This window comes from Podarcis filfolensis (assembly GCF_964270895.1).
Source record: "Podarcis filfolensis genome assembly, chromosome: 5".
NCBI classification, from domain to species: domain Eukaryota; kingdom Metazoa; phylum Chordata; class Lepidosauria; order Squamata; family Lacertidae; genus Podarcis; species Podarcis filfolensis.
In genome coordinates, this window is record NC_139608.1 from 53,378,086 (window position 1) to 53,829,091 (window position 451,006).

Sequence of the window (451,006 nt, forward strand, 5' to 3'; positions counted from 1 at the left end):
TACCACTTTCTCCATAATTTTCATTAAAATTTTAATTTATCATTAAATTTAATTATTAAATTTATCATAAAAATTTCAATGACACGTTATATTTTTACCACCATGCTGGGAGGGTTGTGATTTTAATTTTCTGCTGTAGGCATTGCAATCCCATGGACCATTGCAAGAACCCGTCTATGTTGAAAGTTTGAAGAGAATTTCAAATCTCCTTGTTTCAAAATGCTTACCCTGCTCCTTCCTCATGTCCCAACAAATGCTGAAACAACAATAAGCCACTATCTCACTGAATTCACTCCCTCCCAAATGGTCTTCTTTGGCTTTGTTCTCAGTTGTAACTGACAAGACTTCTACTATCCTTTCCTTTCATGTTTATATAGCAGGATATCCAGATGGCATTGAATCTTGAACCCATAGCTCTTTCCACAATACCCTGGGAACATTTGGTGAAGCTAGCAGGCTACAAATAATAAAATGCTACCTGATCCCACTATGGGGGGAAACTATGTAATGATCCTAAAACAAATGTCTTCCATTGAGGTGAAATTTCTTGGCCCATTTCAGAATGATTTGGCCCAAAAATTATTTGGTGCGTCACTTTCAGAACAAACTCTTCTAAGCACACATCGCAGACTCCCTTAAATGATCCAAAAGTTGTTGTTCTTTTGCATCATTAGGCAGGGCTATTTTAATCAGTCAAGTGTTTGAGAGCTTTGTATCTGGGATACAAAGTATTGTATGAGGGCATGTGTGGGTGAGAACTAAGTTTATTGACTTTTGAGGAGGCCTGGAATGTATGATTTCACCATCCCTTGGTGTGGTTGTGAGTGATAGGCAAAAGGTTATCGCAGCTAACACTCAAAACGAAACGAACTACTGTGACTTTTAAAAGCTACAGTTCTATGCCCACATATGAAGGAGTTAGTCCCACTGAACTTACTGGAACTTATTTCTAAGTTATGTATGGGAGCAGCCTGCATGAACTTGTCAGAAGTCAGATTAGACATAGCTCAAAAGCCTCTGATCTTTTTGCTAAAGGCCTCCAAAAACAATGTATTCTAAGATGCTGGAAGGACGTCTTGTTGATTTATTTTTTTAAAAAAAACAACACTAAATCTAATTTGCAAAAATCACTTGTTTTGTTTTTCTGGTTTTACAACCATTGCAGCTATAGCCATTCATGTTGGAAAAAATACTATTCAGTTGTCAAATTACATTAAGTAATTCACAGAATAACTCATAAAGTGCATTTAAATGTTTATGTTGCACTTAGTCCAGTGAATTCAATGCTGTGTACATGTCAAGTTCTCTATCTTCACAACAACCAAGAGAGGTAGGTTAAACCGATAGTGACCAAGTAAAAATTAGAATCTATGTCAGTCATGAAGTTCAATGGGTACCTTGAACAGGGATACTATCTGCTGTAAGTTAGCATCAAAATAAATGCTACTAGTAACTTTGAAGGCTTTAACACTCTATGCAAGCATGCACACACATGAGTTAATGAAAGGGAGAGAGGACATTTTCATGTTATAGATCCCAGCGGCAAACCTTTTGTGTGAATCAATAGCTTCATATTTGGCTTAAAGGCAACATACCATATTGATTCCCAACATAAGATGACTCTATAGCAAATGTTTGAAGTTTCCTTGAACACACTGACTCTGGGACATAATGACATAGAATTGTGACATTGATGCTATTGTTTTTGTAAGTGCCCATAGCTCAGTATTTAGTTTCCAGTTTGTACATCTCTGTGGCAACAGAATTTGGGGCAGAAGGAAGCACTATATTCTACTGAATATAGACCTTTAACAAAATAAAAAAAAAATAAACTGCGCCAGAGAGAAATGTCTAGACGAAATATTGTATCTTGGCCACAACCCTCTTTGAAACGTGGTTCTTGGCAGGATGGAGTTTTCCATAAATTCTCACTTTTTCTTGTTTGAACAGATTATGCCATTGAATTCTCTAAAAGGGGGGCATGTGAAGGAGTTTGTGCTGCACTTAGCACTCTTCTAGCCCTTCCATGACCCCTTCATGACCTTTTCTGTTCCCGAGAGAACAAAAAAAAATTGAATTCTTTAAGCCCAGTGTAAAGCACTCCCCATTGCAGGGTCACTGGTACAATGCAGCGTTATCATCTTTTGCAGTTTGGCCTTTTTGTATGGGGACAAACTTTGCTTGTCTTTTTGCTTATTACTAGCATTATTATTAACAATACTTGGTTGCCCTTTTCCAACTACAGTGGTACCTCGGGTTAAGAACTTAATTCATTCTGGAGGTTCCTTCTTAACCTGAAACTGTTCTTAACCTGAAGCACCACTATAGCTAATGGGGCCTCCTGCTGCTGCCACCGCACGATTTCTGTGCTCATCCTGAAGCAAAGTTCTTAACCCGAGGTACTATTTCTGGGTTAGCGGCATCTGTAACCTGAAGCGTCTGTAACCCGGGGTACCACTGTACTGAAATAAATTGGGAATGGTCTGGAAATGACATGTAATGGATTGTGCTGAAGGTGAACAGTCATACATTAACAATAACTAACACAAACTAATGGGTGTTCATTCCATTTCTGGCTATATTATCGCAGAAAACCCGAAGCCATTTTGTAAGACACAAATGATTTAAAAAAATAAGATGCATGACATTTATTTTGTAATGTTAACATTAATATCCGTAGAAAGATTTTTATTGTCAGTACAAAAATTAACAGATTTTAATACTTTTTACCCCTCCCCCCCATTTTAAAAAACATGTAAAGTCGGTATGGATTGCATTCATATTGCATGGCTACACCAGCGTGAAAGGTGATTTTAATGTGAAAACATAATGCTTTAAATTCTGAAAGACAAGTTATAGAAATGCAGTAATATTTTTGGCCAGGCACCAGGGCTGACACCTGGTACAGCAGGATGGTTTGGAAAGCTGTAATAACCCCTCAGAAAGATGGTCAGATTCCAACATGAATTTCTGTAATTGCCATGATGACAACCTCGGTGCTCTCGTAGTACAAGAGGAGCCTCAAAAGCGTGTGTTTGATCAAAATATCTAAAAGCATTATTGGATGTTCAGCAAACATAGTTGCTAATCTGAAGCATGTACAGAAAGCTAAGAATTGAGGTTTAGGGCGTTTAAAAATTGTAGAAGTTTAGACAAGCTAGAATACTATGGAATAAGTCTCAGACTTTTGGGTCATTCTACTGAGCAAATTAATTAAATGAACAGGGGTGGCCATCTAACTTTTTTGCATTTGAGTTGTAAAGTGTGACAACCAAAACAGCTACACACCTGGCAATACAGGGAGCAAAATACTTTCTCATTAAAGGATACTTTTTTTATTTCTGAGAGTTTTGGTTTGTTACAGCAATAACCTCTCATGTAACTTTAGGCTGCAATCCTATACCTGCTGAACTCAAAGGGTAGACATGTATAGCATGTCACTGTTAAAAAAACAACCCAAATTAATTAAAACCTTAATTCCCAAAATTAGTTATATACCGTAAATATTTCTCTCTTTTTTAAAAAAAAGATCTGACAACTAGTAAAGTTTGAGCAATATATCTACTAGTTCTCTGTGCTGTCTGCATAGAAATGCCATTTAAATTACAAAATAACACAACCCTATAAAAGATTAATTGTTTTGTACATTACCAATTAATTAATAAATTAATGAGATAACAATTTTCCCTGAAAGCAAAGTATTTTTCACCTTTAGGTGGTGATATTTTAAAAAAGAAAAGTTTTATGTATGAACAGCAATTACAGGTAGCTGTTTCTTTTTTTAAAAAGGCTAATTTTGCTTGGTGAAGTGAGACATCCATTTTCAAATCAATACAAAAAATAATTCATTGTAAATATATATAATATATATTTATACATATTTGATTATATTTACATACATCCAGCACCTATATACTGCATTTGTGCTCTGTAAGTGTGTGCCAACATATATTTTCTCCAAATATTACAAAATAAACAAGGAAGGCTGACCCAACATTTGCCTCAAGTCCAACTGGTCCACTGAATGTAGAAAGTGTGTTGCGGCATCCAGACCTGTCAACTGGCATCCAAATATGGCCCATAAAATTCTTCTTCTGAAAATTGTTTGGCATTCCAAAGTACACCACTTTTTCCCCTGGTGTGATCATAACACCTTTTGCCAATTTTTTGCTTTTGTTTTGGTCCCTACAATTCATATGTACAAACAAAAATCCTGTGTGTCTGAAGAAAGGCTCTTTTTTTCACATGGTAGGTAGACATTCTTGTTTTCTTACTCCTTTGAGGAATAAAATAAGGGTTCTTTTCATGTTTTGACACTGCCGTTTATGTGCTGGTACTTAGGGAGGCAAGGTTCATAAGGCATCGGATCGGCAGAAAAAACAGAGTCATCACCTGAAGAACAGGAACTCCTTGTGTCTTGGTAGCTAGGTGAATACTGTTCCAGTGGTCCACTAAGATCTAGGTACTCCTGTAAGATAAATTCATACACGTATTTACTTTAGGAGTGTACACATTTACTTTTGTGGGGTGTGTGAATGTGTGTGTGTGTGAATAATATCACATTCATATAGAAACACAAACAAAAAAAAAACAGGCTGGCACCATTCAGCATTCAAAAGTAGATTTCTTGAATCAGTTCACATATCACAGTAAACCATGGTTAATAGCTCACTGTAAACATGCATAAGAGGGCTCTCTCACTTTTCCTGATCTCACTGGTGCTCTGTACCCAAAGGGTTTTTCTTGGCTTACCGGTTGTGATTTGCTGGAAGCAAAACAAACCATGATACTTGGGTTTGGATGGAATGCAAAGCCATATATTGTGGGTCATTTCATCTGCATGCAAGCATGAAGGAGCCCTCTTGAGAGCAAGCATGGTACTAACTACGGTTTACTCAAGATGTGCACACAGGGCCAGTGTCAGAACTAAGACTGTAGAAACTCAGGTTCAATCCCTACCCATCCATGATGATTTCTTTTGGGTTGCTGGCTTCATTTCTCAGCTAACTCAACTTTATATAGTAGATGTGAGGATAACACTGTAGGGAAAGAAGGCCTTAAGCTCTTTAGACGGAGAGTTGGGGGGAAGGGTAATAGCTACTCATAAAACTAGAAGTCACCAGAGGAGTGTGAAAAAGGAGCGGGGGACCCAAACCAACAAAAATGGGAATTCTGAGGCAGATGTGTCAGTTCCAACAACATCAACTTTAACCACACCAGTCGAGACATATACTGTAGCCACATCAAAAGCAAACATTTTGCTTACGATGATAAAAACAAAATTTCACCCTACACAGAACTATTTTTTTCCCCCAGCACATGGAAACAATTTGCAGAGAGAACAATCCTTTCTCTCCAATATCCATTTGGTTAAGCTGGCTATTTTGTATTTTATAATATCATATTTCAATTTACATGTGCTCAAGCAAGTAATACCCAAGTCACTGCAATACGGTACTCTAAGTATATTTTTTTGCTCACTGTAGTTGCTTCCACCAGCTTTTGTGGAACTCAATAAACTTAGCAATGATTTTGAGCAAGCCCCAATGAAATCAGAAGGAGCATGGCACTTTCATTCAATGAGTCTAACACAGAAAACCTTCCTAGTCGCTTGTGTCCTACATTTTCATAGCTGGGGGGGGGGTTGCAAATAAAACCCAGTGATTAAGCATAGGGACCTAGGATTCTTCTTGTTGATGGCAGAGTGACCAACTCTGCCTTGTCACTGGAAAGCTGAACCAGAGCCACCAATGGAGACCTGGATTAATTATGTCTGTGACACAGCCATCTGGATTGTCTTAGCCAGAAGAGGACCATCAAGGGTGTGGTATGTCAAAAAGGGATAGGTTTGTGAAAGTTTGGTTTTTCTATTTCCCTTTCATATATAAGGGAAAGCATACTTTGTATCCCCCATTCTATTCAGCTCCTATATGGAAAGGCCTTTTGAAAGTGGGGCATAGGATATAAGGCATAGGATCCTTGCCTTAAGATGAATTTCCAAGTCTATGGGAGCAGAGTGCTCACAATGTTACATTGGTGGACACTTTCCTTGCTACTGTATTGTGCTTTGCTTTGTACAGTCTTGTAACAGCTACATTTCTGTGTCGTTTTATTTGTCATTTGTAAATGTTTAATGAAAATAAAATAAATCTTTAAAAAGAAGAGGAAGAGGAGAAAAAGAGCTATAGTGTCAGCTGAATCTGAAGCCAGGGCTATAGAAGTTCTTGAAACAACAGTTTTGGCAGGAGAATAAAGTTATTTTTTCTCCTTGAAATGCTGCTTCTCTTTCAACTTCTGCAGAGCAGCTGTATTCATTTAAATACCAATCTCTTCATTTGCTAAACCACAAGTTACGATTCTAAGATGTGAAAAATCAATTTTTAAAAGCTGGGCTGCGTGCGTGCGTGTGTTTTTAACAAATTATGTGATTTTTCTTTTTTTAAAAAAAACAACAGTGAATGTTTTCCTATTAAGACAGTGGTGGTTAATTCAATGTAAAATAAACCGGAGCATGGCACACAGCAAAAAAAAAAAGTTCATAGTACACTTTTGATCTGATGTTACTTCCATATCTTGTAAGTACTCTTTCATGTCTGGTCCCTGTGATCTCCATGTCTATTTAGAGACAATATGAATCTATCGGTATGCACAGGCTAAAATTGTGGCGCCTCTACCATCAATGGCAAATAGCCCATTGACTTCAAAAGAAGTTGTCATTTCCTCAATATAAATTAGCATGACAGCTTTTAGGAAAAATATGGAGCGGGAAATTTCTACCACAAATGGAAGGAGAAAGCTATTGGGATACCCAGTGAAAGACTTTATCCATGTGATTCACACATATTCAACAGATCCATATATTCACTGAAGGATGGTTCAGATGACGAATTTATGTGATAATCCTTACTTGGTTGTTAGCTTCAATATGCTGCTATAGTATGACCCCCGTAGATGTGGGGAAGTCCATGCAGCTCACAATTTACCATGGAAGACAATCCATGATAGCTGGTATTCAAGGGTGTACTACTTCAAAAATAAATACCAACCTGGGAAGAAACTCCATTTCAAATTAAAATGCAAGCCTAAGAAATTTTATAATTTGTGGGTTCAACAGAATCTCCAATACTGTTTCTCATCTACAATACTTAACTGATCTTGGTGCTGTGTTCAGACTGTGTACATATATGGAAATCAGAATCAAACTGCAGTGCACTTTAACACTGAAAAAGGATTCTCACTGGCTGGGAGTATAGGAAGAGATTAATACACTGAATGCACCTCTTTTAGTTTATCCATAGAAATTAATGGTTGTTTTTCAGATACTTGGACATGGTTGTAGTGTGGGCAAAACCAGTGCTCAGTGCTTTGTACTCTGTGAACAGGGATTCCACCAGGATATGTGTGCAATGTGTATTGTGCATAACTTGTGCAAGTGCCCTTCATTGTCAGGGGCCTTGCAACGCACAAACACTCCTTAACATACCTTGCAATAGGCATGTTCTCATTTAAGATGCTCCTTATAACAATGAAAGCATTTTGCTTGTTCTTTCAGAAGTTTAAAAAGCAAGCGCCTTACTCACCTCATTAGTTGTGAGAGTGAGGATCCGATCCAAGTCCTCCACAAGCTGCTTAAAAGTAGGTCTCTGGGAAGGCACAGCATGCCAGCAATCTCTCATCATCATGTAGCTGTGGAAGGCAGAATTTCATTGTGTTAATTAACTCAATGTGTCTATGTCAGGCATCTTCCATATTCACAATACTTCAGGGCTGTTCAGTTAAAGTCAGGGTGTGTTCACATGTTACAGTCTGGAGTATTTAAGATGCATGCATTATGAACGATGGTGATTTCCATTGATGCTTATTCGTATTCTACATATACAATTATTATTATTATTATTATTATTATTATCATCATCCTTAGTAGCCTATGTTCTGTCTTTTGAAATGAAGCTCAAGGCAGCTCACAGGGGAGAATTTGAGTAACCATTATGTGAAGCATACACTAGGCAAACCAAGAATGGTTCTTGTGGAAATTATTTCACCATTTGTAAATACAAAAGTTCATTTGTTTGACAGTGTTTGCACTCTCAGCAGTTTTACTGTTTTACTGATCAATTTAATATACAAATTTATTGCATTTCAGTGGTATTGTATCTTGCTTTAGGACTATTTTAGAATAAACCAACAAACCATTTGCCTAAAAACAAATCCTTCATGCTGATATCTAAAAGCCTGAGGGATTGGCCAAGGGGTATATTTCGGAGCATTGTTAAGCGACACAACTTCTCCCACCCCCACCCCAGGCTCAGGCAATTTGTGAATCTGTATTTGAACCACAGTGTTGGAGCATTCATATAACTCTAAGAGAGCCATCCAAACCCAATATCGGCTGGGATTAGTGATTTTGAAATAGGTGGCTCTTCAACTGAATTATGACCATAACTAAGTTGTTGTTGTTGTTGTTGTTTCGTCGTGTCCGACTCTTTGTGACCCCATGGACCAGAGCATGCCAGGCACTCCTGTCTTCATGACTAAGTTAGGTCCATTAATTTCTATGGGTCTACTCTGAGTAAAACATAGTGGAATGCTACCTTAAGTTTCTTTTAAAAAAAAGTGGTGAGGCTTCTCCATCCCCTTTACTTTTCTCTCTTGCCAGTTGTATAGCCTGTTCCAGCACCGGCTTTGTTCAGTGACAGTCATACAGCTCCATTTCCAGCCCCAGGCTTGAGAATCACAGGATCACTATCCACACTCTTTCAAATACATTATATGGGGATGAGCTAGGACATTACTGGCATTAGACTGGGGCTGTTTCATGCATAGCGCTAAAGATGAAACATGTTCCTATAATTGCCTGGAAGGCCCCACATATTGGGCCACAGCATATAAGTGAGCAGAAATCACGAGTTCCACTGCTGGTTACTTGATGAATATGTGAACCATATGCTGTGCTTAAAACGGGTCTGGAAAGCAACTTTGGGATGTATGAGACAGGTGCATGAGTAAATACTTTAAATTTAAAAAAAGCCTGTAGGGTTTTCAGACCCTGTACAAATACTTCAGACAAGATATACTCTTGCATGATTCAAGTGAGATAGTGGGTAGAAGGCCTGCTGTTGATGGTTCTCTGGCTAGATGTGGGTGAAAAAAGATCACTAGGGTGAGGAGTTCCAACTTAGGAAAGGACAAGCATGTACTTAACTGTAAAGTGCTACATAAATGTGGTGGAATACATTTGCCCAGCTAAGGTTGGGCAAAATGCAAATTGATGACTGAGGGTATCTATTTCATGTCCCTCTGCTTAGGGCACTGTCTAAGTCAGGTCTTCTTAAAACAAATGGTGCCACCACCACCCCTCCCCAATGAATCATTAATCACTCCTGAGATCCACCTAGACAACCCCCCTATGGCCAGTTCAAAGAAGCCAAAGTGGGCAAGGGTCAAGGAAGCAGGTGGTCAGCCACACTTCTTCAAGCAGCTTGTCTACATCCTTGGGTTGCAATAATTTAATATAATATTCTAATATATAATAATTTGTCTAAATATGGCAGGTGAGCACTGTGGATGGAAACCAAGCCATTCAAGGCCAGTACCACTACCCCACCCACTGCTAAAAAGCCATCTGAGGGCCTAGAAGAAAAATGGTTGACCACCCTGGGTATGTGTAGAACATGCGTGTTGAGAGGGCATCAGCAGCACTGTGCTGAGGGCCCCTGAAGTCTGCAGCTGGACCTGGTCTAAGTGCAACTCAAACAAAAAGATCAACTTATTGAGGTGTACTTTTGGCAGGTCCACAATGGACTGCATAATTAAAACTTTCCCAAATCATACGCTTCCTGTTCACATTGCTTAAAATATGCAGTATCGGACATGTGATGTTTATCCTGGCTTTTAACAGCTGAGATGTGTATTTTCAGGACCCTCCCTGTTCCTGTGTCTGATTCGTTTCATCTCTTTTAATACTCATTTTTGAACCTGCCCTGTGTGCACATGCATATAACATTATAGCACACGACAATATTTATCATATAAATATTGTCGATTATATCAGCACATCCCTCTTCAGCCCATGGCCCAGCAAGAAAGAGTTCTTACAGTTCACTGGTGCAATTGGCAGGTTTGTCCATTCTGTGTCCTTCTTTCAGCAACTTGAAGAGCTCTTCCACTGGAATTCCTGGATACGGTGACCCTCCTAAAGTGAAGATCTCCCACATTAGCACACCAAATGACCATCTAAAACAAGAAAGGGAATAAAAATTGTAATGAATCAGATTTACTAAAGACAGCATAGAGACATCTACTTTTAGCTACCTACCTTATGATCTGAGCAGCAAAGTTGTTTAACGCTACTTTCCTTGCTTGTTTTCCTCTTTCTGGCGGCAGATGAATAATGAGAGCTATCCATCTACCTTTCCATTTTTTACCAATCCTACAGAAACCAATAATCTAACCCCCCTCCAAATATAAAAATCATTTTGTTTGAGGAAGTACCGGTACTTCATGATGAAAACAAACAAAAACAGAGAAATGTTGGGGGTGACTCAGTTCTATTGCTAAAAATTTAGCAGATCTGCTTCTGCAAACAACCTGGATGGAAAACCTCTGGGAATCACACAGAAACTGCTCTGAGTGCCTTGGGCGAAGAGTATGGCAGGGCCAGTTGAAGTACAACTCCCATCAGCCCCAGCCAATGTGGCCAATAGGCAGGAGTGATGGAAGTAGTAGTCCAACAGCATATGGAGGGAACCACGTTGACTGCCCCATAATAACACACACATATGAGAGAGACAAAGAGACACAACCAGAACCACGGAATCATGGGATGTAAGTAGGGTCCGGCTGAATCTGATCCAAATATAAGCAACCTGTTCCATGGTTACAATCCAAACCATATTTGCTTGCAGATACGTCTCGACAATCCATAAAGGCAGGACTGCGTAAGGCAATGGCATTTGTGTGTGATCTGCTATCAGAGGCTGATGTGCACCCATTATATAAGTCTGATCAGCCCAAAGGTGGCATGAATACAACAAATATGTGCACCAGACATTTGCATGGGATTCTGAAACAGACAAGGACTAGCATGGGAAACAGACTGTTTTGACTATTTTGCTTCTTGTCCAAATGTATCTGCAATTCTGAGGAAGCCCTTGGAGTCACAGATTTACGAACAATTAACAGCAACTCAAGTCTTAGTGTCTCCATGCTTTGGTTCAGAAAATGCTCCAACCAAACCATTTAAAACAATGCTTCAGAGCTGCACATCTGTAAAGAAGGTTCAAGGGAAGTAAACTTCCGCACTGGCAAGAGGAAGCCAGTGTTTTCTACCTTTCATGTGCTTTGAAGCCAGCCAGATTAGTAACAGAGCACTGGTCTGCAGTCTTCCAGAAAATCCTCACTTTCTAAGGCTACCACTTACTGGGGAATAAAACGGCAGCCACAGGTCTCAGGAAGTATAAAGGAGGGGAAAATAATATAAAATCTACCAAAGTGAGGTCAACAATATTGCTGAAAGAATGAGTCCATGAGGCAGCAATGAGATTGAAAATATCCATTGTTTTCTTTGGTTCTGAAGTTTTCCATGGTAATTTTTTAAAAAACAAAAAAGCCTTTGCAAAAAAACAAAGCACAAAAAGCTTTTCTTTCCAGCTTTTTAACCTGCCGGAATAAAGGTGTCTGGCTTGTAGTAAATTAATTTACCTTGGTGGATCAAAGGTTGAGAGACATATTTTAATCTGTTGCATATATATTTCTATTACATGTAATTCAAGTACACTGGAAGAAGCTATAAATGAATAAAAAGATAAAAGTAAGGTTCTAAGATAAAGTTACTTACACATCACTTTGATGTGTGTAAACCCTGTCAAATAGAGCTTCTGGTGCCATCCACTTCACAGGCAGCCGACCCTGGACATAAAATAGAAAGGCAGCAACTGGTTATCTACTGATCATTAGTCAATTTCAGCAATGAATCTGGCAAAGATTAAGTCAAGCTGCAATACTAAATTTTGCTAAAGCAAATTAACAGTTCCATGAAAAATAAGAAAATGCAGCCCCTCTTTCCTTAGTCTCCTGGCTCATTAACATAGCTGTGATTCTCATTAACTTCTATAGAATGAGAATTTTAAAATGTCTTATTCAGAATTGAAAGAATCAGAAAGTCCAGCTCTGCCACAGCTTCCACCCCACCAAGGCACCATTCCCTAATCATCAGCACTCTGCAGAACCTGTTTAATACAGGGAACGCTTTACTTTGCTGTATTCAAGCATACTCAGGGGTAAAAAAAATTAAAAACCAAAATGTTGGAATATGCCCTTGTGCTGGCAGCAACCATTTTGCATGGGGATTCCAATTCCTGGCCCCCGCACACACTGCATTAGCCTGCCCCTGTTCTGCCCTCTGCTAGGTCCAAAAGGATTGTGTGTCAGTTGGACAAACACAAAATGGTCGCCGCCTGTTTAGCAGTTCCTCTCCTCAACCAAAGTCAAATAGTCCTTCTCAGTGTCACATGCCCACAGACTGGATCTGTTCAATGCCTAAATGGGAGACCAATGGGAGACCACCGATGTAAAGAACCCTGATTTCTGTGCTGGAAAGAAGATACAATATAAATGTACTAAATAAATAAGTTAACTAAAATGACAGCTGACCCAGAAATATGATTCATGTGAATGACCACGCAGGGGCATCTAGTATAATGTGCAAGAGAAGCCCCACATGTTAGGCCTTTTCTATATAGATTTAATCACTACTTTGTATGCTAAGAGATCCTGTTGCTTTTTAAAAAAAAAAAAAAAAACAGAATAAGCTGCTATCCACAGTGAAGGCATGCTATTTAAATGGGGAGTGCTTGTTATTTAACCAGCGGATTGCCAAGAATGTCATAAGCTTCTGCTGAAATGTGGGTAATAAAAGACTTCTACAAAACTAAAACCAAATGTTAGTAATTTCATAATGGATACATTCCACAAAATTATCCATTGATTACAAAAAGCCAAATTTATATTCATATTCAGTATCTAGCTAACAGTCAAAGAATGTGCTGCAAGTTTCATGGAGGCCATAAAACGAAAAAGGCTAAAGCTTATCCTTTAGAAAGCATCATGTAACACATACTCTCCCAGCCGGTGTAAGCAGATAACCTTCCTTTCCTAGTAAAAAGGGGTTAGGAATCCTAACACACTTGCCTATTATTTTCATTTCTTTGATTAAAAGTTAGGCTGCTGTACAAGAAGTCCATTAGGAATACATTTGCCATACTTAAATGCACCAAGGAAAAAAGATACCGGATCAAGTGATAAGACTGCCATCCACTTACATTAGTAGTCTTTTTATAATAATCTATATTGTTGATGTCTCTGGCCAACCCGAAGTCAGCTATTTTCATGACGTTGTTTTCAGTTACCAAAACGTTCCTTGCTGCTAAATCTCGATGGATGCACTGGAAAATAAAATTTAAAATTTGAATTCACAGAAGTGAGTACACACATCCCATCTGCAACCCGATTCCCAACTTGATAAACCTTCAGCCATCAGAATTCACACTGCTTCATTCAGGTACACACAGTCAGGGACAGATGTGAAGGCTCAGAGAAAAATGGAATCATTCCAGAAAAAGTAGGGGTTTCCCCCCGTTTTTAAAAAGCACTTCTCTCCAACACCCCCCAAAAAATGTAAAACATTTTTGAATTATGAAACGTTTTCTTTTAAAATGATGAACAAAAGAAGACAAGGAGTTCATATATTTAGTCCCTCAAAACTAAAATGGTGTAACACAAAGACTTTTGTATTAAATTATGCACAGATCACTACAATTTGTTTATGCTGCTGACAAGCAAGTCCTGAGTTGTACACTGAGAGTACACAACTCAAAAATGCAAGAGCAAGACACATTTCTGGCTCTTAGAGGGCACTGCCATTGTGATCTTCCTTCATTTGGTGTAGTTGATGGAACTGTTTCTGTCCTCTGGACTATGCCTCAAAGCATTGGGAGTGGAAGGAAGTACAGAACAACATAATTTTGTGGCCATCTGATTCCTGCTGCTATAATCTGACCCTCCCCACTATTTCTCTCAGCTGTGCTTCTGCACCTGGGAAAAAAACATTGCTGGGAGACTTCAGAAAGGGTGAGGAGGTAGGGAATGCAGGTGGAAACTAAATGACATGTGGCAACCACTTGAAGGCAGGTTTTGTTTTAAAGCATAGAAAACAATTCCCATTGCCCAACTTTCTATACTTAAAACACATATGTCAGAAGACAATTCACTCATGTTAAAGCTTTCTGGGAAGATGGTTTCAACATCCCTAAAAATAGTCAAGCAACATGTACCAAAGGCTCCAGAAATACTGTCATTTCTCCTAGGAAGCCAGTCTAAAGTCTCCTGCCACTTAAAACCTGCTGATTTTATCTTTCGCCATTAAAGCACAGCTCTGCAATAGTATACAGTGATACCAAGTAATTATTTTCCACTGCTTTTATGAGAGCGTTTAAAATACTGCAAGATAGCAATCAAATCTTTCCCTTAGTGACTACTAGAGAAATCTCTAAGAAAATGCACTTGAAAACTCACAACTCTGTTTTATGCTGCGAAAGGAGACCATCCTTCAACTGAATCAAATGTTTAAAACGGTACATTAAATTGTATCATACGGCTCCTGAAATAGCTTCTCAATGACTTCCACTATAAACCCTGTTCGTATGGACTTAACAACTTCTAAGTTACATTAGAACAGGATTTCAAGTTAACATGTGCAGTCAGAGTGGCTACTTTTTGCAGAAGTATATAAAAATAAAACAACTATATTCTCTACCCCACCCCCCAAAAAGGCTGAAATGTAGCACATTTGTGCCCTCTGAGATATCCAGCATACTAGCTGACTGGCATTTTGAAACCAAGTTACCAACTTTTAAAAAACTAACATTTTGTAGAAAACGTAAATAATGAAATTTGAAAGTGGTCTCCTACACCCTTAACCTTCTTTCCTCCCTTCACGTCAGCACCTTTTTGAAAATGCACAATTGACCTTTCTTGACTCAGAAAGGAAGTTCTGCCTGCTGATGGAAACCATAGCTTGCTTTAAGCTTTTCTGTCATTAGTAATAAGAGGCAGCAGGAGAAACATATTGTGAAACTTTCTACTCGATTTTTCTTCTCTCCTTTTGGTCCAGGATATCATACTTCCACAGCAAACACTACCTGCTCTTATTGATGGACTTTTTAAACAGAAAGTATTCTTTGTCATGTTATTTCTTTTAACCAAATCCGAATCACAAGGTGCAGGTCTGGCTTTGAGCCACTAAAAAAAACAAAACCCATAAAATAAAACATTCCAGCAACATCAAGATCTAAATTAGAAATTATTAGAATGCCATTAAATTCCAGAAGAATAGTTACATCACAACAAAAACAGTGGTCCAGTTTGCACATTATGGTAATGTTTTGCTCCCCCTTAATCTCACAGGGAAGGAACAAACTATGAACCTTGGCCGAGTGTCAAGTCAGAACTAGTGCTGCGCTAAGCGTTTTTTTCCTGCGTTCAAAAACGTCAATGAAATTCACATGGTGGGGTGCAGAGGGTTTATGTCACCTTACTTTTGAGGTGGCCGAGACTGTGAATGGGCCTTTCTTTCATCCTACAAATCATTTTCAAAATGACAGTGGCAGATCTAGATCTCGGGGTCTCAAATTTCAGTGGCGCCCTGGGCAACGCCATAATCAGCATCTCCTTGCCTCTCACGCTCCGTTCTAAATCATAGCTGTGGCATCCCCCTCCCCCGTGGGTCCAGTGCAATCAAACCAGCCGTGCTCCCCTAAATCCACCTTTTGATTGCACAGTCTTGCTGGTGCAGCACATTACATGACTCCCAGAAGCAGTAAGACCCTTTTAAACCTTACAGTTTTTTTCAGTTCTAGGAAGCATTTTTCAATGATTTCTATCTATCCACCACAGTCAAGCCGAAGGAGTATTAAAGGGGAGGAAGAGGGACTTTTCTTTCGCTTACCAGTCCCACAAGGCTGCGTGGTGATATAAAGAAATAAACATTATTTCATTACAAGTTTAACTGCCTGATAAAATCTGTTGCATTTGCATTTTTTTTATTTAATGTCATGTTATAAAGATGACAACTGGACACGCTGAATTTCTCAGTGTATTTCTGTTCCTGGATGGTAAGAACATCCTGAAAATATAAACTTTTATTATTTCTGCCCTAAGGATCAAGTAAGGGTATGGGGAAGCTGGTGAAATGTCAATATTAAGCTGTTTGAAGAATCAGAATGTATTTCTCAGATGTGACTATCTGTTTAATGCCTTGCACTCTCAAAACCTTCCATTATGCTGGTCCATTTCAGTTCTTTTTGGGGGGGGTTGGCATTCATTCAAGGATGTGGTTTCTCCTTCTCTAGGGCAGAAGATACGTGCAGCTGCATTTCTCTATTTAAACAGCTGAAGTTGGCTTGCATGCTAAAAAGACAATGACCATGTTCCCACACGATGCTAAACCATGGTTTGGCACTATGTGCACAAGCACAGCATCCAAAAAATGGAATGTCTGCCTGCAAAATTTAAATACAGACTAAAATATTTAGAAAATATCACTTCTGGTGTAACAAGCAACTCACATAAAGGAACCTTGATTAGCATGTGCTAGTACACAATGCTGTAGTCGACAACAAAGCCAGTTATGTTCTGTCTGACTCAGTTACTAAGAAAGCTGGCCTTGCACCTCCACCATCGTCCTTATTTAGTCTATTAAGCAGAGGCCTACCCTGTATTTACAGGCACAGGAAAATTGAAGGTTTAGCTGTGGAGGAATCTGCCAAATAGGGATCTCCAAGGATTGAATATCAAAATGATGCTATTACAGTTAGTTTTCTCAGCAGGCAAATATTTTAAGTGAAGACAAATGACTAATTTGCTCACAGGATTGCTGCTGCTTCTTTTCACCAATTAGCCAATGCCGGCAGATGGAATTCCCTTCAAACCTCTTGGGAAATGAATGCTGCTCTCTTTCATATTCAGTAAGTTAGTAAACTGTTTGGGCTTTAGTTTAATAAGGCAAATCTCAAGGTTATGCTTTTGTTGCCTGGCTAAACAGCTCACAGTTTATCCACATCAATATTGGAATTCATGAATATCTAAGTTCATTTTCTGATATTGTTTGCCGAATAATGATTTCTTTGTTCTGTCTTTAAAAGAAACCTTAGCCAGCATAACCTGGCATTTGATTACTTACTCATACATTTGCTTCCAAATTAAATGCAGCTCTTTACTGGAGCCTCTATGAACAATTCTGCTAGTAAAAATGCCTATTAATATTAAAATAGCTGAAGCTGCCATTCAAATGGATCAAAATGAAAAACTTGGAAAAGAAGGAGTGGACAAGTTATTTAGCTCTAAGGGTTACTTGCTTTTATTTATTAATTTTGCAGCCCTGATCAACCTAATTTGCAAAATATTCTATGACTATTGCCAACTGCATTTGGAAATGCTCTGCAATTCCACTAGAGGTTTCTCCTCCTATTCCCCTACAGTTCCACCTTTCCTGCATCATCCGGAACAGGATTTCCCCTAGATTTCCAGAGTTGACTCCCTCACCTTCTACCAGAGGAATAATCACTGGAATTTAGAATGCAATACCCATTTGCCCAAATAGTTAAGAACACTGCTATTGTCTCTGGGCCTGAGCTATGCCCATAAGCTTGATGTAACACTGGGACAGTATATGAGTATAAAACTCAGAATGTGTTGTGACATTCAGGATGCCAATCTTATGTTTCAGATCTGTTTCTTCAAAAATGCAATTTGTAGATGGAAGGAAGGGAGGGAGGGAAGAGGAAGGAAGGAAGGAAGGAGCAAGCTCATTTAGTAACACAAAGCTGTCATCTTTCAATAACACTGGCTTACTTTTTGTGATGCTAAGTATTCCATGCCTCTTGCCAACTGGTATGTACATGAGACTAAATCTTTGAATGTCATCTGCTCTTCAGGAACCCGGTTAATATCAAATGAATATTCCATCCCTGGGGGCCGCCGTGCTCGCAGGTACTCCCGCAAATTCCCTTTCGAAGCATATTCAACAAGCACGTAGAGTGGTCCTTCAAAGTGAGCAGGTAAGACAGTATATGAATGAATGAAAACCAATAGCAAAAAATATATATATTCCATTCTACTGACCCATAAAAGTATAGTAGCATGCATCTTTTCCAATTCATTGGATGATTTTTCTCAAAATGTTACTGCCATGTATTTATTTAGAAAATAAGTTCATTCTCTCTGTTCTACAAGTAGCATGTTTATTTTTTAATTAGACTTCTCACCTGCCCTTCACAGGTTGCAACAATATAATATTTATTTAGAAAATAAGTTCATTCTATCTGTAGTACAAGCAGCATGTTTATTTTTTAATTAGACATCTCACCTGCCCTTCACAGGTTGCAACAATATAATATACAATTATAAAAAAGAGATAAAACCATTGCAATGATAAAACAAATAGAACTATTTCCAAATAGAGCAGAATAGTATAAATTCAATAAAAGAGGTGATTCTCACAAAATAAAAGTTACTGGAGTACGAAACACACCCAACTCTTTAATACATTCAGTTCAAATCAGCTGCCTTCAAACATTCACATTCTCTCCCCCCCTCCACTATGACGCCATACCTACCCATCCACCTACTCCAGGTGAACATACACAAAATCACAAAGCAGAATATGCACTCTTGCCACATTTTGCCTTCATCATAAGAACTCCCTTCCAGTCTTACCAAAAGCAGAAGGGTGGTGGAGCAGTTTCTGCTTTGTATCCTTTAAGCTCAATAACCAGATTCAGGTCTCTCCTCCACTGGGGGTGGGAGAGGAGATGAACCCATGGACTTGACCCCCTGTCATGCATCATCTCTCTCAGCATTTGTACAGTCCCACACGTATTGGGGTCTGAATGTCTGCAACAGGGAACTTTTTCTACCCAAGGAGGCTCCATGCGCAAGTCTAGTAAACTTGAAGAAAGGGTTTCTAAATCAGGCAGGGATTCTACTAAACAGCAGGCTCCCAGCTGCAAATGTTCAGCACCAACATATGGGGTTTGCAGCAATGCTGGCAGAGATGTGAGGGAGGTGGTGAGCCAAACGAGTTCACCCTTGCTCTCCCTTTCATGTGACAATAACTGAGGGGGTGGAAAGCAAAGAGCATATGAACAGGGCTATTGAGATTGGCACGAGATAGATGTTTAGGTAAAACAAAAGGAGCAGGAAGTTTAACATGCCTTGCACTTTTTATTCCTCTCCACTTCTGACCATGTGAAAGTCATCTCATGTTTTTCAGACATCAAGGAAATGCAGAAGGTCCACTGAAGAGCTAACTTGTGCACATGAATTTCATCATGAAGTTCCACCCACTCATTCCCGACTACTTTTTGGAATCTTATTTGCTCTTCATTGTTCCATCAAATGAACAGGAACAAAAACCACTGTGAAACTAGTGTTCAGCACAACACTAGCTTTCAGTTTTCAACGCTAGCTTTCAGTTACCAAAGAGTTAGAATAGGCTGTAATACAGGAGGAATGCAGATCACATTCTGTTGGTAGAGCTGTGCAAGAGTTGCAGTAGATCAGCAAGGTTTCTGGCTCCAAATTGCTGAACAATAGCAACAACAAAAATATTTGTTTCCCTTCTAACTAAGGCTGCTGTGATGATGAAAGCTGGGGTGGAGGGAATCAGGAGTGGATTGTGGATTTTGAAGTGGCAGGGCTGTAGACATTCCTGCACTGAGCATCCACTCAAAGGTGCCCTGTTCCTTAATTCTGAGAGCGTGTTGTCTTTTCCCTAGCCAGTATTCTGCACTTGGCTCCAGTGGAAAAAAACAAAGTAGATCCCAAACGCTTGAAGTCTGCCCACCCCTAGAATGAACTTAATTAATCTTGTTATTGTAACGTGCCCTAGCAATCAGATGGGCGGGCTGAAAAATAATAACATAAATACATAAATTAATCCACCCAGCATTTGAATCCGAGAAAAGTACTGTGTAAAAATAAATGATGAATGTTGCTTCTATATTCCTCTCCTTTTAGCCAGAGATGCAAGTTCCTGCAGCTTTTCAAAACAAATTCAATATGGCATCCATCTATCCACTCCACTCTCCCACAGTATCATTTTTATTACACTTGCACAGAATTAACAGACAAGAGTATGTCACATAATAAAAACTGCATTATATCACCACCTTCGGTCTGTAAAACCAAAACGACACTTACCATCCTGAGTGCAGGCCCCAAGAAGATTGATGATATTTTTGTGCTTCCCAATCATTTTCATCATCTCCATCTCGGACACTAGGTCAGAGAGGTCTTTTTCTGTAGCATCATCTGCACAAGACAAAATGAGTTCCACCAACAGTTTTAAACTAGCGCACCAGCTCAAGTGTTTTTTTCTGCTACAATGTTTCCTTGCAGGCTCTCCAACTAGCTTGATGTACTTTACAGGCCATTAAGTTACAGATATAGTAACACTTGTTTCCCTGCAACCCTGATTCCCAAGGCCAGCAACAAAGTAAACCACTGGTCCTTTGTTGTTTAAGCTGTTGTTTAAGCTGTGGGCTCTGCTTCTCATTGAGTAAACCTCCATGAAAACAAAAGAACATATAACAAAAATTAGGAAACCGCACACATACAGAACGAAGGGAAACTGTATCACAAATAATTTTAAGAAACTTATATACCATCAAAAAGTCCTACTGTATGATGTAGTCCAAATGTTACAATTTCAATGTGATGCCTATCAGTCTCTTGTCTGGGAATTCTACCAGTTCAAGCAACTTCAGAAACCTCTCTCTCTCTCTCTCTCTCTCTCTCTCTATATATATATATATATTGCAGGGAGGTTGTAAAACAGGCCAACCTTGGAAAGCTTTAATTTCCTACTGTGGTTCTCCAGCTGCATAAAACTTAAAACCAATTTCCATAAGGAGATGAATATGCCTTGTGTCATATCAGACCATATAACACAGTAACACTTTAAATTAAAACCTCCTTAATTGCCCATCTCTGCACCTTGAATGCAGATATCTCAGCTGCAAACAACATATCAGAGAATTACTGGCAAGACTTTCATGCGAAATATTTTTATTTTTTCCAGTGTTCAGTAGTTTAAAAAAATATTATTATATTAATATAATAAACATACAATGGTTTAGATTACTTATACAAGATCACTGATAGCACACCAAATAATGGATTAGCTCCATAATTAGTGCTGCATATGTCACTCAGAAGTTATCCTAAATGGTCTTTGTTTATATGCATTCCCTATCATGCTGGAGGCTTTTGTTTGGGCAAAAGGCATTTGAAGAATTACCTATTTTGTTTACAATGTCAGCCATTATTCAGGCATAAGTATAAATATGTATTTTTAAAATTAAGATCCCAGACTAAGTATAGTATATTTGTTTTATTACGGTCAATGACCAGTATCAAGATAAAATTACAAAATTTAAAAGCCCACAATTGTATAAAATCCCATACACATAAACATATACTAGATCCCAGAATAAATATCATCATCACCATCATATTTCTATATATTGCCTTTTACAAATGTTTGCACTCTCTCTCTCACATGCACATTTTTTAAATGTGTTAGAAGAGACTAGGTCAGGTCCTGTCATTTGTTTACCTAAGGCATTTATGCTACAGTTGCCTTTCAGTAACTTTTAGCCAACCAAACGAAAGCATGTAGACTTCCCTGTGGATCAAATCAAGAGTTGAGGAATAAACAATTGTACCAAGACTTTGACTTGCTTGTAAATACCTGCTGCTAAAGATAAATAGGCTGTCAAAGGCACTGATTTATACCGAAAACTGCTGAAGCCTGAGGTGAACAAAATGAACTTTGGCCTTCTACAGTTAGAGAGTTTGGACGCCACAAAAGAAACATTATTCACAGAACCTGCCACCTCGCTCAATACTCCCTTTCACCCCATATTACCTTTCAGCATTTTCACTGCAACAGTAACGGCTTCTTTTGGCCTGTCTTTGTCGATTCCCACCGCTTCCGCCATAACAACTTGACCAAAGCATCCTTCCCCAAGGGGCTTCCCTAGCGTCAACCTAGGGATGTAAACAGAGGATTAGCGCCTGGCATCTGATGAGGAGATGAAGTCAGTGAAACTCAAGAGCGAAAAATAAAATAATCTTTCAGCAGACCACTTTTGACCAGAGCATTTGTTGTAAAGAACTAACAAGGGTCTTACTAGATTTCAGGGCTTGTGCACGCGCCTCTTGCGAGTTTTCTGAGGAACAAATTCTGCGTGTGCGCACTTATCACTTACATGACAAACCCTCTTCATGTACTTGCAGAAAAAGGAGCTGCAATTCCCAGAGTATTTTAGCGATCAATCTGTCTTTACAGGGAACTTTGGGATCTCCTAACAATTCTCAGCACCTTTAGCAAACTACAGTTCACAGGATACTTTGTGGGAAGCCCTGATTGTTAACATGGTACGATTTGTATGGTGTGGATGTGGCCTTGTTTAATTCCTTTTCCAGAAAGGCCACAAAGTGACAAGGAAGCTTAATTAGAGAGGCTTCTCTTTTCTACCAACTTTGGGGAGTGCTTCATATGAACCACCACAGAGCATGTGAAGAGTATCTTTTTCTTCACTGCTAAGTAATCACAACTAGCCCCTGTATTTGCATCTGCAACTAGATAGAAGGGCTTCCATGGCTGTGTAAGAAAATAAGGCCTATTCATTATTCCCAACATATCTAGACACAAAGTGTTGTAAACTTTACAACAATGGTACTAGAATTTCCTCACCCTCTTGATACTAATGGCCAAAGAACTTCCTGTACGAATGAAGGCAGAAAACCTTTATATTGATACAGTGAATCATTATTTGTGACGTTACATTTTACCACTGTGAATTCAGAGAGATTTCTGAATTGTTTGTCAATGTTGCAAAGGTGATCCAACTGTCTTATTTAATTGTAAAAGGTGCCCTCCCTAGAGCAAGAATTTATCTTGAAATGAATCGGGGATAAGTGATCCTGTTTTTCATATGCAGTTTTGTTTGTTTGTTTTCTTTGCTATTTGCTTTGCATTTTTGACTATTGTTTTTTTCAGTTTTCCACAGCAGACAGATAGAAATTATTGTTGTTAAAAATCTACAATTAGAAATTAAGCACAGACCATATGTTAAACTAACAGCAGAGCCTCTACTGCCTACCTCTTCCACTAGTTCTGGCAATGTGTCTGGTGCAAGAGGAGTCCACTGTATTCTCTCCTGGAGAAAATTAAGTGGGCTTGGCAAAATGCCATGATTAAAAATCAAATGGGATGAGTTTAAATAGGGGCTTTTAATTGAAAAAAGCTCTCAGTTTAATCATGCTAATGTAAATGTATACACTGGGCTATATCTGTTATGAAAATCGCATGCTACTTTGACAATACACAAAGACCAAAGAGTTGTATGTTTTGTGCTGAGATCATGCTGCATCCCCCCCCCCCCGAAACCAAAATTGAATTTAAGATCTTGGCAGAAAGCAAACATTTGCATTGGAAAATGGTTAATTTATGTGCTCTTGTGCTTCTAATATGAACACAACAATTCTGTCATTGTGTTTCTGCGGACCCCAAGCTAATAAACTGCTCTTAAAGAGCCTTCTTTCATTACAAACCCTCTCCACCCACATTTATGCCGAATGCTGTTTTCAAACGTTTAATGCTCTAAGATTTTCCGCATTAATGTTTCCCCTAAGGGAAAGGGCTGACAGAATTATATAGACAGACCCCCACTGTTGACTAGAATCTTGCAGGTGGCAAGTGAAAGGCATGGCACCATCTTTCATCCACATAATTAAGACTATTTCCATAAATACACATAAAAGATTTTTTCCCTATTTTTTTTAATCAACAGGTAACATTTCAAAAAAGTGGTTTTAAGTTTTCAAACAGTAGCACAGTTTCTAAAATGTTTCTATTTTTTCCTGTAAATTCAACAATAATTAAAATTAATTCTAGTTTTAATGTGTGTCCTGTTTCATTTCAATATTATAAGCTTAGCATACACCAGGCACTAAAGAGCAGAGGTTGTATCCAACAGTGTTGTTCAGCTGACAGTAAGCTTGTCCAGGGCAATAGTTTTCAGTGATTCTTCCTCTCCCCTACGACCCCCAGTATCCCTCCAAATACATTCTGGAGGGTGCCCCCAGGCCTGTGGAACTGATTTAGAGAAGACTGAAAGGGAAATGGGGAATTACTGGAAATGGCTTCCCTCTACATCAGGCATAGGCTAACCCATCCCTCCAGATGTTTTGGGACTACAACTCCCATCATCCCTAGCTAAAACGACCCAATGGTCAGGCATGATGGGAGTTTGCCTATGCCTGCTATACATTCTTTGAACAGAAACTGTACTGTCAACTGAGCGCTACTGTTGAATACAACTCCATATCAGCTCCTGGTGGCAGTGGGGAAAGCTTTGCTCATGTTGCTTGAAAGCCCCTTAGCCCTCTTGATGCACCATCATGTTAGTCCTATTGATACACCACAGATGGCATTCCAAAAGCGAAAGGTAGCACATGACACATAGGATGCATAAGAGAATCCACAAAATATCAGTTTGTATTATTAAAAAAAGAATAATTTTTTTAGTCTGTCATGGCTGCTGGAAGTACCAGTCTGGAGGGAAAAGGAAGTCAATATGATGGGCTGCAAATTTTGTCCACTGATTTCTGGGAATTAATTTAATGTTTCTTTGTCCATTTTTCAACCGAACAACATTTTGTTGAACAATAAATAATGGAGATAGCATTCAAACGAGAAGAAACATATATACTTCTCCATTAAGGCATTCTCTTTCTTTTGGCTGTTTTATACAAATATGCAGGCAGGAAGCTGATAATAAAGATAGAATCTCCTCAAGGAATACTATGTTCTTCAGAGGAAAGTCTTAAATATATATAATTTGCCTAGGCCCCACTACTATGGTTTGCCTTAGCATCAGCAAACGCAAATGACACAAGTGGAAGAACTGTAAATGAAAAGAGCATGAGAAGCATGGACTGAGGTCTCCTTGCTCCACAGTTACCAGAGCTATTGAAATACCATAAATGGCAAAATTTTGCTTACTTATCTCTTGGGAACTCCCATTTTGGATCTTCTGGTAGTTCGTACTCTGAGACTCCTGCCAACATTGGAGCATCAGCATTGGAGGAGAGACGAGTGGTTATTCTCACCAAAGGTGTGTTGGAGTTCATGGAGGAGCTAGAGTCTGCAGACACCTGTTATGAGAATACAAGATGCAAAACGAAGATGTAATCTTGGTCCAATTACTGCAAACTGGCAATAGAGAGCAACCAAGCCAGGTTATAAATGGCACTCAGCTACTGAAACGCTCACTAAGGCACTGCACATGAACATGACTTCAGGGTTCCAATCAGTTTTGCCTTACTTCTGCTAACTGGGTACATATTAAGATGAGTTATGGCTACAAACCCAAACTTTTAATATTCTGATATAATTGGATAACTACATTACTGTCACTGTTTGTTCCTCTCTCACTCTGCAAGTGAATATTTTTTTAAGAGAGCGCTCTTTCTCTCTTGCTCTCTCTTTATGGTAACTTTTCTCTTAAAAAATTAAGCATAACTAGAAGTGGTTTTCTATCCATATGTGTTTTTAAAATTTGAAGCAAGCTTATTATGTTCATCAGTACATACAAGGAACTTGTCATGACTTGAGTGACTCAGCCAAAACAGTGTTGTTACTATGTTGCTAAAAAGCACTTGAATTATCCTAGGTATCCAAATATTATTTTCCTATTTAACAGCAAACAAAATATCTGTTCAGATCTTGATGTATCTACTTAGTAAACTTTTAATCCAGACAGCCAGGGAAAGTTATAGCACCTCTCCAATACTACTACTTGAATAATAAGAGTCTGTCAAATCCTAACAAAATTTAAATTTCCACTACTCTACAGATCAAAATGACAACAGGCCAATATGAATACGAAGTTCTCACATAATTTTTGGAAGTTCCTTAGGAACTATTGGACTCTCTAATGATGGACACCAATATCTTTTTCTATATCACCAATAGTACTGATAAGAGTGTTCTTGGTCAATGTTACAGATAGGTGTGTTTGCAGTCAGTAAACAGCAGCCACTTTTGAATGATCGCAGCTCCCCTTAGTAAGCTGAGATATGCCTGAGAGCTAGCACCTGCAGGCAGTGCCTTTGCTTCCCCATTTATCTGAGTGACCAAGGAAGCCACAGTAAGCTTCTGCTTACATCCAAAAAGGGAACTATGGTTAATAGATTCCAACAAGTCAGGAACTGGAAGTTCATATCAACTCTGGCTTCCTGCCTTGTTTCACCACTTCTGTGAAAGGAAGAGTGAAACTGGAACAAAGGGGGCTGTGTGCTGGTGCATGAAGCTCATGCATATATCAGCTGATTAAGCCGAGATCTGACTGTTGGAATATGGTCACTGTTTGCAAAGTATCAGAAGAGGAAAAATGTTTCTATGGTGTCTGGCATCCAAATAGTTCAGATCTTCACAGCCGGATTAAAAACTCCAGTATGAATTGTGTCCAGAGGGCTAAAAGAAAATACTGCATGGATGAAGACTGCTCATGTCCGATTCAAACATGAAAGTGGCAGGGTGTTTGCAGAAACAAAACAATTCCATAGGGTCAAGATTCCTGGATGCTATTTTAATAGGTTTTTCCCAAGGATCAGCAGGATGGCACAGCAGTGTCCAACCAGCCCCAGGCATGGAGGCAGATGTAGAGACTTACAATGCAATCCCATCAATCTCCATAGAGCTGGTGGCACACCGGCCATCTGAAAGCCTTGGCAGTAACATTCATCCCAATGACATAACATATGGCCATAATGATACACACTAGAAATATGCAAGCCTACAGAGAGTGTACAAGTACAGGGCACATGCAGCACACTCTAAGAGGCACAAACAACAGTCAGCATGCCTGAACCTGCATGAGGTCACCACAACCTCCCCATTAGTTGTAGAAAGACAAAACAAACAGTTCCCTGCTCACTGTTGCAACATGCAATTCCATTTGCAATAGGTTCAGGAACACCTCAAATCTGAAACTAGAAAAAGGGCGCCAGGGAGGCTGAGCATTTGCTATCCTGGTGTCTCTACTCCCCCCCCCCCCCACTTGTAAGCCTTCAGTTGCTGATCACTGCTTCAATATTTGTCTGGGTGCAGTTTCAGCTGGGTCACCTACGCCTACTGCAGTCATTTCGCAAAAGAGCACATTGAATGTGCAATGCAGTTCCGAAACTGAAGTGGCTTCATAATACTTACCACTTAACAACACTGGACAAAGGAACTTTGTTTTCATAAACACTGTTGGAATAAGACCAAGCAATGATGCCACTTAATACATGGAAGTGCCATTCCATGCAACACAATCTGGTGGTTGATAATTCTGAAATGAATAGGCTTTTTCCTCCTCTACCTCTTCCTTCCAGATGGATGTTGAAATGTTTTGCAGCCCATAGCCTACTATCTTGTTAGAAGGATAGATGGACGTTCTCGTGCCAAACGTTTTCTTTATCACTTGACAAGAAGTACTTGAAGAGCAGGTGATTACAACGTCCCAACCCAAACTAGAAACTGCACATCTTTTAACACAAGATACCTGACCTTAATCATGATATAACATTTTATTAAGACTTTGCATGCAAGTTATTTTATCAATTTCTACATGTTTTAAAAGCACCTTGAAGAGTTTCAAACTTGCTCCAAACACCAGAGTAACAAATGAAGTTATTTTCAATAAAACTGTGCTAGAAAAAGGAAAATATCACCTCCTATATATTTTTGGAATCTTCTATTCACTGTGACTTAGAACCTGCTGACCTGGTACAACATCGCTTTCTGAATGGCTGCAATGACACGCCAAAAACCAATCTAGCCTGAATTCAAACATCTACAGCTTAAGTAAACAATGTAAACATGCTTACTCAACATGCTACAATGGCTAGCATGCTACAATGGACAGGATGGCTAACTGGCTCCAAATTTTTTATTTTCTGAAATCTTTCCATTTATTTTAATTTCATTTTGAACTGTATTGAGATCTCACCATGAAGTCTCAAGAGAAAGGGCAGATTATGAAGAAATTGGTAGAGAAATGCAAATAGATACATAACCTCGGTGTAAACTCCTGTGAGAAAGGAGAGCACTGAGCATGGTGGAAAGGCCTGGTTTGCATGCCATGCTAAACCATAGTTTAAAACAAACTATTATTTAATGTGAACAATCCAAGGTTGGTGCTGGGCTTACTGCTGATGATTTGTTTGCACGAAAAACAAGCCAAGAACCCGAGCTTGGACTACATGACAAGTCACACTGACATGTTTTGTCTGCAGTGTGGCAGCAACAGGACTATAGGAGGAGCATTGCGTAAACTTTGGGCCAGTGTAAGAAAGGCCCTGCTGGATCAGGCCAGCCTACACCAACATCCTATACTCACAGTGGCCGACCATACACCAATGGGAAGTCCACAAGTAGGAACTGAATGCAACAGCACTGTTCCCACCTCTGCTTCCTAGCAACTGGTATTTAAAGGCATATGGCTTCCAACAATGGCGACAGTTCGCACCCATGATGACTGGCAGCCACTGATCCTCCATGAATTGGCAGTCTCAATCTCCGATGCATTTCCCTAATCTTATTTCAAAACCATCTTTTAAAACCACCCCTTCCATAATTTATCTAACAACATGTCAACACACTTCTCATCCACATTAAACCAGTTTTTTTTTATATACTATGTGATGTGCCAAACTGTGCCAAACTGTAGTTGTTGCCCTTACGACACTACAAAATTGCTTGGGAATTTTTTAATGTGAATCCAAACCTGGCAGAAATTCAGTATAGCACTAACTTGGCCAAAATCAGTCCAACCCAACTCTATGTTGAGTGAGAGAATAGGCAATCTGGACTACTACAGAATGATGTTAGACAGCCTGCCCAAAGCCAGACGCTGTTTTTCAGAGTACTGAACTATGACTGTTTTTAAAGTAAATATAGATTCCTTACATGGTGCATCATACATATTGGGAAATGATCTGAAATCTGCTCATTTCACCACTCACATATCAATTCACCAACATTTATCTCAAAGGTCATATCATTTGTTTTCCTAGACAGAGAAGAGTGGTGTGCAGTTTTGCTGGGGAAAGCCTGTTTAAACTTTAAATCCATAGCTGCACTGTGTTGCACATGATGACGTTACAGGAAAAGCTTGAAGGAACACTTTGCCAATTCATTCTATGTTTGCGGGAAGGGGAGCAAACTCACCAGTAAGTGTAACATCAAACAAGTCCTCAGCATAAATACCAAGACTGCGTACAAAAAAAATGACTCCATTCTAGAAGAAATATTTAGCATTAGCTATTTTTTTAAAAAAGGATCGGGCCAGTCTCAAAGGTAATGTATTTTTGATTGATTCATTGGAGCAGAGCATGATATTATGGAAGCTGAAGGACTATTAAAAAAAATTGTCCATTGGAAAAAGAAGAGTATAGCAGCACAAGTTGGCCCAGGATCTAGGAAGGCCTTCTGGGACCAGCCCACACTTTTAAAAGCCTTGTTCTTCCACTGAGAAATAAAAAAGGAAAATGCTTGGACATTTTCACTTTCTATAGGTTATTTCATTTTACACAGATTTGCTTCTTAGAGCCTTTTTTCAACTCAAGTTAGAGTTGCACTCCGTCAAAGCCAACCTTCTGCAGGACTCAGTGGTGGATGGGACCAGGGTGAAATTCTACTGAGAGGTCTCACATGGTAGAAGGTGCTCCTTCAGATCATTTCAGGCCTCTGGATTAAAATAAGAATATTTAAAGGAGGAAAAACATGTCTACAACCCCAAGTTGAACATCAATGTTTAATATCAGACTACCAGTATCAGTTCTTCCTTCCTGATTCGTCCATTATTTAACTCTCACCACACCAGAGTACATGGCAAAAGGGATGTGGGGGAATGTGAAAGCTAGGGAAAGTAAAATGAAGGAAAAGCACACTGGGCTTTATGTGCAAACCTCATACATACAAAACCTACAACACCATGCTCAGGGCTTCAGCCATTCAAGCAGAAGGAACAACCCCATGGCTCCTTAAACTAAACCACCATATTTTAGAGATCTTCACCTCACATTCTTAGGAGACGTTGTTTCCAGACACACACACACACACACACACACACACACACACACACACACACAGAGAGTTATATACAGTGGTACCTCAGGTTAAGTACTTAATTCCTTCCGGAGGTCCGTTTGTAACCTGAAACTGTTCTTAACCTGAGGCACCACTTTAGCTAATGGGGCCTCCCGCTGCCGCCGTGCAATTTCTGTTCTCATCCTGAAGCAAAGTTCTTAACCCGAGGTACTATTTCTGGGTTAGCGGAGTCTGTAACCTGAAGCGTATGTAACCTGAAGCGTATGTAACCTGAGGTACCACTGTAGTGATGTTGTCATTTTAACTTTATTAGAACAGTTATAGAAATGTGCAGCTCTGCCTGAAAATGTATAATTGCAACATAACATCCTAAAACTACAGTGGTACCTCGGGTTACATACGCTTCAGGTTACATACGCTTCAGGTTACAGACTCCGCTAACCCAGAAATAGTACCTCGGGTTAAGAACTTTGCTTCAGGATGAGAACAGAAATCGCGCGGCGGTGGCAGCAAGAGGCCCCATTAGCTAAAGTGGTGCTTCAGGTTAAGAACAGTTTCAGGTTAAGAACGGACCTCCGGAAGGAATTAAGTACTTAACCTGAGGTACCTCTGTACTCAAATCTGTAAAAAAAAAATATTACTAATCCGTTGGAAGACAGATTTCTTTTAATATGACGTTTCAACTTCAGTGAGGCCCACAAAGCCCATGGTTGCCTTTGCCAGCCTGGTGTCTTGAAGCTGTTTTAGATGACAACTCCCGTTAGCCTCAGCCTTATGGAGGGTGCCTTATGACACTCAGTATACCTGAAATTCCCATACCACAAACTGTGATTTTGGAAAGTTTGATGCTTAATCCTATACATGTTTACTGACAACTAATGCTACGTCCCATGAACGCATTTCCAGGTAAGTAGGCATAGGACTGCGACTTATATCCTTTTGAGAAACCTGAAAGGTGATCTCTCTGTGTTATGGCATCACTTCTTGCAAGCCCCCAAGTGTACACAAATAATTTCCTTTGGGACTCTGCTTCTCAGCTTTAAAAAGTAAGAGTGCCATCAACCTTCTCTACAACTTCCAAGTCACCTAAACTAACTGATCCGTAAATCCTGTTCAAAGGTAATCAGGTTATTTACTCCTAATGCTACAGAGCACAAAAGTATGGAAGAACACCCTCTGCAACTTTTTATTTGACTGAACTGATATATAGGTTACTGCCAACTCTTTTAAAGGTTTTTAAAAAGGAAAAGAAACAAGTCTCAAAAATACAACCAAGGCTTGCGGGGACTCAGTGCACTGCAACAAAAAAATAGGCCTATTCAACTAATCCAGGAACACACGCCTGTTAAACAAAACACCCTCTGTTTTTCTAACTCCTTCAGATTTACAGCAAATGTATGAAACCCTAACCTTTAATGTACAGAAACTAAACAGTTACTTCTGAAAATCTAAGTACATTAGTCTTTGCCTCTGGAAACCATGATTTCTCTAACTGCTGCTGTTGGCAGAGAGCATTACTTCAGTGCAAAAATGTGTTGAGAACTATGAAAATAGAAACACATTTCCTTGCAATGCTTACAGCAGATACTTTCACAATCCAAAACTTAGGAGTGGCTGCACCTGAAAACATGGAATGGAATAAACTTGGAACAACATACAGAAGCATTTCTAAAACTATAAGTTGATACCAGAAAAGTATTCGGTTGGGGAGTATTTCCTTTACATGGGTAAAAAGGTAAGAAAACTGAAATGTCAGCTACTTAACAAAACCAGAACATGAACAACAGTGCATCAAGTTTACCATAAACGTGCAGAATACAATGTTTTAAAGGTGGTTTATAGAGGAGTTTCATTGTGCAACTGCATGACAAATGATGGCAGTGAAGTCTGCTGTTGGCGAAGGAAGAGACAATTGATGAAAGAGTATTTAACAAACCAACAGACTGGGATAACTGCCCTTTGGAAAATGGTGAGTTTATGACAATCCATGGTCTGACCACTGACAGATGGATTATATACCAATGGTATTTTCTCTGTCATCACCACATGATCAGGTCATCTTGCTGCTTTCATTCCAGTCACAGCCCAATAATCTCCTTTTATTCCAGAGCTGATACAAATAGCCTATTCTAAGTGGGCTTAGACTGAAAGCTCTCTTTAGTAGAGAATACAACATTCAAATTTTCCTGGCATACGTTGTTTGTGCAAATGCATGCACGTGTACATGGCACCCACACACAAAGTTTAGTACTCCATAAGAGTAGATGAAATAAGTGTCTCTCGTACAATTGCTTAAAGCATTTTAATTCTACAAGTGGATTAAGTCGGCTCCCTGCAAGACTTTGGCCACACTGCCAGCTACATAGAGGCAACTGAGAAGCCTTTGAGTCTAAATTCTAAGACTCTTAATTTAAGCAGAATTAAGTCAGAGAATAATTGCCCTATGCCATGGGATTTCAAGTGACACCTTGTGGGCGCAAATTAATTGGACAACTTTCCAGGGGCAGATACACATTGGCCTGGTTCACATATAAAGTACATGAACCTTAGGTTCATCCACTCCCTTTTCTGCTCCTCTCTAGCCACAAGGAACACAGAAGCACCTGCTTCCATTTTCACCTAACCATAGTTTGTTGTTCGCTTCCAGTTGAGAACTATGATTAGTGTTAACTGTAGTTTATTGAAACAAGCCAATTTTACTGGTAAACGATCCTGGCTTGCTTCAATAAACTATAGTTAGCAGTAACCACAGCATGGCATATGGCACAGAGAGCTGTAATAAGTAGGAGAGATCAGCACAAAACAGGAATGTCACCTTGCATAATCAGAAATTTCCACTAGTGCAAAACTACAACGGCATGCAAGCCTTAGCATTTACGTGTATCTAAACTATAACCAGGGATGCGGGTGGCACTGTGAGTTAAATCACATAGCCTAGGACTTGCTGATCAGAAGGTCGGTGGTTCAAATCCCCGTGACGGGGTGAGCTCTCGTTGCTCGGTCCCTGCTCCTGTCAACCTAGCAGTTCAAAAGCACGTCAAAGTGCAAGTAGATAAATAGGTACCGCTCTGGCGGGAAGGTAAACGGCGTTTCCATGCGCTGCTCTGGTTCGCCAGAAGCGGCTTAGTCATGCTGGCCACATGACCCAGAAGCTGTACGCTGGCTCCCTTGGCCAATAAAGCGAGATGAGCGCTGCAACCCCAGAGTCAGCTACGACTGGACCTAATGGTCAGGGGTCCCTTTACCTTTAAACTATAACCGATACATATCTCTTTTTCTCAGCTGGGTTGAGGAATCAATCATAGAAGGAAACAGGTCCATTCAGTCTAGCCTACTCCTACTTGGCATGGCCAGCAGTTTTTGTTTCCCTGTTCAAACCACTCTACCTAGCTTGTTTGGAGGTTCTAGCAGGGGAGCGCAGCTATCGTATACCCTTGACCGAAGAACGGTACACTCCTTCTATCTGGGATGGTCGTCCTCTTCCACTGAGCGCGCAGCTTTGGGAGGGACGCACATGGAGCGGTGAGGGAGGAAGGGGACACCCGCCTAGCCAGCCAGATCAGCTGAATCAACCCTGGCGATCAATGGGGTGACACTCTACCTAGGCAGCAGTGTGCTGCAAGTATGGAACAGCTGCACAGCTGAAAAAGACCTGTAGAAAAAGACCAGTCGGTCTGATAGTAAATTCTCTTTGGCTCACACATAGCAGTAAGTTAGATCTTCAGAATGAGCAAAACCCAAACCCTGAGTTTTCCAATAGCTCCCAGAAAATATTGGAGCAGGCATTCTATATCCTGTGGTGCAGTCCCTGAAGCCTTAGAGAAAGGGGAAGAGGCTGAGCAGAGAATCCAAATAAGACTTCAGCAAAGCCTCATTGGTCAAATTCATGACACTTGCAGTTAAGTTGGTCTTTTTCTACATACCTCCCACTTGCAGAAGCTGAAACAACAAAACCCATTTGACGGGCAAGCATTAATATAGGTGAGATTGAAATAGGACATGAAATAGGACACATGGAGAGGACACGATTCAATAAAGTTCCAAATGTGCACTCGTTAATTATACTCAGCAAAAACATATCATTGTACACAATCCAATTCCACTGAAATCTGATTAAACACAGGAAATAACAGGTACCCTTATTGATGGGAAATAACCTGATTTTTTAAAAAATACAATTTTTCCAAAAAATATTCAGTTTGTCTTTCTTAACACAGCAGGCCTAAATCATTGCACGAAAAAATTCCTGAAATATTTCGAGCTCCCCCTGCCCCCCCAACTTCAACATGTTCAGAAATCACTATATCCACTAACTGAATATAAACAAAGCATTCAACTCCTGAAAGTCCTATTTGCGTTGAATATACATACTTTCGGGAAAGCTGCCTTCTTACAAAGGAAACAATAGAATATATTTTACAACCAAATGTTCAGCTCAGTTGAAGTGATATATATCCATGTCCAAATTTACAACCTTGCTGGATAACAACACTTGTGACCTGCTCATTATTTTTAAAAATATGATTCCTCTCTAGAAACAAACATATATTATAAAAATATATCATGTGAAATGTCTCTGCACAAGAATACTTGAAGGGAAGGAAGGGAGAAAATATTGAGGAGTGAGGGGGAAGCACAACTCCCTCCCAGTGATGCGTTCCTGTGTTTAGATGCTTTAGCAAAACATGTGCCTCCCCCTTTATTCCACTGCCTGTGGCACCAGCTAATCTGATAAATAGCTCAAATGGAAGACATACCTGAACATATACTATTTTACCTCTTGTGTTTCTTAAAAGTGTTCACATTTACCACATCCTCAAAAAGCCTTTTTTCATTTTCCACTGGAAATTTAATCACACTTCCTCAACTTTATAGCATCAAAGTTCCTGCTCTGAGATTAAATAATTTTCAGCAGCCCTGCTTTATTTGGCCTAGTGGTTTATTGACGTCAGAACCCAGTACGAGATTCAGGAACACAAGACAGGTTCTGGAACCACACAAGTGAAATCACCTTGATCCAACATTAACTGTAACAGCTGTGCTCCCTAGCTTCCGACCTGGTGGAAGAGCAGGGTGCCTCTGAGCTTAAGCAGAGAGCCCTTGCGTCTCCACTCAACCACTACAGGATTCTTTGAGACACCAAGCTTGAGACAGGGAGTTATGGATTCAAAGCAAAATGGAGTGCTACAGCCTCTCTTCTTAGCAATCAAGTGCCACTTCAGTCCCACGTGTTTTATGAAAAACGATCTGCTGGCTTGTTTTGTTTATAGGATAATAGGTTTTTTAAACTCTTTATCTACTTTCTGTTACCTGTCTGCGCAGAGGAATGCGCTTAGTCAGCTTGTGCACGGCTGGCTGGCTACTGAAGTCCGGCTTCTTAGTGGAAGATCTCATGTGGCACAGAATGACTGTCACCACCATGCAGACAATCAGGAAGACCCCTACACAGTAAATGGCTATCTCCAGGTAGTCTGGCGATGTTGGAAACGGTTTGTCTTCTACAGGGCCTAGAGTGCAAGTACGAAGGAGGAAGAGTCATGAGGAAGAATTACAAGGTAGAGAAAACAAATTGGCAGTACACATCAAACCAAGTGGTCTGGTTTGCAACGAACTACACGAGATAAAAGAACGCTGCTGATTTCCACAGCGTGGAAACAGCTACACTGAGAGTCTCCACGCAGCCATTTTTCAAAGTGTCGGCTTAAGCTGGCTGCTACCCCACTAAGCGAGCTTAGTGAGGTACTTCTGGACAAAATCACTTTGGTATGAATAGCTGATCTTATTTAACTTCACAACGAAAGGCTAGATGCTTAAATTATGCCTGTGATCACCTTTTCTTCTCATTCTATTTTTCTTTTTAGCCAAGCTGCTTGAGACAGGGAAGTGGGCACATAATTCACTCCAGATGAATCAATATTTATCCCAATCTCCCAATCTCTGGCCTGAAGCAAATGACAGGTTTAGTAAAATAATTTTTCAAGAGCATTGTGTTTAACTCTGTGGGCCACCTGAACACACAATGAAAGGCAAACAAGCACTGAATTAGCTAGCTGAAAAGCAAGGCTTATGGGACGCCGAAGCATAACAAAGCTCAGGCATGAACTGGCCTGGTTTAGGTATCCAAATACTTCTACTGAAAATCAGGATTCACAAAAAGTGTTGAAATGTATTGGACAGTGAATTTGTATCAACAGCACCTCTCTATGCACACTTACTTGGGAGTAAGCCCATTGAACATAGTGGGATTTACTTCTGATTTAATAGGCACAGGATTTAGGCTGTAAAAGTCCATAGGAATTGAGTGGCTAACTAATCTCTGAATACTCTGAAAACAGCAGACTGCTGGTGGATCTCCATGACCACTTTCTCTTAACTAGGTCCACGCCAGTTCTCAAGTACCGGATTTAGGTATCAGCATATTCCCTGCCCCCTTCAAAAAGAAACTCATCCAGCTTTCTTCAAAATTCTTCAAGAATTCTTCAAACTGGGCTGTCCCATAGCAGGAGGACAGTATGAGATTCTACTCTGACATTGGTAGATCACTAAGTTCCAGAACCAAAAAGAGAATGCATTTTTAAAAATAATAATAATAAATATTGGTATATTTTTACATATATAGGTAAGTCTACGGATGGAAGATCACATTCAGATCTTAAGAGCACCTAGTCTGTGAATGGCATCAAATGGCAATGCTAGTTTTACAGTTATTCTCTTCATTAAGTAATTGCACAGAATTTATTTCTCAGTCATGATTTAACTAATTAAGAAAGCATTCCCATTTTTTACATTGCTAAATGATGACACTTTAGTTTATTATGTGGGGTTTGACAGCAAATAAGAATTGTGACAAAGCACTTGTCAAGATATTTGTTATTATTATTATAATAATAATCTGTTCCTAATCCTTTTACTTCATTACTCTGAATCATCACCATCAGCATTCTGCAGCAATATCTGGTCATTATGCAAGCAATGCACATTGCAACATGTTCTTCTGTCTCATTTTGTATTAATACAAGCATTCACTCATACTGATTAAGAAGTGGTGCTTAAGCGCTTGCAAATATGGAAAGAACACTGCAAGCAGAAGCAACTGCAACTTTAAGCACTGACTACCTGTTTAGTGGTGAATGCACCTTGGATGCCACAAAGGTTAATAGTTAAAGATGGTAGTAATGTAAGCTATCTCTTACATAAAAGAGAGAAGAAATAACATAGAAACCTTGAGAACAACTCATATAGCAGCACAGTACTTAATGAACACATGCAGTTACCAAACCTATATTTTAAAAACATTAAGACTTAATATATATCTTGACCAGCAAATTATTAACTGTGCAAGTAATTCGGCAGTTGCTCTGCATTGAACAGTTATAAAGCAAGAAAGTTTAATTAGTGCAGACATCTAAAACTATATTTTCCGACAGACAACCAATTTCAGGCAATGAAGCGCATTAATGTGTGTTTCTGCTAAAAACAGAAACAACATCAATCCAAGCATGGCAATACATGCTTCGCAGAAAAAGCAAATTAGCTGTCATTTGCTTAGAACATGCAACATTTAAAGATACACCAAGTTGATTCCAAAGATATGTAAAAACACCGCTTCTGTAATCACATTTCAGCACAGCCAATTCTCATATATACACGTGTAAACCCAGGCAATTTGACTGGGTTGTGGTAGTTCATTAAATATGACTTTGAAATTTCCCTTTAAAAACTTCCCAGGAGAGGATTTTTGAGTTTCTCTCAGGGAGAAGTTTATGATTGTTGACTTTTGGTTATATAATCAAGTGTCAAAGAAAGCCTCTTTTTTCCAAATTTATAATGAACATTAAGGTAATTGGGGGGAGGAGGTGTTTAAATGAAGTTTGAAAAAATTACAATTCATCTTTTTAAGTTGAAGTGCAGCCTTTTGCTGCAGCGAAGAACATTTTAAAGGAAACCAAAAGTCCACTTCTGAGACAGAAGCTGTGCTAATTTTGCAGCAATCAACAATGAAGCAGGGGGAAGGGTAGGGGAACCACTGAAAGATAGCAGTAATATACCTGGCAGAACTGTCAACCATGCAGAGTGAAAGGATATCCCAATAGAATTACCCGCCAAGCATGTATACTCCCCCGCATCCTCAAAAGTTACATTCCGTAAATAGAGAACCTCAATCTCTTTGTCCGTGGTGTTAACACCGGCAGCCTAGAAAAAAAAGGGAAGCAAGAGAAAAGCTAGACATTTTAGGAATTCTTGTGGATGGGAAGTGGAACCACGGGGAGCTTGGCACTTCAGAAGAAACGACCGGTGCACAGCCGTGGGGGGAGATCCCATCCACAAAGCCCTCAACCAAAAGGCAATTACCAACAGATCCCAGCTCACCTCAGAGAGGAATAAATCATCAACACCCTTCACCAAACCTACTCTCACCACCTAAGAAGGCATGCAATCAAAGAACATGGAAAAAATTGTCCACAAAATGTTTGGAGGAGAAAATGACATAAACACAAAGAAAGATGAAACAGACAGAAGAACAGGGGACAGGACATTCTGTAATGTCACTTAAAATGTCCTTCAGATTAATGAAGACATACATTTCAGAGACATACAGGGAAGGGCTGAAAATAAAAAGACAAAAAGACTTCAAAAAGAGGTGTTTTCATTACAACCTGTATTAAATATAGCCCCAAGAGTTCCTTGTAACCAAAGGGCTGAGGGAGAACTAGGCTATCACTGCCTCAAATAATGACTTAAGTCAAACCTGAGATTTAAATATAATGGAGCAGTTTAGGAATCCATCATGAACCCAAACGCAGGTTTGTCACAGGTAGGAACGCCCAGACAAACAGTTGGTGCTAGAAGTAAACAGGCCACTACTGCTTCAAGTGATCATAGAAATAAAATGTATGGATAATAGATTTTCTAGATGTGCTTACTTGCTTACATTTGGGTCTATTATGATGACCCAAAGTCTGGAAACAAGTTGGTAGAGAGAAAAAAATTGAGCCGCCCAATGTGGTGAGAAATAGGTGTACTGATAAGGCATACAATAGGATTTACAAATATGGGAATGTAAAATTCAACAATCCCTGCTTAACAAGATGGTAACTATTGCTGCACTGTCTTGAAGTAAACAAAAGGAATCAAGACCTCTATATGTATGCCGAATGACCATGGAAGAGAATTAGTTCTATTCAAATATTAAGATTTAACATATTTGCATTTTTAAAAGAGCATGAAGCTTTTTTCAAAGCTAAAGTGCATACCACACTATTAAAAAGGTCCAAATGAGACCCATCACATGGCTATACAGCACTTGTGTAAAGATGGAAACAATGATATAAAATGCTGGCTCGTCAAGTGGATAAGTCTCCATGAATTCATGTTCAGTATTCTACCAGACTGAGACAGGTGGCCTTGGAGGTAATCTGGTATGTGCAACACCTCATCACTTGATCCAACCTCAATGAGTAGCTATGATTTCCAGAACAGTGATCAATATATAATACAAAGACATAGAAGGCAACAGTGCAAAAGTAAGGAAGACTCAGAGTGGTCAGATTCTGCTGGGGGGAAATATATACGAAGACAAATGATACATCAAAGAAAAAACAGAAAAGACAAAAGGTTACAGAAGAGGTAACTAAAACAGTATTTGTGGGAATTTTTCCATGGCTACTGGAGTAACACCAGTTGCATCTCCAAGAGAGGATTATAAATACACCAAGGTCATGGAGTTATCCTACAAGCTGCCTGCAGAGTCCCAAAGCACCAATTTTTTCCAGCTTCTACATCCAGCTTTCTTTAACAGACGTTGTTACCTTTTTTTAGCAGAACCGTAAGCCAGGCAGACTGGTTGGCCTCCCCTATATAATTGGAGACCTTACAAATATATTCTCCAGCATCCGCCTCTGTCACATTGTACAGTTTCAGCACTTCAGCATTGGAACTATTTATCCCCGAATGCTAGAACAGACCAATAACACAGGAGAACAATGTAACTACTGCCCCAAATGTCGACACCACCATGGTCCCGCCACCAAAACACTTGAAGGAGTCTTCCAGTTACTACAAATGCTAGCATTGAAATATTGCACTTTAAAACAACAGCAGCAGCAGCAAGAAAGATTTCTTACAAAACTGGGGAGGAAAGGTTCTGCCCAGATAAACTACCTTTTTCGTTTCCCTGCTGTGCAAAATCATTAATTTCTGGCTCTACTGCTAAGCTTCATGGGAAATCACTACTATAAAATTAGCTGTTCCTTAGGAGCAAAGCCAGGCAAAAATGACATATTTTCAAAATGGCTGCTACCCCTAAAATGATTGCCCAGTCAATAGTTCACACTTGGGGGAGGGGGACACACTCAGTATCTTTATCATAAGGAAAATGAGCACTGACAACATCCTTTGGCAACAAATATGGTCATTACAGAAGGGCCTATAATGTTGTCCAAGCCTCTTCATATATTTCCTTTGATTTATTTTGGATACTCTTTGCCAATGCACAAATCTCAAGTGATGCCAAGATAGCGGCACTGCAATTCTTTTAATAAACAACCATGATGTCTGAAAAATAAGCAAACAATCATGCAGAGGGATAAAAGACTTTAAGGAAGGTGAAATGCGGAATGAATTTTTGCTTTTGTTTATACCAGCAACTCAGTATTCCACTGTATTTATGTGTGCTGGCAAGGATAAAAGTCAATTTAAAAAAATCTATCCCTTGACCTTGTTCAAAAAGCTTTATAACATTCTAAAAAGAATTGCTTATTGTTCAAAAGAAAATAAGGGGGGAAGCTCACCTTTAAAACTTTCAGGTACGGCAATCCATCTGGCCCATATTTACTTCCATTCTTTTCTGTGTGTTTTATCCACTGGATATGAGGCTGAGCATCACTGTAGACTTTGCAGACAAACTCTGCATCACCCCCAACAACCGCAGAAGTATTTGCTGGTAGGCCAGCTTGTAGGATAGGCCTGTGAGGCGATCGCTCTGTCAGGAAGCAAAGATGGGGCGGGGGGAGAAAAGAGAGAGAGAGAGAAACGTATAAAGAAGCAGAATTAAGCAGCACTGCCAAGAAAACTGTTAGTGAACATGAGCCAAAAAGCCCTGTAAGCCTGTTGGCTGACTTCACTGAAATAACGCTGTAACCAAAACGTAGAACAAAAACTGCACTTCAAAGGAGGTGCTTGAATACTCCAGTTGGAGTGCTGTCTAAAGACTAGCCTTTTAGAAGAAAAAGAAAAAAAAAGGCACAGAGCAGAAGACTGTATGAAGTGGGGGAAGGGAAAATAGGGCACAACTAAGGATACTTCTTTTAAATCACAGAAACTTCTATTTATGTGGTATCAAACGTGAGAGCACCACTCTCTGGGGTTGTTCCCTACTATATGGGGTGAGGGAAATCTATTATCTATCTATCTATCTATCATCTATCTATCTATCTATCAATTATCTATCTATCTATCTATCTATCATCTATCTATCTATCATCGTCTTCAGTTGTACAGTAATTGATTTTAATTAATGTCAAACTAGAAAACAATATTATGATTCACCGACTGAATAAAAAAGAATTAAGTGTGTCCTAATCTGAAGTCAAATCTACAGTGGTACCTCAGGTTACATACACTTCAGGTTACATACGCTTCAGGTTACAGACTCCGCTAACCCAGAAATATTACCTCGGGTTAAGAACTTTGCTTCAGGATGAGAACAGAAATCGTGCAGTGGCGGTACAGCAGCAGCAGGAGGCCCCATTAGCTAAAGTGGTGCCTCAGGTTAAGAACAGTTTCAGGTTAAGAACGGACCTCCATAACGAATTATGTTCTTAACCCGAGGTATCACTGTATTGCCAATCCTTTGGGTGAGGGTTTACTGAGGTACGGTATATTGTAACTGGAAATTGTGTAATTAGGCAAAAATATAAACATAGAAGGGGAAAAGAGAAGCAAAGACCAAACAAAAATGCTACCAAAAACAAGTTTTTTAAAAAAAGAAAAAGAATAAAAGACTAAAATGAGCATCAATTAATATATATTATTATAGAAGGCATTCACTAATTGTGAACTATAATCATGAACTATTAATAGTACTGATAATAACATTACTGCAAAGAACATATATGGCATCATCTCATAAACATGTTGGTTATGTAACAATCTCAGTCAAGGAACCATTATAGATTTTCCACAATTAGACCTATTGGGTCTGTCCCAAAGGGTACCATCAGTGCATAGGACCATTACCTCACATGAACCAGAGTACCAGTGGTTTTTCACCAGCAACCCCTACTACCTCATATCCATACCCTGGTTTGTAGGTAGTAGCTCTTGAAACTCTCAGCTTTAGGGAACTGCTTTTAGAAGACATGCTTCAGAAGCCACACTGTATGCCCAGAGCTCACTGTGTGGCCTTCTGCGTCATGATCACAACTGGCAACTACTGTTCTAAAAAACAACTTCTATTATTTCTTTTAATAATGGGCTTTCCAAAGGGCTTTCCAAAGCTCTGAACTCATGAGATCATTCTGTGGTTTGGGCCTTTGAAAGACTTGGTACCAAACGTAAAAGGGTCAGCTTATTAAGTTCCATCATCCATCATCGTGAAATGATGCACAATGGTCTTTTTCCAAGATGGTCATCGGGGAGAATACTGAATTGGCTTCTTGGCAAAATCTGTATGTTTTTATTCATCAGCTTGAATTATTTCACAGCAATCTTGAAGTATTAAGACTCAGCAGTAATTTTATGGCATTGGGAAGAAAACACCATTAAGGGATTAGAAACTAATGATTTTCCTTGACGGTATTTGGAACTCAAGAGTATCTCACATGTCAAGAAATGCAATCTTTTTTGTTCTTGTTCTGTTTCATTACATGTTTATTTATCTGATATTATTTTGCCTCTCATCTCAGGGCAAATTATAATAAACAGGAAAATAAATCAAACAATTAGACACCTGAAATGAAAAACTTATTAAGTGCTTTATTTTTTGTAAGTGTAAACAAATTACACACAATTTCTTTTGGACTGTTCATTTCTTTTGAAGAACCCACTGGGGTTGGGAACTTTTCGCCGTCCTGATGTAGTGGAATACAACTTCCATCAGCTCCAGTCAGCATACCCAATGCCGATCAGAAGGTCAGCGGTTCGAATCCCCGCGACAGGGCGAGCTCCCATTATTTGGTCCCTGCTTCTGCCAACCTAGCAGTTCGAAAGCACATCAAAGTGCAAGTAGATAAATGGATACCGCTCCGGCGGGAAGGTAAATGGCATTTCCGTGCGCTGCTCTGGTTCGCCAGACGCAGCTTAGTCATGCTGGCCACATAACCCGGAAAAACTGTCTGCGGACAAAAGCCAGTAAAGCGAGATGAGCGCTGCAACCGCAGAGTCGTTCATGACTGGACTTAACTGTCAGGGGTCCTTTACCTTTTCAGAGATACATTAATTATTAAAACTAAATTATAGTGATTTGAGGAAACATTAAAAACCACCCAAATTCCAAATAGCATATAGTCTGCCATGCAGTGCAATCCTATAGATGTCTGCTCAGAAGTAAGGCTCACTGAGTACAATGGGATTAAGCTCTGGTACGTTTGTATAGGACTGCAGCCTTTAACATGTTGGCTTCCAAAAAAAAAAAAATTGTCTGAAAAGCACAACACTGGGGTGTAACAGCAAATAATGACACTGCCAAACAATAGGATCTTTAATAAAGGCCATATATTTGGCACTCTGCAAATGCCTATGGGGAATTTACTTACTGAGGCAGCGCTGGCAACATACTACAAAGCAGAAGCCTTATTTAACTTGTAGCTCTTGCAGTGCTGTTTTTAAATTACTTCATGGCTGTATGTTGGACGGTGTGTATGACTTGAATTCATCCAACATAAAAGATCTGCTATAGCTAAGGTCTGGGAACATAGAAGGCCTTCAACTGGTGACAAAAAGACATCTATTTAAGCACCTATAAAGCTTCTCTGGGAAAGAATTTCATAAACAGGGTGTCATGACTGAGAAGGCCCTCTTCTCACCTTACTTAAGATGGCAGGGGCACCCAGTGGAAGCCCTGCAGAAGATGTGTGGGCAGGTTAATACTGTATGGGGAAAGTGGGCCTTCAGGTCCCAAGCAATGCAGAGCTTTAAGTACTAATTCTGAACAGCACTCAGTAATGGACCATGGGGCAGTACAGTTCTTTTAGCACTGGTGAGTTGTGTTTCCAATGCCCAGTATAAATTTGTATTCTAGCAGCTGCATTTTGGACCAAACTGCAGTTTCTGACCAATCTTCAATGGTAGCTCCACATACAATGCACTGCAGTAGTCTAACCAAGACTCGGTGAAGAGAATACAAGGGTAAGGGAATTTAAGCTTTTGTATTGATACATATTCCTAATGTATAGGTATTTCTTATTTCATTCTTAAAACGTTTTACTTCTTCTTTTAGGACAATGACCTCACAAATTGGTTTCCAGTGACAGAAAATACAAATCACCAGGAAAAATGAACAACGTAAGGGCAGCGTGAGAGGGATCACATCCACAAAGCCTTAAACGTCAGGGAAGGCTAAGCTGAACAAACAGTTCCAAAGTGGGACTCCAACAATTCCCTCATGGAGAAATGAATAAGCAAAGCAGGGAGAGCTCTTTGGAAGTGAAGGATCTGAACAAATGCAAGAAAGCGCAACTCCATCAACCTTCTTATATTTGCACAAGCCACTCTCTGTGTGTTGCCTTGTCAGATGTAGGAATGGTATACTTTTTTAAAAAAAAAGTGAAATGCAAATTGTGGTTTAATGTAGCAGTTAATATTTTTATAGTCCTGGAGAAAACTTATAAAGCTTTCCACCCTTTACTAAATAAGCTCTAACTCCATCTCCCCTACCCATGTTTGGGTACAAAAAGAAAAAGAAAAAACAAGTATGATCTTGCTTTAATGGAAACCTTACACCATCTTCCAAAACATATTACAATCGCCTTCAGTATAAAATGAAACCTTAGAGAATATTATTTAAAATGTTTTTAGAAAGTCAGTAGGCCTCATGTTTCATTTATCCACATCAGGGTTTGATTTCCTTCACGACCTTACTTCTTGCCCTTAAATGGGGGTGGGGAGTCCCCAATACCATTGGCGGGGGGTGGGGGGAGAATCACCACTAACATTAACACACAATGTGTTTTGTTTATTTCACTTGAAACTTTTTAACTTTTAGCTACATGTGCTAGCTTGCCTGAAATACATGTAGCTGATCTGAGGTTGGAATCTTTAGCTCTAACATTTTAAGGGATGTGTAAAAGTGTTTACGTAAGGCACTGGCTGTGGATGATTAAGAGTAGAAAATGTTACCAAAGTTTGAGGCATTTTAGTAAAGCGCTGCATATCAAAGCAATTGGCTTCTTCAGGTACTTCATCTAATAATAAATGACTTTCACTGACTGCAACATTAAATCTTGAACTTGATTGCTGCCCATTGCAATCCAATTGAGTGCAGCAACTGTCACTGAAAGAATAAGGCATTCTGCATAAAGCTGTCATATACAGGTTACCTAATCATACAGAGTATGCTGGCTGCTAACAACAGTGGTACAGTGAAGGATGCTGTTTCAAGGTAACAAAGCAAACATGTAATCTGGCCTAAAGAGATCCAGGCATCTATCTAACTGCCTTAGAACAGAGCTTTCCAAACTTTTCGTGTTGGTGACACACTTTTTAGACATGCATCATTTCGCGGCACAGTAATTCAGTTTTACTAGCAAACTAGATGTTAAACTAACCCCTTTCCAGACCAGGAGGAGCGCATGGAGAATTCGCACGACACACCTAAGCACTGCAGCTGACACACTAACGTCGCAACACACAGTTTAGAAACCTCTGCCTTAGAAACTGTTGAATTTTCAGTGATATTACACACACACACACACATACACAACCACACACACACACACACACACACACACACACACACACACACAAAAACTGCTCTCTATGTGGGGCTACCTTTGAGGTGACTCAGAAACTACAACTAATCCAGAATGCGGCAGCTACACTGGTGACTGGGAGTGGCCACCAGGACCATACAACACCAGTTCTAAAGGATCATCACTGGCTCCCAGTACATTTCTGAGCACAATTCAAAGTGTCGGTGCTGACCTTTAAAATCCTAAATGGCCATGGCCCTATATACTTGAAGGAGCGTCTCTACCCCCATCGCTAAGCCCAGACACTGAGGTCTTCCTCTGAGGGTCTTCTGCTAGTTCCCTCACTGCGAGAAGTGAAGTTGCAGGGAACCAGACAGAGGGCCTTTTTGGTAGTGGCGCCCTCCCTGTGGAACACCCTCCCTTCAGGTGTCAAGGAGATAAACAACGGCACAGCTTTTAGAAGACATCTGAAGGCAGCCCTGTATCGGGAAGTTTTTGGCGCTTGATGTTTTATGTTTTTAGATATGCTGTAAGTCTATCTAATGGAAGTCTAGTGGCTTTAAACTGTGACCCTGTTCCCAAGCAATATGAAATATTTGATAGACATACATGGGGAATGACTGCTTTACACCACTAGTATGACCCAAATTTATATCAGGTTCCCTTTCCTTGTTCTCTCTTTCATTTAAGTGACTCTGCAGTCTCACCACTGATGGAGCGGCTCCAGCTATTTACTAAGCTCAGCCTTACGTGTTTTCCAGATGTTTTGGACCACAATTCCCTTCATCCCTTACCATTGGCCATGCTGGCTGGAGCTGGGGAAGTGGTGCATTTAATAATCATTATATGCAAAGTATGCACAATTGCGACAAAATAAGGGTGAGAGGAAAAGTGGGCAAATGTTGCCATATTGTTCTCTTTTAATTTGATAGCTCTGTGGTGTTTTTTTACCAAAACCTTTTCACTACGCCTGCATGAAGCAGTGTATTAAAATATAAAATCTGCTGCAGTTCATTTGTCAGGTATCCAGATCATGCCTGTGCATTCTGACTAAATATGGTAATTTAAAACATTAAACATTACATTGTTAGGCAGCTGTTGGTATATGGGCAAGTAGCAGGGGTGATAAGAGACTATGACACATTCCTGAAGAAGAATAAAAGCTGTGTTTATGAAAATATCTTAAAGACAAAGGCTAGCTCTAAAATACAAAGTACTGCTAAAGTATGCTAAATAAATATATTGGCCTTTTGGAGACCAATTATTTTTTGTTCTACATCTGAAAACAGTTAAAGTAAAACTTTATTAATTCTTCATTCCAAACTATAAATGTTAAATTTTAAAACACACACACAACTTCAGAGCCTTTGCTTTCCCAGTGCTATAAATCCATCAGTATTCAGTATATGTATTCTCTTATTTACTCATGCACAAAAAGGTCAAATAGGCACATGGGAAATAAATCTTTGCTAATTGAAACTTCAAAAGTTTCCATTTTGAACATGTAGATGGTTGGGTTGTATAAAGCATGCCAACACCTTTCCCTGTAATTTTTATTTAAGGGGCCTTTACATACAAGGGGGAAGTTCCTGGACACTTCAATCTACAGTGTCACTGATAATCTTTGAAAGAATAAATATGCACTCATATATATTAAACAAAATCCTATGGAGTTCAGTTACCCTGAGTTCAGTTCAGGATTCAATGGGGGAAAATTACTCCTAGTAATGCAATCCATGCCAACAATTCCAGGCGGGAGAGGAACTGTAAGCAAAGGGTGGTAAGTATCATTTCACCTAGAAAATAGCTATATCAGTGTCTGGAAAATAAGCCAGTGAATGTTTCTGATCTGGTTGCAAATTGCAGAGAAGTCACCTTCTAAAATGTGTTTAATAAGACATGGTGCAATTCAAGTTCTCAAAATCTGCATACATTATTCTAGTAATTCTTATAAAATCCTTGTATGTTCATTGAATAAGCAGACAGAGGGATGAGACCAAGAGAACAGTGGTTTGCCTAAGGTCACGTAGTGAGTTTGTGGACAAAGTAAAAACGCTACATTAACCACACAGTCAATGTACATCCTTAAAACACTGCCCTTGCTACACAGGCAAGTAAAACAGTTCCACTATCACTAGAGTTCAAAGTTTATAGGGAAGTTACGAAAAATTCTTGGGAAGTTAAGAAAATTTAGATAAAATCTCTGTGATGTAGCCATGGACAGCTGACATACCAGAGTATCAGGTGATTCAGCACATCATCTACAAGAACTCTCATGATCCAATAATTTCATCTACTGAGACATCAAGTACAGCATCTTTGGCTGTGGTAAAGGCCAGATAAAGAATGTGGAAAGCGTTGAATGAATGTTATCTGGGGTCAGCCTTGTTCCAATGCTTGGCTCATGTGTTTAAGCATTCACTCACGATACTGCTGTAACTGTGAGGAAAATTGCTACATAGCTGTTTTATATGTGAGATGAAGCTCAAGAGCAAAATGATTTCTAGAGCAAGATTCACATCTCTTCATACCACACCTCTTTCACTTGCAGGCTGCCATGAGAAAGGATAAAATGAGCTATATGTTGGTTACAAGTATGCACTGATCCACAGTGGGCCATTAGCTTTCTTACAGTGTGAATTTCTGATAGAAGAGGGTTGCTCCCCTCCCCCTTTCTGGCATGAGTCTCTGGAAAATCCCCCAAAATATCTATGGACTTTGTGCAAATGACAAGAGGATTGTGGCCATTAACTGCAATACAATCCACATTTAGATGTGCTTCAAATCCTACATGGAAATGAAGCACATACTGTTCTGCATTTCGGCTCTTTTTGTGAACAGGGACACCTAATGGTACAATTCCAATAAGACTTTCAGTGGCTGGAGTTAGTGTGAGGGCAGTTACTGTAGACCCTAGATTATTCACTGCAACTAAGAGCATATTTGACTGAATAATCAGTAGACAAAAGGTATTCTCACTGTTTAAGCTCCTTTACAAATTAGCAGTCATGTGCACTTACAAGAAACAGTGAAACAATACTATTAGGGAAACAATGTATTGTTGAAATGCAGCAGAATGAGATTACTAGATAACAGCCAGTTTTAGAATCATAAAGAAACATTGGCAGATTCATTGGCAGATTCAACAATAATCAAATGAGCCAGAGTTCAGAAGTACATGTAGTGTTGTGTATGTGCACAATAAAACATTTACAATTTTTATTCCTTTGCCTATCTGAAGCCTGGTTCCTCAACATCAAAGTATTCTTATCTAGGACAGTCTGAAAAAAGACAGCATTGTTACTCTTTAAAGAAATTTGCTGCCAAGTTCAACTCGTACCTCTGTCTATGTTTTCATCACTGATTTAATCCTTAGCAGTGTTCAGGAATCTGTATCTTTGCAAAACTCTCAGGTATGTTGACTATGGCTGTGATCCAGAGGTCCATGTATGAGCCTTATGCCTACTAGAATGTTTTTAATTTTCCGTTCTCAACAGTTGCTACTGATTTTTTAGAACTCATGAGTTCAATTAGGCACACATCCATGCAGCTCCAGATACCACAGTTCTTGAAACTGCAGACAAAGAAAATATGCCCAGAATGAGCAATAGCCATTGCTAATCTTGTGGCCCACTATATTCTCCAGATATCTTCATGGATGGTCAGACTCATTAGGAGGTGTGGGGAACTTCTGGTTCCCCAGATGTTTCTGAACAACAACCCCTAACATACATGCTTCTTTGGGCTGATGGGAGTTGTACTTCAGCAACATCTGAAGAACCAAAGGTTCCCCACATATTCTCCATAGGAAATCTGGCATCACTTGGCAATAAAGGCTTCACAAATACTGAACATGTGCACTCAGCTGGTAGGAAGTCAAAGCAACGGATGTCAAAGCAACAGATGCTGCTGCTTCTTTTCCTTACAGGGGAAACTGAGCAGAGTTTTCAACAAACATAATTCAAATTTGGTAAAGCTATTGGGGGGGGTGTCAGACAAAGTAGCTTCACTTAGCCATCCTCACCCAATATCTTAATGAGTAAGGAAGAACCATGTTTTTATCCTTCATGTTCTCTGCTAATTATGCACCCAGTTTTACCACACGAGAATCAAACTATGCTCTTTGAAAATGTATCTGTTACAAAGATTTAAGTGATACAATGCACCTCCAGCCACTCAGAAGCTGCAGTATGCAACATGAATGTTCTTGTTTTAAAATGTTCAGTTGTCATCACTGGCTAGTGGTGTTAATACCAGTCTGCTCTTCATGCAGAGAAACCCATTGTTAGGCTGCCACAGTGTGTGTTTCATGAGCTTCCCCAGAGGAAGAGGCTGTCGTGTCTACCCTGCTAATGTTGGGGTTAACCACTATGATCCTTGTTATGGCACAGGCAAAAGCCAAAGTTTTAGAACATCTGAACTACCAAGAACAGCTTTGCTTGGGCGAGGGAAAATATGGAAAGCATAACAATGAAATAGTGTGACTGAAGGGTTTTTGATTTTTTTTTTTACTTTGTTATATATATAAAAAAACATTTTTGGATTGGAAAAGAATAAAGCAGAACTACTCTGGAATGTGAAATGCAAGACTCAATTTCTCCCACACACGGCTGAAACATAGAACCAGCCAAATGGGAGACACTTCTAGAATCTCTTGGCAATATATCATCAGATATTTTTTGGAGCTCGATAGCAGTTAGGAATGCTTGGAGATGAAAATCATTTATGTCAGCCCCATCACAATACAGCCTTGCAATGGTACTGCTGCACGAGGTTGGTAATTGCGGTTGGAAATATAACACTGAAATGCCAAATCTGATACAGAGTAAAAGGGAAGGGTAGGTGGACTGTGCTGTCATTATGGCCCCAGTCCCATTCCATCCAGGATACGATACATAAATGGTTGGTTCACTGGGTACATTCAGATGTTGGGATTATTCCATTCGTTTTCCTGGCTGTAATGCTAACATTCTGTCCTTGTTTCCAACATTCCTTTTACACTGAATTACCAATTGTGTTATAGAACTATGGGGGTTTTTTATTGATATAACACTATGTCATGCTAAATTTCATTTACACCAGCAGCAATGCTGTGACACAACTGCAGACGTCATTGGACATGTTGCCATCCTTTATGCGCATGAGTGCTTGCTTTCACCCAAGATAATGGCAGAAAGATTACCTTCCCTAATTTTGGCATCCATGAAAAGGGTTGGGAAAGTACAGCACAAAACTCATGCAGTTCTCTGAGTTAACAGGGCTGCAAACAGATTTTTTTCTGGAAGCATTTTACACAGAAATGAGCACCAAACTTCTGGTCGATTCCACTTGGTTTGCAAAAGGGGCTTTTATGTCATGTGAAAGAGTGTGTATCATGCAGAAATTATCAGGTAAGAAAACATCACGGAAATGGAATGAAGTGCTGTCTGAGTATAAGCCATAGTCATCTTTATGTCATGTCCTTACCACTGTAATGCACATACAACTAAAAGCATTACTAGGAAAGCATGGTAATGAACTACACACTTCGTAGGAAGAGAGAATGCGGCTGAATGTTGTTTCATAGCTACAGGATAAGAACATAGGAACCTGACTTAAGTCAAAAGCTGCCAGAGCCTAAGTGCATCTAGCTCAGTATTGCATGCACAGGGTGGCAGAAGCTCTCCAGAGTTTCAGATACAGATCTCTGCCAGTTGTACCTGGCAGGGATTGACCAGGGACCTTTTGCATGCCAACCATGCAGCCTCCACACAGTGCTGCTCTGCAGTATGAGATGTCAATATGTCCTAATTAGTAATGTTGATTGCAAAGCAATTGACCTTTCAATAAAACACAGGGCTAGAAGGCTGCCTGCCCCAGAAATGTCTCAATTTGGTTTCCAGCCCTGGAGAAAGATTACAAAATTTTAAAATGATGATATTCTTTAAAGTGCAAGAATTCTGCTCCGGAGTTCTCATCAGCTTTGGACTTGAGAGAGAAACAAAAGGTGTGTGTAGGTGTGCATGTGCCCTGCGTTGCATATGTAAGAACTGGGGAAATGGTAGAAAAGGGCTAGTTCTATACTCTGAAACCTGTTCTCCATTTTCCTTAAAAGTGTCCTTCCCCTGCAAAAGAGCCCTGTGCTTTTCTTTCTATTTCTCCAAAGTTCTGCAGCCTCCCTGGCTGCTCACACTTCCTGATCTGAAAAAACCTCAAGGGAGAATTGACACCTGGGTTTAACTGAAGCCCAGGAATCTGGGGACACTGGCTACTGCATGCATGAGACTGGTGTGCTCAATAATTTAATTTATTCAATAAGTTCTTCATTTTACCTTCTTAATAGTTCAGTTGGAAGAGCATGAGACTCTTAATCTCAGGGTTGTGGGTTCTAGCCCCACGTTGGGCAAAAGACTGCAGGGGGTTGAACTAGATGACCCTCGTGGTCCCTTCCAACTCTACAGTTCTATGATTCTATGATTTCTGCACTGACTTCTTCAAAAATGCCTTCACTTAAAATAAAAGGAGAATAGCTGACAGAAGCACAGTGTCCATGGGAAAGTCCAGCCAATGATGACATGAGGTTTTTATAAAGTGCAGGCATCTGGGGAGGCTGCAGAATACATATCTTAGATGATATGGTTTGCAGAATAAAAGAAAGGACACTTACAAAACACTTCAGCTGCCATGAAATTAAAACAAATGCAATGAATATCCAGCACCCCACTCATGAGAATGACATGAAAAAAAATTCTCCACTTTGATAAGAAAATTTCTTTTCTCATTAATTCATGAAGAATGGTTATCAAAATTGCATAATATATTTTTGGCACAGCATTAAGAAGGACAGAGCAAATAGATGGTGAGCATATGGGCATGTAGTGGCAAGGAAGTAAGTTAAGTGAGGGGCTGTGTGATCCAAAAGACGCAATGCAAGTATGACAGATCCAATGAGTAACAGCACCTGGATTTTTTTTTAAAACCCTTTGATAAGCAATGACATTCGCTAAGAGCAAAGCACACAGCCTCTAGCTCTAAACAATTTGTGTAGGGTTTCTTTCCTCTCCCTCTCTCTGAGCTAGTTGCTCAAGTGTTGCCAAAAGCCCATGCCAGGTGTAAAGTCCACAGTCAGGCTTTTCTCTTGCTTTGAAAGAAAGTTTCTTCCTTCTCGGTTTATCCAAATACCTAGAGGCAAGCACCAGTGTGGATTCCTGCCTGCCTCTGCCCCTGTCTCAGCACGTCCCAGCCCTCAAGTGCTCAGGTAAGTATGTCAGGCTTATCCTTGCTCCTGTAAAGAGTTAGTCAACAACTGCAAACCTCGCTGCCAGAAAGCAAGTTGTGACTTGGGTAGACTATATACATTTAACTCTTGCTGGAAATTAATTAAGCAGCACCTGAACGTTTGTATTAAGGATGGAGTTTTCTATACTGCTGTGGCAGAATAAGGTTCAACTAAACCTTGTAAGGACACCAACTTGAATATCCCCTGTGATAAAAAGGCTCTCCCTATACCCTCATCAACTACACAAAGGATATAACATTATTGTCAGAGGAGTTGTGGAATATTGTACAAAGATCAACTTGAGCTTGAGCAGACATTTGGAAAGGCCTGAAGGCTACCCTTAATTAATTCCTGAAAACAAATGAAATGTTTTATTATGTTTTATTTTTAGTGATATCTCACTACTGCTTTGGAGAAAGAGTTCTGCTAATACCTGTGGATAGGTACGTGACAATTACTCTCACACCCTTTATTGTGTTTTGTGTTTGGACTCCAGCAGTACAACCTACCCAACAATAATCTTACATAAGCCCACTGCAAATACCTATTTATTACACAGACATAATATATGGCTGCTGTTCCCTATGTTCATAACTTCCATTGTGCCTCAGAACAGCCATACATAGACTCAACTGAGCTATAATGCACAAGTTCACAGTGCTTCTTCCAGACTGACATAGGCTCACCATTGTAGACTTGTAACTTACCCTTCCTCTGACTGCTGTAATAATTACACACAAACCCTGTTGCTTGGTTGTAACACCATAACGTTTTTAATTATGGCTATCATCAGCCATACTTTATGTCAAAGACCAAGTAAGTGACTCATTTTCAATCTCTGTTCAATCCTTTCGCAAACTTACACTCAGTGGGACATGGGGGACAGAATCTACATGTGCAAAGTGTACAGCATGTTCCCAACACCCAAACCATAGTTTGGCCACACCACCTAGTATGAGTCACACACTTAGTATGAGTGAATTAATACAGTGGTACCTCAGGTTACATACGCTTCAGGTTACATACTCTGCTAACCCAGAAATAGTGCTTCAGGTTAAGAACTTTGCTTCAGGATGAGAACAGAAATTGGCAGCAGCAGGAGGCCCCATTAGCTAAAGTGGTGCTTCGGGTTAAGAACAGTTTCAGGTTAAGTACAGACCTCTGGAACGAATTAAGTACTTAACCCGAGGTCCCACTGTACATGGCTGTAGACCAGACTTGCTTAATGTGTAGTCGTTAGACTACAGCTCCCATCATTCTTTACCACTTGCCATGCTGCCTGTAATTCTAGACGAAAACAACTACAGGGCACTAGATTGATGGAGCCTGTTTTCTACTCTTCACACACGATCAGTTTCCTACACATATGTCACTACCATTTATGAAATCAGTTACTCCCGATGCATGCATGCAATGTTGCATGTAACGAACTTATGCTCAGCAAGAAGCATGCAGGCGATTCAGTAAAATAACTACTTCTGTTCACTGCACGTTATGGCATTCAGAAGTGATATCATACAGAAAATTCATGTTGAGTGAAATGGTCCATAACTCTTTCGTTTATAATAAACGTGACAAACGTCTCCCAATATAAGCTCTGAACAACAAGCTTAGTTTATATGGTACAATTCTTGTGGGGAAATGATTACTTCCACAGGCTAAGACTCATGTTTTTATTGCCATAATCATAAAATACAGACACATATTACTCAGTGCCTGCTCACCCTTTTAGGTTCCCACCTACATTACACCCACTATGGCATTGTTTTAAGGATCTGCATTAAGGCAATCTTATACCTGGAATATGATCATTTAAAAAATTGACCAATATTGAAATTCCTGAAATTCTAATTAAAAGAAAGGGGTTGGGAGAGGCTTACATGAATGTGGAGCAGCCAGGTGATTACTGGCCAAGTTGCCAATTTATATGGGGGACGAAGATGTACTCAGAGAAAAACAGAAGTGGCAAACTGTACTATAGATGCTTTAAAAACATGTCATCTTCTCTCCTTCAATAGAGACTATACTAGCCGAAATGTAAACACTGGCATGTCCTAGCTACTAAGCAAGAGCCCCATCTTGAAAACGGGACAACGCCAAGGACATTTGCTGAACAACAGATACATAAAACATGTAATGAACTGGCAAAAGTAAATAGGGAACAGTTGTTTGTCCTTTTTCACAGCACCAGAACTGTAGCTATCTGACATATGAAGATCAAGAGAGACTTTAAACAGACCAGGGTTTGTTTTTGTTTTTTACAACATTATGCTGTTGAACTGAAAAGAACATGATGGGCAACAAAGTTACTGAGTTTAGACAGAGCCAGTCATTTTCAGTAGAGCTCATCATTTACTGCTAAAATAGCTAAGGCAGAAACCCTTAATGCATGTGGTAGCCTTCAGTAACTTACAACTCAAGAGTAAAAAATACTTGCAGTTTATTTAATTGCTGATTTCATCAAAGCCGTATATGTACCACTGAAGCCAAGATGCTGAGCTAGAAGGATCTTACATTTCTATCCTCTAAAAAAATAGAATAAAATGTTCTCTGCCTTTTCCCGTAATCTGCAGCCCCAAACTGTACGGCTGCCTTTCCGATTAGTACCCAAATTCTATTCCATTTTCTCTGCTATCAACAATGTTCCTATCTAGAGTTTGCAGCAGTTGCTTCTCTGCAGGGTCATCCCAAGCGCATGACAAGAGCAAGGTAAGAGTGCATTATCAGGTTGCCAGGGAATGAGTGGGCTTATTTCCAGTTTGGATCACTTCACCCTTCTATAGCTTTTCTGGCTCCTCAATGTGGAAGCCAGACACATGCACAAGCACACAGCATTCTGTTGCAAATAATCAAAGTCATAATTTCAGTACAAGAAACACGAAAAGTAGAGAACATTACCAATCATCAAAATGTCCACCTAAGGCAGTGTCTGTTTTACTTCCGAGTCTCCAGACAAGTTCTACTGTGCAGCCAGAAGCTAACTGGACTACTAAGAAAATTCTGCTTACAGCCAAATGTTCTTCTCACATTTGCAGCAAAATATCAGATGGTGATGTACTTCCTACGTTCACAAATCTGAGCTAACAGCTGAGAATATTTAGCATATGCACTTCAAATGAAACCCTTCACATTCTGCTAGCTATTAGTGCATGCACGGCGAAAGATTCAGGCTTTCAAAAGTTATTACAGGCAAGTTAATAATGGCTATTCCCAATTTAGCATTGTGTCACCATTTGGCAACAGGCTTGCTGAGAAAACTCCAAAATCTGTGAGGTAATAAGAGGTTACACTACAATGTGTCACACAGACACATTCGTATAACGTACTGCCATATTTTAACACTATTCATTACTATTAATATCAAACAGGTCTGCTCTGAAATCAGCTGAACCCATGGAAGAGAGAGAGAAAAGAAGGGAGCCCACAGGTTAGCTTAGCTGAAAGCACAAGGAACGAATAATGTCTGAGAGGCTTCCTTCCCTACACTAATCTATGCCTGTGTATCACATGAAGCTCAACTATTAATACTGCTTTTCCTCCTCTTCATCCCTGGAACATAAAAAGGGCAAGTACAAGAAGAGATGAAAGAGTAATAAAGGGGAAAGGGTTTAGATTTCTGGGTTAACGCTCTGAACTTTTATCACAAATCCACACACTGTAACTGGATTATTCATGAACATATTTTTTTTGAAGATTTAATTAACTTTCCTGAGTACTTCCACTTCTCTTTCCTACACCCAATTCATCTTCTCTATGCTTTTCATGTTTGGCATCACCTTCGCCAGGACTGGAGCAGTAAGAGACATACTTCATAATTTGCCTCTGCTACTCTTTCCTTCTCTCCCCCTCCTCCCTGGTCAAATTACCATTGGGTAAATTACTCTCCAGCTCTATAAAAGCTTGGTCATCTGCATTATCCTAGCCAAGTATTAAGGAAGATTTTACTACACATAACGTGCAAATCTATGGTAAGATGTGTGGTAAAATGATCATTAATATGAGCTTCACATCAAATTAGAATCCTGACTCAAAATCTGTTAATCTCTCATCAGTGAAGAAAATAGTAAAAATAATAGTAATAGTAGTAATAATAATAAACATAAATTCCAGCAGATTAGTTTATGTAGAAGGGCAAACAACTAAAACAAGCAAAGAGAAATTCATTTTATACTGCCCAATTTAAATCTGGTTTCTATTCCACAATTTACTCAATTGTTTCAAATTTAATTGAGTGTCAGTGTGTTTTAGCAAAATGGGCTCACCACAGGGCAACCGACTGTGGTCAGTTGTGTACTAAATATGAAGGGACATTTGCTCTTCAGAGTTCATATTTAGTACACAACTGACCACAGTTGGTTGCCCTGTGGTGAACCCATTAAATTGGGCAGTATTAACAGACAAACACTACATTTTCCAAAATGGGTTTGTAAATACTATAGATTTCCTCTAAGAAAGGGAGGTACATGCTTTCAGAAAAAGTGCATTTCTAGACCCTCAGAAGAAGAAACGAGACCCCATGATGGCAACTGAGCACATTCAGAAACCCCTAATCACGATGGAAAATCTTGGCCTTACTGTTTACTTTTATGATTCTCTCTATGAAAGTAGCAGACATAGCAATAAATGACATAACTCTCATTACCATTCCATTCATTCATGCAAGTCACCAATATTTTCTGCCAGGAAAAATAAACTGTGCAGAATATTCTTGAATGTAAGGCATTGAAAAGCTTAAAGAGGAAGAAGAGGCTAGGGGCTTCTGGTAAATATTTGCCTAACTTTCAGAAAACAAAAGAAAATTTCCCAAAAAAGTAAAACTGCACACACTGTGGGGATTTCAAGACAGTGTCTTTTTCAGACAGTTTCATTCCTGGTATTTTAAAAGAAGTTTTTTCCTTCTAGACTCCCCTACTTCTTTTCTGCAACACAATTCTTTGAAGTACTGTCCAGGAAAGGAGAAAATACTCTTAGGAGAGAAGTGTATATATTCCCTTGGTTTCCTCCTTTGCTAGATATTGTGGACACACCCACTCCCTGGTGAGGGAACATAATTCAGCTGCACCCTTTCAGCAGCTGGTCTGTACAGGATGGAGTCATGTGGAACGCAATTTACTACCATTCCTGGCAGCCGTTGGAGCTGCACCTTCAATAAACATTGTTTAAACAAGTGTTCAAACAAAATAAAAATGGTTTAGTCTCCAGGTTAGTTCACCTCAGCTGAATAAGGAGATTTTGCTGTGGCGAGGGGGAAGAGAGATATCTATAGCTCTCCAACATCCTAAGTTTCTTTGGGTCGTAAAGAATCAGGCTACACACCACAAATTAAACCTATCAAAGTGATTAAGATTAACCCTGAATTATGTCAAGGACCTATCATTTTTAAATTTAAAAAAACCATCATTCAATTTGTTAATTTACTGCACTTAAGAGCACTTATAAACAGTTTAGTATTTTAAAATCTAAGCAGGAACAATAATGATCATTAAAACAAAAACACAACAGTACCAGAAAAGAATATAAAAACAGGAATTCAAACTAACAGAAAAACAGGGCCTGATCTGAAGCAACTAATGTTCACTGCTTCATGGTATGGCCTATTCTACTTCACATATGCTCCATTCTAAGTCCATTTTAAGTTTTACGTTTAGTTATTTTCACCTTTTTTAAAAAAAAAGATAATTAGGAGGAAAATAAATCTAAGTCATCACTTAAAGAAAGAAAACAAAACATTTAGCCACTGAGAGTTTACTCACCAACAACATCAAGGTGGTACGTGTGGTTGATGGATCCATGAATATTCTCCACAATACAGGTATAATTTCCTTTGTCTGATGGGACTACGCTCTCCATTATAAGACTCCAATGCTGATTTCGGACCTAAGAGAATTTCAAAAGTGTTTTAATTAGCTCACACCAACCCTCATAATGGGCTCACAAAGATGATGCATTTTAACCCTTCAAATAATTCATTCTTTTTCTACCCTGTTTTTCTACAATGGCTGTGGTACCCCTGAAAAGTAGTCAGATGCTTAGAAATCCATAGTGGAATAACCTGCATCACTATGTCAGCACGGTGGCAGTGTCACAAAACTCCAAATACAGCAGGAACAAAAACCCAAATGATACAAAATTAGCAATTCTGCATGGATGTAATTATCTGGTCAAATTCATTCTAAGTGCCGACATCTGTGATTTTCTGAACTGAAAGAACAGAACAGAAAGTGAAGTATTTGTTTAGTGACTTTTTATTGATCTATGTCACACTTTCTTTCAAGGACCTCAAGGAGGCATACATGATTTTCCCCATCTGCATTTTACCTTCACAACCCTGGGGGGTAGATCGCCCCGTGAGCCCAGGTCACCCACTCTAAACACTACACCTCACTGGCTCACAAGAGTTATGAAAAGTCACAGGAGATGGAGAACAGTGATGAGCACAGAGGGCATACTTCCAGATGACTAAACGCCCTACCTATGGCTCCCGTTGTTTATTGAGATTTTAAGAGGTACAGCTGCAATCCAAAGCCCTACATAGATCATGGAGTTCTGAATAAACATGGCCTAGTCCATATTCTTTAGTGCTGAGAAATGCTACACGTTGAAATTCACACAGATCACTTTCCCATTTCAAGGATTACAACCTAGTCTGTTCTCTGGCAAATCCCTGATAGCACATCAGAGATTTTATATAGAGATGTGGGAGAGAGGCTAGGAACTTTTTTCATTCTTTTAATCGACTACAATATGTGAACACTACCTCTGGGGACAGAGTTCCTAAAACAACAACAGATGTTTAACGTCCGCTGAGCTTTGTGTCATAGGTGCTGGTGGCTGCCCTTATGCCTAGTTATGGGAAGCAGTGCTGACCTCTGCATAAACCGGACCAATCCTTAAGAACAGCCTCTGAGGCTCTGCTCATGAGCCTTCCATCAAGAAATATTAAAGGGGAAGGAATCATAAACAGGGCCTTTTGGGTGGCAGCTCTGTTCATGAACTTTCTTCTTAAGAAGGCATGTGTGACCAGTATACTGTCAGCCTTAAAGGCACTGAAGACTTTTCTATTCCAAGCAGCTTTTATTTTATTTTTTATTAATGTTGCAATACATATATGAAATCTTTACATAATAATACATATACATTAATTTGTAAATTCACATTCACATTTCATTATGTACCAAAAAATATCGATTTCTTATTTCTTGCCATGTGTCTTCCCTCCACCCGTGTGTGACTTCCTTGTTATTATTTTGTAACTTTATTATTGAGATTGTATTTTTGTGTCTTAATAATTAAACATTCATTCTTATATATCCAAGCAGCTTTTAATTAGCATTTTAGTGCTTCATATTTAACTGCTGCTGCTTTTTTAACCTTTCCATTTTTTAGCTGCCTGATTTTATACCCTGCTGATCCTGTTTCAGTTGTTGCTGGTATAAAAAAAGAAGAAGATATTTTAGTGTTTCACAGATTGTAGTTCTATGGACTGCAATTACATCATAATGAATTCTGTTCTTATTATGTTGTGAGGAGGAATGTAAAGGGTGAAGATCAGATAGATTATATGCTCCTTTATACAAAAACAACTACTCAACAGCTTTGTACAGAGAAAACCAGCATGTCAGGCAAAGGGGTGGCCCCAACACTGGGTTATCTATGTACAGGATTTTAGCATTTTGCTTTGGTTTTGACAGAGGAATACTTCATCGTGTGTGTTTCTGCCTGCAGGTACACATGATGTCACCTAGAAACAGGTGTTCCTCCACATCTGCTGTTTGTGAAAAGTGATGGGGTTTTATTCAGCGGTGACTCTTAGGGGAAAATGCTATTGCTTGCACAAGTCAGGGCACAGAATTTTTGCCCATTCCCCGCCCCCCATGCAGGAATGCCTAAAACCATTTTCCAACTCTGATCAGCAGGATCCTCAAACCCTCCAGATCGCTGAAGCAGCTGGGGGAGGGGAGGCTTTTCATGGATAGGAGAGATTGGTAAAAATAAATAAATACATGGGTGTCCTGGCTTGAAAGAACAGAAACACCTTATACTAAGGCAAAGTCACCACTGTCATGGTTCTCTTTCAAGTACACAAAGTCTGTAGTACGTCGGTCAGGACATAAACGTACAGGAGAGATCTGTGCACTGAACTTCAGTTGCAGCTTTCCATTTCCACTGCAGTAACTTTCATCACCAAAGGGATATCCCCACTTTTTAAAAGAGCAGCTTCTCAGCTCAGCAAAGATCCTGCCGCACACAAGTAACGCACTTTTGTGTCCTTATTTGGTTACTGGCCATAGTTAACATAAAATCTCTTTTATTTCCTAAGAGTCTCATTAGGCAGCAAGGCACCGGTACTGCTATGTTATGAATGCAGGCTTTGAACTTTAAAGCATCAGAAAAAAGATTTTCTGTGCCTGCATTTTTTTCCCCTTTTCAACTCTTGCTTTTTCACATTTATGAGCCCAATGCTAACCTCCTGGTCAGGAATGTGATATAAGATAAGCATCAATTCCAGAATGAAAATTTGGGTGTGCTTTGTACATTCAGTTAGCTATTACACACCAGGAAACAGTCTGTTAGGAGCCGAAGTTTCGGTCTTAACAATCACTGCTCCTGCAATGTCCCATTCCCCCATCCGCACTGTGACTCAGGCAGGAGTAGCTCAACATAGGTAGAGAATTATAAAGAGCAGTTATATAAAAGAGGGCTAACTATAGGGTGCAACGGAAAGGATAAAAGATGTTTACTGATGTATACTGGGAACCCAAAATGCATACATCTTTGCCCCTACAGGAACTTGAAACCAAAGCAGTTCCCACATCCTACACAGCAACTGTTTGGAGCAGTTCTCCCGATTAAACTTAGTGGGTTTTTTTAATGAATTTGACAAGCACTCAGTCATCCACATATTGTGCTATTGCTTGACTCACTTTCAGCCCCTTTGTGTGGTACATGAAGGCTGAGTTGCAAGCTGGGCACCTTCTGAAACAATCATTACTGTTTCAGTGAACGTTTTGCACATGGCAAAGACCCTTTCAACCCAAAGCCCACAACACATCAATCTGATTAAGTGAATTAGCTAACACAGATAATTCATTCAGTTCTCTAGCACACAGAAAACACAACTTGTTCGTTCCCTTACATTATAGTTCAATGCCATTCATTGAATCTGGACAGCGTCTGCTAAAATCCTACCAGCACCATCTTATCATTTCTTTCCAAAACTCTGTACAGTTTCCACAGCACTCCACCTATCATGCTCCAATGTCCTTACCTTTATATTTAAGTCTTCTCAATCCCTAGCTATAGGCTGATCTCAAACTCATACAATTTAAAGTAATGTAGAATATCTACTTCTTTCCATGGAAGATTCCTTAATGACCTCTTCATTCTAAGCTCCGCTGCAGTACTCTTCAACTTGCAAATAGAGTGTGTGCTGCCTTATGGGAATTAACATGCCCCATGCCTTTATCAGAGATATTTTCCTTCTTGCACTGATTTATTAAATATGGTAGCTATGAACTGCTTTACCATATTTCACACTTTTGCAAGCACTCTGTTCCTCTGTGTGTAAATAGCTTTTACAATATCTGCAGCTAAAGATTTTTTAAAAATATGATTCTGTAATTGTAACCAATAGACACAATTACTATAGCACTGTTAATCTACAATGTACTTAAAGGCTTTATCTCACATGTCCTTCCAATCACTCTAATGTAGAACCCCTATTATTTCCCTCATTTACTAATGAAGAATTGAAGATGAAGGTTCTTTCGTATTTCTGAAAGTGGTAAAAAAATATATTGGGCAAACTGTGGTATATGTATGAGCTGATCCACATCTGGATCCCATGCATCTCTCACACATGATGAAGGTATGATGTTCTTCTTTGCGTTTCAAAGCAAAAATATGACTTGTGGTGTAATCCTATGTTTGTTAACCCAGAAGGAAGTCCCACTGAGCTCTGTGGGGTACACTCCCAAGTATGCAAGCCTAGGAGTGCAGCCTTACTTGTGCTTCCCCTTTCGGTAGTCTCTCATGAAAGAGTCCTACGTGAGTCCAGATTATCTCAGTTTAATACACTAATATATAAATGAGACCTTTGGTGACATGCACAGCTGCTTTGCTTCTTCCTTCAGATGAACGGGCAAACCAACCAGGAAATTTCAAATTAATTCAAATTAATAGAGCCAGTGTGATGTAGTGGTTAAGAGCGGTGGACTCGTAATCTGGTGAACAGGGTTTGCTTCCCTGCTCCTCCACAAGCAGCTGCTGGGTGACCTTGGGCTAGTCACACTTCTCTGAAGTCTCTCAGCTTCACTCACCTCACAGAGTGTTTGTTGTGGGGGAGGAAGGGAAAGGAGATTGTTAGCCGCTTTGAGACTCCTTAGGGTAGTGATAAAGCAGGAAATCAAATCCAAACTCTTCATCATCATCATCTTAATGGGGAAACTATAGACAACAGCTTTTGAACAAGTCCAGATATTAAGACAATATAATGGTCTGGCTGGTTCTTAAGCCTTTAACCACAGTTTCCTGGTTGGGATGACACAGCAAAATAGGTAATGGAAGTCTCACTGGTTTGTTTGCTTGGCTGAAGCAAAGGGCTGCATTTACTTATTCATTCATTTCATGAAGTGATTTAGCAATTTAAAAAACAACAACATGAAAACAATTTCAAATCCAATAGGGATACAGATTGGGGCAAAGATTTCCACTTAAAAGCTTTGTTGAAAGAGGATGGTCTTCAACAGACATGGAGAATAAAATAAAGACAACACCTGTCTGATACACAACAGGAAGGAATTCCAAAGGGTAACTGTTCCGACACTAAAGTCCCAATTCCTACATCATATGGAACAGACCTCTTGATGAGATGGTACCTTTAGGAGACCCCATCTGGCAGAATGCTGTGATCAGCTGCATATTATAATGGGTGAGACAATCTTTTAGATGTCCTGTATGCTGAGTGAAAAGGCTCACTTATATCTCGGCTTATTAAGCAGAGATATGATCATACAGACGCAGTCAATTATTTTCCTTAGACTAAGCAGAGATTTTCCTCAGATTTGCCCAAGTAGAAGCTTGAAACCAGGTCCAAAAATGTTTTAGGAATGACATTCCCCTGCATCTCAGCTGCTTCACATTTTACACACCTAGTTCCTCATCATCATTTTACAACAAAAGAGAAATACCTTCATATGTTCTGATTTTTGTAAGGGGAGGGGGTGTGTGCGCATGCACACACACATGCACACACACACAATTTTTTTTATAGTTAGCCAACATAAACCTGGTCTCTTTACCCTATCTGGTTTGAAAATATGAAAAGCAGACTGTCTGAGACGGCAGCCATTCCAGTGTCTAATTTGGGAAGATAACACCATCAGTTACATTGCATATAATATGAACACGAAGATATTGCCAGGTTTGTGGATAGGGCTGGGGGAGAACCTGCTACACTGACAATATTCATCTAATATTCTAAGTGAGATTGATACTGTGTCTACTTTTAAGCCCACAACTTTTAAGCCTACCTACGTCATACCAAATAATCACTTTAGTTGCACAAAGTGTTTATGACACAGTGTCAAGAAACTACATTTACAATGGCTCAAGTTATTCATCTTGTTGACAAGGCAAAAACCTAACAAGATCTATCTTTTTCTTTGCTGAAGAGGCTGTTAGCTGTTGGGAGATTACTGAATCAAGCTGTTAACCACCCAATCAATCCTCATCAGTTCACAAAGTCTGGGCAGACTGTTAATGTGGACAGCACGTATTTCTTTTTTTAGAGTCCCTCTCTCCTCTTTATGAAACTAGTTCTGAGGAGCAAAATGTTGTAAGTCTTCTGCACTACTCAATGAAGATTTAGCTCATGCAAAGTATGAACACAACTGGCTGAAGCTGAGACTTTCTAGTGGAATAAACAGTCCTCAGATAGACATGTGGGCAACCTCTTCTTTACATTAGGCAAGCCATTTGTGCTTCAGCACATACCATAATATGAAAACCTATGTTCTGTCACAGAATGTTATTCCACTTAAGAGACAGCCAAAAAAGATGGAAATTATGCTTTCAGCAGTCACTAGAGTTCAGTTATGTTTACTATGCAAAACCACTAACAAAAAGATCCCGGTACAGACCTTTGAAGTATCGCATAAACAACCCAACTGCTGGCTTTATAGGCATCCTGTTTTGGACTCCAACATGCTACCTTCGCCAAACCCGTCTAATGGAAGTTCAGAGAGTGCCATATCAAATATGCACAATTATGCTTGGTAGACATTCAAGCTTCTTCAGCGAGGGGCACCAGTTCCGCCTGAGGAACCTTGAGAATCCACTTGCTGGAATACAGTAAGAATAATCCCAGAAAGCTGTGTGCTGGAGCAAAACTAAGTACCAGGAAAGCAAAGCTACTGGGCTCCAAAGAAATAAGAGGAATCTCTTAAATTTTAGACTGGGTGACGAGCATGAGTGGACGGGAAGAAGACCATGAGCAGTGACAGCACAATTAACCTATTTACAAAGCCAACCTTCGTATGATTCTGCAGCATGACATTTGGCCTATGCCTGCCAGACTGGGATAACAGACAAATGTTGTTCTAACTAAAAAGAAGCAAGGGTAGGGAAAAAAATACCCTGGCTTCTCTAAGCAGGTTTTGACAAGCTCTGAACACAATCCTTCTCAGGGCTAAAAATGACAATTCACTGAGCAAGGTTGTTCAAGAACTAGAAACCTCAGCTAATGGATTCCGCATCCCCCAACTTGCAGACAATATCTGCGCTGCCAACTGTTACAATGAGTTCTGCATTTGAAACAGAGTCTTTTGATATCTCCTCCTAGATTTATTCTATCTTACTTGCCTTCATCTGCCTCAGGGAAAACTCATGACCCAACTACTGGATAGTAACAGCCAATCAGAATGCTTCTAGATGAGTGCATTTCATGTTATTTAGCTTCCTTATTAAAAAAAGAAAGAAAAAGGTCAATATACACTAGAACTTTGCACTCAATTTTGTTAGATGGGTTTTTGTTTGTTAGTTAGCTTTTTTAAGGATCCAGGCCAGTGGCTATAGCTATAGATTTTGCTGATCATATGTTTGGGAGCTTTGAGCCTCCAAAGTAAGTTTTTTTAAATGCAGTGACATAGTTAGGAAAACAGGCTGTCACATGCAAGCTGCCACCTTTCACTTGCCTTGCTGATCTAGTACGTGAACAGGTTTTTAAGCAGTGATCAGTTGCTCTGAATCGCACCTGTCTCCAGCTGACTTGTCCTGAGATCTTTTTCTGTTACAGCATATAGAAACAATAGTGGGAGCCAATTTATGATGCCAGTATGGAGGTATCCATGGCATTTCCTTTTCCAGTTTGGTACCATAGTCCCCATAGTCATGGTGAAATCCCCGTGAGTTCCTCCATGCATGCAAATGAGGAAGAGTCGCTAACCTTCTCTACGTGACAGGAAAGAAGTAACTGTGTTTTGATCTCTGGGATAATGGAAAAATGAGCTGCATAGAAGAGACACAGGATAGGGCTGACACATCCAACCTATACAAAGAGATGCTCTCAGCCATGCTATAACAGGGCACACAATACTGCTACATATTCACAGCCTGATCCTACCCATGTCTAAGAATAAGTTTCAGTGAGTTCAGTGAGATGCAGGGTAATCTCTCCTTCCACCACTTGTTGTTGTTTAGTCATGTCCGACTCTTCGTGACCCCATGGACCAGAGCACGCCAGGCACTCCTGTCTTCCACTGCCTCCCACAGTTTGCTCAAACTCATGCTGGTAACTTCGAGAACACTGTCCAACCATCTCATCCTCTGTCGTCGCCTTCTCCTTATGCCCTCCATCTTTCCCAGCATCAGGGTCGTTTCCAGGGAGTCTTCTCTTCTCATGAGGTGGCCAAAGTATTGGAGCCTCAGCTTCAAGATCTGTTCTTCCAATGAGCACTCAGGGCTGATTTCCTTCAGAATGGATAGGTTTGATCTTCTTGCAGTCCATGGGTCTCTCAAGAGTCTCCCCCAGCACCATAATTCAAAAGCATCACTTCTTCGGCCTTCTTTATGGTCTAGCTCTCACTTCCATACATCACTACTGGGAAAGCCATAGCTTTAACTATACGGACCTTTGTCGGCAAGATGATTTCTCTGCTTTTTAAGATGCTGTCTAGGTTTGTCATTGCTTTCCTCCCACGAAGCAGGCGTCTTTTAATTTCATGATTGCTGTCACCACCTGCAGTGATCATGGAACCCAAGAATGTGAAATCTCTCACTGCCTCCATTTCTTTCCCTTCTATTTGCCAGGATACGTCTCAGTGAATTCAATGAGGTGCAGGGTAATCGCTCCCTCCACCACTTAGTATTAATTTTTTTCTGTACACAGTGGGAATAGCTCAGTTGGCAGAGCATGAGACTCTTAATCTCAGGGTCGTGGGTTTGAGCCCCATGTTGGGCGACAGATATCTGCATTGCAGGAGGTTGGACTAGATGACCTCTGTGGTCCCTTCCTACTCCACAGTTCTAGGATTCTCTTCTTGTGTTTTCATAATAAAAAATGATCATAGGATGGCAACACTTTGTATACCTCTTAACTCCTCTGAATCACAATGGATTTCTGTTCTGTTATCAGAAACTGAAATCATGAATTGAGCAGCAAAGAAAGGAATGAAGTGCCGCACTCTGCACAATCTCCACAAAACAAGGCAAATGGTTACGTGGCTCCTATAGATTTGCATCCATATATTGAAAACTATCATATATTTACCCAAGCTGAGCTACAGTGTGTAAAAAGGGCTGTGGTAAATGTAGCTTATCAAAACACAGCTGTGGAAACAAACACCCCTTTTAATACTTAAAGCAGTAAAAACTGATAGGACTTGATTTACTTTCTGGGAGGTGAAAAAGAAAGTAAAGAACCTTGTTCAATCTTATTGGCATGCACTATCTTGCTACGGTCCACACAGGCTCCCCATTTGGGGAAGGGGAGATTATACAGGAATTCTTCCAAAGACCCACAGCCATGTATGTGAGGAGGAGATGGGGATGGTAGTCGGAAGAACCACACTCAGCTTGGAAAAGACACAAGAAGCCAACAGCTCTTTGAAATATGACCTCTGCGTATCTTGGAAAACCCAAGTGTTTCCAAATGTTTGAAAAACAGAGTCACTCACAACAGAAGAATCAACTTCTGAGTTATAGTTTCCTAGAGAACTGGTATCATTTGTGCACTTCCATCCTGAATAAAAAAGTGAAATGGTACATTCATCGAACAAAAGGACAAACTGCTAAACACACAGCCATGTGCAGGGTTTTTTTGTTTATTTTAAAGGGTATCACACTTTCTGTTCAAGAAGGAAAATGATAACAAAGGGCTTGTCCACACTCTTCCACTTGTCCAGTGCCTAGAAAGCAAAGGTCTCAGCTGTTATTCACTTGATTTGAGTCTTCTGGGCATGGATCCAAGTGGTTATGCCTTTGCCCATTGAAAACCTGCTCCTTAGCGCTAAATTGGAACAAACTGCAATCTACAGAAAACCTATTTGCTTCTTGTTCTGATTCAGTGCGAAAGATCGGGTTTCCCCAGGGGAAAGTGTTGGGCAAACAGCAGTGTGGATAAGCCCTAAGATGAACCAAGGAGCCATAAGTAATGTCAGGTTTTCCTTCGTCTAGCTTGCTATGTCAGAAAAAGAAGCTATCTGAAGAAGTGTGCATGCACACGAAAGCTCATACCAAGAACTAACTTAGTTGGTCTTTAAGGTGCTACTGGAAGGAAAAAAAAATTTTGTTTTGACTATGGCAGACCAACACGGCTACCTATCTGTAACTAGAAAAAGAAGCTGTATTTCCATCCCCCAATAATGCAATAGTCTGTGTAAGTGAGGTCAACTGCAGTTGCAGATATCAATATTCCACTGTAACACAAAATGTCTTCTATCTTCTAGTGGTGATCTGGATTATGAATATGTCTGTTGGAAATATTATACCTATAAAATCAGAGCCATTTCCTACAAATCTGATTTACAAAAACCTAATCCTTTGGCATGTTTTGCTGAATGCAGCTCAACGGTTCACCTTTTTTTTCATGCCTATCCATACAGAGAGATAGCATGAGGAACCTAAAGCACAGATTAGCCAATACCAAGGGGTCTTCCCCATCCCCCAACTTCATAATTCTGCTAAAGCAAAACCATTGACTTCAAAGTGATTCCCTGAAATAACTGGTTCTGATCCTATAATGACTCTAATAAACCCCAGACCTGTCCAGTTTTTATTATTATTATTCTGCTACAGCAACCCATGGAGGTCAAAAGAGTTTAAGAGAAAGGAATGGTAACCATGAAACCCATTGGTCTCATGTAATAATAAGCATGCCATTTGGGGTCTGTAGTTTAGGCTTCCCCAACCTGATACCCTCCAGATGCTTTTGAACTACAACTCCTATAAACCCTGGCTGGGGTTGGTGAGAGTCCAGGGTTAACTGAAGAGGCTGTATATACACATTTAAAAGCTCACAAAAATGACCATTTAAAATGATAGAAGTGCAGTGAGAAACAGGAATACCTTTTGCTACACCTAATGGATGTCTATGGACTGTACTCATTAAATTTGGTAAATATATTATCTAACCCACACACATACACACACACACACACACACACTTTGAATAAGGCAAACAAATATACCCCTGCTTCTAATTTATGGCGGACAATTCACACACGGCCCCTTCAAGGGTGTGCTTCTGGTAAGGGGGTGTCACATTTTCTCAACATTTACTCCAATTTTTTGTTACTGAAAAGTGTTGTCCTTATCCCAGGTATGACATTCTCTCTCTCTCCCACTACCATGTATGTGTTGGCAGGGGAAACAAGAGTTGCTCAATTTCTATTTTTTATAATTGCTGAGGCTGTGCTCTCTTGATCAAGGTGAGACATTCTCAAGGCATATTCTGGAGAAACTGCTTGCATGTTCACCTTGATGACAAGACCAGCCGACAACCTCCTCCAATAGCTACCTTCTTCTGGTGGGGCTTGCTGCCAAGATGAACTGGCAACCTCTGAAGTAGCCCCTTGTCAGTTTCACACCTGCAAACCAGCCCAGTTAAAGACTCTAGGTAAAGTCTGGAGGCTTATTTTTTTATTATTTTAGCTCTTTAGCGGTTGTTTGTCCTAGACCATTCTGGCATTAGAAAAGCTATTTTGGAAGTCCACTGCCTTCCTACCAAAATCTTGAATCTGGAAATGCTCTACAGTGGTGACCCAAGTCAAAGAATTGCATAAGCCTGTGACTTTCTGCTAGTGAAAGGCCACAATCCAAAGAGCACTACTCTTCTTGGGCAAGCCAAGTGGGATTTCCCCCCTTGCAATATTGCAGGGAGTGAGAGCATCTGCTGTTCAGACTGCTTTCCAAGTGCCCTCCATTTTAGAAGCAGGCCAAGTGACTCTAATCAGTGAACATCAGCTTACAGTTTTATGTGTTTGTTATTCTTTGAAACAAACAGCTGCACACCTTTCTCCCCTAAAAGGCAGAACACTCATTAGGATTGGAACAAAGTTTCTCTTGTGCTCCAAGACTAGACTGACTTTCTTAATTGGCTTCATTTCACTCTATCATCCCCAAGACAAGTGTGTAACATTGAATGGTAGCCAATTCATTTATGCGTTTTGGTATTACGAAAAGCAAGGAGGTGTTGCCAGGTGCACCTTTATATTTTATGAGGTAAGCAAATGTAGTTAGAAATGTCTACTTCATTAATTAATGTTCATCTGGAACATTAGCATGCCTCCATCTCTGGAAAAACTGACACTTTCTATAGGAAATCTGGCTAGAAAGGAAAAAAATAAAAGATTTTAAAGCCTGTCTTCTTTAGCATTTGCAGCGGGCATATTTTCAGAGGTTATTCACACATTATGGTAAAACTTATAAACTATCCTGGTAAGAAAACCATGGAGAGCAGTAAAGGGCTGGAACAAATTGGCCATTGTAGATTTACAAACTTAAGTTAGGCATTTGCGCCCTTGAACAAATATATGAATTCATATTTGCAGAATTCATATAATGAAAAACCACTTAACTGGATGCTTTAAGAAAGTCACAGGCCATTAAGGGGTATTAATGCTATAGCCCTCACCAACCATCCTTGAGGGCACCTTGGCATCCCCTGAGACCCATGTAGCTGCCACAGCTAAGTCTTCATCTGCCCCACTATAATTTCATCTCAAAGCGCACCTGGTTTCCTCTGATTAGGCCAGTTAGACATGATTGGCCCTTTTTTTATTTTCCAGGCCACTTTCTTCTTTTTTGCATATACAAACTGCATCCATACTTATGAGAGCTTGAGCTTCATGGCTCAATTTGAAGCTTCCTCTCCAGGTCTACAAAGCTGCTATGATATTTGTAGGTGCATTATCAAAATTACACCCTCCTGAGCGCACCTGCAACATTTTGTAGCAAGTCCCACTTCTATCACTAATTGCCCGTTCTGCAAAATACAAAAGGTGGGAACCATTTGCACTTTGTATCCTTCTCACCCTATCATGCATGGTGCCCAGCATACATTTCCTGCCGCTTACACTTTTCCCATTGGCTGAGCTGCCACAAGAAGGGGACAGTGTTTTTTGGAGAGTTCAACATGCCTAATGGTGTACATAAAAGTCCAACTAGATTTTGTGCATATTTTATTCACAGTAAAGGTTTCTTTAATGATGACTCTTTTCGTGTGAGGGTTTTTGTTTTTCGTAGTTGATGAGGGTTATTTTGTGGAAGTGTTTGTTTTGTTTTTACATACATAAAGATCATCCACATGTCAGCTTAAATAACCAAATAAAAGCAAAATTATCAAATCCTAGTGTTTTTCCCCTCCCTGACCCCAGTAGGTACCTAAAGGTTTAATATTAACTCTAACTTGGCACTCTAGCTAACCTCTCTAGATGTCCTTTCTAATCAGTAACTCACAGTTTGAATGGAAACAACTAATCCGATGCTACTTTCAATTCAGGCAAACCATTTTAAGTAATTGCAATTACTTGCCCTCAAAACACTGCTTTCTGCATCTATTTCACAGACCATAAAATCCATAAAAATAGTCTTCCTGCTCATTAAGTGTGCAGTCACCAAGCCGTAAGATTTTTGTTTTGCTTTGTTTTACTATATGTCTGCAAGTTGGAATATTCTAGGCTGTCGTAGCACAAAAGCACAGACTGTTAAGAACACTTCTACAAACAATGTTTTCGTAAAGTGTTTTTCCCCTTTGCTGTTTCACCACTAACCCCTTACTCAGTAAGAGCTCTATTCACAATGTCTGATCAAAAAAAGCTCTAGGGAAGATGAAGAGAGCCAGAACCAGACTCCTTTAAAGGTACTGCATGTGCTTTTACCATTTACTCAAAACTCTACAGAAATTTACTATAGTTAGGGCCAGCATTGTTCAGCAGAGGCAGGCTTCTGGGCATATCAGAGCTTCAAATCTGAGTTTAATTATAAACACAGTGAATAGGAACATAGGAACCCACATTGTACAAAGCCAGACCACTGGTCCACCTAGCTCTGTATTCTCCATACTGACTGAAGTTTCAGGCTCCCCATCCCTCAAAAAAGCCCTATTCACATGTTACTTACATAGGGAATAGGTTGGAGAAAATAAACTACTGACGTAAACCAGGTCACATGACATGGAAATATAGCTTTCCTATAGAATAGCCACATCCTGTGATACCTCTGCAACAGTCACGGGGAACATGTGGCCCTCCAGACATTGATTAGACTACAACTGCCACCACTCCCAAGCATTGGCCATGCTGACTGGGGCAGATGGGAGTTGTAGTCCAACAACATATGGGCTGCCACAGGTTCTCACGACTGCTCTACATATTGCTTTACATGGCTGTTATGAGCATGATATAAGGGAAGTCTGTACAGCATGCTGCATCTACATCTTATTGGCATTCCTACGTATAATACACCAACTCCAATTGGCATGTGGAGGAAGGAAGATGTGTCTTACCTTGTATCCACCAATGCGATGCTCTTGCTTAAATTCTTTGCCATTTTTTAGCCACCTCATGGTTGGTAGGGGGTTTCCTGTAGCTGGACAACGGAACTTGACAGTGTTAGCTGCTGGAACTGCATGTAACCGCTTTTCCATTTTATCAGTTTGTGTCCATTTAGGTCCTTCTGTTTCCAAAAATGAAAGAGAGAAAGAGAGAGAGAAGAAGAAGAATGTCACTTGTCATTTGCATGATTTCCAGTATGACACAACATACTTTAAGGGGAGCACTGAAGTTCTACGTTGTTGATTTATGTCGCCTTTGGCAAAGCATACAAGACACTTGAGTACCTTAGAAATTTCAGTGTGTACTTAAAGACAAAGATCTACCCTGCTTCAGCTAGAGTTATTGCTTTCGATTCATGCCTTACAGCAAGTAAGGAAAAGTTATTTCAAGAAAGAGAGAGCTATAAAAATAAAATGACACCTGTCATCTTGCCATAGCCTTTAGGCTTGAGGTAACCATGTTAAAATGCATAAATAAAAATTGTACTAAAATGCAAAATGTTTGAAACTTTGACTGTGTGAGAGAGAATCAGAGCCTTCATTTGAAAAGCTGGCCTTATTTTCCTTTGGCTTGAACTATGATAATCAATGACAGCCTTTCAGATAACATGTGTGTCTGTGTGTGTTTAGAACTGCTGTTTTAAAAAAGGAGAGAACAACTATGATAACGAACAAAATCACTGGAATTGTTTCATACAAGGATCTGGCATTTTCCCCAACCCAACCCAACCCAACAGCAAAACAAGGTCCTCTCTCTGCTGCTGATCTCTCAACTTGCAGTACAACATGGTATGAAATTCTATGTCAGAGTTTGGATGGGAAGCAAACAAATCTCTGACCAGAGTGCTTATTAAAACACCATGGTTTAATTCTAGGAAAAACAGACACTCACTCTAACTAGCTACTCAAAAGCTATTCCACACCCAGGGGAATATTCCTGATGTTCCCTCTCCAAAAAAACACACACCAAAAAAACAAAACAAAAACCAGTGCACTAACTTCAATAGAAAAGGAACACTATTTCTAACCTCTCCTGTCCAAAAAGTTTTGTGAAAGTTATATATAGATTTGGTTAATACAGATAACGATGGAATGAAGACAGATGTGCCTGTTCCAGATATTTCTACTAATCCATGCCAAGTGATCAACTCTGTCCAGTGTTTACTGATCTTACATACCAGGAAAAATCAGCCTAAGTATAAAATGACAGGAACAAACAAGGAAGATTCTTGTAACAGGTGGATTAGAACACCTAGCTAAGAACCTACAAAATGACCATCCCCAACATTAGCAATGTTTTATTTTCATTTTGAAATCAGCGTTTCTGAATGCAGAATTTTTCCAAAGCAGTACCCTAAAAAATCTTGGCCCCCCCCCATAGCTCCTTTGACATCCAGAGTTTGGTAACGATGCCCATTAATAATATTATGTGGGTTTATGCAGCCAATCCAATACTATGAAGAAAACAAACGTTACATAATATATTTGTTTATCCCCAATAGCATAAATCCTCTCAGTAGTCTCCAAGAAAAAATAAAATAAATACAAAACAAGCTGTTTAAAAATGACTGGTAACCCTGTGCCCCCCTCTCGATGTTTTTGGACTATGACTTCCATCATCCTTTGCCATTGGCCCTGCTGGCTGGAGCTGATGGGATTCAGAGTCCAATGACATCTGGAGAGCCACAAGTTCTCCAATCCTGTCTTAAAACCATAAAATGCAATACAGCAGAAAATAAGATAAACAGAGCTCACAGATATGATACATCTTTAAACTCCAAGAATAAGCAAATATCCGTAAACCACTAAATGGTTTTATGATTGAAAAGCCTGGAAAAATAAACAAGGACTTCAGCTGGCACCAAAGGGATCACAATGGGGGAGCCAAGAGAGTCTCCCTGGGAAGGGTGTTCTACAACTGTGGCACCACCACTGAAAAGGCCCTCTCTTTCTCATAGCCATGAGCCCCAGCTCATTGGGCAGACCCACATTATATAACATATGGCAACTGGACATCTCTGTTGGCCAATAGACTCTATAAAACACCCACTGGTAAGTTACGTTTTGACAAAAAAATGATGTTACTGTATGTCAACACATCAGTGATGAACTGCAGAAGACTGAATTTTCAAAGGTAAATAAATGCTTTTAAAGGGGCACCATAGCTAAGCCACCTCCCCCCAAAAGCAGGATCATTACTAACAAAATTGAAAACAAATCTGAAAGCATAAGAACTGCATTGGCTTAGCTGAAATTACTACAATAGGTTTTCCGTATCTATCTATAATTCTCCTGCTGTACAGTAGTGACCTGAGCCCTCTACTGCAGATAACAAGAAATCTGATTAACTGCACAGTTATATAATGACTGTGCTTAATTCAGTTCACTCATTTACCTGTTTGAAAATTAAGGATGGAAATCTATTTAACGGTAAAGACTTTTAATTATTTTACAACAGATCCTTCCTGAAATAAATCCATTTACTATAGACATTTTTAGGACCAGAGGGGTCCAGAAACATAACCATTCCTCTCTCAGCCTTAATTCATTTCCTTTATTACAAGCTACCGCTCCATAACAAACAAACCCTTCCGTTCGTCAAACGTTTATGGCAGTTCTTGAAATCAGCACACATAGAATTCCTCCACTCCACTTCCCCCAACAAACCAAAATAAAAATACAGCTGGAGAAGAATACAGCAACAGAGTCCTTAACAAGCCTCCTCACTGAAAGAAAATATTCAAATTTAAGCATTAAAATTATTCTAGAAATGATACTTGACAATTTCATTTTAGCCTGAAGCTTTAAAAATTAATTAAGTGGAAAAATCAATGGATATTTGGAACATGCAGTTGCAAGCATAACACCAGGAATATTATAAATATTTAAAATTAAACTGCACAACCAACAAAATTTTAATTATTCCAAAAGATACATAGGAGAAAGGGCCATTAAAATGATTTGTTAGATACAAAATTGCAACAACACTACAGGGGAATGTGGAAATAAAGCAGTCGAGGATCACAACAAAAAAGGGGGTTCATCTAACATGAATGTTATTAAGTACCGATACATGAGTACATTTTTCTTTTTTTGCTCTAGCGCTAGCACGTTCCACAAAGCAGTTTCTTTTGATCAGACAAATAACCCTGCTGGAACAAATCCCAAATTCCTGATAAAGTTAATCCAAACGGCACATGAACAAGATTGGTGCTAAAGAGCACAGGAGTCAGCCGGCGCTGCTATAATCACAAGAACCCAGCAGATGCGATGATTCTTTCAGTGCTGTGAACTCCGTTATCAGTGACAAGCACTTTGGCAAGAGCACAATGGTTACCCGATTTCTAGTTACTGGGCCTTTCTATCACACTGCCATCTTGGTTTCTCGTCATTTCCCACCACCATAATGATTATAAATCTGAGAACAAGCAGAGTAGGAAGCTGGCCCTGGGCAAAGCAACGTCTCTCTGTGTGAGAGTCCCTTTTTACCATGGTCACCTACTCTCTGGTTTATTGTACATATTACTAATACGATCTGAAACATTTTGTATGCTGCACTGTTTCGATAGCATTTTCTGATAGTTTCATTATTGCTATTAGGTTGCAGATCGATGAAACACAGCCAATCTTGGGTCTATTTATTTATTACTCTGTACTCACCATCAGCATTTAAGGACCATACAAAGGTGCATTTAGGCCAGGTGTTACATAAACTCCTATTAACCTCTCTGTAGTCTTGGATCTTGCAGGATCCATTACATTGGCAGCTACGTAATACTGTAACATTAATGGTTATTAATGTTTTTTATACTTTATACAATAAGAGATGGAACAGGATAATAAGTGGAAAGTGTGGAAACGAAGTGGGAGGGGAGGGGAAAATTTACATCATGGTATAGAGTACTATATTAAGGAGAAAGAGTTTCATGGGGAACTGTTATCTGTTGCTTTTGAACTCCAGTATTGGATGGTCAAGGGCCATCTCTTGATAAATCTACTTTACTGGTTACTGCTTGAAGCTTTCCTTTTGTATGTTAATTCTAATGATAGAGTGTCCCCCTACCCCACCCCATTAGTCTGTTACAGCCGGAGTGTTTTTATTTTTTCAGTGTTGAGCGATGCAAGGTTTAGCACCGGTCAATAAGCCTGTTTCCAACTGGAGAACTACACTTCTGATTGTAACATGCAGGAGTATTGTTTTCAAGTTCCTGGATAATAAGTACTCGGCAATTTCCTGTATTATATCCAGTACTGTGGCCCCAAAGTGGGGGTTTTTTTGTGTGTGTGCAGCTGCAAAAAAATATGCGTAGAATCAGATCTGCTCCACTTACACCTCCAAAAGAATATATTTTTGTGATAGATCGATTTAAAGAACGCTTCCTTTAAATTAACACTAATTAGTGGTGTTGGTATAGGTTCTTGTGTTTTGTATTCTTGTTTTGAATTTCTCTGTTGTTAATAGCCCTGGGATCATCGGATGAAGAGTGGTATTATAATTATTATTATTATTATTATTATTATTATTATTATTAAAACAAGCATTCCCATTCAGCTTGTTGCATTGTAATATTACTTGCAGGCTTCCCATGAGCATCTGGTTCACTAACGTATTAAAAGCATGATGGACTAGCTTGATCCAGAAAATATTTAAATTATTTAATCAGTTTTGTTCTCTGCTTTATGGCCAGAGATCTGCATTTTTTGCTGCTGCTATGTTTGCACCTCATGGCAAAAAAATAACATTCCAACAATAGGTGGAAGTAATATAAAGCACATTCAGTATACTGCTTGGATTTAATCTAACCTATTGTTTTCTCACAGTTAGGAAATCTGCCCACAGATGAGGTAAGAATTTATATATACAACGTATATTAATAAGTGTGTGTCTCCATCACAAAGTTGCAGTAGAAATAAATATGGCATAAAATGACAAATGAAAATGACCCACACACATATATGTAAAGTTCAGTCTCCTCTTAAAGCAACAGGCTGCAAAGCCTTTCCTTACTTTTCACATTATAAATCTAACACTCCTGTTATCACTGATCATTACAAGAACTGCCATCTAAGCCTATATAAAAGCTCACACACGTAGCTGGGCTTGCCCCTAAAGCTATAAACAACCCTACGCCTGTGAATAAACACGACTCTAATTTGCAAGTAAAATAAGCCCACCTACAAATCACATAAGCCCACACCAGCATTACCAGAAAATATACTCACCCCTCCCAGAAAACTCATAATAATTCAGCATCTGGAGATGAAAGGTTCTAAATCAGGAATGGGGAGCCTGTGGACATCCAGGTGTTGCTGAACATCAACTTGCCTCAACACCTGCCAGCATTGCTGATGCTCAGTGTTCCAGGGAGAGGCACTCCTACATCTGGAGGGTCACAGGTAAGCAACCCCTGTTCTAAATGTTCAGGCTAGAGGGTACTTTGTATAATTTAACACCATGGCTTATTGGAAATGAATTGTCCCCAAGTTAAAGCTTCTTCACAACCAAGGTTCTTTACAAACACTTGTTGACTTTTCTTTCCACGAAACATTTTCAATACTCTAGCCACAGCAGGCATCTGCCTCTATGGGACTCTGGTTTCTTAAAAAGAACCTACAGAAGCATCAACCTAGGCAGAGGTTCCATCCCCTACCTATTCAGGGCCAGCAGTACCATTAGGCAGAGTGGGGCAGCTGCCTCGATGTGGCAGATGATGAGGGAAGGAGTGTGGTGTTGAGGTGCTAGGGGAGAGGGCTGTGGCTGCCCCACAGAGCCTGCCCGGCAGCCCTTAAGCCTGCCTGCTGGTCAAAAGCAGTGGAAGATACCAGGATTGAAATTAGATTCAGCTGTCCTTCCCACCATCTTTCAATATATGGAATGAAGGGGGCAGAAAGATCTCATCCTTTGTTTCAAGCAGCAAAAATGTCTTGGTTGGGGGCTGCTGAGCAGTTGAGCTGGTCTTCTGAGCGTTGAGCTTCAATCCACAGTATTTTATACTATGTTGGGCAAAATATATTGCAGCAACACTGTTGTGGGTGAGTGGTGATGGGGTGGGTGGTGCTCCTGTTAGGATCAGAGATGAATCAAACTATTTCTCCAAATGCTGATCTAGTACTTTGGAGGATTTGTGAATTCTTACCTAGGACCATGTCAATGAGCTTGCTGGGCCTTGAACCTTAAGACTTTCTAATGTAGGAACAACTTATAAGCGTCTGCCTAGACAGCTAACCAAGTAGAGTATATTCTTGGGGACTAGACCATACCATCATTAGGAAAGCTTAAGTTGGAAAGGGTCATTACATTCTCTTTCCATAGATTTTTCTTTTCACTACAAAATTAATTACAATTCAATTTCATAACCATCACTTGAATATTGTCATTACAGGAAATTACAACTCTGATCCAGAAATGAAGAAAGAGGAGGTGTCAGTACAGAACACGTTGAGTTAAAAAAGAAGAACTGCTAAAAGGTTAATGGCAACTAAGACAAGAAAGAATAAACAAGCAGGCAAGAATATGATAATAGTTTATTTCCATGTTTCAGAAGACCAGAAATACACAAAAAGAAAGAGGAAACAAGCCAGTTGAAATCTACAGCTAATAGATTGCTCATGCGTTTAACAGCCAAGAAAGTGCTTGAAGAGAGTGCAGAAGATTAGGTGGAGAAAATATTTCCATATGGATTCTGCCAGGCACCTTCAGCAGTCAGAGAGTTACTTACTGATTTGGTTGTTGTCATTCACAAAATCCTCAGAGCCGTCGTTGTCATCTTCATCATCTCCAGATGAAAGAACATCTGAAGTTTAAAAATTTAACATTGTTCACCTACTACACATTGCAAGCAAACACACCTATTTTCTGGACTCATGTTGTTTCTTTTATGTCACATCTGGAACAGATCTTGTTTAAGAGATGCAGCATCACACACTTTATGGCATATATATATATATATATATAGTCCATGATCCACTGAAGCTATATGTTTGTGTAGGTAAAAACTGTACACAGCCAGAGGCTTCTATGGTCATGGCCATAGATGTTTCCAAGCAAAGTTTCTTATTCTAAAGAGCTGCTGATATTTTCTGTCTTTGAAAATTAAACACAAAAAATACAACAAGAAAAGATTATTTACTTGTTCCTGAACAAGTGCATGTGGTTTACAGTGTGTGTGTGTGTATGTTTCGATACTTTAAAAAAATGGAGTTCTGGTATAGTTGATCATGGAGAAGATTTGGAGAACAATTTCAAATGATGGGTGTTGTTATTTTCTAACATGACTGTGCAGTAGAACCAAGTATTGTCTCCACATTGGTTACCCAGTTCTCTTAATTATCCATACACACTCTGCCCCAGTCCCAAGTATACATCTAAACAGGCCCACATAAATTACCGCTCATTTGAATCAAATTAAGGTTTTTTTAAAAAAATTATCTCTTTGTCAGTGAATCAGATGTTAGGTTATATACAAGTGGTGGGGAAGGAAATGCAGAAGGAAATGCAGCTCTTAAGCTGAAGAAAGGTTCCCCATCACTGCTATATAAAGTTTGTGGCTGTATGTACCAGAGTGGGAGGGTAGAACTATCAAACAGAAGTTTTCTTAAACTGACATCACTATAAACTTCTTTTATATTATTTCATTGAAACATTATTCTACCACCCTTCATCAAAGCTGACTCCAAGGTGGCTTAATTAATACAAATGCATGGGGTGGCTTTTTAAGGGAGGAAGGGAAAGGAGATTGTTAGCCGCTTTGAGACTCCTGAAGGGGAGTGAAAGGCGGGATATCAAATCCAAACTCCTCCTTTTCCTCCTAAAATAATGGGACTATGCAGAAATGGCAAAACTGACAGTGAAATGGTGAATTTTTTTTAATAGAATGGAGGACTTCTGTAGACTATTAAAAAAAAATATTATAGTCAAATCACGGGCAGGAAGAAAAGTCATAAAATAATTGTAATAGAGAAACTTTTTTTGTAATAGATAATGATATAATGCAGCAGAAAAAGTATGAGTAAAAACATTGTGGAGGTGAGGGTGGGAAGTCAGCTAGTGAAACAATGTAATTATTTGATTTGAAGGTTATTGTGAAAATGTTTGAAAAATGTATTTAAATATATATATATTGCATAAAGCAACAAATAAGATATTCCACATTATTATTATTATTGTTGTTGTTCTTGTTGCTGTTATTACTCCACCCATCTGGCTGGGGTTTCCCAGCTACTCTGGGTGGCTCCCAACAGAATATTAAAAACACAGTGACACATCAAACATTAAAAACTTTGCTTAGCAGTCCATAGCATTTATATATAGCAGTCCATAGCGTGCACACACACACACACACACACACACACACACATATCACACACACACACACACACACACACACACACACATTAGGTGCTTGAAAGAAGAAAAAGCTTTTTCCCCTGGCACCTATGGTAATTGAGCCACCTGAGAGGGCAAATTGCCGGGTACCACAGCTAAAAATGCCACCCACTTTACCATCCAACAGGGGAAATGATCTAAGAGCATGAGCAAGCTGGCAAAATAAAGAATATTATATATGACCAGAATGTCTCTTTAATGCTTGAGCAGAAACTGGCTATACATACGCATATAATAAATATAGGTTACAGCTATTTGCATGTAGTAAAAAAGCAAACTCACCTGTAATATTTATAATGAAGTAGAGGGTCTCACTGTCTACAGCCCTAACAGCAGTGCAAGCATAAAGGCCTGAATCTTTGGGCGAACTATCTTTAATCCGCAAGTATTCCCCAGTCATGATTGTTCGATTGCTGGGCATCAAATGGACCCCATCTTTAGTCCAAGTGATCTTGATTGCATCTTTCAGTTGACAGTGCAACATCAAAGAGTCTCCCGGAAGTATAGAGTATACATCAGGCTGAGAGATTTGATATTTGGTTGGTGGCTCTGCAAAAGTGGAAAGTAGATGGGCACAGAAGAAGGGTGGAGAAGGGACAAAGGGGGGAGAGAAAATTTCCAACAATTGTCAGTGAAGGCCCTCTTTGAAAATGTGTGAGTTTTCATAAAATTGGGGAAAGGCAAGCAAAACTGATGAAGCAGCTTCATCCATGATGTGCTGCAAGCTTACAGGACAGAGTATAAAAAGTAGAAGGCATGGCTTTGGATAAGAAAACCGCAAGTTCGAGGAAGGTGGCGATGCTCAGGCCGGGAAATGTGCAGTCTGACTATACGCTACAACACAAGAATCCTAGTAACTTGATAACCGCATCTGATGAAGTAAGCCCAGGGCTTATGCAAGCTCAAGTTGCAATAAATTAGTTTTTTTAAGTGCCATGTGACATTCTGTCTTCTTTGCTAATAATTTACAGCCTCCCATGCTGCGGAGTGTACGAACAAATTCTCAGTATTACAGCTAATCAGTTCTAGCTCTAGAAAAGGGACTTGGAACATGTGGCTATTCAGATGTTGTGGGACTCCCAGCATTCATCAACCCTGGCCAGCAGGGCCAATAATCAAGGAGGATGTGAATTGAGAGTCCAGTGAGCCACAGGTTCTAGAGGGAAGGCCCAGTGGCGTAGCGTGGGTTGTCAGAACCCGGGGCAAGGCAAGTAATTTGCACCCCTAACCCGTGGATTTGCGCCCCCTAACCTGTGGATTTGCGCCCCCTAACCCTAACCCCCAGATGTTGCGCCCAGTGCGGCCGGCCCCCCCTGCACCCCGCACGCTACGCCACTGGGAAGGCCATATACAACACAATTATGAATACATTTAAATGAGAGACGTTCATTTCTTGGGACAGTGTTCACAATTTATACCCAATTTGGGGGAGCAAGTATTGGCCATTTACAAACCCAAGCGCAAGGTAGGTAGCCTTCTCACCCTTTTATTGTCCTTGCAGTGTCCTGAACTGGAGAAGCTAAGTAGCATGTAACCTTCACCAAAATCAGAGGTGTGATTCAAGCTACATCCTGTTTCTCTGCTGGTAGAATTTCACACATGAGGACAGTGACTAATCCTTCCGTAAATTAGCTCTGCAGAACCACTGATTATTTTTCCACAGAAAAAAATGTTCCCCTCACAGCCTCTTCTCCAATTTGGACCATCAAGGAAAAGCAATTCTTCATTTTCACAGAATAAGATTGTGTGACTGCTATACATACTGAAACTGAGGCCTAAACAATATTTTTATACAAATGTTAACATTTTACATGTTTAGATTTTACAACTGGGTCTCAAAATGTTCAACAGATCGAAATTATTTGGCAAGCAAGTATTCTATGAACTCTCGTACAATTTTACACTTCTTTTTTACAAACTTGATGAGGTAATTATGGATTCCATCAATCCATTATACAGGTGTTACAATTTGCACCAACCGAGGGTTGTTAGGAGGGCGGGGGGGAATCATTATCCAGCTGGAGAATGAGCTGTTTTCTGCATATATATTTTATATCAGTAAAAGGTTAAATCCAAGAAATGTAGCAAAAATGTCACAGAACGAATGATTGATTTTAGGTTTGCTGACACTTCAGAACAAGCAAGACTGGTTTACTGTATAGAATTGCATTCACTGTTCTCCGTAACCACTGCAGCTCATTTTATCTGGTGTGGTAAATTTGTTTTACCGAGCTTGGTTGTGGGCAGCATTTCCCAGGAGTCTTTGAAATTGACCTTCAAAAAGAGTGTATGTACAGTGGTACCTCAGGTTACAGACGCTTCAGGTTACAGACTCTGCTAACCCAGAAATAGTACCTCGGGTTAAGAACTTTGCTTCAGGATGAGAACAGAAATCGCCCTGCGGTGGCGGCGCAGCAGCAGTGAGAGGCCCCATTAGCTAAAGTGGTGCTTCAGGTTAAGAACAGTTTCAGGTTGAGAACAGACCTCCGGAACGAATTAAGTTCTTAACCCAAGGTACCACTGTATGTAGATCACTTTATTAAGATACCAATTTTGTACAGTGTCTAAATAACCCACTGAGGGACTTTACCAACTAATTAAAAAAAAAAACCCACCCCAAAAGGCTAGAAATGAAACATGTAGCCACAACATGGCAGGTTGATGTTAAATTCCCCATTTAATAATCCAGTGATTATAAAGCCAGGAAGAAGCATTGGGTCTGCATGTTTCCTGCCTCCCCTTGCACACCAGCTTTCATACTGTGAGATCCTAGACCATTTAGAAGCAGCCTTCACTGACCGTATGTTCTTCAGATGTTTTGGACTAGAAATGGAGTTGATGGAAGCTGCAGTCCAATACATCTGGTAAGAACCAAGTTAGCGAAGACTACTTTAAAATACAGCCCCCATGTTAGAACTGAAACATAAAACTGTGGCTTAATGTTTATTTACTAACCAGGATCAAATCATGGTTTAATTTCCTGGTCAGTAAACAACCATTATACCAGAGCTCCTTAGTTTGGACAAAATGGGAAGTTAGTCTAAAGAGCAGCGTGTGAAGGGAGGTAGTGTGTGAAGGGAGAGGTGAGGAATAAGCAGGCACAACATTCATTCCCAGCTTCCTAAACCATAATTAAAGAATCTGGGAACATTTCAGTTGAAAAGGCCTGAATGTCTTGAGCCATTATTCTGGCAGCACTTGTGTGCCAAATAACCCCACACTCTTTTTTACTTTGTTTTTTAATAAGCATCCACTGAATCCACTTTCAAGAGATGGGAAGAGTCAAATTTGACCGTAGTTAGGAAAGAAATTGCTAATGATTCAGAAAAAGGAAAAGAAAATTCTCTTAGAATTTGCACTGGGCATATAATTTACAGTATAATGCGATTTCAGGATACTCCTTAATACAGTATTCTTATTCACACCAAGTTTTCCACTTTTTCAGCCCAACACTCAGTCATCATTCTGTGGCGACTGAGCATGCTCAGTCCACATTGGGCTGCTGTTTCCTCCCCTTGCCGTTCTTTTCCGTTAAAGATTTGTTTGTACTTCTAACCTTGGAGAATGCCGCCACCACGCCAGAGTGGTGCTGCCATTACATGAACTACATGAGCATCATCCTTGAACTTCAAAATTAAAAGGAACTGATGCTCCTCCTGTGACTAAGAATGCCGTGGCAAACATAGGATATCAAGAATCCTCATGACATATAAATTAGTTTGGAAATCAATATCTATTTCAGGTAAGCTTTTTGTTCTGCCAAATTCAAATCTAACAGCACTTAAAGACTGTCACTTTTTATAATGTTTGCCTATAAACTCTCCCAGCACAGTTTTTGACGATGTGCCCAAAAGCAAACAGAGAACAGGTGGGATACTACAGCATTGTGCTGTCCAATTCTTTCATGTGAAAAGTCCTACAGGTTTAAGCACTTAAGGAGTTCCAGCCAACATGGAAACTGCTCTGCTCTGCAGAATTAACCCATCTCCCACTGTAGTGCTCTCCGCCAAGCTTGTAAAAATACTTATTACACTTACATGGAGCTTAACACACACACAAAAAAAACTATGAAAGATAAGCTCCTGCACTGACTTACAACAAAATTTTGAACTCATTGTTTTACGCGTCCTGGTGGGTGAAGACTGAAGAAAGGAGGTTCAGACCCCCGTAGGGTCTTTCAGCCCATCACATGACTTGACTGGCAGCTGCCATTGCAGTCTGTGCAATTCTCCATCTCCTAAAGGAGAGAGACCTTGCTTCCCAAGGGATGCCTCCCTCGTTCCAAGTTTAACACTACAGCAAGCAAGATACCTTGGCCCTTGGTGCTAGCCAAGGAGCTAACATCTTTATTCCTTAAGCAGCAAAGTAAACCTCAGTTTCCCAGTCTAACCTGCAACTAATTATTCAGAGCTGGCTGGAACAGAAAGAACTAAAAGAAGCTACTCGTTCCTTTTGGGTTTTTTTATATCTGCTGCATAACAACAGTTTGGTGAACTGGTTACCTGCAATGCCTTGCCAACTGCTGTGATAAATAAATATTGCCAGACCGCAGCTCACCAGATTTCTGATCAGATGCTAATATTTGGCAAAAATTTCCCTCAGCAGGATATGAGAAGTCCTACTCAGGAGTTCAAGATTCATTTCATGGAGATGAACTCAATGTCTCTGCCCCCTCTGTAGTATTCCGAACAGCCCATCCACTGATTTTTTAATTAATGAAAAGCAATTTTCTGATGTCTTAGAAAGTGATATAACTTAGCAAGTTTATATTACTTGTATAGCAAAGCCAACATCTTGAAGTTGCCGTGCTTGCCTGATATTTTATTTGCAACTGGCATCCATTTACTTTTTGCTAATGAACTCATGAAATGGAAAAAATTTCCACGGGAAAATACGGCACTGGTATTTTTTCTGGAGGGGAAATCTATTTTGGAAAACCTTGTGTAGGCTCTCCATATGACTCAGAACCCCTGAGCTAGTACAGAAGGCTCCCTTCTGCAGACGGTCACACTGCATTGTCTGGAGCACTGCAGAGCTAGGTTGAGAACCAGTGGGGACAAAGAACACATCCCCCAAATCTCTCACTTGATGAAGAGCATGTGGATTTCAACGCCTGAATAAGACATGCAGCTTACTAAGCTTACCAAGTTCTTTCTACTATATGAACTGCCCATCAGTAGGAGAAACTCAAAAGTAGCCAAGTGTGTCTCCTAGAACTGTAGGAGGCTGAGCTCATCTCTTTCTGCTGAGGAGGTGGAACCCTGGAAGCAATGGGAAACTTGTTCTGCTGCCCATTATAGATAATTTATCCCTTTATCCCATTCAAAACTTGGATGAAAAAGTAGTGACACAGGCACAAACCTAGTTTCCTGATCAAACCTTGGGCTCTTTTTCAAAGTCTGTTCTTCTCTTTAAGGAAATATGAAAACATATTCCAGTTTTTTACAACCAAGAAATATTACATGCTTGTTCTAAGAAGCAGGTATTGAAGGTCAAAAAAAAAAAAATTCAGCAGGATGTTGCAGATCTTTCCCATGTCTTTTACTGGTGCCGTAAAAAGTAGCTGAAGTAAAAAAGAAAATTGGAACTAACTTCTGGGTTGTTATTGCAAAATTCGCATGGACCGGTCTAAGAATGTGCTATTGCCCACCCCCCAAATGTTGCAACCGAACTAGGGTTGCCATACATTCAGATTTTCCAGTTGGCAGTAGTGTCTGGGCGGAAACTGGAAAAATGTCCGGGGAAATCCAGACATATGGCAGCCCATGGCAGCAGTGCCATTTCCCCCATAAAAATAGCTCAGAAGCGGCATTTATTTTTGTGCTTTTGCCCAAAAAGCTCAACAACTATTTTGTCTGGATTTTCACTGTTTGAAGTATGGCAACCCTACAACAGACAGATTGTTTCCCACTGCGAGGTGTCTCTAAAATAAAATTAAGAGGATACTGAGCTTTAGACTAGCTGCTAATCAAAGTATAGACAACCGTTTTTGTCAAACTAAAAGTCCTACAGAAAGTATAAAAAGCCCCCCCCCCCGCAACATGCTTTAAGAGACGATTACTCAAGCACTTTGGATCAAAGAAAATGGCTTCTCTTAAAATCCCATCCTGAGAAATAGTCTACCACTGACTGCCTTTTAAAATAATAATAAAAATACAAAATCAGCCAACCAGCTCACAGCTGTTTCCTTATTTATCATCCATCCATGGAATCTAATCTGTGTTTTGTAAACACAGGCTACAAATATTAGGCAAATACCATCAATTTTAAAAAACCCTAAAGTATCATTCTTGCCTTATACATATGGTAAATGCTTCCCCATTTTAAAAGTGCATCTCTTTTTAGCTGTGTGCAAAGTGTATTGTAAACCTCTGAAGTTATCTCTCTCCATCCTGGATCGACTAATGGCCAGTTCCTGCTTAGCTTCTCTGGCATAGCTGAGCCTTACACTGTACTGATACCATGGGAAAGGAGAAGGCTGTGCGGGATGAAGTGGCTACATCCATCAAAGGACACCTTTCCAGAGCTAATGGCACTGACATGGGAAATTTATCCTGCTCTCCCAAGTTGGGCATCTACAGGAATTTGTCTACAGCATGAGGCAAAGTAAAAAAAACAAACACTCAAAGTGGCGAGCAGGCTTGTTTCGCACACACACAAATGATAAATATAATGCCTGTACGTGTTGCCTCCTATCTCAGGTTCTACAAATGCTAAAAAACAACAACCTTACTCTCTCTTTTTTTTAAAAGGAAAGTTGAGAATGTAGGAATCATAGTTACTCAGGAGAGGGAACTGCTCCCACTATAGGACTCCCATGCCTCCCAAACCATAGAGCCTCCCCATGTCAAACATTTATTGGTTTGGCATGGGGCTTGAGCATGCAGAAGCAGCAACCACAAAAGATCGGCCCTGAATAGATGCTGCTGCCAATTGACATACTACTAGACAACTTCTCATCCTTCAAATATTAACACTGCAGGCCTAATAAAAGCCCTATAATGAAGTACTACACATTTTTAAATGGTCGCTCCTCGTTCGGGAAAGCTTTGAAGCCCGCTTGTTTCCAGTAGTCTACTCAAGAGGAATTTCCTACACTGCACTGTAGAATTGTAGAGGTGGAAGGGACCCTAAGGCTCATCTAGTCCAACTCCCTGCAATGCAGAAATCTCAACCACCAGTGAAGGAGAGTCCGCCACCTTCTGAGGGAGTCCGTTCCACTGTTAATCCTCAGAAAGTTATTCCTTGTGTTTAGTTGGAATCTCCTTTCTCATAACTTGAAGCCGTTGGTTTGGGTCCTACTCTCCAGGGCAGGAGAAAACAAGCTTGAACTTCTTTTGTATGGATTTACCTGCCAGATTGTTGGTTGGCTGGTTTGGAAGGGGGGCAGAGGAGGGATATGTATTTTTTAAAAAAATGTTTTTTCAATGTTGTGAAATATTGTTCATGTTTATTATCTTAAAATTATTTATTCTATTTATTAGATGAATAACTAGTCTCCAAGTGACTTACAAAATTTTAATAGCATAAAGACTATTGTGAAATCAGAAAATTAATTATTATATTTTATTGTATCACTATTATCATTTGTATTTTGTATAAGTCACCTGGAGTGAGCATGACTCTTGAGGGCAGCCTATAAAATTCTTGAAGTAAATAAATAAAATATTCATTTAGGTTGCTCTATGGTTTGATATCAACATGTCTTCTTTTGGTTTTGTACTTGTTTTTAAATAATGGATTGGGACCTAGACACTGCACTTAATATGCTGAGCAGAGTTATGGGGGGGGGAGGGGAGAGGAGTATTTTATTTTAGAAATAAATGCCATTGTTCTCATGTTGTCCTGTTAGTAATTTGAGCAACAACAAGAAAAATAACACAGATTTTTACATTAATGTCAGGGCCAGCCAAGGTATTTTCCTACCTGAGGCGCAAGCATAACAGGTGGTACTCACCTCACCTCAGGCAAAGTGCACAGTTCCCAAGGCCTACAAAGCTATTCTATCACCTGAGAAAGAAAATCCAGTGTCTCTTCCATCTTCCCAGGAATAAAATCAAAGCAATAAGAAATTCAGTAAATCTAACTATTTGTTGCCTTTTTGTGACATCAAGATCAGCTGACGGAGATGACAGCTTCATTCCACCTCATGGTAGAACCGGCCCTGATAAATGAATAGGTCAAACCACTTCTCTGCAAGTCACAAATAATTAAGCTTGCCTAAGCGCTTATCTGTGCCTTTATCTTCTACCTGTGCCCCTTTCCCCCTTACTCAGAGCTAAAATTCACCTTACTCAGGCAAAGATGCCCCGTGGTCAGTATTCCATACCTGAGCATAAAACCATAGAAACTTTGCCACTGTGCATGCACCAACTTTTTACTTTGGTATCGGTGAGAAACTGAGAGGATTCCTTTGATTCCGAATTTTACTGTGTTGAACGGAGAGGTTAAAAACCATGCTGAAGTCAATGAAGCAGCAACATTATGGAAGAGAACGCCCGTGAACCCAGTTTTCTGCCAGCCTAGAGTACATTCTGTTGATCGGGTTTTGGGGGGCAGGGGAAGGAGGAGTATATTTTCTTGTTGACTTCAGACAGCTGCCTGTCCTATTAGCAGGCGAGATGATGGGGTGCAACCAGATCTAGGAGAAAGAAGCCAGAGCATGTAGGTTGGTCTGGTGTAAGGGAGAGACAGGGCAGGAGTTAGACACTGTGCTTCTCAAACATGGGTCCCCAGCTGTTGTTGGACTACAACTCCCATCATCCTTAGCTAGAACAAGTGGTCATGAATGATGGGAGGAGGAGTTGGAGGTTTCCCCATGTATGAACAGGCACACATACCTTTATAAGTTTAAAATATAGTCATACCTTGGGTTACAGACGCTTCAGGTTGCGTTTTTTCAGGTTACGGACCCGCCGAAACCCAGAAGTACCAGAACGAGTTACTTCTGGGCTTCGGGGGTCGTCCATGCTCAGAAGCGCCGAATCGCAACCCATGCATGCGCAGACGTGCCACTGCGGGTTGCGAATACTGCAGGTTGCGAACGTGCATCCCGCACAGGTCACATTCGCAACCCGAGCGTCCACTATATAGCTATTATCCTTTTTTATTATTTATTGAATTTATGGATTGCTTCCCATGAAAATATCTCAGTGTGATTAACCATTTTTTAAATAATGAAAAAATCATAAATAATAAATTACATCAAATCAAAAACAGCCATGGACAATTCCCCACCCCCACCCCCCCGCTAAACTTCTGTGCACCGCTCAGCAAACTGGTCTCAGCATTAAAAAGCTTTGAAACCACATTGTCCATATGTGGGGTTTTCTGTGCAACTATCAACTTTTCCAGCTGTGCTGATGAATATTCAGTAAGCCCATCATAAACATCCTCTTGGACGATGAAAGTCCTCCTCTGCCAAGGACAGCCCTACAAAAAGGCAGCGAGTCCGCCCCCCCCCTCTAAATACAAAAAAAGACTTCAGTAGCAGAACAATGCAAAGGAAAGGAATTTGGCTGAATTTTCGAACTCTTTGACAAACTACCAAACTCATACGCTGGGAACTTTAATTATAATATACAAGCAGGAAAGTGTGATAAATATGAGATTGTTGTTTGTGCATGGGGGGCGGGGGAAGAGCATGGGAACAAAGCTGTTTCTCTCATTGTACTCTGAGGCAGATATATCCAAAACAAAGAGCACATTTTCCAACACTTTTATAGGAGGACTCCTAAATCTGGAAATGCAAAACTGAGACTTAAGAAATCGGCTGTTCCGTTATTACTGATATTTAAGATAAATGCAAAAGGGAAAATGGAGACGCTGCTTCCATTTACAGCCACACAGACTTTCAAGGCTCAAGTTATGGCTGAGGAGTTTTCAGAAGGGAAAAAGATAATGCGAAGCAGCAAACACAGTAAAAACTGGTTCAAGTTATAGTGTGCCTGAAAAACAGAACTGACTACTCATGACCGGAAAGGGGAAACTGGCCCCTTTGGAGTCAGCTGGAATGAGCTCCCTCACCAGACACGCTACTCTGCTATAGGTGAGGGATCCTATGTTTCAGACTCCGAACCATATAACTAGCAGGGTAACAGTTCACTGCGGCATGAACTGTGCTTGCATCTTAGGCCACATTTACATCGCACATTTAAAGCACTATGACACCATTTCAAACAGCCATGGCTTCCCCCAAAGAATTCTGGGAGCTGCTTAGTGCTCTGAGAGTTGTCAGGAGCCCCCTATTCCCCTCACAGAGCTGCAATTCCCAGAGTTCCCTGGAAAGACGCATTGCTGGTTAAACCACCATCAGAACCGTAGTTGAGGGAGGGGATCTGAAGTCTCCAAGGTCCTATTTCAGCACTCTAAACCAACATGTACCGTTGTGCCCAGAAAGGTCTCCGTAAATATCGTTCAAACAATGCCCACATTTTACTGGATGCCAAGCCAAGACACCCACCCTCCATTCTGGGCAGAGGAGAAGTGCGAAAAGCTTCATTGTGAGTAAGGGTGGCGGTAGCTGAAACAGGTGTTTGACTATATATGGGGCAGCTGATGGGGAGGAATATGCCTGCCTTACACGATTTTGGGGTCCCACCTCTTTTTTAGCTGATTTAAATTTGCCAGCCATGTTGTCTTGTGCCATGCCACCACAGTAGCCATTTTCTGACTGGTGTTCACTGCACTTTCTTGAAATTCCAAATGTGTCCACTGGCGTAAAAAGGTTGGCAAACCCTGCTCTAAACACTACACTACTACTCACACACTTCAGTGCTTTGAATATCCCAAAGTGCCATACAAATACTGTACGTTTTATACTGATACCATCTGCCCTGTGTGAAGGATGAAGAGAGAAGGGGAAACAAACAATACCACACCAGGGCCTGCTCCGGAGACAGGCTGTCCCCTCCTCACTACAAGGCCAGCTGGCACCATCTGCCCTGTAGGAAAGGACATGTGGTGTTGGCTCTTGCTTCTTTGCCTGTTGTTTTCTTTTGTGAGTGTGTGGTTCTTGGTGTATCTGTTGTGTTTTATAAACGATGTTAGCCACTTTAAGAAACCTAGTCAAAAAGCAGGGTAGAAATCTGCTAAATAAATAAATGAACTCTGTATGACAGGAGTCTCGTCTCCTCTCCCCCCCCCCCCCCGAGGGATCCAACAAGGGGAACCAACAAGAGAAACCAACCAAGATCCAAGTATTCCATCCGAAGAACAAAAAGTGACAAAACAGAGGACCCAGTTCTAAAATGCAGTGTAGTAGGAAATTACTCCACAGGACTATACTGCAATGATCTTGGCCCCAACACGCGTAAGTCTACCATTACCTTGTCACCAGCTTTACTGCAGGGCCAAAATGGATGCAGCAGAAACAAACCTAGTTGCCAAAGCATGAACATGCATAGAAAAATACAATATTTCACTCAGAAGGTGTGAATTTCATTGAATAATTTAACCAGCTAAGCCCAGTTCCAATAAAAATAAAACAATACTGCACCATACTGCTCTTAACTCAAGAGTATCAAGTCACGGTATTTTCACATTGTGAAAAGCAGCCGGCATTCAACCTAACTAAAGCCTTTCAATGACTTTCTTCTATGCTGTCATATGAAAAGAATATTGAGCTTGGGTGGCAAGTTGTGGCCAGCCAGGACAATTGCTCCACAAAAGTCAGAGCTAATCACTCACACACACTCACACTCACTATTCCATTATGATTTTGACAAGATTTGCCCCATCAGTAGTAGGCACCTATGAGGTCTCTCATTTTCCCCAGGATAGACACACTCAGCTACCTTAGCCATTTAAACTGCTTAAGCAGGCTTGCTATTAGGAGAGCCTGACTAGCTATTACCTTACACATGCACACACATTGAGATTGAAGGGCATCATAAAGCTAAATGACAGAGACATGACTATAGTGTCTTGCCTCTTTATTTAAAGATAATTAGCTGACATGGAGGTGCATGACTTTGAGTGTTTTAAAACCCAAAGGTATCATCTCTGCCTTGGCCTGCTTTGTGACAAGAAAACCTGAAAATGTGTGCACACAACATTAATCGCAACTTAGCTGCACAGTGGGACCCACGCAAAATGTAAAACCTTTATTGGCCTTTTAAAAACCGATTAATATTCTGTGCTGAGGACCAAACTAGTCACAAAAGAGCAGCCTTTTGTTTTAGGTTCAGTTGCTGCTGAGTGCCTACAAAGAACAGAGCAAGAAGGAATTAAAAATGCAGCATAGGCTGAAGTGAGGGAAGTTGAAATGGAACCTTCCCAGGACTGTGCTTTCCCTCCATCCCCGGAAACCATTTTAGAGCCATTTGTCTTTTAAAAGCTTAAAAACTATGTAGGCTCTGTTGACTGTATGCCTGTGAATGGTGTATGTGACTCAAACTAAGCCTGCAGCCCGCAAACCACTTCGTAATGTCAACAACACAGAAAGTGGTCTGAGCATTGTAGCCTAAGTATTATAAAGGGAAGACACTGCCATAATTAAACAAGGCCACCCTTCCTTATTGAGGTGGCCTACCTCACATTTGGGGGCAAAAACACACACACACACAATGGGTTGAAGCATGAACTAGTGCAGTACAATCCTATGTGTATTTACTTGGAAGTTCAATGGGGTTTACTCACACATAAGTGTGCGTAGGATTGCTCTCTCAATTATAGTACTGTAACCTGAAACTCTCGCTTCCAATGAACTGATTTTAATTAACTGGCCTCGTGATAATTTCGCTGACTTTCTATGGCCACTCAGCCAGTATTCCAGCATCGTTTCAGACTTAGAAAGCAAGAAACCTTTCCTACGGCCTTCACCATTTTCAAAACAGCAATTTCCAGATATCTTGCTCTATTACCTATACTTAAATTACACAGTCCTTTTCTTTATAAATCTATTTCCAAATAAAATATTTACTTTAAGCAGGAATTAAATATCTGGTTAAATGAGGTACTAAAAGTAAGGAGATTAAAATGTTTCTAGCAAAGTTGGAAAAGGGGGTCTACAAAATATTAAGTGTCACGCTGTACTTATTACGGGTTCAGATTGACCATTTGTTGCCTCATCCATTATAAAACCATGACTTCCCTTCAGAACTCTGGTCCTGTCAGCATTTTCATGGTAAACTCTCTTGTCGCTTGTAAAATGTAATTACAAATTCTCAGGCCACAATAAACTATTTTAAAATTTGGCTATTTCCCATTTTAATCATCGGTCTATGGAAAATAACTAAGAGTGAAGGGTTCTAAGGAGGCTATGTAGGATGTTGGATGTAGGATGCCATGTGAGGGTTCCATGAAGCAGCTTCCCCAACCTGGTGCCCTTACCATTATCTCTAAAGGTAAAGGGACCCCTGACCATTAGGACCAGTCGCGAACGACTCTGGGGTTGCGGCACTCATCTCCCTTTACTAGCCGAGGGAGCCAGCGTACAGCTTTCGGGTCATGTGGCCAGCATGACTAAGCCGCTTCTGGCGAACCAGAGCAGTGCACAGAAACGCTGTTTCCCTTCCCGCCATAGCGGTACCTTTTTATCTACTTGCACTTTGACGTGCTTTCGAACTGCTAGGTGGGCAGGAGCAGGGACCGAGCAACAGGAGCTCACCCCGTTGCGGGGATTTGAACCGCCAACCTTCTGATCAGCAAGCCCTAGGGTCAGTGGTTTAGACCACAGTGCCACTCGCATCCTTTCCCCATTATCTCTAGCTCCCTATTATCTCTAACCATTGCCCAGGCTGCCTGGGGATATTGGGAGTTCAGCAACCTCTAGAAGGCACCAAATTTTTATTTTGATGTGCCTAGAGCAGCCAAGCAAACTCCTACCAGTGGCAAAGGCAGGAATTGGAACTGGACCAAGGGGGTTGTCTCTCCCCTGAAGTATCCCTCAAAGCTTTTTTTTTTTTTTAGACTTCCTGCCAGTGGGTGGAGACAACCCACATCATGGATCCCAACTCTCCCCTACAGGAGGTGGTTATCTTCCCTTAAACAGAAGAAGTTGCCCTCTACAGACAAAAATCATTGGTCCATCTAACTCAGGACCATCTCTCTATTGACTCACAGTGACACTCTGAGTTTTCAGACAAGGATGTTTTCCATGCCTACCTAGAAATGCAAGAGATTGAATCTAATCACTCCTGCATACAAAACATATTCTCTAAAAGTGAGCCAGTGAGTTAGATCTGAAATATATCTATCCAAAATTAGTTAATGTAACTAAGTTCCTGAATTCAACGTACAATTTTAAATGAAAAGCACAACTGCTCAATCTGAAATGCAAGGCTTATATTAAAATCTAGGGCTGTATGCAGGAACTCAGATGCCAGTGGTGTCTCAATGCATCACCTCATTCCACAAAATCCTGAAATTTGGTCCAAAATTACCAATCTCTGCAGGAATTGTAAAGTTCAAAACTTTGAAATTTCAAAAAAAGAAAAGAAAATTGTTTCACACAAATAGTTTTGCTTCTAACATACGGCAATTAATAAAAACCCTTTGATCTTGTTCACTTCTACAGCATTCCCTAGTAAGATCCATGAGAGGAGACTCACAAGATCATAATCTGAACATCTGAATGCTTCTGTTCACAGTATAAACCTCTTTGAAAAACAAAATGGAAGTTTGGAGGCAACCAAGACAAGAACTTAATCTTGGGGTCCATGTTGTTGCACCAACAGGGGCATAGCGCCCACAGATACACATTACCTTGGCACCTGTGAAGACCCCCTAATTTTTAATGGGGAAAAAACTGAGCTTTTACCAAGGGTGGTCCTAAGTGGCTAGAATGAAAACCAGTCATCCAAACACTCCACCTTAACCCTAACTCTAATCCCAACCCTCTCTTTCCCAATAAAGCCTTTGGCCCCTGCATAGATGTGTGTGCCTCTTGGGTTTTGCATGCTTTTAAGTTTTTTGTCTGTTCTTTAAGACTGGGGTGTTTTGCCCAGTTTTTCTTTTTGTTTAGTAGGGGCACTTTGCCTGTTTTGTAAGGGAGACGCTGTCTACTTTTTTTTTTTTTTTGCCTCTGTTTTATTGGGGGCGGGGCTTGTTTGAAGATGGAATTCTAAGCATCACCAGTTTTCTTCCATGAAATGGATACTCTGAGGCCCCCATGACAGTTTGCTGTGCCCTTGAGCCAAAAAGGTGTCCCTGGCTTAAAAACTGTACCTTGGGAAGATTGTAAATACTTTTGTTTTCAAAAATGAGAGAGAAGTTTAACTTAGCAATGGTTTTATTTAAAAACCCAGTGACAGTTTGTCTGCACACCAGCTGAAAAGGGATTTAAATGCCAAAGAGAGACCAAATTAACTAGCCCAGCAGGTTTCTCAACAGACAACGTGAGTGAGAGAAGGTCAAGAGTGAGCTTGCTATTTATCAAATACATGTCTAAACTAATTATTCAATTCAACGAAGTTGTCTTTCAACCAGTATGTGCGGTCAAACCTCCCATCCTTAAGGGTTAACTTCATTAGGGTTCACTCTGTGACAAGAATGTTGATCAGGTTTAAAAGCCTCTCTCAAGACACAAGGCATTCCACTTACACAATGCAGAATTAATACAGATTTCCTGCTTTAAAGGAACTAGCAAAAAGCAACTGTAGGAGGCAAACTGCAGCTCAAGTCTCACTTTTTATCAGGAAGAGTCACTCCAGGGTGATTTACCCTATGATTGACATGTTGGAGATTCCTTAGAATACAGCCTCATGTGGACCAATCAAGATTTACCGCATTTCCCAGAAAGTAAAATTTTACAGATGTTCAAAAATAGCTGTGCAGAAGAAAACTTACATACAAAAAAATTAACCTCTTAGCTTCCATTCTAAGTCATAAATAGAAAATGGGGGGAAGTAGAATGGTACCACTTAGCCATAAAGCTGTAAGGGTGACCTTGGGTTTCCCACTCAGCCTAACCTACCTCACAGGGTTGTTGTTAAGAAAATATGGTGGGGAGGGAACCATGTACGCCACCTTGAGCTTGTTGGAGGAAAGGTGGAATACAAATGTAATAAATAAAGAAAATAAACAATATTTTGCTAAGCCTACTCTCTTTCCTTTTATTGACACAATGCATGTGTACAAAAGCGTACAATGTAAGAAAAGCACTAGTACATCGTCAGTTGTCTGTATTTAATATGTGGCTATACTGCAAAATTGGGGCTTGGGAAAACCCTCCATGTCCCAAACCTGTGCTCAAAAAAGCAACTGCGTATAGGAATCTGAAATCATAATTGTGTCTAGGATTTTTTTAAAATTAAAAACCTTCTCCCCTCTAATTCAAGCACCATATCCCAGCCCAGCAAAAGTGCCATGCGTTCAGTTATATGCATTCTACCATGAGAGTAACAATTATTAGAACTCATGTTGCTGTAAGGAAAAGCGGTGGGAATTAGTTATGCTTTAGATCAGGCTTCCTCAACCTTGGCCCTTCTGATGTTTTTGGTCTACAACTCCCATGATCCCTAGCTAGCAGGACCAGTGGTCAGGGATGATGGGCTTTTTGAAGCCCTTTTTGAAGGGCTGAGGTTGAGGAAGCCTGTTTTAGATCAAATAAAAAGAACCCCTGCTAGTTTGTATCTAACAGTGTTACTCAACTGATGGATAAGGCTTCCATTAAAGGGGGGGAGCAGTTTCTGCTGTTTCCCATTGTCTCCTCTCCCCTGCAGCCCCCACTCCTAATATGCTCCAGTGGGTTCAGGGACCCTCCAGAGCAGATTTAAGTAGGATGCAGGGGCTGTGGTAGTGCAGTGGGAATCACCAAAATTGCTTCCCTCATTGTTCTGCTGAAAAATGCCTTATATCAGCTGACAGGACCACAGGATACAACACAACAGTTAGTACGGTACTTTGTGGTCTCATCTGTTGGAGAAAGAGCTGATGCTAGGATTTTGAAGGCAATGGCCAGGAAGAGCTTATGCCCAGTTACAATCTACCAGAAGACCCTCAGTGTTCAGCCATGGGCTGCTTGCGCAATAGCAAAGACCACAGTGGCATACTTTTGGGTTGTTGAGCCAGGATTGTTATTATTGTTAAATTTGCTTACATTTTGCCCATCTAAATTTTCCAACAATAGCCTTTGTTCAGTTCGCATACAGAAATTCCATAGCATTCCATGCCTTGTTACACCTGGAAGAAATTCTAGCACAGATGGCAATGTTTTAATATTTTCTAGATGAGATTAGATACTTGGGATTCTAATAACAGGCCCCCAAAACTGGGAGCTACATGCTGGTGTTTCTTAACTACGTGCAGCCTAGCTCTGCAGTTACTCATGCTACTTTACGGCACTTCACAACAGAATGCAGTTGTTTAGTCATCTGGGGCTGTGCTGGTAATACTGGGTTGTCATCGTGACTATGCTTGGCAGCAAACTTGATACCACAAGGTGCAATGGCGTGCTTACAGCAAACATATTCCAGTGTACAAATATGGTTTATTATTTGCACAACAGCAGTGCCTGAAGGCTGCTCTCAAGACTGGGGTCTCATCCATTACTATGCAAACAGCAATTAAGACAACATTATGAGAAACTGGCAAGCAAAGAACTGATCATCGACACATGTAAAAGTTACTTAACCACCTTGAAAATGTTCCCATCAAAATAATGCCATATAGTGGGTTTAGTATCATCTACTAATCAAATTAACTGAATTGTTAGTAATTCATCATTCTTGAATGAAAGCACATATTCAATCAGATACTCTAAATGCCAAGCGTTTTGAAGTCCCTGAAGATGTGCCAAGACAGAAGACCCAACGGGACTCATGAGAGTCTGCTAGGTATACTCTTTCATAAATGGTGTTGCTTCATTTAAAAATCCATGCTTGGAAGTTCACTGGATTCTGTCCTTGAATTTTAGGAGAAATATCTGAAATAAGAAGGCAGCCTACATGAAGGTGCACCTCAAAGATGCTCTTCCAGGAGTAGTACCACAAACACCAAAGAGTCCCTGAAATGTGTTAATGTTCAATTGTTGTAATAGCTTTTGGACTTCATAAATATTCTGTAAATGAGGCGCACTGTAGTCACAACCACACCATACAGGCATCCCTGAAAGAATCCTGGGAACTGTAGTTCATTAAGAGTCCTAGAAATTGTAGCTCTGTGAGGAGTCCCCTAACAACCCTCAGCACCCTTAACAAACTACAGTTCCCAGCATTCTTTTGGCTGTTAGGGTGGTATAAATGTGCTTTAAATGGATGATATGGATGTGACCCAAGTGTAGTAAACAAAGGGGAGAAAAGCTGCTATACCCACTTCCCTGGGAGTAAGCCTCGCCTCACTGAACTCAATGGGTCTTACTTTGGAGTAGAGATGCTCAGAGGATATGACTGTGTGCTCGCCAGTTAAGTATTAAGATGCTATAATATCTATGTGATATTCTGAGAACTTTCTCGTTAAATAAATAATACGTTCAATTTCTTTGCAGTTTAAAAATCATTTTATAATAATTTTGTTTGATGAGGTTAACCCAAATTTAATCTGATCTTACACTCACATTTTTAGAAGAAGTCCCAGGCAAACTTTCCTGGGAGTAAGCCCCATTTTACACGGTGGGAGTTGCTTCTAAGTAAGTATGTGCTGGATTCTGATGTTAACCCAATTCACTAAATAATTCCTTTACAGTCACATGAAGTGTCTTACATTCTATTCTTGACTCAAGTAGTTAGGCTTAAGGGGATGCTGAGGGGTCTTTAGACCTCCCCAGAGAATAAGCATGGTTTTTTTCTCTGCAGAATGTACCATTGAAAAAACAACAGCAGCGTAAAAAAGTAGTGTTTGCAAAAGGAGCTGAGCAAATTATGGCGTTTGAATTCCATTATCATCCCACACTCCTGCATCTCTTCTGCCACATGAAAGTTCTTATTATGCCATTAGGTTTGGAAGCCTGTTTTCTCTCTGCTAGTAATTCTCCAGTGTTCTCACATCTGAAATTGTTTCATATATGTAAACGACATTTCTGCCGCAAGGAAAAAAAATTGGTTGTTTTTCAATAATGCCACATGCTGATAAGATCCAGATTCTGTACAGTGAATATCTAGTCCAGAAGCAAGATGCTTTTAAAATGCACACTCCCTTCAAAGAGCTAACCAGAAGATAACCCCCACCCCTAAAAAGAACGAAGCACTACTATGATGACCCCAAAGAGTGGATTTTTCCTTTACTACAACATTCTGGGCTATGATGTAGAAACATCCCTGTCACTTTAAGCCTATGATCAGGGGGCTTAGAATAGGAAACAGCCAGCAAAGCAAATTACTGAACATAAACCAAGAAGCACACAAAATGTTTGTTTTGTGTGTTTTGTTTTTAAAAAAACAAAAACAAAAAAACCCTTAAACTTTCTTTGGAAAACAAGTATAGCAGGCTGCTAGCCCTCATGGTTGCAGAGAAAACCTTGAACACATGTGATTTATCAGAAGCAAGATGGAAAATGCATTGTTTTTCCATTCTGTTTCTACCCTCCCAGCACCTTCTCCCAAAACGACCACATAATATTGCTAGACACCTTTTCATTCCAACTCCCCCCTCCTCCACTATTCTAGTCTATACTGATGGCAGCAGGGACTGCTGGTAGTGGAGGAGGGAAAATAAACAGCACAGAAACATTAGGACACAGGATAAGTTGTTCTTCATATTATGCTGGGGCTGATGGGATTTGGAGTCCAACAAGGTCTGGAAGGCATCTGTGGAGGGAATAGAGGACCAATAAGATATTCAACTGCCCTTAAAACAGCAGGGCTTTAGTTGGATGCATTCCCAAGGCAGCAAGCAAGCAAGCTGCAGGTGCATGCCTTAAACATGTCATGAGTCCTGCCTCTTTTAATCTCACCCAGTCAAAAAAGCCACCTCTAGTGGGCTCGGCTGAAGACAGGCTGCACTATCACTACACTTCATTAAGATTTAATGTTTTCCTAGAAATGCATAATTCAACCGGATCACCAATGTAAATAAACTCTAAGAACTGATTCTCAATTTCTGGGTATCTCTAGGAAGGCATAATTTCATATACAAATGAGTAAGCAAAAAGAAACAGAATCAATTATGCATTCCAACAGATGGAGGAGAGGGGTGGGAGAGGGAGGAAGCAAGCCATAGTCTTATATGATATACAGAGGCCAAATCGCCTCAACAAAGCATCTGGGAGAGGACACGTTTCATGAACATTAGACTGATGAGATTGTTTTGACAGCTCAGTTAATATAAATGTGTTAGCTCATTGTATTACAAGATAACAGCAACTATATTAAGAATGCACTAGGCCCCTTACTGTGAGGCCCAGAAGGTGGGGGGGATAGAGCACAGGGGCCCTCTATTCCATTCAGCATAACGCAAACTTTTTTACTCCCAATACATACACTGTAATCAAAAACATCATCTTAAAATTCCAAAAATACCACAGATTGAGGAACTTGGGAGTCTGGATGTCCCTAAACGAATATCAGCTCCAGAGAAGAGCTCCAAACGATTACGGCTGCAAAAACCCTCATTTGTACAAGACACAATAGCAATTTGAGGTGTTGTCATTCTTCTGTGTTTTCTTTGGCATGCACCGGGTGCATGCAGATTTTGTTTGGATTTCAGAACACCCCCTGTAGCGTTTGCACCGCAGGATTTTTCTGCGGCTTAGAAACAATAAGGGGAAAAGTCGCTAGAAAACTAGCAAGAACCAAACATACCCACAAAAAAGGGTCCATTTTTCCATTAACAGCCCAACACAATATGCTACTCATGGACTAAATGCGGCCCCACGTGTCTGTTTTGGGGGCCTACCAAGGATTCCCTTCATGTCTACCATGCACCATTTATCAACTCAGTGCTGTCCAAGAGTTGCAGTCTTTGAATATTCACAAGCCTTTGGGACAGTTTCCCAAATTCTAGGGTGCACCTTTTGACAGTACCAACACACCTCCGCAGCCTTAAAAACTACCTTTAGACACTGCATCTATCTGGGAATGGTATCCACAGATTCTCCACCCCCCAATGACACAAAAGATGCCAGTACTACACCTTCATGAGCTAATAATAATTGGAATAGGGGGCTTGGGATGAAAGGAAATGCAACAGAGAAATCCTTAGCAGGTGCTTAGATAGTAATAAATGATAATGCAAATCTAGTGATGTAGACATCTATGAGTCCAATAAACATGGCATTGCTCTGTCAAGTAAATTAAGATATATAAACATTAATTGTGTTGCATGTGGTTCATGAGACAGCTAAAGGTCACCCCCAATTAATGATAAGTGGTAATAAAATGGCTTTTGTGGTCATTTTTGAGCTATGCATCTCTTTTCAGTAGACTACCTGTGGACAAAATTACAATGAACAAACAGAAAGGGGTTGTTGTTTTTTCAAACAAGAGAAGCAATCTTTATGCACAATGTTGCCTTTTTTGCTCTGAAATAGCTCAGCATGAAATTTTGGACTGAATCCCAACAGACTGCTGTTAAATACTACGGTTTAGAAGGCCTTATTCCTCTTGAGAAATGACTAAAGACTTATTTGACGATGGATACCCCAGTGTGAGCCCCTTACAGTCTTTTTTCATGTTACTGATGTCATGTTTAAAGACTGAGTACAGGAGATGATGACCTTTCAGAAATCAAAGCTTAGCTCAAACAAAATTCATGACGTTATTTGTAGGCTTAAGTTGTCAAACAATGAATTAAGCTCCCTATTTTGCAAAGATGTACACATCTCCTTAACCAACCAAGAAACAGTGCAAACCTATAAATGTCTATTCAGCAGTAAATCCCAGTTTTCAGTGGCCTTTCTCCCAGTTAAATGTGTACAGAATCACAATCTTAACCTTCTTAAAATAGTAGTAGCTTACTTGTGAGTTCTAAGGAGGAAAGCTTTGAAAATACTTGTTCTAGGGGTCACACTATAACCAACATGGTAGTTACATATATGTTACCAATACATCCTCCTGTATTTTGTCCATAGCCACATTTTCTCCCTTAGCACTGTAGCTAAAATAGTCACACCTGGAATTAGTCACAGCATCATTCTTCTGTTGGGTCCAATAGAGCAGTGTCAATGATAACAACACAGGTGACAGAAAACTAAGTTCCTGTGTGGAAGAGTTTCCACAAGTCACACAAGTGATGAGATCACCTTGGTGCTGGTGGTAAATGGTTATTTATACAGAGCCTGAACTTCCTCGGAAATTAATGACCCCATTCAAAAAAACAAAACTTAAACAAACAAACAACAACAGTGACTCACCTTCAGGTTCCAAAGTGGTGTCTTCACCAACTAAATTGTATGATGGCCGAGCCAACGAAAATCCAGCCATGGTGACCACCACCAGGCAGATAAGGCAACATGAATTCCAGCTGACCATCTTCTCAATGCCAGTCCCTGATCCTCTTCCATACCTCCATGTGGACTTTACTCCCATCTGAGCTCCTCTACACAAGCATGGGCTGAAAGGAGCACCTTAAGCCTTGATAATAAGTACCTTCTTACTCCCGATTGCTGCTGGTTCTCCTAAGGGAAAAGGAGAAGGACATTTGGTGAGTTAAGGAAACCAGAATTTCTGCATTTAAATTGCAAAATCCCCAATCATGCCTCCATTTTCATCAATGGTTCAGACAAATCCAGGACCTGCTCCATTTTTTATTTATTTTTATTATTATTTTAGAAGGACTCCAACAGAGGAGGTTCCTTGGAGTCCCGAAATGAGTTGGAGGGAGAAGTAACATAAGCAACAGGTTGGGTAGGAACCGGGTGCAAGCCTGTGTGAGCCAAAAGGCTAGAGAAGCACAGAAAGGATTACAAGGAAGCTCAGAGCAGGATTACCTGGGTGTTTGCTGATAAACTTTCTCTTCTATTGGAAATCCTTCACTCTATCAGAAACTGCTACAAATTACACATCATTAAGCTTTAGCTTCGTTTTCAAACGGATCATCTGAGGCTGAAGAAATTTAGTCATAGTGGTCAAATACTAAGTCCATTCTTTTGGCAAAGCCTACATAAGTATCAGTAGGCTCTGGAACATTTGTATTCAAGTTCTACATCTACTGACTCACTGAGCCAATTTAAAGCTACAGAAATAACACATAACTGGATGTTACTACTTTAGTGCACGTAGATGACCATCATGCTTGAATATTTCAACACCTAAAGAATTCCCCTCACACAGAAAACTGTGTGTGCCACTGAAAATAATACCATTCCATCATTTCCCCCGTGATGGGCTAGTTTACTGTATTCAGGGAGACAGTTGTGTTGCCTAGAAGTGATAGAACATGCAATCAATCACGTGCACCTTGAACTGATATAATCAAGGAAGAGTTTCACTATGTATGTGCCATATTGCTTTTGTTGCTCCCTCTTTTATATCATAGAAACAGACAAAAAACTAAAATCTCTCGCTCAGCCTCAGGTCTCAGTCTGTGAACCTGCCTCCAGGGTTGTTCCAAAGGGAAAACAAAATAAAGTACATTTAATGTGATATAAGCAAGAAGCAACAGCAATACGCAACTACCAATCTAACCTTCAAACACTCCTAACACTATGGCTTAGTATACTTTCCCCCTGCTTGAATTATACAACATATTCCAGTTTTCATTCTAAAAGCCAAAGTCAAATATTAAGTACAGGCAGTAACCATTTTAGGTGCGTCCAATTGACATTCAGTCGCCAACACGGGAGAACGGGAGCAGAACGGGGTGGAACACGGGTGGGGAGCACAGGAGCCAGGAATGGAACCCCATGTGAAATGGTCACCGACTCCAATATTAAGTCGTCAACAATGCAGAGTTCTAAACCTGAAAATGCAGATTACCAGCTCAAGGCTCAAATAACCATGCAATATTCTTTAGGATTTAAAACAAGGAAGCCCATTCTCAGTTTTGAACAGATACACCTGACATTTGAAAATACTCATTCTATACATGCAAAGCAATCTTGCACATTTGCTAGGAAGTAAGTCCCACTATGCTGAATGGGGCTTCTTCCTCAGTGTGTTTAGGTCTGCAGCTTTATTGAACTAGTAAAACACAGAAGGTAATTGCACCGTGCTGTTCCATGAACATTTGCATAGTTCCATGTTTTGTTTTGTTCATTGTATCCCAGTTTTTTTTTTTAAAAAAACAAACTTAAGTAAGAAAAGCTATTTATAATCATCCTATCCTAAACAGTATAAAGACAGTATAAAGTCTGTTTTGGAGACCTAATCCAGCCCGCTAGTTGGTTTAATCCGGTTTACTGGTTTATTTCCTGGAGTAAAATCTTTAAAAAACCTCAACAACTTCAACCCTAAGAAAAGGTCAACAACTTTGGCCCTTCACTTCATCAAACCTGGCCCTCTTTGAAAAAAGTTTGGACACCACTGGGTTAAAGGCAGCTTCCTATGTGCCTATGTACCTGTTGTATGACTATCTGTTATGAAGCATGAAGGCAGCTTCCTCTGTTTCTAAGAAGAAGAGGAAGGAAAAAGCAGCAGCGTGGTTGGCCCTCTTGCCTGGAGAGATGCAGCAGCAAAGACAGGGAAGGAGTTGCTCGTTTGGGGAGGAGGAAAAGAAGTATTAATGGGACCCATGTCTCCAGGATACATGAATATTTCTTCGTGCTCTTGGGCTGAGGAGTTTTCAGATGCCAGCACATTGCTTAAGGGAGCTACTTTAATCAAAAAATATCTATGAAGTTTGTTTTAAGCAAATAACATAATTGTATACATGTGCAGGCCCATCATGTTTCGTTTTACAAAATTACCACATTCTATTTTTGCGCTGTGCAAATCCTTCCATGAATTTGCATGGCAGAAGGCCAAGAATCAATTAGAGCAGACTCTCTCTCTCTCTCTTTATCAAGGTACACACGGCCAGACAATGCAAGATAAAGATAGAGCAACTCAAAGCTCTGTTCAGGGAGAGCTAGCCTTACATGGTTTGGAAGTGTACAATAAAGTGCCCTTTCATGCAATTAAGTCTGAAATCTTCCAAACATTCAACTCCGGAGCATTCTGTTCTGGAGCAAGTGATTACAAGACTCAACATTCTGGAGTATGTGATTTGTGGGCTGAAATGCGCATTTGTCTATAAAAGCAGTTGTCCTGAAATCGGGAACTCTGGATTCATCTTGCTGACATCTGTAACTGTTATTGCTCAACACTCATATGGCGCAGACCATACAAGGGATAGAGTCCCAGTCCAGGAGGCTTACAAGCTAAACCAGGCAAGGGGAAGCCGGGAAGAAGTGATGCTGTGGAAATGGAGTAAAGGAGAGCCAGGTGTCAAAGGAGAAGCAGGTAACATGAGTTAATTTTACCCATGATTCCTTTTCACATCTATTGGAGCACCTGCAGCACCTCACCCATGAAACTCAGTCCTTGGTCTCAAGCAATCCACCATGCTTTCATCCCCACTCCCCTACCTACAGTATGGACATAACAGTGCTTCCACCAACTTAAAGGTAAAGGGACCCCTGACCATTAGGTCCAGTCATGACCGACTGTGGGGTTGCGGCGCTCATCTTGCTTTATTGGCCGAGGGAGCCGGCGTACAGCTTCCAGGTCATGTGAACAGCATGACTAAGCCACTTCTGGTGAACCAGAGCTGCACACAGAAGCACCGTTTACCTTCCCACCAGAGCAGTACCTATTTATCTACTTGCACTGGTGTGCTTTCGAACTGCTAGGTTGGCAGGAGCAGGGACCGAGCAACGGGAGCTCACCCTGTCGCGGGGATTCGAACCGCCGACCTTCTGATCGGAAAGTCCTAGGCTCTGTGGTTTAACCCACAGCGCTACCCGTGTACCTCCACCAACTTAGCAGGACACTTAGAGAATTATAGTTGCAGAGTTAGAAGTGACCCTGAGAATCATCTAGTCCAAGCTCCTTTAATGCAGGAATATGCAATTGTGCCATTCGGGGATTAACCTGCGACCTTGGAGCACCCACTCCAACCAACTGAGCTTGTAAGGATTGATTGAGATAACGTATGCAAAGCGCTTTGAAAAGAGAAGCGCTGTGAAAGAGAAGGGGTTGTGCACACCCACCCTCAATGCACAAGAGTGTGAGAGAAGTAGCTGCAATCTGATAAATCAGAGGGCCAATGAGATACACAATTCAGCCAAGGCGACAGCTCCCATGAAAACTCTGTTGGTCTGGATGAGAACAGCATTTACGAAGCACCTTAGTAACTGGGCCAAACAAAAACCTCTTTTGTTCCCTCACACAAACACAGCACCCAGACTTCAGGAGGCAAATAAATCAAGCAGCCATAGCAATTATGCTCTTCTGTGTGATATGGTCAGTGATGGATTTCCAGAGGTTATCTGTCAACTGTGAAAGAACAACAGATAAAGCTATTCTCATTTTACCTATTCTGCTCTCATTCCTGCGCTACCCTCTTACACTCTGAGCACAGCAATAACTCAAGAACCTTTCATCCCTTTGGATGCGGGAGACCCAAATTCCAGTTACTACTCTTTGTTTAGCCTGTGCTCTTTCTTTCTCTCAACCTAACCTACATCACGTACTGTGAGTCTATAGGGGTAAGATGCACATGTAAAGAGCTCTGATCACCCAAAGATCTAGAAGTGGTATGTTATCATACTGCCCACACTAGTTATCTCAAAGTATTCCAGGGAAAAGTAGTTATGGGCAAAATCCTTCCAGCTCAATATCTGACATAAAATTGCCAAAACTGGACAGTTATTGAGACAATGTATGCTGCCCAATAGAGAAAATGCAATCTAGGTTTTCTAACGTATTACAGTGGTACCTCGGGTTACATACATTTCAGGTTACATACGCTTCAGGTTACAGACTCCGCTAACCCAGAAATATTACCTCGGGTTAAGAACTTTGCTTCAGGATAAGAACAGAACTCGTGCTCCGGCGGCAGCGGGAGGCCCCATTAGCTAAAGTGGTGCTTCAGGTTAAGAACAGTTTCAGGTTAAGAACAGACGTCCAGAACGAATTAAGTTCTTAACCCGAGGTACATCATGCTTCAGAAACAGCACATGCAATTCCTTAAAACTTTTACCAGTAAGATCTTTGGTGAAATAAACCCTTCAGTGCACAATATTTTCTTGAAAGGTCACTGTTGATTTGATACTTAAAGCTAGAAAATGGGACTGAGTCAACCTCACATGACATATTAAAGAAACTGGTGAAATATATTATCAATAAAGGGCATGGGAGGCTTAAAAGCATGCAATCCTTTTAAATAAATTTAATTTCTATAGTTGCATAATGGTTATAGCCAACCACGGAGACCCATTTGTTCTGCTCCTACAAACCACCTAAAGTGCTTCTCTTAAACCCATCAGTCCCTCCCCAGACTACTGATGCCTTATTACAGGATTCATAGTCTCTCTAAGAGTATACAAGTTACCCATAACTCTATCTTAATGGAAATATAGACTGTCAGAATTTTTAAAAGGCATATAACATGAGGCTTTCGGGGGGTGGGGGGGAGAAGAGGAGACAGAAGAGTTTCTTCTATGGAGCTGTAACAAAAGTGAGACTAACATCTTACAACACACTTAACTTCAACAAAACTACCAGGCAAGGAACTTGAAAGTCCAACCTGACATATTTTTAAAGAGCACAATTCACTCTTTCCCTATAAGACATTGGAAGCAATATACCCCTTACACGTCAACAGCAAACTCAGCAAGCCTTTGAATTACATAATTCTCACTACATCATTTCCACAGGGAACATTAGTCTCCCCAATTACGGAGTCCCACTTCCACCTCTCCAAGCATATGGGCCTCTCTAGAAGGTGGAGGGGGCGGGGACCCAGACTCCAGTTCTTTCCCTTATCTTACTTGCTATAGTCGCTGCTAGATGGTTTTATAGGGAGACCTCCTACCCTGGGGTAATTATGTACCTATCTCAATGTTTGGCACACATTCCCAGCATGCTTCTTGGCCTTCACAATTCTGGCTTCCTGACTACAATAGCATAATCCCTCCTGGAGTCTCAGGCTCAGTGAAAGCCACACGTAGTGTTTATTTTTCCCCTTGAAAGGGAACTCTTTTCTCTCTTCTATACTGCCCTATACTGGGGAAGGAGTTGTCAGCCAGCCATGATTGATGGCTTGCCTGGCCACCCGCTCATCAAGTCAATTTTCACCTCAGTCACATACCTGCCCAAATGTCTTTGCCAAACTGACAAGCATGGGAAAAAACAGCCTGGGGTTGGAGCCCTACCAAATTCCTTCAAGCTGCCACATTTATTTACTTTTTTTTTTTTTTAATGCGCACGCAAACAAGTTGTGCTTGTTCTAGAGAGCCAGTAATTAAATCCAAGCCTAAGTATTCATTTTAATCTAGCTCCATTGTTATGTGGGCAGTGTTTATCACTCCCCAGGGAGGTTGTAATTTGCAGAGAGTATGTCATCCAAATCAATACTCTGACCTGTGTATCCTCCCTAGGCATTTAGAGTACAGCCAAAAAAAAAAAAAAAATCTGTGCAAGTGTGGATCAATGTCCTCCACCAGCTTATAGAAAATTAGCTGTATAGCAATTAAGTGACAGTAGACTGGGTCTGATCGCAGGAGGAGAGTGAAGCCCCACTAACCCCTTCACACTGCCATCTTCAAAGGGATCGGCTATTAAACATTAATTCTGGACGGTTATTCGGGGAAAACAGCCTGGCAGCATCAATAGTTTTGCTTTGTCTGAACTTCCTTCATTCACTTTTCTTGGGGACTAGCCTGTTTTTCTCCAAGTCTTCTGCGGATCAGAAAGAGAGAGGGGGAAATCTGCATTTTAATTGACATTCCACAGAGGTCCAGAGGCCGCTTATTGCAGTCTATTCAAACCAAACAGGCTTTTCAGATGAAAATGAGTAAAGGCAAGTAGAAGATTTACAGGGATTTGGTACAAAAGAGACAATGGGGTTTGAAATGTTGATGGCGCTTCACACCAGCCACATAATGGGCCCCTGTTTGAAAGGCAGTTTTATACGCAGAATATATATATATATGGGGTTTCGTCTTTTTTTTTTTTTTAGAGGAAGGAAAATTATGGATCGCATCACTAACACACACACACAACCTCCCCACGAGAAGAACCTCCTGTTCTTTTGATTTGTGATACTTGTACATCACGTTTCCCCTAAGCTCCATGTAAATCACTTCTCTCCATATGCACAGATTGTTGCAACAGTCACTAAAGGATTCCATGTGGGGGTTTTTGGGAGGGGGGTTTGAGGGGGGTTTTTTTGGCCTAACTAGGTCCTTCCGCAGCACTATAGGTGAAAGAATCTGCACAGGCTACATAGGTTTTGCTGTGTTCAGCATCGCTAAAGCCCGGTTCCCCTTCTTCCTGCAACTGAATAAACTAGATCCCCTCCAATTCCCCCCCTCTTCAAACAAAAGCCCTTTAATGCCACGCCAATTAAATCATAGCTCTACAATTTGGGTCCTGTTACAACCGTAAAAAATCCACAATGATTCCTTTTCTTTATGGAATACATTCTGCATATCATCTTATCTGGAAATATAAACAGGGATGGGGGCTCAGTCGGGGTTTAGAGCCTAAAAAAAATAAGCTGCCAAGTGAAAACCTCTGACCTAGGAACAACTGTCCTTTAAGGCAGCTCAGCCAGCATGGGGAGGCACTCTGCACATGCTCAATAGTTCATCTTGTCATCTTTCCAATGTCCCAAGCCCTGGCAACAGTTTTTTAAGCAGGTACACCTTTACTCAGATTATTGAACTCAATAGGCTAACACGCCAGACGAGGATGAAATATGCATAACAATACTATTTAAACTTTTTTTACTATGGAGTAGAAGGGGAGAAGAAGTGGCTCTGAACTTCGCCTGCTTCTTGAAAGAAAGCAACAACCTTGTCACCACCTTTGCCATCCTAAGCACTTCCACCTGGGCGCAAAGCCCCCAGGAACCCTTGGAATTTACGCACTTCCAAATCCATGTGTTAAACCGCAGCCTCGCCTGCCATGCCATCTAAACCACATCACCACGGAAGACCTCTGAGCGAAAAGCGCCGTTCGCGAAGGGCTAAAAAGTAGAGGCTGACGACGGGGTGCAAACTGTCAACTGCAAGAGGAGCGGGAAGGATCCTTGCGGGCGCCCTTTCGGAAAGGAGCTCCCGCGCTCCCAGCCCTTCGGGTGGATCCAAACCCGCGCCAGGCCCCACGCCACCTGTGGGGGCCACCGTTCAGACCCACGCAAAATACGGAGGGCGTGCGCTTACTACGCCTCGGCAGTTGCCACATGTCGCTCGGCGAAAACATCCCAAATGCCAGGCTGCGCAACGACGCCGCTCCGGGAGATGCCCCGGCTTTGCAGGGGGAAAGCTCTTGCGAATTTCGATCGCGCAAGCGGCACACACGTTGCTTCATAAATGCACAAAGCGATCGCATGGAGGTGGCCCAGGGAGCCTCACTCCTGGAGATCCTGAGGATTCCTCTCTCTCTTCCCCGATCGCCCCCCTTTCCTTTCCTTTCCTCCCCGGCCCCCCTCTCCTCTCCACTGCAAGCCAAGCCTGGTCCAATTACCTGGTATGAAAAGGCTCCGCGTAAGCGATCCGCTCTTCCTTTGCAGCAGGCGTGTGTGCGGGATGAAGCCCGGCGGCGCCCGCAGCCTTCTTTTTCCCCGCAGCGGGGAGAGGAGGAGAAGGAGAGGAGCACCTCTCCGTAAAAAAATAAAATAAAAGCCCCACGATCTCGCCTCTCCGCCCCTACTCCGCGCGCAGCCGCTCCAACCCGTCGCTGCGAAGCCCCGGACCCGCGCGGGGAGACTGGGCCACCGTCGCCCCCATCACCGCTGGCGAGCCAAAGGCTGCCTTCTTTTCCGGCGCCCCCAAACCTCTCCAAAAATTAAAAAAAGCTGGACGGAGCAGCAGAACGGGGCTGCGTTTGCTCTTTTTATTTAGAGAAGGAAAAACTGAAAGGGTTGAGGAAAAAGGAGGCAAGCAGTGTGTCGCGATTTTTCTTTTTCTTCTGCTCTTCTCCACTTCTCTAAAGATCCAGGTTTAGGGAGAACTTTCCCAAAAGTTGTCGTTGCTCAGAAAAAGGAAAAAGCACAGCTGCCTTTAAGTCCAGATCCAGTCCATTCAGAATCCCTGTTGCAAGCAAACTCGAAAACTTTATCAGGTCTACAAGCCCTTTCTCTCTCTCCCTCTCCCTCTCTCTCTTTCTTCCTCTGGTCACTCCCCCGAAGTTGAAACCTGAGCCATTTCCTGGACAGTTCCTCTGCCAATCACAGCAGTTCAGCAATAGTTGAACTCCGTAGGCTCTTCCCCTCGCACTGGAGATGCATTAAGGAGAATAGGGCTCTCTTTCTCTTTCTTTCTCTCTGCCTCCCTCTCTCTCCCGCAACCTCATAGAAAGCACTCAGGGGGAAAACGCCTCCAAGCGGCACCACAAAACCAGCAAGCAAAGAAGTAAAATGAAATGTCATCTCTGCACACACACACACAAACACACAGCCTCCTGATGTATTGCTGATATTCACAGCCTTGACTGGAGTTTGGAAATGATGTTGGAGCCCAGCATCTTATGCTGTGCTGTAGATGCTTTAAAAAGAAGAGATTTCAGATAATTGAGTGATCACTTTTTGCCCTCCGGAATCTCCACCACCTGGTGGGCGCAGGATGACCCACTGAAGATGTCAACACACAAACACATGCACATCAAGACCAAATAGAGATGTTTTGTGTGGCAGCAAAGATCACTTTTGTCCAGTCCGCAGGGACATATCTTAACGTTTTGGGAAGATGACTAATCCGTAATTAATTTCTTGTTGTAGCATCACTGGGCATAAATGGTCACAGAACAAATACTGAAATGGATGCAGCATTCTGCTAGCATGGCATAGCCTAGTAACATCTTGTAGAAGCCAAGATGTGAGGGGGTTAAGGAGAAAGCAGAGAAGAGGAAAAAAGGGTTCCTGATAACAGGGGGAGGGGAAAAAATCAGATTTGAAAAGATAAATTTCTCTCCCTGCCTCCCACCCACCACAACAAATTTTACCAAAATATTGGCACACCGACCACAGATTCATAGAGCTGGAAGGGACCATGAGGGTCATCTAGCCCAACCCCCTTGCAATGCAGGAATCTTTGAGCAGTGTGGGGCTTGAACCCAGAACCCTGAGATTATGAGAGTCTCATGCTCCACTGACTGAGCTATCCCAGTATGTTCCATATGTCCATAATCTATTGGGAAATTCTCATGTGTCTGTTGAAATTAGTGTGTTTCTGTTAATTTCAATCTCAATGTTTAAAGGAAAACTTCCAGTTGGATTTGCACAGAAGTCAGAACAGCCTTAGATCAGCTTTCCCCAACCTGGTGCCCTCCAGATGTTTTGGATTACAACTCCCAATCGCCCTAGCCAGCAAGGTCAATGGTTAGGGCTGAGATTTGTTGGGTAAAACATCTGGAGGGTGCCAAGTTGGGGAAAGACTAGTTTAGATTTTAGGTTTCCTACATGAAAACACTGGGGGTGGGACGGGACAAATAACACATATGGAAACAGACACTTCTAAATCCAAGTTGCAACACGAAATGACCATATCATATTCATTCATTGTCACCATCTATTAAACCTAACACAATCCATCACAGAATTAGGTGTACTTAAACCTACTTAAAGCAATGGACCTCAGTGTCCATAACTCTACATTGAATTGCTGCCATGATCCTGCAGACTGCAAGTACCGGTACATGGTGGGTCTACTCCTGAGTAAGCCAGTAACTTGAGGGGTACATCATGAGAACTTGCAGAATTGCTTAACTTTCTTTGTACAGTGGTACCTCAGGTTACATACGCTTCAGGTTACAGACGCTTCAGGTTACACACTCCGCTAACCCAAAAATAGTGCTTCAGGTTAAGAACTTTGCTTCAGGATAAGAACAGAAATTGTGCTCCGGCGGCGCGGCGGCAGCAGGAGGCCCCATTAGCTAAAGTGGTCTTCAGGTTAATAACAGTTTCAGGTTAAGAACAGACCTCTGGAATTAATTAAGTACTTAACCCGAGGTACCACTGTATATATTATGAAAGCATTAATCACGTTGTAACCGTACCCCAAACTCTCAGTCTCTAGTCCCTCCAATATTAACCTTGGTAGCTCAGCAGGAACTAGTAGGGCAATGAAGCACCCACCCACAACATAGGGATTTATGCATATTCAAGGGTATGGAGAATTTGCTGTGTGTGTGTGTGTGTGTGTGTGTGTGTGTGTGTGTGTGTCGGGGGGGAGGGAGAGACATCCAAAGAACCTCCCCAACAAGGGCTATATATGAGCAAATTCCTTTCCTAGGGACAAAAAGATAGAAACTGTCATGAAGTGATGATAAGGAGAAGATGGGAGGGAGGCTATTGATAGCTGGGAAATACAAATACAGTAGAAAAAGATAGTTGGTCTGAAAAATGCAGCTAACAATGGAGAGCTGTTGGAGAAAGAGAGGTGGGGAAAATGAGGGTTACCCATGGGACCACAGGCCAATTTCTGAGACTGAGTAGAAAGAATTTAGGAGGAAACTGATAGGAGATAGTTGGCCATCCATAGGGGAAGGAAGAGAGAGAGGGAGAGCAAAATTATGACACTGCATACTGATAAAACCACTGTACTTGAAAGGCAAGAAGAATAGGAAGAAGGGACATTTCTCAAATAGACTGAAACTGTAGTCACACAAAGTAGATATTACTATCATAGTACGAGTGTGTGAACCCCTGAACACTTTACTACTAATATTCCTGCTGTGTGCTAAGCCATGGTTTGTCTTAAGGTGTCCTCTGAACAAACCATGGTTACAGCTTATGCTTTATCTGGGGCAAAACAAACTATACATCTGGACTTGGGTGCCATGCTGAGCTAAGAAATGGATTACCTCACTCCAGCGCAGCCGCATCAGGACCAGAGGTAGAGCAAAGCAGCTTAATCTCTTCTTCTGGAATTCACACATTCATGCTCAACCATGATTTATCATTACTATTACTTTTATATCTATTTATTTAGGATTTGTTTATAAGTTTATAAGTTTATTTAGATCCCACCTGTCTCCCAGTCTGGGACTCAAGGTGACTTTTGGTTTGTGTTACATACTTACCAGGTTATAGAAACTTTGTACAATAAGTTGGGGCAAAAGAGTAGGTTGCTTACACCCAGAAAACATTCATGTTTTGAAATGGCAGGAAAATATAATATAAAAAAAACATAGCAAAATTGGTGTGGGTGTGTGTCTGTGTAGAGGTAACAATAAAGAAAAAAGGGGGAGAAGATGCATGTTTTAAAAAGTGAAATAAGAAAGAATGTTAGACACATCAATATTGAAATATACTCAGAGTCGCAAGTGATTTCATGCTCTTTATTCAGCTCATAGTGGTGAGGAGGAATGAATGAATGTCCCCTCAAGGTATCTGCTTTATATACATTATTTACACAATGGGCTGCACATGATTGGCTAATTCCTGAATTCTACTGTAAGCCAATCAGGTTGTGGATTCACTTCTATCTGGAGCATGATTGGGTGGTTCCTGCCAACCAATCATACTGCTGCATTGTTCTAGGACCAATCAGACTGCTGCATTCTGAATCCTATTGTTCTAGGACCAATCAGACTGCTGCCTTTTGGATCCTATTGTTCTAGGACCAATCAGACTGCTGCAGTTTGGATCCTATTCAACTCAGTACATAACAAGTATGTTTATTGAGAGCATTGCACTTTATTGAGAGTATTGTCTCTACATGACAGTGGGGTGATGGTGGTGTGGTTTCTTTTTTACCAAGAAGAGCTCTCCAGAGTGCCAAACGCATAATCAGTTTTGATAGAGGCAATTTGACACACATGTGCCAATATTGCTCAGGGAACATTTTAAGTGTGAATAAAGGGAAGACTGTTACCAAATATATTATTACAATGGAAAGGTCACTGTCCCTTTTGTAACGTGTTCAAGATTTTTACAAAATCTTTTCACTGCTGAACTGCTGACAGCATTTCTTAGAGAATATTCACCAGTAAAACAATACATTGTTTTTGGGAGACAATCCAAACATTCACCTTGGATAGAAAGTACCCTGTTTTCAAATATAGGGAATAGGTGCAGCAAGAAAAGGCCAAGGCCAAAATAAGAAAGTTTATTGCCAGTCCCCCATTGTTTTTTATTTTATTTTCCGTCACTTAACAGCACAAAAATGATTGCTGAGGTGGAGAATCTAAAAAATAAATAAATAAAATGATGTTTATTTGAGGAGGATTTTTCATTTTAAATTATTTTCAATATTTTGGTTTAATCTTTCTTTATTTCCAACCTTTACTTATTCTTTCACTGTTAGCCACTTTTCTTTTGAAAGCAGAACATGCGCATTTTGGAAGGCAGTTGGCAAAAACACATTTTCAAGGAGGAAAAATAAAATCTGCCCATACCACAGCAAATCAAAACCACATTTTATCATTTTTAAACTCCTCTTTATTTATGACCTATTTTGAAATGATTTTAACTAAACAATCTCAATTAAATTATTTTTACAACCTTATTACCATCACTAAAAGATAAACAAAGCCTGAGAAAGTGTTTGCTTTCATGAGTTAATGGTGGATATTCAATTTCAGATGAAATCCTTAATGATACCATGAGGATTTCAGAATTGTTGATTTAAATCTAATTCTTATCATTCCAGATAAGTGTTTGGCATGATTTAAATACAAAAATGGAGAAGTTTAGCCACACATTTATGTGAGAGTAAGTCCATAAGACTGAATTGTTAGATCGTGTCAGTTTACACATGCTCATGAATTGTAATTCAACAAGAAGAGTATCACAGTCCAGTGTGAACATTTAAGATGGACTGTTCTGAAATAAATCTATTTAATTTTTCCTGACATATTCACTCATCCGCGTGCAGAGAAATAGCCTTCCACATATAAATATACTAGACAAGGAAGGCAATAAGTTTCTTTATTGGGGAAAAGCACATACCCAGCGTTGATAAACATATGAATTAGTTTCCTCCAAAACCCTCAACAGCAATGCTGTTTTGGGTAGTCAGAAGCCCACTACTAAGGCAACACATATTTCTAATCATGATTTGACATTTGTGCTTACAATATTATTTAAAGGTAGGCATCATATTCTGCTGTTCTTACTTCTTTATAAAACATGGTCACAAAAGTGCATACCATATTAACAGAGCCAACAACCTTCTCAAATTCAGTCTCAGCTCTGCAATAACAGAAAAACAAAAGCAACTTAAACTGCTTTCAGTTTGACTCGGGATAACTTGCACTGCTTTGGCCCATATTTATTTTCAGATAGTTAACGATAACAGGTTAAGGCAAACAGGAATCACGTTTCGATAAAGTCTATGTTACCTCTTTCATCTCAAATAGAGGCTTTCCAATCCCACTATCTATCCCCTAAACTTTATGAAAATTATGCAAGTGGCATCAGCGGTGAGTTCAGGGCAGAGCTGATGAGTAGCCGATGACAAAATTGGTTTGCCTTAAGCCTAAAGCAAAGATGGTGAATCTGTGGCTCTCTAGACGTTATTAAACTCCAACTTCCATCAGCCCCAGCCAATGTGGTCAATGGTCCAAGATAACAGGAGCTGTAGTTCAAAAGCATTTGGTTCCCCAGATTTGCCTTAAAGGGTGAACACTTATTCAGGAGAAACAGAATGAGATATGAATTCAGGCATATAAAAATAAAGATGAACCAAGCAGTGCCAGGGATGTAAAATGCAGTGAGCTTCTTGCTCCCATCTGCATTTCAACCAGTATTGCATGGAGCTGTTCACATCAGCGAGGGAGGCAGGGATGTCTTCACCAGATGCACATGACCTTTTTTGTTTCCCAGCCCCTGCAACCCACCTAGAACTACTATTCATTAGAATGATTGAATTGTAGGACTGGATGGGATCCCAAGGGTCATCTTGCAATGCAGGAATTACAGCGGAAGAAACCCTGACAGATGGGCAGCCAACCTCTGTTTAAGAACCTCCAATGGAGGAGAGTCCTTCACCACCTAACTATCATCTGCACTTGGGTGCTCATCTGTGTGCTGGCTGTTAGGCTATATATGTTCACATTAACACTTACTCCACATTCAGTTTTCTAATCAGATTGAAGCTGGTCTGGTGGCGGGCGGCAGTGGGGGGGGGATCAAACAGCCATATTTGTCAAGGGCTGATATGTATTGTGGCTAATGTTGTGCAAATGCAATTTCAAAAAATAGAATGGGGGCATAGATGTGGAGTATGCAGTAATGTGAACATACACTAAATTACAGGGAACTGCAGCCGCCTAATCCTCCTCCTGTCTTTCCCTTTCCTGTCTCTGTGGCTCTTCCTTCCATCCTGTGGAAAGCTTCCCTTTTCCCACCTCCATCCACCCTGGCTGTCCCTCCTGCTCTCGCTGTCTCTCCTTCTTTCGTTCTGTTCACCTGTCCTCTTCTGTCTCTCCCTGACTCAGCCATTTGTCACTCACCCACCTTGCCTGCCAACTGGTCCCAGTCATGTTCTGAAGTTGATCGGGTGCCTGCAGCCCCTTATCCACTGGCCAAGGCTTCCAAGTTCCCCACCGGTGACCAAGTTGGCCTGCAGCATCCCAGCACCCACAGGTGATATTAAGAGTGGACGCCAAGGTGGTGCCCAGGAGGTGAAGGGACTTCCTCAACTGAACCCAACACCTGCTCATCACAGGGCCACTATCTAATGGCTACAAGCAAGCCAGGGCTCAGGGCTTAATTCTCCTTAGGTCCTGGATCTTGGTTAAATAGCTTGGTTAAACAGTGCATACTTAACTATGGTATCTGATCCCAGAAGATGAGGTGATGGCCAACAATTTGGAGGATTAGACAAATTCATGGAAAAGACATTGATCAGTGGCTATTAGCCATGATGGCTATGTTCTACCTCCACAGTTATGTCCTTATGACCCATGACTCTGGAATCTGTATCTTTACCAGGTCTAACATTCTAAAACACTGTACTTTGGTCAAGAGATAAAAATGAGTGTATATAATAGCATATATTATAATGTCATCACCAATATAAATTATAAACATCTTGGGAAGTAAGAAAAATATTTACGATGTCAGAAACAAATTGCATATCTTATTGAGCCATGATAGACAGTTATCTAAAAAGAAATGCTCCATCAGGAATAATCTTAACATGCAATCCAAATCTAGACTGCAACTTAAAAAAAAAGTGCATCTGGAAATAAAGGACATAGATGAATCAATTAAATTAAAGCAAAGTGACATTTAAACAAGAGCCTTAATTTATTCTGCAGCTATTTAATACAATTGAACATTTTGTATCATGTCTTCAATGCTAACAGATAAATGCAACTTTCAAGGACAACAAATCTGCAAAATGATTGGTTCTCTCAACTGAAATAAAGCCAATGCAGATTCCTACTAAATTTAGTAAGACTCCATCTCTATATTTGCATTCTTGCAGATACCACAAATTTCCTTACAAATTTCCAGAATTCCACTCCTGCAACTTTATGCCCCTGTTGCACAAAAAGCTTTTTCTGAACTGCACCTTTATTTCATTTATTTTTTTAATCACCACACGTCTTGGTACAAGTTTTGAGTTTTCTAATTCAGAAATTAACATGTCACAAGCATGGTACAGATTTCACAGCTCCAAGTGTGTCTCTCTCCCATTGAAAACATTGTTAACACATTCTCACATAAATTACCGGAGAGCACAGGAAGTAGCAATAGCTTTACTCCATTCATCAATAAGTTGGCTTCGTCTAAAAAAAGAAAAAGCTCCCCCAAAGATGACAACATATAGACACTTAATTTTTATGTCTGGAAGCAGTTTTCAGAATTTATTCTTTCGGGTGATGAAAAGACAACAATTTATCAATAGCACCCTCTTCATTTAAATGAGCCAATTTTCAAGCTTGGGCACAACAACCCTCTCAGTTGAAGAAAAGCAGAAACATGTTTGGCAGTTAAAAAAAAAAATCAATGCTGTCATCATATTTAGGCTTCAAGTGATCTCAGAAAGCCCAGGAAGCTTTTCACACTAGTTAGGATGCTGAATGAAGGAATAATCTCTTTACGGGTTTTTTTTATATATTATTATTATCATCACCATGCCCCTCTTCTTCTCAAAGTGGCCAGAATCCTTTTTGTCAATTCTGCTGCACGTGAATAGTGTGGCTAATAAGCCTATTAATGAGGTTCCACAGCGGAGTGTGAATAGGTAAATAAGCCCCAATCTGTCGAGGTTCAGCAGCAAGGGCAGTAAAGCCATCAAGAGCTAAAGGTGACAGTTTGAACTGAAATAGGAACAACAGCTCCATGTTTCAAGCCAAAGAAAAGGCAGACAAGGCGCCCATTCAGAAACTGGCTACCCCCAACCGAACCCTATTATCCTGCTGTTTCTTCCCCCTTTATAAAATGCCTCGAGTAGTCGCTGTTTAAAAAAAGCTCTTGAGACGTCCTTTTTCATTCTGGTAATGATACATCAAGAGGGAATAAGGAAAATTAGGACCCCACTACCCCTCTGCACCACAACTTTCAAAAGAAGGAATAGCACTGCCTCTCAGCATATGGACTAAGTGAGAAAGGGATGTGGGGGGGGGAGAAAAATGAAAAAGGGGGAGGGCGCTGGCATTCCAGATCCATGGATTCACTTTGTCCGTGGTTAGTCTGTCTATTTGGTCACTATTTATGTATCAGATTTAATACATAGACATACCCTCCAACTTTTCTCTGATTAAAATAGGGACATCCTATTCAATATTTATTTATTTATTTATACATACATACATACATACATACATACATCATCCATCCATCCATCAGGACGTGGGTGGTGTTAAACCACAGAGCCTAGGGTTTGCCGATCAGAAAGTCAGCAGTTCGAATTCCCACGACGGGGTGAGCTCCCGTTGCTGGGTTCCTGCTCCTGCCAACCTAGCAGTTCTAAAGCATGTCAAAGTGTGAGTGGATAAATAGATACCGCTCTAGCGGGAAGGTAAACGGCGTTTCCGTGCGCTGCTCTGGTTCACCAGAAGTGGCTTAGTCATGCTGGCCACATGACCCGAAGCTGTACGCTGGCTCCCTTGGCCAGTAAAGCGAAATGTGCGCCGCAACCCCAGAGTCGTCCGCTACTGGACTTAACGGTCAGGGGTACCTTTACCTTTACCTTTACATACATACATAAATACATACATGCATACCGTGCCCATCTGACTGATTTGCCCCAATCAAACATACATAGTGCAAGCTGCAAGGATGACATGAGGAGGATGCAACAGGGCAAGCACACACCCTTCCAATCAGTCCTCCCCACGCTACACCCCTGTGCAAACTTCCCTAGGCCTGGAATTCCACAGCCTCAGGGTAATTATAGGAAAGAATCTTCTCCTTGCGGCTGATGCTTTCCCTTTGCACAGAGTAAAGCTCATGGGCACGGTCTTGTCTGTGCTGAATGTGCACGGCATAAGGGCTTAGATAGGGATGGCACATTTCTAATAGATGTTGGTCCTGGACCTTGAAGGAGTTTAAAGCTAAGCACCCGAACCTGGTGCTGGGCCTAGAAACTAACTGGCCTCAGAATTAACTGGTTGGATGTGTTCATGTCTTTGCACTACTCATCTGTTAATAAGAGCACTTCACATGGCCCTCTAGTGGAAGGGATATGCCAGATCTGCTCATGTGTGTAGACATTTATTGACCTGTTTATCAGAAAACAGTTTCTGTAGCCACCAGGCCTCCATCGAAGGACTACAGCGTTGTTTAGAATCAAAGTTGTATGGTAACCAAAGCAAGAAAGTCTTTCAGATACGTGTGTGTCTGTCTGTCTGTTGATTAATATTACACACAGACAGACAAAGAAAGAAAATGCTTTGTATTGTAAATTTTGGAAATCAATCCAACTTCTATAGTTTCTTCCCCTCAGAGTCTCTGTCAACTCTAAGGAATTCCCAGCAGTAACCTATATAAAATCCTGCCAAGTCCTAAGAAAGAGACAAGTGCTGATTGTACAATAGATTTCTGGGTCATGCAAAACGTTTACATCAATTTACATGCATTTTTTTCATTCCCACTGACTGCTGGTGGCAAAATGCCCAGCACTGAATCCAGCAACAGTAGTCAACGGATAAGATCAATGTGATCAATATGGCGAAACTGTTTATTTGGATCTTTGCCACTGGCCAGAAATAAGAGAGTATTAAAAGGAGATTGTGGGCAAGAGTACTAAATTTCCAAGCTCTGCATAATATAATATATAAGTGCACAAACAGGGAGGGGAAACTTGGGAGTCTAACAACAGCTGGAGCATCACAACTTCCATCAGTCCAAGCCAGCATGGCTAATAGCCAGGAATGATGGGAGTTGTAGTCTAGGAAAATCTGGAGGTTCCCCATGCCTGCTTTAGAGGCCAAATCACCCAACAGTGTGATTATTGTGAGCCAAATTTCCTCCACCATCCAAATTGAAGATTGCTTATGGTGGATATCATCCCATTGTGATTGGATGTGTACCACTACAATGGCTCCACAGCAGGATCAGCCACGACATACTGTGATATGAGCAGGTCTTCTGGTAGAGTCCTCATATTGCTCATAAGCAGGGCTTTTTTCAGTTGGAACTCACCAGAACTCAGTTCCGGCACCTCTCAGGTGGGCACCATTGCCACTGTAGGAGAACAAGGGTGTTCTCTTTTTCTAGGAAAATAGCAACCTACAATCCATTTTGAAAAATCACAACACTGCCCCATCACAACCTGAGTGATCAAGAGTATGTTGTTGTTTGCTGTGCTTAGTTTTTTTGTCCTGCAGGTATATTTTGAAAGGGAAAAAAAGAAACCTGGCAGGCTTCAAAAGGTTTTATGGAGTATGCACAACAAGCTGTCCATCTTGGTAAGCCAAGGCATCATCATGCGATACTACAATAGAATGGTCTGTTGATTTCCTTCTGGGAAAGAATAAATTCTTCTCCTAAATTTTACAGAATAAAAAAATATATATACAGATGTTTGAAACTGTGGATAAAATAATAAATCCAAGGAATGTCCAACAGGACCCTATAGAATACCAGCTCTTTAAATAGGACATTGTAGAACTCATTTCTTCTTACCTGTCCTTTTATTTTTAAGACATAGTGGAAATTTTAGTGGCCCTGGATCCAAAGAATCACACACCTAGTTCCACATGCCTATAGGAACTTTAGACTAGTATTTCTTATGCCACAACCCCTCATGCCACTTACCACTTCTATTTTGGAATGGATAATGAAGTGCAGGTGGGTTCCCATAAGGCAAGGCACAGCGATAACAGCAATAACCTATATTGAATTACAGAACTGAATAACAGCGGCAAAGCAACTGCTTATATACATTTCTGAAGGCCTGGGCCACTCCCACTCCCAATGTGATTGGCTGTCTAAACTTCCAAGCTGCGAATCGTGACTCAGAGTTTAAGGGCCAATGGCAGAGGCCCAATTCTTGAAATGTTCTATGATTGGATATCATGTATTGAATCAGAGCACAGGAGCTCAGAATTCTTAGTCCAGACTCAAGCTCAGGCAAGCACAGACCACTGAATACATAACACATAACATCTTCCCAAAGTACCTTGCAACATGACATGGCGATCTGCCACTCAAAGAAACGAAAGGGGAAAGTCCCAGGGATTCTGGGCATAGGCTGCATTCACACCATGCAATTAAAGCACATTATTTCCCCCGCTCCAAAAGAATCCAGGAAAATGTAGTTTGTTAAGAGTGCTGGGGATTGGAATTCTGGGGAAGGTAAACTACATTTCTCAAGATTTGTTGGGGAAAACATTGTGTTTTCAATGTACTTTCAATGTATGGTGCGTACGCAGCCATAGCCTCTAATAAATGTATGGCTGTTGTGTGCTGTAAATTCTACGCTCAGAGCATTTACCTCACAGACCCTCCAAGTGTCCCTATTTTCCAGGGACAGTCCTGGATTTACAGAAGCCATCCCAGTTTCTGATTTAATCCCGGAATATCCGCTTTTCCTTAGGACGTCCCTATCTTCATCAGAGAGGGATGTGGGTAGCGCTGTGGGTAAAACCTCAGTGCCTAGGACTTGCTGATCGTATGGTCGGCGGTTCGAATCCCCGCGGCGGGGTGAGCTTCCATCCTTCGGTCCCAGCTCCTGCCCACCTAGCAGTTCGAAAGCACCCTTAAGTGCAAGTAGATAAATAGGTACCGCTTTATAGCGGGAAGGTAAACGGCGTTTCCGTGTGCTGCGCTGGTGCTGGCTCACCAGCTGCAGCTTCGTCATGCTGGCCACGTGACCCGGAAGTGTCTCCGGACAGCGCTGGCCCCCGGCCTCTTAAGTGAGATGGGCGCACAACCCTAGAGTCAGACACGACTGGCCCGTACGGGCAGGGGTACCTTTACCTTTTACCTTATCTTCATCAGAGAAATGTTGGAGGGTAAGGAATAGGACGTCCCTATTTTCATTGGAGGGTATGGACTTCATTGTTAAGTTGTAATGCATGATTAAGGTTGGGATAGAGGGCAATTTCAAGCAATGCACTAGTTTTCAAAATATTTTGCTCTGAAAAGCAATAAAGCGGGAAGCTCTTGGACCGTAAGTAAATATCAAATCTGCTAGAAAAACTATGACTGCATTTCTAAATAGCTTGCCATTTATAAATACCATGCAGCATTTTAAAATACATTCACAATAAACTTAAAGCCATTTCTCACTAATAAAAATGCCAGCAGGATCCAAAATAGTTGCTATGCCTTTTAAATAAAAAATTTAAAGAATGTAATTTAAAATATAGGAATGCACCAAAAAATGATAAACACCAAGCTGGTACACACATGCTATCATTATTCACCGATCTAGCTCTTCAGAGAAAAGAAGAATATGCAGGTTCACACTAACCATTTATGCAATTTAAAAAGCTGCAGCACAGAAAAGGACAATTTCTCGCTTGTGAGTTATATTCCCTAAAGCCTTACATTCAGCAATCTGTTTTCCCACCTACTCAGCATGTAGAAACAAGCTGCCAATTACATTCTGGAAAACAGAGAAGCTGACACATCTTGAACAGAAATGGCTGCATTCTCCAAGCGAGTAGGGAGGAATGAGGATGACAAATTCCTTAAAAGGGACGGTATAATTGAAAAATGAAAAATAGAAGAGGAATGTCAAGAGACAAGCAGAATGGTTAAGGCTTAAGTCAGAGAGTCAGCCAAACAGAAGACTACACCCTTTCTCTTTTTATACCTGGAATCTAAAGAAGCAAAAGAAACTGCAAGAATAATGTAACAATAAGCAATCCATGTGGACTTTTCAGATGTGTTTATGGAATATGGACAACTGTGACTCCCAGCTGTGAAAATGGACAGAGTCATCCAGTGAAGGTCAGAATTAAATTATTTCAGCAAGGGCGAGAGGAAGCAGTTTGCAGCTGGCTGTGTGATCCGTATTTTGTGAACGAACCTAAAGCTTTCTATTCTCACCCCATCCTTCAGAAGTTTAAACCTGATGAAGTTGGGAGAAGGTAAGGGGGGCGCAAGAAATGCAAAGGTGTCACAAAACCTTTTCCCAAACAAAAGCATCATTAATACTAAGCAATATCTGCGTAATCAGCTAAAGGTTAATTGTTTGATAAGGACAGTGGTACCTCGGGTTACATACACTTCAGGTTACATACGCTTCAGGTTACAGACTCCGCTAACCCAGAAATAGTACCTCGGGTTAAGAACTTTGCTTCAGGATGAGAACAGAAATTGTGCTCCGGCGGCGCGGCAGCAGCAGGAGGCCCCATTAGCTAAAGTGGCGCTTCAGGTTAAGAACAGTTTCAGGTTAAGAACAGACCTCCGGAACGAATTAAGTACTTAACTCGAGGTACCACTGTATTTCATATAATGCTGCAATGCCTCCCCAGGACCCCTGAACAGAGCACAAATCTAGACAAGATTGGGTATTAGGTTCAGAAATATTGGCTTATTCTCTGATTTGTTTTAACTGTTCTTTTTCTCCCCTAAGCATCTCCATCTCTTTTCATGTTCACTTGTCACAAAATAAGGATCATATCACCCCATTACTGTCAAGGGTTAAAGTGGAAGTTTGGAAATGATGGAAATCCTATGATAAATCAGTTTGCATTGCTAGACTTTACAGAACTCAGCCAGTAATTTTTATGTAGGGCATTCAGAAGCTAGAAGGAGTGAGTAATCTTTTGCTCCCAAGGGCCACATTCCCCTTTGGGTAGCCTGCCAGGGACCACAAGCCACTGGTGGGACAAGGCCAGAGACAAAAGTGAGTGGGTGGGCCAGTGGATATAAATTTTATCATTGTACAGTAGGCAAATTTCTCCACACACTCACACACCCTTCTGTGGCTTCCATCCAGGCAAACAAGAGTCATTATTAGAAACTGGTGGAAGCCCCGATAGACCTTTGAAATCATCCTGCTGCCATCATAACAGATTCACCCCAGTGAAGCACCTCAGATACACTAGTGGAATGCTTTCATAAATGAGCCATTTCACTGGCAAGGCTATACAGGTAGACAAGCTAAATGGGCTGGAGTTGTGGGCAGGATGTAGGTGGCACAAGCAAGGAGTACATTCATGCCAGATCCTATGCCACTTCAGTTGACAGCCACACCCCCATAGACAGCATAACTTTACATCAGCCACAGGTCCACAGGTTCTCTGTGCCCTAAAAGTGCTCCTAGCTTAGTTCTGATTTTGTCTTACAGCTGAAGCTTCTTAGCTATTCTCTTTTGTTCTCATTTTATAAGGACCAAATTAGCACATTCCTTATAGGGAAGGGGAGAGAAAGGATTAAGCCCTCTTCTCCCATTCTCCCTCCAAGGAATCCAGGTAGAGAGTAATCTCTGTAACAAGGGAAACAGTCGGAGCCACTGTGATTGTCTCTGGCAGTTCTACTGGTGCAACCAGTTGGGCACAACCCACTAATCAGGGCCTGTTCAGATGTAATCCAGACTAACCCCCAAAACACATGATGATATGAACCTCACACAGGGAGACCATAATTCAGATGGTATGCTGTGCAGCATGGTGCAACCATGCCAGGGGTAGCCAAAATGGTGCTCTTCAGATCTTGTTGGACTTCAGCTCCATCAGCGCTAGTCAGCATGGTCAATAGTCAAGCATGGTGGGAGTAGGAGTCCAGCAGTATCTGCCTAGATCCCTAACAGATACCTTACCTGAGGACTCCAGACAGAAAAGGCAAAAGTAACAACCATGCCAACAAGTGGGGGTGCCAGGGAAGAGAAATCCAGGCAGGTAAGCAAAGAAAGATGGAATCCACTCCGTAATGTGTAACAGCTGCTTCCTATGCTATTCAATAGCTTTGAAATATACCCAAGGCTACTTGCAACATTAAAAACCAATCAATAACACAATAAAGCAATACGAAATGATGGTGGATAATTTCCCCAAAGTTAGCAAGCTAAGAAGAATTAAAACATAGAACAACCCGCTAGGTCAAATTTTGACCAGAAGATAAAAGTTTTCACTTGCTGATAGAAGGGGGGGGGGGTGTGCTGGGACCTCCCTAACATAGGAAATCCCAAAGTTTTAGTGTTGTCACCGTAAAGGTCATTTAGGCAGCTGAGATTACTTTCCAAATAAAAGGTACAAAGATAAAAATTGAGCCCCTAACTTGAATTTTGAATAATCTAGAAGATGACCATCACATAGTGGTGAATCTTCCAACAAAATCTGTTTATTCATTCAAACGTTGTCTGGCCTCCTTCATAAGCTAAAGTGGATGAACTACGGTATGTGATAAAGTTCAGGGAAGAGAAGGGCTCTCCAGCTCCGAGAAAAAGGGGTGCAGGTGAAATCCTTTTTATCATGTATTAAACCAGAAAGATGTAAATGATGACATTTGATTGAATCCAACAACTTCCTCTCCCTCGCCTCCTTACAGGAACACCCCTCCGCCGAATCTGTTCCAGGTGGATGGAGGAAACCCCAGAACAGACGAGGGAGCAGTTTCAAAAGCCAAACAGAGAGAAGAGAGGGAGGCGAAGCTCCCTTGGACAAGCAGAAGTCAATCCATGGAACTTTCACAAATCATTCCTATGGCGATTATCTCCAGGATCACGTGGCAGGAAGATTCCTCTACAATCAAGCTTCTAGTCACATTGCTGTGGAGATTCCTATCCCCTCCCTTAACTTCACATTGCTTTTTAATAATTTGATACAAAAATGTTCTTAAAATTTCAATGATCCCCAGAAATTACACTACTTTAGTCATCTCAACATATCCAAAAGATATTGTTTTCATTTTCTTTTGTTTCTATGTAGGCCTATTATGATATTGAATGATAGCAAGCTGTTTGGGTCACTGCAGTAGGATTGTATTTTTTTAAAAAAAACAACAACACAGAAATAAATTTCTTTTTTAAAAAAGCTACACACATTTTGATTACCTCCAGAGGATGTGGGAGAGGTTTCTGTGGTGAACCTGTGGTTGATCTGTTTATTTGTTTGCTCTAAATTATTGGTTCTCACCCTGTGATCTGCAGACCGCAGGTGGTTTGCCAAAAAACTTCCCGATGCTATTGACTCTCCCTCCCTCACTTCCAGTGGATGAATGGCATGTTTAAAAGCTTTTGAACACTTTCCCAGGATCTTTCTCTCCTGTCCATCTGATAGCTTGAGCTTCCAATGCTATGGTGTGAAAATGCAATGAAGCAAAACTCTACAGGGCAGCTGTGCCAAAAATTCAAGGCTCCATTTTTCATGGGGCTACAAGCTTCCCCCATCCCATTTTGTGGACCACCTGAATTGTCTGTCACAAACATGACCACTCCAAACCTCCTAGCAACACACACACACACAATAGTTCCAGAGGACTCATTCACCAAGTATACCAGCCTTTCCCCAACTGATACACTTTTGGTCAGCACACCCAATGGTCAGGGCTGATGGGAATTGGATTGCAACAACGTCCACAAGACACTAGAATGGGAAAGGCTACAAAGAAGAGTGGCAATAGGTGAATTAGTCATCATTGGTCTAATGATCCTGGCTTCAGACAACATATTACTAAGCCAAATATTTGCTTAGCTCCCATCCCATGCTGTGTTAAAAGGACAAGGTAGGAGCAATAGTGCTGCAATATCCTTTCTAGGAGCTAACATGGTTACATGGTTCCAGTAAGCTCGAGTCACCAACATTCCTGGAGTGGGGTGGGGGGGTGCATTTAAAATTTTGAGAGCAGGCTGGGGTGCCAGTCTCAAAAATGAATTTCATGGGGGTGGGATTACATGGGGGTGTGGCATAACACAACATTAGAGAGACAGCCACCACCACCCAGGATCCTTCTGCTTACCATGGGACTTATGCCAAGTCTCCTGGATCAGGCCAATGGACAGTGGGTATTCAGATGACTATGGAAAACCTGTAAGCAGGACCTGGGCATAATAGCTCTCTGCCCTTCTGCGGTTTCCACCAACTGGCATTCAGAAGCATTGCTGCCTCTGAACATTAGTATTATTAACTGCTACTATAGACATACATTTCTATAAGACCATGGAAGTAGGGCATAGCTAATAGCCATTGATAGTCTTCTTTTCTGTGAACTTGTCCAATCCATTTTATCCAAGTTGGGGACCATCACTGCCTCCTGGGGGAGCGAAATCCACCGTTTAGCAACACGCTGTGTGAAGTTCTTCTGTCTGCCCTGACTCTTCCATCATTCAGCTTCATTGGGTGTCTATAAGTTCCAGTGTTATGTGTGTGATGGAGGAAAAACTTTTCTCTATCCACTTTCTCTATGCCATGCATAACCTTCGATCATGCTGTTCCATACTCACCTTTTCTGTGTAAACTAAAAAGTCCTAAACGGTGCAACCTTTCTTCATGGGGAGTTGCTCTGTCTCCTTGATCATTTCGGTGGCTTTTTTCTGAACCATTCCAACTCTACAATATCATTTTTTGTGGTGAGGTGGTCAGAGCTGTACATCGTATTCCATATGTGGATGCAAAATAGATTTGTATAATGGCGATATGATACCGGCACTTTTATTTTCAATTCCTTTTCTAATGATCCATAACATGGAATTTGCTTTTTACACAGCTGCCACACACTGGGTTGACAACTTCATCGAGCTATCCACTACAACCCCATGGTCTCGTTCCTGGTTAGTCCCCGCCAGTTCAAACCCTTTAGTGTATATGTGAAATTAAGATTTTTTTAAATTTTTATTTTTGTCATGACATGCTTCAGTTGACATTTGTTTATATTGAATTGCATTTGCCATTTCACCATCCATTCACTCAGTTTGGAGAGGTCCTTTTGGAACACTTTCTAATCCCTTTTTGGACAAATCCTGTATGTTGTTTTCCCCTCCCTGCAAATTGGAGAGTTATGCTGTAAGCATAACTGAGCCATCAAAGCTTTCCCTCTATGCAGATAGCTATAGATAGAGGAGTTCAGCATGAGCGTACAAAGGAAGATAAGACTGAGAAGATAATCTTTAGTGCACACTTCACACTTACCAAAAAGCCTGACAGTGCAATCTTACATGTGTTTAGTCTGAAATACGTCCCACAATGTTTGGTGGGGCTTTGCTCTCTTGTAAGGGTGCTTAAGATTGAAGCCAGAGAATGCTTGCTTTCAATTGTGCCATTAGCATGAACGAAGGCAGCCCCTTGTCTCAAAACTTCTGTAATTGCATTTGGGATACTTATCCAATGATCATATCTGTTGGCACTCAGACCAAACAGAGAGGCAACCGTGGCCTCTGGGAGAAATTCCTGTATAACTCATTCTGCTATCACATGCACCTCCGCAGTGACACACCCTGCCTGCGTTTGCTGGAGAGAACACAGATAACCTCTTCTAAGGCTTCAAAGGGATTGCCAAACCAGACTGAAACAAACGTGCAGCAAGTGTGCGGGGGAGGATCTTATGGTGGTGGTTTAGATAGCAATTAGATTAGCATCCTTGCCTTGGGGGGAGCCCAAGGCTGCATGAGTTAGGAATGCGCAATTAAACATTTTGACAAAGTGTGATATTCGACTCCATCTCAATCACTGAGGCAAGGGACCGCTAGGGTGGTAAATGATATCACCTTTCCCAATATCAGGCCACAGATAGCTACAAAGACAAAAATTCTTTTGGCCTGCTAGTATAGCAAATCGCCACAGAAGCGCCGAAAAGAGTTTGCATATGCAATGGATGCACAGTCCAGTCGAAGATGCCGACAGTGTGCTGGTTCCCTATAGCACATTTATCAAATATGTCCTATTCCACAACCTGGCTCCCTTCACGTTTTATGGACTATAACCCTCAATGGCCCCAGCCCATTGATGGTGAAGGATGATGGGAGCTGTAATCCAAAAGGACTACTTCCTAGCACCTGAAGTTGGTGTGTTTTAAGGGAAGGATTTGTTTTTATTTTTAAAATTTCTGAAAAGCAGGAACAGCTGTCAGGCAGCCGTGCTGCCTTCCTGCACTTACAGGAAACCTCAGACAATGGGGTTGCAGAGGGCGAATCAATGGATTACTTACAAAACAATATCCACAAACACCCCTTGGCTACCTCAAAGATAAGGTAAGTGGAACAAAAAAACTGTGCCCCCCCCAATAGTATTTTCTCTGATCTTTTTCTTTGGATTTCTCTGATATTTTTTCAAATGCAATTTCTTTTATTATTTGAGAAAAGTATGGAGAATGGTCAGGGAAACGCAGGGGGGAAATTCCACCTGGCTGTACTGGTAGAAAGCGGTTTCAACTCCAAACTACCTGCCTTTTGTCTCATGGGAGAAAATATATAGGTACCATATGGCACCTGTGGTCAAATCCACCCCACATTTAAACCACATGGTTCTTCCCCCCCCCCCCCCGAGTCCTGGGAATGGTAGTTTACCCACACCCAGCTACAATTCCCAATACCCTTAACAAAAGAGAACTCCCACGATTCCTTAAGAGAATCTCTATACTTTAAATGTGCTTCAAATGTTTGGTAGGTGTTGTGTGTTTCTTTCCTTCCCCACCTCCATCACAAATAGCAGCTTTGGCAGGTGGTGTTCCAATTAGATCATGAAAGCAGCATGGGGAAATGGGTCAAAAACTATCTCCTCATCATAGTGGCTGCTCTTTCGAGTTTTAAAAAACTCACAGCCGATCCCGATGATAGATCCCACGTGCCTCCCCCGGTTGCGCCATCTATCTCAGAGGCATGTAACACATTTCAATATTGTAAAATAATAATGTAGACACCTTAGATTAGAAGGCCGGTGTATGGGGTTGAGCAAGTGTTTGAACTTCAAACAGGAATTACACCATGCAACATTTTATCACGATTTCTCAATCTTCATGGGATGTTGCATCGTAATGCCTTTGCGCTATTCCTCCCCTGTAAATGGGTGGTGAGACTGTCTCTGGAGTTTATGCTAGAAATGCAGAAGGTTGTTCTGAATGTGCAAAACTGACACATTGTAAGGGGTTGCATTTTGCATTTTTCTCACAACTTTGAAAATAGGGGGGGGGGGTAGGAAAGATTTTATGGCCCAGGTGGCATCTCAGCTATGAATGGCCGTATACTATGGAAGTGTTAGGATAGAGTTGGTGTTCTTACATGTAACCCAGAGTTATGATATGAACATGTGGACCAAATTCCATTCCATTATGTTAGTGGCATTTCAGGTCACAAAGCAAAGAAGTGGACAAAAAGCCAACTTATCGCTGGAACGCTGAATGAGAGTTTAACCTATTGTTTTGCTCTATTCAGCCAAACTAAACAAGGAAGGCTCTGATCCTGGAAAAAAATCAACAAAACCCATTGTAGTGTATGTTACTAGAAGGGGGGGGGGGAGAGAGAATGTGATTACTCACTATTCAGTGTCACTCTGAAGCTAGTTCAAGTTTGCAACTGGAAGTAGAGAACAGGAAAGCATTCAAACCGATTGCATATTGTCTATTTGAAATATTTGACTTGGAAAATCAGCTCTAGGTAGTATTAACAGCTAACATTCTCGCCAGTCAAAAATGACTTGCTATGATTTTTCAAGAGGGAGGGAAACGACACATTCCCAAATTCGCAATGAGCACATTGATGTCTGCAATAGTGCTGTTCCTTGCTGCATGTCACACAAGCATATCCAGGTCTGTATGTTCCAGCCTAAGCCTCAAAACAGGAGAGACGTGAAGAGAGAACATGGCACTGGCATTCAAACCTATTTTTGGATGGTACACCAAATACTCTGTGTGGAAAAATCAGAGTCTCTAGAAGCTAGTCAGTCTTATTGCCCTTGCACAGTGGGACCGCCACTTTCTCTCCATGCTGCCCCGGGTAGCCAGCAGCTAGCTGCATGGAAGGAAAGCCCAAGAAGGAGCTACATGTAAAGTGTAGCTCATTCAGTCATTTATTATTTGCATTGATTTCATTCCAGGATTCTTGCCCCTCAGGTGAAGCAGCAATGGCTGGCTGAGCATCTAACACCCCTCCTCAAGTGAGGACAAAGATATATTGAAGCTCAATCATGGTTAAATTATGCACAAACAATTAGGCCAGATAATGGGCTGCATGGCAGGGACAGTAGCAGGAAAATAACTCCGGCTTTGAACCATGTTCACTACTCCCCACTATTTCTATATGATTAAAAAAAATTATTTATATCTCACCTTTCTTCCATCATAGAACTCAAGGGAGTTTGCTTGGGGGGAAAGTCACCTGGTAGTCAGTCCTCCAGGCACTGTCCAGACCCAGACCTGCTTAGCTTCAACAAGGTGTCTGTATCACATATCTTGCCAGAAACTGCCTGAGCAGCCTATCTGGCAAAGGCCAGATAGCATTGGAAAATATCCAAAATGGCAGAATCTGAAGGTTTGTGATTTGAGTCTTAATTAAAACTTAGAGAGGACCATATAGAGCAGGCTGCAGAATTTAAATGTGTGCCATCACAATATAATTCAATGTGGTCCAGCTAACGCTAATGCTAGTACCAATAATCATTTAGGTTACTAGAGTTCTGCAAGAACACCCATGCACAAACCAAATGTTCCAGCATGTTTTGTTCACAGTGGTCCCTTGAAATTCTGCCCCGCTTTTATGAATGCTACCTTAGAAGTACTTAAATTACCAATGATTTAAACCAATTTCAAGGGTTAGAAACCCAAGTTGCAGTTCCTAAGTACAGCTAGCCACACTTTTGTCTCAAAGAGTTTGATGGAGCTTAAACCAAACGGAGTACATGATCAGACCAGCAGTTGAAAATTCTTTAGAGATATATTCAGCTTCCTCTCCCCAGCCTCACCTTACATTTAGGCTGTGCTGAAATCCTCCTGATGTCACTGAGCAAACTTGGGTGCTCTTATTTCACAGACAAACAATGGTCATTGATAATACTAAGATACAGAAATCAGATCCACTAAACCATTTTTAAACAGTAGAATCTCAAACCAGAGACTAATAAAACCCACATCTTCCTTGTCTTTGGAGTAAAGCCAGCTCTCCAATAGAATTAAGTGACTTAATCTATCCCATGCATGCCATGGGTAAAATAAATAACCCCTTCGAGATTCCTCTCAGCAGGAAAGCCAGAAGGGTCCACTCATCAGCACATTTCCAAAACAACTTTACTGATCCTCACTCTAATAAAGGCTAATCCAATATTTCCAAGAAACTGGCAGAGCCACTCCACTTATTCCTCACTTGCTAAAATGTCCAACTATATAAAACAGAGATGAACATTTGGCAGTTCAGCTATGGCGGTGGAGCTTTCTGCTGCTGCAACAGGAGGCTTCTAACAGTAGATGGCCAGTGACAGGCAAAGCCAACTGATTCTAGTTTTGTCCCCATCCTCCTCCCCGCAGGTTCTACAAGGGGAACACTTATAGGAGGAGGAGGAGGAGGAGCCAGTGCTACCACCTCAACTGGTTGTTAGAAGCCAGGCAGGTAGGTGCTGGTTAAGGACAGACTGGTGGGGCAGCACCTCATTTGCCTGCATGGACCAGCCTCTACTGCTTCTCCCATGAACCTCCCTTGCCACCAGCAGAGAAGGAAGCCCACAGCATCCAACAGCCTCAAATCTGCCTCCCCCCAAAACTTAGAATTGCTCCCTTAATTGAAATTTTCTGCTGCTTTTAATGAATGCATTCTTGATTTTCAAAAATCAAATGTTTATGTTCTTATTCATATCGTCTTAATTCCATAAAGCGCCCTGGTACTTCTGACACCTTCATTACACTGTTTCTGGCAAATGTTGAAGACACATCTCTTTACACTGGTTTTTGACACTTGAGGTGTATATTTTAAGGACAAACATTATTTTTGTGAGTGTAAGTTTTTTTTTTAAAAACTGTTTTTAATGTTGTGTGTTAATGTGGAAACTCGCCCAGGGACCTTAGGGTGAAGGGTGGGTAAAATGTCATTGTCGTCATCCAGAACACTGTTTTTGGATAGTTCCATAGGCAACTCCTACTTTGGCTCTCCTTCAAACAAATCATAAGCCAAAATTTTAATGTTCATGCCTATAAAACTTTACAGATTAATAGTTATAATGTACTTGGTAATTCATTTAAATCACATCAGGAATGAAGGAGAGCCAGAGAATTTAGTATTTAGCGGGGCAATTTCTTCGCTGGTTAATGAAACAAGCAATGAAATGGGGGAGAAACTGGAATGCCGCTAACAACACTAACAATGCAAAAGCAACTTATTTGCCAATTAGGTATAAAGCAGTCAACTCAGAGGCTTGTACTTTACAGACATAGCCCAATTAAGTTTGACAACTTATGGCTCAGGTGGGCTTTCAATCAGTACCACCATTAATAAAAGCTGCAACAGGCAACTCACTCAGGACTCAGCTATACAGCTGCAAATAAAATGTTTTAAGTGTGTTTCAAGTGCAATATACAATGTGGTTCTAGATGGCTATGGTGAATTTATGGAAATTCAATATATTTTTTAAAAAGCATTTTAAAAAGGCATTTTCAGAATGTTTTTTATATGTGTGTAGATTCCACCTCTGTCAAAATCAACTGCCTCCTTTTCATGGTCAGTCTTGATGTATAAATAAATGTACTAAAATATAGTTGTACAAAATAGAAGTGAGCACAACATTTATATCAAACTTAAATAAAGTTATTCACAGTAGGTAAAGGTTAAGTCCAGTCAAATTTGACTATGGGGTGTGGTGCTCATCTCCACTTTCAGGCCGAAGGAGCAGGTGTTTGTCCCCAGAAAACTTTCTGGGTTATGTGGCCAGCAAGACTAAACCGCTTCTGGCACAACGGGACACCGTGACAGAAGCCAAAGTGCACAGAAACTCCATTTACCTTCCCACCATAGCAGTACCCATTTATCTACTCGCACTGGTATGCTTTTGAACTGCTAGGCTGGCAGGAGCTGGGACAGGGCAACAGGAGCTCACTCCATCACATGGATTCAAACTGCTGTAATTACGATTGGCAAGCCCAAGAGGCTTGGTGGTTTAAAGGCAGTATTTGCAGCAATCCTGTTGGACTCATGGACAGGATCATATGCCTTAGGCAGTGGTCTGGGAGCAAGATCCCTATTCTTGATCTGTTATGAGGGGCATTCCCCTGCATGATTTATCTTGATAAGTAGTTAGAAACGGGATCTACGTATTTTTCGCTCTATAAGACGCACCAGACCACAAGACACACCTAGGTTTTGGAGGAGGAAAACAAGGGGGAAAAAATATTCTGAATCTCAGAAGCCAGAACAGCAAGAGGAATCGCTGCGCAGTGAAAGCAGCAATCCCTCTTGCTGTTCTGGCTTCTGGGATAGCTGCGCAGCCTGCCTTCGCTCCATAAGACGCACACACATTTCCCCTTACTTTTTAGGAGGGGAAAAGTGAGTCTTATAGAGCAAAAAATACGGTATATGAAATGCTTCCACACCCCAAGAGTTGCTCTCAGTTCAATGCGAGAATGTGAGATTTGCAAATGTGGAGACCAGCAAAATTGCTGCTAATTGCTAGGTCAAAGCAATCATCAAGGAAAACTTGACACGCATGCAAAGAGCTAACTGGTATTCAAGAGGAGATATGGTTAAGGATAATGAAATCTGCAAGATAGCATTGTAGACACTGGTACAGTGGACCTGGCAGTATGGTAATGTCTGGAAGGGACCCTTTCAGTAAGGCATACTCTACCAAATGGGGTCTTTACCCCATTTGGTAGAGTATGCCTTACTGAAAGGGTCCCTTCCAGACATTACCATACTGCCAGGTCCACTGTACCAGGCCACCACGGTGTTACAGGCCAGCCCAATCCCTGCCGAGCAGTAGCAAAATTCCAGTGGTCTTGGTACTTAACTAGGATTGTGTTTCTGTTGGAAAACCAAGACACAGTGGGGACTGTCATCTTTATGAAATATGGTTTATCAGGGTAAATATCATTGACAAATATGGTTTGTCAGGATAATGACTTTGTCATCACCTGCCTTTGTTCTTTGACAGCACATATCTACAACCTGTTTAAGTGTAGAGAGAGTTCACAGCATTTAAATCCCGGGGGGGAGGGGCTCGTCCTTTCCTAGCAGCCCAGCATTGGATTCAGAGGCATCCTAAGCCCCATCTCTCTGTAACAGCCTGCTCCAACCAGCCAGCATGGCTGCTGCCCTTCAGTCCCTGCATGGAGTTCTGCCTACTTCCACCTGCTTCTTCCCAACAGTCATTGCAAGAAAACTCCTCCACTTCTGCTTCCAGCATTCATCCCCTGTCACCCTGGCAACCTTAATTTCAAAGGCAGTGACATCTCACCCTGTGTAACCCTGGTAGCCTTCTCCTTTCTTTTCTGATGCTGAATGTCTCACCTTTTGTCAGGGCAATGACTTTGTCATCACCTGCCTTTGCTCTTTGACAGCACCTCTCTAACCAAACTCCTGAGGAAGCTGGCTTGACTTAAAAAATTTCAGGCCTTGCTAAATCCATTGATCAAACCCCATCATTTCCTAATTTCATAAATTATGGGGATACTAGAACACAGAAATGGTAGGGGATCCTTGTCCCCTGCAAACCCATCACATGAGACAAAAGGAAATAGATGACGCTTCATCTCAGACTTTTGACTGCCCACTCATGGCTCTGGTGGTGGCAGAATTACAATCCACTCAAAAATACTTTCCTAAGTAATTTGTATCACTTATAGATTTTACCATCAGAAAAGCGTCCATTTAATGGCTTTCCTTGTTTTAGCCTTATTCTCTACCCCAAATCTTCAAATCTTCTCCCAAGAACCAATGAAGTTCACAATTAGCAGCAACAACAATTCATTGCTTCCTGTCACCGTTAAGAGGTTGCTTGTCTGCAGGGGAAATGTTTACATGGGAGGAATCACAATGAGCATGAACATCTGGACACTGGAAAGCTTGCGTGTGGATGCTACACACACACACACACACACACACACACACACACACACACACACTGCCTGCTTACTCCCTATCTATCTATATTTGTAGTAAATAGTATTATTAAGTACTGCAGCATTCATCAAATACTTAAACATATGGACCATTTTCAGTAGGAAAATATGTTCACAATAAAATAAATCCCTCTGCCTTTCAGGGCTGCAAATTCCATTTTAAAGGAGCAATAAAGGCTCAGGGAGTCTCAGAGGAAACAATGCATTACAAGTCTTCGCTAAAGGTTGCCTCAGCCATCTGACCCTTCTGTTCTTGGCTCGGTACGGTGAGCTCTCCAGTCACCAGTGGGCCAAGATGTCTTTTCTTCAAGTGAAATGCTTGGAGGGAAGTTCTCTCCAAGGCGTATAGTCCCTGTATATCCACATCATATATTTAAAGTGCATCCAACACACATTTAAAGGCTGTGACTTCTTCCCAAGGAATCCTGGGTACTGTAGTTTAAGAGGGCTGGAAATTACAGCCCTGTGAGGGGGAACCTCTAAGCCTCATGATTTCCCTTAAGCCTTATTAATCAACATTGTTAATCACCTCAGCCACACTATTTCTTTCAGTATTTTTTCATCCCACCCCTCCATTCCAAAGTGAAGCTTTCCAGGCAGATAACATCAGCAACTTAAAATAAAAGCATACCATATAATTAAGATAACCATTAAAAAACATGGTAAGATAAACCTAGGAAGAGCCTGCTGGATCAGGCCAGTGGCCCGTCTACTCTGCCCACAAGCAGGATTTGAGCAGAACAGCATTCTTTCCTCTTGCCGTTTCCAGCAATTGATATTCAGAAGCATAGAGCCTCCACCTAAGGAGGCAGAGCTTATCCAAGATGGCTCTTAAGGATAAGGATAGCTTTATCCACCATGAATTTGTCCAACCCTCTTTCAAAACTATCCAAGTTTCTGGTCATCCCTGTCTCTTGTGTGAGTGACTTCCATAATTATGCACAGTGTGAAGAAGTACTTTCTTTTATCTGCCCTGAATCTTCCAACATTCAGATTCATTGGATGACCATGAGCTCTCATGTTACGAGAAAGAGGGGAAAGCCCTTTCTCTAGCCACTTTTCCACGCCAGTCATCCTTTTTATACACTTTTATCGTGTCACTTATTATTCGCATTTTCTTGAAATTAAAAGCCCCAAATGTTGGAACTTCTCCTCATAGGAAATACTGGGTAGCAAATAAACAAAAGGTCTGTATTTCAGAAGGAGAAAACAAAAATGGACACAGAAATCAGACCAAAGGCCTTTAGATCACAATAGAAAACCAATTAGGAAGCGGTTTGGAGCAGGAGTGATATGAGTTCAAATCCTATTCCCTAAACATTCATGAAGCTCACATATGGACCAGAAACCAGTGGTAAGATATATTCCTATCAGATGGTCAAGATCTCAGTCAAGAACGTGGTAGCTGTATTTTGAACTACAGTTTCTAAAAGTCTTCAAAGGCCGCCCCACGACCAATACACTACAGCACAGTGGAACCTCGGGTTACGTACGCTCCTTGCGCACGCTTTGGGTTACAAGCTCCGCTAGCCCAGAAATAGGGGCTCCTGGTAGCAAACTTTGCCCTGGGATGTGAGCGGAAGTTGCGCGGCTGCAGCAGCAGGAGGCCCCATTAGCAAAAGCGTGCCTCCGGTTAAGAACGGTTTCAGGTTAAGAACGGACCTCCAGAACAAATTAAGTTCATAACCGGAGGTACCACTTTACTCAAAAGCCAGAGGTTACCAGAGCCTTAATTATATTGGCTGTACTTAGATGATTTAGATGATTCAAGTTTAGTCATCTCAGAGTAGAAACAAGTCCCCATGGTATAAGGCAGTGCTTTTTTTCTTTAAAAAAATTTTAAGGGTACTCTCATTTTGACTCAAGAAAATCAACATTTTATAGTTCAAATCGGGAAAAATAAATACAGTAAATGGACAAAAGTACAAAGAACATGCATTACTCATTTTGAAATACTGCCCCTCAATGAGGCCAAACTTTCATCAGTAAAACACCACACATCCACATTCCACACTGCTTCACACATTAAACGCTCGCTTCCATCTGAGACTCAGGAAACACCGTGACAGGAAATGAGGCCGCCATCAGGGGTAGCAACGAAACTGGCGATTCACAGTGCTAGAGAAGAAACTAAAAGTTTTATTTTTTTAGTTTCTTCTCCCATTAGATTCACAAAATGTTTAGGGGTATGTGTCCCCCTGCATCCCCCCAGAAAAAAAGCACTGGTATCAGGTAAAGATATCTCCAAGCTCTGCTACTGCAGATGCTGGTGGTTAACCCTGGAATACCATCCCCATGTAATTCATGTGTTTTAACCACTGTTCCATTTTTTGGAAAACCTGAACATAAAGCCTCGATACAGCACTGCAGGTTACAGTCAGTGAGTGTACACTCTATGCACCTATGCACTTATTTACACTGCAACTGAGCTGTACTAATCAACCAATGGACAGCCTTTCACACAAACACCTGTACATGCACAGAGACAGCTTATACCTGTGTTCGGTCTAGTAAGCGAACAACAAGCCCACTGTAATAAGCTCTGTGAGAAATGATAAGTTGCAAGGCAGGAAATACCGTCTCATAAAAGAAGCATGTTTCATTTTCACTTAACATTCTCATCAGCAAGGAAAGATTTATGTGAGCCAAGACTTTAAAAGGTCAAATCAACTCCATGACTCCTGAGTCAAATTAGATGGCTAGCCTTCGGAGCATAACAGGTTGGCAACCACTGGCCTAATGTTACCTGAACTGGTTTTGCCTTGCAGAATCTCCCAAATCCCTTGGGATATCCATCCATATTTCCTCACATCACGTTATGAGATACAGAGAAGCAGGTCATAGCACAGGAATAGGGAATCTGTAGCTGCTCAGCTGTTATTGGGTTCCAACTCTCATCAGCCCCAACCAGCATGGCCAATGGTGAGGGATGATGGGAGTTGTAGTCCAGCAACAGCTTGAAGACCAAATGTTCCCCTTGCCTATCTGGACTTTTTGCCTGTGCAGTGCTGCTTCTTGCTTGCCTGGATAGGGAGAGATGCCTGAATAAGAAGGGATGCTCACCACTGCTTTAGAAGAATGACATATTCAACAAGAAGCACAAAGCAAGGCATGATGAGAACTAGGGAGTCTCTGGTTCTCAGTCCAAACCACTGTAAGCCAACCGCAAGATCATTTCCTCTGCATCCTGCCCAGCCAGCTCAGTAAGGCATCCACATGGTCCCTGCATGACCCACGCTTTAGTAAACAAAATCAAATAAGCAGCAGCAGAAGCAATTTTACATCAAGAGCAGAGTCAAAATACAAAGGCAGGCAGCAGCGTACTGTGGCCAGCAGCTGCTTCCATCCTGATGCATATACGATTTCCCCGCCTCCAAATGCCGTGAAGAAAATGCACAGAAATGTGCAGTCAAGAGGCTCTGCCTGGGGACCTTACTACACAGCAGCCCAGAGCCCATTTAAGTACAGTTCAAAAATAAATGTCACTTTACCTGGTCTCTGTTTCTCCATTCAGTACGCAGAGGCTTGAGGAGCACGAGGCACTACGAGGGCAGACAAAGTGGTGCTTGAATAGGTGTGTCGAAGTAGCTCCTGCATGTTGCAGCTTGACAGCTCTCCTCTGTCATGTGGGTGGCATTCTTACAAAGAAGCAGAGACTTTGCAACTCTGAAAAATGATATCACAAGGCCAAGTTAACTCACTGGGTGCCTTAAGAGGCAGAGAGCAAATGCACGTCACAGAACAAGACAGTCTTCTCTTGCTGACAGCAACTGCACAATTGCTACTTATTTTGTGCGTGGGATCCAGGCGCCTTCGCTAAAGAAGAGGCTGCTTCAGGTGCAGGCAGGTTGCGTTTTCTAAGCAGTCGACAAGCAATACTGAGGAAAGCACAACTTGCTCAGCAACACCATTGTGATTGCTGTGCACTTGTACAAATGTCACTGGCAGCTATTGAAAACTGCCTGAAGACAGGGATGCCATTATCTACATTCTTTCTGTTTTGTTTTGTTTTAAGAAAGTGTTAGATTTTGGGTGTTCCCTTGCTGAATGAAACTTGTGGAGGAAACCTGACCCAGTTCTTTTTAAACCAACAGCAGCAACTCCATTTTCCACCCAAGCTTATTTCACTCATTTTTTCATTTACCTGCTCCTCTCCACTGTAAGAAAATTATGAAATGGGTATTAAGGCAATAGCAACTCTGATCTCACCCTGCCAGAGCACAGCCTCTCTGACATTTGGCATTTCGAGTAGTGGTCCGTGTAGTGGGGCAGAGCTATGGAGTCAGCCTCACAACACAGATATCACCAAAACTTACATGAATGGGGATGAGGCACAGGGCAAGTGCATGGTGGGGATGCATGGATCAACTAGCGCTGATTCCAGGCCACCCACACAGCCCAAATTGTGCTCCTCCCCTGCCCTGGCAGGGATGCTGGCAAGTGCAAAGGGGGCTCTGCATCTCTGCCCTACCACGCTGGTCCCATTATTTGCCACTACAATATTTGCCCTGGCCAGAGAACACACACACACACACACGTGTATAAAATATATTATGCATAAAATACAACCCTATGCACAAATCATTATTTTTGTAATGTCATTGGGTGATATCCAATGTTGTTTACACTCAACATTGTAGACCCAAGGAAATCAAAATAATTCAACAAAATTTTGCCAGCTGAGTTAGACGTTAATTCTACTAATGTTAAATTTCATTTACTATCTTCTCATGAAGGTTGCTATTCCAAAATGTATCAAATGACTTATAGCTTCTTAAATTATCCAATTTCTCCTCATTTATTTGTTTGTATGCATATCTACCTCTTTTTTCTTTCTTTTGGCAATACATAAATGACCACCCTATCCATTTTCTCTTCCTTTAAAAGAGTTTTGTCAGAGACTTAAGCCTTCCACGCAGACAAAAAGTTCTGGCCCATCGAAGAACGATTGAAATGTCTGAAATATTTTAAATGGGAGTAACATCACTCAGCATGAAACGAAACACCAATGAATACATTATTATCTGCATATCTAATAAAACATTTCCAGAAAAACTCCTATTAGATATAATTCTTTATATTTCACTTTTTTTAAAGGAAGCAGCTTATTTAGTGGCACCAGCTACTCACAAGAGGGAGGTATCAACAGGCTGCATTAGGGAATCCTAAATTTTGCAGAAATACTAAACAAACAAACAAACACAGCTCAAAGCAGAGAAACCCACCCGCTAAAACAGCCTAGTAAGTAAATACTCCCTCTTCATGCCCCCCCTTTTATATTGTTATTTCCATCTTCAGTGATTTGCTTGGTCTGAGAGGTACAAAACATTTTAAAAGATTCCAGAAAACTAAACAATAGAATAACACATAGTCTCCCATATTTCCAGCACTACCAGAATATATGTACAGTATCTGTTGTGGAGGTCTTCACATGGATTGCATTTCATTTAACAAGGCAAGAGCTGGAGCTCTCACATGCACTGTTCTTGGTCCTCCTGATTGAAGGTTAAGTCTCTCTCTACCCCATCCAAGCGAGGCAGCCAAAAAAAAAGAAGGAACAACGGCTGCTTCTGCCTGTGCTACTACTACTACCACAACTACCGAGCACAGAGGCCTCCTTTTTTCAATATGTGATTTATGGAATGAAGCTCTTGGCATGTCTGCCACAGGCTGTCACAACATGTGTCAGAACTCCAAGACTGAAATATTATCCCATTGCCTTCCAAAATGGATTGCGGCTTCGAGCAAATTCTTTTAAACAAAAAAAGGGGGGGGAGAGAATTTGCAGGCAGTTCTTTTCTCAGGAGTCTCTGTTCTTTCTTCCTGCAGCCACGTGAAAAGAATATTAATCTGACGTCTTTCTCCGACAGCAACTTGGGATGCTTCTTATTGTTCTTTTGTTCTTTTAAGTGTACATTCAGAGGATCTCAGGGTAGGAGAAGACGGCTTCCCTCTCTGCATTCACTATCTCTGCTACTCGGAGCGCTAATAAAACATGGGTAGTACTTATCCAGATTGGCTCAAAGACAGTGGCGCCTCATTACTCAACTGGAGCTCAGGGGCTGACCAGGGAAGCTGAGAAATGCATATGGAAGGGGCTGATGGGATGGATATGGGAAGGTGGCTTCCAACATTACATGTCATGCTTTGAAAAAGCACAAAGGAAGTGACAATAAAGTGCATTCTTCTGTAAAGTGTCAAATGTAAAAATGGTCAGATATGAGCAAGATTTGAGCCCAGCAGAAAAATTCCCAAGAACCCCACTCTACATTATTAATTCACCACAGTCACCACATTACCAAGATAAAGGACACCAGCCATTTTCTATCCACTCCAGATGTCCTTTTTATTATTACTTCATGATGATGTGTGTTCACAATACTATGGGGTTAGTTATACGGGGTCCCATTTTCAGTACTGTTTGTGCCTGCAAGTTTCAGGGCAGACATGCAGCTTTGTTTTCGACTGGTGCGTGTTCTGTAGCTTCATGACGAAATTCTGTAGCTTTTTATACAGTGAATGCCCTTTTGCATCCTACTCATGTTGTGCTATAGCACAAGGCTGCTCCTTCAAGCAGCAATCACATTGGGGAAGTATTGCAGAACTAATAAACTGAAATGATGTGCCGATGGTTCAATATAAATCCACCACCAATTTCCTTTTAGTGCATCAATGGTATGAATACACCTGCAAAAAACAAACAAACCCCAAAAAAACACCAGTCTGGAGGGGTCCTTGCATTTTCAGAAGTGAGACTTCAAACTTCTGGAAGTGTCTTGGAGTCCTCACACCTCCCCCACAATAAATTGCACTAAGCATGGCCATGGGCATGGCCAAGGAGGGGGAGGGAGGGGCAGCTGCCCCCCATCAATAAAAATCAATTAAATACATAGCTAACTGAGGTTCTGTTCACCCCCCAACAAAAGGCCTGCCCCCCAAAAAAAATCCTGGCTATGCCAATAAGCATGGCCAGCCTGGGGCCCACCCAATCTGAGAATCTGTGAGATGGATTCCATTCACCTCTGCTTTCTAAAAATGTTAATTTCTTGTTCATTTTCTGTTGTTAACACTTTTGAACATGGCACTCCATTTTTGTCATGAACTTCATTAGCTCCTGCTCATCTCCTGTATTAACTGGAAATTGAATGTTTACTTCCATTCTTCTTGTGCAATTCTGCTTTTCCTCCTGCTGACCACCTCTCTGCTATTAGCCATTCTCTTTGGAATTCTCTTCCCAAGGCTGGTTTCAGGTTTAAAGGAGTCCTGGGCAAAGTAGGGCTTCAGATAGGCCTTGTCCTCTGTTGGCATATTCCCCTTGAGCTTACCTGGCTAGTAGCAGGTAGCTGTGCTCTAAGCAATGACAATGACACAAGAAGCAACTCAATGTCCCGGAATGATGCTGCATCAGGTACATTGTGGAAAATTCAATCCAGATTTTAACCTTTATTTAAAAACAATAATAATGGGAGAGTAATGTCAGCGGTGGGCTCTGGTAGCTGTCCAAGGATGGCAGGTGCTGATGCCAATCATGATTAATTCTGCTAGTATTCTTGTTGCTCTTTCTTTGTCTATGTTCTGATGTTTGTCTTCCAAAGGTTTACTATTGCTATTTCTGCTCTTGGAAGTACAGTGGTACCTCGGGTTAAGAACTTAATTCGTTCTGGAGGTCCGTTCTTAACTTGAAACTGTTCTTAACCTGAGGTACCACTTTAGCTAATGGGGCCTCCCGCTGCCGCTGCACGATTTCTGTTCTCATCCTGAAGCAAAGTTCTTAACCCAAGGTACTATTTCTGGGTTAGCGGAGTCTGTAAGCATCTGTAACCTGAAGCGTCTGTAACCCGAGGTACCACTGTACTCTCTGTGGAACTATTAGCAATGGGCAGCTTCATAACGCTTCCAGGTTCATGGTCTTGAAGGAGGCTTTGCCAGAGATTTCATGCAGAACAGGGTCAATGCCTCTGAGCTACACAGCAGCTTCTAGACTCAGTCTACATAAGTATGGTCAATGAAAGTTGTCCTCTCAAGGATAAGGGACAAGAATGGGTGAAGGGGACCTCTGTCAGCTATATGTTACTTATTAATTATCGTTTATTTATAAATTTATTTATATAGCTGCAATATCATTACAAAATCAGAACACATTAAAAAAATAAAATCAGAGACCATCAACTAAGTATTACAGAACAATATCACTTCCTTGACTCCTTTCCTTTAAAAATGTAGGTTGATAATTTTTTTAAAAGAAGGGAATAGGAATGACAATATGATGGATTATACAGCAGTGGCCATTATGTATTATATCTACTTTTAGTGATGTGCTCTATCACTGTCCAGGGACTATCACAGGAGATTCTGGCTGTTTGCAGCTGTGTTATATAATGTTCCTCACTTCCAGAGGTCATGAGTGGGAATGGCTTCAGATTCCATTGAGTTGCCTTCAAGACCACATCCTGCTTCCTTCACCGAAGAACAGAAAGGAGCAGAGATGCTCTGAACCAGGCATGTATTCTGCCCCCTCTTCTCCCCTTCACTGGCTATGTGGCAACCATTCAGAATTTTTGCTCCTAACAATCAGAGCACAGTGATCAAAGTATAGCCATCCATGCCTGGGCTATAGGTTGCATGGCATTTCTATCAAGATAGCACAGCTAAAATTACAAACATCAGTGGGATATTTATGCACTGAATTGCCTATGAGGGAGGGATGACATACTACTTAAAGGAGATCACCTAAAAGCAGTTTTGGAAATTTTATTCACCATCTGGTTCTCTGCCTCATTCAGAAGCAGGCCCCAGTGTATTAAATGCTGAAGAAGCTATAGGATCTCAAAGAGCTCTTGGTGCAATCTACCCGTAATGGATATGTAGTAAATTGTTACTGAAAGCTAAGACACAGTGAAAGAGTGCCCAGATGATGGAAATAACCAGTATCCATCTTGATTGCTCTGTATCTAAGCTTTGTTGCTCTTGCATTGCAGAAACAGAGGACGGACAGCTGCCTCATTAATTAGCATTGAAAAGAAACACAGAGCCATTTGTGGTACATGAATGGAATGATCTCTTAAGGGTATAACATCAATACTAGGGTAATGAACAACAGGGCCCAGGGGAACTGTGCTAAAACACAGCATCAGAAATGCATCCTTGCTAATTATTAAACTCAAAAGGCAATTGGATGTAAAAGAAAATCATGCAGCCAGTTGAAAAAAATAAATAATAAAAAATCATAATGAGAAAAAAAAGCAAATAGGAACTTGCTATAAATCCTTTCTCAATGCAATTTCAGGAAATGGCTTTAAAGCTTGCAGGATCTGAGTTTCAGCTTGAATCATATTATTTCAATAATAAGAATTACAGTGACATTTTCATTTCATCCGTTGACTGAAAATGTGTGAAATGTGTGAGACCAGGCAGGCAGGCAAGCAGGCAAAGAGCAGTGATTCTAAACCCTTCTGCTGACCAATCTTCTCTTCCTCTAACACAGAATAATTTCACTTTAGAAAACCAACCACTGCATGTAATCAAATTGGTAAGCTGAGAATGTAAGTTGAATGGATCTCTGTGATTTGATGAACTATGAACCCATTCAGTGGGCTGCTGAATTCTGTGCCCAGGTTGTATTTCAGCCTATGTCTACAAAGTTTTTTTTTTTAAAAAAAAAAAAAGCTGAAAGGTGCAACAAAAATGTAAATTTAGTTGCAAAAATGTAATTTTAGTCGCCAGGTCTACCCACTCCATGAGGAATGCCCACGTAACACACCTTTATGTCTATGACATACCTGCCAAGTGCTCCAGGAAAAAACATGGAACATTCCATTTTTTAATGAGAGATTGCAGGGGCCCTTTTGGGTGCTGTAACCACATCAAACCCAATCTTATTTGGGTACATGAAGTGGGAAACACCAAAAGTGTCTCTCCTTGGGAATAAAATACAACTGCGATAAATTGAATAACTAACAATTTGCTGCTTTTTCATGGTGCCCAAAATCAGCTGCCTGAGGCAACCACCCCACTTTGCCTAATGGTTGGGCTGAGCCTGGAGTTATTTCACCAAATATGGCAAAAGATGGGATGCCATTTCCACTTTGCTTTGTATCCCAACTAGCACACACAAATTGGGAAGGAATTGGGCAAAGGTCACCTCTCCTCAGCAACTGCACTTGCTATTTCACCGATGGAATATGGCCATGGATAAACTTGCAGGATGGAAAATGAACCATTCTGTGTTTTTCACCTTTTTTAGAAGTCCAGAAGCTTTATCCTTTTTCAAATTGAGCATGTGAATCCATGTACTTTTATTAAAAGTTACTACTGTTGATCATGACCATACCAAATTGATTTTACTAGCTTCCCATAACTACATTTGAGCTGGCATCGCTTTAGACATTTTACTTCAGAGAAATGTCAAGTATGCATTTGTCTCCCTGACCGCAGCTCAATTCAAACAAACTAGACTAGACATCTAATAATAAGTGTTATTCATTCGAAAAGGGCTCCTCGATGAAACAGCACATAACTCGTCACTAGTATTTCATACTGTATCCAGCAAGATATATTAGGCAAGGAGGGAAGCTAATACTCTTTCCTTCTCTTTTAATGACGCTTTGCATTTTATCATCTAAGACCACAGAAGGCCTTCAACTGAAGCATGCCTTCAACTCTCATATTGGTTTTCATTCTCTTGCTCCTCAGACCGCCAGGATTTTCTTATTATTGGAAGCAGGAAAAATACACAAGATCCAACATTACAAAGCCTGAAAAGTCAATTAGAACTAATTGTTTCGGGTTAGTCTATGAAAACAGTATGGCAATGCTGTATTTACAGCCGAGTGCCAAAGTAAAGAACAAAAGGTAGCTTGCAGAGTTTTGTTTCTCATAGGAAAATTTATATTTTGAAGCTTAATTTCTAGCAGACTTGGTTAAAAGTTGGCCTAAAAGCACAATGTGAGGTCTCAATCCACGGATGTTTTGTGGTAGCTACTCTTTGTCTCTCTTTTTGTTGCATGCCAGGGGACCTCTTTTTTCTCTAGCATGTGATGACTTTAGAGTCACAGAGCTTAGGCGCAGAGGGACAATTTGTTTCCAGTTTAAAAGCAGAGCCCCACCTACCAGACCCCCCTCCTTGATTCCACCCAGCATGAGAGCCTTTGTACTTCAAGTGGTCCTTTTCTGTGGTGTATTAATGATGACACACAACCAACTCCCTTGTTCCCACCCTCCTGTAAAGAAAATCAGCACTGAAGCATGAGCAAGATAGGTTGAAGATAAAGCTAGCAAGCATGGAAGAGCAGTGATCAAATACTGTGAATCTTCAGCTGTTACCGGTAAATTACTAATGATCTTGCTACCTAACTTAGAAACCAATACTGAAGAGTTCAGAGAATGACTCCACCATTTCTGAAGCATCTTCTTCCAGATTAGCACTTGAGTTAGGTGAGCCCTGCTCGTCATGCATCACCACATAAAAGACACAACAATTTGTGTGCGGTTTTCAGCGTGCCGGAGATGTGCACAGTACCACTAACACATACAAACAATCCTTCCTTGGACATCCTTGGCTAAAAGAAGGGGATGTATCAAACAGGATGCTTGAGCAACATCACCATCACTCATCATAAATCACAACATGCAGACTCTGAACAGCTTATATACTGAATGTAACGGTGGTGCACCCCTTCAGTTGGTGTTGTTCAGCAAACCCAGGAACTCAACTACAGTCCAAACTAGGTTGGCCCAAAGGGGCCCTTGTAAAGGGTGAGCTCAGTTGTCTTGAATCAGAGTCAATCATACTCTAATACGATTTTGCCAAATTTCTGTTGCACTCTTAAGTAACCACTCTATTTCCTTCTGCAAAAGAACACCAACTGGGCCCTGCTCGGTTTGTACAGTGCTGGAAGATCTCCACTCAGCTGGCTACCCAAGCCCAGAACAATCTTAGGTCCCAGACTTGATCATAACCCCCCCCCCCCGGAGGCAAAGAAACAACATGAGGGTCTGTTCCAATATACTTGCCATTCTTAGCTTGGCATTCCTTTTTGCTCAGCCAAATGTCTGATCTCGTTCCCCAGAACTTGCCCAGAGTATTTGTTGTGCCTGCCTGAAGACTCACCTTCAGCGTTCTTCCTCATCCAGTCAAGACCAGATATCCAAAACGAAACAATCTTAATTCTCATATTTATTATAATAAACTACAGAGAGAGGAAGGATGGAGCAACCAAGGAACACTGTATCATCAAAGCCTGCGGCACAAACAAGGACTGTATTAAAATGCTTTCAGATGGCTCAAAAAAGGCTCTGTCCCAAGCAGTAGTTTTGGTGCTCTGAATAGACCCCAACGTAGAGTACAGGAGCCAAAAACTTTATTTTAAAAAAATGACCTTGTTTTCACTTGAACTGAAGCACAGAATTCTTTCATAAGGAGACATGTGGATTTGATGACATGCCAGTTTGACTTTCGGAAATAAAATAGAATCTAAACAGAGTTGCGCATTCATAGTAAAAGTCACACTTCAGCACATACAAAGTGCACTTCTAAAGGGTTATGAGTTAGCTCTATCTTACCTGTGTCTTCTTCGTGGCAATGCAAGCTGCTTGTTCTTAGTTACTGAAAGCAATTAAGCCATTCACAACATAAGGGTTGGGTTTTTTTTAAGCTTCCGTGGTTATCAACCAATTTGACAAGAAGGAAAATTTCCTCTTGACAGCAACTATGGTGCCATGTTAGACCCTAACCCTTATTTGATCAGCCTTCCCTCTGGTTGGAGAAACTGCTTGGCATGAGGCTCAGTGATTGTATAAACACAACACCCCCAAGCCTTACAGCAACTAAACTTGCACTTCTCATCCAAATGGCAGACTGAAAGTTTAGCTGGGTCAGGAAAGGCAACACAGTCTAAATGCAACTGTCCATGGAGTTGTTATTCTGCCTGCCTGCCTGCCTGTCTTTTTTCTGAATTTTTGTTTTCTTTTAAATCTGGGGGAACTGTGGCCCTCCCAGATGTTGTTGGACACCTATTAGTCCCAGCCAGCATAGCTAAGGGACAGAGGCACTGGGAGTTTAGACCCAGAACTATATTTGGAGGGCCACAGCTTCCCCATCTTTGTTTTAATTTTTTTTTATATTAAATATTTTCTTGTTTTACAGAAGTATGTGTAATGTCTCTCGTATTTTTTCCATGTAACATTTTTACAAATCAGTTTCATTTGTTGAGACATTGGGAGGGGAAGGGGGTGGAGGGGGGAAGATGGGGGGTGGGGTGGGGTGGCAATGTTTCTATTTTGCTTAATGTATGTAGGGTTTGGTGTCAGCGTTGCTCATGCAGGTTCTCTGCTGTTCATTTGTGTTTCTTTGGTGGTGAGAGAGGATGGGGTTGGCCTAGGGTGTGGTTGGTTGGTTGTGATTGGCTGTGGTGATCTTTGTTTTCGTGTGTGAGTGGGGTGGGTGGGTGTTTTGGATCAGGTTAGTCATATTGATTTGTATGCTGTTGGTGGATTATTGTCATTGTCTTGTTGAGCTGTGTATGTGATAAAGGGGAGCCAAAGGCGTCTTCTTCTGTTTGTCCCCGTGTCAGTTTCAGTTTACTGGTTAATTTTTCTAGTAGGGCTGTTTCCCATACTATTTGGTACCATTGGTCCATGCTTACTCCTGACAGGTCTCTCCAGCTTTGTTTTAAACAGAACAAGCACAACCATGACGAGGGGGATTTAGAACAGGGAATTAAGGTATAATGGGAACAGGTTATGACTGACAAGGAAAAAGGGATTGATGTGGTGTCCATAGATTGCTTCAGAAACCTTTGTACAAACCCGCCGCCTGCAAGTTACCACATGATGTCACCTTTCCCTCCATCATTTCAGGAGATGAAGATACATTTGAGTACAGTGGTACCTCGGGATCCGTTCCGGAACCCTGTTCACATTCTGAACAGAACGTAAGATGCGACAGCGCATCTGCGCGTGCACGGGTTGCGTTTCACCGCTTCCACGCATGCGCGTGACATCATTTTAACCATCTGCACATGCGCAAGTGGTGAAACCCGGAAGTAATGCGCTCCGTTACTTCGGGTCACCGCGGAGCGCAACCCGAAAATACTTATCCTGAAGTATATTTACCCCAAGATATGACTGTACTTATAACAGCCCAGTTCACTCAATAGCCCCAACCTGTCCTCATCTCCCTCCCTCCCTGCAAACCCTTATAGATTGCTGAAGGCTTTCCCCTACCTGCCAAGACTCTATATTGATTTACTCTGAAATAGCCTTTCCTGTACTGGCTTGAGAGGCAGGTGTGTTAGAAGCATATTCTGGCATTGAGTGCTATAGAAATAAATACATTACTGCTGCTGCTGCTAACAATAATAACCATTTCCATTTTGTTTATTTTTTATTTTATTTTATACCCTACTTTTGGGTCCTCTTTACACTCCTGAATCATTTTAAATAAAAAGTTTAACAGGAAGCTTAGTCTCACAATATATCTAGTTAGACTTACAGAAAATGTAGAACTCAGCAGTGCTTACTAGCAACTGGCATGAAAGACATAGGTGGAGCCATGTGGATGGGAAAGTAGTAGACTCTAGAGCATATATATATATAAACATTACACACGCACACATACGCTGTTTATTTTCCCCAAAAAACCAAAATGGGAACCAATACTTACCAGGAAAAGGCATCAGAATACGGAAAATTTGAGCATGCTTGTCATGTATGGAAGTCTGCTACACAGATGTGTCCTTAGTGAAATCACTTGTTGTTTAGCACATGCATGTAATGTGTAAGATCAGAGCGGATGCCTCTGAGCATTTTTTAAAGACCTCCAGATAATTACTCATAACTGAGTTGCATCTCTCCCAAAAAGGTGGGTCATATCAGTATCACCTCCACCACCTGTGTTTTCCTAATAACTCTTTTTTTTAAGCAAAATTTAAAAATTCAAAGGAAGAAGAAATAAGAATACAGAAGAAAAGGGCAGATGAGATGAAAGACAGAAAGAAAAAACACAGGAAGAAATAAAGACAGAAAAGGGGCCTAAAGTGACTCCAAGAAAATTTTTCTGGTCCCTCCCAAAATCCAGTTTTGGACAGGGGTGTGGGGCGGTGGGGAGTTAAGTAGACAGGGTGCTATGATGGGGAGAAAGGTTTAAACCCAGCCCCTTGTAGAGAATACAAACCACTCCCACCAGCCAAATCATTTTATAACTAGGGAGGAGGTGGCAATAACCATTGGTGCCATTTACGATTCCCATACAACAAGTACAAGGTGGAGTTGCTCGCCTCTCTTTGGAGGAAAGCAACCATGAAATGCAAATCAGGCTAGTCTCCATCTCAGTGATTCCAGGCATCAGATACTGTTGAGCCCTGCTGCTGAGCAGGCAGGCATTGGCACAAAGCTTCTCCCTATGCTAGAGGAGGTTGGCATGACGCCAGTGACCACCTTCCTTTGAAACAGCTCTGTGTCACATTAACTTGGAATATTGGAGGTCACGATGACAGTCTGTCTGCAGCATTTCAAACAGTCGAGAGAGACATGCAAAGAAAACAGTTACGAGTTCCCAAAGTAAACTCTCTTGGTTGATCAGCAAAAGGTCTGCTGCGGCTGCACACGGACTTCAGAAGGGGAGTGGAGCAACTGCTATGGATCAAAAGCAAGTGAGCTCCCTCAGTTTAACCACCAAAAGGCTGCCACAGTGAAATATTGCACTGCAATTAAATATGCCACCCTTTTTATGCCTGCCATATTTCCTCTGTTGGTCTCTTCAATTTCAACCCAATTTGTCTCCTTATTTTGCATTGTTTCACGGTGCTCATAAATGTTTATTCCTCTCTCCTTTTTCCCCCAGAAATGCTAGCTATGCTGAGGCACAAATTAGACCTAATATTACAATGTGGGCCTGTCCCAATCACATATAAAAGAGCCTAGCTGTGAAAAAAGTCTTTACTGCATATACTTTAGAGAAAGCCCTCCTGGATTAGGCCAAAGGCCCATCTATCCCCACATCCCGTTCTCACAGTAGCTAACCAGATGCCTGTGGGAAGCCTGCAGCTGGAATTTAAGTGCAACCTGGCTCCACCCTGCTCTGTTTCCCAGCAACTGGTATTCAGAGGCACACTGATGGTGGAGAAAAAACTTCTACTAGCCATTGTAATGGCTGGTGGCCTTATCAAAAATAACTTGCAACAACAAATTCCATAGTTTAACTATGTGCTGTGTGAACAAGTGCTTTTCTTTATCTATCCTCAATCTTTCACCATCTTGCTCAAGTTCTACTATTATTATTGGGGGGGGGATGTCTCCAAGCTTGTGGCTGCAGGCTCCAAAAAGATAAGACACAGGCAAGGAGAGGTTTTTCTGTCAACTATTTATCTACCCCTTTTGCTCCAAACCTTGGTTCCATCCCTGCTCTGTATGCTGTTGGGGCAGGCCCACATTGAAGAGATGGCCCAGCTTCTGTTACCTCTTGGTTGGTTCCAGCAGAGGTCTGCTTGTTGCATCTGCTACAGAAGAGTGAAGGACCAATGTTGTTCTGTAGCCCCTGTTTTTTCTCCAGTATGGAACAGCAATCCCACAATGCATCTTCATCTTGCTATTTTCACCCCCATGCCTCACTCTTTTTCAACTATGCTCCAGTATGTCATCCAAATGAGCTCAATTGCCCCTTTGTTTCTGCAGGTACAGCTAGCCCTGGTACAAAGGCACTCCGTCTTCAGATTGCCATTGTCTCAGAGTTTGTTTATTGTGAGCAACGCCGGAGCCCTGCAGCTTCTGGTGACTAACACTGCTAAGCATCACTATGCCTCTTCCCATCCCCAGAAAGGGAACGAAACAACACAAGTCCTCAGTACTTCTTTTGTGCAGGCACAAACTGAAAGCAAAATGTCAGGGTGAGCAATGCAAATGAGGTTTCTTAGCCAATGGTCCATCTGTCCTCTCACTTCCCTTTCTGTCTCATTTTTCTGGATGCAGGCAGTGTTCATAAATAGTCTATATATCAAAGGAACTGGCTGAGTTTACACTCTAGCTCCTCCTGTTTACCAGGTACAGTCTCCATTTTCCAATACCTGTACCTAGGCAAAACAATGTCCTTGGTTTTTGCTGTTTGGGATGAAGCCAACTGAGTTCAGTGGGACTTATCCCAGAGCTAAGTGTGCATAAGATTGCAGCCATGATTATTTATTCTGGGATGAATTGGAGAGAATTGACACCTTCTATTTTAACAAATGCTGAAATACCAGGCACATTTACTTTTGAGTAAACAAATGTAAAGGTAAAGGACTCCTGAATGTTTAAGTCCAGTCAAAGGCAACTATGGGGTGCAGTGCTCATCTCACTTCAGGGAGAGGTAGCCAGCGTTTGTCCACAGACAGCTTTCCAGGTCATGTGGCCAGCATGACTAAACCAGCTTCTGGTGCAACAGAACACCATGATGGAAACCAGAGCGCACAGAAAAGCCTTCCCGCCGCAGCGGTACCCATTTATCTACTCACACTGGTATGCTTTCGAACTGCTAGGTTGGCAGGAGCTGGGACAGAGCAATGGGAGCTCACCACCATCAAGTGGATTTGAACCGCCAACCTTCTGATCAGCAAGCCCAAGAAGCTCAGTAGTTTAGACCAGAATGCCACCTGCATTTGTAAACAAATGTACAATTGGCCCACATGCATCAATTGTATTAAATATTCTTGAACTTAAAAGGGGGACATGGGTCAGTTTACTGACATTCCTTGCTTTTGAAGCTGTTGCGGAATAGGCTGTTGCCAACTAACAGAATAAAGCTTCCATCAAGCAATGAAGAGCCCTGATCAATGAGGGCTTAAGAGGCTATGTGTGAGGTTCAAGCAGTGATCCTTGAGCTGAGAACAGAAATGTCCTGCTGTAACTACAAAACAGAGGGTATGGCTAACTTAAATACAGTATATGTCCAAGTTAGAAGGGGCATAAGGAAGTTACGCAAACACCCACAGGCATGATATTCAGAAGATGGGAGTTTGTGGCTTTGGGGGCCTATGCTCATACCACCACAGTGAGGGGTCTGTAATCAGTAAAAGACTCACATCTAGGGCACCAGTAATACAGAAACATCATCCTTACTGGCTGCCTTTTAAGTGACTTCTTTAATCTTCTCTTAATTAAGAATACGGCAGCATTTTCTATCACTATAGGAGTGTTTCAATTCCCTTATATTTGCTATGGAACCATTGTCAAGGGTATAGTGGTAGTGGTAACCTAAGGCCCAGGAAATGTCCCCCTGCCTCCAGTCCTTTCTATATGGCCCTTGGGACTCTCACCAGTTCACATCTCTCACCAGTCCTGCTCCACATCCTCCACAGTGTGTCCATGATATTGACTCTTGCTTGCTTGTGGAGAATGGAGAAACATGTGTGGGTGTCAGAAATATCTAGCAAAAGCCATAAACCTTTGCTTTTCACATAGGTGGGATATATAACATACTGTATGAAATTAAGAACCTGCACTGTTGCTCTGGTCATTTTTGCCTCTGGCCTCACCCACCACTGGCTTCACCCACCAGCCCTGCAGAAGGTCACCCACAAAGGAATGTGGTTCTCAGGTTGAAAAAGGTTGACCTCCCCCTGAGGTGCGTCTCTCTCTGCCCTCTCTCTGCCCTTCCATTGCTGCTACCCAAAAACCCACTGAAACTTAAAAAGCAGAAGAAGTAACTCCTATCAGCAGTTCAAATACAAGGATGTTCAGAGCTATTCCGTTAAAACAGCTGATGCTGCATCGTTGGACAAAAAGTACATGGATTTTCACAGACAGATAAATGCAAAATTAGCAATAGTTACTATAATTTAAGGGACACAGGTGGCGCTGTGGGTTAAACCACAGAGGCTAGGACTTGCTGATCAGAAGGTCAGCGGTTCGAATCCCCATGACGGGGTGAGCTCCCGTTGCTCGGTCCCTGCTCCTGCCAACATAGCAGTTTGAAAGCACATCAAAGTGCAAGTAGATAAATAGGTACCCCTCTGGCGGGAAGGTAAACGGCGTTTCCATGTGCTGCTCTGGTTCACCAGAAGCAACTTAGTCATGCTGGCCACATGACCCGGAAGCTGTCTGCGGACAAACGCCAGCTCCCTCAGCCAATAAAGCGAGATGAGCGCCGTAACCCCAAAGTCGGTCATGACTGGAGCTAGTGGTCAGGGACCCCCTTTACCTTTACTATAATTTAACTAGAAATACTGCACATCTCAACTGGGGGAAGACTGTGACCAGATGACCTGTTGCCTGCTCAATCTGCTGTCTGGGTGCTAAATACTGAGAGGCAACATCAAGGGCCCAGCTCTCTCTTCCTACGGTTCTTTAACTTTAAGGTAGTGTTGGACCAGGCAGCCCTTTAAAACAGACTGCCATCTTTCAAATACAGGGTGCAAAGTAGGATATGTGGTTTAGCTTCTACTGGACTTCAGCAATAGCAGCAGGCATCAAAGAATTCTCCTTATCGTGAAAGGAGCTGGTGGGACATGGTACACTTTGGAGTAACAGTGGAGTGTTTGAGCAGGAGAGTGAGGTGGAGCAGAGTGGGGCCTGGTCATCAAAAAGCACACTGAGTGTTTGTGGAATGTGTAAGAGTGAAGATTAAAGCTTACTTTGCACTTTCAGGCTCTCAAAAGTGCATCAAACACTTTACCGCAGAAAAAGAGACGGTTGGGGGAAAATTCAGTGTGACATGTTAAATGTATGTCATCATAAGTCGCCTATAGAATAGCACAGGAACAAAAGGCTCATTAGATCATTTTGTCACTGAGTAAAGGGAGTACGTGTAAGACCTTGTGATTCTCTTTAAATGGTTATTGTTTCTTCACCCTCTCCATGGGTACTGATTACAAAGTAGAAAATAAGGATTAGACTGGGTGGACAAGCTTTCAGTGGGTGCTTCATAAAGAGGTCCACAACCAGAGTTACCACTTAAAGATGAGTAACAGGAACTTTGAGAGGGAAAGACCACAATGTAATGAGTTTCTTTTAAAACAAATATTTGTGGTGGCTCAAGGGCAAACAGCACAAAATCTTGCCAGCATTTAGTCAACTGACTCTGCAGAGCTCTACTCATAAAACACCGTGCAAAGGATAGCCTGTTATTTGTGGCCAGTGGTTTCCACTGATCATGCTCCCAGATGTTAGGAACATTTACAGCATTTTCTTCCCCTTTGCAGCGGTGCGCCCCCAAACACCCCACATAAAACACAGCAGAGTAGAAGTGGCACAGAAACCCAGGGTTCCTTCCAGCTTTAACAGGCTGGACTCGAAATCACTGCATCATGAAAACATAAAACCTTACGTTTTGTGCAGGGCTTCCAACAACAGAGGCAGTTTCATGGAACATTACAAACTGCACGTAGACACATGAGCCATATCCTCCGCCCACTGAAACAACAGCACCACCACCTCTCCTAAACTGTACAATATGCACATCGCAGCCCAACTTAGCCAGCAATCAAGGAACATGGGATCCAACTCAGCCAGTGCTATGTAGCCAGACAATATGTGATTAAGTTTGTTGGGAAGACCTCCAGAAAGGAGAAGCCAACATGGGAAAGTGCATGATAAAAGTGCTGAAGATCTCAGCTTGACATCCGAAATTAGATATCCCAAGCACAATGCTGGGCATGACATCAGCATGGAATTTACAAATGAATTTGAACCTACCGCATAAGTAAAGTTCTTGTTTTTCCCTCTTGATGGTCTCTCGGTTTTGTGGTTTCTTCTGCTTATCTTGGGAAAGCAATTAGGTCATTGGTTTAGACTCTGCTTGGGATGTAATGTGATCAGAGAATAAAATCTTCATATGCAAAGGCAAGATTGTAAAATGTTATTATTTCAACCCTCACCCCCTAACTGGCACCACAAGGAGATTCTGGGCTATTGATAGTCCCTTTGACTAATCACAGCTTCTTGGCCCTACATAACAGCGATGTGCAAGTCATTTGACATGATACTATCAAAAGCATAGAAGTTTCTGAAAGAGTATGGAGCCTGACAGTGAAATCAGGAATCATCTTCTTCTGGCTTTAGCATATATAAAAAGTTTCAGGGAGAAGAAATTTTGGTCCTACACATGTATGCAGAAAGAGAAATGGGGAGCAGCTTCTGGGTGCAGGTTTCAGGCAGATGAAAAGGAAACTCATACACAGTATTACATATGTCTATGCTTGAATGAAATTTCAACATGCAGAATTACTTTTAGGTTGCTCTTTCCTACTATGGGGAAGAGACCTTAGTTCCATGCTAAAACATATCCTTTGCAGGCATCACAAGACACAGATATCAATACATGCATATAAAAAAGTAATACTGGTTACAGTCAAAAGAGTACTTTTGGAGATGAACAACATCAGGGGAGGGCGGCTTCTAGGACGAAGGAGAAATTGTGATGCTCCCTTGTTATTTTTGATACTGGATACTGCATGTTGCTTGATAATCATGTTATATTGATAGTATTGAAATGTGTTATTATGTTTTGGTTTTGCTATGTTATTATGAAATTGTTTTTGTAGTGTTTATAGAAATGCATCCCTGTTTCTTTGTAGTAAGCCACTTTGAACATGATTTTTTTATGTGGAAAAGCAGCATTCAAATAAAAAGAAGGAATAAATGAAAATTAGCAGTGGCCAATTTCTTCGAAAAATAAAACCAAGACTCTCTGAGTAATATCTTGACTTGACAAGATAGTTTTTTATGTGTTTTTCCTGTGTTAGGACCATAAAATGCTGCTATGGTTGTCTTCCCTATTTTAATAATCCTGTTTGCACTGAATATAACGGGTAAATTAACTTTAATGAGACAAGAATGTCCTCTTGTATCAAATCAAATCAAATACCTTTATTGGCATCAGAGTATAAAACATTTTAGGTCACTGGGACAATTAAAAGGACAAGGGTGAAGCTGTTGAGGGTCATAAGGTCACACTGTAATCGTGTGTACTTAGATATTGTCCTCTTGTAAATTCTTATAAAGTTGTCTTTTTAAAAAACAACAAAACAATGTGTAAACAATATAAAGCAGTGTAGAAGCCCATTTCTTTCTAGACTTCAAGAAATACAAACTGCATATAACCAAGCCATCAAATATTCCTTTTTGTATTTCAGCATCATATTTCTCCTTCATCTCTCTCAAAGGAAATGTTTAAAGTAAAAAGGGAATGATTGCTCCAAGCACATAATTAATTGTTAACCAAAGATGAATCATGCAATACTTGGAATAGTTTAGGCAAAAGTTTTCCTGCTCATAATTAATTGTGGACACAAATGATAGCACTCAGGCACTTAATTAACTGATCGTCCCTTTAGCTGCAGTGAACAAGCAGGTATTCACTGTCGCTGGCCTCATGATGAATGACATCAGGAATTTTAGTTGCTCTTGCAAAACCGCAGGTGTGAAATTAAAAAGCCAAGTTCTAACCTATTCAATATTGTGAGGTTGTTTTTTTGTGTAGAGAGGGGTGAACAGACAACTATCTCGCTCCCTCAGCTGGGCATTTTGGCTGTTAACATGGCCTCTTTATTTATTTATTCAACACACTGTCATTCTGCGGAAAGTTGAGAGCAGTTAGGATCTCCACCCCCACCACGTAAAGTTCATTTTAGAAAGGGATTTGCACAATGCCTGCCTGCTTTTCCGGCATAAACATCCAAGTGAAGGAGCGCTACTGCATTCCACTCGTAATATGGAAGAGCCACTATTAGTCACAAATGAGCAGTAAATTCAAGCAATGAAACAGCAGGGTTACATTCCACATTCATCCACAAAGGACAGCAAAGAGTGATGCAGCAAATAGCAACAGTTGCAAACATTTAGAGCCTCCCCAAAGCCAATACATTTCCTTTCACAAATCTTCCCCCTCCCCTTGCTTAGCCAGACTTACTTCCCTTTCTGCATCACCAGGAAAAGGGCAAGTTCTTCTAGTTGGAGGTGGGGATCCTTTTCAGCCTGGCAGGCCAGATCCTGACCTCACCCACTGGGCCACTTTGACAGATGGGTGGGGCCCATCTACCTGTCAGTCACCTGACATCACCATCATATCAGATGACCCATTTTCCCTTTCCTGGGCAGCTTGAATTTAAGCTGCACTACAAGGACAGATCCCAGCTGATGCAAATGGGCTTCCACTTGTCCTAGGTGTTACAGAGAGAAAGGGAAGAATTAAATCTACGGCTGCTGTTCTCAATACTTGCCACGTAGTCAACATCGTTTGTAGCTTGGGCCTAACAGCCAAGGTCAAAAACACCACAGCAGCATGAAACAAGAAGGATTAAGCACAGTTTTCACCCACAAGAGGTGTTGTCCCTATTTCTGCTAAGAAAAGTCTGGTTGCCTCAAAGTGTGTGGGAGGTAAACTATGCAAGATAATGTTGCTGGATTACTTGGTGTTAAAGCCAATTGCTTAATTGTTGTTTTGGTAAGTTAGCACACAAGTAATTTTAATTTTGCAGTAGACAGAAGAAGCAAGAGTCACACTGTGTGAGAGAGATTAGAGTGTGTGTGTGTGTGTGTGTGTGTGAGAGAGAGAGAGAGAGAGAGAGAGAGAGAGAGAGAGAGAGAGAGAGTTTTCCCACTGAAATGCTCTCAAGAACACCATGCTATTTTACTGCCACTTATGCTCGGAGATGGAAGATGTTGCAGCAGTAATACAAGCCTCTGTACTCATGTCCTTGAAGCCCTTTCCCTCAAATCCATTGAGCATGCTCAGGAATAGTTTCTTTTGCATTATCTTACAGCTTCCTGTTATTTATTATTATTTACAAATGATGTCTCAAAGCAGAATACAAAAATAAAATTCCAATTCACAATACTTAAAAACAACAAGCCACTTTATAACCATCAAGGTGATCAGACCCTAAAAAACCAAATCTCCCCATCCCCAAACATAGGCTTGACCACCAAAGAATGCCCCAGAAAAGGGTACTACCAACTACACAAATTAACACCCTACAGAAATGTCACCCCCAAGATGCCAATGTTGATGCCATGTGACCCTTCCTTGGGAAAACATGCCATAAATACAGTGGCTTTGCCATGGATGTTGATCTCCTCCAGAACCAACAGTCTGGGGTGGCCTCCACAGCACATTTGAGACCACGGGGAGACTACTGGGCAGTGAGGTGGGCAGTATTATCAGCAGAACCCCCAAAATGTTACATGCCCAACCCAAAGTACAAAACTCTCCAGACTTGTACTCAGCCGGACAGGAAGCCTGAAGAAAGAGAGAAAGATCAAACCTAGTGACCACAATGGTCCTCTTCTTCTCAGCCCTTCAGTCTGCTCTGAGGCTGCATTGAATACCCAGCTGGGCACAGGTGGGAAAAAGCAACTCCGCCCTTCTCAGCCACCTAGATTTCAGTTGTGCATGCCCGTCCAGCCTTCTCATCCATGATCAGGTTGTAAATGGGGAGTTGAATGTGGGAATGCTCAGAGCATGGAAAGGCCAATCCAAAATATTTGGCTCAATTTAAGAATGGCGTATTGATTTTGGGTGGAGGCCGCACATGAATCAGTTAAATGGAGAAATCCCTCTCATCTGAAATATAAGGCACAAACCAGAGACTCATTCAGGGAAAGCAGACAAATAGGTAAGCAGGCACATGAACTTGGATGTGTACTGACAATAGATAGGGAGTTGCGTGCACATGCATATCATCTGGCACAGAATTAAGAACTTTTGGAGGGACTTGCATTTTTCCTGGGGTATTAAAGCATCTATTAGAATTGTGCAGTACATCTTATCAGAAATAAACTTCAGCCCAGCTATTGGATCCAGAACTTACCCGGATCCAAAATCCCCCATGAGTAAAGTTCATTTTGTTTGTTTGATGTGCTCCATAGAGTGCTTGGCGGCAGCAGCAGCAACCCCTTTTTTGTTCTAAAGGTAGAAAGGTCCATCAGGCACCTCTTGCTGAGTGCCATTCTCCTTGGTATTGAATAAAGATTGCAAGTCAACCCTAGTGATGGACAGCACTGCCTTTGATAGTAGGTCAATTAACCTTGTCCTTACTCAGTAAGCAAGGGATGAAATTTTGGAGAACAGTTCGTATCAGAGCCAGTGGTGTGAAGAATCAAGGGGGAAAGGGAGGCGAAGAAAGTTGAGGAATGCAAACTTTTTGGATACAGTATGATATTAAAAAATATATGAGATACCTTGTTATTTTGATTAAGCCTTTAAAAAAAATGATAGCAGACTTAGCAGCTGTTCAAACAGCAGTGGTTAACATCCCCCACAGGTCTGTCAGCAGCAGAACTATAATGTATTGTGACACTCCTCCCACATTTTGTTTTTTAACCATGAAGAACTACAATACAAATGGCTACTCACAGCACTAGCAGCTCTGCCCAGAGAACACAACACTGAAGGAACTTTCAGTTCATTTTTTCTTTTGTTTGGCTAAGAAGATCACGGGAGGAGTAAAAGCTGACTTTGGCTCTTACTTTGTTTTATTGGGCTGATGAGGCCCACCTCAGAGAGAGAGAGAAAGGTAGCCAGAAAGAATGACTAGTTCTGGAAAGTACTCATACCTACAGAGTACAGTTTACATTAAGGTTCAATAGAAACTGGCAATTTAACTTTGTCTAAGTTCTGCACGGTGTTAGAGGGAGTCATATCAAGCTCTAAAGGTGCCATGTCTATTGTTTTTGTGAATTAAAAGTGTCAGCCCAACATTCCACAGCACACATGAATCAGTCACTGAGATTTCCAATGTGCCAAGTTTCATGCTTGGCACACCGGCTTTTGAGGTTATTTAATTAACATGAAGAAAAGAAAACTGTAATAACACACAACCCAGTCTTGCAATCCTTTGTGAGAGCCGCAGAGGAACCATGAAAAGCCCTGCGTGATCCTGATTCCATTTAATTTTTGCAGGAGTTTTCGGATGTATCCATTCAAAAGGGAAAACCAGAGGACCAATAGACCATCTGAGCTGACCAACACAGTGAGGTTGAATGAACTACAAAAATAGCTCAACACCAGCACAGAGAAGAAGCAAAGAGTTGTTCATTAGAGAGCAAGTGTGAACAAGATGCAAACACAGTCTGCAAAGCATGTTTGTCAAAGTTGAGGGCACTTCAGAAAGATCCCACCTTGGCTCCGAGAAGCATGGAATCTATCCAAGCAGCCCACTTAGTTCTTGATACAGGATTCATCAGATGCATCCTATAATTTTTTATTCAGAAATCAGAAGTAAGTGCCAGTAAGGCCGGGGGGGGGGGAGCAACTATAGTTCCTGAAAACAGATTCAGGAACAGAAACAGCTATCAGAACAAAAAGTGGTGAATCAACCCAATGGGACAGTCACAAAGATCAGAGATTTTACACTCATTCATTAATAATGTTTTATGAATAAAAAATAGGAGGCTGCTTGAAGAAACAGATGGCATGGCATTTTGTTTCAAACTTAAATTTATTCTAGCCCCTCCCAACTCTCTAGATTCTCTAGACATGCAACACTGACTATTCACCAGGTTTTTTAAAAATTGCTACTGTGAGGTGATTTCCTTTCCCCAATTATCTTGTCCAATGTGCATTGGAATCATGGTGCATCCCAAGTCCAGCAAAGCTGCTCACTGATGAAGCTGTCACAGACTGGCAGAGTAGACTGGATTTAATATCAATATGAAGTCAACCATACATTTTGCAAGGAATAAAATATAGCTGCATCTGCTTATGTGCAAGTTACACAGCTCCTTTGTGAACAAGGCAAATCATGTTCAGAAGCTGGTAGCAGGGACATAATCTTTTTCCATGTCAGAGACAGGTAAGAAAATCACATCCTCACAGGGAAAACCGTGTTTCCTTTCTCAGGAAAAAGGAAAGATTAAAATATTCTACCACATCCCAAGCTCCATTAGTTGGCTTTACAGAGAAGTCAATCAACACATGCTACAAGTGCATTCCTGAACACTGAAAAGCCAAATCTCTGTGGGAAGGAACTAAATGCAATAAAATATTACTAGAACTGTGTTCACATTTTGCTTCCCTGAATAACTGACTGTGGTTCCAGTATTGAACAGCATTGTTTATAATCACAATCCAGGTATCTTAAATTATGATGGCACACAATGTCATGGTTAGCATTAGCATACAGCCTGGATGGAATACAAAAGCCTCTGGTACATTAGCGTTTTATCAGAGGAAATGGTTGTTTTTGTGATTGCTGATTTTTGGTCCTGCGCTTTAGAACCATATTGAATGCGGATGTTACCCAAGAGAGAAAGGAATGTGGTCTCTTTTCACGTGCACAAATCATGGCACTGAATTCAAAACACAGGAACTGTGGCAATGCACTTCAAAGGCTTTCTGAAAGTATCATTTGGCAGCTGGCTGGTTCTTTAGAAAAACCTGCTAGGGAACATAGTTGTGGAGTTGCATTCCTCCGATACAGTTTTCCCCAACCTAATGCCCTTCAGATATTTTGATCATGCCTGACCACACTGGCTGGGACCGATGGGAGCTGCCAGCAAAAACATCTGGAGGGCACCAGCTTGGAGAAAGCTGCATCACCTAAGGCAAACACTCTATGCAGGGCCTTCAGTTGAAACTCCAAGGATCCATCATATAAAGGTCTAACCCAGCCCCTTTTCATTTTCCAAAATGATTGCAGATTATTAGAAAATGATTACTCAAAGCATAATTAACACATTTTTAAAACGTTTTAATTACTGTCTTCCATACCACTCAAAAGGCAGGTTGCACCCAACGTGGTTGACACTTGTTTTATATTATGGAGCAACGTATAAATAGTAAAATTTTGGGGGGAAATCCACATGAGCCAACCACTTTCATGGGATGACAATATGTCTCAAATCATTTTTTCCAAAATCAAGTAACTTTGTTTAAGAAATTACAGCAGAAATTGGATTATTTATCATGGTTGCTATTTCGTGTTCTAAGCCCCTTCACTGTGCTCATAAAGAAAAAGAAAACATACCCCGTATTTAAGCTTTTCCTTTGTTATCTATAAATGTACCTGCATATACCATATGGTAGGTGTGGGGAATCTTTGGTCCTCCAGATTCTGCTGGAATACAACTCCTATCAGCCCCCAGCAAGCATGTCCAATGGCCAGGAATAAAGGGAGCTGTAGTTAAAAACATAACAACAGCCTACTGGATCAAACTAATGGCCCACTGAGTTCAGCATCCTGTTCTCACAGTGGCCAACCAGATGCCTGTGGGAAGTCACGGAGCAGAACATGAGCACAAGAACACCCCTACCGCCCGTGGTTTCCAGAAACTGGTATTTAGACACATTACTGCCTCCAACTGTGGAGGTAGTGCATAGACATCATGCCAAGTAGCACGATAGCCCTCTCCTCCATGAGTTTGTCTAATCTTCTTTTAAAGCTATCCAAGTTGGTGGCCATCATTGCCTCCTGGGAAAGCAAGTTATGTGCTGCATCAAGAAGTACTTTCTTTTATCTGCCCCAAATCTTCCAACATTCATCTTCATGGGGTGTTCATGAGTTTTAGTGTTATGTGAGAAGGGGGGGGGGACGTCTATCCACTTTTCCCATGCCATGCATAATTTTATAAATTTCCAATCCTCTAAACTAAAAAAATCCAAAATGCTGCAACCTTTCTTCACGGGGAAGTCGCTAGTGGTCATTTTCTGAACCTTTTCCAACTCTACAGTATCCTTTTTGACCAGAACTGTACACAGTACTCCAAATGAAATCCCACCATAGATTTGTACAATGGCATTATGATCAGCAGCATATGGAGGGTCCACCATTCCCCACAACTGCACTATGGCAAAGAGCATGAAAAAAATCTATTGGCCTACTTCAAGCTCACCCAGAACATGAGAGGAGCGAGCATAGCTTAGTGGCAGAGCATACCCATGCAGAAGGTTCCGGGTTCAATTCCTGACAGTTAAAGAGATCAGTAGCAGGCAACGACAAAGACAAAGACCTGAGAACTTGAAGAACCACTGTCAGTCAGAGTAGACAACACTGGGTTATAGGGACAAATCACCTGACTTAGTGTAAGGCAGTGCTCCTTGTTCTTGGAACCATTTTGTATCAACATTTTTTTGACTCCCCACTCCCTCAAAAAGCAGACCTTCATGCCAAATCACAAATCAATTTGGAAACCACCCTTTAAAGGGGGGGGCGGATTTGGCTTAGAAGCCGCCATTCGTGAAAGAAGTCCAAAGGCCCTTAGCTACGAAGCTTTGGGTCTGGGCCAGTAACTTCATCTGATAAGGCCATTAGATCAGCACCACAATATTAGGCATTAGTTTCATCTGTACTACTTGAAATGAGTTTCATATTTACAGAGGTATGGTTTTAAATAAAGCCCAAGTGGACCATTGTTCTTAAAAGTAACGATATGCTGACTTAAGTCAACAACTTGCAGAACTGCAAGGGCTAAAATGCACTAACACAAAAGGGAGAATGTAAAAGGGAGGAAGTATGTGTGTACGTGTGTGAAATCTCCTCCAGAAGAACTGCGTTTCAAAGCCTCTCATAATCAAAGCATTTGAAGAGTTCCATATAGCACCCTTAACTGAGCCTGACTGTATTTGCCAAGCCTAAGTATTTTTTCACAAGAACATTGGGGGGGGGGGCGACTAAAGAATCCTTGAATCAGCCTGACTCCACAAAAGGACCATTGTTTTATCAAAGCTCAGACAAACACAAGAGCATGTGATCATCCACATTAGAAGCCACCTTGGTTAATTCAGCTATTTTTTGCCATGATCTTAAAATGCCTTTTTAAAAAGTGGTGCTATGAGAGAAGCTGACTGGATTTAAACTGTAATTATTGGTTCAAGCAGAATATGAACACATCACCCATTGCTGCAACCTACCAGAAACTAGTGTTCCTTCCCACCTTCATTCTCCTAAATCAACCTGTAATCCCATCAAAAGTTCTCAGACCAGATTTGCAAGGGCAGCTAATCTTTCACCATTCATGGTTACTTGTTTGTAACTTCATTAGAAAAGAACAATTCCTGCTGACTCAGCCGGTGAATATTAGCAAAGATTTGCTGATGATCCAACTCATGAAAAGGCTCATATGTGTTTCCCCAATGATAATCACAAATCATTTTATACAGGGCAAAATTCTTCATTCAGTCCTAATGCAAGTCAAAGACCAGGTTGCTGTCTATGTCAACAATTGCTGGGCTACAACCACTACAGCCTATGAATTTTCTAATATGCTTGTTACATTCCTTGTATACACTAAGCGCTTGTTCAGATTTGTCTTGGCTCTGATTTCATTCTCTTTCTAGTTGTGTCAATGTGTGTCCTCTCTCTCTCTCTCTCTCTCTCTCTCACACACACACACACACACACAGAGAGAGAGAGAGAGATGCACAAACAAATTCTGGCTTGACAGTTTTTTGGATGAACTTGCTCCAATTTATCTTTGGACAGTAGACTATGGTAATATTATTCCAGAACAAGATCTGTTTGGATTAATAGCTTCCAATGGTCCTCTCTAAATGCCTTGTACTTGCTTACAAAAACAAAATTGACAAAGCAGCACCTTTTAAGTTATCTTCTATGATGCAGGAAAGATGACACCAATCTTCCTGAAGGCAAAGACCTTGGACCAGGAATCTCCAGCTTCTTAAAGAAACTATATGACCAAAACCAAGGAAGGAGCAAGCCATGGCTGGTCCTGAGAGGGGTGTGATTCTTCCTCCTGCCCAGCCTTTCCCCAGAAACTTGGGTGCTCCACCTCGTCTTCAGTAAGAAAGAGTGTTATGGGACAGAGGTAGCCTTGCAGTTGACAGCAGAGGAACCTGGTAAGGACAAGGTTCAGGCTACTTCCTCAGAGAACCACCAGTATCTCATTAAGGGCTCTTTCAGCTGGAGGATATAACCCTGCCACCATCTTCTGACTCAGGAGCAGTACCATTGACTCCCCAGCCTCATAGAACCCAATGACTACAAAATAAGATGAATACTCTTTGCAGTTGCCTTAGCAGGGCACCCCCTGGAGCTGTCCAAGGTCATGTGTACACTCTTGTTGATGTGCCCTCTTGACTGGATATTGCGTCACACTTCCACAGAACATTTATCCCATGATCACTGGTAGGCCTGCAGTTAAGCCACACATGAAATGCCTCAAAAGATGAGATGGTATTATTATTATTTCTACCCCACCCAGCAAAGAAAGCCCCCATAGTAGAAGTCTTTATCCAATTGCCATCCATCCCATATGTGGCCTAGATGAATTTGCTGTGTTTTTGCCATATAATCCATTTCACTAGATCCCTGCATAATTAAGTTGCTCTGCTTCCAGTTTTATATAAGCTCCAGGCAATTTGGAGAAATAAAGTTATTTCCAAACTAATATGAAGTTTAATGAAAAGGTTGAACATTTTATAATACCCACATTAAAATTAGTATTTTTAAAAATTTTGGCTGAAAATGCAATCCTTAGGGGTGGGCCTTTATATAACGGAGAAAGAAGCTGCATGATTCTTGCAGAAAGAAAGAGCCAGTGTGGTGTAGTGGTTAAGAGCGGTGGACTCGTAATCTGGTGAACTGGGTTCGCTTCCCTGCTCCTCCACATGCAGCTGCTGGGTGACCTTGGGCCAGTCACACTTCTCTGAAGTCTCTCAGCCCCACTCACCTCACAGAGCATTTGTTGTGGAGGAGGAAGGGAAAGGAGAATGTTAGCCGCTTTGAGACTCCTTAGGGTAGTGATAAAGCGGGATATCAAATCCAAACTCCTCCTCCTCCTCCTCTTCTTCTTCTTCTTCTTCTTCTTCTTCTGCTGCTGCTGCTAAAGTGATATGCTCCCTTTTCCAGTTTGGTTCTATTCTTCAGCTTCAGTTGCTGTCATTCAAACAGTAACCCCCACACCCTCACCAGTGCCATATCCCAATAAAATCTTAACCAGGGATAGGGAGCCTGTGGTCCTCCAGATGTTGCTGGATGGCAGCTCTCACAACCCCTGACAATTGGCCAGGCTGGTTGGAGGTGATGGGAATTTTTAAAAAAACCCCAACACATAAAAGGCTATGAGTTCATTAAAGGTAAAGGTAAAGGGACCCCTGACCATTAGGTCCAGTCGTGACCGACTCTGGGGTTGCGGCGCTCATCTCGCTTTATTGGCCGAGGGAGCGCATGGAAACACCATTTACCTTCCCGCCAGAGTGGTACCTATTTCTCTACTTGCACTTTGACGTGCTTTTGAACTGCTAGGTTGGCAGGAGCAGGGAGCGAGCAACGGGAGCTCACCCCATGGCAGGGATTCGAACCGCCAACCTTCTGATCGGCAAGTCCTAGGCTCTGTAGTTTAACCCACAGCGCCACCCGCATCCCTATGGGTTGCTTATCCCTGTGCTAAAATAACTGTAGTATTCTGGAAGAGCATCCCCCCTCCCCGTACACAGAAGAATTACAAGTTGTGAATCTGATGGGCCAAGATCAGATAGTCAATCTTCCTTGGTTAAAAAAGGCTGGGGTGCTATCTCTAAATGAGACCAACCAATAGGTTAAACTGCTTATTTGGCTGACAGGTACAGCTAGTTGCCTGTTTAGTTGTTAAAGCTGATATATTTTACGACTCTGGTCAATTGCATTGTTTCTTGATGTGCTAAACAAAAAGACATTTCTCTCAGCTCCTGTTCTGACAGGTGGATTTTTAAAGCTAAAGGGAACCCCTGCTGAGCTCAGCTTTGTTTTGCTAAACAGAAAGCAACTAATCAGGTGTTAATTGACTGAACACACACACACCTCTCTGCTTATCTACCTTTGGGTAGGTAAAGCAGCTGCATGGCTGCAGAGACTTGCCCTTTGGAAAGTGGCAAGAATGCATTGTTTTGCTCTCAGTTTACTTATTCCTTTTCAGGTTACAATGTAGTAGCAATCAGAAAAAAGAACATCATTGCCCTTTACCCAGTATCATAAAATACAGCAGTACCTTGGGTTAAGTACTTAATTCGTTCTGGAGGTCCGTTCTTAACCTGAAACTGTTCTTAACCTGAAGCACCACTTCAGTTAATGGGGCCTCCTGCTGCTGCCGTGCCGCCAGAGCACGATTTCTGTTCTTATTCTGAAGCAAAGTTCTTAACCCAAGGTACTATTTCTGGGTTAGCGGAGTCTGTAGCCTGAAGCGTCTGTAACCTGAAGCGTATGTAACCCGAGGTACCACTGTATACAATAAACCACAGTATTGGAGAAGTCCATTGTTGTATATCAACCTATAACACTTTTCTAAATGTACACTAAAAGTATCCTGCTATTTCTTGCTAACAACAGCAGTAAATTAAAAGAGCACTGAACTGATCTGATGGATTCAAGAAACTATTTATTCACGCAACACCGTTGCCTCTTGCATAGCTGCAAAACAAATCCTTTGTCTTAGTTTGAGGGGAGAAAGAGAAGTGCTCTAAGGAACTCATTAAAAATTATCACTAAATAAAAGCATTGGAAATTCAGTGCAGAAAGGCAAGGATAGTGTAAATCCACATATATTCCGAATGAAGAAAAAGAAAGGCATTTGGTTCTAATACAGGATAGGGCTGAAATGATGGTTTTTCTAGAAATAAGTTTTTTGTTTTTAAAGTGCAGCAGTAGCCTAGCCCGAAAGCAGCTAAGTCAGAATTGGCACTAGAGATGTTTTTTATGCCAACAAGGAAGGAGACAATGCTAGTTTTATAAGCAGTGTTGTGGTTTTTAAAAAAACTTCTGTACGGGTATTTATGGACATATTTCAGTATTTGGTTAATAAGTACATGATGTTCCAGCATTATCCCTTCGCATGATGGCCAAGGCAAGGAATGGAAGACTGGTTCGAAGGAGATTCTGCATTTCTCCCACCATCCGCTCACATTCCTAAGCGGGTATCTTTTTTCACTCTCTTTATGGATTTTCACGAGTTCACAGAATGACTCCCATATGAAAAAACATTACAGGGACAGAAACAAATAAAAGTTAATGGGAGTAAAACACAGAGGGCAGAATGGGCTGTAAGAGAGGAGGTGGTTCAAGAAAAGGGGAAGGGGAAGGTAAACTGCTAGAAAAAATATATATATTTGTCACAATTCCTGCAAACCTGTATTGTTTTTTATAGCGATACAGGAAAACTGTTTCTTGAAAGTTCCTTTAACAAGTTTTGTCTTAACGCGTTAACTTTCCTAATGAAGTTTTGCATGCAAAGCGGGATGTAACAGGGCTTCAGTCAAACCTGGGTGGTTGGGAGGAGGAGAGGAAAATCAGGCAAGTTTTCTTAATCTGAATTCTCTTACCAAATAGGACATGCAAATGGCTCAGGGACTGAAGAGTTTATAGCAATCGCAATCTGGCAGGGGGAGCAGTGAGCGGGAGTGAGGCCCCTAGTTGCTGAAGTTGTGCATCTATCCTCATGATGATAATAATGATCTCAGCACAGGGACAGCACAGGCCTTCAGCAGAGTAGGGAGATGCCTATCATCAGTATAGGCACCTCCCCTCTTGCATGCAATTAGCATGCTTGGGACCGCTAACACATGCACCATTTCCAGCACCACAAGGGGGCAGGGCGGGGGCTGAGCAGGGTGGGGACATGTGTGCCGTGCCTTGGAACGTAACCCCAGGGTCAAAACAAATGCAAAACAAATGAGACATATCCCATACAAGCTATGTGAAATATATACTATATAGGAGCTCTGCCTAGGACACACCATTGTGGTCATATTCCTTTAAGATTGCATTTAGGTTAATTGTCTACACGTGTCACATGGTTTTGCTTATTAATGGTGTATTGAGAGTCATTGGCCATTACTACTGAGAATTGTCCAAGAATCATTGCTTACATAATCTGTTACACACTTTCATGGTATGTACAACCTCTGTATCTTCTAATGCTTGATAATGCTTAATAATGTATGAAGTCTATTTTTTAGTCATGATATAACAGATTTATATTTGTAATCTCTACATGTCAAGTATTAATCATTGTATTATCAAGTGTTTATATTTATATTATATACAGTGGTACCTCGGGTTAAGTACTTAATTCGTTCCAGAGGTCCGTACTTAACCTGAAACTGTTCTTAACCTGAAGCACCACTTTAGCTAATGGGGCCTCCTGCTGCTGCTGTGCCACCGGAGCCCGATTTCTGTTCTCATCCTGAAGCAAAGTTCTTAACCTGAAGCACTATTTCTGGGTTAGCGGAGTCTTTAACCTGAAGCATATGTAACCTGAGGTACCACTGTATATGAACTCAAACAAGAATGTATTAAGAAAGGAAGAAATATATCTGCAGTGGATTTAATTAAATAGGTCATATACCTTGCTTAAGGATTGTATATGGTGCACATCCTAGACTTGATTTGTATGTTAGGAAGTAACCAGTAAAGAAATTTGTTACAAACATTACCATTCAGCCTGTTGCCCTCTGTATGTTGTAACTTGGAACGTAACCCCTGCATGCTGAGAGTTGCCTGTACTTCAGTGAGGTGAGGCAGAGACTACCCAGGAGACTTTGAGGAAATGCTAGGGGAGGGACCTGTTCTTAGCCTACTCACATGCCAGTCCTAAGGCGCACCCTATTTTAGGATTGTGCATGAACAGGGCACTCAGGGGACACTTGCAGCATGGGCAGCCAGGACATTTCCTTAGGTACAGTCAAGTCAACAAAGAGTGGGCATCTGCCTGCCATATGCATTGATCACAGCTGATAATTTGGTTCCCTGTAAATGTTTAATAAAAAGGAGGATGAGATTTCAATCAAGAACAGTGCCTGTCTCTATTGCTGCTATTCCTAAGTGGAGATGCAAGAAGGTAGGTTGTAAGGCAGAAATATGTGAGACAGTGCAGGTTTGCTTCTTGCAAAGTCCCATTTCTGAAGGAATTCGTAGGTGAATTAATTCTTCTCTTAAATCAAAAGGTGTGTTGTGTTGTTGCTTTAATACATTCTGCAGTTGCATATTATGCTTTCTACAAAGCACTTGCTCATTTTGCAAATGGATAATCAAGATCCCTCTCTCACCCCCCTAAACTGAACAGAAATTTTAGCTGAAAATTAGTTATACTGTATCATGGATATTTAATCTCTTGTTATTTTTCTTTGTTCTGTTATAACATACCTGCTTTTACATAGTTATACAATATTCCCATTTTGGATGGCATATGCCAGAAATGAGGCTCAGCATTTAGTTATCACTTTTTTTTTTAACCAGCTGACATGCCCAAGCAAGGAGAAGCTTCAGTGCCCTCCTTCAAAGTTACCCATATTAGCCAGCATTTAAAAAGTACCTACAAGAGATGTACTCTGTTGCAGTCCCTCATGCCTGCTTTTAGGACAAAGTTAGAGTTCATCGCCTCTAACACTAGCTAAACTGATGAAGTGTATTGCAGGAAAACCAAAAAGTTTGATTCAGCTGTCACATCCTGGCTCTGTGCTATTCTCATATACCGTACTTTACTAATCCATCACAAAGAATCAGGCAATGAAGACACTGGGAGCTCTTAAGATGTCTTTTGAAAGAGATTAAACAGACTCCACATTGGATTAGATGCCTGACACTTTTAGTTTCCGTTACATTTTGTATACCCCCTCAGTGCACAAACCTGTTCCAAACAATGTATTCTAATGCAGAGTTCCTTGACTCGCTCTAGGATTTCAGGGTATGTAAGCCCAGCTCTGCAGGAAATTCTATTATTAAGCTATCTTCACATCTCAGAGGCAGTGTGATATGCCAAACAGCCATCTCGAGGATGCAGGGTTATAACAGGGGTGAAGTGGGCAGAGGTTTAGCTTAATGAAAAGGCCAACTTTCATCTCTAGGTCCCAGTGAGAGGGCCCCTTGTGAAGTGTTTGAGCATTCCAAGGCATTCCCCAATTATATGTACGCAAACTTGTGTGAAAGAAAGCAGAATCTCACACTGGAGCACACACACCGATTTAGTGTGTTTGTGAAGAATCTGTTACTGGAGATCAAGTTTAGCTAAGACAAATAATATATAACATGCAGTAAAATAAGCCTACAAAAATATTCCACTCTCAGTGAACTTTTTTTTTCTAAAGTAGAAAATGGTATTTCCAACAAAAATATGTATTTTCCAGCCACTCCACCATATCTCACAGGGGTGGAGGGGGGCGGGAAAACCACTTGTATGAAATAATTCAAAATCACGAAGCCCCGCTGAAAATGCTATGCAGGAAAAGTATAATCAGGAGCAACAGGGTATCTTCTGCATACTAAAATGGAGTAAGAAGAATTTCTGCTTTCAGCTTAATAAGAAGAGGGTTTTTTTCAAGGGAGGTCTACCACTAGAGCTGTTTTCTCATCTTATTTTTACTGGCAATAAAGATGTAAGAGGCTTACAAAGAGAAGTAGAAAGGTTTTCTGTTTTTGGCTTTTCCTAGTCCTGTGGCCAACGAAAAGGATGTACCTCCATGACAGAAATCCCTGGGCCCCTGTGGTTTGTTCTTTTTGGGGTGTTTTCATAGTAAAACATAGAATAGTTAATTTCTACAAACCTAATAAAACTTCTCCCTGTCCACATATGTTCTGGAAGCAACTGCATCGACTTAATAAAGAGTCAGTCATTCCAATTGTTGATCGTGTTTTCCAAGCACTTTCGTGGGGATGTAGGAAGTTGCAATTTGGGGATTGTTCAAACAATCGCAAACTGCTGTGTGATATGGTCAAGTCCGATTGACTTAAATACATATTTCAAAATGAACTGTGACGGAACAATCCTCATTCCGTGATCCACACTGCTGGTGGGGGTTAGGATGTGGTCAAGGCTCCCCTTTGCTCTGCTTTTGCTGTGCCGGCTGAAAGCATGGAGGAATGCATGGTACCACCAGTGGTATTTCCACCAGTGGAAGGCGCTGAAACCCCCCTAAATGTGGTGTGACAGACACCAGATTTAAATTTAAATGCAGCAGAGAAAGTTTAGTCATGGATCTATTGGAGAGGCACAATGCAGGTCCCTCTGCTGCAGTAGCCAGGAGTTTGATCAATGAAAACAGCCTCCCCTCCCTTTACACTGGCTGGTGTAAGCAGCAGGACTTCGGATGTAACAGTAGTTCTGCTGCTTTGTTCTGGCCTGTTTCTCCTACTACTTTGTGACTCAGCAGTAGTAGATAATAGCACAACTCCATCCTTCTTTAGAATCCCGGCCTTCTAGGCACAACCCCAAAATTAATGCTTTGATTCCAGCACACAATTCAATCCTTGCCTCAGAGCAGATATTCCTGTCAAGCTTCCTTTACCCCAACAGCTACCCATATTTAGTATAATTGATATGTTCCCTTTCCACACTGACTTATAAACAGAGATTGATTTATGAACCCAAAGCGCACAACCAGCTAATCATACTAAAATAAAGTACCATGATTTGTTGTTGTTTAGTCGTTTAGTCGTGTCCGACTCTTTGTGACCCCATGGACCAGAGCACGCCAGGCACTTCTGTCTTCCACTGTCTCCCGCAGTTTGGTCAGACTCATGTTTGTAGCTTTGAGAACATTGTCCAACCATCTCGTCCTCCGTCTTCCCCTTCTCCTTGTGCCCTCCATCTTTCCCAACATCCGGGTCTTTTCCAGGGAGTCTTCTCTTCTCATGAGGTGGCCAAAGTATTGGAGCCTCAGCTTCACGATCTGTCCTTCCAGTGAGCACTCAGGGCTGATTTCCTTCAGAATGGATAGGTTTGATCTTCTTGCAGTCCATGGGACTCTCAAGAGTCTACTCCAGCACCATAATTCAAAAGCATCAATTCTTCGGCGATCAGCCGAAGTACCATGATATAAAGTACCATAATATAAAAAAACTAAATTAAGGAAGTAAAACACTTTTGAAAACAATTAAAAAAGCAGAACAGCTAACAGACCAACACTTAAAACACCAGGGCAAATAAAAAAAAAGGTTTGCAGAAGTTTATGGTTGATGAGTCATTTTGTATCTCTGAGATCCTCAGTTCCCATTTCCAGTTTGCCTAAGCAAGCTAAAATTCAACATTTTGGCAATTATTTGATTGGTTAAAAAAACACCACCACCAGATATCTTCAAAAGTACTTGAACAGAACCTCTGCAATCTTTTTATCTCTACCACACTAAATTTTACATTTTAAAAATGCTAACCTTATGGCTTGCTCCCAGCTGCTTGGTCTGGTGTCAGCCAATAAAAACAAGCCAATGGGGGAACTTGCAAGCATTATTAATATGGATTAGACCATAGCTATGACACTGGTCCCTGGATACACAAACAAGAGTAAAATAATTCTAAGGTGCTACAGACTTACCCCATGTCAGCTATCCTTTACTTTATCCACAAGTCACTGGGACTGCAAAAAGAACCACAAACTCCACCGCCTCTCCACACCATAACAACAGCTCAATGAAAGTTATTGGGGGGTTTTTAGTTTTTTTTTTTAAAGATAATTAATTAAAGTTGTTGTTGTTGTTGTTTAGTCGCTTAGTCATGTCCGACTCTTCGTGACCCCATGGACCAGAGCACACCAGGCACTCCTGTCTTCCACTGCCTCCCGTGGTTTGGTCAGACTCATGTTTGTGGCTTCGAGAACACTGTCCAACCATCTCGTCCTCTGTCGTCCCCTTCTCCTTGTGCCCTCCATCTTTCCCAACATTAGGGTCTTTTCCAGGGAGTCTTCTCTTCTTGGCAGGCGCATCTACCCAACACTGCTACTCAGTGAGGTGGACAGGATGCGGCAGCAAGACCCCCAGTGGCAGGCAGGGTGGGGGTACCTGGCTTGCACCCCCTCAAAATGTGCATGGGGCTACAGCCCCCTTAGCTCTCCCTACGCTAGGCCCCTGTTGCCAGTTGCTGCTAGTCTACAACTCCCATCATCGCTGTCCACTGGCTTTGTTGGCTGGGGCTGATGGGAGTTATAGCCCAAGATATCTCGAGGGCACCAGCTTGGGAAAGGCTGCTGGAAGACATGTCTGAGCATGAAACTCATGTGAACCTGCCACATGTGGCAATTAATGCATGGATTTTCCACAGTGTATTCAGTTTGTTGCTTCCATGTAGGAATGTTCAAGTGCGTAGAACAGCCTTGAGCAGCTACAGAAAGTCAGCCGGAGTCCTTTGTATTACAATTCCCTGGTGTCCGGGGGAAGTGCGGTGTTTATACAACCACACAGCAATTATGTAGGAATTTATCTCTGGTTGGCTTGGCTGAACTCAGGTTACTACAATGCTTTTGCATGGATGTGTGAAAACACCTCTAGACAGCAGGCAAAACATGGCCAAATGCTCTTGGGGGCGAGGTGATGGTGGTGGAAGCATACTATTTCCTTGCCACTTGAAAACATTAGCAGCTGTCAGGTATTATTTTGGTTATCCATAATGAGCCCGCTTAATGGCTACAGAGAACAAACAAGATATTCAAAAGGGCTGCAGCAAATAAGGAGAGTAAATGTGGAAAGTCAGGCGCTTCGACAGATGTCGAAATGTGTATATATTTATTTTTCTTCCATCCACATTGGTTTTATTTACACTCATTTTATTGTGGATTTGTGCACACGGTCTTTATTGATATATCTTTCTGGGAAATCTATTGAAAAAAGGACACAAAACCCTTTCCAAAACTCATCTAATCCCAGTAGAATACTCCAAGGAATGAACCAACGAATTACAACCAAGTCAGAGATGGACCTGAATAAACAAATGGGAGTTGCTCTGCAGCGTGCCTCATCATGTCTTATCTTGTGTTCTCTCGATTCTCAACATCTTCATTTGTGGGATCAAGCTCAAGGGTTTTTAAAATGCAAATTTCAGATTTTGGAAAAGAAACATTTGCATCCTGTAAAATCCCTTGGACTGCAAGCTCTGCTGAATGTTTGGTTTATTTGTGTTGTGCTTGGTCCAGGAGCCTTTACTTTGGCAACCAACCAAGCACTGCTGAGGTGCAGCCGCCATTAATTAAAATGGGGCCTGTGTGAGAACTCAAATGGAAATCCTACCGGCATTAATGGGCATTGTGCAGCAGCAGTGCTTAAAGGATAGGGCCCTTCGGAAGGAAATTAAAGGAAACAACAGTGGTTAAGAGAAAGTACTTTCAAACTCAGTTTATTCAGTAGGTTTTTAAATGGCTGAGATACACACTCAAACCCAACAGGTTGTAAAATTATCTTTAAAGAATAGGAAATCAGGTGATACACACACACACACACACACACACATATATATATATACACATATATACACAAGTGCAGGGGCAGCTGAATCTATAAGCAATCAATTTATAATAAAGCTGCCCCCAAATCCCATTTCTAGTTCTGTCAGCAGTCCAGCTCAGACTGTAATTCCTTTGCTTGAACCCTCCCCCCGCAAAAAAAAGAAGATATACCCCAGGCCACTTCCCGCCCAAACAAGTTGAAAACGTTACACATTCCATGTGTCAGAAAGGGAAGCCGGCTCCCTGCCACACTTTTCCTTGAGGGCACTGAGTAGTATGCGAGCACAAAGAGAGCTTTAGTTGAAATGGAGATCCTGGCTTGCTCAGATTTACAGTGTATGCCATATGCACGCTTTCTATTTTAGATTTAAAAAATAAATAGCCCCCTGGGAAAAGCTGACTGTAGGTCAATTTAATTTTAACTCACCTCACCACAGCTCCGAACAAGGCCCCCTTTCTTGAAGGAGGCCTACTATTCCTAGCTGTTTTGATCAGATCTGAACACATGCCTTTTCCTTACAATACTTGAGCAAAACTGTTATAAAAGGCACTATCTTAAGAGTCAAAAGAGCCTTGGCTGTAACTGGGGGGGGGGGCAAAGCAACACAAATCTGACATTAAGACCAGCCATGAAACCACTAGAAATGCTCAGTGTTTTCATTATTATTTCAGATTAGGCCATTTCTATTTTACAAGGCTTCCCTTGCTCTGGAACTTTTCTGGGCTGGTTCACACATTAAATTTTCAGGATTTGCTAGGGTTGCCATATTTCAAAAAGTAAAATTCCTGACACCCACGAAGTTTTGGGGGGAAACCTCCCCCCAAAATAGTGATTTTTCCAGTGCACTGCCATACACCCGGGTTTCTCCTGACATCTAGTCGGTTTGGCCAAATTCCCCCGGACACCATTTTTACACCCGAAAACCAGGACATGCCAGGAATTTTCCTGATGTATGGCAAGCCTAGGGTTTGCTGCCACAGAACATGTAAATCAACTTGATTTTTCCACATGCTTATTTACTTAACTACATATGGAATGTGTGGAGAAACTTTTGTGTTAACTGAAAGACATAGGAAGCTATCTTACACTGAACCAACCATTGGTCCATGTGATTTAGTATTGTCTACACTGACTGGCAGAACCTCTCCAGGGTTTCAGGCAGGGAACATTCCCAGCCCTCCCTGGAGGTGCTGCGGGACATTCTACGTGCAAGTCAGATGCTCTGCCACTTAGCTGTGGCTCTTCCCCATAGCCACAACCACTTCCATGATCAAAGATGACCTGTTTTGAGCCTCATCATTGACATGCCTGTGAGTTCTCAATGCATGCAAGAAGCTCACACTATTTATTTGTTTTCATACAGTTATATTCTGCCTTTCTAGCGGTTACGTTGTGGGTTATGGATAGAATAAGGGCTCAAATCATACCGCCCAACTTTTTCAGACCCCAAACCAGGATGCATGTTATTATGCGTATCAGTGTGGTTGCTCGAGAGCGAACAGGCAAGATCCCCACTGGTCTTTTCAAAGGCTTTATTATTGGTGCAAAAACATTTACAGTGCAGAACTCCTCAATTCCATGTCTTGCTCAGTCACTAGCAGAATCTGAGAGTGGGCGGTCCTTAAACTTTCCCCAGCAGAGTAGTCTCTTGACCCCCATCCGATGCCTCCCCTCTCTGCACGAAAACCTACTGCGCAGGGAGGGCTTGGGTAAAGGGGGACCTCCCTCCCCCCCGCTTTGCTCATGCACGGTGTCTTGGCTCTTTCTTGCATCCTCCGAGCCCTGCACCTCTTCCCCACTGGAGGCGGGGCTTCCCTCTTCCGCTGAGGCAGTGCTGCTTCCCACGATCCTTGGAGGCTCCATGTAATCCAGCTGCCCTTCCACCTCCCGCCTCTGAGCTGATGGCAGTTCCCTGACACGTGTCTTCTGGGCAAGTTCAGTGAGCCTTGCTTTGCTCTCACCATGAAAAAAGTGCTTTTCTCAGGTTGAGATCTCAGGCTCCCCCCAACGCTTTCTTTGGAGCAAGAGCGTAGTGTTAGATTGTGGCATCCAAAATGGCTGCCATGATCTCGCAAGAAAAAAACAAGAAGTCCCATTTTCTTCCAGGGCACTTGGCATGTCTACAAAATAGGTATGATGCTGACAATCTGTGATAACATTCACAATTTATTTTCACTTGGGGGGCTCCTAAAGTTTCAGGGTGGGTGGGTAACAAGCGCCTGTATCAATATTTGCATATTATTAAGTCACATTCAGAGAGACCCAATTAAATTAATGGACTCAAGTATTAAGCCCATTTATTTCACTGGGTTTACTCTGAATATAACTTACTCAGGTGCCTATATTTTTTGTGAGACGGGGTTAACAATGTGGGGGTTTGCATTAGGTCAAGGAAAATGGCAAAAATTTAAGGTCCCCGTGGTGACAGTCACAACCCTCCTAAGCCATGCCTATTTCAGTCCTCAGTGACACTTGTTTGTGCGATGGCCATACCATAAAGTGTGCCTGTGTATCAGTTCACATTCATTTAGCTGATGTGCTTTGCGATCAGGCAGTTTGATTTGAATATGGAAGTGGTGCTGATGAAAATGAGTATTACACTACCAGCCCACTGTACCGCACTGCAGATAACAATATCTGCAATTATTTTTATGATGTGCTAAATCCGGATGCGAGTTCCTGGGGCACTCTGATGATTTATCACCTCTGGTTTCAACCTGGGCTTTCCAATACAAGTCACCCAAAGGAAGTACTTCCCTAACACCACCCAAAAAATTAAAAATGGCCAGGTGAATCAGCCCTTGACAAATGTTGCACATGATTCAGAAACTGAAGACAGATGTGTCAAAGTAGAATGCTGCATAGGCTTAAAGGAGGAAATTTAGCCTAATGGAAAGGCAATGAAAAAGAAGCCAAATTCAACAACACAGCCCTGACTTATAGAAGCTTTGGTCATGCAGCAAACATAAGCTTGTAGTCAGTTCAAAAATCGGGTCACTCAGGAAGGCAGTGTCAAGCGGTGGGGGATTCATTTTAAAACTAAAAATATCCTGTTAACAATACCAAGAGAATTGGTGCTACGACACAACTGTGAATCAAGCTTTTACAACAGGAAACACTAACCCCCTGGAAAACATTCTGCTAACGCATCAAGGAAATCAAGCCAACCTATGGGGAATTGAACATTGTATAACCTACTCCTCACTCTCTCTCAATATTAATAAATTATAAGCCCATATGCTCAGTGCACTGCTCCCAGATGGTGGAAGTGCTAAGCTTCATAATGAAAAGCGGGACTAGTAGAGAAAGTCTGATACGAAAAACAACCGGAAGGGAAGGTGAGGGCAAACACTGATTTTATGAAGTAGCCCCATTAAAGGGTGATCATTGCAATCTCAAAGGCTTGTAAGTGCAATTTTTTTATAGCCCACCACTTCTAACAATTCAGCCACAATGTCTAACCAGGGACAATTAAATCTAATTTTATTGTATCTACAGCAGTGCATGATAGAGATGTATCTTGGATTCTGAAATCCAAAAGCAACAGACCAAACCTGGTAGAAAGCTGGCATAGCTAAAAGATTCGCTTTTACCCAGTTAATTAAAATGTATTTATTTTAATTGATTAATGTTGGAATAAGGTGATAGTCAAAGAACGGTTCATGAATAGGATTACCTGTATATAACTAAACATTCCTATAATCAGGAGGTATAAAGAACTTGTTCACAAAGCTGCCAACAGAACTGATTTAGTCAAAGAGTATTTAAAAATACTTTTGAACATCTACATTACTAACTAGTGGCACCAAGTCAGCTTTTCAGTTCATAATATACAAATCTACTTAGTTCTTCTAACTGGAAAACAGACTTGTCCATCCATGGACTTCTTCTGCAGTCACGGTTTCCATGGTGCCAACCCTCAAATTAGTTGCTTTCATCTACAGCAATCCTCTCATAAGACAGGCAATTTTTTATTTTTAAAAAAGATAAAAGTATGGTAGAAACCTGGACATGCCATTGACGGATGCCTTACTGTAGATGAAACACAGCCAAGACAAGCACATGTTTTCCAGAGAGTCCTCCACATAGCTAAGCTGCGGCTGTCCTTTACACTGTGTAGACCCCGTGATGGCTGACAACGCTAGATGATAAATGTGGAACCTTAAAGCTCTTCTAGAGACTCTTCCATTGACCCTGTCAGGGAGAATGATTTCATATTTTTTAAGTACTGAAGGGGGAAAAGAGGCAAAAGGTAATTTAACTGACTTTGATGGTGCTGTTTATGGAGATGATCCCTTTCCTCAGCCTGCCTGTTCATGCAGAGCCTAATGAGGTGATGTCTCTGCTTAGCAGCTGCTTGTCTCCAATCCAAGTTTGAACTACTGTTTGCCTCCCCCCCCCACCTTGCCCCCATTATTAAAGTACTGAGGAAAAGGAACTTTAAATTAGTACAAAATTAACACATGGGCTTCAGACCCTGAGAAGTTTGTCATTCCTGTCTTGGTTGATTATCATTTTGAAGCATAACTTTTCTTTACCCAGAAGACAAAAACTGGACTAGGAACACCTACACCTATCTGAGCAATATTTCCAAGCCCCAATGAAAGTTAACTTGCCAAGGAACTGGGACGTGCGTTTTAGGCGCTGGTCTTGTCTAGACTAGATTATCGTAATTCTCTGACAAATGACATTTCTTCCAGCTGCTTAAACAGCCTTTACTAAAGAGCTGTCTCCTGATGTTTTTCTGTGCTCTAGACTCGCTTCAAAACAAAATTTATTACAAGCATTTTTGCGCTTGTGAAATGCTGCAATTTGAAAGAAACCGATTTTGTAATTCTTTTTTGGATGTATTCCTCACCTTTCTATTATTGTTCCAAAAGAGGTTTTGAGCAGTTTGATGCCATCCAGATTCTTGACTACTAAAACCAGTGCTTTTTTTCTTTAAAAAAAGGTTTTGGGGTAATCTCATTTTCCTTTTCATATTGAAATACTGCTTCTGAATGAGGTAAAACTTAGATTCACAAAATGTTTAGGGGTATGCGTCCCCCTGCGTCCCCCTAGAGTTACCCTGTGTTCCCTGTATTATATTTTAATACAGACTGTTAATGGGTAAGAATACACTTCAAAATGTTGTGGTAGGTCCCTTTTGCAGCAAATGCAATGACTAAAAACAAATAATAATTCACTTTAAAAAGAATCACAGAAATTGTTATCTGCTGACATTGGTGAGAATGGGAAGATGGAGGATGAAATAGGACTATTTCAAAATACTGACTTCTCCAATTTGATAATATTTTTAAACGTGTGTGATACCTGTGATGCATTTTAGGCAGAGCAATACTACTGTTTTCCCTGCCTAACCAGTGTATTAATCTTCTCGTAATGAAAAGCTCCAAGATGTGCTTTTTGGAAAAATTATGAATACTTACTTGGCAGTGTTTTAGAGGAAAATTTTAGACAGACTTCAGAGCATAAAGCAACAGACTTGTCACTTGGAGATTAAGCAGTGATGTCATTGAAATAACTTCAGAGGAAAAAATTGTTAAGTAGGGTGATGGGTAAAATATTAGTTTGCTTGTGCAATAATTGGTAGCTGGTGTTCCTGGCTACTGAATATCATTCAATTGTCTATCATGATTGCAACACACTTTTCTAAAATCACATCTTTTTAATTGGCTGGAGGATGAAGTTTGTGTGTGATACATGCGTTGCATATTCCATCTTACCTGTATTTCATCGTTAAAAAAATAAAATAGAGGGGCTATAAGCAGCCAAGAAACACTTACAACTACTGTCATCTTTGAACACTTGAGAGTGCATTTGAAATGTAATGGTTTAAAGATAATTCTACCCCTTTCCCCTTTCCATCTTGAAAATTTAATTTCCAAAAGAAATGTGGTCCAATGTGAAGCGTATTCAGCAGTATTTGGGTTTTCTCCCTAATAACCAAAGCTGCCTTTAACAAATGCACAATTTCTAGTCAGTCTTTCCCATGACTGTGTAAACACTTTAAAAAAGAGAGATAGTAAAAATTAGATTTGGCCGAGGTTGGGTATCATACATAGGCAATGAAATTGTTTTTTGTTTTGTTTCTTCAAATGTAAACTTTTCATCTTCCCCCTAATCCCCATTAACTTGGCTCAGTAAACTCTGCAAGAAATATCCACTTCAACGGGTTTTGGACTGGCCAAGTACTGTAATGATCTGACACACACATCCTGTGATTTTAGGGACTGTATTAATGTATTAATGATAAAATCAGTGCAAGGGGAAATAGTCTGCTTGCTTAATGCTCTACGTGCGTATACTCTGAATTACAAATACCAATCCTAGTCCCTTTCAGTTTCTATATATCATATACAATGAATGCATCAATCACGAAAAGAACCAGCAAGTTATCAATCATGTGCTTGCACTTGTAATAAAGCAGGCAACCCTATATAAAGAAATAAGAAATGTTCTATTTTTCCTGGTTCTGTTAGAGATATATTATATATTATCACATTTGTCAAGCTTGGTTTTTTTCCAGATAGGGACAAGGAACTTAAGTGGTATTTAAAACAGCATACAATGTGCTCAAGACTGCTAGGAAGATAATTAGCAAAGTCAGTCCTAACAGCTATGATCTCCTGTTTAAGGTGGAAAATAGTCTGAATTCAGGATCACTGTATGTCTGAAATAAAAATGTTTAAACTGCAAAGTTATACAACTCTGCTGATTGTTTATCAGTGCAACTTTTAGACGTCTCTTCATTACAATCATAGAGCGATTTCCAACATAATAACAGACATCATGACAAAAACTTTTTTAAAAAATCCCACCAAATTATTGACCACTTATAAAATCAACACACATAACAGTAGTTCAACAATGCTATAAAACGTTGGGCAGTCTACCTTTCAGGCCTCAAATCTGTGAGCTGGAGAGATACAGGGACATTGCATTTACCTTCCTACATAGAACACCTGAGGGATACACCAGTGATTGCTGCAGGTGCTGAGGGAGAGTTTGAGGTGTTCCCATTTGGAACACTAAATATTGTGCTTGCCTCCTTGCCAAGAATTTGCCCTCTTCTAAGTTACAGACCACCCTTCTTCACTGCATGCAGTTTCCAAACATCTGCAGCTTGAGTAAAACACCTAATGGTACTCTGTGCAGTATGGATTCCAGCACATGTATGTTTACAAACCAAACCAAATTCTGGGTGCAGGTGGCCAGAAAACACACACACACAATATAGACTCTCAGAATGGGATGAAATATGCAAGAATCTAAGCAATTAAGAGAGAGAAAACGGGACAGGACAGTTTCCTTCAAGGAGCTGGCCTTGAGTGCAAACACATTTCTCTGGCATTTGTGCAAACAGGCAAGAAAATATCCTTGTTACGTTATCAGTTGTCAGGAAAATCCCTTAATGAGGTCTTAGTTTTCCTCCCGGGCCTTCTCCCTTAGTTCTTGCTTTCCTCCCCCTCTCTGCTTGTGGCCTCCACACCCCCACCTACATTGTGAATGGAAGAAAAGTGTCGTCTAGGACGGACTATTATGCAGATTCATGAATTTATAATACGCGCACACACACATACACACACAAAGAGAGAGCCATCAAAATACACTTCCTCTTACTTTTTTTCCACCCGATTGTTCAGAAAGTGAGAGTGCTAAGATACAAGAGCAAGGGAGATAAATATGGCCCACAAAAAAAAAAAAAGTTTTCCCACAGTCTTTAGCCTCTTCGGGATGCTAATCCTATTGAGGATATTTATGCCGGCAAAACAATGAAGGGAATCCCAAACACAACCCCAATAGGGCCAGTGCTCCTGCTGGCTGTCCCCCTGGCACAGCAAAGGCACTTTCCAGAGACCAGCTGCCTGTTGCCATGGTAACCTCTTTGCGAAGGGCAGCCCTTGGCACCACACTTAAAATACTTTAGACTCACCACATGCTTAGCCAAAGAAAGGCTGAGAGTTTCCATTTATCTCCTTGGCATCCTGATTAAGCTAAAGACAAACTACATCATTTGAGTTTCAATCAAACGCTCCAGCACAGGATGAAGCCTTCCAAGGCTGTATTGACTCAGGAGAGTGATGTCTCTGCTGAATCCGCCGGGACTCCTTTATTGCAGATTAATCCTTCACAAGAGGGAAATCAAGATATTTTCTGCTCTGGGTTTTAATAAACACGTCTGACAGATACGGAGAATTAAACAGGGTAACCACAAAAAGAGTAAACTGAGGGCTCCGATTTCAGCGATAAGCAATAAAAAGAGTATCAGATAAACTTGTAGCTGCGGAATCCTTATGGATATTGTTCTAATGTGATTTTGAACTATGTATACACTAGCATAGTTTGTTTGCCCTTTACAGTGGTACCTCGGGTTACATATGCTTCAGGTTACAGACTCCGCTAACCCAGAAATAGTACCTCGGGTTAAGAACTTTGCTTCAGGATGAGAACAGAAATCGTGCGGCAGCAGCGGGAGGCCCCATTAGCTAAAGTGGTACCTAAGGTTAAGAACAGTTTCAGGTTAAGAACAGACCTCGGGAACGAATTAAGTTCTTAACCCGAGGTACCACTGTATTTTAAATTTCTTTGCAGGAAAATCTCCCAATCTTATACCCATTTTAACACTTTTAGTCACATGCATACTGAATGGGTGGGGTGAGCAGGCATGACCCCCCTCTGGTTCATGGCTCCTCACCCCTCACAGGTGTTAAGTGTACAGTGTGTAGAGATCTGTCTTCTGATCAATGGTGGGGATGGGCATGATCCTGCTGTCTCTCCCACACTGAGTATAATTGTGTTCAAAGGCATGAAAAGGGCTTATATGTAGAGACAAATGAATATGTCAGTTTTTGTTTCCCTTGGTGTTTATTTTTCCAACCATCAAGTTCAGTTTGTCACATTTCCTCATCAGTTTTTATTTTTTTAAAATAAAACATTGTGACAACGTGGCAGCATTTTACCGAATATTTCTTTGCAAGTAATTTCCCCTGATGCGATGCATTTTTGTCTATGCATTTTTATGTATACGTTCCCCTAATACACACATTTGCACACATTTTGGGGCTGGAGAACTTCATTGCAAAATTAAGGCATGTGCACATTTCAAAGGATACCTGTGTTTCAGTCTATGTATTGTTGGAAAATGCAAATCAGGTCAATTTGCATTGAAACGTGAACCAAACTGAACTTCTCCGTTTTCTAGCTGCATGTGGGTTGAAACGCTTCAGCAGAACCACACATTATTTTGTCAACTTATGGAATATAAATACGCCAGTTTTCATCTTCCATAGTTAAATGTGACAGCAACACTGAAAGTCTTGCCAGGTGGTAATGGAAGAAACACTTTACTACTACATTCATGTTAACCATTAACCCATCCACGCATAGTGGATAAGGACATCTTTGCTGCAGGGAACTGGGCTCGCTCCCCAGTTTTGAGATTTGGAGTCATCCCCCCCCCCCCGAAATAAAGTTAGCGGGCATTAGGTCTCTCTCAAAAAGAAACCTGCTTGAAGAGAAGAGCAAGTAAAAGAGAAGATTGGCAAAAAAGGGGGGGGGGAGAAAGAGAGAGAGAAGCCATTTTGGATCAGACCAAATAAAAGTTCATCTAGTTCAATATCCTTCCCCGCCCGCCCCCCCATGTGTTTGTGTGCAGGAGAGAAACAGGGAGGGAGAGAGAGAAATCAAGGCTATAACTTCTGACTTCAAAATTTGTGGTGCACAGCCACTGCAATTTATTCTCCTTTCCCCTTTTCTGTCTTTCTTCCCCCAGGTTATAGAATTTCAATCTCAAACCACAGCCTAATTTTGGTATAAAGCCATCAGTGGGTCCCATGTTTTCTTAAGAGACTTGGGAATTTATTGGATAGCCTTCTTGTTGGACCGTGTGTCGAACGAGGCTTGGTTATTTTGGCATGAGGGATATGCTGCAAACATTTAACATCTTGCTTGCTCTTACTCTTTGGCTTGGCAGAAATAGGTGCACCGTTGCCCTGGGGCCTAATCTCTCATTTGTATCCAGTCCAACGGAGCTGCTGAGTTTTCTCCTACTACTGTAGATGCTGCTGCTGAAGTCACAAGAGATAAAGAGGTGTGGGGGAATTGAGGGTGAAGCCGGATGCGATGCTAATTGAATCTTTGCATTTAAAATGCAGGTCTTCAAAAAATTTCAGATAACACCTGCTGGGAAGAGGGTCTGATCATTATTGGGGTTGCATAACTCATAAATATAGCAGCGTAGGAAAAGCAACAAAATTTAGCAAGCTGAGCTTCCTAAAGGTCAATAGGAAATGGGCTGAGAAACATTTGCACAGGTCCATAGGATAGATGGTTCTAAACATTCATAGATGTAGAGGTTGATGGTACTGTGGAAATCTGTATAGAGTTCTATAGATAGAGGAGACCCAATAAAACCAATTCATTGGGTCTACTCTGAGTATAATTTACATAGATATCACCCCCATTGCTTTTTAATGTTAACTCTTGAACAGAGAGTATCAGGATAATTTGACAGTTTGATTTATGTATCCCCATTTAATTTTAATACGTTTATGGTTTGTGTGTTCTGGCTAAGGAATTTCTTCACCTTCCTTGAATTCACTTATGGTCCATTGGTCCGCAAATCCTAGTGATAAACTGCTTGCTCTTCCTCCAAGGTTGCCATTAGGCGGGAGCAAAATGTTTCTCAAAATACGAATTTCTCTCTCCTTCAAACAAGGGGAACATCTTGATAACAGCCAAATGCACACTACATGTGCACTCCGTTTGTAAAAAGTAAACACAACAATGGAATCATTTGGTTTTAATTTGCTGGCTGGCCTAGAGAGCTTCCCCAAGAGGGGATATGGAAAGCAGCCCATAAATTATCAACAAAGTCTGCACGATTTTAGCTGCATCCCTGCATATGAAGAGCTGCTCATCTGTAATCTCTAACCGTGTCGCCCATAAAAAAGATAACATAAACTTTGGCAGCCTTGCGCACTGCCTCAGAGGGGAGGCTCAAAAAGTAGGCATACTGGATTTGACCTGCATAAACTCAGAGCTGTAGCCCATGAGGAGAGCCCAGATGGAGCAAACAAAAGGCCCATCCCATCCACAGTGGCCAACCAGATGCCTATAGCAAGCCCACTACTTAACAACTTACTTACATTACCCATTTCTACTGTAGTGCTCAGACTTCTTTTTTTGCTCCAAGGCCTGCTTTGTTCCTGGTTGTCCCTGAAGTATGGATGAGGTCTCCCTCTCTCTCTCTCTCTCTCTCCTACCCCAATCCCAAAGATTATTGCTTTCTCTGAGTCTAAAAGTCAGTTGGTTCTGCTGGAACGATATTGTTGTAAGGCTGGAAGTTTGGACAGGAGAGGATTAATGGATTTCATGAGTAGACTACTTTCCTTTCAGAAAAGAGGAACATGTCTCAGAAGTCAGAAAGCTGACGGGACTTAATTCGCTCAACAGCTCATGGCTTTCAGCTTCCCTTGCTATTATTATGAATAATATTTTTAAGAGTGGATTTCATGTACCCCTGTTCTCAATGGAACATCTTCCTTACTTTTATGAAGCTCGCACACACACACAAGTTACTTAAAAGCCCACAAAGAAAATATTTCAATGTCCAAAATAAACATCAGAATGAAACACCTTCCCACTTGGTATTTTAGCCACAGACAATGCAAAAGAATACAGGAAAGCAAGCATCTCTGAAATATGTCACTTCTAAGCTACTCAAGGGTCAAAATAAGTGTCTCATTATAGTGGCAATTTAGGATTTAGGATTCAGGACCTCTCATATCCTAAACATTGCACAGTATTTTACACAATTATTTATAAGTAGTGAGAAACATTACTAATGATGGGGATCTGCTTTGGTATGGAATACCTATGCTGATCGTTACATCTGAATTCCCACACTGATCTAATTAAAAACAAATGTGTGTGTGTGTGTGTGCACGCGTGCGTGCAACTATTATGCATAGAACCATCATGAGTAAAGTCAAAGATAAAACTTTTAACACAGATATGGGTAGGTTTTTGAAACAAAAATGTTTTCAGCAGGCATCTGAAATATATAGTGAGGGCACCTGCCTAATGTCAATAGACATGGAGATATACAATATGAAGATGCCCAACAAATCTCTCATTATTTAAATTAAGTGCCCCTTTTAAAGCCAAAATCTTCACAAAACCAGATGGGCAATGCACCCCCCTCTTCATCAATAAGCACAAGCCTTCTGTGGTGTCTTAACATTGATCTGCATCATCCATCCATCTTCCATACACCCTCCTCTGGCTGCAGCAGCTGTGACATAGTATCTGGGTGCCAATCTTTTAAAAGCTGTGCAGTTCTCTTGGTTGTGGGTTTAGAGTCATTTGCATCCAATCCAACACTGCTGCCTTCTGCAGTCTGCTATTATTATTTTTCTAGCTCACACTTAAAAAAATATATAAAATGCTAGCAACATTCCAGAAGTTTCCCTTTTAAACTAAGAGGACTGCAACACATTTCAAAGTATACAGATAGCTCATGTGGAAATAAATGACTGAGAATATGGTCTACATAACTAAACACTTATTTAATACGACCAGCACTTCTTTCTTCTCATCCACCCTCGAAGCAACTTGGTCGTGATTCCTGCTACTAGTAAAAGGCTCCTTGTTATGATGGGAAATAGGTATTGGTGAGGGGCCTGTACTCCCCAAATGGGCTAGATGGTGCGGTGTGTTACCAAAGGATGATAAATCAATTCAGTGTTGTGCCTCCCAGTATTAAGTGTAGAAGCAGGCTGTGTTCTCATCAAAATGTTATCCCAAAGAGTGGGATCTTGATCAGGACTCACCTGATTCCTCCTCCTTCTCTGCTGAACCTAACACAGCCACCGCTAATATTTAGCATTAACAATGTATGGATTTCTAACATGGTACTCATATGCAATCCATGAGAGACAAGCTACTAAGAACACATGAACCCTCTCAGTGGACCAGGCCAAAGGCCTTTCTAGTCCAGCATCCTGTTCTCACAGTAGTTAGCCAGATGCCTATGGGAAGGTCACAAACAAGGCAGTGCTCTCCACACTCATGATTCCCAACAACTGATATTAAGAGGCACTGTGGTCTGAGCCTCTTGGGCTTGCTGATCAGAAGGTTGGTGGTTTGAATCCCCATGACAGGCTGAGCTCCTGTTGCTCTGTCCCAGCTCTTGCCAATCTAGCAGTTCGAAAGCACGCCAGTGCAAGTAGATAAATAGGTACCACTGTGGCAGGAAGGTAAACGGCATTTCCGTGCACTCTGGCTTATGTCACGGTGTTCCGTTGAGCCAGAAGCGGTTTAGTCTTGCTGGCCACATGACCCAGAAAGCTGTCTGTGGACAAATGCCGGCTCCCTCGGCCTGAAAACGAGATGAGTGCCGCAACCCCATAGTCGCCTTTGACTGGACTTAACCGTCCAGGGGTCCTTTACCTTTGACCTATTAAGAGACACACTGCTTCCAACAGTAGAGGGAGAACACAGTCATTGTGGCTAGCAGCCACTGACAGTCCTATCCTCCATGAATTTGTCTAATCTTCTTTCAAAGCCATCCAAGATGGTGGCCATCACAACCTCTTGTGAGAACAAATTCCATAGAGGACGATTCACGAGCAGGTCCCAAGGTGGTTGCAATTATTTACAGTTTAGTATTAAAAACGGTCAAAACGAATCACAGGAACAGAGTGGGTCCTAAAAACACACATCTCTCGTGTCAGGGTAAAGAGGCGCATTGTCGGAATTCGCTGAAAGCTGCACGGTGAAGGTGTCAGAAAAAGCTCTGTGGGGAGGGAAATCCACAATTCAGGGGCTTCCACAGAGAATGACATCTCTGGTGGGCAAACATAAGCAGCAGAACTTATAAACCCTGATGCTATGTGAAAAAAGTACTTTCTTTAATCTGTCCTGAATTTTCCACCATTCTGCTTCATTGGACGCCCCAAGTTTTGTATTATTAAAGAGAAAGAAAAACTTCTATCCTCTTTCTCTACACCACACATAATTTTATATACCTCTATAAACTGCAGCATTGTAATATCATACCCAGGCCATGTCATCCCCACAGGTACTCATTAAAAAAAAAGAGGGGGGAGGGAATAAGTTTCAACAGCTTTCAAGAATAGAGACAAGCTTGCATCTTATCAGCTTGTATCTTCTTTCCTTTAATAAGCTCATATTATAGACATATAATCTACAGCCTTTAAGGTAAAACTAGCCAGTTTTGAGGTAGAAGTGGTTTTTCACACGTCACAAGGTAGGTGTTGATGCTGTTGGGATTCATTCTGCCCGCCATAAATGGAAGTTGAAAGGAGATTGGTAAGCAAGGCCATTATTAATACCAGAGGGCTGGCAATGAGGCAGCCTCAGTAGCTTCTTCTCGGAGGTGTGAGGATTGGATTAAGGGCATCCTGTCATTTCTGCTTCATTAGATATATTGCTTGTTTGTCGGCAGTTTCCATGGTTGGTTAAGCAGCGGGAACCCAGGAAAGAAATATGAGGGATTACTGGGGGGGGGGGGGGAATTGTTGGAGGCAACCAGATATTCTTTGTCCATGTGCATTGGTGGTGGTGGGGAGAGAAAAGGGCAATTGCCCCCACAGATGAACCATAACCCCCCGATTCTCAGTTTTCATTCGGAATTTTTTCTTCTTCTAGCATTTGTACAGCTTGAGATACAAGACCATATGTATGGCAATTATCTTCTCACTTCTTAAAAATGAGACATCTAGCATGCTTCCACCTTTCAGTATTTTACTTCCCTCCCCCTGAAAAATTCCTGCAGATGCCCATGCTTTCTGCATGACAAATACACCACCTCAATTCTAATTTGTTTCAATAATCTGATCTGCCAGATGTAACATAGATTTGTGCTGTGGGGTTGGGGGAAGACGATGAAAACTAAGCGTATGTATTGGGCTCTGAAAAGCAAACAGGTCTAGCGCCCAATATGACAGAACCGATCAGCAACTTCTAAGCTCCGTGGACCAGATCATCTGGCCACTCTAGAGAAATGCAGGTGAAAAAAAAAATCTTAGGAGGCTTGGAGAAAGCAAGAGAGACAGAGCACTACAGTAGAATGGTTCATCAGAAATAGCCATTCTGGGGTATATAGAAAGTGGGCAACCATTCAGTGGAAATAAGCAATAGATTCAACTCATGGCAATAGGCGATTTCCGGGGTGGCTGAGAGAAATATAGGTTGTTTGACAAACCAAAACATCTGAGAGGGAGGTGGGCAACATGGCAAGATCATGTTCAGCACATTCAGAACTGTGACTATAGGAGAAAGTGATCTAGAAATGGCTGGACTGGTCTTGAGGAGCAATTGGCCTAGGAGTTGCTGTTCTTGGAGAAGAAAACCAGCTCTCATCCCAGCTGAAAGGGCAAGGAAACACCAGATACACTCTAGACAGCACCACAACTGGAACAGGAAGTGCAAAGTAGAGATCATATGAAAACAGAATGTTCTTCAACATACTGGAGTAATTAATATTTTTAGGTATTCTGGTTAGGGAGAAGGAATCCAGATTATAAGGGCTGGTATATTAGTCAGAACTGAAGGATACCTAAACATTTTTTTAAAGAAAGTAATAATCAGAATCCTCTCCCCCCAAAAAGTGAATATAATTATTTGAAAGCCTTCATGAGAACAATACCTTCTCCTCTTTCCCTCCCCGCTCCCCACAGCACACCTCTAAAATTTGCTCTGTTAGGTTGGGGGACTCTTCAGAACAGAGTTTGAAAGGTGCACAGGTGGAGAGAAGAGAAACCAGAAGTCCCATTGGGCAAGCAGATTTCCATTGCACGGGCAAGCTCACACCATTGGAGGTTGCTCAGTCTATTGTTAGCATGGCTCACACCATCATTTAAATTCCAGCTGCTCCCAAGTATTCCAGATCTGAAAGTATATTCCTTGTTTCAGAGTCCTTCCATTGATTTCCCCCCACCCCCTAAAATGCACTCTAATATACTGCATAATCTTCCTAGATTATTTGCTTGTTAGGTGTTACTCCATCAATAGACAAGAGTTAGGTTACATTGCATCTGGATAATCAGCTTTAATGAATGTGTGATGTTTAATTCAGAAACGCTGGCGGAAAGGACCACGAACACATAACGTACTACTTAATATTTCCATTTCTCAACTTTCCCAAATCCTTGACACAATAATAATTATTGCTCGCGTACCTAACAAATTACTGCCTAGCTGGCATTTCTCATCTTCCGGTGCCAGTGAAGGGAAACAATGAGACCTACTTAACATAAGAAGTGCCTGCTAGATCAGGCCAGAGGTCTACCTAGTCCAGCATGCTGCTCCCACAGTGGCCACCTAGACGCCCTTGGGAAGCCCACAACTAGGACCAACATTACTCAACCCTCCTGTGGTTCCCAGCAATTAGTATCAAGTACCAGGATGCAAGGCTTATATCTGATGTCTTCTCCATGTGCATGCCTATAGCACTTTCATTGTAAACTGCTAAGAGATTTGTATATTAAGGAGTTATATACAGTAACCTGAAACTGTTCTTAACCTGAAGCACCACTTTAGCTAATGGGGCCTCCTGCTGCTGCCACGCCGCCAGAGCACAATTTCTGTTCTCATCCTGAAGCAAAGTTCTTAACCTGAAGCACTATTTCTGGGTTAGCAGGGTCTGTAACCTGAAGCGTATGTAACCCGAGGTACCACTGTATATATATTTAATAGTAACATTTGATCTTCATTTCATTTCTCATTGTAAAGGCACAAGGTAGCTCTACATTGTTTCCTAAAAAATTGGTAATAGAAGCCTCCACCCTCAGGGGTATTTATTCTAGAATTAGAACAATTTTATTCCATGATACGGTCCTTTTGCTTGCTTCCCCTGCCTCAAATGAGAAAAAAGCTAAGGAGCAATCATTTTAAAGTGATTATTCCTGGTTCGCTAATGGTCACTTAAGCATCAACTCACACTAAAAAGGTATTAAAGATCCATTACTCACACACAGGACACACATGGTTTCAAGCTGGAGTGGGGCTCTGATCTTACCCCTGAGGGATAGCTCAGTCAGTATAGCATGAGACTCTTAATTTCAGGGTTGCGGGGTCAAGCCCCACATTAGCTGAAAGAATCCTGCATTGCAGGGGGCTGGACTAGATGACCCTCATGGTCCCTCCCAGTTCTGTGATTCAAGCAAGCCTCAAGGCCCAAGGCCCTTCCTTTCAACAGCTACGTGTTGAGCATTGTTTTCAGTAAAGGCACTCCTGCTCGTAGCCACTCGCTTGTGCATATACCACAGGGGTTTCATGCAGCCAGGAACTCTGCCTCATTGGGCGTCATGATCACATGAAGCCCCTATAATATACAAGCAGCTATTTGTACATAGGGTGTTCCCTTGCAGAAACCTGTGCTCAACATGCAGACATTGAGAGGTTGTGTTGTGTTATGTTATGTTTTATTTATAGACTGTTTTGGGGGCAACCCACCCCCCAAAACCCAGTATCAGATTAATACAGAAGACTGCTACAGTAAAAGCACAACCAATCCAAACAATATAAAATAGTAAAATCACAAAAATGCCCACTAGGCACCCTGGGTGTGTGTTTGTGAGCTGCATTCACGCTTTTACCACAGGTGTAGCTCTCTACCAGTCTATCACTTGGAAGATAAACTAACTCACCTCTCTCCCCAACTGCTCCAAACCGATCAACAACCAAAGGGAGCGTCCTTTTTCTTGTCATACCCCAAATGGGCTCTCTCTCTCTCTCTCTTCAAGGCTGCCCCACTGCTACCAACAACCCACCGACAGCAGCCTCCAAACAGGCCTCAGTCACCCTTAATAACTGGCTACAGCTGTGGCAGATTTCTTGCTCTTCACCATCAGCTGGTGAAAGCTGCTGGCTCCCTCACCAGATGGAGCATTAAAGGTTTGGGGAGGCTAAGACTGGTATCTACCCCAGCCAGGAACACAACTTTAGGTTTCAAGCTGCCCTCCTCCAGCTTGAAACCATGGGTACTCTGCATGCAAGACAAATCCTATGGAGTGTCTCTGAAGCCATTGGCACAGCCATTCTCATAGTTCAACAAGCCACTTTTAAAACTGAACAGTCACTTGCCTGTGGCCAGTGAGGACCGCTGCAAAGAAAGCTGCATTCACCTATATGCCATTTCTTTGGATCACAACCTTAAGAGTCACAGAAGTGAACCAATAAGCTGAAGACACTAAAACAGCTTACTCAGCGCTGTCTTTGTGACTCTTTATTGCATCCATTGTAGCATACAAAAGGCATATTTCATATAAAGTACTTTTTAAAAACACGACAATTACTTTCAACTCCCGTGGCTTAATATAGTGTAGCGATTGAGCTTCTGCATCAGGATTTGGGATGAAAGCATTCAAAGAGAAGCAGGGGAAAAGGCAGAATTGGAACAGTAAGGACATTGTTGAAATGACAAAAAGCTTATTACCAACGAACTGTATGCGACTTGCAAGCTTTAACATGCCCCCTGGTGGCACACCCACATATCCTGTTATTTTATTTTATTTTGTCTGATGGAGAAGCACAGTTTATGTAAACGCACCAGGACCGATCATTTTAGGTTTCAGCGCTTTACAAAGTGTTCCGATTGACTTGATTACTACAATAGCATTCCCTTGCAGTTATTGTAGCGTATAGGCATTCAGGGACACTCTGCCTTCAATTAAGTCTGAAGACCACATTTGTGGCTTCCTTACACAGAGGAGGTAGATGGTGTATAAAAATAATTCAAGGAATAGGGTAATCTCTCTCCCACACCCAAAGGATAAGAAGACATCATAAAAACAGAAAGTGTGAAGAATGAGGTATTAAAATCCTCTTTCCAATTAGGAAACAAAATAGTCATAATTTCTTCTTCCGTTCCAATATGTAAATATGCCTCTTTAGAGACAATCTTAATATACCTTTCTTCTAATTTTAGAAAAAAAAATACTTGATTTCTACTGACAGTACATTCCTGCTCAGAAGCAAGCACTATTGAGTTCAGTGGGACTTACTCCTCAGTAAATGGGCCTAAGACTACAGCTGCATTTATTTCTGTATGTAGACTCTGAAGTTACTTCAAGTACTTGGTTCTGACTCCATCTCTCTGCATTTCCTTTGTTTTTCTTTGCCTTTGTGCATTCAAAAACATCACCCTTCTTGCTGTGTATTATCTGATCTTAGATTGTGAGCTTCAGGGCAGGAAAACAAGTTTTAAATTTTATTGGATGATTGCCACACCATTGTAGGCACTTTAAAAATAAAATATGAGAGGATGATAGCAATTATGTAAGGCACTTAATTTAGGGACGAATCTTTTGCCTTAAAACAGGCTCCTGTGCCATAGATGAAGCCCAGAAAACCGAGGTGTATGGAGAACAAAACAAACTCTTTTTTAAAATGTACTGATTCATCAAACATCTTCTTTCTTGAAGACAGCTATTGTCCTAAGGGACAGAAATACATAATTAAAGGAGATTATAGCTATTAAGAGTCCTCATACATTCAGAGGAAATGAGGCAAAAATGAAAAATATCAGGAAGACAATTACGCATAGGTTGTATCATAAATCCTTCAACTAAAGGAAGTCATCATGTAGGCTTAATGAATGCTGTCCATTTCTGCTTCCATTTTAAATAAATCAGGTATTGTTTACATTAATCCAAAAAACAAACAGCTTGCAATGTCAACGTAAACGAAATCCACAGCACAATGCAAGGTGAAAAAACTTAAGAAAGCTTGCACTTCCTATATGATGAAAGACCTATCTCCATAAACTACCCTACATGGGCAGAAAATATACATGCTAGGAAGAATGGCAGAGGGCAACCATGTGACGCTGGCAATAACAGATAAAGTGGACTGAGACGACTGCAACAGAGACGTCTGGCTTCATAATTAAGCTTAGACCTCCATATTTTGGGTCAGAGGGGGCATTTGTTTCATATACTTCTTATTTTGAATGTCTGAAGCATTGTGCTCTGTAGTCCAGATTTCTTTGTGATGATCCGCTTACAAATCAGTGTAGGAACCATTCAAATATCCTGCTGAAAAAGCAACTGCATTAAAAAAAACGCCTATAAGAACTTCTTTAAAAGTTAATTTATCCATCTTCAAGATCCACAATGCCCTATGGCTAAATGGGTAGGAATGCTTTGGGGGCAGCTTTTGTGAAAGATTGAAGGGTGGTCCGACATTTAACTCAAAGGTCATGAATACGAAACGGAATTGAGTTTACCCTGAAACCAGACATATGCTACTCAAACAGCTGCCAAACAAGTGTCATTAATGTGTCTACTCCAGAGCTTTCCAAACTTCTCATGCTGGTGACATACTTTTTAGACATGCATCATTTTGCGACACAGTAATTCAGTTTTACTAGCAAACGGAGGTTGAACCCTTTTCTAGCCCCAGTAGGAGCATGGGGAGTGTTCACATGACACACCTACATACTGCGGCTGACACGTGTTGTGACACACAGTTTGGAAAGCTTTGGTCTACTCAGTTACGCTGGGGTTTAGTGTTTTATAAACCCTATATAGCCAATCAAATGGTAGAGGATGCAAATTGATGTATTTATAGATACCTAGTGGCTAGAAAGTTGGACAAGGACCAGGAAGACCAGAGTTGAAACCCTGACTCAAATATAAAGCTCACTAGATGACTTTGTGCCCAACTAAATTAGAGTACAGTGGTACCTCGGGTTAAGTACTTAATTCGTTCTGGAGGTCCATTCTTAACCTGAAACTGTTCTTAACCTGAAGCACCACTTTAGCTAATGGGGCCCCCTGCTGCTGCCACGCCACAGGAGAACAATTTCTGTTCTCATCCTGAAGCAAAATTCTTAACCCGAGGTACTATTTCTGGGTTAGCGGAGTCTGTAACCTGAAGCGTATGTAACCTGACGTGTATGTAACCAGAGGTAGCACTGTAGACCCACCGAAATTAATAGATCTAAATTAGACACACCCATTTATTCCAATGGGTTTACCCTGAGTATAACCTAGTTGAATTCAACTCAGTATGCTTTGTTAAAATCTATAAATAGGCAATTCTACCCTGTCAGTTTTTTGATCATGCTCATTAGGCAAAAGTTTAAATATGGAAGTTATAAAGGGGCGGGGGGGGGGGGACATGAAGAGATTACCCATCACATGTACCTTACCACAGTCTTTGAATGTTGTGGGTTGGTTAACACAGTTCTTGGGGTCTGAAGTTTTGACACCTGGAGGGCACGACATTGGCTACCCCCACGCATGCAAGCAATTTTCTGGGAGGAGGAGGTTGATTCCAGTTCCTTCCTCCTTTCTTCAACTGATCTTCACTTTTATTACTCCCAAAGTGGTAACCCCAACAACCTGTTTAGCAAAGCTGATACTCATTGCAACAAACAGGAATGGCATCTCTGAGTCTGCAAGTCATACCGAGTATTGTTTAATCAGCAACGTACCGGTAAGTAAATTTCAGATGCACTGCTGTATTCTTATAGCCTGTTCTATCAGACACGGACACAGAAATTGATAAAAGGATTTCTATGCAAATTAGGTTCCCAATCCAATTAAAAGCACATGTTCACATTTACAGCTGTGTACTTTACAATTTTAATAAAACAAAGAACCTAAGTATGAGTGAGAGCAACAGTGCCAGATATACAACTATAATGGCAGTAGTAGGGACACTTCTGTGTTTTGAAGATAAAAAAAGCATTTTTAATGAGATTTTATATATATATAGAAATGGTATTCTAGAATTTTGCAATGAACACAAATAGGCATTACAAATACAAAAAAGTGGGATGTACATCAAGGTACAACATCAACCTGCTGTTTTATTTAAAGTAATCTCTTTGGTAATTTGACCACAAACCTAACCTTGGCTTCAATTCCAATATTTTCCAGAGTAACAATTAAATTACAAAAACCAAACCTCCATATTTCTTGGTATTTAAAGACTACTACACATTCTTTAAAGCAAAAATTAAAAATTGCAGTGACTCTCTAAAGCTACAGTGCATAGTTACATTAGATGGCTTTGTATGTCATATAGTACAGATTATATAAAGTCCACAAGCCAGAATAAACTGGGTTTTGCTATTGGATTCACTGGGACAGAAACAGGCTTAATTCCAAGCACCATAGTTTAACTGTGTTCTGGAACAGAGTAGCATGCAACTGCACATTTTTAGCCTCCCATTTGTGGAACTTACACACATTTCACCATAGCTTTGATACATGTCAGCACCCAAGTGACTTCAAATATTCTCCCTAAGAGGAAACTACAAAGACCTACAGGAAAAATTGTGTTCAGACCATTTATGTACTTCACACCATGCACACTTTTCAGAATGCAAGGAAGGGATCATGATAGCAAAATAAAACAAAGGGCCTTTATATTTTGCCAGACCCTTGGCAGAAAGGTGAAAAAAATGGTATTTTCTTTTAAGATAAGCCAGTGTATTCATTCATATAAAGTGCCTCCATTTTCAATAGGCATATAAACACAAGGGCATAAAATAGGCAGTTGTGCAATAAGATACAGTGCTGGAGAACACCTCAAGAACTGACACCTCAGCTTCTGAAGAGCAACATTCGCTCTGCACACGCCTGCCCCACTAGAGTTGCATATTGTCGAACACTTTCTTCATCGCTTGGCCCCTTCCTCCTCCTCTTGTACACACTGTAACGCATGGCTGTTCTCTTATGCAGAATCCGAACCTGACCCAATTCCTTCACATTCCCTTCATCAACTGTAAGAAAAGAAATATGGGTGTATTAACGCAGCGGCCAGATGAACAGGAAGCATTTGTTGACAAATGAAGTAGTATTGAAATGCACAAGACCTTATATTTAGATACTGATATGGTGATACAAGACAACAGCGTTGTTTTTAGAAAGCATATCATTAGGTGAACATTTAAAGGAACCGACCAAGTTCCACTTGAAGATGAAAGAGGTGTGGATTTTGGTTGCTCTTCAGAAAGCAAGAATGAATGTCATCAGTTGTGTTATCACACCAGGATTGCTACAAAATACACCTCAGGTTCCTCTGTCTATCCAAGTTTTGTGCATGTACAACAATCCAGTTATCAGAGAGAATCTACTTGTTCACTGTTCCTACCAAGCAGCAGGCAAACTATGTTAGATTTAAATGGCAGCTGGAAATTAAAATCAGTTTTCATATGCAAGTCATCCAAAATCACTTTTGTTTTTGTTTTTAATTTGTCATGTTTGGCATCTGGCTGAGATGGTTTGGGGAAGAATATATGGCTGCTACAATACTACATGATCTTTGTGCATTCCTTCAAAACTACAATAGAAAAGATTTATTGTTATAAGCTTACGGTACACAGGAAGACCTCAGAGTCACAAAAATGTCTACTCTAAATGCATTACATGTCTGAAAAATAAGCTCACCTGGAGTGTTGTCTACATGCTGTTTCCAGGACACATAAAAACTTAACATTTAAAGCCAGTATTATTTTAACGTTGGTTGAAAACCTACACTAGGGTCACAGCAGTTTAACTGAAGTAACTCTTTTGCCCCCTCCAAAAAGGAACCAATTCTGTTCCAGATCCAGGTAAGTAGCTGTGTTGGTCTGACAGTGTCGGGGGGGGGGGCGGATTGTCCAGTAGCACCTTTGAGACCAACTAAGTTTGTTCTGGGTATAAGCTTTCATGTGCATGCACACTTCTTCAGATACACTGAAACAGAAGTCACCAGACCCTTATATATAGGTGAAGGGTGGGATGGGGTTTTTCTCAGAAGGGTAGCAGGAGATGGATGATTGACTCAATGGATAGGGTAAACCTGCTGACAACTGTTAATGACTGCAATTAGTCCTATAGGAAAAAGCAAGGGATAGTATTCAGATGACCAAAAAAAGCTTTAGCACATGGGTAGGCAAACTAAGGCCCAGGGGCTGGATCCGGTCCAATAGCCTTCTAAATCCGGCCCGTGGATGGTCCGGGAATCAGTGTGTTTTTACATGAATAGAATGTGCCCTTTTATTTAAAATGCATCTCTGGGTTATTTGTGGGGCATAGGAATTTGTTCATTCCGCCCCCTCCCAAATATAGCCCGGCCCCCCACAAGGTCTGAGGGACGGTGGACAGGCCCCCTGCTGAAAAAGTTTGCTGACCCCTGCTTTAGCATGTGAAATGAGAGAATTATTGCTAAAGCTGATTACAGAGAATGATCAAGTAGCTCAGGTATGTAAGTTACCATGCAATAATTTTCCCGGCGACGGAAATGGCTCCATTATTGTGTGGTAAAAGCTCTGACATTAACACAAAGCTGCATCTGTCAGTATGAAGAGTTCAGATTTTTAAAAATGCTGACATCACCTATTCCTTCATCAACACCTGAAGATAGTTTCTGCTTATGATCATTTTCACACTATCTGCTTCAGTGTTGATACCTATATGTTAAACACTGCATCACTGACCAATATCTATTCATTTTGTCTAGAGACACCATGCTCCAATTCACTTCTTCATTAATAATGGCTGCCACTTGTTTCACATACAACTGAAGTCGCAAATGCTGATTTGTCTTGTTCATAGCTTTCTGAAATCCATTAAGCCTTCTGAAGTGTAGCCAATATTTCTCCAGTGCTCTGTCAGGGTTTTACTTTTTCTGTTCTTCTGCTTCCGGTTCTACGCTCTCATTGGTGACATTTGCAAAGGAAAACACGTTCAGGTTCAGCTCCAGAAAAGGACATAAACATAAAGTGAGTTTTTAACTTCTTAAAAGGAAACGGAAGACTTACATTTACAACACCTTTAGGCAAAATATTAGTTGTAACCTGAACGGTTCTGGCGCCAACCTGCATCTTTAAACAAACACCTACACGGAGACTTTATTTCAGGACTGCTCATTACTTTTAAATCTAATTCGTTTTATTGAACCCTGAAACCTGATACTGGAGGGACATTCCTTTCTGCCTAACATTGCTCCTGGACTCAGAGTTTATTTCCTGAAGTGGATGCTGCCGTACATCTACCTTGTTTTACTTGCCTACGTTCTCCACGGCTGGCTTCAGTTCTGTGCCACTAGTTGAACATGGAAGGTATGCACACATTTCCTTCTCGAAGGAAGATATAAATCAAGCCTCTGCTGGAATGAGAACCATCTTAGCTATAGTATAAACAAATATAATAAGCATAATAAACTATCAAACCGGGATTTTTCCTTCGCCAGCCAAATCACAGTTTTGTCTCTATTCGGATTCTGGGCATAACTCTGCAAATAAATGAAGCCTCTAAAATCTTCAGCAGAGTTTTTTTTTGGGATTGATCTTTTGACAGGTGGGCAGGACCTGTTGTAATGATGTCAGGTGATTGACACCTGTTAAAAGTTCAAAGACATGTTTTTGGTGCCAATGATCTGATAGGCACTGGAAGCAAGCCTTCAAAGGAGCTCCCTGTTAACTGCTGATCAGCAGTTATAGGCAGTCTGTTTGGAGAAAGCCGGTTAGATTCAAACTGAAATGCTCCACATGGAACATTTCCCCCCATCTGCAGACATCCTGAAACATATCCCAACTTAAATGGATACTTACACTGAACTTAAAGGGTTTAGTGCTAACACTTACAGCACGCTGGATTTTTAGCACACTTTGTGTGTTAATTGCTTACTAGTGGCAAGATGTACGCGTTATCAACAACTGTTTTTTGTACATGGCCACTACTGGTGCTGGAGTGGATGGTGCACAAAAGCTGAAGCCAAAATAAAGGCTAAATGTGTTATTTATTTTTTTAAGGTGCCACAAGACACTATTGTTTCTTCATGGTGTTGAATGTTAAGCACCAGTCTCAGCTTGCTTGCTATTTTATGCTTTTTGGTTGGTCCTAAAAGTTAAAATTCCTGCCAACCTAGCAGTTTGAAAGCACATCAAAGTGCAAGTAGATAAATAGGTACCGCTATGGCAGGAAGGTAAACAGCGTTTCCGTGTGCTGCTCTGGTTCGCCAGAAGCAGCTTAGTCATGCTGGCCACATGACCCGGAAGCTGTACGCCGGCTCCCCTGGCCAATAAAGCGAGATGAGCGCCGCAACCCCAGAGTTGGTCACGACTGGACCTAATGGTCAGGGGTCCCTTTACCTTTACCTAAAAGTTAAAATATGCTTTTCATGTGTGTGTGAGCGCGCACACATGTGTGTTTCCACAAATCCAGTTCAGTACTTAAAAGGGTAAGTAATAAATTGATTAGGAAACTTTGAGATAGTTTTCTAGCTCCAGCCTTTTATGATTCTACTCCACATAAATGTAAATTTAGGAATAAACTTTGTGATCAAAACTCTGCTATAAAAAACTACTTATCAAAGTATGATTTATGCTGTCTGTCAAAAAGAGCCTTTACAGTGTAGCTTTTAGTCAACACTAAAGCAATCTCAGAGACTCTTTGTAAAAACTTAAAAGATGTAAGTAAGTACCTCTGTCACTACAATAGCACAAGTAATTTACTCAGTTTGAAGCTGGCTAATGTTCCTGTGCCAAAAGTCAATCACAGGAGAAAAGCATTCACTTTATTCATTTTAACCCTTAAAGTAGGGTGGCTTTGACTGGATTAAAGAAAGCATAAAAACCAAACAGGATCTGCTGCTGTTTAAAGAAGGCAAAGTATGACGTAAGAGCAAGATGCGTCTTTCAACGAAACAAGAATTAAACCAACATTTCTATTCTATTTTACCAAGATCAATATTAAAAATTTGCAACTCCTGCTCTTCTAAGAACACATACACGAGGCATGATAGTAAATATATGAAATATTTTATAATACATGTCATAATGTAAGAACTAGTTGTCAATCAAAGCTATGTCACCATTTTGAAAGTGATCTCACAACTGATGTGGAGAGAGGTCTGCTACATGTGTACTATTCTGAAGACATGGCCCACTTCCTTCTGCAGCTGAAATTATTGTTCTCAGTTGGCAAATGTATTACATTGTTTTTCTTTCAGTTAAGCATATGAGAAGAGGCTGTTCTCCAAAATATTAAGATTTTAATTTTTGAAACCAAAAGGCTTCCAGTTCCTATACAACAATATGAAGCAGAAGAAAGGATATGACTGAATTCAAGGCTAAATAGCATTTGCTATTAGGCTATTTGCTATTAGACTGGCCAAATGAACACTCATTATATGACGTAATTACTTTCTCCTAGGAAGCTTTCTTGACTCAGGACAGAATCCAGAAACTCTGGGATGTTCCTGCTTTAGTAGAATCCAGAAACTGTGGCGTGTTCCTGCTCCGACCGCCTAAGAAGCTTTCCTGCAACCTTACAGTAGATTTAGCTCAACAAAGTCAAGCTTACAATACCTCTTTATTTTCTCTTCCTATTCTTTCAGCTGCCCAGGTTCCCTGATCTGTAGTGACTTTGTATTGGTCCTGCAAATTAAACCTGTGCCTGGGAAGCCAAGAACAACTGGTTGATAAACAACTTTGACTTCCCATCCCTATTACTTTTGACTTGGGCATATTTGCTCTGGCTTTCCCAGCCAGGGATGGCTGAAGCTATTTTGCTACTGTTGTCAGAAATGGCTGGTGGGAAGTCTGTAGCTTGGTCGGGTCCTCTCCTTAACCATGTCCTTGGCAAAGCAATGTTAACTAAAGGTAAAGGTAAAGGGACCCCTGACCATTAGGTCTAGCCATGACCGACTCTGGGGTTGCGGTGCTCATCTAGCTTTATTGGCCGAGGAAGCCAGCGTACAGCTTCCGGGTCATGTGGCCAGCATGACTAAGCCGCGTCTGGAGAGCCAGAGCAGCGCACGGAAACGGCGTTTAGCTTCCCCGCCGGAGTGGTACCTATTGATCTACTTGCACTTTGACATGCTTTCAAACTGCTAGGTTGGCAGGACCAGGGACCGAGCAACGGGAGCTCACCCCATCGCGGGGATTTGAGCCGCCGACCTTCTGATTGGCAAGTCCTAGGCTCTGTGGTTTAACCCACAGCGCCACCCGCATCCCATTAATGTTAACTAACTACCCCTATAAAAGGCACAGATGCACCACAGCACGTGCCCGGAAGTCGTTCTTCTGTCAGCAGAAGGTAGCCTGTTACCAAGTCCCAAGCTGTTCTGTCCCATGTATAAATACTTATCCTCCAACCCCACAAGTCACTGCCTCAATGCAGCATCTCATAAGACTGTGTCATAACTATTAAACCCTTTAGTACCGTGAACCTTGTTATTCAGAAAACCACTCAGTTTCATCCTCTCCCGCTCTCCTTTCTCTTTCAAGGTGTAGAAATTAATTTTGTATCATTCAAGTTGTGTTTCCAGACAGAGTCCCAGAATTTTATTTCCCTCACGTTTGATTTCACGGCCTTTAATACCGAATCACTCTCTCCTTGCCCTTACAAAAAATTTAAAAGCAATAGGGCTTCCATGCTCCCTAGTGCTGCTGGATTCAATTATGCTGTGGTCAGTGGTGCTTAGTGGTTTGTCGTAAGTTCTATGGGCAGTTTTTACTACTAATATAAGCAGCGGGCCTTTCATCCGTGCACTCCAAAATAGGCGTGTCAAGGAAAGGGAAGTTAGATCTGAAAAAAATATCAAGAGCACTTAAAAATCAGGTATTTAAAAAGGGGAATCAAGTACATATGGATAAATCAAATCACTCTGGTTCAGAATGTTATAGCTGGTCTATAATTAATGCAACCAAACCAACAAACCAATGCTGCACTCAGCCAAACATAGAAAGAAATAGCAGACCTTTCCCAAAACACAATATGCATCACAGGGACACTTCTAACATTCTATACATCTACAAGAATCCTTTAGAATTATCCCCAAGCAGGCATAAACGTTAGAAGTATTAGGTTGAAATCAGTCATCTTTCATCCCAGTGGAATGTACAGCTCTGTAATTTTAAAGTGATCTTTAGACCTTTCCACTGTTGCTTCCCCAGAAATGCTTTTGGAGCGATTCCTGAGAAAGCATACACATTGAAGACATTACACTGATGTTTATTTCCATGTGATATTTTTCCAAGATAGATCTAGAAAGAGAAGCTGGTAGGAATTTGAGGTCTTATGAAGTTACAACCACCTTACACCCCTCGCCACCACCCAAATTTCATTTATAGGAAAGCTGATTTTAGCAGGATTTAACATTTGTGCTTGAAGAACAAACAGGTTCAGATAATGGTGTTCTCTTCTCTCTAGTAAATGCAGCGTAACTAGAATTATTTAACAAGGTCAGTGATTCAAAATTCCATCTACCTATTAGCATTTTCCTTCTCATGCTAGAAGTGGAGTTGACAAATTTGTTTGGATACAGCTCATTAGCACTATCTGTACTGTTTAAACATACTTTATGATCAAGGATCATGCTGGATTATGAACTTCAGTTGCCTTCAAGTGTTTATAAAGTTAATTAAAAACAGATGCAAGTTCCAAAATGTAATAAGCTGAAGCAGTTGCTGGGAATAATCAATGCAGTTTACCCCTCCCCCTCTGAAAAATGTGGAGCAAGAACCTTACAAGCTCCGCCATGGTAACTATGGGAAAATAAATGTATTTCATAGCTTTTGTTTCTTTAATCAAAGGCTTGCTCTCCCCACCCACTCCTTACAAGGAAACTGCTAATACGTACTAAAGTTATGTGTGTAAAATATCTTCAGTACAGTGGTACCTCAGGTTATATACACTTCAGGTTACAGACTCCGCTAACCCAGAAATAGTACCTCGGGTTAAGAACTTTGCTTCAGGATGAGAACAAAAATCGCATGGCGGTGGCATGGCCGCAGCGGGAGGCCCCATTAGCTAAAGTGGTTCTTCAGGTTAAGAACAGTTTCAGGTTAAGAACGGACCTCCGGAACGAATTAAGTACGTAACCAGAGGTACCACTGTATCAGAAAAAAAGTTCTTACTTAGAACTGATGTATTCTTTAGTCACTAGGGTTACATTCAGACTGCATTAAAAACATGGATGCTTTGCTGCTAACTTAACAAGTACTGGGATGCATCTCTGGGTGACACAATGCATTATTATTATTATTATTATTATTATTATTATTATTAGCTATGTAATCTCATTCTCAACTGCCTAATTATATTGGTCTTTCTGGAGTGGGGGAAAGAAAGAAAGAACACATATTGCAAAGGCACATCTAGGAAATCATAACAAAATTGAAATTTCTCATAAACCTATAGAATAGTTTATTCTCTGGAACTTATTGAACAATCTGTGACCCATGCTTTAAAACTTTGTATGACAGCTACATGGCTACTGGCATGCTGTTTTTGTTGTGAATGTCTGTATGTTCTTAATAGAGATGTTATATTAATACATAGTTCTAATTCTATTAATGGATAATTTTTAATTATTGTTTTTAATTATTGTTTTTCCCCTTCCTTTTGTTCCTAACTATCCCTACTTTATCTCTTCTCATTTGAACAACCCTAAGGTTAAGATCACCAAATGGGACCTTGCTTCAAGCTTGAACTTACGGAGAAACCAGATTGGGCTTCGACAAGAAAAAGGGAATTTTCTGTTGTAGATGCAAAGATTTGGAACATCCTTTCATGGCTTGTTTATTTATCAATGACCTGACAATGCAGAGACAAGTAAACAACAGTTTTTGGAAGCAGCAAGACAGACACACAAGAAGAGAGTGCACAGTATTTTCTCAGTTTTCATTAAAGCCAACATAACCCAAGAGAAAAAGTTACACTAGAACTAAGGTCCCAAAGTCTCACATCTACCACAATCTTATTGGGCTCACTGAAAGCTCTGGTATTTTTTAAATATAGAAGTGTTTGTACACTTCACACTCTCTATGGAATAGCGATTAGTCTTCTTCACCTTAGCTTAGGAGGCTGTGTTGCCTTAGAGGAAATAGAATAATCTAGTTCAACTATCTTTGTTCATTAAACTCTCTCAATTTTATTGGTAGCAATCAGCCACTATAAATTTTCTATTTGGGCAACTTGCATAGAAAGAATGGTCCACCTACACGACACAAAGGAATCTGAGACACTCAACTCTTAAATATCCCTGAATTGATTGATTGATTGATTGATTGATTGACTGCACATATGGTGCATCATAACCTTTATATTATCCTTACAAGGAGAGTAAATTCAACTGCATGATGAACCTCCACAGCAGAAACACACAACACCGGCATAAAGACGCTTCAACAAAAATTGGTCTGACATGGTCAGGATTATGCTGTAAGTATGGTTGCTTTGTATATCGGCAACACCAGAACCCTTTCAGTAATCTCAATTCTGAGTAACTGTTTCCCTTCCTTTAAGATTCACTTTTTCTCCCTAACACTCTTTAGTTAGTAGTTTAAAATATGTTTTCTAAATTTTGGGGTTGAGAAGCTTAAATCCATTAAAGGAATGGGATATTCATCAGTTGTAACTATAATGAAAGAAAATCAATCGTATGTTAAAAATACATTAATATTACATAATAAAACAAAACAGCAGTCGATAGGCCTGGGCAACCACAAAATGAATGAATGTAATCAACTGGTATCCAGTTATTTATTTCGTTTCATTTATGAAATGTTTCCAAGAAACATCTCGAAGCAATAACAGTCAGCAAAGGCCTGATAAATAACTGAGTTTTTAGAAAGCACCAAAACGACATCAGAGTTGGCTGCAATTATGAACTATTACAGTATGATACCTACAGGTCTTGCTATGGAAAGTCATTTCATGTGAAACAGAGCATACCATTGTCTGTCTAGCCCGATGTTTATACTCACTGTATTTTAATTAAAGGACTTATTTTACTGACAACTGTAAGGAAGTGTTCTGCAGGAAACCGGCCCTGGAATGGAGCACTGCTTCCTTCAAGAAAGCAGCTACCCAAACCTCAAATGACTGTAGCTCACAGCAGGCCTTCTGCTGTTCAGCATGTAGCTATGTTTTAATTTCCTTAAACCACAGGACATAAGTCTGAATTCAGATCGTGTCTGGGCTGATGTACTCAGGATAGACAAAGATGCAGATTTTTATAGTTTATCATTTCATAGTGGCACACATACAAGACTTAAGATTCTTTACCTAATGTTTTTGCCTCCCTTCTTATATTATAATGCTGCCATCTTGGGCACCAGTTTACTCATACTCCCAGTTTTTTTCAAGCACATCTATTAAAACAGCACAACTTTTCTTCTCTTTCTTAGGCAAGGGCAACTTGAAAAATTGCCTACCTTGAACCCATTCACTTCATTTTTCAATTTGTAATACCTTTCAAGCTTCTCTCTCAAGTTCTGTAATGCTATGCCAAAAAGTGTTTCACTTCATAATAGATCCAGATTTTACGTATCAATTGAAGCATGATAGGAGCTCACTATACATGGTGTCACTCAACCCAGATTTCATGATAAACAACACTTTGGTTTGACGGCAGGAAGTGTAGCGTATTCATATTTTTCTGGATAACGTTATTCAGAGTCAAACACGTGTTTTCATGTTTGCATTATTTTTTTATTTGTTTTTACACCAAAATAATATAGAACACAGTACCATGATCGACACAGGTTTTGTCTGAAGAACAGTCTCTAGGACGACATCAAAACAACAAACCAAGAGCACATTTTAGGGTGCAAGTATGGCCTTTCATAGCCATCACTACACGTTAGGTGGTATTGTACTGAAAATACCATGAGATTGTTCAAATATTCATTGGGAACAGTGCAATGGTGGCAGGGAAGAAGCATATTTCACACACACAAATCCCCATTGTGTAGAGGCTCCATTAATGCAAACTGGAGCATAAAAATGCATCCAAAGTCCATTTACATTGAAAAGTCAGCTTATTTGTGTGTTTTCTGTGGGGGTGGGGATTCTCTACTACTATACTTTCTGAATGCTGGTCTCTGGTGAATGTGTGAAATGGAGCACTTAAAGTGTGCTGGATGACTTAAAAGGGACTACTTATACACTAGTTAGTAACTAAATGGACTCTACGAGAGTGGGAATTAGCCAATTAAAATTACTGAATAAATGAATACATGGAAGATGCCAACAATGTCACTTTAGCCATGGGACACAATGTACATTCAAATGTTTAGCATTTATAGCAGGCATGGCCAACCTTGGCCCTCCAGATGTTTTGGGACTACAACTCCAATCATCCCTAGCTAACAGGACCAGTGGTCAGGGATGATGGGAGTTGTAGTCCCAAAACATCTGGAGGGCCAAGGTTGGGGATGCCTGATTTATAGTCTAATATCTTACAGTATATGCAAAGGATGTAAATTATATACCTACCTGCTTTTAAGTCTTGATTGAAGCGACAATATTTTGAATGCTCAAGAGAAGGCAGACATTGTTCAGTAGGTACCCAGATATATGTCTCTGGACACAACAAGTCAGATGGTCTGTACTGGCCCTAGGAGAAAATGGATATGAGGTAAGTGGTATGTTATTAAAAATCAATAATCAAAACGGAACTCCAAATGTTTGTAGGTCCAGAATAAAGTTTATAGTTAGCAATAGAAAATCCTAAACAAAATAATCCATCCAAAAAAACAGATGGACACACTATTTCTCAAACATGTTTGTTCAGCTTTGGTGGTTGAGATCTCTTCACACTCTTTTATCTTTTACAATTAACATTTTAGCTATATCATTAATTTAATCAATCAGTGGCATTTTTTCTCTTTTCCTGAATGAATACAACCACTGATACACAAAGCACATTTAAAATCAACTTGTCTGACTGCTTAATATTTTTGAGCACCTAGCTCAATAATCCTTCAAACAGAATAATCTGATGTACTGCTAACTGAAATGTAATTTGAGAGCAGGGGCAGATGGGGCTCTTCAACCTGGGAAGGGAGCTCATCTAGGTGAAGGAAAACTCTCATCCTAAAACCTTTGCTGCCTTGTGGGATATCTTCAGGAAAAGTAAATGCCAAGAAGTAAAGCCCTATACAAAACCCGAGCGGAGTCGCTAAGACAGTTGGATGGTGCTTTGTATACCTCCTCCCAGCAACTCCTGCAACCAACCTGGTGTCACCGTAGCATTCTTTCTTTTGGACTACATCAGTGAGGCCAAGAGGCAGGCCTTGTCGTCTGGGCGGCCCAGGACCTCTATACACACTGACCAGGCTTAAGTCCCAGAGAAGTCATTTTGTTGCTGCTACTGCAGTGGTTTGACTTCATCCCCGGAGAACCATTCCATTGTCTCTCGAGACTGATGGATGCCAAGAATTTGAGAATGACCAAATAAGTCTCACTGTACTTCATCTAACTTAATTTCTAACTACAGTGGTACCTCGCAAGACGAAAAACGCGCAAGACGAAAGGGTTTTTCGTTTTTTGAGTTGCTTCGCAAGACGAAAACATCTTGCGAGTTTGTTTCCTTTTTTCTTAAAGCCGCTTGAAGAGGTGCAGTTGCGACAGACCGTGCTTCGCAAGACGAAAAACATCGCAAGACGAAAAACATCGCAAGACGAAAAGACTCGCGGAACGAATTAATTTCGTCTTGCGAGGCACCACTGTAGTTGATTTCTAGCTTAAAAGACTAGGAACAGAAACAAAAGTTATTTTAGAAAGACAAAGTCAGAGAGATCTTGGGACACTTGTATTACAATGAAAATATTTAACAAATATGCAATGCTTTTTAACGTAAGGGGGGTGGGTAACTGGCCGCATTTAGATTACTTCCAGAATCATCAAAACTGGTTTTCTTACTTACATATTAACACTGTGCAGCTTAGCCACTTATTTAAAGTTACAGCTTCTTCACATATTGCTCCCTGCCTTCAATATGGACATCACCTTTGTGAATGAATACACTATTTCTACAAAGGGTGCATGATTGTCTCAAACCATGAGTTTGCCAGACACCTCACCACTTCAGAGTTATAGTAAACATCCTGAAAATTATTCTCGGAGTTGCAATTTGTGAAGAACCCTTATTTTGTACTGTAGTCAGGTTAGCCACCCAAATCTAGAGAAGGTGAATAGTGTACAAATCAAATGTCTGTATGATGACCAGTTTATACAGGGAATGTGAAAAGCTGTTTTTTAAAGATAAGAAAGAAAGAAAGAAAGAATATTGAACTTTCCAAAAAATGCATGCATTGCTGCCCCAGTGCTATGTACAAGTACTCTGAAACAATATACAGACTCCTGGCTCCTGTTAAAGCTCTGTGGATAAAGCTGAGTAAATTTAATAGAAATGTGGCTTTTTAAAAGAATGACGACTCAATAAAAAATAAATATTGAAGAAGTTGTAATAGTTATGCAACTTCCAAAACATCAGGATTTTTACTGCATTAAATATCACAAACAAATCTTTACTTTCTTCTCCAGGTTAACACTTTACTATTTTCTTGCATAACTGGATAATTCCACATAGATGCAAAAAGATATTAAGCAATAATCTTACATATGACATGTGGGTAGAAAAAAAATTAGAACCCCCCCCCCAAAAGAAAACTGGATATAACATACTCAAGTTCTGACATATTAAAGTCCTTTTAACAGTTCTTAATGTCATATTACACACAAACGCACACAGAGTGATAACTACTGAATGATATTCCCTGCTCTTTTATCCTGCTACAGAGAACTTTGTTTTTGTTAAGGCAGCCTTCCCAAAACCTGGTCCCCAGATGTTGTTGAGAGCACAAACCTCACCATCCCTGATTATTGGTCACGCTTACTGTGGATGGTGAGAGTTGTAGTTCAATAGCATCTGGGGATTCAAAGTTGAGAAAGGCTTGTTTAAGGTATAAAAATGTGCTTTCCACTGAATTTAAGTGACCAATGGCAACTTTACCCACTGGTCACTTCACATGCAACATAAATCATGGTTTGGCTTTATGCGAATGAGTTGCAGTACTCTTTGGAAAACACCCCCTTCTGCTTCAACACGGCCACAAGGAGGAGTTCTGCTTTTTATTAATTGCAGCTTGTCAATGCAAACAGGATAATCTTGTGGAATGGTTTGTTGAAACTAACCAACTTCAAACCACGGGTTATGAAACCTTCGCTTTGTTTCAGAAAAATCAAGTTATACATGAAAGTACTGTACTTCTAACAAAATTAAATTTCATTATTGCATATAAACAATGTTCCCTACACTACAGGTAAAGGCTTAAGCTTTTGAACAAAGATAAAAATGCTTTGAAATGCTGTCAGCCTACTGCCCCACATTTTCTTTTTTTCCATTCTCCATCTTGAGAGATCACAAAGATGTACTCCCCAATCAGGGCCTAGTCTCACACCAGCTTCATCATGTGATGGCTGTTAGAAACCTGAGTCCATGTTATAGACATTTACAGTGGCACATCCAATCCCACACTTGGCTATGGAATCTGTTCATTATGTACAAGTAATAAACATGGCTGGGTTCCCCCGTGCCCTAACAGCAAAATAAAAATGCAACAATACACCTCCTAACAGTGGTCACGGTAATACAACTGCATGGTTATTGGGCATAATCTGTGTATCCCACTATCCATGTGATATACCACAGCAAAGTAGCTCTTTTCTTGAATGGCTCACAAAGTATCCTCAGTATTTCATTTTGTTTATTAGATTTATTTATAGCTTCACACAACCAGGAAAACCAAACCAATTTAGAAGGATAAAATACAACAACAACAAATAACTAGAATATCCATTAAAACGGTACTGATATACTAATTGTTGCAGGATCGAACTGAACAGACTAACATACCTGCTGCCTACATGTTAGCAAAGATGGAGACTGTCTAATTCTCATTTCACGATGCAATCAGTAAGAGAGGGAAATGTTTCTGTCTGAGGCAAAAGGTAAGAGTACCCTCAACATATCTGTAGTTTGGGTTGTACAGTAGAGTGGTACCTCAGGTTAAGAACTTAATTCGTTTCGGAGGTCTGTTCTTAACCTGAAACTGTTCTTAACCTGAAGCACCACTTTAGCTAATGGGGTCTCCTGCTGCTGCGCCGCTGCTGCACGATTTCTGTTCTCATCCTGAAGCAAAGTTCTTAACCCAAGGTAATATTTCTGGGTTAGTGGAGTCTGTAACCTGAAGTGTATGTAACCTGAAGCGTATGTAACCTGAGGTACCACTGTACTGAATGTGGGACTGTGTAGAGGTTCCTAATACCCACCATAACACTAGCCTATCCTTGTTTTGTAAGGAAGGTATATTTTAAGCAGGGCTGCATAAAGTGCTCATTTCTCTGCTCCCTTGTTTTCCCTCTTCTCCCCTGCTGTGCTCCTGTGGTGAAATGCACCCAACCCCACCCCAAAAATAAATTCAACCATATTCTCTTGTCACTAGTTCCCTTTTGTAAAAGATACACTGAAAGCAAAACACTTACATATGACATTAATTCAGGCCAATGTAAAGCATGGCTGTATTTTTTATTGGAAACTTCTGGAGGCATGCTTGGCAACTCTGCCATAAGGTTCCTTAATTGAAGTATTCTCACTCTGCCTTGCTATGTGTTCAAGTTTCTGTGCTAAAACCAATCTCTGGACTTCTGTTCCAAGGCAAGGCCAAAGGTTTTAATGAAACTTAAGTCTGAAGATTTACTTTTTAAATATTTTGGAAAATCTGAGGGATTTGGTGAGTATTTGAGATGAAGGAGCATCGGCACAGTTTGTTTTCACAGACTAAGCCAAATATGAAAAGTAAAAGCTCCGAGGAAAGATAATAGTTTCAAAAAAACAAAGAAGGTCAAGTACCAGTAGCACAGAACAAACAGAAAAGGTTAAACACACATTTAATTCTTTTATCAGGTAAAGTGTACATCTGTGTTCTATTTTTCCACAATAACCCATTGATCTTTTATTAAAAGCGAATTAAGGCAGCCTTCATCTCAGTTTCCAGCCAGCTGCTTAGAAGAGGAGCCCTAACATTACATAAACAAAATAACCCCAAATTATCAACAGCAATGCATTAAGGCAAAGGCAGCGCCGTCATATGAGAGAGACAGAGAGAGAGGAGGAGAAAATGAGCCAGCCTAAACGTTTATTAAATTCAGCCTTTTCCTTGAAAGGGAACACCAATGGAATCCCAGCAGCCAAGTACTACAGCAGACCCTTGCTCCCTGATTTCATTGCATAAACAGAGATAGGCATTATCCACCCCCAGGAGAGTGCTTTGCAAGTGAGTTCTGCTACTCTGTTCTCACAAACTGTGTTTAGACTGCACCACACAGAATAAAAATAATAAAAGAGCCGAATCAGAAACAACAAAGATGATAGCCCCCTTCAGGCATGCATTCCATAAAGGGGAAATTATGTACAGAACGGTGATGCACCAGTGGTCGTGCTGCTGACATTCATGCATTACGTATGGATGTCTGCATGGGAATGCCTACATGCATAGAGAACTTGAAAGGTTCAGTTTTATGTCTGAATCAGTGCAATCAATTACTGCTACCCAGAGCAGAGAAGGGGGGATTTATATAGGTGAGGGAAGGAAGACTGAGCAGCAGCAGCATGCAAGCTCACAGGCTCCTCCTAATAGCTAAACTGGGCCATCATTCCGACTTCCTCTTTATTCCCCCATGCTCTAGTTTTCTGGCGCATCCTAGTCATTTTTCTAGCTCTTGCTTTTAAAATCTTGAATATCTTAAATGGCAAGCTCTCTCTCTCTAAAAAAAAAAAGCTGTTAAGTTGCTTCCAGTTCAGAGTTTATACTGGGGGCTGGGAAGCCTTTCAAAAAGTCATTTAGCACATTTTCTCCTTTAGCTTTCATTCTCTCCTAGTCAGAGTGCTGCCTAAAGTTTTTCACACACCCCCAGTAAGTCACACGGCTTAGTGTGCATATGTGGCAAATCGTCAGCTGTGATCTGCTGGGAGTCTGTATGCATGCAGCTGAAACAATCATCCAACTATCCAGTCCAAAAGTGATTTGGTCATTAGATTCACTCCTATGTTAAACAGATCCACCTACCACAATTAGCATAGCCTCATAATTATTTAAATATTTTAAAACTGAGGATCATATTAACTTTTTTTTTCTGCACAAGAAGGCACCACTGCGACTTTATGCATAAAATAGCATTTTTAAAAATTAACTCAGTGGCTTTGTTCACACGTAATGCTAAATGGTAAGTTTATGGTACATGTAAGAGCCTCAACAAGACCCAGGTAAGTGCCAGGCTTGACCGTTTTGCCTGTCCCAATCCTCTTCCAGGATAGACAGGAAGAAGGGGTGCCAACTTGAAGAAAAAATTGTGGGGAGGGGGAGCCTAAGTAAGACCTGCATAACCGATCACAAGCTGTGGCACATGCACACCATTCAAATGGCAGTGGCCATCAACTTTGGGGGCAAAATCCATTTGAAATACCTGCTCTCATTGGTCAATCCCAGATGACAGTCCAGCAGCTGTAATTTGAGCTAACAGGCTTTTAAGCAGCCTTCAAAGGTAGCCAGGCTGCCTCAGTCACACATACTGTTGTTGTTTAGTCGCTTAGTCGTGTCCGACTCTTCGTGACCCCATGGACCAGAGCACGCCAGGCACTCCTGTCTTCCACTGCCTCCTGGAGTTTCGTCAAATTCATGTTGGTTGCTTCTATAACACTGTCCAACCATCTCGTCCTCTGTTGTCCCCTTCTCCTTGTGCCCTCAATCTTATGAGGGCACACATACTACAGTCACACAAACTCTGGTCTGGAGGTTACCAGAGCATGGATAACTGTGCGGAACTTATCATTGTCCAGGAATGGCTCACAACACTCAAATGGTAAAAAGTCCTTCAGTTCCACAATACTCTGGTCTCCAAACAGAGGTCAGGATCCAAGTACTTCCAGACTGCAAACTTGATCCTTTAGAAGTGCATCCCCAACTCTACTTTGTTAGGTTTGTTTGATCTTATCTTGCCAATGTATTCATGATCAATCACAAACACAGAGAGCTACAGCCAAGTAAGTGCAGCATGCTTCACAGCATCTCTGGATATTAGTAGTTTTGCATGGATGTTGAGTCACATGGGAGACAAATGGAAATGTGGAGCATAAATGATATGGAACCAAGCAGCAGTCTCCCAGTCTTCATGGAGGAGGACAACTGCTGTATTTCTAAATTTCATAAGGATACCATGGTAGCTATACTGAAAGCTGTCAAGAGGTCCAGGAGAATTAACAGGGCTACACTTCTCCTGGATCCAAATGGATCCAAACTAGTGACATAAACCTTCTCATCAGCTGAGTGGCATAGCTGGATACAATCCAATAACATGGTAGGTGTACTGGGGTGGGTGAGTGAGAAGACACCTAAAACCGATTAAGCAGCTTCCCTGATAACTTCTTAAGATGCAGTGATTCTTAATAGTATTAGAATAAACAGAGCCTACTAGAAACCCAATAGAGCATTTTTCATCCTTGTGCGCCATTAATGTTCTCTAAGAACATGTACAGACGGATTTTGTATAAAAGGGCAAAATGCTAACAGCAATGTGAAAGAAAGGTAGACAGATTCCCTATTGTTTTGAAGACGATGCTATTAATCCTGTTTCTGCCAAACTGACCTCTTCTTGGGAGAAATCTGATAGTGTAGAAATTCTCATTTCCTTTTCTCTCTAGCAGGGTAGACACCACTGGACTATTCAATTTTCACTAGCTCTCCGGAGAACCCTAACAAGCTGTGCCCAAGAAAAAGAAGGGAAAACAGCTATTATATGTGCAGCACGTTGATTTGAAGAATTTGAACTGTGCACTAGAAATGAAACAACAGGCTTCTAAAAGTTTTTTTGAAGTGTATTGCCTAAAACAGATATAAACATTCTTGGTTTTTGTACAAGCTTTTACAAGCTTACAAAAAGTATCAGTGACTGCCATGTGAACTTTGTGTAAAAACAGTCTTAATAGAAAACACTGAAATAAGAGCTGGAAAAGACCCGTTAGGTCATTTTGTCCTGCTGGGGTAGGAAGTTCCCTCCAATAAGGTCTCAATTTTTTTGCGGTCTGATCTATGAGCTGTAAACATCCCCAAAAGGAACTTCCCCCACAACACAAGTTCTATTCTTAGCAAGCATATTAGGATCCTCCACCCCAATTTCAGCCTATCCTTCAAAGTTTTATATATTGCATGACTCTGAACTGCTTCTTCCCCAAATAAATTTCTTACAAATCCAAATAATTTACATTTCATTTCAGAAAGCTGTAAACTCATCTTGTATCAAGGATCTTTTAAATTCTGCTTGGGGTGGAGTCTGAACATATAATGAAAGCCAGTCTTCCTCAGAAGGTCCCCTTCACCCCACTCTGCCTGCTATGAAGATATGGACCTCTGAGAAAACTATGCCATTGCTTTGTGACCTATTGGCTCTGAAAACAAAGAACACAAGTTGCCTCGTTCTAGACTTAATTTTAAAGGACCAGCAGTGTGGCTTTGAATATATTTAACATGCTTATTTACTTTCCTCAATTTTTAAATTAGCCTGATCAAAAATGGCAACATTTGTTAGATGCGCTTATCATATTTTTATTGGACCACTGCTTATTTGCTTAGTTATATTTATAGTGGGTTTTACTGTTGTTAGCTGCATTGGGCATTTTTAAGGGAAGGTGGGATACAAAGATAATCAATAATAAAGCAAAGCTCAGGGTGGCTTCTTGTTAGAAAAGTTGCCTTAACTATATGTTAACATTCAAATCTTTTATTACAGTCATACCTCGGGTTACAGATGCTTCAGGTTGCGCGTTTTCTGGTTGCGCATTGCGCCAAACCCGGAAGTACCGGAACGGGTTACTTCCAAGTTTTGGCGCTCGCGCATAAACACTAAATCGTGCTTTGCGCAGAAGCACGACCCATGTGTGCGCAGACACGACGCTGTGGGTTGCGAACATGCCTCCCACACGGATCATGTTCGCAACCTGAGTGTCCACTGTATTCAGATTTTTTAAAGCCGACTTTTACAAAATTCTAGTTCCAGATCTCCAGTGGCAAACAAAGACTGAGCAAAACAACTCAACTTGATCTGAATGCAAGTTTTTATTTATTACATTTTTACACTTCCCTTCTTCCAAGGACATTGCATGTTGTCTCTTCCCCCCCACTGGTCCATCTTTTCCTTTCAGTACAGCCCAAGATGCTCCCAGAGGATAATCAGAGAGGGAATTTGAGCCTGGATCTGATCAGTCTTATACTCCGTTTCAAGATAAGTCAACTTCAAACCATGGGTTTGGCCAAAGCTTCACAGCGGAGTGAAGATTTGAAACTTTTGTTTCCATAGCCCTGGTTTGATATTAACCACTGTACAACACTGGCAGATTGAAAATAACTGATCTAAACTGCTTAACAAAATAAAATAAAATAAAATTGAACAACCTCAGCTGGAAATATTCAAAAATTATGAAGAAAAGAGTAATATTCTGCCAAGTCAGGTTTGGTACTCACTCTGATAATGATAACCCTTGGAGAAATAAAGTTACTGTATACATTCAAGGTTTTTGTACATTTTTGATGCTGGTTGTGGTATGGAGCAAAATGTCCATTATGTATAAGGGGAAAAGCTTCAAAGCAATCATTTTGATTACCACTGTTTCAATAGAAATGTAATAAGCAAAAAAATAATAATTGTATTCCTCTGTATAATTCTGTAAGGCAGTAAATTATATAGTCTCCTTTTACTGATTGAGAGCCGAAAGCAACTGGAAAAGATAGAAGATTCTGGACACACATCATGAATGAAGTGGAACAGAACATATCTACAAAAAGTGTTGAGATATTCCAGAGAGAGCTGGGGGAGTGAGACATCCCAATGGCTTATTGCTAAATAGGCTTACTTTGAACTAATAAATATGTCCCATATTTATGAGACTATCAGACAATAGGTTTTATAAAAGACCTAAAGTTATCTAAAGTGAGAACTTGCTGAAATCTTTCAGGAGCTTTAACAGGAAGAATTATAAACAATCCATCATCACACTATCATAAAGGTCACTACTGAATAATTTGTCTTAAGAATTACAAGGTCCAGAGAAAAGTAAAAACTCTCAAAAGAACTTTTAATGTTTCACTCTGGGCTAAAACAATGGAATGAAAAGGTTACGAAATAATCCCTACAGGACCAATAAACATTATTTAGTCTACATCAGATTTTGTACCTTAGCTCCAGACTGCTGATGACAGAAATAGAATGTTTATGGATTTTCTACTGAGGTTAAGATATCTGAATGTTTATCCAAAACTTAAATAATGTCCAAATGACTGACAGGTATCAAAAGAGTTCTCGTAAGAAACCAAATATTACAAGTAGGCACATACTCACTGGGGTCAAATAAAACAAAATGGGTTAATCTTTGTTTAAATATCATGTGCCTCTGATATGGTTAGGTTGAAATCCTAACTACGATGACATGGGAGTAAGTCTCACCGAGTTCCATGGGACTTACATCCAAGTAAAAATACGCAGGATTGTCTCCTTCGTAAAACGAATCCATAATACAAAAAGGTCTAACTCTTTCCTTTCTTCCCCAGCAGAACCACTTTGTACTGACACACATAATCTGGTCTGGGGTGCCTCCAACCCTCCGAGGTAGATTGGTAGGTAGGAACGAGCCAGTGCAGGAAGTGGAAGTCTCCTTGTTTTAAGTCATTTCCATTCAGGGAACTGAATACCACCACATATGCTTGCAGCCCTGGAAAGCATACTACTGAACAGCAAATTCACAAATTTATTCTGCTTAAAAACCCCCAGCATGCGATACTTTTGAGACTTTGGTTCCAATATGTCTATCATTTGTTTGTATGATATATTGCTATATTAAACTTCTTTTAAGATATACTAAACTTACAAGCTATTAATTTTTATAAAACATTTTGAAATGTTGTATATAAAATAGCTTCAGAAGGAAAGTAGATCAGCTTAAGGCGCCAGAATAAATCATATGTTTAAAAAAGGTACCACTTCAGTTTAAGAATCCTTTACTTAGAACGAGGAAAAGAGATGTTTTACCGATGTACCTATCGGGAAGGACTGTAAGCATGTACCTGCTCTGTCTGCTATCCAGTTTGCTAACTTTCAATGTGCAACTTCAAGATCCCTTTCAGCCAAATATGGACAGGACAGCCCTTCAAACAGAAGACTATCCTCTGCAAAATAGTTCACACAGCCACCACAGTCTCAAGAGCAGCTAAAAGGTACCCAAGGGGATGGACAGTGCCAGACTTTGGTCTTTCAAATTTTAGCGGCACCCTTTTAAAAACTGTTCTATGACTGCCTGAGGAGGTGTCACTTAATTACTTAGAAATGTGTGCTCTGCTTTCTAAATAACTTTTATACAGCATCTTACACCAAGTCTATCAATAATATAACCAGTAATGTAAAAGATGAAAAGATGCAATTTAACAGATAAAAGCGGCATCAAACTTTGCTGTTAAAAATACTTTTTTAAAGCACGGGAAACACAACTGGCATCAAAGTGTTACTGATGAGGTTGCCAAACAAATCTCCTTAAAGACAGCGTTCTATGAAATAGGACAATACCTCTCTCTGGTGGTGATCATCACGCACCATGCCTTAGTTGGCAGAGATACCCAGAAAAAAAGGCTCTGAATTTTACTACAGTGAGCAAAGAGTTTGATACTCAAGGAGGATTTTGAAGATCAGCACCATCAATTTGGAAATGGATTCGGTAGTAGTGCAGCTGCATAAGAATTCATGAAAGCATCGGCAATCTAACATGCTTCAAATTAACGGTAGTTTACAGACTGTGTTAAAAGGCAAGCCTGTCCACAACACACAGAAAGCAAACCTGATAGTTACCAGCACATGGAAAAATGGGACACGGATATTTGTGTTGGACAACCCTTTCTAGAACAACTTAAAAACAGATGATTGAATCCAGGCTCTATGTTCTTCCTTTGTGGTACTGAAGCCCAAGTGCTATATTTTTTGTAATAATAATTATGCAACTAACTTCTGAGGCTTACAAAACAAAGATGGGAATCTGCCAGCCTCTCCACTATAACAAGGCATGCCACAATTTAAAGAATGCACTGAAAACCTTTTGGCTTTCAAACTTCAAAACTATTTGACAAACTACACACGCATAAAACGCTTAATATCCCCACTGGTTCTTTTGTTTGGCAGCTTTTTTGTACAACATTTCAACACCGTGTGGGACTCTAGATGCTGTTGTTGGAAACAAGGCACCACGTGGAAGTCTACCCAACTCTATGCAATGTTGAAGGACGATACAATATATCTAGGAGTCACCAGTTATTGCTACTGACATTTTCCTTTCAAAACAAGCTGATTGTGTCAGAATGGGTTCAACTGCTACTCTAATATATTATGAAGTAACACCTACAACAATTGCCCTGCTCTCATCCAATAAGAGATTGTATCAGGTACTTCAGCATGAAGGAAAAATGCACCCTGGATTTGTTCTAATCCTTTTTAGCCAGCTGCTTTAATATAAAGAGGTAATAAGTAGTTAAAGGTAAAGAGTAGCCACTGAGTAGCCACTGTGAATGACAGGAAAGAAAACCTACGCATGCTCTGGCAAGAGTCATAATTTAAATCAAATCAGCTTTAAGCTCAACTCTCCAGACAACTCAAAGAAATAAAAGTTATGTTTGAACAGGAACAAAGTTTTAGATATGATGGTCATCAACACTGGCTATCCCAATTTTACACGCAGCATTTCCTGCAATGTCCCTGCAATGCAAGTGTTTTATTACATGCTGATATGGCTGGGGTAGCCAACGGCAAAGCCTTCTCTAAACCCTCCTTTGCTGTAATAAGTATAGACATTTTCACACACACCCCTATTAAATATATATCCAACCCTTTCACCCAAAGGAGCCGAGGGTGGCAAACAACAAGTGATACCACACATTAAAATCATCCTAAAAACAATTCAAGAAAGACTTCACATTTAAAAGCATATTGAAAGATAAAGATCTTCAGTAGGTGCCAAAAAGCCAACAGAAGTGGTGCCTGTCTAATATTCAAAGGGAGGGCATTCCAAAGGGTAGGTGACACAACCCTGAAGGCACAATTCTTACATTGTGCGGAATGGACCTCCTGATAAGATGGTATCTGTGAGAGGCCCTCACCTGCAGAGCACAATGTTTAGCTGAGTATATAAAGGGTGAAATTATCTGTCAGGTATCCTTGTCCCAAGCTTTACAGGGACCAAAAACCACGTACTGTATAATTGTTAAGGATCCTGATGTTATTCAAAGCAATAGCAAAGACTCCTGAGATGATCTACAGATCAATTACTGTATACCATAAAGTGGAAAAATACTTTAGTGATGCAAAATGTGGCACATTCTAGATTGAATTCACACTTACTCTGACCAACTACCAAAGTACTGAGCAACTGGGAGGGCAGAGTCTATGGACTGCAATCATGCAAGAACATGGACAGTGAAGGCCATTCTCAGTACAACATCAGTCAGGGCTATGAAATGTCCTACTCTTTCTTGTGAAGTAGGCTATATAGTAGGAGATTGCCCAACAAAGAACTGATGCTCCAGGAAAGATGATTTATATTTATATAAGATGAATGGCACATTTCTAAAGAACACCCCTCTGCATGCTTTGGCAGAGTAAATCATAGCACTCTCACAAGCCATTATATGAGCTGCCCTCTAGTTTTGATCTAATTCATGGCAATCTTCTTTGTGTTCTGCTGTGATTAGTGAGTGTGTAACTACACCAGAGCATGAATTAGACATGATAAAACTCTCCCTAGTGTCTCATTCAAGAACAGTTTGTCTCGGGCTTGTTATGGGAATCTGGAATTAATCTTTCTGGCAGCTCTCTTTGACAGCAGTAGTCAAATCACCCCTAATAACTCAGCGGCTATTAACCCCTTTCTCTTCCCTTCCCCCTCAACTGACTTTATAATCAAGCACACCAAGATTTAAAAAAATGGAAGAGTGGAAGTTTAATGTATTATTTCAATTGATTATGTGTTAGATTATTAACAAATTAACATTATACATTTTATATAAAAATGTATTCAATGCACTGCCTTCATGACACAGAATGTAAACTTCCATCTAGTCTGACTTAAACATATGTTATTAACATATATTATTTGCATACAGAGCGGTGTGGAAATTACATTTTCCAACACTAATAAAGAGTTAAGTGTATATGTCTATGGAAAGCATTCATTACCTATCATCATGCTTCACAGTTATTGCAAGGTGTTGCAAACCTTATTGCCTGAAACTCAGATTTTGGCCACATGCTACGTCAACTGCAACAGATCACCATGGAAAATCTGAACTGAACTGACACTTTGCTTATATGACACAAAACTGACAAGGTCTGTCACTCAAAGTGGGCAGAACAATGCAAAAAGTTTAGTGGGACATCTCCAGGGGGTTTTAAGAAATGAAATAGAAAGTATTGTATACTACTGTAGAGATTGCCTATGCCTCTTATACACATGAACATTCAAACTTGGACAAGCAGCAAGCAGTGCAGCACTTGCTCACTATGGGCAGTATTCCACTAATTTGCAGTGCACAGGGATTCCCGCTAGTGCACTGGGACTTTCCTTCCTCTGCATCCTATCCCACCCTCACCCCCAAATCTGCTCCACAGGGAGGTTTATTCTGTTAACTAAGCAGAAATGCTTGCACTGATGGCACCAATTCCTTAGAGCCACACTGAACCCCACCCAAAATTTCTACTGTGCAGACTTGGGAAGTTACTATTTCTCAGTTTAATACACCTACCTCACATGCTAGGAATCTGCTATAATGAGATCTGACTTAAGTACTTGGGAAGCAGGGAGAAATCAAAAACAAAGAAAGCCATCTATGTTTTCTAGAGAGAGGGCATGTAAGAGAAAGCTTTGCTTCTACCCTTGAAAGTTACCTTTTGCTTCTGTTAACATGTAACCAACAGTGCTTTCAACAATGTACTCAGTCATCAACAGCGACAACTTCCTTGATCCTGCTGCCTCCTAATACAAATGGAGAATGAGACTCATAGGAGAGGTGGAGCCTCACATTTCACAGTATACAATGCTGTTAGTGATAAGTAACAGAGTTCCTTGAAACCATCACTGAAAGGTAACATCAGTATCACAGTGTCAGCAGCAATATGCCTTACAATATGCAGGTGGTCTTTAAAAGAGTAGCTGTGAAACTTAAAACATTAAACTTTAAACCTTGTTTTTAAGACATTCTGTTAGCGCTAGATGCAAGTGACAGAGAGCAACTGCAGCTGCTCCAAATTTGCCGTATCTGATTAGAGTTCTCAGTTTCCCCAGGCCAGGCAATCAGCTTGCAGCATCTGGAAAGGAATTCATTCAATTGCTCTAGCAGGTCTTAGTAGCCCTTGTAGGCCAAAGCATAAGCTCTTGGGCAAGGAAGTTCCAGGTTCCAGGGCAAGAGAACCATCAGCAAAGTGGTTTGTGAATTGAACTCTTCAGTACTCATGCTGGGATGTGTGTGTGTGCACGCGCACGCACACATGCAAAGGATTGGCTGCAAATGTCCAGTGCTGCAAATAACAGCACGGAGGAAATGTAACAGAGGATCTCAGAGGATTTCTCACCCCCCCCCCCCCCAGTAAATGAAGAAAGCAACACCAACTCCACACTGTTCAGAAGAAATCATCCTATAAAATGGAAATCTAGGCTTGGCTTTCTAATTGCTATAGAATATATATTCCCATACTTCCAAAGATCTCATTTTCAGACACATGGACAATTTATTTGTTCTAATGCAAAGGGGGGGGGGCAGATCTGAACAATATATCAGTTTGCCTGAGAAATGCAACAAAACCAGTGTTAAGGGCAGTAAAAACTTTTAACTGATTCAGCCTCATTAGTTTATAAATCATAGTTTTAAAATGCTTACTTTATTTCATGCTAGATCTTGTTATGCTTTATTTACATTCACTTGGCATAATACAGCACATTCCACATGCCACTCAATCTCCTTGCAACAGGGAATGGGAAAATGACTGCTAGCTCTATGACTGGAGCTCTAAAATATTCCTATCACATGCTCTGCACAGGTGTATGACCTATTTGGCCCAGCAGTTATGGAAACTCTTCAAGATTGAATGGCCGGGGAGAAATATGCAAAATAAAATGTGAGTTATAGAAACCAAAGAAGATAGAAACTCTTTTGAGTTTTTACATTTCTTTGATCTGCTTCCCTTAAGAGTCTTAAAGGGGAAAAAAGAAGTGGTGCAGTATTAATTAGTGTGTGTGTGTGTGTGTGTGTGTGTATGTGTATATATATATATATATATATATATATATATATAGCTGTGGGTGCAATGTTCTTTCAGTGTTGCTCTAGAACTTATTTTACGTTGTCTGTGAGTCTGCTAAAACGAATCGCCAAGACAGAAAAGCAGCTGGTGTTGAGTGTAGGAAGTTCCCTAGCTCAGCATTGGATCTTTCGAATAAATGTGCCCCTACCCAAGCCACCACTGACAAACTCAACAAAGGAAAGGAAGCATCAAAGCTTCATTTAGAACAGCTCCTCTTCAGTGATGCAAAATTTTCAAAGAGTCGCTTTTCAGAATATATAAAAAACCGAAGTACTCCGCATTATATGTTCTGCATTTATTGACACACTGATTACCTGAAGACATGGTGAAAGAAGAGCATCTAAAAATCAACCGCCTTATATCAATGTGACTATTGCTACTTGTCATTCCATCTATTTGAAGCATCCATAATGAAGCAGCTTAATCTAGATGGGTCAATAAAGACAGTGGTCTGGTGAGCACACCACGGCAAGCCAAACCTTGACCTAGAACAAATGTGCAGTTTCCTGGAGAAGAGATCACAGTTACTTCACACCTCCCTAGTCATTTTGCTGCTGCCCTGAACTAAACCAATGTATATCTTCGTGTACCATGCAAACCCACCTCGTTGACAAGCTCCCTCCAGAATAACCACTAAAGTTTGTTCTTAGTTACAGCTCATTGTTAGTTTGGAGAGAACTTAACCGCAAGCCTGGGTTTGGATGATGCACTGAGCCAAAGCTTGGCTTAGTTCAAGCTCAGCAGTAAAGGACCAGGCATGAGTAAAGCAACTATGAGCTCCTTGCGGGAGTCTGGGAAAGTTTAGAAAGTAAGCTACTGTCTTTACTGAACTATCTAGGTTTGAATGTCAGCAATGTGTGAACCAGGTTAGTATCTTATAAATAATAGATGCTCATTTATAAACCATCACCAGAGCCAGCAAATTACCTATATCTAAATCAATGTGACGTATAGTCTGACCCCGTCCACCAAATAATGTAACGTGTTACAAGTGCATCTTCATGATAAATCAAACTTGTACTCTTATCAAACCCTACAAAACAGAGTATAAGACATATTCCTCTAAACCTAAGGTTATTAGTATAGTGGTACATCGAGTTAAGAACTTCTGGAGGTCCGTTCTTAACCTGAAACTGTTCTTAACCTGAAGCACCACTTTAACTAATGGGGCCTCCCGCTGCCGCCGCGCTGCCACTGCACGATTTCTGTTCTCATCCTGAAGCAAAGTTCTTAACCTGAGGTACTATTTCTGGGTTAGCGGAGTCTGTAACCTGAAGCGTATGTAACCTGAAACGTATGTACTGTACTGACTTTGTTTCAAATATTATTTTTTTCTTTTTAAAATAGTCCTTATGGATTCAGATTGAGGAGGAAAAATACACAATTTAAACCCAGTTGTTGTAGCTCTAACTTTTAGCCCTAGCTTTCTGAGAAGAGAAACACTTCCCTAGATTAAGTCATCAATCAGGATCATGTCACATCACCACAACCTCCTTCTAGAGTAGTCTCATAAGGGTTTAATTCTGCTCACTAAGAAATTTAAACTAGCTCCTACACATTTTGAATAATGCCACAAATTTGAATAATGCCACAACCAACCACAAAAGAAAGCTGTCAGTTCTATATAAGCCTCTATCATAGGTCCCTGGCATTGTCGATAAGTATTACTACTTTAGCAAATAGCAGACTGTCATCTGAAATCAGCTAAAATACAATGAGGCTAATAAAGTATCCATCAGGAAGATGCGAAGTGCCAGCTGCGTTGTGTGTGGGGTTGGCAAGAAATCTGCAATCCTTTCAGTGTTATAGTGGCAGGCTCACAAGAGAATGTGGCTAAACAACATCCTGTTGGGCTTTTGCTCTGCTGTGGTTTTCCATTTCTGCTTAGGCAGCAAAGCCAAGTTTACTGAAAAAGGTTAACTAAATTCCACAGCCAGGGAACTGTGAAAAAGCCAGAGCTCAGGGGATTTAGGCTGCCAAAGCTTGACTTTGCGGATGTGGAGTTGCAGACTACTACTGTACCATTTTTCAATGCTGCTGAATCCCTCAAAACCTAACCACAGAAAACTGGTTCTCAAGCACTGCACAATAAATACCTTCTGCTTATGACCACAGCCTATCAGAGGTATTTAGCGTAATGATTAATCACAGATGAATTGGCCTCTTGTTTCTATTCTGACATTTTGGAATCCTTTCTACTATTCTCTCTCCATCTGATATCAAGCCATGTCAGGAGAGTGAAATGGACCAACTGAAATAATTACATTTCCTGCGGCTTTTATGCAAATCTGGAAAAAGTTTCCACTAAAACACCTTGTTCAAGTAATAGAAGATTCTCTAGAGTTTTAAAACATTCTGAGATATTAACATTTTTTTCAGAAGCTATTAGTTCTACTGTACACTTCAAAGTATACCTTCTTTAAAATTTGCGGACTCAACGGAAAAGTTTTTGAGAAAGCAGACAGCTGGCCAAAGTAAAGACATTGTGGGCTTAAATTGAAACTAATTTGCATGAAAATGTGCATGCCAAGAGAGCCTGAGAAATGCCACAGGGCAAGGAAGCTGAGCTTAAAAAACAAAATGAGTATCTTTTGACAACTCATATAAAAGCTTAAGGTTAATGAAGGACAAAACAAAAAGGTGTTCACATACAACCATATATTTTCCAGTCAAAAGAATATAAAGCAGGAGCTGTCCGATAGTACCTTTGATAGTAAAGGGACAGAACAACTTTGGAATAAAAAGCATGGGAACTTAAGTTTGGGCTATAGTTCATTGTATACATTTTTTTATTTTTGCTTTCTTACAGGAAAGTACTCAACCAAGCTATAGAGAAAGAGCAAACTATATAAGGACCAGACACAAAGCCTTGACACACACTGCTATAAATCTTAAGTCTCAGTGTTCTGATCCCATGTTTGCAATATGTACAATAATATCACAACTAAGAGGGTGGAGCCAATCATGAGAGTTTTTTCCACCAGATCATCACCTTACTGGGAAGTTTATAATGCAAGATACATTGAAATTACCAGTACAGTGTCATAGTGCATGTATAAATACATAAATGCATAGTGCATGTGTAAATTAAACACACTGGGCACTTTCAGGTTGGCAGTCTGCCATCTACAGATAGCAAAGATGCTTTTCCTGACTGGTGCTAGACATCCATGCCTCATCCTTATGTGAAAGCCAGCGAATAATAAAGAAATGACATTAACTGTCAGCCAGTAGCAGTAGTCTTCCAAAGTCCAATTAAAGTAATGGAATGCTTAGCCTTCAGACAATCCTGGCCTGCTCACTTCTATGCACAGTATTAAGTGGAATTGTTTATGAAGGATATTGACAAGCCAGAACGTGTGCAGAGGAGGGCAACCAACATGATCAAGGAATGGTTGAGGAAGTTGGGCATGTTTAGTCTGGTAAAGAGGAGACTGAGAAGATGTATGATAACCATCTTCAAATATCTAAAGGGCTGTCACATGGAAGATGGAGCAAGTTTGTTTTTTCCTGCTCCAGAGACTAAGACCCGAACCAATGGATTCAAGCTACAAGAAAGGAGATTCTGACTAAACATCAGGAAGGACTTTTTAACAGTAAGAGCTGTTCAACAGTGGAACAGCCTTCCATGAGAGGTGATGGACTCTCCTTCCTTGGAGGTTCTTAAGCAGAGGTTGGATGGCCATCTGTCAGGGATGCTTTAGTTGAGATTCCTGCATTGCAGTAGATGGAAGAGATGACTCTCAGGATACCTTCCAACTCTACAATTCTTTGGTTCTACGTTCTCCTACTAAATCAAATAGGTCTGTTTATCACCCTTATTTTTTATCTCTTTTAGACAAGTCAAGGTGATGAAGGATAACATAAATCATTGTTGGAAGGGAAGGTTGTATACTAGTTTGTATTTTCCAACTGAATGTATTAGTGAGAGAAAATATAAAGACCAAAAAGAATGAATCTTGAACAAAAAATTTCATCCCTGGGCCAGGCTCAGAAGAACTGGCTTTGGAGGCCATATCTACCATTTAAAATCTGCTTGCATGTGAGAAAAAGGATTGATGGGTATGAGAGTTATAGGAGTGTTATTTCTAAGCAGAATACACAGCATAGGGCTACATAGGCAGTTTGACCAGGTAGAAGGGAGCTTCCTATATGTATGGAATTAAGCTGAACTTCCTTGGAGTTTGTTACTGAGTTGCTGAAATCTCTTTTGAGTCATTCAATTTCTTACAAACACTTTACCACCATAAGTGCTCTCTGTAGTTCCAAGGAAGGCCAATTTAGGAAGACTGTATTTCACACTTTCTGCCAAAAGCTGGATCAGCACATCTTTGTAGCATTTATGGAAAGAGTATCACATTTTTAGATGGAAAAGCCAGGTAACCACTAAAAATGCATTTTGTCAGGGCAATATTCTGTCTTGCTCAGCAGATGGAAGCACATTTCGAAACACCACTGCACTTTAGTAACTGGTGAGAAGCTCAATTTAGGCTGGAAGGAAGCTTTCCTAGCCAAACCAATAAAAAAACTTTACACAGGAATATATAATTTAAAAGAACAGGATCAAAGGAAATGAAAATTACAAGTCAGGGTGGGGAAAAGTACTCTAGACCCAAAGATCAACTGTCATCAGTGATTTTTCCCTCATCAATCTATTAAAGTTTGAGGTTTATCTATTCATATGCAGGGGGCAGGCAGCACATTTGCAGCTTTTCCAAAGTGGCATAGGAAACATAAAAGATTTGCAAAAATAATTCTGCCCCCAAGCAGCGATCGTTCTTGAACATGAACCAGCCATCCTTATTTTGAAAGAAGTTACTGGCAAAAGTAGTGCTTCCATTTGTACTTCAAGGCAACTGATTTTCCCAACACATTTGGATGTTAAAGATGCAACCATAGTTGCAAACTTGATTCACAGATACTATCTGACTGAGGAAGCAATATTACTTCTTATCAGGAGCCAGTCCTATCATAAAAGGAAGGCAAGACAGGATGCTTCAGCCAACAAATGTGCAGAAGAGGCAGACTTGGGGCTTAATTGCCTTGCTTGACATGCAAATGAAAAGAGCGAGTGGCAAGATCAGTGCTTTGGGTAGCATGCTGGGTAACAGCAATATATGGACTACTGGACTGGGAGAGGAATTGGAGTTCAACACGATGGTGGCAGAATTATGATGTATACATTTAAATCTGTAAATGTATTTAGAGTTGATACTTCAGGCAGCAGAATATCTTGATGGAGCAGTTATCAAATGCATACTCTCTCTCAAACCAAGCAGTCTCTCAGTACATCTTTTGATTCTTAAGCACAAGCATTCTTGGCAAATCTCCCTTGAATATTCATATATTCCCATTCCTTCTAGAATCTAGAGAACAGAGACAGAGAGCACGAGCAGAGGCTGATGAGGTGGCAGAGGCAGGGCTGCACTGCTTACCTGGCTTCCCAACACTGCACATTGGTGCTAGTTACTGAAGCAAGGGGTTCAAGCATGGGCACATAAGCAGGAGTGTCAGATGGGTGCTGCTGAGTCCACACTGCATTGATCTCTGCTGCCTCCCCACTTCCCATCTCAGTAACCAGCAGCACTGTGCACCATGGAGAAGCCAGTTAAGCAGCCTCAGGTAAAGGCACCATTTCGTATTTTTCAAATTTAGAACCATTCCATGCAGCAAACTGTTTCCAGTGTGTGTTCCTAAACAATGGCTAGGTGAACAACATAATTTGAATGCTATTAGGTAGCTGATAGTGTGAGTGTGTTTAAAAAGCCGAGGTTTCTCTATGTAAATTTGCAACACGCACATTTCTTTTTTAATGAAGCACCTTGAAAATCTAGGGAATGGCTGCGGTAGGCAGTAAGGTCACCATTAACACGGCAAAAGCGAGGGAGTATTCAAGCCTTGCACAGGCTGAAACTGGAATAAACTTTTTACACTGCAAAAGAAAAGGACGTTACAAAAGGGAAAGCCTCTGAGACACCTCAGCCCTTTCACACTGGGAACAGCATCTGCCAGCTTGGGAGCCACTTCTTGTGTTCTGGTTTGTTTGTTTGTTGTTTCTACCAAAGCAGCTCTGTTCTCCAAGTGAATTACTCAGGAAGCACTGTTGTCCAGAAAAGGGAAAAAAGCAGCACTGGAGGCATTACTTCTGGCCCAATAAATACACTTGCCAGAGCAAAATGGAAAGATGCCCCACAAGCCTCTTTATCAGGCTGTAAGAAGCCTCTCATACCAATTCAGGCCAACAAACCTTCTAGTGGAATTTTGCACATGCAGATTGGCAACACAGCTCAAGATAAGAGATCTTTCCCATGCCAGAGATGATCCTTGGAGGTGCAAAATCAGGGTTTAATGCATGTGATGCATACATTCCTCTTGCGGAGCTGACCCCTCCATGCTTTGCAAAAATATCTTAGTGACCTTGTCTCCAATTCTGTGACCTGCTTTTCTACTGTATGCTTGATATTCTGTTATATGCATATCTATATACAGATTTCCATATCTATATTTGCAGATAGTATGAACATTTGGACTGCAATCATAAAGAAACATTTACTGGAGAGCAAATTCCACTAAGCACAGTGCACATAAGCATTGTTAGAATGTGAGATTTCCTCCCCATCCCTTTTTTTTAAATAAAAAAATGGGAACTCCAAGCCATAACCTAGAGAACAAGACATTCCTTTTTTTGGTGACATATACCTAGTAATCAAACACAAAATATGTATTTGGTATTAATTCTTTACATTTTTCTTCTAAACACTGAGCCAATAAGTTAGCTCTATACCTAGTCATCTGATGAACACTGGTATGGTGGTTCATTTACAGTGGTACCTCGGGTTACATACGCTTCAGCTTACATACACTTCAGGTTACAGAATCCACTAACCCAGAAATAGTATTTCGGGTTAAGAACTTTGCTTCAGGATGAGAACAAAAATCGTGCGGCAGCGGTGCAGCAGCAATGGGAGGCCCCATTAGCTAAGGTGGTGCTTCAGGTTAAGAACAGTTTCAGGTTAAGAATGGACCTCTGGAACGAATTAAGTATGTAACCAGAGGTACCACTGTATTTCTTTACAGCAAACTAATTAAAGAAACCAAACTGTAAGGCGTTCAACAAAACCCAGAGATATTCTATAGACGTTATATGATTTCAAATCATTAAAAACATACTAAATAAGTTATTTTTTTTACCAACCTTGAACAAAATGGCTGGTATCCAAAGAATGACTTTAGGGATGCCCAAGGGTTTTGGCATACCCAGTGGAATTTCTGGTTTTCTTTCCTTTGAACAGAAGATCTTTGCCCAAAGTCGCAAGCTGCTTTGAAAGTCCTCTCAGTTTTAAATGTGGTTTGCTAGGTGGCATGGGGGAACTGTTTGTGAAACCCTAGCCCATAGTCTTCTTGGCATGTATAACTAGTTGCCTAATTCATTGGATACCAGCCAGTAAATCTTATGCAGATAAAAATATAAAATACTCTAGACACTTGAAAGAAAACTGAACAGAAGCCAGCTCCATTTTGGCCAAGCCAAAGCAGGGAGAAGTCATACAGAACAGTCACATCAAACACCAGACTGAATTCAGACGCATTAATAAAGTAACTTTAGCCTTACCTTATATCTCATTTTAGGGCATGAATGAATGTAAAACCCCATGTAGTAATAGCATAGGTCAGAGGCCTTTTCATGAAGTTGCCTAGTAAAAGCAATTTCCCTGTAAAAGAAGCAATCATTCTGAATGGATAAAAAGATAATACCAGATAGATGTGTTCACAGATGCAAGGAGCTCTTATAATACAGCAAACGTGAAATAAAATGGAATGACCTAAATGTTGGCCTATGTTAAAGGGATGATTACATGCAGAGACAGTTCCGTATAAGAACCCAACAAAACCACAAACTCTTCTACTTAAGAAAGCCAATTTTGCATTTTGTCCTGCCAAGAAGCTAATCTGAAATTCAAATTGCAAGTGATTAAAGGCACCCTTTTAACAGGTTTCCTATTAATATTCATGCACTGATGTTCTATAGAAGTCTGGCCCAGTCATTGTATTCAGAGGGCTAAGACAGTACATGCAGACTTCAGAGAATTTTAAAATCAACAAGTTTCAGGAAGCTTGCAGCGAGTTTGAGTAATTTACATGCAAATATGCAGCAAGTGCTATTTTCCATATTTGGCGAGTGCTGTCTTCTGTGCTCGTCCCATTTATTTATTTGAAAGAAAAATTACAGTATTTTAGCTTTCTTCTTATTCAGTCTTGAGCCAGCAAGAGGCGAGCGGTAGTTCTCCAGCTCTACATCACTTGGAGACAGTTGCTTTCATCTAACTTGGGACAACACTCTAAGTGATGTGTGTGAAGAATGCACAACTGCCAATTCCTCCTCATTTTGTTCTAGCCAGCAGTACTCCTACTTGGCCTTCCAGCCTCAGCTTTGTTTAAAGTGTTTCAACAAAGTAGGTGGCAGATGAGGACTAAAAATGGTCTGCTGCTAATGGTCTGCAATTCCTCTTGCAGGTAGTGGCTGAGCCACTGTGGTATCCTAGATTGGGGGGGGGGGCATTCTAACTGCTAAGGAGAAAAAGACAGACAACTAAAACAGAAGTTTAAGTAAGCCTGCCTGAATGACACAAGATATATACAAGGGTAGCCAATGTGCCCGTTGTTCAAGCAAATATGACAACCCACTCATTGTAGATGTTTCTTTGGGATTTATTTATTTTTTTGCCTACAAAGACCTGCAAAGCGCAAAGTCCATAGATTTCGCAGTCATTAATATTTGCCTTAATGACTTCAGGTAGCATTATGCATGTTAACTTATGCGTGAATTTTCATTTTGAGATTAAAACCAGTCAAACAAATTCCTTTATAAATATATATTATGTTTGTCCTTTTGGTTGCTTTTCCAGAACCAGAAGTTACAACATACCACTTCATCATTTGTCTAATGCATGGGTAGGCAAACTAAGGCCCAAGGGTCACATCCGGCCCAATTGCCTTCTAAATCCGGCCCACGGACGGCCCAGGAATCAGCGTGTTTTTACATGAGTAGAATGTGTCCTTTTATTTAAAATGCATCTCTGGGTTATTTGTGGGGCATAGGAATTTGTTCGTTATTATTTTCCCCCAAAATATAGTCCGCCCCCCCCCCGCCCAAGGTCTGAGGGACAGTGGACCGGTCCCCTATTGAAAAAGTTTGCTGACCTCTGGTCTAATGGATTGGGTTCTTATACCGTGGGTTTTTCTGAAGGGACCCACCCATTTAAATATGTTTAAGCAATATTTTAAAATGGGATTCAAACTAATAATGCCACCAAGCTCAGGCAAGGCTTTTCTAAACATCCCTGAATAAAATTGGTAACAGCCTGCATAGTATCAAGTTCCTCGGCAGCTTCTTAAGGGCTCTCTATTCCTAGCCTTCTGTTAACTTAGGTAACTAAGTTACTTTAGTAACTTCACATTAAGGCATCTACTCCTGGAGGGAGTTCATATTTACTCCAGGTTTAAGAAGCTGAAAACCTGACTCGTTAAAGCAGACGGAAGCTAACCAACTTTACACGAGGGATGGGAAAATCTGTGGACTTTTAAGATATTGGTTATCCCACTTTACATCACCCTTGAAGACAGTTCTTTTCATTTGAGTTTAAGTAAGCTTGTCTAGGTGTCACCTTACATACTCTATAGCAGGCATGGCCAAACTTGGCCCTCCAGCTGTTTTAGGACTACAGTTCCCATCATCCCTGACCACTGGTCCTGTTAGCTAGGGATGATGGGAGCTGCAGTCCCAAAACAGCTGGATGGCCAAGTTTGGCCATGCCTGATCTATAGGCAAGGGCAGCCAGTGTGCCTGCCAAATGCTGAACTATAGCTTCCTTCATGCTGGCTGAGGCAGTTGGGTGTTGAAGTCCAACAAAAGCTGAAGAGCCAGGGGTTCCACACTCCTCCTTTACAGTTTATTATATACCATACTGAAAGTACTTCAGGCAACCCAAAACACTGCTAAATCAGCATATTATCAAGGAATAGGAAACTAAAAACATCACTACTGGCAGCGCCCCTGTGAGGGAAAAGCATTCCATCTGTAGGCAAGGCAAATGTGAAAGTGTGGGATTGACACCACACTGGTCAGTTCCAACTGAAAAAACAAAGAAACAAAGCCACTCTCTGCATTTAAGGGAGTCACTTGTGGGAATGGTCCTTCATGCAAACAAACGCACAACATTATTATGTGAATACAAAACTGAGTGATGATGACCTGGTTTTGGATCTGTGAGAAAGGGAAGCAAAACAGCAACAGAACAGTCATTTGAAATGGCCCAATACAGCAAAAGTGGTACCACACGGCTGATCTGGCCACACGTTTCACTTCTTACTTCCATCTTCCAAAGTAGATTAAACACTTTGCTTTAAACACTGAAGTCAGCCTAACTTAAATACTCAGACCAATTAAATTAGAACCTATGAAGTAAATGTTTTTCTTTCTCTAAAAATGTTAAAATAAAATAAAGCTAAGCAGGCCTTTCATGTAAGACTTTGGTTTTCATTTTTCATTCTATGCTTTAAAATGTCAATAGACTTTTAAATGACTACTATATAATTAAAAAATACTTCCTTACCTTAGTGCAGAGTATACGCCTAAAGATAGGGAAGAATAATCAGGATCATAGTAGAGATACACAGATGACACAGACTTTGGAAGGATGTCAATGACACCCACAGCAATTATCTTTCCATCAAACCAATACTGCTGGTGGAAAGAACCATAGCCACAATCTGGACCATTAGGTAGATTTTCTGCCTAGAGAGGATAGATCAGCATAAATTCAATTGCAAAATTTAATATAAATTTAATATAAAACCGTAACATTATCTTTAACAATGAGAACCATTTTGAAATTCAAACAAGCAAATGCACTGAGTAACGTAAAACTGAGATAAAAGTAAGACTTTGCTCAGTGAATTAGGCCCTTCTTAGCTATCTGGCCCATTCACGTAACCAAAGCCAAACAAAATGACAGGTGGAAATCTGAAAGTTTTAGGTGTAGAAATAAGAGATTTCAAGAGATTTCTATGGAGCTATTTCCAAAACAGTTTACAATATATTCGCATGTTACGTTAATATTTATTAACTGACAACCACCAAATCTTGCTTTCGTTGCCTTGCAGGTTTCCTTATATTGAAGTCTACTGGCCTCAAATGTCATGCCAGAAAATAAGGGGTTAACATTTCTTAGCAGAGTTATGAGTGACACTGAAACTGATTAGCCATAAAACGAATAAACAGACAAATGAGTAAACAGAATCCAACAGAACAGATTCTGCTCACTGGTTCTTCATCTTTAAAAGATGTGGATAACTAGCTGCAATGCAGACATATGCTGAAAAGTATACTTTCACAGGGTTATGAGGATAAGATCATGCATGTGAAGAAAATTTATATAGGGAGCCAGCCCTAAGTTATAAAAAAATCACAAACAAAAGCTTTGTTGGAGAACTATAAACTATATTCAACTGGATTATACTCATTAAATTAGAACTGCTTGAGGTAAGCTCTCTGGAGGAAAAATGGGGTATACATGTTTGAAATAAATCAATAAATGTTAAGCATACTGGGTCCTCCCCTCCTCTTGCAACTTAAGAAACCCTTCTTGTCCAAGACAATAATCTAATTCACCTTCCCTCCATCACATCAATCTTTTAGCATTTACGGGAATCTTTTCAACAAAACTGGATTAGAAAGGATTCATTTAATAATTCTGCAGAACAATATGATAAAAACATCCACGGCTGAAATATTTTTAGCTTCTGAGCAACCATGCTTCATTTCTGCTATTTAAAACAGATGCAATGGATATAGGAGTTTTAAAACTAAAACGAATTCACATTTTGATTACTGTTGTTTATATAACACAACTACTATGCATTAGTACTTTACAAAAGGGCATTATTAATATATTAATTCAGTTACTTGAGCTGAAGCTAGCACCTTCAATGAATCCAAAGACATTGGTCACATTTGGATCATCATAGCTCAGCTTAATATGCCAAGATACACACGAGCCTTTTGACCACATAAAAGCCCCTTTGTGGAAAAGCACAATTAAAGTAGGTAGTGTCTAATGTACAATACTTTCCAATTTTGTTTGAGCCAGAAAACTATGTAGCTATCAGCTTCTGAACAAGCCAGTTTATTAAACCAACTTGAAACCATGGTTTACAATCCTGGCTTTTCTTGAAGGTAGTAACCATAGTTTTCTGGTTCATGTGAGATGGAAAACTTGATTAATTAAAAACTTCCTGGTTTATTCATGGCACATGTGAAGGGGCTGTATGCATTTGCAAAAAGGTTGTGTCTATCTCAACTTTATGAGTCAAGAAACAGCCATCCATCCAAAGTCAGCTCAATAACTGCTGAATCTAAAGGTACTGAAATACAAATTATGAACATTATTCTTTATATACCACATATGTGTAATCTATACTAATAGCCTGAGGATGTAGTAGGACAGATTTGCTTCAGCCTCTATGGTATCAGATGACATTACTTTGTAATAATTTCCAATGAGATTGACACAGGAGGTTATTTTCAATTTTTCCTACAGATAAAAACTAGTTATAAATTCTACTTGAGTTCCTATTCCATTTTAACCAGTAGCTATTTGTCTGTTATTATCCACTATATTCTGACAGCATACCTTTTTTTGCACCTAACAACCATCTTATGACTTCCTTAGATGTGATTTTAAAATTTATTCTGTACTCAGGATAAATAAAAACTGGAAATAACAGGAGGGTTGCAGGCAAGCCAAGACCATGGCACGAGACACAACTGAGGCTACGTAACAGGACTGCTTGGAGTTAAAAGAAATTAAAAGAATCAGCTGATAATATTTGTACAAGTGGATTGAGAACTGGAGGAAAGGGAGGAAAGGGAATGCAAAAGTCAGAGAACCAAGCAGGGAGGAAGGCTTATGCACAGTGTTTACAAAACTGGAAACTGGCATTTAAGAGAATCATTTTAAGAGCATATAACTATTCAGTAATGAAATAGCTCCCACTGATCTGCATTTATCTTAACAAAGCAAAATCTTTTCAGTAGTTATAGCTGAAAAAGTACTACAAACTTCAAATAACCAAACAAATCTAGTTTATCCTCCAAAAAAATCAATCCATAGGCACAGCTTACTCCCATTAGACTAGTTAAGCAACATTAATCACTTCAACAGTGATGCATGTCAATTGCTTCTGCTTAACGAGTTGAGTTGGTGCTTATAAAGAAGAGCTGAAAATCTTTACAGTCACCTCCCTGGTAACACAAATAGACTATACTTTACATATAGACTGCACTTTTCTTTCCAATAACATGTTTATTCTTTTAATAATTTAAAGACTCTACATGAAAAAATCAAACAGATTTTTTTGAAAAACCACTTTACTACTGCCAAGAGAGTTGTCTCTAAAGAGTTTATTGAGAATTCAAAAGAAAAACAGAACTCAGTCACATAAAGTTTAATTCTTGTTTTGAAATTATTTGTGACATACATGGTAAAGAGGCTTTGCAACGATCACGTGGAGTTTGCTTTTAGTTGGAGAATTTCAAAAATCCCTATAGCCTTGGATATTTAAGACTTTTTATTTGGCTTCTTCTAATTGAAAACATGTGCAAGTGGTGCCAAACAAAATTCAGTTCAAGATTCAAAATATCAATAAAAAGCATTGCAGGAGGAAAAAATCCTTGGCATAAACCTTCCTTTTTTACAGCAAAGTGTACATAAGCACCCATACAAAATAAGGCAAATAATGGAAATCGGTTGCCTTATTTGACGAGGTGATAAAAGCTCTTTCCCCATTAAGTCTAATGATCCCGATTAGCCTTCATAGCCTTCAGGTTGGGAAAATGTAAAACTGGGTGGGGGTGATTAGATTCAGCAGAGAAAAGGAACAAACTCTCCACACATGGCTTCATTCAAACAGCAACATATCAAATTACTGGTGCAATTACTATAACCTGACAATTTCATTACACCCATGTGGTAGTTAACTCTTTAAGACCTACAACAAACAAAGTCCTCTTAGCTGTTATAAATGAAGTAATCTGAAGCCTCAACTCTAAAACCTGTTCTAATTATTCACCAGCCCTGGTTATCTGTTTTTAAGAAGCAAAAACAAAGTTGAAAACATTAAGTGCCTTTGAGGTTTATTTTTATTTATTTTTAAGGCAAAGGAACTCAAAACACAAAATGGTTATTGAAAATGCAAAGCACATATTCTGCTTTGATAACTTCAAGTTTATATTTTGCAAAGTAGGCTGTAGTGTGTAAGATATGTTCATCCTTAGTCATCCAAATCTGCCCAAATATTTTTCTCAAAGTAAGATAGGTTAACATGCATTCTCAGTGAGGTTTGTTACTTGCCACTCAACTGCAGGGGAGCACTAAAGAGAAGCATCTCTAGCATGCTGGGGTGGGATGGATGTGTAAAGAACCTACAAACAAATTCTGCCTCACCAAGAATACCATTAGTCAAGCATATAATACAAACCTGTTTTTCTAATGGCATGTATAAACTGAGCCTCACGGAGGCTCTATGTGTTCTCATACTGATCTGCCTTAAAAAACTGCCCACCCTGTAAGGTATCCAACAGCAGTCTGTGCTAATATTTTGCATCAGTGAGTAAGGATTAGCCATCCACTCATGAATGGGGGGGGGGGGAGAGAGGGAGAGAGAATCTGCAAAGTATCCTATCAATTCTGATGGGGGTTTCAAATTCTCATGTTATGGCTAATTAAGGAGATCAGACAAGCTAAATCTGATCAAGAAGCCAAACACTGTTTCAAGAAGGAAAGCAAGTAGGGAGTCAAGAAAGGAATGCATTTCAGAAGCCCCACATGCACGGGATAGGATATTTTAAAAGGTATCAATTTGCAATTTCAAGTGGATACTTGAAAAACAAAAGGGAAATTATGCTTGCTGTATTTAAATCTTTTAGTTATTGAGCTTAAAAAATCTATTATGTGCAGTTAATAATTTTAAAGAAACATGTGTCAGAAAAATACATCAATCAATTTCTTTAGTGAATATCCATTAATCAGATTTTGGGTTGTTCAATGTATATGCAAATTTATTTAGTTGCCTGACACAAAGTTGCCTTACACAGGGCAGACTCAAGGCAACTCGCAATCAACATACAAAATTATTAAAAACTTCCGGCATTTAAAATTTAACCAAACCAAAATGGGCACTTAAATGCAAATTGTATTCTTTCAGTCAGTCAGTCTGTAATCCCAGGGCAGTATACAAAATCAAGAACATAATTTATGGAGTATAATAATAAAAGCATAATACAGATCATAATAACAGACAGCGTAATAATAAAATAATCATAACAACAGCCCCCCCCCCACATAACAGGCCATAGATTTAATTGCTGAAGGCTTGGGTAAAGATGAATGTTTTTGCCTGGCACCTAAAGACAGGTAAGGATGGTGCCAGGTAAGCCTCTCTGGGGAGAGCACAGATGGGGAGCTACAACAGAAAAGACCTATTCCCGTGTTGTCATTCTCCAAACCTCTCGGGGACATGGAGAAGGACCTCAGGTGACAAGTGCAGGGTCAGTTCATATGGGGAGAGGCAGTATTTGAAGTCCTGAGCCATGTAAGCTTGTATAGGTCAGTGCTAGCACTTTGAAATGGACCCAGAAACTAATTGGCAGCCAGTGCCATTGAGCCAAGATCAGTGTTATAAGCTGAACTTGTCCTGTCCTGATGAGCAACCTAGCCATCAAATTTGGCACCAGCTGAAGTTTCTGACCAAACTGCGGGAGGCAGTGGAAGACAGGAGTGCCTGGCGTGCTCTGGTCCATGGGGTCACGAAGAGTCGGACATGACTAAATGACTAAACAACAACAACAATAAGAAGTTTCTGAACCATCTTCAGGGGCAGCCCCACATATAGCGCATTGCAATAGTCCAACTTAGTGGTTACCAGAGCATAGGCCACAGAAATTGGGCTAGCCCTGTCCAGATAGGGGCACAGCTGGACCACCAGCCAAAGAAGGCATTCTGGACTACCAAGGCCACCTGACAGTAATGAATCCAGGAACACCCCCAAGCCACGTACCTGCTCCTCTATATTGTTTAACATTCAAACTGGGCTAACATATGCCCTGCATTGGGGTGGTGAGCTCTCAGGGGCTGGATGCAGGCCTTCCACGTCTCTCTATTTAGCCCTCAGAACTCTCCCCAGGCCCTTCCCAACTTAATTCACAAGGGAATGAAACTTGTGGGCTGAAAAAGGATCCGCACCCCTGCCCTACATCCACCCCACTGCCAAAACATCAGACTCAGCAACTGAAAACTGGCTAGCGTTAGCTCTAATTCAGGGGTTTAAATGTATGTGTTCCTCACTGTGTGAGGGAAAGAGGAGTAGGCCATTTTGAAATGGGGAGCCTGTTCCCTGTGTGAATTTGAATCCTGACTGCTAACCACACAGGGAGCCTACATGCAGACAGCAGGCTTCCTGCTTTAGAACATCTGCCCCAAATGTGGGCAGTGGCTGGGATGGAAGGAAGCAAACACAGCCATGCTCTTTCCCTCACACTATGGGGAAGGTGCATGTATGAGTGTCCGGACATGGATCCAGTCATTATGCAACTGGTATACCAACAAAAAAATCCAGTAAACGGAAGCAATCGATAATGTGGTGTAAAATCTGGATTTTACACATACACATACCAGGATTCAGCAAGCCTGAAAAGGTTTTTTGGGTGTCACAGCGAAGACTTACCCATGGCCTTATTTATTAGCTTGCATAGGTTAACCTTTACAACAAAATTCACTTTGATGGACAAGTCCCCATGATCATTTGGAAAAAACAACAACCAAAAAACAAAGTTTGTATTCCACCTTGTCTCCAAGAATTCCAAGGTGGCACACGTGGTTCTTCCCCTATTTTATCACCACAACAACTTTGTAAGGTAGGTAAGGAAGTAAGAATGAGAGAAACTGACTGATCACCTAATGAGCTTCATGGCAGAATGGTGATCTGAACCACTAATGAAATATTATCTTCATTCAAGAACCATACATTAGTCCTCTATAGTATTCAGTTAAGAAATCTTGTGCAAACTCATTTAGCATTTTTAAGAGACTCAAAGTATTCAACAAGTCACAACAAAATCAAATAGATGCAGATTATCCAATTTACTGGAACTGAGGAAATGTTATGTTTTGCATTATAAATGTAATGGTAGACACCAGGCAGAGGAGGTGAACTATAAATCTGTATTAAAAATCTAAATATTTTGAGTTAAAACATGATTTCTTACCTCAAGTGGAGATTCACAGAGGAACCTTGTGAACTGCATTTGGGATGTTTATCCAGGGCACCAAGGATACATGTCCAGTATGCAACAACACAAATAAACATAACAAAGAGAAAAACAAATAAATCAGAAGGTTTTTAACATAGATGTATTGCTAACTATTACGTTAGGAATTCAACTTGTACTTAACTAGCAGCCTCATACACAGTGTTGCTGTGAATTGCTAATAAACCCCAAAAAACTCAATGCAATTTTGAAATAAGTAGTTAAAATTACTGCATTTTTTCCAGTGTGCAGTTCTCTATTTTAATTCAAAGTAGTGCCCAACTGCATCCAAACAAAGATCTGTTCTCAGGAACCATTATGCATAATTTGGTTATGATATTTTAAGTGGTGCCCAAATCTATAGTGAACTGACAAACAAGTTTCCAAAATACATAGTAGAAGCCTGACTAAGGTATATTCAATGGGTTAAATTTACAGATGAGTTCAAGTTGCCTCTTCTATAAACCACAACAACATTTAGAAATAAGAAGGGCAATAATTGCTTTGTGAAAATCCCCCATGGTATGAATAAAATAGTAGTTTTCTGAAGTTAAATGCTTGGAAATTTATTTAGGTGGCTTTGGTGTTTGAAAACTGCTGCATCCTTAACTATTCTACAATGAACTAGGCCCTCATTTGAAGTTACTGATTAAAGTTAACAAATTCTTCAGAGAAAAGTCGGTTGGCAAGACTACGAACAACATTAAGCTAGGGACTGGAATATTTGAACCACTAGATATTTAAAATTGCAGGATTGTCTAATGAAACAGCTGTGGCAACTAGGAATCAGGGTAGCAATTAGATCTCGTACATACATCAAGTGATCCAAGATTCTCAGCTATGGCCTAATAATGTTGAAAATTCGTTTCCTCGTCACATTATCCTGAGTGGGGATTTTCGCCCATATTTGCAGTATCCAACTCCCAAAAACACAGGGCAGGAATCTTTCAATCCACTGATGTTTTACTCTGGCTTAGTCAGTCAAACTTTGCATGGCAGAGTTGATTCCCCCCCTCCCCCAACCCTATCACACAAATGGTCTGCTGTAGGAGGACAGGCACTTCACACTTCCATCTCAAAAAGAGGGAAGAAATCATACTAAAAGCACCTTCCCACATGAAAGCCTTGCTCACCTGACATGCTCTATGTGTGAGGACAAGCGAACTACCACCCAACCAACAGAACATCACCTCCTCACCCCTGCACTCCTCAAAATCTGCTCTAGAAGGTTGAGGGGACCTCACTGGAACATATTTGTGAGTGTGCAGGGGGGAGGGGAGGAAGATGAAGTTCTGTTGCATTAGCAAAAGTTCACTCGCACATTGCTGGATTCCACCGACATATGAATTGTGAAGGTAAGGCAGGTGCAGTTCGCCAGCACCAAAGGCTAGTAAGCAATCTGAACCAGGGCTCAGTGAATGGATTTCCATTTCTGCTTGGGTTCATTCTCATTTGTCACGTGCAAGTGTCAGGTCCTACTGAGGAGTGACCTTCTCCACGCATACAAGGCATGCATGGAGTCGTTGGACCACTCCTAATGTTCAACACCTTGCTGCCCCTGCTTCCCCCCAAAACAGCAAAATAATGAGGCTCCTATGTGTGTACAACTACAAAGGTTGTGGAATCAGGACCAGCAAGGTGATTATCATGGGGAGTATGATATTTGCATCTCCAAAACGGTCAAGTGGCAGGGTATCCTTTTCCAAAGGATCTGGTGCATCTGTGAAGAATGTCTGAATAGGGCGTCTAAGGTGACTGCTGCATGGATGCATCCAATACATTAATTTCAGCAGCACAGTCTGTGACACAGTAACATCTAGTTGGCCACTGAGTGACTAGAATGCTAGACTAGATATGCCCTTGGTCTGATTCAGCAGAACAGTTCTTATAGTCCATTTGTACAGAACGTGACATTCAAGAAGAAAGACATAATGTATTGCTGACACGAGAGCCCCTCTAGTAAGCATAAACCACTTGAAAGCCCTTTTTAAAAATGAGAAAAGCCCGGAGCTTTCAGTTTATACTGGAGGAACCACAAATAACTCTGAGCACACCTGCAAAAGAGCAGCACACGAAGATGGTAGCTGAATGACATTTTGAGCAACGATTCAAAAGAAAGAGCAATATATAATTTGTAAGAGGGTCCAGTATCTGAACATCACTTGGAAAAGTCCTGCTTTACAAGACTTTAATTTGATTTCACACCTACAGCAAATTTAGACAAAGAGGTTGGTTTTAAATCATTCAGCCCCCCCCCCTACAGTTTAGCAAGCATCCTTATATATTAGTGCCTTATAAATCATTCAACACATACTAATGATGGCAGACATTTATTTTGCTTGTTAACAAGAGTGTGGGTGGGGACTAGGAACATCATAGGGAATAAAGTGTACGGGTTGGTTAACACTTTCACACACGCACACACACAAATACACATGTTCTTCCCTGCAACCTTTCCTCTCAGGATTCTCCCACCCTCCCTTCAGTTTAGATAAAGGGGAAAAAATCAAGCAGTAGGGGGAACGGGAACCATTTGTGTGTCTCCCCCTGCCCCCGCCATCAATTCTCCTCTACAAACATTTCACAGCCCCATGCTGATATTACAAGGAAAACATGGTATTGATATTCTTACCCTACCCTTTTTGCCTTGTAATGGATAGTACTAATCTCATTCTATGGGACCACCATCAACATTCAGAAATCTTCAGAAAATTGAAATGTTGAAAAATAGTATTTGTATACACTAAACCATTCATACCACAGGATAACCCAAAGAATGTCTGCTTGTGATAAAACCCCAAACCAAATATATATTTTCCTCCTGTGTCTACTACACACTATGGGTTGGATCCAGACTGTGTAATACTTAGAGGAGATCCAATGAAATCTTTGGGACTCTAGTCATCCCGAAGTCAATTGATATAAATGGGTCTACATCTGGTATGACTAGGTTGGGATCCAACCTTAGGGCCTGGTTTAGACAATCTGCGGCCCCAAAGTTTGGGTCTCTTGAACTGATTGATTTATATGCAAATAAAGGTGGTTTTTGCAAACCGCTTTGAGTTTTGTTTCTACAGTCAAGCGGTATATAAATTTTACAAAATTAAAAAATGTTTATTGCTCACTATCAGTTGCTACTGAAAAGTTTGCATTTCTTAATGCCTGCTTTACTCAATGGTTTCAAGAACATAATAGCCATAAATTGCTAGGGTAGCATATGCCTTTATGCCAATATTAAAAATGTATTTATATAGAAATGTTTTTATTCTATGTGCTATGGTCCATACCTTTGTCACAATTTGTTAACATGCCACCAGATGCTGTTTTAACTTGTCCATAAAACTTGTGCCAACTGGAAAGCCATGAAGTACAGTTGACTATTTCATCAAAAGAAAGCAATATGATTAAATACACCACTACCACACAATTTAGATTCAAATGAATCAAGAACTAAAAATAAGGGTAATATGGATTCCTTCCCTAGCACTATCTAATTTTGGTTTTGGTGTTGTTCTTACTGCAGTATGCCTGTAGCTGAAGGCAAGATCTAATTAACCTCCAAATGGATGGTAAATATTTAGACAAGCCCTTTGACAATCAAAAAGGAGACTTCCATAAACCTAAGCCCTTGTCAAAGACAAGGGAACAGTGTGGAGTCTATTGTTAGGCCTTTCGGAGTCATTCACAACCAAGGTGTTCAAAAGACTGGGTAATCTGGAGCTTTAGGATTGAGGCATGGGAAAATTGTTGGTTTCATTATTCTAATTATACCTCTGAATCTGAGAGTTATAATGTAGTTTCCAAAGATCTGTTCATATTTGAGAAAGAGGCCGATTGCTAAGCATCTGCATTACTTTGCTTTTATGCAGACCTCCGTAATTCCTTAATTAAAAGATCTGGCACCAGAGGAAGACATATTTGACATTGGAAAGACTTTCAAGAATTTGAATTCTAGCTTTTTGTTGGTCAGCAAATGCCAAAACATTTTCTAAATATTTACTGACTTTCCAGAGATTGTTCTGCAACATTTTACTTCAAATACCTAAAGTTAACTTAGAATGCATGAATATCATGAGTTGTAGCCATTGCTGAGCAGTCCACAGAAGAGCAAAAACATTTAGCACCTTTGATTGGACCAAACTTCCATATATCAGAATAGAAGTAGGGAAACACTTTCGGTCGCATTCTCTTCTGGGCAACCAGTCAGATTTGGGTACATGATGTACGCCACTTATGGCAAATGAAGCCACTTCAGAATGGGGCAAAAATTCCTATTCAAGAAGCATCACTTTCTCTGAGACCTAGCTGAATCACACACTGTGCTCTAGTGTATCAATAAGTAAGCAAAAGAAGTGAAGATGCAGATTTCTTCCAAATATTTATATTTCAAGCTGGAAAGGGATTGTGGGCAAAGGCAAAATATTTTTTTTTAAACAGATCAGCTACTAGCCACAATGGTTATGCTCTACCTCCACTGTCACAGGCAGTATGCCTCTGAATACCAGTTGATGGGAATCACAAATGCTGCACTCAAGTCCTGCTTGCAGGCTGCCCATCTGGCTGGCCACTGTGAGAACAGGAGACTAGATCATGGAGAGGCAAACTAAGGCAAACGAAGGCCCGGGGGCTGGATCCGGCCCAATATACTTCTAATTCTGGCCTGCGGACATTCCGGGAATCAGTGTGTTTTTACATGAGTAGAATGTGTGCTTTTATTGAAAATGCATCTCTGGGTTATTTGTGGGGCATAGGAATTCGTTCATTTCGCGCCCCCCCCATACAGTCCGGCCCCCCAAGGTCTGAGGGACAGTGGACCACCCCCTGATGAAAAAGTTTGCTGACCCCCTAGACTAGATGATCCTTGGGCCTAATCCAGTATGAACTGTAGCACATCATGTATTGAACCACCTATAAGTCATACATGATTAGACCTACTGAGGTTAATGGAGATGACTAACATAATAATAATAATAATAACAACAACAACAATAATAATAATAATAATAATAATAATAATAATAATAATAATTTATTTATATCCCGCCCTCCCCAGCCAAAGCTGGGCTCAGAGCGGCTAACAACAGTAAAATGATAAAACATTCTAAAATCATTTCATTATAAAATTAATTCAAAACAGATTAATGGCAACCATTGGGCTAGAGTTCTGTGAGGATTGCCAAAGGAGGGAGTCAGGCTGTGCCCTGGCCAAAGGCCTGGCGGAACAGCTCTGTCTTACAGGCCCTGCGGAATGATGTCAAGTCCCGCAGGGCCCTAGTGTCTTGTGACAGAGCGTTCCACCAGATTGGAGCCACAGCCGAAAAAGCCCTGGCTCTGGTTGAGGCCAGCCTAACCTCTCTGTGGCCTGGGTCCTCCAAGATGTTTTTGTCTGAAGGCTGTAAGTTCCTCTGTGGGGCATACCAGGAGAGGCGGTCCCGTAGGTACGAGGGCCATTCATTCATATGGGTGTACTTCGAGCATAACTTGTTTAGATACAAACCCATGTTCTTTACCTTCCACATGCTTCGGCCTCCATGTTGTCATTTTGGGGAGGCACTGCAGCTGCCCCCCCTTCAGTAACATTATTGCATGCAGCTTTTTAGACAGTGAATATTTTGTAGGTCTTTAAATAAATTTTCTTCCAAAACAAATATTTTACTAAGCCTAAGGTAAGAAGGTAGTCCAGCTTTGCAGTGGAAACTGAGCAACACACTGTTTCTTTCCTATAAACTTGTCATTATAAAATATGCCAAATGTAGTGGAGTAGAATGCTTGCTTCAGTAAGGCTAAACAGCAATAAAATTGTTAACTATGGCTATTTGAGAGAACTACTGTCAGACTTATGATCATGTATGGAAATGTTTTCTAACTGGTGTAATTGCCACTTGGTTTGTTTTGGTTACCCTGCAGATGTAAACCGTTTCTTCAGAATACCATAAAGGGATTTAATTGCCAAACATGAGTTTTAACAAAAAGAGCATTATGGAAACTGCGTACGGCAGCCTCAAAATAGCAACCCTGTTATCAAAGGCAGTAACAGAACATGGAAATATATTTTTAAAATTTAAACTTCTTAATCAGATATAAACTTGTTAGTACTAGTAGCGGCATAACTTTAGTCCTGAGAATCTGACATTAAAGACGTCTAAGAAAATAGCACCAAAGTACTATATAATAAAGGAAGTGTAATCCATGTGCACACACTTGGTATTCCTGATACTGTGTTAAGGAAGAAGAGACACAAAAATAGTTAAGTAATTGTAATGGAATTGCTGCTAGCAGTTGAACATTAAAATTTAAAAAATTACAGAGACCTCTTTATCAGGTAGAAGGAAGATGCTTACGTAAACAAAGTGCTTACTTCTCGATAAATTTGAGTTACCTGACATAATAAAGGCAGATTTTAAGATGCAGACCATCCAATCTGCTGTATGTGCATGTTAATTTAAATTCCAGCACTTTTTATTTAGCCCCCTGAATTTTAATTCCAAGGCACAAGCCATGGCAAGTTTCCACTGAGGGGTTGCTGTTTCCTACTGAAAAAGAAATGGGGAGTATGCAGATGAGAAAAGACGCTGGTGTTGTCTTCCTCAGGAAAACCCTGCACATATCGTTTTGCTTGACGGCTACACTTTATAAGATCCACAGACAGCTTGTGTGTTGCAACATTATAACTTGAAGACACCCTGTGCTAGTGGTGCAAGCTGCTGTCAATATAAACACTATCAAATTTGAAAAGCAAATTAAAAGGTTATTTTTAATAGGCGAGGGTCTATTAGTACCAATGCAGATCAACCATTCAGAGGGCTTCAGCATTTACTATGGAGCGATATTCCCTTTCTGCTATGGAACCAGTTTCGGAGACAGACATTTGTAGGGAGCAGAAGACTATTTAAAATCTCTTTCAACTTAAAAAGCACCAAACACCATGTAGTTACACTGATGTCCTTGCAACAGTGGGTGGTAATTCAGAGGAATTTCCATTCCATTAAGGCACCACAGCAAGGACTAACAGCCTGTTTAACTGTCAGGAACTCTGTATGTTGACAGAATCGTTTTTCATAAGAGAGTGGGCAATATAAAACTGCATGTTCATATCCACTCAACTTTCAAACTCTAGTTCCTAGATCAATGAAAGGAAAAACTACAAAGGTTGTGACTTAATATAAAAATCATTAAAACATGTATGCATTGTGTAAGAAAGTAGGGAAGGTGTTTTGGATGACTGACAGAACAGCTGCTGCAAAACTCTGGAAGATAAACACAAATGTGATCTGGTTTGTCACACACACTCTACAAATTGTACACGAGAGCTCCTAAATCCATTCCCACAAAAGGTCTGCGGAATTCATGAAAGTCTCTGAGCAATGTCTCTAAAACATACTATTACTTATGCATTAAACTGACCCTGCCTTCATGAGATTTATGTATTTAACTTAGGTATATCAATTCCCTCAGATAACTACATTTAGATGCCTGAAGAAGTTTTGGTCCAGGTTTCTGGGATTCAGAGTCTCAGAGGAACCAGTGTTTATATTCTTCTTTCTAAAAGTCCAAAGATAAAGGCACTTCCACCCATTTGCTAGAAGCTTATTTAAAACCAATTTCTTTTCATACTGCTTCAAAGCCCCTGAATCATGTGCTCCTGTCATACATCCTACATATCAAAACCTCATATGATCATAGTCATAGAATTGTAAATAATGCAGAAATATTTTACCCAAAATGGGGTTCAAACCCATGACCCTGAGATCAAGAGTCTTATGCTCTACTAACTGAGCTATTGCTAGGTAGGTTGCACCCCTTGAAATACCATAAGTAGAGTCTGTCGGATGGTCTAATCTTCACTTAGTTGCTTGCAATCAGTTCTGTTATTCAGTGCCTTTTGCCATATGTGCCTCTACATTTGTTTATTTTTATGGTGCAATTCCTTTATTATAACTGTTTGCAATGAAGTACATTTTCATGGGGTACTTTGCAAAAGGAAGACTGCACAGGATTGCAGCCTCAACATTTAATTATTGCTATGTGCATGCAAAATACAAGACTGTTTTGTATCTCACTTTCTACAGGTAGATATTTAGCTCAATATGCCTTATTTGATGTTTTTTGGAGGGGGAACAGAATACGGCATACAAAATATTACAAAGTGGTACCCTGTTTGCAAGCATCTTTCCATTTTAGGAAATAAGCACCAAGACTAATTCTTAATTGTTTAATTTGATCTATATGAAAACTAAATGCTGGGGGGAAATGAAAAGATAAAGCCTCTTTCCTAATAAGTACAAGAGTTAGCAACTTCTGTCAAGTAAGGCAAATGTGGAAGTCAAATATCAACTAAAAGTGGCTGGAGGTCTCAGGCTACATGCTCAGCCACTGAATAATCCATTCCCTGCAACAGAAAGGTGTCCAGAAAGGTGTGTTAACAATCGACACAATTGTTTACTTGAACATCAGATGAAAATGTTAAAACGTTTACATTTGGAGTCAGTTACAGCTAGATCCTAGTCTAGATACTGAAATATTCTGTGCAAACTTGTTTCCTAACATTTAGTAGTCCTTTTCCAAGGGCTAACCTGTAATACTATGAAGGCAATAAATTAAGGGTGCAAGCCTTGGTATCTACTTTCCTAGGAAGAAATGCTGCTGAACACAGTGTGACTTTTTTCAAACCCTGACAGATATGCTCTATTCGTCAGGCAGGCTTTTGGGGAAACAATTTAACAGCATATTAAAAATGAAAATGAATGCTAACTGTTTATGAACCTATCACTAGCCAGAGAACTTCTTATTTAATAAAAATAATTCTCATGGCATATTTTCTAATCTGGCACTTGATATTAACAAGCATCCCAGATGTTGATCTACATGAATTGCATAGTTCCTAATGTATTTGTGAACCAAACCTAGATAACTTACACATATGTAATGTTAACAACATGTTTATATCTCATCATTTTAGCAGCAAACAGTCTTTTTTAAAAGTAAGTTTTAAAAAGGAACTGAAGACACCTACATGTCTAGTTTTGCTCACAGAAAGTGGCTTTATAAATACTGTATGTTTTTCCTACCCAGGGATGGATAAACTATTAAACTAAAGGCTAACCCAAAGTCAACTGGGAAGGCGATTTACCATTGTGTAACAGTTCTTTTGAAGTTGTTATGACATTCTACAATCCTAATAAACATAATAATATCATTTCAAAATAAGCTATTTAGAAGTAGGCAGTGCATATTTAATTTGAAAAAAATAGATGCCTAAATCATATTTTCCAAGGTAATAGCCATTTTATAAAGCAGGATGAAGATAGCCTCAGCACTTTTTCTTTCTAAAATGTTGCATAATTATTATTTTTCATGCACGTGTTGCTCCAGCTCTTCAGCCAGTGAGGCTCCCAGATCAGCTTACGTTGCATATTAAAAGAAATCAGAATTACAATAAAAACAATCATAAAACAAGACAATAAACAGAAAAACAGATTAAAAATCCAGCATTAAAACAAAGATATAGATATATATATGAGAAAACTGAGCAAATAAAATAGCTTTATATGAAGTAATTCCATATATCCAACAGGCACCATTTAAAATTGACTCACTCAGTAAGTCTCCAATCACACCTAATTCATACAGGTTTTACTGAAACCAAGATTTCCTTTGATCTCAGTCCAAACTGAACATGACAACTGTGGTGTCCTACTGGTGTAGGAAGAGAAGGGAGGAGGTTTGATTTTATCAGCAAAAGAGCTCCATGGGCAAGGGGTTACACTGATTACATATGCCTGGCTTAGTCCATCCCCGCAGCTTCTTATTAATATGCCAGGATCAAAACTCACATTTTGATCCTGGCTTGTTTCAACAAATCCAATCCTGGTAAAAAGAAGCAGCAGTAGACATGAAGCACATGGGGCTGGCAAAGGATAAACAGAGTGCTCTTTTCATCCTTTACCAGCCTTCTTGGTCACCTGGAGGGAATTCCATGCACTTGCCTGCATGGAATTCCTAGTAACCGATGTTGGCCAGGTAAGTAGTGAAATAAGAGACTGACTTAATACTGGAAGTGGAAAGTTTCAATTGTCTCCTGTCGGAATACTTGAGTACAAGCTAGCATCGGCTCCGCACATAGAGCTAAACCATGGTTTACTGTTACATCAAAAATGGGCAACTGCTGACCTTTAAACACTTGCAATATGCCCAACATTCTACACTTAAATTCTTCAAGATTCAGACTGCAAGCAAGTTAATTTTCAATATTACAGCAATACAAGAAAATGACGCAATGTATAGAATCAAAAAGAGTGGCAAAAACAAGAGATTAGAGACTGCAGTAAATGTATTTTGAACTGTAGCCATAACTGATGTTAAGCTTTCAAAAAACAAAACACATACACACAGACGTTATGACACCTGGCTATATAGTTTCTATAAAACTTTAAACCTTCCATTAAGCTGTGATGTTGAAATGGCCCAGATTTCTTGTACTGCTAATTCCAATTGTTGTCAATCCTAAATCGATCATAAAATTTAGTTTCAAATGTCTGGAAAACAGGAGGCTTTTCGTTTTAGCCATGAGTTTAGTTTTCTAAATCTTATGTCTGTTACTAACATAACACTGACTGATCTCTAGTGTTTTTTTTGACTTGCACGCTCCAATCTGACCCCTTCCTCTCCTCTTCCACTCAAATCCCTTCCCCTACCACTTTCAGTACTATACATGGCTAGCATTCCATCTGAAATGACATTAACGTTAGTCATTAAACCACAGTTTTAAACCCACTTCAAACTCTGGTTTAAAGCTAACCATGGCTAGTGTTAACTGCAATTCAGGTGTAATGTTAACCATGGTTAGTCATGGAAAGGGATATGAAGGAATTCAAGCCAAAGAGAAGAAGATGGGGGAGAAATTGAGCACATGAACTAAAGAGATTGAAGAAGGGGGAGAAGCATGCAAACCAGAAGGGTACACCATGACAGAACAGGAAATATTACACCTGCACTATACCTGGGCTGAGCATACTTATTTCAGAGCAAATCCCATTGGTGATACTGAGATTTACTTCCAAATAACTGGATTAGGAGAACAGTAGCAAGCTTATTCCAACCGATTCAGGACACAGATAAAATACTGAGTACATAAGAACACTACTGATAGAAGGCACATCCAAATCCGAATTCCCCCACCACATTCACAGATCTGATGGAAAGTCAATTCAATATCCTGTTATTCACACCACCAATGATAATAAGGACAAAAAGGTGCATGCAGTTAACTGTACCTGATACTCGTTACATTCAAAAGGAGAGTCCTTGTGTATGGCCATCTGATACTTGGCAAATAAAGCAGCAGACTGGGTGAAAGATGATTTGAACTGCGGGTCCTCTAAAGAAACAGGTACTAACCTCACCTTCAGAGCAAGGGAAAACAAAGGTACAAATGTTGGCATTTGTCCAAATGCTTCTGAAGGTAAGGCTAGTATGCTATCTCCTCAAATCCATTTCAAAGCCTCTTCCTAGGAGACATACAAGGAAGCCCAGCAACCGCAGAAATGTATTACTAAGATTTGAAGCAATGGTGGCATTCTAAGTGCTAGGCTGGTTCTGCACTCCAGGAACAGGAAGAGCTCGTTTGCATACCAGCTGAAAACAGTAATACTCAGAGCCACTTAATATTCTATGCCAATTATCTCTCCATGCAAAATAGATAACGTAATCAAAATTCCAGGTAAGTCAAGAAGGATTTGACTGTCTCATGTTCTAGAAGGAGGTGAATTCTAAGATTTCTCAATAAGATCAATAATGGAAGGCAAGCTTGCCACCTACAACCAGTATTTCACTGCATCCTGGAGTTGTCATATATTTTCTAGAGTGTACTCTCAGTTCAGGCAAAGCAGTGATGTTAAACCAAAGGCCTGGTCAATGCTTCAAGTGAACTGGCTCTGTAGTTAAGGTTTACTCATTACCGGTCTAGTGAGAATAGTTCTAGATTATCAGAAGTTCTCAATTAGAGTTTGTAAACCTGAGGGCTATACACAATTCTCATCCAAAAACCTTTCCCACCACTCCAAATATCTTAATCATGCATTGTAAATGGCAGAACTAATACCCCAACAGAGCTGCACAATATGAAGCAATGTATAGAATGTATCTTTGAAGTTCTGGCCTTCACTGGGGTACTCAGCCTCCCTTCCACCCAAATGGAAGTCATACAGGAGAAACCTGCTTCCTGACTTCTACATTAATCCACATTCTTGTCACTAGATTACATTTTTAGGCACTAGTGACTAGGCATCTAGGTTTTTGCACCTCTGGACTTCCTCACTCTGTTTGGTCAATCACAGCCAACATAAAGGCCAGTTCTGAATACACATAATCCCAAAGGAATTATCCATAAAGTATGATCTACTCTGCAAACTAAATTCCCTACCATCTTCCACAATCCATCACTATAGCAGACGCTGCCCACCACAATTCACATAGGCTGGAATCCAAATTTAGCTTTCCACAAACAGAAGGGCTCCTTCTGTCCAGAGATGATTACTGATCCAGCAGATTCTCTCTATTCCGTGCCCCCGCTGTTCCAGAGGATCCTACCAGTCCTCCAGAACAGTTTTTCAGGCACCACAAGGGGGAATTGGTTAATGTTGCCTCCCCACACACCTTCTGCCAGCAGGAATATCCCCAGTGGAGCTCCACTCAGAGGATACACCCTCCAGCAGCAGCCAAGTCAGGACCCAAGTCTGTTTATCAATGATTACACAAAGTACAGTCATACCTCGGGATAAATACACTTCAGGTTGAGTGCTTTCGGTTTGCGTTCTGCAGCAACCCGGAAGTAACGGAGCGCGTTACTTCCGGCTTTCGCCATTCGTTCATGCGCAGACGGTCAAAATGACGACACGCGAATGTGCGGACGCGGCGAAACATGACGCACATGCACAGACGCGCTGTCGCGCCTTACGTTCTGTTCAGGATGCGAACGGGGCTCCGGAACGGATCCCATTCGCATCCGGAGGTACCACTGTACATTTTGAATGGAGAAGGGTGCCTTTATCCAACTGATGCTTATCAGGAAACACTAACGCTTTCTAAAACCATTCCACCACCACCACACACACACACAAATGACCACTATTTGTGACTTATTTCCATTGCTGAATTCAGATATTTTGCCAAAGAAAGCAGACAGAACAGCATGAACAAAGTGAGTTGGGAATTGTCAGGAGAGAGAAGAAAAAGCCTACATTAAGGAAAAGGAATTGCCAAAGGATAGATGAGGGTATGAGAGCAAACTGCAGTATGGACAGGTGGCATCAACAACACATTGAAGCAAAAGAAATAATGGGTACTGATTGAAGAGTAGCCATGTCCTAGATACCGCATGTCTTCTTGCCTGAATGAAACTATGGGCCTTTTCAGAATTTCACAGTACCTTGCAAAGGTTGGTATGTTAGGGGCAGAAGAGAATGAAGATGGAAAGTAAAAAGCAAAGAGTAAGTCAAAGAGTTGAACAGGTGTAAGGAAACCATTTCATCCTACACACACACTCTTCCAAAACTTTGTTCTCCTTCCCCATCCAATATGCAACATACTTTATGGATAGGACCTCAGCATAAATTCAACCCAAGGTTAACTGTGCCCTAATTTTTATTTATTTCATAAAATTTATACACCACTTGATTTTTTTTTTAAAAAGCCCACAAAGCTTTTTTTCACAAATATTTGTGAAACACAAGCCCTGTAGGATTGCCCATTATAGAGACACGAAAAACTCTGAAAATCTAGCTACCCTACTGTTTGGGGAATTTAAAGTGTATTTCACTAGTTCGCCTGTTCCTCTTTATGCACCATCTCCAATGTCAAAGCAAACCCCATTATTGCTTCTCCTTTTGCTTGAAAATGTCTTTAATTATTTGTGGCACTCATGAGATATGCAAAACCTCCTTGTACTTCCAGGATTTAAGTTTTGTTTAATTCATATTTTTTTTCATTTTTTTGAAGTTTCTATGGTTATTAATTATTTTAAAGGAACAGCTTCCAAATGTCTCAGAATAGACCAAAGCAACATGCTTGTGTCTGACCTGGCTGGCGGTTGGTTTATCAGGTGGGTCCTTGTGAATAACCATCTGGTAACGTTTATAGACCTGGTAAGACTCCTGAAAGGTGGCTTTGAACAGGGAACTTGGTGGAGATGATTGCACCAGCCTCACCTTCCAAAGAAAGATATTCATTATTGGAATAATAGCCATTCAAAAGCTGGGGAGAATACAAACAGTTAGAAACTAACTATGGTTAAATCAACATTTACACAATGAAATCAACAATACTTTTAAACAACCATTTCCCCCTCGAGGCCAATGTTACTTTATGCTCCACTATGCCTATTTTTTATTTTTAGAAATGAAAAGATTATTTTCCATGTAACCGTTTAAGTTTAGTTTCCAGTCATTGTTCTGTAAACACCGTGCACTTTACTCAATAGTTTACAAAGTCTAATACAAAATCAATTTTGAGTGAATCATGCAGTTGTATAATAAGGATTATTCAAACATAAATACATATATTCTATACATGTTGTAAGAACAAAAACAAGTTGCTACTCAAGTTCACATCCACCCTTAAATTGCAGGAGGTCATTTTTCTTCCTGCAATTTTCCTATCAGTCTTTGCTGTTGGCTACCTACCATCACCTATGCACTATTTTGAGATGCTAGGACAAGAACACTGATGAGATTTCTTTTAACACAACTGAATAATTTTAATCTCCCTTAAATCCTATTAGAACAACTTCATGTTAACACATACTATACTAGCAGTTCAATCCTAAGCATGTTTAACTCAGAAGTCTCAAGGAGTTCAATGGGACTTAGTTCTTAGTAAGGGTGTTTAGGATTACTGTCTCAGCCTCCTCTTTCACTATATGCCACAGTACCCCAGAATATCAGCATTATCGAATGGAAAACAGACTTAGCACACATAAATGTATGCTTTAAAATGTGCTATTAGTGGAACTATACCCATTTTTCCTAAGAAAAAATAAACAAACATGCCAGAACAAGGCATGAGAAGTAAGCCAAGAACAAATACTGGTTGCCACTCATGGTTTGGAGGGGAACAAATCATAGATTGCATTTGGACAACATGACAAACCAGACCCTGACTTGTTTTACCTGTAGTAAGGCAAGAATGGGGAAGAAGCACTGCAAAAAAACTTTTCAGCAACATGCACCAGCAAGTTACTCACTCACATCAAACCATAGTTTGTTTTAAGCCATAGTTTAATGTGATACATGACCTGGGCCAACGCATGCCTCAAGCTCACTATTTTCTCTGCTAAGGCTAATGTATCAAATTTTTGATCCAATTCTCATTAAGAAAAAAACTATTTCCCTTACATCTTGGCTATGAATCATGTTTTGCAAGAGACCAAGCAAATACCCTGTCATGGCTAGGTGCTACACTGAACAGAATCTGACCTGGCGTGGCAATCGCAAATGAACAGAGCAAATGGAGTCAGAGGTCATGTTAATGCTAGGCAGTAATCAAGGAGCCAAAGTCAAATGTCCTTCCAGGGTCAGAGACAAGCTAAAACAGAAGCAAGGGTGGGTCAAAACACAGGAGGCAAGCACATGACATGCAAATGGCTTTTGACAGGAGGGTGACAAAGGAAAAGTTACAAGATGGAAAAATATAAGATCAGGGACAGAATCAGGGATGAGGCAATTTAAGTGCCCAGAAGGGAGGGAACTATACTCAGCCAGGGTGTGCTTTTGACCATCTAGAGCAGGCACCCCCAAACTCGGCCCTCCAGATGTTTTGGGACTACAATTCCCATCATCCCTGACCACTGGTCCTGTTAGCTAGGGATGACGGGAGTTGTAGTCCCAAAACATCTGGAGGGCCGAGTCTGGGGATGCTTGCTCTAGAGCAAACGTTCCCAGCTGAAAAAAGCCCTGCCACCATGCACCATCACCTCCTTCTGTTGCTTGACTACTTTCTACCTGCATGAGGCCCCTTGCTGTGGGGAAGGGCTGCAACCAGCAACAGCAGGTGGGAGCCCCTCTCCCTTACTTGCCAGGCTTTGGGAAGTGGCTCTTAATATCCAGTAGCCAGTGACGAACTCTGTGGCCCACCAGGTGAGAGCCACTGATCTAGAGGTTTGCAGCCTCAACCCCTGAGACAGAAAATCCAGCTGAACAGTGGTGACAGGCATCCCCTCTGCCCACTCCACCAATTTTGAAGGAGATAAAGGGGCTGCTTGGAAAGACTGGTTCACAGGAGCAAGACCTAGTTTCCTAGGGACCAAGCGCTGCTCTCCAAGGAGCTGTTTGGTGCCCAGGGAAGTGGCCAAGAGGATAAAGTAATTCTTTGTCAGCTACCTTGTATGTAAGTTTCAGCACATTGCCCAAAACTGGTTAAGAAATTCTTCTCACGGAGTGAATAGGTAATAGACTCATATGCCATCATATGCATATCTGGAGGAAAATAGGTCCTAAAAAATTCCCAGAAATGCACAAATTATAGCCAGGAGTCTGGTAGTGCAAATTGATAAAAATATTTTGTGAAACAGCATCTTCTTCAGTAATGTAAAAATCTAGCTATTTGTCATTTCTAATTTTTACTTCAAATTAGGGGACTAATTTTATATAACGTTAATATCTAATTACAGTTCCACTAATGTGATTTTTGTTCTGGAAATGTACTACGCTATTCATTCGGATGGAACCACAGCACCCTCTTGTGTTTCTACAAAGAACACATCCACTTAAGTTTTGCACACACTAACATACACACAACGTCTTCTAAGGCTAAACTGAAAATATCACAGGACTTTTCAAATGCCAGTAATTGACACCATGGCATGTTATAATGCAACCAATTTTTACAATTAAAAGTAGAACATTTTTCACATCTGACTAATCAAATACCTTCAACATAAGCAGCAGTACAAGAATGACATGATGGCTCTATGTATCACGTCAATCAAAGTAAGTATCTCAGTACCTCTAACTGGTGCACAGGTTCAGTAGGTAAGGAGGCAAAAATGAAGTCTTCAATTGATTTGGGCTGATTGGTTTTAGCTTTTGAGCGCTGGCCAAGCAAAACCTGAGCCTCAGTTTGCAGCGAAGGATTTTGTGTCTGGTTCTGAAGGGTCTTCTGCAATTTATGTTCCTTCCTTAGTTCCTTTGCTTTACGGCAGGGTGGCTTACTCAAGTCAGCTCCTTTCCCTAGAAAGGCAATGCGTACATACTCAGTGGGGAAAGTGTGTGCTGTAGAACAGCTACATTCGTTCATGTGTATACTTTTATGACGACTGGAAGAAAGGCAATTAATACCATAAGCAAAAATGTAATCCTCTTCTAACGCGCCAGCTACATTTTATTATTGTGCTTGTATTGGGGAAAATACCAGGGTGATCCCCAGTATCCCTGTGGGTTTGCCTGGATGCTCCAATCAATACCAAACACCAGTCAGATCAATTAACAGGCATTTATTTAGCACCAGAATGTGATGCCACATGATGCCCCCTTTGCCAGAGAGGAAAGTGGCCAGCTGGGTAAAAGGCACAGCACTATTTACACTTTAAACATTCCTAAACAACAGCTATTCTGCCTAGGTAACTCATATGGCATAGCAATGGCCTTCTCTCCTCCCTCCCTCCCTCTTCCTTGCTTATCTGTTCCAACTACTGTCTACTCAAAATGTATGTACTGCTTGTTTTTTAGTACAGTGGTACCTTGGTTCTTAAACGCCTTGGTACTCAAAAGCCTTGGTTCATAAACGCCGAAAGTAAGTGTTCCAGTTTTCAAACATTTTTTGGAAGCCGTATGGCCAGTGCGGCTGTCGGCTATTGTTTCCAGGGCGTCTGCACCAATCAGAAGCTGCGGCTTGGTTTTCAAACATTTCAGAAGTCAAACGGACTTCCAGAATGGATTAAGTTTGGCGCTTTTGTTTTTGCTATTTATTTTGTGCTTTTGTTTTTGAGGCTTTTTCAGTTAATTCGTTTTTGTGACTGTGTGGAACCCAGTTTAGCTACTGATTGATTGATTGATTGATTGCGTGACTGCGGAAATGGGTAAAAGCGCCCCATCCAAACAATGACTATCATCAGTGCAGGTAAGGAAAAAATAATAATTTTAATTTTTATCACCTACAATAGTGTCTTCTTTATTTTATAGTACAGCATTACTTTCTATGGGAAAGTGTGCCTTGGTATTGGAACACTTTGGTTTTGGAATGGACTTCTGGAACAGATTAAGTTTGAGAACCAAGGTACCACTGTATATGTCTGCCTTGCCCAAAACACTTGTACTCATCACTTGTAAGGTTAAGGAGCACAAATAATTTCCTATTCGTGTATAAAGTTATAATACTGTATTTGTAAGCCACTCATTAGTCTTCCCCCCCCTCCCGTTTTTTTGCAAAAGTAACTCAAAGCGGGGCCAACAGTCAAGAAGGTGGTTTCTGCACGTACATTAGAACCAGCACGAAACAAAACTGAAAAATCTAGAACACATTCATATTTTTAAAATGCAGGATTAAAACACCCCACCCACTAAAAGAGGCTACTGATAAATTAATTAATTCCTGGTTGAAGGAAAAATGATTTTGATGGGCACCTGAAGACAGGTAATAATGGTGCCAAGTGAGCTACCCTAGAGAGAGCCTTCCACAAGCAGGGAGCCATGACAGAAAAGTCCTGTTCTCATGTCACCAGCCTCCAGACTTCCTGTGGGCACATGAAGAAGGGCCTCAGATGATGATTGCAGTGTCCTGGTCTGCTCATATGGGGAGAGGCAGCCCTTGAAGTACTGGGGTCCTGAGCCACATAAAGCTTTATAGGTCAAAAGTAGGACTTTGAATTGGGCCCAGAAACTAACTGTTAAGCCAGTGCAGTCAGCACAGGATTGGTGTTATATACTCAGGCTGTCTTGATCCAGTGAGCAACCTGGCCGCTGAATTCTGAACCATTTGCAATTTCTGGAAATTGCACAAGACAAACAGGGAAGGGAAAAAAAGAAGGTGCAAAGCTGTCTTGCCATCTTCTTATATTAAAGATTAGTTACCTGGTTTGGGAACTGCGGGACTGACTTTAGCTGACTCCAACGACTCCCCAGAATTGGCATTAACTTTCTCATGAGACAATTCAATATGCTCTGAGTCTGCTTTCTTTGCAGTTATTTCTCCTTCCCCACTCTCCACCTTCTCCAAATGATCAGGATTGAGGGGTTTTAGTTCAGCCTGACAGCTGCCTGGTTCGTCTTTTAAGAAAAAACTGCAGCCATCAGTATCTTTGGTGTGAGAATCCATAGGCTCCACTGTAAATAGGGAAAAAATTAGGACAAACCATGAGCAAAAGAGAAAGGTCAACTGATAAAAAACCACTATATAACACTAATAATTAAAATTTAAAGGACAGCTACAGCTCTATATAATTTACATGCCATTGACCTATTGATCTAAGTAAAAAAGAAATTTAATTGCACAACAATTTCAACTGCACAAAACCACAACAGTAAGTAATGTTTAAAAGACCGTTTATTACCTTCACTGTCTACTACAGGGATTTCCCCCTTCATTAAGAATTTCAACATCTTCTTTAGAACCTTCTTATGTGATTTGGAAGGCTGGAAATGTAAGGCCCGGCATCTAAAAAAAGAAAAAGGGAATATAGTCAAGGTATCCGCCAAATAGTATAGTATATTAAACAAAAATTTGATACGTATGTTATCAATTAGTCATGTAGTCTAGGTTCCATGGAACAGTTTAGGCTTTGTTAACAATACCACATTAATTAGTGGCTAGTGATGCTCTTTCGATATCTCTGTGGATGTTTGGAATTATGACAACATTAACATTAAAATGGGCTGAGAAGTTACATGGAATTAAAGCCCAGCAGAACACACAGTTTCAAAGTCTTGCAATGTACAAATTACTCTGATATTTTTACATCTCTTTTCAGCAAGGTTCTTTACAACAGTACAAGTACAACTAAAAGCATTTTATGCACAGGGTTCCAACCTACTTGCTCATAATAAACTGTTTACCCTCACAGCAACCTGCTTCATAGCTTAATGACATCACGAGTCACCATTTCCCATTAATATTCACATTAAGAAGATATCTGAATCTGTCTATATGTCGACATTCAAGAAAATATACAGAAGTATTGCCTTACCTTATTGTATATTGAGGACAACATGTACGATTCATAATAGGCTTGTAAATGTATTTCCCACTCCTATAAGTTAAAAAAAACTGTTTAAAATGTATGTTTAGTTCTTAGAATAGCCATGAATTATAAGGTTTAAATAACTTATTTGTTTAAATCACGATTCCTGGGTCACACATAATGCTAATCTATGCTTACGATTCCCACTCAGCATGGTCAATGGTCAGGGATTATGGGAATTGTAGTCTTGTTAAAGAACAATGCACTAAACCAGCGTTTGGCATTATGCGCAAACCAGTCTGAGACCACTGTATTTAAACTGTTGCTACATATTTATTTAAGAAATGTATACCCCACTTTCCAAATGCTCTCCGAGGCACATGATCATAACCATCCACAACAATTAGCTCATCTCTTGGTGATGTGCAATGCAGCGGCATTCTGGAGTTATTGTACTATGACTGCTGGCCTTATGGGACTCAGAAGAATAGGCTGCCCACACCTGGAAGTCTTCTGCTGAGAAGTACTAGACATATATCTACTAAAGGTGGGAATCTCCACATAGGCCAGATGGAACATGGGCCCCAGCTCTTCTGAAAAGGTCCACTCAAGTCTAGAGCCCCTCTTTTCAAGAAGGTATTGCTAGTCAATTTCTTGCACCAAGATCTACCAGAATAATGATCACTTTAGGTGACGCTTAGTTTTAAATGGAGCACTTCAAATGGGCTACTGGTCCTAATAAAAGACTTCTCTTAGAAGGAAGTCAAGTTGTCCCCTATTCACAAATGGAGAACTTTTCTGATAGTATACAAGTTACAGTTGGTTTAGATATTGCAACAAAACAGAAAAAGAGCAGGAAATGAAATGAACTCACTCATGTCACGGGAGCTCTCGAAGGGCCAAACTGAAGTTTATGCTTATGATGAAAGAGACCGTAAAGGGGCTGCAGAATTATGCACTGTCTCCTTGCCTTCTCAAGTCTCTCTCCATAGCAAATGCCCCACTTCTTCCTTCATTGCCACTAAAACCTGCTGACCTCTAGATGCTTGAGGATGTAGTCTAACTCCCAGCCAACATGGCCAATGACCAAGGACGGTGGGGGTTTGAGTGTAGCAATATCTGGAGGAACATAAGCTTACTATGCCTGAGCTGAAGGCCACATAGGCACAAAAGTTAAGTAGATCCTCCAAACCAGGTTAACTAGGGATAAGTGCACTGAAGAGTTAAGAGTCTACACTCTTTCCCCAATAGAAATAGACACTGCCATATATTTTCTGTGAGGAGGAGTGAGAAGCTAAGACTGAAGAAGCACAAGCAGGGCAGCACTTTGCTAGCATGACTTGAAAACACTTTCCCTTTCAGTTTCCTCATGGTACAATGTGAAGTTTATGATCTTACATATTTTTACAATAAAATGTGGCAGTTTGAATTCCACAATATGCTCTTTAATATTGAAACACTGGATTCAGTTACACCAAAAGTGCTCAGATGGCATCTCTTACCTTCGCCAACCTCTGTCAATAAGATCTTGGTAATCTTGGACAGTCAGTGAATGAGCCCACATGCCTGAAACACACATCAAACAAGACATGAATAATGGGAACAAAGCCAGTTCCTGTGGAAAGCTACTGCTAACAGTAACTAACTACCAACCATTTTTATGAAGAAGGCTGAGTTCATGAAAGTTTACACCCATGGTTCCCTACGTGGGGCACATTCCCTACGTGGGGGGCAATTTGATTTTTAAGGGGGGCAATTTGAGAATGCATTAGACCAAGCCTTTTAGGCTTCCTCCACATGAAGAGTTCACTTTTTTTATAATAAGAATTATATGTCGGGGGGGGGGGCAGAATCAGGATTTTAGAGATGCTTAGGTGGGGCATAGCAGAAAAAGAAAAAAGGTTGGGAACCACTGCTTTATACCATTAACACGTTTGGATTTTGGATGCAGGTGTGTGTGTGTGTGTGTGTGTGTGTCCCTTCCCAATCCCTGCTGCAATCCTCCAGATTGCACAGCAGTCCCTGGCTTTTCAAGGGAGGCCTGAAAGGGGTAGCCCACCCCCTTACCTTATCTCCTTGTGGCAGCCCCTCAGCTACTGCCCTAGAAGGAAGTGGGGTACCCAGAAAGTGGGCTTGTGGGTTTCATTCAGCCCCCCACCCCGCCTCGCTTCTTCACCATAGCTGGGAGGTGGCAGGAACTTAGGTGAACACCAACCCGCCTAGACTTCCAAGGGTCTGCAAGGAAAGTGAATCATTTCGGACCCCCCAGAGCCAAGGCCCAGCTCAGCCCATGCGCACTTTCCATGCATCTGGCGCTCTGCTCTTATTTCTTTAAAAGGTAGTTTTAAGGAAAGGGAGACACGCGCGCAGCGCCCTCCCTTCCTCTGCTGCTTCTCCCCGCCCTCGGGACCCTAACCGTGGGAGAGGTTGCCGGTGTCGCTCTTGCAGTAGCCGCAGCGGTAGCCGTCGTCTCCGCCCAGGTACTCCACGATACTTGGGGAACTACTCCCCCCCGCCGCCGCCATCTTTGCCGGCCGGCTTAGGGTGCCACAAACCCTTCAGGGGCCCCGGGAAGCAGCGGCAGCAGCGCCGGCGGCCGCCATCTTAGCAAAGGGCAAAAGTTTGGGTGGAGCAGGGAGAGGGCTCCAGTCTCCCTCGCTTTCTGTCGCGACTTCCGGGAGCCCATCGCACAGCTTCGCAGCTTCCATGTGCGGGGCCAAAAAAAAAAAAAAAAGAGGCATCAAAGGTAAATACTGCGTCGTAAAGGGACAGGTTTCTTATTAGTTGCAGCGGGTTTAAGTTTATCGTATCCTCTGCCTTAAAAAAAACCCTTTAGACATAGATATCGTTTCTTTTTCTGGCACGGTTTTGGGTTTTTTTCTTCTTTAAAACCATCGTGGCAAACAGAAATTCAACAGATGGAGATGAAATGATGAAACAGATGGAGAATCATTCACCTGTTTTGTTCACTTTGCTGCCTGCTATGCAGCCTTTGGAAGGCATTGTAAATTTCCCCAGAAATAGCTCGATACTGTGTCGCTAATGCAGCCAGTGAATTCTCAGTTCTGACAGTTGTGTAGCTTTTGTGCATACATCTTGCACACTGTGCTTGTTTATTTGGGTATCAATCCCACTGTGTAGAATGAGATTCCCCAGGTAAAGAAACATAGGACGACAGCTTTATTTCCACTTGAAGTCACTCCAGGCATTGGGGAAGTAACATATAAACTATTAAAGTAATTACATCTGCTCCAGAGCTCCGGGGCCAAGTATACCCTTCCCTTCCGTTTTGTCTAATTGCCTAGCCAATTTTTCCCTGTCCTCATAGAATCTGATTATGAGCAAACTACTGCTTTAAATTATGTTAGTACTGTAGGATAAACATTACTGAAGCTGCAACCCTCTCTACCCACTCAGCAGGACTCACTTTTAAGCAGAGACTGCCGCCATACTGAGGAGGGAGGACTAGAGTGCTCAGGTTTCCAATTTTTTACGGCTTTCTGACATTTTAAAACGTCGCACGAAACTCATAGACGACAAAACAACTATGCAGGTTCATCAGAAGCAAGTCGCACTGAGCTCAGCCGAGCTTCACTTTCGCACAAGTTTATTTTGGTGTAAATCCCACTGTTTGTGCGGGACTAAACGGTGTGCTCAGTGGGGTTTACCCATTTGCAAGAGCCTTACTTCTGAGCAAACGGGTATTAGGCTAGACTAGAGCTCTAAACGCCTCCTTTTCGCGGGCTTAATTTCTCTTACTTTCCTCCTCGCCCAACTACGTTTCCCCATTCAAAAGCTCCGAAGCTCTGTCCAAAAACAACTTTTTTTGGAGCCAAGAGCCTTGAAGGTTTGTTTCAAAGTTGGAAGGACGAAGGAGCCCTTGCCCTATCTCGAGTTTTCACTTGTGCTACTGCTGCTCCTCGGCTGGGAGGCTACTAACAAGGGGTGGGGGGGAGCAAATGCAAGGGCTGCGCGGCACTCCCTGGTTCTCGGGAGGAAGGCGGCCGGCAGCAGCGGGGACAAGAAAAGTCTCGACACGAACGCCGCCATTTACTGTATTCCCAGGCGGAGAGCAGGGCGACCGGCGGGGGGGCTCCATAAAAGCGACGGACAGGGCGTGCCAGTTCCGCCATCTTTGCTGAGGGAAGGGCGTTAAGTAACAGCGGCGGAGAGAAAAATGCACCCGCGACAGGTGTGCTGCTGGCAGCCGTTGCTACGTAGTCGGGGATTTCCTCTGCAGGCACATCGGCGCCTACCTTCCCCGCCCCGCCCCCCGCCTCAGTTAGGGCCTTCCTGAAGTTATTCTTCCACCCCCTGCTCTTACCGTGGCTTGCTTTCCCCCCGGCAGAGTGACAGTAGCCGCACCGGTAGCCCTCTCTCGTCCCTTCGTAGGCCACGACGGAGTCCATGATGCCCAGCCGGTCCCTGCTTGCGCTACGATGCCTCGTTGGCAGAGGAGGGGTGATCGGAGCACCTTGAGCCACCTGCTCCACCTTGCGATCGTTTTGGCAAGCTTCTCCCCCTCCCTTGCCCTTCACCTGTTCCACCCACCTCAAATAATGAGCTTCAGCCCCCGAGGATGCGGCTCTAGGAGCACCATCGCCTGCTAAACAGGAGCGCTCTCTCCCCACCTCAAAGCACGTGCCTCTTGCTTTCTGGGTAGGAAACAGCCGCGCTTGCACTGGAATGTCCCTTTTCAGAGCCCCAGCTTTCAACAGCTGACTGCTAATACAGGGATGTGCAACAAGTGGCCCTCTAAATGTTGTTGGGACTTGAGAGTCCAGCAACATCTGGAGGGTGGCCACCCACTTTGGACTCGTAACCAGAAGTCAGTGTGCAAAATGCTAGATTTGCTGCAATTTAACAAAATTGTCTCTCCCAAACTCCTCTCCTAGCCTAAATCCAGGGCTCACTAGCATGTGGAAGTGCATGCTGACAAGGTGCAGAATGAGAAATAGCTTGCTCTTACACATTAAAAAATATTCTTATATTAATTTTTCACACACGAAACCTGAGAGAACATGTGCCTTCCTCCTTTTGTTTCTGGACAGAAATGCTGGTACACCAATCACTTACATGAAAGTCTTTGACTGCTATAGGCACCTGCCACTACCACACCAGAGGGAAAAGAAAACTAGAAGCTTAAGGTTGAGCCATTTAAGCAACTATAGCCAATAATAACACTTGCCAACCTAAACACTTAATGGAAGAATAAGGACCAGATCAGCATTTATTCTGCCTTCAGACCATCCTTTGCTGGAAACAACGGCAGCTGTTTAAACAATACAATCCAGTATTTTAATATTGTACTAATTTCCACCATCACACTAGAAGGAAGGATAGCTCCTTCAAACTCTGTTCTTGAGTGCAGAAAGATATAGATTCAAACAAATACATTCATCCTTCAGTTCTCTAGTTCCTAGGATGACATTCCAAGGGCCATAAGCACAATCTGATTTCTCTCTCAGGCCACATAAATCTGAACTCAAGGGTCTCTATTCCAGCTGCCACAGAAATGTCCCCACAGTCCTGATGTGAAGAAGTGCAGTAGCAATGGAGCTTTCCCAATTCCCTACTAGTTCCCCAAACTGGGGGGTGGGAAAAGAGACTATGCCAGGGTTGGAGATTATTTGTCAAAGGGAGTAAAGCAAACAAAAAACCAATAGCAATTTTTTAAAAAATCATGGAAAAGGCCTAGAGGAGAGCAGCACTGTTCTGCCCTGTAGGCATGAGCCTGGCAGGGCACTGGATGAGAAAGTCTTACCATGTTTCCTTCACCTCACCTTAGATTTAAGTCTTAATTGTCCTGCAGGTTTCCAGGTGGGGTGGGCATGAGAAATAAACTGATATGACCCTACTACAGGACACGGGTGGCGCTGTGGGTTAAACCACAAAGCCTAGGACTTGCTGATCAGAAGGTCGGTGGTTCAAATCCCCGTGACGGGGTGAGCTCCCGTTGCTCAGTCCCTGCTCCTGCCAACCTAGCAGTTCGAAAGCATGTCAAAGTGCAAGTAGATAAATAGGTACTGCTCCGGCGGGAAGGTAAACGGCGTTTCCATGCGCTGCTGTGGTTCACCAGAAGCGGCTTAGTCATGCTGGCCACATGACCTGGAAGCTGTACGCTGGCTCCCTCAGCCAATAAAGCGAGATGAGCGCCGCAACCCCAGAGTCGGACACGACTGGACCTAATGGTCAGGGGTCCCTTTACCTTTTACTACTACAGGATATGGGTTAGATGTATGTACATAAGTGATTAAGTCCATATTATGGAGGCTGGTGACAGGGGCTCATATTAGGCCAGTATTAAGTTGCCCCTGGCCCACTGCACATGCAATAAACTAAGTAAGAATTTTACTAAGCTCCTGCACAGAGAAATCCACAGAAGTTATATAATTCTCCTACCACAGGCTAATGGTTAGAGATGACTATCCTTTCATATTCACGAACACAAGTTGCTACTTGGTACATTGGCCTATCTACCTACTATAATGTTGGTATTAAAGCTAGGTTACAATTAACATTACTATCACCTCACCAGCATGCGAGTTAGCAGTTGGCAACTGATGTAACTAGAAAAATTACACACACGTAACTAGAAGAGATACAGCATTTGTGGTTTTATTGAATATTCTTAACATAAGGAAACTGAACCGTACAATTTATAAACAATGCTTGCCAATCTATTTCTGAATGAATTGTTATGGCTGTTGTATCTTACTGTTTTCAGCACAGTTTGTAGAAAAATATTTATAAATTCAAATCTAATACATAGTACAATTTGGTTTTACATCTATGCCTTTGTATTTTGTTCCAAGACCTCTTTCATATAATCTTGAATTATCACTTTGCTTTGATTTTCATGTAGTTGAAACCAACTAGTTCTTTAAAAAGACAGCAAGTTCTGTGGCCCATAAAACAAGGCAGCTCCAGGAATACATGGTTACCCCAAAACCGATAATCCAAATGGATCTTCTTGATTCTTTTAGACTTTAAGGCACATTTGTCTACAAATATGGGTAGCTGTATGCATGTGGAAGGGAGGCTACTATAGGCTGGAAGACAATTAAGTTACACTACAATATAAGCAATATATGTAACATACAAAAAAAAATTCAAAGCAAACTTCCATGTTATTACATTCTATGGCTTTGTTTGCATGTCATAATTTGGCTTATAAACTATCAGTCACATTGGTACAAGTTTAGAAAACCATGCTTGTTTCACTCCAAGCTGTAACCAAGGCTTGTCCTTGGCTTACTGGTTCATGCTTTGCTTGAACAGAAGCAAACCACGAGCCAAGGCTCCAACATAATGCTAAGTCAGACCATGGCTTAGCTTCAAGTAGCATGACAAGCCATGTGATCAGGGGATGAGCAAAGCAGCCACAATTTTCTGAATGCACACCAGTATGCTTGCTCGTTCAAACCATAGTTTGAGCTTTGCGTTACATGCAAACTCTGCCATTAGAAAAATAATGATATCCCCCCCCCCCCAGAGTTGTTTCTTGGACATGCCACTTCCTTCTTCCCTTCACCAGAAGTAGCCTTCATAGAGCACAACGCAAATGCATATGTTTTGAGATGTACAGGAAACTTGCTATTGAAGCAGTTTCAATGGAAACAGACCTTGATGCACTCATTCAGCCAGCTGTGGAGGTTTTATCATGCAGAAAAATACATGTATCATGCTCTCTTCTTAGCTTTCCATTTATAAACTCTTTTTCCCCTCTCCCCATCATCATATATAGATGATGGAATTCAGAATCTGATGTAGCTAAGCAAACACCAATATCTTTGTTTTGAACCAAAGGCTCATTTGCAATTAACATTTACTTAACACTGTGCAGATTACAATGGAACCATCCCTCAAAAAGAGCTGGGATGGAGCCATTCTAAATCTTCAATGGAATGAAGTTGAAACATGTAAAAACATCACTTACAGAACGGACATACAGAAGGGAAGACCTTCAATTTCAAACTTTTGCTGTTAAAGCACATATATAATACATTATCACCTGGAGAGACAGAGATTCTCTTATTCAAATATCTGATCCTTAAATAGAAAAGGATTCTGCCATCCTCCTGGCAAAACTTCAAACAGGAAACTGGTCAGCGCTGTCTTCTTATAGATCCTTAGGATGCCTGCATAATAAATAGAACACAAGCCACTACAAAGTAAGCTTTTTTATGTCTTCAAATATAATAAAAAAGTAAGGCTGTCATAATGGTGCAGTTTGCTTGGCCGCTGATAGGTGGCGATAGAATTATGAGAGCTGCTGGTCAACAGCCGCTTTGGAGGGCAAGTAGAAGGGAAGCAGAGGATGGAGGAGGTAGCAAACACAGGTAGTTGGGTAACCCAGGAGAACCGTGCAAGTACTATCAAAACAGGCTGGTGAAGTGCCCCAGCAGCAACCTTACTCTGCTGCTGCCGCCACCGCCATTGCCCACCTCACACCAATGATGCCATTTTAACCTCAGCAGTGTCAGAGGGAGAATGTGAGGGATATGGAGGAGGGAGACAGAGGCTGGCAGCTCAGGCAAGTCACAGAGGAAGGCAGGACAAGGCAGCTGTACAGTAACTATTCTGCTCTGCCAAGGCCAACCACTTCCCTCCTCCTCAGACTCTGATGCAAAGGCTGAAATGGTTTTGGGGTGAGGAGGGCAGCATGAGCGGAAGAGGCAGGAGGAAGTCTAAGTGGAATGGGGTTGGCGAGTGAAGGGAAGCAAAGCAACCAAGCAGCGTAGCTTCTAGTCTGTACATAAAGGGAAGAATCACACTGGAAATAGCATAAAATGATTATGTGGTAAGATTTAGGCCTGAAAGGCACCTTACATTCTCTCCGTTTCCATCTGATGTCCCAGTCTTTCTGGCAGGTGGAATCATGGGCTGTGAAATCTCAAAATTCCTCACAATAGTCTGCAGCAAAGAGTTTGATTGTAATGTTATCAGTTCAATTCATCCTCTTGTGTATATAACAAGCACATTCACAATAAGCTCTCTGCCTTTTCTCCCAGCATCCGTTAAACATATGAGGTCCATAATTGCAGAATTGTTACCCAACATGTATCTCTGGCCAATAAAAATATTCTTCCTCTGACTACTTCGCTTATTTAACATTTCCATTTACCTCCCATTCTTGATAACTCATCGTTATGACTGCTTGTTTCCGTGCCTGAGCATCCTCGTCATTGTCTTCTTCAGGCGTTAAAGGCTCTATCAAAATAGGTTGAAAATTGTTTAAATGTTTTTTGAAAATGAAAAAAAAAGATATATTCCAAAGTAAAACAGTATACATGTATGTAAGTTTAGTTAACTTTAGTGTGTGTTTGTTTTTTAAAAAATTAAAATATTAAAAATTATTCTTGCCTATTACAGGAAGTTTATCCTGATCCAGCTTTATTCCTGCAAGTCCATCCTAGGAGAGAAACAACTTTAATTACTAACAATCAAATATGCATAACTGATATGCAAGAATCTGAAAATTGACATTCACCTGCAAAGCTCAGACATAATGAGAAATCATGATTTCCTGCTACGAGAATGAGCCACAGGAAGCCTCATAATAATTTGTCGTCCCCACCGCACCCCCATTCCCTTTTTCATTCCCCATTTTAAAATAGATTTGTTTGAGCTATGGTTACTGAGAACAAGCCAGGATTTCCCATTTTTCAAAAGATTTTAAGGATCAGGCCACGTTCCCTATGGTTTTCAAGTTTTGAATTCTAAACCCATTTAATGATCGGGAGAAAGCAGATTCAGACACATGGTTCAAGATTACATATCAAACAGGATATTGGGATCAGGAGCACTCAGTTCCTCCCCACCTGCACGAAAATTACGCACAAATTGCAGTAAAGAATTGCATGCAACTGTCAGCAACCCATAAATATAAGCTGTTTGTTTATTTTTTTATTGACTTTGACAACTTTGATTTAAACCAGGCTTACACAGCAAATTTCGGAAATGTTTTGTTTTATAGAAGTTGTTTAAACAGTTATAACCAGCAGAGAAACTATGCAGAAATTTATGTAAAAGTTTGCACATCAGAGGGGAGGATCCATAGAGTTCTCTTGGCCCACTTTTTAAAGTGCAAAATTTTCAACGTGGACAAAGTTAGAGGTGTTCTGTAGCTGGGATTATCAATGACACAGCACAGGTACTAGGCTCAAACGTTTTCACTCAGTCTTTCCAGCCGGTGCCTTCTTGCTATTTTGGACTACCAGCTCCAACCAGCATAGCCAGTGGTCAGAAATGGCATGAGTTGTAGCCTAACAACATCTGGAGGATGCCAAGCCAGGTTCAGGAAGACTAATTTCAGGTTATGTTCATATGAACTATTTGTTAATCATACATGGCTATGGTGAGAATTAGCCAACTAACAGCCTTGGGAGAAAGAAACTTCCAAGTCCTCTGCTTCTTCGCAATTCTGCCTCCAAGAAAATTAAGTACAACAATGGCAATCATGGAAGAATGAAAATAAAACCAGCTTATTAGTGACAAAATAAAGCTTCAAAAAGTTTCTCCTTACCCTTATTAAGAATGAAACGTGAAACATGTTTTCCACAGTTCGTGCAAAAGAATCTGGATCAGTCACAAACTCAAGGAAGGATATTGGATTATTAGCTACAGAAAGAAGAATGTGGCTTTGTCGTTACTGCTACAATTATCTACCTCTTATCTACCTCCTCTCTCGCTTCCTTTAAACTCTCATTAGGTAGCAATTCATGCACATCTAAAACTCTGGAGAGATCTATTTTAATTTCATATTTGCTCCTTTCCATTGCAGATCCTGCATTGATTGAGAGCAGTGGTCCCCAAACTTTTTTCCTCATGGACCACTTGAAAATTGACAGTGGCAAAGCAATTTAATAGGTGAATAAGCTTTTCCAGAAATAACACCTGAGAAATTAAGTAGGTAACAAAAAGCAAGGCTATAGACACAGACATTTCAATTTCCAATGTTGTACCTTCACGCATCAGTAGAAAATGATTAAGTGCTGCATTCCCCTCCTCCACAGTTATTCTTAAAGGAGGCAGAAGAGAGCAACTGCACCCCACAATATGTTCCATTTATACTTACGATCTTCTCTGTGATAGGCTTGTAAGAGTCCCAAGATCCTCTCTACTTCTTTTTCTGTAGCTTCCTCGTGAGATTCTTCCATTTTATTCAACTAAAGAACCCAACAAGACAACAAGCTATCATTCACGTGGCTGCATTTTAATCAGCATTCTCCAGTTCCCCCATAATATTTTGCACTTATAGCAAGGAAATAAAAATTATGTAACCCTTATTAAAGTCAGCTGTATTATTTTGTGCACTCCTAAGGTCAAATGAAAGATCTACATCAATATCTACAAGATACAAGTAGATAATTGTAGACTATATATACAGTCGTACCTTGGATCCTGAACGCCTTGCGTGTCGAACATTTTGGCTCTCAAACGTTGCAAACCCGCAAGTGAGTGTTCCGGTTTGTGAACGTTCTTTGGAACCCGAACATCTGCTGCAGATTCCGAATGAGTGCAGGAAACTCCTGCAGCCAATCGGAAGCTGCGCCTTTGTTTTTGAATGTTTTTAGAAGTCAAACGGACTTCCGGAATGGATTCCGTTCGCCAACCAAGGTACGACTGTAATATATATATAGAGAGAGTGAGTGTGTGTGAGTGTGTAGCTTAAACATTTAGGTATGTCGAAGTTTTGCTCAAGCTGCCGTATTCTACTGTCCCAAAGGTGGGGGTGGGGGGAGAATGTCTCTGCCAACTGAGACATGACTTTTAAGTCATACTACTAATGTACAAGGAAACTCCTGGGAGAGAGCTATCAGAGAGCTCAGTAACAGACCAAATTGAAGAGCAAGTTTTCAGTGGTGGTTTAAAGGATTTTTATGCCTGTTTACAAACTGCAATACAGTGGTACCTTGGGTTACAGACGCTTCAGGTTACAGGATTTCGGCGCTGCGGGTTGCGACCATGCCTCCCGCACAGATCACGTTCACAACCTGAGGTTCCACTGTATTAGAAACTACCTTCCACTTCAACAATACATTTTTTTCCTTGAATGCACATCATATGAACGTAGGAAAAAACCTCACATCACACCCTGCTCTAATAAGATGGTTCTGTGCTTCTGAACAAGAAGCAGCCTTTCACACTGGGTTATAAATTTGCAAAAGGTACCTCTGTTGCCTGCTTATGGCTATGGTGATTTTAGAGTGGTTGGGGAGATGAGGTTGAAATTCCTACACTGTTGAGAAAGTCATGGGGTGACTTTGGGCCAGTCACCACCTCTCAATTTAACCTAACTGGCAAGGTTATTTTGAGGATAAAATGGTCAAGACCCATACACCTAAGGTTTCTTTGAGAAAAGTGGGCTACATATGTAATATGTAGTGCCTTCCATCAGCTATAGCTGGTGGCCCAGCTGTGCCCCTATCTGGAAAGGAGCAGCCTATTCTATGTTCTTGCTAACCTCTAGGTTAGATTACCCTGCAACACATGATACGTGGCGCTGCCTCTGAAGACAGTATGGAAACTTCAGCTGATGCAGAATTCAACAGCCACTTTGCTCACTGGGGCAAGACGGTTTGAGCACAGAGTGCCGATGCTGGCCTGACTGCCAATTAGTTTCTGGGTCCAAGTGCTGGTTTTGACCTATAAAGCCTTAAATGTCTCAGGACTTCAACAGCTCAAGGGCTGTTAACCCCGCTCCAGCAATCAACATCCCCAGGAAGGTCCACTGGGCGCTTTCATTATATATTTTAGGCAAAAGGTGAAAACATTCCCCTTCTTCCAGGCCTTCGGCTAATTGAACAATCTATGGCCTTTTAAACTGGGAGAGTGTTTTTTGTTTGTTAGTGTCATACACATGGAGGAAAACCTTAAAACAAGTAGCAGAGTTCCCAAAAATAGATCAGAGGCAATAGTACTTCATCCAGCAGAGCTTTGCACTGAAGGCAAATGAGCCTAATGGTCACAAATTCAAAGACATTCAGGACTGGCACAGTCCACAAAAAATCCACTTGCAGCACTTACAAAAAAATATAAACTTATAACAAGACTAAAACTTAACACCAAGCATACTATGTACAGAACACCTCACCAGAAGGAAGTGAGAAAGAGAAACCCAGGCTCCTTCTGACCTATATTAACAGTCAGCATGACCTTAATTGGAAGAGATAAGAGAACCAGTTCAAACCAGCTTCCCAGAAGGTATAACCCAAACAATCACGACCCTTTTGCTTGCTTCTCTCACATAGAGAAGCTGCTAGGAAAGATCTCTACATATCAGATCAGTACTTTCGGAACTAAGCAATGCAAACTGACAGTTACTAGGTTATATATTTGTATTTTTATATTCTAAACCACCCTGTAATGCTTGGATGAAGAACAGTACAGAAATTTAATAAACAAATAACAATGTATTTATGCCTGAGTCCTGTTTTGTCACTATCCTGTGAACTACAATCAATTCTTTCCAGCCTTAAACATGCACCCTTAAGCTCCATGTAGCTTACACTTGCATTGCAGTGGGTTGGACTAGATGACCCTTGGGTCCCTTCCAATTCCACAGTTCCATGATTCTACACATACACACCTGTGCAGGCATCGCCCTTCCTTCTTCTTTTGATCCTGGCTTCTTTCGTTGCCTCTCAACTCGCGGCCTCTCGACAGGAGGATCAGCAGTAAAAGTGCCCAACCTAAACCAAATAAAATATCGTAAGTCCCTGATTTTTTGGAGGGGTGGGAGAGCCATAGCTTAGTGGTGAACATCGGCTCTGCGTGTAGAAAGTCCCTGGCATCTCCAGGTAGGGCTGGGAATGTTCCCTGTCATTCCCTGGGAATGTTCCATCCCTGGGAATGTTCCATTGGCATCAGTGGGCCAGTACTGAGCTAGAGGAACAATACTGAGCTAAATGAAATGTGCAACATTTGAAAGACCTAATATAAATCTTGAATTCAAGATTCCTGTGTGGAAACATAAATTTTGAAAGAATTTGATGGTGAATCTGGAGAGATTAATTTTGCAATTAGTGTCACTGAGTTGCCTGTGGAGAGGTAAAATTGACATCCAGGTTTGTGAAGACAGAGTACCAGCATATCTCTGGAGAACACATGCTTCCCAGTCAAAGGAATACAGAAAAGGCCTCATAAAACAGCTGTGTGTAAACAACAACATGGCACCTGGGCATAGAAACAGGAAATACCACTTTATCTTCTCATTCTGAAAAGTTCAAAATAAAGGTAGCTGCAGCCCAAAAGCCATCAGTCTCTTTTCTCCAGCACAACCTGGTTAACTTCCTGTCCACATTTGGTGCAACACCCCCTCAAGGTGCAAGGCAGAAAGGACAAGACAGTGAAAAGTCTCTGCTGCTGCTTCTCTCCATCTCCAGATGATCAGCAGCAGCCACTGACAGAAAAGGAGGACCCAAATGTTGAATTCACTTGGCTATGTGATCAGGCAGCACTCTGCTAAGGTTTGTACTCGAACGGGGTTGTTGGCAATCCCTTCTCTACAGGGTAAATCCTGCAAGGCTTCTCATACCACAGTTAAGTTGAAGGAAACCTCAAAGAAACTTACATGCAGTGGAAAATGGGTGCTCTTTTAAAATACTTCATTGCTTCTTGACCTAGTTTAGTCCAAGCATCACTAGGCAAAAATCCACCATCAGCCTGCTCTTCTTCGCTATCGCTATTTTCTCTTTCCAGGCGATTTAAACCCATAAATGATAACTGTGGAGGAAACACACTGCAGTATCATTTCCTATCTGTAGCAAAAATGTGCGTCACCAAAAACTATGAATCCACTTTCTAGAAATAGATACATGAACGGAATATCAAGTTAAATACGTCAGAACTTTGAAGGAAATTACCAAAGAAACATAAATGAGATTCTATTTAATCTAATAGAATCTCATGCTCAGAGGCCATTCCAAGCACACAGAGGGTCAAACCCCAATTGTATCACTCATAATCTTACTACAGACTTGCTACTAATTTAACAAAGCGCTATATTAGAAAAATCCTTACGTCTGGCTCTGCCAGGCTTACCCTACAGTCTTAAACTTTTTAAAAAATAAATCAATGTTTTATTTTTAAAACTGAGGGCTATTCAATTCTAGCCACACACTGGACCTGCAGCATGTTGTGAACCATTTGCACTGTCCCAGCTATTACAACCTGTGACTCCAAGTCAACAGAGGCAGAGCCCTTTCTGGTTCTTTTCCCTACCAGGAACTGCTCCCACCAGCTTCCTGTCTGCAGATGTGATCAGCTTAGTGAAGACAAGGGAGACCCTTATCCTTTCTACATACCCTGGCAACATGGCACTTATAACCTTATTTGGCTCAACTGAACCACAAAGGGTACCTAGTAACAAATGGTGACAGCGCTGGTACCTGCCTGATGTAAGACGTTAATTTAGAAATATAACACAGATTTTAACTTAACTGCCGCAAGCAACTTGGATCATGACAATACTGTGAGAATTGTAGGATTCCATACAAATGTGGCAAGACTGGAGAATATGGTATTGGGCAGAGTTTAGTTGCCCCCAACCAAAGGTCATGTTAAAAATAAGGAGCATGTTTCTCGTTCCTGTAGCAGAAGCTTTGTGGGCAATGCTTGGTGTTCAGTTCTCATTCTGGCTTCTAAATTTTTTTAAAGAGCTCTAGTACCCTGCATAGTTTCTTGGTCCTCTCCATAACTAAGAAATTAAAAATACTGACTAAATAAACAAGCAAAATATGCATAATTTAGGAAGTTTAAGCATAACTAAGTCAGCTTTTCTTTGCACATAACCAAAAGTATGCTGCTGAATTTTTTTTATTTATATTTTGACTTTAGCACAGAGGCTCTGTTCAGATATGGTTTGTGTTAACCATAGTTAAGAACACACCAGAGTTTGTCTTTCTAGCTGTACACAAAGGTTTTAAGCTGCTTGTTTGCTTATTTCTCTCATCTGTTCATAACTCGAGTTTCACAAGTTCTTGGTCATGTAACATACTCTTGGAACAAATAAACGGCCCTAAACTGAACTGAGCACAAATTGTATTACAAACCAGTTTCAGAACCCAGTCTGTTGGTCCCAAACAAGCCACAGCTTGTGAATAGTCTTTGTTCACAAACTTAAAAAACTCCATGGTTTAGCAAAATAGCCCATGATTTTGCATTACCTCTGAACCCAGAGTATGTCCTACCCAGCTATGTGAATCTTGCATTTCATACTACAGGATTTGGGACCTTTGTATATTTGGGACCTTCGTATAAGTGCTAAACAAAGTGCTTATCTTGCAACAATAAAGTTGTTATTTGCTTTCACATCTTTACTAGAAATAATTTTGCTAATGAGCAGTAGGTAACCAGGAAAAAATATGGTGATGGTGATTTATGTTGGTTTCTGCTTTCCTTCACTGTGCAGCGAAAGGGTTTTGTCACGAGACAGGTGTTTACATTCCACAGTCTGTACTGTTGGAGTTTCTCACGGGAAAGGGAGACTGGATGTGACGTACACTGGTTTCCTGTTTTTCACTGTTCTTTGCGGTTTCACTTTGGTGTTTTCTCTCCGAGCTGTCGAGGAGAGAGGATGCATTTCTCTGCTCCGGCAGAGGCAAGATGTCTTTCTGTAATATAATCGCTTTGAACTTTAAATAAAGCAATATAGAGTATGCAGCACGTACTCCTCATCCTTCTGCTGTGCACGGGACTCTGCTTTAAACTAACACGTGGTTATGGGCTCCAGAAGTCGAATCGGAGTGCCGGCAAGGGATCGGAATGCAGAGGGACAGATCGGATCAGAATCTGCTCTGCGTGTCAAGATGATTGATGAGGTATGTGCTACTGCTCCGGGCAGCCTGCCAGCTTCTAGTTAATGGCCTTATGGCTGGACTTTTAACTTTAAAGCCGTTTTGCTGGGAATAGGCAAAAGGCTCCCAGGCACAAGTTACTATGCTGGGGAAATCGAAAGTAACTTTTAAGTGCGCTTTTGGAATAAGGCAGCTGCAGCAGTGACGCAGCAAGATTTAAAGCAGCATATATGACGCTGAAGGCTAATGCCAGAGTCATGATGGCCCTTCAGGATGCTTGTGGGATTCCAAAGCTCAATAAGAAGAATTACGCGGACTGGGTTCTGTATGCAGAGGCAATTCTGCGGAAAGAGGGTTTGTTTGAGGTGATTACAGACAACCCCCCAGCTCCAGTTACAGATGTATGGGCAGCTAAGGATTCCAAAGCAAGGGGAACTCTTACATTGATAGTATCCCCGGAAGAGCTCTGTCTGTTGCGTGATAAGACCTCAGCCAGAGAAATTTGGGACGCTTTGAGAGAGGCTCACTTAAGGACAGAAGCTGGATCCACTATGTTTTACTTCAACAAGCTGCATAATATGGCTCTTGCTGAAGGTGGAGATGTGCGTTTACATCTGATGGAGATGCAAAATCTGAGACATGAGCTGCAACAGAGAGGACTCAACTTTCCAGAGGCTGTGTATTCTTTCATGATACTACAATCTTTGGGTTCAGGTTGGGAGTCTGTTGCAACCCAGATTGCTGTGCAACCAACAGCTCAGCTAACAGTGGATTATGTTACTGCCGTGATTTTAAATGAAGCAGATCGCCGGGGTGCTAGCTGCATGGGCAAGGGGGAGTCTTCACAGACGTCGTCCCATAGTGCAGTGGAACCACCAGATGGCGCCAAAGCTTTGAAGGCAGTGAAATGCTACTCGTGTGGACGTCTAGGCCATATGAAGAGGGAATGCAGATATCCCAGGGCCAAGACAGAGCAGCGCAGCGAAAGCTCATCGCGCGGAAAAGGCCGAGGCAAAGGCAAAGGTCCGGTGTCAAGGACAACGCAGCACAAGGCTATGGTTTCACGCTTCACTCCAAAGGTTGCAGAGGACCAGAAGACGTCTAGATCTTTCTTCGTTGTTGATTCAGCGGCGACCCACCACATGTGCAGGATGACACTTGTTGCATTGCAGGTTCTAACAAAAGTTTGCATGCAGAATGTATTCATGATTTTCATAGAAAATTTGGTCATTTGCATTTTGAGGCAGTATCTAAAATGCCTGCCTTGGTTGAAGGTATGACTATTAAACCCTGCAGGTACCACATGAAGTGCAAAGCATGCGCAGCAAACAAGGTAAAAATGGCTGCGAAAGGTAAGGTGTCTAGTAGGCAAGCTACGGAACCATACCAGATTGTTCATGCAGATTTGGTTGGACCACTAGCGCCCTCTTTGGGTGGCAATAGGTACTTCATGGTTCTCATTGATGCATTTTCCAGATATATTTTTGTGTACAATCTCAAGCAGAAATCAGAGGCTTTTCCTAGGTTCAAGGAATTCTGTGCTTGGTTGGAAAATGTGCATGGTAAGAAGATAAAGACTCTTTTCAGTGATCGCGGGGGAGAATTCACTTCTCAGCAGTTTGAAGCTTTTCTGACTGAGAAAGGAATTCAACACGATTTGTCTAGTCCTCGCTCGCCATGGCAGAATGGACTTGCGGAAAGGGCAAATCAGACATTGCTTCAAGGGTTAAAAACCTTGCTGCATGATGCCAATCTTCCAGAGAGTTATTGGGCCGAATCTCTCTCGTGTTTTGTTTACAGTTACAATCGCAGGTTATCTTCAGCGATTGGTTGTACCCCCTATGAGAAGATGTTTGGCAAGAAGCCATACATTAAACACATGAAAATTTTTGGTTCTGACATGTGGGTTCATTCACCACAAAATTCCAAGTTAGACAAGCGTGGATTGCATGGTATCTTTCTAGGTTATCAGAAAGGGTCTTACAGAATAATGATGACTGACTCTAAGGCAATTAAGCTCACGAGAAGTGTTGAGTACAATGCAAAGTGGGGGGAGAATGTGGGAATTTTCCAATGTTATCCTGATGACGGTGATGAGACTGAGGAAAGTCAAAAGCAGCCACAACAACCCACACCCACTGATGAAGGTTCTGAGTCTGAATCTGAAACTGAATCGGGTGATTCAGAGGATTTCAAGAGTGCGAAAGCCTCTATGCGACCCTCTGAAAGCTCTGATCAAGAATTGGAGGAACCATTGTTCACAATAGGTCGTTTTTCTCCTAAGAAGGAAGAGGAGAGTGTTGAAGACTTAAGGCTAATTCGTAGGTCACAGAGAGCCACAAAAGGCAGACCTCCAAAGAGATTTGCTGATGAATTTGCTACGATAGCAGTAACAGCTGTTAAAAGCTCCAAGAAGGTATTTGAACCTTCTAGTTTCCAAGAAATCCAGGGTTTGGATTCAAAGGAAGCTGAGCCATGGTTAAATGCCATGAAGGCTGAACTTGATTCCTTAGAAAGGAACAAAACATGGGAGCTAGTTCCAGTAGTTCCAGGAATGAAACTGCTTGGAAGCAAATGGGTCTTCAAAGCGAAGACAGATCAAAATGGCAAGATAGTCAGACACAAAGCCAGATTGGTAGCCAGAGGTTTTGCACAGGTACCAGGTGAAGACTATCACGAGACCTACTCACCCACAGTGAGGTATGAAAGCATAAGGCTTATGCTCAAGCTAGCTGCAGAGGAAAATCTACACATTAGTCACCATGATATTAATACAGCTTTTCTGTATGGATCTCTAGATGAATCACTTTATATGCTTCCACCTGATGGCGTACAGGTAAAACAGGGATTTGTTTGTGCTCTGAAGAAATCCCTTTATGGTCTCAAACAAAGTGCACGGTGTTGGCACACAAAACTCACTGAAGTATTGTTTTCTCTAGGTTTTCAGCAAGGGAAAGCTGATCCATGTGTATTTGTCAAAGAGGAGGGGCAAAAGAAACTGTACTGTTTGTTTTATGTTGATGATTTATTATTCTTTTGGAAAGATGTCGCAATGTACAATAACGCCCTAGCTCAACTGAAAGAGCACTTTGACATGAAAGATCTTGGTGAGGTAAACAACTACCTATCTCTGGAAATAGAGAGAGATCAAGATGGTAACATTCTAGTACACCAGTCACGGAAAATTGCTGATGTGTTAAGCAAACTAAATCTGATGGATGCTAACCCTGTAGACACACCGATGACAACAGGTTATCAGATAGATGACACTGAAGAAGCATTTTCTGACACTACATTGTACAGAAGTGTGCTAGGCAAGCTAAACTTCATTGCCAGATGTTCAAGACCAGACATTGCTGTTAGCTGTAATTTGCTAAGCAGACAAGTCAACAATCCTAGTATCAAGGATTGGAAAGCTCTGAAACGCATAGCGCGGTATTTGAAAGGCACTATGCATTACAGACTGAGATTTAACAATCGAAAGTCTGGTGGTCTTGAGATATTTGCAGATGCAAGTTTTGGAAGTGACACTACAGACAAGAAAAGTACGTCTGGAGTTTGCTACATGTACAATCAGGGTCTGTTTGATTGGTCATGCAAGAAGCAAACAACAGTTAGCTTAAGTTCTTGTGAAGCCGAACTGAATGCACTGTCTTATTCACTTAAGGATTGTGAATGGTTAATACAATTGTGCAAAGATATGAAAATTCCTGTCAAATGTCCAATCCGGGTTTACCAGGACAACAAAGCATGTTTAGCTTTGCTGAAGTCTGAAGGTTGTAAGCAAAGCACAAAGCACTTGCAATTAAAGTTGCAGCATGCTAGGGAATGTATTCAGAAGGGACTCGTAACGGTGTCCTATATGCCAGGTAATGAAATTCCTGCTGATGTATTGTCCAAGATTGTATCCAGGGATCAACACTGTACCTATGTGCAAAAGTTGGGTTTGTACTGATATTGTACGAACACGCTGCCCAGTGATGTTCACAGAAAGGGGGAGGATGTTGGTTTCTGCTTTCCTTCACTGTGCAGCGAAAGGGTTTTGTCACGAGACAGGTGTTTACATTCCACAGTCTGTACTGTTGGAGTTTCTCACGGGAAAGGGAGACTGGATGTGACGTACACTGGTTTCCTGTTTTTCACTGTTCTTTGCGGTTTCACTTTGGTGTTTTCTCTCCGAGCTGTCGAGGAGAGAGGATGCATTTCTCTGCTCCGGCAGAGGCAAGATGTCTTTCTGTAATATAATCGCTTTGAACTTTAAATAAAGCAATATAGAGTATGCAGCACGTACTCCTCATCCTTCTGCTGTGCACGGGACTCTGCTTTAAACTAACAATTTATGGAACCAACTCCTATTTAATAACTCTTAAACATAGCAACTTTATATTATTTCAAAACTGATCATTGCAAACTTACTAAATCTTCAGCAAACTCCGATGGATCAAACACTGACATCTCCGAGTGCAACTGGCTTGCCTTTTCCTTTCCTAGATTTGATGCCAAAACTAGGAACTGAGCATCCAAAGCAGCCTCCCTTGCCCGGGACACTGTTATGAAAGAAATACATTTTGTTACTCTCAGAGGCAATTGAAAAATAAGAACAATTTGATTCTAATTACCACCCACTTTCCTAAGGGGCCAAGATTTCAGGCCCTCAAGCATTCAATGAGCTCTACTAGAACAGAAAATTGCAATTCCTTGTGGGAGCATCAAATACATTTCTGCCTTTAAGATGGTTTGGATTGGCAAACAAAATTATTTGAATTTGTTGAACTAGCAAAAATGACACAAAAAATTAGAAACCAAAAAAATACAAAGTTTATTAGCGACTGGAATAAATTTATGATATACATTGAAGGGAATTATAGAAACCTAAAAACTATAGCAGGTTCGATATAGATCTTACGATGTGTAAATCAATAACAATTATCATCTGCAGGAGAAAGAAATTATTTATATTAAGAAGCCTGAAATCGGGAGGGATGGAAGTCAATAGGTGTGTAGAGGAATGATTTAAGCATTTAAAGATATAAAGATTTAAGTGTGAAGACAAAGAACTGTAACGGAACTGATGTTATTTTTATGTTATGTTTGGATATATTTTTTTTGTAACGGTTGATTTGTTTTTCCTTTTGGCTATTTAAGTGAAACTTAATAAAAAGAAAAAAGAAAAAAATAAGATGGTTTGGAAGAGTGGGTTCTTAATGACCACCTGCAAAGAGTCTGCTGAAGGTGCCTAGAGATAATTTGGTTGCAAACCCTAAAAGACCTTCTGTCCCACTTAGACCAACGTTACTTGGTCTGGGGGGCTGTGATGGACTCCAGCTTCCAAGGCCTAATTAGTTTAGGACCACGCTGTTATGCACTGATTGATTTATTGTAGTTATATTTTGATAAATTATTAGATGGAGTGCTATTTTTCAGTAGTCATACCTCTGGTTGCGTTAGGTTCATGTTGCGGATTTTCGGGTTGCGAATGCGGCAAACCCAGAAGTGTATACTGCACGCTTTGCGCATGAGCGCTCTATTGCATCACACGCACGCACAGAAGCAGCGCTCTACCTACAGACTTTTCAGGGTGCGAACGGCACCCCGGAACGGATCGCATCCATAAGTAGAGGTACCACTGTATATTGATAGGTATACTGAATATTATTGTGCTATGAATTTATTGCATTGTTTTGAGATTCTGTGGATTGTTTTTTGCTGTTCATGTTTGTATTTATATTCATAGAATCATAGAACGGTAGAGTTGGAAAGGACCCCAAGGATCATCTAGTCCAGGCACCGCCAAACTCAGCCCTCCAGATGTTTTGGGACTACAGTTCCCATCATCCCTGACCACTGGCCCTGTTAGCTAGGAATGATGGGAGTTGTAGTCCCAAAACATCTGGAGGGCTGAGTTTGGAGAAGCTTGATCTAGTCTAATCCCCTGCAATGCAGGAATATGCAGCTCTCCCATACGGGGGATTGAACCGGCAACCTTGGATAGAGTGTGGTGCTGATAATGCCATTTAAGCTGCTTCGTATGTTATTTTTCATATAAACTGTCTTGCGCACCAATTATGAGAACATGGTATATACCGTATTTTTCGCTCTATAAGACGCACCAGACCACAAGACGCACCTAATTTTTGGAGGAGGAAAACAAGAAAAAAAATATTCTGAATCTCAGAAGCCAGAACAGCAAGAGGGATCGCTGCGCAGTGAAAGCAGAGATCCCTCTTGCTGTTCTGGCTTCTGGGATAGCTGCGCAGCCTGCATTCACTCCATAAGACACACACACATTTCCCCTTACTTTTTAGGAGGGAAAAAGTGAGTCTTATAGAGCAAAAAATTAGGTGAATAAAATTGGCATTGATATACGAAGCAACAAGAGGATGCTAAGCAATGGAAGCTACCATGTAATTGTTCCTAAATCAACCTAACATTCCAATTCAAGAATGGTTACAGTTTTCCAAGTCAGTAGGAAGGGAGCCCCTGAAGACATCTAGTTAGAGTACAATTATTTGTACATGTATCAGTCATACTCTATCAACAGGCACAGAACCAAAGAGCCAGAAAGATAATGTTTCAGAGAAATGTGAAACTTCAAAGGCCTTGAAAACAGAAAAGAACAGCTACCCTCCTCTGCCCCCGCATTTCCCCAGGTCTTCACACTCCTATTCCTGCTGTTATCTAAGGAATGCAGAAAGCTAGAGCCAGCATCCTTGAAAAGATTGCTTACACTGTCTCTCCTCTAAGGACGTTGACTTCATTTTAAAAAAATAAAAATTAAGTTCAGCTCTATTTGACACGAGACAAAATATTAGTTACTTTTTATTTCAAGCACTATTTTATTTCAAGCACCATTTCCAAATGTAAAGTGGGTGGGGAGGTGAGAGAAGTAAATATAAGTATCTATTGTGGGTTACCACCATCTTACCTCCTGTAAATAGTCTATTCGCATCTTCCAAAGCCTCTGTGAGTTTATCATTTCTGGTGCTCAGCATCATTTCACGATTCTCTAGAATAAAAATCAAGCATAAGTAATGTGCTTTTAAAGGAAAACGAAAACAAAATAAAAACACATAATCCAAAATATACCCCTCAAGTAAATATGAATGCAAGTCAGTTACAGCTCTGAATCGTACCTCTTGACTTACAGCTTGTTTAACTTTATGCATGTTCTAACCACAGCAACAGCTCTAGAATCATCAACCTAACAGCACCTACATTTAGAACAAGCATACGCAGGTTGGAAACCAGGTAACTGAAGAAGCACCACTCTCTATACTTGCTAGCGCAGGCATTAAAATAATCTTGGGAGGCCATAACACTTAGGATTGGGGTTTCATGAGAATTTCTAAAGAAGAGCATGAGAAAAGCTGCCAGTGGGTTGTAAGAAAATATGCTTTTAATTGGCGCTATTTGATGAATAAAGAATAAAGAAATAATAAAAGCCGTGAGATTGAAAATAAACAGGGGGATTCACATATCACTGTTTTGTCCCAAGTGGGGTATGCCGTTCCAGAGCACACTCGAGGATATGCAAACTTTCTGAACATTTTTGGTTTCTCCTTCGTACTACCCGCAGCAACGGAAGAGCTGCGTTTTGCACCTTTTCCGTCGCGAGCCACGACACAAAAGCCATGCATCAATGAAGCACAAAAAAAACAACTTTTCCCATGGCCGACGGGGAGTACAGTACGTATTGCTATTACAACTCATGACAGAGAAGGGAGAAAGTGAAAGTGCGAAGGGGGGGGCGGGACCCTGCAGGGGCGGCCAACTCTCCCACGCCTTCCTGGCGGACCGTGGTGAGAAGAGGGAGCTGGACCATTGGGGGGGGGCATATGGGCTCCTTCCCTTATGTGGGCACAAGACCAGCAGCCCCCCACCCCACTTCTCTACCAGTCTCTACCAGTCACGCCAGCCAACCTTTCCCTAGGGCGCGGAGGGGGGACGGACGAGGGGCTCGGGGGACTAGAGGAGCCCTGCGCCTGCAGCGAAGCTCCCCCACCCGCCTCCCCTCTCCCGCCCCGCACCTACGCTGCACGGAGGAGATGAGCTCCCGGTACTGCTGGCGGAGCAGCCGCCGCGTCGCTTCGTCCGCCCCGTCGCCGCCCGACGGCCCCGGCAAGGCGCCCTCGGCTCCCCCGGCCGCCCCGTCCTCTTCTTCGCTGCCTCGCCCGCCGCCATCCCCGTCGCCCGCTCGCGCCCGGCGTCGAGGAGTGCCGCCGTCGGGGGAGCCGAGCTGCTGGCTTCGGGAACGCCGAGGTGCGTCGCCGCGGTCGCTGCCGGAGCCGGACATGGTAGCTGCGCGCTCTGCCCCGCGCGCCTCTCGAGTGAGAGCGGCTCTGCCCTCCCGCTCTCGCTTGAACCGCTCGGGGAAGGAGAAAGGGGGCGTGGCAGACTCCGGACGCCCTAGATACACGAACGGGTAGAGCGCCTCGCTCGACTTCCGGCAAAAGGAAAGAGAGAAATGTTAATCGGCTCTATCCTTCTCTATCTCTAGGATACTCGAGGTGAGCCGGAAAGAGCGACGGAAAGCCGAGGGGTCCGAATCAAATCGCGAAGCGTAGCTCAGCCGCTGATGCTGCTTCTTTTGCGCCAGCGGTTGAAAAGGGTGCTGGCGCCTTTTAAAAGCCACGTCGTTCAATGTGGTTGTGTACTTTTGATCTTTCATTTATGACTACTTTTGGTTTTGTTATGTTTGTAATTATGTGATTTTTTAATATATATGTTGCAGGCTGCCTTGAGCATGGTTTTAACTTTGGAAAAAGGCAGTATACAAATGAAATGATTCATTGATCCCGAGTTAAAAGATGCATAAGCTATCACCTCTGTACCCTCCTTTATAATAATCATCATTTGATTCCAGAAACACAGTTAAGGTAGCAGCACAAAATCCAGGGAAGTGTTTTCAATCTATACAGTGCCTTGAAAAAAACAAGCAACCTTTTGGGAACAAAATCAGTCAACAAAATTCTGAAACATATCTCATGTAAGGAGGAAGAAACTGCTCTTTTGGGGGATGCAGTTTTTCCTATCCCCTGAGGCCTTTCGACTGTTGCCAATGCATGCAGCGGGAGGAGCTGGCTGGGTGAAGTTAAAGCCGAGAGCCCGATCAGCTGATTCCTCGGGGTCTGCCTGGTTGTGCATAAAAGCAGGTGCACGCGAGTGCCTTCGAAGAAACGCGTGCTCAGTGAAACGAACCAAAGAAATTTCTGCGAGTGGACTTGCGGGAAAACACCAGCACAGTCTTTCCCCCGTCCAGTTCAGTCTGAGTTAGTGTTTTTTTGAGCAGAAGAAATGCGTAGGCAGTGACTGTGAATGCTGTTTAGCAAACTCCGATTTAAGAACAAATGCATGTGATAAAGAGAGAGTGCTCCGCCTCCGCACACTCTGATTTCTTGCTTGGTACATGAGGAAGATGTGGCACCCAGCAGGGGGTAGTAGCAGCATATGATCGTCTGAGCCTGCTGCAATTAGTAGCCCAAAAATGAGCTTTATTAAGCTGCAGCACTCAGGACCATTTACATAAAATAAAATAAATCAAGGACAAGTTAGCTTAATAAAAACTTTTTTTTCTAATATACCAGTTAGCCACAGTGGTTCACTGTGTAGGGCTGCTTGTTTTTGTTGCTAGGCAAAGACCTTTGGCCAAAGTATGAGTTTAACAAGAAAGCCAAATGAACACCCTAAAAGGCATGGCTTACTCACTGCAGTATGCTTAGCATATACACAGCCTAGTCTTAAATACACTCAGATTTACTTCATAGTACGTGTGTGCAGAATTGGAGCCCTGCCTTCCCTGAAGATTTAAGACAGGTGGCAATAACAAAAAATATGCATAACACATTCAAACACATCAGAAAACTGCACCCACATCTGAATGGCAGGATCTAGAATCAGTCTAGTTTGAAAGCAGTATTTTAAGGACGAATTATTCCATATTGTGAAAAACTACATGTATGTGCTATGAACAGAGGTAAATGCAGCCTAACAGCAGGGGTGAGGAACTGGTGAGGTCCTTCAAATGTTATTGGATTCCAATTCCCATCATCCTCAGCCAGGCATAGCCAGTGGAGAGGGCTCATGGGAACTGTAGTCAAACGATGCTCAGAGGACAACACTTCTTCATCCCTGCTTTAGAGTACTGTATTTTTCGCTCTATAAGACGCACCAGACCACAAGACGCACCTAATTTTTGGAGGAGGAAAACAAGAAAAAAAATATTCTGAATCTCAGAAGCCAGAACAGCAAGAGGGATCGCTGCGCAGCGAAAGCATCAATCCCTCTTGCTGTTCTGGCTTCTGGGATAGCTGCGCAGCCTGCATTCGCTCCATAAGACGCACACACATTTCCCCTTACTTTTTAGGAGGGGAAAAGTGAGTCTTATAGAGCAAAAAATACGGTAATTTTCACTGTGAACTCTCTGATGATATTTCCCCCTTGGCAGCTAAGGCCAGAGTCTTCCTAGTTAAGAGGCTAAGACAAAACCTCAGCCTGTGAACTGTGAGAAAGCAAGACCTCTTGGATGCCCTCTAATGGAACAAAGGCAGCACGGCAGTTGTGGAAGTGCAACCGTGTGGGACAGGCAGGCAGCAGGTTGAGTGGGAGCATTATTTTTAAACAAGAAAACTTTGCAAGGAAAGGGTTAAATGCAGCCGTCTGTCTCTTTGCAATAGCTGAGAAGCTAGAGTCTACACAGGCAACCCCAGTCCTAGCAAATAAATAAATAAATAAATATGGCTTCTACCTTTTGTTTTTATTTCAGAGTAATGCCTTCTCTGGGGAAAAAGGAGTGTTGAAATAGTAGTGCTGTTAATCATTTAGGAATTGCATTTGCTGATTCTCCTGTAGAAGAGAATGTGGGGGCAGGGCTAGACAGGATCCCAGCCAAATCCTGTGCATGTAAATTTGAAATAAGTCCCATTCAGTGGGACTTTGCTCTCAGCTAGGATCTGAGCCTTCGAGTTTCTGTGTGGGCTTCAATTCGAGCCTGGTCCTAATTTTATCCAGTGAGCAAGCAGAGAGGTATTATGCGTCTAAGTATGTGTGTTTTAAAGTTGAAACCAAAAATACACAGAGTTAAAATCCCAAAGGGCTATACTGGCATAATATATAAATATTGCATCTAGTAATAAACCAAGGAATAAAACATTCTGCATTTAGTTTACAGCACCTGGGAGGGTGTGTTCATGTGGAGTGCATTTCCTTTTATGCTATTTTCCCATCCAGTAACGGGGGATTCCTGCAGAGAACTGACGTGTTGTAGCTTTGAGCTCCCGGGGTCAGATTCCTTACACTTCACGGCTATCCAGCATAGTGTTCTCAAACCTAAGCCAATTCACATTAATAGAACACTTTCATGTGATCCAGGGGTAAAGGGATCCACACACACACACACAGGAGGAAAAGGCAGGGAGTGAAGGACGCTGTCAGATCAGGGGCACCGTTTTTGCTTTTTGATTGGAGGAAAACGAGGTAAGTAAACCCTAAATCACACTTCTGTAAATCCTTTTAGACAACAGAAAGCTTAGAATAATTTTGTTAGCTGGGCTTTTGCAGAGTATTACAGGAAAAGATTTCCTTTCCTCCTTACAGAAGTGGTTTATAACCTTCAGCTTCGAAAGTTGTGAAGAGATTTTCCTTTTTCAGCATTACAGGCTGAAGTTGTAAGTGTGAAGGTGCTTCTGGTGTTTAATGAGCATTCATTCTGATTTGTTTGTGGGGAGGCTATGTCAAAGCAAGTTTCATTCCATACTTTCCAGTGCATTTATCCACTGTTTGCCTTATTGCAAAAGGTCCGTTCTTTTGAGGAAGCAAGTTTATTGAGCAAGAGCCCCAACGGCTCCATATACCTGAATTTGCCAACATACAATTGAATCACACTCCAAAATAGTGACTGTCTGGAAACACGTTCAGAATTTTGAAGCCAGAATAGGGATGCCAATTTGAGATTAAATGATGCAGATTAACCATCAAAGGTGTACTTTTCATAGACGTTTATTCTAGGCTGTCATAACTTTGAAAATGCTGCTTGCTGGCATTTATTTAATTGTTTTACCACGTTTACACAATACATTGATTTTGTTTATCATACATTTCAGGTATAAAAAGGAATGCATGGGATGGTATTTGCTGCTTTCAATTATTCAAGCCTTATATTATACCAGCCTGGTGCTTGTCATATGTTTTGGACCACAACTCCCATCAGCCCTAGCTCCAGCTGGCTGTGGTTGATGGGAATTGTAGTCCAAAACATCTGAAGGTTGCCGGATTGGTGAAGGCTGTTCTTTTCATCACCTTTCTCACCTGAATGACTTGATTAAAAACATCTGACACATTAGGATATGCATATACATATACATGTAGGGGCAGAATTTCAGCATCTGTGATCTGTTTCTGCTCTTTAAAGAGGTGGTAGGGGAAGGTGATTCACAGACAGGTGCACTGACCCGTTGCACCCTACAGAAATATTTATCTATTTAAAATATATTTTTATAGATTATGCTTTTATTATGATTTTATTGGGTACCAACAGAGCATACAGAGTCTGTTTGCAAGTCATTGAATCATATACCTCTTGACTGTAATGAAACCTTTAAGCAACTTACATTTATATTTTGATTAAAACCAAATTATAATAGCATAGGTTATTTGAACTACTGTGTATGTATTGTATATATACTGCGCATCTATAAGAAATAAAACAGGCATAATCAAACTCGACCCTCCGGATGTTTTGGGACTACAACTCCCATCATCCCTAGCTAACAGGACCAGTGGTCAGGGATGATGGGAGTTGTAGTCCCAAAACATCTGGAGGGCCAAATGTTGAGGATGCCTGAAATAAAATGTTTGGTCCAGTTTTAGTATATTCATATTCCTGTCCCCCTTTCTTCCAAGGAATTTAAGTTCATCACATATCTTTAGGTGCCAGGTGAAAACATCCCTCTTCACCCAGGCCTTGTACTAATTAAACAATCTATGGCATTTTAAGCTGTGGGGGGTATTGTTTGTACTTATATTATGTATTTTTTGTTTTTATAATGTGAACTGCCATATGATCCTCAGATGAAGGATGGGATATAAATCTCATAAATAATAATAACAACAAAAATAAGTTGACCTGCATGCCTCTCTTTTTTCCCCCAAATTTTTTTTAGTTTTCCACATTTTTAGACAAACAAACAAACACAAATCATAACTGAACTTGTTCCAATATTAATATCATAGTTAAATGACTTCCTCAAATTCCCTTGACTGAATTTCATTGTAACGGTTTTCCAAAATAATATCTCATAAAATTTACTTAATCCTCTTAACACCTTTATCTCTTTTCATCTTAACTTTAAACATATTGTTTTATAATTTCACATATTCAGATCCTTAGCCTAACTATTATTTTGCAAGTATTTCTATTTAAGACCTCCATGCTTCTCTTCCCCTCTGCCTCATTTATCCTCACAAAAACCCTGTGAGGTAGGTTGAGCTGAGAGATAATTGACTGGTTTGGGACCACCTAGTGGGCTTCGTAGCTGATTGAGCCTGGATCGATTTCTCTCTCTCTCTCTCTCTCTCTCTCTCTGTCTGTGTGTGTGTGTGTGTGTTTGAAGGATAAGATGCATTATACTTAACAATAACAGCAAACAAGTGGGAACTTCAATGCATTGTTGCTGTGTTGAATGTTCAGATTGACAGACAGACATGCCCTTTTACAGCACACTCCATTCCATCCCCCCCTTTTGGTTGGACCAATGCAGGAAGACAATTCTAGATTAGATGGGCCTTTGGTTTGATCCAGCAGGGCTCTTCTTAGGTCGATGAATTGCGTAGCAACCAGTTTAAACAGAACTTTGAACTGGATTAAATGTGAAAAAAGTTTTATAAAACAGGGATGCAGAAAAGGGAGGTATGGGGAAGTCGTTGAAATAAGGTTTAAGAAAAAAAGGTGATGAAATTATACGTGTTTATATGTTTGTTTGTTATTGTGTTATGTTGTGAACTGTTAGTTTTTGTGTGTTAATATATGTTGTAAAACCAATAAAAATTTATTATAAAAAAAAAAATGTGAAAAAAGTTTTGAAGTGTGCAACTGACAAGGACTCCAAATGTTTGGTATTGCAAAGTATTTACTACAACCATTCTGTAACTAAAATTTTAATTTAACAAGTAACAAGTTCATATGTTTATTGTTCTAGCCATGACAAACTTGTAACAATAGTATTAATAAAATATTACAGAACATACATCAAAAAAATAAGCCAACATCCACAATGAAAGAGAGAGAAGAGAGAGACACCAACAAGCTTAAGTCTAGCCTGATTTCACATTAAGCCTCTGAATTAACAAAACAATTTGTTGCAATTTTATCGAACTCCTTTTTCCTTTTTAGTTATTTTTTTTGCAGCCAGTGGACAGAGGGCTACTGTGTTACAAAGCTATTATAGTCACTTAAATGAAATCAAACCATTTATAGTGTACCTATGTGTTTCTGTGAACAAAGGTTTCAGAAAGCAATCTCTTGGGTCTCTATATAAGTGGCAGGCTAACAGATAATGAGTGATGTCTTCCACCTGAGGTTGGCCACAAATACAAAGTCTGTCTGCGTATGGGACCTTGTAACAGCAGCCATAGAAGACAAGAGTGGGCCTCACTTGGAAACGCAGTTAAATAAAGGCATTTCTTAAGGAAATTGGTGAGAGTTTGGCCAGATAATTTGCTGTAGAATGCTCTGTTCTCAGGAGTGAATACCAAGGGGGAAATTGGGCATTTCTCATTGGTTGCAGGTCCCTTCTGGATTCTATCCAGAAGAGCCAATCATTTATTTGACACTTCATTTTGGTCAACGCAGACCACAGTTCTGGAAAATAATACTTGTCTAAAGCATCTTGACAAGCTGCTCTCCAGAGCTGGTTATCATCCAATTCCATATAGCACAGCACAGGAAAATGCTCAATTGGCTTAGTAGAAATTCTTTTAATATACTTTAACTGAGCGCAATCTGTTCTTGCCTTAATTGTTGGCCACCTGGATTCTTTACAAAGAAGAGCGGCTGACATTCCTGATGGTAGAGAGAATAGCTTCTGGAAAAAAATATTCTGCAAAGTTTCCAAAACTTTAATGCAGTTCGAATCAGAGGCCTAGATTTCAACACCATCACAGAAATGTACTACAGTATTTTGCTTGCTACTAGCACCTAAATAGTCAATTGGACAAGGAAGTTGAGATGTCCATTTTCTCCTAGTCATAAGGACTGGATGTCAAAATCATGGGATGTTATGGTTTGTTTTATGTAGGTTTTGTTTTTGTTTTTTTCATGAAAGAGCTAATTCCAAGGTGGAATCAGAGCAGTGTTGAGGCGATGAACACACCCACTGCTGTAAAGCTTTGTACTGAAGCTATACATGAATGACAAACTCCCTTTTCTTTCTTTTTGGAATCTGCATGCTGAGCTCTGCTGCTTTGAGAAAAAGAACATTAGGCATCATGGCACGTTTACAAGCGCACCGCTCAGCAGGTCTGAAACATCACACAAGCACATTCTTGGACTAATTAAATTTTTCATACTGCATGGTGCATGTTAGGACTCGACAAGCACATTTGCCTCGCTCAGGTTTTGGATTGAGGTACAATGGGAAACAGGAATCAAGATTTTATCCTATGTTGTCTGCAAGACTTGAGCACCCCAGTTTAGGAACATGGGAGGGAGCCAATATAAAAGCTGCATGCACACAGTTGTTGTTGTTTTTTTGTAAGTATCTGGAACAGGTTGCTGCATGAGAAACCAAATAAAACAACATGTCCAGCTCTGCATATGTTACCTCCAGTGGCGAATGAGTTTCTCTTTCAACAGGAACTTACTGCACACAATTGTTGTCTGCAAGCTGTGGTGAAACCTGTTCTGACTTCTGTATACATTCATGTATTTGGAGAAACACATGTGGACTTGAAGAGAGGAGGGGGATGGTATGTAAGTCCTGAGTATGTTGGCTTCACGTTTGTCTTCTGAGCGTTTAGGGTAACCACGTTCAACTGAATGCTTCCCTCCAATTGGAAACCTAACATAAGAAGCTGCGATATCCTAAGTCAGACCATTGGACTGTCTAGTTCAATACTGTATTGTCTACACTGACTGGCAGGGCTTTAGATGGGGAATCTTTCTCAGCCCTGCCTGGAGAATGAATCTGGGACCTTCTGCATGCAATATGGATGCTCTTCCACTGAGTTGTGGCCCTTCCCTAAACTTCCCCAGGGTTCCTAATCTGGGGAAGGCATTCAAGTGCAGACCTTGGCACTGAATGTAGGACATCTGCCATGGAGCTGGCATACACTGGGATGTTGGAAAAGGGTGGCGCTTTCATGTATATTCCCTCCTCCCCTTTAAACTACAAATGCATATATACCTTGAATACCGAGGTAGGGCACTGGTGTCAGTAAACTGGGCATGTCATTTTTTAAAAAAGGTTTTCTTAAAACATTTTAATACCCACTTCATCAAAACTGATTCCATAATAGTTTGCAAGGTTTTATATACACGCAAACTTGCCATTGCAGTGGCCAAGTGGTATGTATGCTTGGGTAGACTCACCCCTCATTACAGCATGGATCGAATGGGGAACTGCAGCCATTTTTGTAGCATGAAATGCACACTGGGGAATAATGTAACTGGAACAGTTGCAAATCAGTGGAAGTGAAGTAGTCAGTGCAGATGGTTTGAGTTATCTTATTACGCGAGGCAAATATTATAGAAAAGGAAAAATGTATTAGAAAAAGCTGTCTGCAAAACATCCCGACTGGTTTATCGCTTACTGTTTCCAAGTCCTTCCCAACTCACAGGCTGATGACTACATTTAACCACTTTCTTTATTAGGCTAGTCACTGTTACCCACAGATCTGGAATATTACGCAGTTGCGCTGAGCCAAAATCCACCATTAAGTTAAAGTTGTATGAAACCTGTGGTCAACATTTGTTTTTGTCAGAAGCTTGAGTTATTTGAAAAGGACAAGAATCCTTGTTTATTGAAGGGAGAGGTAATCATGGTGATATTTCCAATGTCAAGGAAAATTCATGTTCCATTCAAATCAGCTTCAAAATTGGCTAAACTTAGTTTGCAATGTTATTAAAGACGAAATACATCCAGTGGCTCACAGATGGCATTCTGACCACAGCAGCACTCAACAATTCTGTTGATGTAAATATAAAATCAGCCACTTCAAAAAAAGGGGGGGGGGCTGCAAGCTTTTCAAAAAAAGCATAAAGCAATACAAAGTAGCACCAGGTATTTTTTGTTATGCCCAGCATCTCCTGATTTACACCAGCTGTCTCAGCAGGCACAACAGAAGCATCTAGACTGTGGTGGCACATAGACCATGGAGCGCACTGCACATGGGACCTTGAAGTTTGGAAATGGGAGCTTTCCAGTTAGCCCCAAAACTGCAATGCACCAGGCTTCACTCTTTTAGCACTACAAATTTGTTTGCAATGCTGACAGGAAGGGGCAAGTGGGAGAGTATCATGGCAGATGCATGGAGCCCATGGAGATTTGGATGTGTACTGGAGAATCTTATTCAGAACTGCCAGACAGTTGCTGTCTTAGCATTTCTAGACAGGAAAATATGAAGGCCTGTCCCATTCATTTGATGTTATCTACAGAAAGGTAGCAGCCACCTTTGTGATGCTTCATTTCTCCCCAGTCACGTGCATGCTCAGCTTTCTTTGCATTTATCACTTTAGCACCAATGTAGGGGTCTCTCCAAAAACCCTTTTTATTGTGCATTCATTATTATTTGCGCTCATGGTGGTATTGGGGCAGTAAACACCACCCTGCTCTCAATGTCGTTTGCACCTGCAAAAAGCCTAGGGGCAGTCTGCATTCTTTCCACATACCTTTCTGCTGAAATCCTGCAGTGTTTTATACTACAAATGTTACAAGGTGGTTGTTATTGTTTGGTCCTGCTTTTGCTGTGCTATAGCCCAAAAATAACCAGCAACAATGCAGGCAGGTTCTTTTTATTTATTTTACTTACAAAAGTATTTCTATACCACCGTATTATAAGGTAGCAAGGTGATGCACACCGCTAAAACCTAAAACATAATTTGAAGAAAACCACAGATAATCATTAAGGTCTCAGGGAAGCATTCAAGAACAACTAATAAAGAGGAATATAAACCCACTAACCATTCACCACTAACACACTGCTATAGTACCAATGACATGTTGCAGAATACGCAAAATTTGCAACAAACAAACAAACAAACAAACAAACAAACAAGCACCAGTCTGGAGGAGCCAAACACATAGAAAGGGAACCGTGTAAAAAATGAACACTCCAGCACAAGACAGTCTACATGGGTGTTTGGTTTTAGTTTCTATGTACAATGCACTATAACTTGATTCCGGCCCAACTACAATTAGCTTGTGCTATACATACAGGTGTAACACTAGTGTGCACTTAGCTTGGGGGTGCATGAGGCTTTTAGGGGTATACTGTGTGAGTATATCTACTATGCCCCCCCAAAAAAACCTAGACTGAAGAAACCTTGGGTTGTTTTCTTTCATATTAATTGTTTCTGTGAGCAACAACACAACACCGAAACCCTTACCCTTGTCCCAGGATTATGCATAGATTGGCCTCAGCTCTGCAAACAGTAACAGACTCCAAGTCTTAGCTGCAAATTGGGGTTCTACGTGTGTGGATATTTTTAGGATCAGAGCCGATGAGTCTGGCCAACCTTTGGCTCTCCTCCAGATCAAAACAGTGAGGTCTGGGGGATAAGGTTTCTGTATTCCCAAATACCAGTTCCTCTCCAGAAGAGTATATGTTATTGGGAGGAAATATTCCTGGACATTCTGGACGGTAACTTGCAGACGGGAGTTGCAGCAATTCCTGCCAAGACATAAAAATTTTACAACGCACCTTAGGTGAGTGTTGCTGGAAAGGCCCATCGAATCCAGATTTGTGTTCTCAAGGTGGGCTCACCAGATACCTATGGGAAACCCCTCAACTGGATGTGACATGCTTCCCCAATCTGGATGCTTCCCATTCAGATCTCCGCCACGGGTGCATTTGGTATTGTTTTTAAACATATTTGTGGTTACTTTCTGTGTTGTTTTTTTAACTGTTTCCATAGATTTGTGTTGCATTTTGTACATCGCCCTGAGGCATATCTGGAAGGCAGTAGTTAAATGAGTCCAATAGTTCTCACCTGCTTGTAACCCTCAGACACTAGTATTCAGAGACATGCCAGTCTGATACTGAAGTAGCGCAAAGAAAGTACATGATTAATTTGTTCCAGTTTTAAGATACCCACCAAGCGCTGGATTTAGGGCAGTTCCCCTGCATAGGGAGCCAAGTTGAGGTAGTAGTAGTAACAACAAACAAACTATATTTATATGGGTAAATATACAGGTAAACGTACCAAAAGGGATTATTGTGAAAATAAGAAATATTTGGAAGGGGCATGCCAAATTTTGTCCTCAGGGTGCCATATTACCAAAGTCCACCCCTGAACCTACCCACCCTAACAAGGTCATTTCAGGTTAGAGATGAGCTTCTGCTCGGGCGTGGGAAGGCAGGTGAAGAAAGCAGGAGGGAGAACAGCAGGATCTCCTTCGGATCTAAAAGCAGCACATCTAATGTGGATGTGAGAGCCATAGGATACAGCATCTGGAAATAATAAACTCTCATGCTCACCCCATGTCTCTGATAAGCAAGAAATTCTGGGGCACAGCCGTTACCTGGCTTCTGTTTCTCTTTGAAAGGAGGTCACCAGAGGCATATGCCCCCCCCCATTTTAACAGTTGAATGTATTTACAAAGGTACAGGCTGAGCATAAGTGGAGGCACATCTTAAAGACAAGCCAGAGTCAGCCAAAGTCCACATTGGGCAGACAGCATGATTACTGAGATGTCAAATTTTACAGAGCAGATTTTCTAAGGAGAAGGTCTACGCTCACAGCTCCTGTTTAAAAAACTTAGAACCTTATTTCCAGTGATATTTACAAGATATGAGTCCTACCCTTCTGCAACAAAATGGAAAGCTACATATTGGCCATCTGGTCTTCCAACTTCCCCAAAGTGTTTGCAAGTGTAGTGAAGGCTCACTGGGTATTGCACAAGCACCTTTAAATATAAGTGTCCCTAGATCCTGAAAACAGATCGCCTCACGCTGTTGGGGGTTTGTTTTAGTGACTGGAAAATGATCACATCAGGTATAAATAGTGCCAGAGCCAGGCTGGCAAAGCACATGTGTTGCACAACTTTAGCTCTCTCATTAGGAGAAGCAGATTAGGTTGGGTGTTTGTTTGAAGCATTGAGGGATTATGCCATCTGGGGCAACAGAAGCTGGTTTTGTTCATTCCCTTCTCAACAGCCAAGCAGAAGGACCTGCTGGAGCTCCCTTCCATAGCCTCATGATCCAGTTAGAAAGCATGATAATATGGTTTAGCAACTGGCCTTAATTACTAGGTCGCAATGCAACTGAGACACTTTGTTCATTAAGTGACTTCGTGTTCCTTCCAGGGGGAGTCTTTTCCTGCTCAGGCTTACTGGAGCTGTACCACAACAATAAAGTGAAAATAGATGCGTCTGTAAAAATAGACCCAGAAACTAATTAGTGCCACCTTTTTTACTTTATTTCTTTTATTATTTTAAGTAAGCCTGGACTCCAACTTCCATCATCCCCAACCACTGGCTATGCTGGCTGGAATTGATGGGAGTTGGAGTCCAATGATACTTGGAGAGAAACACAAGTTGCTCTGCTCTTGCTTTTCACGGCTGCAAACGTACTGACATAACTACTGTTCAGGGTTGGCCCAATACATTTTGCTGTATGAGGGCAAGGGCAAGCTGGCAATCTCTCCATTCTACATAGAGAAGCCAACCAGATTAGCACTGTTGAATTGTGCATCGACAATGACACCATCCTCCTCTGCACCTGAGGACAGCAAGCTAGCTTAGAGAGCACATGGTGCACACAGCTCTGTTCTCTAATACCTCCCCACCTGTCCCTCAGTATCTGCTGCCCGAGGCAGCTGCTTTACTCTGTCTGATGATAGGGATGGTCCTGCAGCTGTTTGGAAAACAGATATTTATGTGTGAGTCACTGACTGCTTGTTTACACTCAAAAGAACAGCCTCCAACAGCTATCTCTGATTGAGATGCCCTTTAAGTATTCTCCATGTGACTTAGGAGTTTCTTGTCCAACTGCAGATCCATGATGGAGGTGGGGAAACATCTGAATGACTCATCCACATGGTGGGGCCAATTTTATGGGTCTTCCCCACGGAAGTGGCAGGAGGAGCTGTGTCCTTTACAGGTTACCTGAGCTGCATGGGAACCACTTTTATTCAGAGAGGCTTGGAAGATCATTTTAAATGGGGCAACCACGTGGGCCTTTTATATAGAAGCCTGGATGGTAGGCTCCAACTAACCTATAAAAAGCCCTGCAGATTATTTGAGAGAGAGCTATATACTGTCATATGCATGGTCAACACATACATCAAAATGAGGTGGATATAAACTGGCAGAGTTCTGTGATAGCAGAGTGAACTGAACCACTTCAGACTGCAGATAGGGAAATTGGATTTTGGAACACTCCCTCTTCCAGCTGTGTAAATACAACAGCCACAGCTGCAACTTGGGATAACACTCTGTGCTCTTGATGAAGAGGATTGTTGTCCATGAAAGCATCGGCCATAATAATTATGTTAGTCTTTAAGACCCTTCACCATTTTGCTGCAAGAGACTAACATGTCCATCCCTCCGGAAACCCATATAGACAGTTTCTACAATATCCCACTCAGGAAGTCACGTGCTCTTTCTATGAGATACTTGCTGTTTTGTTTCTAGGTTTTGTGCTACCATTTCTGGAGCAGTTGCTGTCACAGAGTCTCCTTAAAAGCACTGGCAGCAGTATAGCTCTGCTGTACATACAAGCTGCCCAGAATACTGACGCAAACAAGGTAATAATCCTTTGGCCTGAACTCCTGTTTAGGCAACAATTTGGTACAGGGTTTGGTGCATCACCTGAACCTGATGATTTCAGTGGGTTTGGGTGTGTCTAAATTTGTATAGAAACAGGCTGAATATCTTCATATTGTGCTAACATGCCACAGCACTGTGCAGAATTATGTTAAGCACTAGACCTTGAAGTCTGCCTAGGAGTTGGTCGTTTTATGCAAGCAGACTCTGTCAAGCAATCTCTTGTAGTCACTGGAGCTGACATTAAGGGTTAATAATAACTATTAACTCAGAGCATAAACAGGTGCCATGCTTCTTGCATCACCTCATTTCAAAGAGTTTCTGTCTGTGCGACTCCACCTATCAAATATGAATCACTGGGAAATTATTCCCAGCACAGACGGTCATGTCGGCAGTTGACAGCAGCAAAGCTCTCTGAAGATAGCAGGGAAAACAAACAGGCCAAAGGGAAACTCTGAATTCACTCACACACACACACAAATTCATTCTTGATCTTATGTACCTGCCCATCTGAAGCAACATTAGGGTTCCCACTTATTTTACTGCCTGTGTTTCACATGGTGAAGCTTGACTTCACAGTTGCCTGGCAGCTGAAGCTCAACCTGATAGGGTTTGGTTCACTCCCAGTTCTGCTTCTTCACTTGTACTTGCCCTTCAACCATGCCTGATGGAGGGTAGTTCACTTTCTCCTAAAACTGGCAGGTTACTGATATGTAAATCCCCCGATGCAGCAGTATCTGAGGCAGCTGGTCCTAGTCCTGTTGTCCGCCTCTGTACCCCACATGCCGTAATAAGCAGTATTTCAGATGTGTGGGCTGTGCATTATTCTCTGTAGACATTTTGATGTGATGGAAGTGTTAGTTTCTCCAGGGCTATGTCCAATGCTGTCTGTTGCTGCTGGAGTATCAAAGCAAGAACATGAGGGATACAGCCAAAGTGATGGCTGGGGCAACCCAGTCAGATGGGTGGGATATTATCTAGCTATCTATCATCTACCTACCTACCTACCTACCTAAAAAGGTAAAGGGACCCTTGACCATTAGGTCCAGTCGCGGACGACTCTGGGGCTGTGGTGCTTATCTCACTTTACTGGCCAAGGGAGCTGGCATATGGCTTCCCGGTCATGTGGCCAGCATGACTAAGCCACTTCTGGTGAACCAGAGCAGTGCACGGAAACGCTGTTTACCTTCCCGCTGGAGCGGTACCTATCTACTTGCACTGGCATGCTTTCAAACTGCTAGGTGGGCAGGAGAAGGACCGAGCAATTGGAGCTCACCCCATCACGGGGATTCAAACCGCCGACCTTCTGATTGGCAAGCTTTAGGCTCTGTGGTTTAGACCACAGCGCCACCCGCGTCTGCCCTACCTATCTGCCCTTAAATCCATTTTTTATGAAGGATGCTATGAAAATACTTTACATAATAAACAAAAAAGTTTCCCTTATGTTTTCCTTATGCAGTATTTTAAAATGTAATCTGAGAGTCCTGAGATGGTAATAAAGTGTTTGTGGATGTTGCAGTGTGTGTGTGTGTGTGTGTGTGTGTGTGTGTGGTGATACCCACAAAGAGCCCGCAGGTCATATGTGCCTTGGCCCTCTAAATGAGATGGGAAAGCAGAGGAAGGTAACCAAATTTTCCATTTTCTGATATATGCTGCGATGTCTGTCTTCAACTCCATATCCTCAGGGATCTGTCTCTCCTTCTTAAGTAGCACTTATTGAGTGAGTGTGGTGAACTGACTGGTTCTGCTCTGTACCTGGGGTGGAGTCAAAGTTATTTGTTCAACTGGTTATGCTTAATTCAAGGTGGGTCATTTAAAAGAGAGCCAGATTCATGTGATTCGGAGGAGAGGAAGGCAGAGGAGGAAAACAAAGGTGGAGACTGGTGAGGTGTGCAGCTGAAAAGCGTGAGCTGCCAAAGACATTTGCTGAAGTGCCAGAAGGGGGGTCAGAGGGACAGCAAAAACAATTATCCTGGAACGTAAGTGTGCTAAGAATTTCTTCCTATTAAGTCTTTTTGTTTCTCACAACAAAAGTAAGTTTCTCACGGGACAAGGTTTACATGAGCACTATATTCTAAAATACAGTTGAGCTGAAACTGTATTTTAAAACAGCATGCTTTAAAAGTATGTTATCTAGGAATAACAATGGAAAACACAAATGAAATTTACTGGTTGGGTTTTGTTATTTCTTTAAAAAATCAATATGCAAATGTCACTTATTTGTGAGACCTGATCCTAGTGGGTTATGCAAAATCTTGTAATCTCTCAATGAAGAGAACTGTGTTTTAATTAAGAGTCTAGTGAAACAATGTATTCATGTTTGGTCAGAGATATTTTCGGTGACAGTTTATACTGAGATATTCATCATGAATGGCATATGAGGAGGAATTACATAGCTAGGTAAAGCATTCACATGGTTTGGTGTGTCGGCTGCCTCATATTGTCTCTGGGGTCTACTTTTTTCTTGAGTTAAGAATTCCAGTGGTGGAACCAGAGAAAGGGGGGTGTTGTTGCTGGGAGAGACCCATGTGAAGTGAACAGCTCTAGAGGAGAAATGATGGAGGATATTGTGCTTAAGTAAAAGTTGTATGAGCAGTGATGACTTTATGGTCTGTTTGGCCCTGTGTTCCACCCTTTTTGTTGTGTGTGTGCGTGATCCTATTCCTTCACCTAAATGAATGCAAATGCTTCAAAACAAGAGGGTGTGTGAGGAGAGGATAGCAATATTTCTGTGCTCCCCTCTCCCAGACAACTTGGGAACTATCCACGCTGTTTGCTTGGTAGGAGGGAAAGTTGATGATAATGACGATACCTGTGGAATGAGTGCCCCCACCCAGAAAAAACCATGTTACTAATTATGATGCTAATTATTATGGTGATAAAGCTTCTGCACTGCCCCACCTGCAAACAACTTGAAGCAGTCTAGGAAAATATGACCATAATAATGACAGTGTCTCTGCACTGGGATCTTCCCCCAAACTGCCTCCCCCAACAACTTGAGGAAAATGAAGGGAAAGGTGATAATGATAATGCTCTGCACTGCTGCCACCCCCAACTTGGGGACAATAAGGGGAAAGGATGTGATGATGCCTCTGTATTGGTCTCTCTCTCTTTCCCACCCCACCCCACCCACACCCCAAATTTCAGAGGACTCCCTGCTCTAAGGCATGTAGTTGAAACTAGAAAAGTTTGCCATTTCCACCTCACCATCATATTCAACTGAGGCCCCTCTCAAGTAGCTGCCTGCTCCACATGCCAGCAGGCAGCAAAACAAAAACAACAGTAATGGGATAATTATTACTGTAGTTCTTTCAACTCACCCACTGCCATTTTTTAAAAAACCCCTCATAATTAGTGACAGGCAATTTCTGTGCTTTCCCCCACTTCAATACACACATTAAAGTAGCTCATGGGTAGGCAAACTAAGGCCCAGATGCCGGATCTGGCCCAATCGCCTTCTAAATCCAGCCCGCAGATGGTCCGGGAATCAGCGTGTTTTTACATGAGTAGAATGTGTCATTTTATTTAAAATGGATCTCTGGCTTATTTGTGGGGCATAGGAATTCGTTTATCCCCCCCCCTCCAAAATATAGTCCGGCCCCCCACAAGGTCTGAGGGACAGTGGACCGGCCCCCTGCTGAAAAAGTTTGCTGACCCCTGAAGTAGCTGCCTGACTACTGCTCCATATGACTGCAAAACAAAACAAATAGAGCAGTAAGTGGGTTGATCACAATTCCATGCACAGACACCCACCCACCCACACTTCCCAAAAACTGCTCCATGGCCAGAGCAGCTGCCTGCTGCCTGCTCCACCAGGCCAATGGGCAGCAAAGAGAATGCCTACAGGTATGGCACTTCTGAGCTCTCCCCTTTCAAAAAGTCCTTCTGTGGGCAGCCAAAGCAGAGGAGGAGGCCTCAGCAGTACACCCATCCTCAACACCCTCCAAGAACCCATCCTATCTCTCCTCTCCATCTGTGTCTCACAACTGTCCACACAAATCTTTCCCTCCAGAAAGGAGAGGAGGTGCTAGCATCATAGACAAATTGAGCTGGAAGTCAATGAGCCCTTCCAGCTCCAGCAAATGTTCTGTCCTGCAGAGCCAGATCAAGCATTATCCTCATCCTTCTGCTCAGTGCTATTTTTCTAGAAAAAGGGGTGCCGGAACTCACCATGAATGCCTCCTTCGTTCTCTTATAATGGCAATGGCGTCCAGCTGAGAGGTGCTGGAACTGAGTTCCTGTGAGCTCCCCCTGAAAAAAAGCCCTGCTTCTGCTTGGGTTGGGTTGGCAACCCCTGGCTTAGAAGGCAGCCTGCACAATATGTTCCATATCTTTCTTTCTTTCTTTTTAAAAGAAAGGTGAGACTCCAGTCCACCATTAAAAATCCCACCCTGTTAGGATCCCAGGGATTCCGGTTTCCCAGTGTCCAAATAGTCACAGCTTTGACTTCATTGGCTAGAAACACAATACTCAGTTCGGTTCAGTGGCACCAATGAAGGGCTTTATGGGCACTGGGTTTGGTACCCCCACCCTAATGGACCAGCGTCCACTGACTTTAATCAGGGAGTAGGAGAAATGAAGAACAGACACAACCCAGCACACTAAAATACTAGAATTCAACAATGGCAATTCATTGTTTGTACTGATGTTGCAAAAGTATCTTCTTAGCTAGCAATGTATACACATAACTTGGGGGGGGGGCACTTAGCTGCAGAGGGTCCTAATTCTGTGTTCACTGCATACACCTATAAATTTGCCATTTTGTATGAGAGTGGTACAACGCATGGGAGAAACACCCCTTGTGCCTTTATACTGGAGTAAAATTAAACAGCAATGCCAAAGTTGCAATTCTATCCATAATTACTTGGGGACAAGCTCCATTAGGTTTATTCCTGAGAAAACATGCACAGGATTATTGTGTGGCCAGCTTCTGCATTCCAGCCTAAAGCGAAGGAGGGGAGTTTTTAAATATTTCAAAGCATTGCAGCATAGTGATTGGTGCAAAGTAGACATTAAGAGATTAGCTCTAATTAGGTGAAAAGAAAACATCATAGGACATATGCTCATACCATATGGGTATTGAATTTCATCATGCTAATGCTTTTTACGCGTCCTGGTTAGAATAACAGTGTTACAGCACAATCCTGTGCTTGTCTTCTCAGAAGTGCATGTCTTGCTCCCAATAAAGTCATATTTTAACAAAGCAACAACCACCACCATCAGTGGACCAGGCGTGTGTGTGATTATGTAAATAAGCAAAGCAACACAAGGGTTTTGTTCTAATGGAATCTTTGGGTAATTCAGTGTTTGCTTGTGTCGATTACAGACAGAAGTCACATTGCTAAAATTAGGACTCAGAATGATGCATAAATGATTCGTGTAAGAATTTGGTCTAGTTCTGCATGAATGGCAAATACAAGTTAGCAAATCAGATGTGTAAATGCAAAACTAGAGGAAAGGGGGGTAGTATTATCAATAGGGAGCACATACTTTTATCAACCTTTGTGAAGCTGCTACTTCAATGCTGGGGAAACCCTATGTGGCACAAGAGCATCGTATGTGGAGTCTAGAGACCACAGTCTTCATTTGTCCTGGCTCAAAGTGCCACCTGAAACAGGCCACTTCACTATGCTGCAATGGCAGGGCTGACCCTGTGGGGGGAATGAGTAAACTAAGGCTCCAAATATCTGATTTGTCACAAGGCTTTCCATACTTAATCTAGCCTTGCCATAAAAACTGTCTTTGCAGGGCACACTGCAAGTCTTGGCATTAATTTTTACTGGGAACAGCTAAGGGAGGTATCATGACTGCGGGGTCAGGAGGCTTGTCTTCTTGAAAGTTATTTCCCCACAGTATTTACACAGATGTTCATTTCTTGCAGCTGGCCTTCTTAATGTAGCGAGTGATTTCGAGACCTTCTTATCAAAATGGGCAATGAAAACAGTAGTCCGGAAAATCAGGTGAGTGGGTTGATACTTTCAAGATAACTAACCAGAGCTTCTTAGGAATGTTACTCAATGTTATTCAAAGCTCAGACTTTGAATTAGTAGGAATCATATTAGACATTGGGTTGAGACAGTGCTGTTCATGCCTTTCAAGTTCTCCTCCTCATTATTATTATTAGGGAGGAGGATATTGATATTTGCAGGAGAAGTTTCCTAGAGCAGCAGTCTGAGATTCACACCAGCAAGGAGCCTGAGTCAGGAAGGCCAACTATAGCAAAGCAATCCATCAATTGGATTAGATGAGATCTAAAGAAGTGTGCATGCACATGAAAGCTCATACCAACAGCAAACTTAGTTGGTCTCTAAGGTGCTACTGGAAGGGGTTTTTTTTTATTTTGTTTCGACTATGGCAGACCAACACGGCTACCTACCTGCAATTGAGATTAGGTATTGATTTGGGCAGGCTGCTCTCAGATAGACTGGGCTGTGCCATGCACAGAGACAGAAGAGCTAAGAAGCCAGGAGGACTGGTACTGAAGGCTAGACAAAAAACAAACAAGGGCTTGAAGAGATATGGGAAAGAATGGGAATGGGAATGCACTGGTACCTTCAGAATGGGTGACAAAATGTAGAACAATGCTTAGAAGCAACAGGTAAGTAGTACTAGTAATACAAAAAGTTCTTGTCAAGGTGAACTGTGGCCTGTTCCACAGAGCAGGACCTTTCCTCTAGGTCTGACGTTTGTGATTGGACAGACATTCATGCGCTTGACGCTAATTGCAAACTTATTTATGAATCACTGTAAGTGATTTTACACCATCTCTGCACATACTCATCTCTCCATCCAACCATTTCTCTATTCATCCAAGCATTTTTACATTTTCAGGACACATTCCTGCAAAGGAAAAACACTTGAGAAGGATGTAGATCAGGGCTGGTGAGATGTGTGTCCTGGGGAAGGGTGAATGTCCTACGGTGAGTCCCAAGGGCCAGCCAGAGAGACCTGGAAAACCAAATTCAGACCACAGAGCTCCAACCTTTGCTGTAGCAGTTGCACAGCCTGCAGCCCCATTTGATCAACAAGGTGGTTTTCCCCAACCAAGCCATTCCCATCTGTCCTACACCTGATGGTAAAAATGTGGCTGGGCTGGTCTAAAGGGGTTTTCAAGAAACATCAGTAATCTGATGGGTATCACCTGCAAAGCCCTGTGCACTGTCTTTTCCAAGCATCAACAATCATAGCTCTTATGTGGGAACCTCTCAAGCCCTGGCAATCAGCTGGCTGTTTACATAGTGCAATGCACAGAGCTCGGAAGGCCTGGCTATCATCTGCTTTGATACTGCAAGGGAGGTGATGCAGTTAAAGGAAAGGAAACCATGCGTATGGTGGCGAAGTGTTTCCTCTGCATCTCCCACTGCATAGCAGTGAGCGAGCTCCCTCTGGAAGGGTGGAGAAGAAACTAAATTCTTGCATGTGAATTAGAACACAGCAATGAGTTTATTACTGGAAGTTAGTGCTGTTACATAAGCCACTTTTCTGTTACAACAATAGCTGACTGTGGCGGCAACAGAGCAGCCTGCAATGCTGTGCCAGTGCCCTGCCCCTCTGTGTTTTCTGGAAGCCAACTTTCCAAGGAATTGTGGATGTCAACAAATGGAGAAAATGGCAAAGTTCTCTTGGATTTACATGCATTTCCCTTGCAGAGTGCTGGAATTTTCTGAAGGGATGAAATGTTGGAAGGCAGGAAGGGAGGGAAACAAAGAGGAAGGTCAAGGAAATAATAGACCTTGGACTGTGTAAACATTCTGGCTCTGATAACTTGAGGTTTTTCTTACATCTTAGCTTTCTGTGACTGTAGAACAAGGATGGGGAACAGCTCCCCCCCCCGGCAGATGCAGCCCCCACCTCCCCAGTCTCCTCTATTTGGCCCTTGGGACTCTCCTGAGGCTACCTCCTCTCCCTCTAGGCCACACTCCTCACCTGCCTTTCTTCACACGCTCTTTGAGTATTTTTGCCTGGTTAAAATGTGTCCTTGAACTTTGATTTCCCTTTTGCTTGCCTGGATGGAGGATAGGGAGGACTGTGTGAATGTGTGGTATGCATAGAACCTGTCCTACTGTCAAGAGCAAGCTGGCAGTAAATCACACTGTGCAAGTTGGAGTTAACTCTTTATTAGCAAAAGCATGATCTGCACAGACTTGGCAGAGGGTCAGGTCTAATGAGCGCAGCATCTCATCCCTGCTGAAGGTTCCTGCCTCCCCAAAGCTGCCTAAGTCTCTTCCTCTCCAGGGTTTCTCCCAAGCAATCTGAGACTGTATCTGCATGCAGCCAATGTCTTCTCTGCCCTGTTCATGCTTCTTCTGGTTCTGGGAGTTGGGGGCAGGGGCGAAGCTTGTCACAGCAGGCAGGGGAGACACCTGTGTCTCTTCACCAGCCAGACTCATCTTTGCCTCATGACCTTTCTTCCCCAGCTTTAGCTTCTGCCTCTGATTCCGAACTTCTCTCTGCCACAGACTCCCCCTGCTCACTAAGCCCTGTTACCTCCCTAGTGTTCAGCACCTCCACCTCCCAGTCTTCTCCCTCTTCTCCTTGTGACCACTCATCGTCGCCCCACCACCGCTCCCTGGGCTTTGAGCCTTCTTCCCTTGGGTGTTCCCCAGCTGGTTCCTCCCACCATTCTCTGCATCCAATCAGTCCATGACACCTACAGTGGTACCTTGGATCTTGAACTTAATCTGTTCCGGGAGTCCATTCGACTTCCAAAACTGTTTGAAAACCAAGGCACAGCTTCCGATTGGCTGCAGGAGCCTCCTGCACTCAAGCAGAAGCTGCGTCGGACGTTCAGCTTCCGAAAAACGTTCACAAACCGGAAAACTTACTGGGTTTGCAGCGGTCGGGAGCTGATTTATTCGGGAGCCAAACCGTTCAAGTACCAAGGTACCACTGTACTGTACAAAGGTACACATACAATGCTCCACCTACCTTTGCCTCTGACCCTGCCCATCACCAGCATGTAACTCCCAGAAGGCTGCTCAGAAGCAAATGTGGCCTTTGGGCTGAAAATATTTCCCTACTCCTGCTTAAGAAGAAATCAGTTACATATTTCTCAGCTGCAGAGATCTAGCTGAGGTTTGTAGCATACTGGTAATACTTTTAGATCTAAAACTACCCACCTATGTCCTTGTTCCTATGTCCTGAAGTGTTCCTTTTAGATTTACTACTAACAAACAAATATTGGCAGAAGAGGTTTGTTCCATAAATCTCCCCTATTCTCTTCCAAGCAGAAAACCTACCCATTTACCCTGTGTCTCCTGTGGGGAGGGGGAGGGGATGAATACAAAGTGTCCTAATGTTATAAAAGGTGGTTGCTGCATTTGTCCCAACTGCAGCAAAGTATCAGCTATGAAGCAAGGTACAGGACTGGGACCTTTACGCTTGCTGAGCAGCAGGTCAAGTTGTCACAGCCTGTGCTGCACCTGTTTGGAGGATAAACAATGTAAAGTTCTTTGAAGAATCTATTACAACATGAAAAGGTCATGAACACAAATGTTTGGGGAAGCTACTGCCTCCGGGATTATCCCTGACGTTCTGCAGTGTTGAGAACCGTTTATTTTGAAGTTACTATTTATTTATTTATTTTAAAAAATCTAATGGGGCATATTTGATTTCATGTAAATGGCTTAGTTCTTGGGTTTCCTTACCACCACACTGTGAGACTCTTGTTTGCTCAGTATAAAACTTTTCTCCTCTGCCAAAGACTGGAGAACATGAGACAGATGGGCCGGGGCTCAGCAGTATCATGCAAAAAGTCCCAGTTTCAGTCCTAGAAAACCCTGGAAATTCACTGCTAGTCAATGCAGACAATATTGAGCTAGATGGACCAGTGGTCTGCATAAGGCAATGGTCAGTATTAGGCAACTGCCTATGTATCTAGATCCTTTGGGCTTTATTTTGTACAAGTGCGTCATTCAACTAAATTATAGAATCCTAGTTGCTTTGCAATCCATGGTTAATTAAAATATATTTTTGTCCCATTTTCATAGAAACTATGCATGTGCTTAACATAAATAGGCAGAAGTGTAACATATCAACATCAGACCAACAGCCCATCTGGTTCTGCATTATGTTTCCGCAGTGGCTAATGAGATGCCTATGGAAACAAACAGAGCATGAACTTGTGCCATTTGTGCTCCAAAGTAATATTGCCTCCAACACTGGTGATAGCCATCCTGGATAATAGCCTAATAATAATAATAATAATAATAATAATAATAATAATAATATATTATTTATACCCCACCCATCTGGCTGGGTTTCACCAGCCACTCTGCGCGGCTTCCAACTGAATATTAAAAACAATACAACACCAGACATTAAAAACTTCCCCAAACAGGGCCACCTTCAGTTGTCTTTTAAAAGTAAAATAGTTGTTTACTGCCTTGACATCTGCTGGGAGGGCATTCCACAGGGCAGGCGCCATTGACTAGTAGTATTATCCTTCCATAAATTTGCCTAAACTTTTAAAGCTGCCCAAGTTGGGGGTCATTATTGCATCCTGTGGTGGTGAACGTCATGGCTGAACTGGATGGGAAAGGACTTCCTTTTGCCCATATTGAATCTCCCAGTATTTGACCCCTAAGTGCTAGTATTATAAAAGAGGGAGAAAAGGCTTCTCCCTTTACATTCAGACCATTGTGGTGGCAAGCACAACCACCCTACCTTACATCTCCATTGCTTTAGGCAATTTTCTCCCAGTCCAGTTTTGATACAGGAAGTGACCCAAGCTGAGAGACAATTGCTCAAAGTGATGGAGCACAAAGAGAGAGAGAGGGGGGGCGGAGGGAGGGAGGGAGGGAGGTGTGAATGGGTCAGTTTTGCTTCACTCTTCTCCTGCCCATGCTACTATATGGATCAGAGCAGATACCTAGATAAACTACATGTGGTTAACCCCACTTGCCTAGTTTGCCCCTAAGAAATCATTCTGTGTGCATGTGGCAGTAGGTCACACTGAACAGAGAGGATCTTACTTCTGAATAAGCATGCTTGGGATCACGTTGCACATGACTTACTGCTTAGAAGAGGCAACAATACAGAATTTTCCACCAAGGTCAAATCAAAGAGGCAGACTGGAAGTGCAGTTCTTGTACATGCCTATTCAAAAGTAAGCCCTGCTGAGTTCTGTGGGATTTACTCTCAGGTAAGTGTGTGCAGAATTGCAGCCCGAGCGCATAGACCGCAGTAATAAACTCAAACACTGTAATTCAGGACCTGTGCACTTAGTCTGGTTCCTTGGCTGCTGCAAACAAGGACAATTAAATCTTCTTCTTTTTTTAATTTTCCAGACTGTTACGTACACACTTATTTTTCCTTTCCTAGCCTGCTAAGTTGCACATGTGCGTAATATTTGGCCGAATGGCTGTGTGGCCTGCTCTGGGCAGCCTTTAAGAGCTAGCATGTGTTCATCCTCCCTTCCTCGGCTCCTTTGGCAATTGTTCCTGAAATCTGATTCCTGACGCCATGGGGATGACCTTTGGTCCACTTCCCAGCGTTCACCTGCAGTCAGATAGGTCCCTCCTAAGCTCCTTATGGAGGAAGTGGCTGCTTCAGAGCCAGTCTACTGATGAGTGTAACAGACAAAGGTTTAAGGTCTCGTAAGCTTGTGCCAAGCGGGTTTCTCTGCGTATGTACGTATGCGCGCACAGACTTCAGAAAAGTGCAATGGGAGATGTGATGACAATAAAAGGTAAGAAGAACAGCTTTATTGTCTGCCTTGCTAAGATTGATTCCAGCACTTCGTCTCCCTGTAAACACAGAGTTATTAGGAATGGAAACTTCGCGTAACTCCTCGAAGCTGACTTTCAGCCAGAACTGTGGCATGTTGCAACAACTGCCTTAAAAGGCTGCACATTTAATGAGGAAAGTACCACAGGAAGAAGACTCTCTCTGTGTGCGCACACCTAGGAACTAGATTCACCCGAGCCAATTAAAAAAGTTTATTAACATTCCCACCCACCCTCCAGGCTTCCTAAGTAGTTCAAAACCTGATTTGTTTGCTTATAAAAGAGATGCATAATTAAGTGCTTGATGACGAATGGAGAAGCTTCAGCCTGCTTGGAATGTTTGAAACCCAATATTGTGGCAGTGCACTGTTAACACTGTTGCTAAGGCTTTAAAACTAGGTTCAGAAACTTAGCCTTTGGAGGAACTTGCAGGGGCGAAGTCTTACGTAATATGAACATAATGCCCAATTTGAACAGCATCTGCTACAGTCCACAAGTAGATTTTTATTGACGTGCTTCTCACTCTTTGGCTCTGAGAGTCTTTTTATATAGCAGATGAGAATATCTCATTTCATTAGCTCTTGATCAGCTGAGGCCAGGGTAAAATTAATACTTTGGCTAGTTGGAGTTGCTTGTGTTTACTTTATCTTTGTACTCTAAAAAAAACTAAACAGAAGACACTCTCATCATTCTTGCACCAAAAAGGAGGCTATTATCTAAAGGGGGAAATAGCACACTGTGTCAAGTTGTTCTTCTTCTTTTATGACACGAGATCATATATGTTTCTTGTTACTGCACTATAAATAAGAAAGGGCCTTTAAATCTTGCTGAAAATTTCTAACAGTTTCCAGAGAGGTACTCTTGCAGCAAATAAAGCAGAGAATCTTGTGGTTAACAAATTTACCCTTCTAAATGCAAATGTATTACATATATGTTAGTCTTTAAGGCGTCATAAGGCTCTTTCAGAGGGTGTTCAACATGTTATCATGTACCTGGCAACAAGTCATCTGTACCTGTGTTCAGAGTCTACCCATAATGATTTTTAAAAAGTACCATGTGCAGCTGTTCCCTGAGAAAAGAGGCATTCTGCTCACATGTTGATATGTCCTTGCATGCTCTCCATACGGCTTTAACTTTGTGCATTTTCCTTAAGTACATGCACAGATGTACCTACTGCCTGACACTCTCAATATACCTTCTGTCTTCACTTTATTTTGAGTGTGTGTAAAATTGCAGTGTTGTGTTTTGCCTCTCTATTGTGGGGTGTTTCTTTTTAAGTTCTATTTTGCTCTCTCCCTCTGTTAGGAATAGTGATACATTTGCTGACCACAAGGAAATTTGCTGGGCTGGAAAAAGAGATAAGGATACCCTCTAGGGGCCAGCTCAGAGCATCATACGTAGCTTAAGAACAGTTCTTCAATTTTCCCCTGCTACAGTTTATTTTTCTTTATGCATGTTTATAGCTCAACTGTTTCCCACTAGTCAGAGGGAAATTAGGAGGGGGAAATGCTGATAGTACATTTAAGTATTATTATTTTTTTAGAAGCAACTTTGCATTAAAACTTCCTTAAGTATTAATTCTAAAATATCTGCTTGCTCTTTAAGTGAACATCCATCTCTCTCATCTACCTTCTAGGATATTCCTCCAGTTCCTGTTTCTGTTCCTGTGCCAGTTCCAGTTCCAGAACCAGTTCAGCCACCCAGCAATGAGAGAGCAGTAAAAAAGAAAAGGCAGAGGAAAAAGAACAGAGACAGATACGTTGAACAAGTCACCTTGGATACCTCGCCTTTAGATGCTGATGTTCCGTTACCACTGCCAGATAGTGCGACTTCCTTAATTGCAGCAGATACAAGGTAGGCAAAGGGTGCTTTTTACTGTACTGTATTTGGCTTGCGACAGAATGCAACTGATGAAGTAGGCTGTTGCCCAAGATAACTTCCACTCCAGCAACCCAGTTAGCATTGCAAACCAAAAGTCACTTAATACTCCACTAACCACCTTCTGACATTGTCAGCTAGCATACTTACAAGGCAGATATTTACCATACTATTTTTAATGCATGATTACGTTGAAGTGGGAATTTGGATCCACTTTAGTGATGGAGAGTATAGAACCAGGAGGTGGTTCTTGTGGGTGATTTTTATTATTTGCATTTCCCACAGGCGGTATACAACATCATTAAAGTACAGTCATCACAAGCAGTAATTAAAACCTCTAAAAGCAGCATATAGAAAAACAGAAACGTAGCTTAACACAAACAACTATACTAACATTGCCAAATCCCTTTCCTGTTCCGAAAGTCTGGGTAAACAAAGTATGTATTTAACTCTTGCATGAAAATCATCAAGGTGGGGTATGAGGATACGATGGCCTTGACTATGAGGCTGCCCGATTGGCAGTGAGTGAAGCTTGCATATTCTGCAATACATAACTTGCTTGCTGCATTCTTTCTTTGGCATTCTTTCAGGTAGGAGGCTTGAGAAGGAAAGCGGAAGACTAGCAATGTCAAGCAATGTTTTACTGCCAACTTGATGTTGCATTATGTGAATGCATTTAGTAGCCATAGAAGGACCCAATCAAGACTGGGACCATGGTACATGGGAAGGGTCTATTAACCCTTTGCTCCCTCCAAAATTAAATCTTCTCTTTTCCCTTGGAGGGAAGCATGGCAGCTTATCCCCTTGAGGAAATAATTGTTTGGGAATGCTTTTTTAGAAGGGATCTCTAGAAGAGGAATTGTTAAGCACTTCCCTACATGCTGTAGTCCTGTTCTCTCACAAACACACACCTTCAGCTGTTACTTTAAAAGTAAAAATAAAATAATTTTTAAAAAATATGCATGTGATGCAACATCTGGTTTGGTCCTTAGGGCATTCACTCATTCCTGCCAGGAGCTGTTGTCAGTGAAGTATTGTAGAAGTAAATTTGAACTGGGTGGTGCATTTGTTAGTCTTGCTGGAGTTAACTTCAGAAATATAATTGTGTTGATACATGCATGTGTAAGGACTCAATAAGGAATTTCTGAGTGCAATTTGCTGCATGCTGGTCCGATTTTCTAATTTTAAGGTTGCCTTCTGAAAAATGTATGAGTGTGTGTGTGTTTCTCTTTTCCCAACCCTTTTTCTGACAGAGGGAGTGGCCCTTTAGTGTCTGACTGGAAGGAAAGGGAGCCCTACCAATCGCTTCTCCCAAACCTTCTTTTTGCTGGGCTGGATGTAAATGAAGACTTAAGGCCCCCGACCCCAGTCATCAGCAGGTACAAAATATGCCTTGTGAACAACTACCAAGTGTGGGGCTCTTAGAGCTAGCATGAGGAAACTCGCTTGTTTGTTCCAGCTATACGTGGAGTCTTGCATTAATTGCCTGCTTGCAACCCCTAAGAAAGCACAGCCATTGGTAAATAAGGTTATTCTGGCTTTCCAAAACATCACATTATAGAGTTTCAGGCTGCTTATGGGATTTGTATTCTGAATGCCAGAGCATGGCTTGGGTTCTGCTTGTTTCTATAACCCTGGCTGTTTTAAATCCTTGATTATATTTCGTATCTCTAATTTTGGAGCAATAAAGGCAAAAGACATTGGTGAACAAATACAGAGACTTCAACCTGAGATTCCAGCTTTCATGCCTCTGTGATGGTTAACTATGATGGTGCCAAATTTTGCCTTCCAGTGCTCTGCAAAGGAGGCTTTGATTTCCTTGCCTCATTATTTGGGCACTTTAGAATTTTGGTAGGCATGGGGCAGGCCCAGCCTACTGATGAAGCAGGGTGAGGCGAAATCTCGCAGGGTCTCATGGAGTGCATGAGATCTCACAAGACTTTGGTGAGATCTTGCTGGAAACAGGCGTGAACATGGATTAAGAGAGGTGCAGTTCCAGTGGCAGGGCAGCAGTGAGGCGGCAGGGGGGCAGGGAACTGAGCTGGAATGTTCCATTTTGTACCTCAAGCAACGAAAAGGGATGCACCTCCTCTGGTGTGGGACTGAGCTTACCTTGTCATTGTGACATGACTGAGGGTAGTGTGTATTTCTTCCTTTCTTTTAAACCTTCCTCCAGCACTCTGTCTCCCTGGCTACCTGCACTGCCTTATCTGGGGGAGGGGGGGTAATGGAATGAATTATTTAAATAATTTAAATATATATATATATATCCTACTTTATATCCCCTTTACATTATGAGTACCAGGGCAGGTTTCAGACCACTGGTGTCATGAAAGCAAGGTCAGTTGCAAACAGCTCTTGCCAGCCTCAGAAGTAAAGTAACCATGACAGAAAACCTCAACCATGCCTATGAGTTTTACCAAAATTTTCTCTCCACTTTGATAGTTTTTGAATGTGACTTATTTTCTCATTCGTTGATGAAGAAGGGTACAATAATGCAGGAGAATTTTTTGACACAAAGCCACATATTAAACCATAGTGGGAAAACATTCCACTTAGATATTAACATAGGAGCATTTCTTTTGCTGCCCCTTTGGGTGTGAGCACCAGGACTGGATTTCTGTGCAGATAATTCATATCTGTCATGATAAATAAATGGGTCCCAGATGCAATGCCCCCTCCCACTAGCCTGAAACCTACAATTTTACCCAGCTGTCAAATGCACATAGGAAAACAAAGTGTACTTCACATTTAGATGACACTGTGAATTCACCATGAGTGCGCATGAGGTCCCACTGCTCCAATATGTTCAGCTCATATACTGAATGTTCTGCAGAGACTATGAGGTGAGTTAAAGGAAGTATCCCAGAAAATATTACTTTTCTCATCACTGCAGCACTCTGATAAGCAAATCCACACAGGGTGAAATCTGCTTTTTCCTGCAATTCTTTGATGGGGGGGGGGGGAGAGTCTTCTGAGGATGTGGCAAGGAAATCCTACTTTTTAAAGGCTCACAATTTCCCCCTTATCACATTAATTGCACACATAGAAAGGGGCAGTGAGCCCATGCTGCTGACTTCATCTCCCAAATCACTTGGCTTCCCAAACCTGTTCCCCAATAGCCACACATTGACTGTGAACACACGATAAGGCGGAGCCTACATGTGAAGACCCCGTGGGAGCTGGAACCCTGAGCATGCAGGATTCCAGCTCCTGTGGACGTCTGTATGCATAGACTTGCAGATGCCCAACCTCAACCTGGGACACCCTTGGAATACCCCCATTTTGCTGTTACTGATGGTAGAGTACAAATGGCAGAGCAGAATGGGTGATGGTGGAGATTTCTGCACCTGCAACAGAGACACCTTGCTCTACCTGCAGCCCTTCCTTCCCATGCATTGAAATGGACATCCTCTCTATCCAATGACCCCTGGATGCCCATTGAAAGAAAACAGCCATTGAATACAACCCAAATCAGTCTTGCATATAACTTCTCTCAATGCTATGCAATATTTAAACAAATAATGGTTTAGATCCTAAGCTTTTTCTTTGTGAATGGAAGGGGAGTGTCCTGCTGATGGAAGGACATACTCCATGTATGTTTACAGGGGTAGAGTAGTGCGCTTGTCCCCGCTTACCCAGATGATGTGTTTACCTGAAAAGAGCTCATCAGGCCAACCAACATGAACAGAATTGTGGTTTCTCTAATAATAGGAGGTTTGGTAATGACACACTGCTAGGGATCGATTTCCATTGGTTTCAAGTCCATGTTAATTTGGCGGAGAATAAAACATTTGGATCAACCAATGAAGGGTAAAGTTCTCATCTGCAATCTTTCACACTATTCATAAACCTGATAAGTGTATCCAGTGCAAGTACTGGCATCGTCTAATGCAACTTCAGCAACACCTTTAAGTTCTGCTAGTTTAATTTGTATGAGGATAACCAGCAGGAAAGACTGAATCTAAATAAAGTATAAAAGGGGGACTTTGGTATTGTTAAATGTGCTGTAATTAATGCATAGTGGTAAACCACTTAGCACATAGAATCCCCCCTTCCCCCTCCCCAATCTGCTTTGGTAAGTGAGTCTGCTAATCTAGCTCTACCAAATTGCTATTAGCATGCGGCCAGACAGGTCATGAACTTGTAATTCTACATTCAGGAGAATGCTCCCACTAATGTGCTCCTAATGTGCTTGGAGCTGTTGGATCTTATATGATGTAGGTATGTGCAATTAGCAGCATAAATGTAATGTGGCCCATCCATATATATATATATAGATATGGGGGGGTGACTTGTATGCATCCCAGCTTGAAACACATTTATTTGGAAGTAAGCCCCACTGATTAGGATCAGAGACTTAGAAAGATTTGCAGTTAACAACATGAACTCTATTAGGACTTGTCACTCGCTTTATGTCTACTGGAGTCTTGTTCTTATATCCCTATTGTTGGGCTTTTCACCCATAGCTTTTGCTTTGAAGCTGTGAAGCATAGGGAACAATGCACCCTTGCAAATATTATTTGAAAGGCTATTATGCTATCAAAATTGAAAACCATACTGTCTCCCCACACTTGTTTAATTTGTGATACGTGAACCCTCAGAAAGAAAGGAATCGTAGAGTTGGAAGGGACCCCAAGGCAAGGGAAGGGCCAACTCTTTTCTAGGTACTTTATAAAACTTCTAATGCATGGTCCTCTTTGCTAGGGGCTAGAAACATATTGCGACATCTTGTTTGTTGATCACCACTTGTGCAATATAAACAAGGAAAGTACCCATCAGTGTCACATTGGCATAGGTGGAGTGAAAGAGATAGAAAATAGTCCCTGTGGCTTTGCTTTTTCCTTAGTAGAACTACAGTTGAGGTTTGGTTACCACCAAATCTGGTGCAGCTGGGCCAGTCCTGAGCAAATGCCCCGGCATAGTAATGGGCTGGACACAAGCCAACAAACTGAAGCTGACAAGATGGAAGTCTGTGGGTTGGAGGCTTCTGGACCTAGGACATAGCAGCTTTTTTTGTTCTGGATAGGGCTGCCCTCCTCCTTAAGGAACAGTTGCATAGTCTGGAGGCGCTTTTTCAACCACCAGTCTCACTGGAAGCTCACTGGAAAACCTCTTTTGGCTAGTACACTGGCTGTGGCTGGTATTGGGCAGAGACAGATTGTGCTAGTAACCTCAAGACTGAACTACTGTAATGCACTTTGTGTGGAGCTGCCCTTATGGTTGGTCCAGAAGCTGAAGTTTGTATAAAACCCAGCAGTTTGACTGGTAACAGGGGCAGCCTGCCATGACCATGTAATACGCCTGCTGAAAGAGTAGCACTGGCTGCCAATTTGCTACCAGGCCACGTTTAAGATTTTGTTGTTGGTTTATAAAGCCATAAACCATTTGGGACCAGGTTATCTGAAGAAACACCTTTGCTCATGTAGACCTGCTCAGCTATTATGATCTTAGGATGAGGCCTTTCTGTTTGTGCGATAGCCTGCCAAAACAGGTTTGGTGACAAACAGGTGGGGGGAGGAGCACACTTTTCTATGGAAGTTTCCAGTCTGTGGAGCCACTTTCCCCTTGACATATGTAGGCACTAACTCTTTTCAGTGCTCAGTACTGTCAGGGACAAGCAGGGGGTCCAAAGAGTGGGCAGAAGAGGCAGGGGGCAGGAGGATGGTCCATCAAAGGGGGCCAGTGATTTGTGTGGTTCTGTGCCACCCATGAGACAGAGAGAAGAGGAAGAGTCTGGGCAGTCAGAGATGCAGGAAGAGGTGGGGGAAGAGCTGCAGGAAAGCACGGAGGTGGAAGAGACAGTCCCAGAGAGAGTCAGATCATTAGAATTTCTTCTCCCCTCCCCCACTGCCTCCAAGGACAGGTGGAGGGGCTTAAAGTGACTGGAGCAGCTGGAGCTGCCACCCAGGAGAAGTCATTGGCTGCTTGAGCACACTATGTCAGAAGAATGGTACTGATGGAGGCATGGCCGCACTGTCGCTCCAACTGACTGGGTCAGAGCACAGTTCTGAAGAATCCTAAGCATATTTCCTCCAAAGTAAGGTCGTCCAAGGTTCACTGGGTCTTACTCTATAGTAAGTTGGTTTCAGACTGTAGCCTTAATTTAGGGAAATACAGAGTCCCACTAGCAGAAGCCCGTACAAGGACATCCACTAAGCAACGGTGCTTTCCCCCTCCCTCTGCACTCACCCCCCCAATGACTTGGGGTGTGTGGAAAAACCTCAGAACAGTACACAGGGGGGATCGTTCTGTCTGGCAAACTGAAATGCTTACATTGATGGAACAGTTGCCACACTGCTACATTGAATTTCTCCCAGAAATGTTCAACAACAAGAAGATATATAGCTAGATTAACCTTGAACCTCGTAACCTTTCAAACCTGAGAAAAAATATTGCCATTCCATACTGCAGTTTCCCTTCTGAAATTCAACCCTGTTCTGATGAGTTTTCCATGTCCTCCATTCGTCTTAGGATTTATTTTATGCCTCTTATGAAGCAAAGGAAGAGAAGCAGCATGCATCTATTAAATGATTGAAAAAGATCTGTAGAAAGTTAACCCACATATCTAATGTGACAGACGGCAGGAAATGCTGTAGGAGTGTATTTCCATGTAACTATTCCCTCAGAATTATTCTTGAAGTTGATGTCTCTCGTCTCTTGCCTTGTGAAAGCAGACAGCCCAGCTTTTCAGTGCATGCGCCTGCATGGCTTTGAAACCTCTGTGGTGTGAGTCTTTCTTTTTCATGTGTGTTGCACTCCATTGCCAATTCTGAAATGAATATAAACATTTCCATTGTTGGCAGCCTTAGTAACGAAGGCCTCCATAGCAATGTTGCTGAAGAATCTCCCAGCACAAGCGCACTTGTAATGCCACCAGATGTGACAGCAGTGGGGAATGTCCTGCACGAACGAGGAGCGGAAGCCACGTCTGATATGTTGGAACAGGCCAAGGAAGAAAGAGACAAAAGCCCGCCTTTGGTGGAGCATCCTAAAGAATACGCTGCAGCAAGTCTTGAAGGAAGCCATGCGGGGTTGCTTGCCCTTGTGTCATACCCAACCTCTGTGAATGACCAAGACATAAGCAGTGTTCCTGCTGTATCTCTGGACAGTCGCTCCGATACAGAGCATCCTGCTATCCCTCTTCCACTAAAGGATGAGCGAGATCCAGGTAATGCTGGTTTGGAACTGACTCATTTGCCAGATGTTGGCTGGATTCCAGGAGCTGGAACTGCACCAGCCACCTCAACTGAATTAGACCCATTACAGCAGAGTGAACAGACGGGTGGCAAGAGAGAGGCACATGTCATCCCATTACCCGAGAGGGAAGCAGAGGGAGACGACTGTAACATTCAAGAGACCAGCCAAGAGGCAGGAGTTTTGGAAGTGGGTCACAAAGAGCAGGCTGTGGTAAAACCAGATGGACAGAATGCAGATGGTGCAGACAGCCTGACAATGGAAAAGGAGACCTTAATCCCAAATTATCACACAACAGGAGGTTTGCACGTTGAAAAATATGGAGCAGTTGTTGATGGTCTGAGTTCTGATGAGTTCAGTGCCGCCATTCGTGAATGTAGCAGTGATGCAGCAATAAGCAGAAAGGAGGAACCCCACCAAGTTTTTCCCAAGAACGAGGAGCAATCTGAGGCTGGTCCTGCAATGCCCAGCTTGTCATTTACTGCTTCAGATCTGCCCCTGACAAACATGATAGGAGAAAAGGACAAGAGTTCTCCATCTGAAAAGGAATGCCCCGATCAAGCCCAAAGTCTTGAAACCCAAACGCTACTTGTTACCAAAAGTGAGAGTCGTGTTGTGGATTTGTTGGTTGCCTCTGAGCCTTCCAGTGGGTCCCCTTTGTGTGAGGAAAGTGAAAAGCAAAAAGAAAGCCCTGCGTCTGAGAACAGAGCAGAGCCAGCCAGCAGCAATGATACCTTACTAACTGAATGTGGAGAAAACATTGCTGTGGTTGACCCAGAAAAGCTTCTGTGTTTGATGAAGGAAGATTCTGTGGTAGATAAAGGGCTGTCACTGGGGGGAAGTGCACAAGACTTCACCAGTGAGACGGAGCTTCCACAGCTCATTAAAAAAGAAAACATAGTATCTGAGGAAAACAAAGAGCTCTCTTTGGGAGAGGGTGGAAGTCAGGAGAGGCCAGTTTTAACTAGTTCGATTGCAGGTGAAGAGGCAGTCTGTTCTCAAGGGACGCTGCTCTCCTTTGATACTGACAAAAGACGAGACAGCCCTGATGGTAACTGGAATGATTACTGGAGCTCTCTAGAAAATAGTTTCAGAAATGATGCCAGTGGCGACACGTCAGAGAAGGATTTCAGTTCAGAACATAGTTTGAATGCACCCGAAGATCATTTGCCAGAACTGAGTCAGGGTTCGGAGAGAGAGAAAACAGACACATGCGACAAAGAGGATAAAAGTCTTCTGTCTGTTGAAGCACCAAGTTTACAAGGGGAAAATTGCTCACAGAGCTGTGATCTTTTAAACCCCAGCGCAGAAGACCTGCCGCTCAGCTTCCTTGCCTGTGAAATGGCAGAGGAAGTTTGTTTAGAAGAGGCACATGGTTCACTGCTGCTGCAGTCTGAGGACAATGATGTTATGCAAAATAAGCAAGAGGGATCCTGGGAGGGCACGCTTGCTGAAAGAAGTGTGTGGGAGCTGGAAGGCCTCACTACGCATGACGTAACATCTGAGGGCAATGCAACATTGGCAGAAAAAACACCAGTTCCTGAAGCAGAGCTGGCAATTCTGGACATAAATGAATGGGCACCGATTGCTGAATGTGTTGCATTAGGAAAAGCAGGAAACCAGGAGGACACATCCCATTCTGAAAGCAAAAAAACCAGCCAGATACGTGGCAGTGATGCTGACTGTGTACCTGTGATTGTTGCTGAGCAAAGCAGTACTGCAGATGAGAAAGAGGGGAATGAAAACAGGCATGAAGAATACAAAACAGAAATGAAAAGTCAGGCAACCGATACCGTTTTGGCACAGAAACTCGAAAGCAACTTTGCCTCCCCGCAGCAAGAGCAGCAGGAACAAGTGACTGAAGCCAATGACCAAAGTATGAAAAAGGATTATTCTGGCAGCTCAGGGGTTGTGGAGATTGATTGCCAGCAGCAGACACTGGGGAACTTACATGATGGCAGCATATGGGAGCCTAATTATCCACTAAATAGCAGTGAGACTGAAGCATCTCTAGAAGCTCTTCCCAGCAAGGTTGTGGATGTGGAACAAGTGGAGGATGGTTTGATCCCATCTCCACAAGTGGACCTGAAAGACAGCTCACAGTCCCTTCCCTCTTTCTGCAGCGATCAACAGCACAGTTTGAATGCAGAACTCCGAAACTTGGATTGCAACAACCTTAAAACCGTGGCAGGTCCCGAGGAACAAAAGACCAGGGAAACATCTGAGAGAGAGCATTCACTGGAGTTAAATGCACCCAGCAGCCTTCAGGGACTGTGTGAAAGTGAAATGAAAGTATTTATAGACATTCTGCACAAACCCCAAACAATAGTTTGCGGGCTGGAGATGAAAAATGATTCCACAGCTGTCACAGATAAAAACGCACCTTTGCCAAGTATTTCTGAATCCATGAGAGATATTGTGCAAAGCGGAAACTTGAAAACTCTAATAAACCCACAGGTGGAGGAAAGCTGCCTTAACAAAGAAGTAGCATGCAAATCTAAGCAAGAACTCCCTAATTTGAATTCTTTGATTTCAGACAGTCTTCATGAAGGAGCAGATCCCAATGACATGATAAATGAGCAGTTGGGTGGTTTATGTGGGCTGACAGACAGCACAAGTAAAAACAACACAGGTGTTGCAGAATGTATCCCAGGGGTGCAGGAAACTGTCACTGCTGATGCTGAACAGCCACAGACCTTGCTAGTGGATTTTAAAATGCCAAGTGCAGAGGATGCTTCTGAGAGCAACAGGACTGATCTTGCCCTGCCGTCGAAAGTTACAGAGTTGGCAGAAAAAGGCTCAGAGGCAGAAGAAATAAAAGAGAACTTTAATTTATTAGACGGAATTACCACGAAAGATGAACTTGTAAAAAAAAGAAATGATGAACAGGACTTAACTTTCATGGCTGCTGAAAAAGCAGGAAGAAAGGAATATCCTCCTATAACTCCTGAGCTCACAGAAATTGCTTCCATCGATACAGACAGTACTCAAAAGGCTGACTTTTTGCTGGCTGGCTCTCAAGTAGACTTAATAGCTCCGCCGGCATTTTCAAGTGACTGGGACACCAGAGTGAGCCAACAGCCTACGAACTGCATGCATCATGGTATTGTGAATGAATTACAAAAAGAACTTACAGAATGCCAGAAGCTGTTTGGGACCAGTCCTGATTTGCAGGTTGCAGCAGCAGCTACAGCCTTACACTTAGATGGTACTTCAGTAGACAAAAGAACAACAGATTCAAAAAGGCCTAAAGCAGTACACTCAGACAATATTCTCACAGGGACAGCCCCAGGAAAAGACTCTGTGATTCCCGACCCAAGTTTCTTTTCTGAAGAGTGTGCCTTAACTTTACAGGACCCTGCTGGGGCCGGGCAGTCCAAAGGAAGTTTGTCACTGTTTAATTTCAAGAAGATGCAGGCCGAGATCTCAGCAATTAAAACAAAAGGAGCAGAATATGATGTCAGCTTCAAAGCCCAGCAGTTTGACAGCTCAGGAGAATCTCTCTTCAGCCTTTCAAGCTTAGAAGAGCGGCTTCTGAGCCTTTCATCTCTCAGTAAGCAAGCAGGCTGTAATGAGGGTGTTGCAACAAATATCACCTGTGTAGATGACAAGCACAATGAGATAGTAGAAAACACAGGAGAAAATGCAGGAAAGAGCGAGTGTGTTTTTGTAGAGAATTTCAGCATCCCCAAGATGGGAACAGAGACTCCCATGCAGCCTGCAGAGACCTCTGAAAAACAGCATGATTCTTCGACTTCCAGGTCCTTCGGCATTGGCTTTTTTGATTTCAGGAAGCATATTAGCAAAATATTTGAAAATACAGTTCACAGTGCTCTGACTACGGAGCTACCCCACCTTTCAGCTGAAAGCAGTGCCAGTGACAAGGATGACAGCCCAGCACCTAGAGAAATGCCAGAGTTTAAGCAAGCATTGGAAGAAGGAGATGGAAGCAATAAAAATGGAGAACCAGAGAGTGATCAGAAAACCAAAGGCTGTGTGTTGCCTTTAGAGGCTGGGGTTTTCAACGAAGCTGCTAAAGAGAAGGAAGAACCATTGGCAAGCACTCAGGAATACAGTTTGCCAGATGCCTTTTCAGAAAAGATCCCTATCAATGATTTTGGTTTCAGTGAAGAACCTTTGACAAGTTCCCCAAAGTTTGACAGCAAAGTGGAGAGCTCAAGCAGTAGAACGCTGAAGGCAGAGGAAAGTGGATGTGTTAGTGCTGTGAGCAGAGACATTGATAGGAATCAAATGAGTCTGGAAGCAGGGAAGCAGCAACCTGCAGATTCTTGTAACCTGCCTTCTCCTTCTGACAATGACCCGCCTGCAATGATTGCTGCCTCTTCAGAAGTCGTCCCTAAGAGTGATCTTGACAGAACTACCACTGCAAAGGCAGAGGAAGGTAATTTGATTAGTCTGTGTAATGCAGAACCAGGTTTATCTAAAGAGCTAATACATTATGGAAACAAATGCCACGACCCAGTGCCAAGTGAAGACCAGGTAAACCAAGAGAGTGCCACTGATCTACAGAACATGTCAGTATTGTCGTCTCTTCTAGATGACCTTTGTGCACAGAAAGAACAAATGGAACAGTCTGAGGTGCTGCCTGGTGAAAATCAGAAGGAATCCAGCTGCAACTATCCTTGGGATGGGACTACAGTTGAGGACAAAGCATCTGTGGTGCAGCAGGAGGATGCCATGGACAGTACAAAATGCCCGCAGGTACCAACTGATGCTGAGGAGCAAAAGCAAGGACCAGACACAGCAGTACATGGGCTAATCGATTACTTAAAAAATGAAGTAAATCTTGATGGTGGTTCTTTAGGTGACTGCAAAGCAGAACCCAGTGTACTTGAGGGGTGTGTGGCAGAAGCAAATGACATCATGCTGAGTACAGCAGAAACAGAAGCACGTCTTTCTGTTGACACCCCTAAAACGGGTATTACCAGCACATCAGTCACTGATATAGGTGACTCGGCTCTGCAATCCAACATATGTGATCAAGGGACCGATGCCAAAAAGCATTCAGAAGCTGTTCAAGTGATGGAGCAAAATGTGTGTACGGATGCTGCTGAAACTGCTTCTGCAAATCAATGCAGAGAAGAGAATTTAGCAGATGAGAAGCCCCTTCAGGATGTCCAGGAAGAGGGATCAACCACTCCACTCCCTGAATCTGAGCACAGCCTCCCTAGAGAATTACCTGTTGAAAGGTACCTATTTTAAATTAAAATTAACCGTAAAAGAGATTTATCTGCATGCTGAAGTTCAGGCTTGAAGGTAGATTGATTCACTTACTGATTGCATAGAGTTAAGCTGGGTATAGTTTCTATTTTATTTGCAGTCTACTTGGAGAAAAACTGTAATATTATTCTCAGGAAATGTTAGTCTTAGTTAGGGAAAATGCACATTGTTGTTGGGAGTATTGACATAGTCTGGGACCTGTCAAAGCTGGAGTTTCAGCAACCCCCTCCACTTATTTATTAGCCCAGACATGCTGTGATTTCTTAGTTTTCAGTCCCTCCCTAATACCTAAAAACCAGGCAGCCTTGCAGTACTGAGAAGTGTAGACTTGTTTGTAAGTGCCAGCTCTTATATACATGAAAAAGTATAACCTTCAGGGGTTTTTTACTCTGCTGTTGTAAAATATCCCTGAAATACTCAAACTTGTATTCCAAGGTGCTCTAGTATTCTGAAATGCCCCATTGATGGAATGCTTTATTATCAAATAGCACATAACCAGTGTTTCATTTGACTCATCGGGATTTCAGTTGGTATATTGTATTGTTGCAGTCAAAATAGGTGTTCAGATGTGTGGGATTTTTAATCTGAGATTTGCATGTCCAGGATATTTTGGTTGCCTGGTTCTCCCACAGAGGGAGCACCTGGGCCATTAAAAGCTGCAGGCCAGGGAGAAAATCAGTAGATTGACACAATGTGCTTCTCTCCGTCCCCTCCTCCCAAACTTGGAGGATCAGAAGTGAGGAAGATGTTTTAGGGTTGCATCTTATTCTTCATTCTTGGAGTACATTTTTTTGGGGGGGGGGGTAATTGATTTAAGTTAGTCACTGGTTACAGTCCTTAACTTTTATCTCCATTCCTAGAGCTATATTTTAATTTTTTAAAAAATCTAATCCCACTGATAGCCAAGGTGTATATTGCACCAATGATTAACCTTTATTATTAACTTAAGTGTATTTTGTAGGTTAAAAAAATATATGTACTCCAAATTTTAGGATAAGCTTTGTATGAATAATTCTCAAGCCTATGACATGATGGCCTTCCTCTCCTCTAACAGTGTCCCTCCTTTTTCCATAACCTCAGCAATTCTCCTGAGCTCTGTCACACTCTCCTTGCTGTACCTGAGAAGGACGCTGTAGAGCTAGCAGCCAAAGGCACCTCAGATGAGGCAAGAGAAGGCGTCCGAATAGAAAGGTACAGTGAACAGCACTAACTCTTTCAGAGGGTGGTACTGCTCTGTTTAAAGAATTGTTCTTCGCAGGTGCATGTATCAGACACTAAAATGGCATGTTGGTTTCACTGCCACTTTGTAGCGCCAGTGATGATAAATTAACAAAAGGAAATGGAGGGGTTCCTACAGCTTGCAACTGGTACTTATAATTTAAGTTGACATTTAGCAAGGTTGACTCTCTTTTTTAGTGTTAGGATTCAGCATTGGGTCATGCAGATTAATAATAGGGCGTGTTTTAATGCAACATTGCATTCCTTCTCCTCCCTTCCCTCTCCACCCAAGTAAGCACAGCAGCTCTTACACATCTGGAATTAAGGCAAGTGTTTCCAGGCTAGATAGTGTGACTTCCAAATGAGGAGGGGGAGAAGAGCTTCTTGCACCATTGACAGCTGGCTGACATACAACATTTTAGTAGGGTGAACCTTTCTGCATGATGATATGCTGGTGGGAAATGTCTCACCTTTTGGGTGTCCAGAAGCCATTCCAGAGGGATGTGAGCTTTGATACCTCTTACTTAAGAATTGCCCTACCTGCAATACTGTTCATGTCATATTAATATGGCGCATTTGGCAGATCATATAAACAGTATGAGGCAGGTTGTGTAAACAGTAGCCTTAGCTGTTGTCACATACTTGGGGTGTGTGTGGCTTTTTCCAGTTGGGCTTGTAATAAACAGCTGCTTAGTAAGCATGTATGACACACATGGAATATACTATATAGCTGCTTCAAAAACAAATTGCCCTTTGTGCTTCTACTTTTCAGAGGAGAAGCTGTGACATTTCATAAGGGAAATATCTGACAGCTTTGGAGAAATTCTGAGATTTATGAGAAATGATGCATTAGGAAAAATTATGCAGGTTGAAGCTTTTGACTGCCTCAAAATGCCTAGTGCATTGTTCTTTGGCTCCTTGCTTTTCGTTGCTGTATTATATGGTAGATGTATTACATTTCCTTTCTGAATAAGGTACAGCTGGTTTGTGTATCTCATGGGTAAGCAAACTAAGGCCTGGGGGCCGGATCCAGCCCAATCGCCTTCTAAATCTGGCCCGCGGATGGTCTGGGAATCAGCGTATTTTTACATGAGTAGAGTGTGTACTTTTATTTAAAATGCATCTCTGGGTTATTTGAGGGGCATAGGAATTCGTTCATTCCCTCCCCCCCCCAAAAAAAAATATAGTCTGGCTCCCCCCAAAGTCTGAGGGACAGTGGGCCGGCCCCCTACTGAAAAAGTTTGCTGAAGCCTGGTGTATCTGCTCAAGACACTCAGAGAGAATAAAGGGCAGAGTGTGCATCCGTTTTAAAATAATGGGTGGCATACTTGGATACCTGTGGCAAACTGGGCTGTATCATGTGCAGCAGCTGCAATTCATAACTCCATTGCTTCATGCTTGCACATGCGTCAAGAATTTGTTATCACCTGTTTTTTCTGTCTGAGTATTTGTCCCATGTGGCAGCAGCTGTTGCTTTTTGCAGATTTTTTTAATGCTCCACGCCTATGGATATGTACGTTTTGTATGCTGCAGAGATAGGGATATAGAATGTGAAGCAGAGATTCAAGAATCAAGGACTTCCCAAGGCAATTAAGAGGGGAAATTGTCTTTGCCCAGACTTGCTTATTACAGGAATGCACATTTACAGGAGGAAGAGTAGCTGTAGCTGCTAACAGTTTGCCCACTCCTGCTTTTTATAGTGCTCTGTACAGCCCACTCATAGGGTTACTTTCACTGAAGTATTATAGGCACCCTAATGTTATGTTGCAACGTTGGCCACAGACCATCCTTGGAATTTCCCCCCTCTTCTTTCTTATTGTTGCTATCCTGTGCCCTCTGTCATTTGGATCCAATGTTTTCCACCTGGTGGTGGTGGTGTTTCAATAGCCATCAGCAGGAGTGTGTTCAGTTTTAGGTATGTGTGGGCAAAAGCTGCCTGTTTTAAAACTTTGGGCAAGTACACTTGGGGCATGCATGAGATTTCTGGTGTGTGACTCATCAGGCCTGCTTAAAACACAGAGCAGCTACTAAGTATTGTTTGCTGGTATAGTATTTCACAAAGCTTGGGACCTGTCCAGGGGAGAAGGAACACCTCTAGAACGAAGAGTTCCTAATGACTCAAGCCAGAGAGGGAGGAAGGGAGGAAGATGCAAACAAGTAATTAGTCTGATTCAGGTGAAAATTACCTTTTTAAAGTTCAAACTTCTATGTTACTCAGTGTTCTGTCATTCTATCCTCCATAGTGGGTTTTTTTTGTTTTTTTTAATAACCCAAATTTGTATCCAAGTGGAAATAAGGCAGACAGGGAGCGGCTGCTTAACTCTTTCCTCTCTGGCATTTTTCCCAGTTCAGATTTACCTGCCCAAGCTACTTTTTCACATGTCTGGTGATACAGGAGAGCTTCAGGCACTCCATGTCTTCTCCCCCCCCCCCACTCACACAGATGGAAAAGAAAAACAACTTTGGGTGGGTAACTTTAATCTTTAAAAGGGATTGGAATTGAATGGGGTAAGAGCCTCCCTCCATGCACCCCTTTTACACTCAAATGTAGCCTCCCAAGGGTGAGCCCAAGACATTTTGCCACCTGAGGTGAAGGACAAAACGAAGCCTCTGACCAGGCTGGCAGATGGACAGTATCCTCTGCTGCACCTGATTTGTGGTAGTGGCGGGCGAATCTCTCATTTCCTCAGTCTTAAGTTCAGTTCTCTGCGTTTCCACATCAGTTCGTGATTCCCCCCCCAAAAAAAGAAGCCCTCGTGGAAAATTTATCAGCGTTTTACTGTGTATTTTTCCATATATGCCCAAGCTTGTATGCATGGAAAGTGCTGTGATCTGTTGCCGTTGAAGATGCAGCTATTACCCTAACTGTACAATCCTGTACATGTCAACTCAAAAGTTGGCATCTGTCTGTCTTAAGACAATGGAGTGCACCTTGGGGAGTAAAGTGGGGATTTGTGTAGGGTTTACTCCTCAGCCTTTTCTTCTTCTGAAGATATCTCACAATAGCACAGAGGTTTAAGGTCCGTTTCTTCCTTCTGCTAGATGGACTACCTTCCAGGACTACCTGCCCATCTTTTTCCTCTATGGCCTCTTTCTCGATCATTGGACCCACTCAGAAGTAGGTCCCATTTAATATAATGGGGCCGATTCAGACTGCAATCCTATATTCAGCACCTCAAAGCACATCTCTGTGTTGTTTGGGTGTGTATGTTAGATTAGAATCCTGGCCTTCTAGAGGCCCCCAAAGCAGCAGGCGATGCACCAATGCTGCAGGTATTGTAATAATGTGAGAAGCTTGCTTTACATCTTCATCTTGTAGAAACTCATCTAGAGTCTGCACACTTCCGTTACATTCGTCCCCTTTATAGATCAGTGACAGGCATTATCAGTATAATACTTTTCAAGTTCAGGGCACTTTTGTGATTAGATGAAGTTTTTGAAATTCACTGCAGTGATAGGTCTGTTAGGCACTCCCTTCCTTCTAGAAATACCACAGCTAATAATAGCTTCCGCAGCATGCAGAGAAAAGCTGCCCTGGCTTCTCAAAGGAAACTTTCTAACAAGTGGGTTAGCCTCACAATGAAAGGCAGATTGTCTGTTGACTACAAGTTTTATTTAGGCATATTTACAGGCAAAAGTTTGAGCTAATTTATAAAAAGAGTGCTTGGAACTGGTGGATAGCCCTCCACCAGTTTCCAGTGTGATGGACCTATATTAGGAACTTGGGTCAGGAACGACTAGTTGGGAATATGATAGGACCAGGATGGACACAGTTTAATCCAAGCCAGAGATCTTAACAAGTAAAGAAGCTGAAGCAAAACGAATGAAGCATGGTTGCCTGTCTAGGCGAAAAAGAAAGAAAGAAAGAAAGAAAGAAAGAAAGAAAGAAAGAAAGAAAGAAAAGAAGGCTGAAGGCAGGAAACCAGTCTTCCAAAGTCTAGGGAAGACAGAAATCAAAATGGGGGTGGGGTAGGGCTGGTTCCCAGGGAGTTGACGTGAACCTAGAATGCATGCCAGAAGCAAGTTAGGAAGAAATGCAAGAAGGCTTGTCAGCAACAGCAGCTGGTCAAACAAAGCACAGAGCAAGGGCTCAATAGAAATATTTATTTCCTTGCTTTCATATCCTAGCCTTTCTTCCATCACAGAACTCAAGATACACATGGTTCCCAGCTGGTCACTCATCCAGGAAGTGCAGTAATGTAGAAGCAGTAATGTAGAAGCAGGCTAACTGTAGCCATGGCTGCTGGATATCACACCTTAGCTGGGCCCAGTGGTCCATCATTGCCTTCAGGGATGGCTGTAGTCTCTACACAAGGCATAGGCAAACTCGGCCCTCCAGATGTTTTGGGACTACAATTCCCATCATCCCTAACCACTGGTCCTGCTAGTTGGGGATCATGGGAGTTGTAGGCCAAAAACATCGGGAGGGCCGAGTTTGCCTATGCCTGCTCTACACCAAATCCAGGAGTTAAGATTTGCATTAGCTGTGCTCTAATGGCCCCTGCCATCTGCTTGGTTTGGGTGGCTATGCAAAGGTTTCACGATACTATGTAGCTTTTTGGTGGAATCTTCACTGCAGGTGCAAATGTGAAAGGAGGAGAAAACAAAGGTGAGGGCGAAATGCAGTATATTTACAAATGGAGAGGAAGAGAGCTTTCATACATAGGACCAAATGCTTCTCTAGCAGGGATGAGGAACCTGTGGCTCTCCAGAAGTTGCCGGACCATGGTTAACATCTTCCCTTACCATTGGTCTTGCTGGCTGGAGCTGATGCAACTTTGAGTCCAATAACTTTTGAAGGGTTGTAGGTTCCCAAGCCCTGTTCTTTAGCCTAAATCAAAGCCAAATGCTAGCCTGTACCAGGAGGTCATTATCCCATACCCCATGAAGAGCCGATAAAGGGACATATTAGGGGTTTTATTGGTTTGAAATATTAGTATATTATAAACAACTGACAATATTTGAATGGAATGCAAAAAAACACTTCTTGGATTTTGTCACCAAGCCCATGAAAAAGGCAGATTGATTACTGATTTTTTTTTTTTTTGTGGGGGATGACGATGACAAATCCTTTCTTCTAGTTCTGGCTGTCTTTCAAGTTGTCTTGAGCCAACTTTTGTTTTCAGCTGGAAACTATGCAAAATGTCATGATTTCATAGCATTCAGCCAATTTTTGGTGGCTACATGGAACATTTCATTGCTTAGGTTTGCAGGGGTTTATATGTCTCAGGGATTCAAAACCCCAGAATCACACTGATGCAAATTGGAACAGAAAGGGAAAGCTCTTAAGAACCCTCAAGACCACGGCTCCTGATATGTACATGGCTCTAATTTTCAGTCACCACAAATGACTCCCAAGAGTTTTAAATTCATGAGCAGGAAGTGGTTTTAAATATAAGGCTCCACTTCAGTTTTCAGAAATTGTATCGGAAAATTGACATATATGCTCAGCTAAAATTGGAGCTAGAGTTGAATATTAAGTCCTTGTAACTCACTGGAATTTATTTCTGGGTAATCATGCATAAGATAGCACTATTTGAGTCATTTTGTTGGCCTACAAAAAGACACCCATAGCTGCTAAGTTGAGGAATGAGGCTAAATAGTATAGTATCAAAAAAAAGAAATTAATATTTCCTCAAGAACCCAGTACAAAGTGAAAAGGGTAGTTCATGAAAATCTAGGGGTGTCCCTCCAGACTGCCACCATGCTGCAGCAGGGATTCAAGCACATAGCAAAAATTTGGGTTTGCGCAATTAAATCAGATTAAAGTGAGCTGTCACTCTAGTGCAACAAATGCACTTAAAAACAAACAAGCAGCAGACTTTTTGTCTTTTGGAAAGTGATGGGGTGAATGAATAACAGGAAGATACATAAACACCCCACAAGCAAATCAGAATGAATGCTCTTTGCTGTGTTACTGTCATTTAAACATAATGAATGTTCAATAAACAATAGATATAGTCTAACCACTGCACGTCAGAGTGTAAGTAGATAAATAGGTACCACTCTGGCGGGAAAGTAAAAGGCGTTTCCGTGTGCTGCTCTGGTTTCACCAGAAGCGGCTTAGTCATGCTGGCCACATGACCCAGAAAAACTGTCTGTGGACAAACGCCGGCTCCGTCGGCCAGTAAAGCGAGATGAGCACCGCAACCCCAGCGGCGTTCGCGACTGGACTCAACTGTCAGGGGTCCTTTACCTTTGCCTTTTAACCACTGCAGGCCACTGTAATGCTTAACAGCAGCAAGAGAAACCAAAACAGTGAGGGAAATACCTTGGTATGGCCTGCAATATGCTAGGGTGCCCACCCTTTCAAAGGGGAGGGGCAGCAAGATATCCCTCTAGAGATGAGAGAGGAGGTGTTCCTGTCCCCTCTTAGCTTGGGCCCCCAAAGTAGGTTATACAGGTTGGCCCCGAAGGTTCCAGAGCGGTAGGCTTTGGGATCACCCATCACACAAAGGGTGCCTAAGAGTGTTCACCAAGCCCAAATTCCCACACAAATGCCAAAGTGACTGAATTTACTTATCAATTACAAACCAAACTGGTATGACCGCAGTATGGAGTAGGTGAAAAAACGTGCTTACAGAGACCAATGTGCAAGTGAACTCAAAATTCCTACTTGGTTGGCGAAAGTCCATACTACGAACCAGGGTGGGTAAAGTGGGTACTGGAAACTGTGGAGGTGAGGCTTATATAGCTTCTACTATGCCCATGCCATGTTTGACTGTACAGTGGTACCTCGGGTTACATACGCTTCAGGTTACATATGCTTCAGGTTACAGACTCCGCTAACCCAGAAATATTACCTCAGGTTAAGAACTTTGCTTCAGGATGAGAACAGAAATTGTGCTCTGGTGGCGCAGCAGCAGCAGGAGGCCCCATTAGCTAAAGTAGTGCTTCAGGTTAAGAACAGTTTCAGGTTAAGAACGGGCCTCCAGAACGAATTAAGTACTTAACCTGAGGTACCACTGTACACACAATGGACCATGACTCTCCTCCTTTCCTCCAAGCTGCAAACATCTGCCTGCCAACCAGCACCTGCAGACCAGGCGGTGAAACTCTGGGCACCAGTAACATCTTAAAAACAGTCCTTTAGTCCCTTAAAGATTAACAAATATATTAGGGCATAAATTTCAAGGATTAGAGCGCACTTTGATAGATGAGTCATGTCACAGGAATTATCCGCAAAGTACTCATTTAAGTGCCTATTTGGTTCTCTTGCTGGAAGATAATTTGGGCTTTTTTTCAAGTGCTGTGCAGTACTTGAAGTGCTACAGAAACTTACAAAACTGGTTTGACTTCACGGAGGGCAGAAAAATGAACGTGTGTATCATAGCAACTGAGCGCTTAACTTCTCAGATACTACTACTCAAAGGGGATGCCTGCAAGCCACCCTAGAATCATAGGGGTGATCCTGGGAGCATGAGAAGCTGTGTTCTACTGTATCTGAAGATACAGTGTATCTGAAGAAGTGTGCATGCACACGAAAGCTCATACCAAGAACTAACTTAGTTGGTCTTTAAGGTGCTACTGGAAGGAAAAATTTTTTTTTTGTGTTCTACTGAGTCAGAGAGCCTTAGTCAGTATTAGCTCAGGGTTATCTATGCTGACTGTCAAGGTTACAGGCAGAGGCTTTTCCAAGGCCTACCTGCACAAGCTGGGATTGAACCTGGGATGTCTACATGCAAAGCATGAGTTCTACAAAATGAAGCTCCCACCGTGCCCCAGAAAGCTTAACATATCAGTACAGACTACATAACATGCTGTAAAGTAGAAATCAAGTGTGGAATGCCCCTTATACCCAAAGATCAAGAATCACAGCATAAAGGCTTCTTGGTACACACATTGGGATATGGAAGTCCTTCAATACACAAGGGTGTTTTAGAGGAAAATGCCCAGTGAAGAGGAGCCATCATCGCAGACTATAATACAAACAATGCAATGCATTGACAATTCAGATCTTTTCTTTCTGACAGAGCTATTATCTTCCTCAAGGGACTGGAAACACTGTTAGCTAACTTCGCTTTCTATGTAGCTAATCATTAAGAGCTACTTTTCTCCCATGCCAACAAAGTGTTCTCTGTAATCCAACAGATCACTCACTTATCGGTTAAGTCTTTTGCCAAAGTAGGTTGCTTCTGTAGAGTGTATCCTCTTATTTTTCTGTCTTTCAGGTGCTGGCTTACTAGTATATTAAGAATGCATGTGTTATCTAGGCCTAACACTTGAAAAGAAAAGTTTTGCTACACTATTAAACATCTGTTCGTGCCTTCATCTAACCATACCCGATGGTGCTTCTGCCTGCTCTATGGCAGGGCTAGTTCTAGAAGGTGTTTTAGTACAGATGGCTGACTCTTTCTTGTCAAAGGACATCTGAGTGTATAGCAATCAAGTACAGAACACAGCCAGGTTGTTTCCTCCAGAGCAGAGGTGAACTGTGGCCCTTCATAGGTTTTTGGGGACAGGCCAGCAACACATGCAGGGCCCCATGTTCCCCATCCCTGCTCTAAAATATCAAAAGAAACCTGGCATAAAACAAAAAGTTTTATTCACTTTGCTCTTCTTTCCAGCTCCTAGTGCTTATTGATCTTAGAGGAGGTGAGGGAATCATAGTTTCCACCAGCAGCAGTAACAGCTTTGCTTTGTTAGGAGTTCTGTTTCTTGTCATACCAGAGTCAGTGTTGAGTTTTTTTAGAACTAGAGACAAGGCAACATACAGCAAAAGAAAGGTGATCCATCCATCCAATCTTCTCTTTTTGATTTTCTGGATTGGGGATGGGGATTGCTCCAGAATACCCTAGGAGTACAAGACCAAGCTCTCATATCCACCCTAGACAGAGCATTTGTACTATTTTACTATCTCTTTGACTGTTTCAATTCCACTATGTTTGTGTAAACTTTTTCTAAGAAGCAAGGGGTGCATCCTTAGGAATTGCCCTCGTTTTATTCTCACAATGGTTTTGAGAGGCAAGTTTGAGTGAATGAAGATGACTGGCCCAAGGTCTTCTAGCGAGTTTTAGGCCTGAATGAGGATTTGAACCCAGGCCTCTACAATGCAAGTTTAACTCTCTGCCCACTCTACCCCACAACAGTTTGCTTTCCCTAATGATAGTGACATACATACAAACCAAAGTGTGTGCGTGTTTGTCTGTATGTGTCCTGTTGAAGTATACAAATCAACTTCTGCTACACTTAGTCTGAACTACTATTGGTCAACCTATATTATTTATATTATTTATTAAATCTGTATACCACCCTTCATCTGAAGATCACAGAGCAGTTCACAACATAAAAATACAAAACAAGAACAGAAAATGCGTAATCAAACAAAACAAAACTGAAAACCTCCCTCCCACAAACACATTTGAAAAGACTTTCAATGTTAATTAGCCCAAGGCCTGGTTGAAGTGAAATGTTTTTACCCAGCACCTAAATATATGCAACAAACCCTGGCTCATCCCCATCCTCATATGTCCACAGGTACTTTTTTCCCAGTAGTAGTGAATGGAAAGATGTCATATTTTAAGTGTCACTGCTTCCCAACCCTTCTGAATTCCAGGCGAGCAGCTGTGTTAGGCCTCAATCCTTAGTAGGCCCCCTTACTTCAGAGTAAGCCTCCCTGAAGTCCGTGGGGCTTCCTTTGGAATACAGATGCACAGAGTTAAGACTATTATTAATAACCCAAACCTACCCTAAAATCCCTGTGGAGCCGGAAAGAGGACCGAATTCATATGCTGGCAAGGCGTAGCGCCCACTTGTGCGACTAGCAAAAAGGCCCTTTCCCAGCTTGTGGCAGGTCAGGAGTTTTGCAGGGCGAGGAGGCAGCCAGACTGGGAAACTCGCCGCCACCAACCGGGGACTCCATTGTCAGCCGCAATCAAGGGACGCTGCTCCTTCCCCTCCCGCGTCTCTTTCAACTCCTCACCACCAGCTGTTAACCATAGCAGTTCTAATCGTAACTGCGGGGGCGGGCAAATGGTGGTGTTTCCCCTCTCCTCCAAAGAGAACGCCTAAGAGGTAAACTCCCCCGCCTGCCCCGGGTTGGAATGGCGTCATTTGGTTATAATCTGTCGAGGGAGCAACTCTCGTCTGTACGTGGGGAAAGTGCTTCTCCGCCGCCGCCGAAAATTCAAAACAGCGATCTGCTCGTCATGACTCAATAAGTCCTGGAAAGTAACTTCTGTAGGCGCTGGAGAGAGAGAGAGAGCAAGGAGGGGCGGGGTGGAGAAAGAGGAAGAAACCCACGTGTTTGGTTTTCCCTGGCACATCCACACGCTGCTTTTGCGAGGAGGAGGGGGGAGCCAGTGTGAACTCCAAACTCTTAGGGATCCAGCAGCACTTGGATCTCCTTCGGGATCTTTCCGCACAGTTTAGGAAGACGCACTGGCTGGGGCGCGCGGGCGTCTAAGGCGTGCCGACATTCCAGGGACAGCCTCGGATGCCTTCGGACCACTGCCTGTTCGCTGGAGATACTCCCTTCTCCTTTGGGAGAATCGGGGGAGGAGCTTCTTAAGCTGGGCTCCTCCAGTGGTTTTTTTTTTTTTTAATAGCCACTGGCCTTTTGTGTGGTTCAATTTCCCAGCAGCTTTCCGTTCAGAGGGGGATCTGCCGCCCGGAACGCAGGAGTTTGGAGATACTTTCCTAGGCTGATTCCCTCGTGTGTGAGATCAGCGTTCAGTTCTGCTGGATTCCACTTTAGAGCGTGCCTTGTTTCTGACTGGAAAGCTGGGATGTTTTATAATTACTGAGAAGCAAACGCTTTCTGACATGGAATTAGCTCTGCAGTAGATGGTGCTAAGTTCTGGAGTTTTGTTTTTGTCTTGGAGCTGGTGAAGAGTCCAATAGATGCCCCCCCCGCCCCAATAGCTCTGGTAAGTGTTAATTGTTTGGCTTTGCAGATCTTGCCAGTAAATGACATTGGGGAAGTGGGAGGTTCTTAGATAACTATATCAAAAAGTGCCCTTCTGAAAAGTAGTTTGGTGATAACACCCCTCACCCCCGCTAATTGTACCAAATAATAACTCTTAGGTGCCTTCTTGAATTGCTCAGACACGCAGCACAAATTAAAGGGGAATACATAATCTTTACATCCTGGCAGTTGAAGACGTTTGCGCACATTGCTGTGAAATGTGCCTGAATTTCTCTGACTCACAGGATATGTTTACCAGTTCCATGGAGACATAGTGGGTTGGTTGGTCCTGTTACGCAGGGAAACTTCTGGCTTCTGATTTTATGAGCTGTAAATTGGAAGCTTAAAAAACCCGGAGTAGTCACAACACAAGGAAGAGCAAGTGCTTTTGTTACTGAACAGACATGTCTGACAATTATCGGGATTGACGTTTATTGTTTTAATAAAAGGGCAGATGGGTTCAGCTTAACTCATTGTGACCCATGCTCATAATTTTGTAGGAGGTTTGGTAGTAATTTGTGGGTCACAATGAAGCTATTTTATATATATACAGTATAGGATCTTATCCAAAGTTGCGATCTATGAACTTAACCCAAAATCCTTGCATTTAAGCTTAATAAAATTCCATATCATTTATGATAAGACTGACAGTCCAGATCCTAAACCCACTACTACTATTATTATTATGTATTAGTTTATAAACTCCTTTTACATGTTTCTCAAGGTGATTTACAAACATACCACAAAAATAGTTTTTGAGACAGTGCAAAACAGCAACAACTGAAGATTGGTTTAAAATAACACAAAAGGAACACCTAAGAAAAATGTTTTCATCCCGCTTCCTCCAAAGTGCTTCCAATGAGTTCAGTGAGATTTACCTTCTGGTAAGTGTATAGGATTTCTGCCTTGGGTGGCAATCCTATATAGATTTATTTAGGAGTACATACTATTGAACTCACTGGTTCCTTTCGTATCAGTGTACCTTGGATTGGAGCATTACTTGGAATTTTGCCACAACGATGTCAGTGTTGCCTACTTGGAAATAAGTCCTGTATAAACTCAGTAGGATTAAACTGGCGGTAGAGCTGCTTTCACACAGTCTTGTCTTGCACTTTCTGTACCGTTTGTGTATGTTGTGAATAGAGAAAGAAAACATAAATCTTCTTCGTTCTAACTCCCCCCCCATTGATGTTAAAGTGGTTTGAGCCTCCTAAGCCTGTTCTGTTGCAAGCACTGGGGTGCACCTGCTCTCTGCTTGTGACACATGGGTTTGAATTATGTGGGTGATCAGATTTATATTTAATGTGCATCTAAGTCCAAGGCCAGTTCCAGTATATGTGCATCTTATTTTATCCTTAAAACCAACCCTAGGAGGTAAGTTGGTTTGAGAGCAGGTTGTCTGCAGCAGTAGCATCCAGTGCTCTTGGCAAGGCTAAGCGGCGTTTTGAACTTAGTCCCTTATGGTCAAAGTGGGGATTGTAGCTACTGTACTGTACTGGCAGTGATTGATGGTGGATGGTCCTGTCTGCATTATGATTACACTTGATTATGCTTTTTTTGGCTCTTCCTGTTGCTCATAATTATGTCAAATCCTAGCTTGACTTGTGGAATACAGTTTCAGTGTGTTGGCTTGTATTGCTGACTTCCTAACCCGCCCCATCCATGTTTTGAATCTTACCCAAGAGCAGGGAGAGAGAAAGTAACCAGCTGAAACCTTTTGCTGTCATGGGGAGTCAGGGCTGAATCTTTGCCTGTTATGAAGGCAAAGTATTAAAAGGCAAAGTTGTTCCACCGGAATACATTTGCAACCATTTTTGGACAAATGCAAGCACAAAGCAGAAAGAGAGCTGTGCACATATGGAGCATATGTTTGATTCTTCCCCCCTCCCCGTTGTGTTAGGCAGCATTTCTTCATTATGGCTTCCTGATGGCTTCTGTTGGACTACGGTGGGCTAGGTACAACTTTAGGCTTTGTTGCCTACCCTATAAAAAAATCAAGCCATTGGTTTTTCACTCAGCAAATGCACAGGCTGACTGGTTGCAGTGCATATAGGCCATTCCATAAACTGCTCTTCTCTCTTACATTTAGTGATGACTCACATTTATGACTTGGGAACCCCTTCTCCCTGGTTTTTACTGTAATAACTTGAGACTGAATGGTTAAGTTCTTTACAATTTAAGGTGTGTACAAGGAATGTGGGGACCACAGGGGTGGAGTTCTTTATTTCTGACTAATCTCATCACCTGGCAAAAGATCTTCCCTTCTTGCCAAGATTCCATAGGGTTGCTGTAAAATTATATTTTCATCTGCAGATGTCTGATTTTTCTTTTGCTGCTTCAGTCCTGACTGAATATGTTGTGTTTACTTATAGGGAGAGTAGTGAGCTGTGTTGTTTCCTTTAAGAAGTTATCTAGAGTGACATTCTCTCTTTCTCTCCTTTAGAGTCAGGGTTATTAGAAATGTCAATAAAGTGTTGGGAAGAGAATATGATTTGGGTGGCTATACATAGTACATCCACAGGTTTCTAGGCACATCAATAACGTTTGTGTCCTTGAGGGGAAAAACCCTTTTTGTTCCCTTGGGATGGACAATGCTTTTGATATCACTATTCAGTGATATCCATTTTTCTGCAAGGATTCAGACTGACAGCCCTTTTCTGGCTATGATTGCCACCTGTTTTTCAGCTGTGCTCTTTGTCTGTAGCAGTGCTTCTAAACTTGGGTGCAACTTTACATCATGTGAAGCTTTTACTGGCATGGAGATGTGATGTAAAAGGGTTTCACTCATGTCTAGTGTGGATGTCAGGCTGCTGTCTAAACCACAAAAGCTGGTAAAAAGAAAAGAAGCAACAATTTTGATGGCTGTAGAAGTGCTCTACTAGTTACATCATGGTGTTTAAGGGGTCCCTTTGTTTCACCCTTTGGGCAAGTGATCCAACAAACTTCCATTAACTATAGTTAAAATGCTTCCCATTTTGTCTAAACCCAAGACACCATGCTTTGAAATTGGGTTAATAACCTGGCTTGGTCTGAAGCTGTTTACTGGTTCAGACCAAGTGGGGAACTATTTTTAATGGAATAAATCCTGGTTTGTTTTCCAGCTCATGTGAAGGGGTAAGCAAGAGGCTTGTTTGTAACTTGGTTTATTAATGGAGATATGATCATCTGAACTCTCTCAGTTGGATAACACTGTCATTTCTGAAACAAAATGTCAGATACTTTAAAAAGGCTACATTGCTGGGCTCAGTAGTTTTTTTTTTCTTGAAAGCTTTGGATTTTCAGTAATCTCTTATTTGGTAGTTATCAGAAGCTAGAGCTATCCTGCCTCAGCACATTTCGCTTAAGGCTTTGAGAGCATCTCACATTTATTTTCCCTTACAACATAGGCACTCAAGCTTATTTCAGTAAAAAAAGAAGGATCTATTGATTACTTGAAGGGTAGTGATTTCAGGATAGGGATTGGGAAAAATACACTTGTTCTTTGAAATTCTTTCATGAAAATTAGAAAGTCAATATACTCAAAGTGCTCCATTTAAACATATATTTGCCTTCAGTAACTGAAGGTAAGTTATGTTTCACTTATCCTGTTATTTAATCAGCACTTCAATCTTGTGCTTATGATCTAGAGTAGTTTGGTTACATAGAATGACAGAGTCATTTTTTTAGAAGCATTTGTTTCTCGACTGAAAACTGGTTGGAATAAATATTTTATTTAGATTTAAGAATAAAATAAATATTGAACCTCAAATTAATTCTTTAAACAACATAAAGACAACTTCTAGGCATAAAGTTTATCTTTATGGTGTTTGGGGGATTAATATGAGTCTCAAATAAACAACTGTGCCTTCAAATTTAGGAATACCTGCCTTTTGTTATTTATGAGAGTGCACAGAGTTAAGTGATATCCAGTGCAGTCATATGCAGAGCAGACTCATTGAAATTCACTGTTTTCAGTGGGTCTACTCTGAGTATGCCTGCCACTGGATAGTACCTACGGTCTACACAAGGGAACTGGCAAATTTAGTAAGGCCACTTCTGCCTTTAAAAGATTCCTAGGAAGTAGCTTGTTAGCAAATAACTTTGCTTACAGTACAGATTTAACCTTGTGACGAGCTTCCATATTTATTATTCTTATTTATTCACTCCCCTCACCTGCTGAACATGTACCATCAAATTGGTTTGTGTGTGCAATCTCAGCAGGCATGACCCAGATACCTGCAAACTGGTAAGCAGGGTGTGTGTTGTTGCTGATCAAAGCGTTACTCCGCTGATGAGTTGGTTGCAGGCTGAGCCCACTGATCTTCTGAATGCATTTACAATGTGTGTGTTGCAGCTGTTGTCAAGCAGCTGGTTGTTAAGCTGTGAAACATTTCCCCTAAGTAGGCACACGGTCTGGAGCACAATTGGAAGTCGGTTTTTCTTTCCAGGCGTTCCCCACAATTTATATAGTTGATAGGAATGGATGATCTTATTCACCACTTCTGGGCACTAAGGAAGCTGCCTTATATTGAGTCGGACTATTGGTTTATCCAGTGCCATTTACACTGACTGGCAGCCACAGCAGCTGTCCAGGTTTTAGACAGGGGGCATTCACAGCCTTATCTGAGGGTTGAATCTGGGACCTTCTCCATGCCAAGCAGAGGCCCTTCTATGCAGCGATGGCCCTTTCCCTTTCCCTCTCCTCAAAAGTTACCTTAGAGATTGCTTTGTTTTGAAAACTCTGTTTGCTCAGTACATTTCACATCTGCGTGAGAGTTCATGGAGCTGTTTGTCAAAGCAGTTTTCAGTTAGGCATATTGTTTCTTTCAATGGAGTGGATCCAAATATTTTAAACAAATGTCAGATCTGATAGATTTCTCAATAACATCCGTGTGAGGAAATTTCTGTTAATTTTTGGACTTGAAACACACCAGGGTTTTTGTCACTTTGTTCATGAGTTTTAAGCCAGCTGCTCGGTATTTTCAGTGTCAGGGTTTAGATAAGTTGAGTATCTTCTGTTTTATGTATTAGGAAGTTGCCAGAAGTGACTTCTAAGAAGGTAAAATTCCCAAAGGATGTGAAATTTCATGCATAACATGAAGATTACGCATTTTCACACTCCCAAATGGCTATTTAAAAGGTAAAGGTAAAGGGACCCCTGACCATTAGGTCCAGTCGTGAACGACTCTGGGGTTGCGGTGCTCCTCTCGCTTTACTGGCTGAGGGAGCTGGCGTACAGCTTCCAGGTCATATGGCCAGCATGACTAAGCCGCTTCTGGTGAACCAGAGCAGCACACGGAAACGCCGTTTACCTTCCCGCTGGAGCGGTACCTATTTATCTACTTGCACTTTGACGTGCTTTTGAACTGCTAGGTTGGCAGGAGCAGGGACCGAGCAACGGGAGCTCACCCTTTTGTGAGGATTCGAACCGCCGACCTTCTGATCAGCAAGTCCTAGGCTCTGTGGTTTAACCCACAGCGCCACCCACATCCTCAAAGAGAGCTAGTGTGGTGTCAAGAGGGTTTAACCTAAGAGTGGGAAGATGCAGGTTCAAGTCCATTCCAAGAGATCTGCTCCTTGGGCCAAAATCCACATTCATTGGGGCCATTTCTTTATTAGGCCAACCAAAATATCACACAATATTCTGAAAGCTTTTTAGTTCTTGAAAACTGTTCATTGCGCTAGGTGGTCAACAGCATGATGAGAGAGCAGGAAGAGGAAGAAAAAGGTTGGCTGATGTTTAAGATATGAAGTTGCACTGAGGCCTGGCTTTGAACAAGAAGTATAACAATGACCAAATCCCCATTTCGAAAATCCAGCTATTGTTATAGGTTTTGTTCCCAGTAGGCCTTGATGCAACCTGATACCTGCACCCTGAAGGAGCTTATTTGAATGTCTGCTACTACTTCCACATTCCATCTTAAAGCTATGACTGGATGTTGGATGCAGTCTCTGGGGCTTAAATATCAGTCAACATTTCTTCTGCTTCCTCCCTCCTTCCCTGCCTGCCCCCCATGATTGCTCTGTTTAACAACTAGCCTGGTGGCATATTCTGGAGACCTTGAAAGCTTTTACAATATTTTGTGATATTTGGGAAATTGGGCCAAAATGGCTGCTTTTATTCTTTGTGTTCCTTGGGCTAGCTGGCCTACCTCAATGCCAGTTGTGAGATTATTAGGAGGTGGGGAGTCTGTATTTTCAAGCTTTACATTTTCCCATGATTCCTTTGCTGTTACAGTCTTTCATAGCCTGGTCTTTCTTGATCTGTTTCCCTCTCTCCTCACTTCCATCAGACTCTCCTAATTAGAGAATTGAGCAACACAGCAACAGTTTTTCATTTTCCTGCAGTTAACCAAAGCTCAGGTTGTTGTTCCTTTGACTTAGGAAAGCTCACAGTTATATCTGCAACATCAGAAGACATCAAAACACTAATGTGAAGTGATTCTGGTGAGCATGGTCTGTTGTGGACCTGAACAACATCTCTCCAGTGCCTCCCCGCTGGTGTGGATTGTCATGCTCAGGTCAGGAACTGTCTCAACCAGGAGTTTTTAGATGACTTGGAGACTCAAAACATGTAAGAAGTTTGTGAGGGAAGCAAGTAATGGTAGATAAGCCTGGGAAGGTTTCCTATTTTGGAATTGTTACTAGCTCTAATTGCCCAAAAGGTATAGTTGATAGATGCTCCTAAAAGGTCTATTGTTTCAGAAGGGTGGTCTTACTATTTTCCCCTGTCTTACTTCACACAGTTCTTCTGTTCCTGACGATGCCATCAAATTGGTGCCTGATGTGGACTCATCCAAAGAGCCACTAACCACTGTTATCTCAGATGGACACAACACTGTTCTGGAGTCTGCTGAGCTGACTGCAACAAGGTAGGGTGATAAATCACTTGCAGATATACAATTTACCACCAATTGCCATTGGGGCAGTTCCAACCGTTCAGTGGTTCCAGTGTTACAGACAGACAATGGCCTTGTCCTATTGGCCACTAAATGGTCGGAAGTGGCTATGTCTAGTCACTGTGTGGTAGTCTATTTTTTATTTTATTTTTTGGAGTGGGTTGGAAATAGGGCATATATTGAATGTTCTAATTCAGTTCTGTTTGTTAGTTGGGATTCAGGCACAAAGCAATCGTGAATGTTAGGCTGTTGTCTCAGGAGGGCACTTCTAGCTAGAGTGGCATTTGCCCTGAATTAGAATGAATTATCTTGGGGAATGATAGAGTTTGGCAGTAGATAGGAAGAAGTGCCATTTGTTCATGTGTGGGAAAATGGGTGTGAATTGGCTCAATGCTTAGACCTTTTTAAAATCATACTTGGCAGCAAGTTAGGAGTACATTCAGAACCGTAGCTTTTGTTGTGTTCTGCAGATCAGAGGGCTGATTACCCTTTAGAATCATATTTCTTACAGTTGGATTACTAAACAGCAGGCTGTGAGAGCCCAGGCTATTGGTTTGTTTGTTTTGGCTATGGCTAGGTTGTCTTGTTCCACCTAATTATTATCTTTTTGATCCTGCTTATTGTTGACTCACAGCAGAGTTAGCAAACTGAGAAGAAGCCACACTATCCAAAAGTGTTTTCTTTGTGAAGTTTCTTGCCTCAGGGCATGTTCACTTACTCCCATTTTCCAGAAAGCTGCTAAAATAGCGTGGCTTTTACTGAATTAATAAAATTAGGGAGTGGTGCATTACCAAGGTACCATCAGCAGCCCAAATACGCTTATTACAACCTTAATTTCTAGACAGTAACCATGTTAATCCCTTGCAGCAAAAATGATTGAAGAGCACCTTGAAGACTAAGAAATGTATTATAGCATAAGCTGTTGTGAACCACAGGCAGTCCATTTGATCAGCTGCATAAAGGGTTCTCCTGAGTTGCAGGTAAATAGATGGTGGAGGGGGGTATTCAGTTGTAAGCAGTAGGATCAGAAAGAAAAGAAATGCAGAAAACTACAGATAGTGATAATGTCCTTATTAACAGTGCCCATTCACAAAAAACAACAATATTCAGACATTGCAGCAACCTAAAACAACCATTCACCAGCAATAAAAGGCCACACAATAGGGATACAGATACAGGGGCCAGAGCTTGTGATAGACCCAGATGCCAACTCTGTCCCCATATCTATCTGGCAGTACTATGATATGATCCCCCATACCACCATCAGAGGTTCATTAATATGCTCATCTTCTAGTGTGAGATATCTATCTATCTATCTATCTAGATATCTAGATATCTATCTATCTATCTGATATATAAACAATCATCATCACAGTAACATCACAGCTTTCCTCCATCGCTCTACCATTCCCAGTTTTTCCCAATGTGACCTTAAGGTGACCATCCTTGATCTAAGTAACTTTCACAGTGAGTCTGCAGTGTTTAAACGGGTAAATTACAATCATCAAGAGGTTTAGTGCTGTCACTTGTGGGTTTAAACAGGTACAATGTGTTTTTATCACACTGCACATGTGAACTGGCCTGTTGAGAAGAAGGGTTTGGATTTGATATTCTGCTTTATCACTACCCTAAGGAGTCTCAAAGTGGCTAACAATCTCCTTTCCCTTCCTCCCCCACAACAAACACTCTGTGAGGTGAGTGGGGCTGAGAGACTTCAGAGAAGTGTGACTGGCCCAAGGTCACCCAGCAGCTGCATGTGGAGGAGCGGAGACGCGAACCCAGTTCCCCAGATTATGAGACTACTGTTCTTAACCACTACACCACACTGGCTCTCAGTTAGTTAGTACCAGGATGTCTGATTTACTTTTGCGAATGGCCAGTTGAGAATGCAATTATCATCTTTACTTTTCTTTGTTAAATTTCCTTTTTAACATAAATGTTTACAGTTCCTCTGCATATGCACACACGTGTGTGTGTGTGTGCGTACGTGCGTGTGCGTGCGTGCACAGCTGAATGAAGTGTACTGTAGTCCACAAAACTTTATGCTATAATAATTTTTTTAAGGGTGCCACAAGACTCTTGGTTGTTTTTACAACTATTTCCGCATCCATACCCAAACTGGTCCACTATGTCTCCTCACCCACTCCACACAACACGATTTGCTAAAAACCTTAGCTCATTACAGATTATACAGTATATGAGCATAGTCTCCTTCAAGGGCTCCTTCAAATGGCTAGGAACTGCTACTGTATACGCTTTAAAATAATATTGTTGCATGCATGTTGCTGCAAATCTCTGAGATTTAAAGGTATTTATGTTAAGCAGAACAGCCTTGCTACTGTTTGCTGCAGCAGCCTTGCTACCAAAGAAGCAGCACGGCAGATGTTAGAAAACCCATTTGAAAGTTGCAGAAAACTGGACATCTTTCTAGTAGTGCAATCTGCCAAGCCTATCGCTTCTGCAACATGGTAGCGAGGCTTTGCCTTTGTGCAACTCAAATATACCATCTTCTAGTATACCATCTGCTCATGAGTCTCCAGGGACCATCATCTCCTGGATCATGTTTCAGTGCTGACTTCCAAGCATGTAGGAACTGTGGCTTTCAAGCATGTAGGAAAAAGAAGTGCCTTTTCACTGCCCGTGTTAGAGCATGACTGTTTACAGAGAATCTAGAATAAATGGTCAAGAATTGGCTAATTTCTGTAGCTGTGCAGTTTGTGCCAATGGTTAGTTCTGGCACCTCCTAAGCTTCACCTTTAGATGGAGAAAGGAAGGTGCAGGGATAGGCAACAAGTACAATATTTTTGCATCTACCATAGTCTCAACTTCTGATTTATGGGTCGTGATGCTTTTTGTGTGTCTCAATAAATCTAAGTTGATAAATTCATCTCTCTTTAGACTAGTGCAGGTTTTGAACATGGTGCCCTCTTGTTTGCATCAGTTCCCAGATTTATTTATTTTAGTGCCGGCCACTCTGGTCAGATGCATTATCTCTGTTGCCAGTTGGCAATGATCTATTGTGGTAAAGAAATCCCAAGTGAGTCCTGGAGGAAGAGGGCCAATTTGGGATGGGTCAGTTCCCTACTTATCCTAGTCTGTCAATCACAAATCTGAGCAATACAGTGGTACCTCTGGTTACATACTTAATTCATTCCGGAGGTCTGTTCTTAACCTGAAACTGTTCTTAACCTGAAGCACCACTTTAGCTAATGGGGCCTCCTGCTGCTGCCACACTGCCAGAGCCCGATTTCTGTTCTCATCCTGAAGCAAAGTTCTTAACCTGAGGTACTATTTCTGGGTTAGCGGAGTCTGTAACCTGAAGCGTATGTAACCCGAGGTACCACTGTACTGGGTTTCCAGAAGGATATTTTTAAAAGCACCCTTACTAGATGGTGATTTGTAGGCAGTTATGTAAAGCTCTACATGCCCACTGATACACTTCTGCTAGATTCTCGAGCGACAGTTGTGGAAAATAAAAAGAAATGAAGTGGCTGATGACTCGAAAGCTGTCGTTCTCGTTCTGGAGAAATACTGAGTAACCGTGCAGAAGTACAAACCAATGCTTGATCACAGGATGATTTTCCTACCAGTAAAATTGCCACGTGTGAAGTGATCTTTCACAGCAATTGTAATCACAAGCTGTTTACGAATAACAGAAAATTTGCATTATTTTACTGGAATGCTGTTTTGCCACTACTATGTTGGAAATGTTCTTGTTCCACACACTGTTTCCTTGGTGTTTCTGCCTCTTGCCGGGACATGTGCTCTTGTGCTTTTTAATTTTTAGTTTTTTAAATCTCAGGCCATCACCTCCAGCAACTTCTAATCTGTAGCTGCCGTAAAGTGAATATCTGAGTCTCCCTTTTCTCAGACGTATTTTACTGTTAGGTTTGATTGCTGGCCCATAAAAGATGACCTCTAATTCTGATAGGTGGTGTTCATGTGTGTAATAATCGGGTCATTTTGTGCTAAATGTATTCCAGATGGCAGTGTGTAATAAGAGCTCAGATTCCAACCCTCCATCTGTCCAGTCAAGATATTATATCTTTGTTTTTGTGTCTCAAGGGCAACTGTCTCAAGCTCCATCCCTCTAACCCCCTAGTGATACCACAATGCTCAGCACAATATGGGGTCTCTGCATGGTAGGCCATGAAAATCTTTTTAATCTTCCAGTCTTTGACGGGGGGGAATGATGTATTTACCCAAGTCCTGCGATGAAGAGCTTAACATTTCAGCAGAAGTTCTCAAAACTCTTTCCCCCGCCCTGAAATGAGTATTTTAAATCTCAAAAGCATATATTTATAAACTAAACTCTGTGCTATGGGAATATTGATTGCTTTTTGGAACAACAACCACCATGCTTGGACACAAGAATATAGGGCTAAAACTGAGGTGGGTGACTCCCTTCTTCCTTGGCTATGGCGACAGTTTCTCTGAGTGATTGCAAATGGTTGTTTTCTGCACCCCTCATTCCTTCTTTTTCTCACAGTGTTCTGAAGCAAACTTGCACATAAATAAACAAAAAAAATATGATATTCTGAATTTTGGTCTGCTAGATTGGCATGAGTGGTAGGCGGGGCCCTTTTTCAACCTGAGGGAAGCATTCCCTCATGGGGCCAAATGTCATTAGTGAGCAGGGTCAGAGGCAAAAGTGAGAGGACCAACATATGTGACCAGGGCTGGATTTAGGTTTAATGAGGCCCTAAGCGACTGAAGGTAATGGGGCCCTTTATATGTCCAGCTGTCCTTTGTCAACAACAAATTGTTGCTGTTTTTTGTGTTGAATATATTCTATATGGTAATTTATGGACCTAATAGGTCCATACATAACACAAAACACTGTTGCTGTATGTAGGTTTTATTTTATTTGTTTTTTATCTTATATTTTGGAAATGTACATCCAGGTTTTTTCCTTTAACTTTTTCGGGGGCCCCCAAGAGAGTGGGGCCCTAAGCTATAGTTGTTTAGCTTATACGTAAATCTGGCACTGTATGTGACTCTTACCTTTGTACAGTACGCTGCATTCCAGCAATGCAAAAGCCAGACATTGGCACACCCATTTCCCCCTTCTCTAATCAGGCAAACAAGAGGCATTATCACAGTTCAGTTACACATTCCAGCCAGGCCAAAAGCACTTGAATAGGTTCCGATCCAGAAACCAGGACAAAGGTACTGGGGCTCAAAAGAGAGACCTGGAGGTGCTCCATTTGGCTCCCACTGTCTTGCCCTAGACTAAGTTACAGCATCCTAAGTTAAATATAGACATGGACATAGTTATTATGGAGGTTTGTGGTCTCTTTCTGGGTGGTAAACCTTTATAGGTCCAAACAGATTTAGAGGGTGTACCTATCGACTATTGAAATTAATGGACAGTACACAGTGAATCGAAGCATGTTTCCCTGGAGGTAAACCCCACCTAAACTCCCATGTCCCTTAAAAGTTCAGACCTATATGTTTCTACTCAGAAGTAAGTCAGTTCAGTGGGGCTTGCTTCCAGGAAAGGGTGTCGAGATTGCAGCAGTAAATTGAGATTTCACAGTAGAGGCTGATCTTGAAGGTTAAGAGTATTTAGCTGGCAGGTGGGGGGAGGTACGTGAACACCACGTCGTATTCGCTCCCTTAGGTAAAGAAAATTGTAGTAGGTAGTTGTTGCAAAGCTGTGGTATTCTGTAGGGGTCAGCAACCTTTTTCAGCCGTGGGCCGGTCCACCGTCCCTCAGACCATGTGGTGGGCCAGACTATATTTTGAAAAAAACATATGAATGAATTCCTATGCCCCACAAATAACCCAGAGGTGCATTTTAAATAAAAGCACACATCTACTCCTGTAAAGACACCAGGCAGGCCCCACAAATAACCCAGAGATGCATTTTAAATAAAAAGACATATTCTACTCATGTAAAACCACACTGATTCCTGGACCGTCTACGGGCTGGACTGAGAAGGCAATTGGGCCAGATCTGGCCCCCAAGCCTTAGGTTGCCTACCCCTGCTGTAGAGTATAATGAGGATGTACTCCAGTTCACCTCTGAAGCTGAGGTATCCTTGAAAAGGGACAGTCTTGTATGACTCGACATTTCTGCAAGTTCAGTATTGATTAGACATTGTGAAGATGCACGGTAAGGCAGTGCTAGTGATGCTAAATATAAGTATCGCATTGTAGTTTCTAGATAAGAAGGCAGGCCAGCAGCCAGCAAAACTTCACTGTATATGACAGTGTGATCTGGGTGGGTAGTGGGTCCCCTTTTAGCAAAGTCCTACATGAGCAGGGCCCAACATTTCAGGGTGTGTGTGTGCCCCCCATGTTAAGTGTTCCTTCCTATTAAGAATACCTTTGTGTGAGCCTTTTTAGTCACGCTGCCTTATTATATGTGTGCTTTGTCTCTGTGCTAGGTTATATTTCTCTAGTGGCTTTAGAAACTATCAGCAGACATTGTAGAAAGAGTGGCCAAGCATCTGATCCAAACCTATTTTTAAAAGGGAGAGTTGTTCTCCCACATCTGGTGCAGGTGCCCTTGGGTCCAATCCTTCTGGCAGGAGGTGTTTCACGTAATATCAGAAGTCACTGCCAAGCCAGTGAGCTCAGAGCTGGAGGTTGCATTACTGATTCTCTTCTGAGGCCAACACGAGGGATGGTGTCATAAGTATTTAATTGTACTTTTAGCAGCAGTGGCACTTGTTGAAACTGTGCATCACTGGTGGACTGGTTTCCACTTCAGTATAGGGGAAAGGCTGGGAAAAGTCTGGCCGTTAGTATCCTTGGAGAAGCTGATGCAACAAGAGAGGGCCATATGGTGAGCAGAATCATTTTGCCCATGTGAGGTTCCTCTTCATAGTGTATATGAATATTAGCACATGGGGCACAGCCCACAGTAACCACAGTGGTCCTACTGGAAGGACCTGTTCCTTAAGCCACCACAGAACTATTCCTTGAATCATTATTATTATTTATCCAACTTATACTTTGCCCTTCTTCCCAAAGGAACCTGAAGCTTTTTCCTCCTGGGAAGGTTCAATAATCAGCATGGGCATACATTCAGTTTCTTTGTATGCACCTTTTTGCCTTATTGAAAACAATAAAAGTCAGTTGTTAAAATGAATTTCCAAGTGATGAAGGTTGTTAGCTTCAGAGATTTATTTAGCCACCCTCCATTTGAGCATGAGAGCAACTGTTGGGAAATGGTTATCATTCCTCTTTGGGCATACACTGCATTCCTTTTCCTGCCCACTCTCTCTTTGTATTAGACTGTCATTGAAGGGGGTTTCTACGGCAGTGGCAAACTGTGTTAGCATGAATGTGGCCAGCACTTATTTTGCATGCTTCTAAATTGGTCCCTTGGCATTTTTGAAGCAACTCAATGGTATTTAACTGCAACAGAAGGCAATTATTAGATACAAAAATGTTTAATGGATAGAAGAACCATTCAGGCATTACGTCTTCTCATGTTCAGAGAATGCGTGAATGGGGACTTGGGTGATGCACGTAAGCCTTGCCCCCAGTAGCCTTGTCAACACAAAGTTGAATTCTAATCACTGAGTGTACCTCCGATAATCCAGAAGGCAAGCTGCACTGGGGTCCTGAAGGTGGAGAGCATTTTTGGCTCTGCCCAAGTAGTGTGAGAGTGTTCTTTAAAAATGGTGTTTTGTTGGTTGATGGCTTAATATTCAAGGTACAATGAATGGAACTCTCAAACTGACATCTCTCGAGAGTCCCAATGAGACTATGGTTCCAATGTTCTACCCATTGATCTTGAGGGAACACTTTTGAGTATACATGTATGGCTTTGCTTACTTGGGAGTCCAACCCATTGGAGTCATTGAGGCTTAACTTTTGAATAAACACACATACGAATGGGTTGAGAGATGGTCTAATGTCTCAGTTGTCAGAATGTTGGACAGCCAAGGTGGAGGCATGGGTGCCACGTTTATAGGCACATGGGGAGTGCAGACATGATATCTGACATGATATTACTGCCTACCCCGGCCAACTACCTCTTCCTGTTTCCTCCTAAGGAGGGTGAGTAAGCAGAACTCAAGCCAGGCAAGTGGAATGAAATAAAAGGGTGCTCCTATTCTAATATTCATTCACCTCAATCCACAGACCTTAACTTTGCATTCACAGAAGGATCCAACCAAACAGTCAAGACAGATGATTGGCACTTGGTTGGAGTTTCCATAAAAGAAAACGGGCTTGTTTCTTTTAAAATGTCTATTTGTATGCTCCTTTTCCAGGAAATTGTGCCTAAAGGGGCTCATAACATATCCAGTAGACAATAACAATTTGAAAATACATATTATAAACAATTAGAAATATCAATAAGCAGATACAACAACAACAACAACAAATACAACATTGTATAAAACAATAAAAATAAGTTAAGCTTAGCCTAAATGACGTTATAGGGACGCGGGTGGCGCTGTGGGTAAAACCTCAGTGCCTAGGACTTGCCGATCGTATGGTCGGCGGTTCGAATCCCCGCGGCGGGGTGAGCTCCCGTCGTTCGGTCCCAGCTCCTGCCCACCTAGCAGTTCGAAAGCACTCTTAAGTGCAAGTAGATAAATAGGTACCGCTGTATAGCGGGAAGGTAAACGGCATTTCCGTGTGCTGCACTGGTGCTGGCTCACCAGAGCAGCTTCGTCACGCTGGCCACGTGACCCAGAAGTGTCTTCGGACAGCGCTGGCTCCCGGCCTCTTGAGCGAGATGAGCGCGCAACCCTAGAGTCGGTCACGACTGGCCCGTACGGGCAGGGGTACCTTTACCTTTAAATGACGTTATATAAAGCAGTTGGGTTATATAAAACAATACAGTTAGCTTAACCTAATGTGAAAGCTTAAGCCGAAGGGAAGAGAGAATAATAACAGCACAAAAATAGAATAGTGGCATATAAACCATCACTACATCCTACATAACCCACCTGTTTTCTGTCTTCAGACATTCACAAACCCTGACCCACCCATCTCACACCTGGGGGAGTGGAGACCTGCTCTAACTCTGAGGGGCTCCCTGTTATTGTGGGCTCTTACCTACAAGGTGGTACATAACTTGTCTTCCATGTTTTCCCACAAAGCAATATGCATTCATAAGCATGGTACCGGGGTGGGGGAGCACCCTCTCCCTTGTGGTAACCCTCAAAGGAATATTTAAAAGGAAGTGCCCAGATCCAAATATTTGAGAATCAGTATGTAAAATAGAAAGAACGTGGAGTCCTTTAGAACCACATCACTGTTTGTTTGCACAGAAACCCTAGTCACAATGGCTCTACTCTTTGTAGGTGAGACTGATTTGACTGAGGTAGACCAGTGAACCCATAATATAGAAATGAGATTAGAACAAGTTCATGATGCCTATATCACAAACAAATTGGTTTTAGCATGTGGAAAGCCACACTTGTTTCCTTTTTAGGAACACATTTTGGTGATCATGTTTCTCTACTAGAGTAGTTTGGAGTGAATTGTATGATGGAATGTAGAAAAACAGGGATTTGGGGGGGGGGGACATATCTGTGAGCAGGAGTCAAGACTTCATTGGAATAATTTTTCTACATTGCTTCCTGCTCAGGTGTTGTTCCAAATTACACAGAGGAGAATGATGCATTATAACCAACCCTTTGAAGTGAGTCTCCTCCCCAAAATCTGCTTTCATCTAAAGTATTTTTCTTTGATGTGGAAGCTTGAAGGAGATTTCTTATAGTGATGAATCAAAAAGGCCATGTGTGGATGTTATGCATAATTGGTTGGTGCACTAGGTTTATTTCCAAAAGAGCAGCTGTGTTTAGATGTGACAGCCGCAGATTTGTATGTTTAAACCTTATTCTGTCACAACTGCATAGAAAGTGTGTGTGTATGTGTGTGTTAGGGAAAGGCTCTGGTTTAAGAAGCAACAAGGCATACAGGTGAGGACTGGAAAGCTTTTATTTCTGCCTATGATGTACCTTCTTGCGTCTCCTTTCTCTCAGGCCGTTTGCTTCCATCCAGGGCTCTGATACCAGAAGTGAGCCTGGTTACAAATGAAGTCTTTGGAGGGGAAGGACTGTGGGGAGATAAGCCATAAGCTAGTGGGACGCAGGTGGCGCTGTGGGTTAAACCACAGAGCCTAGGACTTGCCGATCAGAAGGTTGGCGGTTCAAATCCCTGCGACAGGGTGAGCTCCCGTTGCTCGGTCCCTGCTCCTGCCAACATAGCAGTTCAAAAGCACGTCAAAGTGCAAGTAGATAAATAGGAACCGCTCTGGCAGGAAGGTAAACGGCATTTCCATGCGCTGCTCTGGTTCGCCAGAAGCGGCTTAGTCATGCTGGCCACATGACCTGGAAGCTGTACGCCAGCTCCCTCAGCCAATAAAGCGAGATGAGTGCCGCAACCCCAGAGTCGGTCACGACTGGACCTAATGATCAGGGTTCCCTTTACCTTTACCTTTTAGTGGTAACCCAAACACTACAATTCCCATGAACCCCAGCAGGTATGGCCAAGGGCCAGGGATGATGGGAGCTGTAGACCTGCAGCATCTAAGAGCCCCATGTTGACCAGGCTACAGGAAAGTTATGCATATGTTCCTTTGCATTGGATCCATAGTTAAGCCATGGATCCACTGCCATTGTGCATGGTTTGGCCCTTGAGTTGGCTGCAGCAAAACCGGCAAATAGTCTTGTGATGCCTTAAACCCTCAACTCCCTGATCCATCTGGGCTGAGGCATAATTCTCACAGATGCAGGCTGGTGTGGTTCTTGTCATGCCCTGGTTTGATCCGGGCATTCCTGCCAATCAGCAGCCTGGTAGGGAAAGTGGGAATTGGAATCGCCCTCCTCCCTCAGCCATCCATTGGCTGCGTGCATGTAGCCCGCCAGGCTGTGCTGTGCATGCTCTGATGCATTTACGTCTCATACCTTTGGCTGGTGGTGGGGAACCTCAGGAAAGGGGTCTGAATGCAGACCTCTAGGCCTCCCTGTCTAGGGCTGGGAACTCTCCACAGCCCATAACCCTCACTGACCCTGCTTTGCACATAGTTTTTCCCCCTGACTGGAATGTGTCCTCAAATTCTCGGAATGCCTCTTGTTTGGATGGAAGAGAGAGAAGGGTGGAAGGGTGTAGAAACCAGCCTACTGTACTTAGGTAAAATTTACATTTTTTGCTCCGCCCACTTTAGCATCTACCCCAGCCCACCAGTGACAAATGGCCCTTTGAAGCTTGCTCAGAAGGGAATGTGGCCCCAGGGCATTCTAAATACCTCATATGTTGAAGGCTGGCCTTGCCTTGCTATTGCCCTCCGTGATTTTGAGAGATAACTTCTGAAGTATGATTCGGGACCCCAGAAAATCAGGGTTCTATATTGCAGGGGGAGCCTATGTGAAAAGGCACAAAAGAGGGACAGGAGAGCAGAACCAGCACACTCACCCTTATTCCTCCACATCATATGAGGGATATAGAAGGCCTGCGTTGGGGCAGGCAATGGGCTCTTGCCTGCAAAATGCCCTCCAATATTTTCTGCACATGCAGGAACTTGATCTGCATGCTGTGGGCCCAGTTTCATTTCTAGGTGACACCATTGATTTGTGTACTTTTTTTAGATTAAAAAAAAAGGCTGGCTGCCCTATTTCTTTTTTAAGATATTGGGAACAAACAGTACCTGGTTGTTGATAGAAGAACATTATATTATATATATGAACTGAATGGTAATTTGGAGACGGCTGCAGCAAAGCAGTAGTTTGGGTAAGTTCTGCTCTGATGCCACTGGGCCACAAAATCTCTATCTCCTTGCTCCCTTTCCAACAAATGTTTGTGTCACAGTAATCGTATTTATTGTTAATGTTCCACAACAACTTGATAGTTTACCCCATATATTTCTGCTGTTTTGGAAATTAAATACCCTATAATTAGGAAAAAAGAGAGAGGGAGAATCATTTTGTAATCTCAGCTACAGAGATCTTGACACTGGTGTTGCTGCTTTTCTGATGCCCAGCTTGTTATTCCAAAATCTGTTCCCCATCATTTAATTTTAGAAATTCATACATCTTGCCTGAAGTTGCTGTAATGTTGGTGTTATGCAGCCTGCAGTATGGCTATTTACAGTATCTTTCATGCTATTACCATATAAGGTCAGTGGAAAATTTGGCCAAGAAAAAGAAATGCCAAAGGGAACTAAGAAATAAGCAGTGGATGCAACTGTAAAGGGAATAATTGCATGTTTCTCATACGTATGGCCATGTACATTAGCTAATCATTGGGCTTGATTTCAGAAGTGGCCTCAAGGTCCTAGAAATGAATACCTTGAGAACAAATATACTAGTGGTTATGCATAAGTTCAGCAAAGGTCAGCGAGAGGAATAATGTCTTGAGTTCATTGCATTTTAGGGCTTTTCCAGATTACTGAATGGCAATTGCACAGTTTCCTCTTGCTTGCTGAGCTGGATCCAAATATTTTTATTTGAAAAGGTGCCTCTGTTTCAGAGATTCTCGTCTGGATAAAATAGGAAATTGTGGCTTCCTGCTACATGCATGAGCCTCAGGCTCATGCACCCCCCCATCTCTTCCTTATTAATGTGCAAAGCATTAAAAGCTACCCACTTTTGATTTTAAACGAACCACAGTCTCTTACTGCAGCAAAACTCTGCTTAACCACTTTAGATGGTGAACACACCCATGGTTTGAACCTCTCTTGTTGAAGCTAACTAGAGTTCACATGCAAGGGGGAGCTGTGGTTAGTTTAAAATTGAAAATGGGTGTTTTTAATCTCTTGTATGCCAAAAGAGACAGAGGGCCGAGCTTGTAGCATTCTGTGACTTATGTAATGTTTTCCATTATATCTGAACCAGCCCTTCCAGACATAGACCAACCACAATTTGACAGTAACTGTGGTTCAGACTTCAAAACATGTAATGGTTAGACATACTGTATAGGCAAACCATAGTTTCTGCAGTTTCTATCCCCCCCCCCGCGCTTCCTTTCCTAATAATTCCTGGATGCTCTCTTGAAGCGTGGCTTCTATGTGTGAGGCAATGTCCCAAACCATGGTTTATTGGTTAGGATATAATCTCAAGCCACACTTCCTTCAAACTGTGATTTGGAAATCTGTGTCAAATTGTAGTTTCAGATGCTGATGAGGCCACTTGATAACTAGGGTTTGTCAAAATGTATCAGTTTGGAAATCATGACAGACTGTAGTTTGGCCTTTGTTCTGAACCATATCACTGTGTTGAAGTGTATCAAAGTTGTTGGTGTTGTGAAGATTTGTTTTGAGTGTCACAAGCACCTGGCTGGATAATGCCTGCAACATCACTGGTGATGAAGGATGGATATTTCCCCTACTCCACGAAACACTAGTTTGTAACCTTTTAAAAAGAATGTACACAAAATTTTATCCCTGAAACCTGTTTAGATAAACCATGCCGGCAGCACAACCTAAAGGTCCAGAATTCAAAAGGCACCTACAGGAAAGCATGCTTTGCCCACTCTGAAGAGACTTTGACTTCAGTGGTGTATAATAAGGAAATAGATTTCAGAGAAACCTTCTGTCCATTTGTCTGATGCTAAATAGCAGCCTCTTGTACTTCTGCTGCCCCTGTTTTGCTATAATAGATAGCAGATCAGATAACAGGGCTATATGTGTTGTTTCCTTCTGCATATTTGACATACATGCAGAGAAGCTTTTGTTCTCTGCAGTATAATTCTGCCCTCTGGAGACTCCCTTCATTTTTTAAGAAGCAGGTTACTAGCTCTCATGGTTGAGAGGGAGAAACTGTAGTCTTACCTCTATCATAGCCTTCCTTATAAATAAAAAAGAATGTTCCATGCTAGTTCAAAATATAAACATTCAGTGCATAGTCAGTTATGCAAAAGGAAAAAAATGTATGCAGATATGCAAATCTGCATATGTTTTATATTTCTACTATCTGTTACAAATGACCCATCACCATCAGGGACAATGCAGACCAGAATGCCCATATACTACGTAAATCATGGTCAATTTGCCCTTGGAGTTGGGTAGAACATTTGTGTGGCACAGGTGGTCTTGAGATGGAGAGAGCAAAACAAGCTGGGTTTTTGTTCATGAGTTGATTTATACGTGCCATATGTGCTGGTGCACTATTTTGAATTTTTAAAAGGAGTATGCACATTATAAACTTCACAAATCATGGTGCTGACAGTTTTGTGTCCTGAAAAGAATTAAATAGGCGGCTTCCCATGCCCCCCTCTCACCCCCATTTCAAATTCCTAAATGATTTGTAATGTCAGGCAAGCAAAGTTTGCCCAGACTGGCTCATTCCATTATGCAAAACTCCTGATGGTGCCACAAACAAGGTGCCACACAATACTTTTTCTTCTGCTGCTGCTACTATTTCCCCTCTGGAATTTGCCCATGTTTGAATGTCATATTTGTCATAGCACATTTCTGTTCAGAGTGTTTGCTCTTAAGCTAAGTGGAAGAGGATTGTTCTGTTTACCCATTTGATGGTGGTTTTCTGTGGTTCCTTCTTTTTCTTTTTTTTTTGCTGTCGCTCAGCCTCTCACAACTGCTGCAATGACCAGACTACAAATTATCAACAGGGTGATGTTTGCTCTCTGAACAACAGAGGGCACTCCTATAACAAAAAATGCATGCACAGCGTTCTCTCCACCTGTACTCACCTGTTCATTGACCTACAAAAGAGGCATTTTCACACTTTTGATTCTTGCAAATGGAAGTATCAAAATACACCTATAAAGCCTCATTTGCAGGGCACTCCATTTTCTGTCTTGTACTAAAACCTGAAAAACTTTGTTTTCCCTTGTTGAAATACATATGGAACAGGAAACCGTAGAACAATGCAATCCCACAGTTTTTGGAGAAGTGTTAGAAGAATTGCCATCATTTAAAATTATTCAGATGTTAGCATCTTCTTAATATAGTTGACTCTGCTCCATAAAGAATCCGTATTCATCCAAACTCTTGTTTTCTGGATATATATATATATTTGGGTGTGGGGAGTGGGTTTCTATTTTGTGGGCTGCTGGCTACCCCAACTTTCTCAAGGGCAAAGGTTTATGGATCCTGATGGATTCCTCATGTCTTTCACACTGTTTCCCACAGTTAAGTCTGTCAATTCTGTCAATGGTCTGGTTACACTCTGGAATGAGAAGATGTCCTGCGCAACAGATCACTTCCAGATATCATCACCAAAACTGTGCAATTGGTGCAACTCCCTGGTATATTAAATTGCTTAGGGCAATGAAATACTTGAGTCAACAGCTCAAGCATCTGGAGGGCACTAGGTTGGGGAAGAATGGACAAGAGTCTATATGGTGATAGCAGCGGACAAGGTTTTTTCTGACAGTTTTGCGCAGATGCAGTGTTGGCCAGAGGAGCTTTCTTTAATGATGGCACATCTTTCACCGTAAAGGTAATGTCATGGACTGGCAGAGGAGTGATGGGAGGCACTAAGGGAACCCCCAGGGGAAGAAGGCTTAGGGCCAGGGGATTGGTAGTGAGACAATGATGAATAGTCAGAGGAAGAAAAGGGAGCAGACTGGGAGGAGCAGGTGTCAGAAGCTGAAGAGGCAACAGGGTTTAGTGAACAGGAAGAGGCTGGGGCAGAGAGCAGTCCTGATTCAGAGGCTGGAGAGGAGGGGCACCAGGAGACAGAGAAGAAACAGGCTGCTGCAGAATCCAGGGAGTATCCCCCTCCTGACTCAGCCAGCTCCCCTCACCCCTCGTCTCCCAGAACATGCAGAGGAGTGAAAAGAGCAGAGGAGAGAGATTGGTTGCCTGAAGACAGTCTCCAATTGCTTGGGGGAAAACCCTGGAGAGGAGGGGACAGGCAGCTGTGGGAATGCAGGGATCTTCAGTCCTCACAACTGCCTCATTGGGGCAAGACCTCCTGGGAAGAGTTGGTGGGATCACTAGGCCTGTATTGTTTTCATTTCTTTGAATAAAGAGTTAGCTTCACTGCCACCAGTGATTTTTTTATTGCTGACCTTTACCTGACTCTGACTCCTGACAGGTAATTAGCGTAATTCTCAGTAGCCCTCTGTGAACATTTAGCAGTATGTTGTACTGTACGGATAAATTCCCCCCCCCATGCTTGGACATCACAGTTACTAGAGTCAGATGTGACGATGGTACCATCTGGTCAGGTTTTATGAGTACCTTTTAGTTTTTCAGCCTGAGGATGTGGATAACCTTGTTACAGGACTGGGATACCACTTGTGGTTTTGACCCTGGTTGCATCTTGTCTAACTACAACTCAGTGTGTGTCAGAAATACTTTGTGCCTCCTTCAGAGAGGTTGTCATTCCTGCTGCTTTTAAACAGGCAGTAGCGACACTACTTAGGATCCTGGAGTGGCAGTCAACAAAGTTGTACTCTAGAGTAGACCTGTTGAAATTAATGGACCTATGTGAATCAAGTTCATTAATTCCAGCTGTCCTAGAATGAGTAAAATTTAGTTGACTATCACCTAGTTAAAATTATAGGCAGTATGTCAGAACTTGTAGTAACAGCAAAAAGTCCAAGTGTTTCTGGATGAAACTGATTATTTAGACCCTTTGCAGTTTGGGAGCTGCCTGGATGTTGAGACTGCAAATGCCTTGGTTGCTCTGATACATGACCTATACCAAGAAATAGACAGCAGGAGTGCAATCTTGCTGATTTCTCTTGGACCCTACAGCAGCCATTCAGCTGTAGTGTTAAGACCATCTAATTTTCAATGGAACTCCATATGGTTTATAATCCAAAAAATGCAATAATAATAAAGTATATAGCAATTCCTATTGAAACACGCATATTAGTTTGTGATGTTTTAGTGTGGGTTTAAAGTTCTGTCTCCTTGTTTTTATACTGACATTACTATTATTATTATTATTATTATTATTATTATTATTATTATTATTATTATTATCATCATCCTGCAGTTGTATATGAGAGTAACTTAAACAATATGGGCTATTTTTATCATAAACTGAATGGTTTTATTTTGCTTATTGTTATTTCTGTAAGCTGTCATGAGTTTATTTCATAAAGAAAACTGAGATATACATTTTTACTGATTGTTTTTTAATCATGAGGGTTGAGTTTGTGTGTGTGTGTCATTGGTTTTGTTTCACATTGAACAGTGAGATACATGCATACACACACACACACACACATTTAAGTGGGATAGAAATAAATGTTAAGTTTCTGTTTAGGTCACCATCTGTTTAGTTAGCTACATCAGGCTTAGGCTTTCCACTGGGTGCCAACCATGGGAATCAATGTTAATCTAGCTTCTCTGGTATTATCCCGTAGAGTTGAAAACATATGTGCACTTATTATGTTTTACACATGTTACTGTTTTTTTTATAATAATAATGACTAATTATTTTGCAGCATTTCCCAGCCTGGTAGTTGCCAAGAGGCGAATAGCCCCAGCACATCTGTTCCTGACTTAAGATCCTTGACTTCTGAACCAGCTACCAACGTAGAGCAGCCTGCCCAAGAGAGCAAAAGCCTGACAGAAGGAATCAAGAGGTAATGTGCAGCCCTTGAAGCAGAGATTTCTTTAGCCAAACTTTGTGTGTGTGTGTCTTGTGTTGCAAATGTTGGCATGTAGCATAGAACTGTAGCGTTGGAAGTGTCATCTAGTCCAACCGCCTGCAGTGCAGGAATCTAAATAGGTGGTTCCCCATCCAATTTGAATCCATCCTGGACCCTGCTTAGCTTTGCAAATATACCAGCAGTCTGATTGCTGCGCCACTAGGAGGATTCTTGTTTATATTCTTATATGAGATATTGAACGGTTTTCTGGCTGGCCAAGTGCGGAGAAATGAATTCTCCTTCTCAAGATGATAGCCAGTGCTTAACAATCATATGCATTTTAATAGATGTAGATGGCAGACAATTTGACTAAAGTTTGTTAACTTTGGTGCAAATGTTAATCAGTGGGTCTGAGACCAAAGGAAATGGTGCTGGTTTCACAAGCGCCCTGGCTACCTTCTCCTCTGCCAAACTTGAATGAAAATAAAAATAAAGATGAAGTTTCCTACAAGTTTGTTTCCAAACAGATGGTTTGTATTGTGGGATTAAATTGCTATGGGCTTCCTTATAGCAATAAGAAGAAAGGGAACTGAATATGACTGTAGTCAGTTCATGTGCAGTAAATGCATTGCTAAGATTGTATGATTACAAACCTTGATAGGTTTTGAACTTGTTTGTTTTGTTGTAATTTTGATTCTGTTGCATTACTGCAATAGATAGTATTACTGCTGCAGAGATTGCAGGAAAGAAAAATACTAAAGAAGAGTTTTCTTGTCAATAGTGAAGCTCTTTCAGTTTAATAACTAATAAATTGTTTAATGTGCTCAAAAAATAGCAACCCCATATTTCACAGTTAATACTGTGAAAAACCTATGAGCAGAGCAATCGCAACTCTAACTGGGGAGCAGCAGGGCAAAACGGAGCAGTCAGGGCAGAAGTTTTGGGCTTTTTTTTTTTTTTTTAGATGGTTTGTGTGCTATGCCAAGTCCAGACTGCTGCAGAAGCGGGACCTAAATTGAGACTCTCTCTAGAAACTGAACTCTTAGGATGTAGTAGTAGTAGTCGTAGTAGTAGTAGTAATAATAATAATAATAATAATAATAATAATAATAATAATAATTATTTTATTTATACCCCACCCTCCCCAGCCAGAGCCAGGCTAACACCAGTAAAATTACAGTAAAAACATAATAGGGGAAAAAAACACCCCAATTTAAAATACAGTGGTACCTCAGGTTACATACGCTTCAGGTTACAGACTCCGTTAACCCAGAAATAGTGCTTCAGGTTAAGAACTTTGCTTTAGGATGAGAACAGAAATCGTGCTCGGGAGGTGTGGCGGCAGTAGGAGGCCCCATTAGCTAAAGTGGTGCTTCAGGTTAAGAACAGTTTCAGTTTAAGTACGGACCTCTGGAATGAATTAAGTACTTAACCCGAGGTACAGGTTAAAATGCAGCCTCATTTTAAAAGTAGCCCATAGATCAAAACCATAAGGGGAGGGAAACATAGGGGTCAGACTGAGTCCAAACCAAAGGCCAGGCGGAACAGCTCTGTCTTGCAGGCCCTGCGGAAAGATGTCAAGTCCCGCAGGGCCCTGGTCTCTTGTGACAGAGCGTTCCACCAAGTCCACCAAGTTCCACCAAGATGTAGCAGATCCTTAGTTGACCCAGCTCCTCACCCCCCCTCCCACGATGCCTTACTTTACACAGCTGCAGTGGGAGCTTCATGGAAGAGCTTCCCATCCATGCCAACTGGCATTCGCCAGCAGCATAAATCAGGGGTTAGGATTGCAACCTTCAAAGCCTGATGTCAAATTAAAAAAACATATTTTAATTATTTAGCAGTCAATTAACAACTGAAATCTGAAATTGTTACCCTTGTTTATATATGCCACCTGGAATAGATTTCACTGAAATAGACTCTTCCCCCCCCTACCCTAAATCATTTTAGCTAACAAAGAGTACAAATTATAACCCAAACATGCAGGACCTCAGCATTACATCACATCAGTTGCCGACACAGCCATTCATTTTGGTTCCATGGAACCCTTGTCCAGATGTTTTCTGTGATCACAAAAGCCAGCTATGAATCAGGATGTGTTGAAAGATTTTCTAATCCGGAATCAAAGGGCTTTGCTTTGACTATAATTTTCCCTTTAACCAGGCTGAAATGAGACACATGCTCACGTCTGTGTCAGGTGCAAAAAATAATAAGAAAGAGAACATCAGTGTTGATGCTGATTAACGGCTATGTGACTTATGAATTCGCACCCCTATTAATGGAAAGGTCACGCGGTGGAATGGAGAATATTGAGCCATGCATTCCCTGGAGGACATGTCTTCTTCCACCCCACCAATTCAAGCTGGCAGCTTGTGACAACTGCCCTATGTGTTGCCAGAATCCACAAGAAATGCAGGCATCTATCATGCCTCAATTAGCAGAAATGGAAATCGCACATTAAAAAAGTGATAGGTTGTCGTTGCTTCCAATTCGTCGAATAGCAGCAGGAGGTCAGATATCTCAGGGCCGCATGAATGATGTTGACTATGTGAAGCATGCATTAAAACTGTCCCCTGAAATGTGCTGTAGCAGACCGAAAACACCAGTGGCTTGTTCTCGGTCATGTTGTGCTCAATGTTGCTCTACATTAGCAGGAAGAGTGCGACAGCGTCATGGGGGGTTCTATTGGATTTCATTGCTAGTGTCGTTTTTCTAAAGGGAATTGATCCGTATTTCCAAGCACTTAGTGCTAATACTTTGTCCTCTACACAAGTGCCTTTCTGGAGAGATTGCTGTGTATCGCTCTGGATTTCGTTCTCCATGCCCCCCCCCCCTTTGTGACCTAAAGCATACAATAGGTAGGAGAAAAGAGTATGGTGATCTCAAAAGCGGTGGCAGGATTAAATGATTTGTTGAGCTTTTGTAAGTTTCACAGCCATTTACGCCTGAAGGAATCCCTGCATTTTCTTAATATTTGTATTCTTATATGCTATTTTAGAAACCATCATTTTGACATCACAGTCTCAATAAATAAGACCAGGAAAGGGACAAAAACTACACAGGGCTGGCCTGAGATATTTTGCTGCTATTTTATTATTATTTTATTTTATTTTATTATTTTATTTTATTTTATTTTTATTACCCACCCCTCACCCTAAGGTCCCTGGACAGGTTGCAGCAATTTAAAATACAATAGTAAAAGCAGTTCAAAACAACTTACAACCACAAAAATAGGATAAACCCTAAAAATACACATCTCAGGTAAGGGTAAAAAAGTGTGTCTTTGGCATTTGTCGAAATCGGTGTAGTGAAGTTACGAGACGCACCTCTGTGGGGAGGGGGTCCTGCAACTAGGAGCTGCCACAGAGAATGCTCTCTCTCAGCCCACCCCCACCTCCAGTCATGCCAGCTCTAGGGGCCCGAGGTGCCTTCGACCCCTCAATATCTGTTGGCAGGGGGCCTGGCCCCCGCAGTGTTGATAGATTAGTAATTGCAGAATGAAAAAATATGAGGATGCAAATATAGAAAGGGCAAGGAGAGAGAGGGCACAGTCAGCATCTCCCCTCTCTCTAATTGGACGTACTGTAAGATCTCAGTGAGATAAAAGTCATGCCAGTAATAATCTCCTTTTGAATAAAGAGAAATATTGGTATGCATTCTTTCTTGAGCCAGATTGTTACTGATGATAGTGAAATTTTGTGTGTGTGTGTGTGTGTGTGTGTGTGTGTGTGTAGCTTCCCCCACTGGGATTTCCCAAAGGGTGAAAATATCAAATAACATTTGTACACTCTCATGAAAAGCAAATACATTACTGCCTAATGATTATTTGCCACTATAATCAAAGTTGTCTGGTAAAGATTCCGCATTTCGCAGAAAAATGTGAAAGTGCTCCCCATCCTGTCAAATAAGCAATTCAAAGTAATTGCATAGAAAGTAGATGTCTCACATTTAGAGCCATTTGTAACTAGGGCAATCTGGCATGTGAATGGGATAACCTTTTGCAAACTATTTCGTATTCTGAAGACATTTTATAGTCATATATTAATAACAGCGGTAGTAGGGTTTTTTACATGAGACTTAGAACCAGCAGCCCCAGCCCCAAAGAGCTTTGCCTTTGTGACTCTTGCATTAGTGTGAAAGAGAGTTACATTAATGGTTTGTGTCCATAGAAGCTGTAACTTTTATTTTAAATGGGCCTTGCCAGATATGGGTCTGGGTGGGTTGTATTGACCAGACAGTCCCTTATTTCTGTCTGCAGGCTTGATCTGTTTGATGGATATAGATGTCATCCCACACATAGAGTAGGAAAGCATAGCCACCTTCATCCAGGTTTTTAAGCAGAGATTGGATCGTCATCTGTCATGTATGATCTAGTTGAGATTCCTGCTTTGCAGGAGGTTGGACTAAATGACCCTCAGGCCCCCTTTCAGCTGTACATTTCTAAGATTCTATTATGCCATTTGTCTAGGTGGGTCAGTTTCTTTTCAGGATTATACATACATTTCCAACATACTACTACAGGTTTGCTTAACTCTAGAATTTCCATAGTTGTGCACTGAGGGGAGCTGTGAGAAACACACGTCTTTGTTCATGTATACACATGTGTGTGAAGCCACATTTGGTTACATGTATAAATCGTGAAAGAAATGATAGGGATGCCTGTCAGGAGAGAATGTCTCATCTTATATTAAGCTCCCTCAGCTTGTCCTCTCAGAAGCAGACAATAAAAGGTCTTGTTTTAAAAGGTTGTCTCGTAAGGACGTTAAGATCAACAAATGGAACCTGGTTCCTTTCTCCTCAGCCTGATGGCTGTCTGTTTGTGGTAACCCAGAGACAGGATTCCTCCCCCCCCCCCCACTGGTGGCACCAGTGTTGTGGAAACTTGTCCTTGCTGAAATATGAGAGGCTTCATCAGTATGGGCATTCTGCCGGCTCTTGAAGACACAGCCATTTAGACAAGCATTCCCTTGCTTTGGATTTCCAGCTTGAATGGTTTAAATTGCAGTTTTTGCTCGTGTCTTTTGTGAATTGTAGAAATTTGTTTTAATACCTTATTGAAATTATTTCAATTGAATTGTGTGTGTTTGTATTTTCTGTAATTGATCTATACTTGTAAACCACTTAAAAGCCAGCTTGGCAATTAAGAGGTATATAGATTTAATAATGATCATCATCGTCATGTGCACACACATGCGTACATGCACGTTTTATAAGTTTAACATTGCATGAAAACAGAAACTATGGATTTAGCCCCTTTTCCTGGACTTACAGCAGCTATAGTTGTCCACATGGTGCAGCGTTTTTGAAGCACTCATTTCTGGTAACACACTTCAAGTAATATACCACTAAAAAACAGTCATGGTGATCATGTGTCCAAAACCACATCTCTCCCCACACACCACTGAATCAAGGATTGTGGACTTTCTTGAAGAAAAGAAACTCCATGGGAAATAGGCAAGGATGTTGAGCTAGTGATCTTAGCAGAAGATACTATGTCAGTGCAGTTAATATCCCCTCTTCTGGGAAACTGGCTTGTAAAGTCCACTCATTTCTTTTTGCATAGTGCAGTGCAACAGCTGTGCGGTCTCCGTTTCAGATAAATGCTGGAATTGGGAAAGCAATCTGAATGATCATATATCCTTTTGAAATACTGGGCCTCTGGTAGCCATAAAAAGGTCTCCAACAATGTTGGAACAATCCCCTTAATCCCTGGTCTTCACCAATCCAATTTAATGAAACAATAAAACATCCTTCCTCCTATGGGTAGCAAAACTCAAAATTCAGCCAGGCGATCTTACTAGCAACAAAGAAATCTTTTGCAGATTGTCACTTAAATGCACTTTCATCCACATTTTTATTTCTTGTTTGCACAATTTCTTGTTTGTTTTCATTTTTTTTATTTATTGTTTGCATAACGATTACCCCAAAGACTTAACTCCAAAAATCACATTGATACCCCCCCTTTTTTTACCATGTCAAGGGAATAATCAAAGGTTAAAGAGAACTGAAAGGTACAAAAGGATGCCTTGAATAATTAGGGCTGCTGTCTCTATTCTCAGCTCCATATCAGTAATGAAATGACACCCTTTCCAGGTATTCAATAGCTGAAGGCTGGATAGTTTTTGTGTGCGGAGGCATCTTGTTCTGTTAATGACCCTGATTAATTAGCAAGGTTTAAAAATACCATTAAGCAGTAGTGGTGCTGAATAGGGCAACAGCGCTGGTCAATAATTTCTTGTACAGTGTGTAGTATCTCTTAGTGCCACTCTTAACATTTTTAACAATGTTCTTTGTTTTTATCATGGAGAAATGAAGCTCTTTGAGTGACCTAGTGAGCAGAGGGTAGGGCTGGTGGAGGAAGGGATACCATCTATGCCATTTGAGCTCTTTGAAGGAAGGTTTGGATAAAAGAATGTGGTATTTATATTCTTTGAAACTGTACAGAGTTCATTCCGAGGCACTGCATACGCTGAATTCAGGGTATGATCCATCCATATCAGCCATTTGTCAGATATGAACGTTTGCAAAAAACCATCAGTTTAAAATACTTTTTGAACTGCTGTTTACAAAAGCATATTCATTTGATAGACTGCATGTTGAATGCGCCCCACCCCACTGAAACAAGAACTCTGTAAGGAGTTGGCATGAAGATTCTCTCAAACTATACACAGGAAACATAATCTCTTACCAACTCCAAAGCTCTGTGTGGCAAAAGTATTTGGGGGAAGAAAACTGAAAACAGTCAATGGACTGTTAACAAAGGGGAATTATTAACGGGACACTTCATCCCAGGTTTGGGTTCTGTGGCAGTGAAAGAAATTGTAAGTTCAGTATACAGTGGTACCTCGGGTTACAGACGCTTCAGGTTACAGACTCCGCTAACCCAGAAATAGTACCTCGGGTTAAGAACTTTGCTTCAGGATGAGAACAGAAATCGCGCGGCAGCAGTAGGAGGCCACATTAGCTAAAGTGGTATCTCAGGTTAAGAACAGTTTCAGGTTAAGAACGGACCTCCAGAACGAATTAAGTTCTTAACCCGAGGTACCACTGTAGTTTGAAAAATCCTGGAATCCCCCCCATATGAGCATCCCTACTTTTCAAAAACCAACATGCCAAACAAATCTTACCTCCCTTGCAAGCACTCTCTTCTTCCTGGGCTCTGGAAGGCTCTTTCATGGGCTCTGGAGTCTCTCGTGAGATATCACAGAACCATCTGAGATCTTGCAAGAGCCTCCCAAAGCCCATGTGAGAGGTCTCTGCCTTGTATGCATTCAATTTGTATGATTGTGGCTAGCTGGCTACCATCTAAACAGTGGCCATGCAAGTTAAATGTGTAGCACAGGGCTTTCCAATTGCGCAACAGGGCTCCCCCCCCCTTCGCCTGCCCACCCTGGGCCACTCCACCTCCCTCAAATGGTTGGGGGGGTGTTGAGAAAACCCACAGAATTGGTGAGGAGCACAGAGATCATTGTTAATGACCCCTCTTTTTAAGGGGAGTATTCACGAAACAGTTTGCAATAACTGAGTGAATACAAATATAATGTAAAATAATAACATTCATTAAGGAACAATTTCACAAGAGTCATCTACCTGCAATTAAAACAGCAGTGCTTAAAAAAATAACATCCCTTTTCTTTATCATTTGTAACTAATAAAATGGCTCCTTTGGAAGATTGAAATCACTAGGTATGTCCGGAAGGCATCATTTTCACATGTCTTTTGTTTACTTTGCTGTAACTTTGGGGACATAAGTCTAAACTGGTGCATTACTACACATGGTTTTTTAAAAAACCCAAAAACTAAAACTAAACATCTCTCACTAGAGTTGGATTTGGTTAGAGGTCTCTTGCGACAGATAGCAGGTGCTTCTCCCCAAATGGTTGAAGGTTGTGCTGTAGAGGTATCATTTGCTGTGTGTTCTTGCTGATGCTGCTAGAATCCTTCCTTTTTTGCAGCTTTTTGATCTGAGTAACAATAGAACAAAATAATTTAGAGTCCGTACAATAGAAACATAACCTATATCAGTCTTCCACAACCTGGTACCCTCCAGATGTTGTTGGATTACAGCTGTTATCTGCCCCAACCAGCATGGCCACTGATCCATGTCCACAGTTTCTAGAGGGTACCAGATTGGTAAAGGCTGATCTATTTTGTATCACTAGGAACTATTGCTTTTCTGCATGTGTACATCTATTGATCTCTGATATGGTAGCCTGTGGAGAGGGGGAGAAGTTTGCAGGGCTCATCTGCATACCACATTCTGCAGCCATCACCAGCAGACTACTTTTTAAAATAGTCGAAGCCAACACTGCATATTTCAGTTGGGACAGTTCTGTGTTTAAACCTACAGATATGCCACTGACACATATAATTTGGCTCTGAGGGGGATGTGACAGCAGCCTTCGGATATTTAAAAAGTGCTACAAAGAAGGGATTTTGGGGGGGGTTGTTCTTTGACACAAAGAGGCAAAATGTTTAAACTCTGGGATGGTAGTTTATTTTAAATATTAACAGTGTCCCTCTGGTGTTGTTGTTAATCATTGATAAAGGTTGAACAACAACCTTAACTCCCAAAGTTACATTGAAGCAAGTATTGGGAGAATGTGGTGGGATCACTGGGAATGAGAGTGTGACTTTGTCGATTATAACATTTGTGCAATGTATCCTAGTTTGACAGGTGTGAGCATGCCTATTGTTTCTTAGTATTGAGCAATGCACCCAGTGAAAATAAGCCCATTTCTTTGAAGGGATGTGCAAAACGATGTTTGGGAGAAGCACAAAGTAGAGGGTCAAAGGCTGCAGCAAATAAGACAAGCACCAATATTGGTAGTATAACTGTTGAGTCTATAAAACGAATGTTTTGAGGTCACTTTTATTCCTCAATGGCCAGGTATGATCCAGCAGAACAAATTTAGACCTGTGGGCATCTGTTTTGGCAGCTCTCTTGCACTTTGTGGTAACCCCAGTGTTGAAAAATGTTTCTCAGGTTAAGGACCTGCCTTGGAGCAGTGGCAATCTTCTAGGGGACTCTGTCAGCAAGTGACATGACCCATTAGATTTCTTTGCACATGACAATTTCATGGATTCATGTTTTAAGTCCTGAAGAGTACCATTGTAATAGTTAGATTTCCTGCATCAAGCTGGCTGCAGACTTTCATCCTTGTAACTGAACACAGTCTTCTGGAAATAATGTATGGTTTTCAACTGGTAGCCAAACCTAGCTGAACAAGAGAATATTATGAATAGTATTTGCCGTATTGTTCATTGCAAGCTTTGGCAGCTTTCCCCACTTCCATTTGTTTTACCATAAATGCATATGAACAACCCTGAACTATCCCTGTCAGATTTCTGTATCTTATGTTTGTTAGCTCTTTGGTGGTACTGGATATATAGCTGGCCTCCTCTCTAATCAGAATGAGGAGGAAGAGACTATGAGCAAATACTTTTTTCTGCTGCATGATAACCAGATTCTGTTTCTCTTCTTTCAGCTCTCTCTCTCCTTTTGCTAATGTGTGTTACACAAGAACTAGACCTAGCTCTAAAGAACTGTTCCAGTAGACCATTTACTAATGACAGCATGACACATATGTGTTTTCGGTTAGAATGTGTGTTGCTTGTGAATTAAGCACAAGAACAAAAGGAACAAACAAAACCCTCATCACCATCAATAGGCATAGAAGGTTTAAGGGCAAATAAATAGAACTGGTAGTGCTTTGCTGAAAATGGGCGTGAAAAAGGAAGACTGTAGAATATGTTTTTCTTCATGCCAATGTTTATGTTGCTGTTTTCAGTTAGGAACAATATGCAATAATACAATGCAGTGGCCCTGTTTTGCCTTCTGCTCTAGCAGTGTATGCTAGAAAGGTATAGTTTTGCTTTGTTTTTGGAATTTATGTTGTATGGGACTATAACTGCATCCTTTTCTGCTATATCCAAGCACATTGGAATTGAAAAGTAAAATTCTCTTGGGGCGTTTTGAACCTCTTGTTACAGGGAAGTCATGCATATCTGAGAGTAGGATTGTTCCCTCACAGAATAAAACCAGTGTGGTTTATTTGGGTGTGTTTTTGTAATAGATTTGATGAAACTAGCCAGAAAATATAAGCTCTTTGCTTTTATTCATGTAGTCTTAAATGTGCTGGACCCTAGGTTCCACTGCTGGGGTCTACCAGTGGACATGGGTGGTGCTGTGGTCTAAACCACTGAGCCTCTTGGGCTTGCCGATCAGAAGGTCAGCAGTTCAAATCCCCATGACAGAGTGAGCTCCTGTTGCTCTGTCCCAGCTCCCGCCAACCTAGCAGTTTGAAAGCATACCAGTGTGAGTAGATAAATAGGTACCACTGTGGAGGGAAGGGAAGGCCAGCTCCCCTTAGCCTGAAAGCGAGATGAGCGCCGCAACCCCATAGTCACCTTTTTTCCTGGACTTAGCCATCCAGGGGTGATTTACCTTTACCTTTTTACCTTTACAGAATACAACTTGGGTTACACTATTGTACCTTTCCCATCCTTTCTAATAATTGTTTTTCTGCACATGATAAGGTTTATCCAAACTTCCTCTTTCATTAATCCCTATGCTCTTGTAAGTTCTTCTGACACTGAAATAAGCACCAACTGGTTATTCAGTATTTGCAATTTATCTGTAACAAACATGATGAGACAACCTCTGATAGTGGAATTTTCTAAAGGCCCATTTTGAGCATATGGACCTAAAGGTAGAGCAGAAGCAATAACTTTTTATTTGTATATAAGAATATAAGCTGTCGGCTCATTTAAAAATGGGGGGGGGGAATAAACCATTAAAATCTTCAAATTATGAAATCATAAATACTGAACAAGTGACCAACACTGAATCAAATTAATTCTTCAAAAATCTTTGGTGAAACAGATATATTTTCAGCATGCAATGGAATATTGGGATTGTAGGTACCTGTCTGTTTTCAGTAGGAATAAAGTTCCAAATAATTGGTACCGCTACACTAAAAGCCTTCATTCACCTAGAAACCAAATTAACTGGGACAGTCAAGAGGACTTCTCCAGATACTCAGTGTTCTGGCTGATGTATAAAGGAGAAATGTGGTCCTTCAGTTAACCTGGTCCCTGGCCATTTAGGGCTTTATGCGCTAATAGCAATATGTTGAACCTAGGTCAGTAACGTACTGGCAGCCAGTGCATAGCTTTCAGCATGTGGTATAATATGCTGATGTGCAGCTATTCCAGTCAAAAGTCAGGCTGCAGCATTCTGCACTAGCTGCAGTTTATGAACCAATCTCAAGGGTAGCTTCATGTAGACTGCCTTGTAATAGTGCAGTCTAGAGGTTACCAAGGACTGCAGCTCTGTGGCCAAGCTATCCCTGTCGAGAAAAGGCTGTAATTGGCATAACAGCTGAAGTTGTGGAAAAGCACTGTTAGCCCCTGAGAACACTTAGCGGTCCAGCGACAGTGATGGATCTAAGAGTACTTCCAAGCTACGTACCTATTCCTCCAGGGAGAGTGCAGCCCCATCAGGAACAGAGAACCTGTCAATTTCCTGAACTTGGGCACTGTTCACCCACAGGGCTTTGGTCTTCTGTTTATTGACCCTCACCCAGCCCATCACTTACTCCAGACACTGCTCTAGAACTTGTTTGGTCTCAGATGTTCTCCGATTCAGATGCTGCATAGAAGTAAAACTGAGCGACTGAAGCAGGAAGTCCAAAAGATAGATTGCCAACCCACTTGGTAGTGGTTTCCTGACCATAGTTCAGGCATCTTTTAAAACTGTAGTTGAAGTTTCCTTAACTATGATTTGGCATGATGTCTGGACTGAGATAGAGCTTCTCAAGTTGTACTTCTAAACCTAGAAAGGTTTGGGGATTTATTTCAGTGTGCCTCACCCTTTTCTTCTCTCTTTAGCAAATTTGCTGAACCTATGCTGTGTTTGTATCTGTGCTTTGTCACTGGAGTTGTCAATTAACTAGCATTGCCTCTGATATTTTTTCTACTCTGCAATATATGAACATTTGTGTGTGTGTGTGTGTGTGTGTGAGAGAGAGAGAGAGAGAGAGAGAGAGAGAGAGAGAGAGAAGAACCTGATTTTTATTTTTATTTGGCCAGACATGGTAGCATGAAATGTGCAGTGGTATCTTCTATTGTCAAACTTGACAAGAGAGAGAGATGCATGGAAACAATAATCAAACGGTCATGGTCTCTGTGAAATTAGGCTGCTCTCTTAAAAGATTCAGCTCTCATATCTTTCTGACTATCCAGCTACTACACTCACTAGATTAATTCATCAGTGAATCTTCTTACTCAGTATTTCCCCGCCTCCGCAGCCCCAGTTCCTTGTCACCCTGTCATCTCGCCTTTAAGCAAGATTAAATATAATAATATCTCTGTACCAATCTGCTCCCCTCTATACTCACACATTGCCTTGTTTACTTTGGCTCTTCATGTTCTCCCTACTTTCCTGGTGGAAGATTCCATTCCTGAAAGAGGGATGAGCTCTTTTGTTTGAAAATGCGGGGAGGGAAACAAGGCTTTAAACAATCCTACATATGAATCTCCTCCATTGTTTACTGTTCCGAAATATATGCGGGTGCTTGCTGTCAAAATAGAGAGGCACATGCAGGACTTGGCATGCAAACAGATTTGCATTTCAAATCAGCTGAGTCAACACAATGCAATGGTCCTGCCTGGGAGTCCTTAGGGATCCACAGTAGCTGACAATGTGTGCTTTAAAGGGAGGGTCTTAATTTTCCTTTTTCTCTTCCCCCCCATCTCTCTCAAGCCATTTGGAATAGCCATAGACCTCGTTTTTTTCCTAAAAGACACTTGCCCAGTATCTAGCCTCAACGTTGCTGGTTGCATCACACAATAGCCGGCACATTTATTTATTCTCAATCAATTTTCTTTTGAGCGAAGAGGAAGAAAAATAGAAGCGGGGGACGGGGGGGGAGTTGGGGGGTGTCAGGAAAGGAACCTGGCAACAGTTCAGAGAAGAGAAGCTGCCGTTTAAAGTGTGTCGGCTGCTGCTGCCCCTGATGCAAGCAGCTGTTTTCATCTGCACTGCAGCATTGCAGCCTCTACGGTCCGATCTCCCTGGGCTTTTTGCTGGTGGAATTAAGGAGGAAGCTGGCCCGGCTTGCTGCTAGCTCCAGCACAAGGGCACGCTGAGGATGGGAGGGTCTCAGTCTCTGCAGCAGGCACAGACAAGTAGCCTGATTCGGGAGCCATCCGAGGCCATGTAAGTATGGAATTGCTTTCCACCTTTCCTTCCTCCAGTACAGCAGCAGGGACTGAAACGTTAGCGAGTAGCTATAGGGATCTGTTTAAAGAGGCTGCCTTACGTTGACAGTCTTTGTGTAATTCTGTGCATTCTGGCTGATTCAAGACACAGCTCAGGTTTCATCGGGTTTCAACACTGAATATTTTTTTTAAATTAATTTTTAAAAATGCTTGGGCAGCATGTAGGAATTTTGGTAGGAGGAATGCATCTTGAGTCCTTTTATATTGTTCAGTGCAGTTGCTGTGTGTACCCATTTGTTTGCTTCTTATACATTCCGCAGACATAATCAATCAAGCCCATCACCATTTTCAGTGAAAAATGCCTCTATTTAAAATGCACAGCATGTAGGTTGATTTCACTGTGTTTCCAGGGCTTTCCTTCCCTCCACCCTGAGCTTTCTCCCCATTCACATCCCATGTGTCTAGATCATTGGTGGATTATTATTTTTAACACCTTACAATTTCAGATTTTCCTTCAAAATGATATATTCAACTTCCTCAGCAAGGGTAAAATAGAGAGTTTTGTTCATGAATATAAAAGCAGGCTTGTACTTCCTAGGATTTAAATTGATTTGTCATCTTTAGTTTGGATGGGCACACACACACACACACACACACACACACACGTATGGATTTATCAGTTCGTTTCGCCAAGTATCTGTTTTCTAACGCTGCAAATTTAATCAAATATACCAGACTCTGGTTTTTAATTGAACTTCTTAGAAGGGCCTTTTCTTGTTTCAGGTGTATAGGCCCGGATTACTCGGTATGTCCTGCAATTAGTGCATCTTCAATATGCATTGTTTTGGGGCAATGTCTTAATCCGTGTCACCTGGTGCCAAAGATGAGCTCAATCAATTCATTTTAAGTGTAACACCTACTTTATTGCATTTTTTAAATTTAAAAAACCCAACTCCTTTCTTTTTCATTGTACTTGGGAAGAATCTTTAGAGTTGGGAGTACTGGTAGATACTGTTTGTGCAGTTGTATCCTAAAGGCAAGATGATAACAGCCTGACTGGAGTATTGTAGCTGTTCAGCAAGGTCCGTGTAACTTTAAATGTGCCAAATTACTACTACTTCTTTTTTTGAAATCCTTTCCTTTCGCATAAGCCAATTATTGAGCAGTGTAAAGAATCAGAATGAAGGTCAACATTTTTTCATCTTCATCCTTAATTTTAGCAGTTGTGTTGGGAACTCATTGAGAAGTATTTATCAAAGGGCTTCCTGCACAGTGAAAGGCTCACATACTTATTTGACGCCTTCTGCCAGCAGAAGCCATATTGAATGAATAAGGCCTTCAGCACCAGAACAATATGAGGGCAGCAGTCAAAACACCGCTGTTTTTATTAATGTTTGTGTAGAGCCTTCAGTGCACAACACCTTACCGCTATTTATAATAAGTAATTGGCTTCTTGTATATCTGAAAATAATGACAAGCGCTGGGAATTTTAAAGCAGCCTCATTTTTACTGTTTACATCTCTTAACAAATCATAATTATATTGTGATGCTAAAGCATGATGCTTAACATGAGGGAAAGAAAGTTTTCTCTTCACCTTTGAATCTATTTAGGCCCTCTTACAAAAGCTGAAGTCTTGATTTTAGACTAAAAGACACCTCTGTGTCAGGTCCTTCAGATGTTGGATTACAACTCTGAACAAGCTGCAGCTGCATAGTCAATGGTCAGGGATGATGGGAGTTGTAATCCAACATCTGATTTATGTAGTATAGAAAAATACATTTGTTCTTAAAAACACTCTTAACCTGTGGTCTATGGATGGGCTTCAGCTGTTATCAAATTCTCAAAGGATTCTATGACCCCAAAAAAGGTTGAGAACCACTGATCTAAAGGCTTTCCTGAGTCATCCTGGGCTGGAGTATTTTATCTTAGCCATTTAGATAAATCACAATATGCATGACACAAGAGCTGCCTTATTCAACCGCCCTATGAAAGCTTGCGCACAGAAAACTCTGATACATCAAGTTGTCTCATTCTTGCTACTCCCGAGGTCCTGGTTGTAATGCAGATTCCTGTGCCTTTTTCATTCATGCACATTACGTTTTCTCCTGTCTCCCAGAATGCTGCATAACTGACAAGTGTTGTTGTGGCAATTGCCCTATGAAAAACAAACTTCACCCTAGGGTAAGTGTCCTCTGCCAAGAGTTATCCAAGAGGAAAGTTTCATTTCTGACCACTTCTTCATCACAAAAAAAGGGACAAAAGAAGGTAGACACTTATATAAAGGTTGCATATGCTAATAAATTCAGTTTATAAATAATCCTATAATTGTAATAGAAATAGAGCACATCTCACCATAGTGGGGAAGACTGTGACCTCTGTGCCTGTTCAGTCTGCTCTCCAGGTGTTAATTGTTGATGGGGCAGCAAAATGGCCTCTGCCTGCCTTTCTCATGACTCTTGATCTTTAAGTTAGAATTGGACCAAGCAGATGACTCCTTTAAATGGACAACTGTTCACATACAGACTCCTGATGTTGTTGTTGTTGATACTCCGCCCTTTTGGCTGGGTTTCCCCAGCCACTCTGGGTGCCTTAAAGCATATACAGTGGTACCTTGGGTTAAGAACTTAATTCGTTCTGGAGGCCTGTTCTTAACCTGAAACTGTTCTTAACCTGAAGCACCACTTTAGCTAATGGGGCCTCCTGCTGCTGCCGCGCTGCCAGAGCACGATTTCTGTTCTCATCCTGAAGCAAAGTTCTTAACCCGAGGTAATATTTCTGGGTTAGCGGAGTCTGTAACCTGAAGCGTATGTAACCCGAGGTACCACTATATATAAGATCAGATTTCTCCAGGAAGACTGAGAATAAAACCTCCCTTATTTATGGGAAATGGAATCATAGAATTGCAGAGTTGTAAGGGACTTTGTGGGTTATCTAGTCCAATCCCCAGCAATGCAGGAATCTTTTGCCCCCCATGTGGGACCTGAGTCCCATGCTCTGCCAACTGAGCTATCTCAGCTCAGACCTTGGTGGGTTGCGGTTTGGTCCAATGGCAAAAGAAGCCCCATCTCTGATGTCCATGTTCTCTTTGGCCAACCAGAAAATTACCAAGAGGCTCATTCCACTTCCATTACATTGCATTACAAAATTCCTGGCCGGTTCAGGCCGTTGTGTAAAAGAGCTGAATTCTTCCTGGGTGCTTATTCAAAGACAAATGCCAGAATGTGCTTGTTTATGCTTAAAGGTAGAGGTCCAAAATCTCATAAGCTCCAGGTGGCACTGTTGAGCTACATCGTGATAAAGGGGTTGTTCATGTAATCCTTCACCCAAAGTCAGATTTATACAATTACTTCAATGCCATAACTGTTATTGTTGGTGTGTAAGGAAGTCACTATGTGCCATAGGACTCAGGTATATTTTGGCTAAGCTTCAGTTACTATTTTCAGCATCCATGAGTATTCTGCATTTTCATAATAAGACTCTCCCTGTCATTCACTTTACTACTGGAGTACAGGGGTTAACTTTTAATCCATTAATGGGTTAAATTCATAAGAGAAGTAAACAATAATAATTTGTTAGAAAAGCGAACTTCTGTTATACAGGGTCTACTGGGTTATGATCTTGGAAATCAAGATAAGGGAAGTCTTGGGAACCATGGCAACAGGGCACATCTTTTTGATTGTCAAGTTTCTCCCTGATTTTTAAAATGAATTTTTTTAAAATCTAAAATTGGAAGTCTGCCCTCCTGTGGCTAGTCTTAAGCTTCTGTAACAGCTTGACAAGGCTCCTAGTGGTAAATACAATGAGGTTTAGTTCAAGCGCAGTTAGGATCAAAGAAACCCCTTGCCTGGGCTTTCATGTATTCTAGTAAAAAAAAACCCAGCAGCCATTATTGCATTTGCTAATTGTTTTGTTACTCCAGACTAGTGGAGAGGCATCTGTAAATGAATTGAAACCCCGCCTCCAAAAGTCTAAAAATCATTGAGTACATCACTTGCTGGCTGTGGTTGCATTTACTATGTTTATGTGAGAAATTGAATTTGGATAATTTGGGGGGGGGGGAGAGCAAAACTTGCCATTTTCTGTGGCCAACAGAAGGGGGAGGGGAATATACAAATGCAACCTGCTCTCGTGAGTGGTTTATTATTATTAATACTATTATTTATTTATTTATTTATTTATTTATTGTCTCCTACTCCAGCACTACTGCATCCCATTCTTCTGGGCAGCTACATCTCTTGCTTTTCTTTAATGTGCAGGGTGTTTGTTCAATTGATATTGGAATCAGAGGAGACGAAATTTGTCTCTTTCCCTCCCCAGTCCTGATTCCCATAAATATCTCACTCCCCATTCCTTAGGCACAGTGAATGGCCCATTTATTTCAATGGGGCATAAGCACAACCTAAGTCTGGCTTTGCCTCCATTGGACTGTTTGATGGCAGGCTTAGATAGTTGCCTAATAACTATGTGTGGTTACAAATATATCTAAAACTAAGATTGAAGCTTGTTTCTGGAACAGATATGTCAGTGGCAAGAGAGTCTGGGCAAGGCAGATTAAGATAGCAGAGGTGGAACTAGGCATCACATTCATTATGCCATGGACAGCTGTCCATCTTAGTTCAGCGCTCTTGCCTGTAATACTGCAAGTGTTTTGGGTATGGGGAAAAGTAAAGTCAGAGTTGTCAGTAAAAGATGCCTTTCCTAGCTCTTACAAAGGAGTGCAAATTAGTCAATGTGCTTTAGCACTGTATATTTCATTCTGTTGTGAAAGGTTTGAGCTTTTTCTCTTTCAAAATCCTCATGTTTTGTGAACAGGCTGAGAAGCAGAAGGCCTAAGAAGTACATTAGGTTAAAACTCGAGAAAGCAGATCCTGAGAGAGATCTGATTCATTGTTGCAGTTCATTTAACAGAATGCTGCTGTGATTCAAGGGCCCTTGAATATTATTTTTGTAAAGATATGGAGAACGAGTGGTTAAGTATCCTCCTGGTGAGTATTTTCTTGTTCTGGACACTGATGTATATTCTAAATATAGCTTGGTTATTTCCTCCCATCTCTTAAGAGACTTCTGCAGATGTGCTGCATATTTTAGAGAGAGATGGCTTTTCAGTGGTCCATTGTTGCAGCTGTTGTCACGCTGCCATCAAGATGAATGTCTGTTGATGAAATTGTGTCTGCGGCTTTAATGACAAAGACACATCCGGCAATTGAGATAATTAGGAGTCCCATATTGTAGGCTGGTCAGTTGTTCTTGTTGCAGGTCTTTAGTCAGTGTAATATACAGAAGTCTGACATGGGTTTGTGTGAACCATTTTTATTATTATTTTTAAAAGCTATAAAACTTTAGTTCAGCTAGACTAGACCAAGGAAACCATGGTTGAGGGTAGTCCCACTGCTAGGGAACTACCAGATCTTATTAATATAGCTAAATGTGCATTCATAAACACAAACGCCTCTCTGGAGATAGGAGTATGTTACAGTCATATCTCTTGTTGTGTTTGCTTCATGTTGCGGCTTTTCGGGTTGTGAACGTGGCAAACCCGGAAGTGTATACTTCCAGGTTTTACCGCATGTGCATGTGCAGAAGCGTTCTGCAGAAGCGCCGCTCTAGTTGCAGACTTTTCAGGGTGCAAACGACACCCCGGGACAGATCGTGTCTGCAACTAGGGGTACCACTGTGTATATTAAGACAGCATACCAATAAAATCATCCATGCCACCAGGACATAGTAGCAAACCCTATTTTCCCCCACACTGAAGTGATTTAAATATAGGAAACTCGCCAAACTTGGAACAGCCCTATCAAATTGTAATCTGGAATTTTTTTAAGAAATCACATGTATACTGTTTGTTGCAGCTTTACAAACACAGGAAATATGAAAAATGCCATGAGGAGATTTGCATGGCAGCTCTTTCGCGTTGCTTATGCTGCAGTGCTCAGAATAATTTCCCAAACAGACTTTTGAAATATGGATCTAAATAGCGCCTGAATTTCTGTCAACATATAACACCACACAGGAGTAGCGGAAAGTAGTGGTTCACCAAGTGCACATGCCATATTAAAAACAAAGTTAAAACAAAGTATGGTTCGATGTGAATGAGCTGAAAAGTTATCCCTCTGGTCCTTCATCGCTTTTGCATTGCTGGCAAACAAGGCAGAGTCTGGCTTCTTTTGTTGTCCAGAAATTTCCAAATAAACCACAAGCCATAAGCAAAAACAACCCTCGGTTACTAGTTGTGGTTTGCGTGAAGAAGGAGCCAGGTCTGGATGATACAACAATCCAGAATCTGCCTTTATTCCTGGTGGTGCAAGAGTGTGGAAAGAGCAGGGCAAGAACTTTTCAGCAGCATGCTGGGTGTTCACATTAAACCGTAGTTTATTTTTTAACTAGGGTTTAACGTGACATGTGAATTGGGCCAGGACTATATCATGATTTAGCATTATCTGTGTGAGTCTCAGGCTTGCACACTGCCACTCACCTGTCCTCCTCTGGTGTAGCCACAAGGGAGAGCCAGCACATGAGTCTGAGGTTTGTGCATTTAATGCTGAACTATGGCTTAGTGTTTTGTGCGAATGGCCCACTTATGTGTTGAGTATTTCAGCTCAATGGCTTTTAAACAGGGCTCAGTTTGTTTAATAAGAGCAGTGCCACATGGAATCCAAATAGAATCCTGTCTCTCAAAAGCAAGCATGACATGAAATCCTAGAAAAACTGAAATGTAGGGTTGTATCTAATTGTGTTCCTCCACCCATGGAAACCTCTTCAATCCAGTGGAGCCTTCTTTGTCTGTCTGCCCCCCCCCCCCCCGCACCATCCAATCTGTTCTAGAGGCTACAGACCCTGAAACAGCATGGAAGGTGGCAAGAAAAGGTGAGATTTCAAAGTCACCCCTTCACTTCCTGAAGCATTCAACTGCAATCAAGATGCTTTCTAGAGCTGAGGGATGCAGCCATATTTTAAAAACATACCTACATTTCAGTTTTTTGCCTTTCCTACTTTAGGTTATTAATGATTTTCCTGTCTGTTGAAAAACAAATCTGTTGACTTCTGGTTTGTATATACTCTTTCATCTGCATTAGTAAGTAGCTTACATGACAGGGTGTAACTCACATTGCTATGCATTAAAGTTGTGTCACACCTTTCCATGTCAGATCCCCATTGCCAATGATAAACAACAACAGAAATATGTATATATATATTAAAAGGAACCATTTACTACAACAGTAAACATAAATAAGCAATAGCAGGGTAAAAATATGTCTAATAATCGTTTAAGAGCAGGTAAAAAGTGGCCAGTTAAAAAGAAGACTTTGGATTTGATATCCCGCTTTATCACTACCCGAAGGAGTCTCAAAGCGGCTAACATTCTCCTTTCCCTTCCTCCCCCACAACAAACACTCTGTGAGGTGAGTGGGGCTGAGAGACTTCAGAGAAGTGTGACTAGCCCAAGGTCACCCAGCAGCTGCATGTGGAGGAGCGGAGACGTGAACCCGGTTCACCAGATTACGAGTCTACTGCTCTTAACCACTACACCACACTGGCTCTGGGTATATGGGGCTCAAGGGGCTTCAGCCCCCTCAATATTTTAAAGCAGAGGGGGCCAGCCCCCCAATATTGAGGGGTCCAACATCCCCCACCACTGCCAGGCACCCTTCCAATAGTCAAAGACACTTCTTTCTTCTGTGGGCTACAATTACAGATACAGGAGCTCTTTCAGAGTTTGGACTTGCAAGCGTACTATTTCTCAAACTGCTGGCTATGGAGAGAAATGTACTTTTGCATTTTAGCAGTTTTACTTGGGGGGGGGGGTACTACTAAAAATTGCTTCTGCAGCACATTAACATGGCCTTGAGTTCACCAGTTTAAACCCCCAATATCATTTATGGATGGGGAAGCATCAGTTTAATTGCAGAATTTGATTGTTATTTTTTTCTGGGTAGCTGTGATATCTCCACCTCTCGCAAGCATATTTATGCTGAAATTATATAGAAAGCCTTCTCTGGAGACCAGATCCTGTGTTGCTTTGTTGAGCACAAGGAAGCCAGTTCTATTTCTAATATAATTGCATTGCAGTAAAATAGGCCTCTCCTTCCTATCTCAGTAAAACTTGATTTATTTGAGGAGAGCCCCCTTTCCCCTCAGAATGGAAAACTGCAAGCCCTGCACATTTTGCTTTCTAGTATAAGCTGTTAAATAGTCACCTGATATGCTACTTACTGCGGGAGCAATGCAGGTGCAAACTGCGGTGGGGGAATTAATGGACAAAAGGGGAAGAGACTTCTTGCCATGCTCCCTGCTTCAGCCTTATCTCAAATAAACAAATTGCTTGGCTGCTTCCAAGGGAAAGATAATTCAATTTTGCAGGCAGTTGTAAAAACAGATAAAAGCTACACCCTTCTGTAGTTACATACTTCCTAAAAGGAACACATTCTGAAATGAATTTAGAGAGGATTTCCTTTTGGTCTCTGTAGAAAACACAGAAGCATTATCCAGCAAGTCTCAAAGAACAAGGGATCGGAATGTGGTCTCTCAACCTCCTGACTCCCAGAAACATAATTCACTGTAGCTTTTCCAGATCCAGACAGATACATCTGCCAGAACTGCATACTCAGCTGAGAAATGGAAGACATGGGTAAAGTGTCATTGGAATGGTGAGGAGTTTGGGGTTTTCTTTGATAAAGCTTGTATATGGGGACTAGCAGGGATGCCATAGAAGTGGCCATAAGAACCAGGTTTATGGTCTTGGATGGCAGTGGGGAGGTTACACCCAAACTACACATAATGTTAAGTGTATGGTTTAAGGTGTCTGTCTTCATTCTTTCTTTTGTCTATTATTTTTTAAATTTTGTCCTTTCTTTCTTTCTTAAGAGCTATGATTAGGATTGTGACTGATGTGTAGGGACATGGGCTTAATCCTTTCCTCCTGTGCCAGTGTGGTGTAGTGGTTAAGAGCGGTAGTCTTGCAATCTGGGGAACCGGGTTCACTTCCCCGCTCCTCCACATGCAGCTGCTGGGTGACCTTGGGCTAGTCACACTTCTTTGAAGTCTCTCAGCCCCACTCACCTCACAGAGTGTTTGTTGTGGGGGAGGAAGGGAAAGGAGAATGTTAGCCACTTTGAGACTCCTTAGGGTAGTGATAAAGCGGGATATCAAATCCAAACTCTTCTTCATAATTCCAATTAAAACCACCCCTGCAGCTTCCTCACCATGGGAAATAGCACAATTTTGGGTGGGAGCGAGCGGAGCATTTCTCTTTCCTACACATCATGCTCCGGATCCTGATCATCCCCCTGCTCAGCAGCTGCTTAAAAGAAACAACAAACAAAACCCCTAAACATGTTTAAATGTGATCACGCCTTTAATGCCTCATGTACTTTGGACATTAGAAAATTTGATGTTTCCTAACACAAGAGCCTATTGAAAGAGCAGGAGAGCCAGGATCTGCTTTCCTATGTTCTTCCTGGTTGGGAAGACTGCCTATGAAAGCTAAGCATGGGTAGCCTCTGGCAGAAGCTTGCTATCAAACATAGAAGCTTCCCATTTTTAGAACAGATGAGGAACCAAAGAAGATGCTGCTTATGGTTGACTAATTATTGTGGGATTATTTCCTGTCTAAAAAAAAGAGAGCGAGAGAGGCGGTGTAAACATTCAATGTGTTCAGTACTGAAGAGTTTATTGCCACTTACTGAGCTGTGGTTTAAACCACTGTGCCGCTTGGGCTTGCCGATTGGAAGGTTGGCGGTTTGAATCCCCACAACGGGGTGAGCTCCTGTTGTTCGGTCCCAGCTCCTGCCAACCTAGCAGTTCGAAAGCACGAAGTGCAAGTAGATAAATAGGTACCGCTCCAGCGGGAAGGTAAATGGCGTTTCTATGCACTGCTCTGGTTTCGGTGTTCCTTCTGCGCCAGAAGTGGCTTAGTCATGCTGGCCACATGACCCAGAAAAACTACGGACAAACGCTGGCTCCCTCGGCCTGCAAAGCAAGATGAGCACCGCAACCCCAGAGTCATTTGCGACTGGACCTAATGTTCAGGGGTCCCTTTACCTTTACCTTTACTGCCCTTTAGCTACTTGGATTGTATGCATTAAGGGTGGTAATGATATGAGGTTTTCTCTGTCCTTTTCCCTTTGTGGATTCTAAATTCTGTGAATATGACCAAGGGAGTGGTAGGTGTTTTGGACTGATTAACTTGTAGTAGAAGGGCAGTTATGTGCTAAATGGAAGCACATGCTTCTTTCATTTCATGGTGCCAGTTTTTAAACCCAGGACTACAGAGATAGGCCTGATTATTATTTTGATCAGACATAGGAAACAACAGAAGGGAAACAGCCTTTTATTATTTAGCTTTGTTGTGATAAGTCTAATAAATATGTCCCTTTAAAAGAAAGCTTCTAAAATGTAAATGGGAAAATCCAAAAGTAGGGAGATAACTGGAGTTAAAAGAATAAGAAAAAATACACCTGGAGAGTTTATTGAATGTACTTGGGTGTGCATTTTACCCAGCATGCAATGTCACAATTCTTTGAATCTGCTAATAGGATATAAATAGCTTCAGCTCTAATAATGCTGTATAGCTCTGGAAAGAAAGGAAGCAGGGAAATTATACTAAGGCCTGTTATACCAGGGTGCCTGTATTTCATGGCTAGAGAGAAGCCTGCTGACCAGATTAAACCATAATGAAATTGTTCTCTGATAAGATCAACCACAGCTGCTTTTTAGCAATTAAACTGGTAAGAAAGCAAGCTATAAACAGACTTGCAGCCTGGGTCTAAGAAGAGCTTGCAAGTGTTTCACTGAATGAAGTGTGTGTCTCGTCAGAGGATGGGTCACCTGGTGCCATATTTGTCATAACAATATCATTAAAAAAACACACCTCATACTCCTAAAACAAGTTCCACCTTATTACCTGTAAATAGTAGTTTGCTGTGTTCATGGCTTCTGGATGATGCACCCCTAATTCTCTCTTGAATTTGGGGAGTCAGGTGCCTTAAGCATTGCTCAAAGGTCTGCCCTAAAATTTAATTTCTTTTTGAGCAAAATGACTCCGGCAACTCCATTTTTAGGCAGCTGTGACACAGTTTGAGAGGTATGTAACAAATACTGTAGGATTCCAATATGCATGAATGCCATGTTTTATTTTGCCAAGGGCAGCCAAGGAAATGCATAAATGTACAAAACCCAGCAATGATTTTGCTTGCAATGGAAAGGAATTGCATGAGCATGGATAATATTTGAAAAAACTCCTTAATTTTACCATCAAGCTCAGGCATTTCCTTTGTTACCTTTCTGCTGTTGTTTTTCTTACCACCATTGTCTAGACATTGTGGCTGGCTTTGCAGTTCCGTCTCCCACTCACAGTGTGGGCTCATTGCGACGCTTGATTTAATCATAGGATAGATGATCTTGTCACTGAAAAGCCTTACAATGGTATGATAGCGGGCCATTAATAGTTAATAGTAAAGACAAAAAAAAATGCCCCGAAGGACCTATCGGCCAAATGGATTCCTGTGCCATAATGGTGAAATGAATATACTTCCCCGACTTCTGAAGGAGGGTGGCTGCTAAAAGGTGGGTGTGAGGCAGTTCCCAGCAAGAAGAATGGGAATGAGTTAATCACATGGCTTTAAATGGCACCTGATAAATTACTGACCCATCAGTTTATATAGGTCAGACTTAGGTCAGCTCTTCTGCTCATCATGAGGTGAAAAAGGAAGTCACAGGGTAAATATTGCTCTATCAAGGGATACAGCATCACTATTGGGAGAGCGCGTAGGTAAATTTTTATATATTGTTTCTCTCAAATAAATAATTATGTGCCTGCATCTTTTTAATTGGAGAGCCTAATCCAATAGCATTTAAAAAAGCACAAAAACTCTGAACTTCTGGGCTACAAGAATGGAACTGCATGCAACATTAAATCAGGTGTTGTCACTGTAAATGTCAACTCTGCATTTAATTCTTTCTCCACTATCATATTGTTGCATATATTGCTACCCTTCACCAGCAACATCCAAAGATGAACACAGGCTGAACATTATTTGTAATGGATTCTGGGAACCCATTTTTAATTTATGCATCTTTAGGAGGAATCAAGTTTGAAAGTGACAGATGAGAATAAGACAACAGGATTTATTGCCTTTTGTCCGTTATTTCTCTCTAGAGTTGTAGGAAAGGCCAGCTTTTAATGGAGCTTGGGTACTGTTGGGAACACTGAAATATTTGCTCTTTCTTGGTGTATGGCTGACAAAGGAATCCAATAAATATAGACTTGGATTGTAGTCTTGTTTTATGATGCAGCTGCTATGGACAATTTGGTGCACGATGGGGACACAAAGTAGATGCAGCAGAAATGAGTAATAGATACCACCCCATAATTAAGACTCATAATTCACTGTCTGCGTGTTTTTCCTTGCAAGGGGTTTTGGATTCCAGAATTCTCCCTGTAGGGAACCAGATGCATATTCACCATGATGGCTAAGATTGGGCCAGGTTGACATTCTGGTTTTCAGATGCCCACAACTTATTTTGGGAAGTCATCAAAGCTATTGAGCTTATGGATTTTCTGAGTCCAACAGAGCTGGGCTGCCACATCTCCCTATAACTGAATTGCTGACTCTTCCAGTTCTGCTCTGATGTGCATTCCTGTTGCTGCGCAGCTGCCCTGGTGGTGTGAGCTGGAGTTACTTACAATTACAGCTGGTCAGATCAGGCAGCCCTTGCATACCTCAGCAGCCCAATGCATGTGATACACAGCTTGAAAAACATGTATATCGTGCTTCACGCATCATGATGGAGTCCTGATTTGAATGTAATCCATTGCTTCTCTGAGAAGATGAGCAGAATACAAATGGCAATAGTAATAATTAGATGGGCAAATTAACAGAAGGTCCCAGGTTCATTCCTCAGCATCTCCAGGTAGACCTGGGGAAAGGTCCCTGTCTGCTCCAGTCATTGTAGACAGTACTGAGCTATATGAACCAATAATCTGATAAAGGACAGCTTCCTTGTGCTCCTGTTCCTGTATGACAAATAGCTCAGTCAGTAGAGCACAGTAGAGCACAAGACTCAGGGTCATGGGTTTGAACCCCACATTGGGCAAAAGATTTCTGCATTTGTAGGGGGTTGGACTGAATGACCCTTGTGATCCCTTTCAACTCTGTACTTCTATGACGGTCTTAAACTAACTTAAGAACAAAATATTAATATACAGCTGATTACTGGAGTAAAGGAGTTATGTATTTTCATGACACAGACTGGGTTTCAGCATATTATTCTTGTACAGTAAGGTGTCTTTTCCCCCCTTTTCCTTTTTTGCCTAAAAGGTGAACAAGGCTTTGACACTAAAGGGATGTGTTTTGTGTCACACTGTAAAAGCCATATGTACACTGCCTGGCTTGATCCTCGTAGCCCCAACAGGATACTAAAACGTCTGAATGAATTTCTTTGTCCTCATGCTAATATTCCTGACCCAAATTCTTTAAAAGGAAATAAATGTGATTAGAGGGAAAGGGGTTTCAGCATATAGCTTCACGATAAGGCACAGCAGTGAGAATTCTTAAAACTTTTTTTGTTTTAAGAACCACTTCACTATTACACGTTTTCAATAACATTTTTCTTCAAGGCTCACCCTCCCCCAGCATCTACCATCCTGGCTGCTTGTGTCACTGACCTAATTTGTATCGACTTCAGCAACCCCAAGCCCTGTACAATTAGGCCATCTAGTCTGGCCTCCGCATGAACACAGTCTCACACATTTCAAAAGATTAGTGTGCTCAATAGAATAGTGCCAGTCATTACAGTGTGCCACAGACCGAGTGCACAGCAGATGTGTACTGTGCAAGTTATTACTTTTGAATAAGAATGTATCTGTTGCAATTAAAGGATTCAACTAGTTGTACAACAGCGGCGAGGAAAAACCAAGAAGCCTCAAACCGAGCAATTGTATCACTCAGCATGGGTGAGCTGACCAGGGTTTCATGCAAATTTTCATTCTTAGAAAGGACGAAGTTTAGTTTCTGTGAAAATTTCCATCTTTTGGGGGGGGGACTTTAAACACTCTCCCTTGCTAGACAGAATGCCAGTATACTCCATAGTCTCTAAATTTCCGAAAATCAGTGAAAATGCTTGTGATGGGATTGTTCTCAGAGCTAGAGCTGCGCATAAGGGATGTGGCTTGGTTGTTCCACAAGAACAGATATCTGCAAGTACTATTATAAACTGAACTTTCCCTGCTTTCCATTTCCTCATACATATAGGATTCTGGCCCTTTAAAATAAAGCACTTTCCCAGCAACACAGATTCTCATGGGAAATCATTAAAATATAATATACTTAACATTTGTAAAAGTAAAGGGCGCCAGGATGGTTAAGTCCAGTTGAATTCGACTGTGGGGTGTGGTGCTCATCTCTGCTTTCAGGCCAAGGGAGTCGGCGTTTGTCTGCAGACAGCTTTTCCAGCTCATTTGGCCAGCATGATTTAACTGCTTCTGGCACATGGAACACTGTGACGAGTGCCAGAGCGCACGGAAATGCCATTTACCTTCCTGCCGCAGCAGTACCTATTTATCTACTTGCACTGATATGCTTTAAAACTGCTAGGTTAGCAGGAACTGGGACAGAGCAACGGAAGCTGATCCCGCCATGGGGATTTGAACTGCTTCCATTATGATCTGCAAGCCCACAAGACTCAGTGGTTTAGACCACAGCGCCATCGCGTCCCTCTAAACATTTCCAAGTGTTCAAATCCTTCACATGTGTTATTTGAGTGTAATCCTTGCAATAACCCTGTAAGGTTAAGTATTGATATCTCCTATATTGCTGATGAGACTGAAAGAGTGAGGCTTGTCTGAGGTGGCCTAGTGAATAAATGGTGGAGGCAAAATCTGAACATGGGATTTCTTGATTCATAGCTCAGTCTCTTATCCACTACTACACTACTGTACTTCACATAACCTACATAGATCTTATCCCCTCCCCCTGCCCAATTGTTTCCAGGGAGGGGTAGGGAATGAGCCTGGGTTTAATTTTCAGTAGTTCAGAATGTGAACTCCTAGTTGAGTGTTAATCTCTTTCCATGTGGGGGGAAATGTAAATGGGGTTATAGCATGGGAAAGCATACAAATCTGAGGGCTGCTCCTGATCTTTCTCTGGAGAAAATCTAGGATGAAAGAGTAATAACTTTCTGAGGTGATCCAATTTTTCAGTTCTTAACAGATGATATAGGGTTATTGCAAAAAGGAAGCTGCAGAGAGCAAGCGAAACAGGAGTGCTTGCCATACAGAAGTTAAGTTTGGCAGAGTCAAATAGCCTTTTTTAAAAAGAACTAACACTGTGTGTGTGTGTTCACAGCTTTTATTCATACTTGGGAGCTCTCAAAGGTGCTCTGAAATGTTAAAATCCTCTGTGTCTCTGCTGCTGTTCTGTGCATCAGCTTTTAATGTTAAACCATTCAGTTTCCAGACACTCAGGTTATAATAGTGCCATGGGTTCTTGATCTTCAAAGCAATGAACAAACAAGACGGTTGGATAGGATTTTAAAAGCTGAAAAGCACCCTGGTCACTGTTAATCCAGCTTTCCCATATTTGTCAGGAATGTTTCCTCATAGTTTTCAGACCAAGGATCATGGACGACTTCGTCATATACTTAATTCTTAGGGCACAATCTAGAAGAGACTGATACAAGACGTTTGCTTGAAAATTCACCCAACATAAATAAATTTATGCTGGTCAACATGTCTGCTGTGCAGACAATTGTGAAATCTGTTACCTGACCTGGTCATGCGTGCCTCTACCATAGACTTCCATATCTGGATAGGATTACCTTGCCCTGAAACAGTAGGTCCTCTACCTGAAGGTTCTGCTAGACCCTGCTCTGTCTCTTGAGGTCCTTTGTAGCTTCTGAGGCACACAGCACCTTAGCAGCTATAACTGGTCCACCAGCTGCAACTGCTTCTGCACGGAGATAGTTTAGCCTTGATTATCCATGAACTAATACTACGTAGCCACCTCAAGTGCTTTTGACTGGCTGTAATGTGTCATTGATCTGTAATAACACTTTTTGCTTGAGTAGATGGAGGGCAGTGTGAGTAGGCTCTGATTTTTGTGTGCTTGGAATGTAACCTACTGTACAAAGGTGAGAGTTGCATCCATTGTGCCACCCACCTTGCTTCTGGCCCCACCCACCCATGTGGTCCCAAGGTTGCCCACGAGTGAATGTGTCCCTTAGGTGCCAGTGCTTAGCTTGTAAAGGTCCTAAACAACTGCAGACCTATAAAGAAGCACCTTCTCCCATAACCAGCCAATGCCCTTGTCCAGGTTCCTCCAGCATTGTCCTCTAGGGAAAAGGTTTGTCAGCTGTAGCCTCCTAGCTGTGGAATTTCATCTCAAAAGGAGGCACACCTGGGGGCTAACACCATTTTTTGGGACTCCAGGGAAAATGTTTTTTATTCACTCAGACATTTCAAGTTCTATTTCTGTTCTTTTATCTGCTATAAATTTTATTTGTGATATTCCTCCATTCCCTGCCAGCGCAACCATACCTTTTTGTAAACCACTCTGCACACCATTTTGATGAATGGCATAAGCATGTTTTAAAATACATAAATGCATTAAAGTGCTGCTGCTAGGAAGAAGTTGGACCATTTGTCATACCATGTGTCTGTATAAATACACAATGTATTAGATAGCTAGATAGTATTTTTGGAACAGAATTGTATTTTATAGTTGATTTTAAGTAAACTAAATGAAAATCCAAATGGTGACCTTCCACATTACCCACCAACTGAATTTTAGTCTTGTGCCTGTTTGATTTCTGGTGGAGAGCTGTGCACCATTGGACAGTGTTGACATCTGAGGCAACATTTTCACCTTGCCTCTTCATAGATCTGCTGCTGAGTTCATGCTGTCACTGATCTTGGAGAGGGAGAGAATGGCCCAAGCTTTCAGGAGCCAAAAGAGTCATGAATAAGTAATGCATCTCAGGCATGTTAGTTGGATTTTGTGGCGTGTCCTCAGTACAAGTAAGAGCACAATGACTGGACAGTTCAGACATGTTGCAGCCTCTTAAAAACAAATTCTAGACAAAGTTGTTTGGTGAAATAAAGGGTGACATAAATGTGCCATTTTTGAGCCACACATCACTGCCAAGTGTTTGAAACAGGATATTGAGCTGGTCAGCCTATGTATGCTGGAGACTCATATTTGAAGCATCCCTAATGAAAACTGCATTTTTTTTAAAAAAACCTATTTTTATTGGCTACAACGATGTAGGGTTTTCCCCCCTGTTCCAGCAGAAATGTTTTCTTTTTCCTGATTTAGTGGAGGGCAGCGAGGTGAATCCCAATCATGCTAGAGTCAACATAGTTTTCACCCGTGATATTTCAAGAGATTGAAATGTCCCCACAGGAGTTCTTTGCCAAGACCTGTGGATTTTATTTTTCTTTTACAGAAGTCCTTTGTTACACTGATTCACAGCCTTAATGCATTGGGAAGTGGGGCGGGGGATGGGCATAGGTCAGAAGCAATAATAACAATAAAAAAAGGCAACTGATGCCTTTGCACGCTTCATAAACGTAGATTGAACCTGCAGACAAAGGCGTGTTTGGGGAAGCAATAATAGTCTGCTAGAGTGTTTCTGTCAAAAGCATTTGTTCATGTTGGTGTCCCCGTCCCTGGCTAGAGATAAATTTATTTGCAACAAGCTTGGCAGAAAAATAATAACCTGGGAACAGTATTTAGTAGAAATCATTTGGCTGCCTCCAGGTGCAGTAATAGGCAAATATGTTCCAGAGAGAAAGGTATGTTCTAAGCAGCTGCGTGCTGTTTCCCATTGTAGTCAGGAAGACTAAAACCTCATTGGCATTCTGCAGAGATAACAGAAGCGAATCCGGTCCATCAAACCACTTGAGCTGTCAGGAGCAACACTGGGGGCTTTTCACCCGCAGCCCACACAGGCTTTATTGTACGGAGAAAGCGATTTAAGTGAATGTAATAGGAATGCAAATCCAGCAGTTGCACTTCGTCGCTTTAAGGGAAACCCTCTCTTGTGAATCTAGCAATTTGCTGCTTTGCAAGGATCTGTGCGTTTTCCTTTTGAGTCTGGCGAAGTCAGGGAAGACCTTCATCTTCTCTACTGTGCATCTATCTGGACGGCTTCTAGACTGCTTCCTCAGGAGGAAATGGCTTTCACCTCATGGCAAATTTTGTCCCCCATGCAGTGGACTCGTTGGATGTGGACAGCTGTGAGAAGCAGCGGAGACTACAGTCTCCAAGCCATGCAGCGAATCGCTGGAAATAGGCAAGTCAGCCCTAGTCCTGTCTTTCAGGAAACTGTCACACCATTAAATTCATTTTATCAAAGGCTAGAAGGAAAAGCTGCCATTTGACTAGCTGAAATGCTTGCTTAAGCAGTTTTCAAGGCAATAGTGTACTACATTGTTTGACTGGATTTTTTAAAAAATATCCATATATATATATATAATCTCCATTTATATATATTTGTATTTCAGTGTTCCCCATCCCATTCCAGTTCATTAAAGGAAACAAGATCCATTCAGCTTTAATTCTAGAAAGACTACATCCTCGATCAATTGTCTGCTTATTTAAATTTTGTTACGCAGCAGAGACTCAGTTGAGACTTGTATTTCACCATCCCCATTAATCCATCACATCTTTATTATATCAATGTTTCTGTTCTGCCTTGCATATGATAACGTAGGCTCCACTTTGCACCCTCATGTTTCACTTGTTTGCTGTCATCATATTCCTTCTGGATTATTGTTACTAATTATTATTATTGTTAGGCTGCCTACCTCCGGTACACTCAAAGTACATTTTTCCTCCAAAGAATCCTGGGAACTGTAGTTTGTTAGGGTTTCTGGGAGTTGTAGTTCTTTGTGGGGTAAACAACAATTCCCAGGGTTCTTTTTTTGGGGGGTGCTTTAAACATATGGTGTGTATACAGTCTAAGTTTGGGACAATGTGTTTGGTGGAAGTGTGATCTGGATAAACTGTATAGCAAGGTACATAGATTAAAAATAAGACCTTGAATGATTGAATTCTGAAGGGAGATGGGGTATCATTTCAGATAGTGAAATGGGCACAGAGGTTTTGGCAGGGGGAGGGTTGGTGGAGGGGAAGCAAGATTCAGGAAGATCCATCAATCTGCATTTGAAAATATTTTAAGTTTCATTATAGAAGAGCTGCATGCATTAATAGCATTTGTTGTGATTCTAACTACAGTATCACCAGTGCAATCAGGCACCTCTCTCCCAGTTTAAGGAAAGGAATTTGTTTAATTTGCCTGAATAGCTGTTGATAGTACACAACTTGTGAGTGAGCTGGAAATACAGATAGCATTTGTGGTATGAAGTAAGGAGGCTAGTGTGAAAAATGGGAATTCCCCATCTCCCTAAATGGTGCCTCCCCACCCCATCTGAAAGGCTAGGCAGCACCCAATGTTACTCAAAGCCTGTGTTCTCTTGTTTTGTAGGAACTCACACTCTGCTGCATATCAAGGTAGATTGAACCGGGATTTAAAAGAGCTTTATGCAACTCTCTTAAGGGTATTTCCTTATTAGGTTTGCTTGCGCTTGTGCCAAGGAAAATTCCAACATCTCATTGAAAGGTCCCATTGGCATTGTTTTAGTTTGCCCGGGCTGAAGCCTCCTTTATGTTGAAAAGGCAGGCTTTTCCAGGCAGTATTTTCTTTATCCTGTGTGCATGTTTGCTTTTGTGACGCCTTGACATCTTTCATGTCAGTATTTCTTCAGGGTGAACCTGGAAACATGATATTCTGTTCCAGAAATCATGCTGCAAAAGGAAGCTCAATATCTCTGAGAAATGCAGAGGTATTCTGGCCTCAAATAGAGCGCTCTGCGTTTTCCAAGTATCGTTTGTTGTGTTCTGTTTTGTGCAGGTGATTTTGAAGAAGTAGCCTGTATGTCCCTTTTCTTTTCTTTTCTTTTTTTACACCTGTATTTGTTTGTTTGTGTCCAGGAGTTCAGACTCTGAAGAAGCCTTTGAGACACCAGAATCTACAACTCCCGTGAAGGCTGCACCCGTGCTACCACAACCACCGCCAGAAGTTGCAGTGTTTGACATAGAGGAACAGGAAGTAAGACCTCAGCTTCCATCCGAGGACACAGGTAACAATTATATAGTGCATGGGTTGGGCTTCTCAGAGTATTTTGGTCATCAGGGCATAGCTCCCTCTGCTTCCTGCAAATGATGATGTCATTTAGTTTCTTTGAGATGAAGCTGCACGTTTTAAGTTTGGAGACAGTCTCTAAGAAAAGGATCAGAGCTGTAAAATTTCTTGGGAGCTCTGAAGGAGCTGGGTAGCACTCCCCCCCCCAAAAAAAAAATCCAATAGCGGAGGATCTGTTGGAAGGTTAATGGTATAAACCTCCATCTTTTGCTCAGCCTGTATATATGTTTAAATAAACCATATATCACGAAATTGGCACAAACCTTCTGTGAACCCCTTCTAAAAGAAACTGAAACCTGAGTTCATGCCTCACCCCTGAGGGTAACACTATGAAGCAAGCTGCTGGTTTTTCTGTTGAACTAGAGTTCTCCTCCCATCCCTTTTGTGCCACACTGACTATATGGTCTCTAAGCTATTATACTATTTTAATCCACTATAGGACCCCACCTACTCACTACTTGGCTTGTTCAGTTGATATACAGAATAGAGGCTAAGGAGTCAGTCCCTGCATATTTTCTTGCAGCACAGCATCCGCAGACTACACTACTAGTATTTTGTGTGTTGTACAAGCTTGTACCAACTTGCAAAGTCTTAGGACAGTAATTTTAGTATCTCCTGCTTAGAACCACCAAGCTGTGGCTGTAAAGATAAGGCACCGGAAATTGTGGGCTCACTTTATTCCATCAGCAAACCTCTGATATCAGTAGAAGCCACTCAAGAAGGTAGCGCTGAATGTCTGTGCACATCTCAGTTACTTGGGATATGGGAGAAGGCTAATGGTCTTAGTCAGATATCCTTAGTTTTCCCCATAAAGCTCAAGGAAGTCAGGATAAACTAGTCAAAGTAGGCAGCTGTACCTGAATTGGTCACATCTCCTTGATGTGTGTGCACAGGCTTTTTTTAAGGGTCAGCATCATTTGTTCACATTTTATATGATTACTACAAGAAAGACATACAGCGGTGGCATGCAAACACACAAGGTGTGAAGAGGCCTTTTACTATTGGGATTTTCCAGCAGGATGTACATACCACCCCCTGCTTTTCATTTGTCTTTTCCCTGTTTCACGTAGCTTTGTATTTATTGTTATCTGAACAAAAAAGAAGTCAATTTCCCCCATTTGCCAGAGAAATGTAAATGAGGAAGGAAGATCACATATGCTAAATAGGATTTGGAGTGCAGTCTTTAATTACAGAACTAGACTGTAATTCATTCTAAACTCCCTGATTCTTCACATCCTTTTTTGCTTCCCCTCTGTCTCTTTTTTCTTCAGCCCCCCTCTCCTCTCATTCCACCTGCCCACCCTTAGGGGAAGGTGCCTCTGCCTGTAGTTACTATAATGCGCTGTGTTATATTCATAGTTGTATACTTTGAAAATTCTCCTGAGATAAAGGAAGTAGCCTGGACATGCTCTACAAAGCACAATGTTTTCATGTTGCAGTTATGCTTTATAACACTCCTATTTTTTACCTTTACCTGTGGTCCTTTTGAAGGATCTCCTATTACTGGTAAATAGGTTAAATAGTGCAGTCAGTACAGCATAAGACTCTTAATCTCAGGCATGTCCACTTGGAGCCACACGTTGAAGGCAGCTCTGTTGCAAAGCTCTTGATGCAAAAAGGCACCACAAAAGTTAGCATGAAATTGAGAAATATAAATTGTACTTTCAGCATTTGACGAACTCATATTTTTGCCTTGGTGACCATCTCGGTTCCCAACGTCCAGTATGGTCTTTGCCAGACTCGATGTGTAAGATGTATATGTTCCTTAATGCAACAGCAAAACTCCAGCCTCTGCAATTAAATGTCATGAGCAGCAAAATGCCTTTGTTGAGTCTGCTTTGAAGTTAAAGGGCAACATTCCTTTCATTTCTGACTCAGTTCTGGTGTCAAAAGGCTAGGGTGTAAAGAAGCTTTCTATAGCCACAAAGCTGCATTGTTTGATCATTTAAGTCTCCCTGCAATAGCCCTTCTGCCAGATTTTACATTAATACATGTCACAGGGTTCTTACGGCGGTGTCATAATGCTATAGTTAACAAAAGCCCACATTTTCTAAGCCTTGCATGGACTCCTAAAGCTGTAGTTACATACACCATGAATGACTCCGGAGTAGGCTAGTAGATGACTTATAGAATTGGGTGATTTGTATCTTCTTTTTTTAGTAATAATTTGAGTAACCTGTTGTTGAGTGTGGGGGAATGGTTTGAGAAGGCACATTTTGGCCTGTTTCATCTGGCAGGAATGGGGAACCGCTCAGCTGGTTTGGGCCAAATTTGGTGCTCTCTAAGCTGGTTGTCAGGCAGTTGGAAAGCACTGAGCAAGGGACTTGGACAGGTGGGGCAGCACAGCTTACCTGTCAACCATTTGACATTATAAGGACTTTGGGTGATTGTCTGGAGGATAGTTTCCCCCCACCATCAAAGTTGGCCCACAGAGGAGTGAAAAGGATTTGGCTTGCCATGCCAAAATTGTCACTCACTCTTGCATTAGGTTAATCCATAGTTTAACAAAAATTATGATTTAGTGCATATACGTGCTTCGCTCCTCTCATGCTGCTGACTGTGCCCTGTAAGGGAGGAAACAAGCTACAGTCTGGCTTGCCCTGTGGAAGCCCAGGATCGGAGCTTGTTTCCTCCAAACCAACCATGAGTGGTAAGCCAAGGATAAAGCTTATGTTAAACTATGGCTTAATCACAGAATCATAGAATTGTAGCGTTGGAAGGGGCCCTGAGAATCATCTAGTCCAATGCAGAAATATGCAGCTGTCCCATACAGGGATCAAAATTGCAACCTTGGCTTTTTCAGCACCACACTCTAACCAACTGAGCTATCCAGGCTGATAAGCTGCTGTCCGGAAATACCATTACATATTAATTCACTCATTATCCTCAGTAAAGGTTCCTCCTAACATTTCTGGCCATGAGAAGATAAGTTATAAATGTATGAGCCACAACAGATGGATTTCAGAAAGGGAGCAAGGCTAAAAAGACATTTAGCGATTCAGGACTTGGGGCTTGCACCCCTGTGTCAGCTGACTAAATAATGCAGAAAGAAAGAAATCACCCTTCCAGGAATGTAAAAGAATTTAAATGTTAAATTGCTTATGTTCTAACAAAAATATGTAGCTTAAAACTGGTCTTCATTTCGGGGTAGCCAATATAACACTGATTTTTAAAAGGGGATTCAGGAAAGTACAGTTCAGTTGGCCTAACATCCTTTATCGGTAAACTGGTGAAAAGCATTGTTAAAGGTTATTTGATCAAGTATCGAAGAACAAGTCTTGCTGAAGAAAAGCATCAAGGCTTCTACAAGAGGAAGTCCTGCCTCAAAAAATTCTTTTGAGTGCATCAGCAAACATGTGGAAAGAGGTACCATAGTTGCCCAGAAGGTGGGTCGTTGCCACTGTCCACCTTCCCACTCGCCCAGACTGTGGTGGGGCAGGGGTTCCAGGAAAGGGAGAGGGGTGCCAGGAAGGCTCTGGGCACAGGTTTTCATTGCTATAACCTGGCATTCTCCTGCCCTTGCTGCCACCCCACCCTATTCCAATCCTAGAAAGCAGCAGCACTGTAGCAGCTGAGAGGTTGGCACAGGTGTCGTGACTGCTGATACCATTTACTATTTGTTTAGCCCACTCCATATCTGGAGCACTATTTAAGTCAAGGTACCTGATTTAAATCATTCAAATTGTGTTGCTTTACTAATAACACAATTCTATGCATATCTCCTTAGAAATAAATCCTATTTAATTCAGTAAATGTACTCCCAGATAGATAGCTACATAGGATAGTAGCCCAAGGCCTCACTGTTTGAGTAGGTTCTATTGAACACAGAAGGAATTACTTCTGAGTAAGTGTGTCTAGGATCATGCTACATGATTACAATCCCATGCATGCTTACTTGGGGCCAAGGTCTATAGACTTACTGTGGGTATGCTAAAAATTGAGCTGCATTGCCTTGTGTACATTTAAATTAAAGCAGAGCAGCTACACGGATCTGTTAGGGTCTCCTTAACAGGAGCTGGATCAGTGTCCAAAAATGAGCTCATCGTGTGAAAAATGAACAGCAGCTCAGCTGGCAAGAGTAACTCTAATTAAAAAGCACACAACAAGAGCAGAGCCAAACACAACCCTCAGAGTGGGAAAATCACCCTTGCATCAAGCCGCATCAACCCTGTTAACGATTGGTTTGATGGGAAACTTGGATTCTTTTTGTGTGCAGAATAATGTGAACTTACAACAACTGCGTCTGTATTTTGGAATGTACAAATGTGTGTTGCACACACACAAAAATGCATGGGAGAATATGGTCATGGGCTTCATGTGTAGTTTGGCACATTTTTCTGAGTGCACAGTTTGGCATCTTTTTTGAGCAAAATTCCAGCGTTCCTGTCCCTCTCACATATGCTATCATGTGTACAGCAGTTCCACATTGTCTAGACCGATAACTATGACCTGTGCCCTTCCATCAGTTTCAGCCCTGTGAAATCTTCTTTGTGTTTATCTTCCTGCTAAATTCTCTGTTTATGATCTTAGTATATACCCACAATGCAGGAGTAAAATGCAAGACTTAAGGCTTGTTTTTCCCTAACCATCCCGTGGAAATGATTTAAAACATTCTTTTTAAAAAAATAAATAAATGAGGATCTAGCCTATCCGAGGGAGGCCTAGGCTTCCTTCCTGACATTCTGTTGGCCTTTAGTTCTTATGAACATGATGTATAAAGTATGCAAAAGCTGCTCAATATGACTCTGAACCTGATAATTCTTAAAATATATACACTGATTCCACATAGGTCTCATCTATCCCATAATTCAGCTTTGTGGTTCTTAAATATACTTCACACAGTGGGGAAGGAATGAGATACTCTACTAATCTAATTGCTAGTTTTTTCTTGTTTTTTCTTTGATGATCACACTTTTGGAAATAATTTTGAAGGGGGAAGACTTAATTAAACAACAAGTCTGGGCAAGAAAATGACTAGCGTTTAATACTCATCTTTCATATTATAATAATGGCTGTTTTGTCAAATAATGTTTTTAATGATTGAGCAGGTTTTCAAAAGGGGCAGGATGGGTGTGTTTCCAAATACACGGTATCTTTCATATAAAATGGCCCCAATTTGAATCAGGCCCCAATTCAAGCTTGTCTTGGCTCAAATGGAGGCTTCCACCATTTGTAGCCTAACTTTCAGAAAAGCAGTTTTTAAGATATTGTTTAAGAAACATGTGTTAAGCTGCCAATAATTGTGAATGAATAAAAGTGGCAGCAAACCATTTTAGCAGGCAGGCAGTTGCATGCATTTTACTTAATTTATTTAGTACATTTTTATGCCACCTCTCATCCATCATGGAACTCTAAAGTGGCATTGACCCCTTAGCTTAGGTCTTGCCCTAGACCTGCTGAGCTTTAGCAAGGCTGCTGCTGCTTCATCTGCCCACAAACTGTTCCCTGGCTAAAACTTCCATCTGTCCTTTTCTCTTCTTTCAGTTGAATTTAGACCCTATGATTAACCCTCAAATTTCTCTAAGCTTTGTCATCTTTTCCATGTAAATATATGAAACCGAAAGTTTAATCTGCAGCTATATTCACATAACCACAATTGCTTACTGGAATATTGAAATAAGTTGTTAATACTCTTCTGGCTTTGCCCTGCATGGGGTCCAATGGGCTTCCTTGGACCCCATGCAGAGTAAAATAATTGCCAGAGTGCTGAAGGGAAAACTTGGGCATCTTATCCACTGGGTGTTCAAATGCTGACAGCTAGTAATCACCATTAGAAATTTGTTCTTTATGCCCTATTTTCTGCTTGGTGGTAGAATGGAAGTAGAAATGTAATTGTTTCTGCCCATGGAGGTGCGGCTACAATATATGATTGTGTAGAGATAATAGTGTACCCACCCAATAGCTATTTGAAGTTAGACCTTCCTGACGGATCACTTTCTCCTTTTCCCCCCCTAGGGTTTTGTTCGGATACAGTCTCAGTAGCTGATGTTTCACATAGCGAATCGGTCGAAGAAAGCCCATTCCATCCTCCTCCCCATTCATTTTCTACTGTTTTTGATGAGGACAAGCCCATTGCTAGTAGCGGGACTTACAACTTAGACTTTGATAGTATCGAGGTTGCAGATTCTTTGCAAACTGCTGACTCCAGCTCTCTGGACACAAGAAGCTGTGACACCAAGTCACATGTTCGAAGAAAATCCACAGACTCCGTTCCAATTTCCAGGTCAACTTTGTCTCGGTCCCTTAGCTTGCAAGCTGGTGATTTTGATGGATCATCTTTTCTTGGCAATAGCGAGGCAGCAGGTTCAGCAACAGATACGTTTTGTACCGGTTCAAGCAGTGCTTCCAGTACTCTTAAGCGCACAAAGAAGCCTAGGCCAGCTTCCTTAAAGAAAAAACCGTTGGCCAAAAAACCTCCAGATGTCCCACCGGTGAAAGAGCCAGAATCATCTGACATCAACCAAGATTCCGTTGCCTCAAGTGAAGAAAAAGTGTCTGAGGAGAGGTTGGGGCCGACAGAACTTGAGTGCCTAGAGCCTGTCCAAACTGCTGCCGAAAAAGAGGAGCCCTCTGAGGCCCAGGCAGCAGCTTGTCCGTTTGACCCAACTAACGTTGATGAGATTAGCACATTTGGTGCTGGAGACAGCAAAATACAGGACTCTCCTCCTGCTAGCAAGAAACCTCCACCTCTTACGACGGCACCGGAAGCTGTGGAGGTGACCCCACCAGACACTGGGGGACAGGAAGATCCTCCAGTGAAAGGCTTATCTGTGAGGCTGGAATTCGATTATTCTGAGGAAAAAGGCAGCGGCGAAGAGCAACACGAAGGCTCGCCTCTGCCCAAAAAAGTGGGCAAAAAGCCTGGTGCCAAAATGCCACTGAGGAGGCCAAAGACTAAAAAGGCTGGGGAGAAACTTGACAATGCCCCCACCACCCCAACCAAGGCCCCTGTGGATCCAAATGAGATTCCTGTTCCCAAAGGCTCTTATACTTTTGATATCGACAAATGGGATGATCCCAACTTCAACCCGTTTTCTTCCACTTGCAAAATGCAAGACTCTCCTAAATTGCCTCAGCAAACAACAGCGGCGTACAGTTTCAATCCGGATGTGTGTGAGGACTCTATTGACCCTTTCAAGCCTTCCTTGAAGGTAGCTAGCTCTCCCACAAAGTCTCCAGCCTCCTTTGAGATACCAGCTAATGCCAGTGAGATCAATGGAACGGAAGGGGACAGCCTAAATAAACCAGCAAAAAAGAAGAAGACCCCACTCAAGACGTAAGTCAGAATGTAGAAAAATTCATATGCAATATAAAACCCCCCCGCCCCGCCAAAATGATAGTGCTTCTACACTTTCTTATACAGTTGTACCGTGGATCCCAAACGCCTTGGCTCCCAAGCAAATCGGCTCCTGAACGGTCAAAACCCGGAAGTGTGTGTTCTGGTTTTTGAACGTTCTTTTGGAAGCCGAACATCTGACAGGAGCTTCCTACAGCCAATCAGAAGCTGCTCTTTGGTTTCCAAGTATTTTGGAAGTCGAACGGACTTCTGGAACAGATTCCATTCGACTTCCAAGGTAGGACTGTATTTACATTTATGCAGCATGTTGTGTTATGAGTATATTACAAGAGAACAAAACTAGTGATGAACTATTTTCATTGCTACTTCAGCGCTTCCTTCTCTAGCAATCTTTGGTGCTGGAAGCATTACAGTTTTGTTTTCTTTTGTTTTATGGTTTTCCTCTATTGGTTTTGATAATGCTTGGCAACTCAACCCCTGTTCATTTCACAGCATGTAGAAATGAGGCTTTAATTTTGCCAAATGTGTAAGGTGTTCCACTTCAGAGAACAGTTGTCTCCTTAACTATATCTGCGTCCAATGAGATTTAAAGTGTCTGGCAGAAATTGCTTCCATTTAAATGAATGATGGGTACTCAGACCTGCAGTTAAAACTGAGATAATTTCAATACTTTTCAGATGGGTTTCTTCCAGAATCCCATCATGCTCAGCAAAGACCTTCAAATAATTTTTCGTAAAATACATATACTTTTCTTCCAGATTGCATATGGCAGTGGTATGTGATACAGCTTATCAATTCAGTGGAATAATAAGAACTGTTCTCAGGATTAGGGGCTAATCTGTAAAGCCTTAAATCATGTGGATAAAATTTATGCAGAATTGAACTTGAAGGAAGCTGTTCACATAATCAAAAGACAGTCTCTCTCCAGAGTAGTTCTGCTTGTTTTCGTGGCTGACATATTGTGTGGAGATGTATCGTTTAACCAAGAAACCACAAATGCGATTGAAGTGAGTTTATTCTGTTTTGCGAGTTCATGGCATTCTTTAAGTAGAGCTGCTCTTGGGTTAGTGGTTTGGAGGAATACTTCCTGGAGGTTTCACTTCAGACTGTAGGAAATTGTTTCAAATGGGGATTTTACCTTTGTTAATGAAATATGAAACTGTTGGTAACATTTTGGTGATTACATTTGTATTATAGTGTGTTTGGCAAGAGAAATAGCTAGTTTGCACATCACATTTTTAAACCATGGTTTAGTTTAAACTATGGTTTAATGTGAATGGGCAGAAAGCCCTGTTGAGTTCAATGGGATTAAGTGTGTAAAGGACTGCAACCTTGATTTTTGAAGATGATGGAGTGTGCAGGGTCTTATGCATCAAACATTATGACATTTCAAAAGTACCTTGAATTCCTTGAAACTCCTCAGGCACAAAACATTCTCTGGTTGTCAAAATAAAGCCTGTGCAATATTTTGGGATGATATATGTTTGGGCTTGGTAAAGTGGAGAGTATGATAAGAATGTGATTTCTTTAATGGTACAAGGCTATTCTACAAGATACAAGGTGTGATTATGGGTGAGACCTTCTTTAACTCTTACTTCATTTATGCTTCACCTTTCTTCCACCTTGGAACTCAAGACGGGGTACATTGGGGAAATCTCCTACCCAGACCGTGACCAGATTCCCTATATTCCTCATTAGCTTTCATATAGTTGGTTATTGCAACAGACCATGCTATGTGACCATTCTTAGCTCATTTCCCCATTTGAGTCCACCATAGAGACAGCTGTGCATCCTACTAGAAGTATTAGACAGTTTTGAGAGCAATCTGTTGTTTTCTCAAGAATACAGCTTTCTTAAGGTTGCTGTTTGCAGGGTCTTGCAAGATAAATGACACCCTTTCTGGGACACCCCAACCTTTCTTTTTCTTTTTGATAGCTCCACACACCTTGAATGTTGTAGCTATTACGTTTCCTTAGAAGGGCTTGAACAATTGTTCCACAGTGGGTCTTGAATTGGTGACCTGAGGGATCTTGAGTGTGGATTTAGCTGACATTACCTGTTTGGCTTTGCCCAAAAGAGAGAACTACAGGGAGACAAGCCATTGAAGCTGCCATACAGCAGTAGACAGGAATGGACCAGGAAGTAATCCCTACTCCCAAATAAAAGCCAAATGTCAGACTAGTTCACTGTTGTTAAAAGCTAGGAGATTTGATGTTGCTAACCTGCTACTGCCTCTGTGAGGAGATGGGCCTATCAATATTTTTTGTTGCTTACAGAATCCCACTGTGACACTAAGCTTCTATTCCTACACATAGTATGCAAAATATACAATAGCTTATGTTTTGTCACATTTTACATTTCCAAAGGGTTAACCTATGTGTTTTAGTTAGTTTCACCAAGATTTGCCTCCTGCTAACAGCACTGAGGAGGATTTGCAGTCAAACAAAACCTTGCTTGATGACTCTGCAAAGTCATGTATGTTTGTGAATGAGAAGTTTGCAAGCTGTGTTTCATATGAGATATTGAAGAATTCATTGCAATCTTTGTCCAGTTTAAAAAGGAAAAGTAAGACAGGAAGCTGTTTACTAAAATAGGTAAACCATCAATTTGCAAGTATGCCAGAACTGTAGCTAAATCAAGATAAAAGTATATGTGCATATGATATTTCACTGATTTTTGTCCATCATTCTTGGACACAGCAGTTGGAGTTATAACCAGCTGCCTTCCTTACAAGTAACAAAGTGAAATATGCTCTATTTACATTTACTGTTAAGAAAAGAAAAGAAATGTTAAGGGATCAACCAATTGCTGTTGAGGACATATTAGAAGAGTTTGGATTTGATATCCCACTTTATCACTACCTGAAGGAGTCTCAAAGCAGTTAACATTCTCCTTTCCCTTCCTCCCCCACAACACTCTGTGAGGTGAGTGAGGCTGAGAGACTTCAGAGAAGTGTGACTAGCCCAGGGTGACCCAGCAGCTGCATGTGGAGGAGCGGGGAAGCGAACCCGGTTCACCAGATTATGAGTCCACTGCTCTTAACCACTACACCACACTGGCTCTCTTATTACATGTATCTTTCTACTTTAAATATTCAGACATTTTAAACAGTTGATCCAGTGGCCTTTATCCAAAATTTAAAGCGTCTAGGCTGATCTAGCTTCAAAAACAGTGCCCCATTTTAGATCTCAGTCTTAGGAAGCTGTTTGATGGCAAGGAAGCATCTCAGGGGACATATGTTTTGATGTGAGTGGTGTCAGCTTTCAAAATCATCTTGCTGAAAAGAGATGGCATTCAGGCTGACAAGTGCTGAGGAGAGTAAAGCTGTATTTTCACACCTTTTGTCACACAAAAAATGCAGTAGTTGGTTTTTTTTGTGTGTTTTTTAAGTTGAGCTGTCAAGATTTCAAATTCCACAGTAGCTAAAGCCTATGAAGATTTAGAACAGGGATGAGAACCTCTAGGTGTAGCAGGATTCCACCAGCCTTAGGAAGCATGGCCATTGGTCAACAATGATGAGAGGTGCCATCCTGCAACATCTGGAGGGCCCACAGATTCCCTATCTCTGATTCATCAGCACGTTAATTTGTAGATGTGTGTTGTGTGTGTATATATATTTTAAATGCAGGGTTAAGTAAATTCTCATTTGTGTGCAACTTCCTGTTAATGGGTTCATTTTTAAAAAGGGGAAATAGCCACAGGAAGTTGCAATCCTAAATGGAGCAGCGGGGGAGGTGTACCTGCTTAATTCCCCACGCAATCTTTTTTCCCAATTCAAAATTCTCATCCCAGCTTCCTTGCTTCCTGCATGAGGAAAAGCATTTCTGATAATCTTGAACGGGGGGGGGGGGGGGGAACCAGCCTATGGTCATCTCCCACGCCCCCTGAATGCTCTGCTCAAAAGAAATGAACAGAAAGTTACAAGTGACTGCAGCTGCCACCCTTTTGCAACTTTCTACAAGTATAGCTTGTCTTATGTCAATGGCAACGAAGTACCACGATTTGTTTTCCCTGAAACTTTATCGGTGCCCTTTCTCATTTATGCACCCCGTGCAATTAAGCTAAGCCACCCAGAACTATGTGAAGGTAACCCACTGCTAGTGTTTGAAGTGGCAGGGATAGACATCAGCTTTGAAAAGTAGCTTTTATGGAAGAAGAAAGCATTTGGATTAGAGGGGAAAGACACACACTCTCTCTAATTGTCTCCCCACCCCTGGATAAAGATGTTGGGCATAATCCAAGAACAGCAAGTCTCATTGATCAGATTTAAGCATTTTAACAGGGTGTTTTAGTTCACCTGATTTCAGCTATGACCTTGGAAGGCTGAACCTTTTCAGGTTTGCTACCAATGTTTTAGGACAAGGTGTGGGTTTCCTGAAGCAGAAACAACCCGTGGTGATTTTCCACAAATGCAATTAATGGAGTGTCTCCTTGTGTCAGTCAGTTCCTTCTGTCTGTCTGTCTCTCTCTTTTGTCTTACTTGTCTTAGGATGGTTGAAGATGTGATGTCTGTATGTTCTCTGTTGTAAGTAATTTTAACCCTAAATGTGCTTGTTATGGACAGGAATGCCTCATTTCATTTCATTTCATTTCTGCTAATTTGGGTTGTGGGTTTCCTTCGTTATCGCTGGGCATCATAACTTCAGAATCAATTAAACTGTTTTAAACTGTTTTACCAGTTTACACCACATTTGTTACATGAAAGGGAAGCTGCATGTTTGTGGATAAGCTTGAACAAAACAATTATTCCTGTTAAATAAACTCATGATGCACCCCCCCCAGTTTCATGTTTCCAGTTTAATTATTAAAATTTTTATTTGTGTAGTTAAAAGTCCGCAAATGGCATGTCACAGTTTTGCAAATCAGGCAGGGGGTTGGATTCTGCCAGTTATCCACCACAATGACTTGCCTTGATCCATGGAGCCATGGCAAATCACACTTTTTGCATTTGTTGCACATTCACACTTTTTAAAGATGAAGAACAATGGGTGGGGGTTTTTATGTTTTGTTTTTGCTTTCTATGACAGTGAAGAGGTGTAGTAAATATGTTTTTATAAGTAATGCACTGCTATTCCGTGTGTGTCATGTACAACCAGGTAAGCTCTTGGCTTGCCACTAAGTGGGACATAGCTGAGTTTTGCTCAGCCAGTGATGTATGTATGACCATTCTATAGTACCTGGTTAATTTCCCTTCTTTTCTTTTCCTGTTACAAAAGCTGGCCTTAAAACCTGAATCTTAAGTACTGTCTTCACTTGAAAGATTAGGCTCTGTCTAGGACTATCCTCTTCATAAGCTTCTGTGTGCAGTGTCTGCTGAGGGAAGATGAGTAAGGTGACACAGTTAGTTGTTTTAGGATGGAACAACATGTTATTCCAGCAGGTAAATTAGATAGATATATTTATCATAGGCCATGTTTTTAGTGAAGGAAAACATTGCCAGCTATAAAAAGGGATTCATAAATAAATATCTGTGACAGCCAGGGTTGGAGAGTTGATATTTGATATAGACTTGATATTGTCTCATCTTTGTCACGACCAAATTGCATGCCCTTCAGTATTTCACAACCTCAGTTTCCTCATCTGTTAAGTGGGAATAAAAGTGAACTCTGGCCAGATTGATTTAGGGACAAAACTAAGGAAGACAGAGAATGGGTGATAGATAGTTTTGTTTTGTTTGTTTTTTAAGAAAAGAACTAGTTGTATGTTTGCTAGCACAGGATGCTGATGCAAATTAATCCATTGCTGTTTGATCAAATTCTAAGTGTTGGCCCAGGTTTTGCAGAATTGCTCTGTTGGAAAATCACAAATTCTTACTGCTGTAATTGAAGGCTCCTGTTTCCATTATTTCCACATTTTATGAAGCAATGTTTGGCTCAGAAAGCTGTGGACTAATCCAAAAGTGCATGACACAAAAGTGAGAGCCATGGCATGCTCCTCCTTGATGCTTGAATGCTTAAGCTTTCTGCAGCAGGAAAGTTTTACATGGTGGTATTTTCTTTAACTCTGCACTGTTCTTAAACACTCTTGGTTTTCCACAGCTCACCATACTCAAAATTTCCATTTTCTTTCCAGTGATACTTTTAGGGTGAAAAAGTCACCAAAAAGATCTCCGCTGTCTGATGCACCTTCACAGGTAAAGAGTACTAACAAGCTTTTTTATTTAAATGATTTTTTGTTAACACTGGTCCAGTGCAAATTCCTTATAACTGTCTGGCAACCAATTCTCTTTTGGGGACTCATTCAGTAAGGAAAGTAAACCAGCATCTTCAAGTAAAATCACAGACCTAATATAATTTTTTGATAACAAAATAGAAATACACATTTTTTTTACTGAAACAATTAGCGGTCAAAACCTGTAATCCAAGCTTTTGAACACTTCAAGCATAGGTATTCAAAGCAAAAATGAAAAACAAATGAAATAGATTCTGGTACAGTTGATTTTGCTCTGATAAACTTGAAAAAAGACATTTAAATCTTGTAAACATGAATGCACTTAAGGGGAAGAAATGCAAATGATTTGCAGATTAGCTTGCTTAATGGCATAGCAAGGCTGAACGTCTCCAGAGACCAAATTAAAAAATAAATATATTATAGAAAAGCAGTCTAAAAGAAAAGCAAATGCAGAGGAGCTAGATTGCAAGGCATCTTTCCATATTTGGTACCATAAAGCCAAAAGACACCTGATGCCATAAAGAGTGGGGAATCCCAAGCAGACTAGATCATTTGGAAATGTCACCAATTAAATGGAAATAGTGTTTGACAGAGAGGCAGACTTCCAAAGTTCTCCAGTGCCCCAGTACCGATTTCATATTGCTCTAGTTCTTCTGTTGCTGAGCCCTTGGTCATGATTCACACAGTCAGCTGATAGACTTGTCACGATTTGTAACAAAATCGGTTTCATAAAGCAGGTATTGCAGTGCCACCACAAACTGTGAGAATGTTCTGTGGCATAGCAAAATTCCCTTATTGGGGGCAGCATCAACCCTGTTCTTTTACAAGGGGACTACCACACTTCTGTGTACAGAGTGGTCTAAAACAATAGATTTTTTAAAAAAGTAAGTTTGTGTAGAATTGAATTCTTCACTAGATAACACAGTTGAACTAATCGCAAAAACAAATGATGCCCCACTTCGTCTCACCTGTCATTTATCCTAGCATTGATTGAAGCAATGATTCTCAGATATCTGTAAGAGAACAAGGTCCATTCATATTTGTTGCCTGGAGTGGCCCTACCATTAGACAAGGTGAGACAACTGTCTCAGGCAGCATATGGTAGTGGCAATAGTGCACCTCCCTCCTGCTGTTCCTTCTAAGGCCCCCTGGCCTGTGTTTGAGGACAGAGCTGTATATGTTGTACAGCATGTTCTTGCTTCTCTAAATTAGCCTGCTGTGTTCGGTACTAATGGAGGACACTCTTCCATCAGCTGTGTTGAATTAGGATTCAACTTCTACTCCATTTGGCTTCTGTATATGGAACAAGGAGGTGACACCATCTTGTCCTTCAGGCAGCAAAATATCTTGAGCTGGCTCTGTCCATACTGCAGTGTCTTAAGGGCTGAAATCCTAGGCCAGTGATGGCCAAACTTGGCCCTCCAGCTGTTTTGGGATTATAATTCCCATCATCCCTGACCACTGGTCCTGTTAGCTAGGGATGATGGGAGTTGTGGTCCCAAAACAGCTGGAGGGCCAAGTTTGGCCATCACTCTCCTAGGCTCTATGAAGCTTGAATAAGTAGTTAAAAAGAAAGTAAAAGGAAGCCAGATACAAGAGGAGAGACAATTGTTTCTTTCTTTACAGCACAATAGTTATTTAACATTTCTTCCCCCTACTCTCAGGAGTCTACGCCACTGCCTACAACCGAAACACCCTCTGTTGTATCCACTGTGGTTCATGCAACAGATGAAGAGAAACTGGCTTCTTCAGTGGGCAACCAGAAATGGACTTGCATGACAGTGGATCTAGATTCTGACAAGCAGGATTATCCCCAGCCATCGGATCTGTCGACTTTTGTAAATGAAACCAAGTTCAGCTCTCCTACAGAAGGTAAGCTGGCAGAAAGAGGTGGAATCAATTTCCCCTCCTTAAGATGGGAAAAACAAACAGATGTGGAGAGCGATGAAGGAAGCAAATGTGCCTTTTGATTACCTTTGCTCAAGTGCAGGTTGAATGATCCCATTTAATGTTGTCTTCCAGCATATCTAGCTTAATTCACTGCCTCGCTTCTATTTAAGTGCTTTGTTTGCCTGACATGGTTTCCGCATAGGGATGTTTGGAGGTGATCCAGAAAACTCCTGCCGTCAGTAACAAACTGTAATTAGCTTTGGTAGCGATTGTATGAAATCTTTTATTTCTAGGCAGTTTCCTGCACCATTGTTGGAGCTCCCACATTCACGTTTTGCTTTTTATATTACTGCTCCATTAATTGGCCCGGCTCTTGGGATTTTTTTAGCTACTGCTTGTAAGCATCAGTCGTCGGACATATATTATTAAAAATGTGTTTGGAAGATAGTGCAAGAGGGAGAAAAGATTTAACATCGCCCGTTCCCTGGTACACTATGTAAGCTTGGGTGTATTAGGGTTAACCATGCAGCATTTCATGTGCAGAGTACTGCCATAAGATTATGATGAAAGTGTAGGTAGCATTTAAGCATTGTGGAAGCCCTGATAGTCTTTAACCAGATATACACAGTGCATTTAACCCAATTAGCTCATAATTAAGAGGGACATATAAATTTGTGCTTAACTTACTTAACATGAATCTTTGTGTTGTGATCACTGGGACAATAAACGCAGCTCGTGTTTTGCAGTTCTCTTTACTCATAACTTTATGCTTCTCAAAATATTAGTGTCAGTTACTGGTTCTCTGTGTGTCTGCATGATCCCTGTCTTATGAAATACACACTGAACAGTTTGACAAAATGGGGTTGTTGTTTTTTGCTGGATAATAATGGGTATAGTATTGGAGGGGGTGAGTTGCCTCTGCCCTGTAAAACAACGTAACATTGACTGAGTTAAGGGACCATTCACATAGATAAACATAGACATATATCTGCAGATCAGGCTTTTCCAACCTGGTGCCCTCCCAGATGCTTTCAACTGAAATTCCCATCAGCCCCAGCCATGTGGAGGGCACCAGGTGGACAAAGGCTGCTGTAGGTAGTATTTTGAGAAACTCGGCTGTCTTTTCTATGAATAGGGCAGGTTTTGCTTCTTTACAGTTCAGTGTGTTTAGCTACAATTCAATGTGTTTTGGTTTTGTTTCTTACATTTCTACCACAGTCTTTGGCTCTGAAGGGTCCCCAGAGCAGCCCATGAAAGTACAATGGAAGAATAAAACTAACTAAGGTCATTTTATAACTCTAGACGAAAACAGTATTAAGAAATTATTTTAACAACAGCCTTGAAAGTATCTCTTCCACACAGCCAAAATACCTTCTGGAAGAAAACCAGTTTTAATTAATTTTTGAAAGGCCTAATCCTGATCAGCTGCCTTAGTAATTGGTCCTGCAAGGAGTGTGCCACCATTAAGAAGGCCCTGCTCTTTTGTCAGATTGCTTAATCCCAATAACATACACACCCACCCTGAGAGCCCTCAGGACTCCATAGTGGTACCTTAATTTCAGATTTTGCCTGGTGGCTCCTCAACTCCAGTGAGTGGAAAGGACCCTTGTCATCACAGAGTCACTTTTGTAATATGCAGCACTTGTGCATTCCCTCTGATATATCTGGCTTGCAACTGAGGCTGTAACCTCAGGCTTCCTCCAGTCCCTGTTTGTCTCACCCAGCTGTTCCCTTCACAGCTGCCGTACTCTGCTTCCCTAGGTCTTGCTCTCTCAAGGAAAGTCAGTGTGATATAGTGGCTTGTGTGTCAGACCAGGATCAGGGAGACAGATTCAAATCCCCACTCAGCTGTGAAGCTCTCTAGGTCACCTTGGTCCAGTCACTTCCCAGAGCTGTTATGGGGCATGATATGGTTATGGGGAAAGAGAACCACTTACCACCTTGAGCTCCCTGAAAGAAAAGAAGGATGTAACTGTGATGAATAAAATGAGTATAGGCTGAGGTGCTTATACTCAAGTTGTAATTTAAAATATTGTTAGAATAAGGAAAGAAAGAAAGAATGAAAGTTCTGCCTTAAAGAAAAACAGTTTATTATAATCATAATTAGAATGATTTAACACAAGATTTGAACTCAAAACAGACTGACACCCAGAGTGACTCTACATACTAATTTTCCTGCCTCTTGTGTCTACAGGGTAACATGTGGCCCAGATTACCTGTTAATTACAGCAAATAATGTTTCCTCTGTTGGGATCATTTAAATATAATCACACTTTCCCTCTGGACTCATCTTCATGCTACAGTGAGAGTTTTCAGAGTAATTAAAGGATTCTTTCTGCGACTATCACTTGCACCACCTGTGATTTTTCTTTGAATATCTTTCTGATATCAAAGGCTACCTTCAATAGGCACTTGTCATGAACTGAGTATGACACTTGTCACCTTGTTTGTTTGTTTGCTAATCCACTAGAATTCTTCTTATCTGGCTACTCAGGATAATTAAGCATTTGAATCTTCTGCGAATCCCAAGCCATTTCTACAATAGGGTGCACCATTAATTTTTTTTCAGAGTTGGGAATTGCCAAATTGATTCTGGAATCGAGTAAGATGAAATACTCATCAAACCCAGAAGAGATGATTTATGCATCTACTGTGAGATAGCGCAAGGACTGAAACTGATGTAATAATAGTATATACCCAAAGAGGGCGTGAAAGCTGTGTCTTCCAGATAACAAGATGTCAGAGGCAATTAGAAGAGGTCCCCAAAAGACTGCTGTTAAAGAAAAGAAAAGGAGTAGTCTTAAGCAAGCCTGCAGCTTATTTCAGAACTGATTTGACTTTTTTAGTCTTGATCTTAAAGTTGCTTTTGAAATAATATCTGCTTTCATTTTTCATTTTTAACATTATTTTATATGTTAAAATCCCTGTACATTTGGACACACACACACACACACACACACACACACACCAAACCATGATAGCTTTGCCAGCTATCTGGATTTTATTATTAGATCAAGTGTGAATTTCTCCATGAGAGATAAAATCCATGTCGAATCTTTCAAGCTTTAACCACTGCCATGCTGGCATTTAACGTTTCAGGAAATGTTTCATCTGTCATGCGTTGAGCGTATGGAGCTGACATATTTTCTCACGTCAAAATATCATAATTAGCACATTTATATGAGATTATGGAAGGGAAGGCCTTTAATTAACAGAAACGTCTTGGTGATCGAATGTGTGGAAGTTTCAGACAAAGGATGTGATCCAGAGCCCTGAATGCAATGGCTTCTTGTTCCCTTCTGCAAAGGGAAATTGCACCACAAAGCAGGATTCTCCCCCTCACACAAGGAGTGCTCTGCTGCTCACAAATGAGAACAGGAAACCTGTGGTGTCCATGGAATGCCACATATGAATCAGTACTGCTAGATTGTGGTCAAAATCTTCATTGGTGCTTTTAATGTAGCGGATGTTTTGCTGCTGGTCATTGATGCACATTGGGGGAAGGGAATGAATCCTGGTCATTTTAAGTTGGACAGATCCGCCAGGGACTTTCGTTTCACACCTGGTTTATGTACATGAACCTTTAAAAGGCAGAAACCTAAGAATGGTCAGGACAAATTAGGGGTTGGAATTATAGGAGCATGCAATTAATTGTGCATTTGTGATTTTCTGTAACTTGAGCACAGAACTTGAAGCGTCCTGCATGAGGCAACACAAGCAATTTACCAAATGTTTCTAGGGAAAGCATGAAACAGTACAGCATCTGGATTTCCCAAACATGTGTTTCAAAGTGACAAATAGTGTCATGAATGGTGACGAAAGTATTCGGAAATGAATACAGTAATAATAAATTTGGTCTGCTGATGGATGCCAGTCATAATTCTGTGTATCTGCAGTTTAAGGGTGTCTTCCTGCCATAAATATGACCTCCTGTAGATCCAGTATGGAACAGATTCTGTGATGCAAGGAACCCCATAGTGTTTAGAGAGTGATATGCCTGACTGTGTTCGCTTGCAGGAGAATATGCAAGCTTACTTTTTGCAATGGAGACCAAACCTCACTGCTGCTCTAAACTTAAAACAAGTCATTCCCATTGATTTCAGGGAAATGTGCTTCCAAACAATGGCTGGAAACTGTTGAGGCCCATTATTTACTTATAAGGGCTTACCGTATATACAATGGGACTTCCTCTCCCAGGTTTTAGCTGCTTGTTTTAGAATTAGGCTGTGGAATTCAAAGTGGGATGGAGCAAGACAGTCTCTGCTGAACAACTGAAAAGTCGTAGGGTGATGGTGTGGTTTCAGGGTTTTTCAGCAGCAGATCCGTAGGAGAAATGGTTAGCTCTTCACCTTTGCAATCCTTCATCTCCCATGTATCAGCTTTGCCTTCACTGTGGCAAACAAGCATCTAGAAACCGTACTTGAGGGGCAAGAAGCTGGGCATTGTAGAGAGGAAATGGCGGACAAGGTAATGTTTAAGAACCCTTCCCGTGCTTGTCCTCACCCCATTGCCTTGAAGCTTGCTTGGCAGTAGCTGGGCTTCCTAGATCCATGTTTACCACCAAACATGACTACCCTCTTCAGGCATTCTTAATATGGCTGAAATGAACATGTGGAGGAAGATGGCTTTCGAAGCAGAGCTAGTGCCCTCCTCCATGTTCTTTCCTCCTCTTTTAATCATGCCCCATGATGAACATCTGAACAGGGCTCATTTTCATCCAGATTTGAGTCCTGCTGCCAAACATGTAATTTTGCTCACAAACTCCTTGTGCTTTCAGCTCTCCCACTGTGTACTTCATCCTTAACATTCTGCCCTTTTAAGTGTTTAATTGAAGTTCCTAATAGCACTGGTAGTTCTCCAGTGGGCAGAATGTAGATCAAGATCTACTGTTAGGTAGATCTGTGTGATTTTTGTGGTAGTTCAGTGAGGATTCTGACTCCTGTTTGCAAACACAAGAATACTTTTTCACCCCTCTTCTAAATTTCTGAGACGAAGAAAACTTTGAGATAGGAGAAAACTAGGAGTGGATTTTTGTGTGGCAGGACTGTTAGCTGGACTGAGAGGGTCCTGTGAGGCACACTGTTTCCAAGAATGATTCACCTGGTGATGGCAGTGCAGCAACAATAACCTCCCAGCAGCAGTGTCTCTGCCACTTACTGGAAGGAGAACGGTTGAGGCAGCTGTGAGATTAGGGTTGTGTGGGTCAACGGCAAAGCCAGACCAGTGTGTCCACACAGCCCTGACCCTGCCACTGCTCCCCCCTCCCCTTCTTGGTAACCAGAATATGATGTTGTCTGGGGCAGTTGCTGCAGCTCTGACCCATCAGGCAAGTAATTCCTGACTGTTTTTGAGCTCCTGTTTTGTACCTTGTTCTAGTTGGTGGACTTCGGTTGGCTGAGAAGTAGCTCTCACAACTATGAAGTCCATCTACCACTGTTCTAAGGTGTTCCTGCTTCCAAAGATATATGCTTGAGAACAAAATATATGTACAATCTATCTTAATTGGCACGTCCTCATTTAAATGATGGTCATAGTGAAATATAAAGAAGTTGTGGTTGGTACATATTGTTAAGTAACAAGTGGCTCTAAGCCTGGCACAATCACTCTGTTTCCATGCATCAGTCAGATATTTCCTTCCCACACCTCTCCTCCCACTGCTGAATGTGTGGGTCTTATGGCACGCCATGCATTGGATTAGATATATTGCACCTATTAAAAACATTGCTTTCAAAGGACATGAAAGCCCATGCCTTACATAATAATTAAGGGCAGCCAGGCTGTTCTGTGGTCCTTTGCCATGTTAGAGTGTTCACAGCCTATCACTTCAGTCATTTTCATGTCAAGATAGAAATAATAATGGGACCACAATTCCTAGATAAAAGCCCCATAGTTTATAGAAGTGACATAATTTGAATGCATCAGCTTGTGAATATGATTTTCCGTTTGAGCGTACAGAACAGAAAGTTCAATCAAGTATACATCATTTAATGGTTTAAGAGAAGGGAAGAGCACCCTGGGCAAATAAAATCTAAGTGTTTGGCCATTTCAGAGAAGAAGAAAGCAGGGGACGAAGACAAGATATCTAACATTAGGACCTACACAATGAACGGCTTGGATAATCCTTGTTTGTGCCATTGGGCTCTGATTGATATGCAGGCAAAGATCAATACTCAGCATGTTTTGAGTTGTATCTGCCAATTTTGATTTTTGTGCTCATTAGCAAAGCATCAGCTGGCAAACCTCTAGGCTTTTGTTTTGTTATTGTCTCAAAGAGTACTTCCACCACCATAACAAGCACACTTTTCGATTTATTGCAGATCTGGAGTATGGCAATTCCTATGAAATAGAATATATGGAGAAGATTGGTTCCTCCATACCTGTAAGTTTCCACTTGTGGATTTCTTATTTGAGCTCCTAGATGAACACAGTCACCCCAGTCTCATGGATCATGTAAATTCAAGGAAACTGAACAACTTGAGTTTTATTTCTTAATTATTTTGAGGCATCACTGAAAATTGGGAGAGAAATTTTAGCACTTCATCACTTTTCATTTGGGGTATGGAGGTGGCTGAAAGCTTTGGTTTATAGAAGATGCACTGTAATTTTTTTTCCTCTCTCTTCTCTCTGACAGCAGGATGATGATGCTCAGACAAAGCAATCTTTGTACCTTATGTTTGATGCACAGCAGGAGAGTCCAGTCAAGTCTCCTCCAGTCCGATTATCAGACTCTACAACTCCTTGTTCTGGGTACTTCACTGCATTTTCAAAAAGAATAATTACTTGTAGTAATCATCACAACTAGAACTAGGCCTTCTTATGGACATGATGGTGCACACAGCAGCCAATGAAGCTGAATATTGGAAGATTTGGGCCAGATTAAAGAAAGTACTACTTCTTACAGTGTATAGTGAAACTATGGAACTTGATCCCACAAGATGCAGTCATGGCTATCAGCTTGGATGGCTTTTCAGTGGTTCTCAACCTGTGGGTCCCCAGATGTTGTTGGACTACAACTCCCACCATCCCTGAGCGCTGCCCTTGCTAGCTAGGAGTGATGGGAGCTGTAGTTCAACAACATCTGGGGACCCACAGGTTGAGAAAGGCTGGATTAGATGAATTAATAGAGGATAAGGTTATAAAAGGCTACTAGCAATGATTCTTTGTGTTGTTGTTGTTGTTGATAGTGGAGGCAGGGCACTACTACTACTACTACTACTACTACTAATAATAATAATAAGTAGTAGTAATAGCAGCAGCAGTAGTAGTAATAGTTATAGCCTGACCATCTGACTGGGTTGCCCCAGCCACCAAACAAAAGTTAAAACACAGTATTAAAACAAGAATAGCATAAGATCCTAAAATGCTCATCCACATTACATATAAAAGGGCAGATCCATCTCAAACCACCCCACTAAAAATATGAGTAGATTTGACTGTGTCTTCTATATTATTGTTTTCTGGATTCTTTTCACTTGCCCCAAGGCCAGCTATGATGAAAGGCAGGATATAATTTTTTTATAAAGAAATAAATATAGTTCTGTGCCGGTGTTACAGTTCCCCATATATTTGCTGGGGTCATATTCCTGACCTGTGTGGTTCCCTAGTCATCCATCAGTGTCATGTGGAACCAGACCATGTAGCAGTGACAACCACCCTACGCAAGTAATTGTTTCATTGTATGTGATGTTTACTATTATTAATAAGAATTAATAATTATTATTAAGAGCTTTCGGATTAAAATGTGATTTAATGCAAAAGTATAGGCTGTGAGATAGGCATAACTCTCCATCGCTCTATGTATTGGTTTTGCTAGCAAACTGAAAGCATGGTTCTTTATTGTATCTCAGGTCAAGCTTGGAAGAAACTGAAGCCCAGTTGTCCTCTGGAGTGAAATTACAACATCCAGCTTCACGATCACTGGCTGCGAGCCAAGAGACATCAATACAGCCACCTGACAAATCAAAAACAAAAGAACTGGAGCCCACTTCAAACAACCTTGACATAGTAAGTTGGTTGATTGTACGCCCTCTAGATTGGGCAAAGTAGCTTGAGTGCAGATCCAAGTAGGCCATCGCTTTTAAAATATAAAAGGGTTTAATTGTTTAAGATAAATTAACTTTTATTGTTTCTTTCTCTGCAAGAACTCACAGCAAATGTTCAGCTTTTTGCTATATACTCTTTCTCACTCATGCTCTCTTTTTGGGGCAAATGCAGGCAGTTGTAATATGGTGGAAGGAAAGCATTATTTACTACAGATTTTGTTGGTAGTTCCCTAGAGATTAAGCATATATGAAGGCTGGTGCATGACTTTAACCGTGAGTGGTTCTGCCAGTTTTTGTTACTTGTTCTGTATCCTGCTTGCTCTTCAGACCACACCCGAGGACCCCTTTGTCTCTGCTGATGCCCTTCTCAGTAGGATATCTCATCCACCTTCAGTGTGTGATCAGCTTCAATATCTAGAGCCTGACTTAGCAGAAAAGAACCCCCCAATATTTGCTCAGAAACTTCAGGTTTGTAATGGAAGTCTGTCAGTGTTCCTTCAGTGTTTGTAAATGCCAGTAAAAGGCTAATGCTCTTGTCTGAAAAGGGACGTGCAGCATAAACCTTCTGCAAGCCTACGAGGAGAAGTTGTGCTATGCTAATATATTTTTTTGTTGATATTATTTTAACCATTCATGTGAGGGGTGGGCAAAAAGAAAATGAAAGTCCGCACGAGAAATTTGGTCACATGCTAGTGTGGGTGGAATGGCATGCAGGGGTTTGGCTCTTACTTTAAAATCATTATCAGGTGTTTGAATGGTGTATACTATTGCTTTTAACTATTTCCCCCCCTGTAGCTTTGTGCCAGGTTCACAGTTGTCTTATCGATCTTCCAGCATCTTATACTTCCTGTTTGGATGGCATTACATCAGGACAATTTTCAGGGGTTTCTCCACAAAGTGTGACTGACCAGAAGACTGTTTGCAGAACAATGAAGCATTCCGCTGGATATTATTATTATTATTATTATTATTATTATTATTATTATTAAGCAGTGGAAGATTAATAATAATAATAATAATAATAATAATAATAATAATAATAATAAATGATGCATCTAACTTAAAAAAAAGAAAAGAAATCAGTCCTCCAGAACACTTCAGTGCTCTGCAGGCAGCATCCTGGCCAGCCACACTTCATTTAAAGTCCCCTGGAGATAATCCTGATGTAGCATTGTCTGAACAGGCATTCCAAGAAGTCAGGAGACTGATAAACTACCTAAGAATCCTGCACAAAGCTACTGTACAATAAAAATATGATTAGGCGTGAGAATTTACAATATTCAGCAACCTCGATGATTTTAATGTTAAGATCCAGAAGCAAATCCTCACACGCCCTTCAAGTTTCACTAAAGTTATCACACATACACAAGTGGTGGGGGACAGTTTTGCAGGAGGCAAATGGTTTCACAAAGTGGTGTTGAGGATTCAGTTGTCCGAAACTGACTTTGAACCAGTCATGTCCTTGATGATAAAAATAATATCCTCCAGACCAATTTACAGTCTATAACACACCCACACACTTGTATACACCCCTCTTTTAGAGCCCAGTGTGTGAACTGGGTATACAGTGGTACCTTGGTTGTCGAACTCTGACTCCTGGAACTGTTCCTTTGAATTTGTACTGCAAACATGCGGAATTGCAGCGCAAATTAAAATGTCAGTTCTACAAATGCACTTAGCTTTGGGCTTAAATGCATACTTTCTTAATGAAGATCAAGATAAAGCAAGGCAGAATTAAGTACTCATTTATTACGGCCAGTAGAAAGGATCGCACACAGGAACAAGAACTGCCTCAGTGGCTCACCTCATTGTCAGTCTTGTGAGGGTGATTCTCTAAGGCTGGAATCCTGGGCACACTTCCTTAGGAGTAAGTCACTGAGCTCAGTGGGACTTGCTTCTAAGTAAATCTTTGTATGGGTGAAACTATTGTGAAACGATTTGTACTGCGCAGCTAGAGGAGTAGCACATGCCACATTATCTAGCGCGTAAATCTTTTAGCAATATTTTCTAATAAGTAAATTGGAGTGAGTGGTCTTAAGGCAGCCTTCCCCAACCTTGTGCTCATCAGATGATTTGGACTACAGCTTCCATCAGCCCTAGTCAGCATGGCCAATGGTCAGGTATGATGTACGTTGTAGTCCAAAATATCTGGAAAGCACCAGGTTGCAGAAGTCTGGTTCAATATGTATGATAATTTTTATCATTTAGTTCTAGTTAATTTTTCAAGTAACTGAAAGCAATTGAATTATGAATGGTGGAAGGAGAAAGCAACATATAACTAATGTCAAAAGAGAAATACAAAATAGATTAAAACAAAAATTTTGTTTCTTTAAGTAATTTTTAATGTTCCTTAACCAGAAAGCATTTTTTTGGCCCTACTTTGCTAGAAGTACTTGTTCACGTGCTGCTTATGTTTCATTCAAACCCTGAGTTAATGTCTATGTTGTCCCCAAACGGTGATCATAACAGACTGATATATGGCATTCATTTTGCGAATGTGGACATTCATTTATGTCATGTTCTTAATGCATTTTCCCTGTGCATCGCTCACAACCATCCCACTGACAGGAGGAGTTAGAGTTTGCTGCAATGAGGATAGAAGCCCTGAAGCTAGCCAGACAAATTACCCTGGCTTCTTTCAGCTCCTCAGATACAGAGGTATCTGTGACCTGCCTGCAGTTTGTGTGCAACTGATCACAGCTTAAGGAACCCAAATGCGTTTTCTTTTAACAAAAGTTTCTCTGAGTGGTGTTGCGTGATGTTTCTGGCACCTTCGTACTTAGGAGGACATCAAGAAGCATGCCAAGAGTCTTCCTCTAATCCCAAATTCTATCACCTTCACTTGCAGATATGTTTTAAAAATCACTATCATGTGTATTTGGCTACAGATACAACTTTGGCCATCAGTCTGCTTTGGTTTTCACAGATTAATGGATTTCTTGGTCACTTAACTATTATAGTATCATGGCACAGTTTACAGTTTGGAGGCTTTAATCAAAACAGTAAATTCAATTAAAATACACCTAATGGACCAATATCCCACAATTTGGTGAAAGTCAGCTTTCACGTGGAAATCTTGAAAATTGCAGACAAATGCTGTGAAAGTCCAGAACTTGGATATATTGATGAATGTTCACAATTAACTTGCACTGTGTGATAGCACTCACTTCTGTGTGTCCAAAAGTGGGGAAACGTGTAGCTCTTTTTTTAATCAACCACAAAATTTACCTGGCATTGTTAGCATTCATTTGTGTAGGCCATGATTCACCAAATTTTCGGCATTCACTGTAGAATTTTATTGTTTGAAAATGTCCTGCAAGTGTGACACCTAATTTAAGCATCCGTGTCCAGCAGTGTATTTCTTAAAACGGGTGACATCTCTAATTAAATTCTAATTTAAAATTTAATTGTCTATATCTGTGAATGAATAGCATTAGTAATAGCCAGGCACAATATCTGTACTCGAAGTGAGCCCTGAGGCTTGTTTTATAGAAGCAGGATTTTGTCTAAATTACCTATACATAAAACTCCAAGGGCTGGTGCTTAGTTAGCTATAAACTGCATGGGGGAGCATTTTTGCTGTTTGAGGAGTGATTTTAAACATCTTAACCCGTTTTGCCTTACGTGTTTGAAGGTGAAAAGTTCAGCCAAACCACATCTCAACCTTCTAAGCAACAGGACTAAAAATAAAATAAAATGGGGTGGGGTAGGGGGAGGAGAATTGACAGTTTCTAAGCAAGGGGAGAAAACCTCCCTCCACACAAATCTTCTTTATTCTTTGCGATCTAAAGTGTTTCCTTCCTGATAACGCCTACAGCATGCTGGCTGTTGCCATGTTGGTGTGGGGTTGCTTCTGTGATGCATGTGGTCTCGACTAGAGTAAAATGTTAGCTCTTAAGGCGTGTGTTTGATGTGCACAGCTGCTCTGCAGGGTCCCTTGCGGTGGTGTTAATGCAAAGGTCACAGCTCATGGGGCTTGACTGGAGCGGGGTACGTGTGTGGTTTCAGTCCTTTTTTTATTTACTGCCAGCTGCACATGGCATTTAGCTGATATTCTGCCCTAAAGGAAACACATATTTCCAAATTTTGAGCATATTGTATGCATGTGCTTTTGGAACTCATTTTTGTTTTGTAGCACGCATGCACCACATGTACACAACCGGATGGGGCAGCTGTGGAGCCAGTCCCAAGGTGATTTTAGCCATCTTAAAAACCCTTGCACCATAGCACTATAACTGCACTTTGTGTGGATTAGACGGGCGAGCTGATTTTCAAATGCAAAGTTTATCCCCCCCCAACCCATTTTTATGAATTGCTCAGCCTAATTACATAACCTGAAGCTCAGCTGCTGATTCAGTGGGCACAATGAGTGTAATCCCCTTCTTATTAAAACCAATGGCAAATTTTCCATCAGTTTATGGTGCGGCTGGGTCGATTTATTTTGCAGAACGCTACGAACAGGGTTTTAAAAATTACTTTACTTAGGGAAAATTGTGTATGTATAAATAAGTGCATGGGAACTGAACCCATATTATTTTAAAAGACTAATAATTCTGCATGTTAAGTTCCATTTGAACAAAATTGTAAGTCAGCCGTTTTGTGGTTAGAGAAAGGGGAGCAAAGTAGATAAGTCAAAAAGCTTGAAAGGACAGTTTGAAGTGAAAGTGGTAAAACTTTCTGATTGTTCTTGAACTCTGAAGACATTGGGAATGTTTTATTCTCTTTGAGGGAAAGGTGGCAGCAGAGGAACTGATAAATAGTCATTTAGATCATTCAGATAGATAGATACAGTGCTTTTTCTGGGGGGGGGGCGCAGGGGGACGCATACCCTTAAACATTTTGTGAATCTAAGTTTGGCCTCATTGAGTAGGAATACGAGTAGGAAAATGAGAGTACCCCTAAACTTTTTTTTAGAAAAAAAGCACTGGGTAGATAGTATCCACACACACCCCCAAATATTTTCAAGATTATGTACATTGTCAGCACTAAACAAAGTAAAAAAGAAAGAATAGAGCAAGGAAATAGGATGTGGTAAGATTGATTTTGTTATCCTTTTTTAATGCTGAAGATCTGATATCTGGTAGCATCTCTTCCAGCTTAATAGCTTTTCTGCGCATCTTGCATTTAGACTGGTATCCATGGTCTTAGCTAGATTGGGAAAGGAAAAACAATTTATATGCCTTGTATATACGATATAGCATTGTGCCACCAGATTGCGCCATGGAGTCCCGTTTTTCTCTACCTGTTTTCCCTGTTTAAATATACAACACATTTAACTGAAACGCTTCTTTGATGTGTCTAGATCCAGCCCATATGGATCCATGTAAATTAGCATTGCTGTACGACTGGACTTCTGATTATCTGAATTATGACTGTGTCCCTCCCATAAAAGATAGTGGCCTAGTTCAGACATCATGCTAAACCAAATATGGCTTAGTATGAATGAGCAAGTTGTATGTGCTCCCACAGAGTAAATTACTGCCTCTCTGCATCTCCCCAGTCATTCTGCTGCTGCACAGGGTTGAGTAAAGCTATGGTTTGGCTTAGAGGGTTCTCACAGACAAACCATGAGCCATAAAACATAATACATATATGGGTTACAGCTCATGGTTATTCTGGAGAGAGCTAGACCATCAGACACACACTCATCTAAATGGTAGCAGAATGACCAGGAGTAAAGCAGCCGTGATCTCGTCCCAAGCAGGCATGGCTTGACTTAGTGAGATGTGAAAACCAGGCCATTATGAGAGGATTAGCCTTGGAATTTGCCATCTTTAACACACACATAAACACCTCACATTAGAAAGCACCTATAGTGGAATGTGTTCACAGCAGAGCTGCCAAGTGATTAAATGATTCCGGTTGATTAATGATCTTACTTTTAATCAGTTAATTACATTTGAGAGCTTTAACAAAATGTAAGAAACGTAAGGATCAAAACCATGCACTTGTTAGAAAGAAGGACCATCTTTAATAACCTACCAAATAAAGCTCGAAGCCGTAGTTTACTACTATGACATTAGGCAGCTTTGCATATAATGCTAAACAATATTTTAGTGCTGTGTGGATGAGCCTCAACATGCACACATTCCTCATTCCTCTACCCACATGCCCAAGGGGAGAATTTCAGAAGAATTTACTTTCACTTTTGTGGAATCTCACTTTAGTGTTATACTTGAGACAGACATTGCCAGATTTACATATAAGCTAAAAAAGCTATAGTTTAGGGCCCCACTCCCTTGGGGGCCCCTCCAAAAGTATTTCACTATTAATATACTTCTTCTTAATTGTATTTCATTTCAACAATTACTTTGATTAGATACATATTTTGTTATGTGCAAATGGCTTTAGATACCTATTAGGTCCATAAATTACCATATAGCAGATATTCAAGACAAAAAACAAAAAACAGTGACAATTTGTTGTTGGGAAAGGACAGCTGGACATATAAAGGGCCCCATTACCTTCAGTAGCTTAAGGCCTCATCAAACCTAAATCTGGCCCTGGCTAGGAATCTCGATTTAAACCACATTATGGTCAGTTGCATAATAAGCCAACTTCAAAGCATGCTTTATGATGCATGGGTTTCTTTTAAACCAGGGCTTCTGGATCAAACCTAACACTTAGCTGTTAAGGAGCATCCATTGTTTAGTCATAGAATCATAGCATCATAGAATTGCAGAGTTGGAAGGGACCATGAGGGTCATCTAGTCCAGCCCCCTGCAATTCAGGAATCTTTTTGTCCAATGTGGGGCTGCAATCTGAGATTGAGAGATTGAGGGTCTCATGCTCTGCTGACTGAGTTGTTATGTGTGAACAAAGCCGCTGCTGAGTGTTACGCTGAACATTATTTGAAATACTTTTCTCTGTAATGTTAAAAGTTCAAAATTCATTTTTAATTCATAGTTATGAAATGTGCAGATATTTTCCTGAGTGGATTAGCACGATAATGGGGAAACTGGAGGAGCAGCTAATTAAGTGCAATCAAGCGATGTTATAGCTCTGATTTTGACAGATAATCCAGAAAATTTGATGCTGGAAAAGTCCCCGTGTTTAAGTCCCCATGTTTAATCTGAGCTTGATAGTTTCTTCTGATGTCTTGTTAGGATACGAAGAGCACTTTTTGGTTAACTTTCCACTTTACGCCACCATTGCCAAGGTCAACTGAAGAAGCAATGGGTGAATCCTCTGGAAGCTACAGTGTCTTACAGTAGCTAAGTGGAGATTACTTATAATAGGATCTACTGGATGACTTTGCAGGAACATTAATCCTGCTCGATAGAGGGTAGAAATTAGACTGAGTTTTTCTAGAATATCATAGAGCTATATGTTTTAGTTGTTTCATCTACAATGAATACAATTTCCTGGAAAATCCCTGGACTAATGGCCTGCTTCCTTCAGCAAGCACCTTTTAGCCATCAGCTAGTGTAGGAACAAAAAGTAACAAGGGTTAAGCCTATGTTCTTCTTGCTCTGCTGGGCCTTGCTGCACACTTCTGAAATACATCGGTTTGTTGGATGAGGCACGCTGTGAATCAAAGTTCAGATAGGCCATTGTTGATATGGTTTGCTCTTTTGATAGACCTGCTCAAATTCCATGAGAGGAATTGTGGTCATACTTAAATTTCTCGTTGATATTGATACTGTAAATTAATAGTTCATAAGAAACTGTAGGACGCAGGTGGCGCTGTGGGTTAAACCACAGAGCCTAGGGCTTGCCGATCAGAAGGTCGGTGGTTCGAATCCCCGTGATGGGGTGAGCTCCCGTTGCTCGGTCCCTGCTCCTCCCAACCTAGCAGTTCGAAAGCACATCAAAGTGCAAGTAGATAAATAGGTACTGCTCTGGCGGGAAGGTAAACGGCATTTCCGTGCACTGCTCTGGTTTGCCAGAAGCGGCTTAGTCATGCTGGCCACATGACCCGGAAGCTGTACGCCGGCTCCCTCGGCCAATAAAGCGAGATGAGCGCAGCAAACCCAGAGTCGGCCACTACTGGACCTAATGGTCAGGGGTCCCTTTACCTTTAAGAAACTGTACCTTAAAACATCACACCCCTGCCTTACTAACAAATTCTGAATACAGCGTAAGAGAGATTCTTGCTATAGCAGAGGCATTCGAAGGACCTTTGATTAAGGGCTGAACTAGATGTGATGCTAAATGTGTCTTTGACTTAACATGCAGGTTTGTGCACATGTGAGGAGGAGACAGATAATCACAGCATTGGCACCAGTGGGAGTCTTCTTCCCAGGGCATATTGCAGCTTCAGAGGAAGGTCTTGTGCCAGCACTAAAGCAGAGAAGGAAGGGATTATGTCTCCCCTCCAGGCCTTCTGATATCCTGATAATTATCAGCTTCCATCCAGCTGATGGTATTTGCATTTTTAAAAACCTTGGCTGTTAAATACAAACATGCTTTTAGCATCCTGTGGAGTTTGGCCTTCAAGGTATTGCACAATAGTTTTTTGCAGAGTGAAGGAAATGAACTAAAATTCCTGTCTCTTATATATCTAGCTCTAAGTAGCCTTGCTGGGTTTGGTCATCTGCCTCTCTTATTTTGTATAATGCTCTCAGTGTTGGTACAAGAAAAGTGGCCAGTGGAAAAGAAACAGGTTTGCTTCCCAAAAAACAAAAGTAAGAGTTCTGAATTCCTTTATCCTATGCAAAGAAATAGTTGAGCCAGCCTCCTAGTATGTTCATGTACACAATAGCTCTTGTTGCTTATAGTTTCTCAGTTAAACTTACCTTGCCTGAGTCTAGATTAATCTTGGTTTGCTTACGTGCTTAATGATCATCCATAAATATTGTGAATTAGTTGTGTACAGCCGAGTTACCTAATAAGTATTGTGATCATATTCTCTTTTCATGTGGTCTGCGAATATGATCCCCATCTGCAGAAACTTCCTTAAGTTACTGCTCTCTAGTGGTGCTAGTGATAATATTAACACTAAAATGAAAAACAATAAACTGTAAGTCCTTATTTTATACCAGGTGTGTATAAAACCTGTGGGCTGGAGTCCAACAATATTTGGATCTTCATTAAATAAATAAGTGAAGGTGAAGCTATTGGGATAGTCTCCTCCCTCTATGCTATTTTTATGGAAATTTGCCAAAATCTATCCTTCAAACATGGGTTGCCATACGTTCTATGACATAACCTGGTAATCAGTGTTGTATCCCTAGACTATCTTAGCCAATGGCTTTTGATGGTCTTATCACTGTTTTGCTTTTATGACATTGCATGCATACATCTTTTAGCAAAAACCTGACTGCTTCCAGGCAAACATGCCCGCATGTCTGACAATCCTGCTGCTATTTTCATCTGCAGAAGCTGGAAAAATGTAAAAGAAAAAAGAAAAGATGTTGAAGTGTTGGGCAGACCAACGGAGGAAAGCCTGATGGCCTCTCTGCTTCTGACCCTAGCCTATCTTCACATGCAGAAGCTTTCACTTTAGTTTTCATGTGCATTTGTTCTTCTATTGCCTTGGCTTTTTTAAATCAACACTGTAGGTGTAGTGCATGGTTCAGCAGGTGCCAGTCTTGGGTGTGGCATGGGATGATAACACTCTTAAAGGGGTGATAACAATCTTAGGAGAGAAGTAGTGAATTTCAGCAGAATGTGACTCTAGCACTTGGATGAGCAGGTAGGCATAAACCCCAGGACACTGAGTTCTCCAACTGACCCTTGTGCAGAAAGACTGTGTGGTGCTCATGTTTAGGCACTGATGAACTTTTCAACCTGATTGTGCTTCATCTAGAAATATCAGAATTCCCAGTAGCGTCTGCTATGTTCAATAATTACTCTAGAGCCATTAAATTATTACCAGGGCTTTGAGAAGTCAAAGACATACAAGTATGAAAACAGAAAATACAATGAACGGAATAGCACAGTGAGCTGTAGTCAACAAACACTTACTCGCTGAAAGTAATGGACCTACATTAGTCCCTGACATTAATTTCAATGGGTCTACTCTGAGTAAAATATCATTGACTACACCTTTCTATATACACTTTCTGTTTTTCAGTTCCATTTGCATCTGTATAGCTCCATCTAAGCTATATACAGATGAACATTTTCCATTCATCATAACCTCACATTTCCTCATTGTCCACCCCCCCCCCCAAATATGGATACCTGAAATACTAGTGGAACGTATGGTTACTGTAATTATCAACACTATTCCTCTCTTTTTCAATGAACAGAGAGACCCTGCCATCTCAGCTGATGTGTCCATCTCTAAAAGTGCACTCTACTCTCGGATAAGCAGCTCGGAGGGAGAGAATACCTCCAGTTTGCTCTACCAGCAGCAAGACTTGGATTCTGCCTTGAGAGTTGCCAGGGAGGAGGTAACCCATAATCTTAAATGATAAAATTCTGTTTGTTTGTTTTTTAATGAGTAGGCTTTCCTAAGTGCAGCTGTTCTGAGGTTTACCTGTGTACAAAAAGAATGTCTATGTTAGGGTGTTGAAGCAATGGGCTAGTACAGTTGTAGTGCCAGCTGCTTTCTAACCATGGTTCACATTGGAATGTTTCAATGAATAATTCCACTTAGGCATAAGTTGTCTCTCAACACCCTTAGCTCCAGTTCAGCATGATGTCCCATGGTTAACCCTAACCCTGGAGTGCTCCTAATCAGCATTTTAAACCTCAACCATGGCTATGATACAGCTTCTCTTCACTGCCCCTCAATTGTACACCTTTTTCTGCTCTGCATAATAGAAAACTGGCCCCATCAAATTTTGGGTGATAATTTTTTGTTTGTGGGGGAAAACTTACACAGTTGAGGCATGAGATGTATCTCTGAACAACTGTTTTGTTTAGCCAGGAGAGAAACGTATACAGCAGGTGCACCATGTTCATTAGAATATTGGATTTATGCGCTTGGAAGCCTTTGGCCAAATTTTAGCCAGGCAGATTGGCTTACATCAGTGCTACATGCGTAAAAGGGAAGTGATGAGCAACAGTTGTGCAGTTTTCTCACTGATGGTGTGAGATACAGCATGTATGCTTGAAAAAGGTAACAAGAAGGTTCAGAAGATTAGAGCAGCATTGTATATTAGCTAGAATGGGAGTCCAAATAAAGGTGTCAGTGTGGCTCACACCAGTTTTCTACATGTACAACAATGGTGATTGTCACCCCAGTCTCTGTGACAATTTGCTGGCTAGAGCAAAACCTGGATATAGATTTGGCACACTTTACCATATTGGCCTGAATATAAGCCTCACTTCTTTCCCAAATTCTGACTGTGAAAAGTTAAAGTGCGGCTTATATTTGTGACCTTATGGTATGCAGCCAGGAGCGCGGGGCAAACAGCGCCAGGAGCACAGTAAAGCTGCACCTGCCCCTCACATAGTCCCCCATCCTCTCCCCAAGGTCAGGAATGGAGAGAGCGAGGAAGGGGAAAGGCCTCCAGCAACACAACTGACTCCCCCACCCTCAGCCAGGAGCAGCGAGGAATAGAACGGCTTATATTTGGGTGTTTTTTCTCTCCCCCCCCCTCAAATTTTAAAAGTGCGGCTTTTATTCGGGTGTGGCTTGTATTCAGGCCAATGCGGTATTTCTGCTTAGCCATAATGTCTTCTAGAATGGTAAAAGCAGGAAATGCCTAAACATTTTTATTTGAAAATCTTCCCATTTTCTTAATGATTTAAGAAGTTACTTGACAAGATGCTTTGTGCCTTTAAGATGATTTAACAGGCTTCTTTCTCCTCTTGTAACAGATCATAGCTAAGGAAAGAGAGGTGTCAGAATGGAAAGACAAATATGAAGAGAGCAGGAGGGAAGTCATGGAAATGCGGTGTGTTTTTATTCTTTTATGCCTGTGCTTTCAGAAGACTTGCTGTTATAACATATAAAGGCATCCATACGTAAAACAGCATTTGTACATTGCTGCTATTTGCTGTGACTTATTTATTTTTTGCATCAGATCTTTAGTAACACGGAGACAATGAACAAAATGCCCAGAATACCGCTTAATCCTATCTATTAGTCTTGTACTGTTTTATTATTTATTATTTTATTTTATTTATTTATGTCTTTATTAAATTTGTATACCACCCTTCATCCATAGATCTCAGGGCGGTTCACCACATAAAGATACAATAATAAAAACACAAAATGCACAATAAAAACAGGAACCAAAAAACACAAACCAGAAAAAATGCCTTTTGCAAGGGATTCTTGAGAACCTTTGCAGTTAGCTGTTAGAATCTCCTGCAGATATGCCAGCAATATTCACATTCACAGAGTATGCCTAATATGGGTTTGAATTCCTAACAGCATCAGGTTATTATTATTTTTTTACCAGGCAGTACAGATTGACGTGCAAACTGCCTTGAATATTCACTTGGCAAACTATGACTCATCACTCAAACATAACAGACTAAGGCTAGTCACATTTGATTAGCCTGATTTCACTCTGGAAAGGCAAGGATCAGCTTCCTAAATCACTTTTAATCTGCTTATTCCAGCTAGCCTCTTTTTGAGAACAAATCCAAAATAGGATGCAAGGGTGTGCTTTTAAAATGAGGATGTAATAGGATGCGAGTGTGTTTTTAAAATGAGGACAAACCTTTCAAATTGTCATTTTGCTTGACAGCTTTATGACTTTTTCATAAAATTATAACATTATGGATTTGTCATGGCATCACAGATTATTTTTTTATTTTTTCCCCCCAAACAAGAATGTAAGCCCTCGTTATTTTTTAATATATAAGATTTGGTATAATATGAGGCAAGCCGCTGTTTTTACTGCAACAACCCCTCTGCAAATATGCACTTCCTGGCAAGAGGAACTGTATTCTGCATTCCAGTAGCACCTTAAAGACCAACTAAGTTAGTTCTTGGTATGAGCTTTCGTGTGCATGCACACTTCGTCAGATACTGTATCAGATACTGTATCAGATACTGTATCTTCGTATCTGACGAAGTGTGCATGCACACGAAAGCTCATACCAAGAACTAACTTAGTTGGTCTTTAAGGTGCTACTGGAAAGAAAAAAAATTTTTTGTTTTGACTATGGCAGACCAACACGGCTACCTTTCTGTATTCTGCATGTTAAGAATTCACCAGTTAGGCATATGGAATAGCAAAAGGGAACAAACTGTCTTCGGTTAAAGCCTTTGACAAAACCTTCATTGATTTTTAATACACTTGGATCAATCCCCAAAAGTGTTGTAGAATTATGAAGTCTTTGGTGCATCATCACTGCAGATTGTGTAGATGACTTGCTTCAGAAGTCTTGTTGTGGTTTAGACACTTGGTGTTCCAGAGGAGTAGTAGATATGACTTTGCTCCAGAGTGATGATGCTTACAGAATTAATTATAACAAAAAAATTAACCAGCAGATTGCTTCCAAATTTTGGCAAGTTCAAATATTCCATATTACAGGCCTGTCAAGATTGCAGTCAGCTGTAGTTTGATAAAGGCCTTCATTTGTGTATGGCCCATCTGGACTAGGGAAGCAAAGAATCAATCAAATCAGTCAATCAATCAATCAATCAATCAAGTATTTATTACAATCTATCAAACAATATGCAAAGTAAAAAATCAAATCCTCAGTAGAACCGATGATTAACAATGGCAAGCTGGAAACTAACGATCATGGCAGGTCTAAAAGTTATGACGTTCAGATATCTTGCCATCTGTTCAGTAATAGATTTATTAGTCCCCTCGAGTAAGATACTCAAAAGGGACTGACAAGGAAGCCTACTCATAAGAAGATAACTTATGTGTTCTCTAACCCATTGATCAAGTCTACAGCAAAAGAGGGAATGTATCTAGCACACTCTTCACTGACTCTCCCAGATGCCAGCTGGAAGAAATGGAAATTGCAGTCCAAAACATCCAGAGGGCACCAATTTGAAGGCTAATCTAATACTAGACAGGCCACAATACATGGCACTGCATATCTTGATGAGGACATGAGTTTAATATCCCCACCCTGTGTGCTGTGCTGTGTATCAATTAAGCTTTGATGGAGTGTTGCCCTGTTGTTACTCAGCTACATTTATCTTATTAAGTATGTTGAAGGTATTTAATAAGGCTTTTCCTTAAGAGATGCCATTGCAAAAGTTAATTTCTGTTCATGTATTATCTTTTCTTCTTTTTGTATAGGAAAATTGTTTCAGAGTATGAGAAGACGATTGCCCAAATGATAGGTAGGTGGTGGTGTCATGAAAAATGAACTTCTCTGTCCTCATTCTGATAAGAGAATATAAAAACTTATTTAAAGTTGGGTTCCTTTAGTCTTAAAAATAAGCAATAACTGTGACGGTATCTTAGGGGGGCAGAAGCTACTAATTAGTCCTGGAAAACCAGTCTCGCGTTCTCCTGAAACAGAGATCTGAAACATAGCTGGTCACATCACTTTGATTTTGTACACAACAGCCTAGGCATCTTTGATAGAATCTATTGCTCCATCTTCAGAAAGTCCTTTCATTATTCAGTGTTACTTTTATCAGAATGGCAAAGCTCTCTGCTTAATTACTCCTGCCAAAAGGTGATGTCTTTACTTCTCCATGGGTGATCTGTAACAGGGCAAGCCAACATGGTGCCCTTTGAATGTTGTTCAACTACATCTCCCATCATCCCTGATCACTGACCAAGGGGACTGAGACTGATGGGAGTTGTAGTCCAACAAGATCTGGAGAGCACCACATGAGCTACGCTGATCCATGAAATTATTCAAACAAGAACAAATGATTAGATATTGAAATATTTAGCAACTGGCAATCTGATCCTAAGTACTCCAGGCATTATTTCAGGCACAATATAAGTAGTTTTGTGTGCACAACAGAATCTATGGCTCTTTTTCCTAAAGGTACCACTTCATTCTGAGAGTCTCAGAAGTAGTCTATGATCTAGTGCACAAAGCTGATTCTATGAAAGTGGGTCAGGAGCCCCACTTCATGTGTGCAACCACTTGGTCCTGCCTAAAGAAGGTCTTGGCAATTGTTACCAATCCCTTGTTCATCTGAAAGCTGGTTTTTATTAGAATGTTCCCAAGGAAATCTAGGCAGATGCCATAGTTATGTGCGGTACTTCAAATGTGATCTGAGCCAACTTTGTGATGGCAGTTGACCCAACATGGGAGTAAGAAGGCAGATGCCTAGTTAACAAACTTCACTCTGCAAAAGAATAAGAGAATAAAAAAGGAAAAGTCCCTTTCTATCTGATTGCAGGCCAGTATTTTGTCTTCAAATACCTACATAAATATTTCACAAATAAATGTTTATAAAATTTTAGATCTGAAAATGTTTTAACACTCCTGGACATCATTGATATTTCTTTTAGAAACCCTGTTCCAAACCAGCTTGGCCATTAGGCAGAAGCTCTTCAACTCTGTGGCATACATTTGTCAGTCATTAGCTTGAAATGCACTAGACTTTTTATAATATTGAATCTAGTAACACCTTTAAGACAGACAAATGTTATTAGTAGAGCATAAGCTCCAGCATATAAATTCTTATTATTTATAAGGTAGTTTGTCTTAAAAATGCTGCTGGGCTTAGACTATCAGCAGCTTGGAAGTATTATTTAAGTCCCTAAAAACAAAGTTCTCTTCATTTGGAATAACAGACTAAAGCCACATAAAGGAACATCGCTTTGAAGGGTTTAAAATATGTACATTGTTTTTGGAAGCCATATAATTCTGGTCTTTCTTTCCCACAACCCAAGTAACATATTTGCAATTTTTTAAAAAATAATTGCAAAGCTGCCCGGTGAGTACAGTGCTAATATGAATCTTGTAGATTCATGAGATCATATTAACATAGCAATGGAGCAACCACTCATCTACTTCCAGGTTTAAATAAAATAGACTAGCACAGCTCAGTCTACTGAGGAGTACTAAGTGTTTGTTTTCTGTAGTAGAGCCCAGCTATTCAGAGTACAGAGTACAATTCTGGAATGTAGTACCATATGTGCACATATAGTTCAGTTACAAATTTGTAATGGGTAAGTTCGATATGCACATTAAAATGTATGTTTATAGATTTAAAATATTATCTTCATACCTGTATGGGTTAATTTGTGTCTGTCTGTTCTTCATAATCCTTTCTGGCCTGTTTCTTCTATTGTCCTCCGTCAACATCATTCAGCATCAGCATTATACATTTATTGTTAGCAGTTTCCAATGCATATTGCACACATCTGTGTCTGCTTGTGAAGCATGGTAGTCCCTCATTACATCCTAAAAATTGCCCAAAGTTGCTCATCACTAGCATTTTGCTTTTTAGCTCTACAGGCTAGCTTTCCCCAATTAAAGAGATAGATAGAAGCATACCTTGATAGTTTCTGATGAATTTATTCCAGTTGGCATCTCTCAGTCTATTCCCTTCACAGAAATGAGTCACTAGAACAGTTTCCTGGTGCCAAACACCACACTCGAAAGGCATCATTTATTTTGTCTGTTACACTTGTACCATCCTCTTCTTCTGAAGAACTTAGACTGGCTAGGTATAATTCCTGGATTGCCTTCCTTATAAGCAGTGCTCAAAGCCAAACCCACTTAACTGTAGCACTTGAATTTGATCATATGGCTTCATATGATCTTTTGTGTCATCTTTGGTGCTGTGGATACTGGAACTATTCACTGCAGATATGACTTTGAAGTCAGGACTCTTGTTCCCTTTCTTCCTTTTAACTCAAGAGCTTTGAATCTTGTGTTTTTGTGGTGGTTAATTTTTCTGAAAAGATATACAATTTTATCACCAGAGCAACAGAATCTGAACTGAGCCCTGCTCTCTCTCTCTGTTTCCCCCCTCCAGTTAAGATGAAATTACTACAGACTGAATTTACAGTGCATATTTCTTAAGAACTAATTCCCACTAAGCTCTGTGGCTCATATTCCCAGGGAAACGTAGATAGGGTTGTATCCATAGGGATTCATGTGCTTTGGCAAAGATGCAAACTTGGGATGAAACCTTTGTGATAGTCACCCAAAGTAAACTTTGCTGCCATTTTTTATGTATACAGGTAGAGTTCATAAGCTTCATTGGCTCATTGTCTGACTGTCACATGGTAGAAATGAGTGCGTGTCCCCTCTTCCATACACCTTAAATTACATTATTTCTGTGCAAATGTCCCAAGACACATTTTTCCCTGCCTTTGGACACTATGGAATAATCACATAAATTAAACCCTCTCCTGTAAGTGGCTCTTTGTGAAGAACATAAGTTATCCATTTCTTTAGGAGTGTGATGGAACAGAGAGGCATGTGCTTGGAAAGATTCGTGAGAGTCTGTGTAGATGATGAATCCTAGAAGAAATATAGGATAGAGGGAAAAACCTTCTACAAACCAGTGCTAATATTGCTTCTAATACCGTGCACTGTGCATTGCATCCTCCTTACTAGTCCCCTAGGTGGAACTAATGTAGGCCAAGGACAGGATAAGCCAGCTCATGGAGATCAGAAATGCCTCGGCACATGCTCATTATGACTTTGATCTTCACATGTTTCATAGTGGCTTCAAGACTCAATGCCCAAAATGCCAAACTGTACTAACATTTTTTATTTTTTATTTTTTATTTTTTATTTATTTATTTATTTATTAATTATTATTATTATTATTATTATTATTATTATTATTAAAAGTTAGGCTGGCTTAAAAATTCCTATGGCAGGATGCTTTATATTATGGGTGGGAAACGTGTGGCCCTTTGGGTGTTGTTGGATTCCAACTCCCATCAACCCCAGTGGTCAGGGGATGATGGGAATTGTTGTTCAGCAACACCCAAAGGGCCAAAGGTACCCCCATTCCTACTTTATATCATGACAGGAAGATTTCACATTCCAATTTGGGGACAGGGAATTTTGCTTACTTGGTGGCTTGCTTCTAAGCTGCATCGCATGTGTCTCGTATCACTTGGTTAGACATGCGGCAAGATCACCCAGTGTGTATATAAAAATATATTGATTGTGCAGTATACAGATGATGAAGTTACACACATTAGTATTCTGCAGAAGAAAAGTAAGGGGGGGAAAACAGCTCATCAGAATGGTTTCCACTTATAGCTTGAAGAGACCCTTCTGAGCTCTTTATAAATCTGCAGCTGTGACTGTATTTTGCTAATCCCTTTCAATATAATACTGAATTGGGTCAAGTAGTTCTGAGAAAGCTCTAAAGAAGTGTCTTAACTAATGGAGAACACAGTACTGCAACTCTCACCAGAAATGTAGATGAAAATATATCTGCAGGCTTCTAAAGTTATGAATAGGAGCTGTGAGGCAGGAGCTTATATCCTCAGTATCCTTTGGCATGTACCTTTCAGATCTTGTCTGTCTTCACATAATCTCCTTTGTTAAATCACTTCAGTGTGCCTCTGCTTCAGCCCCTATTGCATGTTCATCTGCATTCCAAAATTAATTTTTGTGTTGCATTGTTTTTTGTGTTTGCAACATTGTGGGCACCATGCATTCTACAGGCCAAGTACAGGCTGGCAGGAGAGTCTGCAAAGTAAAATATCACCAAATCTGAAAGCAAACACTTCACCCACAGATTATGCAAGCTTTTTTTCAAATGGCCCCTTGCACTGAACGTTTTGCCAGTATCAATTCCATATATAGCCCTCCCCATTTCTTATGCTTTCATGTTTACAGACCCCCCACAGCTCCCTTGTTGAACCATTCATTCACATGTTGGCTTCTCATTGCTACAATTGACAATTGAAAGTACATTCATTCATTCATTCAAGATTATTATGCTATTTACCTCTTCAACATTGAAATAAGGGGATATTGCCCTCTTTGCGTTACAGATTGTTGCATTTAAGTTTTTTCTGCTTTCTTGATTAAATTCCCTGATTTTTTTTCCTATTTTGCTTCCATTTTTGTTGCTTCTTGTTCTTTGCTTGCAATTCCAAAACAAAGGCAAGCCTGGTAAGTAATGCTTTCACCAACTTTGGCACCTGCATATGGCATTTCTTTTTTCCTTTTCTTTCTTTTTCTGTGTATTTGCCGTATCTGCTTAGAAATACCAGACAATGATAGCCAATATCCTTTGAGACGATTGGCAGATTTCTGGTAGCAGGCTTCATTTTAACCTCCGAAACAGGGTATAACGACAAATATGTCATTACCAGCAGACTGTGTTTCAGCGTTTTCAGCATGTGTACAGTGGCAACGGTACATAAAATTATATACAGAAACTGTTTCTTCCACCCATGACCAATTTCATATAACCTTCTTTAATGCACATGTTTTTCCTCTTTGGGTTCTAGCCAACTGGAATATCCATCAGTGAGATGTACAAGCTTTAGCTGTAGGGACAACAAATTCATTTCATTGTAGTTAGTGATGGTGTCTGAATTCCCATTTTCGATGTCTCCCCAGAAGTGCAGGAAAAGAGTGTGCAAATCTCCACATTCTGAGATACAGGAAGTATATCCCTTTTTTGGCAATCATAGTCATAGAGGGTTTTACTTACCGCTTTTTCCACAGATACATTTGTGCTCAAAAGCGTTTGCAGAAAATAAACAGCCTAAGTACGATCATATGGTGACCATGGTAAAAAAAATATGCTATATAACACTAAGAAGTCAATAGTTAATAGTAACAGTCCCGTCATGAAGACTTCTAGGGCAAGGGGGTGTGGTGTGGCAGGTGGAAACAACCTTGTGCATAGTGTTGTTTGGGGTGGGGGTTGTTATTTTGTTTGGAGCAACCACTTTTAAAAGTGAAGATCTGTGTGTTGTTTGCTGTGTTTAGCACTTCCACGAACGTAATGATTGATGTAAGTTGAGCTCATTTTCTATCAACAGGAAGCCTAATCAGTATTGCTGAATTAATAACCGCACTGCATTGGAATAAGCAAGTTTCTTAGAGCATGGAAGGCAATTCCCAGGCAGAAACATTTCTGTTGTGTTTAGTGCCTGCTTCTGTTCCAAAGGAGAGAAGCCAAACTACACTTCTTTACTCTGTTTAAAACCTGCTTCCCCAACCAGGTGCCCACCACATATTTTTGATTACAACTCCCATAATCCCTGGTCATTGACTGGGGCTGATGGGAGTTATAGTGCAAAACAGTTTGAGGGCACCTGATTGGGAAAGGCTTGTTTAGAATGTATCATGAGGAGAAATGAGGTCAATTTAGTTCCTGCATCAGAAAACAAACTAAAATTTAAAAACAATCAACTTTCTGGTTAGATGAAATTTCCAATGCAAGTTTTTTATTAAATTCCTGTCCAGTCTTCACTCCCAAAGGTGCCCAGTTTATGTCCCCTCTATCTTGCTCTTGCAGTATCTCATGCTAATGTTTAATATTCCCTATGAAGCACAGTAGATAATACCAATTAAAAAGTTTTTATTATTCTTACTTGTGCTTCTTCTGTAATTGTCTCTCACAGAGGATGAACAGAGAGAAAAATCCATGTCCCACCACACAGTCCAGCAGCTGATTATAGAAAAAGAGCAAGCATTATCAGATCTGAACTCTGTGGAAAAATCACTGGCAGATCTCTTTAGAAGATATGAAAAAATGAAAGAGGTTCTGGAAGGATTTAGGAAGGTAAGTCACTGTGAATAAATACTTGTAGACTAGTGCCTCAGCCTGGAGGTCCACATGCAACTAAGGTGTACAGCTAGAGAGATGTTTTGCACCCAGAGGCTTCTGTGTTCCTTTTAATTGACAGCCTGATTTTCATCCCTGTTTTGTGTGCAAATCACAATTCCTCCATGGAAATGACTGGGGGTGCACTTGAGGGTGAGGGGAAAGGGACTTGCCATTCGAAGCCGTGACGTTTGATCACAAAAGTCCAGTAAAATAATTCTTGCCCTCCTATTAACTCTCCTTTTTCTTTTCACTTAAGAATGAAGAGGTATTAAAGAAATGCGCGCAAGAGTACTTATCACGAGTAAAAAAAGAAGAGCAGCGATACCAAGCCCTCAAAATTCATGCAGAGGAAAAGCTGGACAGGTATTTTGGTAGTGGATGAGAGGAGCCCTGGTCTGTCAACCAAAAGCTTCTGTCTAATTCTCTAACCCAGTGGTGGGAATATCCAACCCGTAGGCCAGTTTTGGCCTGACATTGATCCCAAATTGATCCACAAGGCCTCCCCCCCCAAAAAAACCATCATATGTGCTGCCAGGTGTGGGGCAGGTGGAGATGCAGCTAGATTGATTGTGCTGCTGAGTTCCCTGTGGGGAACTGGATCACACAGCCACTTGCGGCAGAAAGCAGGATTTGAAGCCATCACCCAACAGTTGGTAGGCAATGACTTCAAGCCTGCTGATCAGCAGCTCTTTGCAAGCCCTGCATGGTGGTTTGAAGTTCTGACCATCATCACCTGATGTCATTGTGATGTCAACTGATTGGCAACCTTGCTCATCTGTCACAGTTGACTCACGGAGGGTAGAGGAGATAAGAATCTGGCCTGAACAGGTTCCCCTTCCCTGCTCTAGCCTCAGCTAATTTTCATATATTTGCCTCTTTTGTATTATTTATTCTGCAAGTCATGAGTGGAGGAGGTCCATATATATTGCTGAATCCCTGTGATTCCTGCTCTGCCTTCTGTTCCATCTTCAGCTTCTGAGGTTTCACTAGACATTGTCTCCATGATTAGAAGGACCATTTTCACAGCCAAAGAAATCCATCCCTTTTTTCAAATTGTGCAAACTCAGTTCTGCATTCAGTGGCAAGTTTTGTACTTGCGTAGTATGATCACTGCATAACCACAGCCCTGTTTTATTATAAATTTCACATTGACTCATGATTGTGTGTTATGAGTCACAACGATGCAAATTCCAGCTCCCTCCATTATAAACATTGTGCATGAAATGTTATCATGTTTAAGTAGCTCTCAAGTGTGACTTTTCCAAGGGCAAGCAGGCACATGGACCCACTAGGATGCCTCCATGTGTCAATGTTGTGAGTGTATACAAAAAGCAAGGCAAACCCTCCATGGCCTGCACTCTTAATGGGCTGTGTTTTCACAGAGCCAATGCTGAAATTGCACAAGTCCGTGGCAAGGCTCAACAAGAACAGGCAGCTTACCAAGCCAGTCTCCGTAAAGAGCAGCTGAAGGTGGATGCATTGGAAAGAACACTGGAACAAAAGGTAAACTCCCTGTGAATTGTCTTATAAAACTGCTGCTAGAGGGTGTATTGTGTTTTGTATCTGTGCATCCAGAGTCAGATGTGGTACTTGCTTGCCCAAACAAATTAAGAACAGGAGAATTCCAACTGAGTAACTCTTTCTGATGTCACAGTTCATGATCCAGTAGGTAATGTGTTTGTTGTCCAGCTTGAGTATTCTAACTGGAGCTGGAATTTGACCATTGTGAATTATAGGATGATGTATTCAACACAGAGACCTAGCTGGAACTCACAGTTCACCGGAATCTCTTACGGGTCATATGTACCGTGTAGGCTGGCATCACATAATACAAGAAGTCACCTTTGAATGTCAAGTTAAAATATCTGGAAAAATTCTGCTTTCCTATTGTAAGTGATATGCCTATTACATGAACTGCACATGGTGACCATAACAATTGGATTGCATATATGGTATATAGATATAGTATGAAAAGCAGCTATTTTTAAATCCTTTTTAAAAATCCAAATGGGCTCTGCATAGATCCCGTTATTTAGAGACAGAGCTGCATAAAATTAATCACTGGCTTTAAAACTGTAGAGTTCTCCCTTTGCAGGTACAAAAACGGATAAAGCTGCAGGCTGCGTTTTGAGCTTGACACCTTGAACAGACTTGCACCTTTAAGTAAAGATCCTGTCATAAAAACATACCAAAAGCATGGATGAGCCAAATTTACACTTGTTGGACCTAATTTGGTGTTGTTTTTTTTACAAGAAGCCCAAGATCCACCAAGCAGAGCTAAACGCAAAAGATACATAGTTAGAATTAAATGTGCTTTGAACACATTCTGACCTTAGACATTTGTTGACAAGACCAAAACTGGAGCTCACAGTCCTTTCCCACAAAAGTCCACTCCTGGTTCACTTTCTTTCGGCAGCCTTATAAAAAGTGCCATTTTGCAGTTGCTAAACAACTGGGAGTCAGAAATCTTGCAGCAATCTTCTGGAGATCTTCCAGAGATCTACCTTTTGCCCACTCCTGGCCTAAAGTCCCTTTGGAGGCATTGGTACAGCAGCAGCTGCTACTGTTTCAGTGCTGGAAAGGTTGCATATTGACATCATGACAAATGCATGGTGCCCTTCTTTCCATGCTGAGACTATGCTCCCAGTGCCATCATCAACTTCTCCACCGGTGCAGTGACTACTTGAAATGTAAATACAGCTTTGCACTAACAAATGTTTCCTTGCTTTGTTGTGTGTTCTTTTTTCAGAATAAAGAAATAGAAGAATTGACGAAGATTTGCGATGAACTGATTGCCAAAATGGGGAAAAGCTAACTTTTAACCAAAATCCTGGATTTCAACCTTGAGTGCAATATGACCATTGGCACACTGATGTCCACATATTGATGTGAACAGGATCTATTTTCACTTTTTTGTATGCACTACTGTATTTTTCTTTCTTAATAATGATTGATTTGATTGTATGCAGTACTAAGAAGACTATCAGATTCCTTGCTATTGTTTGCAATTTTTTCCGTAGAATAATTCATAGCAAGTTGATCTCAAAAAGTTCCTGTATCAGGGAGATTTGTCAGATTCTTTAATAAATTGCAGTTGCTCATCCTAGCCTTTTCCCTTTGTACATGAGTTCCCATGTTGGATGTCTTTTTTTTTTTTTTTTGGATTTAATATAAATGTGTATTACTTGCATGGGGACTCTTGCCTTAAGGAATGTACATTTTATCTGCATTTGCTGATTTGTAAAATAAAAATAAAACTTGAAAAACGAAGGGGATTGTCCCATCAAGTCGTTATTATCAACGAATTTTCATTTCCAACTGGATAATAGGTGTGTCTTCATTCCACTACTTGTGTGTGTGCTTTAAATGGAATTCTAGATCCCTGATGGAGGGGGTACCCACATGTTTAACACACAGCATGGCATCCAAGTCCTCTATACCTTCAAGAGATGAGACTTGTTTTTTTCTTTTCTTCCAAAAGAAGCAGCACTAATCCCCAGAGGCTAAGTAGTAAATATATTTAGGGGTTTAATCATTGATCTGGTGACTAGCACTGTTCATTGATCTTGCTTATCTTGCCTTTAAGACTTCTGCAGTGGCATTTTCACAGGTAACTTGAAACTTCCTAGAATTACCACCTGTGTATCTTTGATATCATCACCACTTTGATTCACAAGTGAAGCTACCTTTGGTGTAAGGTCTCCTCTGTCCTCTGTGGGAAAGGATACAGCGGTGAGAGAACGAGAGAAAGCTTGGGTGTTGTAGTGGTTAAGAGCGGTGGACTCGTAATCTGGGGAATCGCGTCTCTGCTCCTCCACATGCAGCTGCTGGGTGACCTTGGGCCAGTCACACTTCTCTGAAGTCTCTCAGCCCCACTCACCTCACAGAGTGTTTGTTGTGGGGGAGGAAGGGAAAGGAGAACGTTAGCCGCTTTGAGACTCCTTCGGGTAGTGTTAAAGCGGGATATCAAATCCAAACTCTTCTTCTTCTTCTTATAGCAAATGAAATTGTCCTGTCACTGGCCCCTGCATCTTCACCAGAGGGTTGGGAGAACCCTCAAAACACATTTGGGGTAGTGCGTGGTTTGCAGGGAGAGAAAGTCCCAGTGTGCAGGCAGGGATGACTTCATTGGATACAAGCAGCTGTGTGTATGTTAAGTGAGCAGGATTGTGTGTGGGTCTGGCCCCACAGAATAATACAGCCCTCAATCTGAAAATGTCTCCCCCACTTCCAGTTTAATCTGAAAGCCAAATCTCCATCTATCCATCCCTGAGTAATATGAAAACGGATATCAAATAGTTTACGTTCATGAGGTTTGCTTCTAATTAAATATAATTATAGACTTATTTGATGTTGTGGCAGATAAAACATTTTCTTCTAGATGATGATTAAAATTTATTTCCTGAGAAAGTTGTAGAGAAGAATTACATCTGGTTTGAAGGACAACTGGGAAGAACTAGATAAGCAGCATTCTGCACACCTCTTTATCCTCGACATCATCCTCTATAGAGGATTAACTATGCTGAATAAGCATTAGAGCTTTAATGACAAACAGTTTGCTTTGTCTAATGATACATTTATTGGCTCTCCATGATGAAGCCATTTGCCAGCTTGGTCCTCCTCAGTTTGATTTTCACCATCCAAAGTAAGTCCTTTTGCTCTATTTGTTCTCTCTACTTTATGGTACCTGCCACATTTAGCATTTCTTCATGTCAGATGCTTTATTTTGTTGGTTCCAGTGCTTTTCTTCTAGAAAAGAAAGGTGCCGGTAGACGTTACACTTTTCACCAATGCTTTTCAACTAGAAAAAGGGTCTGGTACTGCGTATCCTTGAGTACCCCCAGAAAAAAGCACTAATTGCTTCCATGAATGGGGGTTTGCTAATACTAGGGAATACTTTTTGCATAGCTGTATGATGCAATAGTTACAGTAATGGCCAGCTCTTTGATGTACATTTAATTGGTGCCTGCTAGAACATATTTGGGAATGAATCAATTTTTAGGTTGCTTAAGTTATCTTCCAAATGCATATGGTTGATTAACATCCTATATCCTTTTAAATGTGTTTGTGGGAACAGGCGTTTATTGTTTTGTTTTGTTCTTGTTTATTATTATTTTTTTTGCATATTTTATGCTCTGAGATCTTCAGATGAAGGACAGTTTACAAATTTAATAAATGAAAAATAAATAAATATCAGCATTAAAATTTCACGGTGTTGTTCCTGTTGCTTATCTGCTACAACAGAAAAACAACCCCCTCCTCTGAGTGAAGCTCGGAAACCATTCGTGTTGGAAATGTGTCTCTTTAGATGCTGAATATCT

The 451,006-nt window shown here is 41.3% G+C and overlaps 4 protein-coding genes and 1 long non-coding RNA gene across 54 annotated transcripts; 1 reads left to right on the top strand and 4 right to left on the bottom strand.

Annotated features, from left to right (window-relative positions):
- Window positions 1-2,623: 2,623 nt before the first annotated feature.
- FGFR2 (fibroblast growth factor receptor 2) lies at window positions 2,624-113,147 on the bottom strand. 3 transcript variants are annotated; one of them, XM_083616885.1, is made up of 18 exons: window positions 112,314-113,147; window positions 104,054-104,317; window positions 82,108-82,374; window positions 80,159-80,233; window positions 73,392-73,561; window positions 59,143-59,266; window positions 41,014-41,204; window positions 40,033-40,177; window positions 35,534-35,730; window positions 25,130-25,281; window positions 21,986-22,107; window positions 20,257-20,367; window positions 17,908-18,098; window positions 13,320-13,442; window positions 11,837-11,907; window positions 10,096-10,233; window positions 7,581-7,686; window positions 2,624-4,468 (listed from the first exon to the last, which is right to left on the bottom strand). In XM_083616885.1, the coding sequence occupies exons 2-18, from the start codon at window positions 104,226-104,228 to the stop codon at window positions 4,304-4,306; spliced, it is 2,523 nt and encodes an 840-aa protein (XP_083473011.1). In that variant the 5' UTR covers window positions 104,229-104,317; window positions 112,314-113,147; the 3' UTR covers window positions 2,624-4,303. The 3 variants fall into 3 exon arrangements, with proteins under 3 accessions (XP_083473011.1, XP_083473012.1, XP_083473013.1); XM_083616886.1 differs by lacking the exon at window positions 40,033-40,177 and adding an exon at window positions 38,272-38,416 and having other exon boundaries at window positions 112,314-112,954; XM_083616887.1 differs by lacking the exons at window positions 40,033-40,177; window positions 80,159-80,233; window positions 82,108-82,374 and adding an exon at window positions 38,272-38,416 and having other exon boundaries at window positions 112,314-112,954.
- An 88,830-nt stretch (window positions 113,148-201,977) lies between these two features.
- On the bottom strand, window positions 201,978-271,675 carry ATE1 (arginyltransferase 1). 6 transcript variants are annotated; one of them, XM_083616972.1, is made up of 13 exons: window positions 269,423-269,685; window positions 268,509-268,572; window positions 267,013-267,075; window positions 266,380-266,483; window positions 265,901-266,152; window positions 263,838-264,061; window positions 260,915-261,043; window positions 258,113-258,241; window positions 246,798-246,830; window positions 240,088-240,269; window positions 237,087-237,186; window positions 213,527-213,647; window positions 201,978-203,037 (listed from the first exon to the last, which is right to left on the bottom strand). In XM_083616972.1, exons 1-13 carry the CDS (start codon window positions 269,529-269,531, stop codon window positions 202,859-202,861), a joined length of 1,689 nt encoding a protein of 562 aa, XP_083473098.1. In that variant the 5' UTR covers window positions 269,532-269,685; the 3' UTR covers window positions 201,978-202,858. The 6 variants fall into 6 exon arrangements, 5 of the variants coding, with proteins under 5 accessions (XP_083473098.1, XP_083473102.1, XP_083473101.1 ...); XR_014548919.1 differs by lacking the exon at window positions 201,978-203,037 and adding an exon at window positions 220,739-220,852; XM_083616976.1 differs by lacking the exons at window positions 258,113-258,241; window positions 269,423-269,685 and adding an exon at window positions 271,331-271,675.
- Window positions 271,676-273,608: 1,933 nt separating this feature from the next.
- On the bottom strand, window positions 273,609-292,186 carry NSMCE4A (NSE4 homolog A, SMC5-SMC6 complex component). 2 transcript variants are annotated; one of them, XM_083617056.1, is made up of 11 exons: window positions 291,840-292,186; window positions 290,734-290,814; window positions 288,225-288,355; window positions 281,585-281,736; window positions 280,601-280,703; window positions 278,087-278,177; window positions 277,535-277,629; window positions 276,373-276,421; window positions 276,134-276,219; window positions 275,839-275,922; window positions 273,609-275,147 (listed from the first exon to the last, which is right to left on the bottom strand). In XM_083617056.1, the coding sequence occupies exons 1-11, from the start codon at window positions 292,099-292,101 to the stop codon at window positions 275,139-275,141; spliced, it is 1,143 nt and encodes a 380-aa protein (XP_083473182.1). In that variant the 5' UTR covers window positions 292,102-292,186; the 3' UTR covers window positions 273,609-275,138. The 2 variants fall into 2 exon arrangements, with proteins under 2 accessions (XP_083473182.1, XP_083473181.1); XM_083617055.1 differs by lacking the exon at window positions 273,609-275,147 and having other exon boundaries at window positions 275,154-275,922; window positions 291,840-292,177.
- A 2,846-nt stretch (window positions 292,187-295,032) lies between these two features.
- Window positions 295,033-448,955, top strand: TACC2 (transforming acidic coiled-coil containing protein 2). Of its 42 annotated transcripts, none has more exons than XM_083616804.1 (26): window positions 295,093-295,280; window positions 299,656-299,768; window positions 307,590-307,764; window positions 311,667-311,745; window positions 319,148-319,365; window positions 320,643-320,768; window positions 326,196-331,796; window positions 332,908-333,018; window positions 350,677-350,802; window positions 368,164-368,304; window positions 401,527-401,675; window positions 407,693-409,013; window positions 415,107-415,167; window positions 416,870-417,077; window positions 423,413-423,474; window positions 423,730-423,842; window positions 424,943-425,099; window positions 425,465-425,605; window positions 427,706-427,795; window positions 435,334-435,477; window positions 436,853-436,929; window positions 439,249-439,292; window positions 445,480-445,640; window positions 445,942-446,048; window positions 447,068-447,188; window positions 448,435-448,955. In XM_083616804.1, exons 4-26 carry the CDS (start codon window positions 311,713-311,715, stop codon window positions 448,498-448,500), a joined length of 9,378 nt encoding a protein of 3,125 aa, XP_083472930.1. In that variant the 5' UTR covers window positions 295,093-295,280; window positions 299,656-299,768; window positions 307,590-307,764; window positions 311,667-311,712; the 3' UTR covers window positions 448,501-448,955. The 42 variants fall into 42 exon arrangements, with proteins under 42 accessions (XP_083472892.1, XP_083472931.1, XP_083472893.1 ...); XM_083616788.1 differs by having other exon boundaries at window positions 295,094-295,280; window positions 423,727-423,842; XM_083616806.1 differs by lacking the exon at window positions 307,590-307,764 and having other exon boundaries at window positions 295,092-295,280.
- On the bottom strand, window positions 301,797-303,962 carry LOC310763988. The gene is made up of 3 exons (XR_014548940.1): window positions 303,822-303,962; window positions 303,324-303,470; window positions 301,797-302,690 (listed from the first exon to the last, which is right to left on the bottom strand). It is a non-coding gene; the product is annotated as an uncharacterized lncRNA (long non-coding RNA).
- Window positions 448,956-451,006: the final 2,051 nt, after the last annotated feature.

Bases quoted from the DNA above. Each gene is read 5' to 3' on its own strand.
- FGFR2 (XM_083616885.1), bottom strand. From the start codon at position 104,228: ATGGGAGTAAAGTCCACATGGAGGTATGGAAGAGGATCAGGGACTGGC. The intron at 80,234-82,107 runs GTGAGTTTGCTT...TTTAAACTTCAG, and splicing joins CTTCATTATAAATATTACAG to ATGTTCTTTCATCTGGAGAT. The intron at 40,178-41,013 runs GTGAGCTTCCCC...GGTCTGTTCTAG, and splicing joins CGTACCTGAAAGTTTTAAAG to CATTCGGGGATAAATAGTTC.
- ATE1 (XM_083616972.1), bottom strand. From the start codon at position 269,531: ATGGCGGCGGCGGGGGGGAGTAGTTCCCCAAGTATCGTGGAGTACCTG. The intron at 264,062-265,900 runs GTAACTAATCTT...TTGCCTTTCTAG, and splicing joins TCCCGCAGTTCCCAAACCAG to GGAAAGGAGCTGACTTGAGT. The intron at 237,187-240,087 runs GTAAGGAAGTAT...CTTCTTTTACAG, and splicing joins GGCGTATACTCTGCACTAAG to GGAAATTGCTTTTACTAGGC.
- NSMCE4A (XM_083617055.1), bottom strand. From the start codon at position 292,101: ATGTCCGGCTCCGGCAGCGACCGCGGCGACGCACCTCGGCGTTCCCGA. The intron at 281,737-288,224 runs GTAAGTTTGCAA...TTTCCTCCACAG, and splicing joins CGGAGTTTGCTGAAGATTTA to TTATCATTTATGGGTTTAAA. The intron at 278,178-280,600 runs GTGTGTATGTGT...TGGGTTCTTTAG, and splicing joins GAAGGGCGATGCCTGCACAG to TTGAATAAAATGGAAGAATC.
- TACC2 (XM_083616766.1), top strand. From the start codon at position 311,713: ATGGGCAATGAAAACAGTAGTCCGGAAAATCAG. The intron at 435,478-436,852 runs GTAACCCATAAT...CTCTTGTAACAG, and splicing joins TGAGAGTTGCCAGGGAGGAG to ATCATAGCTAAGGAAAGAGA. The intron at 436,930-439,248 runs GTGTGTTTTTAT...CTTTTTGTATAG, and splicing joins AGGGAAGTCATGGAAATGCG to GAAAATTGTTTCAGAGTATG.